Source organism: Aotus nancymaae, unplaced genomic scaffold (assembly GCF_030222135.1).
Source record: "Aotus nancymaae isolate 86718 unplaced genomic scaffold, 86718_ANA_hifiasm-v0.15.2.pri h1tg000008l, whole genome shotgun sequence".
Lineage (NCBI taxonomy): Eukaryota > Metazoa > Chordata > Mammalia > Primates > Aotidae > Aotus > Aotus nancymaae.
Window position 1 is genome coordinate 30,126,027 of NW_026988419.1, and position 415,020 is coordinate 30,541,046.

At 39.7% G+C, this 415,020-nt stretch overlaps 4 protein-coding genes, 1 long non-coding RNA gene, 1 other non-coding gene and 2 pseudogenes across 16 annotated transcripts in view; 3 read left to right on the forward strand and 5 right to left on the reverse strand.

Moving 5' to 3' along the window:
- LOC105712794 (spermidine synthase) overlaps positions 1–433 on the reverse strand; it is a 1,470-nt gene extending 1,037 nt beyond the window's left edge. The window contains exon 1 of the mRNA XM_021667309.2: positions 1–433. This exon is cut by the window's left edge and continues 1,037 nt beyond it. Within this exon, the coding sequence (XP_021522984.2) occupies positions 1–433 (433 nt within the window).
- Positions 1–31,588, reverse strand: part of CYP20A1 (cytochrome P450 family 20 subfamily A member 1) — an 81,730-nt gene extending 50,142 nt beyond the window's left edge. For 2 of the 5 annotated variants that reach the window (XR_010341422.1, XM_064373139.1), the window contains exons 1-6: positions 31,444–31,586; positions 24,387–24,436; positions 23,352–23,518; positions 19,995–20,137; positions 7,108–7,275; positions 1,538–1,616 (exon numbers count right to left, since the gene is read on the reverse strand). Coding sequence is in view for 4 of the 5 variants with exons in the window: in XM_064373139.1 (XP_064229209.1) it covers positions 1,538–1,616; positions 7,108–7,275; positions 19,995–20,137; positions 23,352–23,518; positions 24,387–24,436; positions 31,444–31,515 (679 nt within the window). In the remaining variant the exon portion in view is untranslated. Of the gene's footprint in view, positions 1–1,537; positions 1,617–7,107; positions 7,276–12,977; positions 13,113–19,994; positions 20,138–23,351; positions 23,519–24,386; positions 24,437–30,347; positions 30,440–31,443 lie in introns of those variants that run through there. The other 3 variants (XM_064373141.1, XM_064373140.1, XM_064373142.1) reach the window with 3 other exon arrangements.
- Positions 8,213–8,541, forward strand: LOC110567553 (large ribosomal subunit protein eL37-like). The gene has a single exon (XM_064372828.1). The coding sequence runs from the start codon at positions 8,213–8,215 to the stop codon at positions 8,489–8,491; it is 279 nt and encodes a 92-aa protein (XP_064228898.1). The 3' UTR covers positions 8,492–8,541.
- Positions 31,589–152,552: 120,964 nt separating the features above from the next.
- LOC135273613 (uncharacterized) lies at positions 152,553–160,898 on the reverse strand. The gene is made up of 2 exons (XR_010341358.1): positions 158,578–160,898; positions 152,553–153,194 (listed from the first exon to the last, which is right to left on the reverse strand). It is a non-coding gene; the product is annotated as an uncharacterized LOC135273613 (long non-coding RNA).
- A 6,107-nt stretch (positions 160,899–167,005) lies between these two features.
- On the reverse strand, positions 167,006–389,287 carry NBEAL1 (neurobeachin like 1). Of its 7 annotated transcripts, XM_012446193.3 has the most exons (56): positions 389,213–389,287; positions 387,732–388,003; positions 361,784–361,875; positions 355,989–356,150; positions 352,170–352,251; positions 351,531–351,658; positions 332,259–332,341; positions 325,137–325,222; positions 319,962–320,268; positions 318,638–318,744; positions 310,062–310,148; positions 307,502–307,585; positions 293,320–293,418; positions 292,653–293,233; positions 290,836–290,968; positions 289,297–289,416; positions 287,150–287,453; positions 283,073–283,158; positions 279,544–279,633; positions 276,127–276,295; positions 275,559–275,692; positions 273,812–273,971; positions 273,602–273,704; positions 272,905–273,061; positions 270,046–270,204; positions 268,113–268,272; positions 266,160–266,248; positions 262,942–263,517; positions 262,428–262,603; positions 260,352–260,505; positions 259,920–260,048; positions 253,710–254,015; positions 253,457–253,606; positions 249,386–249,543; positions 247,015–247,139; positions 240,448–240,574; positions 235,616–235,764; positions 234,521–234,654; positions 231,831–231,935; positions 229,305–229,400; positions 228,188–228,312; positions 225,811–225,951; positions 221,360–221,490; positions 217,880–217,989; positions 205,717–205,834; positions 203,632–203,729; positions 200,656–200,772; positions 197,593–197,682; positions 193,458–193,567; positions 191,480–191,652; positions 190,217–190,311; positions 185,034–185,150; positions 184,493–184,654; positions 182,776–182,924; positions 179,478–179,613; positions 170,589–174,717 (listed from the first exon to the last, which is right to left on the reverse strand). In XM_012446193.3, the coding sequence occupies exons 2-56, from the start codon at positions 387,780–387,782 to the stop codon at positions 174,616–174,618; spliced, it is 8,172 nt and encodes a 2,723-aa protein (XP_012301616.2). In that variant the 5' UTR covers positions 387,783–388,003; positions 389,213–389,287; the 3' UTR covers positions 170,589–174,615. The 7 variants fall into 7 exon arrangements, with proteins under 7 accessions (XP_012301620.2, XP_012301616.2, XP_064229213.1 ...); XM_012446197.2 differs by lacking the exons at positions 170,589–174,717; positions 389,213–389,287 and adding an exon at positions 167,006–167,658 and having other exon boundaries at positions 387,732–388,169; XM_064373143.1 differs by lacking the exon at positions 389,213–389,287 and having other exon boundaries at positions 387,732–388,169.
- LOC135273680 (DAZ-associated protein 2-like) lies at positions 168,488–169,012 on the forward strand (annotated as a pseudogene).
- Positions 353,609–353,747, forward strand: LOC135273738 (small nucleolar RNA SNORA1). Its single transcript, XR_010341548.1, has one exon. It is a non-coding gene; the product is annotated as a small nucleolar RNA SNORA1 (small nucleolar RNA).
- Positions 362,793–363,863, reverse strand: LOC105712848 (large ribosomal subunit protein uL30-like 1; annotated as a pseudogene).
- Positions 389,288–415,020: the final 25,733 nt, after the last annotated feature.

Consider the following 415,020-nt stretch of genomic DNA (forward strand, 5'->3'; position numbering starts at 1 on the left):
AATAGCCAACAGCCATCCCCGGCAGGAACTTCTTGGGGACTTGGATGACATCCTTGTCGATCTCACACTGGACCACGGACTCCACGGAGGGGTGCTTCACCACCTCGCGCAGGACACCTCCGTCTCCGCCCCCCATGATCAGCACCTTTCGCGGGTTGGGGTGGCTGCAGAGAGGCAGGTTGGCGATCATCTCCTGGTAGGAGAACTCATCCCTCTCTGTGCATTGGATGACACCGTCCAACACCAGCATGTTGCCATAGGTCTTACTGCGGAAGACGAGGATGTCCTGGTAGTGCGAGCGCCAGTGGTGGAGCAGCTGCTCCACCTGCAGCGACAGGGCCTGGCCGGGCCACAGGCTGCAGGTCTTGCAGAACCAGCCCTCGCGGATGGCGGCAGGGCCGGAGGCGGCTGGGCCGTCGGGGCCGGACTCCATGGTGGGTGGGCAGCCGGGCAGCGCAGGGCGCGGGCCCGGGACTGCAGGCCACGCGGAACCGCAGCACAACGGGACCAGCCGAAAATATTTTTATTCAATGTTATAATGGCAAAAATTTTTTAGGTTGCAATTTTTTTTTTTTTTTTGAGATAGAGTCTCACTCACCCAGGCTGGAGTGCAGTGACACGATCTCGGCTCACTGCAACTTTTGCCTCCAGGGTTCAAATGGTTCTCATGCCTCAGCCTCTTGAGTTGCTAGGATTTCAGGTATATGCTGCTGTACCCGGCTAATGTTTTGTATTTATTTAGTAGAGGTAGGGTTTCACTATGTTGGCCAGATTGGTCTCGAACTCCTGGCCTCAAGTGATCTGCCTCCCTTGGTCTCCCAAAGTGCTGGGATTGCAGGTGTGACCTACCATACCAGGCCTACATTGCTAATATTTAAAAATTTTCTGAGATAGGGTCTCTCACTACGTTGCCCACGCTGGGCTGAGCAACGTAGTAAGAGACCCCATCTCAAAAAATTTTTTTCATCTCAAACTCCTGAGCTGAAGTAATCCTCTCAACTCAGCCTTCCAAGTAGCTGGGACTACAGGCATGTGCTACCATGGCTGCCATTTTTAATAAATATCTGTAATATTTAATCATGTTGACATTATTTCCCTACTAATTCCTATAGTGTTGAACATTTATAGTTTGTTCCTGGTTACAGAACAAACTACTTGTTCTACTTGCAGAAATAGTACTACAAAATATACCTTCATGAATATTGTCTTGTTTCATATAATTTTATCTATTATTTATGGTTTTCAGTATGCAGTATCAAACTGCTTTCTTAAGATTGTACCCTTATGCTTTCCATTAATCCTGTAGAGTGTATCAGCTCTATAGCACTCTCATTCTACAGTGAGTGCTAGAATTTTAGTAATTTAATAATTTTTCTTCACTTCTGTTAAAGAAAACTTTCATTGTAGAAAATGTAAAAAAAAGCATAAAGAAAGAAAATATAAATGAACTTTAATCTCACTATTCAGAGATAACCTTATTAAAACTGGGCCACCTTTATTTTTTGTCCTCACTAAAAATTAAGAGTGACCAACTTACCATCTTCATATTGTTTTTTCCGAGTTGTATTTTTATCAAGTGATCCATCTAGAAAGCCTTTTCCAATCTCAGACCAAACCTGAAAATAGGTAAATTCACATATATATTATCTAATAGGTAGAATTTTTTAAATAATACAGAGCAATGTAATCTAATAACTTAGGAACTCTTTTTTTGAGTCAGAGTTCTGGCTCTGCCACCCAGGCTGGAGTGCTGGAGTGCAACGGCACAATCAAAGCTCACTGCAACCTCCACCTCTTAAGCTCAAACCATCCTCCCACCTCAGCCTTCCAAGAAGCTGGGACTACAGATGTGTGCCACCATGGCCAGCTAATTTTTTTGTTTTTTGTAGCAATGGGTTTCACCATGTTTCCCAGACTGGTCTTGAACACCTGAGCTCAAGTGATCCTCCCATCTCAGTCCCTCAAAGTGTTGGGATTATAAGCATGAGCCACCCACCTGGCAGGAACCCTTTGCTCACCAACAAATCTGATTATTAAACTCCCTTTTTCAACTGGCTGCACAATCCTTTACTCCATAGTCTCAGAGGAGAGGGTACAAATATATTTTAATGATTTCAGTCAAGGCACTTTCAAACTAATAAGAAGTGGAAAGTGAAAAATTTCTTTTCTTTAAAAGAAGTAGGGACAAGAAAAAGGACACAGCAGTAAAGTCAGTCCTCATTTTTGTATTATACTGGCACAAGTGTAGAATAAAATTCACAGGTTAATTACAAATTTCTTTCACCTATAATACTCATAAACATTGGCTGAGGTAAAGAAAAAGGTTAAAAGTTTGAGTTTGGATATAAGCAGCAGAATAGGCTTCCAAATTTTCACAGCTAGCCCCTGAACAAACTTTAACCTGATTTTAATTCAAAAGTTCTAAAAGTAGGCTGGGTGTGGTGACTCACGTCTGTAATCCCAACACTTTGGGAGGCTGAGGCAAGCAGATCACAAGGTCAGGAGATCAAGACCATCCTGGCTAACACAGTGAAACTGTCTCTACTACTAAAAAAAAAATAAATAAATAAGCTGGGCATGGTGGCGTGCACCTGTAGTTCCAGCTACTCAGGAGGCTGAGGCAAAAGAATAGCTTGAACCCAGGAGGTGGATGTTGCAGTAAGCTGATATCATGCCACTGCACTCCAGCCTGGGGGACAGAGCCAGAGAACTTAGGGACAGGACACAACACTTATTAGTTAATGGCTAAATACTGCATTTGAAAAACAATAAAATTTAAAAAGTCCTCAATGCTTACCTTAAATGCAAACATTTCAGATTAAATGTAAAAAAAATCAAACTACTAAAACTACTGTAAAAATTAATAGTAGGCTGAGTGGCTCACACCCATAATCCCAGCACTTTGGGAGGACAAGCCAGGCAGGCTGTATGGGCTAAGGAGTTTGAGAACATGGTGAAACTTTCTCTACGAAAAATACAAAGAATTAGCCAGGTGTGGTGGTGAGCATCTGTGGTCCCAGCTAACTCAGGAGGGTTAGGTGGAAGGATAGCTTGAGTCTGGGAGGTAGAGGCTGCAGTGAGCTGAGATTGCAGCACTGCAGCCTAAAAAAAAAAAAAAAGAAAAAGAAAAAGAAAAAAAAGCAAATATTTATATAAAACCCTTAAAGTTTGAAAGGAGTTTCTAAGCATGACAGAGCACAGGGCACAAATTCACAATGAAAGAGTTAAATTGATTTAGCAACATAAAAAATTAACATTTGTGATACTGAAAAAATATCACAAAGCTTTTATTTATTTACTATAAATAAATGTAAAAGCAAATGAAAACTGAGACTAAAAATAAAGAGCTATTCTAGATTAGTAAGAAAAAGAAACACATCAATAGAAATACAGGTAAAAGAGCCAGGTGGGCCTAAAATCCTAGCTATTTGGGAAGCTGAGGTGAGAGGATCCCTTGAGCCCAAAAGTTTGAGACCAGTCTGGACAACAGGGTGATACTGTGTCACAAAAAAATAAAATAATGAAGAAACATAGGCAGAGGACGTAAGAAAACATCCCACAAAAGAAACCCAAGTGTTTAATAAAAGTATAAAAATATGATTTTTGGTTTTTTGTTTTTAAAACAGTATCTGTCTCCAAGGCTGGAGTTCCATGGCACAATCATGGTTCACTGCAACCTCCACTTCCTGGGCTCAAGCAATCCTCTGGCCTCAGCCTCCCAACTAGTAGGGACTACAAGAGTGCGATACCACACCCAGTTAATTTTTGTGAGTTTTCTGGGTAAAGATGGGATTTTGTCATGTTGTCTAGGCTGGCCTCAAACTCCTGGGCTCAAGTAATCCTTCTGCCTCGGGCTTCCCAAAGTGCGAACATTATAGGCGTGAACCACTGTACACCAGCCAGAAAGATGTTTAACTTCATAAGTAATAAGAGAATTATACATTTCAGGCTGGGCATGGTGGCTCACACCTGTAATCCCAGCACTTTGGGAGACTGAGGCAGATGGATAACTTGAGGTCAGGAGTTCGAGACCAGCCTGGCCAACATGGTGAAACCCCATCTCTAGTAAAAATACAAAAATTAGCTGGGCGTGGTGGCAGGTGCCTGTAATCCCAGCTACTGGGGAAGGCTGAGGCAGGAAAATCACTTGAACGCAGGAAGCAGAGGTTGCAGTGAGCCAAGATTGCACCATTGTACTCCAGCGTGGGCAACAAGAGCGAAACTCTGTCTCAAAAAAACAAAAACAAAAAACTGGCTGGGTGCAGTGGCTCAAGCCTGTAATCCCAGCACTTTGGGAGGCTGAAGCGAGCAGATCTCCTGAAGTCAGGAGTTCGAGACCAGCCTGGCCAAGATGGTGAAACCCCATCTCTACTAAAAATAACTAAATTAGCCGGGTATGGTGGCCCATGCCTGTAATCCCAGTTACTCAGGAGGGTAAGGCAGGAGAATCACTTGATCCTGGGAGGCAGAGGTTGCAGTGAGCCAAAATCACGCCACTGCACTCCAGCCTGGGCGGCAGAGCAAGACTCTGTCTCAAAAACAACAACAAACAACTATATATTTCAGCACAAAATGTCATTTTTGGCTTATTGGATAGGCAAATTTTTTTTTTTTTGAGACAGGGTCTCACTCTATCACTCAGGCTGGAGTACAGTGGTGTGATCCTCCCAGGCTCAAATGATCCTCCTGCCTCAGTCTCCCAAGTAGCTGGGACTACAGGCATGCATGCCACCACACTTGAATAATTAAAAAAAAAATTTTTTTTGTATAGGCCAGGCGCAGTGACTCATGCCTGCAATCCCAGCACTTTGGGAGGCCAAAGCAGGCGGATCACAAGGTCAGGAGATAGAGACCATCCTGGTCAACATGGTGAAATGCCGTCTCTAGTAAAATTAAAAAAAAAAAATTAGCCAGGCGTGGTGGTGCGTGCCTGTAGTCCCATGTACTCAGGAGACTGAGGCAGGGGATTCGCTTGAACCCAGGTGGCGGAGGATGCCGTGAGCCGTTATCGTGCCACTGCACTACAGCCTGGGCGACAGAGTGAGACCTCCGTCTCAAAAAAAAATTTTTTTTTTTGTAGAGACAGAGGTCTCACTGTGTCGCCCAGGCTGGTCTTGAACTTCTAGGCTCAAGTAATCCTCCCGCCTTAGCTTCCCAAAGTGCTGGGATTACAGGCATGAGCCACTGTACCTGGCCTAGAAAGACAAATATTTAAGGACCAACAATTCTAAATGTTGCCAAAAGTACAGGGTAAGAGCACACTAATATTAGTGGAAAAATACGTGGGACAATGTTTCTGGGAGGCAGTTAGGAAATACAATATGCAACTGAAGGCAAGATGTATGTTTTTTCGTATTTTAACACCTATGAAATCAGTATGCATCTTGCAAGTGATGACATCTTCCAACTGTTTTTATCCAAGTGGCAGTCATGATGCAGTTGTCACTGGCTCTGAATTTACAAATTGGTTATTATTCTTGGTGGCATAACTGGACAATGGCAATCCCTTGGCATTTCAGACATTAAAAGATCATTTCGGGGGTGGGCAGGAGGATAAGAAATCACTTAATGGGTACAATGTACATTATTTGGGTGATGGATACACTAAAAGCCCTGACTTCACCGCTACACAATCTATACATGTAATAAAATTATACATATAACCCATAAATTTATACAAATAAAAAAAATCCTTGACAGCCCACTCTGGTGGCAAGGCTGTGGATATTGAAGGAAGGAAGGAAGGAAGGAAGGAAGGAAGGAAGGAAAAAATCATTTGAGGAAGAGTAAGTCCTGTTTATAGTCTGAAAAGTTTCCTTTGACAACTTTTAGTAATATTAAGAAAACATCAAATTCTTGCCAAAAATATATATTTTGAATCTACTCATGAAATATCAGACAAACTCACTGAAGGATAGTCTACAAAATAACTGTCCTGTACTATCCAAAAATGTAAAGGTCTATAAATGAAGAAAAGCTGAGGAATTGTTCCAGATTAAAGAGGTCTGATCTCTAAAAGTACTGAGTGATCATGAGTTGGGTCCTGGAATTGGAAAGGATGAGGCTACGAATCTACAAGATTATTATTGATATAACCAAAGAAATTTGATAACTCTGTTGTCACTACATAAGAGAATATCCTTGCTTATAGGAAAACATCACCTGAAATATTTAGGGGCAAGCAGGCAAAATGTTCAGTTTACTCTCCAATGATTTGAGGAAAGGGGGAGGAATGGATATAGATATAGATAGAAAATGAATGACAAAAGCATGTGCAGCAAAATGTAAACAATTGCTGAACCTGGGTAAAGGATATAAGGGAGGGAAGGAGTTCCTTGTATTAACTGTAACTTTTCTGTAAGTTTGAAATTATTTCTATTTTGAGGTTATAAGAAAGGAAAGAAAAAAAACACCAGCATAAAAATATGCAGGATAGATATTAGCAACTGGAAGAAAATCATGGAAACAATAGTGAGATCTCTCTTTTTTTTTTTTTTTTTGGAGACAAGAGTCTCACTCCATCACCCAGGCTGAAGCGCAGTAGGGTAGTCAGGCTCACTATAACCTCTACCTCCCGGGTTCAAGCAATTCTCATGCCTCAGCCTGCCAAGCAGCTTGAATTACAGGCACAAACCACCATGCCTGGCTAGTTTTTGTATTTTTAGTAGAGATGGGGTTTTGCAATATTGGCTAGGCTGGTCTCGAACTCCTGACCTCAAGTGATCTGCCCGCCTTGGCCTCCCAAAGTGCTGGGATTACAGGCGTGAGCCACCACGCCTGGCCTATTTTATTTTATTTATTTGTCTTTTAGACAGACTCTTACTCTGTCACCCAGGCTGGAGTGCAGTGGCGTGATCTTGGCTTACTGCAACCTCCGCCTCCCAGTTTCAAGCGATTCTTGTGCCTCAGCCTCCCAAGTAGCTGGGATTACAGGCACCCACTATCACACCTGGCTGATTTTTGTATTTTTAGTAGAGACAGGGTTTCACTGTGTTGGGCAGGCTGGTCTCAAACTCCTGACCTCAGCCTCCCAAAGTGCTGGGATTACAGGTATGAGCCACTGCACCCAGCCTGAAAGAATAATTTTAAATTTCGCCCCAGACTTACTGTGCCATGATTCTTCTGGAAGCGAACAACTTCCTGATCATCTTCAAATGTACTACCCATTACCATCTGTGTAACAGACTTCATAGCAAAACCAAGCATATGCTGGCTGAGAGGCACGTGCTGGGACTCTGGGTAGGAGAGCCATTTATCTAATAATTCTTCTGAAAGCTGAAAGAGAACAGAAAAGTACAATGATTATTATTTCTTCTTTCTAAATCTCTGAAAATGTTACTAAGTAGATTCATTTAATAGCAAACACAGTTAAACTCTTTAACTAAAGTGCACATTCAGGTATGCATCTGTCAGCCTAACACTAGCTCCATCTATAATTGTTCCTCAATGTCTCAGGTTCAGCTTCTAGCAACGACTTATATGTAAAACAAAGCAGAACCACTATTAAAACAATAAAAACAGAAAATATAAACTAAAAACTCAAAGATGGTAAAACCCAATGGAAATTAAAAGGCCAAAATCTTAGTATCTAATTAAAAATAATGAAAAGTCTACCACAGAATGCCTGTGACATAGTAACCAATAAATATATGAATATATATAAAAGTCCTAAACATACTTTAGTGACAGAAACCTCAGAGTCTCTTTGTTAATCCTTCCTTCACCAAATATTTATTAAATACCTATGGAATAAAAACAGAGCCTAGTAAAAAGATTACAAGCACTAGGCCAGGTGCAGTGGTTCGTACCTGTAATCCTAGCACTTTGGGAGGCCAATGTGGGTGGATCACTTGAGGTCAGGAATTCAAGACCAGCCTGGCCAACTACTAAAAATACAAAAATTAGCCAGGTGTGGTGGTACATGCCTATAATCCCAGCTACTCAGGAGGCTGATGCAGGAGAATCGCTTGAATCCAGGAGGAGGAGGCTACAGTGAGCCAAGATCATGATACTGCACTCGAGCCTAGGTGACAGAGTGAGACTCCATCTCAAAAAAACAAAAAAAATTTTTTTTGTAGATATAATTAAATTAAGGATCTCCAATGAGATCATCCTGGTTATGGCAGAATCAACCCTTATCTTTATATAAAATAAAAGCAGAGGGAAAATTTAAGACATAGATACGCTTTCTGGTCCCAGTCGCAGAAGCAAGATGGCAAAGGGAATGTCATTGTTTGGGAAGCGTCGTAATAAGACGCACACGTTGTGCCACTGCTGTGGCTCTAAGGCCTACCATCTTCAGAAGTCGACCTACCCCGCCAAGCGCAAGAGAAAGTATAGCTGGAGTGCCAAGGCTAAAAGACAAAATACCACCGGGACTGGTCGAATGAGGCACCTAAAAATTGTATATCACAGATTCAGGCATGGATTCCGTGAAGGAACAACACCTAAACCCAAGAGGGCAGCTGTTGCAGCATCCAGTTCATCTTAAGAATTTCACCGATTAGTGACGCAATAAATGTTCTTGTTTTAAAAATAAAAAAAAAATTAAAATTAAAAAAAGACATAGATACACACATGAAATAAAGAGCTATGAAAGAAAGACATAGAGGCCGGGCTCAGTGGCTCACGCCTGTAATCCCAGCACTTTGGGAGGCTGAGATGGGTGGATCACGAGGTCAGGAGTTCAAGACCAGTCTGGCCAACAGAGTCTCAACTAAAAATACAAAAATTAGCCAGGTGTGGTGGTTTGTGTCTGTAATACCAGCTACTCGGGAGGCTGAGGCAGGAGAATCGTGTGAACCCAAGAGGCAGAGGTTGCAGTGAGCTAAGATTGTGCTATTGCACGCCAGCCCAGGTGGCAGTGAGAGACTCTGTCTCAAAAAAAAAAAGGAAAAAGATAAAACATTAAATACTAACTGCAAGAAAGCTAGTGGAGTTAATAACAGGAAAAATAAACTTTAAGGCAAGAAGTATTACTAGAGATAAAGACGGATATTTCATAATGACAAAGTAGTCAGTACTAGGAATATATCATAAGACTAAGTTGGGGAACACTCAATTTCCTAACTTCCAAACATATAAACCAAAAACTGACAGATGCTGGACCCAGTTGCTCATGTCTGTAATCTCAAAGCTTTAGAAGGCCAGAGTGGAGGACTGTTTGAGGCTAGGACTTTGAGACAAATCTAGGCAACACAGCAATACTCCAACTCTACAAAAAAAAGTTAAAATTAGCTAGGCATGGTGGTGCACACCTGCAGTACCAGCTACTTGTGAGGTTCGCTTGAGACCAGGTATGCAAGGCTGCAGTGATCCATGATCACACTACTGCATTCCAGCCTGGGTGACAGAGTAAGACCTGTCTCTAAAGCAAAAACACAACACCCACCCACCCACACATACACAAACATGACAGAGCTCAATAGAACTAAAAAAATATATATATACAAAAATCCACAATTACAGAGAGAGAAAACTCCTCTCAGCAGCTAAAACAAACAAGGAAAGCTGAAGAAAGCTAGTGGAGTTAATATCAGGAAAAATAAACTTTAAGGCATGAAGGATTACTAGAGATAAAGAGGGATATTTCATAATGGCAAAGTAGTCAGTACCAGGAATATGTAATAAGACTAAGTTGGGAAACATTAAGTTTCCTAAATTCCAAAAATATAAACTAAAAACTGACAGAGGCTAGACACAGTGGCTCATGCCTATAATGCCAGAGCTTTAGGAGGCCAAAATTTGAGACAAGGAGGGACTATGAGGGACACAGGGACACAGAACAAGTCTCAAAAACATTTCAAAGGACTGAAATCACTGAAGGTATGTTCTCTACCATTAGTGCTATTAAGCTAGAAATCAATACAAAATAGATAACTAGAAAAATTTTACCTTTCTGGAATTTAATCACTATACTTGTATATAATTCTTGAGCTAAAGAAGAAACCACAATGGAAACTAGAAACTATTCTGAACCAAATGATAATGGAAATACAGCACATCAAAACTTGTATACAACAGAAATATAGAGGGAAATGTATAGATTTAAATTAATATATTGGTAAGGAAAGGGCTGTTTATTAATAATCTAAGCATCCATCTCAAGAAATTAGAAAAATAGCAAATTAAAACCAACGAAAGTTGAAGGAAGGAAATAAACATAAGAGTATAAACAAAATTAGAAAACAATATATAAAGAAAAAAGTTGGTTCATGTTAAAAAAATTAATAAAATTCAAAGACATTGTATCAGTTACAAACGTATTGCCCCTGACCTATAAATTCATTCTTTTTGCCTTGCTGTTAAAATAGACTTGCAGTTCTGGTATGGTGGTGTACATCTGTAATCCCAACACTTTGGGAGGCTGAGGCAAGAGGATCACTTGAGACCAGAAGTTTGAGACCAGAATGAACAAGATAGTGAGACCACCATCTCTAATTAAAAAAAAATAATAATAATATAAAAATCAACTTGGGTCCTTTACATATTTTTCCTATGCCATCTGGCATGATGTTAAGCTTTCCCAATATAAGGTGCTAGAGAGACATTTGTAAGAAGAGTTTTGCCTCCTGGTTCCCCTGTGCTCGTCATAGAGCAGGCCACTGTGATGTCTGAAGCTTTCCAGTGTCAGGGTCCTGCAGTGCACTGAAAAGCAGTCAGCAGCTTCCCCCGTCAGCCCTCCCCTTGGTTGCTTTTTATAGGAGATGTCCTCCAACCCCTGCAGCACCTGCTGCAGCATGGAGTGGCTAGCAGCTTACCCTGCCAACTCCCCCAAAAAGTTGTACCTCAGGTGAGACACCTCTCCATGAACAGCTTTCCCCACCACCTTAGAGGACAGCATACTAGGGGATAAATTTCCAACCAGGTCCAAATGGCAGATTTCCAGCAAGTTTTGCTAATGTGGCACCACAGCAACCTCTCTGCCATTCATAGCAGCTGTGGCTCCTCCAATAAGCCTGAATCTGAGTCCTGTGGAAGAGGGATCTTTTAAGTGCCCTTCTGTCTTGGCCCTGGGGTTTGTGACTGTTACTTATATCTGCTATTCTTTTTTTTTTGAGACAAAGGAGCCCAGAAACTACAGGATGTAGTATGCAGTGATCATGCTACTGCACTCCAGCCAAGGCTGGAGTGATGACTACACACTACATCCTGTAGCTCCTGGGCTCAAGGGATCCTCCCATCCTCCTGCCTTGCCTCCTGAGTAGCTGGAACTATGGGCATGCACTACCATACTCAGCTAATACATTTTTTTAAAATTTTTGTTTGTAGAGACAGGGTCTTACCATTTTGCCCAGGATGGTCTTAAATTCCTGAACTCAAGCAATCCTCCCACCTCAGCCTCTCTTAAGTGCTGGGATTATAAGCTAAGTAACTGTGCCCAGCTGTAGTCCTATATTCTTCAGAGTTCTCTTTAGAGTAGTCCCTATTATAGTTTTTTATTTTTAAATTATTTATTAATTATTATTATTTTTTGAGATGGAGTCCAGCTCTGTCGCCCAGGCTTGAGTGCAGTGGCGCAATCTTGGCTCACTGCAACCTCTGCCTCAAACTCTTAACCTCAGGTGAATTGCCTGGCTCAGCCTTCCAAAGTGCTGGGATTACAGGTGTGAGCCACTGCACCTGGCCCCTTTCAGTTTCTGAATCTTCAGTATATATTTTTTTGAGATGGAGTTTCACTCTTGTTGCTCAAGGTGGAGTGCAATGGGTGATCTCCGCCTCCCAGGTTCAAGCGATTCTCCTGCCTCAGCCTCCTGAGTAGTTGGCATTACAGGCACGTGCTACCAGGCCCAGCTAATTTCTGATATTTTTAGCAGAAACGGGGTTTCACCATGTTAGCCAGACTGTTTTCGAACTCTTGACCTCAGGTGATCTGCCCGCCTTGGCCTCCCAAAGTGCAGGGATTACAGGCGTGAGGCACCACGCCCAGCCAATCTTCACTATATTGAATGGGAATTCCAATGAGCTTCATTTGATAGTTAGTTCAGTATTACGTATTAACTTACTATTGGTAACAATGTCCAAATACAGGATAAATGCTTTCCTTTCCTAATGGACTTCTTTTAAGAACAGCTCTTCAAATGTTGTCTTGTGTGATATATGTACATTTACCTGAAATAACTATCTAGTTGTTGAATAACAGTAATGTTATCTATGCTGGAGTATTCTATCAGCTACATTTTAATGATATATAAATCACATGCATATGATGTATAAACTGAAAGGCCCAACAAATATATGCTACTAATCTTGCATCCTAAATAACTGTATGATCATTTATAGATGTCTTCAGAACGTCCACATTAAAACGCTACAGTAATTTCAACTAACATAAAATTGTAATCACAGAAAAATAAAGCTCAAGATAAAATTCTACCTGGAGGCAGGCTTACAATTTAACAGATAAGATTATGGAGTCGTTTAGTAATTATTCCATAATTATTTTGAAATTATTAGAATCATAGAGAAGCAAGTGATTTTAATTCCACCTTGTATTAGGATATTATTAACTTCAATATTAAAGAAGGTTTTTAAAAATTAGTCAAGCAAAAGCAAGAGTATATCCCAGGGGAGCAGAACCAAGCTAGAGAGGCAAGATAGCCTTGTGGTTAAATATATAAACTCTGGACTCAGACTGACTGGAATTAATTCCTAATCCTACTACTTATTTACTAGCTGTATGACCTTGGACAAGCTACTCAACCACTCTATGCTTCATTTTCTTCATCTTTAAAAAGGGGTAAATTTGTAATACCTACCTATAAAGTTCTTGTGAAGATTAAATGAGTTAATGTTAAGTTATTAAACCAGTTAACTCAGTAATTTTGGCAATTAATATTCTTACTAAACTGTCAAGCAGATTCTGGACAACAGTCATAACTTCTACAATCCGGAAATACCTGTTTAAGCAGAATTTAGCCCAAAAGTCAAAGGAAAATATGGGACTGAGGCACACAGAAGAGAGAAGTTACACTCACAGAATTAAAGTGTAGGTTTACACACATTCTTGAAGCAAAGATGTCCAGGGCAGGAAGAAGTCAAACTCATGAGATGAGGTTAAGAGGATAAGAGCCCATTAGAGGATTTAGTAAGAATAGGAACTCAGATCTGGACTGAAAAAAAAAAAAAAAAAAAAAAAAAGCCGAAATGTTTATCATGGCAATATGACGCATATAACTCATTTTAAGGTGATAACTCTGGGAAATAGCAAATAGCATTGTTTTACCTGGTCTTAAAGAAACCATTGGTAGGGAGAAGAAGGATGCTCCAAGAATAGCACTCTTTAAATGTTCTTACTGGTCAATCGTTTAATAGTGATTTCTGACTGTACTAGACCATTCTTACCTTGCTATAAACAAATACCTGGGACTCGGTTATTGATTGATTGATTGATTGAGACGGAATCTCACACTGTCACCTAGATTGGAGTGCAGTGGTGGAATCTCGGCTCTCTGCAACTTCTGCCTCCCGGGTTCAAGCAATTCTTCTGCCTCAGCCTCCTTAGTAGCTGGGACTACAGGCACGTACCACCACGCCCAGCTAATTTTTGTATTTTTAGTAGAGACAGGATTTCACCATATTGGCCTGGTTGGTCTTGAACTCCTGACCTCATGATCGGCCCACCTCAGCCTCCCAAAGTGCTGGGATTGCAAGCGTGCACCACCACGCCCAGCTGAGACTGGGTAATTTATAAAGAAAGCATGGTGCCAGGTATCTACCTGGCTTCTGATAAGGCCTCAGGAAGGTTATAATCATGGCAGAAGGCAAAGGGGAGGTAGCAGATCACGTGACAAAAGCAGGAGCAAAAGAGAAGAGGGATGTACCACACACTTTCAAACACGATCTCACAAGAATTCACTCACTATCATAAGAATAGCACCAAGCCATGAGGACTCCACTCCTTTGATCCAATCACCTTCCACCAAGCCCCACCCCCAACATTGGGGATTACAGTTCGACATGAGATTTGGGCAGGGACAAATATTCAAACTATATCACTGACTAATGCCTAAATTAAGTACCTGGCTTGTACTATGGGGTTGACAATATAAACCTAAAGTAAATTTCTCACCTAAGGACACAGTCTATGAACTAAAACTTAAAAACCACCTCAATTTGCTTCTGAATGGGTAGGAGGATAAAACAATGGAATATGGAACAAGAGAAAAGATCGAAAGTTTGGAAAACACAGCCTGTGATAAAAGATTAAAGCAGTTAGAATTACTTAGTTTGAAGCAGAGAAGACAAAATAATTAAGGCTTTTAACAATAATATTACTGAAAAGGAAAAAGGTGCTTTTATCATGATTGAAAGCAAAGCAAAGAGAAATGGGCAAAATTCCTGGAGATACACAATTAAATACAAAAATATTTCTCACTGACAAATGTTAAATATTTAAGTAGAACAGGAAGATTCGGACTGGTGAGTGCTTAAATAGAGGCAACATAACTGCCTCCAGGGAGGACAACGAGAGGTAACAGGAACAGCTACGGCAAACAAAAAGCAGGCATCCTGAGAGGTTCAGAGAACATGATGTGTGCACCACCAGTATAGAAACTTGAGATACAAAACAGGAATGGTAACAATGAGAGAATGGGAATTTGGGTACACAAGGCTCCTGATAGCCCTGTGAGTATTGGCTATCAGTTACAGATGGAAGCTGGAAAAGACAGAAACTAATCAGTAGCAACCACAGGTAAAGAAAGGTCTTGTTCAGTTGGTTTTTAGAAGCAGAAGTGTGCAGAGCAGAACCAATATATTAATTAATGCTTATATTGGACTGAGTCAGTCTCAAGTCTTAAATGGAAAGCGTGAGTTTCAACTAGAACTTCCATATGGGAAAAATGGCATTCAACATTTACCAACTTTATATATATTTTAAAATGGGGTCCTGCTATGTTGCCCAGGCAGGAGTGCAGTGACTATTTACAGGCACAGTTATCACTCACTATACCCTTGAACTCCTGGGCTGATGTGATCCTTCCACCTAGCTTCCTGAATAGTTGGGACTACAGGCATGTGCCACTATGCCCAGCTTCCAAATGTAATTTTTAAAAGTGGATACTGTAAAGGCCTGTGAGGCACAGTGGCTCACACCTGTAATCGCAGTGCTTCAGGAGTCTGAGGCAGGAGGATCACTTGAGACCAGGATTTTAAGAGTAGCCTAGGAAACATAGTGCGACCACATCTCTACATAAAAACACAAAAATTAGCTGGGCATGGTGGCGTGTGCCTCTGGTCCTAGCTACTCAGGAGGCTGAGACAGAAGGATCCCTTCAGATCAGGTATTTGATGCTGCAGTGAGCTATACTCATGCCACTGCACTTGAGCCTGGGCAACAGTGCAAGACCTTGACAAAAAAAAAAAAACAAAAAAGATACGCAATTTACCCTGATGTAATTATTACGCATTGTATGCCTGTAGCAAAATATCTCGTGTGCCCCACAAATATATACATCTACTAAGTAACCACAAATTTTTTTTTGAGACAAGAGAGTCTCACATTGTCGCCCAGGCTGGTGTGCAGTGGCAGGATCTCAGCTCGCTGCAACCTCCGCCTCCCATGTTCAAGCAATTCTCCTGCCTCAGCCTTCTGTGAAGCTAGGATTACAGGTGCTAATTTTTTGTATTTTTAGTAGAGACAGGGTTTCACTATGTTGGCCAGGCTGGTCTTGAACTCCTGACCTCGTGATCCACCCGCCTCAGCCTCCCAGTGCTGGGATTACAGGCATAAGCCACTGCACCCAGCAAAAATTTTTTTAATGGCATACTCGTAAGAAGCTACCAGGTATTTAAATACGAAAATGCTTACAATGTGTAGTCAGAACATTTTCATAAAGAATGAACAAAGTTATGGAAGAGGAAAAGGAAAATAAACCCAAACTGACCAAATGGATTTTATTTTATTTTTTGAGACAGGGTCTTACTCTGCCACACAGGCTGGAATGCAGTGGTGCAAACTTGGCTCACTGAAACCCCCGCCTCCCAGGCTCAATCGATCCTCCCACCTCACACTCCCGAGTAGCTGGGACCACAGGCATACACCACTATGCCCGGCTAATTTTTGTCTTTTTTTTTTTTTTTTTGTAGAGACAGGGTTTCATCATGGGAGGCTGAAGTGGGTAAACTGCTTGAGACCAGGAGTTTGAGACCAGCCTGGGTGACATGGTAAGACCCCATCTCTATGTGAAACATTTCTAAAAGAAAAAAAGAAAAAAATTCGGTCGGCATAGTGGCTCACGCCTGTAATCCCAGAACTTTGGGAGGCCAAGGTAGGCGGATCACGAGGTCAGGAGATCAAGATCATCCAGGCCAACATGGTGAAATCCTGTATCTACTAAAATACCAGAAGTTAGCCCTGTGTGGCCGTGTGCGCCTGTAGTCCCAACTACTTGGGAGGCTGAGGCGGGGGAATCACTCGAACCTGGGAGGTAGAGGTTGCAGTGAGCCGAGATCACACCACTGCACTCCAGCCTGGGCGACAGAGCAGGACTCAGTCTCAAAAAAAAAAAAAAAGAAAAAAATCATCTTAATTTTGTGTAAATATATCCAGTTGTTACAGAAGTTTAGAAACGGTACGTAGAGGAAAGCATACTTAACTAAATTGGAGACTGGAGTAGAAGTTAGCCAGGCAGGGCTGGGAAAAATGTTTCAGAGGAGAAAAAAGAAAGAATAGAACTATGGAAGTAAGAGAGGAGTCAAAGAATTCAGGAACTTTAAGTTATAAGTATTCATTCACTGATTTAATAAATATTGATTGGGGGCCTGCTTTCTAACAACAGTCAAGTACACAGCAGTAATCAAAATAGACTAGTCCCTACCTTCATGGAACACACACTTAAGTGAGGGAGACAGACACTCAAGGGATTACAAATAGAGTTACGGCTGGGCCCAATGGCTCACACCTGTAATCCCACCACTTGGGAGGCTGAGGAGGGTGGAACACCTGAGGCTAGGCGTTTGAGACCAAACTGGCTAACATGGTGAAACCCTGTCTCTACTAAAAATACAAATATTAGCTGGGAGTGGTGGTGTGCACCTGTAATCCCAGCTACTTGGGAGGTTGAGGGAGAATCACTTGAACCCAGGAAGTGGAGGTTGCAGTGAGCCAAGATGGCACCACTGCACTCCAGCCTGGGCAACAAAGCAATACTCCACCTCAAATAAATAAGTAAGTAAATAAATAAATAAAAAGAATTACAAAGTGGGAAAAGTGTTGTAAAGAAAAGGCACGGGGTGCTATGATAGCATCTAAAAGGGGAACCTGGCCGAGTGCAGTGGCTCATGCTTGCAATCCCAGAACTTTGGGAAACTGAGATGGGAGGAACACTTGAGGCCATGAGTTCAAGACCAGCCTAGGAAATTTAATGAGACACACATCTTTACAAAAAATTTAAAAAAACAACTAGCCAGACACGGTGGCACATCCCTGTAGTCCCAGCTACTCACGAGGCTGAGGTGGGAGGATCCCATGAGCCCAGGAATTTGAGGCTACAGTGAGCTATGATCAAGTCACTGCACTCCAGCCTAGGCAACACAGCAAGATTCTGTCTTAAAAAATAAAAATGAAATAAATAAAAGGGGGATCTATCTAGCAATGTGGGATGATCAGCGATGGCTTCCCTGGGGAAGTGACATTTAAACTAGGAGCTGAAAAATGAACACACATTAGCTAGGTGTATGGATGACTGGAGGTGCATTCCAGGAAAAGGGAATAGCATAGAAAGGCCCTGAGATAGGGGAGAACAGGGTATATCTGAAGAATTAAAAGAAAACAAGTGAGGCCTCTCCTGCCTCAGCCTCCTGAGTAGCTGGGATCATAGGCATGCGCCACCATGCCTGGCTAATTTCTCTATTTTAGTAGAGAGGGGGTTTCACCATGTTGGCTGGGATGGTCTCGATCTCTTGACCTCTTGATCCGCCTATCTCAGCCTCCCAAAATGCTGGGATTACAGGCATGAGCCACTGCGCCTGGCCATCCATATGTTTTAAAGTAAAAAAAGCATATAAAACTGTACATACTGTATAATCTCAACAATACATATTTCTATAGTAAAATTAGTGGTGACTTCCTTAAACTGTTAGATCTTGCTATTTTCTACAGCAACCATATATTACTTTCATAAATTACACTAATTTTAAATAAACGAATTAGCTTTGCCCAGAAGGAAGGATTCTTTAAGATTTAAAATCAGGAGAAAAAACAAAGGACTGGGATGGATAGAGTTTGTTAGTGGGGGAATAGGAGAGTGATGGAGTTCACATGGAAGGGACTCTATAATCTCAGCAAAGCAGGAGGCAAGGACATCTGTAGCAAGCAAAGGGGTTGGATATGACTAGCAATATTACAGTGAGGCTGAAGGTCTGGAATAGTGCCATGCGGATTCAGAGAACTGTCAGAAGCACACAGGGCTCAGCTAAGAATCTTTAGGGACAAAAAAGGCAATGATATGGATTAGTATTGTTGTTCGAAAAATTTGCAATCATCTGTAGAATTTCTTAAAAATGTTAGGTCTTGACCAGGCGCAGTGGCTCACACCTATACTCCGAGCAACTTGGGAGGCCGAGGCAGGTGGATCACCTGAGGTCAGGAGTTCGAGACTAGCCTGGCCACCATGGTGAAACCCTGTCTCTACTAAAATAGAAAAATTAGCCAGGCATGGTGGCACGTGCCTGTAATCCCAGCTACTTGGGAGGCTGAGGCAGGAGAATCGCTTGAACCCAGGAGGCAAAGATTGAAGTGAGGCAAGATCGTGATACCGCACTCCAGACTGGGCAACAAGAGTGAGACACAGTCTCAAAAAAAAAAAAAGTCAGGTCCCTCTCCCAGTGATTTAGTATGTCAAAGTAGAGGCCCAATAATCTGTATTTTTTTTTCTTTCTTTTTAGACAGTCTTGCTCTGTCACCCAGGCTGGAGTGCAGTGGCGCAATCTCGGCTTACTGCAACCTCTGCCTCCTGGGTTCAAGTGATACTCCTGTCTCTGCCTCCTGAGTAGCTGGGACTACAGGTGTATGCAGCTACATGGCTAATTTTTTGTATTTTAGTAGAGATGGGGTTTCACTGTGTTGCCCAGACTGGTTGCAAACTCCTGAGCTTAGGCAATCCAACCGCCTTGGCCTCCCATAGTGCTGGGATTACAGGCGTGAGCCACCATGCCTGACCAATAATATGCATTTTTATAAGAGGAATTGTTTCAGATAGCCTCAGAATATGTTTTGGGAAATGCTAGCTTAAGAGTCCAGACTGACTGTAGTGAGCCATAATCCAGCCACTGCCCTCCAGCCTGCGTGACAAAGTGAGATCCTGTCTCAAAAAATATATATACAGATGGCTGGACAGAGTGGCTTACACCTGTAATTCTAATACTTTGGGGGGCCTAAGTGGGTGGATCACTTGAGGTTAGGAGTTCGAGACCACCTTGGCCAACATGGCGAAACCCCCGTCTCTACTAAAAATACAAAAATTAGCCAGGCATAGTGGTGTGCGCCTATAATCCCAGCTACTAGGGAGGTTGAGGCACGAGAATTGCTTGAACCTTGGAGGTGGAGATTGCAGTGAGCCAAGATCACACCACTGTACTCCAGCCTGGGCAACAGAGCAAGACTCTGTCTCAGAAAAAAATAAAATAAATAAATATATATATATATATATACACACACACACACACACACACATACATATACACACACACACACATGTATATACACACACACATACATATATATATATACAGAAAACTTCCTTAAGGTGCTCTCTACTCTCATCATTTCAACTTATACAGTGAGTCTAGATGTCAAGATTTTTGTTTCCTTTTCTTTTTTGGGTATGTGTATTTTGTTATTGTTGTTGTTTTTAATTTCAGGAGAATAAAATTAGCTTAGACAGACACGAAAGAAAAGAGTAGCAAAAACAGGACACACCAATACTAAAAAAAAAAAAAAAATACTATTATTTATGTTGTAGAACACAATACCGAACTACTTATCACCTTACCTTTAGAAGGAGAGCAAAGTTACTCTTCAGAGAATTAGTCACGCCATTTTCATACAATTTTTTCCTCATGTGATTTTCACTCACACTGCCACCACCAGATTGATACCTTAATAATGACTTCAGCATGGTTTCAAAAGGGTCCACTGAAACAAATTAAATATTTCTGTATCAAAATAATCACTCAAAAAGATTTCCTGTAAGAGAACAAGTGATTAGGGAGGTAAAGGATTATAGCTGAAAGCATGGCAATTGTTTTTCATAATTCCCTTAACTGTTTTAATTTTTCATATATTTATTTTTTTTTTTTTTTGAGACAGAGTTTTGCTCTTCTCACCTAGGCTAGAGTGCAGTGTTGTGATCTGGGCTCACTGCAAACTCTGCCTCTTGCATTCAAGTGATTCTCCTGACTCAGCCTCCCGAGTAGCTGGGATTACAGGCACCTGCCACCCTGCTCAGCTAATTTTTGTATTTTTAGTAGAGAGGGGGTTTTACTATGTTGGCCAGGCTGGTCTCGAACTCCTGACCTCAGGTGATCCGCCCACTTCAGCCTACCAAAGTACTGGGATTACAGGCGTGAGCCACCACACCTGGCCTATTTTTTCTTATTAGTTTTTATGTACTATATATATTTAACATATTGGTGGTAAATTGCTTTTCCATTTCTCTTTTAAATTTTGTCACGGTGCCTTTTTATTTAACAAAAATATGGTAATCAATTACTATACATCAGGTGTAACAATGTGTGGTCAACATTTTCCCATCTCTTTCTTACTTTCTCAAGGTGATTTTGACTTTGTTTTTTAAATCACAGAGTCTCAATGTGTCTCCCAGACTGGTCTTCAACTCTTGAGTTCAAGTGATCCTCCCACCTCAGCTTCCTGAGTAGCTGAGACTACAGGTATGTGCTACTGCATCCTTTCAAGGTGTTTGTTATTGTACTAAACTTTTCCACATTTTTATGTAGATAGGTTTATTTAACTTGTGTTTTATAGCTCCTAGATCTTTTTTTTTTTTTTTAATAGAGACAGAGTTTCACCATATTGGTCAGGCTGGTCTTGAACTCCTGACCTCAGGTGATCCACCAGCCTCGGCCTCCCAAAGTGCTGGGATTACAGGCATGAGCCACCGCGCCCGGCTATAGCTCCTAGATCTTATACCATTGTAAGAAAAGGTTGATCTACATTCTCCCCAACCAAAGAGAAAAAATTTAATATTTAACCAAGTTTTCTTGTATTACCTTTATGACCTGATATTTTAATCATCTAGAATTTATTTAGATATTAGGAATAAGGCAGACGCCAGGTGCAATGGCTCACACTTGTATTCCCAGTATTTTGCGGGGCAGAGGTAGGAGAATTGCTTGAGTCTAGGAGTTGGAGGCCACCCTGGGCAACGTGATGAGACCTCATCTCCACTAAAAAGTAGAAAAAAAATTAGCCAGGCATGGGGGTGCATGCCTATAGTCCCACCTACTCAAAGGCTGAGGTTGGAGGATCACTTGAGCCCAGGAGTTGTAGGTTATACAGTGAGCTATAATAGTACCACTGCACTCTAGCCTGGGCAAAAGAGGGAGAAAAAAAAATAACAAATAAGGCATGGATTGAGATTTATTTTTTCCAAATCTAACTAATATTCCCAAAACCATTTATTACTTTTCTCTTTTGTCATAAAATGCTATCTTTATCATATACATTTGGTTTGTATTCTGAACTATCTACTCGATTACACGTGTTTGTCTAGCCCTACCACAGTATGAGGTTTTTTTTTTGTTTTTTGTTTTTTTGAGACGGAATCTCTCTCTGTCACCCAGGCTGGAGTACAGTGGCTCGATCTTAGCTCACTGCAACCTCTGCCTTCTGGGTTCAAGAGATTCTCCTGCCTCAGCCTCCCAAGTAGCTGGGATTACAGGCGTGCATCACTAGGCCTGGCTAATTTTTGTATTTTTAGTAGAGACAGGGTTTCACCAGGTTGGCCAGGCTGGTCTCCAACTCCTGACCTCAGGTGATCCACCTGCCTCGGCCTCCCAAAGTCTTTTTTTTTTTTTTTTTTAAAGCGACAGGGTCTTGCTCTGTCCCCTGGTTGCCTGGCTACAGTAGAGTCCTGCAACCTTGGCTCAATGCAGCCTCAACCTCCTGAACTCAAGCGATCCTCCTACCTCAGCCTCCCAAGTAGCTAGGTCTACAGGCACACACATCACATCTGGCTAATTTTTGTATTTTTTTGCAGAGATGAGGTCTCACTATGTTGCCCAGACTGATCTTGAACTCCTGGGCTCAAGTGATCCTCCCATCTAGGCCTCCCAAAGTGTTGGGATTACAGGTGTGAGCCACTGTGCCTGGCCAGTACAAGATTCTTTAATCTAGCTTTATAATATACCATACTAACTGAAAATCCAAGTATTTCCCTCATTAATATTCTTTTTTTTTTTTTTTGAGATGGAATCTCTGTTGCCTAGGCTGGAGTGCAGTGGTGTGATCTCAGCTCACTGCCACCTCCACCTCCTGGGTTCAAGCTATTATTCTGCCTCAGCCTCCTGAGTAGCTGAGACTATAGGTGTGCATTACCATGCTCGGCTAATTTTTGTATTTTTAGTAGAGATGGGGTTTCACCATGTTGGCCAGGATGGTCTTGATCTCCTGACCTCACGATCAACCCACCTCAGCCTCCTAAAGCGCTGGGATTACAGGCATGAGCCAAGTGCCTAGCCCATTAATATTCTTTCTAAGATTATTTCTTGGCTTATCATGTATATTTACTCTTCCAGATGTACCTTGCAACTATTTTTTCAGGGTCCCAAAAAAATCCTGCTGGAATTTACACTGAGATTTTATCACAAACAGTTATCACACAATTATTTAAAATACTATCTTAAATGAGGTAATAAAACTGCAGCACAGTGCTTAGCACATAGTACAAAGCACTCAATAAATGTTGACTATTCCTATCCAAGAACAATGTATATATACAGTTCTTTATTTATAAACATTCATTCTTTTAAATTTAATTTAATTTTCTTTTTTGAGACAAGTCTTGCTCTGTCGCCTAGGCTGGAGTACAGTGGCACAATCTTGGCTCACTGAAGCCTCTGCCTCCCGGGTTCAAGAGATTCTCATGCCTCAGCCTCCTGAGTAGCTGGGATTACAGGCATGTGCCACCACACCTGGCTAGTTTTTGTATTTTTAGTAGAGACGGGGTTTTGCCATATTGGTCAGCCTGGTCTCAAACTCCTGGCCTCAAGTGATCCACCTGCCTCAGCCTGCAAAGTGCTGGGATTACAGGCAGGAGCCACCAGACCTGGCCTAAACATTCATTCTTAAAAGGTAAGGATCAGGTAATTAGAAAGAAAAGTAAACTTACATGTCTTATTGGGGTTGATATGTTGCTTCAGTACATCAACAGTGCCCAAACTAACCACAAGGCGCCCACCAAACCAGAAGGAGACCACAGGCCCGTATCTCTCATGCAAATTAACCAGGAACTCGTGCAAACTTCCACTATTCACAATATCTGGAAGATTACCGTCTCTGACAAAAGAGCAATATTTGATAAAATAATTAGTTTAGCTTGGAAAAATCAGAAAAACAATAGTTGACTCTGAATTAACTGTGTCAATAAATGAGAACAAAGGTTCATGAAATTCAAATTACTGCAAAATCCAAAACTCAATTATATTTGCCTTCTTACTATGTTTCTATAGTTATATTTGAATATGGATTTGTCTGCTATTTTAAGAATTCTTAACACTTCATACCAAATAAAAAAGTTCCACAGGAACATCTGACTTAGATACCGGAAAGCTATCCAACTTAGCTACCCAGCACCTAACTCTGAGATAACAATGGACATCATCAGCTGATGAAAATCATCAGATCAGCTATGGCAATCTTTTCCTTCTTTCCTTTTATCTTAATTCTCTTTTTAGCTTTCTCTGGCAAGGGAAAGTGAAAGCAATGAAATATTTTGATTTACACGACCCTCTTTTCTGTTCTTAACAAAGTTTAGGTTAAGTGCCAAGGTAACTTTAGGGCAATCAAAGGAATTGGATAAGATGACTAATCTAAAAATATGGTTTATCATATATATTTGGTTTGTCTTCTGAACTACCTACTCTATTCCATCTGTCTGCCCAGTCCTACCACAAAAAAAACCTTAGTTTTCTATTTATTTATTTATTTATTTTTAGAAACAGGGTCTGGCTCTGTTGCCTAGACTGGAGTACAGTGGCATAATCATAGCTCACTGCAGCATTAAACTCCTGGCCTCAAGTGATCCTCCACCTCAACCTCCTCAGTAGCTGGCAAGAGCTACTGTGATTAGCTAAAAACATGGTTTAGTCTTGATATCAATAATGAAGAATTGACTCTACTTGATTCCAAGAAAATAATTACTCACTTTTCTTCAGTTGGAGTAATCCCTGGAATTCCTGCAGCTTGTCTGGAAGCCTTATGGGGAAAAAATAGTTTATAATAATGAATTATTATATATCCCATAAGTCAAATGTGTTTCACCAAGACATCTGCAGGACCTTAAATAATAGCTTTTTTTTTTTTTTTGAGATGTAGTATTGCTCTGTTGCCAGGATGGAATACAATGGTGTGATCTCAGCTCACTGCAACCTCTACCTCCTGGGTTCAAGTGACTCCCCTGCCTCAGCCTCCAAATAAGCTGGAACTACAGGCGTGTGCCACCACACCCAGCTAATTTTTATATTTTAGTTGAGATGGGGTTTCACCATGTTGGCCAGGATGGTCTCCATCTCTTGACCTTGTGATCCAGCAGCCTCAGCCTCTTGAAGTGCTGGGATTAGAGGCATGAGCCACTGTGCCCGGCCTAAATAATGGCTTTCCAATTAAGCTGAATCTAAGAAATTATTTCTATATTAAAATATTTTTAAAAAGGGGTTCTTTGCATAGGAAATAATTTCCATGTCCTTTGCAGGGATATGGATGGAGCTGGAGGCCATTATCCTTAGCAAACTAACACAGGTACAGAAAACCAAATATTACATGTTCTCACTTAGAAGTGGGAGCTAAACAATGAGAATACATGAACACATAGAGGGGAAATAATACACACTGGGGACTTTCAGAGGGTGAGAGGATTAGGAATAACAACTAATGGGTACTAGGCTTAATAATTATCTGGGTGATGAAATTATCTGTACAATAAACCCCCATGATACAAGTTTACCTATGTAACAAACCTAGATTTGCATCCCTGAACTTAAAAGTTTAAAAAAAAAAAAAGAATGATTTCATTCAGGATATTATTCTTCCTGTGTCAATTAAACTAAGGTATTTGAAGAATTTAATATAACTTTACATCAAGTAACATATATCAAGTACATTTTTCTTTGTTTTCTCTGTTCTGAGTTTACATATGGTCCCAGCTGGCCTGGCTTTACAAAAAAAAAAAAAAAAAAATTAAGGTTCATGCTTCTAATAGTTTCATTATGATGATGTAAGAAACAGAAGAAAATTCCTGTGCTGGGCCGGGCACAGTGGCTCATACCTGTAGTCCCAGCACTTTGGGAGGCTGAGGTGGATGATCACTTGAGGTGAGGAGTTCAAGACCAGCCTGACAAACATGGTGACCCTGTCTCTACTAAAAGTACAAAAATTAGCTGGGCATGGTGGTACATTCCTATAGTCCCAGCTACTCAGGAGGCTGAGGCATGAAAATCACTTGAACCTGGGAGGCAGAGGTTGCAGTGAGCTGTGACTGCACCACTGCACTCCAGCCTGGGTGACAGAGTGGGACTCTGTCTCAAAAGAAAAAAAAAAGGAAACAGAAAACTGCTGTGCTGGAGCCATTTTCTTGAGTTGGTAGGAAGTTAGATTTAGTACAGGAGTGAAAAGATGGGGAAGCATTTAATTGGGAGCATAGACAATTCATAGTAATAGGAGGGAAGGTGAAATATAAGGGCACAAACTTAGGCAGATAGGCAGGGTGGTGTGGAAGTTAGCTTGGGATTGGTTTTATTTTTTCAATGAAATAGGCCAGGTGTGGTGGCTCACATCTGTAATCCCAGTACTTTGGGAGACCAAGGCAGGCTGATCATTTGAGTCCAGGAGTTTGAGAACAGCTTGGGCAACATGGCAAAACCCCATCTCTCTGAAAAACACAAAAAATTAGCTGGGTGCAGTGGCCAGTGCTGTAATCCTAGCTACTAGGGAGGCTGAGGCAGGAGGATCACTTGAGCCTGGGAAGTCAAGGCTACAGCAAGCCAAGGTCACACCATTGCACTCCAGCCTAGGAGACAAAGTGAGACCCCATCTCAAAAAAAAGAGGCCAGGCACAGTGACTCATGCCTGTAATCCCAACACTTTGGGAGGCTGAGGCGAGCAGATAACTTTAGGTCAGGAGTTCAAAACCAGCCTGGCCAACATGGTGAAACTGCCTCTCTACTAAAAATAGAAAAATTAGCAGGGCATGGTGGTAGGCACCTGTAATCCCAGATACTCAGGAGGCTGAGGCAGAAGAATTGCTTGAGCTCAGTAGGCATAGGTTGCCGTGAGCTGAGATAGCGTCACTTCACTCCAGCCTAGGAGGCTTTGTCTAAAAAAAGGGCCAGGCAAGGTGGCTCACGCCTGTAATCCCAGCACTTTGGGAGGCCGAGGTGGGCGGATCATGAGGTCAGGAGTTCAAGACCATCTTGGCTAATATGGTGAAACCCTGTCTCTACTAAAAATACAAAAAATCAGCCGGGCGTGGTGGCACGCACCTGTAGTCCCAGCTACCCGGGAAGCTGAGCCAGGAGAATCACCTGAACCCAGGAGGCAGAGGCTGCAATGAGCCAAGATCATGCCACTGCACTCTAGTCTGGGCAACAAAGCAAGACTCCATCTCAAAAAAAAAAAAAAAAAAAAAAGAGGCCAGGTGCGGTGGCTCTGGCCTGTAATCCCAGCACTTTGGGAGACAGAGGCAGGCAAATCACAAGGTCAGGAGATCAAGAACATCTTGGCCAACATGGTAAAACCCCATCTCTACTAAAAATACCAAAATTAGTCAGGCATGGTGGCGTGTGCCTGTAGTCCCACTACTCTGGAGGCTGAGGCAAGAGAATTGCTTGAACCCAGGAGGCAGAGGTTGCAGTGAGCCGAGATCACTTCACTGCACTCCAACCTGGGCAACAGAGTGAAATTCCATCTCAAAAAAGAAAAGAAATAGAGGCGAGACGGATTATGAGGTCAGGAATTTGAGACTAGCTTTGTCAACATAGTAAAACCCTGTCTCTACTAAAAATACAAAAATTAGCCAGGTAGTCCCAGCTAATTGGGAGACTGAGGTAGGAGAATCACTTGAACCTGGGAGGCAGAGGTTGCAGTGAGCCGAGACCATGCCATTGCACTCCAGCCTGGTTGCAGCTGGAGTGAGACCCCAGATCAAAAAAAAAGAAAAAGAACAAGATTATTAGTTATTGGTGAAGACAGGCGATTTAAAGACAGGGAAGGAGTGAAAAGTTATCTAGAGGATTAGGTGAGTGAATGCACCAAGTGATTTCCAGACACCTCACTTAAGGTTCATAAATTTAAAATGAGACTAGTAAGTATGGCTGTGTTCTTTTCTGCCTGCATGGTTTTTGTTTTTCAGCTGTGTGGGTTTAGGGGCATAATTGACAGAGCACTGAATTTAATGAGAATTGGGGTTTTCTAGATGATTATGACAAAGGGATACAGCGCAAAGGAGTTGAAGGTATATGCAAAAGAGTGGTTACAGTAACAGACCATGGAACCTAAGCTTTTTTTTTTTTTGGAGACAGGGTCTTGCTCTGTCACCCACTGGAGTGCAGTGGCGCACTCTTGGCTTACTGCAGCTTCGATCTCCCAGGCTCAAGTGATCCTCCTATCTCAGCCTCTTAAGTAGCTGGGACCAGGGACCACAGATGCTCACCACCATGCCTAATTTTTTATTTTCATTGTTTTTAGAGACAGGGTCTTACTATAATACTGAGGCTAGTCTCAAACTACTAAGTTCAAGCAATCCTCCCACCTCATTCTCCCGAAGTGCTGGGATTACAGGCTTGAATCACTGTGCTGGCCATAAGCTTCTTACATCATCAGTTTTTTCTTCATGACTTGACAGCCCTCATCAGTACAATGTAATTTCTCCTACCTCTTTTTTTTTTTTTTAACATAAATGACTTGATGGAAATTTCTCCTACCTTAAGAGTCCCTTCACCTCACTTCCCTCTCTAGTTACCAGCCCCCTTTATTACAAAACTCTAAAGAGCTGTCTATACTTGATAACTCTGAATCCACACCATTTAGGTTCATCACCCCAATTACACTGAAACTGTTCTTTTTAAGATTACAAATGTTGCAGTGGTTCATGCCTGTAATCCCAGATCATGGAAGGCTGAGGCAGGAGGATCACTTCAGCCCAGAAGTTTAAGACCAGCCTGAGCAACATAGTGGAGCCCCATTTCTATAAAAAATTTAAAAATTAGGCTGGGTGCAGTGGCTCACACCTGTAATCCCAGTGCTTTGGGAGGCCAAGGCAAGAAGATCACTTGAGGTCAGGAGTTCAAGACCAGCCTAGCCAACATGGTAAAATCTTGCCTCTACTAAAAATATAAAAAATTAGCGAGGCGTGGTGGTGTGTGCCTGTAGTCCCAGCTACTTGAGAGGCTGGGGCATTAGAATCACTTGAATCTGGGAGACAGAGGCTGCAGTGAGCCGAGATCTTGCCACTGCACTCCAGCCTGGGCGACAGAGCGAGACTCCACATCAAAAAATAAAAAATAAAAATTTAAAAATAAGCCAGGTGTGGTGGCATGCGCATGTAGTCCCAACAACTTGAGAAGCTAAGGTGGGAGGATCGCATGGGGCCAGGAGTTTGAGGTTACGATGAACTATGATGGCACCACTACATCCAGCCTGGTCAAGAAGTGAGACTCTGTCTCTTAAACAAAACAAAACAAAACAAAAATTACCAATATCATTAAATTCTTAGGCCTTAACTTGACCTATCTGCAGTATTTGACTTAGCTGATTATCCTCTTCCACTTAAAACCATCTGGCTTCCTTCTATTTTATGTAGTTCTGCTCCTCAGTCTCCTTTGCTGGCTCCTCTTTTTCTCCTCAATCATTAACACTGGAGAATCCAGGGTACAGTCCCTGGACCTCTTCTCTCCTGTATCTAAATCATCTGGGAGATTGCAACCAGTTCTCCTAGCTTTAAATACCATATATACACTGATAGCTCCCAAATACATATCTTCAGCCTGGACTTTTCCCATAAACTCGACATATATTCAGTTACTCCTCAACATCTCCACTTGGATGTCTAACAGGCATCTCAAAACTAGCCTACCCAGAACCAACTCCTAATCTCTATAAATCCTCACTACCTCTCACCAAAATAAAACTAAAGAATAACCAGCAACAACAAAACCCCTGATCTTCCCTGGAATTAATCCATCCTTCCAGAAACCAGGCTAAAAATAACTGGTATTTTCCTTGATGCCACTCTTTCACATTTCACATCCAATCCACTGGGAAATCCCACTGGCATTATCTTCACAATGACTAGTTTTCACTATCTCTGCCACTACTACCAAGATCCAAGATGAAGTAATACCCTCCTAACTCCTCTCTTTGCTTCCATCTTTACCTGGAGACCCATAAGTCTATTTTTGACTTAGCAACCAGAATGATTCTTTTAAAATTTACCTAATAAGATTAAATTTTAGTTCTATCCAATTTCAAATGCCATTCATCTGCTGAAATCCTCCAGTGGCACAAAGCAAAGGTCCATAAAAAAAGCCTTACAAGCCATTTAAAATCTGTCCTTCACCCCCATCTCTCTGACTTTCTTTCCTCTGGTCTCTTCCTACACTGTAACCACACTCGTCCCCTTGCTTTCCAGGAACACATCAGGCGTGTCTACCTCTGAGGGACTGCATTTGCTGCTCCCTCGACCCGGAACGCTTTCTCAGATACCTGAATGGCTTGCACCTTCACCTTCTTCGAGTCTCTGCTCCAATGTCTCCTTAGCTCTTGGCCATTCTACTTTAAAATAACAATCTACCTATCCCCAACTTTATTTCTACCCACAATCCTTTGTTACTTGTTTCTATTGTCTGTCCCCCTACTTTAGAAAATAAATTCCAAGTGTCAGGAGTTTTCTGTCCAGTTTGTTCACAGCTGGATTCCCAGCACATGGAATGGTAACTGGCACATATCTAGTGGCAAGAATAAACAGTGTGCTTCTATGAGCTGATCAAAGAAGAATATTATTTTAAAATCACCAAAAGTTCAAGAACCACTAAAATTGTTTAGTTTCTCAGAAAATAAGATTTCAGGAAGTCCCTGATTGTGCAGTTGCAAGATTCCAGTCTTAGCCATTTACCTGCTCAGAAAAGAACATTTAAGAAGATGTATGGTCAATTCCAGCAGTTCAATTTTCACTGTAACTTTTCAACTTTCACTGTAAAACCACCACCTTGCTTTGTAGAACGGTTTTATTTTTCTTTTTTCTTTGAGACGGAGTCTCGCTCTGTCGCCAGGCTGGAGTGCAATGGCGCGATCTCGCCTCACTGCAATCTCTGCCTCTCAGGTTCAAGCGATTCTCCTGCCTCGGCCTCCCGAGTAGCTGGGATTACAGGCACATGCCAGCACACCCAGATAATTTTTCTATTTTTAGTAGAGAGAGGGTTTCACCATGTTGGCCAGGATTGTCTCGATCTCCTGACCTTGTGATCTAACCGCCTCGGCCTCCCAAAGTGTGTAGAACAGGTTTTAAAGACGGCTCCTCAACCATCACCGGTTTTGTTTTCAGACCCTCCCTCTCTGGCTGATGGAGGCCAGTGGAGAGAATGGGAGGCTCGGAGAAGCAGCAGCGGCCGAGGAAAGCGCACACTCGAACCAGCAGCGCGGTGCTCTCCCCGGGAGGAGCATTTGTCCCCAAGCCCCTCAGAGGAGCAAGACCCGGACCTCGAGCACTTTGGATTTCAGTCAGGATAGATCGATGGACAGATGGAAAGGCGAACAACAGAAGTACTGGAGAATCAAGAAAGGAGAAAAAAGTGGCACGCCCTGGAGTTTCCTCTCGGACACACTGGGAAATGTAATTTGTGTTTGTCGGAGTTACTGCCAAAAAGCCGCCCAAAGTACTTGAGAGCCGCCTTAGAGAGTGGTGCTGGGTGCCCGTCAAGGTGAGGCCCGCCCGCGGCGACGCGGGCTTTTCTTCGGCAGCTGTACGCCCGCCCGAATCGCCGCCAGAAGGGTAGCGGGGCAGTCCGCGTTGCTCACCGCGCTCGCCAGGCGCGCCCGGAGGGGTGTCACGTGACTCCGGGTGCGGTCCCCGAGCGGAAGCCCTGTAAGGAACCTGAGCCCTTCCCTCAGGCCCGCCCCCTGCACTCCGCAGCGGGCAGGTCGGCCTGTATGTGGGTGATAGAGAGGCCGGGGCAGCGCCCGAGGCCCCAGAGAACCAAGATGATGCTTACCGGGTAGAGGTAGAGCACTGCTCCCACCAACGCCAGCAAGAAGGTGACGGCGAAGATCGCGAAGTCCAACATGGTTCTTCCGCCCAGGGAGCCACGTCTCGGATCTGCCGCTCCGGCAGCAGCGCCTCACCCTAGCCCAACTTAAGGTATTAGCCTGTGGGCGGGGGCACCCCGCGACACCCGCGAGCCAACAGGCCGCCGGGGGCGTGACCGAGGCCTGCGGCCGGCGCCAGCAGAAAAAGCAATGGATCGCCGAGGAGCCCGGGAGCAGGCTCCTGTGCGCAGCAGGCAGAGGCTGAGGCCGCCCAGCGCTAGCCTCCACCCCAAGGCGGGGATTGCGGTGCATATGATTTCAGAATACGCCCACGACTTGGGACCTAGTTGCTGGCGAAAGCAGACCCCAGGTTCCTGATAAAAGTTAGGAGTTAGCAGTGCTCTGTCCGCCGAATGGATTCAGAATTAAAACCTCTAAACCAATGGTTTTCGAAGAGTGGTTCTCGGACCAGCATCAGCATCGCCCGGGAACTCATTAGAGATGCAGATTATCGATGCCGGGCGCGGTGGCTCCACCTGTCCCAGCACCTCGGGAGGCTGAAGCAGGAGGATCGACACCAGAGTGGGCATCATAGCGAGACCCCCGTCTCTACAAAAAAAAAAAAAGAAAAAGAAGAAGATTCAAATTAGCCGGGCGTGGTGGCTCACTCCTGTGGCCCTGCCTACACCGGAGGTTGAGGCTGGAGGATCGCTTGAGCCGGGGAGGCGCAGGCTATGCACCACTGTACTCCAACCTGGTCGACAGGGCAAGACCCTCTCAAAAAACAAAAGAAATGCGAATTCTCGATCCCAAACTAGACCTACTGAATCAAACACTCGGGGGCGGGGTGAGGGGCGTACAACAATCTGTTTTAACAAAGCCTTCCCGGGGGGACGCTGTTACATAAATTTGAGTAAAAACCACCACTGATCTAACAGGGCAGGGAAGTGACTGGGAGTAAAACAAGAGTAGATACTCCTTGTTTTGCAGAATTTCTGTCTGAAGTACTAGTAAATGTGGTTCTTTGACACTTTCTGGTGAGCGGAGGCTGTACACTGTTCAGATTTCCTTGCTGTTAGTTCTGACTTTCGGTAAATTGCTTGAGTTTTCTAAGCTTCCATTTTCTTCTATGTAAAACAGTGAAAATAATACCACACGGAGTTGCCTGTAGGTTAAATTACATATTTTATGAAAAGCACTTACACAGCTGGCAAAACCGAGTAGGTGCCATCTACTTCAGTATTTGGCATTTGTTGCCATGGGCATAAAATATCCTAGGACTCCTATTTTGTATGGCTCAGAAGTTTTGACATGGCTAATGAAATACAAGGCAAGGCCTGCTACTTACTTACTAGTGCTCCTTTTAGTGAAAGCGTCCTAAAAGTATGTATAGATTTTATAGCTTTAACAATATAAAATGTCAAGCACAGGAAGCAATTTGGCAAGAGAAATTCCAGATTGCATTTTACAGCTTATATGATAAATGACTATTACATAAGCAGGAAACATACCTCATTGAAAATGCCAACTCTTTTGGCATCTATAGCAAATATAATGAAACATGCTATTTAATATTTCACTTGCAGAAATTGTATTTTTAAGTCTTTCTCTGCATATAAATGTGCTTTAAACTGTCATATGTTCAAGTTTCATTTTTAAGTCTCTTGTTTGGAATTTTAAAGATATTTCTTGTCAAACTGATGTTCCCAACAGGTTTTCAAAACAGTAAGCATAAGAGTTTTTGTTTTGTTTTTTTGTGTTTTTTATTTTTATTTTTTTTTATTTATTTATTTTTTTGAGACAGTCTCGCTCTGCAGCCCAGGTTGGAGTGCAGTGGTGAGATCTCAGCTCACTGCAACCTCTGCCTCCTGGGTCCCAGTTTATACTCCCTAAAAGCATTTTAGTACTCCCTAAAAGCATTATATATAACATATATATATCTCCTTTCACACATGTTTTTATCTTGACCAAAGGATTAAGTTTCTGGCATATTATAAATATTCATGTATTCATGTTTTGGGCTGGGCGTGGTGGCTCAAGCCTGTAATCCCAGCACTTTGGGAGGCCAAGGTGGGTGGATCACCTGAGGTCCAGAATCAAGACCACCCTGACCAACTTGGAGAAACCCTGTCTCCACTGAAAATACAAAAATTAGCCAGGCATGGTGGCGCATGCCTGTTGTCCCAGCTACTCGGGAGGCTGGGGCAGGAGAATCACTTGAACCCAGGAGGCCGAGGTTGTAGTGAGCCGAGATCACGCCATTGCACTCCAGCCTGGGCAACAAAAGCAAAACTCAGTCTCAAAAAATAAATAAATAAAAATGAATAAATAAATATTCATGTTTTGAAATTGTTACAGCTTTCTTTCAAGTGTATGAAAAGGAATTTAAATATAATAGTGATGTGATAACTATTGTCAGACTTTAAAAAAACACACAAACTTGACCAGGCGCAGTGACTCACATCTGTAATGCCAGCACTTTGGGAGGCTGAGGTGGGCAGATTGCTGAGTCAGGAGTTCAAGAACAGCCTGGCCAACATGGTGAAACCCTGATTCTATTAAAAAATACAAAAATTAGCTGGGTGCATTGGCACGTGCCTGTAATCCCAGCTTCTCAGGAGGCTGAGGCAGGAAAATAGCTTGAACCTGGGAGGCAGAGGTTGCAGTGAGCTGAGATCGTGCCACTGCACTCCAGCCTGGGCAACAAAAGCAAAACTCCATCTCAAATAAAAATAAAAATAAATAAATAAAATATTCACCTTTTGAAATTGTTACAGCTCTCTTTCAAGTGTATGAAAATGAATTTAAATATAAAAGTGATGTGATAACTATTGTCAGACTTAAAAAAACACATAAACTTGGCCAGGCGCAGTGAATCACACCTGCAATGCCAGCACTTTGGGAGGCTGAGGCGGGCAGATCCTGAATACTTGAGGTCAGGAGTTCAAGACCAGCCTGGCCAACATGGTGAAACCCTGTATCTATTAAAAATATGAAAATTAGCTGGGTGCAGTGGCATGCGCCTGTGATTTCAGCTTCTCAGGAGGCTGAGGCAGGAGAATCACTTGAACTCAAGAAGCGGAAGTTGCAGTGAGCCAAGATGGTGCCACTGTACTCCAGCCTGGGCAACAGAGTGAAACTGGACATGGTAGCACATGACTGTAATCCCAGGTTCTCAGAAGGCTGAGGCAGGAGGATCACCTGAACCCAGAAAGCAGAAGTTGCAGTGAGTCGAGATGACACCACTGCACGGCTTGTGCAACAGCGTGAGACTCTTTCTTAAAAAAAAAAAAAAAAAAAAAAGATGGTGGGATAGACGGCTACTTCTGACTGCAGTATAGAGCTTATTAAAAGAAAAAAAAAAAACAAGTTTTAGGCCTGACTTTCCAACATAAGATGGTGTAGATGAAGAACCAGAAGGCTTCCATTCTTCTCAAATAATATTTTGTGGCCAGGCATGGTGGCTCACGCCTATAATCCCAGCACTTTGGGAGGCTGAGGCGGGAGGATCACTTGAGGTCAGGAGTTCAAGACCAGGCTGGCTAATGTGGTGAAACCCTTTCTCTACTAAAAAGAAATACAAAAAATAGTTGGGCATGGTGGCAGGCACCTGTAATCCCAGCTACTAGGGAGGCTGAGGCAGGAAGAATTGCTTGAACCAGGGAGGCAAATGTTGCAGTGAGCCGAGATCATGCCACTGCACTCCAGCCTGGGCTACAGAGTGAGACTCTGTCTCAAAAAAAAAAAAAAAAAAGAATATTTTGTGCAGCTGCAGGGCACATGTAGCTGAGTCAGGCCCTAAAATCTAATTGTGCAGGTAATAGAGTTATAATGCCAGTTAAAAGCAGAATCTTGCCAAGTCTTTTATTCTAAATTAGGGAACTATTTGAGAGGGAATAGGACTCTGAGATCAGGACATTTGGTCGGAGAAAGACAAAGCTGAAACCCCAAGTCCCACTGAACCTTTTCTTGCTGATAGGGGAGTGGGCCTATCTTACCTGTCTGAGGAAGCTAACTTTCCTCACATTAAAGTCTTTAAGAAACTTCTTTTGGGTCAGTTACATAACAAGGTAATGCCCATTATCCTGAGGAAGAATTCCCATTTCTCTTCATTATCTCTAGGCAATAAAGACTGATAATAATAAACTAATAAAATAATAAAGGTAATAACAGACTGTCGGCAATAAAAACAATTAAACCATCATAGTCCAGGGAGACAATTACCAGTTCAGTTCCTAGAGAACAGTGGCACTGCAAGAGAAAGGGGACAGGTGATGGAGCACAGCAGGGTGGGTAATTTGTCACTCACAGTTTACTATTGCCAGCACATGGTCATAAAAAACAGAAGACATTTGGATGGTTCTATTATTGTTTTAAAATACTCTACTTGGCCGGGCACGGTGGCTCACGCCTGTAATCCCAGCACTTTGGGAGGCCGAGGTGGGTGGATCACGAGGTCAACAGAGGTAGGTGGATCACGAGGTCAACAGATCAAGACCATCCTGGTCAACATGGTGAAACCCCGTCTCTACTAAAAATACAAAAAATTAGCTGGGCATGGTGGTGCGTGCCTGTAATACCAGCTACTCGGGATGCTGAGGCAGGAGAATTGCCTGAACCCAGGAGGTGGAGGTTGCGGTGAGCCGAGATCGCGCCATTGTACTCCAGCCTGGTTAACAAGAGCGAAACTCCATCTCAAAAAAAAAAAAAAAAAAAAAAATACTCAACTCATAATGCCTGGACCTGAAACAGAACATTGGCTTATACATCAAAGAAGCAATAAGACCTTGCTAATTTGTATTAGAGGAATGCTAAGAAGCATGTACGAGAATGGGTATTTAAGGAAAACAAAACATAAAGGATAGTAAGGGCCAAATTTATTTATATGGTTTCATTCACCCAGAATTTGGGAAGTCAATGTGTTGACATATTTTTTTTTTTTTTTTTTTTTGAGATGGAGTTTTGCTGTTGTTACCCAGGCTGGAGTGCAATGGCGCGATCTCAGCTCACTGCAACCTCCGCCTCCTGGGTTCAAGCAATTCTCCTGCCTCAGCCTCCTGAGTAGCTGGGACTACAGGCGCGCATCACCATGCCCAGCTAATTTTTGTATTTTTAGTAGAGACGGGGTTTAACCTTGTTGACCAGGATGGTCTCGATCTCTTGACCTCGTGATCCACCCGCCTCAGCCTCCCAAAGTGCTGGGATTACAGGCGTGAGCCACCGCGCCCGGCCTTCACTTGACATATTAGTCCATTTTCATGCTGCTGAGAAAGGCATACCCAAGACTGGGCAATCTACAAAAGAAAGCAGTTTAATGGACTACCAGTTCCACGTGGCTGGGGAGACTTCACAATCATGGTGGAAGGTAAAAGGCATGTCTCACATGGTGGCAGCCAAGAGAACTTGCACAGGGAAACTTCCCTTTATAAAACCATCAGATCTCATGAAACTCGTTCACTATCACAAGAATAGCATGGGAAAGACCCCCCCACCCCCACCGATGATTCAATTACCTCTACCAGGTCCCTCCTATGACACATGGGAATTGTGGGAGCTACAATTCAAGATGAGATTTGGGTGGGTAAACAGCCAAACCATATCATCACACCCCTGGCCCCTCCCAAATCTCATATCCTCACATTTCAAAACCAATCATCACAACAGTCCCCCAAAGTCTTTTTTTTCCCCCGAGATGGAGTCTCACTCTCTTGGCTGGAGTGCAATGGCACAATCTTGACTCATTGCAATCTCCTCCTCCTGGGTTCAAGGATTCTTCTGCCTCAGCCTCCCAAGTAGCTGGGATTATAGGCACCTGCCACCATGCCTGGCTAATTTGTTTTTTGTATTTTTAGTAGAGACAGGGTTTCACCATGTTGGCCAGGCTGGTCTTGACCTCCTGACCTTGTGATCCACCTGCCTCGGCCTCCCAAAGTGCTGGGATTACAAACATGAGCCATTACGTCCAGTCATCATCCAAAGTCTTAACTCATTTCAGCATTAACTCAAAAGTCCAAAGTCTCCTCTGAGACAAGGCAAGTCCCTTCTGCCTATAACGCTACAAAATCAAAAGCAAGTTAGTTACTTCTTAGATACAATGGGGGTGCAGGCATTGGATAAATACACCCATTCCAAATGGGAGAAAATGTCCAAAACAAAGGTGCTAATGGCCCCATACAAGTCCAAAATCCAGCGGGGCAGTCAAATCTTAAAGCTCCAAAATGATCTCCTTTGACTCCATGTCTCACATCTGGGTCATGCTGATGTAAGAGGTGGGTTCCTACGGTCTTGGGCAGCTCCGCCCCTGTGGCTTTGCATGGTACAGACTCCCTCTTGGCTGCTTTCACAGGCTGGAGTCGTGTGTCTGCGGCTTTTCCTGGTGTGCAGTGCAGGCTGTCAATGGATCTACCATTCTGGGGTCTGGAGGACAGTGGTCCTCTTCTCAGCTCTAGGAGGCAATGCCCCAGTGGGGATTCTGTATTGGGGCACCCACCCCGTATTTCCCTTCTGTACTGCCCTAGCAGAAGTTCTCCATGAGTGTGCTGCCCCTGTAGCAAACTTCTGCCTGGACATCCAGGCCTTTTCCTACATCCTCTGAAATCTAGGCGGAGATTCCCAAACCTCAATTATTGACTTCTGTCCACCTGCATGTTCAACACTACATGGAAGCTGCCAAGGTTTGGGGCTTGCACCCTCTGAAGCCACAGCCTGAGCTGTACCTTGGCCCCTGTTAGTCATGGCTGGAGCAGCTGAGCTGCAAGGCATAAAGTCCCTAAACTGCACACAGCAGAGGGACCCTGGGCCAAGCCCAGGAAACCATTTTTTCTTCCTAAGCCTCCAGGCCTGTGAGGGGAGAGGCTGCTGCAAAGGTGGAGACATTTTCCCCTTGACTTGGAGATTAACATTTGGCTCCTCATCACTTATGCAAATTTCTGCAGCAAGCTTGAATTTCTCATCAGAAAATGCTATTTTCTTTTCTATCAATTGGAAAACATGCTTCAGGATATTATCCAGGAGAAGTTCCTTAACCTAGCAAGGCAGGCCAACATTCAAATTCAGGAAATACAGAGAACACCACAAAGATATACCTCAACAAGAGCAACCCCAAGGCATATAATCATCAGATTCACCAGGGTTGAAATGAAGAAAAAAATACTGAAGGCAGCCAGAGAGAAAGATCAGGTTATGCACAAAGGGACGCACATGAGACTCACAGCAGATCTCTCAGCAGAAACCATACAAGCCAGAAGAATTGGAGCCAAATATTCAACATCTTTAAAGAAAAAAATTTTCAATGCAGAATTTTATATCCAGCCAAATTAAGTTTCATAAGTGAAGAGGAAATAAAATCCTTTACAGGCAAGCATCTGCTGAGAGATTTCATCACCACCTGCCTTACAAGAGCTCCTGAAGTAAGCACTAAACATGGAAAGGAACAACCAGTACCAGCCACAGCAAAAGCATACCAAATTGTAAAGACCATCAATACTACAAAGAAACTGCATCAACAGGCAAAACAAACAGCTAGTATCAAAATGGCAGGATGAAATTCACATATAACAAAATTAGCCTTGAATGTAAATGGACTAAATGCCCCAATAAAGACACTGGCAAACTGGATAAAGAGTCAAGACCCATCAGTGTACTGTATTCAAGAGACCCATCTCATGTGCAAATACACACATAGGCTCAAAATAAAGGGATGGAGGAAGGTTTACCAAGCAAATGGAGAGAGGAAAAAAAAAAAGAAGGGGTTGCAATACTAGTCTCTAATAAAATGGACTTTGAACCAACAAAGATCAAAAGAAAAAAAGAAGGGCATTACGTAATGGTAAAGGGATCAATGCAACAAGAAGAGCTAACTATCCTAAATATACACACACCCAGCACAGGAGCATCCAGACACATAAAGCAAGTTCTTAATGACCCACAAAGAGACTTAGACTCCCACATAATAATAGTGGGAGACTTTAACACTCCACTGTCAGTATTAGACAGATCAACTAGACAGAAAATTAACAAGGATATCCAGGACTTGAACTCAGATCTGGACCAAGTGGACCTAACAGACATCTACAAAACTCTCCACCCCCAATCCACAAAATATACATTCTTCTCAGCACCACGTCGCACTTACTCTAAAATTGACCACATAATCTAAAATAAATCACTCCTCAGCAAATGCAAAAAAAAAAAAGGAAATTATAACAAACAGTCTCTCAGAGCACACTGCAATCAAATTAGAACTCAGGATTGAGAAACTGACCCAAAACCACACAACTACATGGAAAGTGGACAACGTGCTCCTGAATGACTACTGGATAAATAATGAAATGAAGGCAGCAATAAAGATGTTATTCAAAACCAATCAGAGCGAAGACACAGCGTAACAGAATCTCTGGGACACATTTAAAGCAGTGTCTAGAGGAAAATTTATAGCACTAAATGCCCACATGAGGAGTGAGGAAAGATCCAAAATTGACACCATAATGTCACAATTAAAAGAACTAGAGGAGAAAGGTCAAACAAATTCAAAAGCTAGCAGAAGACAAGAAATAACTAAAATCTGAGCAGAACTGAAGGAGATACACAAAAACCTTTCAAAAATCAATACATCCAGGAGCTGGTTTTTTGAAAAGATCAACAAAATAGACAGACTGCTAGCAAGACTAATAGAAAAGAGAGAAGAATTGAATGGATGCAATAAAAAATGATAAAGGAGATATCAACACCAATTCCACAGAAATACAAACTACCATCAGAGATTACTACAAACACCTCTATGCATATAAACCAGCAAATCTAGAAGAAATGGATAAATTCCTGGATACTTACACCCTCCCAAGACTAAACCATGAAGAGGCTGAATCCCTCAATAGACCAATAATAAGGTCAAAAGTTGAGGCAGCAACTAATAGCCTACCAATCAAAAAAAATCCAAGACCACATGGGTTCACAGCAGAATTCTACCAGAGGTACAAACTGGAGCTGGTACCATTCCTCCTGAAACTATTATAAGCAATACAAAATCAAGGAATTCTCCCTAACTCATTTTATAAGACCAACATCATCATGATACCAAAACCTGGCAGAGACACAACCAACAAATTTTAAGTCCAATATCCATGATGAACATTGATGCAAAAATCCTAAATAAAATACTGGCAAACTAAATCCAACAGCACATCAAAAAGCTTATCCATCACAATCAAGTCGATTTCATCCCTGGGATGCAAGGCTGGTTTAACATATGCAAATCTATAAATGTAATCCATCACATAAACAGAACAAATGACAAAAACCACACGATTATCTCAATAGATGCAGAGAAGGCCTTCGACAAATTCAACAGCTCTTTATGCTAAAAACTCTCAATAAACCAGGTATCAATTAAACTTATCTCAAAATAATAAAAGCTATTTGTGACAAGCCTACAGCCAGTATTTTACTGAATGGGCAAAACTGGGAAGCATTCCCTTTGAAAACTGGCACAAGAACAGGGGGGTCCTCTCTCACCACTCCTATTCAACATAGTATTGGAAGTTCTGGCCAGAGAAATTAGACAAGGAAAAAAAGGTATTCAATTAGGAACAGAGGAAGTCCAGTTGTCTCTATTTGCAGACAACATGACTGTATATTTAGAAGACCCCATCGTCCCAGTCCAAAATCTCCTTAAGCTGATAAGCAATTTCAGCAGACTCAGGATACAGAATCAATGTGCAAAAATCACAAGCATTCCCATACACCAATAACAGACAAACAGAGAGACAAATCATGAATGAACTCCCATTCATAATTGCTACCAAAGAGAATAAAATACTTAGGAACACAACAAACAAGGGATGTGAAGGACCTTTTCTAGGAGAACTACAAACCACTGCTCAAGGAAATAGGACACAAACAGATGGAAAAACATTCCATGCTCATTGTTAAGAAGAATCAATATCAGGAAAATGGTCATACTGCCCGAAGTAATTTATAGATTCAATGCTATACCCATCAAGCTACCATTGATCTTCTTCACAGAACTGGAAAAAATTACTTTAAATTTCATATGGTACCAAAAAAGAACTCATATAGCCAAGACAATCCTAAGGGGGGAAAAAAATGCTGGAGGCATCGTGCTACCTGACTTTGAACTATACTACAAGGCTACAGTAATCAAAACAGCATGATCATGGTACCAAAACAGAGATATAGACCAATTGAACAGAGCAGAGGCCTTGGAAGGAATGCCACACATCTACAAACATCTGATCTTTGACAAATGTGACAAAAACAAGCAATGGGGAAAGGATTCCCTATTTAATAAACGGTATTGGGAAAACTGGCTAGCCATATGCAGAAAGCTGAAACTGGATTCTGTCCTTACACCTTATTCAAAAATTAACTCCAGATGGATTAAAGATTTAAACATAAGTCCTAACATCATAAAAACCCTAGAAGAAAGCCTAGGCAATACCATTCAGGACATAGGCATAGGCAAGGACTTCATGACTAAAACACCAAAAGCAATGGCAACAGAAGCCAAAATAGACAAATGGGATCTCATTAAACTTAAGAGCTTTTGCACAGCAAAAACAAAAACAAAAACGAAAATCAAAACTATCATGAGAGTGAAACAGCAACCACAGAATGAGGAAAAAAATCAACCCGTCTGACAAAAGACTAATATCCAGAATCTACAAAAAATTTAAACAAATTTACAAGAAAAAAACCAACTCCATCAAAAAGTGGGCAAAGGATATAAATAGACACTTCTCAGACATTACATTTATGCAGCAAACAAACATATGAAAAAAAGTTCATCATCACTGGTCATTAGAGAAATGCAAATAAAAACCACATTCAGATACCACCTCACACCAGTTAGAATGGCAATCGTTAAAAAATCAGGAGACAACAGATGCTGGAGAAGATGTGGAGAAATAGGAATGCTTTACACTGTTGGTGGAAGTACAAATTATTTCAACCATTGTGGAAGACAGTGTGGGAATTCCTCAAGGATCTAGAAATAGAAATACCATTTGACCCAGCAACCCCATAGCTTGGTATATACCCAAAAGATTATAAATTGTTCTATTATAAAGACACATGCACACGTATGTCCATAGCAGCACTGTTTACAATAGCAAAGACTTGGAACCAACTCAAATGCCCATCGATGACAGACTGGATAAAGAAAATGCGGCAAATATACACCATGGAATACTAAGCAGCCATAAAAAAGGATGAGTTCATGTCTTTTGCAGGGACACAGATGAAGCTGGAACCCATCATTCTCAGCAAACTGACACAAGAACAAAAAACCAAATGCTGCCTGTTCTCAATCATAAGTGGGTGTTGAACAATGAGAACACATGAGCGCAGGGAGGGGAACATCACACACCGGGGTCTGTTGCGGGGTGAGGGGACTAGGGGAGGGATAACAGAGGGTGGGGCAATTGGGGAGGGATAATATTAGGAGAAATACCTAATGTAGAGGACAAGGGAATGGATGCAGCAAACTACCATGGCATGTGTATATCTACGTAAAAATCCTGCACAATCTGAACACGTACTTCATTATTTAAAGTATATATACATATATAACTATTGCCAAGTAATAATTGCCTAATATGTGGACCTGTTTAAGATGAAGAAAGTCTTCTGATTGTTATTTCTATTAAACATTATTTGTCCTCCCTCTGGGTGGGGAAAAAAAATGGAAACAACATAATTCAGCCCATAAGCATACCCAATTAATTTTTATCTGCTGTCCACTGGGTTTCTGGCCTGACAAATGATGGAACAGAGACTGACCCAGGCCATGAGGAAATCTATTCAAATTAATTAAATTATGATTGTTGGTCAGCGAGATTTTAAAGCAGGGTTAAGACATTTGAATTTCTGAGATAAATTATGTCCTATTTCATACACCTTTTTTTTTTTAAAGTCCATGACCTGCTGAATGTACACCTCTTTTACAAAGCTATTTTTTACCACTCTTCAGAGACACTGATATATTTTTGTTTCTTCGGAGACAGCATGAACACACATACACTTAAAAGCCCTTAAAAAAATAAAATAAAATACATCCAAATCATTGCAGCCTCTGTATGATGGTGGGAAAAGAAGTGGTCAAAGAGTGCCTGGTTCCAGGACAACTTCAGACTGGGGACTGACTGAAGGGTGGGAGCAATGGGCACTGATACCCAGGGAGGAAGAATGTGCGACCGCAGGGTGCAAAGAAGAATGAAAGGGGATCTGCGCCACTTTGCATGGAGGCATGGAAGGCTGGTCCAACTCTCGGGAGGACTCCATAACCAGCATGGCCAACAGGGGTTAAATGAATATCTCTTGGCTGGGCACTGTGAAAACACTCTTTTCACATATATTTTCAACAAGCCTAGAAGGCAGATACTGTTTCTGTCCACAAGGAATGAAGCAGTTGGGCAAGAATAAAATCAGGGCTTGGGTGTGTTTTAAAGCATGCCTGAAAATAGAATAGACACAAGTCAGACTTATGGAAACAAATGAATTTACAGAGAAGATACCCAAGGCTAAGCCTAGAAGATAAAACACTGGAGTAACCAGATATTCTGCCAGCCAGACTGTACCTCTGCATCCCGGGGCTTTGGAAAAATCCCAAAACTGAGTTCAATCACCTACAAAATAGGGCCATGACACAGGCCCCACCCCCTTGGTTGAGCACCCAACACACTCCAGGGGCTACACATAACAGATGTTAACATCATTCCTGAAGCCAGGGAAATGGAACAGTTCCAGTGACTGGAGAAGAGGTTCATGCAGCCAAGAATGATGAAGGCCAAAGGAATCCAATGAAGGAAACTGAGGGGAAACTGGACTTGACCAGGAGAAGATGTGTGACAACATGGAACCAGCTCTTATAAGTAGGTGACAAAGAACGGCAATCTGATGCTGCGAGGAAATTGCAAATTGTGTGTGTGAAGGAGGCGCAGGCAGGATCCCTGCAGGCAGGAAGTGCCTGGGATTGTTCTGGGAGCACTGCCTGCACCATCTCACCAGCGGCCGCACCTGCTTCCTGAGAAGTTGGCAGTGAGGAAAACAGGTGCTGAGTGCAGGTGCTGCCTGTGAAGGGGTGTCCCCAGGACGCACACCGGTCTGTCTGCAGACAAGGCTTATGTTACTAACCTGGACTGAAGAAGGATGTGCATCCAGAGAGAAGTGTAGTGGATACACAGGAACACGCATGCCTCCCAGAAGGCTTCCATTTCTACATTTTTCCAGGTGAAGGCTGGGCTGCTGCAGAGTTGGGGCCCAGGTCCGGCATCCTACTGTGCTCCAACCTCCAGCCCTTTGCTTTCTTAGTGCAAACGGCATCTGGGGAGCAGAGGGGGTACACAGAGAGAATTGCCTGCCCTCTGAGGATGGCAGGAAAGGCCCCCATCCTCACCCTAAGATTCCTGAAGGCCCAAACCAACAGTAACCAGCTTAAAAGCCAGGGTCTTAGAATCTGTTCACCAAAAACTTTGAGGTCTGATTTTCTGCTGCCCCTTGACTGGGTGCCCCTGCCTGCACACACTCCTGACACTGTGGACACTGGTGCCCTCATTCATGCCGCTGCCCATGTGGTTCCCTGGGCCCAGCCACTCACGCTCACCCTAGACTCCATGCCCACTACCTGGCCCCCTGCCCCTGCTCCCAGCAGCCCACAAAGCAGCTCCTTGTACACCCCGTGCACCCAGATCTGCCTGCCTCACTGGCACCTCTCCAAGCTGAGCAGACCCTGGGCTCGACATATGGTGCTCAGTGAAACTGAGTGGAGGAAGGGTTGGGAGAGCAGGAAGGACAGGAGGCCAAAGGAAGGGAAGCCCCAGGGGCCCTGACCCACCCACCACTCCCCACCACTGCTCCCTTTAGATCCACACACCAGAGGCAGGTCCATGCCCAGGCCCTGGCTGCTGCCTCCAACTTCAGAAAGGACTTCATTCTGGGCACACGAGGCCATCCTCTACTCATACACACACATGCAGACCACACATACCATACACACCACACATGCACTACACACACAACACACCATACACACACACCACATATGTATGACATACATGTCACACACCATACATACACAACACACCATACACATGCTACACACCCCACAAACAACACATACACACATGCCACACACCACATACAAACACATGACACACACCACACACCATAGACACCACACAGAAACATATGCCACACACCAGATACCATGCACACACATGCCACACATAATACACAAAACATCATACACACACAGTACACATCAACACCACACACATGCCACATACCATTCACACAACATGCACACCACAGACATAGCACACAGATACACACCAAAAACACCCAAATACCACACACCATATACACACATGACACACATCCAGTCACACTACACACACATCAAGCACCATACAGACACACCATGCACACACACACATCCACACTCACCATACACAGAAACACCTACACAGACACACACCATACACCCACAACACATTCAAACTCACCCACATATCACACACACAGGCCAAATACTACACACACACACCACCAGACACCACACAGGTGCCTCACCACATAAATACATGCAGATAAACACCACACATCATACAAACACACACCCACATGCCAGAAACCATACACACACAAACACACAGCCACACACCATATACATTCTCACACATATATGGTATTAGTCTGTTCTCACACTGCTATGAAGAAATACCTGAGATGGGGTAATTTATAAAGGAAAGGGGTTTGATTGACTCACAGTTCTGCATGGCTGGGGAGGCCTCAGGAAGCTTGCAATCATGGCAGAAGGCACCCTTTGACAGGACAGCAGGAGGGAGAATGAGTGCAAGCAGGGGAAATGCCAGACCCTTATAAAACCATCAGATCTCATGAGATGCACTCACTATCACAAGAACAGCATGGGCAAAACCACTCCCATGATTCAACTACTTTCCACCAGGTGCCCACAATACTTGGGGATTATTCAAGATGAGATTTAGGTGGGGACACAGCCAAACCACATTACACACCACTTGCAACACCACACAACATACACAGACACAAATACAATACACACAAGCTACACACCAAACATACCCACATGCCAGACCATACACACACATTACACACACCCATATGCCACACACACCACAAACACACAGCATGCACCACACACACACGCCACACAGCATGCACACACACATACCAGACACCACATACAACATACACGTACCCTTATGCCAAACACATCCCACACACCAAACACACAGACATACTACACACCACAGGTACACCCTCAGATGCCACAAACTGAGACCCACACATCAACTCACACACCATACCCCCATACACACACACCACACACTTATACATACACCCATACAAACCCACACAACCACGCAGCTCCGACTCACACTGGCACCAGCGATAAGGACACTGTCACATGCTGCATTGCACACAACGGAAATGGGGTGGGGGCACAGCTGAGCTGTAGACAGCCAGAGTAGCCCACCCCCTCTGGGGGGATCAGCAGCAAGCCTGCTGTGAAATGTGGGTGAACTCCAGAGAAGGGAAACCATAATAGGGTAATGTGTATGTCTTGGAGAAGAGCAGTCAGACCTAATAAAAGATAACCAGCTTTCACTGACCTTGCTGCAAGATAGTTGTTAGCTGAGGTATGTTAACTGAAGTATGAGAATTATAACCACAGGCTGTTCTGAGTAACTGCACCCTTCCTCTGCTGTGTGCTTTGTGAACATATAAAATAAAGTACTCTGAGGCAGGACGGGCTGAAGAGACTGACATCATCAGCTTTTCGGACCACCTGGCCCAGCTCTCTCTGTTTGTCTGTGTGTCTTTATCCCTTGCCATTCCCTCTTAGGTCTTTGAACCCTTGTGCAGTGCAGGACACGTGAGACATGGTGCCCAAACAGGGACCTGAGCATGGGAACCAGAAATGAGAGTAAGTTGAGGGGATGCTCACCGGACCCAGGTATAAAGGATGAGTGGATTGGGAAATTTTTCACCAGGCATTGAGCATGGGCAATTCTTTGTCTAGTGATAGTTCTTTGTATGTGAAAGTGCTGCTCAACCTCCTTAAGGGCAAAAGACTCTTACAACTCCCCCTGGGTTTCAGCACCATTTGTAAGGTTTCTTGGGTTCTTGCCGAGTTTAAAATGAAGAAACTGAGGCCACCACGAGAAGATCCAATGCGAAGAATTTATTCGGCTCCCAGGCGAGGTTCTGCTGTCCGACGGGGGGTCAGAGAAGTCGCACGGACTCCTCTCAGACGTGGGGTTTTATAGGGAGTGGAGGCGTTCGATTGGTTGTGGGAGAGCAGGGTGTGGGCAAGGCAAGACTGCTGTTGGGTAAAGTTACAAGACTTCATTTGCATACAAGACTCGGCTGCTATTGGCTAGGGTTACAAGACTTCGTTTGCATACAGGACTCGGCTGCTATTGGCTAGAGTTACAAGACTTCATTTGCATACAGGACTCGGCTGCTATTGGCTAGAGTTACAAGACTTCGTTTGCATACAGGACTAGGCTGCTATTGGCTAGAGTTACAAGACTTCGTTTGCATTTTTGTGGGGTTTTTTTTTAAGGGAGAGCTAGGCTGTGTGAGGTGGGTGGACAAGCTCCTGGAGAGAGAAGGGCAGGGGGGTGTCCGAGCTCCCGGCGAGGTGACCGGCCTGACAGATCTAAGGGAAGTTGTGGGTTAATACAAGTTAACTGAGCCTGAGCTATGGCTTCTTCCACCTGTTTAAGAGCAAGTGCTGCTATTATATCGATGAATCAGGCCTAGTAGAGGAGAACATCAACACTCTCCACCGCCTCCAGGAAGACCTCCTTAAAAAGCAAAATATAGCAGTCTTGCCTCTAAGCTGGTGGCAAACGAAGTCTTGTAACTCTAGCCAATAGCAGCTGAGTCCTGTATGCAAACGAAGTCTTGTAACTCTATCCAACAGCAGTCTTGCCTTACCCACACCCTGCTCTCCCATAACCAATCAAATGCCTACACTCCCTATAAAACCCCACGTCTGAGAGGAGTCCATGTGACTTCTCCGCCCTCCCCCCTCCCCCACCGTCGGACAGCAGAACCTCGCCCGGGAGCCGAATAAATTCTTTGCATTGGATCTTCTTGTGCTGGTCTCAGTTTCTTCATTTTAAACTTGGCAAGAACCCAAGAAACCTTACAAGATCTAATTTTCTTACAGACTGCTGATACACCCACTACCGTGCTGTGACAAAAAGACTCCCCTGTGGAGTGGTTACATTTGGCTAACAACCCACCTAACTCTTTAACACCTTACTATTCAGCAGTTGCTTCTCTAATAGCTAAGGGTAGAGAGCAATGCTATCTGAGCTTTGGTCAAGACCCCAATACAGTCATTGTGCCATATAACACCACTCAACAATCATGGCTGTGGCAATTTACTCCGAACTGGGGACTAGCTTTTACAGATTTTACAGGACAGATAGTATGTCATTATCCTTCATCTAAAATACTTTCATTTGCACAACAACATCCATTCATTTTTCCTAAAATTGTCCAAACAAAGCCAATTCCTTTAGCTCAATTAGTGTTTACTGACGGCAGCCGTTCAGGACAAGCCGCGTATGTTATGGCAGGTGGCTCTTAGGTGGAGGCCACCCCATTTATTTCTGCTTAGCGAGCTGAGCTTTATAATGTTTACATGGTTCTCAGAGATCACTCGCAGGCAGTTAATATCTACTCAGACAGCAAGTATGTGGTGGGAGCCATTCAACGGCTCTCATGGCCTCCACCTCAAAAGAGATTTTTCAAATATCTACAATTCTGCAGTGCATGCTCCACCAGTGAAAATATCCTATATTTATTGGACATATCAGATCACTGTCAGATCTCCCAGGTCCCCTGACAGAAGGCAGTGCAGTTGTAGACAATCTTGTCTTCCCCTCACCCCATCTAGTGGGTTCTATTATTTCCCAGGCACAGGAATCCCATGCAACATTTCATCAAAATGCTAGTGCTCTGCACAAACAGTTTTCACTTACCAGAGAGCAAGCTAGACAGATTGTTAAAACTTGCTCTGCTTGCCAAACTTTCCTCCCAGTTCAAAATTTAGCTGTAAATCCCAGAGGTCTTAAGCCAAATGCCTTGTGGCAAATGGATGTTACTCATATGCCCTCTTTTGTCCATTTGCAATATTTACATGTGCTGGTAGATACTTATTCTGGTTTTATTTTTGCCCAACTGCTCTCAGGGGAAGTGGCCAAACATGTAATTAATTTTTGCCTTGCCGTCTTTGCTACCCTTGATTTGCCTCGTTGTCTTTAAATAGATAATGGTCCTACCTATACTTCTGCTACTTTTGCTCAATTTTTGTGCAACTTTTGCTATTGTGCATACTACAGGCATTCCATATAATCCAACAGGTCAAGCTATTGTTGAGCGTGCTCACTGCACTCTGAAAACTCAAACTGAAAAATAAGAGAAAGGAGATTATAGAAGAACTCTGGCTACCCGAGTTTCTCTTACACTGTATACCCTTAATTTTTTAAACTGTGATGCATCTGGACACTCCCCCATAGATAGACACTTTGCCGCCCAGGAAATACCTAAGGCATGGGTCCGGTGGAAGGACCTCCAAACAGGACATTGGGAGGGACCAGATCCTGCTATGATGTGGGGGCAGGGTTATGTTTGTGTTTTCCCAAAGGGTGCCAGTTGTCCAGTGTGTGTCCCTGAATGCTGTGTTCGTCACAGCCATGGACCAGGAGAAATTGGTGACACCCTTGAGGAGGCTGAAACTGAAAGACAAAAAGGAGGGACCAAGGAGAAAAAAAAACCACAGTTCCTGTGTTAGTAAATGACACATGGATACTTGCAGGAAGAGCTGGAGCTCTGGAGCACTCCCCCTATTATGGAAATTATAATTACACTGGATGGACCACTGACCCTCCTTTGTGTGTCTCCATGAAGGAGCAAACAGATTGTACAAAGGCTTTCCAAAGTGGAAGGACTGTGCTAATGTGTTCCCCGTAAACCATAATCTTTCTAAAAACTGGACAATGTATGACCAGTCTTATAATACAGTTAATTGTGTTAGGTACCCAGAAGACATGTCATTCAGAGCATTCATCAACAACATTCTAACAACAGGAGAGAGATCCAAGATGGCTGACCACTAGCAGCTCGGGATAGCAGCTCCTAGTGAAAGTGCAGAGAATGAGAGGACGCCACACTTTCAGATGAATTTTTGTTGCTCACGGACCAGGAGATTCCCAGCGGAGGAGCCCCACGGGTCGCTAGCGCGACTCTTGTGACCTGCACGGCAGTTCTGCAGGCGCCTCAGCGCGGCAGTTCTTGGTGCAGAGTGAGCGGGACTGGGTTCCCTTTTGGCCGATTCCCAGGCAGAAAAGCACCATCAATCTTAACACCGCTGTTTCAGCCGGCGCAGTGGATTGCTCAGATTTCAGCGCTGGGAATCAACAAGTTCGACGTCCACTCAGAAACCTAATTTGAAAGTCGAAAATCACAAAGACGACAGGTGGATAAATTTACAATGATGGGAAGAAACCAGCATAAAAAGGCTGAGAATACCCAAAATCAGAATGCCTCTCCCTCTACAGGTGATCACAGTTCCTCATCAGCAACGGAACAAGCCCTGATGGAGAACGAATGTGATCCATTAACAGAAGTAGACTTCAGAAGGTGGATGATAAGAAACTTCTGTGAATTAAAAGAACTTGTTCTAACCCAATGCAAAGAAACTAAGAACTTTGAAAAAAGGTTTGACGAAATGCTAACAAGAATAGACAATTTGGAGAGGAATATAGGTAAATTAATGGAGCTGAAAAACACAACATGAGAACTTCACGAAGAATGCACAAGTTTTAACAGTCGAATTGATCAAGCAGAAAAAAGGATATCAGAGTTTGAAGACCAACTTAACGAAATAAAACGAGAAGTCAAGGTTAGAGAAAAAAGGATAAAAAAGAATGAGCAAAGTCTCCAAGAAATATGGGACTATGTGAAAAGACCTAATCTACGTTTGATAGGTGTACCTGAATGTGACGAAGAGAATAAATCCAAGTTGGAAAATACTCTTCAGGATATTATTCAGGAAAACTTTCCCAACCTAGTAAGACAGGACAATATTCAACTCCAGGTAATACAGAGAACACCACAAAGATATTCCTCAAGAAGACTAACCCCAAGGCACATAATCGTCAGATTCACTAGGGTTGAAATGAAGGAGAAAATACTAAGAACAGCCAGAGAGAAAGGTCAGGTTACCCACAAAGGGAAGCCTATCAGACTTACAGCAGATCTCTCAGCAGAAACCCTACAAGCCAGAAAAGGGTGGGGGCCAATATTCAACATCCTTAAAGAAAAGAACTTTCAACCCAGAATTTCATATCCAGCCAAACTGAGCTTCTAAAGCGAAGGAAAAATAAAATCTTTTGCAAACAAGCAAGCACTTAGAGATTTTACCATCACCAGGCCTGCTTTGCAGAAGCTTCTGAAAGAAGCACTACACATATAAACGAACAACCAGTATCAGCCTTTCCAAAAATATATCCAGCTAGCATCAAATGGCAGTATTAAACTCATATATATTATTAACTGGATAAAAAGCCAAAACCCATCAGTACGCTGTATCCAGACCCATCTCACATGCAACGATACACAAAGACTCAAAGGGACAGAGGAAGATTTAACAACCAAATGGAGAGCAAACATAAATAAATAAAAAGCAGGAGTTGCAATTCTCGCCTCTGATAAAATAGACCTTAAAGCAACAAAGATCAAAAGAGGCAAAGAAGGACATTACGTAATGGTAAAAGGATCAATGCAACAAGAAGAACTAACGATCCTATATATACATGCACCCAATACAGGAGCACCCAGATACATAAGACAAGTTCTTAATGACTTATAAAGAGACTTAGCCTCCCACACAATAATAGTGGGAGACTGTAACATCACATTGTCAATATTAGACTGATCAACGAGATAGAAAATTAACAAGGATATCCAGGACTTGAACTCAGACACGGAACAAGTAAACTTAATAAACATTTATAGAACTCTCCACTTCAAATACACAAAACATACATTCTTATCAGTACCATATCACACCTATTCCAAAAGTGACTAAGTAATTGCAAGTAAATTACTCCTCAATAATTGCATAGCATTTCATAGGTTTAAATGAAATATTGGTTGGTTGCTTGTTTGTTATTTTCTTCCCTTATTCCTTCCTGTCTCCATTGTTAAGCACAATTATTGGCATAAAAGAGGTTTTCAATTCCCATTTTTAGACTGCATTCTAGCCTGGGCAATAAAGCAATACTCCCATTCTCTCTCCCTCTTTCTCTTCCTTTTTCTTCCTCTTCTTCATTCTTTTTTTTTTCTTTTTTTTTTCTCTCTCTCTTTCTTTCTTCCTTTTTCTTTAAAAAAAAAAACATTCTAACAACAAACCATGAGACTTTACAAAAGGAACTGTGGTGTCTGGTCACTGCCGTGGACTATGTCAATTTTTCCAGCATATTCACAAATGACATTTATGGACTAAAGGCTTGTGTTCCTAGCCCTTACGTGATTGTAGCAGGGCAGGTCAATGTACCTAAATATGGAGGGAAATTTCATGTGTCTTGTATAAATTGCAATCTTACTTCCTGTGTATCTACTTATAATAAGGGACAAAGTCTACTGGTGTTGAAGCAGCCTGTATATGTGATGATTCCTGTCAATTTAACAGAAGAATTTTATGAGGACAGGGGTTTGACAGTGTTGTAGCACATGGAAAAAATGTTGTCTTAACGTAAAAGAGCATTGGAATTGATTTTTGGTATTGTAACATTGATAGGAATTGTTGCTAGTTCTACAGTTGCTACCATTTCACTTTCTCAAACTATTCAAACAGCCCATTATGTAAATCAATTAACATCAAATGTTTCTAAGCCTATGGCCACTCAGGAAGATATTGATCAGAGGTTAGAAGCCAGACTGGCAGCTCTTGAGGCAGCCACTATGTTTATAGGAGATGAGCTGGAGGCAATAAGATTAAGACACAGGCTTAGATGTCACAGTAATTATATTGCTATCTGTGTGACCCCTGTAATTTGAAATTATATAAAATGAAATTGGGACACAGTTAAAAAGCAACTTTATGGAGCTGAAGGCTGTTACAATTTAACCATTGACTTAATTAAATTATATCAGGAAATAGATGAAATACAACATGCACACCTTGATAGAGAAGACTCTGCAAAAATAGCAAAAAGGATACTGGGTCAATTACAGGAATTTAATTCTTTTGGAATTCTGAGCATACCTTTTGGATGCTCATAATACTTGTTATCTGTGTAATTATTCTGTTTTTGTTATATGCAGCAGTCCATATTCATGGAAATCTAGACAGTAAAAACTTACAAACAAAATAGGTATTAGAACTAGAGGTGTTTGTACAAAACAGAGGCACACAATATAAGTCCTAGCAGAAGTTGCAGGCTAAAGCTGAAATAAGAAATGTGGGTATATATGCTCCTCAGTGACATGTGTTCTAATATTATTTATAAGACCATTAACCTCTAAAAATGATACTGATCATGGTGCTGGACCTGAAGGGATGACTGGATAGTCAATGATGGGTAAGATCCTAAGAGGAGAGCAACCTAAGACAGACACAGTCGCAGTAAGGCCAGCAAACATCGGGGATGTGCCTAGCCAGCAATCCTGCCTGAGGCTTTGAACGTTACCCCACAATGCTGTAAATCTAACTTGCCTTCATTGTGAAAGTAATGTCTGCTATCAAATGCAGCTTGGACATGAAATTCCTGTGTAGTCTGTTTCAATGTACTACACTCTACATGTTAATAATAGTAATGCTTAATGTTGGGCCAATTTTTGTTATGCTTATATTTACAGTTAAGGGGGAGGTGTAGAGAGTCAGAGTAGCCTACCCTGCTCTGGGGGGATCAGCAGCAAGGCTGCTGTGAAATTTCGGTGAACTCCAGACAAGTGAAACCATAACAGGGTAATGTGTATGTTTGGAGAAGAGCAGTTGGACCTAGTGAAAGATAACCAGTTTTCACTGACCTTGCTGCAAGATAGTTGTTAGCTGAAGTATGTTAACTGAAGTATGAGAATTATAACCACAGGCTGTTCTGGGTAACTGCACCCTCCCTCTGCTATGTGCTTTGTAAACATATAAAATAAAGTACTCTGAGGCAGGACAGGTTGAAAAGACTGACATCATCAGCTTTTTGGACTACCTAACCCAGCTCTCTCTGTCTGTGTGTCTTTCTTTATCCTCTGCTGCTCCCTCTTAGGTCTTTGAACGCTTGTGCAGTGCAGGACGCAGCACATGCCAGACAGCCACATGTCTTGGGGGCTGGGTGAGCACCTGGATGCAGGTGTGCTCACCAGGTAAGAAAATGCTGGCATCTGCCACCCTTAAGCAATAAGGACACTGGACCCTGCATGGCCTGACCCCCCAGCCTGGGCTGCATCCCTGCAGTGGGTCACCCTGGAAAGGGCTCAGCCTTGTGCCCTGTGGCTGACAGCCACACACAGGCCAGCTAGTCTGCTGGCCTTTATGTCTGTGTCGGGTCCTTTCATTTAGATTCCCAGATGTTGTGCAAGCACAGCACACTCAAGGCGGAATTGGACTTTTCTCTGACCCTCTGGAGAAGACGCTGCTGCCTGGCCAGTGTTCTCACTCATTCACTCCTTCAAGCTGATATGTCACAGAACAGCACTACGTTTGCAAGATGGACATGGGAATCATATTAGACACTTCCCATCTGTTATCCCATTTCAAATCTATCAACAAACCTCATCAGTTCTACTGCAAAATGTTGTCCAGTCTGTCCACTTCTCCCCATTTTGTGACACTTGCTTTTATCTCTCACCTGGATATGGCACCACCCCCTGAGCACTGGGTACCACCCACTAAATGCAGGACACCATCCCCTAAATGTTGGGTACTACCCCCTAAGCGCTCAGCTCCATGACTGCTCCAAGCCATTCTTTTTTTCCCCACAAGTCAGTAGATTGCTCAACTTAAATCCCTTTAGGGGTTCCTAGTGCATTAGGATGAACTTCAGTCCCCTCATTGGTCTTTGCTCCTGTCCTTAAAGACGCTGAGCCTAGGGCACCCGGCATGACCCTCCCCTTAGGACTGCGAAGTGCTGCCTCATCCTCACAGCGCAAAGCAACTTGTTCAGAGAAGCTGCCTGAACCTCTCTTGCAGGAAGGGGCTCTTTTAGGATTACACCCTATGGTCTTTCTTCTCCACATGTGAATGCTAACAGACAATAATGACCCCTCTGTTTCTATTTAATAGTCTGTTTGTGAGCCTTATTAATATGCTTGAAGCAAGCAAAAAAAAAATCAGATCTTATCGGGAAGAATAAGATCTTACTACGTTCAATAATAAAACTTTAGATTCATAATGTGTATGTTTCCCGTTAGATGTCACAGTTTATTTGATCATTCAAACTTCTAAAATTTCCTAGAAAATCGCCTCCATTAAAACATTGTAGGATAAGTGCTTTAAAGTTCCTCAAAACATTTTGGAATTTCCCTTATGTCTGCGGACTCGCAGATCATGTGTGCGCATGTGCCGCGGGAGGCAGCTCCCCACTGCGGCTCCTCTGGGCGGATGGCCTCAGACCGGGCCATGTGGGAAAGCAGGGACACTAAGAAAGACCTCTGGGTCTGACATGTGGCAAGATTTCCGCCAGGGTTGAGTGGGGCGACACCACTGTCACTGCTGGCCAGCGCAAAGCCACTGTTCACAGCTGGCTACCAACTGCCAGATACCGACTGCTGGGAGTGTGGCTGGCACGATGCGGGACTGAATTATTCATTTTCTTCACCTTAGAGTGCCATAGATGTCTTATCCACTCTTTCAAACAGCGCAAGTTACCGGAGGAAAGACTATAAAAACTCCAGACTCCAGGCCATCAGGAAAACACTTTGGGCAGGGAGGACCCTGCGAAGTCTTCCTTCCCCAGCAGCATGGGGCAAATGCCTAATTATTCTCAGGGTAAACAAGGAAATCCACCTCCATCAGCCGCACACTTGTGAGGCGGTGACTGCTCTGGATTTTCTGCCACCCAGTGCACTTGACTGGTGTTTATGGGGCATCTTGGTTCAAGGCTCAGATACAGAGCACCAGGGGATGAGACCATCAGTTTCTGCCTGCAGAAGAAACCATCGTGAGAGCTGAAATTAGGAGAGCTGGTCATGTGGCTCACTTTTCTCCCCTGGCTGGGAGGGGAGGGATGCCTGCAGCAGCAGCCCTGTGACCCTGACTCTGGCTCTGGTGTCTGAAAGCCCACTGGTGGGTGCAGGCTGGCTGCACACTAGGGAGGACCCAGGCTGAGCACAGGTTCCCTGGCTCTGAACAATCTCAAGGCCATGCAGACCCACCAAGCAGCTTGAGAACACTCTCCAGACATGCAGCACTTTATCATCCCTGCAGAAGCTTCCGTGAAACTGGGAGTTTAACGGGACTCTAGAACGCCCCTCTGCCTGTCTTCCCCTCCATACACAGCAGGGCCATGGCGCCACCTCGTATATATTATTTTCAGTCCCCATGGCTGAGTAGTGCACAAAGTTTCCTGTTGCATGCCTGCTAGATATTCTATCTATGAAAATAGGGAGAGGCCAAGAGGTTTTGCATCTGGACATTATGGATGGGTTATATTGCCATGTATTCACTTTTAACTACTTCATCTATCTCATCTGTGAAGGGGGATAAGGATACTACCAAATTTTAGGGTGTTATGCAGTTTAAATGGATTAATATTTCTGAAGCCCTGGCTGCTCTATCATTAGTAGGAGGGTGTCTGTAGCCTTTGTGGGGTCAGGACCTGAGAAAGCAAATACGTGCTGAAGATGATACATTTGCAAAGTATGATGTGTTCCTGTGTGATGTGTGCCCAACAGTTCAAAGCATGGCCTGGCCAGACAGAACTGACTGCAGTGGCTACAGACTGACAGCCTTCACAACAGGCCCAGAATGTTTCTGATTGTGTTTTCAAACCAAATATGCAAGAAATGTGTGTTGAAATGTCCTTATTTGCATGCTGCAAGTACAATTTTTAGCACAAATAAATCTGACACTTTATTAAACTGGCAAAAACCTAAGTACAAAACATGTCTGTGAACCAGGCATTCTCTGGGTCTCCTTCCAAATCCCTCATACTAAGGTTCAAGTGGTGAGAGGGCCTCATTTCTCATTCGTTCTGTTATCATTCATTCCTTCAGAAGCACACATAAGCTCCTTCTGAGTGCCTGGTGTGGGGATGACATGGAGTACATGGCACTATACAGGACACATGTATTACACGTGTCATACATGATTGACACAGTCCTTTTTCAAAAGATGCTCAGCAGGGAACACAGACCTTCAACTGGGAAGTCAACAGCAGTGTGCTCAATGTGCTGCCCCCTGGCCCCACTGCCTGCCTCCACATCAGGCTAGTGCAAAGTCTCCCTCTTCAGTGACCAACAAAATGAAGGTGTCTACAGTGAGCTCAGCAGAAGCAGACAGAGAAAATGGCAGTGGTATGCCAGGCAGACTCCATGTCTCCAACCTTGGGAACAAGGCACATTCCAAATTAAGTCAGGAAAAGGGAGTTCTGTTGAGGCAGGTCCCAAAACAAAAAAACAAAGCTGACATGACTAGAAATCTTGAGATGGATAACTGTCATGTATACTTTTTAATAGACTGGCTGTGCTATTTGCATCTCATGTAGAAAAATGGGCTGAAATTTCATTTTCATTTTTATATATAAGGTGCCAGAGAGGAAGTAATAGATGACCTCTACTCTCTGTTGATGGAAGTGAAACTGGTATCATTTTTCTAGAGAACAGTTTAAAAATTTATATGAAAAAATTTATGTTTTGTCCAACTCCTGGGATTTATTCAAAGGATATATGTAGGTGCCTGAACCACACAACGTTATCACAGAAAAAAAATGAAAATAACATGAATTTTTTACAGAAATTATATAAATACATGATAATCATGTGATGGAATATGTTATAACACTGTTTCAAAACAATGTTTTATGACATGGAAAAGTGTTTTCAATACTGCATATTTTAAATTGCAAAGCTATTCATATAAGTTTTCAGAGAGCGAGGCCACTCAAAAACTATAGGAGACTATGTGGGCATACACACAGGCATACACATATGTATTCATATGTGTCTACACGCAGACACACAAACATGATACACACCAAAATATTAAAATTGATTCTCTACTATCTTCGTGCTATCACCATATTCCACACTTTGTAATTTCCCATGTTTTAGAAATTTTTAAATCATATTTTGATTCTTGCCAATATAAAATAAGTGTTACCTTAAAAATAGCAAGTCAGCCAGTACATATGATTTCATGAAGGAAGCCTTTAACTTGACACTTTGAACTTGACAATGTATAGATATGTATGCTTGTACATATATACAAACACATCTCAGTGTCTAGTTCAAAACTTCTAGATACATATATATCCTTCAAGTTACCGATTATAGTATTTGATATTGAGCGCCAATCATGAAGCAAAAATGTGACAGTGCTGCCCCCAAGTGTCCATTCTTGGAATATGCATATTTACTGGCCGTTTTCAAACGAGAGTTTCAGTCTCTGCAACTAGTTATACTGAATTGGAAAAGAGAAAAACAAAAACAAACAAAAAACCCACAAAAATACAGTGGATCTAGGAGATTAAAATGTAATGGCCAAAGATTAATGACTACTCAATGACAGGAACTGAATTTAAGTCAGCTTAACTCCAAAGTTTACGTTTTTTTTACTACATCAGATTTCCCCAATTCATAAATTAAGCACTGGCTTCAACTCATGTAGAAAATCTAAACAGAGTGTAAACAATCATAAAAATATACCTTCCTCAAAGTCAAAACAGCACAGGGGAATATATATTGTGCAAAAAGATGATGCAGAGTGGCGTTCAGTGCGCGACTGTCAAGCGTTATACACTTGGAGCAGCATATTTTATTACAATGGTAAAATTGTCAACATTCTAAAATGTTTTCCCAGATCTTTCTATTACACCAGCATGGACAAGTGACCTTGAGTAGAGCAGCCACGGGATTCTCTGAGCCAGGAAGAACCATGTGGTGCTGGCATAACCTGACTTCTAGGGACTCCTTCTTTGCCTGTTGCAGTCTCCTACACAAGAGCTTATGGGGGTACTCGCTCTTCTGCCAGGAGTGCAAGGACTAGGGGACATTTCCTAAGGTGACCCTCGCTGTGTGTTCTCACACATGTTGGCATGGGAGATGACAGAAAGTCACTGCCCTACTTGGTTATTATCTCTATATGATCGATATACACAATAGTGTATGTATCATAAGATCTGGCGTGCTGAGACAGGTGGCCACTCTGTACTTCAGGTGCTTATCTAGAGGAGACTAGAAACCTACTGCTACACAATGAAAACCAAAAGTTCTACCTCCCCCAACCGAAAAAAAGCAATTAGAGAATGGACATCCATCTGGACTTGACAATTACTGAATAAAACCACGCTGCTCCCCCACTATACCACAAAATAAAATTCCCATTATACAGAAGGCAGCTTGGTTCTTCTCATCTTTCTGCTCCCTGGGGAGTAGACTTGAAAAGACCTGGGCTGGGGCCTTGCTATGAGGCCTTGGGTGGTTTTGAAAACACCTGAGCTTCCATTTCATCCTCTGTAAACCTGGAACAATGACACCAGCCCGGCAGTGCATAGCCATGCCCTCACCATAAAGAGAGGCTTTAAAAAGGGTTGAACAATTCAGGATGAAGGGAGTTGAATGTCCAATCAAATCTGGAGGTCCTGGGTGGTCTCAGGGAAAGGATGGATGAGAATGTGCCCTGTGTGGCCTGAGACAGAAAGGAAGACCCTCTTCTCTTTATGCAGCATTTTTGAATCATTATAAAAAGCCCTATCATGGGAGACTATGATTTCAAACAAAATTATCAGAAATACCTAAAATAGGGCCGGGCACGGTGGCTCATGCCTGTAATCCCAGCACTTTGGGAGGCTGAGGCAGGTGGATCACGAGGTCAAGAGATCGAGACCATCCTGGTCAACATGGTGAAACCCCGTCTCTACTAAAAATACAAAAAATTAGCTGGGCATGGTGGTGCATGCCTGTAATCCCAGCTACTCAGGAGGCTGAGGCAGGAGAATTGCCTGAACCCAGGAGGCGGAGGTTGCGGTGAGCCGAGATCACGCCATTGCACTCCAGCCTGGGTAACAAGAGCAAAACTCCGTCTCAAAAAAAAAAAAATACCTGAAGTAATAAAAGTGGCTAATAATATTGGTGTGTGGGGGGGTACCTGTATGTTCCGTTGGTATTACCAAGGCCCTGTAACTTCCCACATTCTTGAGTAGAAAGCACATTCAAACTGCACCACAACCCACACCGAACAACTCCCAGCTGCTCTGCGGGCCGGTCTCTCCAGCTCCTAGCGATGTGGTGATTGTCCTCATGGCACGCATCTGTGTGTGAGCAGGTGTCTCTGTGATGCTGTGCACTGTATGATGCAGTGTGCCTGTCTCCTCACTGAGATGCCAGTCCCAGCAACGTGGCCCTGGAGGCTCTCTGTGGTATCCTCCCTCTCTGCAGAAGTGGAAGGCAGAGAGGATGAGAGAATACCACAAGCACTGATGGCAGCTTAGGGCTCCTGTACATGTTCTGACCCTTCTGAATATGTTCAAGGGACTGGGCTTCTGGGCAAAGAGGCCTAAGAACATAATTCAGAGGACAGAGTAAGAGACTGTCAACAGACCTGTGCCCAAAGGCAGAGAGTGCCAACTCATGCTTTAAGTGAATCTCTCTGTTAAAAATGCAAATGCTGGAGAACTAAACTTTTTCCTCCAAGAAGGTATTCGCTGAAAGGTCTCTACCTCACCTAACAGAGCAAGTTTAGGCACCACATCTAAACTACAGAGCCAAGTGCATTGCACGTGCCTGGAAACTGCACACAATTCTCAGTACGAAATTAAGCTGTGCCAGGTGTACCCTAGAAGCACAATCTACATCAGTTTATTTTTACTGAGTTCCATAGAGTGAAAGTAAATACTATGACTATGACTGCAGTAAAGAATTAAATGTATAACCAATAAAGACTTAAAGGATAATTGCATCCCACAGTGGATTTCTGAAAAGAACTTGCATAGAAATAAGAGTATAAGGTTGATTTTATATCATTTCTTAAAATAGGTTAATCTCTGCTTTAGTAACTCCTAAAAGTTGGTTCCTCAGGTTAACCAGATTAGACCTTAAGATTATCTGGGAAAATGGGGTTTTGCAAGGATGCCTTGGGGAGACCACCTTCCCCAGCTCCTTGAGTCTAGAAAATGATAACAATGGATACATGATCCTTGGCAAGAGTGGAACAGCCATCAAATCAAAATCCTGGCAGGGAAGCTCTTTTAGGAATTGTTTGAATCAGAGAAAACACAAGCTTGAGACAAGGCTTAAGCTCTTCCTGGGTTCTTGCCAGGCTCAGCTGAGTAGAACACACTCACCTCCCAGCCCAGGCTGAAGTCGGTTGTCATAGCCGTCCAGAAGCCCATACTGGTAAATGTTGTGATATTGCCATTGGTTTCATCTTTTACTGAGCTGGTTGACATCTGTAAAAAGCTTGTAAAAAGAAAAACAAGAAAAAGCATTAAAACATTATTTCTTACCAATTCTTCTCAAGATTAAAAAAAACCAGGGAGTCACGTGAAGACTCCAATCTGAGAACACAGCTCCCACTCTGCCTAGGGGACTGTTTTGTATGATAAACCTCAGTTGTCAAACATCCAGGGATACTCTGGTTGTGGCTGGTTATCCATCCATCTAACCCGATGTTCAAAATCTATCATTTTGTGATTCTACAGAGCTAGTTTATGTCAGTATTTTAGTCATTTTAACAACCAATTAGCCACTGCAGTTGGACAAGCAGAGCCTAATCCACTCATACAGGATTTCAGAAGTTTGGTTTAAACACATAAAAACTGAGTTCTTATATTGTTAAGAGTCACCTGCCTGGGGCACTGAGGCACGGAGGGGATGCTGAAAAACTTGACTAGGTTGCTGTGCTCAAACTTCACTCCATCCTTAGTTGGACTGGGAGCATTTGTGCTGTGAATGATATGCCAGGATTGGAGAGTGAGTAGCAGTCATGATGGAGTCTTTGTCATCTCTGGGGACTTGCACCCTTCAGTGTGCCAGCTCATCACAGCACATTCCGTGGGATCCAGTGTCACATAATAAACCCTCAAGAAGAGTGGACTGAGTCTCAGGGAACACACAGAACATTTTTTGTCTGGTCAATGAAGTTATCCAGGTCGAAAAATGTTATGTAGTATAAGCAGAATAAATCTAGAAACTCCCCTAGATCTCGACAAACAGAGGATGGTATCTGGGAGGACAAGGAGTCCAGAAACCCAGAAGACAGCCCCACATCTGAGGGGCATGGATCCTACCTCAGGTTTCTACAGCTGCTTTTTGATGTGCAAATAGTAATCAGTTTTGAATAATTGAGTGCTTAACTGTTAAGTTTGGCTTCAAGGGGGACTTACCCAACAGAAAGCCAGCTGTGGTTCCCAAGAAATGAGTGCCCTGGGGACTTGGGAGAAGATTATGTGATTCCTGGCTCGACCTTGAAGTGCCTGGCTGTGAAGCCCCAGCTCTGCTTAAAGTGTTTTCTCTCCCATGAAAGGGCTTAGATCAGAACTGAGAGCCACCATCCATGGAGAGATGCTGAGGTCAGAATCGATGCCCGCCTACTCTACCCAGTTCTTAAAAGTCAGTCATTTTCATTCTTTTTCTGGCTGTAAAGCTATTCCCTTTTGAATACAATAACAGAGTATAAAGTTCTTTTGATCTAATTTTCACATCACCATAACAATGCATATTTATGAGTTTAGCTCTAAGAAGCTAAAATTCATTTCTATTAGTATGGAGCCCACAGACATATACTTTTTTTTTTAAACTCTGTGATTTAGTATTTAGAAACTTTGAATTCCCCTTTCTCTAACATCCATGGTAGTTGCACACTTTGGAAAGACAAAGCACTAAGCCTAGCATAGCTCACATCAGTGAACAGCCTTAATATCTTCTTCAGGTTTTCTGAGGGGAACAAAAGAAGGTTATATTTTGTACTTACCTAGCTGTGTCATTGTTGTAGCAAAATTCCAGCTAAGGAAGGCAAAGAGACCAATGGAGACCAAAGAGAACTTTAATTCGGGCACCCAGGCCGGCAGCATGCTCACGCCTAAAATGGCTGCCAACCCCAACAAAGAAGGCAGGTTAGCTTCTATGTGGTTTGAGGCAGGAAAACAAGGCAGGCAGTGGGTTTCAGACAAAAACAGTCAATCAAGTTTTATAATCTTGGGCTTCATGGTCATTTGACTCTATAACCTTGCAGTTGAGGTGAGGGGTGAAAAGGTTGGGGAGGACACCCAAGGAGATCAGAAGAACAGGAAATGCAGAAGTATGTGCGGGCTGCAGACCTAAAGTTATGCTCTGGTGCTTTTATCTATATATAGAGAGGGTGGTACCAGGTCTGCTTTGCCTCTATTTTTTCCTAAATGCAGCTTACAACTTAGCCTGGAATGCAAGATATGCTTGCAGCTCCAGCTTGTCCGCTTTACTAGGAAGAGGTTAAATTCCTTAGCCTTTTTACAGCTCTTAAATGGCCTTTACTTAAAGTTAACTACTATCTGTATTGTCCTTAAACTATATTTTGTTCTATTTCATTTTTATTTTTCCTTCCACATTCTGCCCTTTAAAAGCTTTCTTTTAAAAGAATCTATTATCAGAAAGCTTTTATCTTCTTCTTTATGATGCACATGATGCTAGGATAGTAGGATAATGCCCAAGGCCTGCCACAAGGCAATTCACCTGTTTGCCTGGTAAGTTACTTTGCTGGTGTATCTGCTCCTAGCAAGGCTTGTTTTCTCTGTAAGAGCAGAATGGCTCTTAGCTAGACCTTTGCGCCTATTGGCCTCCCCGCGGCTGTGCCTGTTTTAGGTCGCACCCATCTTTCAGGGAGTCTTACCCATCACTGACTAACCACCCACCCACCTGGGGAGCACAGTTTTTTGGCTTCTCTTTTTTTTTTCTGAGAGGAGCACAGGTAAGCCAGTAGAAGTTAAACTTAGAGTTTTTCCATTGTGCTGTTTCTCTTTGCCTGGATAGGAGTTAGATTACACCTTAGCAAGTTATCTTTTAAGTAATGTCTAAGGCTTAGCCTCTTCACTCCATTCTTGTACATCTGTGTTTTGTAAGCCACATAGAAGGTAAGGAAGGGAGACATGGGAAAGGAAAATGCCTTATAGAAGACCTATGTTAATTTTATAATTTTCTACCTTTTCATGAGGTGAGCTTTATTCTGAAGGTAATCCTTATTACTTACTTAGTGCCATTATTTGGGAGGTGGTGTGTCTTGTCATCTTGTCAACACTGCCTCTATAGTGGACTGTATGCTCCTAAACAGGAGGAGCAATAAACAAGGGAGTATTAGACAGTCACCTAATATAAGTACTACACTCCCTATAAGAGTCTTGAATACCAAAAGATGGAAACCATCCACCAAAAAGAGTTGGGAGTCCAACCTTTCCAGAATTGGACTGGAATATGGGCTAACTTTCTCATCTTGGCAGTAATTTCCATAACTACCTGTCCATTGTCATTAATTTCTAAACAACAGTTAAATTTACCACAGACTCCTCCTTCTGAGGCCAGCAGATAGTTTAATGCTAGTCTGCTGTGATAAATTGCATTTCTCATTTGTGTTGATTGTACAGCTAACAAAGCCAAAGCTTTAAATATTTCATTAGTTATAATATCTAATACTGCTTGTAATCTGATGATATGATTAATCATGTAGATGGGAGTACAATATCCACACAATCCATCATGGGCCCAAGCAGCTGGATCATAATAGTTAATTATTGTCTCTGAAGGCCAATCTGTATCTCTCCAATCACTGATTTGTATATCCTTTTCTTAGGTCCACTGCTCGTTTGCCACTATCTCTAGGCTTATTATAAAGAGGATTTCCTAAAGTCTTTCCCTGTCTTAAGGGTAACAGAGTAATGGTTTAATACTACCTAACACACAAGCTCCTGTCCATTTTTCTGGCAACTGCCTACAGGCTTGTTGACCACAGAGCCAATTGAGGCCTTCAGGCACTTGCTACGAGTTCGGGGCCTCTAGTTGGTACCAAGAGTGACTTAAAGAAGGGAACCCAGAAAATGGGTTAGGGCGAGATGGTTTTGAGCTGCCTTTACCTTCTCTATTTTCTTCTCACCATGAAGTTTTTCCTATAGCTTTATTATAGTACAGTTGCCCTAAACAAGCCAATTCACCTACAGGGTGTGTATAGGTGGCTCCCCAATGAGCTATACAGTATTTTCCAACAATGGAAGTCTTTAAGAGCCAAACACTAGAGCATCGCTGTACCCAACTAGGACCTTAGTGCCTATTGTCCAATTGGGTGAATTTGGACTTTGAACATCAAATTCAATGAGGGTACAGGAGCTTCCTATTACACAGCTGTCATAGTTATACCATTCTATGGAGAGGTTTGTATATGTCCTTAGTCCATGGGGAATTACTAACCCAGTACACGGTATGACTGGTATGAATGAATGTGTATAATCTCTTTTTTTTTCTTTGGAATTAGAAATAAAAGAAGAATGAGAGGCACATGCTGACAAGACTCCATTGCGAGGGCAGCTAGAGCAGAGTGGATGTACTGTTATTACCTTAGTTTTAAAAAGTGTTCTTGTTATTTGTCAGACATCTAAATACGGATACATTCTGCCCTAATGAGAGGAGGGTACCTAAATGTAATTATAAAGAGTTCCCTTTCCAGACTTACCATGAAGTTTGTACCAGGTCCCAGGTAGAATTTTGGGATCATAGCAGACACAGGGTTGATTATCACCAAGATCACAGTAAGTAGTTCGGTTATATACACAAGTTCCTAGGGGAGTTCCTTTACAACTATAATGGGTTTGATACATAAAGGTTTTAACTTCTGTGTTTCCTATTCATGTAGTATGGGTACATATAGGACATCTGTCCAAAGCTTCCCCCCCTTTTAAGTTTGCCATAGGGCTAACATGATTAAAATAGAAAGCAACATTTTTACACCACGCATGGGCAAGGAATGTCCTTCAAGGAACAGCAACAATGACAACATAACAGCAAAACAGTAAATATTACTAAAGTAGCACCAAGTATTAAGATATCAGTCCAAATTTACTTATCCAATAAGGACTCCTCAGGCTTCAGCCATGTGTTGTACTTTTTTTTTTTTTTAATAGCTGTAAGTAAGGCCTGCATTTGTTTTTTTGATGTGAATGCTCCTATTTCCTTGAGGTTACCTTTTATTTGGGTAATAAGGGGAGGAGGTTTCCTGAACAGAAGAAATTTCATGAGGTGAACACCTAGTTTGTCTGGTTGGGGAGCACCTGACCTGAAGTAGGACCATGGGCAATACCCAGCCGTAAATGGGACTCTTGGCAGAACTTTTTTTTTAAACAGCTATCTTAATGTGTGGTTTATTTAATCCACCTTCCCTGAGCTCTGGGGGTGGTAGGCAGTGTGCAATTTGCAATTAATTTTTAGTAGCTAAGAAAGACTCTGGACAACTTCAGCTACAAATACTGGCCCATTGTCAGACCCAAGAGTCAGAGGCAGCCCATATCTAGAACTAATGTCTTTTAATAATATTTTGGTTACCTCCCTGGCCTTTTCAGTGTGAGTGGGAAAAGCTTCTACCCACCCAGAGTAGGTATATATGAACACTAGCATATACAGATAACACCCTGTCCAGGACATTTCAGTAAAGTCTACAAGCAAGTTTTCACGAGGTTGCTCCTACTTCTGGAATGCCTGGAGGCCAAACTGGCCCCTGCCATGGGCTGCTCTGTGTACAAGTCAAGCATTTTCACAGACTGCATGAGTTACAGTAGTGAGATGTGGCACATACAAATGCCATCTGATTAAAGCATCAAGGCAGTTTTGCTCATGTGTGTCCCTTCACGAAATTACATTACAAACATAGGAGCCATTATGTCAGGGATGACTAGCCTCCCATCTGAGAATTATGACCAATCCCTTTTGATATACTGTCCTGCCTCCTGAGCAAACAAGGCTTTTTTTTTTTTTTTTTTTTCTCCTAGAGAAATAGCTTGGTTTTTCCATAGGTAGGGGTTCTGGAAGGAGAGTCATCTCTAAAGCTTTGTTCTGTGGTGGGTAAGCTGTCATAGTGGCTCACTTAGCCTCTCTATCTGCTTTTCTATTCCCTCTAGATTCATAAGAACCATCTGCCTGATGTCCTTTGCAGTGCCTGACAGATACCTTTTCTGATACCCATACAGTAGCTAAGAGCTATAAAATTTCTTGTTTTTTATTTTTCCTGCTGCTGTTAGAAGTGGTCTTTCCTTGTATATGGCTCCATGGACATGTAGCATAGCAAAAGCATATTTGGAGTCAGTATAGATATTACTTTTCCTTTTGCCAGCAACAAGGCTCTTGTTTAAGCAATTAGCTCAGCCTCTTGTGCCAATGTTCCTGCAGGTAAGGGCCATGCCTGTATTACTGAGCATCCACTGGGCCCAAAGTCATATGTTACTCCAGCAAATCCTGCTTGGCAGATTCCTTCTGAAATAAAACTGCTGCCGTCTGTGAAATAATCCACATCTGAGTCATGGAAAGACTGGTCAGTTAAATCTTTTTGGCTTGAGAATACCTCATCCACCGCATCTATGCAATAATTTGCAGGGGGTATTTCAGGCTCTTCTATGGGTAATAACGTGGCTAGATTTAAGGTGTTTACTGTTTCCACAACTATGTTACGGTTGTCACATAAGAGCCCTTGGTATCTGGTCATCCTTGGTTTAGCCAGTGGTGTCCTGTTTTGGTCTAGCAGGATAATTATGGTGTGTGACACCTGGATAATTAATTTTTGCCCTAAAGTTAGCTTGCCAGCTTCCTGAGCCAGCAGGGCTGTGGCCGTTACTGCTTTAAAACCATGGGGCCAACAGAATCCAATTGTTTGGAAAGGTATGCTGCAGGCTGGTGCTGTGACCCAAGCATTTGCATTAGGTCACAGCTATTCCCCTTTCTTTTATTTATGTACAAGAGGAAAAGTTTAGGTTGGTCAGGGAATCCTAAGGCTGGAGCTTGAATTAATGCCCTTTTAATTTCTTTGAAAGCCTTTGCTTGCTCTGTCTCCAAGAGGAGGGGCTCTTCTTTGCTCCCTTTTGTAACTTCATATAGAGGCTTAGCCAAAAGTGAGAAATCTGGGATTCAAATGCAGCAGATAGCAGTTGTGTTATTGGAAGCTGTGAAGAGGGTGTTAGTTTAAGTAACAGGGCAGAAAAATGTAGATAAGAAGATGAGTTTGATAGAATGCAGCAGTCACAGGTTGCAGACAGAGTGAAAGAATAAAAAATACACAAATCTTAAGTAGAATTTGCTTAGCCTTCTGCGTAGTCCTCTTTAGCATTCCTTAGGTGAGGTCCGGGGCTTGTGTGCTAGGCTGGCTCGAGTTTTTCTTCTTTCCATCCTCATCAAAGTTTCTTACATGGTATTAGTGTACTGGAAAGTCTAGCATTGATGCCTGTGCTAAGAGACATTTTATAATCTTTATAAAAAAGGAAGTTACTGCTTTAAGAAAACCTTGTTGCCAGTTTACAGAAAAACTGGATGACACTACTTTAACTTTTAACGAATATTTTCACACACAGAACTACTTTAAAAATATTTTAAAACTTGCTTAGATTGTAAAGCAAAATTCATACAACCTACTTGCATAATAAATTCCCTTCTATAATGGTTTTCACAACATTCACTGACAAACTTAGACATACTTAACTTTTTTCATTTTATAACCTTATTAAAGGTGCAATTTTATAACTTTAATAATATTTCTTTCTTTGCTTACTTTCTCTCTCCTTTTTGTCTTACTTTCTGTGCTTTTCTTTCTCTTTGCCTTCCTTACCCTTTTCTCTTTCTCTCTTACCGATTTTTTTTTTCTATTTCTCTCTAATCTTTCTGTTTCTGTCTGTCTTGGATAAGCAGTGATTTTATCACTTTTACGTTTGTTTGGGCTTGAGATTAGACTTAAAGCTGTTTTAAGATTTTGTAACAAATAAACTGAGTAAGCCAAGTCACTTACTATATATATTTATGGGCTGAGCAGAGAAAGGTTTTAATGCTAGTATTACAGCTTCAATTTCAGCTCTCTGACTGCTAGTAAACTTAGACAGCATGATTGAATTATGTGGTCTTTACTAGACTGCAGCCTCCCCTTGTTTACCTGACCTGTTAGTAAGCTGTGTTAAAGCATTAAGCATGGAGAAGTGCAATACTGCCTTGAATTGCTCTTTCCTTACAGGAATCTTGGTGTTAAGATTAACTTAGCAATAGACTGCATTAATCATTAAGATGACAAGTTGAAATTGGTAACATGAAGTTTTAAAAGGAAATCTGAAAATATTTTAGAAGCAGAGTCTTAAATAATATACTTTAACCATGTGCTTAAAGCCACAGGTAGAATAACTTAAATCTTGCAACTGAGTTTTTAGGCTGACCACATTTATAGACCTTAAATTGGCAAACTGTTCTGAAAACGACTTATTAGCGGAGCAAAGACTATCTTATATTAGTCCTTCATGCACATGTTTTCACTACACATATATACAATTTTTTTTTAACTTACTGAGAATGGGCTTAACATTTTTTCTTTTTAATGAATATTATTTAATTTGGTTTAAAGTTCTCCTTTAAAGGGTAATGTGTGGTTTTACATGCTTATCTCTTAATTGCTTTTTAACTAATTTGTGGGCCTCCTTTTATACCTGAGTGAAATTTGTTATTTAAATTTTCCAAATTAAGGGTAAATACGGCTTGTGCTAGTAGTGTTGCATTTTAAAACAGAAAACAGGTCTTGCAACTCAATTAATTAGGAAATTCTTTTCTACTGAGGAGCAAAGCTATATGGCTGGCTTTTAATTGCTCCTCACTAATTTATGGGTTTTTAGTATTTTTTTTAGAGGTTACTGTTTTACATAAATTGGATTTTAAAAGAGCCACATTAAGAGTAGGATTCAAATAACAACAGTGGCTAATATCAGAAAAAAGGTTTTACAAACTTTAAATTTTACTTAAAACTTAGCAGAGAATTACAATATGGGATGCTGCTTGTATACAAAGAACAGATGAAATTTCGCTATGGGACACCTTCGGAGAGCAGCAGCGGTGCAGGTCCCAGTATGGCAGCCAGGCTGGCCCTGCCCAGGTGCTGCTTGCTCCCCACCTGGGCAGTGGCCACAGTCAGGAGAAACTTTCCCGCTGGAGCTTCCCCACCCCCGCTTTTTTTCCTTTTTGGCTTGGCGGTGGCTCCAGCCTGTAATACCTTTCTCTTATCTTTTTATAGACGTAGACCTCATTGCCTTACCGATTATTAATTATTGGGTAGGCTAAGAGTTCTGTAATAACTGCTTGAAGTATTCACTCTCTAAAGGCTTACATGATACAGCCTTTTTGATCTCTTTTGGGCCAGCTCGATCCCCTCTAACGGACCTGTGGCTCCTCACACTTCATTCCCGAATTGGCTCCTCCTGAAGCCATCTATTTCACACACTTTCATACACCTCCCCCCACCCAAGACTCCTCATCAAACAAAATTAGCCTCTCTTGTGTCCCGGGTGGGTTCACACGCACCCACACACTTACCTTCCCCGCCCCAGGACTCCTCATCAGATGAAATGAGCCTCTCTTGTGTCCTGGGTGGGTTCACATGCATGCACACATTTACCTCCCCCGCCACAGGACTCCTCATCAGATGAAATGGGCCTCTCTCGTCTCCTGGGAGGGTTCACATGCACCCACACATTTACCTCCCCCGCCACAGGACTCTTTATCATATGAAATGAGCCCTTTTCATGTCCCAGGTGGGTGAACACATGCACACACACCCTGCCAGCAAGCTTTACCTTGCTGCAGGATTTGTGTCTGCCCGCTACGACAGCCTCTCTGTTGTCTGTGTGGGAAGTAGAAAAGTTCCTTTTTGAAGTTTCCTTTCTTAAAGAATAGGTGTGTTAATAACTCTTTGTTAAGCCCTATCTTAGCTATTAAATATGCCATGCTTACAGGCAGATAGTACACTCTATGTCCTTGTACTTTAACCAAAATATTTGTGCTGGATGTGCTCACAGGCATTTCCCAGCTCTCCATTGCTTATACCTGTTTAGAAAAGTTTTGTTAGCCAACCAGGTTTTAGTTTAGATTGTGAGGTGTAGCTCCAGACAATGGAGATCAGACACAGTGGTAAGAATGACCTTAAATGCCTCAGAGATAAATTTGTGTGTTCATTTATTCTTTATACTCTTGTGGTAATATGGCTAGTGAGAGTACCCTTCCTGCAGTCCAGGAAGTAAATATTGCATTGCTGAAAGATCCTTTGTCTTAGTACTAATTTTTCTTTGTACTGAGAACCTATTTCCAAAATTTCTTTAACCTGAGCACCTATTTCCAAAATTTATTTCCAACAGTCTGCCCTCTACAACCAGCCTCTCTTTCATGTATAGGGCCCTCTTTTCTTACCGTGATTCTTGGAGTGTGCTGCACGGAAAGTTGACTTGCAGTCTCTTTTCAGGTTCCTATTGAGCTGACAGGCGTAGGCCTTGGGATGTGGGAAAACCAAGCCCTTGTTTTGGAAAAGCTCTCCCATCAATACACCTAGGAACTGGATCTCCCCAATCCCAGGGCCAAAGCCCCACAGGCAAAGGAGACAGTAAACCTGTTGTCTCTTTCTCCTGGCTGATTTGTCAAATGTTGTAGCAAAACTACAGCCAAGTAAGATAAAGAGACCAATGGAGACTGAAGAGAACTTTAATTCAGGCACCCAGGCTGGCAGCAGGCTCATGCCTAAAATGACCACTGACCCAAACAAAGAAGGCAGTTTACCTTATACACGGTTTGAGGTGGGAAAACAAGGCAGGAACTGGGTTTAAAACAAAAACAGTCAATCAGGTTTTACAATCTTGGGCTTCGTGGTCACTTGACTTCACAACCTTGCAGCTGAGGTAGAGGGTCAAAAGGTTGGGGAGGACACCCAAGGAGATCAGAACAGGAAATGCAGGAGTATTGGGCTGCAGACCCAAAGATATGCTCTGGTGCTCTTATTTATGTAGAGAGAGGATGTTACCAGGTCTGCTTTGCCTCTACATTTTTCTAAATACAGCTTACAACTAAGCTGGAATGCAAGATACGCTTGCAGCTCCAGCTTGTCAGCTTCACTAGGGAGAGGTTAAATTCCTTAGCCTTTTTACAACTATTAAATGGCATTTATTTAAAATTAACTACTACCTGTGTTATGCTTATTATTTAAACTATATGTTGTACTATTTTATTTTCCTTCCATATAACCATTGGTCAAACCAGATCTAGCCTCAGGCTGCACTTCTTATGGAGTTCATAACTGTAATCAAGTTGGTCACTCAATTTTAGGCCATGCGCAGGGGCTAAGGTTTTAGAAGGTCTTTACTGTCTCTTTACCTTACAAATCAAGGTGGGAGCATAGGCACTAGTAGAAAAACTATATCTTGATGTTGAAAGTAAAGTTTCCTAACCTGTTCCATTCTCTGTTGAGAAAATGTTTCCAACTTGCATTAGATAGTAACAGCCCTGGCTGTCCAGAGACAAGGGCCTGACTTCATGACTGACCAGGTGGGGACTGTGCAGCCACAGTGATATCTCTGCTAGCATTTTCTATGGCTCTCTCCAGAAGCAGAGATAAAGACACACTGCTCCACCAGTTTCAGGGAAACACCATCCCACTTAGCTCTGAATCCCACTCACAAATGCCCCAATCATTTTCATAGTGATGGAACAGAATCCTATGCTTAAGAATTTCAGAGCTCAGCTTCCACTTCTTGGTCAAAATTAGTTTTGTTACTTTAAGTATGTCAACACACATTTGCACATAAATACATTTTTCTTGGAGGAATTTCAGTATCTGCCCTTTCCTGCCATAACTGCCTCTTGTAGATCTTTGTATAATAGAGGTCATGGCTGGGGATTCACAGTGTATTCTTTGTTGTATTAACTGGAGGTAGGAGGTAAGAAACAGATTCTTAAAAAGCTCTGAAGATGCCTATCAGGGTAGTAGCAGAGCGCTTTTTTTTCCCATTGTTGTGGTTGTTGGTTGTTTTTCTGAACTGGGAAGCCTTCCTCTCCTGTGTCCATAGACCATCCTCAAAACTGCTTCATCTGCAGTACGTGGTTATGAAATATGACACTTTCACAGCCACTGAGAGAAAGGCCCATGCTGTATCACGGAAGATAAATGCTGTGTTTTCCTAGCCCCTAGTGTAAGTATCTTCATGTAGGAGACTGTTACAGATGCTTGGGAAACTGGCTATTCCCTCTATCAAGCTGCATAATCTTTAAGAACTGCTGCTAAACTAAGAAGGAATTTCAGCTTACTTTGTTTCATTGTGGCTCACTGAAAGCACTTGATAAACAAAATAACATAGAAATACAGGGCTATGCCTTTGGTGAGCTATAATGTGCAGCATGTGATGAATGAGTCCTACAGTTGGAAACTAGGATGTCCTCATCACATGGATGCTAACTCTGTTTACAGTCAGCAGGAATCCTGGACTCACTTACACTCCAGGGTTAGAGTTAGGGTTTTTTAAACTAAACTGTGTACAGCCCAAGAGCTCTGCTCATCCTGAGACCAACTGGAGTGCACGAATGCTTCAAGGACAAGTAAAGGCTCCACTCTGCGAGGCAGTGGATTTTTGTGAACTGAGATTACATCCCTATTACTGATAATAATCTTAGACATAATATAAATGGTGAAGAATTTTGTTTCCTTACCCTTAAATTTTAGTCCAGGTTAATTCACTGGTTCTCTTAAAATAGGAATTATTTCCTTATATTGAATGCATATTCTCTACAAAACTTGTCCCACTTACTCCCATGTTCTGTTTCAACATTTTTCTTACTTGATATTTGAAAGGGTACATGTCATTGTGTTGCTTCTGGGGGAGAAAAAATATTTTAGGTATTGTACCACCATCAGTAGTAGTGAAGGCAGTATGTGATGTATTTCTTCACTATGTTATTTTTCTTAAATGGACAGCAGCTTCTGATTTCCATAGAATGGGACTGATAATGGCAACTGCAGATATATTTTAGTGGTAAATTCTTTCAGAGTTGAACTCGGTGGGTTTTAAGCTGCAGCTTATCTGTCTTCTTAAAGTTTGCTCTTTCCTCAGTATTTAATGACTTCTGAGAAATGTGTCTTCCATTTATTTGTTCATTACTTTCAGGTCATTAAATGAGTACCTCTAAATGGCACCATTTGTGATGTTTTCCTTAAATGTTCATTGCCCTTCACTTAAGCACCATATTAGAAAAACAACAATGTAACTGAAAAACAAAACAAAGATGGACACTGGCTGGACAGTAAGGGTCAATCCCAGGGTTCCATATAAAAGCTTTCCCCTCTTAAGGTGGAAAACATGGACAGGCACCACATTGTTTTATGAGGCTCTGAGTCTCCACCATGGAACATCATGCTAGAACGCTTAAATTCCTCCCAAATCATAAAATCCCCCAGTCCTTCATGAAGCTCCCAAAATTCTGCTCAAGTCTATTCCTCACTCTTCATGAAGGCTTTCCATTCTTGTCCTTGACCCTGCTTCCAGATTCAGTATCCTGCTGCCCAGAAGGTAAAACCCAAGCCCAATGGCCCCGCAGGCCATAGCCACTTCTCCCACCCTGCCCTCCTTCCTAGACTCACCCCCATCCCCCCTCCTAGGCAGAAGACACCGCTACCACTGTCCACTTGGAAATATAGTAGCATCTCCTGGGGCTTTTGATGCCCACCGCTGCACCCATGACCTTCTGTACTTAAACGCTTCTCCTATTGACTTCTCCAGCTCAATGATAGGCAGGTGAACCTGTCCGGTTTTCTTGTCAAATACTTGGAAGTCATCCCTGACTTCTCTCTTTCCTTCATGCCCACCATAACCCGTTAACTAATCCTGTTCACCAAAATAGCCACTCCTCTGGGCCACTGCCATAACTTCACTGCCCTCACTGCATCTTCTGTTAACCCACCTCTCACCTCACCCCAGACTTCATTTTATTTTTTCATTCTACACTCCGAGTGAGTTTTAATGTTTAAGTCACATCATTGTCACACCTAAATTGGATTATGTTTCCAGCTTACTCAAAACCACTCAGTGGCCACTCTGCCCTTTCAGATAAAAGTCAATTGTCCTTCCTGATGCTATCCTGCATGGCCTACAGTCTTCAAGATGTAATCCCTACCTCAGCCCTTCCTCCCTGACAATGCCCCCTCCCCATCTCCTGCTTTCTCACACTGGCCCGCCTCACTATTCTTAACATGCCAAGCATGTACCTACCACACAGCCCGGGATTTACAGGATTCTTGGCCAACAGCTTTGCTCACATCCTCACCTCCCTCAGATCTCTGTTCAAGCATCTCTTTCCAGCAGATGCAGTGTCTCTTACTCTGAATTACTATTCACAGCAATCATCATAACCTGCTGACACTTATTCCATGGGCTCCAGAGTGCACCCTCCTGGAAGGCAGGCCCCACTCTGCCCCTGCACAACTCTGTGCATCTCAGCACCTGGAACAGTGCCTGGTGCATGGTGAGGGCACAATCTATGTTAGTGTAGCTGCAGGGCAATGTTCCCCAAGATCCCCCTGCAAGGGAGACACTGCAGATGTAGGCATGGCAATGACCTTACAGGCTGAGGCAAGGCACCATCTAACACTCTGGGTCCAGTAAACCCCAGGAGTCTCTTGATCTCAGCACCCAGAATGGCTTGGTGTACTTAACACACCCTCCCCCAACAAACACCTGGGATTGTGTAAGAATTTGGCATAGGTTGGCCAATTGATCCTTCACATCAGTCTTGTGATCCTGGACCCATGTTTAATTCCACTTTGAGATTAGAAACTGAGTTGCAGGCAGGTTCAGTAACTCTTCTGACATCACACAGAGAGCTTGTAGACAGAGATTGAAGCTGGGAAAAATAACACTTCATGCCATCCTAAGTATTTGCCAGCAGTCCTGAAACAGAAATAAAACTGACAGTAGAATGAGGAACCAATTGTTTTTGTTGAAACAGAAAAATAACTGGTTCTGTGTTTTACTCACTTTTAGGTTGCCCTTTCGATTTTGAAATAAGTTATTAGTAAATACAAATAAGATGGAGTTTTCAATGACCTGCTAAAGTCTGTTACACAGCCTGTCTTACTCTCACTAGCAAATGATTCCTTCTCTACAGCAATCCAGTTCACAATCTATATTCTGTGTTAGAGTTTATTTGGCCTGCAGTAGACAATGTTTTTTATGATGGTAACATGTGAGTCCTAAGTTAGGATTTCTTTTGTTTTTGATAAATAATGTTTCCTCCATTCTTTCATTTTTCATTGCACCATAAGGCCCTGCAGTAGAGAATGCTAGCCCAGCCTACATTCTCAGGGAACCCTTGACTTTACTACTTTCTGATGGTGAAACTTGGACACACTTCTTTAAGCTCTAATGCCTAAGTTCTTTTCACCTACAAATTGAGAATTTTGTGTAAACAGTACATTTTTATAAAAAATGCATTCTGAATATTGAGGAGATACACTCTATACACACTGATAATTATTGTTGCTACCACCAGACTTCTCTGATGAGATTATCATTTTATTTTTGCTTCTAATCCTTTCCTCTGAAATTTCTCATTAATTAAACTGTGCATTTTATGCAATTTGAACCTTCCTAAAAACCCAAAAGCCCACATTCTCCTTCTCCCCTTGAAGGAAGCCAGAGACTAACTTCGAGCTGACTGCCAGATGGTGTTGGCAGAGAGCTGCACTGGCCGACTCTCCTGGCCTGCTCACTGCCTACTGAACATACAGAAGGTCTCCTTTATAAAGCAGATAATTCGGAAGCATTTCATTTAGGTATCTTTAAAAAAATGTTGGACATTCTCCTGTAGCCCTGTTTTAGCCACCTACATTTTTTATTACATGTAAGAACTGCCTTTCGGTTCTCAACAGGCCCTGAAGCCCATAGGCGCACCACCACTTGTGTTTCCACTGTCCGCTTCAGTGGCGTTTTTTGTGTTTTTATAATTCTTACCATGGCTGTTTGTCCTGGGCCTCAAAAACCCGAAGCTATGGTGCAGGAAGAATTCGTCATCTGGGGATTCACAAGAGAGAACTTTTAATTTAAAAAGACATTGTGAGTATCTGCATGATTCAGAGAAAATGTACTTTCAGCTCTACTTGAAAGAAGGGAACTGTCTTTGAGTATGCTTATTAAAAGGCCCTCTTCACAAAACCAAAGTCCATCTTGGCACACTTGTGTAGACAGACAAAGGAGACTATATCTGTTCATATTCACAAGCCGCTTCTACAAGAAACTACTTTTAATTGTCAATTATTAAACACTATTTTCCATAGTCTGTTTGAATTGTGGCTCCCACGTAATAGAATTCTAACACATTTTTTATCAACCGGTAAACCTCTAAAATACGTTTAACAAAATCAGTACAATCAGACTTTACCTTATTATTAAGCTGACAATCCTCAATTTTATCTGTTATCACTGGTCTATCAAGTCTTGATAAAGTAGGATTTTCTACATAATGACAAAGTAATTCCAGTTTAAATTTAATATTACATATTTTGACATTATATTGGTGCCAATATAGTTTCTGTGCTGGTTTTTCTATACTGTGGAATTTTGTTTACTGGTCTAATTAAAATAATAATAATGCCTCAAATTATCCATGGGAACTCTGGAGAAAGTACATGGAAAGTCCACCAGGTGGCGCCTGACACCTGGCGCAAACGCCCGCGATGGAACTCCAGGGAAAGTACATGGAAAGTCTATCAGGTGACGCCCGACAACCGGCGCGAATGCCCGCGGGCGGATTTGGGTCCCAGGCAGCTGGTGAGAGCCCCACGCTCGTCCACTCCCGGTCCCCCTGGGATCACGTTCTCCATCTGGGGCGGGCGGAGGGCGTCCAGCACCCATCGGGGGCATCAGCCTCAGAGCTCTTGGCGACCACAGCTAGGCACGGTGTGACCCTGGCAGGAGAAGGGGACTGAGAACATTTTTATATGCGGCCCCTGCGACCTCCGTGCCCCGCTGGCAACGGCTGCCAGGAGGGGACTGACTCCCCTCGGACTTGAGGGTCGCACCTGCCGGTCTAAGCTCCGGAGGCAACGGGACCCTTTCCGGAGGCTAGAGCCTGGGGCACCCCTCCAGGACCTCCCTGGGACCACATCACTAGTTCCGGGGCTCCTAGCAACCGCGGATCCAAGACACTGAAACCACCATGGATGAGACAATTTCCATCCCACCGTTTCAGAGTGGAGGTTTTGTCAATTGTGAGAGCCCAAAGAAATGACTGATTATCAGTCATCAAGGATTGATGATCTGACCAGAACGCCTAACACTCAAAACAGCACGACAAAGTCACATGACAACAAACAGGTGAGGGGAACATTTGTGCAAATATGTGTCAGGAGAATATCGATTTCAGGCGGGCGCGGTGGCTCACACCGGCAAACCCAGAGCTCCTAGGGGCTGAGGCAGGAGGATCCATTGAGCCCAGGAATTAAAGACCGCCCTGGGCAACATAGAGAAACCTATCTCTGTAAAAAATATATACCAATTTCAGCATTATTTACTGGTGATTAAGCTAAGGTCTAGTCCTGCCAACGTGGAGCCTGAACTTGGCCCTGACAATCCCACTGGCCTCTCCTGCCATCTTCACCCTCCTCATTCCATCCTGGCGGCATTTCCCAGGTATGGGGCCATGAGTCATTCAGAGCAGGAGTCTTCTCCTGTCCTTGACATTCTTCTGTGCCCTGACCAGAGGGAATGATTCCTCCAGAGCTTCCTCTCCTACATGTAAACTGTGTCCTTCTGTGCAGGGTGGCAGGAACACTCCCAGGGCCTCAGGAGCAAGGCATGCCCACCTACCCCACCCTCCTGTGTGTGAAAATACTTTTATTTTACACACAGGGAGGCACAAACACCCTAAGCCCCTGTGCACTTGGAGGTGATGGGGGTGGGTGGTCTATGTGTGTACATGTGACCCTGTAGTTCAGGGTCAAGGTCTTGTACCTTTGGGAAGACAAGATTCAGTGTCCAGCTTTGTGAGGGCTGCTCACTAGTGTTGCTGGTTAATCAAGGAGACAGAGGATCTGAGGATGAGGTCAGTGCTGTGAATGTATCTCTAACCTGGAAACTAAAATCCCATCAGGTGAGGGGTGGAAACGACATGTACAAACTTTCATGCTTCAAAACATGCCCAATATACTGCTACTCAATGGAACATTTTCTATGGGTAGAGACAGGGAGGACTTGCAAAGACAGGCCATTCTCATAGGCAAATGGTAACTAATTATAACAATAATAATAATTATTATTATGTCTGAAAAGGTGGAAGCTCTTAAGGAAGGGTTACGAACGCCCCTTTTGAACTTGGCTCAGGCCAGTGGGAGGGAAGTGGAGACAGCTGGGATCATCTGGGAGGTTTTTGTCTCATTCTCCTCTATCTGTGTCACTGTGAGTTACACAAAGCTGATCCCACGACCCTGATCTGCCTCACAGTGGTGGTCAGCCTCATCCTCTTCTTGGGTTGTCTGATTAGTCAGGTGCCTATGAAGATTGTAGCCTGAGCCTGAGAAGCCAGCAGTGATCTGATAACCCCCGGATACAACAGCACTTTAAAGTATAATAGAAAGTTGCATGGATGTTAATATCTTAACCCATTTTAGGATTAGTTTTTTTGGAATTAAAATTTAAGAAAGACAATATGAGAATTTACTTGATAAAATGTGAAAAGTTTGTTTCATAGGTCAATTTTTTTTATTTATTATTATTATTTTTTTTTTTGAGAGGGAGTCTTGCTCTGTAACCTAGGCTGAAGAGCAGTGACATGATCTCGGCTCACTGCAGTATCTACCTCCTGGGTTCCAGCGATTCTCCTGCCTCAGCCTCCTAGGTAGCTGGGATTGCAGGCGCATGACACCATGCCCAGCTAATTTTTGTATTTTTAGTAGAGATAGGGTTTCGCCATGTTGGCCAGGCTGGTATCGAACTCTTGACCTCAGGTGATCTACCCGCCTCATCCTCCCAAAGTGCTGGGATTACAAGTGTGAGCCACCCCACATGACCTAGGTCAATTATTCAAAAGGTTAAATAAAAATAAATAAAAAACTGTATGCAGTTTAATTGTTTTGCTTTGTTTTTATTGAGAATTATTTTATATAACTTGGAAGTTAAATCTTATAAAAAGAATATATATATTTAATTAGATATAGGAAGAGTGTATCTAGGGTTACAAATGCATATTATATTTTAAAGTATGAAAATAAGAAAATTAGTATTTTGATATTGGGCATATATAACTCTCATAAGAAATATCTTGTTTATACTGAATACTTTAGAAATACTAAGAGTTGAGAGTTTAAAGTTGAGTTATATTGAATAATTTTTTTCAATATTTTTTAAACAAATATTTTAGCATTAGGCCATAAAAGTAGAATTAGAAGTGGAGAAAAATGTTATAGCAGTTGTCAAAAAAGTTAAATGAAAAAGTTATTATCTCAGTGAAGTAAAAAATTACATCTTTTTAAAAGGTAGAAAATCAAAGTCTGTAAATTTTTTTGTAGAAAGGTTAACAAAATTTGAACTTTTGAGATATAATTTTGAGAAATTTTAAGGAGAAATAGATGTTAGAATTAAATATCAACTTTTAAAAATTTTATTGAGCAAATTAATATTTTAAGAAAATTCTTTTTACATAGAAAATTATAATCTCTAGCTTTGTATTAGTGTTTTCAATATTAAAATTTAATTCTTAGAAATACTGTTAAAATTTTTGTTTATAGTCCATTTAATTATATATAGTTTTATTAAACACTTTAAAATTTTATTTTAATATAATTTATATAGACTAATATATGTTTGGACATTTTAATTTGTGTTTTTTAAATAATCAATTATCTTAAGATACAGTTATATACGATTTTTCAATATAAAATTATATTTTAAAGTTTTCTGGGGTTTTTTGTTTGTTTGTTTGTTTGTTGTTTATTAAGACAGAGTCTTGCTCTGTTGCCCAGGCTCTCACTCAGCTCACTGCAACCTCCATCACCCAGGTTCCAGTGATGATCCTGAGTCAGCCTCCTAACTAGCTGGGATTACAGACATGCACCACTACACTGTCTAATTTTTGTACTTATAGTACAGATAGGGATTCACCATTATGACCAGGCTGGTCTCGAACTCGGGGCCTCATGTGATCCCCCACCCTGGCCTTCTAATATGCTGGGATTATGGGCATGAGCCACTGTGACTGGCTGTTTTAATTTTTTTTTTTTTTTTTTTTTTTACAAAAACATATCTATGTTTATGATTCTTTTTCTCTCTCCAATTTGTTTTGTAATTAACTTTCTTTGCTCAATGTACCATTAGCAGACTTGCCACAATCAGGGCCTTCCAGTGTGATTACAAGGTTGGGTGCATTCTCTCTTCGTTCTGCCATCACTGTTACAACAGTAATAGAAAGCTGACCATTCCTCTTCTTTAGTCCCAAAAGTAAAAATAAAATGGATGTTAAGAGACAGAAAACAAGCCACAGACTAGGAGAAAAAGCTTTTGCCTTGTCCTGGTTCTGCTCTGTCCCTACCCTTGCTCTGGCCCTGTCCCTGACATAGCCTTGGCCTGGCCCTACACTGACCCTGGCAACGTCCTGGCCCTGCCCAGGCTGTGCCTTGGCACTGAACCCACCCTATGCCAGCCTTGGCCCTGGCCCCTCCTTTGCCCTGTCTTTTCCCTGAACCTGCCCTGGCTATGGCATGGTGCTGGTCCCCTCCCTGTCCATGCCTCAGAGCTGACCCTGCCCTTCCCTGGTGCTTCCCTGGTCCTGCCCTTTTCTGGCCCTGCCTTGGCCCTATGCTATTCTAGTCCTGTCCTTGCCCCTGACCTCATCATGGGCCTCCCTACCCTGGTCTTGCCCTGCTCTGGCTCTATCTTTGGCCTACCCTGGCTTTGGTTTTGACCTGGCTCCTCTCTGGATTTGCCCTTGGCCTGGCCCCCTGGCCCCTTTCTGGCCCTGCCTTATTGTGGGTCCTGCCATGTCCATGTTCCTGCCCTGCCATCCCCTGGTCCTGTCCCTGCTCTACACTGGTCCTGCCCTGCCTTGGCTCTGAGCTACCCTAGCCCTGCCCTTCCCTGGTTCTGCACTGGTCCTGACCTTGCCTTTTCCCAAGACCTGATCCTGCCATACCCTGTCCTGGCCCTGAGTCTGGCCTGCTTCTGGCCCTGTCCCAGCTGTGGCCCTGCCCCTGGTTTTTCCCTTGCCATGACCCTGCACCATTTCTACCCTGGCTCTGGCCCTGTCGCGGTTCTGGTCCTGCCCTGGCTCAGCCCTAAGTGGGCACTGTATTAACCTGTCCCTGTCCTGCTCAACCCTGACCATGTGGGACCCTGCCCTGGCCGTCCTGCCCCTGACTTGGCCATGCCCCTGTCCCTGTCCCTGGTCCTGCCATGGCCCTCACCCTGCCACTGGCCCTGCCATAGTCCTGACCCTGACTTGCCCTAGCCCTGCCCGGCTCTGACCCTGCCTTGGCTTTTACCTTCTCTGGCCTTTCAATTGCCCTGTGCTACACTGGCACTGGCATGCCCAGGTATTGCTCTGGACGTGGCCTTGGCATTCAGTCTGGCCCTTCCCTGTCCCTTCCCTGGACCTGGCTCTGCACTGCCCTGCCCTAGCCTCACCCTGGTCCTAACATGGCCTTGTGCTACCCTGTCCCTTCCCTGCCCTTGCACTGGCCCCTCCCTGGCCCAGACCCTGGCCCTGGCCATCTGCTGGGCCTCAGCTAGCCCTGCCTCGGCTCTGGCTCTGTGCCTTGTCCTAACTCTGGCAAGGACTGGCATTTGAATAAATTTTAGTTCTGAAAAGTGCTATGGGAAAAGAAGGCTGAGGTTAAAACAACAACACATTTTTTAAACAAATTCTTACTTTTAAAAAGGATTTAAGCCAAAAATAAAATATCATATAGACTAATTTTGTGAGTTAAATCATTTTAAAGTTGGCTCTAAAGTGCACTATGGGAAATTATGGGTGCAATGGAAACAAGCTGAAGTGTCATTTTCGTTTTGTGGTTCATGAAGAGGCCTGGGGACTGTCTCCCCCAAGACTTCCACATCCCCGGTGCTGCAGGGCCTGCAGAGGTGAAGTAGCTGGGCTGGTGACAGGAGGGTGCACCCCACCCCATGCCCCAGTTCTCTGTCCTCCCAGCCCTTGACTGGCCCATTACCTTTTCTTCCTGTCACTCTTGTCCAAGCCAGGACATGTTCTTCATAAGCATGAGGATGAGCTGCTCTCTGGGGACTGTGCCCTGCTACTACCAGGCAGCTCTGTGGAGCCTGCCAAGATCTTCGCAGAGTTGTCCTACCCAGGCTCCAGGAAGGCACTGTTGCTGTGCTCTACCTCACAGCTCAGGTCGTCCTCACTGCTCCTCCCACAGCGGGGGAGGCAGAGGCAGCACCACTTGCCCATTTTGCTCCCAAAGCCAAACATCTTCAAGCCACATGCTCCTGGCTTCAGAGAAACCTCAGGCTCCACCTGCTTTTCACAGCCTTGGGCACCTCATAACAAATGGATCACCTCAGCCACCATCTCCATGCAGGAAACACAGGGTTTCCAATCTGTTCTACTATGAAGCAACATTGATATAAGAATCTTAAAATCAAACAAGAATGAAAACGTATACAGAAAGTCTTACATGGAGTGGAATGACCAGCAAGGACATGCCCTCTGCAAACTTCCAAGGCAGAAAAAAACTTTTAGTTACATGATATGATAACCAAAAATATATGAAATTAGCCATATAAATTTGAAAAAGTCCAATTTCTTTGTCAGATAACAGTATAAAACATGTTATTTTTCATCAAAATTTGAAATAAGTTGGGAATCTCTGCAGCTCAGCCACTGGCTGATGCACTGTCACAAAGTTGCACTCCAGCCCTCTCACTTCTGTGTCCTAATTTCTTCCCAGGTACTTAAGCTGAGTTTGAGCCTCAATAAGGAACTCAAGGAAGTACCAATTAAAACACTGAAGTATCTTTGCCTGCCTGATTCGCAAGATTAAAAGGACTGATAAAGTTTACTGTTGGTGAAAGCTACAGGCACTCTCTTGCTAACCCTAAACCCTGACTGACCCTGACCTCATGCCACTCTTCCCCACAATCCCTCAAATATGTCCCATTTCTGCTAAATTTTATCCTCCAAACTTCTAACCCTTAATACACTAAATACAAAACCAACCTATAGGCAATCCCATCCCCAATTTAATACTAAATTACACTAGGAAATCACAAGAACAGAAAGGCATAGATCAATGTCTACCATAATTATACAATTAATAATGCTCAATGAAATCATCATAATTTGATACTAAGACATATTTAAAGGATTACAGACCATGATCATTACATCCTTTTCTCAGAAAATCAAGCTGGTTTTGCATACTAAAGCCATCCCTGCAAATAAACATCAAATAAGCAGAATGAAGAAACCCAGATACTCGTCTCCATAGATGCAGGAAGTACTTTCCACAAAGTCAACACCATTTCATCATAAAAACACCCAACAAACTAGGGATAGGAATTTTTGTTAACACAGCAATCAGCCTTTCTGCCAAACCCATAACTAGAACCATCTCCACTGTTAGGGCCATATATCACAAAAGCACAGCTAACATCATAAACAATGGAGAAAAGTTAAAAAGCTCTTTCTCTAAGATCTGGAACAAGTTTTTCTTCCTCTAAGATCTGGAACTACTTTTACCACTTTTATCCATCATAGTACTGGAAGAGCAATTAGACAGGAGAATGCAATAAAAGGCACCCAAATTGGAAAAAAGGAAGTCAAATTGTCTCTGTTTGCAGGTGAAATGATCACATATATATAGAGAGAAAACCCTAAAGATTCTACAAGAAAACCTACTAGAAATAATAAGTTTACTAAAGTTGCAAGACACAATATCAATATACAAAAATGGGTAGCACACCCATGCGCCAATAGTGAAACACCTAAGAAAGAAATCAAGAAAGACACTTCATTACAGTAGCTACTACCTCCACCAAAAAATGATACCTAGAGATGAACTTAACCAAAAAGGAGAAAGATCCCACAATGAAAACAATAAAACATAGATAAAAGCTATTAAAGCAGACACATGTAAATGGAAAGATATCCTATGTCCAAGCTAGAAGAATATTGTTAAAATATCTATATCACCCAGAGGAATCTACAGAATGAGCACAATCCCGTTAAATTACAAAAGACATTCTTCATAGAAAAAAAAATCCTAAAATTTACATAGACATGCAAAATACCTGAGACAAAAGAATCTTGCATAAAAAGAAAAAAGCTGGAAGCATCACACTACCTAATTTCAAAATATACTTCAAACCTATAGTAACCAAAACATCATGGAAGTGGCACAAAAAAAGAGGCAAGGGAGAGATAGAGATAGATGAATGACAGACAGACACAGACAAATGAAACAGAATAGAGAACTCAGAAATAAATTCACGCACTTACCGTCTACTCATTTTTAACAAAGGCACCAAAAAGACACCTTTGGGAAGGACAAACTCCTCAATAAACTGTGCTTGGAAAACACAACGCCCACATGTACAAGAATAAATCTAGACCATTATCTTAACATATAAGAAAATCTACTCAAAATAAAGATTTAAATGTAGGACCTGAAACTATGAAACTACCAGAGAAGAAAAAATAGGATAAATGCTTCATGAAATTGGTTAGGACGAGGGATTTTCAAATAGACATCAAAAGCACAAACAACAAAAGCAAAAATTGACAAATGCAATTACATTAACCATAAACGCTTCTGCAAAGCAGAGGAAGCAATCAGTAGCATGAAGAAACAATCCAGAAAAATGGAAGAAAGTATTTGCAAACTATGCATGAGGCAAGGGGTTACTACACAAAACATGTAACAAACTCAAACTACTCAAAAGCAAAAATACAAATAATCTGATTTAAAAATCAGAAAAAGATTTACCCAAAACTTTTGTTCCCCACCATTATTTCCCCATCTTCTTTTCCTGACTGCCTTTGGCCTGCTCCCTCTCGCTACCCTTTTTATTCCTCCATCTACTCCAAAACTTTTTCACCATTTTTCCCCACTGTCATTTCAAAAAGACTTCTCTGTTCTCCCGCTCACTACTGTTTTTGCCATTCATCTACCCAAGAACTTTTCTTGTTTTTCCCCACTGTCTTTTCTCCCTTTCCCTGGCCACCTTCTTTTTCCTACCCTCTTGCTCTCATCACCCTCTTTTGCTCCTTCATCTACCCAAAAACATTTCCCCCATCTTTTCTCAAAGCCTTCTCCCCACTTCTGCTGCTTACCACCTCCTTTCTCCCTTCATATACCCAAAATTGTTTTCCTCATTGTCTTTTCCCCCTTTCCTCCTTGCCATCCTCTTTCCCTTCTCCATCTACCCAAAAACATTTACCCACCCTCTTTTCACAAACCCTTCTCCTTACTCCTGCTCACCACCCTTTTCCCCATCTACCTCCCAAATTTTTGCCCACCATCTTTCACAAAGCCTTCCCCACTTCTCGCTTGCCCTCTTCTTTCCCCTATCCTGCTTGCCACCCTTTTTGTCCTCCAGATACCCCAAACTATTTCCCTATCGTCTCTTTCCTCACTCCCGCTTGCCACCTTTAACCTTCTCCCTCTTGCCACCCTCTTTTCCCCCCTCCATCTACTTAAAAACGTTTCTTCTCATCTTTTCACAAAACCTTCTCTCCCTCCTGCTTGCCACTCTCTCTTCCCCCTCCCTCTCTGCACCCCCTTTTCTCCTCCCACTTGCCCCCTCTTTTCCCACCTCCATCTACCCAAAATCGTTTTACCCACCGTTTTCTTTCCCTGTCTTTCTTTTCTTCCAATTGTGTTTTTGCAAATCTTCTCTCCCTCTTGCTCGCCCCTTATTCCCCCCATCACCTTCTTTTTCCTCCTCGCACTTGCCAGAGAGTGAGACTCCATTTCCAAAAAAAAAAAAAAAAAAAAAGGAGAGACTGTTAAATGTGCCTAGATATCTTCATAAGTCATCTATTTTCTGTTTTCTACATATCTTGCAAGGCAGTCCCAAATGGCAGGTATTTATCTAGGTTGTAAAGTAAAACATACTTCCTCTTCTCTTGAATATAAAACAGCATTGTGGGATTAGTACTTTTTCCTTGGATCATTGTTCAGAATGAGGGTCAGCCCCCAGACAACCATGTTTTTACTGTCATGAATGGCAAGAGAAAATGTACAGCTCAATTTACCCAATGGACAAAAAGGCTCAAATGATGGCACAACTTGGCAGCCAAATTCCTATCAAGTAGAGACTTTGGACATACTGATCCCTCTCCACTTGCAACCGGGAACATGCACTTTGAGTGACGTCATTCGAAATTACCCTGCCCAGACATACTTTTCATTGATTCTCTGAAGGGCAGTTCCAAACAGATTCTCTGGGGCTTTCTCTGCATCATGAGAGGCAGTGCAGCTCTGCCCTTCACCTTCCTGCAGTTTGTCATCTCTTCCCTATGATCTCAGAGGAACTTTGTCCCAAGCCAACTGTTTGTTCCTTGGGCTCTTTCATTTCCCCTAAAAATCACTTACTCCCCCTCTAAATTGCCTCCATCTCCATCTATCTCCCTCTCTCCTGAAAAGAGAGCACTCTTTAAGCATCAACCATCTGACCCTTCTTGCAGTCTCACTTTTTGGCTGGCTCCCATGTCTATGCCTGTTCTATGTTTTTCTTCTCCTGTTAAGCTGTCTGTTGTTAGTTCATTTTTGCAGTGAACCTTTAGAGAGGAAAGTGAAAGCTTTCCTTCCAGCCATAAAATAGAATTATAAAACAGAGAAGTTTAGACAGAATTTCCTATTTAAGTGCCAAAACTTCATACTCCATTTCTGATAAAGAACACAAAGGTTAAAAAACAACAACTTATTTTTGACCCAAAGCTCTGTTGATATTCTATTAAACAAACACCAACCTATTTAATTTTTATAATGTAAACAGCAGATATTTTTATTATAATTCTTATGCTAATAAATCATTTCCCTGTTTTTGGTAAAATCCAATATTCATAATAAAGTCCAGAACCATGAATTGTTTTAAATAATTTCTTCTTATTTGTGATTACAAGTATACCTCTACAGGAAGTTAGTATACTCACACAAAAGCTAATTTTTCGGAAGAAAAGGCCAACTGTAGAAACTCCCGGAAACACAATAGTGATAAGCAGCCACAGAACACGGAAAAAGTCATGCCCAGGATAAAAAAAATTGGGTGGAAAACTGATCACCTGGAATGATAATAGTTGAAATAATGAAAAGGTCAATGACATTACAATAGTTCAGTAAAAAATAATAATCTTTAGAAACCATCAACCTCCTCCAAGAGGTAACTATACTCCTCAGATATCACCAGGGGATTCCACTTCTTCAAAAAAGATTGGAAGTTACCAGTCTCAGGTTTTTTGCATGGCTGGCAGTGTTTTTAGGCATTCCAAATGTAGTGTCTTTTTTTCTTGACGTAAAGCAGGGATATCCAATTTTTTGGCTTTCCTGGGCAATATTAAAAGAAGAAAACTGGTCTTAGGCCACACATAAGATACATTAACACTAACAATAGCTGATAATCTAAAAAAAAATCACAAAAAGGCCAGGTGTGGTGGCTCATGCCTGTATTCCCAGCACTTTGGGAGGCTGACGCTAGCAGATCACCTGAGGTCAGGAGTTCCAGACCAGCCTGGCCAAAATGGTGAAACCTCATCTCTACCAAAAATACAAAAATTAGTCAGGTGTGGTGGCAGGCACCTGGAATCCCAGCTACTCAGGAGGCTGAGGCAGAAGAATCACTTGAACCAGGGAGGTGGAGATTGCAGTGAGCAAAGATCACGCCATTGCACTCCAGCCTGGGAGACAAGAGGGAGACTTTGTCTCAAAAAAAAAAAAAAAAAAAAAAAAAAATCGCAATTTTTTTTTTTTTTTTTTTTTTAAGACAGTGTCCCACTCAGTCGCCCAGGCTAGAGTGCAGTGGCACAACCTCGGCTCACTGCAATCTCCACCACCTGGGTTCAAACCATTCTCCTGCCTCAGCCTCCTGAGTAGCTGGTATTACAGGCACCTGACATCATGCCTGGCTAATTTTTATATTTTTAGTAGAGACAGGGTTTTACCATGTTGGTCAGGCTGGTCGGGAACTCCTGACCTCAACTGATCCACCAGCCTCAGCCTCCCAATTATAGGTGTGAGCCACCACACCTGGCCTGTCATTTCTTTATATTTGGATAACATAAGGACTTTAAGACCCTTTCTCTTTTGGGTCAATCAATGATCTGCACCATACACATTTTACAAAACAAAGGACAATACAGTCCTCATTCACATCCTAGTCATGTCACGCCTAGTGACTCCCACATTGCAAACCTCCCAGCAGATGCAGCCCTTTCCTCTCCATCTGATGGGCTTCTCAGCTCCCACCACACTGACTGGACACAGACTCCCTAGAGGCAGCCCCCAAGAGCAGAAGACATGGATGACTCAGAAATTCCTAAAAAGGCATCAAACCAGATGACACAAAACTCAAATGACATTTCACTTTGTTTTGGTTCATTTTGTTTGAGACAAGAGTGCAGTGGGTATCCAACTAATCTTTTCTGGAATCTTTTGTAGTGATGGGGTTTGGCTCTGATATCCAGGCTAGTCTTAAACTCCTGGACTCAGGTGATCTGCCCACCTTAATCCCCCAAAGCACTGAAATTACAGGCCTGTACTGTATTATTTGCCATGTGACACAGCCCAATAACAAGGAAGAAACCCCACAGGTCCAGCGTCTTCTCACGTGGGTGAATTGATGGCTGGGAAACCCCAGCAGGAGGAGCCAAAAGAGCAGCCACCACACCCACATGTCTTGGTCCTCTCAGGGTGCCCTGAGGTGGCTAGGACAGAGATGGGAGTGGCTTAGGGCTGGAGGAGGGAAGGGGATGGGGATGGGGCAGGATCTGAGTTGGGGAGGGGGAGGGGAGGAAAGGGAAAGGAGGGGAAGGGGGATGCTGGGCACCTAAAGGAATGGGAGGAAAAAGGAGTCTGGGAAAAGATCCAGTTCAAACTAAGTCTTCAAGGGTGAGTGGGAGGTTCATCTACAAGTCAGGGAGAAAGTCTATCAGGGAAGCAACAGGACCCTTGGGGCAAGAAAGCAGGAGGCTCAGGAGCAATTAGATGGAGAACAGGGCTCTGGTTTCTATCACACCTTCTCCTGTCTGGGTGCTGCCTAAGCAACCCTGGGGCTTTATACTCTCTCTCCACCAACCCCCAGCCCTGGAATGTGGTACCTCACAGTGGACATTCCACGGAGCACCCTCATCCTCCATCTCAGCCCCCCATGTGCCTCCCAAGGCTCTCTGGAACCTTCACAGTCCTGATTTCTGGTCTTCCCCACCAGCTCCCTGTCCCTGCTTCTGGGTGGCTCCTTCCTTCCTGAGCTCCCAGGGTTTCTCATGGTCAGTCTTGTCTGCAAAACATAAGAAACAAATGATGGCAGGATGGCAGGAAGAACCTCACACACAAGCAGAGTGGGAGGCTCCACTGCCCCCTCTCAGCCATTCATATTCTAAGCAACAAGACATCAGAAGGCTGTAGAAGGTCCCAATAGTAAACCATCTCCATCACATCCATGGAGCCATCCGTCCATCATCCTGTATCTCAGGAACAAATGTTGGAGCTACATTGGTTTTAAGCATGCATGGTACATTTACAAAAATTAACCCTACTTTGTTCATTAAGCAAATCTCAATATATTTCAGACAAATCCAATCATGCAGCAGGTTTCATGATTGTGCTAGAAGTCAAGGATTAAAGCTAACCAAATCACAGATCACAGAATTGTGCTAGAAGTCAAGGATTAAAAGCTAACCAAAAATTATTATATGCTTGGAAATTCAAAGTGCCCTTATAAGATATCAACAGAAGAAAGAATCCAAAATGAAACAAGACTGGCTTTACACTCACTGATAAGATCATAACATGGCAATCAAATGTCTCCCTCTGGCCTGGGAATTCCACTGTGTGGCACAAGGTTGTGTGGTCTCAAATCACCCCAACCCACCTAGACATGTTAACATCTGAAACAGGGTGATGACGTCACTTATCTATATTATCTTACTGCCTGTGAGGGTGAACTTTTAATTCTGAACCCTAATGAGGGGGAGAAAACCAAGTTGACTCTCATGGCTGAGCTCCCAGGGATGTGCAAGGAATCTGCATTTCAAGAGACAAAGTTCGTCAGCCTCTTTGCTGGGGGATTTGCCCACCATACCCAGAGGGTTTGGCAGCATCAAGAGTGATGAGTGGGGAGTGCCAAGCAGGTGAGCAGGACCCAGGGGTCGCGTGACCAGGTAAGACCCCCACTGTCCATTATCTTTCCTGGACCCATCCTCAGCTAAATCTCACAAAGGCCTGTTTCTGCCTGATCACACAGAGTGTGCTCCAACTTGCTCAGACCTCTCGCAGCTGAAAACCACTGCTTTAAATCTCTCTACCATTACTATGACATAAAGTTATTGTAAACTGAAAATATTCTATTCATGCTACAAATGGAAAGCCAATGCCTTTACCATAAATAGAAAAACAACCCTGAGACACAAGGAAAACAAAAACAAAATGAGGATAACACAACTATGGCATTCAATTCTATTAGTATACTATCACCTGCATAAACAGCCCCAGATTTAGGTTGTCTTGGTTGTAAAAGGAGAGACCAAGTGGGTGTTGAAGTCAGATTAGCCCAAAAGTGAATGTCAGTGAGTACCATGATGTCCATGAAGGGTTGCTGGGGTCACCTTGATTATAGCCCAAGCAGAGACAGGGCAAGGAAGGAGATGTGAGCACATTCTGGGGCCTCGAACAGGGGAGGTGATTCATGCAACCTAGGAAAGGCTCCTCAAAGCCCGAGTCAACCTCCCTTGCAGGCAGGTCCCTCATGGAGACAGGGCCAGGCACCTTTGATTTGAGACCAGCTGTGCTGCTGATCAGCTGTGTAGCCCTGGGCTGGTTTCTTTCCACAAAATGGGAGTGTCAATGGTTATGTCAAAGACTGAGGATAGGAGGAAGCAACCTGTTGAGCACCTGTGTACTGAGTGTCATCACCTCCAAAGGACATCTTTCCTTCCAGAGCTGGCATCTTGGAAGGTCCTTGACCATTAAAGACAGTAATGATGATAACAGCAGTAAATCATCATTTATGGCTGTTGAGGGAGGGCCAGGGGGTAGGGTTCCTAGGTCCTTGATAAGAATGAGGGTCTGGGGACTCCTGGGGACAGCTAAGTGAGTCTTGTAAGTTTCCAGGGGCCAGGTCTGTCTTCAGTGGCATTGGGCCTAGGCTGGGATGCTGAGGCAGCCACTGGAACATCAGCAGTACAAACAGCCACAGAGGCAGTTGATCCATCAGAGGTGGCAGGTGTAGGATCATCTGTCCACCAAGTAGAGTTCACCAAGCCTGGCAGACCACTGCCCGTCCCTTGCCTCACACTTTGGTAGGGCAGCAGCTGGCACCTGGGGCCTCATGGAGCATCCCTCTAAGACCTCTGTGTCCTGGTCATTGAATGGGCACTTGAGTCACCCAGGACCATTGGAATGAGGAAGAATCAGGCCCCAAGATGTTTTGGGACAGTGTTTAGCACAGGAAAAATGCACAGAATGCATGCACGACACAGGGGAACTGCTGGTGTGGGAGCCAATATTTTATGACCTCCAGCCCTAATCTGAGCACTCTTGAACCTGTGCAATCTGAAAGGAACAGGACACTTGCAGGAAAGATAGTGCCTGGATTTAACTTAAAGGAACTAAAATGTTGAATGTTCACACTCCTGATAACCCTCTAAATAAACTCTCTCAATGCTCCCATCTTCACCCCTATCATATGGGGTAACTGAGGCAGAGATTTACTGACTCAATGTCACTCAGTTGAGTCCGAGTTCACTGCTGATCACATCTGAACAAACTGCTTTTTCTGAAGTTTACCCCGTTTGATCATGTTGCTGCTGATTTTGTACAGTTCTGGGACAAACTCCACCTGATTGATCCGCGGTGACTCAGTCCTGCTGTCATTTCCCATCAATTCCCCACTCTCCTCCTCTGCCCCTCCACAGTCTCCCACATAGGCTGACACCATACGGTGGCCCTAATGGAGTCCACCGAGTATTTCACGTTCTCCTCTGGGCCCCTTGAAGGTGGAGGTAGTTAGGGAATTTGCTTTGACTCAGGAGATGTGAGTGGAAGTGAAGTGTGTCACCTCGAGGCAAAAGAGTTGGGAGCCATTGAGACTGGCCACCCTTTCCTTCATCTCTTAGAGCCACTGATATGTCCCACATGGAGGCTGCTCCTTTATTCTGGTGGCAGATGAGGGGATGTGGAGTACAGGGCCCAGGAGAGCTATGGGAACATGCAGCATGAGCGGGAAAAGAGCCTTCAGTGTTGTAAATTTCCATTGTTTGGGGCTGTTTATTACCTACAGTGATACCTGGTCCACCCTAGTAGGCACGCATCATCTATTCCATGCTCTGTGAAGCAGACTTGCCTACCATCAGAACATGAACTGGTTGTCAGGCACATGTAGGTTTCAGTTCCAGCTCTGCCTCTTATTGACTACACCCTCAGGCATTTAACTTTCAGTTTCTGAGCCTCAGTTTCAACTCTGTAAAATGGGTTGGCTATATTACCTCAGGTTGTGGAGAGAATTAAATGAAATAAAAATGCATGTAGAGCATTGAGCCCAGGGCCTGGCACACATAGTGAGTACTCAACATTAGCCATGTAGCTTCAGAATGTGTATTGACTGTCAATACTCAGACAATGCAGCAAAGTATTACAAAAAGAGAAATGTAAACTTATTTGCATATGTATTCTTTCAATCTCTATTTTTAAACAAATAGGATAAAACTATGGACAAGGCATGGTGGCTCATGCCTGTAATCCCAGCACTTTGGGAGGCCGTCGTGGGCGGATCATGAGGTCAGGAGTTCAAGATCAGTCTGGCCAATATGGTGAAACCCCATCTGTACTAAAAAATACAAAAGTTAGCCAGGCATGGTGGTGTGTACCTGTAGTCCCAGCTACTCAGGACGCTGAGGCAGGAGAATCGCTTGAACCCAGGGAGGTGAAGGTGGTAGTGAGCCGAGATCACAACACTGCATTTTGGCCTGAGTGACAGAATGAGACTCTGCCTCAAAAAATAATAAACCATGTATATTCTTTTGTAGCCAGTATTTTTCTCTTAAATACCATATCGTTAAAATATTTTTAGCTCAAAAATAAAAGATCATTTTTGAGATTATCATTTTAAATGACAAGATAATGCTCAATTTAATGAATAATTTAATTACTACTATTGAACTTTTTGTAGATTGCAAAAAGCATTCAAAACAAATGAAGGAGAATAAAAATATGTATTACATGTTGTAAATATGATTTTGTTAAATCTTTTATTCAGAAATATAGAACATATATATGTAATATAGAATTTATTTATTATGAGTCATGTCAAAAAATAGTTTAGAAGCTGCTGATTTGTTTCCTTTTCAAATTTTACAGGATAATTTTTTTTTTTTTTTGACAGAGTCTTGCTTTGTTGCTCAGGCTGGAGTGCACTGGCACAATCTCAGCTCATTGAAACCTCCTCCTCCTGGGTCCAAGCAATTTTCCTGTCTCTACAGGTGCACGTGACCATGCCTGGCTAAATTTTGTGTTTTTAGTAAAAACAAGGTTTTGCCACATTCTTCAGGTTGGTCTTGAACTCCTAACCTCAGGTGATCCACCCACCTCTGCCTTCCAAAGTGCTGGGGTTACAGGCATCAGCCACCACACCCAGTCTAAATTTTGCAGGATAATAAGTAACCTTTAGGCCAGGCAGTTTGGCTTACCTCTGTAATCTCAGCCATTTGAAACGACCAGGCAGAAGGACTGCTTGAGGTCAGGAGTTCAAGACTAGCTTGGCTAACATGGTGAAATCCCATCTCTACTAAAAATACAAAAATTAGCTGGGTGTGGTGGCACATGCCTATAGTTCCAGCTACTTGGGAGGCTGAGACAGGAGAATTGCTTGGACCCAGGAGGCAGAGGTTGCCGAGTGAGTGAGCCGAGATCTCACCATTGCACTGAAGCCTGGGCAAGAGAGTACAACTCTGCCTCAAATAAATAAATAAATAAAATAACATGTTGAAGTACTGCTGGGCACTTGTCTGGTTGTTTTTCTTAAGGTTAACATGCCAGCAGTGATTCTTTTTGAGTTTCTGACACAAGACAGCAGTTTTTATCCAAATAAGTCAACTACTCTACCCCCTCCCTAAGCCACTTGCATGGAAGGAAAAAGGAAAAAGCCAGTACTGTGACTGCCTACGCTTCCCCCAGCATGGCCCCCTGTGAGACATGGGGCAGCCAAGACCAGGAACTGTTCAAGGGCACCAGGCCCCATCTGTCTGTGCTCACTCACCTTCCTCAGGTACTTGCATGCGGGATGGCACTGACTTTACGTGCTGCTGCAGCTCCTTGGTGAGCTGGCCCTGGTCATGGGACAGGAACTGTTGGGTCAGGATAATAGAGGGCTTCACTACCTGCAGAATGGAAACAGAAGCTCATGATGAGTGCCAACCTATTAGATAATTTTAAAAAAAGTTTCTTGAATGAGTGGAAAAACAAGGTGATGCTTGAGTCTATAGTGGTCAAGAGCATGGGAGCCTCGGAAAAGGACAGAACCAAGTTCAAATTCCTGTACTTTGAATTTTTACTTCATGCCATGCAAAATTACTTTACCCCTCTTTACCTGTTTCCTTCTGTGTGAAATGGGAACAATAAATTTCATTCCTCATTCAGTTTCTGTCAAGAATCTAAAACATCCAACTCATTTAAGTGTATCATCATTTCTGTCATAACTAGTGGGATCGATTTCACTATTATTGCATATACAGTTCTGTGCCTGAAATCTACAAAAAAAGAAAATGTTAACTCTAAAAAGTGTCAGTGATTTGTCATTGTTATATTATTAATCATAACCGTATTTAATCACACAAGGCCTTGTACATGGCAGATGCTCAATAAACATTTGTTGAATCAATGCACGTGGGCTTCGCAGCCACACTGTTTAGGTCCTATTCTGTCTCCACTACTTATTAGCTGAGTGATCTGGGGAAGATAATTCACCTCTTCATGTCTCCGTTTTTTTCTGCATAAAATATAGATAATAAGAATCCCTAGCTCATTAGGTTGTTTCGAGGGGTGAATGATTTGGCACAGAGTTAACTGTGGTAAACTTCCAAATTTTCCTTTTCAGAGCCACAGACGAGGCCATAGTGCCACCTGGTGACCCTAGAGTATAAGTACACATGATCACCAATATGCTTTCTCTCCACAACAGGTCCCAGACTGGGTAGTTCCCACCTGGAGGTTTCTGCTGCATCTGCCTTCTCAGTGCTCAAGTAAAGACGTTTGTATTTTCCTCTTCGCATCCCTGCAGATGAGGTTCAGGTTGCCCGACACAGCTGGGTGATCCACAGGGCAGTGATCACCTATGCCAGCCCCGTGAGGTCACTGGAGAATGTTCCTTCCTTCTCAAGCTCTGGGCAGATGCCATGGCTGTGGTGACCCACACACTCAAGTTTCTTGCTTTGGAGGGTCACATTTTTTGTTGGCAAGGAAGGCAAAGATCACAGGAAGCCAGAGACCCGGGACCTCTCTGTGCTATGGGCCCAGTCTATAAAGACCTGAATACTCTATACTAAAAGCCCAAGGCTTGGGTGCTCCCCAGGGCTTCTCGCCTCACGGCCTCTGCTGAGGGAGGATGAATACTATGTCCTCCCAGAGCTTTGGGAGCTTGTAGCAAGCAGCCTCCCTAGTATAAAATCTCTTGGAAACCTCAAACTGTATCTGAAACATTCATACACATTTTGCATCCTATTTCCCATATGTCAGCCTGCTTTAGGACAAAGAAGTAGTTTCCTAAATATGCAAGAGAAATGGGTATTGTAGGACAATGTGGCTTTTTAAAACATGTTGTTATTTAGGCCAGGCATGGTGGCTCATGCCTGTAATCTCAGCACTTTGGGAAGCTGAGGTGTGTGGATCACCTGAGGTCGGGAGTTCGAGATCAGCCTGACCAACAAGGAAAAACCCCTTGTCTACTAAAAATACAAAATTAGCTGGACATGTTGGCGCATCCCTGTACTTCCAGCTACTTGGGAGGCTGAGGCAGAGGTTGTGGTGAGCCAAGATTGTACCATTGCACTCCAGCATGGGAAACAAAAGCAAAACTCTGTCTCAAAATATAAATATACATATTGTTATTTAAAAATCTTCCCCATCCCCTTTCTGAACTCCAAGAATGCCAAATACTTGTTCAATAAATATTAAATGCCTACTATGGGCTGGGTGCAGTGGCTCACACCTGTAATCCCAACGGTTTGGGAGGCCAAGGTGGGTGAATCACTTGAGGCAGGAGTTTGAGACCAGCCTGGCCAACATGGTGAATCCCCATCACTAATAAAAGTACACAAATTAGCTGGATGTGGTAGTGCATGCCTGTAATTCCAGCTCCTCAGGAGGCTGAGGCAGGAGAATTGCTTGAAGCCAGGGGGTGGAGGCTGCAGTAAGCAGAGATCGTGCCACTGCATTCCAGACTGGGCGACAGAGCAAGGCCCCATCTCCAAATGAATGAATGAATGAATGAATATGAATGCCTACTATGTGACGGTCATGATTTATGCTCTTGGGGATATAGCAGAGAAGAAAAGGACAGGATTCCTTTCTCACGTCACTTACATTCTTATACGATAATAAGAATTAACATTAATTAAGCCATTACTACACGTTAGTCATGGTGCAAAGTCATTCCCACACATTATTACACTTAAACCTGCTAGCAAGCTTACAAAGTGCATAGTTGTTTTTCCATTAAAAACCAAGTTTCAGACAGGCTTGATGGCGCACGCCCGTAATCCCAGCACTTTGAGGGGCTAAGGCAGGTGGATCACCTGAGGTCAGGACTTTGAGACCAGCCTGGCCAACATAATGAAACTCAGTCTCTACTCAGCCACCGTGCCCGGTCTGAATATTCTTTTAAAAGTGACCTGTGATTCTCTTCTGATCAAGTGTTTTCAAACTTGATATCTTTGATGGATTTCGCCAGTGTCAAAATCCTAAATCAAGTATTTTTGGTTTCAAATTAACTTTGGGATTTTTCAGCTGGGTCCCTTGGGGAGTCTAAACAATGTATCTCTGATCTTGCAGAGATATTTAATGATTAGATTTATTTGGCAGGTTGTATGGGCGGGCATTGTCAAATGTGGTGATACTGCATGGGAGGGCATTGTCAAACGAGGTGATAGTAGATCTCATCTGTTATATTTATGCGTATATTGTTGATATACATGTTCCAAAAAGTACATACATTTATACAATTTTAATATGTTACGACTTGATTGTTATGCTAAATATTTGCTAAAGTCATATGTGTATAAACATGTTATTAATGGCTTGGCATGGTTGCTTATGCCTATAATCCCAGCACTTTGGGAGACTGAGGCAAGTGGATTAACTGAGGTCAAGGAGTTCGAAACCCACCTGACCAGTATGGTGAAACCATGTCTCTACTAAAAATACAAAAATTAGCCAGGTATACTGACACATGCCTGTAGTCCCAGCTCCTTGGAAGGCTGAGGCAGGAGAATTGCTCAAATCAGGGAAGTGAAGGTTGCAGCGAGCAGAGATGGTGCCACTGCACTCCAGCCTGGGTGACAGAGCGAGACTACATCTCAAAAGAAAAAAGTTATTAATGCATTCTAAAGATTTTATGAAATTTATAAAAGTCTGATGTTCCGGCCAGGTGAGGTGGCTCATGCCTGTAATCCCAGCACTTTGGGAAGCCAAGGCGGGTGGATCACAAAGTCAGGAGTTCGAGACCAGCCTGGCCAACATGGTGAAACCCCATCTCTACTAAAAATTAAAAAATTAGCCAGACAAGGTGGTACATGCCTATAATCTCAGCTACTCAGGAGGCTGAAGCAGGAGAATTGTTTGAACCCAGGAAAAGGAGGTTCTGGTGAGCCAAGATCACTCGACTGCACTCCAGCCTGGGCAACAGAGTGAGACTCTGTCTCAAAAACAAACAAAAAACAGTCTGGTGGTCCTGATGTGATGCTGTCAGTCATGATTCCAGTTACTGTCTTAAAATGCTGCACATAAAATAAGAAATTAAATTTTCTTGTGAATTGGGAACTTTAATCAATTCTCATTATAACTACTGTTTTCATCAACCACAGTTACCATTGTGAATTCTACTCTAAAAATATTTGTAATCAGCAATAGTCCAAATTTTGTTTTTCTTTTTTTTTTTTGAGATAGCATCTCACTCTGTCACCTAGGCTGGACACCTACTCTACTGCAACCTCTGCCTTCTGGGTTCAAGCGATTCTTCTGTCTCAGCCTCCAAAGTAGCTGGGACTACAGGTGGCTGCCACCATGCCCAGCTAATTGGTGGCAGTATAGACGGGGTTTCAGCATGTTGGCCAGGCTGGTCTTGAACTCCTGACCTCATGATCCACTGGCCTAAGCCTCCCAAAGTGCTGGGATTACAGCCATGAGCCACTGAGCCCTGCCCCCAAATTTGCTTTTTACGGAAAAAACTAAAGAGCCCTCTTGAACACAGGTTTCTGATAACTCACATCAATGAACTACCCAGGCTTCATCACTACGTTGACACCGGCATGTGAGAAACTCGCACTTATACCCCCTCAATATATTACAAATAAATTAAAAAAAAAATCAGTGGGCCGGGTGCAGTGTCTCACACCTGTAATCCCAGCACTTTGGGAGGCCAAGGCAGGTAAATCACTTGTGGTCAAGAGTTCTAGACCAGCCTGGCCAACATGGTCTAACCCCGTGTCTACTAAAAATACAAATATTAGCTAGGTATGGTGGTTCATGTCTGTAATCCCAGCTACTCAGGAGGCTGAGGCATGACAATAGCTTGAATCTGGGAGGTGGAAATTGCAGTGAGCCAAAATTGTGCCACTGCTCTCCAGCCTCGGCAACAGTGAGTCACAGTCTCAAAAATTAAAAAAAAAATAAATGAACTAAAAATCAATTTCTAGAACTCTAATAAGGAAACCTAAGGGTTCAAAAAACTGATAAGCAAGATCAAGCAAAACAAAAAATCTATTAAGATAATGTTTTTATAACTTGTATTTAAAACATTTTTGATTTTTTTTTGAGACAGTCTCACTCTGTCTCCAAGCTGGAGTGCAGTGGTGCGATCTTGGCTCCCCACAACCTCCGCCTCCTGAGTTCAAACGATTCTCCTGCCTCAGCCTCCCAAGTAGCTGGGACTGCAGGTACACGCCACTACGCCCAGCTAATTTTTGTATTTTTATTAGAGATGGGGTTTCACCATGTTAGTCAGGCTCGTCTCAAACTTCTGATTTCACGTGATCCCGGCCCCTTCTTCCCCTCCCTGGTCCTCCTCCCTCCCCCTGCCTGGGACTCTCAAAGTGCTGGGATTACAGGAGTGAGCCCCGCACCCGGCCCTTTACTTGTTTTGTTTTCTAGATTTAAGAAACGTATTTCTTAGAAGTCATCTATAATTTATACTGATTTGGTAAACCACAATTTTGTGAACAAAGGTGGATGGAAGCGTTTGTTTCTCCTCTCCCTTCTTGATCCCTCCAAAGTTTGGAAACTATTCATAAATATCCTTTTTTCTTTTTTTGAGACGGAATCTTGCTCTGTCACCAGGCTGGAGCGCAGCAGTGGTGTGATCTCAGCTCACTGCAACTGCTGCCTCCTGTGTTCAAGCGATTCTTCTGCCTCAGCCTCCCAAACAGCTGGAACTACAGGCACCTGCCACCAACCCGCCTAATTTTTGTGCTTTTTAGTAGAGACGTGTTTCATTATGTTGGCCAGGCTGGTCTCGAACTCCTGACCTCGTGATCTATTCGTCCTGGCCTCCCAAAGTGCTGGGATTACAGGGTGAGCCACTGCCTCCAGCAAAAACTATTTATAAATATCCTTATTTTCATCTTCATATGTTCTCTGTATCAGCAGGTGATAATCAGAAAGAGTGGTTCTATCAACAACCTTTGACTGAAGCATCCTACTTAAGAATATGCAGAAAATACCTGGCCCCGAGTTTGCAGACTCACAGTGAGGAAGAAAGTGTCCCTCGCTGCAGGCCCGAGAGCCTTAGAGCTTTTCAGGGAGGAACTTGGCAGGGAGGGTACCGGCAGCTGCTCGCGGGCAGGAACCAGGGGGTGCAGCCCTGGGCGACCCTCGGCCAGCGGGAACCTTCCGCTTCCTGGAGTCTTTCTCCTCCGCCCTGCCCACTGCTGGGGGAGCAGCGGCCGTCTCCTGCCTGGAGGTCCCTCCATTGCCTCCTTCCGCCGTGGGAAGGGAGAGGCGGTGGCTGGAGTAGGGTGAACAGCCTAAGGCCAGAGCCCACCCGACCCCACGGGGAATATGGCGACCTGGGCAGCATCAGCCTCCTGGCCTGCACCACTGAGTTCCCTGAGAAGGGAAGGCGCCTCGCGAGAAGATACTGCCAGCGGAACCCCGGCCTCACCCCCCTGGGAGGGGGCAGCAGCGACTCAAAGAGGAAGCCCTAGGTGGGGCCCTGGGCACCAACGAGCACCATAGCAACCTCCAGGCAGCGCCCACACCAGCCTACAGGGGTCGCCGAGTGCACAGCATCTGCATCTGCCAATCCAGGGCGTGAACTGCACTGTTGCCCCGTCACACTGACCAGGGTGGCCCAGGCCCGCAGCAGCTGGAGGCAGAGCCCACAGCCACTGCTCTGGGGTGAAGAGGAAGAGCAGGACGGTGTCCTGGAAAAGGGCAAGAGCTCAGAGCTCAGGCCCCGTGCCAGGAAAGGCCAGGAGCAGGAGATGGAGAAGCAGCAGAGGGGAAGGAGTGGCGCTCCACTGGTGGAGTCAGCATCTGCTGGCAGGGTTAGAGGATGAAGCAGCAGAAAGCGCAGAAACGAGAAGGTGCAATGACACACGGGAGCACAATGCAGAATCCAGCCCCAGGACTCCAACAAAGGCTGGCTTTAATTCCAGCTCATACCCCGACCCCAATCAGAGAGGATCGGGGTGAGGGAGAACCAAAGGAACACTGGAACCTGAAGGGCGGGAATCTGAGGCCAGGACTGATTGTGGGAAATGGTGGGATCAGGAAAGGAGAAAGTGAGGCAGAATGGGGGTATGGGGGTGGGGGAACAGTGAGCTGGGAAGGATCCAGAAAGGAACTGGGTTTTTTTTTTTTTTTTTTTAGAGATGGGGTTTCTCCATATTGGCCAGGCTGGTCTCAAACTCTTGACCTCAGGTGATCCATCCGCTTCAGCCTCCCAAAGTGCTGGGATTACGGTCATGAGCCACTGCGCCCGGCCAGGAACTGTCCTTAAGAAGGTGCATGCTGCAGCCAGCGTGGTGACTCATGCTTGTAATCCCATCAATTTGGGAGGCCAAGGCGGGCGGATCACCTGAGGTCAGGAGTTGGAGACCAGCCTGGCCAACATGGTGAAACCCCAATTCTACTAAAATTACAACAATTAGCCAGGCGTGGTGGTGTTCGCCACTAATCCCAGCTACTTGGGAGGCTGAGGCAGGAGAGTCGCTTGAACCTCGTAGGTGGAAGTTGTGGTGAGCTGAGATTGCACCACAGCACTCCACTTTGGGCAAGAGTGAGACTGTGACTGAGAGAAAAAAAAAGATGGTGTGTACTGAAGATAAGGAAGGGATTATAACAAGTGTTAGCAAGGTCAGAAATCACCAGCCTTAAATACCATATGTGGAATATAAAATGGTACAGCCTATTTTTAACATAGTTTCATATTTCCTCACAAAGTGAAAAATAGGCTAGGCACAGTAGCTAATGCCTGCAATCACAGCACATTGGGAGGCTGAGACAGGTGGATCACTTGAGTCCAGGAGTTCAAGACCAGCCAGGACAACATAGCTGTAAGGTATATTGCCGAGTTAAAATGAGGAAACTGAGGCCAGTGAGAAAAAATGAGAATCCAATTTATTCAGCTCCCGGGCGAGGTTCTGTGGTCCAGGAAGGGGCCAGAGAAGTCGCAATGGGCTTCTCAGGGCGTGGGGTTTTATAAGAAGTGGAGGTAGTTGATTGGTCATTGGGAAACAAAGAGCAGACAATTTCATTGGTAAGGAGATTTGATTGATTGTTAGGGAAACAAAGAGCAGACAGTTTCATTGGTAGGCTGACTGGCTGGGGAGGTTAATGTTAAACTGCCATTGGACAAATCTTCCGTGGGCTTTTTAAATTTTGAAAGGGTTGAGTGAGGAATGCAGGAGTGGGCGTGTGGAGCCTGCATGGAGAAACTAGATAGGAGCAGGTGTGGGGAGGCAGCACAGAGAGATAAGTGTGTCCATTTGGCTCTTCAGCGAGGCAGCCGGCCTTACATTCCGACCTTTTTGATGATATAGGACGTCGCTTCTTTCTGGCTACTTCCTGCTGAACAGGGGCGGAGTGGGGGGGGGGTCAGTTGGCCGGTGCCTCAGTTGGGAGTTGGACGTAGGGGTGAAGTAGCATCTGATTTATTGCCACCCTGGAAATTTCTTTCATGCGAGCTTGTAAAAACCTAAGAAAGAATGGGACCAGCATTAGTAGAAGACAAACCACGATTAGGGGAATGACAACAGGAGCTAGCCAGGTGAATATGGGAGATTGCCACCAGTTAAGAGGAAAGTTTGGTGCACTTGGCGTTCCAGTTGGTGAAATTCGTGGCTTTGGCTAAGTTTAACATATTAGCTCCCTGCTGCACTAACGTTAGCCAGGAGAAAGGTTGGGAAGTGTTACCTGAGGGTTTGAGCTGTTTAGTTAGGGTGGCTTCATTTTGCAGGATGGTGTCGCCTACTGAGTTGAGTCGGTCTATTTCTACTGGCACAACGCGGATGTAGGACTGAAATATTAGCCACGTACTACTGGGGCAGCTGTCTGTAACCCAGGTGTAAACTTTACCTGCAGTTCCCTTTTCCCATTGCCCATCCCAAGGATCGCGGATAGTAAGGGATACCACACCCTGGCGATCATCACCGGAGAGTAATACACTTTTTGGGGTATTAACGGGTTTGTAGGCTGTGTGTGTAACATATGAAGCATATGGGCATCCGCTATAGGTGGTGCTCCACCGGTGACAATAATCCTTGGTTTGATTATATAGAAAGCAGAGGGCAAAATTATTCCAGGAGTTTTTTATGATATGGGACTTGGATAAAGGGAAATTAAATCGTATAGCTGATTGGCAGCCTGAGGGCTGGCAGTCTGCTTGGGCAAGGTATTGAGTTTTAGTAGTGGGGCCATCTGTCCAGGACTCTTGGACATAGAACTGCCAGACATAATGGGGACTGGAATTAAGGGGAAGGACTAGAAGGGCCACAATGAGAAAGGTTTGGAGAGTTAGAGGGCAGTAGGCAGGGGCCATGCATAAGGCAGAGCCGAGTGGGACCTAAGGATTTGGACTTCCACTGGTAACTTTTAGGGGCCAGCTTGAGGCGGGACACATGGTACCAAGAGGTGTGGCCTAAAAGTTTGGCAGCAGTTGGGGTGGTTAGGATAACAATGTGGGGTCCTGACCACCTGGGCTGCAGAGACCCTGGTTTGAGTGCCTGAAGGAGGACACTGTCCCCCGGCTGAAGAGGTACTGTTGGATGTAAGTCCTTTAATCCCGGGACTACAGGGAGAGTGCGATCCACATGTTCCCTGAGTAAGTGGCGGAGGAGGGAGAGATATGGGAGATATGAGGCCAGAGGGGGTAGTTGTACTGGGAGGTTGTGAGAAACTAGGAAAGGCCTGCTGTACAGCAACTCAAAGGGGCTGAGACCCGTTGGCTCCCTTGGGGTGACTCGGACCCAGGCCAGGGCAAGAGGTAGAAGTGTGGGCCAGGAAAGTTTTACTTTTATGGCGAGTTTGGTTAGGTGGTCCTTGAGTATGCCGTGAGCACGTTCAACCTTACCCGAAGACTGAGGGTGGTATGGGACGTGTAATTTCCATGAAATGTTGAGAGACTCAGCGACCAGCTGGACCACCTGAGCAGTGAAGGCCAGGCCGTTGTCGGACTGGATGGTCACTGGCAGGCCGAAGCGAGGGATGATTTCCTGAGTTAAGAGGGAGGCAACCGTGTCTGCGGTTTCTTTGGAGGTAGGGAAGGCTTTAATTCATCCAGAAAAGGTATCTATGAAAATTAGGAGGTAGCGGAGTTTTTTTTTGTTTTTTTTTTTTGTTTTGTTTTGTTTTGTTTTTTTTTTTAGGGGGCATATGAGTAAAATTAATTTGCCAGTCTTGGGCTGGCAGCTGGCCACGCATCTGGTGAGTGGGGAACTGAGGCCTCAAGCTGTCTTGAGGCGAGACCTTAGAGCAAGTGGCACGTGCTTTGTGTACCCGCTCAATTGTTTGTTGTAAGCCTGGTAGAAAGAAGAGCGGCTGCACAAAGAGGTATAATGCCTTGGGCCCTATATGCAAGGATTGATGTATTTCAGTAATTATTTTTGAGGCCTGTTCCTGGGGAAGGGCAATTTTGTTGTTTAGGAAAATCCAACCTTGGTCAGATTCGTTTCCCCCTTTTGTTATAAGAGCCTGTCTTTCTGATTGCGAGTAGACAGGCATTGTGGCTGTGGTGAGGAAAAGGACCAGGGCAGGGGCTAGCCTGGTGTCTGTTAAGGATCTAGCAGCTGCATCTGCCCTTGCATTACCCCGGGAGACAGCATCTTGCTGGGGCTGGTGCCCTTGGCAGTGAATAACGGCAACATTTTTGGGCAGAGACAGGGCCTTTAGAAGATTAGAGATTTGAGTAGCATTAATTATGGGAGATCCTCTTGTAGTTAGGAACCCCCGTTCTTTCCAGAGAGCAGAATGACAGTGGGTGATAAGAAAAGCATACTTTGAATCAGTATAAATATTTACTCACTTGCCCTGTGGGAGCGTGAGAGCTCGGGTTAAAGCAATGAGCTCCGCTTTTTGTGAGGTGGTTCCATCGGGAAGTCGGCAAGCCTCAAGGGTGGCTGAATCCATGACTACTGCATAAGCTGCCTTTTGCTGTCCCTCAGCCATTGTTATAGAACTCCCATCTACATATTGAGTGAGGTCTGGATTAGGTAGAGGAAGGTTAGTTAGGCCTTTATGTGGTTTGGTTAATGTATCTATGAGTTTAGGACAGGAATGGGCTGGAGAGGGAAAGTGAGATGGAAGAGGAAGCAAGGTAGCCGGGTTGAGTAGAGAGGTAGGATGGAGGCTGATTGAGGGATTTTCAATGAAGAGTAGGTGAAACTCCTGTAAACGGGAGGGTCCTAGGTGCACGAGAGACTTGTGAGAGAGTAGGTCAGTTAGCCGATGGGGAGAGAACACTGAGATGGGTTGGCCCAGGGTAAGTTTTAGGGATTCTTTGGTTAGTTCCATTGCCGCTCCTAGGGCCCGCAGACAAGGCTGCCATCCTCTAACAGTAGGGTTAAGCTGTTTTGACAAATAGGCTATAGGCCGATAGGTGGGGCCCAGAGGTTGGGTTAAAACCCCTACTGCTATTCCTTGTTTTTCATCTGTGAATAAGTGGAATGGACGAGTGATATCCGGTAATTGAAGAGGAGGTACCTTGGACAGGGCAGCCTGCAGGGTTTTAAAGGCTTGTCTGACAACTCCTGGCTGGGAGAAGGGTCCCAGGGGGGTGTCTTTAGCTGCTGCATATAAGGGTTTGGCCAGAACAGCAAAGTTAGGAATCCAGTGATGGAAAAATTCTACAAATTCTAAAAAGGAGAGGATTTCATTGGCTGTTTCCGGGGGCTGCAGTGTAAGTAGTGCCTTTTTGTGGTTTACTGTTAAGCCCTTAGTTTGGGGAGTAAGGTGGACACCCAAATAGATCACCGAGGTGGCTGACAGCTGTGCTTTGGAAGGGGAAACCCGGTAACCCCTAGACCCCAGGAAATTAAGGAGAGCGGCAGTATGCTGTTGTGACATGGAGAGGGAAGGGCTGCAAAGCAGCAGGTTGTCCACGTACTGTAAGAGGAGACTAGGCTGAGGGGGGCAAGAGGTTAGGTTAGCTACTAATGCTTGTTTAAATATGTGAGGGCTGTCTCTAAAGCCCTGGGGCAGGACCGTTTAGGTTAACTGCTGCGAGAGGTTAGTGTCGGGATTGGTCTAAGTAAAGGCAAAGAGGAAATAGGACTTAGGGTGAAGAGGAATGGTAAAGAAGGCATTCTTGAGGTTAAGGACTGTAAAATGAGAAGTAGTGGAGGGAATGTTTGATAATAGTGTGTATGGATTGGGAACTACAGGGTGGAGGGGAATTACTGCCTCATTGATAAGGCACAGGTCCTGAACCAGGTGAAAGCCGCATGGCTTTTGGACTGGCAATATAGGAGTGTTGCAAGGGAAACTGGTAGGAATAAGGAGTCCCTGTGCTAGGAGTTAGGTGATAATAGGCTTTAGGCCTTGGCAGTGGGTTTTTGAGATGGGAAACTGAGGACAGGAGGGAAAATGGGTAGGGTCCTTGAGGAATATTTTGACTGGCATGTGATGAGTGGCAATTATGGGCTTGGAAGTATCCCATACTGAGGGATTAACCATCTCAGGAGGAATAGGGGGTTGAAGCGAGGAATCGTGACTGGGTGCATTGTTATTTAAAGTTAATACCAGGAGACGGGTAGAAGATGGGGAGGACTGTGGAGAGCCAATGAGTTGGAGGGTAGCCCCTAAAGTCTGGAGGATATCTCGTCCCAGCAAGGGGACTGGGCACGAGGGTATGATTAAGAAGGAGTGGGTGAATGGGCGTTCCTCTAGGTAACAAGTTAGAGGATGGGTTCGATTGGGACAGGAGGGCTTCCCGTCAATTCCCACAACCGAGACCTGGGAAGGTGTACTAGGCTCTGAGTAGGAAGGCAATACAGAATAGGAAACCCCCATGTCCATTAAGAAGGAAATGGACTTACCCGCTCTTCGTAGCGCCCTGGGCTCAGCAAGGGTGATGGGGGTCTTCGAGTCCGGGTTGCGTTAATTATTCATGAGGCCAAGGAGTTCAAGTGAAGGGACTGCATCCTTTGGGCTGGCCTGCCCCTCACATGGAGATGCAGGGGGTGAGCCTGTAGTCCAGAATGGGCAGTCTACCTTTTAGCGTCCAGTTCATTTGCAGATTGAACAGGGTCCGGGAGGTGGACATGGACAGGGGCACTGCTGGGCCTAGTGTCCCTTTTGGCTACATTTGAAGCAGGGCCAGGGAGGGACCTTTGAAGTAGTCTGGGTGGGTTCTAGGGGACCTTTTTGTAGGAACTTTGAGGAGTTTTCCCCACCAGATGCTGGGCGTGCTGCCGGCCTTAGGGCTGCTACGATAGCTTGGGTTTGGAGGCTTACCTGTTGCTGTAAATGGACCTGGTGGATGGTCTTAGCCTTTTCCTCCCGGCCATTAAAAAGTTTAAATGCCAAGTTTACCAGGTCTCGTATGGGAGTTTTTCATATTTTATACTAGAATGCTTGGATGTAGGGAACCTCGGCCTACTTGCCTTTCCTTTGGCAAAAATTGTTTAAATTAGTGAGGACATTAAAGTTAAGTGTGCTCTCTGGAGGCCACTTTGACTGGTTGTTTAGCGGATACTGTGGCCAGGCTACGGTGGAGAGGAAGAGTAGCCTTTTGTTTTTTATAGAGAGGCCTAGCTTGGGTAGGTTTAGAACTAGGCATCCCAGTGGTGACTTAGGGTTTGGGTGGGATTTTTGGTTACCCATGATTTTTTTCTTTTCTTTTCTTTTCTTTTTTTTCTTCTTTTTGTGAAACAGGAGGATTTTATTAAGGTGGCTACTGGCTTAGCAGATTAGCATTTTAATATTAAGCACTTAACAAAGACAGGGCTTGGCTTTTTATATATGAAGTACACAGTGGCACTAAAACAAGTTTGCAGGCATAGAACAAAGGCAATTTATTAAGCAGTAATAGGTACTTAACTTAGGCTTACATGTGATAGTTGCTATGTGACCCAGATGTTTGCTATCTGTAGAGCTCAAGGATTTTAGCACAGGCCTTATCTATTTCTTTTTGATACAGTGTTTAGAAAGCTAGAGTCTTGCCTGCTTGGGCATTTTTATGACCTTCACTGTAGAAACTTACAGTTATTAGCAATAGAGAACAAGAATACAAGAATTTGTAAACTTATAAAACTTGCAAAGCAGGATACAATTTTACTGGAAGGGAAAAAAAAACTCACTCACACACTCACTCGGGAACAGAAGGAGAAACAGAAAGAGAAATTGAGAATATAATTAAACGGGAGCTGATTTGCCAAAGGGCAGGTTTTGGGGTTAGGAGCCAAGGTTTAATTTAGGCCTTAAGGGCCTGGAGGAGTAAACAGGGCTTCTAGTCACTCAAGTCTCGCCCGCTGCCGCAGAGATGACCGGTAGGCGTCCCGGACGACACTACCGGACACCAGAGAGGGTTCAGGAAGAAGGGGACGTCTCCCTCAGGTTCCTGACCTTCCGCAGACCCCTTACGGGGGGAAGACAAGAGCGTAGGGACGTCTCCTCTACACTCAGGTCCTCGAGGCGGAGCTGGCGCCCTGGGCCCTCAGCTGAACAGAGCCGGGGCCCTGGGCCCACGGCAGAGAGGAGTCCCTGACGCGGCCGCGGTTACAGACAGGGAGTCCGGAGTCAAGCAGTGGGAGAGGCTATGGGTAACAGAAGTCTTACCTTGCGGCAGAGTGGCTCCCTGGTCCAGCTTCAGGTGGAGGAGTCGGTTTCCCCTTTAGGAGGGGGTCTCACAACCCCTCCCGGGTTTCGGCACCAGCTGTAAGGTATATTGCCGAGTTAAAATGAGGAAACTGAGGCCAGTGAGAAAAAATGAGAATCCAATTTATTCAGCTCCCGGGCGAGGTTCTGTGGTCCAGGAAGGGGCCAGAGAAGTCGCAATGGGCTTCTCAGGGCGTGGGGTTTTATAAGAAGTGGAGGTAGTTGATTGGTCATTGGGAAACAAAGAGCAGACAATTTCATTGGTAAGGAGATTTGATTGATTGTTAGGGAAACAAAGAGCAGACAGTTTCATTGGTAGGCTGACTGGCTGGGGAGGTTAATGTTAAACTGCCATTGGACAAATCTTCCGTGGGCTTTTTAAATTTTGAAAGGGTTGAGTGAGGAATGCAGGAGTGGGCGTGTGGAGCCTGCATGGAGAAACTAGATAGGAGCAGGTGTGGGGAGGCAGCACAGAGAGATAAGTGTGTCCATTTGGCTCTTCAGCGAGGCAGCCGGCCTTACAATAGCAAAACCCCGTCTCAAGTAGAAATACAAAATTAGCCAGGCATGGTGGCACACACCTGGAGTCCCAGCTACTTGGGAGGCTGAGACAGGAGGATTGCTTGAGCCCAGACACAGGAGGATTGCTTGAGCCCAGAATGTGGAAGTTGCAGTAAGCTGAGATCGTACCACTGCACTCCAGCCTGGAAGACAGCACAAGACTCTGTCTCAAAAAAGAAAGGCTGGACATGGTGGCTCATGCCTGTAATCCCAGCACTTTGAGAGGTGGAGGCGAAGGATCACTTGAGGTCAGCAGTTTGAGACCAGCTTGGCCAACACGATGAAATCCCATCTCTACTAAAAATACAAAAATTACCCAGATGTGGTGACACGCACCTGTAATCGCAGCTATGTGGGAGGGTGAGGCAGGAGAATTGCTTAAATTCAGGAGGTGAAGGTTTCAGTGAGCTAATATCATGCCACTGCACTCTATCCTGGCCAACAGAGCAAGATCTCATCTCAAAAAAGAAAAAAAAAACAAAATGCCTGGGAGTGGCAGGGTGCAGTGGCTCACGTCTGTAATCTCAGCATTTTGGGAGGCTGAGACAAGCACATCACCTCAGGCTGGGAGTTTGAGACCAGCCTGACCAACATGGAGAAACTCCATTTCTACTAAAAATACAAAATTTAGCTGGGTATGGTGGCACGCACCTGTAATCCTACCTACTCAAGAGGCTAAGGCAGGAGAATCGCTTGAACTCGGGAGGTAGAGGTTGTAGTGAGCCGAGATTGCGCTACTGCACTCCAGCCTGGGTGACAAAGTGAGACTCTGTCTCAAAAAAAAAAAAAAATACAAAAACTTAGCCGTGCATGGTAGCGGGAGCCTGTAATCTCAGCTATTCGAGAGGTGAGGCAGGAAACTTGTTTGAACCCAGGAGAAGGAGGTTGCAGTGAGCCAAGATCATACCATTGCACTCCAACCTAGGCAAAAGAGCAAGACTCCATCTCAAGAAAAAGAAAAAAGAAGCATGAAATTTTAGCTGGGCACGGTAGCGGGAGACTGTAATGTCAGCTACTTGGGAGGCTGAGGCAGGAGACTCATTTGAATGCAGGAGGCAGAGGTTGCAGTGAACCTAGATCGTGCCACTGCACTTCAGCCTAAGCAACAGAGCAAGACTAAGTCTCAAAAAAAAAAAAAAAAAAAAGAAAGTAAAAAGACAACCCACAGAAAGGAAGAAAATATTTGTGCATTATATATCTAACAATGGTCTGCTAACCACAAGGTATAATTTGTATAACTCAACCACAAAAAGAACCACATTACAAAATGGAGAAAGAGTTGAACACACACTTCACCAATAAGACATGCAAATGGAAAACAAGCACATAAAAAGATGATCAATATCATTATCATTATGGTCATCTAAATGAAAACCACAATGACATACTCCTTCACACACTAGAAAGGCTATAATCCAAGATATATAAAGTAACAAGGGTTAACAAGGTCTCAGAGAAGTCACATCCCTTAAATGCTGTATGTGGAATATAAAAGGGTGCAGCCTATTTTTAACATAGTTTGGTATTTCTTCAGAAAGTTAAAAACAGGCTGGGCACAGTAGCTAATGCCTATAATCCCAGCACATTGGAAGACCAAGACACGTGGATCGCTTGAGTCCAGGAGTTCAAGACCAGCCAGGACAACACAGTGAAACCCCGTCTCTATTAGAAATACAAAAATTAGTCAGGCATGGTGACATACACCTGTAGTCCCAGCTACTTGGGAGGCTGAGATGGGAGGATTGCTTGAGCCAGAATGTGGAGGCTGCAGTAAGCCGAGATCACACCACTGCACTCCAGCCTGGGAGACAGCACAAGACCCTGTCTCAAAAAAGAAAGGCCGGGCATGGTGGCTCATGCCTGTAATCCCAGCATTTTGGGAGGCTGAGGCAGATGGATCACTTGAGGTAGGGAGTTTGAGACAAGCTTGCTCAACATGGTGAAACCCCATCTCTACTAAAAATATGAAAATTAGTCAAGCGTGGTGACACACACCTGTAAACCCAGCTGCTTGGGAGGCTGAGGCAGGAGAATTGCTTGAACCCAGGAGGCGGAGGTTCCAGTGAGCTGATATCAGGCCACTGCACTCCAGCCTGGCCAACAGAGCAAGATCCCATCTAAAAAAGAAAGAAAGAAAACCAAAATGCGCAGAAGTGGCAGGGTGCAGTGGCTCAGGCCTGTAATCCTAGCACTTTGGGACGCTGAGGTGAGCAGATCAACTGAGGTTGGGAGTTCGAGACCAGCCTGACCAACATGGAGAAACCCTGTCTCTATGAAAAATACAAAAATTAGCCAGGCGTGCTGGTGCAGGCCTGTAATCCCAGCTACTCAGGAGGCTGAGGGAGAAGAATCGCTTGAACTCAGGAGGTGGAAGTTGCATTAAGCCGACGTTGTGCTACTGTACTCCCGCCTGGGTGACAGAGCAAGATTCCATCTCAAAAATAAATAAATAAATACAACAAATTAGCTGAGCATGGTAGTGGGAGACTGTAATCTCAGCTACTTGGGAGTCTGAGGCAGGAGAATCATTTGAAACCAGGAGGTGGAGGTTGCAGTGAGCCGAGATCGCGCCACTGCACTCCAGCCTGGGAAACAGAGCAAGAGTCAGTCTCAAATTAAAAAAAAAAAGAAAGTGAAAACACAACCCACAGAAAGGAAGAAAATATTTGTGCATTATATATCTAACAACAGTCTGTTAACCACAATGTATAATTTGTATAACTCAACAACAAAAACAACCAAATTACAAAATGGAGAAACAGTTGAACACACACTTTGCCAATAAGACATCCAAATGGAAAATAGGCACATAAAAGATGAACAATATCATTATCTTTATGGCCATCTAAACTGAATGACATACTTAATGTCATACACGATGACATATACAATGACATACACACGCTTTGCCAATAATACATGCAAATGGGAAACAAGCACATGAAAAGATGATCAATATCATTATCATTATGGCCATCTAAACTGAAACCACAACATACTCCCTCACATACACTAGAAAGGCTATAATCCAAGAAATGTAAAATAACAAGTGTTGGCAAGGTCAGAGAGAAATCACAACCCTTAAATACTGTATGGGGAACAGAAAATGGTTTTTAAACATAGTTTGGTATTTCCTCAAAAACTTAAAAATTGGCTGCGCACAGCAGCTAATGTCTGTAATCCCAGCACATGGGGAAGCTAGCAAGTGGATCACGTGACTCCAGGAGTTCAAGACCAGCCAGGATGACATAGCAAAATCCTATCTCTACTATAAATACAAAAATTAGCCATTCATGGTGGCACACACTTGTAGTCCCAGCTACTTGGGAGGCTGAGATGGGAGGATTGCTTGAGCCCAGAATGTGGAGGTCACAGTAAGCCAAGATCACACCCCTGTACTCCAGCCTGGGAGACAGCACAGGACTTTGTCTCAAAAAAGAAAGGCCAGGCATGGTGGCTCACGCCTGTAATCCCAGCACTTTGGGAGGCTGAGGCAAGCAGATCACCTGAGGCTGGCAGTTCAAGACCAGCCTGACCAACGTGAAGAACACCCGTCTCTACTGAAAATACAAAAATTAGCTGGGCATGGTGGCATATGCCTGTAATCCCAACTCCTCAGGAGGCTAAGGCAGGAGGATCACTTCAACCTGGAGCTGAAAGTTGCAGTGAGCCGAGATGGCGCTACTGCATGCCAGTCTGGGCGACAGAGAAAGACTCCGTCCCCCTAAAAAATACAAAAAATTAGGTAGGTATGGTAGCGAGAGCCTGTAATCTCAACTACTTGGGAGGCTGAGGCAGGAGAATCACTTGAACCCAGGAGGCAGAGGTTATAGTGAGCCGAGATCGCACCCACTGTACTCCAGCCTGGGCAACAGAGTAAGACTGTCTCAAAAAAAAAAGAAAAAAAGAAAGTGAAAAGACAACCCACAGAAAGGAAGAAAATATTTGTGCATTATATATCTAACAACAGTCTGTTAACCACAATGTTAATTTGCATAACTCAACAACAAAAACAACCAAATTACAAAATGGAGAAAAAGTTGAACACACACTTTGCCAATAAGACATGCAAATGGAAAACAAGCACATAAAAAGATGATCAATATCATTGTCATTATGGCCATCTAAACGGAAACCACAATGACATACTCCTTCACACACACTAGAAAGGCTATAATCCAAGAAATGTAAAATAACAAGTGTTGGCAAGGTCAAAGAAAAATCACAACCCTTAAATACTGTATGGGGAATATAAAACTGTGCAGCCTATTTTTAACATAGTTTGGTGTTTTCTCAAAAAGTTAAAAATAGGCTGAGCACAGTAGCTAATGCCTATAATCACAGCACATTGGGAGGCCAAGACAGGTGGAACACTTGAGTCCAGGAATTCAAGACCAGCCAGGACAACATAGCAAAATGCCATCTCTACTAGAAATACAAATTAGTCAGGCATGTTGGCACACACCTGTAGTCTCAACTACTTGGGAGGCTGAGGTGGGAGGATTGCTTGAGCCAGAATATGGAGGTTGCCGTAAGCCAAGGTTGCACCACTGCATTCCAGCCTGGGCGACAACACAAAACCCTGTCTCCAAAAGAAAAGGCAGGGCATGGTGGCTCACACCTGTAATCCCAGCACTCGGAGGCCGAGGCAGATGGATCACTTGAGGTCAGGAGTTCAAGACCAGCTTTGTCAACATGGTGAAAACCCATCTCTACTAAAAATATAAAAATTAGCTGGGCATGGTGGCGCGCACCTGTAATCTCAGCTACTGGAGAGGCTGAGGCAGGAGAATTGCTTGAACCCAGAAGACGGAGGTTGTGGTGAGCCAAGATTGTCCGATGGCACTCCAGCCTGGGCAACAAGAGCAAAGCTCCATCTGAAAAAAAAAAATGCCTGGGAGAAAATGGTACATTTTCTGTATGAGGACTTTCCTGCTGGACTAGAGTTTTCAATGAAGGTAACAGTTTATCCTTCAGTCTCCACAGGCCAACAGTTTGCCATCCAGCAAGAGGAAACAGTGGGAGCCCAAAGTCCCATACCAGAGGTGTGACATAATTACATTCCCTTACTCGTTTCAACACTTAAATATTAATAATTCATCTGCTTAAATATCTACACTTATGGCAGCATGCAGTGGCTCACACCTGTAATCCCAGCACTTTGAGAGACCAAGGCAGAAAGATGAGGTCAGGAGTGTAAGACCATCCTGGCCATCATGGTGAAACCCCATCTCTACTAAAATACGAAAAATTAGCCAGGTGTGGTGGCCCTCGCCTGTAGTCCCAGCTACTCAGGAGGCTAAGGCAGGGGAATCGCTTGAACCCAGGAGGCAGAGGATGCAGTGAGCTGAGATGGTGCCACTGCACTCCAGCCTGGGCGACAGAGCGAGACTCCATCTCAAAAAAAAAAATCTACACTTACTTCACCAATTTTCCATGGTATAGATGAAGAGGTTTGCAAATATTTATATAGTTTATCATGATGTGGACAGGACTTTTTGATAGTTTGACTGACTATATAAAATATAAAAGTTTAAATATAAACTACCTTGCAACTGCTAACACAAGGCTACAGAATATAGTAAAGTAATAATCTATCCACTAAATTCTTCTAAAATTTCTTTTTTTGTTTTTTGGAGACAGTGTCTTCCTCTGTTACCCAGGCTGGAGTGCAGTGGCACGATCTCGGCTCACTACAACTTCTACCTCCCGGGTTCAGTGATTCTCCTGCCCCAGCCTCCTGAGTAGTTGGGACTATAGGCGTGTGCAACCACGCCTGGCTAATTTTTGTATTTTTAGTAGAGACAAGGTTTCACCATCTTGTCCAGGCTGGTCTCAAACTCCTGACCTAAAGTGATCTGCCCGTCTTGGCCTCCCAAAGTGCTGGGATGATAGGCGTAAGCCATTGCACCCAGCCTTCTTCTGAAATTTCAATAATCAACTGTGCCATTTGCCTTTCCTTCAGCACTGAGATTTTATTTTTCTTTCCTAATTATCTCAAACATAAACTTTGGTTCCAGGGAGCTAGTATTTCCTTGATTTATAAACTGAGGGTGGCTGAGCATGGTGGCTCACACTTGTAACCCCAGCATTTTGGGAGGATGAGGCAGGTGAATCATGAGGTCAGGAGTTTGAGACCAGCCTGGTCAACATAGTGAAACCCCCATCTCTACCAAAAATACAAAAATTAGCTGAGTGTGGTGGTGGCTACCTGTAGTCCCAGACACTCAGGAGACTGAGGCATGAGAATCATTTGAACCCGGGAGGTGGAGGTTATGGTGAGTAGAGATTGTGCCACTGAATGCCAGCCTGGGCAACATAGAGACACTCCATCTCCAATAAAAAATACTTGAGGGTCATCTCACAGATGATCTTATAAATAATGAATTATTTCCTTGTCTTTAGAAAAATCACACTAACTTTTCTATTTTTAGATAACATAACTGCTATGACTTTACGGACTTATCTAGAAAAAAACTTAAAAAACTAGGGTGGGCACTGGGTGAATGGGTTGAGGGAACACACATAAAATCCCTGAGACACCTGGGAGCCCATGTACCTATGAGTGGGACTGCAGGCAGCGGGACTGGATGGGAGAGAGCAGCAGGCCGGAGCACTAGAAATCTCGAGACCACGATTCTAAGGCCATTGGGAAGCCATTGGCAAAGTTAAATCCAGAGCTTGACAGGATGAAATTTGTGATTGTAAATAAATATTTTGCCATTACCAAGTGAGACTGCCAGTGGTGGTGGGACGGATGGAAGCTCCTCCAGGTGGGCTGCACTGAGGAAAGCGCAGCACCAGGCCAGGGTGTTCCTGCTGGGAATGCGGGGTCTGCACCCGTTCAGGAGGAAACGCTGGGCAGGTCCAGCTTGGAGTCATCTCTGCTCTTTACATTTGTCAAGGCTGTGAAAACAGAGAGAGTTGGCTGAGCATGGTAACTCATGCCTGTAATCCCAGCACTCTGGTTGGCCAAGGCAGGTGGATCACCTGAGGTCAGGAGTTCGAGACCAGCCTGGCCAACACAGTGAAACCCTGTCTGTACTAAAAATACAATAAATTAGCCAGGCGTGGTGGTGGATGCCTGTAATTTCAGCTACTCGGGAAGCTGAGGCAGGAGAATCTCTTGAACCCAGGAGGAAGAGGCTGCAGTGAGCTTAGATCACACCATTGCACTACAGCCTGCACAACAAGAGTGAAATTTCATCTAAAAAAAAAATTGAGAGTCTCAGGAACAGTTCCCAAAAAGGAAAATTGGGCCCCCATGGAAAGAGACATTTTTCTCCCAGCTGGGGCAGGCAGTGAAGTGAAGTAGGTCTGTGGACTGGACTTTGACATAGAAACCGTGTATTTTCAGCTGGGCACAGTGGCTCATGCCTGTAATCCCAGAAATTTGGGAGGCTGAGGGGGGCAAATCATGAGGTAAAGAGATCGAGACCATACTGACCAACATGGTGAAACCCTATCTCTACTAAAACAAAAATACAAAAATTAGCCAGGCGTGGTGGTGCGTGCCTGTAGTCCCAGCTACTTGGGAGGCTGAGGCAGAAGAATCACTTGAACCAGGAGGCAGAGATTGCAGTGAACCGAGATTGCACCACAGCACTCCAGCCTGGTGTCAGAGCAAGACTCCGTCTCAAAAAAAAAAAAAAAAAAGATATACAAAAAATTAGCTGGACATGGTGGCACACACATGTAATCCCAGCTACTGGGGAGCCTGAGGCAGGAGAATCCCTTGAACCTGGGAGGTGGAGGTTGCAGTGAGCCGAGATCACACAACTTCACTCCAGCCTGGCAACAGAGCAAGACTCCATCTCCAAAAAAAGAAACTGTGAATTTCCAGATTTGGTGGTTATATGGGCATCACCTGGAGGAGTGTTCCTGCTTTTGGTGAAACATATGTAGGTATTTTGTGTGAAGATGCACATATGGCACAGCAATAACTGTTGGAGAATCGGAGAGAAAGGAGAAGGCATACTAACTGCAATTACAAGTTTCCCAGAAGGATGACATTACTGGGAAGTCAACTACTTTTTAAAACAACCATGTCAATACCACGTCAGAAAGGCAGAAACGACATCACACTTCCTAGCAGTTCAAATCCAGCCCAAACCCAGCTCAGCATAGGCTGTGAACCCAGCGTCCCAGCAAGAGCCAGAGGGTCCCATCCTTGGTACTGCAAGTGCTCTGAGTGGGCTCCAAAGGCCATGTCTGTGTCCCGCCCAATCTGTGTGTTCTAAGGGACACGTGTGTTCCAGAGGTTATATGAGTGTGATGGGTGCTGTTAGTCTGACAGTGTCATGGGTATTCCAGGTGATATGTGCGCTCTGAGAGACACGAGTGTTCCAGGGTTTATATGAATGTGACGGGTGTTGTGTTAGTCTGATGGTGTCACAGGCATTCCAGGTGTTATGTGTTTGTTCTGAGGTACATATGCATATTCCGGGGGTTATATGACTGTGACGGCTGTTGGGTTAATCTGATGGTGTCACTTGTGCATTCTGAGTGATATATGCGCTCTGAGTCTGACGCTGTCACGGGCGTTCCGTGCATTACGGGTTCTGAGGGACACATGCATGTCCCAGGGGTTATATGAGTGTGATAGGTGTTGAGTTAATCTGATGGTGTCACTTGTGCATTCTGGGTGATATATGCACTCTGAGTCTGACTGTGTCACAGGCGTTCTGGGCTGTGTTCTGAGGTACACATGCGTGTTCCAGGGATTATATGAATGTGCCGGGTGTTGGGTTAGTCTGACAGTGTCACGGGCGTTCCGGGTGATATGTGTGTGCTCTGAGGGACACATGCATGTATGGGGGTTATATGAGTGTGATGGATGTTAGGTTAGTCTGACAGTGTCACAGGCATTCCAGGTGATATGTGAGTGCTCTGAGTGTGACGGTGTCATGAACGTTCCAGGCGTTCTCTGCACTCTGAGGGACACATACACATTTCCGGGGTCAGACCTGCGCGGCGGCTGCTGCGTTCCACTGATGGATGTGACATCTGTATAACGGGTGCTAACAGCAGCGGCACAGACAGAGCCTGAATGGTATTACAGGGGGTTATTATCAGTGTAGCGGGTGCCCTATTTGCTCTCCTGGTGCTGCATTTCTGTTCTGAGCCCAAGGCTTGGTCCTGTGGCCGCCTCGCCTTGGGTGTGGAGAAAGAACCTCGGCTGCGCTGGGTTCACCGGGGTTTTTGGTTTCTAATTTTCCACATGAAGCGTCTCTGCCCCTCAGCATTCAGGGCGGCAAACAGGAAGGATTTTACTCACCGTGGACGCAGGCTCGAGGTGTCCAAGGGCAGGGGTGTCCCCCGGGGTGCGCTAAGAAGAATACGGCTCCCGACCTCGCAGGGCTCCTGCGCTGAGGAAGTGGGCGAGAAGCGGTGGCCTCTGAGATCAGAAAAGCTGGGCTGGCGCGCCCTCTGCTGGCGGCGGGGGCACTGCAGGACCCTTAGGCTCTGGGAGGACAGGCTGCCAGCAAACAAAAAACTTTTTTGTTTAAAACAGGTGTGTTCCTCCTCCTGCTTTCTGAGGACACCCTGCTCTGTAACTGAGTAGTTGCTTATAAACTCTCTTAACGTCACCAGACTCTGTGACTCGCCATAAATTCTTTCTCATGTGAGATCCAAAAACTCATTCTTGGGGTCTGGGCCAGACCCCTTTTCTGGTGACAAAACTATGTAAATTCTTTTTTTCTCTCATTTACTTTTTTTTTCTCTTTTAAACAAAGTCTTGCTCTGTTGCCCAGGCTACAGTGCAGTGGCATGATCTCGGTTCACTGAGACCTTTGCCCCCTGGGTTGAAGTGATTCTCCTGTCTCCTGTAATTCCAAGTAGCTGGGATTACAGGTGCCCACCACCACGCCTGGCTAATTTTTGTATTTTTAGTAGAGATGGGGTTTCACCATGTAGACCAGGCTGGTCTTGAACTCCTGACCTCAGGTTATCTGCCCACCTGGACCTCCAAAAGTGCTGGATTACAGGCGTGAGCCACCGCACCTGGCCCATAAAACTGTACAAATTCTAGAAGAAAACACAGAAAGAAAGCTATGTGACCTTGGGTTTGGTCATGAGTTTACATACAAGACACTGTCAGAGGCATTTGAATCACAGCGACTCCATCTTGAATAGGTGCTAGGTAAAATAAGGTTGAAACCTGCTGGGTTGCATTCCCAGGAAGTTAAGTGTTCTCAATTACAGGATGAGATAGGAGGTCAGCACAAGATATAGGTAAGAAAGACCCTACTGATAAAACAGAATATGGGGGGGAAAAAAAAGGCCAAATCGAAACGGTAATGAAAGTGACTTCCAGTTATCCTCACTGCTTGCTATACACTAATTATAATGCATTACTGTAACCACCCAAGGGGTTCACCTTGCCCTCTACCTAGATAGAGCTGACTGATCAAGACAGGAGAATTGCAATACAGAAAGTAATTCATGCAGAGCCAGCTGTGATGGAGACTGGAGTTTTATTATTATTCAAATCAGTCTCCCCCAGGCATTGAGGGAGCAAAGTTTTTTGTTTTTGTTTTTGTTATTTTTTTAAGACGGAGACTTGCTCTTGTCACCCAGACTAGAGTGCAGTGGCGTGATTTTGGCTACTGAAACCTCCGTGTCCTGGGCTCGAACTCTTCTCCTGCCTCAGCCTCCTAAGTAGCTGGGATTATAGGGGTACACTACCATGCCCAGCTTTAGTAGAGACAGGGTTTCACTATGTTGTCCAGGCTGGTCTCCAACTCCTGACCTCAGGTTATCCACCTACCTCGGCCTCCCAAAGTGCTGGGATTACAGGTGTGAGCTACCTTGCCCACCTAGGGAGCAGAGTTTTTAAGGATAACTTGGTGGGTTGGAGGAAGCCAGTGAGCCAAGAGTGCTTATTGGTCAGAGATGAAATCACAGGGAATCTGAACTGTCTTCTTGAGCTAAGTGAGTTCCGGGGTGGGGACCACAAGTTCAGATGAGCCAGTTTATTGATCTGGGTGGTGTCAGCTGATCCATCAAGTGCAGGGTCTACAAAACATCTCAAGCACTGACCTTAGGAGCAGTTTAGAGAGGGTCAGAATCTTGTAGCCTCCAGCTGCATGACTCCTAAACCATAATTTCTAATGTTGTGGTTAATGTTAGTCCTACAAAGGCAATCTAGTCCCCAAGCAAGAAAGAGGTCTGCTTCGGGAAAGGGCTGTTACCATCTCCATTTGAACTATAAACTAAGTTTCTCCCAAAGTTAGTTCAGCCTACCCCCAGGAATGAACAAGGACAGTTTGAAGATTATAAGCAAGATGGAATCAGTTAAGTTAGATTTCTTTGACTGTCTCAGTCATAATTTTGCAAAGACAGTTCCAGTAGCATGCTAAAATACACTTCCACCAGTGACGTGACAGTTTACAAATGCCATGACAATGTCCAGAAGTTACCCTATATAGTTCAAAAATGGGAGAAACCCTGAGTTCTGAGAATTGCCCATCCCTTTCCCAGAAAACTCATGAATAATCCATCCCCACCCCCTGCACTCATTTAGTATATGAACAAGAAAAGTTTATACTCTGTGAAAGATCTTATACAAAAAATAAAAAAGACAAGCTTGGCCAGGCTTGTAATCCCAGGCAGGAGGATCACCTGAAGCCAGGAGTTCCAGATACAGGGAAGTTCTGAAAACAGAGTAGAAGCTAACCTTTTATAAGGGAAATTTACATCTCTCAAGAAAATCCCAATTTTAACAGAGTCTCCCTCTCAGTACCAAGAAGAGAATGATGACTAAATCAACAGATGTTCTTATCAAGGGACTTCCAGAAACACCTTCACAAATACACCCAGAAATAGTGCTTTACCAGGTATGTGAGTATCCCTTAATCCTGTCAAGGGGACACCTAAAATTAACCATCACAGTATTTATGCCTAATTCATGGCTAACATTTTATTTTTTTTAATTATTATTATTTTTGAGACAGAGTCTTACTCTGTTGCCCAGCCAAGAGCAGGTTGTTAAAGAGTCTAGCTTCCTTGGTTTCTCTCTTACTTTCTCTCTTGCCATGGATCTCTGTTGCACACTGGCACCCCCTTCTGCTTTCCACTATGTTTTGAAGCACCATTAAGCCCCACCAAATGCAAGCTGCCCAGTCTTTGATGTTCTTGCCACCAGAATCATGAGCCAAATGAAATGAACTTTTTTTTTTTTGGACAGGGTCTTGCTCTGTCACCCAGGCTGGAGTGCAGTGGTGCAATCATGGCTCACTGCAGCCTTGACATTCCTGGGCTCAAGCAATCCTCCCACCTCAGCCTCTTGAGGTTGGGACCATAGGCATGCACCACCATGATTGGCTAATTTCTTTTATTGTTTGTAGAGATGGGGTCTCCTGTGCTGCCCAGGCTGGTCTCAAACTCCTGGACTCCAGGGAGCTTCCCATCTCAGCCTCACAAAGTGCCAGGATTATGCCCTGCCAGACATAATTATTATTTTTTTTTGAGACAGAGTTTCACTCTTGTTGCCCAAGCTGGAGTGCAATGGTGCGATCTCAGCTCACTGCAACCTCCACCTCCCAGGTTCAAGCGATTCTCCTGCTTCAGCTTTCCAAGTAGCTGGGATAACCATATCCTTCCCAAAAATAGTGATGGAAGAATTATTTGGAAGCCATATAGAATGAAATGAATGTATACACAAATTAAAACATAAAAACCTACTCAAAACAGTCCAGAGAATATAATTGAAAATGCAAAACTATAAAAAATCAAAAAGAAAATCTATGTGACATTGGGTTTGGTGTTGAGTTTTAACACACAACATCAAACACCAATTCATGAAAATATTCATAACACAGACTTTATAAAACTCAATTTTCTACTATGAAAAATCCTATTCAGAGAACAAAAAGACAAGACAGAGTGTGAGAAGATATTTACAAAATACATATGTAATTTTAAAAACTGTATTGAAAATACACAAATAACTCTTCAAAGGAACACTAAAAATTTTAAACTGGCTGGGCACAGTGGCTCACACCTGTAGTCCCAGCACTTTGGGAGGCTGAGGAGGGCAGATCACGAGGTCAGGAGTTCAAAACCAGCCTGGGCAACATGGTGAAACCCTGTCTCTACTAAAATACAAAAAATAGCCAGGCATTGTGGCACACAACTGTAATCTCAGCTACTTGGGAGGCTGAGGTGTGAGAATTGCTTGAACCAAGTAGGCAGAGATTGTAGTGAGCCAAAATTCTGCCACTGCACTCCAGCCTTGGTGACAGAGCGAGGCTTTATCTTCAAAAAAAAAACCTAAAATGAAAAACCCAATTAAAACTGGGTAAATATCTGAACAGACACCCAGTCAAAGAAAATATATAGATAGATAGCATATCAGGCATGGTAGTGCATGCCTGTAATCCCAGCACTTGGGAGGCTGAGGCAGGTGGATCACCTAAGGTCAGGAGTTCGAGATCAGCCTGGCCAACATAGCAAAACCCCTCTGTACTAAAAATACAAAATATTATCTGGGCATGGTGGTGGGCGCCTGTAATCCCAGCTACTTGGGAGGCTGAGGCAAAAGAATTGCTTGAACACAGAAGGCAAAGGTTGCAGTGAGCCAAGATCACGCCATTGCACTCCAGCCTGAATGACAGAGCGAGACGTTGTCTCAAAAAAAAAAAAAAAAAAACCCGAAAATATACAGATAGCAAATAATCACACAAAAGGATGCTCAACATCATGTCACATTAGAAGACTGCAAATTAAAATAACGCTGAGATGGCCGGGCACGGTGACTCCTGCTTGTAATCCCAGCTCTTTGGGAGGCAGAGGTGGATGGATTACAAGGTCAAGAGATTGAGACCATCCTGGCCAAGATGGTGAAACTCTGTCTACTAAAAATAAAAAAATTAGCTGGGCACGGTAACACGCATCTGTAGTCCCAGCTACTTAGGAGGCTGAGGCAGGAGAATCGCTTGAACCCAGGAGGTAAAGGTTGCAGTGAGCCGAGATCGTGCCACTGCACTCCAGTCTGGTAACAAAGTGAGATTCCATCTCAAAAAAAAAGAAAAAAAGAAAAAGAAAAAGAAGGAAAGAAAAGAAAAAAAAAACACTGAGATATCACTGCACACCTAGTAGAACTGCAGGACTCTAAAAAAAGTTCAACAATAACAATTGGAGGTTGAAGAAGAATAGGTACTGTCATTCACTGCTGGTAGAATGCAGACACTTTGGGAGATAGTTTGGCAGTTTTTCCCAAAGATAAACAAGTCTTACCTACAATCCAACAAATGTACCCCTAAATTGTATTATGTTTAGACATCTGCTTTGAAAAATTATTTTCAAACAAAAACTAGCATAATCAACTTCAAGTACAACCGTGCAACAGAATATCATTCAGCAACAGAAAGGAATGAACTTTCAACCCATGAAAATAAATGAATGAATCTTGCATGTATGCGGCTAAGTGAAGGGTGGCAGTATCAAGATGTTATACATTATATGATTCAATTCGTATGACATTCTGAAAAAGGCACAACTACAGAGATGATAATCAGATGAGTTGTCTGGGGTGGGTATTTGAAGTATTCTATATGGTACTTTAGTGATGGATACCTGACACTATGCATTTGATAAAACCCATAGAATTTTAAAGCACAAAGAATAAATAACCCTGATTTTCCACTATACTCTCAACACTTCACTTCTGACAGCAATTTTGAGTGGAGGGTGTTTCCCACAACAACTAATTTTCCAATTCTCTGGACAATAATTGGGTGTTCTATAATTTCGTTATGACATTAATTACCTGGAGTTCATACAGACCCTATAGGTTAAGGTCTTAGTAATACCAGACTGTCCCCGACCTCAGGTGCCAATCAAAAGTAGTGAATCCCCAGTTTACCCAAACTTCTATATGACTTGGCTAGAAACTAGGCACTCCTACACCCTTTCCTCAGATTTGATAATCTGCTATAATGGCTTATGGAACTCAGGAAAACACTTACTTATGTTTACTAGTTACTATGGTTTCAATGTGGGTATACCCTCCAAATTCCTATTTTAAAACATAATCCCCAAAGGGATGGTATCAGAGGTAATTGAGAGGTGATTGGATTATGAGGGTGCTGCCCTCATCAATGAAACCAGTGCCCTTATAAAAGAATCTAGGAGCCTTTTTCCCCATTCTGCCATGTCAGAACATGGCTAGAAGGTACTACCTATGAGGGATGAGCCCTCACTAGGCATCAAATCTATCAGACTTGATCTGGGACTTTTCAGATTCCATATTTTAGGAATTTTTATGGAAGCTTCATCATGTAGACATGATTGATTATAAATTCAATCTCCATTCCCTTCACATCCTCAAAGGATTGCATGTAAAGCTAAAAGTTACAAGCTTCTTATCATGGCTTGGTCTTTCTGGTGACCATCCCCCATAGTGAAACCAGCCAGGGACTCACAGAGGGTCCTTACAGAAGACATTTCTATCACTCAGGAGATTCCAAGGGATTTAGGAACTCTGCGTCAGGAGCCAGAGCCAAAGACCAACTATTAGAACACAAGATGTTCCTAGCACCCCTATTATTCAGGAAATTATAAAAGTTTTAGAAGCTCCGCACCAGGAACTGCAGACAGAGACCAAATGTATTTCTCATTAAATCCCAAGCTGGAATATAGATCAAAAATGAATTCCTTGTTCCCAATAGAACACGGCATTTAATAAATGGCAAACAGTGGGAACCAGGTTCCTCACTGTTATAGTGAGAAGTTACAGATAAGAAATGGGAGAAGCCTAGAATGATCTTTGTGCTAATGGATCCAAATATATATAAATATAAAATCACATTTAGCTTAATATATACACAGATGGTTCCATGTAGAAACCTTTAGAATTAAGTGGGTAATTATAAGTTAGAATACACACATATATTTCTTTGCACTGTCAGCTGTGAGGGACATGATGCAATAACCACATTTAGTGGCCAGATGTAAGTTTTTAATACCATTCTCTAACAAAGGAAATCAGGGCTCTTTGAAAAAATGGCTGAAACTAGGACTGGGACAGAACAATACATGACAGGATACTTTTGAAGTAACAGAGAAATTATAAATAAATAAATAAATGAAATTGTATCAAAGGGGCCAGTGGAAAGGGCTCCCAATGGCCACAGGGTATCAACAAAGAGCAACAAAATACTGTAGAACTGGATAACAACCAAAAGATTAAAGTAACTATCTGAGTGTCCATATTGGTATAAACAAATGATTAAATAGATACACTTATGGTCTGAATAGAAATTTTTTATACAGAAGAATTTTAAATAACTGATACAGACAGCTATCAAGGACATGCGGCTAACTCCCCACTCCTTAAGTGTGGGCTCTGCATGGTGACTTCCTCCAAAAGGATACATACAACTTCATGGGAAAAAAAGTAACTTCACAGCAAGAAACCTGAAAACATTATCTCAGCCAGGTGGTCAAAGTTAACATTAATGGTGATGAAACATCTTGAGAGCATGAAGCGACCAGAATAGCACTTGCAAACCAAAAATAAAATTCAAAGGTCCTTCCCCCAACCATCTGTATAGATTCCCTCCTCTTCACCAGAGGACAGCAAAGTTAACCTGGAAGACTGGTTTAGGCCATGATGGGAAAGAGGTGGTCAGACATGCCTCATTATGCCCTCCTCACTTTTGGAATTCAGGAAAAGCCAATCAGCATTTAACATCAATGCAGACCTTAAATCTGGTAAGAAACATTTACAATCTATTCTCTCTGAAGCCTGCTACCTTGAGGCTTCATCTGCATGATAAAATTTTGGTCTCCATAACCCCTTATCATAACCCAGACACTCCTTTCCATTGATAATAATTCTTTCAATTAATTGCCAATCAGAAAATGTTTCAATCTACCTATAACCTGAAAGCCTCACTTCACCCTAACCCACTGGGTTGTCCCACCTTTCTGGACCAAACCAATATATAGCTTAAATACATTTGATTGACGTCTTCTATCTCCCTAATATGTATAGAACCAAGTCGCATCCCTCCTGAGGGCTGTGTCATAGGATATGGTCACTCATATTTGGCTCAGAATACATCTCTTCAAATATTTTACAGACTTTAACTCTTTTTGTGGACACACTATACATCTGATCTACTTCCCCCAAACCCATAACCCCAGTCTAACTATGAGAAAAACATCAAGTAAACCACAATGGAGGACCTTCTACACAATACCTAACCAATCCTCCTAACACTGTTTCAGGGCCTCAGAAGAAAAGTCTGAGAGACTCTCACAGCAAAGAAGAGCCTGACATGATAACTAAATGTCCTCTGGGATCCTAGCTAGAATCCTGGGACAGAAAAAGGCAGAACTAAGAGAAACCAAATAAAATGTGAGCTTATTTAATAATATGTTAATATCCAGTTATTAACTGTGAAAAATGATGTAAGATGTTGGCCCGGTGTGGCAGCTAACGCCTGTAATCCCAGCACTTTGAGAGGCTGAGGCAGGCAAATCACCTGAGGTCAGGAGTAAGAGACCAACCTGGCCATCATGGTGAAACCTCATCTCTACTAAAAATACAAAAATTAGCTGGGCATGATGGCAGGTGCCTGTAATCCTAGCCTCTCAGGAGGCAGGGGCAGGAGAATCACTTGAACCTGGAAGGCGGAGGTTGCAATAAGCCGAGATCATGCCACTGCACTCCAGCCTGGGTGACAGAGTGAGACTCTGTCTCAAAAAAAAAAAGTTAGTAACACAACTGATACATGTTCATATGTTAATAAGAAGAGAAACTAGGTTGGGTATATATGGGAAATCTGCATTTTCTTCCCAATTTCAGTGTGAATCCAAAACTAACTTAAAATAAAATCTTTATTAAAAAATGGTATTTTTTAAAATATCTGCTTATTTGTACTAATAATTAGTAGTAATTAACGCTAATTACTCCTACATTTTAAAATAAGAGCATTCATGTTATAAATTATGCAGACTAATATATAATATATAATTTCAAAGAAATGTCTTTCACATGTTCATGTTAAAATAACACATATGTGTAAACAAGTTTATTATATCTTTATTTTGTGGTGTGGTTCCCTCTCTAAGAAAGCTGATCACCTTAGAACCAGGGAAAAAATTTACATTTTGGAGACTATTTCAATTTCCAGGTGAACATTTTCAAAAGTATGACTTTGTGGAAAAAAAAAAAAAAAACACCCAGTTCAAATAGCAAATGGATTCATTGTGACTGGATCACTTATTCTAATGAATGCTTGTCTTTATTTTGTTTCCCAGCATTCCTTTTAGCTACAATACAACAGAAGCAAATATCTGCCACTGGAAAAAAAAATATTCAGAGACAGGAAGAATGTAAACAGAATTTGTGACCACAATCATTCAACATGTCATGATGGTGCTTTCTAATACAAAAGAGATTAAAGGGATATTCAAAGATATTTCCTCAATGATGCTTTGCAGAAATTGATGAAACTAAAAAAAAAAAGTGGCGGGATATTCAATGTGACTTTAGATGTCACTGTGCCTTGTGGGAAAAAATAATTTATCTTTTAGAGGATCACAAAGAACTACTGGAATCCCAGACTCTGGAATGTTTTCAAATTTAGATGTCAGTATAGCTGGTAATAAAGATAATAATAAAAAGGGATTTTTGCTTTATTTGTGTAATAAAATTTCAAGGCAGTATTTAATGCTCTGAGGAACACATGTTACGCCTAAAATACAATTGACAATATCAGAATCAAAATATGCTTCCTTACATTTTAATAGTACAACAGCAAGTAGCTCATCAGGAATAAATATACCATGTGACAGTATGTTCATATTGTAGACCCAAAGGAAGAAGCGAAACACAAAATGTAATATTACTTGAACAAAGATAAGGACAGCTACCCAGAAGACTCAGACCCAAATAACCTTGGATATGAGTTCTGTGCAGCCTTTGTTACAGGCAGATTTTCAAAGGCAAAAAGGGGGGAAAAGAGTGGGCTGACACAAATATCTGTCAAGAATTCCCACTGGTTTACAAAAATAACATTAATTAGTAATTGGCTATACATTGCTAAATTATAGGGTATGAGTTATGGTGTCTAGTGCATGACACCATCAGGTTAATTTATAGCTGATGTCAGTCAGTCTAGTCTACATAGCAAGCAGCTTCAAGGGATAATTACTTAGCTAAGACGGGAAGTTGGACGTGACTGCTGCCTCATTCCCATGCCTCTCTGGACCTGATAATTTAGAGAAAGCTCACATTCATCAGATAAAACGTTTCTTTTCTTTCTCAATATTAAATATGTTGTCACAATAAAAGAAAGCTTTATGGGGAGGATCCAAAATGGCTGAATAGGAGCAGCTCTGGAGTGGAGTTCCCAGCAAGAACAACGCAGAGGGTGAGTGCCCACTGCATTTCCAAACAAATTTTCACTGCCCACAGACCAGGAGATTCCAGGGCCGAAAAGCGCCAAGAGTTTTCAGCATGGAGGTTTCAGCTGGTGCCAGGTTGGCGCACAGAAACACACAAATCTGGGTAGCCATTTCAACTGGAGCCTGGAACGCCTGGGAGACAGAGCCACCCATTCAACTGAAAGGGACAGGGCAGAAACAGGGAGCCAAACGATCTGGCTCAGTGGATACCACCCCCACAAGACAAGCAATCTGAAACACTCTGGATTGAGAGTTTGCAGCAAGTGCAGCTGGACCCAGGATGGTCCAGCTCAGTTGGGGGAAGGGCGACCACCACTACCGAGGCAGTCCGCCAATACTGAGGCAGTTCACACAGCAGCTGGGCAGAGCCTGGGGCAACTCAGCAACGCCTCTGCTGGCAGACTGTGACTAGACTACCCTGTGAGGGGCAGGGCATCTATGAGAAAAGGCAGCAGCATGACAGGAACTTATAAATAAAGCCAACCTTCCTAGGATAGAGCACCTGGGAAAAGAGGCGGTTATGAGTTCTGCTGCAGCAGACTTAAAAGTACCTGCCCAGCATCTCTGCACAGAACAATAGAGCTCCCAGCACAGCACTTGAGCTCCTATAAGGGATAAACTGTCTTCTCAAGCAACTCCCCAACCCCCGTATACCCAAAGAGACACCTCATGAAGGAGCGCTCAGGCCGACAACTGGCAGGTACCCTTCTGGGACAAAGATAACAGAAGAAGAAACCAGCAGCAACCCTTACTGTTCTACAGCCCCCACAGGGGATCCCCAGGCAAGCAGGGTCTGGAGTGGACCTCCAGAAGTCCTGCAGCAGAGGGGCCTGACAGTTACAAGGAAAACTAAGAAACAGAAAGAAATAACTTCATCATCAACAAAAAGGATGTCCACTCAGAGACTCCATCCGAAAGTCACCAACTACAAAGATCACAGGTAGATGAAGCCACTAAGATGGGAAGAAACCAGCACAAAAAGGATGAAAACACCAAAAACCAGAATGCCTCTCCTCCTCCAAAGATCACAACTCCTCACCAGTTAGGGATCAAAGATGGATGGAGAATGAATCTGACGAATTGACAGAAACAGGCTTCAGAAGGTGGGTAATAACAAAATTCTCAGAGATAAAAAGAACATGTGCTAACCCAATGCAAAGAAACTAAGAACCTAGAAAAAAGTTTAGATGAGATAATAACTAGAATAAACAACTTAGAGAAGAATATAAATCACTTGATGGAGCTGAAAAACACAACAGGAGAACTTCACATACACAAGTTTCAATAGCTGAATTGACCAAGCAGAAGAAAGGATATCAGAGATTGAAGATCAACTTAATGAAACAAATGAGAAGGCAAGATTACAGAAAAAAGAGTAAAAAGAAATGAACAAACCCTCCAAGAAATATGGGATTATGTGAAAAGACCTAATCTACATTTGATAGGTGTACCTGAATGTGACGGAGAGAATGAATCCAAGCTGGAAAACACTCTTCAGGATATTATCCAGGAGAACTTCCCCAACCTAGCAAGGCAGGCCAATATTCAAGTCCAGGAAATACATAAAACACCACAAAGATATTCCTCAAGAAGAGCAACCTCAAGGCACATAATTGTCAGATTCACCAGGGTTGAAATGAAGGAAAAAATGCTAAGGGCAGCCAGAGAGAAAAGTCAGGTTACCCACAAAGGGAAGCCCATCAGACTTACAGAGGATCTCTCCACGGAAACCCTACAAGCCAGAAGAGAGTGGGGGCCAATATTCAACATCCTTAAAGAAAAGAACTTTCAACCTAGAATTTCATATCCAACCAAACTAAGCTTCATAAGGGAAGGAAAAAGAAAATCCTTTATGGACAAGCAATTGCTGAGAGATTTCGTCACCACCAGGCCTGCCTTACAAGAGCTCCTGAAAGAGGCACTAAACAAGGAAAGGAACAACCAGTACCAGCCACTCCAAAAATGTACCAAATGGTAAAGACCATAGACACAATGAAAAAAAGGTGTCAACTGACAGGCAAAACATCCAGCTAGCATCAAAATGGCAGGATCAAATTCACACATAACAATATTAACCTTAAATGTAAATGGGCTAAATGCCCCAGTCAAAAGACACAGACTGGCAAATTGGATAAAAAGTCAAGACTCATCGGTGTGTTGTATTCAGGAAACTCATCTCACATGCAAGGACACACATAGGCTCAAAATAAAGGGATGGAGGAAGATTTGTCAAGCAAATAGAGAGCAAAGAAAGCAGGAGTTGCAATCCTAGTCTCTGATTAAATGGACTTTAAATCAACAAAGATCAAAAGAGACAAAGAAGGGCATTACATAATGGTAAAAGGATCAATGCATCAAGAAGCGCTAACAATCCTAACTATATACACACCCAATACAGGAGCACCCAGGTACATAAAGCAAGTTCTTAACAACCTACAAAGAGACTTAGACTCCCACACAATAACAGTGGAAGACTTTAACGCTCCACTGTCAATATTAGACAGATGAACGAGACAGAAAATGAACAAGGATATCCAGGACTTGAACTCAGATCTGGACCAAGTGGACCTAATAGACATCTACAGAAATCTCCACCCCAAATCCACGGAATATACATTCTCCTCAGCACCAAATTGTACCTACTCTAAAACTGACCACACAATTGGAAGTAAATCTCTCCTCAGTAAATGCAAAAGAACGGAAATCATAACAGTCTCTCAGACCACTGGGCAATCAAATTAGAACTCAGAATTAAGAAAATAACTCAGAACTGCACAGCTTCATGGAAACTGAACAATTGACACCTGAATGTCGACTGGATAAACAATGAAATGAAGGCAGAAATAAAGATGTTCTTTGAAAACAACAAGAATGAAGACACAACGTACCAGAACCTCTGGGACACATTTAGAGCAGTGTCTAGAGGGAAATTTATAGCAACAAATGCCCACATGAGAAGCGAGGAAAGATCTAAAATCGAGACCCTATCGTCAAAATTGAAAGAGCTAGAGGAGGAAGATCAGAAAAACTCAAAAGCTAGCAGAAGACAAGAAATAACTAAGATCAGAGCAGAACTGAAGGAGAGAGAGACACAAAAAACCCTTCAAAAAATCAATAAATCCAGGGGCTGGTTTTTTTGAAAAGATCAACAAAATAGACCACTAGCCAGATTAATAAAAAAGAAAAGGGAGAAGAATCAAATAGATGCAATAAAAAATGATAAAGGGGATATCACCACTGATTTCACAGAAATACAAACTACAATCAGAGACTACTACAAACAAGTCTATGCACATAAACCAGTAAACCTGGAAGAAACGGATAAATTCCTGGACACTTGCACCCTCCCAAGCCTAAACCAGGAAGAAGTTGAAACCTTGAATAGACCAGTAACAAGGGCTGAAGTTGAGGCAGCAATTAATAGCCTATAAACCAAAAAACATTTAGGTCCAGACGGGTTCACAGCTTAATTCTACCAGATAGATGTACAAAGAGGAGCTGGTGCCATTCCTTCTGAAACCATTCCAAACAATACAAAAAGAGAGAATCCTTCCCAAATCATTTTATGAGACCAATATCATCCTGATACCAAAACTCAGCAGAGACTTAAAAAAAAAAGAAAACTTCAGGCCAATATCCATGATGAACATAGGTGCAAAATTTTTCAATAAAATACTGGCAAACCGATTGCAACAGCACATGAAAAAGCTTACCCATCACGATCAAGCAGGCTTCATTCCAGGGATGCAAGGCTGGTTCAACATACGCAAGTCTATAAACATAAGCCACCATATAAACAGAACCAAAGACAAAAACCACATGATTATCTCAACAGATGCAGAGAAGGCCTTTGACAAAATTCAACAGCCCTTTATGCTAAAAACTCTCAATAAACTAGGTATCGAAGGAACATATCTCAAAACAATAAAAGCTATTTACGACAAACCTATAGCCAACATCATACTGAATGGGCAAAACTGGAAGCATTCTCTTTGATATTCAGCACTGGACAAGGATGCCCTCTCTGATCACTCCTATTCAATATAGTATCGGAAGTTCTAGCCAGAGCAATTAGATAAGAAAAAAAAATAAAAGGTATTCAATTAGGAAAAGAGGAAGTCAAATTGTCTCTATTTACAGACGACATGATTGTGTATTTAGAAGACCCTATTATCTCAGCCCAAAATCTCCTTAAACTGATAAGCAACTTCAGCAAAGTCTCAGGATACAAAATCAATGTGCAGAAATCACAAGCATTTCTATACACCAATAACAGACTAACAGAGAGCCAAATCATGAGCAAACTCCCATTCACAATTGCTACAAAGAGAATAAAATACCTAGGAATATAACTAACAAAGGATGTAAAGGACATCTTCAAGGAGAACTACAAACCGCTGCTCAAGGAAATAAGAGAGGATACAAACAGAAAATCATTCCATGCTTATGATTAGGAAGAATCAATATCGTGAAAATGGCCATACTGCCCAAAGTAATTTATAGAATTCAATGCTAGCCACATCAAGCTACCAATGACCTTCTTCACCGAACTGGAAAAAACCACCTTAAACTTCATATGGAACCAAAAGAGAGCCTACATAGTCAAGACAATCCTAAGCAAAAAGAACAAAGCCAGGGGCATCACACTACTTGATTTCAAACTATACTCCAAGGTTACAGTAATCAAAACAGCACGGTACTGGTACCAAAACAGAGATACAGACCAATGGAACAGAATAGAGGCCCTGGAGGCAACGCCACACATCTACAACCATCTGATCTTTGACAAACCTGACAAAAACAAGCAGTGGGGAAAGGATTCCCTGTTTAATAAATGGTGTTGGGGAAACTGGCTAGCAGTGTGCAGAAAGCAGAAACTGGACCCCTTCCTGACACCTTACACTAAAATTAACTCCAGATGGATTAAAGACTTAAACATAAGACTTAATACCATAAAAACCCTAGAAGAAAGCCTAGGCAAAACCATTCAGGACATAGGCATAGGCAAGGACTTCATGACTAAAACACCAAAAGTAGTGGCAGCAAAAGCCAAAATAGACAAATGGGATCTAATTAAACTCCAGAGCTTCTGTACAGCAAAAGAAACAATCATTAGAGTGAACCGGCAACCAACAGAATGGGAAAAAATTTTTGCAATTTACCCATCTGACAAAGGGTTAATATCCAGAATCTACAAAGAACTAAAACAGATTCACAAGACAAAAACAAACCCATCCAAAAGTGGGCGAAGGATATGAACAGACATTTTTCAAAAGAAGACATATATGAGGCCAAGAAACATGAAAAAATGCTCATCATCACTGATTATTAGAGAAATGCAAATCAAAACCACATTGAGATACCATCATACACCAGTTAGAATGGCGATCATTAAAAAATCTGGAGACAACAGATGCTGGAGAGGATGTGGAGAAATAGGAACACTTTTACACTGTTGATGGGAGTTTAAACTAGTTCAACCATTGTGGAAGACAGTGTGGCGCTTCCTCAAGGATCTAGAAATAGAAATTCCACTTGACCTAGCAATCCCATTACTGGGTATATACCCAAAGGATTATAAACCATTCTATTATAAAGACACATGCACACATATGTTCATAGCGGCACTATTTACAATAGCAAAGACGTGGAACCAACCCAAATGCCAATCGACAATAGACTGGACAAGGAAAATGTGGCACATATATACCATGGAATACTATGCAGCCATAAAAAATGATGAGTTTGTGTCCTTTGTAGGGACATGGATGAATCTGGAAACCATCATTCTCAGCAAACTGACACAAGAACAGAAAATCAAACACCACATGTTCTCACTTATAGGCGGGTGATGAACAATGAGAACACATGGACACAGGGAGGGGAGCATCACACACTGGGGTCTGTTGGTCTGTGCCAAGGGAGGGACAGCAGGGGCGTGGGGAGGTCGGGGAGGGATAACATGGGGAGAAATGCCAGATGTAGGTGACGGGTGGATGGAGGCAGCAAACCACATTGCCATGTGTGTACCTATGCAACAATCCTACATGATCTGCACATGTACCCCAGAACCTAAATTTTTTAAAAAAAGAAAGCTTTATTGATTTCTGAAATGATGTGTTGAGACCGGAAACCCAAAATAATAGTGACTGAGAGTAGTGCTGATGCCCTAAGTTTTGCTCACACTCTTACCTAGGTGAGAACCTAACCAAAAAGGGAGAACTGTTAAACAAATTATGGGAAGACACTGTTTTGGTCTGAACTCCTGCATTAGGCCACATTGAACAGGCCTAACCACAATGGAGACAGTCATGCTGAATGCCCCACAACCAGGCTGAAACTTTACAGAGGCAGAAAGATTGCAAAAGTTATCACTTTTTCCCTGAAGAGATTCCTGTCTACCAGAGTCAGCATAAGGAAGTCCCCTCAGCTTTAACTCTAACCAAAACAAGTAACCTGAAGTAATCTGATATTAACCAATCAGTTGTTATTTTCTATCATTCTGTTTCTTTGTTCTCACCTTACAAAACATAGTATTCTGCTATTGCCCAGTGGGGGCTAAGACCAAATGAAACTTGTAAATGCCACACTGAAAGCAAAAACATCCAAATAATTCAATATACAATGGTAGCAAAGAGTGACACCAATGCTCAAAGCTTTGGTAAATATCTCAAAATTGAGAGCCTGACCAAAGGGGAGGAATTTTTACATCAAATTACATTGGGCTTTAGAAGCCTCCAAAGGAGTCCTTGTAAAGAACTGCAACCTTGCCGGGAGGTGTGGTTCATGCCTGTAATCACAGCACTTTGGGAGGCTGAGGCAGGAGGATCACCTGAGTTCGGGGGTTTGAGACCAGCCTGACCAACATGGAGAAACCCCATCCTACTAAAAAATACAAAATTTTATGAGCAGACAGACATTGTAGGAAAAAACAAAACAAAAACAAAATTAGTCGGATGTGGTGGCGCATGCCTGTAATCCCAACTACTTGGAAGGCTGAGGCAGGAGAATCGCTTCAATCCGGGAAGCAGAGTTAGTGATGAGCTGACATTGCACCATGGCATTCAAGCCTAGGTAACAAGAGCAAAAAACAAAAACAAACAAAGAAAAACAAAAAAAACTCTGCATCCTAATTTAGTATATAAACAAATTGAAAACCTGACTTGGGAATTTATCACTGTAGCAAAGAGCAGAGATTCAACCAATCACATCAGCTGAGTGTCAGCCAATGGCAGGCAGCCAGCTGTTCAAAACAGGTTTCATGAAGGCTAATGCAGGCTGTAACCAGATCTTTAACCAATCCAGCCATCTCTATACATCACTTCTGTTTTCTGTATGTCACTTTCCTTTTTCTGGCTATAAATACACCCTGCACATGTCGTGGTGGCAGAGCATTCGGAAACATTTTTAGTCTGGACTGCTGCCTGATTCTACAACCACAAATTAAAAGCCAGTTAAGATCTGTAAACATACATTTGTTGTAATTTTGTCTTTTAACAGTTGGATCCTGTAAAAGACATTAAGCTAAAATTAATTAAAAATCATTTAAGGTCGTAATTAGGTCATAAGAAATTGACAACAATTCTTCAAACAACAGCTAAAAAGTATATTTTAAAAATATTATTGATGAAAAAAGTGCAAAAGTAGATAGAAAAATTACGGACAAAACTGAAAATAGGAGAAATTAAAAGTAAAATAAGAGAACCAATTGCATCAAACTGAAAACTTCAAAAAAATGGGTGATTTCTTAGTAAAAATACATATTAACAAAATGGACACTGAAGTAAGGCAACTATGAATCAAACAATTAGAATAGAAAAGCTTGGAAAGGTCCTTAAAGATCTCCCAGTGGAAAAGACCCAAGGACCATGTGGGTCCACAGCTTAGTGTAAGCTGACTTTAACTAAATGTGATTTTATAGTCATGCATGGCATACATGATGGTGGTCCCATGAGATAATAATGGAGCTGAAAAATTCCTTTCTAGCCATCTTGTCATAAGCTCATGGCTCAAAGAATTACCTTTTCTAAGTTTTGATACCATAAAAGGAAAATAAATCTCAGAACCCCAAAATCACTAAGCCAAGGGAAAGTCAAGTTGCGAGCTATGTCAGGCAAACCTGCCTCTCATTCTATTAATAAATAAGATAGCCACAAAGATAAAAATCTACATTCCTCCCTCATAATTTACCCACAAGGAATTTCCTTGTGGACAAATAACAGACAGAACTCAGTCATCCCTCTGAGGCTCACTAGAGACAAATGTATATTTAATTGATTCCTCTGCCCTATTGTTTATGTACAAATGAAGATTCACTGAGCCAGACTAAATTGTGTATTCAGTGGAAGGCTGATCAAGGACTCAAAAAGAATGCAACATTTTGTCTCTTATCTACTGCTGACCTGGAAGCACCCCCACTTCCTGCTTCCAGTTGTCCCGCCTTACTGGACCAAACGACTACACATATTAATTGATGTGTAAAAGCAAGCTCTACCCTGACCACCTTGGACACATGCTGTCAGGACCTCCTGAGGCTGTGTGTAATGTGTAATGGGCATGTCTTTAACCTTGGCAAAATACGCTTTCTAAATTGAGACTTGTCTCAGATATTTTGGGTTCACAATCCACCATTACACATGGCGTTACAGTTAACTACAGTGACATGCTGTCCAGGTTGGTAGCCTGGGAGCAATAGGCTATACCATATAACTTAGGTGTGGAATGGGATACACTATATAGGTTTTGATAAGGACACTCTATGGTGTTCATTCAAAAATGAAATCATCTAAAGACAAATGTCTCAGAAAGTATCCACATGGTTGGGACATGCTTGTGTATATTTTTTTTCTCTTTTTTTTAAATTTCGCTTTATATTTTCCCTTTGCCTCAGACATAGATGGTTGTTTGAACCTTGTGTGTATTAAATGGCCAAAGCCTAGGAGAAAAAAAGAAACTCAACTCCTGTTATAATAACATAGCTTAATAGAGTTAACATATTCCATCTAATCTAAGATGCCAATGATTAAAAGACATTATTTTATGCACCATCACAAACAGGTTGACAATTAAACAGACTTTCTGAATAACAAAAATGTGAATTTACTTCTATTAATGCCAGGAAACTAAAATGAAAAGGAGTTACGGGTTTTGTTTTGTTTTTGTGTGTGTGTGTGTGTGTTTTGTTGTTGCTGTTGTTGAGATGGAGTTTCACTCTTGTAGCCCAGGCTGGAGTACACTGGTGCAATCTCAGATCTTTGCAACATCCACCTCCTGGGTTCAAGCTATTCTCCTGTCTCAGCCTCCCGAGTAGCTGGGATTACAGGTGCATGCCACCACATCAGGCTAATTTTTGTATTTTTAGTAGAGACGGGGTTTCACCAGGCTGACCAAGCTGGTCGGGAACGCCTAACCTCAGGTGATTCGTCCGCCGACTTGGCCTCCCAAAGTGCTCCCAAAGTACTGGATGGCTCCCAGCCAAGTTCTGGTTTTGACATGTTAAAGCAAATAAGGAGGGCTTTAGCCTGAGGTCTTTCCTAAGCAAACAAAAACCAAACTTGGAGGCATTTAAACTGACTTAACATTAACAAATCAACCACAGTCAATGACAAAACGTCCAAATCAACCACAGTCAATGACAAAACGTCCAGCCGCCAGGTGGCTGTATGACTAGGGAAGCCGAGGGAACCATCCCCACAACAGGGGTGGCCTAGCTGGAGCCAATAAAAAACCTCACTCAGCTGCCACAGCTAATTGCTGGAAGCTCCAAGCCCTGTTTTCCCTTCTGGTGCTTCGTGCCTGATTCATGAATCGTTCATTTGCTCAAATAAACTCTGCTTAAATTTATTTTGCCTAAAAGTCTCCTTTGAACAGACAAAGTACACTATTTACACTTAAAATGATGTGGTGAAAACTCACATCTCCATCTACTCTTCAATATTTTTCAAGTACTCAACACTAAGAAAAACGAGCCACTGGAACGTGAATAAAGCCAAGTAGTGGGGTGCGCAGCTCCCTGGGGCTCCCCGCACTGCTCTCTGGGTTTTCCCTTCTCTGTCGCAGATTCACCCCAAACCCAAATTGGTAAAAAATTTAAAAATGAAACAACTCAGGTGTGCTGTAACAATGAGCATCAAAGCCACTCAATGAAAGGCCACTTTGTAAAATAAAATAAATACAACTTGAGAAATTAAAGCCACGGCAGCCTGGCCTCCTCAGCACTCAGAGCGCGGCAGAAAGCTTTTTCCTCACCTTTCCTCAGGCAGCTTTGGAGGTCCTGAAGCCACCGTTTCCCCAATCGCTCCTGAAGAAGAGGAGGCTGGGTCCTCCCTGGGCACAGTCCCCAGGTGTCCCTGTAGGAACAGTGGCGTCTTCCAGGTAGGTACTGAGGAGGAGGAGGCAGGGTCCTCTCCAGATGTCCCTGTAGGGATGGCGGCGCCTGCTGGGTGGCCCTGAGAAGTAAGCCGGGTGCTCCTCAGGTGTCCCTGTAGAGACAACGGCGCCTGCTGGTAAGTCCTGAGGAGGAGGAGGCTGAGTCCTCTTCAGAAGTCCCTGTAGCGATGGCAGCGCCTCCTGGTTGGGTCCTGAGGAGGAGGCGGCTCGGCTCCGCCCCCTGGAGACACAGGGCGTCTGCGTGGGAACGCCGGCGCCTCTCGCCGCCTTCACACCCCCTGCTGGCCGTCGCAGGCGATGCGGAACGCTCATGTGCTCGCGGTTGAGCTGTGGCAGCCTCCCTCCCGCAGACCTTGTGAATCTCCCGAAGTCCACAGTTCTGACAATTCCACGCCATGGCTTTTGAAAAATCAGCTGAAAGAAAGCCCACCATGCACACCAGATACATGGCGATAAGAGGCAAAGCAAATGGCCAACTGACAAAAGTCGAGTGACATCCTATGTACCAGCAATTATGTGTGAAAACATTGGAATTGGAAAACTGGAGTATGCCATTTTTAAAAAGCAATACCATTGACAATAGCACCCCTAGATACCATTTTTAAAAAGCAATACCATTGACAATAGCACCCCTCACGACTGAAGTTCTTAAGTATAAATCTTTAAAATAAAGGTACAAATATACATTCATCAAACTTAGAAACACAGTTGAAAGAAATCAAACAATATAAATGCACAGATGTTCCTTATTGAGGATTGGAAGAGTCAATATTGTTAAGATGAAAATTCTCAGCTATTTGACTTAGAGATTGAGTGCAGTCCCAATCAAATACTAAGAAAACTTTTTTTTTGTTTTTATTTATTTATTCACTCATTCATTTGTTTTAGAGACAGTCTGCAGCTTGGAACCTTTAGGCTTAAGTGATCCTCCCGCCTCAGCCTCCCAAACAGCTCTACTACAGGCATAGGCTACCATTCCCTGCTAACTTTTAAGAAATATTTTTAGAGATGGAAGTCTTGCTATTTTGCCCAGGCTGGTTTTGAATTCCTGGCCCCAAGTGCTCCTCCTGATTTGGCCTCCCAAAGCGCTGAGATTACAGGCATGAACCACTGCACCCAGACTTGTCTTTAAATCTAGGCTAGGCAACATCAAAGACATTCAAACAAAAAAACTCACACTGGATCCCAACACATCAGAAAGCTAAAGCAGTGAAGAAAATGTGATCCTGGTGAAGGAACAGACTAACAGATAAATAAAAATGGGCCCAAAATAGACCCAGGAAAATATGGTAAATTGATTTTGGCAAAGGAATGATGGGCATTCAATGGAGAGAAAGATGTGTGTTTCCATTGGTGATGGAACATTGGGAACCATATGGAAAAAAAGGACAAAACAAAACCCCTATAACTTACACAAAAATGTATTGAAAGTAGTTCATAGACTTATATTTAAAATACAAACCTGTAAAAATTTTAGAAGAAAATGAACATGACCTAGTTCATGATGAGGTTTTAGTTAGAACCACAGAAGCCAGTTGATGAAAGAAAAAAATAGATAATGTAGACTTTATTAAATACAAAAATGTGTACTCTGACAACCTCCAGTGTGCTGAGGCCAGATTAGGGTAGGGCAGAGGCACTGCAGAATTTCTTTCCTAAATCAGGTATGTTTTAAGATGTAAAAGTGTTGCTGTCGTTAATTGTTCTGTATTTTCTGTTCTTTTTTATTGTAAGTTATTGCCACATCATACCTGAAGAATTCTCCCCAAGAAATAACGTGGAGATCTGCCATCCAGTTCCCCAAATCCTGGAATGATAAGCCTTCAGGGTTATCCCTGACCACATGTGGCAGGGACACGCCTTTAGGACAGTCTTATTCTAGGCCTTGGATGCACATGTGAAGTGCTGGCTGGGCTGAAAAGGGAGAGCCAGGTGCAGGCTTTTGACCATGCTGATGTGGAAGGCCTCAGTGACAAAGCTTCCCACCTGCTGAATGCTTGGCCCTGGCAGGGCACACTTTCGTGGGCTTCACAGGTGCTAACATACTTAATTCTCATGGAACATCTATTAGGTCACACCCTTGTTGTTCATCTCATGCAGGTGAGCTCACTGAGGCACAGAGAGGTTAAGTGATCGTGGGAAGTAGAAAAGTTCTTTTTTAGTTTCCTTTTTTGTTAAAGAATAAGTGTGCTAATAACTTTGTTAAGCCCTATCCTATGTAGCTGTTAGATATGCCATGCTTACAGGGACGTAGTGTGTTCTGTGTCCTTGTACTTTAACAGAGATATCTGTGCTGGATGTACTCACAGGAATGTCCCAACTCTCCATTGCTTTACCTGTTTAGAAAAGTTTGAAGTTGTTAGCTAATCGGGTTTTAGTTTAGGTTGTGAGGTCTGGCTCCAGCCAATGGAAATCACACAGGGCAGTAAGGATGACCCCAAATGTGTAAGAAATAAATTTGTGTGTTTCCCTTTATTCACTGTACTCTGATGGCAAGATGGCTAGAGAATTATTTTTTAAGATAAGACGAATGAGGCTTCTAAAAAAATTTAAACTTGAGTAGGAAGCTGGACTCTGACACTTAGAAACATGCTGGTGGCAAAGTTTGAGCAGCAGATGAAAGAGAAAGAAACTCAACACCATGCATATGCTGAGTTATTGTTAGAAAATATTTACAATAGGGTGACTGACACAGCACAGAAACAAATATCTGATCATGGAAATAGTTTGAAGTAAGCATACACAAGTCCACATCTCTAAAGTATTTGCACACTCTCAGACCATCCTCTAGCAAGCTGGTGTTGTGAATGAATCCTGAGACTCCTGGGCAGATTTCAGTTCCACGTTGCTGGATGTTCTCTAGCATTCAGGAGAATTAGTAAATAACTACCAGAGTATAATAATTTGATGCAAAAAAACTTTAAAAGAATACTTCTAAATAGACATATTTTAACCTGAATTTTATGAAAATACAATGATAAGGCAACCAATAATGTAATAAAATCTTAATAATGTTTATCAGGGTTATTCAATTTATGAATCACTAACTGATATTCAAAAAGTATGCTGCTGACACAAATGAGAACTAAACCAACACAGAGTTCATAAGTAAATACCATTGTATATTTAAATAATATAATTTTTTTTTGAGACAGAGTTTTCACTCTTGTTGCCCAGGCTGCAGTCCAATGGCACAATCTCGGCTCACTGCAAACTCCACCTTCTGGGTTCAAGCGATTCTTCTGCCTCAGCCTCCCGAGTAGCTGGGATTACAGACATGCACCACCACACCTGGTTAATTTTGTATTTTTAATAGAGATGGGGTTTCATCATGTTGGCCAGGCTGGTCTCGAACTCCTGATCTCAGGTGATCTGCCAGCCTCGGCCTCCCAAAGTGCTGGGATTACAGGTGTGAGCCACCACCAGGCCTTTTTATTTTGAACTCCACCAGTGCCCACAGGGTACAGGTTTTGGTTGATTTTCCCTGAAGGTAGTGAAGGGTGATCCAGATATTTGACAGTGGCTACTGTTCTTTTCCCCTAATAAACACCACAGGACAGAAGAGGAGGGGTTTCTGTGAATTTTTCCCAATTCTGTAGAAAAAGCATGCAAACACTAGGAGCTTCACGCTCTAGCAATATTAGCACCATCATCCTCAAACAACTCATTGAAGATTTTCAAGCTCGTCTTTTTTATCTTAAATGCCATTCAGTGGCTCCTACCCATGTGAAATAATATGTGGATTCTGGTTCTTTCTGCAGGCCCCTACTCCTCAGATGTTAGAAGGGTTCTGTTTGTTTGTATATTGCCCATGATATCAATTCTGATATGTTGAAAGTTTTTTTTTAATATTTATCTGTAGTTTTCCAGGATTGGGAAAAAATAATATTTATATAAGTTTTACATTCTCACACTGAGAAACTGCTTTCTGTATAAAAGCCAGAAACTGAGAGAAAAGAGTTCAAAAATCTGTAACAGGTGAATAGTTGAACAACTTGAGATATATTCACCCACTGGAATATGATTCAGCATTAAAATCAAGGCACGTTTGATCAACATAAAAACATTGCTACATCCTCAAATAATTGTGGTCAGTGCAAAACCTAAATAATAAAGTGTGCATGTCATATAGTTCCATTTGTATAACTTGTACAAGTATTCAAAAATAACATGAGGAAGATTTAATTTGTCTGAGAATAGGGTCATAGGAGCAATGTGGTGCTGAGACAAAACTACAGAAGAGTGCAAGAAAAATTTAGGAGTTACTTCAATTGTTAACAACTTCATTGAAGTGCTTGTTGAACAATTGCAAAACTTGCTCAACATTTTCCATATGGTATGCTATCAATTTGAATTAATTACTTATTGATTATAATTAAATAAAGCACAACAAATGATGAAATGAATGTATTAGTAGAGAAGGAACAGTAAGGAGAGGGGTGTTGAAATTTAAACTATCAGAGTCCTGAAAATACACATGCATGAACCCTGATATTCTCTATATATTTTACATAAATTCCAGAATACAGAAAATTACACAAAGCCGCTATGACAGGTGGGAAATCCTGCAAACCTCACGAGGCGTGTCCCACACTGCTCTGGAGTTGTCCCAGTGGACCAGTCTCCTCCAGTGTTAGAAGAGTGGTGCAGTTAATGGGGCAAACTCTGTCTATATGTGTGATCTTAGACACACTGCACAACCTTTCTGTTCTGTATGTAATTTATCTTCTGTAAAATGTAACATTGATACCAGTAGTACATATATGTATACATTTATGTATGTGTATATATAGTGCAGATGTGTAAAAAAGGAAGATGATGAATGATAAATGCTAAGGCACTATCATGCAATATAAAATTATATTATACTGAAAGATGTTATTACTATTAATCTCCCTAAGACACTGCCATCTAATCTGGGTAATGCCCCTTTCCCCGACGTCCCACACCAGAGTTTGCTATAAAGTAGGAAACATGCAAATAGGACCCTCCCTGTGCTGATAAAAACCAGCCCAGCCCTGACCCTGCAGCTCTAAAAGAGGAGCCCCAGCCCTGTGATTCCCAGATGTTTCTATTTCATGATAGAGACTGAACTCACAGAACTCACAATGGAATCTGGGTTAAGCTGGATTGTCCTTGCCACTATTTTAAAAGTTGATTATAAAAACTAGAGATATTGAGTGTGAGTGGATATGAATGACAGAAACAGAGGGGTTGTGTCTGGCAGTTTCTGACCAAGATGTCTCTATGTTCACAGGTGTCCAGAGGTGAGGTGCAGCTGGTAGAGTCTGGGGGAGACTTCGTACAGCCTGGAGTGGGTCTCTGTTATTAGTATTGCTGGTGGCATATATTATGCAGACTCTGTAAAGGCCGATTCACCATCTCCAGACACAATGCCAAAAACACACTGTACCTTCAAATGAACAGTCTGATAATTTAGGACACAGCCACTCATTACTGTGTGGGTGAAGCACAGTGAGGGAAAGTCCGTGTGGGCCCAGATACAAACCTGCCTGCAGGAACGCTGTGGGGAAATCAGCTGTAGGGGGCGCGCAGGGCTCACTGATCAGCATGAACCTCAGAGGCAGGTGCAGATAAAGGCTGATTTCCTGTCGGGATATGGGACATCATCTTACAGTTTATCTAGTGACCCTCTCTAAGTTTAGAATTCTGTGCTTCCTAATCATCTTTACATATTTTTAAAAAGATATTTTAATATGAGGACCTATTCTCACATGCACCAAATGAAGATTGATGCTTACAGAGATGAAAAGTCCTCAACCATGGTCACCAAGATCAGAGTCCTGAGGAAACTCAGAGGTGCCTGATGAATCTTCTCCAATCAAACCTAGGATAGAAATCTCAGGGAGATTCCCTGACTAGAAGTCTCTGTTATTCCGGGTTGACAAGCTGAAGACGGACATACCCCTTTTCTGTTAGACATAGAGGATGACAACTTTTGGTGATGGCTAGGAATATCCAGTGTTCATAAGATCACCCATCAATAAGTGCAGGCTGGAAGTTCCAGAGAGAGGTGAAGCTGCTAAATCACCATGGAACTTTATTTTCTCCAGTTCTGCTCTGATGGAATCAGGTCTGCCCATTTTATCAGTGAAAATCTACCTAATTAGAGTCATCTGACTACAGTTCTGTTTTGTTTTGTTTGAGACGAAATCTCATAGCAGGGGAGATCAGGAACAGCAGGAGGTGCTCAGGATGCAAAGGGGCACTCAGGACACATCAAGGCAGGTGCAGCAGTGGGAGAAAAGTGCTGGAGATGGGGTTTGGCATCACTATCATATTTCATCACTGGACACCCTCCACTGTGTTTATTCTCATATATGTAATTCTTTATTAAAAACTGCCATTTATAATGCCATATTATATATGTAGGTACCACATATACATGTAGGTATAACCATGTGTAGGTGCATCAAATTGTCCTCTCCATCTTATGTGGACCTTTTCCAATAAGACTCTCACTCTCTGTATTTATTTCAGCACCTCATAAATTCTGGTTAATTATGTAGGATCCCCTTCTCTTCTTTCTTTCTTCTTTCCTCCTTTTCTCTCACTCACAAGCTGACACACACACAGAATTCTACAACTTCAATTACCTGATGTGTGAAAGACAATTGACTAAAGTGCAGCTTTTCCAGGTTAGCTGCTGTTCATATTTCTGTAAGAATAATAACATTGTGTTTCTCAGCTGTATGTTTATCTAAGATGAGTAGCAGCTTTTAAAATAATACCCAGATACTGAAAGCAATCCAACTATCAGTCAGCAGCTTAATCAGTAAACAAATTGCTGTACATTCATTCACTGGAAAAACACCCACTGTTACAATCAGGTACTGCTGGATATGCTCAACAGCAAGGATAAATTCACAAGTATATATGATGAGTAAAATAAGACAAACAAATACAAGTACATATGTACAAATTCCTCTTGTATAAATTCTATAAAATGAAAACTAAAATAAAGTTACATAAAGAAAACCAGTAGTTGATGTGGTGTGAGAAGGGAAGGTGTAGGAACAAGAAATTATAGAAAAACAAGAGGAATTTTTTTTTTTTTTTTAAGAGAGAGAGAATAGGAAGGAGGAAAAAGGAGGAGAAAGAGAGAGAGAGAATGGGGAGGAGGGAGAAGGAAAAGAAAGAGGGAGAGAGAATGGGAGTATTGCTTTCTTGCCCAGGCTAGAATGCAATTTAGTAATGGGTATTGAAAACCTCTTTTATACTGATAATTATACTTAATGATGTAGTCAGGAAGGAATAAGGGAAGAAGATAACAAACAAACAGCCAACCAATATTTAATTTAAACCTATGAAATGCTATGCAATTACTGAGGAGTGATTTACTTCCAATTACATAGTCACCTTTGGAATAGGTGTGAGGTGGTAATGTATGTTTTGTGTATTTGAAGTGGAGAGTTCTATAAATGTTTATTAAGTTTACTTGTTCCGGGTCTGAGTTCAAGTTCTGAATATCCTTGTTAATTTTCTATCTCGTTGATCTATAGAATCGTTAGCTCTTCTTGTTGCATTGATCCTTTTGCCATTATGTAATGTCATTCCTCGCCTCTTTTGATCTTTGTTGCTTTAAAGTCTACTTTATCAGAGGCGAGAATTGCATCTCCTGCTTTTTGTTTATTAGTTTATTTTTACTCTCTGTTTGATTGGTAAATCTTCCTCCTTCTCTCTGAGTCTTTGTGTATTGTTTCATGTAAGATGGGCCCGGATGCAGCATACCGATGGGTTTTGGCTTTTTATCCAATTAAAATATATATAAGTTTAATACCGGTGTTTAATGCTAGCTGGCTGTTCTGCCCATTAGTTGATGTAAATTTTTTATTGTGTTAAAGTTCTTTTCTTTTTGATATATTTTTGGAAAGGCTGATATTGGTTGTTCCTTTATATGTATAGTGCTTCTTTCAGAAGCTCTTGTAAAGCAGGCCTGGTGGTGGTGAACTCTCTAAGTACTTGTTTGTTCGCAAAAGATTTAATTTTTCCTTCGCTCATAAAGCTTAGTTTGGCTGGATAGGAAATTCTGGGTTGAAAGTTCTTTTCTTTAAGGATGTTAAATATTGGTCCCCACTCTTTTCTGGCTTGTAGGGTTTCTGCTGAGAGATCTGCTGTAAGTCTGATAGGTTTCCCTTTATGGGTAACCTGACCTTTCTCTCTGGCTGCCCTTAGTATTTTCTCCTTCATTTCAACCCTAATAAATCTGGCAATTATGTGCCTTGGGGTTGGTCTTCTTGAAGAATATCTTTGTGGTGTTCTCTGTATTACCTGGAGTTGAATATTACCCTGCCTTGCCAGGTTGGGAAAGTTTTCCTGAATTATATCCTGAAGAGTATTTTCCAACTTGGATTCATTCTCTTCATTACATTCAGGTACACCTATCAAACGTAAATTAGGTCTTTTCACATAGTCCCATATTTCCTGGAGACTTTGCTCATTCCTTTTCATCCTTTTTTCTGCATTCTTGTCTTCTCGTTTCATTTCACTGAGCTGGTCCTCGACTTCTGATATCCTTCCTTCTGCTTGATCAATTCGACTGTTTAAACTTGTGCATGCTTCGCGAAGTTCTCGTGTTGTGTTTTTCAGCTCCATCAATTCACTTATATTCTTCTCTAAATTGTCCATTCTCGTTAACATTTTGTCAAACCTTTTTTCAGGGTTCTTAGTTTCTTTGCATTGGGTTAGAACAAGTTCTTTTAATTCACAGAAGTTTCTTATCACCCACGTTTTGAAACCTGCTTCTGTTATTGGAACACACGTGTAATCTATTAAGCCTTGTTCCGTTACTGATGAGGAATTGCAATCCCCTGTAGAGGGAGAGGCATTCTGATTTTGAGTATTCTCTACCTTTTTACGCTGATTTCTTCCCTTCATTATATATTTGTCCGTCTGTCGTCTTTATAATTACCGACTTTCTAACTGGGTCTCTGACGTCCAACTTGTTGATTCCCAGCGCCGAAATCTGAGCACTCCACTGCACCGGCCAAAACAGCGGTGTTAAGATGGATGGTGCTTTTCTGCCCGGGAATCTCCGGACTCTGCACCAAAAACTGGCGCACTAAGGCACCAGCAAAACCGCCGCGCTGGCCACAAGAGTCACCCTGGCGACACGTGGGGCTCCTCTGCTGGGAATCTCCTGGTCCGTGAGCAACAAATATTCATCTGAAAGTGTGACGTCCTCTCCTTCTCTGTGCTTTCACTGGTAACTACGAGCCCGAGCTGCTAGTGATCAGCCATCTTGGATCTCAGTAGCATTTTTTTTAATCAGAATCTCTATCTTTCTGCTTACAGTTCTCATGCGCTGTTTTGCATCTTGCTCACTTCTCCAGTAGACCTTTCACATAGAATTATACTTAAATTCCTGGTCTGGTAATTCTCACACTTCTGCCACAAGTCTGTTTTTAGTGCCACCTTTGTCTCTTTAGATTGTCTTTTTAATTGTCTTTTAGCATGTCTTGTCATTTTTCTTTGAAATCTAGACATAATACATCAGGTAACAGGAACTGAGCTAGATTGGTTTTCACTGTGAGGTTTTGTGTTTATCTGGCTAGGGGTCAGGTTGTGTTTGTTCTCTGCATTAGCTGTAAGTGTTACAGGATATAAATTCCTCTTCTGTTTTTACCTCCTCTGCTGTAAACACTCATAGGCTTTTTAGAAAAAGTCACACAGTCATTTCTTTATCAAAAACATAGGAGGTAGGATCCCAAATTCTTATTTTCAGGTGGTCCAGTGGATGCTATACTTCAGAGTTAAAGTAACTACAATTGGATGTTTTCTATAAAAATATAATAAAAATAACCTGTAACAGAACATGGTGAAAATTTCTTCTCACCCAAGTACCATATGAGGACATTTCCCAATGCCACCCCATTATTTTGGTCTGCTGAGAAAACAATGGTATTTTGCAATTCAAAATGCCCAGGATTTCAGAGTAAGTGCAGCTCCCTTGGAGTCGACAATGAGGCATTTCTTCTGGATAGGGAATAGTATTCCATTTTCTTCTTTTTCTTGGAGTAGAAATTATTAGTCCATTGTGGCATCCAATTCTCTAACTTTGTTTGGGAGGATTGTGTTAGAGTAGCTCTAACATTTCTTCCCCTCCTGGTCTCCAATTTATGAAGCACATACAAAAGGAAAGTAATTATTGACTTCACAGATCTCCACAGAACCTTACAAGCCCCGCAGCAGGGGCTGTCTGGTAAATCTGAAGTGGAAAGTGACATAAATATGAGGTCAGGATGCCACCTCCTATCCCCATCCTGGGACTAGATGGAGGACACAGGCATGCAGGTCCACCCGAAGAGAGAAGATGGGGCAGGCAGAATACTCCTCAGTCATAAGCCTGGACCTTAAGTCCACTCACACACTCAGGCAGGTATAAAACTGAGAAAGAAAGTTAGGATCCCCAGATACCATTAGACATGGAGCTATGAGATATCTGAGCTGAGAACGTGATGCCTAAGAGGGACATTTTGGTATGACCTTTGCATGGTGACCTGGTGCAAATAATTCCAGCCTTTCATTAACCAGGAGCTCCTCCTTCTCTCTGGGGGTAGGTGAATACCAGATGGAGTGAAGTGGGAGTTGGGGGATGATAAAGAGCCTGGCAGTGTTTCTTCTGACTCTACCCCTAGATAAGGAGAAAAACATAAATGTCCCCTTTCAGGGACCAAATGTTAGAAGAAAAAATACATTCTTTTTTGTTGCTGTAGTGACTATAATTGCTGTGGTTTTAAGAGTTTTAGAAAAGATGCAAGTAAAGGACAAATGAAAGAGATTTTTCAATCACGTACTGTGAACTTTAGGAGAACAGTACACAAATGGTCATGTATCCTTTCTCTGCAGAACGTGAGATTTTTGATTATTATGACGTACCTCTGATTGAGTCCTCTCAGGATACTAGTTGGAGACTAGAGCAGCAGCTGGGAAGGGCCCTGATTGAGTGGATTTATTTTGGACTATATGAAAATTTTAATTAAGCTAGCACAAGGCTCTGCCCTATATTTACATTAGGGACTTGAGGAAACATGAGAGAACATGCTAATCAACTTGGTGAATGGCAGAGAACTGGGAATGGCAAAAAAAATTTAAGTGATCTGAGGCCAAATTAACATAAGTGATGTTTATAAACCATAGGAGGTGACAATTCTGCAGCATAGTGTATTGGATAAAAAAGCAGGCTCTGGTGTCAGTTCCTGGCTGCAAAGCCCAGCCCTACTCCCACTAGCTGTGTGATACTTACCTAAACCTCTGCTATGTATTAAGTGTGAACAATAATTATACCTACTCCATAGAGTTGTAGTATTGAGATCTTGCATGTAACATGCTTAGAAAAATGCTTGATATACAGAAGATGCTTGGCAAATTTTACTTATTATTATCATGATTGTGGTCACTCTGCTAGTATAATTACTGGGAATGTTAAATCCTGCATGATAAGCTTTTAGAATGATAACTAATAGATTAGAACATGTTTAGAGCTGCACTTTGGAAAAGATAAAGATCCTGTTAACTGACAGATCCAGGATCACCTAAGCCTGAGAAAGTAAAGATGCCTGTGCCCAGGGGCTGACTTGGCTTCATACATGAAGGAGTGTCCTACGTAAGTGAGATAAATTATGGTTCACATATCCTCACGAAGAAGAACTAAGGGTAATTGTAAGGTATATTGCGGAGTTAAAATGAGGAAACTGAGGCCAGTGAGAAAAAATGAGAATCCAATTTATTCAGCTCCCAGGCGAGGTTCTGTGGTCCAGGAAGGGGCCAGAGAAGTCGCAATGGGCTTCTCAGGGCGTGGGGTTTTATAAGAAGTGGAGGTAGTTGATTGGTCATTGGGAAACAAAGAGCAGACAATTTCATTGGTAAGGAGGTTTGATTGATTGTTAGGGAAACAAAGAGCAGACAGTTTCATTGGTAGGCTGACTGGCTGGGGAGGTTAATATTAAACTGCCATTGGACAAATCTTCTGCGGGCTTTTTAAATTTTGAAAGGGTTGACTGAGGAATGCAGGAGTGGGCGTGTGGAGCCTGCATGGAGAAACCAGATAGGAGCAGGTGTGGGGAGCCAGCACAGAGAGATAAGTGTGTCCATTTGGCTCTTCAGCGAGGCAGCCGGCCTTACAGTAATGAATGGATGCTGGGTATTAAACATAAGGAAGAATTTTCAGTGAGAGTTGTCCAAAACTGCTTTCAAAGTAATGAGTTATCTGATACTGAAGTCATCCAAGTAGACTTTGAAACCATTTTGCTGATATTATTCAGGGGATTCTAGCATCAAATAAGTGGTCTTGATTTTCTGAGTTGCTTCCAGATAGATTATATAGCTACATAGTGAAAGAGCTGTCTGCAAAGAAATAAAAAGGGTAATTGATTAGCCCAGGTGCATTGTTTTGAAGACTTTTCTTACTCATCTCCAGATTAGTTACTTTAAATGTCCCATGAAGACTCATTGAACTGTCGTTGCATAGGAGTTGAGGTTCCCAGCCATTGCCATCATCAATTCATCACTTATAATTTTTCTCTTTCCTCCGTCCTTTACTTGTATCATCTCTAAAACTATTACAACCACAGTGATTATAGTCACTACCACAATAGACTAACAATGATTGAGCACTTAATAATGTGAAAACATGGTAAGCGTGTGTCTGCATGGTGTGATGTGTTTCATGTGTAGTCCCAAATGCAATTGTCACAGAAAACTCATGAGGTGGATTCCATTATCATTACTTATGTGAATACTGATATTATTGACCCAGGGCCTGAAGGTGCATGCATGTGTCAGTTGCAGCAGCTGTGTTCTGGGACTCTGGAACATACCGTTCAGGAACACGCATTCCTTGCTCAGGCAGCATAGGGAGAAGTTGCCACCTCCTTGGGGCATTAAGATCTCCAGATGGTGCCAGGAGATAGGACTCGACTGGCCTGTGCTCCCTTCCAGTGAGCCCAGAGATGAATCTTAACCCATGGACACCCAGCACTCCTTCATCAGGTCCTGGAATTGGGGCTCTTGAGACACACGCTGGCCCTACCACCTTCAAGTCAGTGTCCACACATGGGAGCGATTCTATGACTGCTGCCCTGTGCCTGTGGAAGCTGAGGGGGAGAGGTCCAGGCCTAGGCCGCTGGCCCGGGAGCCAGTCAGTGAGCCAGAAACAGTGAGGGATGTCAGAACCTTCTTGGAGGACATCCTGGGGCTTTCTCTGGTTTGTATGTATTTTCTTATTCATGAATGTAGGAACATTGGCTAAGAGGTGTTCATCGTGGCCATATTAATTTTAGTTCTGGCAGGGGCAGTTCCAGCAGTTCCATGTGTCTTCTTTCAAGAAATGTTTATTCAGATCTTCTGTTCATTTTTAAATCAGATTCTTTTCTGTTTTCTGGAGTTCTTTTGGTATTGAATTGTTTGAGCTTCTTATAAATTCTGCTTTTGAATTCCTTGTGGGGTGGGGAGTTTGCAAATAGTGTGTCCCATTCTGTATGTCATCTCTTTTCTGTTGTTTCTTTTGCTATGCTAAAAGCTTTGCAGGATAACAGAATTACATTTATTTTTGCATTGGTCATCTGTGCTTTTGAGGTCTTATACCAAAAACCTTTGCCTACAGCACAGTCCTTGAGAGTTTCCATGAGGTTTTATTACTGTAGTTTCAGGTCTTCAGTGTAATTATTTAATCCATTTGATTTTCACCTATAGTGAGAGATACAAGTCTAGTCTCATTCTTGTGCATGAAGTTAGCTTTTTCAGCACCATTGATGGAAGAGACTGCCCTTTTCCCATTGTATGTATTTCTTGGTATACTTGTGAAAGATGAGTTATCTGTAAATGTGTACATGTGTATCTGGGTTCTCTATTCCCTTCCATTGATCTATGAGTCTGTTTTCAGGACATGGACATGCAGATTTGGTTACTATACCTTCCTAGCACATTTTGAAGTCAGGTAGTGTGGTAACTCCAGCTATATATCATTTTGGCTCAGAATTGCTTTGACTATTCAGGATCTTTTGTGACTCCATAGAAATTTTAGGATTTTTTTATATTTCTGTGAAGATCATTGGTATTCTGATAAAAATTGCATTGAATCTGCTCATTGCTTTCACTACTTTGTCATATTAACAATCTTAATTTTGCCAGTCTGTAAGCATGAATGAGGTTTATTTTCATGTGTCTTTTTCCATTTCTTTTTTCAGTGTTTTATAGATTTCCTTACATACATGTTTCACATCTTTGGCTAAATGGACTCCTAGGTGTTTTATATTGATTGTAGTTATTGTGGTTGAGACTGCATTCCAGTTGGTTTCATTCTCTTGTTTACACATGAGTGGCAAAGACCTTTGCATTAATTACTTTGTTGTATTGTTTTCTCCGTGGAGATAATTGATTTGTTTTATTTTTACTCTATTTTTTATTATACTTTAAGTTCTGGGGTACTTGTGCAGAATGTGCATGTTTTTTACATAGGTATACACATGCCATGGTGCTTTGCTGCACTCATCAACCCGTCATATACATTAGGTATTTCTCCTAATGCTATCCCTCACCTAGCCCCACACTCTCCAACAGGCGATTTTTGCTTTTCTTTAGAGAGTAACACTGGAAATGACCTGTATTAAGCCTTGACCGAGTATGTTGGTAACTGACATAATGAGATTTGTGTTTGTCTGAGAGATTAGATGCTCCACTAAGTATAATGAACAAATAAGGGTAACTTTCTTTTCTTTCTGAAATTTTAAAAAACTATTCCCTCACTCAGTTCTTTCTTCTGATTTCACATTTCATTGAAAGGCTGTGGTCTCAGTGTTATGAGGAGCGCCTTGTCTGAAGCAGCTGCTGCTCATGGAACAGGCAGATCTCTGTACAGGAGCCCTCATTTCTAGAGGGAAACTTTGTCATTAGAAAAATGCCTAATGCTCAAACCAGGGGCTACTTAGGCTTTCTCAGACTTGGACTTTCTGAGATTTTGTAATTAAATTGAAGAAGTAGTTACTTTGGGTTTAAACTAGGAAATCACATCTTCTTATTTGTATCTGACTTAATTTCTGTAACTGTGTCATTAAATTTATACCACCTTTCTTTTCCACAACTCCTAGAGCCCAGAGATCAAACACAATCATTTTGAAAAACAACACCCTCATCCCTCACATTTATCTCTACTCATTGTCAACAGATAAAGCGGTGACTACCCACTATGTTACTAACTTACATTAATATTAATTTTTTGCTTTTACATAGTTTCCCTGGATGCTGCACATAGAGCTTTACAGTTTCTGAAATGGCTCAGACAATTCCTTGTCTGAAGTTGAGGAAAATGAGCAAAGTATGCATGAGGAAGTTGGAGGGTCCCCACAAAGAAAAAAGAAGGTGCCTTACCAAAATCGATGCACGAAGTGTCATCATATACAATGGGCAGTACACGTGGGTCACCGCAATTTCTTCACTAAGGACAGGTAGGGAGGGTCTCTGGAGGCAGTGCTTGCTCACTTTGCCCAGCCAGAAGCCTATCCCCTGCTCTCTTTGCCTCTCTTATCATTACCACTCACCTTTACGGTGCAGAAAACTTTGGCCTTGTTCTTTGACCTCATTTTATTCTGAAATTTTTATTTATTTATTTTGAAAGAGTCTTGCTCTGTCACACAGGCTGGATCTTGGCTCACTGCAACCTTCAACTCCAGGGTTTCAGCATTTCTTTGCACTTTACACTTTGCACCTTACACTTTGCACTTAACATATTTAGTGTGCCTCAGCTGGGATTACAGTATGCACCAACATGCCTGGCTAATTTTTGTATTTTTAGTATAAATGGGGTTTCACCATGTTGGCCAGGCTGGTCTTGAACTCCCGATTTCAAGTGATCGGCCTGCCATGGTCTCCCAAAGTATTGGGATTACAGGCACGTGCCATAATGTCTGGCCTCATTCTGAATTTTTAAAACTTGATGTAACTGCTTTTACCTCTTCAATTTGAAAAAGTTGTTTTAGAAATTGAAATAATTCTTGTTACATTTTTCTTAGATTTTAAAAAATATTAGTCACCTGCTTTATTTGTAGACAATACATAGAGATAAAATGTGAGGGATTATGGTGGCATTGTTTTTAAAACTTACTTATTCTGTTTGCTTAATCTCTGGGCTTGAGGGCATGTGGAAAAGGAAAGTAGCATAAATTTAATGACACAGTTACAGAAGAATTAGACCTAAATGATGAGATCCTGGAGTATGAATGCTTTAGAGGAGAATATAGACCAACGTAAGTATTTACAAATGGATATTTTTAATTTCTTTTGTTTTTTAACTTAGATTTCTATAAAATTAGAAATATTATTCTTTATCTAAAAATAGAATAGATTTTATTCCTTTTCTACTACTGCTGTTCCAGCTATAGTACCACGAGAGAGATCTTTGCTAGCTAGAGTGAAAATACTGCAGCTGCTTCTAAAAGTTGTTTAAGATAATTTCTTACAACAGTCTTGGACAGGTAGGTGGCAGGGGTGAATAATACTGTAAGGGGATGAAATAAATATCAAAGAGAAACTAATGAATAAAGAAATCCAACCTTAAAAATAGTTTCAGAAAAACTAGTTGTCCACTAAAATTTTCAAATTTCCTTTTTACTTATATAGGAATATGATAAATTAGAGAAGATATTTCTAGCCCCTATAGTTTTAAAAGCATATTCATTATGCAGTGTGCCAAAGCAGTATTTACCATCCCCAATCCAAGGACAAAAATGCATAAAGGAAAGTACATCACAAAACGCAATTAGAATTAGCTGTTAGAAAAAGCCATTTTGCAGACATCTGAGAATTTCTGAAACCTGATTTTGAAATCTAGGAGCATTTCCAACTTTCTACGTTTATTAGATTCACTATATTAGACATTGACAATCTGTCATTATAGTAGTATATCTAATATAGTAGTATATCTAATCTATAGTAGTACACCTAATAATGGCAACAAGGGTTGAATAGAGTATCATTGCCAGAATTTACCTAGATTTGGCCAAACTGTAGAAATGGCTCACTGAGGCCAGGGATGATCTGACCCAGTGCCAACAAGTGTACTTTTGTTTTTATTTATTTGTTTTGTTTTTTTTTTTGAGACAGAGTTTCACTCTTGTTCCCCAGGCTGGTATGCAATGGCATAATCTCAGCTCACCCAGGTTCAAGCAATTATCCTGCCTAAGCCTCTTGAGTAGCTGGGATTACAGGCATGTGCTACCATTCTCGGCTAATTTTGTATTTTTAGTAGAGACGGGGTTTCACTATGTTGGCCAGGCTGGTCTCGAACTCCTGACCTCAGATGATCTGCCCGCCTCGGCCTCCCAAAGTATGAGGATTACAGATGTGAGCCATTGCGCTCGGTCTAGAACATAGTTTTAAATGTTACTTGCCATTTGCTTAAATTTGCATTCCATAAGATATAGTCTTTTCCTCACTCTATTACTGAACGACTCTCTTATTTCTTGCCCCTCCTCCTCAATATCACCCTTCAATCGATTTCAGTGCCAGAACTAAAGTCCCCTGAATTTCATTCTAAGCAGTAACCTAAAAAAGACCCACATTTTACTTACACTTTGCACTTAACGTATTTAGTGAGTAGTTACTTGCTGGAGTCATGGGCCCTTTGTTTTAGATTGTCAAGACAAGAAAATCTATTTTATTTAGACTTCTAAATGCCATGCTGCAAAGCAAATACATATACACTTGTGTAAGCCAAACATAGCATAATACTCACATGCTCTTTCACCAGAAGGGGCCTGATGAGAACTCCCAGGATCACCAAACAACACTTGAGTCAGCGTTGTCCAGCAGGAAGCTGAGGGCCTCTCTCTCTGTTTTTTTCATTGTGAACCCAAAATATCTGAGACGGGTCTAAGTAAATTTGGAAAGTTTATTCTGCCAAGGTTATGGACATGACACAGCCTTAAGGAGGTCCTGAGGGCATGTGCCCAAGGTGGTTGGGGTACAGTTTGCTTCTATATATTCTAAAAGACATGAGACATTAGTCAATATGTGTAATATGTATATTGGTTTTGTCCAGAAAAGCAGGACAACTCGAAGCATGGGAGGGGGTTTTCAGGTCATAAGTATATAAGACAAATGGCTACATTCTTTTGAGTCTGTGATTAACCTTTTTCTGAATACACAATTTACACTTGAGAGGATGGTAGAGGAATCTTCATTTATGCCCTAGTCTGGCTTACTGAAATGATAAAGCAGAAGAGGCAATCAGATGTGCATTCTTCTCAAGTGAGCAGAGAGATAACACTGAGTTCTGTCCATCCTTTGCCCACAAGGAAATTCCCTGTGGGCAAATTGTAAGGGAAGTATGTAACATCTTTATCTTTGTAGCTATCTTCTTTAGGGATAAATTGTGAACAGGTTTACCTGAGGCATTTCCTAGCTTGACTTCCATTTGGATTAATGAAGATCTATTTTCTTTTATACCATAAACTTCCTGTATGATTTAGTAGGTGATAGTGTAATATTTGAGAATATAGTATTTGGAATTTGAAGGTAATTAGCTAAGCAAGAGAGAAATTCTCAAAATAATTCTAAAAAGAAAATAAATCCCTTTTCTTTCTTACTGCTTCCTGGTCATTATTTCCTTGGCAATATCTTACTTTGTATTTAGAAACATGCACATAAGTTATTTTTTTCTAGAATTGAGATATTTAAAAATTTACACTGAAGTTCTTTTAAAAAACATTGTTGGCAGCATTTATTGAATTACATTTCATGTCTAAAAGATAGTATTATGTCAACACTTAGAATATTATTGCTTTTTAAAGATCCTGTTGTCAGTGAGTTTGCTTTTTAATTTACTGAATCAGGAAAGTATATAATTCATTTTTTCTTGTAAAAATGTGTTTAAATATGGTTTATTAAATTTGAAAAGTTGGTTTAATAACTTATTGTTATAAGACTTTGAATGTGTGGCTCTGAGTTTACTTCACTGTTCTTTAATGATTGTAATGGCTAAAAAAGATACCTCACCATAAGGAAGAATTCATTTTCCTGCTTACTAAGATATGGTACTCAGTTTTAAATCCCATATGCCAATTAAGTAAAAATGTGTGTTAAAATTTTTCCTGCAATTTTTTATTTTTTGTAACGTCACTCAGTTCTCCAAAGTAATTGAAAGATACTGAATTTTTAAAACTACTTAATTAAAACATTATAATTATATATAATGAGGTACAGTGTGATGTTTTCATACACATACACGTCATATAATGATCAATTTAAGTCTACTATACTGTTCATGTGAGTTTGGCAAGTTTTAAAACTAATAAAACAATAGCCACTTTCTACTAGAAAACTTTCCTAATCCAACTTCGCCAACAATTTCACATCAGCCATCTCCTCGGTCTTACGGGTCTAAAAAGCCTGGCTGTCTGTTGTAACCAAGCTGATTTTAAAAAACAATAAGAAAGGACTATTTGGAGAAAATGTTTGTTTAAATATACCAAGTAAGAGCCAACTGAAAAATCCTAAAGAAGAGAATACAGGTAGACATCAGAGTGTCCCTGGTAGGTCCAGAAATGCTCCCACTGGCCTTTTTCTGGATTAGTTATGTCTCTGAGGAGCCACATTTACTCACCCACTTCATCCTGTAAATCTTCTATGCCAGGCCACAGAGGTGGCTGAAGAGCTAGTGCCATGGAGTGCTAAGAACCCAAATGTAAATACACACTCAAGATTGGCCAGCACCATCACTGAGGTGCTGTGTAATGTGAGATGATTATCACCAACAAACAGAGGCATGGGGAGTGGGCAGTAAGGAAACACATAGCTGAAATTAACTTATCTGGCAAGAACAAGTGAAGGCTCATAATAACTTTGATTATCTTTTCAGCAGCACCCTACTCTACTGGTACCAACTTACCGTATTAGTCTATTTTCACACTCTGATAAATACATACCGGAGACTGTGCAATTTACAAAAGAAAGAGGTTTTTTTTTTTTTGAGATCGAGTCTTGCTCTGTCGCGAGGCTGGAGTGCAGCGGCACGATCTCGGCTCACTGCAACCTCCAACTCCCTGGTTCAAGCAATTCTCCTGCCTCCACCTCTCGAGTAGCTGGGATTACAGGCACACACCACTACACCCAGCTAATTTTTGTATTTTTAGTAGAGATGGGGTTTTACCATGTTGGCCAGGATGTCTGGATCTCCTGACCTCGTGATCCACCCACCTCGGTCTCCCAAAGTGCTGAGATTACAGGCGTGAGCCACTGCACCTGGCCAAGAGTTTTAATAGACACACAGTTCCATGTGACTGGGAAGGCCTCAAAATCATGGTGGAAGGTGAAAGGCACGTCTCACATGGCAGCAGACAAAAGAAAACCAGTGCAGAAAAACTACCCTTTACAAAATCATGAGATCCTGTGAGACTCATCTACTATCATGAGAAAAGCATGGGAAAGACCTACCCCCCATGATTCAATTACCTCCCACTGGGTTCCTCCCACAATACATGGGAAATGTGAGAGCTACAATTCAAGATGAGATTTGGGTGGGGACAAAGCCAACTCCTACCAGTTGAGCCCTTGAGATTGAATCTGAATATGCTTGTTTGGTTGACTAAAGTCTGGATTCAATGTTGGCCTACTGTCATTCAAGTTGAGATGCCAGAAACTTCCTGGCTGGAGAGCAGTGGTGCAATCATAGCTCACTGCAACCCTGACCCCCTGGGCTCAAGTGATCTTCCTGCCTCAGCCTCCTGAGTACCTAGGACTACAGGCATGTGCCACCATGCCTGGCTATTGTTTTGTTTTGTTTTGGTAGAGACAGGGTCTCACTATGTTGCCCAGGCTGGTTTCAAACTCCTGGCCTCAAGCAATCCTCCTGTCTCAGTCTCCCAAAGTGCTGGGATTACAGGCATCAGCCAGCATGCTCAGCCCCACCTGTTTTGGAAATAAAATTCTGTGGAAGACAGCTATGCTCACTTGCTTATGTCCTATATATGGCTACAACAGCAGAATTGAATAGTTGCAACAGAGTTGTGTGTAAAATATTTATTGCCTATCCTTTTATAGAAAAAGTGTGGACTTCTGCTATAGAAGAAATACAAAGGTTTAGGGAGATGGAAATATTGGTGTGGATTTGCTTGACAAGTCAAAATATTCAACAGTTACCCATCAAGTTAACAATTTGTTAAATAAATGATATTCTATCCTTCTGCCCCAAATATATCTTTGTAGAGCAGGAAAAATTTCTTTTCTCACCCATCACTAGGTTCATAGCTGAGCCCCCTACAACAAAAGACAGGTTACCAAGAAAAAGTGTACAAATTAATTTAAGTTTTACGGCCAGGTGTGGTGGTTCTCGCCTATAATCCTAGCACTTTGGGAGGCCAAGGTGGGTGGATCACTTGAGGTCAGGAGTTTAGGACCAGCCTAGCCAACATGGCAAAACCTCATCGATACTAAAAATACAAAAAAAATTAGCCAGGCATGGTGGCACACACCTGTAATTCCAGTTACTCAGGTGGCTGAGCAGGAAAATCGATTGAATCCAGGAGGCAGAGGCTTGCAGTGAGCCGAGATCGCACCACTGCACTCCAGCCTGGGCAACAGAGCGAGATTCCATCTCAAAAAAAAAAAAAAAAAAAAAAGGAAGAGAGAGAGAGAGACAGAGAGAGAGAGAGGAGACAGTGGTGCAATTATAGCTCACCACAGCCTTAAATTCCTGGGCCCAAGTGATCCTCCTGCCTTGGCCTCCCAAAATGCCGGGATTACAGGCATGAGCCACTGTGCCAGTCTTAATTTTAACATGTTAAATCTGCTTTTTTTGTTGTTGTTGTTGGGCAGTCAGTTTTTTCACCAACTGAGCTAACCGGCCGCCAATATATATATATATATTGAGACATCGTCTTGCCCTGTCACCCAGGCTGGAGTGCAATGGTGCGATCTTGGCTCATTGCAACCTCCGCCTCCTGGGTTCAAACGATTCTCCTGCCTCAGTCTCAGTAGTAGCTGGGATTACAGGCGCCTGCCACCATGCGCAGCTAATTTTTTTTGTATTTTTAGTAGACTCGGGCTTTCACCATGTTGGTCAGGCTGGTCTCAAACTCCTAGCCTCAGGTGATCTACATGCATTCATCCTTTTGGATCTGTTTTTACCATTCATCCAGTAATTTTCCAACTCCTGAAATTTTATCATCTTCTCTTCTGTTTTCTTTGTCCTTATAGGTTTATGCCTTTAAAAAAATCCCTTCATTGGTCAGGTGCATTGGCTCATGCCTATAATCCCAGCACTTTGGGAGGTTGAGGCAGGCAGATCACCTGAGGTCAGGAGTTCAAGACCAGCCTGGCCAACATGGTGAAACCCTGTCTCTACTAAAAAGTAAATAAGCAAACAAAAAAAAACCCCTAAAAACAAAAAGTCTGTCCTGCATACACACAGTTTTCACAACCCACTGTATTTCCTTTTATTTTTTGGGACAGGGTCTTGCTCTGTTGCTTAGGCTGCATGCAGTGGTATGATCACACGGCTTGACCTCTCAGGCTTAAGCCTCTTGAGTAGCTGTGCACCAACAGGCTTGCGAATTTTTGATTTTTTTTTTTGTAGGGAAAGGGTCTCACTATGTTTCCCAGGCCAAATACTGTATTTTTGATCTGTGTTTGGTTGAAAAAAATCTGCCTATAAGTGGACTTGTACAGTTCAAACCTATGCTGTTCAAGGATCAACTGTGTATGGTGAGAAAATATATGCTCCAGTATCTCTGTGTGAAACAGATTTATCTGATGCTTTGAATGGTGTTACAAACTTGTTTTACAAAAGCAAGGCAGTCTTAATGAAGTGTGTAACTAACTTGGCTTTGATTGTCCAGTGACTGGGAAATCTTACCAGATGAATTAATGCAGGAAGTTTTCAATTCTAATGAAATGTCTTCAGTAAAGTATAGTATAGTGAATGGATGATGCTAGTAGATAAAAGTTAATGTTCATCTCTGCTGTTTCGTTATTCTGGATCTAGAGACAAAAGTACAAACAAGAACCTGGAACAGAGTTTGGCTTCTGTCTTATTATGGATTAGATTCTATTAACCTTGACAAAACCGAATGATTAGGTCAACATTTAGATTGTCAAAGTTGAGGGAAAAATATTTATTTTATTTTTAGAGACAGAGTCTTGGTCTGTTGTCCAGGCTGGAGTACAGTGGTGTGATCATAGTTTACTGCAGGCTCAAACTCCTGGCCTCAAGTAATCCTCCTCCCTTGGCCTCCCAAAGTGCTAGGATTACAGGCGTGAGCCACCATGACTAGCCCTAAAGATTATAATTGTGAAAGAATGTAAGTTAAAAAAAAATTCAACCTTTAATTTGTGTAGCAACAAAAGAAAAAGAAAAGAAAAAAATTCAGCTTAATGTATTATTTGGTTAACTACAAATGGAGATTTATGGCATATAATCATTTGCTAAGGGAAAAACTGAAACAATGTTTTTTTGTTTTGAGACAGGGTATTTCTCTGTCACCCAGGTTGGAGTGCAGTGGTATCATCTTGGCTCACTGAAGCCTCCACCTACTGGGCTCAAGTAAGTAATCCTCCCACTTCAGCCTCCTGAGTAGCTAGAACTATAGGTGCATGTCACCATGCCTGGCTAGTTTCTAAATTTTTTGCAGAGACAGAATCTCCTTATATTGCCCAGGCTGGTCTTAAACTCCTGGGCTCAAGCCATCCTCCAGCCTTGGCCTCCCAAAGTGCTATGATTACAGACATAAGCCACTGTGCCTAGCCTGTAACAATGTTTTTGAGGTAGCTCTAAAGTGAAAGGCTAAATATTTGTTATTACATACGACAAAACCTAGTCAATTGACATTTATCTTGTGCACTTAGGATGACAGAATTCTTCTTATCATATGAGAAACAGTGATCAATTTTCTAATTAACAAATACTGTATTCAATCTCTTATCTACCGAAATAACTTAGCCAAGGGTAAGTTCTAATCAGACTATGAATTGAGAATTACAAATCAACTGAAGAAAGTAACATTTTTAAAATTTGATTCAAACCCATTTTCATATACAAAGCTAATTTATTATGTACAAAATAAATGTACATTTTTAAAAAGTGTTAGAATACAAATTTCCAAGGGGCTAAAATAAGTGCAAAATTTTCAATTATTATTTTTAATCATGCTATACAGAAACAAATCAAATATTAGCACATATACACACAACAATTTTTAAAAAATAGCACTTAATGTAATAAAACAAAACATACATCTTATATATTTAATTTTAAAAGGATGAGGAAGGAAAGAATGTATTGCACCAAACTAACAGTAACTTACCTACAATGAGAATAATAATCAAAATTATTTACACATATTTATTAAAACTTGCTCAACTTTAAAACCTTTTTGGGGAGCATACAAATATCCACTGAGTCACAGTTTGTACAGTCAATAATTAGATATAAATAAGGTGTAATATTTTCTTTTTCATGGTCAATTCCAGTAGAATGAGAAGGAATATTTCAAGATAAATACACAACTTTCTGAATTCCTTCAATATTTAAGTAGCAGCACAATTTCCAAGTAGTTTCAAAAAACAAGTCATTCTGAATTTTCAATTATCTCACTCTGAATTGACTATGTGCATTTACATGCATTCAAATCACTGTCACTCTCTATAACACTGAAATGCTACTGGAGTCCCAGAAAAGCTGACGAAAGAGGTGAATTAAATATGTTTCATATTTTTATGCCTCAGTAAATTCATTTTTATAGCAATGAATCTGAGAGAAAATGGCTGTCTAGCCAGATAACTGATTACTTTTTGCTAAATTTTTTGCTCCAAGTCTATAAAAGCAAACAAACAGTTGGAGGAATGAAAGCCATACCTATTAAGAGTTTCTAAATAGAACCAACAAGCCACACAGTTTTCTAAGAAGTTTTCTTATGTAAAGCTAATTATAAAATAAGCAGTTAGCCACAAAAAAAGTTTGATGATGGTGTTTATCAGTCACAGTCTTTGAGAGTAGTAAAAAGGAGAATAGAAAAAAGCAGTTCAAAATATAAAAGATCTTTAATAGTAAGATCTACTATAACATGCCATAATTCTGGAAGAAAAATAGAAAATTATAATTAAATCATTAAAAAGCCATCTGAGAAAAACAATCAAAATTCCAAAGGAAAAAATAGTTATTCTCTTTAATCCCTATATAAAAAACCAGAGGCTGACAGTTTTTCAATTAAGTCTGACTACTGATACCATCCTAATGACTTCTTAAAAGTGTTTATTGATTAATATAACTTTACTATTCTGAAGAGCAAAATAATTATGTCTAATACAGACAAGTATTTTTTCCTTCAAAATAAAGAGAAGCATTTATGAATTTGTATGTTCAGCCCACTGTAAAACACGTTGCTTAGTGTCAGAAAATGTTACCAAAAGAAGACAACCCAAAATACCATTTTAATGTTGACTAGTACACTGATTACCAGAGAACTGCTAGTTTTAATACATCTTAAGTTGAAATATATTATTACCAAAATAAAAATTTTAAAGGTCCAATTGGAATAATACTTCTTTTTAAAAGTAGTTTATTTTTAATTGATAAGTTTTTAAAAATCCCACCTAAATCCTAATTTTTCTTCATCTTACATTACTATGCTACATTGTAACAGCATTACAAGCAGCTAATCACTCTATACACTAAAAAATAATTATAAATTAAATAATGAGACAGCCATCATATATGTGGAAACACACACACATACAGACACACACACACCCCTCCACTAACAGTCCAGTTTTTTTTTTTTGAGATGGAGTTTTGCACTGTCACTCAGGCTGTAGTGCAGTAGTGCAATCTCAGCTCACTGCAATCTCCACCTCCTGGGTTCAAGCAATTCTCCTGCCTCAGCCTCCCAAGTTGCTGGGACTACAGGTGTGTGCTGCCACGTCCAGCTAATTTTTTTGTATTTTTAGTAGAGACGGGGTTTCACCATGTTGGCCCGGATGGTCTTGATCTCTTAACCTCGTGATCCACCTGCCTCGGCCTCCAAAAGTGCTGGGATTACAGGTGTGAGCCACCACGTCCGGCCAACAGTCAAGTTTGAAAAATGAATGGGTAATTTTTTAAATGATAAAGTTGTGTTATTACTATTATTGTTACATTTGCACAATGTAAGTTTCCAAGGAAACATGAAAAACAAATGTTGAGTTAGTAGCTTTCTATTTATTCTTTTTCTTCAGATTTTCAATTCATAAGATTATGGGCATTAAGACAAAGGTAAATATTATTGAATGTGTCTTTTTATTTATCACTAAAGCCACTGGTTTACAGGTCCAAATCCTGCAATGTGTTTAGAAATCACCCACATGTGGCAAATGCAAATGAGATAATCACCGAAGGAAGGAGATGTGTCTGATGACTTACTACAATCAGGTAAGTATCTGATAATACAGCCACTATTAAATGAGATTTTTATACAGAAGAAAATCACATAACTCCTGTACTCTAGGATGGCCTTACATTTCTTAACACAAAAAATGAAATCATTTCCTATTTAAAATTAAATATCTTAAAATGTTGATGCTTTATTCTGTTATACCTATAAAAACTTAAAGATTATTTCCATACAGAAGCTGTACCTGCAAAAGTCATTGGAAGTAGTAAATAATTCATCCAATGCTTTTTTTTTTTTAATTTAGAGACGAAGTTTCTCCATGTTGGTCAGGCTGGTCTCGAACTCCCAACCTCAGGTGATCCGCCCGCTTGGCCTCCTAAAGTGCTGGGATTACAGGCATGACATCCAATGATTTTTAGTTAGGAAAATTCTACTGATTACAAGCTTCAAGGCTATAAGATAAGAGACCTACTTTTAGGTTTTAAATTTAGCATGTTAGTCATGTTTTTTATTCTTTAAAATGTTACCTAATTCAAGTTTGCAAAACATTCACTGATAGCCACTAGGAACTAATATTAGCAAACAGACGTACTTTTCTGGAGGCAAATATTAGTTACAATTTACAAATGTGAACAGTCTCAAGAGAGTTCAAGTTAAAGACAATGCGATTGAGGGCCCCGCCCATAATCCCAGCACTTTGGGAGGCTGAGGTGGGCAGATCACGAGATGGGGAGATTGAGACCATCCTGGCCAATATGGTGAAACCCTGTCTCTACTAAAAATACAAGAATTAGCTGGGCAAGGTGGCACACACCTGTAGTCCCTGTTACTGGGGAGTCTGATGCAGGAGAATTGCTTGAACCCGGGAGGTGGAGGTTGCAGTGAGCCAAGATTGTGCCACTGCACTCCAGCCTGGTGACAGACTGAGACTCTGTCTCAAAAATAAATAAATAAATAAATAAATAAATTGAAAGGAAATTTGGTTGCTTCTGTGGCAGGCAAAACAAAGATAATAAAGCCATTTCAAACATTTTAGACAAAATGTCTCTTGGGATAAGGATTAAGCCTATTTTCAAATAAGTCTGAATATTGGATAGGGTTTATAAAGATAAATGGACAAATTTCTATACAGGAAAATATTTTATGATATAAAATAATAATCCTGATACATAATTTTTTAATACCAAGAATATAAAGTATAGAGATTCAGGTAGTCCAAAGCAGTGCCTAGATATCTGTATATTTATAAACTCCATAGACAAGTCTGATCTGCAACGTCCACTAAGAACCACTGGCCTGGCAATGTCAAGATGAAGCAAACCCACAGCCACCATGAACAGCCGATCTACCCTGTACAGCCTCCTGGGAATCCAGTATGCCCTCAGACGTTGCATATTCCTCAGGCTCCACCCTATATTGATGCTCCACCTGCCTACTCAGAGCTCTATCATCTGAGCACTGTGCACCTAGAGTCCCCACCATGTCGGCTGCATTTCCTGGAGCATCTCTGTATCTTCCCATGGCTCAGTCTGTGGCTGTTGGGTCTTTAGGTTCCACAATCCCCATGGCTTATCATCCAGTGGGTCCCATCTATCCAGCTGGCTCTACAGGGCTGGTGGAAGGAGGGTATGACGCAGATGACAGATTTGGAGCTGGGCTACCGCTGGCAACATTCCTTCTCCACCTCCTAGATGCCCTCCCAATGCTGCTCAGCTTGCAGTCATGCAGGGAGCCAACAGTCTTATAACTCAGCGGAAGGGGAACTTCTTCATGGGTGGTTCAGATGGTGGCTACACCATCTGCTGAGGAACCAAGGCCACCTTTGTGCCGGAAAGACATCATATACCTTCAGCACTTCTCACAGTGTAACTGCTTTAGTCATATTAACCTGAAGTTGCAGTTTAGACACATGTTTTTAGGGTGTCTTTCTGGTGTCCAAACTTTCAGGCATTTTTCAAATTTAATAAAGAACCATGTAATGGTAGCAGTACCTCTCTAAAGTATTTTGAGGTAGGGGAGGTATCCATTCATTAAATAAATGTGGGTGAAGCCACCCTAAGGATCTTCCTTTAATTTCTCTGGAGTAATACTGTACCATACTGGTCTTTGCTTTTAGTAATAAAACATCAAAATAGGTTTGGAAGGAACTTTATCTTCCTAAGAATTAAAGTTGTCAAATTATTCTGATTGGCCTCTAATCTCTAAGTCTTTGATTTGTATTACTTGATATAAATGGAACCCATTAGTTGTCCCCATCTTCCTTTCCATCCCTTGCCCCACCCATCCCATCTCCAACCTTAGTCTTCCAGTTCCTCCTGCCAGTCTCCATTGAATCAATGGTGTAGGACAGAAAGCCAGTCAGACTAATTTCCTCCTTTCCTCGAACTCCTCCCCACTTGTCATCTTTTAACTAGTCTTTCACAAGGATCCTCTGAAACTCCCTCTGTGCCTCAAGCACAGATCTGCTTTCACATCTCCTCAGGCAAAAGTAGAGGGTGTCTTTGGGTCCTCCTCATAGGTTGTCCCTGCCTGCATGAGCCTAACTCAAATTTGCTTTGGTGCCAGAAAAACTAAGCTATGTTTGCACAAAGATATCATGCAAACTGTACTGTGAACAAATGACTTGAGTCCAGTGAAATCTCATTAGGGTTAAGAATATTTCAGGAATCCTTAATGTTTTGATTTTTGTTCTCTGAAATTGGATTTTATCTTATAATTTCAGTTCATCTAAACTGTGTGTTCTGTACGTGTGATATTTGACTGTACCACTGACTGTTATGGAAGTTCAGCATTATATGTTTCTCTCTCCACTGTGGTGCACTTAACTTGTAGAATATTTATACTAAAAATGTAGAATAAAGACTATTTTGAGGATTTGGAAAAAAAAAAAACACACAAAAAAACCACTGGCCTAGAAACTGCTAGATTTAAATTTAAAAAAATGTTTTTTGGAGACAGGGTCTCTGTCACCTAGGATGAAGTGCAGTGGTGCAGTGAGAGCTCCCTGAAGCCCTTCAGCCTTGACCTCTAGGCTCAAGTGATCCCCTCACCTCAACCTCCCGAGTAGCTAGGACTACAGGCATGTGCCACCATGCACGGCTAATTTTTAAATGTCTTGTAGAGGTGGGGGCCCACGATGTTGCCCAGGATGGACTTGAGCTCCTAGGCTCAAGTAATCCTCCTGCCTCAGCCTTCCAAAATGCTGGGATTATAGGTGAGAGACACCATGCTTGGCCTAGATTTAAATTAAAGAAGGCAGGCTGTGGTTCACATTTTAAATCACATTAAAATGATAACTGATAATACTATATCATTGTCTAATGTTATCAAGAAAAATAACACACAATTCTGATAAATACAGGATAACTCTACAGAACAATGCTCTGGATAGAATCAAGTTTAAAACAAATAATATGTTGAGTATACACAATATACAAATTCAGCAAAAAGAATACTGAGAATGGAGTTTTTTAAGGGTGATAAAAATGTTTAAGATTGCTCACTTATTGGGGAGGAACAGTTTCAGCTGATGAGAGGAACAATGCGTAGGGTAAGCCATGAGTATGGCTGATGATGAAAGCAAAAAAAAAGGAAACAGAAAAACATGTTTCTTTTTTTCTTTTTTTTTTTTTTTTTTTTTTTTTGAGATGGAGTCTTGTTCTGTCACCAGGCTGGAGTGCAGTGGTGCCAATCTTGGCTCACTGCAACTTCCACGTCCCGGGTTCATGCGATTCTCCTGCCTCAGCTTCCCAAGTAGCTGGGACTACAGGCACACGCCAACACACCCAGCTAATTTTTGTTTTTGTTTTTAGTAGAGATGGGGTTTCACGATGTTGGCCAGGATGGTCTGGATCTCTTGACCTTGTGATCGGCCCACCTTGGCCTCCCAAAGTGCTGGGATGACAGGCATGATTCACCACGCCCGGCCCATGTTTAATTTCTAATATTCCAGTCAAAAATTGTATCTTAAAGATAGGTTCAAGAACCTGTTTACAGAAGACAGGTTTAAATATATATATTTGAAAAGACTAGTCCTTACACATATCCCCAACACAGATACCCATGATGTTACATATTATATATTATTTAATATTATAATATTTATATTTCATATAGTCCTAGGACTTGCATCTTTTCACTGGAAAGTGGTAAAGAATAATGCTACTCATTTTATAAATATAAATATACAAAAGGAGCTAACTTCCTTAAGTTCAATTACAAGATTTTCTCAGTGATCTCTTTAGTAGTAACAATATAAAACATACATCAATGCAAAGGTCATATCTCTATCATCATTAAATAAAAATCTGGTATCCAAGTTAACAGTTTTCTCTGCCCACTCCTTTTCACACAAAATATAAAATGTCTTAAACAACAACAACAAAGTCTTAGATTAAGATTCAACCTTCAAATCTAAATTCTAATTCTGACAGCACACTTCTTTTCAGAAGCGTAAACCTGATTTTCAATACGAGTACTCTGAAGGATAATTCTGATATGTCCTAAATAGAGGAAAAAAAAGAAACCTCACTGGTGTTCCTTGCTAATGACAGAATGAACACTTGGTATTTTTTCTTCTGCAAAAGGATGCACTGCACTGTGACCTATAAAAAGTTAATAGATTTTAATTTTGTATTAACTTCTTAATAACAGACATGAGCTTCACAGGCTAAAAAGAAAGACTAAACCAACTAGCCAACCTTCATTTTTATACACTTTCCTGATTTTTATGCTCTGATCTATTTTTCCTTCTCTCTTTCAATTTTATCTGAGTAATGACAAAATACTGATTGAAAACAGTTGTAAAAAAATTTATAAAGTTTCTTTATTCTCTAAGTGTGCACAGCTATTACATGTTTTAATACTTAATCTCATTTTCCAAAAGTAAAATAATTATCTTGGCATAAATCTCTTCCTATCACCAGGATGCTGAGATTTTTATTTTCGTCATCATCAGTATCAAAAAACAAAAGCAGATTAAAAGTTGTGCAAGGATAACAGACTCTGTAAGTCAAACTGACATATATTCACTAACTGAAGTGTCCACCTGTTATTTCATTCTAATAATACTGTTCATTTCTCCCATTATATTATGACTAATTTCTATGGATAACATCTCAAAAGTACTTCTTTCCAATTATTTTATCTAGTAATTCAGTAGGCTATACTCTTTAAATGAGTAATTTATTATTCAGCTAATAGTTCTGTTTGCTTCTTTTAATAGATAACATTTAAGTTCCATTCTGTAGACTGTTGCTAGTATTCTCAAAGATTTTTCTTTAAATTCTACATTTTTGGTTTTTACTTTTTGGAAAAAAGCAATATAAGGAATAAATCCACTACCTTGTATATTTAGTATTAGTCTAGGTAGGATATCTATTATATTGTGAACAAAACTTATTTGTACTATAAAGTAAAAACTGCTTGTTTATTTCTTCCATCTAAAAAGCAGCATAGTAAAACATTTAGGCATTTTTTTTCCTAATTTTAGAAAACTTATAAGCATCCAAAATAATTTTCAAATCCAATATTAAGTAAACTTAAAAATAAAGAAGGCATTTTTAAATCAAAATCTCTGGATAAATAACAAAATAAAACTTGGTTTTGATTCAGAAAGTTTCCAAAAAAAAAATCAATATTTTAAAAACTAAAAATCAATCGTGTTAGTTATGCTGACTTGAAATCTCCTAAAAAACTATAAGATAAAAAATAAGATAGCCATGGTGGCACCATGGGTAAAGTACTGCATTGAAGCCTACCATCCCCCCCAAAAAAGAATAAATGAATACAAGCCAGTCTCACTTATGTATAATTATTGCCACTGAACTTATTTTGAGACTTTTTTCAATACAAATTCCTGAAGTCTTAAGACACCTTTACATTTACATATGTTCTACTTTACAATTGCTGTATCCAGTTTATTTCAGTTATTTACCTTAAACATAGCTTATTTTTCCTTAATAAAACAGAAGATTTTTACTTATTAGAAAGAAAGTTCTTCTATAGCTTTTTACTAGCCCTGACTCACATCAAATCAAGTTTCCCAAAACAGAATCATTTATTTCTAATTTTTTTTTTTTTTACTCACTCAAAAGACTATAAAGAAAAGGGCACTGGATACTGTGGTCAACAGGAGAGTGAAATTGCAAAGGAATAATTTCTCTAAGATTCAATTAAGAAGACAATTGGATGTAAGGACATCTGTGATTTGTGGAACAAAAAAGAATGTTATTACTTGATTTTAAAAGTTTTTTTTTGTCTGGTCACAGATCCCTTTAAAGAAAGCCATGTAACCATTCCATCCTGAAATGCATTTAACATACAAAATCTCTGCCAAATTTCAAAGGGATTCACAAGCTCCCTCAAATACATGGAATCTTGGATTAAAAACACTGGTAGTTGTAAAACCTCTCTGACCCAACCCAAAAGATAATCTTACAAAAAAAATCTAAGTTTAACAATGTCTTTGAATTCCAAATTAAATAAATCAGGCTTTTACTTTAAGATCTTAGTAATCAAGCATAACTTAACATTTAACATTATATAATAAAATTAGCTATAATCCTAAAACACAAAATAGAATTTTTAAAAAAAATTATTAGAGTAAAACAGTATTTGCTTAGCAAAGGAGTCAAGAAATTCTGTACTTTGCAAATGTAAATTGTGCTGCAAATGCTACTTAAAAGACCCAACTGTCAAAATTACAATTAGCACTTTTGCTTAATTAAATTATTAAGTAAATACATCTGTAAAATGTATCTCTAGTTCCTCTTTTTCTACTCAGTTTTTATTATTTAAGGACAATAACAGATTTCAGTAACTTCTCATTAGTAACATGCTAAGTAGTAGTAGAATGAGCTAATGTACCAGTTTCAATATTCTTATTTTTATTCTTACTATGCAAACCTGTAACTTTTACTGAGTTCTGAAAATCCAAGTGTGCAACAGATACCTTTAAAATATTATCCCCAGTCAGGAGTTCAATAAATAAATTGATATATTTTTATTATAGTGGTCAGTAAATAGGAAAATGATTACTTAAGAATGTATTTAAAGCCATCTCTCTCAACTGTTTCATTATCTGTACTCTTTTGTTAGAAAAATCCTAAATTTTATCATTTGGAATAATAACCAAATTGAACCTAATTTTCTTATTTTAGAATTTTGTTTTAAAAATGGATACAATGACCTTAAGGAATGGGCCACCAAATCAAATCAAATCAGATACATTTTCTCAAATCCATCTTCGTATAGACCAAGAATTAGTTTATATACTAGAGTAAATTGTGGTTATCCTAAATGATTTTCAGGGATAAAAGCCTTGCAACATTTCAGAGTTGAGAGATATGGTTAAAGTGACAAAGCAATAAATCAGGTTTCAGTAATCATAACAGAAAATGGAATAACAATCACTTAGAATCTTGAGTATTATATTCAGTTTCTCCAGCTGAAATCTGGCTAAGTCGCTTGCTCGATCCCCACAATTTTCGAGAAAGCTGACCTGAACGCATCTGTGTAAAGTAATACAAAGAAATGAATAAATATTAAGAAAAATAAATAAAATTGATATAGAAGACACTGATTTTGAAGAGTGAAAAGAAACAAATTTTGTGGCCGGGCGCGGTGGCTCAAGCCTGTAATCCCAGCACTTTGGGAGGCCGAGACGGGTGGATCACGAGGTCAAGAGATCGAGACCGTTCTGGTCAACATGGTGAAACCCCGTCTCTACTAATACAAAAAATTAGCTGGGCACGGTGGCGCGTGCCTGTAATCCCAGCTACTCAGGAGGCTGAGGCAGGAGAATTGCCTGAACCCAGGAGGCGGAGGTTGCGGTGAGCCGTGATCGCGCCATTGCACTCCAGCCTGGGTAACGAGCGAAACTTCGCCTCAAAAAAAAAAAAAAAAAAAAAAAAAAGAAACAAATTTTGTTAGCAGAATTAGTAGCACTTTAAAGGTTATTAATAATAGAGAAAGACAGCCAGGCATGGAGGTTCATGCCTGTAACCCCAGCACTTTGGGAGGCCGAGGTGGGCAGATCACTTGAGGTCAGGAGTTCGAGATCAGAGCCTGGTCAAAATGGCACTCTCCTGTCTCTATTAAAAATACAAAATTTAGCCCAGCATAGTGGTGCCCACCTGTAATCCCAGCTACTTTGGAGGCTGAGGAATGAGAATTGCTTGAACCTGAAGGCAGAGGTTGCAGTGAGCCCAGATGGCACCACTGTACTCCAGCCTAGGCATTACATCTCTCTCTCTCTCTCATACACACACATACACACATAATAATAACAATAATAATAATGAAAGACTTTTATATTTATTTTGTCTTTGAGAAAGGTCTAATGCCAATGTGTACATTTAAACATTTAATAGGCCAGTTATGTCAAAATTACCAGGTTCTTTTATTTTATAAATTATTAAAAATATGTATTATTTCATCAAAATAAGCTTCTCAAAACTATTTTTTTTTTAATTTTTAATTAATTTTAATTTTTTATTTTTTGTAGAGATGAGGTCTCACTATATTGCCTAGGCTGGTCTTGAACTCCTGGGCTCAAGCAATCCTCCCACCTCAGCCTCCCAAAGTGCTGGGATTACAGGTGTGAGCCACTACGCCTGGCTCAAAATTATTCTTAATTTAGCTAACAAGGCATGTAGGTTTGAAGATTTTATTTTCTTATATTTGCAGTACTGTTAATGCCAATTGCAAGGATAAGAAGAAAGTAAAGCCAGGCGAGGTGGCTCATGCCTGTAATCCCACCACTTTGGGAGGCCGAGGTGGGCTGATCATAAGGTCAGGAGCTCGAGACCAGCCTGGTCAACATGGTGAAACTCCATCTCTATTAAAAATATAAAAATTACTTTGGGAGGCCGAGGCAGGCAGATCATGAGGTCAAGAGATCGAGACCTTCCTGGCCAACATGGTGAAATCCCGTCTCTACTAAAAATGCAAAAATTAGCTGGATGTGGTGGTGTGCACCTGTAGTCTCAGCTACTAGGGAGGCTGAGGCAGGAGAATTGCTTGAAACCAGGAGGCGGAGGTTGCAGTGAGCTGAGATCGTGCCACTGCACTCCAGCCTGGTGCCTGGTGACGGAGCGAGACTCTGTCTCAAAAAAAAAAAAATATTAGCCGGACGTGGTGGCAAGTGCCTGTAGTCCCAGCTACTTGGGAGGCTGAGGCAGGAGAATCACTTGAACCAGGGAGGCTGAGGTTGTAGTGAGCTGAGATTGTGCCACTTTATTCCAGCCTGGGCAACATAGTGAGACTCTGTCTCAAGGGGAAAAAGAAAAAGAAAGTTTTGATGAAAAGAATGTAATTTCAAAATTCTTTGATATAAGACTTTCAAAAACTAATTAACAAGAGAATGGTAAAAAGTAATGTAGAAAACAAGAAGAGCATAAGCCCCTTGAAGCCAGGAACTGCATTTTGTTCACCATTAAATTTGCATTACCTATCATCCTTCCCAGTGTATAAAAATATTAATTAAATCAGTGAATAAATAAATGTCCTTTAAGTGCTTAAACATCTAGGTGGGGTGAGAAAACCCTATGGCTTCTTGTAATTACTTTCTCAAGTGTAATCTACTTTTTAATGGTGATTCCACCTTCTTTTTTTTTTTTTTGAGACAGGGTTGCCACCCTTTTTTAATGGTCACTTTTCTTTTTTTTTGAGACAGAGTCTTGCTCTGTTTGCAGGCTGGAGTGCAGTGACGTGATCTTGGCTCACTGCAACCTCTGCCTCCCAGGTTCAAGCGATTCTCCTGTTTCAGCCTCCCAAGTAGCTGGGTCTATAGGTGCATACCACCACGCCCAGCTAATTTTTGTATTTTTAGTAGATACAGGGTTTCACCATATTGGCCAGGATGGTCTCAATATCTTGACCTCATGAACCTGCCTCGGCCTCCCAAAGTGCGGGGATTACAGGTGTGAGCCACTTCGCCTGGCCTAATAGTCACTTTTCTAGGGTATATTTATTGGAGTGATAAAAGATAAGCCTCATACAAAGATACTAGTGGCTCTGGCATGCTTGTTTTGCAGTTACATTTGTAGATGTATTTTCTGAAGCCCTACTACCTTGCCATGTGATTTATAAATAGGATTTTCACCCAATAATATATAAAACTAGTACCTGATTAAAAATATATATTAAGATTTTGATGTCTTAGATAAAAATAGATATTGAAATAGAAATATCTTTTTGCAAGTAAATATCGATCTAGTTCATATTCTACATTGTAATACAGAATAAATTATATTTTAATTATATAAGATTCTAAATATTTAATTTATTAAAGTAATTTAGCTGATATAGCCAAAGGTGTAAAAAAATACTTTCATTAACAATTCTCATATACACTATATATATACACACTATATACACTTCAGATTCTATGTGTTGTAGCCTATATAAATCTTTCAGTGAGGGCAAATTACCAAACTTATTTGGTAAATATTACAAAACATTAAGCCTATAAAATGAAGCTGCTTAGGTGCTTTGGCCAATCAATTTTTTTTAATCTTTTTTTTTTTTGAAACAGAGTCTCGTTCTGTTCCCCAGGCTGGAGTGCAGTGGTGCAATCCTGGCTTACTGCAACTTCCGCCTGGTTCAAGCGATTCTCAAGCCTTAGCCTCCCAAGTAGCTGGGATTACAGGCACCTGCTACCACACCCAGCTCATTTTTATATTTTTAGTAGAGACAGGGTTTCGTCACGTTGGCCAGGCTGGTCTTGAACTCCTGACCTCGGGTGATCCCCCCACCTTGGCCTCCTAAAGTGTTGGAATTACAGGCATGAGCCACCACACCTAGCTGGCCAATCAATTTTTAAAAGAAAATGTATGCATATAATGGTAATTGCATTAAAAAAATTCAGTAACATCAGAAACTGACAAACTTATTAAGGTGACAGAAGGGTAAGCAAATTTGAAAGGCACTTGACTGAAGCACAGAAAGTGAAATACACTCAAAGAGTAAAGTTGGAGCATCATCACATTAACAGAGGATAAGACAGTATTTACTTGCGAAATATGGTAATCAAGAAACTTTGCACTGAATGGAAACATCCTTAAAATGTTTTAAATATAAGTGAAACACTGAGATATAGAGTTGCTGACATTGAGAGACTGTTGGATCTGGAATTAATTTTTTTTTTTTGAGACAGAGTCTTGCTCTGTCACCCAGGCTAGAGGGCAGTGGTACAATCTTGGCTCACTGCAACCTCCAATTCCTGGGTTCAAGTGATTCTCTTGCCTCAGCCTCCTGAGTAGCTGAGATTACAGGCATATGCCAACACACCCAGCTAATTTTTGTATTTTTCTTAGAGACAGGGTTTCACCACGTTGGCCAGGCTGATCTCAAACTCCTGACCTCAGGTGATCTGCCTGCCTTGGCCTCCCAAAGGGCTAGGATTACAGGTGGAGCAACCATGCCCAGACACAGTAACATTAATTTAATGATACTTTTTTTGTTGTTAAAATAATATGCTAAAAAGCATAAGGACTAAAGAAATTTCAAATATTTACGAAACAGGTTTTTTTATGATCTTTAACAGGTTATTATAGCCACTGACTGTGTGATAGTAATTTCTTCCCTTGAAATAACCCCGACAGATCCCATACTATTAGATTTCTCAGAAAATACCAACAGTGACTTAAAAAAAATTTATAATGCTTAATTTAACTATGTTATAACATAAATTATTTGGAAGAATCAGTAACTTGGAGTGTAATTACTAAGTTTTCCTGAGTGAGAGTTGGATTTATGATATCTACATATCTAGTAATTGATAAATCATTAGCAAGTAAATTTAACTATAGGAAACTCACTGAGAATAAGCACATGTATGGGGATATTTGTAGTTACAAATAAAAAAGGTTGCTTTTACAAAAGAACACCTGATAAATAGTTATGGTGGATATCTGTTAAAATTAAAGTAAGTAGTTTTATTGTTTGAGTCTATATTTTATTCTTTTGTAAAGGCTCTTATGTATTGAAAATCTAAGTCATGTTCTTGAATCTAGATTTGGAATAAAATAATTTTCTTATCCACATAGAGTGGTAGATAGAATTGCCAAAGGTGGGCTTTCAATTATAACATAAACATCACTCTTGAACAATAGCTTTAATCCTCTTTTTACTTACTACCTTTTGAAAAATCAAATTTGGTTTTTAATTTGTTTATCCAAAATGGTGACTTCTGAATCAGTTGGAATGAAGGCGAACCAAAGTAATCCCCAACAGCATGAGAAACGAAATTATTGATGCTAGGCTTTACCTCAGCTGGCTTGCCAACACCCACTACAATCAATTTGCCATCTTCTAAACCTACAAGAATATGGCTGTTTTCTTTGGTTACACAAACACAATGGATAGGCAATCGCATGGCTAACGGGTTGATGCTGAGATTCAAGCTAAAAGAGAAAGAAAAATACAAACAAAATTACATGGTTTTATACTGAATTCACAGAATTTTATATCTAGAAAATAACTTAATATTTCATCTGGTTCTGCATTCTAATTTTACAGATGTGGGAACTTGGGTCCAGAAAGTCAGACACACACAAGGGCCTATACTTACAGAATTACTTAAAATACTTGATAAATAGATCTTTTCTCTATTTTTGACATCTGTTTTTCTTCTAACCATAATCAAACAAAATATTAATAAAGCCACCATGAATCTAAAATATAAAAATATTTTCTTGACTTTATAGAGAAGCTTACTCTTGTCTCAATTTTCCAACCCATTCTATTATTCTTCATTTTTTACATCTTCTTATTACATTCATCATTTATCTAAGGTAAATAGTGTTTATGTTCTCTTTAGAGAGATTAAAGGGAAGGTGAGAGACAAAGTAAGGAACACAACTATTATATAGAATTCTATATGGATACTAACTAGATTCTTATCCTTAGTGTTTATCCTAAAACAGGTAGAAATAAAGTTCCTGTACCAGTCACTGTTCTCTGAGCCTCAGACTCTTAGTGGGCATTTGTTCTAGCCTTGCTCTGACCTTATCCCTGAAATGTAGCACAGTACATACCATGTTCATTGCTGTTCCTGTGTCTTTGTGCTTTATTTCCCCACGTCTTGCCTACTTCCACCTCTAAAAAAAGGTCCCCTGTCTTTTCATTTGCATTTCAATTCCTACTAATCCTTCATCAAGACTCCTTTGATTACTCAGATCCACACTAATCCTTAATGTCTTTAAAACTCTTCTTGCAAATGTAACTGGGACCATATAATTTAGCTCTTAAACCATTCACAACAGTACATAAATACTGCTATTTCCCCAACTTGTCTTTTTTTTTTTTTGAGATGGAGTCTTGCTCTATCTAGGCCATACTCCTAGGCTGGAGTACAGTGGCATGGTCTCAGCTCAGCTCACTGCAATCTCCGCCTCCTGAGTTCAAGTGATTCTCAGGCCTCAGGCTCCTGAGTAGCTGGGATTACAGGTGCCCACCACCACACCTGGTTAATTTTTGTACTTTTAGTAGAACCAGAGTTCACTATATTGTAGGTGGGTCTTGAACTACTGACCTCAAATGATCCACCCACCTTGGCCTCCCAAAGTGTTGGGATTACAGGTGTAAGCCACCACATCTGGCCTCCAACTAGTCTTAAACTCCTTAAAGACCATTATTATGAGTAAGCATCACAGAATCGAACACCTAGGAACTCTCATTAAATGCTTTTTGCCTTTTGATTCATAAGTGAGAGGTGAGTAAGAAGCCCAGAAATCTTGGGCCAGGCACAGTGGCTCATGCCTGTTATCCTAGCACTTTAGGAGGCTGAGGTGGTCAGGTCACTTGAGGTCAGGAGTTGAGACCAGCCTGGCCAACATGGTGAAATCTCATCTCTACTAAAAATACAAATTAGCTAAGCATGGTGGTGCACACCTGTATTCCCAGCTACTCAGGAGGATGAGGCAGGAGAACTGCTTGAACCTGGAGGTAACAGGCTGCAGTGAGCTGAGATCGTGCCATTCTATTACAGCCTGGGCAACAGAGAGAGACTTGGTCTCAAAAAACAAAACAAAAACAAAAACACATATCTACTACTCCAATACCTCTCTCCTTCACTTCATTAAATGACAACAGATTCCCCCACCAATTTTATACACACACATGCATAAATATGTTAAATATACTCTAGTTTATCTTACCACAATTAAAAAAAAACCTTAAGTTTGTAAAAATTCAAACCATCATTTGGACAAATTTCCAAATCCATAATTCAGACTTCATACTATGAACATTGTTTTCTGGCGCTACATATTTAAAACTTTTTTTTTTTTTTTTGAGACAGGGTCTTGCTCTGCTGTCCAGTCTAGAATGTAGTGGTATGATCACAGCTTACTATAGCCTTGACCTGGGCTCAAAAAATCCTCCCACCTCACCCTCCCAAGTAGCTAGGAACACAGGCACATGCCACCATTCTCAGCTAATGATAGATACAGTGAAGTTCTTCCTCAAAAAGGAAGCCAACTAAGTCAAATAAGGCATATGCATATTCTGTCTCCTTGTCCTTTAATTTCTTTTTTTTTTTTGAGACAGAGTTTCGCTCTCGTTACCCAGGCTGGAGTGCAATGGCGTGATCTCGGCTCACCGCAACCTCCGTCTCCTGGGTTCAGGCAATTCTCCTTCCTCAGCCTCCTGAGTAGCTGGGATTACAGGCACGCGCCACCATGCCCAGCTCATTTTTTGTATTTTTAGTAAAGACAGGGTTTCACCATGTTGACCAGGATGGTCTCGATCTCTTGACCTTGTGATCCACCTGCCTCGAAGGACTGATCCACTTGTTTTCTGATCAGCCTGGACATGCATGTCCTAGCTTGTAGCATATACTCCTTTCCTTATTTGGACATGTTATTGCTTTCCTAGCCTTTTTTCAAGCACTTCCTCCATTCCTTTGTTCTCCATTGTGTTTACCTATTTAGGAAAGTTTTAAGCTTTTAGCCAATCAGGTTTAGTTTGGATTATGCAGTCCAGCTCCAGCCAATGGAGACTGGACACAGTAGTAGAAGCCTTATGCGTTAGGGATAAAAAGCCCTCCTCTCCTTTGTTCGGGGTGCTCTTGTGGCAATCAGGCTTATGGGCAGCACCCTTCTGCAGAAGTAAAATTGCCTTGTTGAGAATTTCTTTGTTTGAGTGATTGTTTTCTTTGTGGCTCCCAACTTCTATTTCTAACAGCCAATTTGTAGTTTTTATGCCTAGTAGAGATGAGGTCTTGCTATGTGCCCAGGTTGGTCTTAAACTCCTGGGCTCAAGCATTCCTCCCTCTGATCTCCCAATGTGTTGGGATTACAGGCAGGAGACACTATGCTCAGCTTGAAAAAATTGTTAATTGTGGTAAAATATACATAATGTATAATTTTCTACATATATATATTTCATTTATGAGTCCAGGAATATTTTAGCTTCTCCAATTTTTTCTGTACTTTCCAAAAGAAAAATTTTTATAGTAAATGATAAACCAAAAGATTAAAAATCTTAGATTCCTGATTTTCACTCTAGACCAGAAGTACTGCCACCTTTTCTTAAGTGATACGTCATTAATTTTTATTACTTACCTGTGGAGATCTCTTATAGACAGGAATCCTTGTAAGCTTCCTGTGACAATGTATTCTCCAATTACACATATATCTGATACTTGTTCCTTCAGAATTTGAGACCCTAGATACTTGCCATTTATAGAAAACAGATGTAATGCATTCTGATCCTGTAAAAAATTGAGGAAAATTTAACAATCTCAAATAAAAACTGAGTTTTTATATTACCAGTTAAACCTCTGACTATAACAGAATAATTATTTGGCTTAAAATTTTGGGATAAAAATATGGCTATATTTAAAGACCAAGTGTGTAGGCAATATTATTAAAGTGATTTCAAATCAGACTGCCATGTAAATATTAAATGAGAATTCTCACTCCTCCCAAAGAAGAATTAACATCTCATTCAGCCCTCCACAAAACCCTACATTCTTAAAACAAAAGAAAAAAAATACTTATTTATTTATTTATTTGGAGACCGGGTCTTGCTCTTGTCTCCCAGGCTAGAGTGAGAAGGCACGATCTTGGTTTACCGCAACATCTACCTCCTGGGTTCAAGCAATTCTCCTGCCTCAGCCTCCCGAGTAGCTGGGATTACAGATGCACACCACCATGCCCAGCTAATCTTTGTATTTTTAGTAGAGACGGGGTTTCACGATGTTGGCCTGGCTGGTCTCAAACTCCTGACCTCAGGTGATCTACCTGCCTCAGGCATGAGCCACCATGCCTGGCCCACGAGTATTCTTACTTAATATTGAAAAAGCTTAGGCTGAGCATGGTGGCTCATGTCTGTAATCCCAGTGCGTTGGAAGGCCAAACCAGGAGGATTGCTTGAGCCCAGGAGTTTGAGACCAGCCTAGGCAACTTAGGGAGACCTTGGCTCTACCAAAAATTAAAAAAAAACTAGCCAGGTGTGGTGGCACATGCCGGCAGTCCCAGCTACTGAGGGGGCTGAGGTGGGAGGATCACTTGAGCTCAAGAGTTAGAGGCCAAAGGGAGCTATAATTGCATCACTGCACTCCAGCCTAAGCAACAGAATGAGACTCTATCTCAAAAAAATAAAAAATAAGGCCTGGCATAGTGGCTCATGTCTGTAATCCCAGCACTTTGGGAGGCCAAGGTAGGTGGATCACCTGAGGTCAGGAATTTAAGACCAGCCTGGCCAACATGGTGAAACCCCACCTCTACCAAATATACAAAAATTAGCTGCATTGTGGCATGTGCCTGTAATCCCAGCTACTTGGAAGGCTGAGGCAGAAGAACTGCCTGAACCTGGGAGGTGGAGGTTGCAATTAGCGGAGATCGCACCATTATACTTCAGCCTGGGCAACAGAGTAAGACATACACACAATCAATCCATCAATCAACAGTGATGTCACTGAAAGGAAACAAACATAAAATTGAGGGCTTGTTTATTTATACCCTGCCTTATGCAAAAGGAATTTCAGTTGGCTATAATTTCTACTTCCGCTTAAGCTTATAAAATCCTATATAATCAGAAATTATTTTGAAATCATGTATTACACAGGTCAACAGAAATCCTGAAAATAAAATACTAATGTGAGACTACGATTGTGGAAGAAGTCCATCTAATGTTATGAAACCAACAACTGAATGATGAACGAAAAATATCTTCTTTAAAATGGTGTTCTATCTTTCTTCAAAAACCTCATCTATAATGTGGGAGGGAATAATACGCTATTAGGAGTCTACCCCTATTGCATGAAAGGTCATATACCTTGAGGGTGGTCTTTTCTTCAATGCTGGAGTAGATGACAATATGTCCTTCCCAAGATATAGCCAAATTGGGAATGGCCAGGAACAGAGAACTTTCACAAGGTGGTCGTAACGTCCTCATGTACTGACCTTTCTGAATGGTATGTATAATCACAGTTCCATCCTACACACAGAAAATTCCAGAAAATGAAAAAGATGAAGGAAAAAAACAGCAAAAAATAATAAAAGTAGAATGGGCCAGATAAAGAAATGTGGAAAATGAACCGAGAAAATGATTATTCCATCGAGAATATATGTAACTTAGGAAAAATTCCCACCTTGAAATTTCAAATCGTATTTTATTTCCTAGAATGCCCTCTTGCCTTAAATAATCAGTTTTTTCTTTCTTTTACAAAGTCTATTCTACTTTTGCAAAGTCCTATACAAATATGGTATAACATTTCAATACTTTTATCAATTTCTCTGAAAATCTTTTTAGTTATAAATGTTGCTAATAAATTTGTAGATAAAATAATTAGTATTTCTTAAAGGTGAAACCTTACCCTTGATCCTGACACTGCCATGTCTAGCTCAGTACTGATGCCAACACTCAATACCTCATCGGTGTGTCCATAAAGAATCTGAAAAGGTTTAGATGCTAAGCCCACAGGAACACCTCCCTAATAATAAAAGAGAAAAGCAAAGGTAAAGGTGGCTTATTGTTTCCTGTTTTTCACAAGGTTCATATTGCATTTAAATGTTCTATTCACAAACTAACATTGCAACTAGTTACAACCACTGAGTCTATTCAGAATAGTACTTATTCTTACAGTTCCACTTGGATTTCTGAATTATTCTCTATCTTGAAGCTCAAAAACTTAAATTGTAGCAATGTTGACAGTCTTGGATTAATTTTTCCAAGCATGTTATTTCCCCTTTTAATCTACAGATTTATTCTTCCTTAACTTCAAATAAACTTTTTGTGTTATATCTCTGAATAACTTTGTTTTTTTGAGACAGGGTCTCATTCTGTTGCCCAGGCTTACTGTATCCTTAACCTCCTGGACTCAACTGATCTTCCCACCTCAGCCTCCCTGAATAACTGGGACCACAGGCATGTGCCACCATGCCTGGCTAATTAAAAAAAAATTTTTTTTTGTAGAGATAAGGGGTCTTGCCATGTTGCCCAGGCTGGTCTCGAACTCCTGGGCTCAAGCAATTCTTCAGTTTCAGCCTCTCAAAGTGCTGCGAGTACAGGCGTGAGCCACCACGTCTGGCTGAATAATTTTTCCATTTATTGGGATTGCTACTTCACGGACATAAATTACCTTTATGCTGACTGTCTTTGATTTTATAGCTATCATTCTTTCTCTAAGTGCTTTAAAGTTGTCTTTTTATTGGCTTTCACTTTGATTACATCTTTTTTTTTCCATGCCACTAATTTGGTTTTCAGCCACATCAAATCTCTTTCTTGTTTCTGCTTCAGGTTTATTTATGTTTGTAACGGTATTTTTTTATAGGTCTTGGCTGTAGCCTTTTAAAAAAACATTTGTGAGGGCGGGTGTTGTTGCTCACACCTGTAATCCCAGCACTTTGAAAGGCCAAGGCAGGTGGATCACAAAGTCAGGAGTTCAAGACCAGCCTGGCCAATATGGTGAAATCCCATATCTACTAAAAATACAAAAAATTAGCTGGATGTGGTGGCATACACCTGTAGTCCCAGCTACTCATGAAGATGAGGCAGAAGAATCACTTGAGCCAGGGAGGTGGAGGTTGCAGTGAGCTGAGATCGCACCACTGCATTCCAGCCTGGGCAATAGCAAGACTCTGTCTTTAAAAAAAAAAATTTGTGGGTACGCAGTAGGTAAATATATTTATGGAATATGTAATGGTATTGGTTTTAATCTCAGCTTGATTCTTCTGCAATCTTCGTTTACATCTTATGTTGCTATTTTATCATTTCATCTTTATCTTCCATTTTATTGAACTGTTTTTCTTATGTTTTCCTAACAACACAATTGTATTGCAAAAAAATTGCTCTTTGAGTTATTGTCCAGAAGATTCTTTGTATGCTAATGACAAGTCTTTAGCATGCTTTGTCATTAGCATACAAATAGTTGTATGTTATTTGTTTTATCTGAATAGTTGCTATTTGTATATGTGATTATCCTAGACAACTTTGCCCAGACATTCTACCTGTTCCATACAGTGTGCATTAATTTCCCTTGACATTTTGCTACCTGTGACAAATTTGTCTTTTCCTGTGAATAACAGTCTGAGTGCTTAGTGCACTATATTTACTTATAAAAAACTCAGGTAATTCCTACACTATGGAAGTAATTCCAGTTCTAGAGAAAGAGGAGCCTTCCTGAATTTATTTGGTAAAGACTGCATATCCCCATATAAAACGTGATAAAGATAGAACAAAAAGATCTATTTTACTTAAGAGTAGAGAAATTGGCTGGGTGCAGTGGCTCAAGCCTTTAATCCCAGGACTTTGGGAGGCTGAGGTGGGCAGATCACCTGAGGCTGAAAGTTCAAGACCAGTCTGAGCAACACAGAGAAAGCCTGTCTCTACTAAAAATACAAATTAGCTGGGTGTGGTGGTGCGCGCCTGTAATCCCAGCTACTCGGAAGGCTGAGGCAGGAGAATCACTTGAATCTGGGAGGTAGCGGTTGCGGTTAGCTGAGATCGCACCATTGTACTCCAGCCTGGGCAACAAGAGTGAAACTCTGTCTCAAAAAAAAAAAAAGAAAAAGAGTAGAGAAATTATTAAAGTACTAGCTAATAAGATAAGAAATTATTAAAGTACTAGCTAATAAGATACAACAGTGAAGTGTAATAACAATACAATATACCATAAATTATGTGGGTTCATTATAAAAATTCAAGGATGGTTCAAACCCAGGAAATTTCTCAACATAATACATTATTATCAAGAAAAAGAGAAAAACTATAAATAAGATAAACTGGGAAAAACAGCTGTAAAGAACATTATGGAAATATAAAATTAGAACATAGACTGTTGATTAGCTAATGGTATGGTATAAATGTTAAGCATTCTGATGTTGATAACTTCACTGGGGTTATGTATAAGATTGTCTTTATCTTAGAAAATACACACTGACATGTTTAGGGATAAAGGAACATGGTATCTCCAACTTTCAAATGGTTAAAAAAATAAGACGCTGTAAGATGGAGATACTAAAAGAGACTGCTAAGACACATGATACAAAATATACTATATTTTGCCAATTTTTTACAAGTTTAAAATTTAATTAAAACTATAAAGTTACCAAAATAAAAAAATAATAGAAGGAAGCTAAATACTTAAATGTGAAAAACACAACTAGTGAAACCTAACAGCAAACACTATACAATCTGAAGGCATTTTCATCAAAATTAGACAAAAGGCGAGGATGCTCATTATAATTTTGCTTACCTTATTGTATTAGCTAATAATGTAATGTAAGAAAATGAAATAATAAGTATATTAGAAAATAAAGCAAGTCACTTTTATTTTCAGATCACATGATTGTATTATCTACCTTATTTTCAGAAAATCCAAGAAATACTAATAACCATGAGAGTTGATAAGGGGATTTGGCAAAGTAATTGGATATAAGATAATTGTACAGAAATCATTCAAATCACTGTAAAGTTTTTCTTTATACTAACAATAATCAGAAGTGAAAATGATTTTTGAAACCCCACTAAAAATAGTAATAAAAAACATGATAATTAGAAGTAAATACCACAAGGTATGGGATCTAAATGAAAAAGTTAGAAAGAAATTTTATCAAAGGAAATAAAGAGGACCTGAAACAAACATAGAAAGACACTTCCTATTTCTGTAAATAAATAGCTTTAAAAATATGCCAATTTATTGGGAGGCCGAGGTGGGCAGATCACTTGAGCACAGGAGTTCAAAACCAGCCTGGGTAACGTGGCAGAGACAATCATTTGTCTCTACTAAAAATACAAAAACTAGCCAGGTGTGGTGGTACGTGCCTGGAGTCCCAGATACTTGGGAGTCTGAGAAGCGAGGATTGCTTGAGCCTGGGAGGTCAAGGCCGCAGTAAGCCATAATTGTGCCACGGCACTCCAGCATGGATGACAAAGTGAGACCTTGTCTCAAACAAAACAAAACAAAACACCCCAAAACTCAACCCAAATTAACATATAAATTAAATACAATTTCAGTAAGACTAAAATGGAGTTTTTAAAAAAGAGGGTATGGTTAAAACATAAGTTCATATGTAAGAATAAATACCTATATAAGACTAGCTGAGAAATTACACTTTAAGTGCAAATGATGAAGAGCCTAGAAAAAGATCTAATTCAGTGGCTAAAGGTGACTTACTTAATAATTTATGCTGACATAAATGTCTTCCTATTTAGAAGTAAACAAAGCCTTATATGATGTAGAGAAATAAATTATCAATAAATTAAAGATTATAATATAAGAAATAAGGCCGGGCGCGGTGGCTCAAGCCTGTAATCCCAGCACTTTGGGAGGCCGAGGCGGGTGGATCACAAGGTCAAGAGATCGAGACCATCCTGGTCAACATGGTGAAACCCCGTCTCTACTAATACAAAAAATTAGCTGGGCATGGTGGCGCGTGCCTGTAATCCCAGCTACTCAGGAGGCTGAGGCAGGAGAATTGCCTGAACCCAGGAGGCGGAGGTTGCGGTGAGCCGAGATCGCGCCATTGCACTCCAGCCTGGGTAACGAGCGAAACTCCGTCTCAAAAAAAAAAAAAAAAAAAAAAAAAGAAATAAGACAAAAAAAATTAGAAGAAAACACATTTTTTTGAGACAGAATCTTGCTCTCTCACCCAGGCTGGAGTGCAGTGGCAGGATTTCAGCTCACTGCAGCCTCTGCTTCCCTGGCTCAAGCAATCCTCCCACCTCAGCCTCCCATGTATTGCAGCTAGGACTATAGGCATGTGCCACCATGCTCTGCTAGATTTTTTACATGGAAGAAAATTTCTAGATACTTTTTATAAATTTGGAGTGGGAGAAAGCCTGTTAATTAAGACAATGTAGAAAATATAGGGCATGGTGGCTCACGCCTGTAATCCCAAAACTTTGGGAAGCTGAGGTGGGCGGATCACTGAAGGTCAGGAGTTTGAGACCAGCCTGGCCAACATGGTGAAACCCCATTTCTACTAAAAATACAAAGAAAAAAAAGATTAGCCAGGTGTGGTGGCATGTGCCTGTAAACCCAGCTACATGGGAGGCTAAGGCAGGAGAATCACTTGCACCCTGGAGGCAGAGGTTGCAGTAAGCCAAGATCACGCCATGCACTCCAGCCTGGGTGACAGAGCAAGACTCCATCTGAAAAAAGTAAACAGAAGCTATTTAACAAAAATGATATTTCCTGGACCAATATTATGAGAATGCAATAAGGTTGATGAAAACTATAAATCTATAATATCTAGTAGTCCCACAAGAAAGAAAGTAGAAATGTTACTATACTAATAAGACAATAAAAATAATTACTGTTTTCCTAGGAGAGGTAAAAAGGAAGAATCTTTGGAAAGCAATAGTGAGTGAGTAATGAATCAGACAGTAAACCTAGGAAAAAATGTGGTGATTCGGACAGGACAAAATGTGGGTAAAAAGAATACAAAGGAGCTCAGTCACTGCCAGAAAACAATTTGATGTCTTAGCAGAAGATTTTGCTAGTATTCTCAGGATGAATCTCTCATCTAAACCAAGAACATTTAAATATGTGACTACCTGTTGTGTTATTTGCCATATCATACATGTAGTATCTCTGGAACCGGAAATCAAATGTATTCCACAGTAATCTGTAGCCAAGCAAGTCACAATATCTGTAAGAAAAGGAATAAAATAAAATGAAATGCCTCGTTTTGCTAGAATAGAACTTTAAGAGCAATTTTTGTTAATGTTCTAACTATTCGTAAAGCAGTTATACCAACAGGGAGGAATGTAGGCATTACTGGAAAAGCACTGGGGAAGAGTGACACAGGAAAGCAGCAGTGTCAAAATCACCTTGGAGAGCTTTCTTTGAAATCACCCTTCTCTGAGCATGAGAAGTAGACATGCAGTATGGGGAATGACTACCACAATCTTGGGAGGAGGTTAGATAGTTTGAGATAGATCCCCAGTTAATTTTCATATGCTTCTTTGCTTTCTCATCCCAATTCACCTTCTATTCCCATTGGGAATTGTTATCCTATAAAATATGTGTCCTTAGAAAAACTATACATACTATACTATAAATTCACAATACAAAATATATTTTTCCTAAACTATAAACAGCTGAGCTAAGTGATATCTTAGAACTGACTGGTACAGAATGGGCAGCAGACTCCATTTTCCTTCCCTGACAGGTTTATAGAAAAAAATCTACTCAATGTTTTATTCTTTTTTTTTTCAATTTTTATTTTATTTTATTTTTTTTATTGCATTTTAGGTTTTGGGGTACATGTGAAGAACATGCAAGATTGTTGCATAGGTACACCCTTGGCAGTGTGATTTGCTGCCTTCCTCCCCTTCACCTATATTTGGCATTTCTCCCCGTGCTATCTCTCCCCAACTCCCCACCCACCGCAATGTTTTATTCTTATATTGAAGACTGAGACACTAAGAAGTAGCAAGTTAAAACTACATTCAAGAATTTTATCACTCTCAAGTTTAACTGTTAACATAGTAATAGGGCAGTTGATGTCTTATTAAATGACAGCAGATTTTGCTACCATTTTGTCTTACAATTCTTACCTTTATCACTCATTAAAAAAAACTTAGCCTAACGTTTTCCAAATACTATGAAGCTGTATTAAATTTATATGGTGCTTTATTATATCCAAAATACATGAGATACTCCTATAGAAAGCATATATTTATAATCCTACACAATCACAAAGTTCATTCAGCTTCAAAGGTAAAATTTAGTGCTCTTTACAAGGAGCATGTACTACTTTTATAGTTAAGAAAAAAAAATTCGGGGGTGTTCTTGGAAAAAAAGTCAATGCTTACCCATATGCCGGATGATATGTGAGATAATTTTGCCTTTTGTAAGTGACATCACTTGAATGCTATTATCCCAGTATCCAGCACTGAAGAGCAACTTTGCATCATGTGATACTACAAATAGCTTAGAAGTAACCTCTAGCCCAGGAGCAAAAGGACCATTCATACTGCGCTGAGTTCTGTAAACACAAATATTAGATTTTTCCTTAAAAGATCACTTACACTGATATAAACTATTCTTTTTAAACATCTCTAAAAAAGAAATAAAATATTAGTCCCAAATGTCCTATTTGAAATGTCTATTAATAAATGACAGACTTTTAGAAAATGTGTTATCTCACTATAATATTTTTTGTAAAGTAAGAATATACATAATAGTCTTAAGTGCTAAGCAAAAAAAGTTGCGATCAGTGAAAGTGTGGAAAAAAGCTTCTATCTTGGCTTTCAAAGATAACTGAATAAAACTGGTGATTTTGTAAATGGCAGCCTTAAAGTTTAAAGGCAAGACAGGATATGCCAGAACTAGGAATATCAGAAATAAACTTAAACCAGGGATGTACTACACAAGGTGATGCATAGGAGATAAATCAGACAGATAAGTGTGTATCTAACAACACTTATGATGACTGCTCTCCATTCGAACCAAAGCAAGCATGCTGGTTTTATCAGCTTCCAAGTGCAATACCTATGAGCTTAGCCAATCTAGATTCTGCAGAAAGACAAGTGATTGCACTTCAGTGTGTATACAGAAAATACACACACTAATTCTCATACTCTAGCTATAAAACTTTATTATTCAATATTAATTTGCTGAGAATATACTTCTTACAAAACATAATAGTACTATGGGGATAAGAAAGAAAAAAAGACATTGCCCCGAATCTTAGGGAGTTGTATTCTAGTTCAGGAAGACAAAGATATGATAACAATTATATCATTATAGTTTAAAAATATATGGTATAATGCGACCCTCAAGACTGAATGTGATTTTCAGATTTTATTTTAATTTTAGTTTTATTAAGACAGAGTCTCACTCTGTTGTCCAGGCTGTAGTGCAGTGGCGCAATCTCAAATTACTGCAACCTCTGTCTCCTGGGTTCAAGCGATTCTCCTGTCTCAGCCTCCCAAGTAGCTTGAATTACAGGTGCTCACTACTATGACTGGCTAATTTTTGTATTTTTAGTAGAGATGGGGTTTTGCCATGTTGGCCAGGCTGGTCTTGAACTCCCGACCTCAGGTGATCTATATGCCTCAGCCTCCTAAGTGCTGGGATTATAGGCATGAGCCACTGTGCCTGGTCATGAATGTGATTTAACTAGAAAAAAAATATAAGAAAACAAATAGCTAGGATAACTCAGTGTAAGGGAAGCACAGCTTTAAGTAAGAACATAACTTTTAAAGATCAAAATAGATAGGTTTTATTTTTAAATAAGGTAGAATGAAATTACAAGGAAGTCTATTATTCCTAATGTAATTTTATTTCTATAACTGATATTATGGAAATTAAGTTTATATTTAAACCAATATAAATTCAGGACAGAACTTAAAAATAAGGGAAGGCTGGGGAGGGGAGGGAATGGAGAGAGGAAGGAAGGAAGGAAGAAGAGACAGTTTGATCTCAAAACATTACTTTCACGGCCAGGAAGGGTGGCTGATGCCTGTAATCCCAGCACTTTGGGAGGCTGAGGTAGGCATATCATTTGAGGTCAGGAGTTTGAGACCAGCCTGGCCAACATGGTGAAATCCGAGCTCTACTAAATAAAAAAAAAAAAATTAGCCAGAGAATCACTCAAGCCTGGGAGGCAGAGGTTGCAGTGAGTCGAGCTTGTGCCACTGCACTCCAGCCTGGGTGACAGAGTGACACTCTTCTCAAAAAAACAAAAAACATTACTTTCAGAATAACATGAATCAATTAATCCAGTTTTTTTTCCTGGCAATAAGGTACCTGGTATAGCTGTTTTGCTTTAAATATTCATTTACTTACTTTGGATTTGTCACAGTTTGATCCTTGATGAATGTAAAGTAATTAGAAATGTTTCTGTCATAAGGCAACCATCCATGGGTTCCAATAACATAATTCATACTTATTGTTATCTGGAAAAGAACATATGAAGACTCAAATTAAATGAAAGATTAAGGAAAGCAGCACAGAATAACGCAGAATAGCCAGATGCTCACATGACACTGGCATTTATCACTTAGGGAATACTGTAAGACTGTGTACTTCAAACACAAAACTTATTAAGAACATTTTAAAATAATTCAAACAGAAAAAGCTCTTTGTTTATTTTTTATTTTTTGAGCCAGGGTTTCACTCTGTTGCTCAAGCTGGAGTATAGTGACATGATTTCAGCTCACTGCAACCTTCAGGCATGTGCTACCATGCTTGGCTAATTTTTGTATTTTTTGTAGAGACATGGTTTCATCATGTTGCCCAAGCTAGTCTCCAACTCCTGGCCTCTCACCTCGGCCTCCCAAAGTGTTGGGATGACAGGTATGAGTCACCACACCTGGCCTTGTTTTTCTTATTGTAAGAAGACTTGTCTAATTTTTTTTTTTTTTGAGATAGGGTCTTGCTCTGTCACCTAGGCTGGAGTGCAGTGGGATGATCACAGCTTACTTCAACCTCCTGGGCTCAAGCAATCCTCTGACTTCAGCCTCCTGAGTAGCTGGGACCACAGGCATGCACCATCACACCTGGTTAATTTTTTGTATTTTTGGTAGACATGGGGTTTTGCCATGTTGCCCCGACTGATCTCAAACTTCTAAGCTCAAGCAATCCACCTACCTCAGCCTCCTAAAGTGCTGGGATTACAGGCGTGAGCCACTGTGCTCGGCCCAATTTGTCTTTCTTTAGGAAGGTTATTTTTTCTCATGATTTCTCAAAGTTTATTAGCACTTATTAGCTGGCAGTTGGAAGAAATTCAGGCTCCAGTCTTACCATAAAAATATAATATATATCATTTAGAACATAAATCAGAAGCAGAATTTACAATGAAATTGTTAAGGTTTCCTTGCAGTGACAGTCATAGTGAGTAAGTTCTCTTCAAAACAAAAAGCTCTCATCCTCTTAATTATAAAAGTAACAGTGACCTCCCCCACAAAGGAAATTCTGGTAACTTTAAAAAAACACAGGCACTTTGTCAGACTCAGGTGGGAGGATCACTTGAGCTCACCAGTTTGAGACTAGCCTGGGCAACATGGCAAAACCTGATCTCTACAAAAAAATACAAAAATTAGCCAACCATGGTGGTGTGTACCTGCAGTCCCAGCTGCTCAGGAGGCTAAGGTGGAAGGGTCACCTGAGCCCAGGAGGTCAAGGTTGCAGTGAGCTGTGACTGGCATGCCAGCCTGGCTGACAATATTGCCCAAGCTGGTCTTGAACTCCTGACCTCACGTGATCTGTCCACCTTGGCCTCCCAAAGTGCTGGGATTACAGGCACGAGCCACTGTGCCCAGTCTATTTTTGTATATCTTTTTAGATTTTATTTTTCTGAACAAACACAATATGTGTAATTCCAAAAATAGGTCAAATTCTGGATCTCTACTATTCATAGTGTTATACTCAATTTTTTATTATTTCTAAATGACAAAATTAAAATAAGACAGATCTAGGTTTGGTCTCTGTGCCAAGGTCCCAGATCCCTTACTTGCTATCTGTGTGACATTGGGCAAGTTATTTCCCTGAGTTTTAACTTCTTATCTATAGAAGGGAAATAATTAATAGTGTTTATCTCACAAGATTGTTAGATGACTCAATAAAAATTCATGTAAAATGCTCACTAAAGTGTCCTGCATGGACATCTTAATTCTGTATTATTTCTTATCGTTATTATAGTCTCACAATAAATTTTAATATAAAATGTTATCCTCTATTTTTCTTATATAAAATTTCCTGGTTATTTTTACATATTTATTCTTCCAGATAAACTTTAGAATAACAGTAACTACATAAAATAAAAGCTGTTTAAACAGAAGTTATGTTTTTGTACTTGGTCAAATTAATTCTACAAAAATTTTCTCTATTTTAAAAATGTGTCTTTTTTTTTTTTGAGACACAATCCAACTCTGTTCTCCAGGCTGGAATGTAGAAGTATGATCATGGCTCACTGGAATCTTGACTTCCAGGGTTCAGGTGATCCTCCCACCTCAGCCTCCCGAGTACCTGAGACTACAGGTACACACCAGCATGCCCAGCTAATTTTTTCTATTTTTTGTAGAGACAGGGTTTCCCCATGTTACTTAGGCTAGTCTTGAACTCCTGGGCTCAGGCAATCTGTCTGTCTCAGCTTCACAAAGTGCTGGGATTACAGGCATGAACCACTGTGCACAGCCAAAAAGTGGCTTTTAAAAAATATTTACTTCCAATCAATATCGTGAAAATGGTCATACTGTCCGAAGTAATTAATAGATTAAACACTATCCCCATCAAGCTACCATTGACCTTCTTCACAGAACTGGAAAAAACCACCTTAAACTTCATATGGAACCAAAAAAAAGAACCCACATAGCCAAGGCAATCCTAAGCAAAAAGGACAAAGCTGGAGGCATCACACTACCAGACTTCAAACTATACTACAAGGCTACAGTAATCAAAACAGCATGGTACTGGTACCAAAACAAGAGATACAGACCAATGGAACAGAACAGAGACCTCAGAAGTAACGCCACACATCTACAACCATCCAATCTTTTACAAACCTGACAAAAACAAACAATGGGGAAAGGATTCCCTGTTTAATAAATGGTGTTGGGAAAACTGGCTAGCCATAAGCAGCTGAAACTGGACCCCTTCCTTACACCTTACACTAAAATTAACTCCAGATGGATCAAAGACTTAAACATAAGACCTAACACCATAAAAACCCTAGAAGAAAACCTAGGCAATACCATTTAGGACATAGGCATAGGCAAGGACTTCATGACTAAAACACCAAAAGCAATGGCAACAAAAGACAAAATAGACAAATGGGACTTAATTAAACTCAAGAGTTTCTGCACAGCAAAAGAAAGAATCACTAGAGTGAACCGGTAACCAACAGAATGCGGAAAAATTTTTGCAATCTACCCATCTGACAAAGGGCTAATATCCAGAATCTACAAAGAACTAAAGCAGATTTACAAGAAAAAAACAAACAAACCCATTCAAAAGTGGGTGAAGGATATGAACAGACACTTTTCAAAAGAAAACATTTATGAGGCCAACAAACATATGAAAAAATGCTCATCATCACTAGTCATTAGAGAAATGCAAATCGGAAACCACATTGAGATACTATCTCATGCCAGTTAGAACAGCAATCATTAAAAAATCTGGAGACAACAGATGCTGGAGAGGATGTGGAGAAACGGGAACACTTTTACACTGTTGGTGGGAGTGTAAATTAATTCAACCATTGTGGAAGACAGTATGGTGATTCCTCAAGGATCTAGAAATAGAAACACCATTTGACCCAGCAATCCCATTACTGGGTAGATACCCAAAGGATTGTAGATCATTCTATTATAAAGACACATGCACACGTATGTTCACTGTGGCACTGTTTACAATAGCAAAGACCTGGAAACAACCCAAATGCCCATCAATGATAGACTGGACAAAGAAAGTGTGGCACATATACATCAAGGAATACTACGCAGCCATGAAAAAGGATGAGTTCACGTCCTTTGTAGGGACATGGATGAATCTGGAAACCATAATTCTCAGTAAACTGACACATGAACATAAAACCAAACACCACATGTTTTCACTCATAGGTGGCTGATGAACAATGAGAAAACATGGGCACAGGGAAGGGAACATCACACACGGGGGTATGCGGTGCGGGGGAAGGCAGTGGGGAGGGGAGGGAAGGGACAGTAGGGAGCAGGGAGGTTGGGGAGGGATAACACTGGGAGAAATGCCTGATGTAGGTGATGGGGGGATGGAGACAGCAAACCACCATGGCATGTGTATACCTATGCAACAATCCTGCAGGATGTGCACATGTACCCCAGAGCTTAAAGTACAATAAAAAATAAAAACAAAACAAAAAACTTTACTTCCTCCTTCCTCTTTTTTTCCCCAAGTTATAATACATATAGACATGACAGTGTGAAAAAGGTAAAAATCAACTTACCAGTAACTCAGGGCTGCCTTGAGACATAAAAGAACGATACTGATTTTTGGGGACGGTGGCCTTTAATAGTGGAATACCATCACTAATCCCCTATAAAATAAAAGAGGTTTAGTGGCTGATTCTGCTCATCTTTATTAGGTACAAATTACTGAAAATTTCCATTTCTTTGAATAAGGATGAATCCTGTGATACATCATTTTATTCTCTTGAAGTATATTATCAATTAATTTAAAATTAAGGAAAGGAATCATATACCATGTATACATGGCATGCATGAAACTTCTGAAACCCATCACGTTCTGTTCAACTACTCTGCTGTTAAAAAGAGATGTAGATTTCAAAAAGCAGCAATCATTTAAAACAGCCAATGATTTAGAAACTACCCTAAGTTATACTGACATAAATATAAAGCAGAAAATATGGATTCTATATAAGAACATGTTTCTCAAATAAGACAAATAAGAAAATTGGTCACAATTTATAAAAATTTCCTTTTGGGTCTAACTTTTAAAAAATACATCTAACCCATTAACTAGTATTTCCTGAAAGCCACAGTAGTAACATAAAATAAAGACAGCTCTCAGAAAACATCTACCATTATCTTACAACAATGAGAAAGAGAATAATAATTTGAACTTGGTTCCTTGATGTGACAATAGTTCATAAGTGATACCTAACATTTACTAAGTAAATGATAACATTATTGGGTATGTACTATGTATCAGGTGTTGTTCTAAGAACTTAATAGGAATTAAGTAACAAATTATGAAATTAATTATAATTTATAAAATTATAAAAAGTTGGTGATTATCTTTTCTCTTCACATTGTGAATTAATCCAGAGAAGAATGACTTCCATTTGAACAAGCTAAATGAAAATGATGCCTGAAAAAAATCCATTTATTAAGCCATTGCTTTCACTACTACATCTACTTTCTTCATGACTTGAAAATCTATGAAGAGATGGTCTACAAAAGCCCTTCTCTTTTCATATGAATATATGGGGAAATACCTCTTATGAAGATGAAAAGGGATTAACAAGTTACTGGTACCCAAGGAAATCTATTGTGTTCTTTATACTGATCTAGATACTGAATGTGTCCTGGGGAAAGCTACTATGCGACATGGTGGGTACTAAGAAGGGCAAATATCTTGCTGCTGTACCTCCAGATGGAACTTGGAATGTACTATATTACAAAATAAGTCACAAATGATTAGATATAATAAAATACTTCTATTGGCATTACAGAATAAATATAGTATTACATGTCCATCAGATTATGGGTCAAATATGGTCTCATGTGTTGCTTTACACGCAGTAAAGAGTTAAGGCCTGAGACTGCCATCATTATTATAGAAAGGCCTACTTGCAAGACTGGCCTTTGGTTGGCATCTGGAATCTGGCTGGCAAACAGTTCCTCCTTATACTGACATAAAACTTTCCCTCAATGATAAGGGTGGCTCATTACACCTAGACTGTTTGTTCAAATAGTATGGTTTATGCTAAACACTTGTTTTACTTCTGGAGTATGGAATTTTGGTATGTGCTAGGCAGAGGGATGTATATATATATATATGACCAGCCTCCAATAAAAACCTTGGGCACTGGGTCTCTACTGAATTTCTCTGATGACAAAAAATGTGTTTCCACATTTCATTACTGAGAGAATTAAGTATATCTTATGTGACTCCACTAGGAGAGGTCTCTTGGACACTTGTGCCTGGCTTCCCCTAGACTTCACACCATGTGCCTTTTCCCTTTGCTGATGTTGCTTTGCATCCTTGCACTGTAATAAATCTCATGAGCCATGTGTACAACTACCTGTTGAATTCCATGAGAAATGAATTATCAAATAATTCTATTTTGTAAAGTAATTCTGCTCCTGTTCTATTTGACTACTCATTCTATCAACTAGCAATATGACTTATTAGGACCTATTTTATATATGAGCAGGAATTATAAATAAGAGCTATTATTTCCATCTACATATCATCTCAACTGTCACAAAAAGCATTTTAAATCAAATTATTTGTTCTTCCTTGTGAAGAAAATGTGAAGTAGATGAAAGAAAGCCAAGAAAAACAGTTCAGACCACCACTCAGCAGCAAAGAAATCCTATCAAAAAATTCTATTTTTTGATAATTCATTTTCCCGTGGTATTGAATCTGAGAAACACATTGCAGTGGTACCCTAATGCAGGGTTTTACAAACTACAGCCTGTGGGACAAAGCCAGCCCACCGCCTGTTTTGTAGGCGGTGAGTGAACTAAGAACAGATTTTATACTTTTAGATGACTACATTTTAAGTGGTTATATATGCACCTACAGAATATCTTTTAATAGCCTTTTGGCCTGAAAAGCCCAGAATAGTTACCAGCTAGACCTATCTCACTGCTGCATACTTTTCAAATAAGTTATTATTTGAAAGAAGAAAAAGTTTACCAACTTCTGCTGTATTGCAAATACTGTTCTATGTATATCTTCAAACTAATCTTAGCAACTTTTTATCTTCAACTTTATTTTTGTGAAGGGTCCTATCTGTCCTAACCACATTCACAGGTATGAATGCATTTTGTAATCACATTCTAAATTTCCCAAAGTAATTCAATATGTATATTTAAACATTTGAGTTTTTTATTTAAACTCTTTCAATTATACCACTAACTATTCCTATTTTACTTGACTACTCATTCTATCAATTAACAATGTGACTTATTAGGACCTATTTTATATATGAGCAGATATTATAATTAAGAGCTATTATCTCTCTACATATCATCTTGACGGTCACAAAAAGCATTTTAAATCAAATTATTTGTTCTTCCCTGTCAGGAAAATGTGAAGTAGATGAAAGAAAGCCAAGAAAAACAGTTCAGACTACCACTCAGCAGCAAATAAAAGCTTTCAATAAAAATCTTTTAAAAATCCAAGAACAGATAATTACAATATAATTTACTGTCTTGAATTAAATATTATAATCCTTCCTTCCCATTAAATAGTAAAAGAACTTTAAAATGTACAGAATTTAGACAAAACCCTTTGATATTACCAAGATGGATATTACCTCTATAAAAAATGACTTGAGTTCAGAGAGGTGTTGAAACAGGTTTAGGGTTGAAGTGTCTATTTTGGTCAGCTTCTGTACTGCTTCTTCTGCTGATAATCTTGGAGGGTGTGGTTCCTTCAAAATAATTTTAAGGAAAAACAATTCCATATCTATATTATTCATCTCTCTCTGTGTTCCTTCATATATACTAGGCTCTAGCTGCAATGAATTACATACCATGTATTGTTCACAATTCCAGGCATAGGCTCAAGACTATGCTCTTAGCAGTTACTACTTTCTTCATTTCTTTGGAAACCCCACTTCTACTTTAAAGTTTTTCTTACTGATATCTCTCCTAAATTTTTAAGTCAGAATTTATTATTCTTTTTTATTATTTTCCCTTAGACAATAATTTATATTTTATTTATAATTTATTTCTTTCTATATTGGATTATATAGTTGTTTATGGTCTGTCTTCCTCAACTAGGCTACAAGTGCCTTAAAGCTAGAGAAGCCTTATTCATTTTTGGATTTCCATACTAGACCAACATCTTACACATGCTAGATATTGGTAAAATTAAATGTAGTATTCAAAATTCAAAATGTATAAATTGGATGAATCTTTAATTCCTTGAACAAGATCAAAATGTCAACACTGGCCGGGCACGGTGGCTCACACCTGAAATCTTAGCACTTTGGGAGGCCGAGGCGGGCAGATTATTTGAGGTCAGGAGTTCAAGACCAGACTGGCCAACATGGTGAAACCATGTCTCTACTAAAAATACAAAAATTAGCCAGGCATGGTGGTGTAGTCACAGCTACTTGGGAGGCTGAGGCAGGAGAATCACTTGAATCCACAAGATGGAAATTGCAGTGAGCCGAGGTCGTGCCACTGCACTCCAGCCTGGGTTACAGAGTGAGACTCTATTTCAAAAAAAAAAAAAAGAAAAAGAAAAAAAAAAGTCAATACAAATAGAATTATAGGTACTGCTGCATACTTTTCAAATAAGTTATTCTTCTTCAACTTTCATGTCAGAAACACAGAACAGTATCATCTATATAAATATGAAATAAATGACAAATAAAATGAACATTCCAAAGGCACAGTTAAAAGGCAGAACAGAATTCTACCTAAAGTAAATTATTGCATCTCTACAATAAAATACTGATTATAGGCAATAGACGTAAAAGCTATAAGTACTAAAATATTTAGCTTTTAAACCGGGCATGGTGGCTCACAACTGTAATCCCAGCACTTTGGGAGACTGAGGCAGGCAGGTCACCTGAGGTCAGGAGTTCGAGACCAGCCTACCCAACATGGTAAAACCCTGTCTCTACTAAAAATACAAAAAATTAGCTGGGCATGGTGGTGGGTGCCTATAATCCCAGCTACTTGGGAGGCTGAGGCAGGAGAATTGCTTGAACCTGGGAGGCAGAGGTTGCAGTGAGCCGAGATCATGCCACTGCACTCCAGGCTGGGCAACAAGAGCGAAACTCCATTTCAAGAAAAAAAAATTAGTTTTTAAGAAATGTTATTCACTTTATTTCAAATCAAAGGCTGATTTTTGTATCATTTTTAATGATAATAAAAACTAATTAGTGCCACTTGCAAAACAAAAAGAAAGGGAAAAGAGGTATAAAAATATGATAGCATCTATTTCAAAGCCCTATGAAGCATTCTGTTTTAGTCTGTTACTTTTGCCTTCTGACTGTACTAGAACGTAAGGGATAAAGCATTGACTTTATATATGACAATATATATTTATAAAGTGTTGGAGGTTCCAAGCAAACCATTGCTAAGGAACGGTAACAATTACAAAGCTTATCCCAATTCTATATTAACAGAAGTATACTTACCAGTATACTTAGAGCTTAGATACATTTACTGTTGTAATAGCTGTGGCAATTTCAATTCAATACTGTATATCTACTATATTCAAGAGACATACAAAGATGATTAAGAGAAAGTTGCTGCCTTTAATATACTTATAACGTACTGAGGCAAATGGATAAATATACAACCTAAGGCAGCAAGTGTCATAATTAGGTAGCAAACAAAGGCCCATAAGAACATTTAGGAGATCTAGTTTAACAGGGGGCTTACAGCTACTAATTCAGAGGAAACATGACATGCTAGAAAGACTTTGGAGTTAGATGGTCAGGCATATAATCCTAGTCTTTCTTGTTGTGTAAACTTAGAAAAGTATTTAATTTCTCAAAGGCATTATAGGCCAGGTATTACTTTCTGTGAGGCTTGGCCTCTATCTCCTAAAAAATAAGGATAATTGGATTTTTACTATGAGAATTAGGTAAAGTACCTAACACAGTGATTGCTTAAGAAAGTATCTACTTAATAAATGATATATACTTTTTGTGTATTCCATATTGCTGAATTCATATACTAAAAAAGATCAAGACATCTTTGAAAACATTAGATTAATTTCCATGAATCCAAACCTGTGTGTCATCAGGAAGATGATTTAATTTCAGATACTAGTATGGGGAAAGAAATATACATAGTAATATATAATAATTTGATTCTACATTTTAAATATTCTATAATTTGATTCTTAGGACTGGGTTTGGGCTCTGGAAAGTAAGTGCCTTTTTGGGCAGATGTTAGCTATTAGAAGTTTTACATGTGGAACGAGTCCCAATATGAGGAGTTTTAATGGCATACCCTAATTGGTACTCAGTTTTTCTTCTCGTAAATAATACAAGGCTTTCTGAGCAAATAGAAATCTTTCTGGGACTGAGAGTAATTGGCTATATATATGGATTTTGACTGCAATATTTTGTTATATAAAAATAAAAAACATGACTTAAATCTAATTTTTAAGTGACAGTATAATTTTTTTTCAATTCTAGATGGGAATTCCAAAATAAGGGTTTATATCATTAAAATCCTTAATATCCTTAAAAATACTGGTAATGCTATTCCTTAGTAATTCAATTATTAGACTTCTTAAGTTGTCGATAACATGTATGACTTACCTTTAATAGTTGACAAGGTGTTTGCCCAAAATTATTAATCATCCCTTCTAAGGCTTTTCTTTCTTTCTCATCTGTTAAGGCATCCAGATCCACAGCTCCTAAAACCAGGAGAAGACGTTGACTTACTATAGAGTGAAAACCAATCAGTAAGCCACATCACCGATTAATGTATCAGGCTCTTGGGAGTGGGAGGGGTGTGTGTGTGTGTGTGTGTATTTTTTTTTTTTTTGGAATGGAGTCTTGCTCTGTCACCAGGCTAGAGTGCAGTGGTGCAATCTTGACTCACTGCGACCTCTACCTCCCCAGTTCAAGCGATTCTCTTGCCTCAACCTCCTGAGTAGCTAGGACTAAAGGTGGGTGCCACCACACCCAGCTAATTTTTGTAATTTTAGTAGAGATGGGGTTTCACTAAGTTGACCAGGCTGGTCTTGAACTCCTGACCTCAGATGATCCACCTACCCCAGCCTCCCAAAGTGCTGGATTACAGGCATGAGCCACCAAGCCCAGCCTCATTGGTATAGTTTCAACCAAATATCATTCCATTCTTCAATTTATAATGTTGTGAAAAGGTAATTTTAAAAAATCAGCAACTCATCAAACATTAAATATATATATATAAATTAGCAGGCCGGGTGCGGTGGCTCATGCCTGTAATCCCAGCACTTTGGGAGGCCGAGGTGGGCAGATCACGAGGTCAAGAGATCGAGACCATTCTGGCCAACATGGTGAAACCCTGTCTCTACTAAAAAAGTACAAAAAATTAGCTGGACATGGTGGTGTGCACCTGTAGTCTCAGTTACTTGGGAGGCTGAGGCAGGAGAATTGCTTGAAACCGGAAAACAGAAGTTGCAGTGAGCCGGAATTGTGCCACTGCACTCCAGCCTGGTGATAAAGCGAGATAAAAAACCTGGTAATAAAAAAAAATAGCTAATATATTTTAAACAATTAAAGTTAAATGGTATTCTATGAAAGCTTCTATTGGGCTGGGGGTGGTGGGTCACACCTGTAACCCTAGCACTTTGGGAAGCTGAGGTGGGAGGATAGCTTGAGGCCCAGAGTTTGAAAGCAGCCAGGGCAACAAAGTGAGACTTCGTCTCTCTAAAAAGTTTAAAAAATTAGCCAGGCGTGGTGGTATGCCTGCAGTTTTCAGCTACTCAGGAGGCTGAGGCAGGAGGGATTGTTTGACCCCAGGAATTCCAGATTGCAGTCCACTATGATTAGGCCACTGCACTCCAGCCTGGGTGACAGAGCAAGAACCTGTCACAGAATAAATAAAAAAACAATAAAAGTTTCTTTTGCAAAAATACAAACTATACTCAGAATACACCTAATTGTTTTCATCATGATAGTCAAATTCAAACAAGAGTAGTAACTACACAAAATACTGCTTTAAGTTATTGCTTGAAACAAAGGTTTCGAAAGGTAATATTCTGGTTAACTGATTATACTCAGCCATAATCTAATATGGATTGTTACATGACTGATAATTGGCTAAACTACATAAGTCCAAGCTTCTAACAGCCATGCAATACTTTCTCCCTACAAACCTATTACCTGAATGGATATGGCATGGGAAAAATATGCTCATTTACCAGAAGTCTCTCACTTTATTCACATTCACATAACTTCACACTATTCACAATCTTTAGAACTATTAGTCTACTTAAGAATTAGTAAAGAACTACTTTTTAAAATCATTTTAAGGCCATCATAAAATATTCTTGATTCTAAGCTAAATAATGTGATCATATGTATCATTTGGAGAATGTCATTCATAACTTCAAAGGCCTTGTTTCAAAATCTGTTTAATACTGAATATTTAATATTTGACTCAACAGAATAGGATAAATATGTGAGAAATCAAAAACTTTTATGATATTGGTAAGTGACATTTATAATTAGATTGGCATATATATACTTAACTAGTATTACAAAAAAAGCAGAGGTCTCTTATTCTTTCAAGTAGAAAGATGTTTTTTAAATGTAGTCTTTCTCATATTAAATAGGCCCAAAATAACTGTAAACATATATTAAACAATAGTTTCTATCAAGGGAAAGCAAGAGAAAAAGTGTATAGATTTATACCTTCATAACTACAATAATAGAAAACGTTGAGCGCCTCTACTGCGGCTGGTCCCCTCTGTTTATAGCCAAAGATCAGATCTATCCATTCATGAAGATGAGCTGAAACATATTCAGATTCCTAGAAAAAGAACAACTTTAATATAGAGCTATCTTCCAACTACAATGTAAATTCAGTTCTTTAAAAAGGTAAGAACAAATTAAACATTTCCACACACAAATCTTTCTGGCTGCAAAATAAAATTCTCTCAAAATAATGCTAAGCATTTGTTCAATATCTACTACATACAGTAACTATTCCTATCTACTATAATGTGGATATATTTATTAATATTAACATAATCATTTCCTAATAGGTGAATAAAATACAAATATGCTTGTAGCAGCCCAAAAACGGCAACAGAAGAGCTAAAAGATAGCTATGGAATGCATCTCTGTGGTAAAATTTCCATTGAAGTAGTTGTCTAGAAATTTAGTTCAAGAAAAAATAAAGATCAAGTTAAGAAAACAATGAAACCACACTTAGGTCGAAAAAATGGCTACAAATCATTCTCTCCTTCACAGTAACCACTTACTAAGAGGAGGACTGGGTGGCAGGTAGAGAACTCCTGGAAATTACTAGTGATAACTTGAAAGACAATGAGGAAATTGTTACCGGAGACAGGGAAAAATGAGACTCATGTTTTAGTTACACAAAAGAATGAACTCATACATTTGGGTGTGCAGACTTCCAAACAGAACATTTTAAAGTGCCATCTGGCTTCTTTTAAATGCTTATGATAAAGTGTGAGAGGAGTAAGATGGGCTAAAAAATGAACTATTTGATTTTTTTGGTGGGGGAGACGGAGTCTCTTGCTCTGTCGCCCAGGTTGGAGTGCAGTGGCGCGATCTCGGGTCACTCCAACCTCCACCTCCCAAGGGTTCAAGTGATTCTCCTGCCTCAGCCTCCCAAGTAACTGGGATTACATGCCCAGCTAATTTTTTTTATTTTTAGTAGAGACAGGGCTTTGCCATGTTGGCCAGGCTAGTCTTGAACTCCTGACCTCAGGTGATCCAGTTGCCTCAGTCTCCCAAAGTGCCTCCCACCACGCTGAGCCAAAAATGAACTATTTGATTTTTAAGCACAATTTAAAGAAAATATAAAAAAGCCAGATCTTGCTGGATTCAAAAATAAAACCATTGCAAGAGCCAGGCATGGTCGCTCATGTCTGTTATCCCAGTACTCTGGGAGGTTGAAGCAGGCGGATCGCTTGAGTCCAGGAGTTTGAGACCAGTGTGGGCAACATGGCAAACCTCCCGCCCCCACCCCCCGGCCTACAAAAAATTAGCTGGGAATGGTGGCATGCACCTATGGTCACAGCTACTCAGGAGGCTGAGGTGGGAGGATCACCTGAGCCCAGGAGGACATGGCTGCAGTGAGTTGTGACAATGCCATTGCACTCCAGTTGGTTGACATTTCTCAGTTCCAGGATCTCTTATGTTTTGCCTCATTTTGAAGGCATTTCAGACATTCTGAAAACCACTTTAAGAGGGCAAATACTCAAAATGAGAAACTGCCTAAGGCAACTATCAAATCAGAATGTCACCATTAAAATATGGTCTTGGGTAAAAGTTTAGTTAAAGGGTTTGGCTGTAAAACAATCTGTTGAGACCTCAGAAAGATTTAAGGTTGTGCCCCATAGACCCACTCAACTAGAAAATAGTGTCTAGGAATCTTAAGAGCATTTTTCCATTGTAGCCTCCCATCCAGCCCAAAGTAGATAAGGGACTGTTTCATAAAGTAATGCAGAATGGCTTTTGTCCAATAGAGCTGACACATAAGAAACCTATAAGGTTTTAAATGGAATTATACTAGTTTAGAGTAAAAGAGAGAAACTGTTTAAAAAAGAAGAGAGACCTTTGGCTTTCAATTTGCTGTGGTTAGGAAAGAGGCTGACAAAGACACTCACGTAAACAAAGTTTGTTATTTTTTTATGGAATAAAAACAATGACTTAGTGGGGAGCCAAAAGCCCAAAGGTAGAACCAAGAGCCACTGAGAACCCCTCTCGGGAAACAGGACTGGGCCCTAATAGGAGATCTGAGAGCATGTCCCTACTGGAATTCTGAATTGATATAAACCAGTGACTGCCAGGAGCCTCCTGTTTTTCTCTTCCTTTTGAATGGGAATGTCTGTTATAAGTTCTCTTATCATTTCATACCACTGTTGTTATATGGTTACAGATAACTTGCCTCTTTAGTTCAGGCTTCAGATGCAAGAGCCACATCTGAGTAGCTTCATCCATACACAGACTTGATTACATAATGAGATCCTGAACTTTAGGCCTCAAGCCTTAACCGCAGAATAGCAAACTACTGCCTGTGGGTCAAATTTGAGTCACTTCCAGATTTGTAGATTAGTAGTAGAACACAGCCACATCCATTTGTTTTTGCATTACAATGGCAGAACTGAGTAGCTGTGACATAGATCTTATGACCAACAAAGCCAAAAGATTTACCCTCTGGCCCTTTACAGAAAGTTTGCCAATTCCTTCTCTAATGAGACGAGAGTTTTATGTGAGGCGTGTCTTGAGAGGAAGTGAATATATTTTGCATGTAGGACAAAAATAATTTGTGACCAGAGGGCAGAATATATGTTGATTAAAGATAGCTACAAATTCTTTCTCACTCTTAGCACTGAAAGATGGAGTTCAATTTCCCACCTCTTCAATCTGGCATTGATACTGTTACTGTTTAAACATTACAAAGTGGACAATAAGGAAAGACCTGGATTAGCAGCAGCTCAGGATTTCAGCTCCCAGCGAAAGTGCGGAGGGTGAGCGGATGCCACATTTCCAGACAGATTTTTATTCCCCACAGACCAGGAGATTCCCAGGCGGAGGAGCCCCACAGGTCACCAGCGCGGCTGTTTTGGCCGGCACGGCTGTTTCGGCCGGAGCAGCTGTGTTGGCTGGCACCCTGGCGCGGCAGTTCTCCATACAAAATACACGGGTCCAGGCACCGTTTTAGCTGGTGATTGGAGCTTGGGGAAGACAGAGTCGCCCATTCAACTCATAGAAAAGGGGACTGAAACAGGGAGCCAGGCCAGGAGATTCCCAGGCAAAAAAGTGCCACGAATCTCAGCACGGCTGTTTCAGCCTGCACAGTGGGTCACCGTATGGGAAATCACACAGATCCCGGCACCTTTTCAACAAGCGACTGGAACACCTGGGAGACAAAAAAAAAAAAGGTTCTGAGGCAGGGAGCCAGGTGATCAGGCTCAGCTGGTCCCACCCCCACAAAAAAACAGCAATCTGAAACGCTCTGGATTGAGAGTTTCACAGCAAGCACAGCTGAACCCGGGATGGTCCAGCTCTGTGGGGGAGGGGCATCCAACATTACCAAGGCACTCCACCACTACGGAGGTAGTCCGCCATTGCTGAAGCAGCCCATTGTTGCCGAGGCAGCCCGCCATTACAGAGAGAGTCCGCCCTTACAGGGGTGGGCCGCCATTGCCGAGGCAGTTCTAACTATACCCGGATAAACAGGACAGCAGGAAAGTTCACACAGCAGCTGTGCAGAGTCCAAAGCAGCTCAGCAAAGCCTCTGTAGGCAGACAGTGACTAGGCTGCCTCCTCACTGGGCAGGGCGGCCCTGAAAAAAGCCAGCAGCACAACAGACACTCATAAATAAAGCCTTAACGACCTGGGACAGAGCACCTGGGAAAAAAAAAGGGGGGTTTACGAGTTCAGCTGCAGCAGAGTTAAACGTACCTGCCCAGCAACTCTGAATGAACAACGGAGCTCACAGTTCAGCACTTGAGCTTCTATAAAGGACAGACTATCTCCTCAAGCAGCTCCCTGACCCCCGTATATCCAAAGAGTCACCTCATAAAGGAGAGCTCAGACTGACATCAGGCAGGTATCCTTCAGGGACAAAGATAGCAGAAGAAACTGGCAGCAACCCTTACTGTTCTGCAGCTGCTGCAGGTGATCCCCAGGCAAGCAGGGCCTGGAGTGGACCTCAGCAGTCCTACAGCAGAGGGGACTAACTCGTAGAAAGAAAACTAAGAAACAGAAAGAAATAACTTCATCATCAACAAACTGGATGTTCACTCAGAGACCCAATCTAAAAGTCAACAACTACAAAGACAATAGGTGGATAAATACATAAAGATGGGAAGAAACCAGCACAAAAAGGATGAAAACACCCGAAATCAGAACACCTCTCCTCCTACAAGGGATCACAACTCCTCACCACTCCTCCTACAAGCGATCACAACTCCTTACCAGCAAGGGAACAAGGCTGGATGGAGAATGAGTGTGATGAATTGACAGAATCAGGCTTCAGAAGGTGAGTAATAAGAAACTTCTGTGAGCTAAAAGAACATGTTTTAACCCAATGCAAAGAAACTAAGAACCTTGAAAAAAGATTTGACGAAATGCTAACAAGAATTAACAACTTAGGAATATAAGTGAATTGATGGAGCTGAAAAACTCAACATGACAACTTCGTGAAGCATACACAAGTTTCAACAGCCGAACTGACCAAGCAGAAGAAAGGATATCAGAGGTTGAAGATAAACTCAATGAAATAAAACGAGAAGGCAAGATTAGAGAAAAAAGGGTAAAAAGGAATGAACAAAGTCTCCAATAAATATGGGACTATGTGAAAAGACCTAATCTACATTCAATAGGTTTACCTGAATGTGACGGAGAGAATGAATCCAAGCTGGAAAATACTCTTCAGGATATTACCCAGGAAAACTTCCCCAGCCTGGCAAGGCAGGCCAATATTCAAGTCCAGGAAATACAGAGAACATCACAAAGATATTCCTCAAGAAGAGCAACCCCAAGGCACATAATCATCAGATTCACCAGGGTTGAAATGAAAGAAAAAATGCTAAGGGCATTCATTTCAGCCAGAGAGAAAGTTCAGGTTACCCACAAAGGGAAGCCCATCAGACTCACAGCAGATCTCTCAGCAGAAACCCTACAAGCCAGAAGAGAGTGGGGGCCGATATTCAACATCCTTAAAGAAAAGAACTTTCAACCCAGAATTTCATATCCAGCCAAACTAAGCTTCATAAGTGAAGGAAAAATAAAATACTTTGTGAACAAGTAAGTACTCAGAGATTTCATCAACACCAGGCCTGCTTTACAAGAGCTCCTGAAAGAGGCACTAAACATAGAAAGGAACAACCAGTACCAGCCACTCCAAAAACATACCAAATGGTAAACAGCATCAACACAATGAAGAAACTGCATCAAGTAACGGGCAAAACAGCCAGCTAGCATCAAAATGGCAGGATCAAATTCACACATAACAATATTAATCCTAAATGTAAATGGGCTAAATGCCCCAATCAAAAGACACAGACTGGCAAATTGGATAAAAAGCCAAAACCCATCAGTGTGCTGTATCCAGGAAACCCATCTCACATGCAAGGATACACAAAGGCTCAAAATAAAGGGATGGAGGAAGATTTACCAAGAAAATGGAGAGCAAAAAAAAGCAGGATTTACAATTCTCATCTCAGATAAAATAGACTTTAAACCAACAAAGATCAAAAGAGACAAAGAAGGACATTACACAACGGTAAAAGGATCAATGCAACAAGAAGACCTAATAATCCTAAATATATACGTGCCCAATACAGGAGCACCCAGATACATAAAGCAAGTTCTTAATGACTTACAAAGAGACTTAGACTCCCACACAATAATAGTGGGAGACTTTAACACTCCATTGTCAATATTAGACAGATGAACGAGACAGAAAATTAACAAGGATATCCAGGACTTGAACTCAGACCTGGACCAAACAAACCTAATAGACATTCACAGAACTTTCCACCCCAAATCCACAGAACTCTCCACCCCAAATCCACAGAATATTCATTCTTCTCAACACCACATCACACCTACTCTAAAACTGACCACAGAATTGGAAGTAAATCTCTCCTCAGCAAATGCAAAAGAATGGAAATCATAACAAACAGTCTCTCAGACCACAGTGCAATCAAGTTAGAACTCAGAATTCAGAAACTAACTCAGAACCGCACAGCTTCATGGAAACCGAACAACTGGCTCTTGAATGTTGACTAGATAAACAATGAAATGAAGGCAGAAATAAAGATGTTCTTCAAAACCAACGAGAATGAAGACACAATGTAAGAGAACCTCTGGGACACATTTAAAGCAGTGTCTAGAGGAAAATATATAGCAATAAATGCCCACATGAGAAGTGAGGAAAGATCTAAAATCGACACCCTATCATCAAAATTGAAAGAGCTAGAGGAGCAAGACCAAAAAAACTCAAAACCTAGCAGAAGACAAGAAATAACTAAGATCAGAGCAGAACTGAAGGAGATAGAGACACAAAAAAACCCTTCAAAAATACCAATAAATCCAGGAGCTGGTTTTTCGAAAAGATCAACAAAATAGACCACTAGCCAGATTAATAAAAAAGAAAAGAGAGAATAATCAAATAGATGCAATAAAAAATGATAAAGTGGATATCACCACAGATTCCTCAGAAATACAAACCATCAACAGAGATTATTACAAACATCTCTATGCACATAAACTAGGAAACCTGGAAGAAATGGATAAATTCTTGGACACTTGCATCCTCCCAAGCCTAAAGCAGGAAGAAGTCGAAACCCTGAATAGACCAATAACAAGGGCTGAAGTGGAGGCAGCAATTAATAGCCTACTAACAAAAAAGCCCAAGTCCAGATGGGTTCATAGCCGAATTCTATCAGACATACAAAGAGGAGCTGGTACTGTTCCTTCTGAAACTATTCCAAACAATCCAAAAAGAGAGAATCCTTCTCAAATCATTTTATGAAACCAACATCATCCTGATACCAAAACCCGGCAGAGACTCGACAAGAAAAGAAAACTTCAGGCCAATATTCATGACGAACATAGATGCAAAAATTTTCAATAAAATATTGGCACACTGACTGCAACAGCACATCAAAAAGCTTATCCGCCATGATCAAGTAGGCTTCATCCTAGGGATGCAAGGCTGGTTCAACATACGCAAGTCTATAAACGTAATTCACCACACAAACAGAACCAAAGACAAAAACCACATGATTATCTCAATAGATGCAGAGAAGACCTTTGACAAAATTCAACAGCCCTTTATGCTAAAAACCCTCAATAAACTAGGTATTGATGGAACGTATCTCAAAATAATAAAAGCTATTTACGACAAACCAATATCATACTGAATGGGCAAAAACTGGTATGACAAGCCAATATCATACTGAATCGGCAAAACCAGTATGACAAGCCAATGTCATACTGAATGGGCAAAAACTGGAAGCATTCCCTTTGAAATCTGGCACTAGACAAGGATGCCCTCTCTCACCACTCCTATTCAATACAGTATTGGAAGTTCTAGCCAGAGCAATCAGGCAAGAAAAGAAATAAAGGGTATTCAAATAGGAAAGGAGGAAGTCAAATTGTCTCTATTTGCAGATGACATGATAGTTATCTAGAAGACCCCATCGTCTCAGCCCAAAATCTCCTTAAGATGATAAGCAACTTCGGCAAAGTCTCAGGATTACAAAATCAAATGTGCAAAAATCACAAGCATTCCTATACACCAATAACAGACTTAAAGAGAGCCAAATCAAGAACAAACTGCCATTCACAATTGCTACAAAGAGAATAAAATACGTGGGAATACAACTAATAAAGGATGTAAAGGACCTCTTCAAGGAGAACTACAAACCACTGCTCAATGAAATAAGAGAGGACACAAACAGATGGAGAAACATTCCATGTTCATAGTTAGGAAGAATCAATATCGTGAAAATGGCCATACTGCCCAAAGTAATTTACAGATTCAATGCTATCCCCATCAAGCTACCAATGACCTTCTTCACAGAACTGGAAAAAACCACCTTAAACTTCATATGGAACCAAAAGAGAGCTCGCATAGCCAAGTCAACTCTAAGCAAAAAAAAAAAAAAAAAAAAAAAAAAAACAAAGCAGGAGGCATCACACTACCAGACTTCAAACTATACTCCAAGGCTACAGTAATCAAAACAGCATGGTACTGGTACCAAAACAGAGATATAGACCAATGGAACAGAACAGAGGCCTCAGAGGCAACACCACACATCTACAACCATCTGACCTTTGACAAACCTGACAAAAACAAGCAGTGGGGAAAGGAGTCCCTGTTTAATAAATGGTGTTGGGAAAACGGGCTAGCTATGTGCAAGCAGAAACTGGACCTCTTCCTGACACCTTACACTAAAATTAACTCCAGATGGATTAAAGACTTAAACATAAGACCTAACACCATAAAAACCCTAGAAGAAAACCTAGGCAATACCATTCAGGACATAGGTGTAGGCAAGGACTTCATGATCAAAACACCGAAAGCATTGGCCACAAAAGCCAAAATAGACAAATGGGATCTGATCAAACTCCAGAGCTTCTGCACAGCAAAAGAAACAGTCATTAGAGTGAATCGGCAACCAACAGAATGGGAAAAAATGTTTGCAATCTACCCATCTGACAAAGGGCTGATATCCAGAATCTACAAAGAACTAAAACAGATTTACAAGAAAAAAACAAACAAGCCCATTCAAAAGTGAGCAAAGGACATGAACAGACACTTTATAATAGAAGACATACATGAGGCCAACAAACATATGAAAAAATGTTTATCTTCACTGGTCATTAGAGAAATGTAAATCAAAACTATGTTGAGATACCACCTCATGCCAGTTAGAATGGCGATCATTAAAAAATCTGGAGACAACAGATGCTGGAGAGGATGTGGAGAAATAGGAACGCTTTTACACTGTTGGTGGGAGTGTAAATTAGTTCAACCATTGTGGAAAACAGTGTGGCGATTCCTCAAGGACCTAGACATAGAAATTCCATTTGACCCAGCAATCCCATTACTGGGTATATATCCAAAGGATTATAAATCGTTTTACTATAAGGATACATGCACACGAATGTTCATTGCAGCACTGTTTACAAAAGCAAAGACCTGGAACCAACCCAAATGCCCATTGATGATAGACTGGACAGGGAAAATGTGGCACATATACACTATGGAATACTATGCAGCCATCAAAAACGATGAGTTTGTGTCCTTTGTAGGGACATGGATGAACCTTGAAACCATCATTCTCAACAAACTGACACAAGAACAGAAAATCAAACACTGCATGTTCTCACTCATAGGTGGGTGTTAAACAATGAGAACACATGGACACAGGGAGGGGAGCATCACACACTGGGGTCTGTAGGGGGGAAACAGGGGAGGTACAGCGGGAGGTGGGGAGTTGAGGAGAGATAGCATGGGGAGAAATGCCAGATATAGGTGATGGGGAGGAAGGCAGCACATCACACTGCCATGTGTGTACCTATGCAACAATCTTGCATGTTCCTCACTTGTACCCCAAAACCTAAAATGCAATAAAAAAAAAAAATTACAAAGTGGCAGAAGTGATGCTATGAAGAAAGCCTGGAAGCTTCCACTTTTGGGGAGCAGTTAGCTGCCAGATAAGACATCTGACTACCAAGTTGGAGGAGATATCCTGAGATTACATGCAGACGGAGAAAAGCTAGCATCCTACTGTTTCAATGCAGCCTTCAGATGACTCCAATAGCAGCTGCCATATGACTGCAACTGCATGAGAACCTCAAGGAAGAGCAGCAGAATGGCCCAGTTGAGACCAGCCAACCCACTGAACTGTGGGAGATGACAAAATGGCTATAATTTTTAAAAAATTATTTTACTTTAAGTTCTGGGATACATGTACAGAACATGCAGGTTTGTTACATAGGTATACATGTGTCATGGTGGCTTGTTGTACTCATCAACCCATCATCTACATTAGGTATTTCTCCTAATGGTATCCCTCCCCTAAAATGGCTATACTTTTAAACCACTGAATTTTTGAACAGTTTGTTATTCAGTAATATATAACTGAAATACATAATTCTAATTTCTTATTAATAGGCTTGTGAACGCTGTAAGGATAGAAATGGAGTCCCTTATGCCAAAACCTAACAAAATCTAGTAGAGAGGCCATAAAGGAGGGGCTCTCATGCATACATGCCTACAATAAAGACTATTACAAAGGCATTCTGAAAACCACAACCATACACAAAGAATACTTCTGCAAGGATATCTGCCCAGCAACTGCCTGTTCAACCTTGGACTAATGCCATCCTTGTTATTAATCCTTGTGGTCAAGGATAATCGTTTTAAAACAACTTATGTAAGTTTCCTCATTTTACCTTTAAAAATCCTTGCCTTCCTGGGTATATCTCTGGCCCTTAATGGTTCACCACAGCATAGGTATTATCAGAGAGCAATTCATCATTCATTCCCAAATAACCTTTTTTTTTTTTTTTTTTTTTAAAGAGACAGGGTCTTGCTATATTGCCCAGGCTGATCTCAAACTCCTGGGCTCAAGTAACCCTCTCACTTCAGTCTCCCAAGTAGCTGGGACTACAGGTGCACACCACCCACACCTGGCTAAACTCATTTTTACTTTATTTTTTCTAAATTCCTTATTCATGCACAGGGTTATTGCTTACAAATATTATAGTTGAATTCTGCATTTTATAAATATATACTTATTTTATAAATATATAATGATAAAGATGTTTCCAAGTACTGGCTTAATTATTTTCAGAGTCTGCCAACATTTCAGTTTAGGTAGAGAATGAAGTGGGCTACTGTGGGGAAAAGCAGAGCCATCTCTATCATCTGCAAGATAGCAACACAGTATCAACGTTTTTGCTTTTGTTTTTTTATTGAGATGCGAGTCTCACTCTTGTTACTCAGGCTGGAGTGCCATGGCGCGATCTCAGTTCACCGCAACCTCCACCTCTGGGGTTCAAGTGATTCTCCTGCCTCAGCCTCCCAAATAGCTGGGATTACAGGCGCCCGCCACTATATATCTGGCTAACTTTTTGTATTTTTAGTAGAGATGAGGTTTTACTATGTTGGTCAGGCTAGGCTCGAACTCTTGATCTCAGTCGATCCACCTATCTCTGTCTCCCAAAGTGTTGGGATTATAAGCGTAAGCCACCAAGCCAGGCCCACAGTATCAATGTTAAACTAACCCTCACTAGTCGTTCAATTCCAAATTAGGAAATTTAACTAAAAACGAATACTTTCGTTTTTGAGATTGAGTCTCACTCTGTCTCCCAGGCTAGAGAGCAATGGTGTAATCTCAGCTTACTGCAACCTCTGCCTCCTAGGTTCAAGAGATTCTCCTACCTCAGTCTCCTGAGTCTGGGATTACAGGCGCCCACCACCACACCCAGTTAATTTTTGTATTTCTAGTAAGATGGGGTTTCGCCATGTTGGCCAGGTTGGTCACAGATTACTGACCTCAGGTCAGGTGAACTGCCCGCCTCTGCCTCCCACAGTGCTAGGATTACAGGCGTGAGCCACTGTGCCTGGTCATACATTTTTTAAAGTGGCATTTAGGGTTTAGCTACCCCCCTCTTTTTTTTTAAGACAGAGGTTTGCTCTGTCACCCAGGCTGAAGCGTAATGGTGTGATCTCGGCTCACTACAACCTCTATCTTCTGGGTTCAAGCAATTCTCCTGCCTTAGCCTCCCAACTACCTGAGATTATAGGCATGCGCCACCACTCTCGGCTAATTTTTTTGTATTTTTAGTAGAGATGGGGTTTCACTATGTTGGCCAGGCTGATCTCTGAACTCCTGATCTCAGGTGATCCACCCACCTTGGCCTCCAAAAGTGCTGGGATTACAGGCATGAGCCACTGTGCTTGGCTTAGCTGCCTTTCTTTTAGAAGTTTAGTGAAATCCTTCAGAGAAAGCAAAAATGTACTCATCTTCATTAGATTTGAAATAAATGTGAAAACTGTAAAACACCAAACTACACCAGCTTGGTGACTGGAACACTTACATATACAGCAGACGGACATTTTACAGAGCTGAAATATTTAATATTTGCTATATATTCATGGCACTATACTAGTCTCACTATATCAGAAGATTCATATCCTCAAAATAAATTACTATGTTGTACTTTCTAAAGTCAGCATATATAATAGATTACAAATTAAAGTAGAAAACTAATTAAGTCAGATTATCCCATCATCTGGAAAACACATCTTTATCTTATTATTCTGTCTAATAAGTAAATGCAAAAGTCTTACCAAAGCTTTCCTATGTTTATAGATGAAATCTTCAGCTGACTTAGCCCATTTGGGGAGAATGACATCATTTACTAATTCTTTGGAAACTTGCAGACGACCCAAGTTAAATTCTAAGACATGTAAAAAGAAAATGTATCAAATCATTTTAGATTATAATAAATGAAGTAACACAAACAAACATGAGGGCACATTCCCAATCAAAACATACTTTTTCTTTTAAAATTTTCATCTATTGGAGTATATATCAGTTAATTTAAAAACATAAATAACTACTTTATTACAAGGTAAATTAGAGTAAGAATTAAGTTGTTTCTTAAGAAATTTGGGAAAAGCTGTAGCTACAACCCTCATCCTAATCTGACCAGAATGAAAAATTAGGTTTTCTTCTTACACTTAAAATAATGCAGGGACACACTCCCTCTAATAGTAAATTTACAAAATACAGCTCCTTAAAGCTTTTTGGTACACCTCGTACCTTAAACTCATTTACTGGAAGAGTTTTATTTGTCTTATGGAAGAATAGTATATTTACATACCACTATTCTAAACAGATACTTACATAATAAAGATTTGCTCTATAGTTAGAACATGGTATTTTGATAAAATTTCCCCAAACATGAGGTTTTTTTGTTTATACAACACGGCAGGGGAGAAAGGGGCACTGTTAACACAAAAGATTTTCAAGAAAGAAGGCCTTGGGCTGGGCATGGTGGCTCATGTCTGTAATCGCAGCACTTTGGGAGGCCAAGGCAGATGGATCGCCTGAGGTTGGGAGTCCAGGACCAGCCTGACCACATGGAGAAACCCCATCTTTACTAAAAATACAAAATTAGCCGGGTATGGTGGCGCATGCCTGTAATCCAAGCTACTCGGGAGGCTGAGGCAGAAGAATCGCTTGAACTCGAGAAGCAGAGGTTGCAGTGAGCTAAGATCGTGCTGTTGTACTCCAGCCTGGGGAACAAGAGACTCTGTCTCAAAAAAAAAAAAAAAAAAAAAAAAAAGGCAGCCTTAAAATACCAGTGTATCACAAGTTGGAGAGAAGTTTAAATGTACCTGAGGTTGGGAGTTTAAGACCAGCCTGACCAACATGGAGAAACCCCATCTCTACTAAAAATATGAAATTAGCTGGGTATGGTGGTACATGACTGTAATCCTAGCTACTCAGGAGGCTGAGGCAGGAGAATCATTTGAACCTGGGAGGCAGAGGTTGCGGTGAACCAAGATCATGTCACTGCACTCCAGCCTGGGGAACGAGAGTGAGACTGTCTCAAAAAAAAAAAAAAGAAGGCCTTAAAATATCAGTGTGCTGCCTTAAAATACCAGTGTATCACAAGTTGGAGAGTTTAAATGTCATGACAGGATGCACAGGGTCTTTGGTTTTATGGTAAACTCACGACAGTGTAGCAGGTACTATTCATTGCCCACCTGATAGCCATTCCTCCTTTTTATTTCCTAGCAGAACCTTTATTTCATTCAACTGTCCATCTCTGCCCTATATTTCATGCCCATTCCAGGTGACTGATCTAGCAGTTGGTATATGACCCAGTTCTGGAGAATGAGGAGAAGTTATGAGAAATAGTTTCTCACTCTTAGGAAAGGACACAATGGATTAGCAGTCTCACTTATATCTAAGATACTGTTGTAGAAATAAGATACTCACTTATTTCTAGATACTTTTAGGCTTATGATGCCTAAAACTGTGTTAGGCATTTGTGATCATGAGAGGACCTTGCCAAAGCCAAAATATTCAGAATGGCAGAGTGAAGATACAGAAAAAAAATGGTGCTGATGATGCTAAGTTCTCTGAAACTAGCATACCTCAGGATTTTTATTATGGGAAACACTAAAATCTCCTTGTTTGCATAATTTTGAGTTGGTTTTATTAAAATTTTTCCTAAAGGCATTCTGTTTTTTTTTCTTTATTATTCTTAAAAGCATTCTAACTGATTTATTTGCTTTCTCCCAAACAGCTCATTTCAAAGAGGCAACGTATAGTCAGAAGTGGAGGTCATCAGGACAACGGTGTTAAAGACAGCAACTAGCTCTGATATAAATTGTTAAGAGTACCTTAAGTTCTCCATCCAAATGTAGTCTGCTCATCTCTCTTATCCTAGATACCTGCGTTAGGAGACTCCAGTCCAATGGCTGACTGAGAGTTCAGGATCAGACTCAGTCAACAAATTTACCTGATTTTCTGAAAGTCAGCAATTCTGACTGCCTTACTGTGATGCCCTGCCTCCAACAGCCTGTTCCAGAGCACATGGTCAAAGTACATTAAGTCCCGGATATGTTCTCCTCAGTATGACAAATAATTGTGCTGACTAAATGAAGGGGCCAACATTAACATTTCATGTTAGGGCCAGGAAAAAAAATTGGTAATAACCCTTTAATACTGTGAAACCTCCCTAAAGAGCACCAATAATAAAAATATTGCCAATTTCCTTATTTTTACTTAAAAGTAAACATAAAAACTACCTCACAGAAAAAGGATTTGGACAATAAAAAATGTATTAATATTTAACTCCACACTTCTCTACTTCAAAAACGTAAATTTTCAAATATTATAGTAACTTATACTCTGTCATAATTTTAAATTTGCCTACTCTTATATGCTCTAAATCAGGCATTACCAAACTTTTCCTATTCAAAGTCAAAGAATAAATATTTTTGGCTTTGTGAGTGATATCATATCTGTTACAACTACTCAAATCTGCTGTTATGCTTACTTTGACAGTAACCTTCTATGATACAAAAATGAATTGGCTGGCAGGGTATGGTGGCTCACACCTGTAATCCGAGCACTTTGGGAGGCCAAGGTGGAAGGATTACTTGAGCCCAGAAGTTGGAGACCAGTCTGCACAACAAAGTGAGACACCCCATCTCTACAAAAAAAACTGCAGGCATGGTGGTGCACACTTGTAGTCTCAGCTACGCAGGAGGCTGAGCTGAGAGGATTCTTTGAGCCCAGGAGGTTAAGGCTATAATGAGTCATGATCACGGAACTGGATTCCAGCCTAAGCAAAAGAGCAAAACCCGATCTCAAAAAAAAAAAAATGCTGGCTATGTTCCAATGAAATTGTATATATAAAAACATGAGTTTGCCCGTGGAGTTGGTTCATAGATCTGTAGTCAGCTGATGCTTAGTCTAAATCCTCACTTTATCTAACTCAAACACTTTTAACCTAAGTGGTATAAACAGCTGAAATAGCATATGGCCATTTTTGCTTCCCTAATAAACATTATAGTCTGATAAATTCTCTTACTGCTTCAAATTTGACTCATTTAGCTTAGTTCCCTATAGCACTTCCCTGGAAGGTAAGATGTGTACCATTAGTTTAGCCCTGTCACTAAGTAATCCATAGACAGAATGAATTTTAAATAATCTACAGGATATTACAAAAATGTCCTAAAAAGCCTCCTAATTTTTGAGGCTCCTCCATTGAGACCTGCTGAGTCAAAGTTTTAATCCCTATTTCTTACGATTTTGATTTTCCAAAAACTCTGGAAAATAGAAAAATTCAGGAATAAGTTCTTTCACATCATATGGATTATCCATGAGAGCTTGCCAAGTAGCAGGAATAGAATGGAACTGTCGATCTGCACAGTCAAACCTGCATGTAGAAATTAAAAGAGAATGTCAATATTGAATGAAATCAACAAGAAAGCATGAAACAAAGCCTTTTAAACTCCCTTCAGAGTTCCTAATGATTAGCGGTACTGTTTTCTGAATCTTCCTCTTTAATGCCTACGCAAACAATTTACTCTCCTTATTATGATAATATCTTTCATATTTTGTTGTCAGAAACTAAACACTCTAATTTTAATCACCAGTAGCACCTTAGCTGAAGTAGCTGAAAACCAAACCACACTGATAAAAATTTCAAACAAATATAATCTTAAAGTCTTTTTTAAAAATAGCATTTTTGCAAATTAAAATTTATTACAGAAAGTGAATATTGTTTCAATATTTGAAAATCACAGTGTATAAATATGATTATAAACATTATAATGTAAATATACTTGATTAATACATCTATAGGAATGCTGCTGATTTAATCACTGATATATAAATATCTTTACAAACTCGTCTGCTTAAAACCAGAGGATGAGTTAGGGAAATAGCTCTGTGACTAAAGCTTTTATGTTTTACTTGCATAATCCATTGACTTATTTTAATATTATTTAATTTTTAATTAATTTTATTTATTTACTTAGAGATGAAGGTCTCACTATGTTGCCCAGGCTGGAGTGCAGTGGCTATTCACAGGCACCATCATGACGTGCTGCAGTGTTAAACTGCCGGCCTCCAGTGATTCTCTCACCTGGGCCTCCCAAGTAGCTGAGACTAAGAAGACCATGCTATAGCTCCTGGCTTAATTTTATTTATTTAAATTTAATCATGGGCACTGCATCTACGGTAGCTGAATGAAGCTTAAGTGGACATGCTGCAATTGTATTATGGTTTCTCTAATCACAAACAGTATAAATCCCTTCTATTATTTCATTCGATATTGTTTTCCTGGATTTATTAAGTATATAATGGCCTTGAGTCTAAGGTAAAGCCATGCTACAAGGAAAAAAGTGACATTAATGACTAACTTGACTCTTGTGTTTTACACCTATTTAATCTTGGTTTGAGGCAGAGCTGATCTTAGCAGAATTTTGAATTTAATTATAGACACTAGAGCACCTAAAACATTGTAGTATATTTAAGAAGAGGTATAGTTTTAATTGAGATAAAATTAACGTATCTAAATCGCTCATTTTAAGTGGACAATTCAAGGGTTTAATTCAGTATATTCATAGTTGTGCAACTATCATCACAATGAATTTTACAACATTCTCACCACTCCAAGAAGAAATGTTGTACCTATTAGCAGCCACTGCCCATTCACTCTACTCCCACCCCTGGAGACCACTAATGTACCTTCTATCTCTAGGTCTATTTTTATTTCATTTTACCTATTTTGACTGTCTATTTTGGACATTTCATGTAAATCATATAATATGTGGCCTTCTGTTTCTGGCTTATTTCATTTGGCATAATGTTTTCAAGGCTCATCCATATTATAGCATGTATCAATATTTCATTCCTTGAATTCATTCATGGGCAAATAATATTCCATTGGGTAGATATACCACATTTATTTATTCATTTATCAGTAGATGGACACTGGTTTGTTTCTACTTTTTGGTTATAAATTATGCTGGTATGGCCGGGTGTGGTGACTGACGCCTACAATACCAATACTTTGGGAGGCTGAGGCAGGCAGATCACTTGAGATCAAGAGTTTGAGACCAGCCTGGGCAATATGGCAAAACCCCTTCTCTACCAAAAATACAAAAAAATTACCTGGGTGTGGTGGCACGCACCCATAGTCCCAGCTACTCTGGAGGCTGTGGCAAGAGAATTGTTTGAGCCTAGGAGATGGAGGTTGCAGTGAGCTGAGACTGAGCCACTGCACTCCAGCCTGGGCGACAGAGTGAGACTCTGTCTCAAAGAAAAAAAGCCGGTGTGAATATTTGTGTACAAGTTTTTGTGTGAATATATGTATTCAATTATCTTAGGTATGTATCTAGAAGTGGAATTGCTAGATTATACAGCAATTCTATATTTAACCTTTTTTTTTTTTTTTTTGAGATGGAGTCTTGCTCTGTCGCCCAGGCTGGAGTGCAGTGATGTGATCTTGGCTCACTGCAACCTCTGCCTCCTGGGTTCAGGCAATTCTCCTGCCTCAGCTTCCAGAGTAGCTAGGATTACAGGCACCTGCCACCATGCCTGGCTAATTTTTGAATTTTTAGTAGAGACAGACCATGTTTGCCAGACTGGTCTCGAATCCCTGACCTCAAGTGATCCACCTGCCTCAGCCTCCCAATGTGCTGGGATTACAGGCATGAGCCACCACACCCAGCCCTCTATATTTAACCTTTTCAGGAACTGCCAGACTGTTTTCCACAAAAGCTGCACCATTTTACATTCTCATCAGCAGTATTTATAAGGGTTCCAATTTCTCCAAATGATCATCAACACGAATTATTATTTGTCTTTTTTATTACAGCTATCATAGTGGGTGTGAGGTGGCATCTCACTGTGGTTTTTGTGAGCATCTTTTCATGTGTTTATTGAACATTTGCATATGTCCTCTGAAGAAATGTTTATTCAGATCCTTTGTCTATTTTTTAATTGGGTTGTCTTTTTATTATTTAGCTGTAAGAGTTCTTCCCTCTCTCTTTTTTTTTTAAATGGAGGTGGGCATCTCACTATGTTGCCCAGGCTGGACTTGAATTTCTGGGCTCAAGCAATCCTTGTGCCTCAGCCTCCTGAGTAGCTAAAGTTACAGGTGTGTGCCACCTCACCTTGAGTGTAATGGTTCTTTATATATTCTAGGTACAAATCTGTAAGTCCCTTAACAGATATAGTTTTCCTTTCTTTTTTTATTTGTTTTCAGACAGAGCTTTGCTGTGTCACCCAGTCTGGAGTACAGTGGTGCAATCATGGCTCCCTATTGCCTCAACCTCCTGGGTTCAATCTCTCTTCCCACCTCAGCTTCCTGAGTAGCTGGGACTATGATGAGCACCACCACACCAGACTAATTTTTCTATTTTTTGTAGAGATAGGGTTTTGCCAAGTTGCCCAGGCTGATCTCAAACTCATAGGCTCAAGTGATCCACCTGACCTGGCTTCCCAAAGTGTTGGGGATTAAAGGTGTAAACCACCATGTCTGGCCAGTTTTTACTTTCTTGATGATGACCTTTGAAGTATTATAAAATCTATTTTTGAAGCTCTGTAAAAAATCATTTAGCCATAAAATTATTAAAAGGTAAAAAGACCCAGCTATACTTTGTTGCATTTTTTGAGACAGAGTCTCACTCCTTCACCCAGGCTGGAGTACAGTGGCACAATCTCAGCTCACTGCAACCTCCACCTCCCAGGTTCAAGCAATTCTCATGCCTCAGTCTCCTGGGTAGCTGGGACTACAGGTGTGCACCACCATGCCCAGCTATTTTTTTTGTATTTTTAGTAGAGACGGGGTTTCACCACATTGGCCAGGTTGATCTCGAGCTCCTGACCTCAGGTGATCCACCCACCTTGGCCTCTCAAAGCGCTGGGATTAGAGGCATGAGCCACCGCACCCGGCCTACTTTATTGCATCTTACGGGGAGAAAAGTATCTGCTATTATGGTACATGTAACATCTGGGGATGTTTAGTGACCTTAGGGCCAGAGTCTCTTCTTGAAAGCCAAGGCTTATTGTACATAGACAGAAATAAGGAACACAGGCTAACTGTGAGAACAGAATAGGTGATATTCACATAGCTCAGGATTGGGTAGGAAAGGCAAAATGGTTGTTAAAGAATAAGGCAAGATGGAGACAAAACATGTATAAATAGGGAGTTTTGTGGAGGATTTACTCAGGAACAGAAAATTTATGGAAAAGCTGGTTTCCTTAGGATTATTAGGAAAATGTACAACATAGGTAAGTTATAATATCCACAGTGTAAATACAGTGGTATCACAGACTTGTTTGAGCTGCTGCAATAATGTAAGAGTCTCTTATTGCTACTCCTTCTACTCCTCTTCATACATACTTTTAAGACTACATAGGCATAGGCATTGGCTCAGTTTGACTCTCTGGTGATGCCTTAGATTTAGCTCCAAATCAGATCTAATTATAAATCTCTGGTAGATTCCTCAAAACAGTAAGAATCACAAAGGTACACTGGGATAACACTGAAAAAGGAATTTTCCTTAAGTCACTTGTGTGAGTCAGTTTGAGTGACTTATTCTCAAACTAGTTTATTTTTAGCTGAATTGAAATTTAATACAGGAGAATAAAGAAAGATATCTTACACAGTACATGACGTGAAGGCAAACAGTTTCCAACAGTAACATAAAGTCATAAAAAAATAGCTTATTTACTTGAAACATACCTTCCACTCTGAAGCTGGATGTGGAGGGTGGTGAATGGTTCTACACGAATGAGATAATGCATGACCCCCGCAGAATTTGAATAGTGAGTACCATAATGAAACTTATCAATAGTTCCCATAGGATCCTCAAAATTTTCATATCTGTGGGGAAAAAATCCTAAAGTTTTATAACCAAAATAACAGAATACATAGGGGGCATAAGTCTGTATTTTATTTCTGAAAACATAGTTTTTTAAAAGTCCATCCTTTTTCATATGCCTCATTATCAAACTCTGTACTCATATCATCATTATACCATACTAGCAAATGAAAAAAGTTTTATTTGTTAATACTTCTTTTCTTAACAATGAAATATCACAAAAAATTCTGGAATAGTTTTGTATTATGCAATAATAATACATGTTCATTGTAGAAAAATCAGAAGAGAATTAAAACAGAAGACACTTAAAGTCAACATACAATTTCACTAATTAACACTAATTTTTTGGTGAATATCTATCCTAATGTATAAATAAATATATGAATTTTTTTACATAAAAATGCTATATATATTATTCATAACTTATATTTTGCATTTAACAATTTTCTATGGACATCAAGTGATTGAGTAGTCTATTTTTAACATGTATATAATATTGTATAGATGTACCACAATTTAATTATTTATTTACCTTTTAGACACTAAGACTGTTTCCTTTTTTTTTTTCTAGTATAAAGCACTGTGATAACTAGATATCCTTTTGTGGCCAAGGAAACGGAAAAAAAAAAATGGAGAACTAGTCAAGAATTATGGAAATTAATGCCTAGAAATTTAAAGGTAAAAGAAAAAAAGAGATGGTGATAGGAAAAAGGCCTAAACCAGATTATTAGCACAAGATACATAGTGATTCCTCAAGCTCTATCACTGATATAAGCAAAATTAGTCTGAATGGTGACATCTGAAATGAAAGATTTTGTAGGTCATAAACACTGAATTTCAAAAACCAAAACAGTAATTGGTTCATTAAGCTGGGGCCAATTTCCTTTTATATACTAATCATTAATATTCAGTGGAATAAAAAAGTTTTCAGGTCAAAGTTATTTGTATCTAGTAAAAATATATGACTAAAATGTAAAACAACTTGCATCTTTATCAATATAATAAGTTATGTATTTAAGTATTTCCTGTAGAACACTGTTTTTGAAAATTACAAAACCTTCTTTCGTTACTATCAGAAAAAAAAGTATGACTAATGGTAGTGATGAAATACATACATACACAGCCAAGTTCCACTGGTAAATCAAATCAAATCAAATATTAAACATTGCAAAAAGTCCTAGGGAAGATCTGCAAAGAAAAAGTAGGAAAAAAAGTACCATCTACTTTCATATCAATCTATAACCAAGTGAATTTGTAAAACAGTTTTGTCCTTATTAAAATTCAAAATTCAAAAGTCATCCCTAAGTTCACAGGGAGAAAAAGGGAAATTAAAATCAGGTTATTCTTTTGCCTGTGGGCAGCTTGCTTTGAAAAAATTAATTGTATGAAATTGGAACTTATATTTAAAAAAGAAAAAATTAATTGTCAGAAGTTGTCAGGGTAGATCATAAACAGAACTATAAAATTTTCTTCTTATCAAGATGACATGTTCTAAATTGCCACACATTCACTCTTCTTTATTCACATTATTATTGAAAAACACATCAGTATTAGTTGTATATCTACCCAACTGTTATATTAGATACTTTAATATGTTTGATTATTAGGTTATACAGTTTAAAATATCTGGGAAGAAAAATTTCAAGAATTTATTACTTTTTAGCACATACTTATTACATGGTAAAAAGACATTCTGAGCAATATCAATTTAAATTTGATGAAGGGAAATCAACAGAACTATAGTCAAGATTTCTGAAAGGCAACCAAGATATTTTCTTTTTTCTTTCTTTTTTTTTTTTTGAGACAGAGTCTCACTTTGTCGCCAGGCTGGAGTGCAGTGGCATGACCTCAGCTCACTGCAACCTCCATGTCCTGGGTTCAAGTGATTCTCCTGCCTCAGGGAGTAGCTGGGGCTACAGGTGTGTGCCACCACACCCAGCTAAGTTTTGTACTTTTAGTAGAGATGGAGTTTCACAGTGTTGGCTTGGATGGTCTGCATCTCTTGACCTCGTGATTCACCTGCCTTGGCCTCCCAAAGTGCTGGGATTACAGGCATGAGCCACCGCTCCCAGCCTGCCAAGATATTTTCAAGAAAACTTAGTGAAGTAACTATCAGACTCTGATTATCAAAAATAGTAGTAAGGTTAAAAAAAGTTTTTTTTGGTTGGCCATAGTAAAAAATCAATACAAATTCAAAGAAGCAATGTGTCTTTTTCAAAAGGAATAAGGAGCACTTACTTTTCTCGCATAGCTTTGGCATTTTTATCATTAACTACCCCAATTGGTTTGGAAAGATCTCGAAATACGGCAGGGTTATTAAGGTCCAACTCTTCTGAAGTATAATCTTGTAAAATCCAGGGAAACTAAAAGAGCCATAATTTACAATTTAGACATTCCTTTCTAAAGAAGCTAATATCCCCATATCTAATATCGAATGCTTATCTAAAGACAAAAATGGATAGTCTCTAAAAATATTTTTTCCCTGTTCCTATCATTCCACTGGAATATTTTCTTTTCTTTTTCTTTCTTTCTTTCTTTTTTTTTTTTTTTAAGATGAAGTCTTGCTCTGTTGCCAGGCTGGAGTGCAGTGGCACGACCTGAGCTCACTGCAACCTCCACTTCAGGTTCAAGTGATTCTCCTGCCTCAACCTCCCGAATAGCTTGGACTACAGGCATGCGCCGCCATGTCCAGCTAATTTTTGTATTTTGAGTAGAGATGGGTTTTCACCATGTTGGCCAGGATGGTCTCGATCTCTTGACCTTGTGATCCACCCACCTCAGCCTCCCAAAGTGCTGGGATTATAGGCGTAAGCCACTGCGCCTGGCTTTCTTTTCTTCTTCTTTTTTTTTTTGAGACAGAGTCTTGCTCCGTTGCCCAGGCTGGAGTGCAGTGGCATGATCTCAGCTCACTGCAAACTCCATCTCCTGGGTTTAAGTGATTCTCCTGTCTCAGCTTCCTGAGTTGCTGGGATTACAGGTGTGTACCACTACGCCCAGCTAATTTTTGTATTTTTAGTAGAGACGGAGTTTCACCATGTTGGCTAGGCTCGTCCCAAACTCCTGACCTCAGATGATCCACCCTCCTTGGCTTCCCAAAGTGCTGGGATTCCTCATGGAGCAAGCATGAGCCACCATGCCCAGCCCCACTGCATATTTTCAATGAAGTGAAAGAAAAAAGACTTTTACTTAAATTAGTTTTCATGTTTATATATTTTTTGAAAATAAATGAGTAGAAAACATACAGAAAGGCAAAAGGTTTTTAAATAAAAAATAAGTACCATGTGCAAAAGTATACTTTTGCAATTTATAAAACTATAGGGCAATCCCACATTTATAAGGTTTATGCAAAACTTACCACAGGATACTGTGCAAGGTCATTATAGGTTCGTCCTGCCATTGTATTTATTTGAATAAGGTAGTCAAAATTTGATATCTCTCTGTTTACCCATTTCTAGACAGTACAAAAAAGAGCAATATCAAAATTTAAAAATCTCTATCTCTTAGACATTGGTAGCTATTATTGACAGTACAAAGAATGGGCTAAAAAAGAAAAAAAGGTTCAACAGGGAGATAAATCAATATACTTTTCCTAAATTCACTTCTTTTTAAATATTAGTCTCTAAAAAAGGAACAGAAAATTCAACATAAAGCTTACACCACAGTCTAGAAGGTCTTGATAAGAATTCTTTCCAAAAACAAACAAAAAAACAACTTGTCTTTTCTTCAATTAAAGGTTTTATTTGAATACCTTAAAATTTTTATTTTATTTATTTATTTCAGAGAAATGGTCTCTGTCGCTGAAGCTGAGTGCAGTGAAGCAATCATAGCTCACAACACCCTCAAGCTCCCAGGCTTAAGCCTCAGCTTCTTACTACAGCCTCAAGCTCCTGGGCTCAAGCAATCTACCTGGCTTAGCCTCCCAAGTAGCTAGGCCTAAAGTGATGCCCTATTATGCTGGCTAATTTCTTTTTTCTTTTCTTTTTTTTTGAGACAGAGTTTCACTCTTGTTGCCCAGGCTGGAGTGCAATGGCACGATCTCGGCTCATCGCAACCTCTGCCTCCTGGGTTTAAGCAATTCTTCTGCCTCAGCCTCCCTAGTAGCTTGAATTACAGGCATGTGCCACCACGCCTGGCTAATTTTGTATTTTTAGTAGAGATGGGGTTTATCCATGTTGGTCAGGCTGATCTCGAACTCCCGACCTCAGGTAATCCGCCCACCTCGGCCTCCCAAAGTGCTGGGATTACAGGTGTGAGCCATTGCGCCTGGCCCACTGGCTAATTTCTTAAACTATTTGTAGAGATGAGGTCTTGCTTTGTTGCCCAGGCTGGTCTTGAACTCCTGGCCTCAAGTGATGTTCCAGGCTTGAACTCCCACAGCACTGGGTTTACAGGCATGAGCCATCATGCCCAGAATAAATGTCTTAAAATTTGAATTTTATTTTATTATTATTGTTTTTATTTTTGAGACAGAGTTTTGCTCTTCTTTCCCAAGCTGGAGTGCAATGCCATCATCTTGGCTCACTGCAACCTCTGCCTCCAGGGTTCAAGCAATTCTCCTGCCTCAGCCTCCCGAGTTGTTGGGATTACAGGCACCTGCCACCATGCCCGGCTAATATTTTGTATTTTTAGTAGAGAGACGGGGTTTCACCATGTTGGCCAGGCTGATCTTGAACTCTTGACCTCAGGTGACCCACCCACCTTGAAGCTGGGATTATAGGTGTGAGCCATTGTGCCAGGCCTAAAATTCTGAATTTTAGGACTGTTCCACTTTGAAATTTTTGTTACAAATTGAAATTTACATAAGTATGCATATTAAAAACAATCTTAATATATTAAAACTATCCAAATACTTTCATAAAACATTACATTAATTATCCTCAGAGGATAATCAGGTACAGCCCAGTTGTTCTTGAGTGACAGGTTGAGGGATCAGCACTTAAAGAATAAAGTTTATTGTACAGGCAACAGGAAAGGTACTTTATTAAATAAAACTCTTTTCACTGGCAATAGTAAAGAACTGCTGATGGCTCTTGAATAAGAGCAACACCTACAAAAGATTAATGTGTATGTGGGAGGAAGGAGAGAGCCAGGAAGCAAAGACTCCAATTAAGAGACTATGAACAGTCCTGAAAAGTCAAAAACAATGGCTTTCCTTTGGGTCCTAACAGCACAATCCAAGTGATGCTGGGATATAAATAAGGATATAATTCATGGAGCATTAATTTACTTTTGCTGGTAGTAGAACTGGTATTTTTTGGCCCTTTCCAGGCTCTTTTTTCCTTTTTTTTTTTTAACCTCATGCATGGATCATTTTTATGATTAAGATTTTAAAAACCCATGTTATTATTTTTTTTTTTTAAGACTGAGTCTCACTCTGTCACCCAGGCTGGAGTGCAGTGGCATGAATCTTGGCTCACCGCAACCTCTACCTCCCTGGTTCATTTAATTCTCCTGCCTCAGCCTCCCGAGTATCTGGGATTACAGCTGCCCGCCACCATGCCGAGCTACTTTTTGTATTTTTTAGTAGAGATGGAGTTTCGCCATGTAGGCCAGGCTGGTCTTGAACTCCTGACCTCAGGTGATACGCCAACCTCAGCCTCCCAAAGTGGTGGGATTACAGGCATGAGCCACTGTGCCTGGCCCTATTTTTCAAAAAGAAAAAATTATTGACACATATACCCATGAACTGAATGATACAGGAGGTGGCAGGGAGGGGACTGTCTGCGTGAGGGAAACAAAGGAAAATTAAAAAATAATTCAGAAGATTAGTCTGAATGAAAGAACAGCAGTTATAAAAATCAAAGGAAAATAATCAGAAGAAACAAGTTTTACTTAAAATGAATATCAGAACAGTTCATTACAGACTATTACAATTTCCTACCTGTGTCAATCCTGATGCTTTGAATAACTCCTGTGGTGATCTGCTTCCATAGTAACTATTTGGAGAATGAAGTGACAACAGTCTGCTATATATTTTGTTTCTAACCTATAAAAAACAGCATTTTATACTTTAAACATTAATCAAGACAAACTTAGAAGATTATGGTCATTATGACAGCTGTATTGAGAGAAAAATTCACCCTTTTAAAGTATAAAATTCAGTGTTGTGTGTTTTGTTTTGTTTTGTTGAGACAGTCTCTGTTGCCCAGGCTGGAGTGCAGTGGTATGATCTTGGCTCACTGCAGCCTTGACCTCCTGGCTCAGGTGAACCTCCATCTCAGCCTCCTGAGTAGCTGAGACTATAGGTGCGTGTTCCCAATGCTGGGCTAATTTTTTTGTATTTTTTGTAGAGACGGGATTTTACCATGTTGCCCACAATGATCCAAACTCCTGGGCTCAAGTGATCCTCCACTTGAGCCTCTCAAAGTGCTGGGATTACATGTGTGAGCCACCATACATGGCCTCAGTGGTTTTTTTTTTTTTTTACTATATTCACACAGTTATGTGACTATCACCATCATCTAACTTTAGATATTTTTTATCACCTCAAATAGAAATCCCATAGTCATTAACAGCTACTTCTCAATTCTGTCTCCTTCTCATTCCCTGACACATACTAATCTAATTTCTGTCTCTATGGATTCGCCTGTTCTGGACATTTCACATAAACCGTACATTATGTTTTTAACTTCTCTGTGGTACCTGCTGAAGTCAAGCCATGCAAGTTTTACAAAAACATTTTTTTTTACAAAATGTTGTAAAACTATTTTACAAAATAGTTTTATTTAAAAAATTTTATTAAAAAAATTTTGTAAAATGATTTTTACAAAAGTTATCATGTATAATAGAAAGATCACTAGACTCTGAATTAGAAAACTTGCTCAAGTCTACTTCAAATTTAGTTCTGCAATTTATTAATCATCTTGGCAAATTAATTTACTGAGTCTCGTTTGTAAATTAAACATAATATCTATCCTTATAGTATTGTGAATTATTCAGGGCCATACAAATGCAAAGTTACAAAATTCACTTATAGTTTCTTTAACTATTAAAAAAGAATAATGGATTTTGCCTGTTTTTTTTTTTTTGAGATGGAGTCTCACTCTGTCACCCAGGCTGGAGCACAGTGGCACAATTTCGGCTCACTGTAACCTCCACCTCCAGAGTTCAAGCAATTCTCCTGCCTCAGTCTCTTGAGTAGCTGGGATTACAGGTGTGCATCACCACGCCCAGCTAATTTCTGTATTTTTAGAAGAGATGGGGATTTCACCATGTTGGGCAGGCTGGTCTCAAACTTTTGACCTCAAGTGATCCAGCCACCTTGGCCTCCCAGGGTGCTAGTAATATAGGGTGAGCTATTGCACCCAGCCAGAATCTGCATTATTTATTTATTTTGGAGATGGAGTTTTGCTCTTGTTGCCCAGGCTGGAGTGCAATGGCATGATCTTGGCTCACTGCAATCTCCACCTCCTAGGTTCAAGTGATCCTCCTGCCTCAGTCTCCCAAGTAGCTGGGATTTCAGGCATGCACCACCATGTCTGGCTAATTTTTGAATTATTAGTAGAGATGGCGTTTTACCATGTTGGCCAGGCTGGTCTTGAACTCCTGACTTCAGGTGACCCACCTGCCTTGGCCTCCGAAAGTGCTGGGATTACAGGCGTGAGCCACTGCGTCTGGCCAAATTTGCCACATTTAATCTCAAGTTTGTTATGAAGATTAGATACTTTACACAAATGTGCTTTAAAGACAATGAAGTTATACAAACATCCAGTACTTAGCAAGGGCAGACAGTTTAATTTCATGACACAGCTTCCTGTAAAACACATGCTTTTACATGTTTTCCTATGAAGGAAAACTTTCTTGTAACAGTAAAAAGACTTCCTTTTGTAAAATTAGAAAAATGGTCTTTAAACAACTGAATCAAATCATCAATAAGTAAACCTGGTTTCCACAGAAGAATGGAAATTTAGTTATTGTGTATGCTAATGTGGGTCTTCTGAAAAGCAGATGCCAAACAGAAGTAAAATGCAAAGATTTTACTAGGGGAGATGCCTATGAGAGAAAATGAGAGAGCTATGCAAGGTGCGGAAAGCTGTCAGACTATAATACATGTCTGACCCCAAGTGAATGAGAGAGGGAAGGAAGGCTGAGCCCAAGCAGCCTCAGTAATGAGCCCAAGCTTACACAGCTAGTGGTGGAGACAGTACTTAGAACCCGATAATCTGGCTTTAGAGCGTATGCACTTAACAACTTACATTACTTAAGAATTTACTATATTCTTAGAAGAAACAGATTCACCATTGTTTTTGAATTTCAAACCAATCTAATTTAATAAATCCAGTCATAGCTTACATATTGTATATTACATCACAATTGAATGCAATGAGGCACTCAAAATTCTACTACTTTATCTGTATCTAGCCATAGATATAAAAGCTGAACTCCCCCAAAACTGAAAGATAAACAAATCTCAACAAAAATTCATATGCCGATTAGTCCCCAAACTGTATATTTTTTCCTCTAACATTTTGTCTTGACAAAAGAGTACAGCCCAAAGTTCCGTTACAGCTCACTAGCTGGAAACTTATTTAAGGTTAGTACTTTGGGATTTCCTGAAACCATAGTACATACCTCTTTTTTGAAATTGAGAAAGTAGTTGGATTGGTCAACATGAAAAATCTCGAGGGCTGATCTTCTTAAGTTGTAACGCCGGAGGTGAATCTCTCGAATTTGAGAATGAGGCCACTTGAAATCAAAGCCTACTCCTGAAAACAGAAGAAATCTTGTGACTGAAGTACCATATAAAGTTACTCATGCCATGTAGAAAATACCTCTTAGTTCTTGACAAAAGGTTTTAGGAAAAGAAAAGGAAATTTAATTTCTATACTATATAAACCATTTGTTAAATGTGTTGGATATTTAAACTGGTTCGTTTAAAACTATTTTAAAGTTCTATAACTATTCTACTGCCTTCCTATTAGAATACAAGATTTCTTAATATATCTCAGAAAGTTTTCCTTTTCTCTGTGTGTTGGCATCTTAGATTTAATCATCCTTTTATTATCATATAAAGGATGACATGGGAAGCCTATAGGAATAAGCACACATACAAAGGCATGATAAAATAAAGACTGTATTAGGCTGGGTGCAGTGGCTCACGCCTGTAATTCCAGCACTTTGGGAGGCTGAGGTGGGCAGATCACCTGAGGTCGGGAGTTTGAGACCAACCTGACCAACATGGAGAAACCCTGTCTCTACTAAAAAAAAAAGAAAAAAGAAAAAAATACAAAATTAGCCGGGCATGGTAGCACATGCCTGTAATCCCAGCTGCTCGGGAGGCTGAGGCAGGAGAATCACTTGAACCTGGGAGGTGGAGGTTGCAGCGAGCAGAGATCATACCAATGCACTCCAGCCTGGGCAACAAGAGCAAAACTCTGTCTCAAAAAAAAAAAAAAAATGAAGACTGTAATTTGTAACTTAAGTTTACAGCAATTCCCTCTAGCCAAACCCTTAAAAATGAATTGATAATAACTTTTAAAAAGCATTCTCTTACACACCTTGATGAATAACAAATTTAACCCCATACTGACTATCCATTTCTCCTTTTACTTGATAAACTACAATTTCACAGTTCTATCTTACCACTTTCTTATTCTCATTTGTGATTAATAAATTGGACACTTAATTATCGAATAACAAAAATTATTTTTTTCCAGAATTCCTCACCATCTTCTTTTTCAATGCTGCCATCATAGAAGTAAATGTGTTGAGTAGTGATTTCTAATCTGCCAGGAATAACATCAATTATGGTGATGAGTTCACAGTCTTCCATCAATATCAATTTTTCTTTTTGTTCCTGTTCTTCTTTCTCATCACTGAAAAAACAAAAAACCAATAAACAGAAAAGTCTAACCATTTATTTTTCTTAAATGCAAAAGAATACCATATTCAAATAGAAATCTCCCTCTCTTTTTTTTCTTCTTTTTTTTTTTTTTTGAGATAGGGTCTTGCTCTGTCACCCAGGCTTGAGTGCACTGGCACAATGTCAGCTCCATCACTGCAACCTCTGCCTCCCAAGCAGCTCGGACTACAGGTGCATGCCACCATGCCCAGCTAATTTTTATATTTTTTGTAGATTCAGGGTTTTGTCATGTTACCCAGGTTAGTCTTGAAATCCTGAGCTCAAGGGATCCACCCACCTTGGTCTCCCAAAATGCTGGGATAATAAGCATGAGCCACTGTCCCTGGCCTCAAATATAAATCTCATTATATAATCTCATCATATATATATATGTAAAATTAAACATAAATCTCATCACACATATCTCATCAAATATAAATCTCATCATATATATGTAAAATTAATGTCCAGGAAAGAATATCTGAATTACCCTCAAGAAATAGTCTGCATATTAAAGTGACTAAATATTTTTATTACTCAATGATTCAGTTTCATTAAAAATAAGTTTTACATTTTGACTTTATACAGCCCATTATAATAAAATACAGTGACCCTGTAAAACAACTAGCAGAGGACAATTGAAAAATAAGGCAATATTGGTCATGTCATTTTATATTCTGGGAGACATGAATTGACCCATGAAACATATGAATCTGTGACTAAGACTGCACTGTAGTGGTGTTTTGTAAATGATTTTTAGAAGTACTAAATATGAACCTTAAATTATAAAATGAGACTTTTCAAGAGTAACTAAAACTAAAGCATCACCATCACAGCATCCCGCTAACAAGGGAACTGGAAATAATGTAGAGAGCTACTATTGCCATACCTTACTTAAAGTGAAGTCACCTTATAATAGGAGGAATGTTACTCATATTCACTGGAGAAAGTAACTGGAAAAAGAGACAGTCTTTTGGTGACCTAGGTGACTTTAACTGCCAAGTATAGAAATCGGAGCTCCTATTACTCACAGAATGTTACTCAAGTAAATCTTTTAAGCCAGCTACTCTCTGATCCTAGACATTTCATATCTGCCTCATGTCCAGGGTACCAATGACTAAGTCTAATTTTATTTTCAGTGGGTTTCCATGAAGAAGTTCTGTATCACCAACTTAAGTTTGTAATGTTGCAACCATTTACTTTAAACTAAGCTTTTCTTTTCTAAAAAATAATTACCGGAAAGAAGGTTTTCCCAAACACTTAAATACTAATATTTACAGTGATAAATAAAGGAATGAGTAACCCTAAAAAAGAAAATAGTCTGAGGGTTATTTATATTAAATGACAAAAAGTGTTTTGGTTCTTTAGTTTAAAACGAATGAATCTGACATCCATCAAATTCACTAGTCATCAAAGAAAGAAAAAAAAAATCCCAATTAGAAAGCTGACTGAATATTTACCAAGATAGTCCCCTGTATAACTGCCCCTACTAAGTATCCTGAAAATAATCAAGGAAATCTAAAAAAATTACTGAACTAATATAAATAAAAATCTTGATTATGCCACTAAAGGATACTACTGAATCTAGTCAATCTGTAATATACATATTTTTTGAGACAGGGTCTCACTCTTATACCCAGGCTAGAGTGCAGTGGTGCAATCTCACCTCATAGCAACCTCCACCTCCTAGGCTCAAGCAGTCCTCCCACTTCAGCCTCCCAAGTAGAGGTGCACACCACCATGCCAAGTTAATTTTTTGTATTTTTGATAGAGACAGAATTTCGCCATGTTGCCCAGGCTGGTCTGGAGCTCCTGAGCTCAAGTGATCTGTCCACCTGGACCTGCCAAAGTACTGACAAATTGAAGGCCACCATGCCTGGCCCTCAATTTGTAATATTAAATTCAGCTTCAAAGAAATATTTGCCACGTGTAATTTAAAATGTAAACAAATCATATATTTGGGACACAGCTACTCATTCTTGGTTGAACATGTGGCTTTACGAACATAGAAAGTGAAATATTAGGCTGGGTGCAATGGCTCACACCTGTAATTCCAGAATTTTGGGCAGCCGAGGTGGGCAGATCACTTGAAGTCAGGAGTTTGAAACCAGCCTGGCCAACATGGTGAAACCCATTTCTACAAAAAATTAGCTGGGCATAGTGGCATGAGCCTATAATTCCAGCTACTTGAGAGGCTGAGGCACGAGAATCGCTTGAACCTGGGAGGCAGTGGTTGCAGTAAGCCAAGATTATCTCACTCTGTCACCCAGGCTGGAGTGAAGTAGTACAATCTCAGCTCATTGCAACCTCCGCCTCCTGTGAGAGTGATTCTCCTGCCTCAGCCTCCAGAGTAGCCAGGCGTGGTGGCATGACTACAGGTGCCCACCACCACGCCTGGCTAATTTTTGTATTTTTAGTAGAGATGGGGTTTCACCATGTTGGAAAGGATGGTTTTGATCTCCTAACCTCATGATCCACCCGCCTTGGCTGGGATTACAGGTGTGAGCCACCAGCCTGGCCTATTTTTTTAGAGAGAGGGTCTCACCATGTTGCTCAGGGTGGTCTCAAACTCCTGGCCTCAAGTGATCCTCCTGCCTTAGCCTCCTGAATAGCTAGGATTATATTCATATACTATAGCATCCAGCTGGATCAGGGAGTTAAACAACCTCTAAGCAACGCAATGACCACCAAGCTATGCTGACCCACAGACAATCTCTACTAGGCCAGGTTTTACTATTTTACTCCTTGGTAGACACCCAAGATAACTAAAAATTTATGTTTGCACAAAAACTTGTATTTGAATATTCATGGAAATACTATTCATAATAGCCCCAAAGTAGAAACAACCTAAATGCTCACTGACTGATGAATGGATAAGCAAAAAGTGATTATCTATATTTTGGATAACCATAAATGGTTATAAATGGAATATTATTTATAATATTATTCAGCCACAAAAAGAAATGAATGAATCTTGAAAATATTATTCCAAATGAAAATAAGCCAGACACAAATGAATCTTTAAAACACTATTCCAAATGCAAATAAGCCATGACACAAATTCTATGAGTTACAGAAAATGTTCCAAAGTAGAAAAATCCAGAGACAAAGTAGATTAGTGGTTTCCAGGGCATGTGAGAAGGGGAAAACTGGGACCGACCACTAAAAGGTACAAGATTTCCTTTTGGGGTGATAGTAATGTTCTAGAATTATATAGTGGGGATGGCTGTACAAATCTGTGAAAACAGTAAAAAAACTCACTGAATTGTAGGCTTTAAAAATGGTAAATTTTACATTTGTGAGATATATCTGGATTAATAAAAATGAAGAAATCCCTGAATAACAAATGGAGAGTCTGTGGCAATCAGACCTTCCTTATTAGAAATACTAGAGGGCTGAGTGCAGTGGCTCACTCTTGTGGCCTGTAATCCAAGCACTTCGGGAGGATTATGTGGGTCCAGGGGTTCAAGACCAGCCTGGGCAACAGAGTGAGACCCTGTCTCTGTAAAAAATTTAAAAATTAGCTGGATGTGGTGGTATGCCTACAGTCCCAGCTACTCAGGAGGCTGAGGCAGGAGGATCACTTGAGACCAGGAGGTGGAGGCTGCAGTGAGGTGTGATCACACCACTGTACTCCACTTAAGGTGACACAGTGAGATCCTGTCTCAAACAAACAAACAAAAAACCCCACAGACACCAAAAAACACAAAAAAACTGGAGGAAGTCTTTTAGGATGAAAGGAAATGATATCAGATGATAAATGAATGTACACACAAAGAAATAAAGTACACAAGTATGATAATTGATAATTACGTAGCAAACATAAATAGTGTATATATGTTTTCTTCCTATAATTGACTTAAAGACAACTACATAAAACAGCAACTATAAAACTGTATTACTGAACATATACAAAGAAGTGTAATATATAAAAGTAGCAATACAAAGAAGAGATGAGAAAATTAATGTATTTTACAATTGCTTAAAGGAAGTTTTTAAAGTACAAATTAAAAATTTTAAAATATATCTAAGGCTTTTCAGGTTACCTGTTTCTTCTTGAGGGAGGTTTGGTAATTTTTATCTTTCAAAGAATTTGTTTCATTTAAGCTGTCAAACTTACAGGCATAAAGTCTTTAGTATTCTTTTCAATCATTTTATTATTTGTGGCAATAGCTCCTCTTTCAATCCTAATATAGGCAATTTATGTTGTTTCTCTTTTAATCAGTCTAGATAGAGGTTTATGTTCTTTGTTTTTTTAATAACTAGGCTTCAATGTTCTTAATCTTTTTGTTTTTCTCTTTCATGAATTTCTGCTTTTGTCTTTATAATTTTCTTCCTTTTGCTTAACAGTTTATATTTTGTACTGTACATTTCCATCTGAACACAGCTATAGCTAAATCTCACAAATACAATATATTGATTTCATTATCATACAATTCTAAATACTTTCTAATTTCAAAGTCCAGTTCTATGTTATCCCAGTTTTAAGAAGCCTCCCTTAATAATTTCAGTTAATACTGATACACTCCTAACAGCTGATAAAGCATTAACTGTTGGACCCTGGGAAAAACATGGTGGCAGAATTTCAAGCAAGTATCTTCCACGATTTTGCAATCCCCTTTCTCAGAACAAAATAATTGTAAATATTTATACATACACATTTACTCTAGCTGTCATATCCTCTTCAGGAAGGTCTAATTTATCCTCCTCCATATCATTAACTTTTACTTGTTTCACTACTTCCAAAAGCAATGAATCACTGGAAGGCTGTGAGTGTTGGATACCTGTTTTAAACACAAAATATCTATTAAATGTAAAGTAGAAAACAGTATTATAGCCCATCTGTAATTTCTGACTGTTATGTTTCCGACTGTTAGATGAAAACAATATGTATATTATAAGATGGTACTTTGATACAATCTGTGATGTTTGATGGCAATTTTGACAATTACTATATAAATGGTAAAAAGAATAAATGTTTTAAAAATAGTATCTACTTTTAATAATGGTATTATTTGTTTCAAAAATAGGCAAAGTACTCTCTTTATATTTAATTCTAAAGGTTGCCAATAATTAATTCAAAGGAAAAAATATTCTCATTGTATTAATGTAATAGAACTATTTTTTACCATGCATTTTGTATTAAAGCAATACTAAGAAAGATTATATGATAAATTATTTTTAATTGGGAGATAATACATGGACTAAGAGTGGAAGTGTTTACTTTCTGGACCACATAGAATTTAATACATAAATCTGAGGCATATATATGTAATACATGTAACATATTTTATAAACTAAACACCCTGTAAAAAGGCAGGGCTGGTATAATGAAAAAAACATGGTCTATGAAGTGGTGAACCTAGATTCAAATTTAATTTTGCCAATTATTCAGTCATATGACACTTCTGGATCTATGTTTTCTTGATTGTGAAATGGAGACTTCATCACAAGGTTATGTATATGAAAGGCAATATATGTGAAACACCTGGTACACATTAAATATAAAATAAACAATAGCTACTATTTTATATTTACCTTCCAATTATCTGACTGAAATAAGAACAGTAATACAAATATACGCATAATTTTTTTATTTTATTTTTTTTATTTTTTATATATTTTTTTTTATTGCATTTTAGGTTTTGGGGTACATGTGAAAAACATGCAAGGTTGTTGCATAGGTGCATTCATGGCAGTGTGATTTGCTGCCTCCCTCCCCCTCACCCATATCTGGCATTTCTCCCCATGCTATCCCTCCCCAACTCCCCACCCCCCGCTGTCCCCCCCACTCCCCCGCAACAGACCCCCATGTATAGTGCTCCCCTCCCTGTGTCCATGTGTTCTCCTTGTTCAACACCCTCCTATGAGTGAGAACATGTGGTGTTTGGTTTTGTGTTCTTGTGTCAGTTTGCTGAGAATGATGGTTTCCAGGTTCATCCATGTCCCTACAAAGGACGCGAACTCCTCGTTTTTAATGGCTGCATAATATTCCATGGTAATATATGCATAATTTATAAGTAGGATTGGAAAAAAGTTATATACTTAACTATGAATAAAGACATTTCACTTATGGCAAATAAAAATAATTCATATAAAATATATAAAATAACACAATAATGCTAATAACTATAAATAACAAAACACTATAAAGATGACAAATCCTCCCTTAACTTCTCAAGTGAATCAACCTAATGTACAGTTGCATTTTTCTGTGTAATTCTGTTTGATCATACCTTCTACATTGGGAAGCAGTGGCTCACATCTTTCCTAGAACAAGTTAGTAATCATTTCTACTGAACAGGTTTTTTCATGAGGTCTAATTTATTTTTAAAACATTTAATTAACAAAGCAAATGACAATGCAATAGAAAGTGAAAAGAAGGAAGCCTAGATAGTCTGCTACAAAGAGGAAATTGACTTTATGTAGATGTATGGCACTACTCCGTTAACAGTATGAAATGAAAATCTAATAGAAGAATGGTGAAGGACAGAGGATGCGAGGGACTGCAGCAAGAAGGCCAGCTGGGAAGCTACCGTAAGTTTGGAGAAAGAGCACCAAGCTAAGCCGTGGCAATTGCAAACAAAATGAAAATAAGGAAAAACATTCAAAGGCTATGTAAGAGAATCAACAGGATATGGTACCTAAAGAGCTGTATATGTAGGGATTTCAGACACATGAGGATAGACCCATGCATAATGTGGATTTTAATTTCAGCAACTAATATATGGAGATACTGGTAACTACAATACCAGAAACAAGAGAAGCAGAAACTAGAATAAGGAGTACACAAATGAGAAAAGATAATAAATTCAGTTTCAGAAATATCATATGGAGACTGTGGAAGAAGTATCCCAATAGGTAGTTGGAAACACTGCTTTAGAGTTCAAAAGGAAGATTAGAACTAGAAATACAGATGGGAAAGCAGCATTACATATACGGTGGGGAAGCCATGAGATCACCCAGGAAGAACACAGGTAAAAGGCAAGGTGCTAGGAATGGATCTGGGAACATCATCATTCAAGGTGTGCAGGAAAAAAGTTTTTTCACAAAAAGAATAAAAACTGGTATAAAAAGTAGGAGGTTAAGTAGCAGAGCTAAGAAAGAAACACATTTACAGGCCGAGTGTGATGGCTCATGCCTGTAATCCCAGCACTCTGGGAGGCTGAGGTGGAAGGATCACTTGAGCCCAGAAGTTCAAGGCCAAACTGGGCAACATAGGGAGACCTTGTCTCTACAAAAAAGTTTAAAATTAAAAAATTAGCTGAGTATGGCAGTACACACCTATAGTATCAGCTACTCGGGAAGCTGAGGCAGTAGGATCACTTGAGCCCAGGAGCTCAAGGCTGCAATGAGTGGTGACTGTACCACTGCATTCCAGCCTGGGTGACAGAGCGACAGCCTGTCTCACAAAACAAACAAAAAAAACGAAAAGAAAGAAAGAAAGAAATACATTTACAGGAGAAGATAACCACTGAATGCTTTAGAAGCAATGGAAGCAGGGAGAGCACTAAAAATAAGTTGTTAAATATGGTAATCAAAAAGGAGCATGTCTAATAAAGAAGTACAGACAAAAAAAAAATTTCTTAAACCAAAAAATTTTTTTGAGAGAGGGTCTTACCGTATTCCCCAGGCTGGAATGCAGTGGTACAATCATAGTTTACTACAGCCTCAATCGCCTGGGCTCAAGCAATCTTCCCACCTCAGCCTCCCAAGTAGCTGGGATCACGGGTGCACATGACTGCACCCAGCTGACTTTTGAAATTTGTCTAGTAGAGATTAGGTCTCATTATGTTGCCCAGACTGGTCTGGAACTACTGGGCTCAAGCAGCACTTCTCTGTGGCCTCCCAAAGTGCTGGGATTACAGGTATGAGCCACCACACCTAGCCAAACCAAACTGTTTTTTTTGAGACAAGGTCTCACTCTGTTGCCCAGGCTGAAGTGCAGTGATACAATCATGGCTCACTGCAGCCTCAACCTCCTGGGTTCAAGCGATCTTCTCACCTCAGAGTAGCTTCAAGTACAAGCACGTGCTACCTGGCTACAAAAAATTTCATTTTTCATAGAGACGGGGCATCACTATGTTGCTCAAACTGCAAACCAAATATTTATACTGATACATTTAAGAATATATTTTCTTTTTGACTCTTCAAATACCCTAATTTACACGTGGTTATGTTCCAAAAAATACTTCATAAGTCAGCTGTTTGGAATTAATAATGGATTTTCCATCCAAAATAATACTACAAATAATGGTTAGCTTTTCAGGTTAGCCCATAATATAAACACTATTCTATATATCTGCAATGGGTTGCTTATAAAAAGCAGTATTGGGGTAAGTAAAACAAAACAAGATAATATTTTTAAAAAAGACTATCATGAATTCTGGTAGTTAATGAAAATACTCTGTATAGACAAAACTAAGGAGTAGGCAAAACATTTTGCAGTTAATTCTGAAGTGTACTTCAAAGAACTTTAAAGATTTTAAATATTGATGCATTTTTAAAATAATTTCCAATTTCACTTTGAAATATAAAAATTTTTTTTCTGTACAGTTTGTCACTATTATACTTGGGGTAAAATTTTTAAATGAGAAAAACAAAAGAACAACTGAGACTAAGTAGGGATATAAAAATATATCTGTGTCCATGTGTAGACAGGTGAGAAGGAGAGGAAAAAAGAGAGGGAAATTTATGGAATGAGTTTTCTTGGCAAAAGTCAATAAAATAATATGGAACACTATTCCTTAAGTAATTATTAAAGTCATTTACCAAAGGATGTTTGTTGGGTGATAAGGGTAGTAGTTATATCTCAAAGAGTAGAGAAAGATACTTATAGAAGAGGATACAAGATTCTTTCAGAGAAAAATCTATATACAACTGGCTTTTGCTATGTAAGATAACACTCAAAGTTAGTGTTTATATTATGGACAGGGCCATTATTTTGAATTAAGAAAAGCCACTTACTGTATCTGATTTATTTCAAAATGTAAGACTTTAAATGGCAGGCATCATGGCTCTCTTAATTCATTTTATGGCATCAAATGTATTGGCCATATGTTAAGGCAATTTAAAAAATAAGATCTGGCCAGGCATGCTGGCTCATGTCTGTAATCCCAGCATTTTGGAAGGCTGAGGTGGGAGGATTGCCACTTGAGCCCAGGAGTTCAAGACCAGCCTGGGCAATATGATGATACCTTGTCTCTACCAAAAAAAAAAAAAAAATAGCTGGGCATGGCATGGTGGTATGCATTGGTAGTCCCAGCTAATTAGGAGGCTGAGGGAGAAGGATCACTTAAGCCTAGGAGGTAGGAGGTCAAGGTTGCAGTGAGCCATGTTCAAGTCTCTGCACTCTAGCCTGGTCAACAGAGGGAGACCCAGTCTCAAAAAAAATAAAAATAATTTTAAAATGACATCTGAAAGTTGGTACTCATGTCATCCATAACTACAACTTAATATACCTATGCCTACCAATGATTTGTTGTTGGTGGTGATAGTGTTGTTGAGAAGGAGTTTTGCTCTCGTCAACCAGGCTGGAGTGTAATGGCACGATTTCGGCTCACTGCAACCTCCACCTCTGGGGTTCAAGCGATTCTCCTGCCTCAGCCTCCAGAGTAGCTGGGATTACAGGTGCTCGTCACCATGCCCAGCTAATTTTTATATTTTTAGTAGAGACAAGGTTTCACCATGTGGCCAGGCTGTTCTCGAACTCCTGACCTCAGGTGATCCTCCTGCCTCAGCTTCCCAAAGTGCTGGGATTACAGGTGTGAACCACTGTGCCTGGCTCAATGATTCTTAATAAACAACATTTTGGGGTATTTCACAGACCTATCTTCAAAAAGAGAGAGATGACAAGTGACATAGTTATAAAGGAAGGGCTTCCTAAAGAGTTACAGAAACACCTTAAGATCTGTTTTGAAATACTGTCAGGCTAAATTTTTGTGTTTTGTTTTGAGACGGAGTTTCACTCTTGTTGTCTAGGCTGGAATGCAGTGGTGCAATCTCAGCTCACTGAAATCTCTGCCTCCCAGGTTCAAGCAATTCTCCTGCCTCATCCTCCTGAGTAGCTGGGATTATAGGCACCTGCCACTATGCCTGGCTAATTTTTTGTATTTTTAGTAGAGATAGGGTTTCATCATGTTGGCAAGGCTGGTCTTGAACTCCTGACCTCAAGTAATTTTTTTTTCTAGAAAAAGGCATTGGCCAATCTAAGATAATAAAGGTCTAGAGCTCTATAAAAATAGGTTATAATAGGCCAGGCGTGGTGGCTCATGCCTGTAATTCCAGCACTTTGAGAGGCCAAGGAGGGCGGATCACGTGAGGTCAGGAGTTCAAAACCAGCCTGACCAACATGGAGAAACCCTGCCTCTACTAAAAATACAAAATTAGCCGGGTGTGGTGGTGCATGTCTGTAATTCCAGCTACTCAGGAGGCTAATGCAGGAGAATCACTTGAACCTGGGAGGCGGGGTTCTGGTAAGCCGAGATCAAGCCATTGACCTCCAGCCTAGGCAACAAGAACAAAACTCTGTCTCAAAAAAAAAAAAGTTATAATAAAAGGCATAAAGGATGGCTAAGAATTCTGGCTGGGCACAGTGGCTAGTGCCTATAATCCTAGTACTTTGGGAGGTAGAAGTGGGCAGATCACTTAAGGTCAGGAGTTTGAGGCCAGCCTGGCCAAGATGGCAAAATTCCATCTCTACTAAAAATACAAAAATTGGCCAGGTGTGGTGACATGTGCCTGTAGCCCTAGCTACTCGGAGGCTGAGGCACGAGAATTGTTTGAATGCAGGAAGCAGAGGTTGCAGTGAGCTGAGATTGTGCCACTGCACTTCAGCCTGGGTGACAGAGCAAGACTCTGTCTCAAAAAAAAAAAAAAAAAAAAGATTGCTAAGAATTCTATCTTAGTGTTAGCCTCAGTGTTAATGAGCAAAAAAAACATTGTTCACATTGCAAGAGACACAGTAGTTGTATGAAGTACAGTACACTTTTATAATTAAAATGTTTTTCTTTTAGAAATTATAATCAATGGAAGTATGAAATCACCTTGGATTTAGGCCAAATGTAACAGTACTGAAAACATATAATCATTTAAATATCAATTATAAAATCCCACCCTTCCTTCATAAGTAAATACATTTAAAACAACTAATAAAATAACAATCATCAACCCCCAAAACACTCTCATTATCTTCAATAAATAATTAAAGGTCATTGGAACTCACCCAGATTATCTCTTAAGGCACTAGCTTCCTCGTGGGTTTTGAAATTATAATTCGGTACCAGCTTAAGTCTCATGCGGGAATAATTCTCTACATTAGCTAGCTTCCAATGAATTGGATTCTGTTTCCTAAGAATATTCATAAGCAAACAAATAAAATTATTTAGCTTAAGTTACAAAGGTTGTTTGATTTAAATAGTGTAAAAAAGTTTCAAGTACTTTACATTTGTTTAGTACCATTTTATTATTATTTTTTATTTTTTATTTTTTGAGACAGAGCCTCACTCTGTCACCTAGGCTGGAGTGCAGTGGCACAATCTTGGCTCACTGCGCCTCCTGGATTCAAGTGATTCCTGTGCCTCAGCCTCCCAACATAGCTGCAATTACAGGCATGTCCCACCACGCCCAGTTAATTTTTGTAATTTTAGTAAAGATGGGGTTTTGCCATGTTGGTCAGGCTGGTCTCGAACTCCTAGCCTCAAACAATTTGCCTGCCTTAGCCTCCCAAAGTGCTGGGATTACAGGTGTGAGCCACCATGCCCAGCCTGTTCAAGCACCATTTTATAAAACTGTTCACACTTCTGATCTCATTTAATCCAAATAACTCTGACAGAACCAAAGTAAGTATGCATAGCTGTACTTTATACATGAGGAATCTAAAACAGACTAAATTATTTGCCCAAGATGACATGAGGTTTGCAGGTAGCAGAAATAAGATTTGAACATGGACTTTCAGACTTACAGCTTGATACCTTGACTCTTTTACTGTTACATAAGTTCTTAACTAGCTATACACATGGTTCATATTTCCTTTTACTACAAATAAAGGCAATATAATTGCAAGTGGATCAAAGATCTAAATATAAGAGCTAAAACTATAAAACTCTTAGAAAAGATAAGGATAAAACTTCATGATCTTAGACTTGGGAATGGTTCCTTAGATATGACACCAAAAAAATAAAAAAAAATTAAACTGGAGTTCATTAAAATTAAAATCTTACCTATATAAAAAAGGCTGCTATTAAGAAAGTGAAAAGACAATCTACATATGTGGAAATCACATATATGATAAGGGTCTATTATTGAGAATACACACACACACACACACACACACACACACTATACAATTCAACAAAAAAATCAAACAATCTAAAAATGAGCAAAGGACTTGAGAAGACATTGTTCCAAAAAAATGTAAAAATGGCCAAGAAGAACATGAAAGGATGCTAGACATGATCGATCATTAGGAAATGGAAAATGAAATCATAAAAAATCACCTTACTTCCACTAGGAGGTCATAATAAAAACTCAGGAAGGAATGTGGAGAAATTAGAACTCTCACACATTGCTGGTGAGAATATAAAATGATGAAGCTGCTGTGAAAACCAGTTTGGGAACTCCTCAGTAAATTAAACACAGAATTATCACACAATGCAGCAATTCCATTCATAGCCTATACTCAAGAGAATTAAAAACAAGTGTTCAAACGCTTGTACACAAATGTTACCAGCAGCACTATTCAAAATAGCCAGAAAGTGGAAAACAACCCAAATGCCCATCAACTGATGGCTACATAAAGAAAAGATATATCCCTATAAGGGAATATTATTCAGTCATAAAAAGGAATAAAGTACTGATACACACTACTACATAATGAAAACATTATGCTAAGTGAAAGATGGCAGACACAAAAGGCCACATATTGTATGATTCCATTTATATGAAATAACCAGAATAGGCAAATAATAAGACAGAAAGCTGACTGGTGGTTGCTAGGGGGTGGGACAGGGGATGAGAAATGACTCTTTGATAGGTACAGCATTTCCTTTTCGGGTGATAAAAATGTTATGAAGTTAGACAGTGGTGATGACTGTACACACTATGAATATACTCAGTGCCAGTGAATGGTACATTTAAAAATAGTTAAAAGGATAAATTTTGTGTTATATACATTTTGCCACATTTAAAAAAGGGCTGCAAAAAAAAGAGATAATATAATTCAGCAAAACAGAAGTGACTTAGGATCAATTAAATGAATTGTAAAATATTCAAACATATAACAGTATTAGCCCTAGCTCAAAGAGCTAGTGTCGGAAAGACAGAAGTAAATTGGTTTAACACTCTCTAAGAGTCTAAAGTCTAATAAACTTTATGTCAAAGGGTCAAAGGAAGGCAAGCAATTGTATGATAAAAAACAAGATAACCTCACATCATCCCAGACCTATACTTCACAAAAAGACAATAAATAAGATTAAAAGTACCCTTTTATAAACTGAACATTTAAAAAATTGGAGTGAAAGGGGCATTTGTTCAAAAAGTTCTAGACCAGAGTTCTAAAAAAAAAACGAGTACTTAATAAAATTATATCCACCTACCTTTTAGCCCAAGGTCCCCTTTCACATGAAAGATAGAGGTGTATTGCTTTCCAGCGTCTAACAGTGGCTAACTGTTGACTGCTAAGTTGTTTAAGCATATTATTATACCTCAGGTTCTCTTGGCGTGCTTTTCGATTAAATGGCTCCACAAACAGCTCCTGAAAGAAACAATAAGAAATAAGATCATTGACTCATATGTTTACAGGTATATTTACATTTTAATTCCATAATTTAAAATTTTTGACCAATAAAATGTTACAGCATGAGAAAGAAGCTGGTAAGCAACAGGCTTTTATTCCATTAGAATCATTTTCTTTGATGAAGTATGATATAATTTTACCTATAATCTATTTACATTTTTTTAAAACTTAAAAACCAACCAACAATAAAAATGTGAAGAACTTCAAAAATGCAAAGTGTCTCAACACAGAACTTTTTTTTTTTTCTGTTTTCTTTTTTCATCCAGCACAAAATGTCAAGAACTTTTAAACTCAAGATAATTAACCTCCTACTTACTGTCAAGTAAAATAATTTTCCTCTGGGATCTTTGATTTATAAGGCATCTAAAATGAGACTCAAGATGAAAGAAAGTAGAAAGAAGGATAATTACATTCTATACTACCAAGGCATAACTTTAAGCTGTGAAATTAATGTCTATAGTTTCAAAGAAACAAACAGAAGACTGGCTTATCTATCTCACATCAATATTCATCTATTAGCAACTAAAATGACAGCACTAATTTGTTTCAAACAAACCAGCAATGAATTAAATTAAAAAGAACAGTTAAAATTTTAAACAGTTTTAGAGAGATACTACAGCAATGTGTCATTAAAAATACATGCCTTGGAGTTAGACCTGGATATAAATCTTAGCTTTTCTGAGCTAATTCTCTTATCTAAGTTGTTTCTCATAGCTAATTCTCTGAGGCTCAGTGTCCTCTCATGTGTAAAATGAGGTTAACAATAACTGTCATAATAAAGATGAACATTTAAAGTGCTTAATAAGGTGCTAGCAAAATAGCAAGCCTTCAAAAACTTGTAGTTGTCATTATTATAATTGTCATTGTTAACTACTATTAGATGAGTAGGAAATCGATTATTTTGGAATACAATGTTACCAAATACTTAAAACAGATCATTTCTGAGAAAACTGAGGAAGTCATGACAGCTCCATGGTAATTAAACATCAAATTCACAGTTTTGAGGTTCAAGCATATAAGGATATTCTTAAATATGTATTTCTAGAAAAGGTAAAGTTACAGGGAAAGTGTTGATAAGAATATAAACTGGTAGAACTTCTCTCAGGGAAATAAAACAGTGTTTATCATAAGCACTACATACCAGTAATTCCACTTATCCTAGGGAAATCATCTTGGATAGCCACAAAAATATAACTATAGGGATGTTCAATACTATTTGTAATACAGAAAAAAACTAGTAAGTGAGGTCTAACAATGGGAAATACATTTAAATGTACTAATATATAAAACAATGAAATACTTTGCAGTCTGCCATGGAAAGATGTTTACAATATATTTTAAGTTAAGAAAGGAGCAATGGTCTCATTTTGGCTTAACCAAATATGTGCAAATATATACATTTTAAAATTACTTAGGACTACTGACTCTTCCAATTCATGAATACAGTGCCTATCTGTATTTATTTAGGTATTCTTTAATTTGTTTCAAGTGTTTTTTTAGTTTTTGGCATATATACAGCAGATGCTGTATATATTTTGTTAGATTGATACCTAAGCATTTTATTATTTTAGAGCTATTGAAAAAGTATTTTTAGAAAATTTCAGTTCCCCTACTCCAAGAATGTTATGGAAAAAAAAAAAATTAAGTTTCTCATTCATTATTCATTGCTAGGGTATGGAAATATGATTAAATTTTGTGCACTGATTTCATGTCCTGCAGCCTTGCTAAACTTGCTTAATTATAGTAATTTATTGGTATAACAGAGTCCTTGAGATTTTCTATACAGAGAATCATGTTACCTTTAGATAGTTTTATTTCTTCCTTCCCAATGTGAATGCTTCTTTGTATGTTTTTTTCTATTCTTACTATATTTGCTAAGATTTGTGGTACAATGGTAACTAAGAATGGTGAGAACGAATATCCCTGTCTAGTTCCCTATCTTAGGGGAAAAGTACTCAGTTTTTCACCACTGAATATGAAGCTAGAGGTAGGACGTTGGTAAAGAGTTAAGTAGTTCCCTTCTATTCCTAGTTTGCTGAGAGCTTTCATTACAAATGGATGTTTAATTTTTTCAAGGGCTTTTCCTGGATTTACTGATATGATAATGCAGTTTTTCTTGTTAAGACTACAAACATGGTCCAGTATATTAATTAATCTTCAAATGTTGAACTAGCTCTGCATCCTGAGGATAAATTCCACTTTGTTGTGTTGTATATTATTATTATTACCATTTAATACATTTTTTATTGTTCTTGAGACAAAGCCTCACTCCTCATCTACATTGGAGTGCAATGGAGGAATCATGGCTTACTTAAAGCTTTGACCTCCTGTACTCAAGTGATCCTCTCATATCAGCCTTCTCAGTAGCTGCTACTACAGGTGTGCACCACCACACCCAGCTAATTTTTAAATTTTTTGTAGAGGTAGAGTCTCTCTGTGTTGCCCAGGCTGATCTCGACCTCCTCGCCTAAAATGATCCTCCACCTTGGCCTCCCAAAGTGCTGCGATTACAGGCATAAGCCACTGTGCTTGATCTGATGTATTATTTTTAAAATATATTGTTAGATTTGTTTTGTTGCTATGTTCCTGACAGACACTGGTCTGTAGTTTTCTTGTACTATTTTTCTATTATTTCACTATGAAGGTAATATTACCCTCATCAATGAGTTGGAATTGTTCCTACTTTTCCATATTTGAAGAGACTGAGAAAGTAGCATAATTTCTCCATTAAATGTATGGTAGAATTTGCCAGTGAAACCATCTGGGCCTGAAGTTTTCCCTTTTTGAAGGTTTTTAACTATAAATTATATATTTAATAGATATAGGACTATTCAGGTTATATACTTATTCTTGAACTAGTTTTGGAAATTTGTGTCTGTCAAAAATTGATCCATTTCATTTAAGTTGTCATATTTTTGTGCATAGAGTGGTTTGTAGTGGTCCCTCATTACAATGCTGATGTCTGTAGAGTCAATGGTGATATTGCCTCTTTCTTTCCTGGTCTAAATGATTTTTCACATCTCCCTCTCTTTTTTTCTTTGTCAATATTGCTAGAAGTTTATCAATTTTACTGATATTTTGAACAACTGGACCTTGGTTTCATTGACTTTATTGTTTTTCTGCTTTCAATTTCATTTATTTCTGTTCTTATCTTTATTCATTACTTCTGCTGATAAGGATTTGGATTACTTTTGTTTCTCTAGTTTCTTTCTTTTTTTTTTTTTCCCTTGGTTGAGATGGAATCTCGCTCTGTTGCCCAGGCTGGAGTGCAGTGCAGGATCTCAGCTCACTGCAACATTCACCTCCCAGGTTCAAGCGATCTTCCTGCCTTAGACTCCCAGTAGCTGGGATTACAGGCACACGCCACCATGCCCAGCTATTTTTTTTATTTTTAGTAGAGACAGGTTTCATCATGTTGGCTAGGCTGGTCTCGAACTCCTGATATCAGGTGATCCACTCACCTTGGCTTCCCAAAGTGCTGGGATTATAGGCATGAGCCACCGTGCCCAGTCATTTCTCTAGTTTCTTAAGGTAGAAACTTAAAATTCAATGCCTTTCTTCTTTTCTAATATAAATATTATGTGCTGTAAATTTCTCTCTAAGTGATGGTATGTATCCAGCCTCCTTAGAGGGATCTATTAACGTACTAGCAGCTTAATAAACTTTTTACATAATCACTATGTACAGGATATTTTACTATTAATTGATCTTAATTGTAACTGATTGATTAGCTGTTTTTCTTCTAATTCTAAGATAATGTTTAAACAAATAATAGAAATACTGCTTATAAAATTTGGTGCCTGTATTGCTCTTAATATTAAATGTTTAAAATCAACATGAAAAACTAGATATTAAAACATTTACTTTTTACCTGAAATTTGAGCTTGCTTTCCCCTCCTTCCCGGTCTCGTTTATGCATATTTACCATTAAAGCTTCATAACAATCCTTCCAATAAAGTGCCATGTTCTCATGACCATTATAAAATGTATGAGTTTCATACTGCTTCATGTAAGGTACAATCTTACCAAAAAAAAAAGAATACATAAAATTTAATATATGACTTCACATCTATAAAAAATTGTAAATCAGCAGAAAAATCTTGCTCAAAAAAGATAAAACTTACATATTTTTCAATGTAAACTTGCCATTCATTTGAATTACAATATTCTTGAAAATCTTCAAAAAATGAGGAGCTACCATTGGTAAAAGGTAAAGAAGGTAGGTGCAAGTTCATGAAGAGAAGCTCATAAATTTTGGAAACCAGGGTACGAACAAGAGGAATCAAAAACGAGTATATTTCAGTCTGTTCCTTGATGGATTGACTTAGAACATGTTCCAGCTTCCCTAAAATGTAACATGCTTCATCCTGATTTTCAAACACTTTGGTCTGAAGAAGGGTATTTAGCTTAGCTGATGCCATTGCACAAACCTGGAGGAAAACAGTTTAGATGAGAAAGAGCAGACTAAAGCAAACATTTAGTGATAGCACAAGTTCTGCCTGGCTCTGTGGGTTCAGAACTTTTATATAGTAACTGTCAGGAATTATGAAAGGTCTCAGATGTTACTCTGCCTCTAAGCTAAGAGTTAGCTGCTACAGTTTCACAGGTGTTGGCAGAAGATACAAGACTCCTGGGTCAGAGACAAAGATCCATAGCAATAGCAGTAGACAGAGTATCAGCATTTGCACTGTTTCCCCAAAATGCAATTCCCACAGTGAGAGATGAAGAGAACTAAATGATGCCTGCACATGTAGACACATTTTAGTAGAGAAACCACCAGTAAAAAGGAAACTCAAATCTTTTACACTGGGCAGTAAACTTGTCTCATTTTGCCACGGAGGGAGACATTATCTTTATACTGGATAGTAAACAAATCTTCCCTGATTTTGCCATGGAGGGAAACATTATCTTTATTATACTGGATAGTAAACAAATCTTCCCTTTGCTCTGAAGGAAGACATAACCTCTATCTTCCAAAGTTGTTCATATGAACAACCTCAAAAAGATTTCCATGGAAATTGTCTACCAACAATGACTGTAGGAAAAAGCAATCTCTTTCTCTGGATATGAAAGAAGTAGCATACAGTCCCAATTGCTGTGGGCAGCTGTTTTGTGTCCATAAGGGAGGCCAGCTTAACACAAGCTGACAGATGATGGAGAGTGGTGCTGTGAGAAAGCAAATAAATGGAACTGGAGGCCTGACTGAATCCTGCTTAAATTCACCTTAACTATGAAATTTGCTCAACTATATGAGCAAAAAAATCTTCTTAACTAAGTCAGTTTGGCTTGATGTTTCTCTTATTTGAAATCAAAAGTATTCTGATACATAAAGCACAGGTATATAGAAGTCCAAGTCCTTGATCAGAATCCTAACTACCCTTAAAATTCCCAAGGACTATACATATTCAGGGCACAAGCCTAGGCAAAAGAATACTACTATTAGGCTTTGGCCTTAATTCCCAATGAGGAAAGGTATATTAGATGACTAAGGGGTTTCCTTTTTTTCTGGGTTACAGAAAGACCTGTTTTAAAATTAAGGCAGGAAAATGACATATTGGGTTTCCTTCTCCTTCTCCCTTAACCCTATAATCTCACTGGATCTATATTACTTCCCAAATAAAGAAAAGCAAAAGAAAATTTAAAAAACAATTAGAACCTGAAACCACTGCAAGAATGTATTTGTGCCAAAAGCTGGTCTGGGCTGTACACACAGGTCTTTGCAGGATAAGGCAACAAAAGACTTCAGGTACTCTTTCCATGTAAATTTTAGCAATGTAAACAGCATTGGAGGAAACAATCTCTAATATAACTCAAAGCTTTGATTTCTCTACCCTGCTCATATTTTCCCCCAACCCATCCCTCTTCTCACCGTTCAGTCTCTGAATCCAACTAAAGGAACTGAATTCCAATAAGGGCAAAATAAATTAAAGAAAAAAAAGTCACACAATTCCTACATCCAGGAAATACCAGTGTTAATATTCTGGGCTTTTTTTTGCTACATGTTTAAGAAAATACTATTTACATAAAGAGTTAAATATCCAATGTTTTGCTTTTAACTTAATGTCATGACATTAAATAAACATTGTTTACACATTTATTTAAAAGTATAAAGATACTTTAAATGAATATAATTTACTTGACCAGTGCTTTAATTTTGGATACTGACATATCAAATATATACAATGCTTCCTTTCCCCCTTATTATAAATAGTACTGCATTAGGGTCACCTGAGGAATTACAAAAAATACTGATGCCCAGGCTGGGTGTCGTAGCACATACTTGTAAACATAGCACTTTAGGAGACCAAGGCAGGTGGATCACTTGAGGTCAGGAGTTTGAGACCAGCCTGGCAAACATGGAGAAACCCCATCTCTACTAAACAACACAAAAATTAACCAGGTGTGGTGGCACATGCCTGTAATCCCAGCTACTTGGGAGGCAGAGGCAGGAGAATCACTTGAACCCAGGAGGCAGAGGTTGCAGTGAGCCGAGATCGTGCCACTGTACTCCAGCCTGGGTGACAGAGCGAGACTCCGTCTCAAAACAAACAAACAAACACACACACACACACACACACACAAACAACAAAATACTGAAGCCCTAGTTTCACCCCATTCTGAATTAATTACTATGGGTGATGCACTACATAGGTATGTTTAGAATGCTCCTCTAGGTGATTTCATGTGTAGCCAGGGATGGGAATCACTGGCTGAGCTAGGGCAACATGGGGAGTAAGGAACCAGGCTAACTGGAGACAATATGTACATCTAAATGAATCAATGACCATGCAGTCCTATTTTTGAAACAAGCTGGGAAATCTTGGTTTTTATGTAAAATTTCTTAATACTTAAATACTGGCAATTAATTAACATGTATGAGCCAAATAAATCAAGTTTTCAGGTAGCTCTATTATAACCCCTATACAGAAAGAGATTCCTGTCCTAGCCTTTAAAGTGTACAACCTCAGGAAAATAGATTTTTATTTCTGAGAGAATACAATTACCCAACAGGCTAGTGAGAAATGTTTTAGGTCACTAACTGCTAGTAGATAGAATCAGTCTCTGGGCTGGGCGCGGTGGCTCACACCTGTAATCCCCGAACTTTGGAAGGCCAAGGTAGGCAGATCACAGGAGGTCAGGAGTTCGAGACCAGCCTGGCCAACAAGGTGAAACCCCATCTTTACTAAAAATACAAAAATTAGCCATGTGTGATGGCACATGCCTGTAGTCCCAGCTACATGGGAGGCTGAGGCAGGAGAATTGCTTGAGACTGGCAGGTGAAGAGATGCAGTGAACCAAGATCGTGCCACTGCACACCAGCCTGGGTAATAGAGCTAAACTCCATCTCCAAAAAAAAAAAAAAGAAGAGTCTGTCTTATTTGTATTTGCAGGTGCTGTGCTTATCATTTATTTAATGAGTACTTATAGAGCCCCTATTATGGAATGGGCACTGAATACTTAATGGTGAACTAAATAAATAGACATTTTTTTAGGGAAATTTCATCAAATTAAAAAACGCTGAGGATAAATTACAAATGTAAGAAAAAAAAGTCCTAACATCTAAAATAAAGAACTACCTGGCATGCTAACTGCAACTACTTTAGTAGTCATTAGGCTAAAATTAATGAAAAAGCCAAAAAGGCTATCCTCATTCTACTTCTAGGTTGAATTAAAAAAAAGAATACTATACTGAATATCTATGTATATAAAGGTGGTTCTGTATTTTATTTTAATAAATAAATTAATTAATTTTGAGACAGAGTCTTACTCTGTTGCCCAGGCTGAACTGCAGTGGCATGATCTTGGCTCACTGCAACCTCTGCCTCCTGGGTTCAAGCGATTCTCCTGCCTCAGCCTCCCAAGATGGGGTTTCGTTATGATGGCCAGGCTTGTCTCAAACTGTTGGGGTCAAGTGATTTGCCCACCTCAGCCTCCCAAAGTGCTGAGATTACAGGTGTGAGATACTGTGCCTGACCAGTTCTATATTTTAGATTATTACTTTAGGATTAGTTTCAGAGTACAGTTACTAGAGAAAGAGTCTTTTTTTTAAAAAAAAGTTCTTAGTTCGTATATTTAAGAATTACATTTAAAGTCTGTATAATTCAAACTTTCACCATGTGTGTACTTTAATGCCCATATACTTGTTTAGCTTTTCCGTATTTTCCAAGTTTTCTACAATGAATATATGTTAATTTTAGGATGAAAGAAAAAAAACTCTATTACTAACCGGGAAATAAGTTTTATATAACAGTGATAAAAAGAAAAAAAACACAAAGCAATCCAAATACATGACATCTGAAAAAGATATAGTCATAGAACAAGAAAAAACATACTAAAATACTAATAGTTGTTTTCTCTTATGTTATAGGAAGGTGAATTATTTACATTTTCCTCTATGCTTTCATTTTCTACAATGAGTATGTGTTGCTTTTATAATCAAAGATAAATATCTATTAAAAATAGAATTACTTCTCTGCAGCATTCACAATAAAAAATATAAACAAAAATAAAAAATAGAATCATCAGATTATGATATTTTAAAAATAGAATGGCCAGGTCCAGGTGCGGTGGCTCATGCCTGTAACCCCAACACTTTGGGAGGCCGAGGCGGGTGATCAACTGAGGTTGGGAGTTCGAGACCAGCATGAGCAACATGGAGAAACCCCGTCTCTACTAAAAATACAAAATTAGCCAGGCATGGTGGTGCATGCCCGTAATCCCAACTACTCGGGAGGCTGAGGCAGGAGAATAGCTTGAACCTGGGGGGCGGAGGTTGTGATGAGCTGATATCGCGCCATTGCACTCCAGCCTCGACAACAAGAGCAAAACTCCATCTAAAAAAAAAAAAAATAGAGTGGTCGGATGCAATGGCTCACGCCTGTAAACCCAGCACTTTGGGAGGCCGAGGTGGGTGGCTCATATGAGGTCAGGTGTTCGAGACCAGCATGTCCAATATGGTGAAACTCCGTCTCTACCAAAAACACAAAAAAATTTGCCAGGCGTGGTGGCAGGTGCCTGTAGTCCCAGCTACTTAGGAGGCTGAGGCATGACAATCACTTGAACCTGGGAGGTGGAGGTTACAGTGAACCAAGATTGCACCACTGTACTCCAACTTGGGAGACACAGACCCTGTCTTAAAAAGAAAAATAATAATAATATATATGTATGTGTATTTATATATATATATATATATATATATATATATATATATATGGCAACCTGATGTCAGAATTTTAACCTCTCCATGTTCTTATTAATATTATATCTAGTTTATGTAAATCAGAAGCCAGTCCCACCCCAACCTTCCTGCACCAAATACAAAAATGGAAACATTAAAATAAAATAAAAAGGGCCAGGTAAATAGCTATTAAATTCTTACCATGATTACTCTAACCCAGGTTCTCACAAGTACCCCATGTAAGTAGAAAAATGACAGACCAAAATTTACATCAAATTTTTCAGTCTTTTCCATTTTTAATTTAAAATAGAATAAATATTCCTTGTGATCAGTATTTTATTTCTCTTTATTTCTAAAATCTAGCACAGTGCTTAGTACTTCATTAGGAATTTAGTGTGTGATAAATAAAAAAATATTGAGATGGAATGTAAAAATTGTAAATTAGTAAAATAGCAGAAAAAAATTGAAAGGAGCAATTTAAAAAATAATTTTTCGGCCGGGCGCGGTGGCTCAAGCCTGTAATCCCAGCACTTTGGGAGGCCGAGGCGGGTGGATCACGAGGTCGAGAGATCGAGACCATCCTGGTCAACATTGTGAAACCCCGTCTCTATTAATACAAAAAAATTAGCTGGGCACGGTGGCGCGTGCCTGTAATCCCAGCTACTCAGGAGGCTGAGGCAGGAGAATTGCCTGAACCCAGGAGGCGGACGTTGCGGTGAGCCGAGATCGCGCCATTGCACTCCAGCCTGGGTAACAAGAGCGAGACTCCGTCTCAAAAAAAAAAAAAAAAATAATAATAATAATAATAATAATAATAATTTTTCTAAAAAATGCAAGCCCTAAACCATATGTTATAAACAATTGTTGCAGGCTACCTAGCACCTAGGTAGTTATACTGCAACAGATGATATATTAATATAAGCTATATATAAATCCTATAAAAGAAAGCCTTAAAATTATATGAAGTTGTTAATATCAGGAAGAAGTAATAAATTAACTGCCTCTCAAGCTCCTCAAAACTCCAAGTGAAATCATGGATAGTTTTAGAACTAATAAAAAACTTAAAATACCAAAAAGACATTATCATTTGCTTGTTACATAAATAATACCTATGCTGCATGGAAGCACAAAAAATAATATAAAAAAATGGACAAACCTGTAAATTACCCCTTCCAATGAATCCTAGAAGCAACTGGATCTGAATTTGAGAGAGTTTTACCCATAATGGATTTTCAGAATACCAGACTGACAGACAGTCAAAGAGCAGCATCATATCCTCTAAAAGCTATCACAAAGGAACAAATTGAGAAATAGTAAACATTAAGTTTTTCAATTTACTGATGATCAATTTTCCCCAACATTAATACAAACCACAAATATTTCAAAAACTAGTCTAATGTTCAGTTGACAAAAGCCAAAAGAATCATCCTAGTAACAGCTAACAAAATCTGTGACTATTCATCCCATCTTATCTATGTTTATTGAATCTGATTATGCATTAATGCTCTAAAAAGAGGGGGTACAAAATTTGTCTTTGAATAAAGTTCTTAATTACCCAAAACATAATTTTAAAGAGATATTACCGCACCTTCTCAGTCCACATGTTTGGATTAACTAGTCCCTCTGACTGAAGAAAATCCTGTATGATCAGCATTAGTCGGAAGGCGTTTTCAGCAGTTACTGGATTAGTTTTTGCTTCTCTGTTTTCTGAGACTGCCCATTCTAACATCTTTTGTAGCAAACTAAATGGAAAACAAATTCCTCTTAAAACCATTGTGAGCTCAGAAAAACAGGACATTAAAAACAAAACAAGCCAGGCACGGTGGTTCACGCCTGTAATCCCAGCACTTTGGGAGGCCGAGGCGGGTGGATCATGAGGTCAAGAGATCGAGACCATCCTGGTCAACATGGTGAAACCCCATCTCTACTAAAAATACAAAAAATTAGCTGGGCATGGTAGCGCATGCCTGTAATCCCAGCTACTCAGGAGGCTGAGGCAGGAGAATTGCCTGAACCCAGGAGGCGGAAGTTGCAGTGAGCCGAGATCGCGCCATTGCACTCTAGCCTGGGTAACAAGAGCGAAACTCCGTCTCAAAAAAACAAAACAAAACAAAACAGCTTGAGAGGCAGCATAGTACCTCCAAAGATATACGATTACTAGCAGGTATCCCTAAGACACTGTAAAAGAATTTTTTTTTTTGAGACAGAGTTTCACTCTTGTTGCCCAGTCTGGAGTGCAATGGCATGATCTCAGCTCACTGCAATCCCCGCCTCCCAGGTTCAGGCGATTCTCCTGCCTCAGCCTCCCAAGTAGGTGTGATTACAGGCATGCACCAACAGGCCTGGCTAATTTTTAGATTTTTAGTAGACACGGGGTTTTGTCAAGTTGGCCAGGCTGGTCGTGAACTCCTGACCTCAGGTGATAAGCCTGCCTCGGCCTCCCAAAGTGCTGGGATTACAGGCATGAGCCACCATGCCAGGCCTGTAAATGGAATTTAACAATAATGGAGAAACACTGAAATGTTTGGAGTATTTATTTTTAATATACCTAGTATTAAAAGTCCAAGTAAAAGTTCCCTGTTTTACTTGACTATAAAAAAACTATGACAATAATTCACATTCCCTCCTTCATGAGATACTTAGTTTCTTTAAAGCTGGCAATTGGCAAGGTTAGAGAAGAAACCCTTATTATGCCTTACAGAGGATCTAGCCCTGTGGAAGAAAAGATGTAATTCTTCCCTTCTATGCTACCATTACAGAGTCCTATTATCTATAGCAGGGGTGTCCAATCTTTTGGCTTCCCTGGGCCACATTGGAAGAATTGTCTTGGGCCACACATAAAATATGCTAATAGGCTGAAGCGGGTGGATCATGAGGTCAGGAGTTCGAGACCGACCTGATCAACATGGTGAAACCCTGTCTCTACTAAAAATACAAAAATTAGCTGGGCGTGGTGGCGTGGGCCTGTAATCCCAGCTACTCAGGAGGCTGAGGCAGGAGAATTGCTTGAAACTGGGAGGCGGAGGTTGCAGTGAGCCAAGATTGCGCCGCTGCACTCCAGCCTGGGCAACAAGGTAAGACTCAGTCTCAAAAATAAAATAAAATAAAATACGCTAATAATATTTTAATGATATGCTTTAACAATAGCTAATCAGCTAAAAGAAATTGCAAAAAAATCTCATAATGTTTTAAGAAAGTTTATGAATTTGTGTTGGGCCGCCATCCTCAGCTGCATGTGGCCTGCAACCTGTGGGTAAGATATGCTTGATCTACAAGGAACCCTAAATCCTTCAGAGAAATAATTTTCATGAAAACATAACTCCCTTCTCTTAGCATGGTAACACTCAAATTTAGACAAGCCTGCAGAAAACAATGTATCAAGTCCTCAAATACCACAAGAAAACAATTTAAACAAAAAAATCTGTAATTACTTATGATCCAGATTTACTTAAGACTTAAACCTCCTCGTATTGGAATAAGTTTGGGATTCCTCTTTAGATTCTACTAGTATGGCAAAAGATAGGAAAAGGAACTGAGTACAAAGTTTCTCTTTTTCTCCCTTTTTATATCCACAGAATACTGAATGAATGTTCAATAACTAAAATTATTTCAGACTCCTGCTCTCGCCAAAAGGAAGATGGAAAATGACTAACTAAATGCTTACATTAGTTTTATTTCATCTGATGGTCGAAGTAGCTCACTGGATATTCCTGGTTTACTTAGTGCTGAAAACACTTGTCCTCGTTCAATCCAAGTATCATCATCAGACTTTTCTAGTCCCTTACACATTACATAATTCAAAATATGTGTCAGTAATTGAAGAAGCTCTTCCTCACATCTCTATGAAAAAGATAAAGTAATTTAAAATAACTAGAGGTGTAGTTGTTCAAAGCACATCATAAGAACCATTATATATACTCATTGTAATCATTTAACATATTTTTAAAGTGCCTTAATGAACCTGAACTGTACTAGGCCCTAAAGATATAAAATGAGTAAGACACTAGCTTTGCTTTCAAGAAACTCACAATCTAGTGACTTCTAAGTTTCTAAACCTTAGATCATGAAACAGAACATGAATATAAAATTGTTAACAACTGCTCACATATTCCTAAGGATTAGAAGTATGTATCAGACATGAAAATAAAAATAGCATTTGGAAAAATAAGCAAATTTACCTCTTGGCCTTCAAGTAAAGAGAAGTCATCACTAAAGCCCATATCATTTGTGATGCTGCTTTCTTTGTCAGAGTGCACAGAAAACGATTTAGTAGACTCTATTGGGGATGGTGTGCTAGGCAGACTGTCTGGCACTTGATTTCCACTATCACTCATTTCACATGAGTCAATTCCACTGAGATCTAGACTCAAATGTGAAGGGTTGCTATGCCAGAATTCTTCTTGATTCTCTGATTTGAAAGACAATTCTCCCACAGAGCTATCTTCTTGAAATAATGGTGTGTTTGAGTCTAAAGAGTGTCTATCCTCCAAACTCCACTGATCTGAAGACACCTTAGCTGAGGAAAAAGAGGTGATTTTTTCCTCATCTGTTTTTTCATCAAAGTTCTTCTTAGTATCTTCAGCTGACATATTCTTATCATTGTCTTTCATTAAAACAGCTCTACTGTGCTTATGAAGAGTATTTCCATTTTCAAATTTTGCTTTTAAAAAAAGCCTCACTAAGGTGTCTTGCCACCCCACTTGTTGTGATATTTGATGTGCTGCATCTGTGTGAAACTGTAAAATTTGTAAAACCTGTAAAAAGATTAAGAATACAAAATTCTTCAAAAAGTACACAGTACTTTATATTAAAAAGTCTCTTTTCAGTTATTTTCATAATAAAGTAATTTAATAAGAAACTACAGAAGAATATACTTTCAAAAGATTATATTCTTAATTAGATTATAAACTATCTGGAAGACTGGCATTGTGTTTCCAACAAATCTCCATACTACTCATTGTACAGAGTAAGGGTGAACTAAATAAAATATTTGCTGAAAGATAAAAAAGGAAAATTAAAATGAATAGGATGGTATACATTAAATAATAGAGTAACATCCTTTCAACTAAATACTTTCCATGAGCCCACTACATTTGTTCAGCAAATACTACTGCACACCTACTATGTGCTAGGCACAGGGGAGCAAAAAGAACACATAAGGGGAGCATTAGGGGAGTGAATGGGACACATAAGACATTTTGATAGAACCTGAGTACACCAAGGATGTTTTTCTGTCTCATTTTTTTTTTCAGGGAAAGTTAATGGTTGCTTTCTTTTTTTTTTTTTTTTTTTTTTGAGACAGAGTCTTGCTCTGTCACCCAGGCTGGAGTGCAGTGGTGCGATCTCAGCTCACTGCAACCTCTGCCTTCTGGATTCATGCAATTCTCCTGCCTCAGCCTCCCAAGTAGTTGGGACTACAGGCGTGCACCACCACATCCAGCTAATTTTTGTATTTTTAGTAGAGACAAGGTTTCACCATGTTGGTCAGGCTGGTCTCGAACTCCTGCCTGCCTTGGCCTCCCAAAATGCTGGGATTACAGGTATGAGCCACTGCGCCCAGCCTAATGGTTGCTTTTGCAAAAACATTTTTGTTCAGTAAATCTACACTAAAGTCTATGTTGTTTAGTAAGTCTATATTATACGAACAGAACAAAAACTAAACTTTAATTCCAGAAAATGAGTTTCAGCAAGATGGATGCCACTGCTTAGCCAGAACACTAAACAGTGACATGGGAATATGTATGATCTCTACTATCCAGTTGATTTCAATTTTTAGATAAAAACAAGTTCTTAAAAACCTTTAGACATTCACTTAAGATCTTTTAAGACAATTTTATCACAAAGCCAATAAAATTCTATGTAGATGAGAAGAACTTTAACTTCTAGGCTTTTGAGTATCTCTCTTAACAGAAGTTTTAGCTCTGACAAATTTCATAGCAAGAGATGAAAAATGTTGGTAAGGACTTCAATATTACTAGTACTAATATATGTTGATACAGAAGACAAGGAGTCACAATGATGTGAAGATTCTTTCTTTACTAATGCTATATCAATCCATGAGCCATTGTTACTTTATACATACAGAATACCAATTTTTTTACCTTCCACATTAAGCTTTACTTGGCAAAGAAACTCTTCATGCTTTCATGACTTTAACGTTTCCATAAAATAAGACTTACTTTGTACCTATTTTATACACAAATAATAGATAAAACCAAGCTGCACTGAGAGCTGTTTCTATCTAATTATATGTGAAAAGGAAAGGATCAATTTATAAGACCTGCTTCAAATACTCAGAACTGAGCATACAGGGAAATAATCACTATCACACACACTGTATAGATGTAAACTGGTACAGTTATTTTGAAGGACAATGTGGAAATATCCATCAAAATGTAAAACAATACTCTTTGATACAGCAATTCCGTTTCATGGAGTATGTCCTACAGATGTATTACCACAAATACGAAAACATAAAAAGACATTCATAACAGCAGTTTATAACATGGAAAAGCAGGTGTCTACCAATAAGGAACCAGATAATACTTTAGAGGATAGCATACAATGAAACACTATGCAGCCATTAAATAGAGAAAGAAATTATATATATATATATACATACATATATATACACATATTAAACAAATATGTATTTTTCTTTTCTGTCGGTTAATCAAATAAACTATATATGTGTGTGTGTGTGTATATATGTATATATATGTGTGTGTATGTATATATATAAATGCTTTCTCTCTCTCTCTCCAGATAGAAAGAAAGATGATAGCCAGATAGATAGATAGATAGATAGATACATACATACATACATACATACATACATACATACGTACCATAACAAAATCAGGAGGTAAATTTTTTTAAAAAAGCAAGGAAGCAAATTAAGACAGGTCAATGGTACCAGTGGAGGACAGAGAAAGATATGAACTGAAAGGGGCAGACAGGATAACTATCACTTGACTTAGTTAAAGGTTAACTGTGTACAAAGACAAATCATTGTTGAAATACTCATAAACAAATTATAGAAAATTATTCCCAGAAAGTTCAAAAGATTCAAAACTCTAAAATATGGTATATGAATTAGAACTGGTCACAATCATTGAAGTTTCTTAATTAAAAAACTACTCTCTGGTAATAAATTTTTGACTCTGGAAAGAACGTATTTGCAGGAGACCATGAAGAGATAAGAAAACATTCAAATGCTAATTTCTTATGATTACATAAAGTTAATTTACTTCAAAAAGAAAATTGTTTACTTATAAAATTATGTCATTTATAAAATAAGAGAAATGAAAACTTGTATCTGCTGCAAAATATTAATGCAAAGTTATTTACAGCGTGATAAAGATGCCATGAAAATACATCTTAAGAGTTTACTGACCTTTCTGCAGATGGCCACTCTAACATTTATATGTGCTCTGTGAGATATATATACCACAGATAATAGATCTTTGAAATTAATAACAGGATCTATGGCAGAAAAACAAAAAGTTAAAATTAAATACCACAGATAACCCAAGAAAGAACTGTGCATAATACTTGTACAAAATGCTGAAATAATTAATTAATTTTAAAATATGAATTATAGGTATGCTCAAATTTTAAAGAAAAAGAATAGGTTTAGAATATTTGACAACCTCCTGAGTCAACCCTAAATAACTGTTACTTTCTTTTGATTGCTTGAACATACTGTCCATACTATATGGCTCTTATATTAGTATTTATCTTTTTATGTGCACATCTTATCAACAAGATTGTAAACTACTCAAGACAAAGAACCTCATACCTCCGAACTCCCAGCATTTGGCATAAATTCTATAGTTTGTCATTAAGTACTAAAAGAATTATTTAAGAAAATTAGAAGCAGGGCACGATGGCACATGCCTGTAGTCCCAGCTACTTAGAAGGCTGAGGTGGGAGGATCACTGCATCCAGTATGAGGCTACAGTGAGCTATGATCATACCTGTGACTAGCCACTGCACAACCAGCCTGGTCAATACAGCAAGACTCTGTCTCTAAAAAGAAAAGCCAAAAACCAAAACAAAACAAACAAAAAAAAGAAACCACAAAGAATATCTGAAATTAGTTTTCATTTGCCTTTAAAAATTTAAGATCCTTCTTTGGGAGGCCGAGGCAGGTGGATCACGAGGTCAAGAGATCGAGACCATCCTGGTCAATGTGGTGAAACCTCGTCTCTGCTAAAAATACAAAACATTAGCTGGGCACGATGGCGCGTGCCTGTAATCCCAGCTACTCAGGAGGCTGAGGCAGGAGAATTGCCTGAACCCAGGAGGCGGAGGTTGCGGTGAGCCAAGATCACGCCATTGCACTCCAGCCTGGGTAACAAGAGCGAAACTCCATCTCAAAAAAAAAAAAAAAAAAAAAAATTTAAGATCCTTAAAGAAAAAACAATCTTTTGTACAAAATTTCTGTAGTGTCCTTTTCTTGTTCTGTGGACTCAGTTATTAACTTAATCACTGAGTCAATAAACATTTACTGAGTAAGGAACTGTGCTATGCCCTGGAGAGACCAAAAAAACAAAACTACACAAGACATGGTAACCAAGGAAGGCTCTGCTGAATCACATAACAGATCATTGTATTTATTTATTTATTATTTATTTATTCATTCATTCATTCATTCATTCATTCTTTGAGACGGAGTTTCGCTCTTGTTACCCAGGCTGGAGTGCAATGAAACGATCTCGACTCACTGCAACCTCCGCCTCCTGGGTTCAGGCAATTCTCCTGCCTCAGCCTCCTAAGTAGCTGGGATTACAGGCACGCGCCACTATGCCCAGCTAATTTTTTGCATTTTTAGTAGAGACGGGGTTTCACCATGTTGACCAGGATGGTCTCGATCTCTTGACCTCGTGATCCACCTGTCTCGGCCTCCCAAAGTGCTGGGATTACAGGCTTGAGCCACCGCACCCAGCCTGTATTTATTTATTTTTGAGATGGAATTTCAATCTTGTTGCCCAGTCTGGAGGGCAATGACGCAATCTCAGCTCACTGCAACCTCCGCCTGCCAGGTTCAAGTGATTCTCCTGCCGCAGTCTCCCAAGTAGCTGGGATTACAGGCATGTACCACCATGCCTGGCTAATTTTGTATTTTTAATAGAGACAGGGTTTCTCTATGTTGGTCAGGCTGGTCTCAAACGCCTGACCTCAGGTGATCAGCCTGCCTCGGCCTCCCAAAGGTCTGGGATTACAGGCTTGAGCAACTGCGCCCAGCTGTAACAGATCATTTTAAAAGCAGCCTGAAAAAGGTATGAAAAAACTTATAGGAAAAAACATTTCTTATATATGTTAGCTTTATCAGCCTTATTCATACCTGTATTTATGATTTGATTGGTGAGGTTTTTAATAAGAGAAGTATTAACAAGTGCTTCATTAAGAAGGAGTCCCAGTCCTGAGTAGCCAACGTCTCTGAGTCGAATATGTTGTTTACTACGCTCATAAACATTCGTGCATTTCAACATTTGTTCCATAATCTGGTCACAACAAGTAATATATTCTCAATATAGAAAACTAATAGTTTGTCACTTAAGTTAACATTAACAATGTTAGACTTATTAACATTAAATATTGTTAGTAAATATCATTAGTATTAACATTTAATGTTAATAAGTATTGCTATTAACTTATAGCAATATTAACTTATAGATTAAAATAACACTATTAATTTATAGAATAAAATATTGCTATACTTTGTTTTTGGAGCATCATTTTATTCCTTAAGTATAAAAAGAAATCTCAGTATTAACCCATTTTTGCTGGAGGTTGCAATTTTTTGGATTGAAGACATGTATGAAAAATCAGACCTTGGTGATGACTTTGAGCAGTGGGATATAAATAACTCCTGCATGCCTAGCGTTCCAATAATGGAATGCTAGGTATAAATGAATTTAATAGGGAGGAGCACTCCATGTTATACTATTATATAAAAATGGATTTAAGAATAAACTGGGCCTGGCATGGTAGCTCATGCCAATAATCCCAGCTCTTTGGGAAGCTGAGGTGGGCAGATCGCTTGAGGTCAGGATTTCGAGACCAGCCTGGCCAATATGGTGAAACCCTGCCTCGACTAAAAATACAAAAATTAGCCAGGCATGGTGGTGCGTGCCTGTAGTCCCTACTACTAGGAGGGCTAAGGCAGGAAAATCGCTTGAACCTGGGAGGCAGAGGTTGCAGTGAGCCAAGATCATACCACTGCACTTCAGCCTGGGTGAGAGAGCGAGACTTCATCTCAAAAAAAAAAAATTTAAAAAAAGAATAGCCAGGCGTGGTGGCTCATGCCTGTAATCCCAGCACTTTGGGAAGCCAAGGTGGGCGGATCACAAGGTCAGGAGATCAAGACCATCCGGGCCAACATGGTGAAACTCTGTCTCTACTAAAAATACAAAAATTAGCCAGGTATAGTGGCAGGAGCCTGTAATCCAAGCTACTTGGAAGGCTGAGGCAGGAGAATCGCTTGAACCCAGGAGGCGGAGGTTGCAGTGAGACGAGATCACACCATTGTACTCCAGCCTGGGGGACAAGAGCAAACTGAAATGCACCTGTATTTGAATAATCAGTATGCTTAAAACTCTAGTTTAATTATATGGCAAATTAAAGAGAAATAATAAAAAATTTTGTTTCTTAATGGGAAAGGCTTAGATGAAAACAAACTATGTAGCTTGCAAGAACAAATGTGTGTCAATACACCTCTGGATCAATCTAATAATCCACTTAAGTAACAGTTATTAAAATTAAAATAATTTTCAAGGATAAGTAAACATTTGTGAAGCAATTTATCTATATATTTTATATGTTGCTGATCTCTCTGGACTCAGTTTCTTCATCTGTAAAATGAGAATAGTAATAATACCCACTTCATAAAGTTGTTGCAGGATTAAGTAAGCCAATATACGAAAAATGCTTAATGCCTGACATACAGTGGTTGCCACATAAAGTTAGCTATTAATATTAACTGTTGAAATGTTCTGAATTGCCACATAGACCCACCAAGTCAAGAAGATGAGAGGTTTTATATTGAGGATGGTATGACAAAGTGAATATTCCACTGAGATGATTTTCAGATTACAATACAATTAGTTTTTAAATATGTAAACAACTAAAACATGAAAACTATATATAAAAAAAGTTGAACAACTTAGAGAAATAGATATAAAAATAATTTACAGTCACAGAATGGATATATTGCAAGAAAATTCATATACCCACAAATGCCCCAAAATACAAAGATGTTTAAGAAATGTTTCTACCTTAAAAATGATTTCTCTTAGTCTGTCAGAGTACTTCTGATTTAAGAGCAAGGCATACAGTATGTCAGCATTTCCTGGTTCAAAGAGCAGTAAGAAAAGTTGACCTCGAGTTGGGCTGGTACGTAGGAGACCGAACAGCACATCCAAAATTCCAAAGAGCTTTTAAAATTAAACAACACAAAACAATTCACCATATTCATATATACAAGCACAAATAAGGTCATAAGCCACAAATAGTCATTTAATTAAGTCCTATATACTCTAATGTTTTAACTTTACTGTATCTGAGGATATCTTTTTTTTTTTTTTTTGAGACAGGGTCTCCCTCTGTCGCCTAGGCTGGAGTGCAGTGGCACAATCACAGCTCACTGCAGCCTCAACCTCCCAGGCTCAGGTGATTCTCCCACCTCAGTCTCCCAGGGGTAGCTGGGACTACAGGTGTACACCATTATGCCTGGCTGATTTTCAGTGTTTTTGGTAGGAACCGGGTTTCATGTTGCCCAGGCTAGTCTCAAACTCCTGGGCTCAAGTGATCCATCCAGCTCACTGTACCTGGCCTCTGATATCTTTTGAACCAGACTTGCTTTTGTCTTATTCAATTTCCTTTAGTATATCCCGGGATTTCACTATTCAAATTTACCTGTTGGAACCATATCTATCCTGCTTTACCTACATGAAAAGCCATCTCCTCCAAAAGTTTTTCCTGGTCTCTGCAACATGTAAAACCCTCTTATGAAAACCTCATAGAACTTTGTATCTCTCTTATAGATATTATCGTACTCTTTTTTGTTTATATAATTATTTGTAAACCTCTTATTGACCCCACCTTATTAGCTTAAAAGAATAATAATTCATCATTATATTACCTATAATGTCTAATATTATTGTGTGTAAACAGTAAGTCTTCAACAAATAACTCTTTGACTGAATTGACCAAAAAAATATTGCTGGCAATGAATCACAGATACAGCTATCATGAAATAAGATGGGAATAATGAGTTTTTTTTAAGTAGTCCAACCTTATAGGAAAATAGCCTGCAGTAACTCATCTAAATAATACCGATAATGAAGCTATGTAACCACTGAGTATGTAATAAATATTACATATAGAGGGAAAAATGTCCTAGTTAATATAAGTCTACTTAAATTTGTGGTATTGAGGAGGTTGTACTGGAAGAGCACAAAAATGGCACTAAGAAAACATTTAGGTTCTAGTTTCAGGTTTATCAGCTGTATGACTTTTTAAGTCACATAATCTCTCTGAATATAAATTTCCAAAAGCGTACATGCAAAAAGTAATTCCTGGTCTGTATATGTTATAGTGGTGGTTCTCAAATTTTACCACGTGCACCAGAAAAATCTGGAGGGCTTTGTTCAGCAGTTGAATCAGTAGTTTACTGGCATTTCTAACAAGTTCTCAGGTAAAGCTGGTTAGGGGCCAAACAATGATAACCACTGACTTAAAGCATAGTTCTGAGGATTAATTGGGAAATGTATGTAAAACTAGAAACACATTTATAATTTTCTCTTTATGTAACTTTTTTTTTTTTTTGAGACGGAGTCTCATACTGTTGTCCAGGTTGTAGTGCAGCAGCATGATCTTGGCTCACTGCAATCTCCACCTCCTGGGTTCAAGTGATTCTCCTGCCTCAGCCTCCCGAGTAGCTGGGACTACAGCTGTGCACCACCATGCCCAGCTATCTTTTTTGTATTTTTAGTAGAGATGGGGTTTCACTATGTTGGCCAGGATGGTGTTGATCTCCTGACCTTGTGACCCACCCACCTTGGCCTCCCAAAGTGCTGGGATTATAGGCGTGAGCCACTGTGCCTGGCCTTATGTAACATTTTATGAACCTACGTTATGTTAGAAATCTACCCAGTAACTTTGATGACAGGTAAACATACACCATGTGGACTATAAAAGCAGGCTTCAGAATTGCCAGAGAAAACAACCATTTCCATATATTACATTTTGTAGCTAACTAGAATATTCAATTACACTGTCATATACTTTATAAAAAATTTAGTTAGTAGATAAAATTTACTTCTGGCCTGGAGTGGTGGCTCACACCTGTAATCCCAGCACTTTGGGAGGTCAAGGCGGGTGGACCATTTGAGGTCAGGAGTTCAAGGCCAGCCTGACCAATATGGTGAAACCCTGTCTCTACTTAAAAAAAAAAAAAAAGCAAAAAATTAGCTCCATGTGGTGGTGTACACCTGTAATCTCAGCTACTCAAAAGGCTGAGGCAGGGGAATCACCTCCTCTACCAGGAGGTAGAGGTTGTAGTAAGTTGCAATCATGTCACTGCACTCCAGCCTGGGTGATAGAGTAAGACTCTATCTCAAAAAAATAAAATAAAATAAAACAAAATTTACTTCTTAACTGCATAATATTGAATATGACACTACACATATTTTACTCTTAAAATATTTAACTAGGCTGGGCACGGTGGCTCATACCTGTAATCCCAGCACTTTGGGAGGCCGAGGTGGGTGGATCACGAGGTCAAGAGATCAAGACTATCCTGGCCAACATGGTGAATCACCATCTCTACTAAAAAATACAAAAATTAGCTGGGCGTGGTGGCACATGCCTTAGTCCCAGCTACTCAGGAGGCTGAGGCAGGATAATTGCTTGAACCTGGGAGGCGGAGGTTGCAGTGAGCCGAGATCGCGCCACTACACTCCAGCCTGGCACCTGGAGACAGAGTGAGGCTCTGTCTCAAAATATGTGTGTGTGTGTGTGTGTGTGTGTGTGTGTGTGTGTGTGTATTTAACTAGACAAATACATAGGTTCAAAAGATGATGTAGCAACTCAAATGTTAAAAAGGAAAAGTAGATTTATCTTAGGCATAATACCTGTTCTTCTTCATTAGTAGCAGCTATGTACCCCATAATACTTTGTATCTCTTCATGAGATCCACCTTTGCACAGAAAATATTTAATTAGTCCATACAAAGAAGTCCTTATTGTTCGAATATCATCTAGAGATAGTTCATTATATTTACAACCATTCCTGAAACAGAAAACAAGAATTGAAATTTTAATTTTTACATTTCTATATTTTCCATATAAAAGGATTGATGGTGTTTAAAAAAAGATCTTTTCATGTAATTCTGAGATTCAAGGTAACTTTGGCTTGTTTTTCTTTTTATGGAAAATCTTTTGAGTTAACAGTTTCAGTGACAAAAATTAAAAATGTTAAAATAGCTTATGTGAATACAACACCCACTGCATAGCAGACATAGTTTGTTTTACATTATTAACTCTTTTAATTTAATCCTCAAAACAACCAAAGGAGGTAACAGTTTTCTTATCTCCTTTCAAAAATGAAGAAACTCAAGCACAGAGAGGTTGATTTGCCTATAGCTGCACGATTAATGAAAGCCAGATTCAAACCCACTGTTCATCATTTTAATCTCCACTCTATCCTACCTCTCTCCAGCTAAAACATACTAGAATCGCTGGTAAAGAGAAAGTCTACAGTCTACAAATTCCAATAAAGTAGCAGACAGAAAACAACATATCAAACGGAGAAGGAACAAGGGCATCATACCCATAATAAATCCTAAGTGTATCTAGAAGAAACTGCACACCATACTTCTTTCGGAAAACTCTCCTGCTGTCTTTAATGATGGTTGAAAGATACTGTATGTGACCTAAAATAGAAAGTTCAGTGGTAAGTTATTTAGCTAAAATAAGGTCAACAAGTAGTTATACATTTCTAAAACAACTATAAAATTTTTATCTGAAAGACTGCTCTCACCAATTCGAAAGGGAAAATCTCCACGGTTCCAAATATGAAAGTCAAAGAGTAAATATTGATACATTTGTTGCAGAAGCTGCATATTTTTCTCTAATGATACTTGTTCAATTAGTAACTGAACTGCCATCAACACATTAACATCCATCAAGGTGCTTGGCACCTGAAATCAAACAGAAGAAGGTTCCACATAGTTCGGTTTAAATAACTGTCATTAAGCTGTAATTTTAAATCATTAATTCAGAACATCTACTAAGAATAAAAATGGAAAAACCTACATTAGAAAAACATAAACTTAAGTATTGATTTTTCTGATGTTATACCACAATATATTCTCCTGGTGTCATATTCCTAAACTAGTCTTACATTTCTCAATATCTCAAATATAAAGCTATCAAACAAGGTTGTATACATCAAAGATTATACACTATTATATAAAATAAGTATTTCTTGTATAAGATGATCCTATACAAGTTTTTAAAAGCTGCCTGTGAAACAAATCATATCCATTAATATAACTTAAGTGGTAATAATCCTTAAAAATATATTTATTAAAAAGAAACTATCATCAGAGTGAACAGGCAACCTACAGAATGGGAGAAAATTTTTGCAGTCTACCCATCTGACAAAGGGTTAATAATCCAGAATCTATGAAGAACTTAAGCAAATTTTCAGGAAAAAACCCCATCAAAAAGTGAGTGAAGGATATGACAAACACTTCTCAAAAGGAGACATTTATGCAGCCAACAAACATGAAAAAATGCTCATCATCACTGGTCGTTAGAGAAATGCAAATCAAAACCACACTGAGATACCATCTCACACCAGTCAGAATGGCAATCATCAAAAAGTCAGGAGACAACAGGTGCTGGAGAGGATGTGGAGAAATAGGAATGCTTTTACACTGCTGGTGGGAGTGTAAATTGGTTCAGCCACTGTGGAAGACAGTGTGGCGATTCCTCAAGGAGCTACAACTAGAAATACCATTTGACCCAGCAATCCCATTACTGGGTATATACCCAAAGAATTATTAATTGTTCTATTATAAAGACACATGAACACATACGTTTATTACAGCACTGTTCACAATAGCAAAGACTTAGAACCAACCCAAATGTCCATCAATGATAAGAAAATGTAGCACATATACACCATGGAATACTATGCAGCCATAAAAAAGGATGAGTTCATGTCCTTTGCAGGGACATGGATGAAGCCAGAAACCATCATTCTCAGCAAACTAACACAAGAACAGAAAACCAAACACTGCATGTTCTCACTCATAAGTGGGAGTTGAACAATGAGAACACAGATGAAACTGGAAACCATCATTCTCAGCAAACTAACACAAGAACAGAAAAACGAACATTGAATGTTCTCACTCATAAGTGGGAGTTGAACAATGAGAACATATGGACACAGGGAGGGAAACATCACACACTGGGGACTGTCCAGGGGTGGGGGTGGGGCTAGGGGAGGGATCGCATTAGGAGAAATACCTAATGTAGATGATGGGGTGATGGATGCACCTAACCACCATGGCACAAGTATACCTATGTAACAGACCTGCATGTTCTGCACATGCACTCCAGAACTTAAAGTACAATTAAAATATATATATGTGTGTGTATGTATATTCACACACACACACACACACACACACACACACACACATTAGAAAGAAGAAATCCCAATATCAACCTCAAAACACAATCATTAGCTATATCAACACAATGTTAGACTAGCTCACCTTCTGAAGTAAAGCACCAAGAGTTGCAACTCCATGGGAGTGAATAAGATTGTCCTGGTTGATAGGATGTCTCTGAATAAAATGTTTCACAATCAAGATAAATGTTGCAACTAGGTTTCTCTCTAGTCTTGACTCTGTGGAATCAGGAACATATTAATTATCACAATTACTCTAATCACTTTCATATCAAGTTTTCTATATCACAATGCATACTGTCACACAGTAGAAATCTGGTTCAGCAGTTGGCTTCCAAGGCTCCATTGTACAACAGAATCAGAAAAAGCAGCAACTGCAATATTGTATATTTACGTACACATATTTTTTCTACTATAAATTTAACAGTGTGGTCATATTTCCACTAAGAGTAGAAACTAAGGATACTGGAGAGTTATCTTTAGTTTTTTGATGAAAGTATTATAAACTTTCTGAATGATATTTGTAAAAGTAGAACAGCTGCTATAGCTACAAATGGTTGTTTCTTCCTAATGATAGCAAAATATTTTCCTCTATTTCTCAATTAAGTCTCAAATTTCTCAATGACTATCTTGTGTTAGTTTCATTGTAATACCTGAAGCCTTTGTGGAAGTCAATATGAGCCAATCTCCTTCAACAGGTGTTACTGATTCAGGAACTGTGCTTTCATTCTTTTCTTCAGGAATCTGTCCTTCACTAAAGTGGCTGATTTGTTCCAATAAAGGAAAGAGTACATTTAACCCGCCTATGCAGTTTATGATATCCTAAAGGGAAAATTATAATGTTTAAATACTATAAAAGAAGGATAATTTTGTCATTTAATATCTTCACAATATGACATTATAATTTACTAGATAAACCTTTAAGCAATGTATAGGATAACCTAAGCTGAAGAAACTTTTGTGTGGGAAGATGCTTTAAAGACCAGCTTCAAGGGTCACCATAATCAATACTCAAGAGAGATCAGGCCAGACCATTTTTATTGCATCTTTGTTTTCCAAAGTTTAGGGATTTCGAACATAGGCAAATGAAACATAACCCCGTAAGTGGACTTTATAAGGTAACTCCCAACAATGGAGAAACAACCGTCACTAGGCAATTAGGCATAATAAACAAGATAATAAATAATGAAAAAAATGCACTTGGTGGTAGAAATACGACTGACTCCTTGACTTTTAGTTAACAAAAAGATGGAGAGGGTATTTCAGCCAAAGTTCAAAGTTTTGGATATTTTGGGTAGCTTAATAAAATATTTTCTCTATCTTTTGATAAGTTACAAATATCACTGAACTCATTTTCTTCATCTGTAAAATGGGGATAACAATAATACCTACTTCCTAAAGTATTGCAAGGATTAAGCTAATACATAAAAAGTACATAGTGTCTGACATAAAGTTGATGCCATACAAGGTTTGCTCTTATTATTATTAAAGTGTTCTGAATTGCCATGTGGACATAACTTAAGTCTGCAAACAACCTCTTCGTATTCATTGCTTGTTTTCTGAGAAATACATTTTATTGCATATATTTGAGGTTTACAACATAATGTTGTAGGATACACATAGATAATAAAATGGTTACTATAGTGAAGCAGATTAACATTTCTATCATCTCACATAGTTACTTTGTGACAAGAGCAGCTAAAATCTACTTACTTAACAAAACTCCCTAATAAAATGTAATTTTATTAACCATAGTCCTCACGGTTTACATTGGATCTCTGGACTTGTTCATCCTAAATATCTGCTATTTTGTTGGGTTTTTGTTGTTTTTGAGACAAGGTTTCACTCTGTCACTCAGCTGGAGTGCACTGGCCAGATTACAGCTCATTGTGGTCTCAACCTCCCAGGCTCAACTGATCCTCTCACCTTAGCCTCCCAAGTAGCTGAGACTACAGGCATGTGCCACCAAACCCAGCTAATGTTTGTATTTTTTGTACAGACAAAGTTTTGCCATGTTGCCCAGGCTGTTCTCAAACTCTTGGACTCAAGCAATCTGCCTGCCATGGGATTACAGGTGTGAGCCACTGTGCCTGGCCAATATCTTCTACTTTGTTTTGATTGTCATACTGATTTTGAAGAGCTCTTTGTATAAGTAAGTAAATTAACTTTTTGGATGGTAAATATTATTTTACCAGTTGTCATTGCATTTAACATGTTGGGTCTTTGACTTTGTTACAGTATAAAAATACAATTGTCTTTCTTTTGATAGTTCTGTTGCTTTTTGATGTCCACATCAAGCAAAAGTCTAACTAGTTAATAATCCATCCGCATAGCTGTAACTCAGGGCACAAAAAACTGCTTTGATTTTCAGGTATATATGGCATATATAAACAAGTTTCTATGTATAATACTACATGGGATCAGCTTTGTAAAGCCAGTCTTACAAATGAAGCAAAAGTTAACTTATGAATTGTCAATCATGTCGTAAATCTTACTATGTTAACAGATAAGAAAAAGTGTTCTGGCCGGGTGTAGTGGCGCATGCCTGTAATCCAGCACTTTGAGACGCAGAGGTGGGCTGATCACCTGAGGTCAGGAGTTCAAGATCAGCCTGTCCAACATGATGAGACCCTGTCTCTATTAAAAAACATAAAAATTAGCCAGGCATGGTGGTAGGTGCCTGTGATCCCAGCTACTTGGGAGGCTGACGTAGGAGAATTGGTTAAACCCGGGAGGCAGAGGTTGCAGTGAGCCGATATCATACTACTGCACTCCAGCCTGGGTGACAGAGCAAAACTGTGCCTCAAAAAAAAAAAGAAAAAGAAAAAAAGTAAGCGTTCTTATCCCCAAATTAAGGAGAAAAATGCTTTATATACCATGAATAAATATGAAATTGATACTAATTGATAGATTCACTTCTACATAGGCAAAATTATCTTAATGATTTCTGTTTCACTGAAATAAGTATATTTGGTTGGTGTTAACTGATTAGAAAAGTTTTCTTTTTTCCTGATTTACCAGCAAGTCCTCTTATAATTATCTTTTATATTTCTTTTTATTTTACTTAGGTTATAACTTCCATAAAATATCATTTAAGGAAATACTATATTTAAGATATCACCCTAAACAACCTTTACTAATTTAATCACTCAGTCAACACTTACTTGTTGCATAATCCTGTACCAGGAACTGGTTAAAATAAAGAAAAAAAGCAGTGACCCCTCCTTCAAAGTTCTTATGGGCTACTAGAGCATTAAGCAAACAGTTACTATTTGCCAAGTAAGTGAAATGATAAAGTACTATGGATACCCACAAGAGCAGTTAATTTGATCTTGCAAAGTAAGTAGAAGCCTCTAAATGGAAGCAAACTTCCAGCTGTGACAGAAGCCAATGAAGAAGGCAAATAAGATTTGAGAACCCACACAGACATGTCAAAAAACATGCAAACTCTACACAGACATTTGTCCCTGCCAGGAATCGATTTTTTTCTCACTGACCTAATAAGGAACAACATTATTCAAAGGACCTGGTAATTCAAAGGACCTGGCTTACAAAGGTAACATTTCAAACCCAAGTCATTCAACTGCGTTAATCACTTAAATTTGCATTTGTTTATCCTTCAAATTGTATGTTTGCATAACATTTTAACTGAGATCTATTATTTAGATCAATCTAGTGGTGCTTAAAAAACAAAATTTTTAATAAGAGTATCAGTAAACTTGGCCAGGCATGTGGCTCACACCTGTAATCCCAGAACTTTGGGAGGCTGAGATGGGCAAATCACCTGAGGTAGGGAGTTTGAGACCAGCCTGACCAACATGGAGAAACCCCATCTCTACTAAAAATACAAATTAGCCTGGCGTGGTGGCACATGCCTATAATCCCAGCTACTCAGGAAGCTGATGCAGGAGAATCGCTTGAACCCAGGAGGCAAAGGTTGCGAGCTGAGATCGTGCCATTGCACTCCAGCCTAGGCAACAAGAGTGAAACTTTATCTTAAAAAAAAAAAAAAAAAAAACAGTATCAGTAAACTTATATAATATATTGCCTAACATTTACTCTTAATTTACCTTAATATCCCAGTTCACTACTTTGTTTCCTGTTAATCTTCCATGCAAACAATTAGTAGATAAATCAAGACAGATTGAATTTTTGCAGGCCTAAGAATAAAAGAAAAATATGGCAAACAACCCAATTAGAACAAAATGTAACTTAAACCATATATAGAACATTTTACCATAATATAAAAAGGAATATAGGATAGTCAATGATAAGATGTCCATCATGTGCATTTTAGTATTACTGTTCTCTATCTCTTAAAACAAAGAATCAGGAATTAGATTCTAAAGCACCGACTTCTGAAAAGTAGGTCACTGCTGCTTGTCATCTGACAGATAAGTTATAACTAGAACTTATTTGCCAGTCACAGTTTTTAAATTTTACTCTTTTAAACAAATATATGAAAACAGATTTTTGGCTTAAAAAAAATTCAATGTTTTATTCCCATTAGCACTTCCCTAGGCATAATTTCATGATACACATAAATGTGTGATTAATATGAGAGATAAGAGAAATCACAGAGCAAAAATATATATGTATCATGATATAAACGTACAATTACAGATATAAGATATTATTTTCCCTCGTGTTGCTGCCAGACAATCCTGGCCATATTCAGAGTAAGAGCTTAGTCATCCATTCATAAAGACATGTAACTACATACTATATCTGAATTTTTGAGTAATGAAGCATCCTTGAATCTAATCCCCATTCCAAAAGAAAATAACCCTAGAAATTTTAGTGCACATGCTGTAGCTATTGTTCTCCTCTTAAATAGTTGCGAAAAATTACATTAATAAAATGAATACTTAATGTAAATGTTATCAGTCTCAGAGACAGATATGTCTTTCTCCAGTTACTACCTTAGTCTGTGACTAAACACTGTGTATCTGTGACCTGTTTTAACACAATATCTCCTAATGGTATGACTGCCTCTAGAATTCTACTCCTCCAACCCAACTTTCACACTGAAGCTTAAGACCATTTCTAAAATGCAAACCTGATATTACTCCTTTGCTTAAAATTCTATCCATTGCCTATTATTTACTCTGACATAGGAGGTTTGCTATAATGTGACCTTGCTCTCTAGTCTTATCTCCTCTTGCTCTGTGTCCTATACCCAAATACATGTAAAACCCAGTTTTACAGTCTATTCCTTTTTAGGTGATATTTACCACGCATCCCTTCTCAATCTTGCTTGAACCTGGGAGGCAGAGGCGGCAGTAAGCCTAGATTGTGCCACTACACTCCAGCCTGGGTGACAGAGCAAGACTTGGTTTCAAAAAAAAAAAAAGACCAAAAAAAAAAAAGTCACACATCTAGAACTTGCCACTAAATATAGTGTTTGGAATATATGTAATAATTTCTTAGCTATCTATGCTATACAGTGGAGAATGAAAATAGGTATAAGATACAATTCTTGGCAAGAAATAACATAAGATAGAGTAAACAAACATGTATCTTTGGGAAAAGAAGTTATACAAAGCAAACAAAAATATAAGACTCAAGAGACATTATAACCAATGCAATGCATAAACTATGACTGGATCCAGAATTCATTTCTAAAAGGCTATACAAATATTTTCAGAAAAATTTGAATATAGATTGTATATTAGATGAATTATGGGCCATTTTCTTAGGTAGATAGATGATTATGTAGAAGAATTATATAGGGATGAAGTGTCTTGATAGCTACGTCACTTTGTTTTCACAAATGATTTGAGACAAAGTCAGCAAGTACAGTAAAATGTTAATTGGTTAATTTAGGTAAAGAGTATATAGGATATAACTCTACCATTCTTTTGAGTCCTCTCTAGGTTTGAAATGTACCACAGCAAAAAGATGGAAGAAAATAAAACTAACAGGTAAATTTTATTAGGTAAGATACAAAAAATAAATATTTAAAAGTATGGCCAGACACGGTGGCTCATTCCTGTAACCCCAACATTTCGGGAAGCTAAGGTGGAAGGACTACTTGAGCCCAGGAGTTCGAGACTAACCTGGGCAACAGAGTAAGACCCTGTCTCCATAAAAAATACAAAAAAATAAGCTCAACATGGTGGCACATGCCTGTAGTCCTAGCTACTCAGGAGGCTGAGGGCAGGAGGACTGCATAAGCTCAGGAGTTAAAGACTACAGTGAGCCAAGATCCCACCACTGCACTCCAACCTGGGTGACAGAATGAGAACCTGTTTCCAGAAAAAATAAAGGTGTAAGGTGGTGGGGTAGAAAAAAGTAACTATTATATGCAAGTCCTTTTTCCTTTTACTTATCTAATAAAAGCAACCAAGGTCAGCAAGGACTGAGGGGAAAAAAGACAAAAGAACTGTGAGGTACAAAAGCACTAGGAGGAAGAAAAGAAGTAGCAAAAAGAACACTAACTGCCTCCGTTATACTAACTGTTACATGTAACGTATATACTAAATGTTACAGAAAATGTTTTGGTTTTGTGAGATTATACATTTTTGTATATCTTTTTCTAGTTTAGCCAGCTGGTACATGATCATAATTTATTATTATTTTTTTTTCTTAGATGGAGTCTTGCTCTGTCACCCAGACTGGAGAGCAGTGGTGCGATCTCAGTTCACTGTAATCTCTGACTCCCAGGTTCGATCAATTCTCATGCCTCAGCCTCCCAAGTAGCTGGGACTATAGGCGCCTGCCACCATGCCCAGCTAATTTTTTGTATTTTCAGTAGAGATGGGGTTTCACTATATTGGCTAGGCTGATCTCGAACTCCTGACCTCAAGTAATCTGCCCGGCTCAGCCTCCTGAAGTGCTGGGATTACAGGCATGAGCCACTGTGCTGGGCCCTTTTTTTTTTTTTTGGACAGGGTCTTGCACTGTCACTAGGCTGGAGTGTAATGGCGCAATCACAGGTCATTGTAGCCTCGAACTCCTTAGGCTCAAGGAGGCTCAAATTTACTTTTCCTGCCTTTGCCTCCCAAGTAGCTGGGATTACAGGTATATGCCACCATGCCTAGCTAACTTTAATGCATTTTTCATATGTTTTATAGAGACAGAGGTCTCGCTATGTTGCCCAGGCTAGTCTGGAACTCCTGGCCTCAAACGATCCTCCCACCTGGGCATCCCAAAGCGCTGAGATTACAAAGTGTGAGCCAATGTACCTTCTGTTTTTTCTCCTTTAGAAGCAAACATTTTTCTTTTTCTCTCTCTTTTTTTAATTTTTGCTATATCACATTTTAAAAACTGAGCACAATTCTGTTTCATCTCTTTCTAGTAAACTATAAGAATACAAATAGTTTCACTTACTGAAGTCAATTCATTGGTACAAATTCCAACTATAACTACTGCCATTAATACCACAGGGATGATATAATGACGGTATTTGGACTCTAGTTGAGGAGGTATACCTTAATTTTTACTGCTTCTCACCTTCCTTTGAAAATTCATGATTATTTGAAGGCAATTCAAACCCTTCCTTTTAATTACCCACTGAAATGACAAAAGGAATAGAAAAGGAATTGCATTTCACAGCATAATTATAACTAGGTGGACAGTTCACAAATTTACTCTGACCTTTGCTGTGTAGTAAAGAAGGATGTTACCAGGCAGGTCAGCCATGTCAGACTCTTGAGACTTCCAAGGGCTTAAACAATTTGGACCTGAAAATTATTTATACATATATATACATTATTGAATACATATGGTCTCCTTGATACTGTGTTACCAGAATACAATTTAAAATTAAGCTGTGTCAAGCTACTCAAACAACACAGTTGAAACTCATTAAGTTAAAATTTACTTTGTTTTTATATTACTTCCAGTTTATCCAAAACCTATAAAAATTGGGGAATAAATCAATTTCCATTACAGAAAAAATTTTTATATAGTATTAAAAACTACTATCAGCCAGGTACATTGGCTCAGGCCTGTAATCCCAGCACTTTGGGAAGCTGAGGCAGGGGGATCAATTGAGCTCAGGAGTTTGAGATCAGCCTGGGCAACACAGAAAGACACTATTTCTACAAAAAATTTATAAAAAATTAGCCAGAGGTGGTGGCATGTACCTGTAGTCCCAGCTACTCAGGAGGTGGGAGGATCACTGAAGCCCGGGAGGTAGAGGCTGCAGTGATCTGAGATTGCGCCACTGTACTCCGGCCTCAGCAAGAGAGTGAGATATTGTCTCAAAAAAAAAAAAAAAAAAAAAACACAAAAAAATATAACAACAACAGGTGCAGTGGCCCACACCTGTAATCCCAGCACTTTGGGAGACTGAGGAGGGTGGATCACTTGAGGTCAGGAGTTCGAGACTAGCCTGGCCAACATAGTAAAACCCTGTATCTACCAAAAATACACATTTAGACCGGCATGGTGGTGCATGCCTGTAATCCCAGCTGCTTGAGGCTGAGCCAGGAGAATCACTTAAACCTGGGAGGCAGAGGTTGCAGTGAGACAAGATCATGCCACTGTAATCCAGAAAGGGTGACAGAGTGAGACTCTGTCTCAAAAAAAACAACAAAAAAAAAAACCACACACAACAAAAAAAATCACAATTATCAAATATAACAAAGTCTACATTAGTTTATCTAATGTAAGTCAATTCAAATATATAAGACAAAAAAGTGAAACATTCTATTACTAATGTGAACAGACATCATAGAAATGGAGTAGCAGATGAATAGGAAAAACATTTTCAACTTTATTTAAAAATATAAGAAATATAAATTATGACAAAGTTCTATTTTATATAGAATAATGGAGAAAACAGTATTGACCATTCCATATTATTGAGGTTGTGGTAAAACTGATATACTTATGTGTTATGGACAGACATTGTGAATTTGTGTATCCCTTCTTGGAAACTGATTAGGCAATATGTAATGAGAATCATGAAGATATCCACATACTTTGAATATCCTAGATATTTATCATTAACTATATTGATATAAGAAAAACTAGAAGTGTATCATATCTGAAATTTCAAATTTATAGCAAAATTGAAAATTATCGGCCAGGTGCAGTGGCTCACGCCTGTAATCCCAGCACTTTGGGAGGCCAAGGCAGGCAGATAATGAGGTCAAGAGATCGAGACCTTCCTGGCCAACATGGTGAAACCCTGTCTCTACAAAAAATACAAAAATTAGTTGGGCATGGTGGTGTGTGCCTGTAGTCCCAGCTACTCGGGAGGCTGAGGAAGGAGAATTGCTTCAACCTGGGAGGTGGAGGTTGCAGTGAGCTGAGATTGCGCCACTGCACTCCAGCTTGGCGACAGACCAAGACTCCGTCTCAAAATAAACAAATAAATAAATAATTACAAACAGGACTGGGCACAGTGGATCACACCTGTAATCCCAGCACTTAGGGAGGGCGAGGTGGGCAGATCACAACGTCAGGAGATGGAGACCATCCTGGTCAACATGGTGAAACCTCATCTCTACTAAAAATACAAAAATTAGCTGGGTGTGGTGGTACGCACCTGCAGTTCCAAGCTACTCAGAAGGCTGAGGCAGGAGAACTGCTTGAACCTGGGAGGTGGAGGTGGCAGTGGGCCAAGATCGTGCCACCTCTCCAGCCTGGCGACAGAGCAAGACTCTGTCTCAAAGATAAAATAAAACAAAATCCCAGCACTTTGAAAGGCCAAAGTGGGCGGATCATGAGGTTAGGAGATTGAGACCATCCTGGCCAACATGGTGAAACCCCGTCTCTAGTAAAATACAAAAAAATTAGGTGGATGTGGTGGTGCCTGCTTGTAGTCCCAGCTACTTGGGAGGCTGAGGCAGGGGAATTGCTTGAACCGGGGAGGTGGAGGTTGCAGTGAGTCAAGATGGCACCACTGCACTCTAGACTGGCAACAGAGTAACACTCTGTCTCAAAAAAAAAAAAAAAATTATAAACTACCAGCTGGGTGCAGTGGCTCACACCTGTAATCCCAGCACTTTGGGAGTCTAAGGTGGGTGGATCACCTGAGGTCAGGAGTTTAAGATCAGCCTGGCCAACATGGTGAACCATGTCTACTAAAAATACAAAAAAATTAGCTGGGCATGGTGGTGGGCACCTGTAATCACAGCTACTTGGGAGGGCGAGGCAGATAATCACTTGAACCTGGGAGGCGGAGGTTGCGGTAAGCCGAGGTTGTGCCATTGCACTCCAGCCTGGGCGACAACAGCAAAACTCTGTCTCAAAAATAAAAATAAAAATAAAAAATAAATTATAAACAACCTAAGTAAATAACATGTTTTGACTCTAAGGAAATATGCAACCATTAAAAAATGATCATTTAGGCCTGGCAAGGTGGCTTCTGCCTATAATCCCAGTACTTTGGGAGTCCGAGGTGGGAGGATTACTTGAGACCAGGAGTTTAAGACCAGCCTGGCCAACATGGCGAAACCCTGTCTCAACTAAAAATATAATAATTAGCTGGGTGTGGTGGCACATGTCTGTAATCCTAGCTACTTGGGAGGCTGAAGCACTAGAATCACTTGAACCCAGGAGACAGAGGTTGCAGTGAGCCAAGATCATACCACTGCATTCCAGCCTGGGCAACAGGGCAAGGCTCTCTCTCGAAAAAAAAAAAAAAAGAAAGAAAAGAAAAAGAAAAAAAATAAGGTTCTAATATAAAGTCTGAAAGTATGGGAAATCCCATTCATCTCAAAATTCCTATGCAATCTAAAAAAGATATTAGACAAATAAGATTTTCTGCAGAGTTACATACTTTTAAAAGCTTAACTCCTGAACATCCTTTAAGAATATAGATATAATTTTGAAAGTAGTTAGGATTCAATAATAACAATTAGTACATATGTTTAAAATCATAGCCAAAAGAAAAACAAAGAGCCAAAACAAAATGAAAAACAGTTTGCAAACTTATCCAAGGTCCCCTAATTCTACTGCCTCCATGAATTCTTCAGGTATATTAATATATTAATTGAAAAAACGACATTTTGGTATAAGACTCATGATTTTGGAAACAGTTATATAATTTCTTTTGGAGATCTGGTTATATTTTGTTTTATCAATTCATTAAAATCTATGAAAAGTACTGGCAGTGTTATGGGCTGAAATATTTCCCCCTAAAATTCAAATGTTAAAGTCATAATCCCCAATGTGACTGTATTTGGAAACGGGGCATTTAAAGTAGTAACTGGAATTAAATGAAGTCATCAGGATGGGGCCCTAGTCTGATAGAGCCCCTTATAAGAAAAAGAAGAGACACAAGAGCTCTTTCTCTGTCTATATGCACATAGAGCAAAGATCATATGAGAGTACAGCAAAACGGTGACCACCTAGAAGCCAGGAAGAGAAGCCACACTTCTATAGAAGTGAAGGCCTGATCCTGATGTCACCTTGATCTTGAACTTCTAGTTTCCAGAACTGTGAGAAAATAAATTTCTGTTGTTAAAGCCACCCAGTCTGTGGTATTTCGCTATGACAGCCCTAGAAAACTAATACAGGCAGTATTATGTATGATATTTAAAATATTTACTGAAGGTTTGCTTTATTTATGCCTACAAAATAAAACGTATGGTATATGGTAGGCTTTTTCTTCCCTTTCAGCTTCAATTAAAACAAATACACTCTTCAGATGAAACACACTCTTCAGAATAACAGAAAAAACTCTAAATTTGCTTACACATTATGACTGTACATGCTCACCTGCTAAATATAATGCCTTCACCTGAGGAGCCTGTAGTGCTTCATAGAAGATGATAACAGATCCTAGCTGACCCTCTAGAGATGTGGGACACCCCCATTCACTGTCTTGGGTTCCAGCTGATATCAATTTGGTAATCAATTTTGATTTTTCAGTTGCTCCTCCCCAGGAAGCTGATGACAGAATTCCACCAAATGATGTCCGATGAGGGGTAACAGGAGAAGAGAAAGGTGGATCTGGGATCTGGGATGGTGGAGGAGTGGTAGTTCTTTGCCCAGCTGAACCAATGCAACAGGAAATAAAGGGCTAAAAAACAAAAAAATTACACAATTTTAATTAAAATATATCCTCATATTTAACATAGAATAGTGGATAAAATTACACAAATATATAAACTGAAAATAAAAACAGAAGCAGTTTTACTTTTACTTAATCATGATGTATACTTGTATGTTTATACTTAGAAAATTATTAGCAAAATTACCTTGGCCTACAGAATTTGCATGTACTACTTTTATTATTTATTTATTTGTTCAGACAAGGTCTTGCTCTGTTGCCAGGCTGGAGTGCAGTGGCATGATCTTGGCTCACTGCAACCTCAACCTCCTCGGTTCAAGCAGTTCTCCTGCCTCAGCCTCCTGAGTAGCTGGGATTACAGGTGCGCACCACCATGCCCGGGTAATTTTTGTATTTTTAATAGAGATGGGGTTTCATCATATTGGCCAGATGGTCTCGATCTCTTGACCTTGTGATGGGCCCACCTCAGCCTCCCAAAGTGCTAAGATTATAGGTGTGAGCCACTTCACCCAGCCTGGATACATTGCTTTTATGACTCACTTTATATTCTTTTGTAAATTTTGAATTTTTAAAGAGTATATTTAATTAAGAATTTTTTTTTTTTTTTTTGAGACAGAGTTTCGTTCTTGTTACCCAGGCTGGAATGCAATGGCGCGATCTCGGCTCACCGCAACCTCCGCCTCCTGGGTTCAGGCAATTCTCCTGCCTCAGCCTCCTCAGTAGCTGGGATTACGGGCACGCACCACCGTGCCCAGCTAATTTTTTGTATTTTTAGTAGAGACGGGGTTTCACCATGTTGACCAGGATGGTCTTGATCTCTTGACCTTGTGATCCACCCACCTCGGCCTCCCAAAGTGCTGGGATTACAGGCGTGAGCCACCGCGCCCAGCCCTAATTAAGAATTTTTTTAACTTTACTGTTTTTGAAAATAGAGAAAACTGTATTTTTTTCTCTTTAAAATGTATAAATGTTAATTACAAACTATCTTGAAATGGTCACTGAGATTAAAACCAACAAGAAATTACTTGAATCCTTAATAAGACTTGAGAAATAATCTACTCTATTCCACTATCTTCAGAAAAGGCCCTCTAGTGTTCTTTAAGAACTACTTCACTATATGAACTCTATTTGATACCTGACTAAAATGTGAATGTTTTAAGCTTCTTCATTATTGTTTCAATGTTTTTTTTTTTTTTTGGAGAGGGACTCTCACTGTGTTTCCCAGGCTGGAGTGCAGTGGCATGATCTCAGCTCACCGCAACCTCCACCTGCTGGGTTCAAGCAATTCCCTGCCTCAGCCTCTCGAGTAACTGGGATTACAGGTGGATGCCACCATGCCTGGCTAATATTTCTATTTTTAGCATAGATGGGGTTTCAACATGTTGGTCAGGCTGGTCTTGAACTCCTGACCTCATAATACATCTGCCACAGCCTCCCAAAGTGCTGGGATTATAGGCATGAGGTAACGCGCCTGGCCTATTGTTTCAATTTTCAATTTTAATGGAGTTAGAAGAGTCCATCATAATATTTAAGTATTTCACATACTTAAATAACTTTTATTAAAAGATACATTAGGCTGCTCTATTCATTCCGTTGGCTTTCCTGTCATAAGTCTTTCTTTCTAAGCCTTTGTTTCTTCCTTAAACGTTTTCCTTTTTTCACATTGTCTGACTTCATCTAATAATGACAGGCTGACAGAATTGAATATTAATGTGCAGAGTCTTAGTACATAGAAAACACTTTAAAATCTGGGGGCACATATTTATAATAAACATAACCTTCTACATTAACTGGAACATTTCAAGAACTCTCAATCAAAGCAGCCTGTAATGAGCAGGTATGATATGCTTACTTCATTCATGGCAGGAAATCTGAGAGGGGCAGAAACCTTCTGTTGTCCATTGTCATAGATATAGACGAAGCTCTGACCAAAGGGCCTTTTTCCAGGCATGTGGACAATGGTTATGTTGTGCTGGTAAAGTGAAACACACATTTATTTAAAAGGTTAAAATTACATTTTGTCTTTGAAATGACAAATGGTTTCAGAATATTGCTCTATAATTTGAACAAATGGTAGAACATTAAGATTAAGCATAGTTAGGCCGGGCGCAGTGGCTCAAGCCTGTAATCCCAGCACTTTGGGAGGCCTAGGCAGGTGGATCACGAGGTCAAGAGATCGAGACCATCCTGCTCAACACGGTGAAACCCTGTCTCTACTAATACAAAAAAAAATTAGCTGGGCATGGTGGCGCATGCCTGTAATCCTAGCACTTTGGGAGGCCAAGGTGGGTGGATCACCTGGGGTCGGGAGTTCGAGACCAGCCTGGCCAACAGGGTGTAACCTCATCTCTACTAAAAAATACAAAAATTAGTCAGGCGTGGTAGCAGGTGCCTGTAATCCTAGCTACTCAGAAGGCTGAGGCAGGAGAACTGCTTGAACCCAGGAGGCAGAGGTTGCAATGAGCCAAGATGGCGTCACTGGACTCCAGCCTGGGCAACAAAGCGAGACTCTGTCTCAAAAGAAAAAAACAAAAAAAGCACAAAACAACCTATCATCACATTTTATTTTATTATTGTTTTAAAAAACCTTTTTTAGAGATTGGGTAATGCTCTATAGCTGAGGCTCAAGTGCAGTGACACAATCATAGCTCACTGCGGCCTTGAACTCCCAGGCTCAAGCAATCTTGCCCCAGCCTCCTGAGTAGCTAGGATTATAGATGTGTGCCACTTCACCCAACTAATTTTTTAATTTTTTGTAGAGATAGAGTCTCACTTCTTGCCCAAGCTGGGCCTGAACTCCTGGCTTCAAGCAGTCCTCCCACCTTGGCCTCCCAAAGTGCTGGGTTTACAGGTGTGAGTTATAGCACCCAGCCCATCTCATTTTAAATTGAAATTCAAAATTAAATTTGCTTAAAGAAAACCTTAAGACATCCTAACATTATACACACACACACACAGACACAGACACATACACACACACATTATTATTATTTTTGAGACATGGTCTCACTCTGTTGCCCAGGCTGGAGTACAGTGGTGCCATCTCAGCTTACTGCAGCCTTGACTTCCTGGGCTCACATGATTCTCCCAACTCAGTCTCCTGAGTAGCTGGGACCACAGGCACAAATCACCATACCCAGCCAATATTATTTTTCCGTAGATATGGGGTTTCACCACGTTGCCCAGAATGGTCTCAAACTCTTGAGCTAAGTAATCTGCTGGCCTTGGCATCCTAAAGTATTGGGATTACTTACAGGTATGCCACCAAGCCCAGACTCGTTTAAATTTCTTAGCCAAAAAGAAAAAAGAATGACTGCTGCTGAATTTATGACAATGATGGGAAATACCATCAACCATACTAAAAGTTAAATGTGATATCCTAAAGCCTTACCCAGAGGGAATCACAGAAACTGTGGTCCGGAAGCATAACCGTTGCATATTCTCTTTTTGTGCACACTGCCACAACCAACATACCTGAATGGGTAATAAAGGCTTCAAAACCTATGCCACTTCCTGTAAAAAAACTAACAAAAATATGTATTATCAGAACTTTTGAAGTTAGTTGTTCACTTTCATTATTATTAAAGTACATAAAACCATAAAGCCATTATGAATGTCTTTATCAACAATTCTGTGGCTTAAATTCTATTGCCACACACTAGTCTTAACTTGTTTCAAAGACGCTTTTAAAATCCATTTGGGCATAAGAGTTTAGTAAATAAAAGGCAGCCTTGTAAGCGGAATTCCACTAGTAAAAATAAAACTATCAATTTTCAAATCTTTAAAATTTTTCCAAGTAAGATTCAGTAAGTATAAATAAACGTCTTAAAAATCACAAAGCATAGGCCAGGCATGGTTGCTAATGCCAGTAATCCCGGAACTTTGGGAGGCCAAGGCGGGCAGATCACCTGAGGTCAGGAGTTCAGAGAGACCAGCTTGGCCAATGTGGTAAAAACTTGTCTCTACTAAAAATACAAAAATTAGCCGGGTGTGGTGGCAGGCGTCTGTAATCCCAGTAACTTAGGAGGCTGAGGCAGGAGAATTGCTTGAACCCAGAAGGCAGAGGTTACGGTGAGCCGAGATCACGCCACTGCATTCCAGCTTGGGCAACAAGAGCAAAACTCCGACTCAAAAAAATAAATCACAAGGCATATTAAAAAGTAGTAGCTACTAAAGTCTGGACAGACATACACATAGGTTTTCTGTTCCTTCATATAAATATATGGCATATTTATATGTTCCATATATTTATAGCATTTTCAATGGAACAGAAATCATTACTCATTTTCTTTTCTTTCTTTCTTTTTTTTTTTTTTTTGAGGCAGAATCTCGCTTTATTGCCCAGGCTAGAGTGCAGTGGCATGATCTTGGCTCACTGCAACCTCCACCTCCCAGGTTCAAGTGATTCTCGTGCCTCAGCGATTTCTGTGCCTCAGCCTCCCAAGTAGCTGGGATTACAGGCATGCCCAGCTAATTTCTGTATTTTTAGTAGAGATGGTGTTTCTCCGTATTAACCAGGCTGGTCTTGGATTCCCAACCTCAAGTGATCTGCCCGCCTCAGCCATTTAAAATGCTAGGATTACAGGTATGAGTCACCACATCTGGCCATTACTTATTTCACAGTGTTTTTTTTCTGTGTGTGTGACAGAGTCTTTCTTTGTCACCCAGGTTGAAGTGCAGTAGTAATCACAGCTCACTGCAGCTTCAACTTCCCGAGCTCAAGTGCTCCTCTCATCTCAGCCTTCCAAGTAGTTGGAACTACAGGTATGTGTCACTATACCCGGCTAATGTTTATATTTTTTTGTAGAGATAAGATTTTGCCATGTTGCCTAGGCTGGTCTTGAACTCCTGGCTTCAAGCAATGCATCTGCCTTGACCTCCTCAAGTGGTAGGATTACAAGCGTGCCATCATGCCTGGTCCATTTTCAAGATTATTATTCTTTCCATTCACTTTTACACTACTTTTAAGAAGGAAACTTGTTTCCAAACTAGCCTCAAAACTTAACCAGCAATATTTGAGATATACAGTTAATACTATGAAAGCAATAAAGCACTTATAATTAAACTGTATAAAGCCTAAGGATGAAGAGGTTTTAAATAAATTATACATCTAAAAGCTAGATGCTTGGAAATAGTTTTCCTGTTTAAGAATCACAGCATATGTTGTTATGACAGTATTCATTTCTATTCCATAATTTTTACCAGTACCTGTACAATTGTTTCCTTTTCCCTCCTTTGTTAGCAACGCCAAGAGTCAATTGATCCTGATCTAAGCAAAACCAAGCACTGAAAGAAAAGGCAGACCCCGGCCATTTCTGTATGGGAGGCACAGAAATTCCTGCCATACTATGTGACAAATTGAAATACTGTAGGGCACTCTCTAGACTTAGTTTTCGGGCCATTGTCAGCACTGCTCGAGTCACAGGAGTGGTATAAGGGTGAACAGACTCAGATTCATCCACTCTCAGCAATCTTAGTAGTCGACGGATTTCTTCTGAGCTCACTGACTGACTCCCCAAGGAACCATGGATTGCAATCAAGTTCTCAGCACAAGTTTGATGGAGGGCAGAATGGGAGTCAAGTGTTTCAATGATTCTAATTCCCATGTTTGCATTGACACAAGTAGTTCGACTCTGCCTATTAATACAACAAATTCTTTTCAGCCAATCAGAGATGAAGATTTGTAGGTCATGGGATTGTAATTCTGGAAGCCACTGGATAAGAAGCAAGAGAGGTTGGACATTACTAATGCCCAAAATCCCAACTGAAGTGTGGTCACCCTCTACAGCCTGGAAAGTAACATAAAAGATAAAAGGTTAGTTATCGTTTTCAAAACAGTTATTAACAGAACTCTTAATAAAGGTTAAAAACTCACCATATTCATAAGTTCTTTAAGTAATTCCAGTGGTGGCTGACCCAGGGATTTTAATACTTCAAACATATGTGTATAACCAATTCTTTCTTTAAATACTTCCTAGGGGATGGGAAAACAATATATCAAAGTGCATTTTCAAAGACTGAATATGTTGGAACATTAAAAAATACTCATTTAAGCTGATTAACTTAATATTAAATAAGAAGATTATGAATTCACTATTTGTCTTCTTAAATTACATCTTCATCTTAAAATAGATTCCATATAACTTCTGGAGTAATAAAGTTACAATTATTTGATAAAATGCAAAATAAATAAAATCAACAATAACTGTCATAAAATTATTATATTATTTGCAGATAAGGGCATATGACACTTCTTGTATTTTCTTCATTTGATTTGCAATTACTAGAATAGTAGTTAATTCAAAATAAAAATAGAGAAAAAAATGAGGAAACTGTAGGCAAGAGAAGTCAGGTATCAGCCTAAAAAGATTCAGAGTTCCTGGCAGTCCTGAATAGTGGTCAGAAACAAACTGAGTACAGAGTTTTCTCTCTGCTATTTGTATCTAAATGGTCTGAATTATCAAGTTCCTTTTAGAAAGTTCTATGTCACATGTATTTTTGAACCAGTAGGCACCCAAAGTCATAAAGTGAAATATAAAGACAACTGGAAAACTTAGAACATATTAAATTTCCCCATTAAATTAGGTAGAAATATATACACTCACTACAAAATCAAGAAATTTAACAAAACAAGTAAAACTGGTTTCCTCTAGGCAGGGAAATAGTTGAATGTGGGTCAAGAATAGGAAGGAAATCTTTTTTCAATATGTATTTTTGTTACATAACCTTTTTAATTTTAAACATGCCAGATATTATATGGACCAAAAAAAAAATCTTTCAAGGAAGACTGGAACATCTTTTTTGATGTCTGAATTTCAGAATACAGTACCGGCAATCAATTATACTCATAAACTAGTTATTTAGGACTTAAAATGGTTTGCATCTTATAGCAACTAGTATTAAATGGAGATTAAGTCACAAGCCAGACTGTAAAAGTTGTAAAAGGCTATTCAATAGGAAGCTAACCATGAGTTACATCAATATTTCTAGGGCAAAAGTTAGAGTCTCCCAATACAAACCAATGTAATCTAAGAAATACAATGGAAAGCATGTTTCAGAAAACAGGGAGTAATTAATTCACTTCTGGTACCAGAAAGGTAAGGCATGAAGTATATTAGATGTGGCAGATAAAAGTGTAAAGTAATAATAATAGTCACTGACATGTATTTAGCACTTATCATGTACCTGGCACTATGCTTACCACTTCACACAGATGACCCTCACTAATCTTATCAGTATATGAGGAAACTACCAGTATAACTGGAGAGAAGAACAGGCAGTGGCAGTGAATGAGAAGAGACAGAAAACTCTAAAGGTTACTGAATATAAGAAGTAGAATTTCTGGAGGAGGATCCAAGATGGCCGATTAGGAGGAACTCGGGATTGCAGCTCCGAGAGAAAGCACAGAGGGCGAGTGGACGCCGCATTTCCAGATGGATTTTCACTGCCCACAGACCAGGAGATTCACAGGCGGAAGAGCACCACAGGTCGCCAGCGCTGGTGGCTTGAGCGGCACGGCCGCTAGGCCTGCGCCCTGAGGCAGGGAGCAGTGGCTCCCTCTGCAGAGTGAGTGTGACTGAGTCCCCTGTAAGCCAGCAAGGGGAGCTGAAACAGGGAGTCAAGCCAGGAGATTCCCTGCGCAAAAACGCGCCACGAATCTCAGAGCCGCTGCTTCAGCTGATGCAACGGCTCACAGGGCAGCGGATTTTTACTGCCCACAGACCAGGAGATTCACAGGCGGAAGAGCCCCACGGGTCGCCAGCGCCGCTGGTTTCACTGGCGCAGCCGCTCGGCCTGCGCCCTGAGGCAGGGGCAGTGGCTCCTCCTGCAGAGTGAGTGAGACCGAGTCCCCTGTAAGCCAGCAAGGGGAGCTGAAACAGGGAGTCAAGCCAGAAGATTCCTGGGCAAAGAAAGCACCACAGGAAACACAACTGAACCTGGGTCGGTCCAGCTCTGTGGCGGAGGGGCATTCTCCATTAGGACACACCCTGAAGTTCCCAGGGCAATTTGCCATAACCAAGGCAACCTGCCACTACAGAGACTCCCTCACTACAGGGGCGGGCCAACATAGCGCAAGCAGTTCTAACTACACCCATATAAACAGGACTGCAGGGAAGTTCACAAGGAAGCTGGGCGGAGTACATAGTAGCTCAGCAAAGCCTCTGCAGGCTGAGTGCAACTAGGCTGCCACCTTGTGGGCAGGGAAAGCAACAGCAAGACAGCGGAAAATCATAAAGCCCTAACTCCCTGGGACAGAACACCTGGAGGGAAGAAAACGGGGGTTTATGAGTTCTGCTGCTGCAGACTTAAAATTACCAAAATCAGAAAGACAGCAACTACAAAGTCGATAGGCGGATAAATCCACAAAGATGGGAAGAAACCAGCGCAAAAAGGATGAAAACACCCAAAATCAGAACACTTCTCCTCCTACAAGGGAGCACAACTCCCCACCAGCAAGGGAACAGGACAGGATGGAGAATGAGTGTGATGAAATGACAGGATCAGCTTTCAGAAAGTGGATAATGAGAAACTTTCGTGAGCTAAAAGAACATGTTCTAACCCAACGCAAAGAAACTAAGAACCTTGAAAAAAGACTTGATGAAATGCTAACAAGAATGGACAACTTAGGAATATGAATGAATTGATGGAGCTGAAAAACACAACAGGAAAACTTCGCGAAGCATGCACAAGTTTCAACAGCCGAATTGACCAAGCAGAAGAAAGGATATCAGAGGTCAAAGATCAACTCAATGAAATAAAACGAGAAGGCAAGATTAGAGAAAACAGGGTAAAAAGGAATGAACAAAGCCAACAAGAAATATGGGACTATGTGAAAAGACCTAATCTTCGTTTGATAGGGGTACCTGAATGTGACGAAGAGAATGCATCCAAGCTGGAAAATACTCTTCAGGATATTATACAGGAAAACTTCCCCAACCTAGCAAGGCAGGCCAATATTCAAGTCCAGGAAATACAGAGAACACCATAAAGATATTCCTCTAGAAGAGCAACCCCGAGGCACATAATCATCAGATTCACCAGGGTTGAAATGAAGGAGAAAATACTAAGGGCAGCCAGAGAGAAAGGTCGGGTTATCCACAAAGGGAAGCCCATCAGACTCACAGCAGATCTCTCAGCAGAAACCCTACAGGCCAGAAGAGAGTGAGGGGCTGATATTCAACATCCTTAAAGAAAAGAACTTTCAACCCAGAATTTCATATCCAGCCAAACTAAGCTTCAAAAGTGAAGGAAAAATAAAATCCTTTGTGAACAAGCAAGAACTCAGAGATTTCATCACCACCAGACCAGCTTTACAAGAGCTCCTGAAGGAGGCACTACACATAGAAAAGAACAACCAGAACCAGCCACTCCAAAAACACACGAAATGGTAAAGAGCATCAACACAATGAAGAATCTGCATCAACCAATGGGCAAAACAGCCAGCTAGAATCAAAATGACAGGATCAAATTCACATATAACAATATTAACCCTAAATGTAAACAGACTAAATGCCCCAATCAAAAGACACAGACTGGCAAATTGGATAAAAAGCCAAAACCCATCAGTGTGCTGTATCCAGGAAACCCACCTCACATGCAAGGATACACAAAGGCTCAAAATAAAGGGATGGAGGAAGATTTACCAAGCAAACAGAGAGGAAAAAAAAAGCAGGAGTTGCAATTCTCATCTCTGATAAAATAGACTTTAAAGCAACAAAGATCAAAAGAGACAAAGAAGGACATTACATAATAGTAAAGGGATCAATGCAACAAGAAGAGCTAACGATCCTAAATATATATGCACCTAATATTTGGGGAGCACCCAAATACATAAGGCAAGTTCTTAAAGAATTACAAAGAGACCTAGACTCCCACACAATAATAGTGGGAGACTTCAACACCCCATTTTCAATATTAGACAGATCAACGAGACAGAAAATTAACAAGGATATCCAGGACTTGAACTCACACCTGGACCAAACAAACCTAATAGACATTTACAGAACTCTCCACCCCAAATACACAGAATATACATTCTTCTCAGCACCACATCACACCTACTCTAAAATTGACCACATAATTGGAAGTGAATCACTCCTCAGCAAATGCAAAACAACGGAAACCATAACAGTCTCTCAGACCACAGTGCAATCAAGTTAGAACTCAGAATTCAGAAACCAACCCAGAACCGCACAGCTTCATGGAAAATGAACAACTTTCTCCTGAACGTAGACTGGATAAACACTGAAATGAAGGCAGAAATAAAGATGTTCTTCGAAACCAACGAGAACGAAGACACCACATACCAGAATCTCTGGGACACATTTAAAGCAGTCTCAAGAGGAAAATATATAGCAATAAGTGCCCACATGAGAAGAAAGGAGAGATCTAAAATTGACACCCTATCATCAAAATTGAAAGAGCTAGAGGAGCAAGATCAAAAAAACTCAAAACCTAGCAGAAGACAAGAAATAACTAAGCTCAAAGCAGAATTGAAGGAGATAGAGACACGAAAAACCCTACAAAAAATCAATAAATCCGGGAGCTGGTTTTTTGAAAAGATCAACAAAATAGACAGACCACTAGCCAGACTACTAACAAAGAAAAGAGAGAATAACCAAATAGATGCAATAAAAAATGATGAAGGGGATATCACCATAGATTCCACAGAAATTCAAACCATCATCAGAGATTATTACAAGCAACTCTATGCACATAAACTAGAAAACCGGGAAGAAATGGATAAATTCCTGGACAGTTGCCTCCTCCCAAGCCTAAACCAGGAAGAAGTCAAAACCCTGAATAAACCAATAACAAGGTCTGAAGTCGAGGCAGCAATTAAGAGCCTACCACCCAAAAAAATCCCAGGTCCAGATGGGTTCACAGCCGAATTCTACCAGACATACAAAGAGGAACTGGTACCATTCCTACTGAAACTATTCCAAATAATGCAAAAAAAGGGAATCCTTCCCAAATCATTTTATGAGACGAACATCATCCTAATACCAAAACCCGGCAGAGGCTCAACAGGAAAAGAAAATTACAGGCCAATATCCATGATGAACATAGATGCAAAAATCTTCAATAAAATACTGGCAAGCCGATTGCAACAGCACATCAAAAAGCTTATCCACCATGATCAAGTAGGATTCATCCCGGGGATGCAAGGCTGGTTCAATATACGCAAGTCTGTAAATGTAATTCACCACATAAACAGAACCAAAGACAAAAACCACGATTATCTCAATTGATGCAGAGAAGGCCTTCAACAAAATTCAACAGCCCTTTATGCTAAAAACTCTCAATAAACTAGGTATCGACGGAACGTATCTCAAAATAATAAAAGCTATTTACGACAAACCGACAGCCAATATCATACTGAATGGGCAAAAACTGGAAGCATTCCCTTTGAAATCGGGCACTAGACAAGGATGCCCTCTCTCACCACTCCTATTCAATATAGTACTGGAAGTTCTAGCCAGAACAATCAGGCAAGAAAAGGAAATAAAGCGTATTCAATTAGGAAAGGAGGAAGTCAAATTGTCTCTATTTGCAGACGACATGATTGTATATCTAGAAGACCCCATCATCTCAGCCCAAAATCTCCTGAAACTGATAAGCAACTTCAGCAAAGTCTCAGGATACAAAATCAATGTGCAAAAATCACAAGCATTTCTATACACCAATAACAGACTTAAAGAGAGCCAAATCAAGAACAAACTGCCATTCACAACTGCTACAAAGAGAATAAAATATCTAGGAATACAACTAACAAGGAACATAAAGGACCTCTTCAAGGAGAACTACAAACCACTGCTCAACGAAATAAGAGAGGACACAAACAGTTGGAGAAACATTCCATGTTCATGATTAGGAAGAATCAATATCATGAAAATGGCCATACTGTCCAAAGTAATTTACAGATTCAACGCTATCCCCATCAAGCTACCAATGACCTTCTTCACAGAACTGGAAAAAACCACCTTAAACTTCATATGGAACCAAAAGAGAGCCCGCATAGCCAAGTCAATTCTAAGCAAAAAGAACAAAGCGGGAGGCATCACACTACCGGATATCAAACTATACTACAAGGCTACAGTAATCAAAACAGCATGGTACTGGTACCAAAACAGAGATATAGACCAATGGAACAGAACAGAGGCGTCGGAGGCGACACAATATATCTACAACCACCCGATCTTTGACAAACCTGACAAAAACAAGCAATGGGGAAAGGAATCCCTGTTCAATAAGTGGTGTTGGGAAAACTGGCTAGCCATATGCAGAAAGCAGAAACTGGACCCCTTCCTGACACCTTACACTAAAATTGACTCCAGATGGATTAAAGACTTAAACATAAGACCTAACACCATAAAAACCCTAGAAGAAAACCTAGGCAAAAACCATTCAGGACATAGGCGTATGCAAGGACTTCATGACCAAAACACCAAAAGCATTGGCAACAAAAGCCAAAATAGACAAATGGGACCTAATCAAACTCCACAGCTTCTGCACGGCAAAAGAAACAGTCAATAGAGTGAATCGGCAACCAACACAATGGGAAAAAATTTTTGCAGCCTACCCGTCTAACAAAGGGCTGATATCCAGAATTTACAACGAGCTAAAACAGATTTACAAGAAAAAAACAAACAAGCCCATTCAAAAATGGGCAAAGGATATGAACAGGTACTTTACAAAAGAAGACATACATGAGGCCAACAAGCATATGAAAAAATGCTCATCATCACTGGTCATTAGGGAAATGCAAATCAAAACTACATTGAGATACCATCTCACGCCAGTTAGAATGGCGATCATTAAAAATCTGGAGACAACAGATGCTGGAGAGGATGTTGAGAAATAGGAACACTTTTACACTGTTGGTGGGAGTGTAAATTAGTTCAACCATTGTGGAAAACAGTGTGGCGATTCCTCAAGGACCTAGACATAGAAATTCCATTTGACCCAGCAATCCCATTACTGGGCATATATATCCAAAGGATTATAAATCGTTCTACTATAAGGACACATGCACACGAATGTTCATTGCAGCACAGTTTACAATAGCAAAGACCTGGAACCAACCCAAATGCCCATTGATGATAGACTGGACAGGGAAAATGTGGCACATAAACACCATGGAATATTATGCAACCATCAAAAACGATGAGTTCGCGTCCTTTGTAGGGACATGGATGAACCTGGAAACCATCATTCTCAGCAAACTGACACAAGAACACAAAATCAAACACCACATGTTCTCACTCATAGGTGGGTGTTGAACAATGGGAACACATGGACACAGGGAGGGGAGCACTATACACTGGGGTCTGTTGAGGGAGAGTAGGGGGGACAGAGGTGGGGTGGGGAGTTGGGGAGGGATAGCATGGGGAGAAATGCCAGATATAGGTGAAGGGGAGGAAGGCAGCAAATCACACTGCCACGTATGCACCTACGCAACAACCTTGCATGATTTTCACATGTACCCCAAAACCTAAAATGCAATTAAAAAAAAAAAAAAAGGAAATTATAAAAAAAAGAAAAAAAAAAAGAAAAGAGCATTACTATTATCTTTATTAAATTTCTAAAATCAGATCTGCAATCTGCCATACCTTATAATGATTACATTTGAATCCTTTAATGTTGTCTTTATTTGAGTTTTTTAGACATCATAGCGATTTGATATTGTCATTACATTGTCAACATAAGTATTATCCTCAAGTTCAAGTATTTGCAACATAATATATAACTGAAACTGTGCTTGTGTTTTTCTTTTAAAAAATGTTTCCCTGTGAATTTTGACTGAATTGGGCCATGATTGCTGGCAAAAACGTTGCATTGGCACTGGGCTTCATATCAAATACTGTGTCTTTATGTAGAAATAAAACAAAACTTTTTATATCTGGGAAAAAAAAAAAAAGAAATAGAATTTCCATGGCCATACTACCTGGAAAAACTAGTATCAAATTGATAGGCTATTCAAATGTGAAAAATGTTCATATTTTAGGCAGTCATAAACTGACTAAATAGAGAAAGGGTCATTATTTTATTAAGGAAGAAAAGCTCTGATATAAAACTTAATTCTTTAAACTCATTAACCATAGAACCACTTAAAATTATCATTTCAACATCAGTGCTCTCATCCCATTCTTTGCCAACACTGTCACTCCTGTCAGTTTGCAGTTCAATCATTAATACCTTTTAAAATCCTAAAGCAGTGCCTATAGGGCTTTGTCTTTAAAATTATCACAAGTATAAGCAAGCTATAAGTAACCTCATTCTTATACTAAGATATTTTGTGAATGATTTTATTTCAAGTTTTAAGCCGTGTGTATTATATACTTTCATACATCACTTCAGAATTTATATAGTGAAAACTGACATATCTAATTAAATATTTTAAAACCTGGCAATAAATCAAGCTAATAGCAGACCTTTCAAAAGAAACTCTATAAGCCAGAAGCAACTAGGAGCATCTAGACAGCATTCTTAAAGAAAAGAGGCTGGGCACAGTGGCTCCCACCTGTGATCCCAGACTTTGGTAGGCTGAAGGGGGTGGATCATGAGGTCAGGAGTTCAAGACCAGCCTGGCCAACATGGTGAAACCCTGGCTATACTAAAAATACAAAAATTAGTCAGGTGTGGTGGCAAGCACCTGTAATCCCAGCTGGTTGGGAGGCTGAGGCAAAAGAATTGCTTGAATCTAGGAGGCGGAGGTTGCAGTGAGCCGGGATTGTGCCACTGCACTCCAGCCTGAACAACAGAGCAAGACTCCATCTTAAAAAACAAAAAAAGAAATTCCAAAGAGTTGCATATCCAACCAAACTAAGTTTCATAAGTGAAGGAGGACTAAGTCCTTTTCATAGAAGCAAATGCTAAAAGAATTCATTACTACCAGACCCACCTTACGAGATGTCCTTCCTGAAGGCAGTGATAAATATGGAAAGGAAAGACCATTACCAACCACTACCAAAACACACTTAAATACATAGACCAGTGACACTATAAGGTAACCACACACAAAAGTGAACAAGTCTGCATAATAACCAGCTAACAACATGGTAGTAAGATCAAATCTGCACAGATTAATACTAACCTTAAATATATATGGGTTAAATTCCACAATTAAAAGGCACACAGTGGCAAGCTGGATAAAGAAGCAAGACCCAATGGTATGCTGTCTTCAAGAGATTCATCTCACATGCAGTGACACCCATAGGCTTAAAGTAAAGGAATGGAGAAAAATCTGCCAAGCAAATGAAAAACAGAAAAAAGCAGGGTTCCTATTCTTATTTCAGACAAAATAGACTTTAAACCAACAAAGATCAAAAAGATGAAGAAGGGCATTACATAATGGTAAAGGGCTCAATTTAACAAGACCTATCTTAAATATACATACACACTCAACACAGGAGCACCTAGATTCATAAAGCAAGTTCTTAGAGACCTACTAAGAGATTTAGATAACCATACAATAATAGTGAGAGACTTCAACACCCTACTTAATAATATACTTAGACAGATCATTAAGGCAGAAAACTAACGAAGATATTCAGGACCTGAACTTAACACTGGACCAAATGGACCTAGTAGATATCTACAGAACACTTTACCACAAAACAACAGAATATGCATTCTTCACATCTGCACATGGCACACACTCTAAAACTGACAACACAATCAGACATAAAATAATCCTAAGCAAATTTCAAAAAACTGAAATCATATCAACCACAGTCTTGAACCACAGTGCAATAAAAATAGAAATCAAGACTAAGAAAATCACTCAAAACCATACAATTACATGAAAATTAAACTGTCTACTCCTGAATGACTCTTGGGAAAACAATGAAATTAGAGCAGAAATAAAGAAATGTTTGAAACTAATGAGAACAAAGATACAACATACCAGAATCTCTGGGACATAAGCTAAAGCAGTGTTAAGAGGGAATTGCACTAAATGCCTGCATCAAAAAGTTAGAAAGATTGCAAATCAACAACTAACATCACAACTAACAACCTAACATCACGACAAACCAATCTCAAAGCTAGCAGAAGACAAGAACTAACCAAAACAGCACTGAACTGAAGGAAACTGAGACATCAAAAACCATACAAAAGACAGGCCAGGCATGGTGGCTCACACCTGTAATCCCAGCACTTTGGGAGGGTGAAGTGGGTGGATCACTTGAGGTCAAGAGTTCAAGACCAGTCTGGCCAACATGGTAAAACCCCATCTCTACTAAAAATACAAAAATTAGCCAGGCATGGTGGCACACACCTATAATCCCAGCTATTCAGGAGGCTGAGGCAGGAGAATTGCTTGAACTTGCAAGGCAGAGGTTGCAGTGAGCCAAGATCATGCCACTGGACTCCAGACTGGGTGACAAAGTGAGATTCTGTCTCAAAAAAAAAGAAAACATACAAAAGATCAACAAGTCCAGGAGCTGGTTCTTTGAAAGAGTTAATAAAATATATCACAGCTGAACTAAGAAAGAAAGAAAAAGAGAGAAGATATAAAAAGACACAATCAGAAATGACAAACAGGACATTACTACTGACCCCACATACATATAAAAAATCCACAAAGACTACTATGAGCACCCTATGCACACTAGCTAGATAACCTAGAAGAAATGGATAAATTCCTAGAAACATACAACCTCCCAAGCTCAAACTAGGAAGAAAATGAACCCCAATACAGACCAATAATGAATTCCAAATTTGAATCAGTAATAAAAAGCCTATCAATCAGAAAAAGCACAGGACCAGAAAGATTCACAGCCAAATTCTATCAGATACATAAAAAAGAGCTATTCCTACTGAAACTTTTCCAAAAAATTGAGGAGGAAGGACTCCTCTTTAACTCCTTCTATGAGGCCAGCATCACCCTGTAACAAAACCTGGCAGAGACACAACAAATAAAGAAAACTTCAGGCCAATATCCTTGGTGAACATAGACCTTTAACAAAACATTAGCAAACCGAATCCAGCAGCACACATCAAAGAGCTAATCCACCATGATCAAGTAGGCTTTATCCATGGGATGCAATGTTGGTTCAACATACGCAAATCAATACATGTGATTCATCACATAAACAGAACTAAAAACAAAAACTACAAGATTATCTCAATAGAAACAGAAAAGGCTTTTGATAAAATTCAATATCCCTTCATATTAAAAACCCTCAACAAAGTAGACATTGAAGGAACATACTTCAAAATAATAAGAGCCATCTACGACAAACGCACAGCCAACATCATACTGAATGGGCAAAAGCTGGAAGCATTCCCCTTGAAAGCCAGAATAAGACAGGGATACCCTCTCCCACCACTCCTATTCAACACAGTACTAGAAGTCACGGCCAGAGCAATCAGGCAAGAGAAAGAAAGAAAACGTTTCTAAGTAGGAAGAGAGTAAGTCAAACTCTCCCTGTTTGTAGACCATATGATTCTACACCTAGAAAAGCCCATAGTCTCTACATAAAGCTCCTTGATGTGATAAACTACTTGAGCAAAGTTACAGGATACAAAATCGATGTATAAAAATCAGAGGATTCCAAACAGCAACAATATCCAAGCTAAGAGCCAAATCAAGAACGCAATCCCATTCACAATTGCCACAAAAAGAATAAAATACCTAGGAATATGGCTAACTAGTGAGGTGAAAGATCTCTATGACAAGAATTAGAAAACACTGCTCAAAGAAATCAGAGATGATACCAACAAATGGAAAAATGTTCCATGTTCACGAATAGAAAGAATCAATATTGTTAAAATGACCACACTGCCTGGGTGAATGTGCAGCTCACACCTGTAATCCCAGCATTTTGGGAGGCCGAGATGGGCAGGAGTCTCGGTCAGAAGTCCAAGACCAGTCTGGCCAATGTCGTAAAACCCTGTCTCTACTGAAAATACAAAAAAATTAGCTGGGAGTAGTGGTGCATACCTGTAATCCCAGCTACTTGAGAGGCTGAGGGAGTAGAATCAATTGAACCTGAGAGATGGAGGTTACAGTGAGCCAGGATTGTGCCACTACACTCTAGCCTGGGTGACAGAGCGAGTCTCCATCTCAAAAAAAAAAAAAACTGACCATACTACTCAAGGCAATTTAGAGATTCAGTGCTATTCCTATCAAAATACCAATGGCATTCTTCACAGACCTAGAAAAAAATATTTTAACAGTCATATGGAACCAAAAAAGAGCCTGAATAGCCAAGGCAATTTTAAACAAAAAGAACAAAGCTGGAGGCATTAACTTGAAGTCACATTACCTGACTTCACACTATACCACGAGGCTACAGTAAACAAAACAACATAGTACTGGTACAGAAACAGACACACAGACCAGTAGAAGAGAATAGAGAGCCCCCCAAAATTGCTGCACACCTACAGCTAACCAATCTTCGAAAAAGATGACAAAAACAGGCAATGGGAAAGGGCTCCTATTCAATAAATGGTGCTGGGATAACTAGCTAGCAATATGCAGAAGACTGAAAGTGGACCCCTTCCTTACAATATGCAAAAATCAACTCAAGATGGATTAAAGACTTAAATGTAAAAACTATAAAATACCTGCAAGATAACCTAGGAAATACTATTATGGACATAGGACCTGGCAAAGATTTCATGATGAAGCAGTCAAAAGTAACTTCAACAAAAACAAAAATTGACAATAGGACCAAATTAAAATAAAGACCTTATGCACAGCAAAAGAAACTATCAACAGAGTAAACAGACAACCTACAGAACAGGAGAAAATATTTGCAAACTATGCATCCAACAAAGGTCTAATATCCAGAACCTATAAGGCACTTAGACAAATCAACAAGTAAAAGCAAATAACCCCATTAAAAAGTGAGCAAAGAACAAGAACAGACACTTTTCAAAAGAAAACAGGGCTGGGTGTGGTGGCTCATGCCTGTAATCCCAGTACTTTTGGAGGTCGAGGAGGATGGATTACCTGAGATTAGGAGTTTGAGACCAGCCTGGCCAACATAGTGAAACCCCCTCTCTACTAAAAATTAAAAAAGTAGCCGGGCTGTGGTGGAGCACACCTGTAATCCCAGCTACTCGAGAGGATGAGGCAAAAGAATCTCTTGAACCCAGGAGAGGGAGGTTGTAGTGAGCCAAGTACTCCAGCTTGGGTGAGAGAGGAGAGAAAGGGGAGAAAGCAGGGGAGAGAGAGAGAGGGAAAGAGGGAGAGAGGAGAGAAGAGAGAAAGAGGAGAGAGGAGAGAGAGCACAAGCAAACATACACAGCCAATAAGCATATGAAAAATTGCTCAACATCACTAGAGAAATGCAAATCAAAACCACAATTACATGCCATCTCACATCCCTCAGAATGGCTATTATTAAAAAGTCAAAAAATAACAGATGTTGGCAAGACTGTGAAGAAAAGGGAACACTTATAACTGCTGGAGGGATGTACCTTAGCTCAGCCATTGTGGAAAGCAGTCTGGCAATTTCTCAAAGAACTCAAAGCAGAATCACCATTTACCCAATCCTATTATTGGGTAAATACACAAAGGAATATAAATTGTTCTACCATAAAGACACATGCACATGTATGTTCATCACAGTACTATTCACAATAACAAAGCCATGGAATCAACCTAAATGCCCATCAACAGGAGACTGGATAAAGAAAATGTGGTACATATACACCATGGAATACTACACAACCATAAAAACAAATGAGATCATATCCTCATATCCTTTGCAACAACGTGGATGGAGCTGGAGGCCATTATTCTAGGCAAGCTAACCAAATACCATATGTTTTTACATGTAAATGGGAGCTAAACACTGAGTTCATATGGACACAAAGAAAGGAACAATAGACACCAGGGCCTACTTGAAGGTGGATGGAAGGAGGAGGGTGAAGACTAAAAAACTACCTACTGGGTACTATGCTTATTATCTGGGTGGCAAAATAATCTGTATACCAAATCCCTATGATATGCAATTTATCTGTATAACAAACCTGCACATGTACCCTTGAACCTAAAATAAAAGTTAAGAAAAGAAAAAGCTAGAGGATATATATTTCACCTTAGCGGCTGGAGATTTGTTCATTACTGCTGTCAAAGCCTGAATGGTTGATATGGCCAAACAATCCAATTGTCCCTGAAACACCTATTGCGGGGAAGGGGAAAACAAGAAATTAACAAATATGTTCACAATTTTTATTCAGTTAGGAAACCTTTGTTCTGAAAACCTGAAAAAATACTTAACATGCATTACATTCCTCTTCCAATGAAATGAATTTCTGAAACACTATAACCTGCAAGAAAAGTTACCTACTTAAAAGAAAAATAAGGCACATGTCAAGAAGGATAAGGCAACATTCACTTATTACATTAAAATGTTTTGAGAAAAAAAAAGCTTAACACATGCTTTTTAAAATAATGGACAATCTCAAGAGGAAGGAAGGGAGGTCTATCATTGGAAATCCTATTACATTTTAATTTCCCTTCAAAAATACACTTGAACTATCCAGGTTTAAATTCCATTTCCATGTAAGATAAGATAGCTATAATAATCTTGTTCATCTAGTTTCCAAACCCTGTGTTAAAATTAGGATGGCATGCACATACACCAATTAATTATACTTATAAGCAATTAAGTATATCTATTTTTATATAAAATGGAAAATTTGAGGCAGACACAGAAAATGAAATATGTATCTCTAAGTATTGTCATGTTTTTGAGAAGGCAACTTTTAATGGTAAAAGTTGTATGAAAAAATAAAAATTAGCTTCATTTTGTTTATTACTGTTTCATCTTCAGGGCAGTGAATTCATAGCAAAAACAAAAACTAACATCAAGAATATTAAAAAACTGAACATGACTGTTATATCAGGCTTAGACAATCATGAAAGCATAGACTCAGGACTAGAAGGCTGTGAAAACAAACAGTCCCAAAAATCTGCTTTCAAGAATATATTACTATGGGCCAGGTACAGTGGCTCACACCTACAATTCCAGCACTTTGGGAGGCCAAAGGAGATGGATCGCTTGAGCCCAGGAGTTCGACACCAGCCTAGGCAACATGGCAAAACCTCATCTCTACTAAAAATACAAAAATTAGCCAGGGGTGGTGGCACACACCTGTAGTCCCAGCTTCTCGGGGGCTGATGCGGGAGGATTGCTTGAGCCCGGGAGGTTGAGGATGCAGTGAACTCTGATTGTGTAACTGTATTCCAGTCTGGGCGACACAGCAAGACCTTGTCTAAAAATATATATATTACTATGATTTGATGGCAGTCACTCCACAAATAAAATTTTCCTCTCTCCCTCCCAGCAAAACAGATTTGAGTAAAGAGAACTGCTTTCTTTGTAATGTAAAGCTACATTGCTACCACTTTTTGGCAAGTTGTTTAATCTAGAATCCTGTTTATTGTTGATGTTTGTTAAACATTATTACACAGAATAAACATATTACATATGTAATAAACATATTATAATATGGATTAAATATTCTGCATACAGCAGAAATTCATACAAGTCTGTTCTAGACTTTATTCAAGAGAAGTAAGTCAAAAGGATCTCATTTCTCTTATAATTTGGAATTGTAACATGAACCTCTAAGAGACTATAATAACTGTTTTATTAATCTACATAAGTAGGCCTTAAGGAGAATTAACATTTATACAGAAATCTAAAACAGTACTCTGTAAATTGATATTTTGCATCTAGGATAAATAATAAGATGATAATATCTCTTGTTACACAAAAATTCTATTTATAAACTTGGATGTTAATACAATATTAAGACATTACGTAAATTTTCTTGAAAATATTTTGGAAAAGAAAAATAATTTTTAAAGGTAGGGTTTTTTTCTTTTTTTGTTGTTGTTGTTTTCTTTTTTTTGTTTTTTCTTTCATGATTTTTTTTTTTAAGACGGGGTTTCACCATGTTGGTCAGGCTGGTCTTGAACTCTCAACCTCAGGTGATCCGCCCGCCTTGGCCTCCAAAGTCTTAGATTACAAGCATGAGCCACCACGCCTGGCCTTTTTCAAACTAAATTACCTAATGTACTGAGAGAAGCAAAATAAATTACATATTTTTGCTTTATTATACTTGTATAGACTTGAATTTCTAGAACACAAAAAGTCAAGCTTTATGCTAAATTAAGAGAGACTTCAGTATCTTCTTCCCTTCCTCCAAGATTCAGGTTGTCCATTGAATTATAATCGTGACTTGTCAATAAGAAGCAAAGAATCAAGATATTAACAATGACCATACATATTCACAAAGAAAGCCCTAAGGTCCCAATATATCACAGTGCTTAGAAAAGTCACCACCAGGTAGACAGCATTGATATTGAGATCCCATTCCTGTACTTTATATCTCCTCAAATTGAAAAGACCATACAACGTAGAGGGAATGGTATTGATTGATTGATTGTATCAACCACCAAGATATTCATCCTTTAGATGAAAGTAATTTTTTATTTTAACTTTTTAGTAACTTTCAAAAATAATTAATGAATATTAGAATTAGACAATGTTTGTGTATCTTATGCATAAGATGAAAAGCACAGGAATAGTTATTCCCATTGGTTGATTTTGGACTTCAGCTGAAACAAGATGCAGGCTTTGTAGATACCTGGTCCTCATTCATTTCTGTCAGTAATTTGTTGGCAAGGTCTTTCTCGTTCTTGTCTGCCACCTTATTGTTAGCATTTAAAAATAGCTGTTAAAAACAGAGACAAGAATAGACAAGAATAATGGAGAAAGAACATTACATTGTTTCCTATAAGCAGCAATGAAGCTTAAAGGGTTTCCATGTCTCTTGAAAATAAATGCAAGAATTCCCTTGTGAAGTATACCACACTTTTAGAAATTAAAGATTATTCACTTTTTAGATTACGAACTCACAGTAGTTTATATACTATATAATTATTATATACTTCTCTCTTGGAATTCAAAGTTACTAAAATAAGAAACAATGGCAATAATTAGAATTAGTTAAAATTCCTAAATTCTTAAAGAATCAGCAAAGAATGTCTCACAGTGATCTGGTTTGGCTCTGTGTCCCCACCCAAATATCTTGAATTGTAACTCCCACAGTTCCCATGTGTTGTGGGAGAAACTCGGTGGGAGGTCTCATGATACATGAATAAGTCTCATGAGATCTGAAGGTTTTATATTATAAAGAGAAGTTTCCCTGCACAAGCTCTCTTCTCTTGTCTGCTGCCATGTAAGATGAGCCATTCACTTTTCACCATGATTGTGAGGCCTCCCCAGACACATGGAACTATGAGTCCATTAAACCACTTTCTTTTGTAAATTACCCAGTCTCAGGTATGACTTTATGAGCGGTGTGAAAATGGACTAATACATACAGAAAAGAAGAAAAGCTGTTACTGACACAGACTAAGGTACTGTAGTACATAACATCCACTAAGGGTTCTATAGTTAAGGAAGTCTGTGAAATGCTATCGAACTAACTTTAAAAACAGTTCTTTCTAAAAATACATTTCAGAGTCTCAAATATGCTAATATGTACTTTGGCAAGAGAGGTCAGGGTGCAGCATTTCCAAAATTTATCTGACCACACATTTTGTTAAAACATTAGTTTAAAAGCATTCTCCAAAGTCATCAAGAATTAACTTTAATTTATATTAGTTTGTATTCTGTAAAGAAAGATTGAGATTATATTTAGCATACATGGGCATTATTCTCTTCTGAATAAAATAAAGGAATCAAGTATTTTAGTTTCAGTACATAAAACTCAGCATCACAAAAGGCCTTTGCCTTGCCCACAGTTTGGGTACAGAGAAAGAAAGTTCAAATGAGATTAAAAGGGGGAGAGAGTTAGATTTATAAAGGAACTTATTAAGAGCATCCTAAGAAAAGGAGTTCTTAGGAAGTTCTATTATTTTAGAAATGAGAAAACAAAAGGTCAAGTTATGTGCTGAAATATGCACTACAAAATAATCTAGATAAAGGTATGGTATTATGTTATGCAAGAGTATATGTAAGGCTTAACGTAACAATAAATTGATATATACACTATAGGTCTTGGAATCAGAGACTTGAGTTTAAATTTTGGTTCTGCAACTTATTGCCTATCAGATTTTAAGGAAAATTACTTTGCCAAGCTTTTCTCAAAAATAGGGAGAAAAATACCTTATCAAATAGCTATACATATTAAATGACATCATCCACACTAGCTTATTAGCATAGTATCTGGCACATAACAGAGACTTAACAAATGAAAGGTGTCGGCCAGGCCGGCCAGGCATGGCTCACACCTATAATCCCAGCACTTTGAGAGGCCGAAGCAGGAGGATACCTGAGGTCAGGAGTTGGACACCGGCCTAGCCAACATGGTGAAACCCTGTCTCTACTAAAAATGCAAAAATTAGCCAGGTGTGTTGGCACCTGCCTGTAGTCCCAGCTACTGGGGAGGCTGAGGCAGGAGAATCACTTGGAGGCAGAGGTTGTAGTGAGCTGAAATAGCAGTATTGCACTCCAGCCTGGGTGACAGAGCAAGACTCTGACTCAAACAAACAAAACAAAAAACTGAAAGGTGGCATTATTACAAGCAAAGGTTTTTAAAATAATAATATTTCATATTTAGGTAAAGGGAAACAAATGGTCAGATAAAACTGATCAATGTAAAAACGAGTAACATCTTTCCAGAAAGCAATATAGCAATTCATATGAACAATCTTTGGTCAGCTTAAAAAATTTATGTTAATTCAAATCATAGCCCTGAAATTTAATAAAACAAAATAACTGACAAATGTTTAAGGTTCATCATAGCTATCATAAAAGTTTAACATATGATTCCATGGAATTGTAAAGTACTCTATAGTATGATGAAACTCATTTTGCCAAGCCAAGAAGCCTTTACACAAATACTTAAGGAAATCAATGCATATTTAAATAGGTTGATGACTCTCATACAAAAAGAAAGTATGAAAATGGCAGCAGTCAGCTTAAGGTTGCCTAGATTCATAAATTGTTTATGCTACTTTAAACTTTATTTGCCAAAGTTTCCAATGGTTCTAAATGTGTAAACAGCAAAACTGTCTTGATTCTGTACTACTGCATAAAAAGAGCATAAAGGATTCATTCTTTACTAACAAAAAATAATTTAAACAAAAAATTGTAGACATCTATATAGCATCATGCAATATATTTGGGAACTTAGGTTTTCACAAGATTCCAATGATTTTTATATATTCAGGAATCATATCAAATATGTCCATAAAATGTTTTTATATCAATAACAGCTGATTCTCCTATATTTAATACATAGAAAACATTTTTTTCCTACTGACTGAACAGTGACCCTAAGTTCCAGTAATACAATTAGAAAATTACATATTACAATGGACTTAGGGTCAGAAAACCTGGGTAAGAAATCCTACCTCCATCAATGATTAGTGTTGACCTTGGGCTAATCATTTAATGCCTCAGGATACTTTTCCTTATTTGTATAATGAAGAAGTTTAGAAGCTTATTTAAAGATTCCCCTTTGTTGTAAAGACTTAATGGCTTCAATGTCTAGTGATAAATCTAAAGTGATTCTGACAAAAAAAAATTCTTGAAATAAGGAAGACTATTACTAAAGATCGAGTTTCGCCCTGTCACCCAGGCTGGAGTGCAGTGGTGGGATGGCTCGCTGCAACCTCCACCCTCTAGGTTCAAATGATTCTTCAGCCTCCTGATTAGCTGGGATTACAGGCGCACACCACCACACCTAGCTAATTTTTATATTTTTAGTAGAGACGGGGTTTTGCCATGTTGGCCAGGCTGCTCTCAAACTCCTGACCTCAAGCGATCGGCCCACCTCAGCCTCCCAGAGTGCTGTGATTACAGGTGTGAGCCATCACGCCCAACCACTTTTCCCTCTTTATAGGGGTTTCTTCTCCAGTATTTTTGTTTCAAAATAAAATGTGACAGGTGGTATCAAATAATTAATTTTTAAAAGTCATTTGACTGTCAGCAAGTTTCCAGACATAAATTTTAAGAAACTTTGGGCTATACCACAATACAAAGAACAAACATTAGCTCACCATCATGATAGCTATGACAAACAGCTTTGTATTTTTTAAAAAGATGTTATTCATATTAGAAATTTATTATATCTGAGTTTCATATACTGAAGAAAAACCAATGCTAAGAAATTTTAGTAGGAACTATATTGTATCCTAGAGATGACCCTATCTATGACCCTATAAGTGTGTAATTAGCGGATTCTTTTTTTTTTTTCTAGACAGAGTCTCGCTCTGTGGCCTCAAGATGGAGTGCAGTGGCGTGATCTCACCTCACTACAACCTCCACCTCCTGGGTTCAAGTGATTCTTCTGCCTCCCGAGTAGCTGGGACTACAGGCGCATGCCATCACACTTGGCTAATTTTTTGTTTTTTTAGTAGAGATGAGGATTCATCATGTTAGCCAGGATAGTCTCGATCTCCTGACCTCATGATCTGCCTGCCTCAGCCTCCCAAAGCGCTGGGATTACAGTCATGAGCCACTGTGCCCCACCAATTAGCAGATTCTTTACGCATGTGAGATGTTGGTTTTATCATTGTATTTGTCTTTATAACTGATAAAGCCACACAGGTATAGGCAGAGGTTGCAGTGAGCCAAGATTGTGCCACTGTACTCTACAGACACATACATGGTTAATTCTTGGGGCATCTCTGCAATTCTTAAATTATTTATGCAAAAATCCAGAAGAAACCAGGAACCATCCATCCCTTGTTTCCAATCTCCCAAGTCAAGACTTTTTCTTGATGTGATTCATGCCAAACACTTAAGACACTGCTGTATTTCAGATGGATCAAGCCTATTTAATCTTTAATCTTAAAGCAGACAGACACAATTGAGGGTCTTCCATGTAGAAAGTGGTGTCAGGAGGCCAAGAAAGGGAATATGAATGTATATGCAAGTCACTCTGAAACTTTTATGCAGGTATAAGAAACTTATGTCAGTGGCCAGAGGTTGTTTAATAGGAGATAGAAGAATGTAACTCCATGTTTACTATTAGAAACCAGAGCTTTGTGTGAAATCTTGAATTATGGGGAGAGAGGGAGGGCACCTGTCTGTTCTTTTCCTGATCCCTTCACCTCATTTCTGAACTGCAGGAGACAGCTCCTTCGGTCTTTGGAGACCCCATCAATGAGGTATATTTATTTGATGGTTGGTTTTGCTATACCAGGTACTTCCTTTTCTATTTTCTAATCATTTTGTAATATACATGCTGATTCTTTTCCCTTCCCTTCTCCTTTCCCTGGGAAGATACAATAAATAAATAAATAATTATTGGTACTGAAAAAAATTGTAATGAATCCTAATTTTTAAATTAATCATATTCCAATACATATAATAAATAATTTAACATTTGTAATGAATTTATACATAAAAGGAGGATAGTATCCCATTGTAGTTTATATCATTTAATACATGATGCAGCTGTTCTAATAAATGCTGGCCATAAAGTAAAGATGGAAAGGGACGAGGAAAAGCATTTTATGCCCCTTCTTTGGGAGAGAGTTGTGCAGCCAGGCAAATTTTTAAACCAAATATATTTTATTTCTGATATTTATTCTGCTCCCCTACCCTAATATAATCCTGTTGTTCAAGGCAACCAACCACAAATTTAATCAATTCGACTTTATTTATTAAGCTTCTACTGTGTGCCAAATACCTAATGATGGGAGAGAAGAGATTAAAGTCAGCCTGCTTGGCTTCAAATAGATCACAGTTGAATATGAAACAAAAAAATTTAAGTGTCACCCTATAAACTTGTAAAAGATACTACAGGGGCCAAAAATATGTATCTATCTAGACCTAGCAGCATCAGAAAATATTATGTAGTAATTTTTTAAAAAGAGCAGGAAAGAAATTATTTCAAGTAGCTATAAGAGCATCAAGGAGATAGATAAAAAAGCATGAATAAGAAAACATGAAGGGCTTAATAAGGGTCTTTGTAAGAAAAGCTTAAGAAGCAGGCCTCGAGTCAGATGTCTTAGAGCCTTTCACAAGTCATGGTAAGGAGATTTTAAGATCACTAGAATATTTTAATGGTTTGGAGAGGACATCTTAAAGAATTTTGATGACATTCAATTCAATGATGATATCGATTGACGTATCAAAAAGATAGTTTTAACTTCAGTGTAGAATGGGGTAAGAGTGAAAAGGGGCTGGGCATGGTGGCTCACGCCTGTAATCCCAGCACTTTGGGAGGCCGAGACGGGTAGATAATGAGGTCAGCAGATGGAGACCATCCTGGCCTACATGATGAAACCCCATCTCTATAAAAATACAAAAATTAACTAGGCATGGTGGCAGGCGCCTGTAATCCCAGCTACTTGGGAGGCTAAGGCAGGAGAATCACTTGAACCCGGGAGACAGAGGTTACAGTGAGCCAAGATCACGCCACTGCACTCTGCACTCTAGCCTGGGTGACAGAGCAAGACTTCATCTCAAATAAAAAAAAAAAAAAAAGAATGAAAAGGGGGAAAACCTGAAATTGTCAATTTTAGTGACATAAGCAGATGTGGGAGATGAGAGAGATCATGAAAACTTGAGACTGATTTCCAAGTTTCTCCCTTGAGAAACTGGGAAGATAACAGTGCCTCTGACTGAAATTAACAATACAGGAAAAGCAGGCCGGGTGCAGTGGCTCACATCTGTAATCCCAGCACTTCTGGGAGCTGAGGAGGGCCGATCACCTGAGGTTAAGAGTTCAAGACCAGCCTGGCCAACATGGTGAAAACCCATCTCTACCAGATATACAAAAATTAGCCAGGTGTGGTGTTAGGCACCTGTAATCCCAGCTATTTGGGAGGCTGAGGCAGAAGAATCACTTGAACCCAGGAGGCAAAGGTTGCAGTGAGCTGAGTTGGTACTACTGTACTCCAGCCTGGATGACTTAAGCAGCTGTAGGGATAAGACAAGAAATGGGAGACAAAAGAGTAGGGGATGAACTGTTCCATTTTAGATGTAACAAATTTGAGATTTTTGAGACATTCAAGTAGAACTCCTTAAGGAAACTGAACTAACAACAAAAAATGTGGATATTATAGATGATATCTAAAGCCACACATGCAGTTGAGACATCTAAAGGACAAGCAAATTAAGAAGGTTGGAAAAAAGAGCCTAGAACCAAACAGGGAATGCCAGCATTTTTAGAACGGGCAATATTCCAGAAAGACTAACAAGTGGCCACAGTGATACACAGAAAAAAACATGAATGTAGAAAAGAAGATGAGTGTACTGACATTTGAGAAACAAAAATTTTTTTTAATGTTTCAAGAAGTCTGTTCTTTCTATTTCATATTTTTGCATCAAAATACTGTTTTGTTACAAAATAACAATGGTACATTGTATAAAATTCACTTACAAACATATTAAGGTTTCTACAAGTCTGCATTAACCTTCACAACCTTTGAATAACTGCAGAAAAGGTTAACACTGATAATGAAAAAGTTATCAAGTAGTTGGTTGCTTCAAAATTTTGTATTAGTGCTATAATATGATTTTGAGCTATCAAAATATATTTATAAATGTATTCTATTGATACTATTCAGCTTGATGTAGGATCTTACTTTTTCATTAATAGAAATACATATTTTTACATTAGGAAGTATGGGAATTATTACCAGTTTTCCCCCATGAGCAACAATTTTGCAATTAATATATTTATTATTGTATGGGAGAATCAATATGCTATCAATGTTTCCATTTTACAATGAGCATGTATTACTTTAATTAAAATTTTTAAAAACGTTATTTGACCCTGACAGGGCACCAAATCATTTATGAACTTTATTTAAATTATGCAAAAATATCACATATTTGGAGAGAAGAATGGAAATAAATATCCAAAATCATCATTTGAGTCATTACGTGGTGTAAAAGTTAGGAACAAATAGACTTGAAGTCAAAAAGAACTAAACTGAAACCCTCACTTTGAAACTTCTTGCCTAAATTATAAAGTGGTCATTATGAGGACAACATATATTTTGTGATATCAAATGAAAAGTGTCTGATACACAATTGGTACACAATAAATATTTGTTAAATAAATCATTTAATTAAAAAGCTATTTCTGGCTGGGCGCAGTGGCTCACGCCTGTAATCCCAGCACTTTGGGAGGCTGAAGCGGGAAGATAACAAGGTCAGCAGATGGAGACCATCCTGGCTGACATGGTGAAACCCCATCACTACTAAAAATACAAAAATTAGCCAGGTGTGGAGGTGCGTGCCTGTAGTCCTAGCTACTCAGGAGGCTGAGGCAGGAGAATCACTTGAACCCAGGAGGCAGATGCTGCAGTCAGCCGAGATTGTGCCATAGCACTCCAGCCTGGGTGACAGAGTGAGATTCTGTATCCAAAAAAAAAAAAAAAAAGCTATTTCTTGTTCAGGCACGGTGGCTCACACCTGTAATCCCAGCACTTTGGGAGGCCAAGGTGGGCAGATCACGAGGTCAAGAGATCGAGACCATCCAGTCCAACATGGTAAAACCCCATCTCTATTAAAAATATAAAAAATTAACTGGGCGTGGTGGCCTGCTCCTGTAGGCCCAGCTACTCGGGAGGCAGAGGCATGAGAATCACTTGAACTCAGGAGGTGGAGGTTGCAATGAGCCAAGATTTCACCGCTGCACTCAAGCCTGGTGACAGAGCAAGACTCCGCCTCAAAAAAAAAAAAAAACGAAGGCTATTTCTTATTCAAAAACATTATTCAGTGAATGACATATAATTTGAGTTGGAGTAATCAATTTGCACCAAGAAATCCACGTTTTATATAATACTCACTATAATCAGTGGCATGCATTTATAGGATATGTAACCTGGAGTCTACAAACTGTGGTAGAAGACAGTGTTTCCATGAGAAACAACTGTTTTTCAAATACTCATCTTAGTACACTCAGGCACAAATAGAAGAGCTCAGAAGCAACTAATAACCTACAGGGCCTCAAGGATATTCCTGGATGGAATGAAAATAATATACTTCATAAACTGAAATGCTTCACATACAAAGAAATTCCAATTTAACTATCTTTCAAGTATTTAGACAATTTCAAGTGATTTAATACTAGTTTCAATTCAAGAGAAAACTTGGTTAAATTAGTAGTAAAACTATGCTCAAATGTGCAACAAAACAAAAAACAGTATCTTCTTAAAATCAAAGACAACAACAATAATAGAAAAATACCTTGCAGTTCTGTAGCAGTCGTATGAGATGTTCAAAGCAATTGCTGTTAAGAAAAATAGCCTGAAGAACAGGTCTATCTGTACAATCTAACATGGCTGTGATGGTATCTAGGAAAATAAAAAGAAAATCATCCATGCAAAAGTGAAAATTTGGGATCATACAAACATTTACGCTAATCATTTTTCTTTTTAATTTTTAAAACAATTATGGTTTTTAATATTTTTAAAATGACACTGACATACACAAACATATAAAAGCATTTGTATGCCTCTAGAAACTATACACCAAACCATTAATGTTGGTTATGTCTGTATGGCAGGATATAAAGAACTTTTCTTTTCACTGAATTTCCTAGTTTAGCTTTAATGAAAACATTTCATTTCTATAAGGAACTGTCAGTTATTAATATTTTATTTAACCACCTTACATGGGAATACAATAAGAAATCATATTAGTGAAGGAGCTTGCAGAGCAGAGAGACAAAGATAAATAAGTAGAGTAACAAAACAACTAACACAAAGAGAAGGAAAGAGAAACAAAGACAAAGACACACACACACACACACACACACACACAGGCTCTAAGGAAAAAAAAACAAAAACAGAGGCCCTCTAGAGAAAGGACTTTTTTTTTTTTTTTGACACAGAGTCTCGCTCTTTGCTCTTTCGCCAGGCACAAGGCTGGAGTGCAGTGGCGCGATCTCGGCTCACTGCAACCTCCCCCTCCCGGCTTCAAGCAATTATCCTGCCTCAGCCTCCCGAGTAGCTGGGACTACAGGCATGCGCCACCATGCCCAGCTAATTTTTGTATTTTAGTAGAGACAGGGTTTCACTGTGTTGGCCAGGATGGTCTTGATCTCTTGACCTTATGATAAAGTGCTGGGATTACAGGCATGAGCCACTGCACCCACTGCTACCGAGAAAGGGCAGATTTTTGAAGTGACCCCTACAGAGATGTTACAGAGGCACATACAAAATTTATTGTATGTGATTCTTTGCCATAGGTTACTACAAATGGTGCTTTCTGAAAATTTACTTTTCCTAGAATTTCAAAGTCATAGCTTTCTTTTTAACATTGATGCTTTTAGGAGATTACACTTTCAAAACAATATAGAGACTTGACTTTGTTATTGTTAAAGCAAAGAGGTTGTAACAAACACATCAATTCTATATAAATTATTTTGAAGTCAAAGTCTAAGCAGCCACATGATATCTGAATTAAATAATCAAGAGTTTCCATAAAATGGCCCTGTATTTCAAAAGAAAGTGGGAGATATGAAAATAAAAAACAGACTTAGAAAAAGTTGTCATTATGTAATACTTACTTAGCATTTTGATCTGTAGAGCAATAAATCGGCTTTCCCAATGTCTGGACCTTCTTTGATTAGGTAAAGCTGAAGGATCTGAATTTAGCAATTTAAAATAGTTCTCCAGAATAGTACTGGTTTCCACTTGACGCTGATCAGAGTTGCTACTGAGAAGGATATGTACCACTTGCGTAAGGCACTTCAGAGTTAGTTCTGCCTTCCTACCCACTTCTTCAGGATCTCCATCCTCCCAGGAATCACAATCTGCCAAAACTCGCATAAGAACTTCCATAGTGGCTGGAGAAATTGCTTGCAAAGCATTCCTCTGAAACATTAGAGACAATAAAAATGAAACCTAAACCTAACTGAAGAGTACTCTATGTGTGCAACAATGAGAATTTAATATATCTGTAGGCAACCTTTCCTTTTCTTTTTTTTTTTTGAGACTGAGTTTTGCTCTTGTTGCCCAGGCCGGAGTACAATGGCGCAATCTTGGCTCACAGCAACCTCCGCCTCCAGGATTCAAGCGATTCTCCTGCCTCAGCCTTCCGAGTAGCTTGTTTTACAGGCACGTGCCACCACGCCTAGCTAATTTTTGTATTTTTATTAGTAGAGATGGGGTTTCTCCATGTTGGTCAGGATGGTCTTGAACTCCTGACCTCAGGTGATCTGCCCACCTCGACCTCTCAAAGTGCTGGGATTACAGATGTCAGCCACTGTGCCTGGTCAACCTTTTCTTTTAATAAATAAACACATAAAAATTTGTAACAGATACTCTGACAGACACTGCTAGTGGTTCATACATATTAAATCTTTCCTTCCTCTCAGAAAACGTACTTCTGAGAGGAAGGAAAGGGTAGCCAGGTAAGGGTAGCCATGTGATATAGTTTTGGTCAAGGTTATCTGGTAGTAGACTATGAAGAGGGTATCATTTTATAAATAAAAAGGGAAGGACTCTTTGCCCTTGGTCCTTTCACTTTTCCTGCCTTGAACATAGACATAATGCTTAGAGCCGCCTTTATATCATGAAGAGATAAGTCCAAGATTAAAGAGCAGGGTACAGAAAGAACAGGAATATCAAAGGACCTCAGTCTTTGATGTTCTCACTGAGCTGCTGTACCAGGCAAGAACTGCCTAAACCTGGATTTCTTAGGTAAAATCAAACAAATAAAAAACAACTTCAAATTGGTTAAGTCTCTCTCAGGTTTCCAGGTTGGTTACAGAAAATTCATCACAACTGATTTAAACATTTAAGATGACTGGTTTGGTTTCAATTCTACAAACATGTTTCTGAAACTCCATACATTAAGTAATTAGTAGCTATATGTCAAGGTGACCAGTAAAACACGGAAATCAATTCATCTAAATGTCCTCATACTAATGCCATATTCAACAAACAACTTTCTAACTTTGATATAAATCCCACTATAACTATGCCTGGACCACAAGGATTTTCAGTATATAAAATAACAAATTGGACTTCCAGTAACAACTTGATTTCAGTGTTAGGTTTCATTACGGAGGTCTCTTGGGGCTTGACTACCCCTAGGCACTAACAAGAACAAGTCTCTGTGTTTTCAAAAAGAGAAAGAGATCCAATCAGCTTCTACATTAGTCATAACAATGCCACTTCCGTTTTCATTCCTGTATACTTACTCATTTTTTCAGTGTAGTAGAGAAATTATAGAAATGGGGAGATAATGACCCAAAAGAAGGAAATCAGCTAATACTGAAACATGATTAAGGCAACCTAAACTGGAAAATAAGATTCTGGTCACCACCTGTCTCACTACAAGGAGACTCTTTGCTTCTACTAGAGTGAAGAGGAGAAGGTCACACAGTCCACCAGGAAACCTAACTAGCGACTCTGGCAAGGTACCAAAAAAAAGGACAGGACAAACAAAAGAGAAGGAAATTTCAGTAGTGCTCTGGAGGCTAACAAGGTACAAAGGTAAAAATGAATAAAAATAATTTTTTAAAAAAGGCCATTGAGCATAAGGGCCATTCAATGAAAACAAATACAGAGAGAAAACAAAACAGAGCAAAAACAAGGAGGAAAAGGGAATTGCATCAGTACCAACAGATCAGAAACTCTTAAACTCAGAATGGTATTTACAAAATTAATACTCAATAAAATATCTAAATTGGACATATTAAATAAAAAAGAAATCCCCAAAATACATAAAGTCAACTTTTACGAAGTTCACCTGAGAAACAAAAACTATACTCTCTCAAATCTCCAAACAGAGTAAGAAATGATAAATTATCAAACAAATAACAACTGCTTACTGCTAGAAGATTAAAAGTTCCCCATAGCTATAAGTTAAAGAGCCTTATAAAAGGCTCTTGAACTCAAATAAATATCTAAGCATTAATCTTTATGATGTCTTCCTGAAGGTAGACAAGAATTTCCTCCTAATGCCCCAAATAATAGGGTAATATGCCTGGAGTATTATTGGCATAATTTTGTATCTTTAAATAAAATTTACTTAAGTTTTTAAAAATACAGGTTTCTAAGTTTTTAAAATTATAATATGTAATTTGGTACAACAATATTAAGAACATAGTACATTGATGTTAGTAAGAGAATGTTTAATGTGAAAGAAAAAACTGATACTTAAAAAAGAGAAGATAAGAACTTTCAACCTAAGAGAAAGAAACAGAGGGATAGAGGGGAGGGAATTAAGGAGATCTGTAAACATGGATGGGAAAAAATAGATATCTTAATTTCTTATAATCTCTAACTAAAATTGAGTATTTCCTTGAAATTTAAATGTAAGTAACAAAACCACAGTAGTATAAATAATACTTGTGATTTTGTTGGCCTGGCATAGTAACTCACACCTGTAATCCCAGCACTTTGGGAGTCTTAAGTAGGCAGGTTGCTTGAGCCAGGAATTTGTGACCAACCTGTGCAACATGGCAAAACAGTGTCTTTACAAAAAATACAAAAATTATCCGGGTGTGGTGGCATGCACCTGTAGTCCTTAGGAGGCTGAAGTGGGAGAACTGACTGAGCCCAGGAGGTCAAGGTTGCAGTGAGCCGTGATAGAGCCACTGCATTCCACTCTGGGCAGCAGAACAAAACCCTGTCTCAAAACAAAACAAACCTGAAATTTTGTCACCAGTAAAAATCTTATGCATTTTCATTTATTATAGCTGTTATAGTCTCTCAAAATATAATTTATGCTAATTTCTTCTTGAAAGTTACATTAGTTTCTAGATTTGCTGTTATAACTTTTTTATTTAATGTATTATAAAGAAGTGCAAGTGGACAAAGGATATGGACAGACTCTTTTCAAATGAAGACATTTATGTGGCCAACAAACATATGAAAAAAAGCTGATCATCACTGGTCATTAGAGAAATACAAATCAAAACCACAATGAGATACTATCACATGCCAGTTAGAAAGATCATCAAAAAGTCAGAAAACAACAGATGCTGGAGAGGATGTGGAGAAATAGGAACACTTTTATACTGTTGGTGGGAGTGTAAATTAATTCAAACATTGTGGAAGACAGTGTGGCAATTCCTAAAGGATCTAGAATGAGAAATACCATTTGACCCAGCAATCTCATTACTGGGTGTGTACCCAAAGGATTATAAATCATTCTACTATAAAGACACATGCACACATATGTTTACTGCAGTACTATTCACAATAGCAAAGACTTGGAACCAACTCAAATGCCCATCAATGATAGACTGTATAAAGAAAATGTAGCACATACACCATGGAATACTATGCAACCATAAAAAAGGATGAGTTCATGTCCTTTGCAGGGACATGGATGAAGCTGGAAACCATCATTCTCAGCAAACTAACACAGGAACAGAAAACCAAACACTGCAGGTTCTCATTCTTAAGTGGGAACTGAACAATGAGAATACATGGACATGGGGAGGGGAACATCACACACCCAGCCTGTTGGGGGATTGGGGGGCTAGGGGAGGGATAGCATTAGAAGAAATACCTAATGTAGATGATGGGTTGACGGGTGCAGCAAAACCACCATGGCATGTGTATACCTATGTAACAAACCTGCACATTCTGCACATGTATCCCAGAACTTAAAGTATAATCAAAAAAATGCAAGGAAAAAAAAGCACATATTACTACATCATAGATTTGTTTTATTAATATTTTAGTAACTGCATTTCAGTTTAATTGGTTTCCTTTATTTCAGGCATTTAAAAACATTCTGACAAAGGGTTTTATCAGATTGCCAAAGGGATGTATGATATAAAAAGTACAAAAAGTGTTAGGAACCTCTGATCTAAACTGTGTGGTTTAAGAAAACATATGTATAAGAATGCACTTTCTGAACTATAATCCTTTTGTCAACTAGAATTTATATTCAAAGTTTATGACAGTGGTTGGGCATGGTGGGCTCATGTCTGTAATTCCAGCACTTTGGGAGGCTGAGGTGGGCAGATCGCTTGAGCCCAGCAGTTCAAGATCAGCCTGGGCAACATGGCAAAAATCTTGTGTCTACTAAAAATACAAAAATTAGCTGGGCATGGTGGTGTGTGCCTGTAGTCCCAGCTACTAGGGAGGCTAAGGGGGGAGGATTACTTGAACCTGGGAGGCAGAGGTGGCAGTGAGCCAACGATTGTGACTCTGCACTCCAGCCTAGGTAACACAGCAAGACCCCATTTCAAAAAACAAAAACCAAAAAGTTTATGACAGTACTTAGATGCTTACCTTAAAAAATATATATTAGAAATTCTTTTTTGTAAATTTTGAAACACTAGATTTTTTTGGAAAAAAAAAAAAAAACATACAAAGATGCATTTAGTATTATAGGTACACAGAAGAGTGAATAAATTCCTGTCTTTAGAAACCAGACTACTAGAGTTTGATTTCATCAAGTGAACTGATAAGGTTGATTTCCTCTGTCATCTGAAATAAAAACTAGTATCTGAAAGCTAACATAAATAAAAACTTAAAATACCAAAAATCGTTAATTTTGCGTATTTATTCAGTAATTTTATTGTCAGTAAACCTAAGCAAACAATACTTAGGTTTTTTGGAAAATAAAAGTAGATTAGTTTAAAACAATATATAAATTCAATATTTGTATGATGAATTAAATTATAAAAAGACAAAGAATACACCAAATAATCCATGGAAAGCTTTTTGTACTGTTAATTACAATTTTATTTATAAAATTTCAACATTTTTCTTACCTGCCCACCGGCTACAATGGCTCCAAAGAGATGCAATAAGCAACACTTAAGACTTTCCTTGAGATGTTCACTTTCCTGAAAACATTCTGTAAATATATTACACACATAAATAAATAATATTTTCTTTCACAATATGATTTATCTCTAAGGAATGTCTGATACAAACATGAACTATTTGTGAAAAGGCTAATCTGTGTTAAAAGGCACGGTTGATATGCATTTTGTCTTAGGAAAAGAGAAGCCATCTACCAGATAGCATTTTAGGTATTTATGTCATCTCATTTAGTTCTCATAATTCTCCATATAAGGATGATATTTGGCTCCCATTTATAAATGAGAAAAAGGAAGGTCAGAAGTTAATATCTTGGCTCAAGTCACATGGCTACTGACAGGGCTACAAACTAACCCAAACTGGCATAAAATTAGATGTCTCTCTCTTTTTTTTCTTTGAAATGGAGTCTCACTCTATTGCCCAGGCTGGAGTGTAATGGAACAATTTCAGCTCACTGCAACCTCTGCCTCCCAGGTTCAAGCGATTCTCCTGCCTCAGCCACTGGAATAACTGGGATTATAGGCACCTGCCACCACACCTGGCTAATTTTTATATTTTTAGTAGAGACGACATTTCGCCATATTGGCCAGGCTGGTCTCGGACTCCTGACCTCAGGTGATCCACCCACCTCGGCCTCCCAAAGTGCTGGGATTACAGTCGTTAACCACTGCGCCCGGCCTAGATGTCTCTTTACTAAGACTATTACCTCTCATTAGTAAAAACTGACCATAACTAGTCAACTATAAAATGAATGAGTTGGACAAATATATTTCCTGGGTCCACTCCAGAGCCAATATTCTAAAATTCTGGCCGGGCGCGGTTGCTCACGCCTATAATCCCAGCAATTTGGGAGGCCGAGGCGGGTGGATCACAAGGTCAAGAGATCGAGACCATCCTGGTCAACATGGTGAAACTCCGTCTCTACTAAAAATACAAAAAATGAGCTGGGCATGGTGGCGCGTGCCTGTAATCCCAGCTACTCAAGAGGCTGAGGCAGGAGAATTGCCTGAACCTAGGAGGCGGAGGTTGCGGTGAGCCGAGATCGCACCATTGCACTCCAGCCTGGGTAACAAGAGCGAAACTCCGTCTCAAAAAAAAATAAAAAATAAAAATAAAAATAAAATAAAATTCTGGTACTAATAATAACCTTTCTTTTAACGTTATATTGTTTTTAAAAAGGCTATACATGCACACGACAAAGAAAAAAACAGCATAAAATAACTGACAAGGAAAAATAAGTCTCTCTTTGACCTATTCCTCAACCCACTGACACTACTACTGCTTACACACCTGTAATTCCAGCACTTTGAGAAGCCAAGGTGGGTGGATCACCTGAGGTCAGGACACTCTCCAAACATTTGCAGGTTAAACAACATATTCTTTTTCATTTTATTAACTTAATCTTTTTTAATTGACAAATACAAGTTGCATATATTTACGGTGAACAACAGGGTATTTTGAAATATGTATACATTATGGCTAAATCAAGCTAATTAACATATACACTACCTCACATACTTAACTTTTTTTGTGGTGAGTGCTCTCTTAGCTATGTGCTTAGCAATTTTTAAGTAAACAATGCATTGTTACTAACTACAGTCACAACGTTATGTAGTAGCTCTCTTGAATTTATTCTACCTGACCAAAATTTTGTATCCTTTGACTGACATGTCCCCAATTTGAAAATATTTTAAACCAAAAGAACAAAAAATTGTTTTAATTTAACAAAATTAAACATATCAAAGTCTGTGGGGCACAACTAAAGTAATGATTCATGTTCATTCTAGAAAAGGTCTAAATAAATATCTAATTAAAGATTGAACTTTTACTCTAAGAAGCTAGAAAAAGAAGAGCAATTAAGAGGGAGTTAATATTAAATAGAAAAAATAATGAAAAAGGAAATGAATAAACAATAGAGGAAAATCAGTGAAATCAAAAGCTAGTTCAATGAAAAGATCAATATAATTTTTTAAGAGACAGGGTCACACTATGTTGCCCAGGCTGGAATGCAGTGGCTATTCCTAAGTGCAAATCATAGTTCACTACATCTCTAAACCCCTAGGCTAAGTGGTCCTCCTGCCTCAGCCTCTAAAGTAGCCAGGACTACAGGCATGTGCCAGAATCAATATAATCTAAAAACCTCTAGCTAGACCCATCAAGAAAAAAGAAGAGAGAAAAATGTAGATTATCAATGTCAGGAATGAAAGAGGAGACATCAACCTAGAGTCCATAGATTTAAAAAGGATAGATGAAGAAATAATATGAACAACTTTATGCCAATAAATTCAACACAGATGAAAAACAAATTCCTTGAAAGACATGCATTACAAAAACAAACACAAGAAAAAATAATCTGAGTAGCCCTTTATCTAGTAAATAAATCTACTCCATAATTTAAAACCTTTTCACATTGGGAACAATAGCACATGCCTATAGTCTCAGCTAATCAGGAGGCTGAGGTGGGAGGATCACTTGAGCCCAGGAATTTGAGACCAGCCTGGACAAAACAACAAGATTCTGTCTCAATGAAAAACAAAACAAAAACTTTCCACAAAGTAATCTCCAGGTCCAGATTTGCTGGTGAATGTTAAGAAAATCATAATAGCATTGTTAAACCAACTCTCACAGAAAATAGGGGAAAAAAGAACCCTAACTCATTTAATATGACCGGTATTGTTGTTTGAGCCACCAAATCAATAGTATTTTGTTATACCAGCCCAAACAGATTAAGACAGATTTTGGTACAAAGAAGTAGAGTGCTACTATAACAAAGACCTAAGAATACAGAAGCAGCTTTAGAACTGGGTAATGGGTAGAAGCTGGAAGAGTTTTGAGGTACATGCTAGAAATACGGACCTTCAGGGCAATTCTGGTGAGCTCTCAAACATAAATAAGGAGTATGTTATTGAAAACTAGTAGAAAGGTGATCCTTATTATAAAGTGGCAAAGAACTTGGCTGAACTGTGTTCTAGTGTTTTGTGGAAGGCAGAACTTGCAGCAAGCAATGAAACCGGATATTTAGCTAAGGTGATTTCTAAACAAAGTATTGAAGGAGCAGCTTGATTTCTCCTTCTGACTGCTTATAGTAAAATGAGGAGAGAAATAAACTGAAGAAACTGTTAAGTCCAAAAGAACCAGAAGTTGAAGATTTAGAAAATTCTCAGCCTATCCAAATTACAAAAAACAAACACACAAGAAAGCTTGTTCTGAAGAAAATACTGAGGATATGACTGAAACAGATCATGGGTATAACTAGTGGACTTAATTAGCCAGCTCAGTGAAGCCAGGAATGGATATGGGATTGTACCAGAAAAGACACTACCATTTTGAACTAAAGTGGACAGAGAAAGTGGGAAGGAATGAAGGTAGACTGTTGGACTTCTTGGATTCCATAGACCAGACCATAAAGCTATTCAGTTTGAATGTGTGATAAAAATAACTCCGAAAGCAATTCAGAGATCATGAGGGCTGCCACTCCCACCAAAGATCCAGGAGGCAAGGCTGTTTCCTCTTTCTTGCTTTCAAAGGGCAGGACCACAGGTCAGGTTTCTGTGGGCCAGTATGACCTACTCAGTGCCTCAAGGGTGGGGCTGCCCTCACAGATGGTGTTATGGGTGGGGCCCTTGCAGAGAGCTGGGATGGGTGGGTGACACTAGCCCCCCAGTGGCCATGGAGAGTAGAGTATCAAACCAAAGCAGACTATTCTTAAGCTTTAATGCCCAAGAGAATTTACCTTACTAGGTTTTCGGCTTACCTAAGACTTGTTATCCCTTTATTCCTTCCACTATCTCCCTTTTGGAATTGGAATGTGTATCTTACACCTGTTTCAACATTGTATTCTGGCTACATAACTTACCCATTTTCAGAGGTTTACAGCTGGAGAGGGATTTCGAGTCAGGAAGAATTTAACTTCAGTCTCAGCAGAATCAGATTTAGATATTTAGATAAGATTTTGAACTTTACACTTACAGAGTTGATGTGAGAATGAGTTAAGACATTTGGGGCTGTTAGGATGAAAAGAATGTATTCTGTATGTGATAAGTTCATGAATGGGTGTGGAGCAAGGAAAGGGTGGTATAGAGTGAACTGTGTACCCCCAAAACTAATATGTGGAAGCCCTAACACCCCACCCCTATGTGACTGTATTGCAGATATGGTCTTAAAGAGATGATTTAAGTTAAATGAGGTCATAAAAGTAGAGCCTTGATCAAAGAGAACAGGTGCCCTTGTAAGAAGAGAAAGAGGCAACAGTCTTTTTCCAACATGTGAGGACACAGCAAGAAGTTTACTATCTGCAAGCCACAAAGAGAAATCTCCCTACAAAATAAACCCTGCTAGACTTTCCAGCCTCCATAACTGTGAGAAATAAATTTCTGTTATTATGCCACCCAGTCTATAGTATTTTGTTATGACAATCCAAGCTAAGACAAAAACCATACAAGATATATAAAGGAAAAAATCCTACAAACCCTTATCATCCTTGAAGAGAGGTACAAAACTTTTAAATGAAATATTAGCCAATCAAATGTAGTATTACATAAAAAGGATAATATACTATAATCCTAGCACTTTGGAAGGCTGAGGAAGGAGGATCACTAGAGGCCAGGAGTTCAAGACCAGCCTGGAGGCAACATAGCAAGACCCGTTTCTACAAAAACATTTTGTTAGCCAGTTGATATGGTTTGGATCTATGTCCCCACCCAAATCTCATGTTCAACTGTAATCCCCAGTGTTGGATTGGGAGCTGGTGGGAAGTGACTGGATCATGGGGGCAGATCCCTCATAAATGGTTTAGCATCATCCCTTTGGTGCTGTTCTCATGACAGAGTTCTCACGAGATCTGGTCATTTAAAAGTGTGTAGCACCTCCCCACTTTCCTCACACTTGTCCCTGTTCCTGCTTCGCCTTCTGCCATGAATAAGAGCTCCAGAAGCAGAGGCTATCCTGCTTCCTATACAGCCTCCAGAACCATTAACCAATTAAACCTCTTTCCTTTATAAATTACCCCAGTCTCAGGTATTACTTTATGGCAGTGTGGGAATAAACTAATACGCTGAGTATGTTGGCGCATGCCTGTAATCCCAGCCACTCAGGAGACTGAGGCAGGAAAATCACTTGAGCTCAGGAGTTTCAGGCTATATAGTAAGCTATGATTATACCATAGCACTTCAGACTGAGCAACAGAGCAACACCCTGTTTCTCAAAAAAAAAAAGACAGAAAATTTAATATCAGTATATAATCACAACCAAAGGTAGTTTAGGCCAGAAATATGATGTTAGTTTCATATTTGAAAATCAATCTAAGTATTTTATCAATTAACAAGCACCTCAAATAGATGAAGTAAAAATACATTTTTTAAAAAGTCAATGTCCATTCAATAATAACAACTATTGGCAAACTAGGGTTAAAATAAGATTTCCTCTACTTAATAAAGGGCATCTATTTTAAAAACATACAGCTAATACTGTATTTAATGGTGAAAGACTGAATTGTTCCTTTCCACATGTGAGAACAAGGATATAAAAATCAATATGTAAAAACAAATTATATTTCTAAATACTAGTTTTAAAAATGAAATATACAATTTAAAATAAATCAGGCTGGGCATGGTGGCTCTCACATGTAATCCCAATACTTTGAGAGGCTGAGATAGGAAGATCACTTGAGGCCAGGAGTCTGAGACCAGCCTAGGCAACATAGTGAGACTTTGTCTCCATGAAAAAAATTTTTTTAATTAGCCAGGAATGGTGGCACATGCCTGTAGTTCTATGTATTTGGGAGGCTGAGGTAAGAGGACCACTTAAGCTCACAAGTTAGAGGTTATATAGTGAGCTATGATTGCACTACTGCACTGCAGTCTGGGCAAATGAATGAGACCTCATCTCTCCCAAAAAATGAGTAAATCATTTACAAAGCATATAAAATATACAATACTTTGGGATAAATTAACAAAATATGTGCACAATCTATACATACAAGAGACAAAGGCTTCTATGGGATACTTTACTTCTAAGCCAAGTGGCTCCCTGATACACCAATTTGATTTTATAACTTCACTTGGAAGACCAAAGAATAGCCCTTGGATGGCTGTGGAGGACTCCTGCTGAATAGAAACACCTTACACTGTTCTACTGGCATGCTGGGTTTCCTGTCCTGTATTTTCTAAGTGAGGCCAGTTTCCGGAGATGGTCTATTGTGGAGCTTCATTACCTAGCTAAAGCCAGTATCACTACTGGTGGTCAAGCAGAGTCAGCAATATAGTCATCTTCAGCAAGCAAACAAAGGACTATTTCTGTCTTGTTTCATTTCACAGGGAAAAGAAAGAACTGAAGCAAATATGGCAAAATGTTAAGTGACAAATTTGAATGGGAAATACATACGCAAGAAACACAGCATTCCTTTTATATTCTGCAAATTATATTTTTGAAAGATGGCATATAAAAGTCACATATACAGTGACTAACTCTCTCAAGTTTCCTATTTTCAGTAAAAATTCTGAAGTTCTAAAATATACCACCATTGGCTGCGTGCAGTAGCTCACACCTGTAATCCTAGCACTTTGGGAGGCTGAGGTGGGAGGATAACCTGAGGTCAGGAATTCAAGAGCAGCCTGGCCAACATGTCAAAACCCCATCTCTACTAAAATTACAAAAATTAGCCAGGTGTGGTGACCCGCATCTATAACTCCAGCTATCTGGGAGGGTGAGGCAGGAGAATTGCTTGAACCCTAGAGGTGGAGGTTGTGGTGAGCCAAGATCACACCACTACACTCCAGCCCGGGTAACAGAGCAAGACTTTGTCTCAAAAATAAAATAAAATAAACCACCATCATTAAAATATTGAGCTATTCTCAAAAAAGAAAAAACACTTTGAGAACAGCAAATTAAATAAAACCACGTACAATAATTGCAGCCAAACACAAATCATGTAACTTACTCCAGTGACATGTTTTTACAACTTTTATTTTATAAATTCACAAAACTGAATCAATATCAGAATCAGAGTAAGAATAAAAAGTAATCAGAATAAGACGATAATCATAGCAAGAGAAATTAGAGGTGTTACTTACGATAAAAGAAAGGAACGAATTCCACTGTGAGAGAAGCTGGTTTATATTTCTGTCTGCTCTTTTCCACAGTACTAAGGATTCGTCTATCATTAAAAAGAAGTTAATAATAAATTGCAACATGGGCAAGCAGAAATGGCACAATTACAAAAACAATTATAAAACAAATTTGGTATTTTACTTTAGATTTGTGTCTTGAACTATGTATCTCTAGGATTGGCATAATCTTGAAAAGGAAGTCTAGCCAATAACTTAAATGTTCATCAATTAAAAGATTTATTTTTTTGAATTATGCAACATGGTAGCTAGGTTAAATCTCCAAATAACTGGAAAATAAACAAGAAGCCTTAAAATTTCCAATCTGTAAAAGAATTTGTTCAGCAGTAATGCTAAACTGACAGCTCAGACTAGTAGCATATTATTAAAGTTGAAATTTTTCAGAAATCCAGGCTACGCTGCCACTTTCTGAAACTTTGTAATAATAGATAATGAGGCCACATTAGCTTCTTTCATCTTGAGGATACAGATCCAGTATGGGCTGGGATTATTTTTGTTTTTAATGACAATTCTAGTAGTTTTGATGTATGTCATTTTTCTTCAGGTTTTGGTAAAGCCAATATAAATTGCATGTGCTTTTATCAAGAACATTTCAATTCAATACAAAATGAATCTCTTAGATGGGCATAGTAGTGTGGAGATTGGAGAATAAAGAGTAGTATTATGATGATACTTCCAACTAGTAGATGGTAAATTTATAAAAATCAGAGACATTTTTTTCATTCCTTGAAAAAGCACTTAAAATTACTAGATAAAGCTAACAAAAATAAAATATCTAAAGGACAGCCACATAGAAATTCTGTACATCTAAATATAATCTACTGATAAAGCACTAGTCTAAGATGCTTTCTTCTTAATGACCATAACTGAGCTATTGAAACTACTTCCCTTATAATTATTTCAAAGCTAAGAAGAAATGTCAACTGACCATAGAACAAACCACATAGGATAAGCATAGCTAGACTCACTGATAGCAGAATAAACAGTTCTAAGATCCAGATCTACCAGATAGATTCATTAGAAATCATATTAGACCTCATTTGCTACTGCACTGCTTTCCAAATCTATGCCTATTTCCACTGTGTGGAAGGCAGAACAATAATTACGCCAGCTGTATTTATTTTAATTTTAAACATAACATGTTAGAACATTAATAATCTTTCTATTTAATTAATACATTATCAAAGATTTTCATGTCTTTGTAACAATACAAAATTCACTGGAGTTTCAAATTAAAAATTAAGTCATGTAGTAGAAAAATTAAGTTTAAAAGGATAAAATTTCCCTTCATTCTGAGTTGATAAATATTTTAAATTTTTTAAAAAAGGATAAATTTAATTTAGCTTTCAGTTAGGTTTTTCCATGAGATTATTTCTATTTTGTGCATCCTTTATAAATTATGGTATGAACTAATAGATTGCTTATATCCTATCCAAACAACCTATGCTACAAACAACAAGCATCCTCACCTGATTAACATAATAAAAATGCACTTCTACAATTTGTGATCAATGACTCATTCTAAAGTCCCTGTATTAGATGTAACAAATGAACATAATTTCCAATATATTTGTAATAAAAATTTAATATGCTAACATAAACAAAAGGGGTAAGAACTACTACATATATTAGAACACAAAAATTAAAGCACAATAGTTTGCACTGCATGTTTTCAATAAGTTAAGTTTGTAAAGCTAAAAATGAACTTTAGTCTCACATCATTTGTAGAATATAGCATAGTTAATTGTTCTATTATTTGATATCTGGGCCAAGCATCTAGCATTTAGCAGATGCTAATACACATAAACTGGTTTCTGAGAGAGATGTAAAACACTTCTTTGCAGCTCAGTTTTCTATGTTCTTGGTTGATTTAACCATGCTTTTTTTTTGCAATCACATCATGCCTAGGACATAATCGTTATTCTTTTTTTTTTTTTTTTTTTTTTTGAGACTAAGTCTCGCTCTGTCGCCCAGGTTGGAGTACAGTGGAGCCATCTCAGCTCACTGCAACCTCCACCTCCCAGGTTCAAGTGATTCTCCTGCCTTAGCCTCCCAAGTAGCTGGGATTACAGGCGCCCACCACCACACCCAGCTAATTTTTCTATTTTTAGTGGAGACGGGGTTTCACTGTGTTGGTCAGGCTGGTCTTAAACTCCTGACCTCATGATCTGCCCACCTCAGCCTCCCAAAGTTCTGGGATTACAAGCATTAGCCACTACACCCGGCCCTTACTTTTTACTTTTAAATTTTATTTGGAAAAAGCTCAAGCTCTGGTAAAAGTTGCAACAATAAGAATAGAACAAAAAACATCAAATATAGTTTACCCAAGTTCACTGTTAACACTTTATCCCGAATTTTTTCTTTTAGAGACAGCATCTTGCTCTATTGCCCAGACTGGAGTGAAGTGGTGCTATCCTAGCTCACTGCAACCTCTAACTCCTGGGCTCAAGCAATCTTCCCACCTCAGCCTCCTGTAAATCTAGGACCATAGGCATAAACCACCACATTCAACTAATTTTTTTTAAATTTTTTGTGAAAATGAAGATTTTATGTTGCCCAGGTTGGTCTCAAACTCCTGGGTTTAAGTGTTTTCCTACCTCAGCCTCCCAAAGTATTAGGACTGCAGGTATGAGCGACTGAGCAAGCCTCCTAAATTTTTATCATTTGCTTACTTTCTCCATATATATAGTGTATATATATATTTATATATGCATATAGTCACACATAAAATTTTCCAGAACATTTAAGGGGAAATTACATGTATCATGGCTCTTCATCTCTTAATATCTTAGTGAATATTTACTAATAGGGATATAGTCTTACATAATACCACAGTATAGTTATAAACTTCAATAAATTTAACACTGATACTATACTTCTGTGTAATCTATCAACCATATTCCAGTTTTGTCAATTCACCCAATAACATCCTTTGTAGCATTTCCCCCTTCCAATACAGCTTCCAGGCCAGGGTGAGGTCTCTTTAGCCTCTTTTAATGTCTTTAGTCTCATTTAGTGTCTCTTTAGCCTCATTTAGTGTCTCTTTAGCCTCTTTTAACATGAAACATTTCCATAACCCCTCTTTGTGACATTTTTAAAGGAGGTTGTCCTCCAGCCCTCCTTTTTTAAAATTAGAATCCTCTTTATTTTGGATTTGCTTGATGTTTTCTTACAATTAGATTCAGACTATGCATGCTTGGGTAGAATAACATGTAAGCAATGATGTGGCCTTCTTGGGGTTATCACATGTGGAACACATGATGCCCATCTACTTCCTACTGATGATCAGTTAATTTTGATCATTCAACCAACTGGATTATTTGGTCCAGTACTGTCCAAAATCATTACTAATTTTTAAATTACAAGTAATAAGTAATTGTGGAGAGACAATTTAAAACCACACACGTCTGGGCGCAGTGGCTCACACCTGTAATCCTAGCACTTTAGGAGACTGAGATGGGTGGATCACCTGAGATCAGCAGTTCAAGACCAGTCTGGCCAACATGGTGAAACCCTGTCTCTACTAAAAGTAAAAAAATAGGACACTAGTCCAAGATGGCCGGTTAGATCTAGCTCAGGATTGCAGCTCCGAGTGAAAGTGCAGAGGGTGAGTGGACGCCACATTTCCAGACGGATTTTTATTGCCCACAGACCAGGAGATTCGCAGGTGGAGGAGCCCCACGGGTTGCCAGCGCAGCTGTTATGGCCGGCGTGGCTGTTTTGCCTGCGCCCCGGTGCAGCGGATCCCAGTGCAGAGTAAACGGGACTGTGTTCCCACTTAGCCAGCAAGGGGAGCTGAAACAGGGAGCCAGGCCAGGAGATTCCCGGGCAAAAAAAGCGCCACGAATCTCAGAGCCGCGGTTTCAGCGGCGAAGTGGGTCGCCGCATGGGAAATCACACAGATCCCGGCGTCTATTCAACAGGCGACCAGGACACCTGAGAGAGGGCCGACCGATCAACGAAAAAATAAAAGGCTCTGAGGCAGGGAGCCAGGAGATCAGGCCCGGCTGGTCCCACTCCCACAAAAACAAAAACAAAAACAAGAAAACAGCAATTGGAAATGCTCTGGGTTGAGAGTTTCACAGCAAGCACAGCTGAACCCGGGATGGTCCAGCTCTGTGGGGGAGGGGCGTCCACCATTACTGAGCCAGCCTACAATGGCTGCGGCAACCCGCCATTACAGAGAAAGCCTGTGATTACAGAGGCGGGCCAACAATGAGGAAGCAGCTCTAACTACACCCATACAAACAGGACTGCAGGGAAGTTCACACGGCAGCTGGGCGGAACCCACAGCAGCTCAGCGAAGCCTATGCAGGCTGAGAGTGACTAGGCTGCCTCCTTGTGGGCAGGGCAGCCCTGAAGAAAAAAAAAAGGCAGCAGCACAGCGGAAACTCATAAAGCCCTAACTCCCTGGGACAGAACACCTGGGAAAAAAAAGGGGGGCGGTTTATGAGTTCTGCTGCTGCAGACTTAAATTTACCAGCCCAGCAGCTCTGAATGAACAATGGGGCTCACAGCTCAGCACCTGAGCTAATATAAAGGACTGCTTCCTCAAGCAGCTCCTGACCCCCGTATATCCAAAGAGTCACCTCATAAAGGAGAGCTCAGACTGACATTTGGCAGGTATCCTTCTGGGACAAAGCAGAAGAAGAAACTGGTAGCAACCTTTACTGTTCGGTAGCTGTTGCAAGTGATCCCTAGGCAAGCAGGGCCTGGATTGGACCTCAGCAGTCCTACAGCAGAGAGGCCAGTCAGTTAAAAGGAAAACTAAGAAACAGAAATAACTTCATCAACAACAAACAGAACGTCCACTCAGAGACCCAATCAGAAAGTCAACAACTACAAAGCCAACAGGTGGATAAATCAACAAAGATGGGAAGAAACCAGCGCAAAAAGGATGAAAACACCCGAAACCAGAACACCTCTCCTCCTACAAGGGATCACAACTCCTCACCAGCAAGGGAACAAGACTGGATGGAGAATGAGTGTGATGAAATGACAGAATCAGCCTTCAGAAAGTGGGTAATAAGATACTTCCGTGAGCTAAAAGAACATGTTCTAACCCAATGCAAAGAAACTAAGAACCTTGAAAAAAGATTTGACGAAATGCTAACAAGAATGGACAACTTAGAGAGGAATATGAGTGAATTGATGGAGCTGAAAAACACAACACGAGAACTTCGCAAAGCATGCACAAGTTTCAACAGCCAAATTGACCAAGCAGAAGAAAGGATATCAGAGGTCGAAGATGAACTCAATGAAATAAAATGAGAAGGCAAGATTAGAGAAAACAGGGTAAAAAGGAATAAGCAAAGTCAACAAGAAATATGGGACTATGTGAAAAGACCTAATCTACGTTTGATAGGGGTACCTGAATGTGACGAAGAGAATGAATCCAAGCTGGAAAATACTCTTCAGGATATTATCCAGGAAAACTTCCCTAACCTAGCATGGCAGGCCAATATTCAAGTCCAGGAAATACAGAGAACACCACAAAGATATTCCTCAAGAAGAGCAACCCCAAGGCACATAATCGTCAGATTCACCAGGGTTGAAATGAAGGAGAAAATGCTAAGGGCAGCCAGAGAGAAAGGTGGGGTTATCCACAAAGGAAAGCTCATCAGACTCACAGCAGATCTATCAGCAGAAACCCTACAGGCCAGAAGAGAGTGGGAGCCGATATTCAACATCCTTAAAGAAAAGAACTTTCAACCCAGAATTTCATATCCAGCCAAACTAAGCTTCGTAAGTGAAGGAAAAATAAAATCCGTTGTGTGAACAAGCAAGTACCCAGAGATTTCATCACCACCAGACCGGCTTTACAAGAGCTCCTGAAAGAGGCACTACACATAGAAAAGAACAACCAGTACCAGCCACTCCAAAAACACACGAAATGGTAAAGAGCATCAACACAATGAAGAATCTGCATCAACCAACGGGCAAAACAGCTGGCTACCATCAAAATGGCAGGATCAAATTCACACATAACAATATTAACCCTAAACGTAAATGGACTAAATGCCCCAATCAAAAGACACAGACTGGCAAATTGGATAAAAAGCCAAAACCCATCAGTGTGCCGTATCCAGGAAACCCATCTCACATACAAGGATACACAAAGGCTCAAAATAAAGGGATGGAGGAAGATTTACCAAGCAAACGGAGAGAAAAAAAAAGCAGGAGTTGCAATTCTCATCTCTGATAAAATAGACTTTAAAGCAACAAAGATCAAAAGAGACAAAGAAGGACATTACATAACAGTAAAAGGATCAATGCAACAAGAAGAGCTAACGATCCTAAATATATATGCACCTAATACAGGAGCACCCACATACATAAGGCAAGTTCTTAATGACTTACAAAGAGACTTAGACTCCCACACAATAATAGTGGAAGACTTCAACACACCATTGTCAATATTAGACAGATCAACGAGACAGAAAATTAACAAGGATATCCAGGACTTGAACTCACACCTGGAACAAGCAAACCTAATAGACATTTACAGAACTCTCCACCCCAAATACACAGAATATACATTCTTCTCAGCACCACATCACACCTACTCTAAAATTGACCACATAATTGGAAGTAAATCACTCCTCAGCAAATGCAAAACAACGGAAACCATAACAAACAGTCTCTCAGACCTCTCAGACCCCTCAGACCACAGTGCAATCAAGTTAGAACTCAGAATTCAGAAACCAACCCAGAAGCACACAGCTTCATGGAAAATGAACAACTTTCTCTTGAATGTTGACTGGATAAACAATGAAATGAAGGCAGAAATAAAGATGTTCTTCGAAACCAATGAGAACGAAGACACCACATACCAGAATCTCTAGGACACATTTAAAGCAGTCTCAAGAGGAAAATATATAGCAATAAGTGCCCACATGAGAAGAAAGGAGAGATCTAAAATTGACACCCTATCATCAAAATTGAAAGAGCTAGAGGAGCAAGATCAAAAAAACTCAAAACCTAGCAGAAGACAAGAAATAACTAAGATCAAAGCAAAATTGAAGGAGATAGAGATAAGAAAAACCCTTCAAAAAATCAATAAATCCAGGAGCTGGTTTTTTGAAAAGATCAACAAAATAGACAGACCACTAGCCAGATTAATAAAAAAGAAAAGAGAGAATAACCAAATAGATGCAATAAAAAATGATAAAAGGGATATCACCACAGATTCCACAGAAATTCAAACCATCATCAGAGATTATTACAAACAACTCTATGCACATAAACTAGAAAACCAGGAAGAAATGGATAAATTCCTGGACAGTTGCCTTCTCCCAAGCCTAAACCAGGAAGAAGTCAAAACCATGAATAGACCAATAACAAGGTCTGAAGTCGAGGCAGCAATTAAGAGCCTACCACCCAAAAAAAGCCCAGGTCCAGATGGGTTCACAGCCAAATTCTACCAGACATACAAAGAGGAACTGGTACCACTCCTTCTGAAACTATTCCAAATAATGCAAAAAGAGGGAATCCTTCCCAAATCATTTTATGAGACCAACATCATCCTGATACCAAAACCTGGCAGAGACTCAATAAGAAAAGAAAACCACAGGCCAATATCCATGGTGAACATAGATGCAAAATTCTTCAATAAAATACTGGCAAGCCGATTGCAACAGCACATCAAAAAGCTTATCCACCATGATCAAGTAGGATTCATCCTGGGGATGCAAGGCTGGTTCAATATACGCAAGTCTATAAATGTAATTCACCACATAAACAGAACCAAAGACAAAAACCACATGATTATCTCAATTGATGCAGAGAAGACCTTCGACAAAATTCAACAGCCCTTTATGCTAAAAACCCTCAATAAACTAGGTATCGATGGAACGTATCTCAAAATAATAAAAGCTATTTACGACAAACCAATAGCCAATATCATACTGAATGGGCAAAAACTGGAAGCATTCCCTTTGAAATCTGGCACTAGACAAGGATGCCCTCTCTCGCCACTCCTATTCAATATAGCACTGGAAGTTCTAGCCAGAGCTATCAGGCAAGAAAAAGAAATAAAGGGTATTCAATTAGGAAAGGAGGAAGTCAAATTTCTATTTGCAGATGACATGATTGTATATCTAGAAGACCCCATCATCTCAGCCCAAAATCTCCTGAAACTGATAAGCAACTTCAGTAAAGTCTCAGGATAAAAAATCAATGTGCAAAAATCACAAGCATTCCTATACACCAATAACAGACTTAAAGAGAGCCAAATCAAGAACGAACTGCCATTCACAATTGCTACAAAGAGAATAAAATACCTAGGAATAAAACTAACAAGGAACGTAAAGCACCTCTTCAAGGAGAACTACAAACCACTGCTCAACAAAATAAGAGAGGACACAAACAGATGGAGAAACATTCCATGTTCATGGTTAGGAAGAATCAATATTGTGAAAATGGCCATACTGCCTAAAGTAATTTACAGATTCAGCGCTATCCCCATCAAGCTACCAATGACCTTCTTCACAGAACTGGAAAAAACCACCTTAAACTTCATATGGAACCAAAAGAGAGCCCACATAGCCAAGTCAATTCTAAGCAAAAAGAACAAAGCGGGAGGCATCACACTACCGGACATCAAACTCTACTACAAGGCTACAGTAATCAAAACAGCATGGTACTGGTACCAAAACAGAGATATAGACCAATGGAACAGAACAGAGGCCTCAGAGGCAACACAACACATCTACAACCATCCGATCTTTGACAAACCTGATAAAAACAAGCAATGGGGAAAGGATTCCCTGTTCAATAAGTGGTGTTGGGAAAACTGGCTAGCCATATGCAGAAAGCAGAAACTGGACCCCTTCCTGACACCTTACACTAAAATTAACTCCAGATGGATTAAAGACTTAAACATAGGACCTAACACCATAAAAACCCTAGAAGAAAACCCAGGCAAAACCATTCATGACATAGGTGTAGGCAAGGACTTCATGACCAAAACACCAAAAGCACTGGCAACAAAAGCCAAAATAGACAAATGGGACCTAATCAAACTCCACAGCTTCTGCACAGCAAAAGAAACAGTCAATAGAGTGAATCGGCAACCAACACAATGGGAAAAAATTTTTGCAGCCTACCCGTCTGACAAAGGGCTGATATCCAGAATTTACAACGAACTAAAACAGATTTACAAGAAAAAAACAAACAAGCCCATTCAAAAATGGGTGAAGGATATGAACAGATACTTTACAAAAGAAGACATACATGAGGCCAACAAGCATATGAAAAAATGCTCATCATCACTGGTCATTAGGGAAATGCAAATCAAAACTACATTGAGATACCATCTCACGCCAGTTAGAAGGCGATCATTAAAATATCTGGAGACAACAGATGCTGGAGAGGATGTTGAGAAATAGGAACACTTTTACACTGTTGGTGGGAGTGTAAATTAGTTCAACCTTTGTGGAAGACAGTGTGGCGATTCCTCAAGGACCTAGAAATAGAAATTCCATTTGACCCAGCAATCCCATTACTGGGTATATATCCAAAGGATTATAAATCGTTCTACTATAAGGACACATGCACACGAATGTTCATTGCAGCACAGTTTATAATAGCAAAGACCTGGAACCAACCCAAATGCCCATCGATGATAGACTGGACAGGGAAAATGTGGCACATATACACCATGGAATATTATGCAGCCATCAAAAACGATGAGTTCGCGTCCTTTGTAGGGACATGGATGAACCTGAAAACCATCATTCTCAGCAAACTGACACAAGAACACAAAATCAAACATCGCATGTTCTCACTCATAGACGGGTGTTGAACAATGAGAACACATGGACACAGGGAGGGGAGCACTATACACTGGGGTCTGTTGAAGGGGAGTGGGGGGGACAGCGGGGGGTGGGGAGTTGGGGAGAGATAGCATGGGGAGAAATGCCACATATAGGTGAAGGGGAGGAAGGCAGCAAATCACACTGCCACGTATACACCTATGCAACAATCTCGCATGTTTTTCACATGTACCCCAAAACCTAAAATGCAATAAAAAAATAAAAAATAAATAAATAAAAAAATAGCCAGGTGTGGTGCTGCGCGCCTGTAATCCCAGCTACTTGAAAGGCTGAGGCATGAGAATTGTTTAAACCCAGGAGGAAGAGGTTGCAGTGAGCCAAGACCACAGTACTGCACTCCAGCCTGGGTGACAGAGCAAGATTCTGTCTCAAAAAACAACCACCGCCACCAAAAAAACAAACCAAAACCATACACACATCATGCTCCCAAACAAAACCTCCCCTTGGGTTTAACATCCATTAATGATTCTTGCCTGATCCAATCTAACTATAATGTGTGCAAAATGTTTTGTTTTGTTTTGTTTTTTTCCCCAACTCCAGCATCCCCTCTATAATTGGCACTTGGGATTTTACTGTAAGCAAGACCCTTCACTTCTCTCTTTATCTATCTATCTATCTATCCATCCATCCATCCATCCATCAATCACTAGTATGAACTCATAAATTTTCTTCCTAAATGGTTAAATAATTCATTACTGTAATTATTTAGTGCATATATTATCCCAGATTTGACAAGTAGGAGGCACAGGGCATACCTTAATATAAATTATTTTTCTCAGTGAAAGCAATGAATCCTACTAAACTTGCACTAGTCACAAAGTAGGAACTCAAAAGTATATTTTTGAATAAATGGTTAAATGAATGAACAAATCATACTGAAGATTTTTCTCTTTTTCTTCTTCTCTTCTCTTTCCTCCTCCTCCTCTCACTCTCTTCTTCCTTTCCTCCCTCTTTCCTTTCCTTTTTCCGCTCCTTTCTCCTTTCTCCTCTCCTTTCCTTTCTCCTTTCCTCCCTCTCTCCCCTCTCTCTCTTCAGCTCTTTCAAGTTTTGCTTTCACTCAGACTGTAATGCAATGGTGTCATCATAGCTCACTGCAGGCTTCAACTTGTGGGCTCAAGTGATCCTCTCATCTCAGCCTCCCAAATATTTGGAACTACGGGCACACATCATCACACCTGGATAATTTTTTTCTTTTTTCTAGATGGGGTCTTACATTCCTGGCCTCAACAAATCCTACTGTCTTGGCCTCCCAAAGTGCTGGGATTACAGGTGTGAGCCACCATGTCTGACTGATTTATTTCCCTATACTTATTTTAGTTCCACTTGAGGAAATCTTCCTAAGTTTATGAGATTCTGTAAGTAGAATCAAAATTAAGATACCAGATTAATCAAATCTACAAAAAGTATCTATTTGTTTTCATCAAACAAGAAAAGAAATAGTTTTAAATGGCTCTGTATTTGGAATTATGTTAATTTTAATTAAATCTTTTCTAATCTGGTTTAGCTATTTTGGTAAGCAATAAACACAAACAATGAATAAGAAAATTTATATCTTCTAAATTTCCATTTAATTTCAGAATCAGATTAATAAATAAGGTATAAACTATTGCTGTAGATCCCTTTGTATAGTCTTCCATGAGCAATGGATTTCTCCTAATTCCATCTTTTAACCTCCCTGTCAAAGTGAAAGAAACCCAAGTCTGAATTCCCTGCTTTACCATTTATCTTTGAAGCAGTACTTACATAACTGGTAAGACTGTTGTGCATATTAGAGATAATACATACACACCTTCTAACATAATTCCTGGCAAATATATGCATGCATTCATTAAATGCTGCTTACTCATATGCCTCCCTTGCTGTTGTCATCTCACATATGTAGAATTCTCTTCCTAATATTATGTTAACAGTACATAAAATTTTCTTCTTTTTGGGTCTCTGGGCTGCGCTCCTAGCTCAGCTCCCTCTCCTCAGCTCTTAGATGGTTCTGTGCTAGCCTCTGTCACCTGTGACCTGCAGGCCCTGCGAGATCCCTGGGCAAGATGCTGGAGCATGCCGGAAGCCGGAATGCGGACTCAGTGACTTTTAAGGATGTGGCTGTGACCTTCACCCAGGAGGAGTGGGCATTGCTGGATTTTTCCCAGGAGAAACTCTACAGAGATGTGATGTTGGAAACCTTCAGGAATTTTGCTTCTATAGAAAACAAATGGGAAGACCAGAATGTTGACGATCAAGTCAGAAAATATGGGAGAAATGTAAGTCACATGGTAAGAGACTGTGTGAAGGTAAAGAAAATAGTCAATGTGGAGAAAAACCTTCAGCCAGAATTCAAATCTTAATCTGAACAAGAAAGTTTCTACTGAAGTAAAACCATGTGTATGCAGAATGTGTGGAAAATTCTTCATATGTCATACATCTCTTCATAGGGATATTATATCTCACTCTGGACACAGACTATTTGAGTGTGAGGACTGTGAAATGAAGCCATATAAATGTAAACAATGTGGGAAAGCCTTTAATTCTCTCATAGATGTTTGAACACACATGGTAATGCACAGTGATAACAAATTTTATAAATGTACAGTATGTGGGGAAAACTTTATTTTCCCCAGTTTATTTCATATGCACCAGAAAACTCACACTGGAGAAAAAAACCTATAAATGTAAATATTGTGGTAAAGACTTCAATTATTTCAGATACTGTCATGAACATGAAAGAAGTCATACTTCAGACAAACCCTACGCATGTAAGCAATGTGATAAATTATTAGCTTCTTCCTATACCCTTCAACAACGAAAAATGCTTCATACTGGAGAGAAACCCTATAGACACAAAGAATGTGGTAAACCCTTCACAACTTCCAATTTTCTTCATAAGCATACAAGTGCTCATAGTGGAGAAAAGTCTTAGAATTGTAAAAAATGTGGTAAATCATTCAGTTCTTCCACAACATGAAAGAACTCAAAACTGGAGAGAAACCCTTTGGATATAAGTAATGTGGTAAAGCCTTCACTTTTTCCAGATTCCTTCAGCAGCATGAAAGAAGTCATACTGACGAAAAACCATGTAAATATAAGAAATGTGGTAAAGACTTCAGATGTTCTAGTTCTATTAGAACACATGAAAAAACAAACAGTGGGATTGTGAGGAATTTTGGAAAACATGTAATTTTCCCAGTTCCCTTTGAAAACTTAGAAAAATTCATCTAGGGAAAAAAATGAATGTTAAAAAAATTGGTAAAGTATTCAGTTTTCCCAGTTGCTTTCAAGGACATGAAATAATTCACAATGGAGAAAAACCCAGTAATTCTAAGAAACGTGGGAAAGCCTTCAGCTTTTCCAGTTTTCTTTGAAATATGTAAGAAGTCAGTGGAGATAAGCCTTACAAATTAAAATGTGTGGTAATTTTTTTAGTTTATAAGTTTCATTTTGATACTTAAAAGAACTCATTTTTTTTAAATTCCTATACATGTACAGAGTGAGAGAACACCTTCATTTGTCTGACACATGTTCAAAGATACATGGTAACAAACTGTAGATGAACCATATAAATATGAGAGCACTCTGGAATGGAAGCCCAGTAGTTTGGAAACTACAGAAATGTTTTCAAATTTAACAATTACTACAGAAGTTTTGTAAAACTCTCACTCATAAGAAATTCTATAAATGTGGTTTTTTCCAGTTCTGTGAAGAAAGTCAATGGTAGCTTGATGGGAACAGCATTGAATCTATAAATTACTTTGGGTTGTATGGCCATTTCACGATATTGATTATTCCTAACCATGAGCATGGAGTGTTTTTTCATCTGTTTGTGTCCTCTCTTATTTCCTTAAGCAGTGGTTTGTAGTTCTCCTTGAAGAAGTCCTTTACATCCTTTGTTAGTTGTATTCCTAGGTATTTTATTCTCTTTGTAGCAACTGTGAATGGGAGTTCGCTCATGATTTGGGTCTCTGTTTGTCTGTTACCAGTGTATAGGAATGCTTCTGATTTCTGCACATTGATTTTGTATCCTGAGACTTTGCTGAAGTTGCTTACCATCTTAAGCAGATTTTGGGCTGAGACGACGGGGTCTTCTAAATAACCAATCATGTTGTCTGTAAATAGAGACGATTTGACTTCCTCTTTTCCTAACTGAATGCCCTTTATTTCTTTTTCTTGCCTGATTGCTCTGGCTAGAACTTCGAATACTATGTTGAGTAAGAGTGGCGAGAGAGGGCACCCATGTCTAGTGCCAGTTTTCAAAAAGAATGCTTCCAGTTTTTGCCCATTCAGTATGATATTGGCTGTGGGTTTGTCATAAATAGCTTTTATTATTTTGAGATATGTTCCATCGATACACAGTTTATTGAGAGTAGCACAAAGGGCTGCTGAATTTTGTCAAAGGCCTTCTCTGCATTTATTGAGATAATCACATGGTTTTTGTCTTTGGTTCTGTTTATGTAATGGATTACGTTTATAAATTTGTGTATTCTGAATCAGCCTTGCATCCCCAGGATGAAGCCTACTTGATCGTGATGGATAAGCTTTTTGATGTGCTGTATATGGAACCAAAAGAGAGCCCGCATAGCCAAGACAATCCTAAGCAAAAAGAACAAAGCTGGCGGCATCAAGCCACCTGACTTCAAACTATACTAAAAGGCTACAGTAATCAAAACAGCAAGGTACTGGTACCAAAACAGAGATACAGACCAATGGAACAGAACAGAGACCTCAGAAGTAACATCACACACCTACAACCATCTGATCTTTGACAAACCTGACAAAAACAAGCAATGGGGAAAGGATTCCCTGTTTAATAAATGGTGTTGGGAAAACTGGCTAGCCACGTGCAGAAAGCTGAAATGGACCCCTTCCTTACACCTTATACAAAAATTAACTCCAGATGGATTAAAGATTTAAACATAAGACCTAACACCATAAAAACCCTAGAAGAAAACCTAGGCAATATCAGTCAGGACATAGGCATAGGCAAGGACTTCATGACTAAAACACCAAAAGCAATGACAACAAAAGCCAAAATAGATAAATGGGATCTAATTAAACTTAAGAGCTTCTGCACAGCAAAAGAAACAATCATTAGAGTGAACCAGCAACCAACAAAATGGGAAAAAATTTTTGTAAGCTACCTATCTGACAAAGGGCTAATATCTAGAATCTACAAAGAACTAAAACAGACTTACAAGAAAAAAACAAACAACCCCATCCAAAAGTAGGCAAAGGATATGAACAGGTACTTTTCAAAATAAGACATTTATGCAGCCAACAAGCATATGAAAAGATGCTCATCATCACTGGTCATTAGAGAAATGCAAATCAAAACCACATTGAGATACCATCACACACCAGTTAGAATGGCAATCATTAAAAAATCTGCAGACAACAGATGCTGGAGAGGATGTGGAGAAATAGGAACACCTTTACACTGTTGGTGGGAGTGTAAATTAGTGCAACCATTGTGGAAGACGGTATGGTGATTCCTCAAGGATATAGAAATAGAAATACCATTTGACCCAGCAATCCCATTACTGGGTATATACTCAAAGGATAAATTGTTCGATTATAAAGACATATGCACACGTATGTTCATTGCAGCACTGTTTACAATAGCAAAGGCTTGAAACCAACCCAAATGCCCATCAAGGATAGCCTGGAAAAAGAAAATGTGGATGTGGCACATGTACACCATGGAATACTATGCAGCCATAAAAAAGGATAAGTTCATGTCCTTTGCAGGGACATGGATGAATCTGGAAACCATCATTCTCAGCAAACTGACACAAAAACAGAAAACCAAACACCACATGTTCTCACTCTTAAGTGGGTGTTGAACAATGAGAACACATGGACACAGGGAGGGGAACATCACACACTGGGGTCTGTTGGGGGCAAAAGGAGGGATAGCAGGGGGTGGGGAGATTGGGGAGGGATAACATTAGGAGAAACACCTAATGTAGGTGACAGGGGGATGGAGGCAGCAAACCACCATGGCATGTGTATACCTATGTAACAACCCTGCAAGATCTGCACATGTACCTCAGAACTTAAAGTATAATAATAATTAAAAAAAGTAAATTCTATAAATGTTGGTAAATTGGAAAGTCTGATATAAATTATTGCTCAAAAATGCACATAAGTGGAATTTTATACTAATTATAAATATTTTATCAGTGGTTCATTGTTAAAGAGGATCTCTGCTTTTGATTTCCACTTTTACAAGAAAACATGGAAATGAAAATTCTGTAATTATTCTTTTAGCAATACTACATGAGTTTAATAGGTAGTGGGTTTTTAAAAATAAAATTAGTAAAATTCTTCTCTCTTCACTTAAGGGTCTCTGGGTGAATTAAAATGTATTCCTATATGGAGGTAATTTTAATTTGTAGGTAGTTTTTAAAGTTCTCTGATTAATGGGCCATTGCAAAATGTGTTTTTGTTAACATCTGGAATTTTCTGACTGGCCTTATCTGGCAAGTTTTGGTTATCTGTATATGTTTTCTACTTTATATGGGAAAATTACTCTTTTTTTGGTGTAATAATCTTTATCATATTTTCCTATTTAACAGCCATCAAAAAAAATTCTTTTTTTTGACTCTCAAAAACTGTTTTTAGCTACCAATTTTATTTAATTTGTTAACAGAGCTACGTTTTTATAAACCTCTCCTTTCCCCATCTTTAAATTCATTTTGCTCTTATTATTAAATCCTTTAAAAGCCTCTCTTCTGGCATTTTCAGACTGATTTTATGTTCCTCTTTCTATATCTGTCTTGCTGTCTATAAAGAAAAATTATGTCATTGTTTCAAAACTTAAAATGTTCTCTTAGATTTGTCATTGCTCTTTCCTTAGAGAAATCTCTGGCATACATGTCGAAACAGGGGGAACACTGATTAGTTAGAACCAAAGTGCTAACGAGCATCAAGGCTACAGATGAAGTACTGTCTAGTGCCTCTTTGTATCTTGTTTTAAAAAGACAGTTCTCTATAGCTAACTGCAGCCTTGAACTCCGGGGCTCAAGCAGTCCTCCCACCTCAGCAACCCCAGTAGCTGAGACAACAGGCATAAGCCACCACATCCAGCTCCCTCTTTGTATCTTTAAAGATTCATAAGCAGGGCATAAGCAGAAATAAGAGGTAGTCATGACACTAACTGCCAACTATTTCTACCCCTTCTAGTCACATGGTAGATTTTAACTTGGCCCCACTGTAGTAGATGGGGACATGTAATCACAGTTTTGGCCAATGAGTTCAGAATGAAAATGACATGTGTCATGTAGCATGACCAGACAAGAACATTAAATTGCCAATTTGACACCTTTCAAAACTTATTCTCTCTCACATGGTGACCAGCAAAGGCTAAAATCCTGGCTGCTCTGTTAGCCTGGGATCTTTAGTGACTATGATGAGTAGAGGCTCTCTGTCTACCCACAACAGACAGACAACATGAAAATAAAATAAATCTTTTGTTATTCTAAGCCCCTTGTTTGTTACTGAAGCATAATCTGTTCCTCCTGTCTAACTGAAATTTTGTATCTTTAACAAGCATTTCCCATTCATCTCCCAGGATGTATTCAATAAAATATTATATCACTATATAGAGCATAAAAAGTGTTACCACATAGTATATATAAATGTTCTCTCGATTATCAATACTTCACCATCATCTAATGGTATGGTGGCTACACTATCCTGGAAACCCTGAAAAGCCTATAAAAATAATTTAGAAATGAAATGCTGCACTCATGTTGCAAGAAGTAGGAATCATTTTCAAATGGGTCAGGTTAAGTTGAAAATAAAAATGGAAAATCTTGAGGAGATTTGGGAGATTTTTAAAAAAGAGGTCTGATTGCAAGTTATGATACAATTCTTCGTAATCTGTGCCCACAGGTAAGAATGATACGTGAGTTTAAAACTCTTCTCTTTGAGCTCTGTACTGGTAATTAAGCTGTTGTCACTAAGGTACCAACCTACCTTTCTATATTCTCTCTGCTTTGTGATGCTGGGGCAGGCATCATACAAACTTTCTTCTTTTCCAGTTGCCTCCCTTTTGGGCTCCCTAATAGAGGGTACCAGATGAAAGACAGCAAGGATTGGTTCCATATTGCTCTTTTTCTCTATACTCATCAGCATCACTCCAGCAAGAATTCCTAATTGTAGTAATGGCAGCTGGTTCCTGCCTTCAGCTTATTTTTGGCAATTCCAGAATGAGCCTCTTGACTGCTCAAAAAGTATCAGCATCAGCTAAGCAATGCTCCTTCCTTAGAGGTCTGAACTCCAGTGCTCTAGGGCCTCTTCTCCAAAAGTCTAGATTCTGATAACTCCATTCTCTTCCTTTTGTTCCTATGACCCAAGGGTAAGTAGCTGTTTCCTAAAGTCAGTGTCCCACTTTTGCTTTCTCAATTATCTAATATTTATCAATTTCCTTCTATTAGATCCTCTCTTTTTTTATTTTATTTTATTTATTTATTTATTTATTTGCAAATACTGACTCCAGTGAAGATCCTCTCTTTTAAAATATCTAGCATGAGGAGGGCTGGGCGCGGTGGCTCACACCTGTAATCCCAGCACTTTGGGAGGCTGAGGCAGGCAGATCACAAGGTCAAGAGATCGAGACAATCCTGACCAACATGGTGAAACCCCATCTCTACTAAAAATACAAAAATTAGCTAGGCATGGTGGCGTGTACCTGTAGTTCCAGCTTCTAGGGAGGCTGAGGTAGGAGAATCACTTCAACCTGGGAGGCAGAGATTGCAGTGAGCCGAGATTGCACCACTGCACTCCAATCTGGTGACAGAGCGAGACTCCGTCTCAAACTAGCAGGAGGAGCCTGGGTGCAGTAGTTCCATACCTATAATCCCAGTATTTTGGGAGGCCAAGGTGGGAAGATTACTTGAGCCTAGGAATTCAAAACCAGTCTGGGCAATATAGTGAGATCTCATGTCTAAAAGTAAAAATAAAAATATTTAGTTTTGTTTCTGCTTTCCTGATGGGATCCTGATGACACAAGCTCTATAATTAAAAATGAATGAACAAAATACTGCTAGAACGCATTTTCAAAATATAAAGTATGTTTTTTTTTTTTAAAAAAAGAACTTTTCTTGAAAAAGATATATATTGTATTTGATGCTACTGTGCCTTTAACATTTCTTACCAGATTGTTAGTATTTAAAATTGCATTGCAAAATACAAGTTCAGGGTATATGTAATTATCCAAAAGCAGAATTTATCACTAATTCATTCCCTCCAACATATTTCTCTAGCTCAGAGTTAAACCTATGGATCTTATATATTTCTTTCCAATTACTTTCATAGAGAAGACCTGCTTTGAAGAATCACATATATTATGACATCCAAGTTTTAAATGAACATTATTATTTATAAGACATACCCTGAAATTCTATGTCTCCAATTCCGATATGGATCATATAAACTTTCACAAAATGCCAATGCGTGGATCACAAATTCTTCAATAGATGTCTGATCTGCCATTTCCTTCTCTTTCTTTTTGCTTTTTAACTAAGAACAAAGTTAAACATAAAATTAAAGACATGTCTTACTTATCATCTAACAACAAGTCATTTGTATTCAAATAAGCCAAACTTTCCCGTTGAGACTAACAGTCATTTAATCATATGGATCAGATATATACTTTAAGATTTTAAATATGCCCTATGATAAGTTTAAAATAGCTAGCCAAACATCTTTTGAGAAAGTAATGTTTTCAGTAAGAAGGATATGTGATGAATAAATAATACATAAAAATCACAAATTGTATCATTTTAAAAGCCATTTATAAAACACTTCAATTTTTAAATTAAATAGCAGTATATATAATAACTACTTATGTACTTTTAGGTAATATGTACCAGATTTCTGAAATACATATTAGCCAACAGTAAGTTTAGGTCTCTTCTCAATTATTACCTCTTCTGAAAATATTTAACCATACTAACTGTAATACAAAAAAAAGTAAAACCTAGTTACTCTCAGTAAAGTGACAAAAATGAATATATTAGTTCACACCTACTTGCTGAATATAGAGTGTTGTCATGGTGATGACATAATTAATGTACGAGCAAGTCCCAATTTCTTCCACATTTGATAGATTTCTATGAGAAAAAGAGACTTTAATTTTTTACAAATGAATGGTGAACAAAACATATGTTCATGTATTCAGCTTGAATTAAGAGAATACATGTTGGCAAACAAAATGCAAAGGACATTCATTAAAACATAAAAGCAAAATGGTTATATAACTGCTCTCCCACCGAGAATGTGAAATATACCTCAAGCACCATTTAACTACTATAAACAAAGAATGTTTAAAAAGTATATGTTGATTAGCATCTATTTATTATTGGAAATCGGAAAATATCACAAAGTAGAAACAGAAGAGAAAAAATATATGCCAATATCTTACAATCTATAAGCAACTATGTAGAGTCTTGCTCTGTCACCCATGCTGGAGTGCAGTGGCATAATCTCAGCTCACTGTAACCTCCGCCTCCTGGGTTCAAGCAATCCTCCCACTTCAGCCTTCCAAGTAGCCAGGATTACAAGCATGTGCCACCATTCCTGGCTAATTTTTGTATTTTTAGTAGAGATGGGGTTTCACCATGTTGGCCAGGCAGGTCTTGAACTCCTGACCTCAAGTGATCCACCTGCCTCAGCCTCTCAAAGTGCTGGGATTAAAGGTGTGAGCCACTGCACCCAGCCAGCAAGACAACAATTTTTAAAAAACAATTGGCCAGGCATGGTTGTGTGCCTCCCAGCTACTCAGGTACTGAGGTGAGAGGATCATGTGAGCCAGGGAGGCTGAGGTTGTAGTGAGCCATGATCATGTCAGTACACTCCAGCCTGGGTGATGCAGCAAGACTCTGTCTCAATTTTTTTAAAAAGTATAATCTGCAGTGGCTCACGCCTGTAATCTCAACACTTTGGGAGGCTAAGGCAGGCAGATCATGAGGTCAGGAGTTGCAGATCAGCCTTGCCAATATGGAGGAGGGTCAGGTGCGATGGCTCATGCCTATAGTCCTAGCACCTTGGGAAGTCAAGGTGGAAGGATCACTTGGGACCTGGCATTCAAGATCAGCTTGGGCAACATGGCAAAACCCCTTCTCTACCAAAAATACAAAAAAAAAAAAAGAGGGGCATGGTGGCATGTACCTATAGTCCCAGCTACTCAGAGGCTGAGGTGGAAAGATAAATTGAGCCTGGGAGGTCAAGGGTGCAATGAGCCCTTATCAAGCCACTGCACTCCAGCATGGGTGACAGAATAAGACCCTGTCTAACAAACAAACAAGAAAATTCATGGAGGACCCTTAAATGCATATTGCTGAGTGAAGGAAGCCAGTCTGAAAAGGCTACATTCTGTATGATTCTAGTTATGACACCCTGGAGAAAGTAAAACTAAAAGACACCATTAAAAGATCAGTGGTTAAGCCTCATTCTAGATCCTTTCACCTCAGCCTTCCAAAATGTTGGGATTGCAGGCAATGTTGATCATGGTGTCCAAAAATAAGTTAATGTGTCTAAATTGAGACACAGGTTATGCTTCCATCACAGTATACATATTGCAGTGGTGACAATGAGATCTGTAACATTTGGTATGCTTATGAGTTTAAAAAAAAAAAAATCAGTGGTTGCCAGAGGTTGGGGCGGGCACAGAGGTGGTATGTGCATGCATGTGTAAGGAATGAATAGGTGGAGCACAGGCCATTTTTAGGGTAGAGAAACTATTCTGTCTTTATTCCCAACACTTTGACAGGCAGGAGGATTATTTGAGCCCAGGAATTCAAGACTAGCCTGGGCAATGCAGCAAGACAATAATTTTTTTTTAATTCTTTTTTTGAGACAGAGTCTTGCTCTGTCACCCAGGCTGGAGGGCAGTGGCATAATCTCAGCTCACTGCAACCTCTGCCTCCTGGGTTCAAACAGTCCTCCCACCTTAGCCTCCCAAGGAGCTGAGATTACAAGCATGTGCCACCATTCCCAGCTAATTTTTATATTTTCAGTAGAGATGGGGTTTCACTATAAAATATATTACAATATAAAATATATGACAAAATAAATATATGACAATATAAATCTGTCAAAATCCATGAAACTATAGGACACAAATAGTGAACCCTAATGTGCACATAGACCTTAGTTAATAATGTATGAATATTGGTTCATCAGCGATGACAAATGTATCACACTAATGCAAAATATTAATAATAGAGGAAACTGGGGGCTACAGCAAAGGAGTATGTGGGAATTCTAGGTTTACATAAGAACTGCTCTAAAACAGAAAGTCTATTAAAGTTTTTTAAAAGAGCTTTAAAAAAGTAAATGGAGATCTCTGTAAACAGAAACATGCTCTGTGATTGGTAGCTACTGAACATTAAATTTATTACCAGAAACTATCTTCTACCCAAAAAATTTTTTTCAACCAAAAAAATGTGTTGAGCATTCTAGTGCTTTCCTCTATTACCAAAATCTAAACATAATGAATTTAAAACAAATATCTGTAGGATTTTTCATTTCAGCAAAATTGTAGTAGGTAGCTAAAAGCAAAATATAGCAAATTATCAGAGGCTAACTTATGTCTTACTATCTGAATAAACCCTTTCCTTTAACCTTTTTTCTTTGTTTGAGACACAGTCTCTCTCTGTCACCCAAGTTGGAGTGCAATGGCGCAATCTCACCTCACTGCAACCTTCGCCTCCTGGGTTCAAGCGATTCTCCTGCCTCAGCCTCCTGAATAGCTGGGATTTCAGGTGCCTGCCACCACACCTAGCTAATTTTTGTATCTTTTAGTAGAGATGGAGTTTCACCATGTTGGCCAGGCTGGTCTCGAACTCCTGACCTCAAGTGATCCACCTGTCTCGGCCTCCTAAAGTGCTGGGATTACAGGTGTGAGCCACCGTACCCGGCTGCATTCTTCAACCCTTATAATTCTTATATTATTATTCTAAATTTTAAGGATGAAGAAAAACACAAAAATAAAAACATGTCTAAGGCTCTGAGAGAACCTAAAATAGGGGTGAAATATTTTAGCTATTATTGCTCAATCATTCCATGATTCCTGCAAAGGCAATAAGCAATTAAGCCAAAGGTGACTAACAGGTAAATTAAGTCCCTATTCATCTATTAATTAATTATAAAATATTTATAAAACAAATAATGTATGTTATAGAAAGTGGCTTCCAAAAAGAGGATAAATTTAAAGATATAGCATGTGGCTTTCGAAATGAAGATAGATTTCAAGAGGAATATGATGCCCTAAACCAATGGTTCTTGAATTCTTATATGCAGATGAATGTGGAATGTTTGAAAAATCTAGATTTTGAGCCCTTTTGAAACAGAATTTCCATAAGCAAGACTCAAGCTCTGTATTCTACTAAGCTTCCTTGTTATTATTTACACCTACCAAAACGTAAGTATCACACACCTAATTTATAAATGTGGGAAATATGATAACATACAGGATAATTACATTTTATTTGGTAAAATGATAAAATGAAATATCTGAATGATTTATTTTCACAAATAATAACACAGGGTAATAAAAATGCATATACATTTACAGGTGAGAACCATACAGAAAATACTGGTATAGTAATTTCTTGGGAAAGAAAAACTGTCATTGACTTTAATATAATTTTTTAAAATTTTGGCTCATGTCTGTATAGTAACTAAAAGGATTTCCAATATACTAACAAACCAAAAGCCTATTGCAAAAAGTGTACTTACTCTTTAAAGCTCTATATGAACTACAAACATCATTAATAATAAATAAAATTAATTATTATTTTGGTAACAATTATTTAAAAACAGATGGTTTATTTTTTTTACTAGATACCTGCAAAGAATAATGAAGAACTTGACAAGCAAAATTGACAAGGCTTGCTGTTGTTCCTCTAACCCATCTGCCATTTTCTGAACACACTGTAGCAACTGGATCCTCAGAACCTGCAGAATATTATCAGGAAGCAGAGATATTCCTGGAGGCACATCATCTACCCTACGACAGAAAGGGAAAAGAATAAGAAGCCTGTTGAAATATAAGAAGAAAATCTCTGGCATTTAAATGAACTTCATTTTCAGCCAAAATCCTAAAGAAGCTCTTTTATTCATTCCAGATACTCTGTGCCTTCTTGTCTGCAACATACCACCAGATGATTAGTAACTAGAACATTGTTAGAGCAGAGTGGTTTTTCTTACTTCAGAAGAGGCTTACTAAAGAGAGAGACAGAGAGACTATTTGATATCTTCAATTGTACTATTTTTAATGAAAATATTTAGAATAAATTATTTTCCACTTAGAAATACTATGTATACTAAATACTATGTATACCAGTGTGCATACCCTTTCTAAAAGAAACAATAACTACCAAATAAAAATGAAGTATCTATATAACTAGTTTAGTATTTGTTAACTGCTTTACTAAACATCACTGTTTAGTATAGACTCCCCAAGCCATATGATCAGAAGAGGGAGAAAAGATAACCAGCAAAAGGAAAGGAGAAAGATAAAAGGGTATAAAAAACAAAAAAGCAAAAAAGGAAACAGAGAACTCTGAGCATGGGCATCAACAGAAGATTTTAAAAAGTAATATGTCAATATTTTGTAACAAATGGTTTCTATGTAAGACTACATGGTTCTTAAGGGCAACTGTCAACATCAGATCTGAGTGGCTCCTCTGGTGTTTCTTTCATAATAAAAATCCATATCTAGATTCAAAGTGTAAAGACAAGGGTACTAAATCTCAGCTCTGTAACATAGAGCTGACAATTTAACCTTTGAAGCTCCCCATGGACGCTGAAGTACCCAACCTCATGAAATAAATCTGTGTTCCAAGAGGAGCTGGTTTTAAGTGGGCTACGCAGATGGGCACAAGGGATGTATCAGAGGTCACTACTGTGGTCACACAACCAAAACCAGAGAATACCTTCTCCCTCCCCATCAAAAATCAGTGGCACTAAATAAAACCCTATCATCTCTGGAGATGGTGGAAAATCCAAAGCATAACAAAGCATGGATATCTTACCAGCCTGAAAGATGTGGGCTTAGAATCAAAGGCATGTTGAGTCACAGATAATGAAAAAATGCAGTATTTCTTACAAACCTGTTTCTGGTCTGAGGTCTACACCTGGTTGAAACCTATGCCAAATCAGCTAAGAAACAGAAACTTGGCCAGCCTGGGCAACATAGCAAAATTTCATCTTTACTTAAAAAAAAAAAATTAACGAGATGTAGTGGTACAGGTCTTCACATCAAAAGCTCTGCCATTTCTTAAAAAGTAGACATGTAGGCTGAGTGCAGTGGCTTACGCCTGTAATCCCAACATTTTGGAAGGCTGAGGCAGGTGGATCACCTGAGGCAGGGAGTTCGAGGTCAGCCTGACCAACATGGAGAAACCTCGACTCTACTAAATACAAAATTAGCCGGGTGTGGTGGCACATGCCTATAATCCCAGCTACTCGGGAGGCTGAGGCAGGAGAATCACTTGATTCCAGGAGGCAGAGGTTGTGGTGAACCAAGATCGTGCCATTGCACTCCAGCCTGGACAACAAGAGTGAAACTCCATCTCAAAAACAAAACAAAAAAAAAAGTAGACACGTATTGCCCAAATCTGAAGGGAGCTCCCTAAAGCACACCTATGATTAAATGACAATTATACTTTACAGTAGTCTCTTCTTCTGCTTATGCTTAATATGAGGTATTGCTAGTATTTTTATTCTAAGTAAAATGCTGTTTGATTAACTGTAGGCAGAAAAATCTGAAGCACATAACCAGTAGTCACATGTAGAATAAAGTTAGCCTCTTTCTTAATTATCCTACGACATAAATTAAGGAAGTGTTTTATAAAATGAACACCTGATTTTAATTAAATTACTCAAAAAATAAGCCATAAAGCATATTACAAGAAATGCCAAATTCTATAACCCAGTTACAAATATTTCATTTTAGTTGGGGCACCATTTCACTTGCAGCTTTGGATTCTTTCATTCTCTTATTTATAGGTAGGTCCCAGAAAATCTCTTATTTATAGATATACATATATAGTTTTTCCCGCTAAAGGGCTAAGAGAAGTAATCAAAAATTAAAAACAAAGATTTAGATATAACTAATTTTCAAAAGTAAGCAAAGCTATTCCTCCTCACTTTTCCAAAAACATATGTCAACAAGAAAGAAAACATTTAATTTCCCAATATTTTATCCTACTTATTTAAAAAAGTATTTCCCTTTGTCCTTAGTCATCTCATTCTCTACATGCACATTGTTTTTAATAAATAATTAAACAGTCAGAAAATCAGCTTCTAAAAAATGACTAAAGAGGAAAAAAATTAGTTTCTAAGTTTTTTTTTTTAACAAAATTGGGGCTTGAACTTGGAACCAACCCAAATGCCCATTGATGATAGGCTGGACAGGGAAAATGTGGCACATATACACCATGGAATACTATGCAGCCATAAAAAACGATGAGTTCATGTCCTTTGTAGGGACATGGATGAACCTGGAAACCATCATTCTCAGCAAACCTGACACAAGAACAGAAAATCAAACACTGCATGTTCTCACTCATAGGCAGATGTTGAGCAACGAGAACACATGGACACAGGGAGGGGAGCATCACATACTGGGGTCTGTGGGGGGAACTAGGGGAGGGACAGTGGGGGAGTGGGGAATTGGGGAGGGATAACATGGGGAGAAATGTCAGATATAGGTGATGGGGAAGAAGACAGCAAACCACATTGCCACATATGTACCTATGCAACAATCTTGCATGTTCTTCACATGTACCCCAAAACCTAAAATGCAATAAAATATATATATTTAAAAAAAATTGGGGCTTGGTTGAACATGCCTTATAAGGATGAAAGTTTTAGCCATGTTCCTAATGTTATGAGCATTTAAGAATTGGAAGCACTTTTCCCACCTCTAGGACTTTACTGTTCAAAATTAAATTCTATGCTTCTTTTGTTGCAGTTTCCCAAATTCCAAAAAGCTGTTCCACTCTTCTGTTTGGCTATTGAATGTCTATTGTAAACAGCTGCCAATGGTTGTCTGTGTCTAATACAGGAAGCAGCCTAGGTTCAAGTTCAAATGCTTTATATTCTAATAAAAGTCATCTCTGCTTTACATTATGAATTCTCTAAGGTCAGTTTACTTCAAATGAGATTAGCCATGTGTCTCTTACCTTTAAGGTGATTTGACTAATTTTATAAAATATCTTGCATAAAGCATATACTTAAAATTCTGAATGTTTTGTTAGAAAAATTAAATTCATGGCTCAGTTTTTTGACAAAAACATGAAACACAACTGTAAGTAAACAAACTATATCACAAACACAGCAATGCTCTTGGCATTCTTCATGTTAGTTAAACATAGTGGCAATATAAGTCTTCCTGATGTTTTTGGAAACCAACTCCCAAGAAAGGAGATATTCGTCATGTATGGATGATAGCAACTGCACCTCAGAAACTTTAGAAGGCTTCATTCCAATATTCCAAATATTCAAAGGCTCAAATCCTAACTCTATAAAATTCTTAGCCCCATGATTTAAAGCAAGATGTAAAGTATTAAAATAGAAGTACTTCTAAGCACAAATAAGATTATTTTATTAGTAAAAATCAGTAATATATAATTTTATTTTGAAAAAAGGTCAAGATTTAATGCCTCCCAACCTTTATAAACCTATCATGAATAATAATCTAGTGAGGAAGTCATCTGAAACTTAATTTATAAATAACAAAGTACTAGTCTTTTCTTAGTACACCCACATCCTAACTTGAGTTCAGTATCTTGGTCAAAAGCTCTAGTGATGTCTCTGGATTATCACACTTACCTCTTAACTGGGCTCCTTGCCTTCAGTCTCAACCCTCTCCACCAGCCACTAAAGTGACTTTGAAACACAAACTTGATCAAGACATTCTACACAGAAAAATTTTCAGTAGCACTCTTATTTTCCATAACAACAACAAGAGTCAAAGTCCATAGTATTGTATGCATGGTACTTCACGATCTGGCCCCTATTTGATTCTCTAGACTCAATTCTTCTTTACTACCTCTGATTGCCTACCTCTGTCCCCAAAATGCAAACACTTTTCCTCCTTGAAGATTTAATTCTCCAGATACTCTTTCTCATCACCATACACCATCCATTTCTCCCTTCTCCCCTCCACACCTTTTCTTTTTTTTTTTTTTTTTGAGACAGTGTCTCACTCTGTCACTCAGGCTGGAGTGCAGTGACATGATCATAGCACACCACAGCCTCAACCGCCTGGGCAAAATCGATCCTTCCACCTCCGTCTCCCGAATAACTGGGACTACAGGCGCACGCCACCATTTTTAATTTTTTGTAGAAACGGGGTTTCGCCATGACGTCCAGGCTGGCTCAAACTCCTAGGTTCAAGTAATCTGCCCACCTCAGATTACTCAGCCTTCCAAAGTACCGGGACTACAGATGTGAGCCACTGCACTCGGCCAACATGTATCTTAAACTGGCACTCCTTTTGTGGCTAAATGCCTCTTGCAATTTTTCTTGCATTTTACCCCAGCCAATCTCTCTTATTGAACTACTATTAGGCCTTCAAGGTAGCTTAAGACATAGAAAAAACTTTATCTGAAAAGTGGGCCTGGGAAATGGTATGAAAGTGAGGAATGGTGGTAGGTGGAAAAATGAAAGATTTGTATTTTCAGTAGTACTTTTCCATAAATTTGAATTTTCTCCCCCATTTTATGATTTTTAAATCTAGTTTCTAAAAATCTAAATACTTCACCTCCTCTAAGATGTTTTCTAAGGTCCTACTGTAAGGCCAGGAATGAAAATAAGTTTCAACTCACATGTCTGCTGTATAATAAAAAATATATAACTGGTCTTTGTCCCAGTTTTCTGGCATATAGCTTCAAAAACCCTTGAGATTTTCTGCATGATATTCAGAATGTCTTTTGTTATTCATAATAAGCCCTATGGATTACATCTGAGTCTATGCAAATGAAGTGACTCAAAGTGAGCCCTTAGTTTCAAACTCTGGACATTCAAATCTTGAAGAGCTTCCTGATTAGTGAACACACTGATGTTTAGGAAGGGCAACACACCTTGACTCCATGGGGAGAAGACATGGAAACTCTGCATCCAGACCTTTCCACACCTTGTCCTATGTGTATTCTTTACAATAAAGCCATAATCATAAGTATAGTACTTTCAGTGAGTTCTTCGAGTCAGTGTAGTGAGTTACTGAACCTGAGGTGGGGAGGAGGGTGTGAGAACCTGAATTTATAGCCAGTTGGTCTGAAATGTGGGTGGTCTCCAAGACTTGCAGTGGTTAATGTCTGAAGTGAAGGCAGTCTTACAGAGGACTTTGCCCTTAACCTGTGGGATCCGGTAGTTAGTGTCAGAAATTAAGTGTGTTGCAGGACACCAGTTGGTAGTGTCCTACCAAAGCAGAGAAGAGGTTTCTAGAAGCCAGGTCTAGCATCACCAAGAAAGACCACTGTCATCAATTAGCTATGTCTCTGTGAGAATAGGGTTATTCATGAGTATCAAGAGAGTAACATAATTATCATCCTTGTAATAGGTCATCAATGAAATCTTTGTGTGAAAAATGAAAAATTCATCCAAGGGTAACAAATTAGTGTTTCTACATACCTGGTAGGCAGCTTTTCAAAGTCAACGTCTAAAAATTGTTCATAGCTAGAAACAAAAGTGTCCAACCATAGCTTCAGGTAATCTGGATCTTTCTGAAATAAGAAAACCATTATAATATTAAGTATACCTATCAGGAAAAAAAATGCTTCCACACCTATTAAACAGATACCTAAAGAAGCAATACTATGAAATCTCTAAGTGAATTCAGGAGTACATATGTGCTGTTTTAAAATGTGCATTAAGTATATGGAACTCTCAAATGGCTTCTCATGTCACTCAAAGAGCTAAAATCTTAACAATGTCCTATAAGAGTTTAAACAATTTGCCCTCTTATATCACTGTAACCTTGTCACATTTACCCTGTACTATACTGGCCTTCTGGCTGTTTCCTGGGATATGCCAGACATGCTTCCATCCTAAGGCCTTTGCACTGGCTTTGTCTACCCAGAACACTCTTCTCCCAGATATCTGAATGGCTACTCCCTGAATCTTCTTCAAGTCTTTTTCTTCTTTTTTTTTTTTTTTTTTGGATAACTGGATATTCATTGGTGTGCCTTTCTTCTTATGTGTATTTCAAGTCTTTTCAAAACAAGACCCCAGGAATCTCCAGATTAAACTATGTCCCTGTGCTTGGTCCATTGTTGCGGGAGTCCTAGGGAGCCTTGTACAAATGCTTGAGTTACTCATTTACCAAGATTAAACCCTAGGATAGAAGATGAAACAAAGTAGGACTCCTTCTTCCATGGCATGTGCTGATTTCTGATGAGGCGGCAGCCAACGTAGAAAACACTGAAATTTTCGTTGGAACTGGACTGTGATGAGCGGTGCTTGCCGTGAACATAAATTACTGTCTTCTCTTTGACCCTTCCTTTCCAGTTTTTGAAGATAAAACAGGGAATAATCTTCTCTGAAGACACTCGATAAAAATTCCCTAAAAAACAAAAACACATGCTTCCACTGCACTGTGCTTTCAGATATTCTGGGTCTTGTTCAACAGCTGGTGGATGAGCTAATTGATGCGTTCACCCCAGAGCCAGGTGAGCCCATCTTCTTGAGGAAGCCCACTATATTTCTGGTATGTAGTAGAGGTTGTAGTGAGGGGAGATCATGCTACTGCACTCCAGCCTGAGCAAGACAGGCCACCAAAAGGTGAAAAGGGTACAAGAACCATGAGATATCCTGGAAATACTTCCCTGGAAAGACAATTTCACGAATGAGGTCTTCCAAGCAAGTGACACCAAACTTCTCCAGGTGCTCCTCAGTCACTGTGTTGGCTGTCAGAGGGATGGTCTTATTCTTGACCTTGGCTTGTCCACATTTCAAAGTTAGTTCCCACACAGACTTCAGATGTGGAAATCCCCAGGTCATGTAAAGTTCCATTATGAGCAGCATTTTTAGGTTCTGGGGATTGACTTTTACAAATACACCACTAAAAATTTTCTTCAGGTGAAGTCTTGCAATGGTTCTCTCCACCAGTAAACTCATGCCATCAATCCTTCCAATAAAGACCAATGAATGTTTATCTGGCAATTTCAAGGCATGAGGTCTCACTTTTAGTCGTCTGAGATGCACCTTGTCACGTTTCTGCCTCCAGGAATCATGTAGGAATGATTCCAGTTACTTAAACCTGAGCCCTTTTCCTTTCCTCTGCTCCCTCTTTGACAAAAGTACCTGTTTTGCCTGAGTGGTTTTGAGGACTTGATAAGCCTTTCTCTTTTTCAAGAGATTTTCTGGAACCAAAGGGATTTTTCTTTGCTCTTGTTCCACCATCTTTCTAGTATTGCAGCTACTGATCAGGCACAACCCTACCCCAAGTCATTTTTTAAATGGCATATTCTCAATAAGGCCTATTTTTACCATCTTTCTTAAAACCAGAAACCTCCCAACCCCTTTACCTTACCCTATCATGTTCCCCCAACCATGGTCCTTTATCACCTTTCATCATGCTCTATAATTTACTTATTAGTTTACTATTTGTCACTTCCCCAGAATATAGATTTCACAAGTGCAGAGAGTTTCATTTTTTTGTTTACTAATGAACACTAGTACCTTAAATAGTGGCTGGTACTGAGGCTGTGCTCAGTAAATATTTGCTTCATTAATTAACAGTAAGTATAAAATGCATAAATGAAATCAAATTGGAAATAAATCATTAAAGTAAACATAAAAACTGAAACCAAAATTTTCTAGAAGAAAACATGTCGGGCACAGTGTTCACACCTGTAATCCTAACACTTTGGGAGGCCAAACTGGGGAGATCACCTGAGGTCAGGGGTTTGAGACCAGCCTGGCCAACATGGTAAAACCTTATCTTTACTAAAAATACAAAAATTAGCCAGGTGTGGTGGTGCACGCCTGTTGTCCCAGCTACTCAGGAGGTTGAGGCATGAGAATTCCTTGAACTCGGGAGGTGGAAGTTCCAGTGAGCCGAGATCAAGCTACTACACTCCAGCCTGAGTGACGGAGCGAGAATCTGTCTCAAAAAGAAAAAAAAATACTGAAAAGTTTTGCTACCTGGAGATAAACAGAGGTTTCTTAGCTAGGACACAAAAAATCATAAACCTAAAAAGAAAAAAAAATGTGTTAATCAAAATTTAAAACTTCTACTCATCAAAAGACACTATTAAGAAAATGAAGGCTGGGTGCAGTGGCTCACATCTGTAATCCCCACACTTTGGGAAGCTGAGGTGAGAGAATCGCTTGAGCCCTGGAATTTGAGACCAGCTTAAGCAACAAAGTGAGACTCCATCTCTACAAAAAATAGAAAAAAATTAGCTGGGCCTGGTTAAGCATGCACGTAGTCCCAGCTACTCAGAAGGTTGAGGTGGGAGGAATTCTTGAGCACAGAAAGTCGAGACTGCAGTGAGCTGTGATCGTGCCACTGAGTGACACATGCCATTAGTAAAGAAAAAGATGAAAATCTCCGCACTTGTGAAACCTATATTCTGGTGATAGAGTGAGACTCTTAAAAAAAAAAAAAAAAATGGAAAGACAAACCATAGTGGCTGAAAATATTCTTGAAGACTTGTATGAAAAACATAAAGATCTCCTAAAATCAATAACAAAAAGACAACTCAATTTGAAAATGAGCACAAAGGGCCAGGCGAGGTGGCTCACACCTGTAATCCTAGCACTTTGGGAGGCTGAGGAGGGTGGATCATGAGGTCAAGAGATCAAGACCATCCTGGCCAACATGGTGAAACCTTGTCTCTACTAAAAATACAAAAATTAGCTGGGCGTGGTGGCGCACGCCTGTAGTCCCAGCTACTCGGGAGGCTGAGGCAGGAGAATCACTTGAACCTGGGAGACAACGTTGCACTGAGCTGAGATGCCTCTACTTCACTCCAGCCTGGGTGACAGAGTAAGACTCTGTCTCAAAAAACAAAAAAAAATGGGCAAAAGGTTTGGACGCTTCACAAAAGGGAATACACAAATGGCCAAATAGCATCCTAATCTGTGACTAATATCATTAGTTATCCAGAGAAATGTAAATTAAAACCAAGTAAGATACCCACTAGAATGGCTAAAAGTAAAAAGATTAACTATATCACATTAGTGAAGATGTGCAGTAATGGTAACTCTCATATATTACTTGTGGCAGTATGAAATAAGATTACCACTTAGAAATGTTTAAATATACACATATCAAACAGCCCAGCCATTCCTCTCCCAGATAAATGAATACAAATATCCACAAAAACGCCTGTACAAAAATGTTTATAGAAACTGTGTTTATAATAGCCCAAAGCTGAAAACAAAAATTCTGTCAAGTTAATAGATAAACAAATTGTGGTAATGGAATACAATTCCAGGAATAAAAATGAGCTATTGATACTCACAGTAACAAAAAATTTTTTTCAAAAATCTATTGAGCAAAAGATGTCAGGCATCAAAGCACATACCACTTATTTATTTATTCATGTAATTATTTATGTATTTATTTATTTAAGAGACAGGTTCTCACTCTGTCACCCAGGCCAAAGTACAGTAGCACAATCACGGTTCACTACAACCTCAAACTCCTGAGCTCAAGGAATCCTCCCGCCTCAGCCTTCCAAGTAGCTGGGATTACAGGCACAAACCACCATGCCTGGTTACTTTTTGCAATTTTTGTAGAGACAGGGTCTTGTTATGGTCTCAAACTCCTGGCATCAAGTGATCCTCCTACCTTGGCCTCCCAAAGTGCTGTAATTATAGGTGTGAAGCACCTCAACTAGCCTGATTTCACTTATATGAAGTTCTAGAGCAGTATATGGTAACAAATTAGACCACATGGCTGCCTCTGGGGAGGACTAACTGCAAAGGGGCACAGAGGGAATTTTCCTAGGTGATGGAAATTTTCCATTTCTTGACTAAAATAATGTTTACACAAATGTTTGTGTGTATCAAAATTCATCACATTTGACATTGAAAATCTGTGCATTTTAAAGCTTTGTGACATTTCAGTAAAGCTGAGAGAAATAAAAATTGGCTGGGCGCAGTGGATCACGCCTGCAATCCTAGTACTTTGGGAGGGCAAGACAGGCAGATCACAAGGTCAGGAGATCTAGACTATCCTGGCCAACATGGTGAAACCCTGTCTCTATCAAAAATACAGAAAAAAAAAAAAAAAACCTGGGCATAGTGGCACACACCCTGTAGTCCCAGCTACTCAGAAGGCTGAGGCAGGAGAATCACTTGAACCCAGGAGGCAGAGGTTGCAGTGAGCCTAGACTGCACCACTGAACTCCAGCCTGGCGACAAAGCAAGACTTTGTCTCAAAAAAAAAAAAACTATGATCCCTGGAAATTTTTTAATATATTAACTGTATCTCAAAAAATGATGCCCAATTCTTTTCCTTTGCCCCCTCAATATTTCTTCATGTCAGTCAGATTTCAACATGTGATTTAGGAGTCTCAGTTACATAGTCATTAAATATCATTGCTTAAGCACTGCTCTTGGTTAAAGGGAATTCAAGCAACTTATTTCTCTGAAATAAAAGCATTACACTACAAATCAAAATCTAAAAGAATGTTCCCAGAATATGCAGAGGCTACTGACCTTTTGCGTATTTTCTTTTTCTATTAATATATGGTTCTAAGATCAGCTTGTAAACTACCTCTCTCTACATCATTACTGAGAAATCAGATGAAAATACTTTAGAAAAAGAGCTACCTTTTGTGAGAAATTTTCTCAAGAGTTTCACTACTTGCTTTTTACATGTCCAACTAGAATGTCATTCATTTATTCATTCATTTATCCATTCAGTATAGAACTCCAGAAATACAAGTAGCTAAAGTTTTCCTTATCATTGTTCCTCTCTAATACAGCAGAGAATTACCTCTTGGTAAAAGACACAAAACAGTCACACACCACCATAAAGAATTAATGCATTTCTCTTCTAATGCATATTTTATTTAGAAACTCTATAGTATCTGGTTCAAATTCTAAAGGTCTGGCTACCAAGTGTTTGGCAAGCACAGAGTTCACCTACAAAATTAAGCAACTCTAAGGAAAAAAAGGTACTTAAATTTGGAGGTGTTTCATTTATTAAGAAATAAAGCACTTACAATTTTTTGAACATCTGCCATACACAAAGTAGTATAGCAGGCATTTAAAAAATACATCATCCCATTTACTCCTTACAACTATCCAATGAAGATTTAATTTTCCCCATTTTACAGGTTAGAAAAGGGAAGTTCTGCCAGGCGCGGTGGCTCACACCTGTAATCCCAGCACTTTGGGAGGCCAAGGCGGGCGGATCATGAGGTCAGGAGTTTGAGACCAGCCTGGCCAACATAGTGAAACCCTGTCTCTACAAAAATACAAAAAATTGGCCAGGCATGGTGGCGTATACCTGCAATCCCAGCTACTCTGTCTCAAAAAAAAAAAAAAAAAGAAAAAAGAATTAAAAGGGAAGTTCTAAAGATGTATAATTTCCTCACTCACATGGCTAGTAATGGATAACGCTGGAATTAAAATGTAAGAATCCAATACATGTTCTTTCCACTACACTACAATGGCTTTAACTGTGTGCATAAATAGAATGGAGCTTTAGTGGGCAAAAAAAGGAAAGGGAACTTAGTCAGGACGAGTAAACTCAAGGTCATAAAGTATTTAACACACAAAAAAAAGCCACATTTTATACATCCCATAAAAACCCTTCATTTCACTGCCAAAGGTCATAAAAAGAAAGATACACACAGAAACAATTTTAATTAAATCTCAAGCTGAGTCATTTTCATAGTTAAGACGAGTTTGCTTTATTGAAACACCGCAGTTTGGCCTATTTCTCCATTTGTACAATATTTATTTATTAACATAACATACAAATGTATTAAGTAGTGCAGGAGTGCTGCAGCCAAATTATTTGGACTCTAATCCCTGCTCTGTAACTTTCTTGAACAAGTCAGCCTATGTTTGTACATCACTTTCTTCCTCTATAAAAATGAACATAATGATGTCTCATAGGACTGTTGTGAAAATTAAATAATCTAACACATTTCAAGGGCTTAGAATGCCTAGCACATAGTATATGCTCAATAAGTATCAATAAATATTATTTTCATAACCTACTATGTGCCCAAATCAGGAAACTCCCACAAAACAGTAATGTTCTGTGCTATATATGATCCCCTCTGCCACCTGATTTTAAATTTTATTCTTTTCTTCTCAAACCTCTTTGCATTTACTATCTGTGTGACTTTCAGCAGGTTACTTCACCTCTCTGAGCTGTTCTTTGTCTGTAAAATGAAGATAATACTTCCTACCTCATACGGTTGTTGAGAGCACTAAATGAGATAATGCACAAAGGCACTCAGTAGTGCCTGACATTTAGCAAATGCTCAAAACGTGTTGGTTACAATTATTGTAATACAGACCTCGCCAACAAGTTGGTCATGATCCAATATAACAAGCAAAATAATTACAAAATCAAGTTTATTGATTCTGTACTCAAATATCCAATCACCCATCTGCCACTGATTAAGACAAATAATCTCTGGAATGTTACGTAGCTCCCTACAATTTCTCCCACCTATACACAGCTACTAATGAGATGTGTTAAACTTAAATCCAGTCATCTCCTCTGTCCTGCCCAAATATTTTCAATGGCTCCCCATTACCAAAGAATGAAGTCTGAATACTTAGAGCTGTGCCATCCAATATGGGGGTCACTAGCCACATGTGATTACCTAAACTATATTAAAGCACAGCAGGCATTTAGCTTCTTATAACACCCACCCACCTTTTGGGAGGCTATAGAGAGGATAATGGAATTAAATGATCTATGCAATTTCCCCTAGTTCTTCAGAGACAGCGTTACAGCTAAGAATAGGGGGAATGCTTTATTTCCTCTATGTAATGATATTTGGAGTACAGTATTCACTCAAATTTTAAAACTAGCAAATTTTAAATGTATATACATATTTCAATCATATGTTGGGAAGTTCTCAACTTACATATGAATTGAATTTTAAAAGTTCATTTAAATCAGTTATATTTATATTTTCTAACATCCTACCAAAAGATAAATTCCCCCCACAGAAACATTATAATGGTGACTAGTCTTGTAAGTCAGCCCTTAAGTTTTTCTGACACATCCTAGCAACCATAAAAAACGTTTAATAAACACAGGCCAACTATATATGAACTAGGGACCATGCTAGATAATGAATATAAAGACAAAGGAAACACAGTCTTGTTCTCAAAGTGCTTATTGTTCAAGAGAAAAGAGGTATAAACAAATAAATACAAAATAACCTATGAAGTAACATAGTTGTGAAAAATACTGAAATAACATAAAGAAGGGAATTATTGATTCTGTCAACGGTGGGGTAAATGTGTAACGTCAAGAACTCAAAAAAGTTTTCAAAGAATCATAAACAGATACTCTCAGCAAGGGTAGGGGAAGAAATCCAGACAGAGAGAAAACAGCAAGATATGTTCAAAGATGTACAACATTTGGTATCATTCCAGTGTGGAAATTATAGGAAGTAGTGGGATAATCAAACAGGATTATCAGACTGGAGAAGTCAGCATTTCCTAACCAAGTATCCATCCGAACATTGTTCACTTGGATGATAATAGATAAGACTGGAAAAGTTTTTTTAAAAAGTGGAGGTGGAGGTTGGGCCCATGTCTGTAATCCCAACATTCTGGGAAACTGAGGAGGGTGAGCAGATCATTTGAGCCTAGGCAACATAGTGAAATCCCATCTCAAACACACAAAACAATTTGTTTAATTAGTGAGGCATGGTGGCATACACCTGTCAGGTCTCAGCTACTTAGGAGGAAGATCACTTAAGCCCAAAGGTCAAGGCTACAGTGAGCTGTGATTGTGCCACTACACTCTAGCTAGGGTGACAGTGAGACCCTAACTCAAAAATAAATTAATTAAAATTAAAATTAAAAAATGAAATCTGTGCTCAATGAAATTAGTTAAGCCAAAATATTGTTGTTAAAATGAAATGTACCTTGTGAAGGAGACTGAAAAGGGTGCCTATGGTATGAAACATATACATATAACCACATGCCTTTTCTTCCTGACTCAAGTTCATTAGTCTTATCAGAGAACCAATTTTTTATTTGGTTGATCCTTTCCATTATATATATTATTTAATTAATTTCTACTCTTTCTAAAAAACATTTCATTAAATAAAATTTCAAACATACATAAAAGTGGAGAATGGGATGACCTGGCTCCAACAATTGTCAAATCATGACCAATCTTCTTTCATCTATATCCCCATCCTCAATTGCACTATTTTGAAGCAACCTAGATATTCATCTCATCCATAAATACTATCTATTTGCAGATCTATCTATCCCTAAGTAACTATCCCTAAAATTATCTTTTTAAAATATAACTATCAAATCACATTTAAAATAAATTAGCAGTTTTTTAAACATCAGTCAGTGTTCAAATTTTCCAGACTCACTCAGAAGTGCCTTTCTTTTTCATCAGTTTGATCAGATCTGAACCCAAATAAAGTCTATATATTACAACTGGTTGATGTATCTTTTAAGTCTTTTTAAACCCATAGGTTTCCACTACATCTCTCCTCCACCATCACTACCACCACCATCTGTTAAAGACATGGAGTCATATGTGATGTAAAATTTGTCACATTAAGGGGTTTTGTTGGTTGCATATTCTTTCGTCATTTATTCCTTGGACCTCGGTATTTCCTATAAACTAGCAGTTAAATCTAGAGGCTTAATTAAATTCAGAATCAATTTTTTTGGCTAAAAAAAAATTGCCACATATATGTTATATATTTATTTTATAAGGTACATAATATATCTGGTTATCTCTTTTTTGTGACATTAGAAACTACTGATCTGGTATTTCATTATGAGTAATTTCTGCAAAAACCTGACAATTTCCTCATACTAACACCATTACTACTAGAAAGATTTGCAGAAGAAAGAGCTGTTTATTATTCTCAATCCCACTTCCAGATTCTCAATTAAAAGTATATCCCGATACAGACTGTGTTTATGCTACTCATCCCTCGATGTTATATAATGGATAATGGCCTGTTAAACATAAACCTATTCCTTAATACATGCCAACTTTCTGATATATGTATATTTCCCACAACAACTGAAAATACATACAATAAACTTGGGAATTTTCACATTTAAAAAGCTACAATTTCCAGCTGGGTGTGGTGACTCACACCTGTAATCCCAGTACTTTGGGAGGCCAAGGTGGGTGGATCACTTGAGATCAGGAGTTCAAGACCAGCCTGGCCAACCTAATGAAACCTTGTCTCTACCAAAAATACAAAAATTAGCTGGGTGTGGTGGTGCACACCTGTAGTCCCAGCTGCTCAGGAAGCTGAGGCAGGAGAATCGCTTGAGCCCAGGAGGTGGAGGTTGCAGTGAGCCAAGATGGTGCCACTGCACTCCAGCCTGGGCAACAGAGTGAGACTCTGTCTCAAATAAATAAATAAATAACAAAAGCCACTATTTTTTTCACTCTTTCTTTGGGTTTTTGCTCTTTTCTTATCTTCTTAAACAGATGATGCAATAGTTATCTATTCCTGCATAACACATTACCCTAAATTTTAGCAGCTTAAAACAACAAATATTTATCTCACTGTTTCTTATTAGAATTCAAAAATGGCTCAGGTTGGTGGCTCTGGCTCAGCATTTCTCATGAGCTCGTAATAAACATGCCAACTAAGAACACAGTCGTATCAAAGCTTGACTGGGCTGGAGGTACTACTTAAAAGCTCACTCACATGGTGGTTGGAAAGAGCCTTCCATTCTTCACAAGATGGGCCACTCCATAGGGTTACTCATTATTGAATTTATGGATTCCCCCAGAGTAAGTGATCAAAAAACAATAATAATAAAGAACAACTGAGGTAAAACAAAGTGTCTTTCATAGACTAATTTTGGAAATGGCATATTATCACTTGCCAAATTCTACTGATCACACAGATCAACCTGTGGTACAATGTGGGAGGGGACTACACACAAGAGTGCAAATACCAGGAGGTGGGATCTTGAAGGCTGGCTACCACAAATGACTAGTTCATTAAGTTTTAGTCTTTTTTATTTCTAACATATGTACTTACATTTTCCTAAGTAATTCTGTAGCTGCCAAGTTTTAAAATGTACTTTTATCATTCAATTTTTTTAAATTCTAATTTTTCCCCATTTTAAGACAAGTCTATTTCTCTTTCAAAACTGTGAGATCACTTTTTCCATATTTCTATGATTCTAAGATTCTTAACATTTTGACATCTTTGAAATTAAAATGCATCTCAAAATTGCCCTTACAGAGGCAGCTGACATTTGTTCTTGCCTGTTCACGTGCAAACCTGGTAGATTTCGCATTGATGTTCCTTCACTAGATTAACATGTATAGTTAGTACTACATATAAGCTTAACTACCATTCAAAATGTCTTCAAAAAATTATACTATCATTAGATAATAAAATGAAAGTATTGTGTACAAAGAAAGGCATGAAAAGAGAGCAACAGGGTAAAATCTGACATCAAAGTAAATATTCATTACTATAGAAACAATCACAATTGTATGTTTTCTGGCAAATGGCTTAGTATTTTATAAACTTGAAAATGAAAGATACTCTCAAATAGAAGAAACAGAAATACATGTGTGAAAACATTATCTATCATAAGCCAAACAATGCAAAAGAAGACAAGAGAATCTGCCAAATCACTAGGAAAAGATGAGAGAAATTTCAAAACAATGAGAACCTGGTACAGTAAATTCCTGTATCAGGAAATAAGTTATTAACCTGCAGTTTAACTGCCAGCATCTCTCTAAATGTTACATAAAGTAATGGTATATCTTGTAATCAGTGTTTTCAAATTCCATGATATATAGAATCTGTTCAACTTTTTTTTTTGAGATAGCAGTAACAGCTCACTGCAGCTTCAACCTACTGGGCTCGAGTGATCCTCACACCTCAGTCTTTCAAGTGACTGTGACTACAGGTACGCGTCACCATGCCTGGCTAATTTTTGAATTTTTTTGTAGAGACAGGGTCTTCCTATATTGCGCAGGCTGGTTTTGAACTCCTGGGCTCAAGCAATCCTTTCATCTCAGTCTCCCAAAGACCTGGGACTACAGGTGTAAACCATGGCACCCAGTATATTTATTTTATAATCTCTGCCTTCTAATATCAATATATAAAGTCTTTCTACATCTATGCTTAGTGTCTATTTCCGTTGGTTCTCACTCATGGTACTTTTACCTGAAGTCCTAGCGGAGGTAGAAGAGTGAAGCAGATTTGCTTCCAGTTGGTTCTCACTCATGGTACTTTTACCTGAAGTCCTAGCAGAGGTAGGAGAGTGAAGCAGATTTGCTTCCAGTTGATCCTTATGCCAAAGGTGTAAGTTACGGGAATCAGAAGGGAAATTTTACTAGACTTCTCATTCCAGTTAGTCCCTTGGCTTTACATTTGGTATTTCTTCTTTATTATTATTGTAAATTGTTCTTTATTATTATTTTATCACTTACTCTGAGGGAATCTAGAAGTTCAGTAATGAGTAGCCCTATGAAGAGGCCCATATTGTAAAGAACGGAAGCCTCTTCTAAATTCTATCCATTTACAAGACCATGAAAACAAAAGCTCAAGTTCACCAGGCAAGAGGCTTTCATTTACCTAAGTTTCTACTTTCGTTAAGATTTGCTTCATAATGCCTTACCACATTACCAGTTTTTCAATACTTTTAAGATGTTTCTTAAATTTTATCCAGAATTTCTAGTAATTTTCAGAAGGGTTAGCCTAAACAACCTAGTCTGCCTTATTACCAGAAATGAAAATCTGTACTTAACCACCACTTTTCCTCAGTATTTTTCAGTCATGTCTTTATGCTTGCCTGGAACATTTTCTGTAACTATTAAGCTACTATACATTCTTTAAAACCTTGATAGATGCTACTTCTTCCACTAAGTTATAACTGATAACTTCATCCCTCCATCTTGCTTTAGTTTACTTATTATCTGGACCTACAAGCTAAGTGAGAAACTGCTTCTAGCTGGAAAAGCATGCCTTCATATGAAGTCAAAGTCAATTAAATAGATGAAAGCAAAAATTCTGATGAAAGGAAAACCCATCACATCCAAGAGAGGTTTGGAAGCCATTTTAACACAAAGTAGTAATATTGTAATAGAGGTGTATGTATACAAAATAGGCTTAAAATACACCAATTGCTAGTGAGAAAGGTTTCAAATTTTACTTTATGTATTTTTTTATTAACTTTTTTTTTTTTTTTTTGAGAAAGGGTCTTACTTTGTTGCCCAGGCTGAAGTACAGTGGCACAATCAGGGCTCACTGCAGCCTCAACCAACTGGGTTTAAGTGATTCTCCCATCTCAGCCTCCTAAGTAGCTGGGACCACAGGCACATGCCACCATACCCAACTAATTTTTGTATTATCTGTAGAGGCAAGGTTTCACCATGTTGCCCCAGGCTAGAATTTCTTAAATGTTTACAGAACTATCCATTCAGATAACTAATAAAGTTCCCAGTCTGATCAATACAGTGTAGAAAAATCACAGCTAAGATCAGCAGAACTGGCTGACATCTGCAATGCTAGGTAAAATATGTCTTGTTAAATGAATTTTGTGTTTACCTTCGAGTTTCGCACATTAGTAGTCAGGTAAAGAAACTTCTGATGCAGGTCAGACGCAGTGGCTCACGCCTGTAATCCCAACACTTAGGGAAGCTAAAGCACCTGAGGCCAGGAGTTCGAGACCAGCCTGGCCAACGTGGTGAAACTTCATCTCTACTAAAAGTATAAAATTAACCAGGCATGGTGGTACACGCCTATAATCCCAGCTACTCAGGAGGCTGAGGCACAAGAATCACTTGAATCTGGGAGGTGGAGGTTACAGTGAGTCAAGATTGCACCACTGCACTCCAGCCTGAGCAACAGAGTAAGACTCTTGACTCAAACAAACAAACAAACAAAGAAAAAAAGCCTCTGATGCAGGTGTTTTTGGGAAATCAGTGAAGTTATCAAAAGGTAGCAATGTGGTCCAGGATATAGATGGTAGGGAAGGTTGTGCATGTAGGGAGACAGGGGGTATATGGGAATGCTCTATACTTTTTGCTCAATTTTTCTGTGAACCAAAAACTGCTCTAAAAATACAGTTTATAAATTTTTCAAAAATTAACCAAATAAAAATAGGAAAATATTAAATTCAAGGGACATGTGCATACAGCAGGCACCCAATAAAAATGAGTGAAACAGGACTAAAGCTAATTCTTTAGAAAAGAAAAATATCACTATAAATGTATTAACTATATTAACATGTATATATTAATATATGTATCAATATAACTTGACACTTGTCAAATGGAGTTTAAAGCATTCCATGAAACTTGAGATAATGTTCATGCTTCATGTCAAGTTAAAGTTTTTCAAATTAAATATATTAATGATTTGCAGTAGTAAATGTAATTAATTTACACACCCATAAAGAACTAAAAGTCTCTGAATGAGATTCTCTGCAACTGACTTTCTGCATATCTGTATTTTCTACAATTAAGTTATATCTTAAAACATCATTACTATTTTTTTCTTAGAATATAAATCTAATCAGAAAGTCTAGGTCAGGCACAGTGGCTCACACCTATAATTCCACCACTTTGAGAGACCGAGGCATAAGGACTGCTTGAACCAGGAGTTCAAGAACAGCCTGGGCAACATGTCAACACCCTGTCTCTTAAAAAAGAAAATTGTTCAGAAAATAGACAGGCATGGTGGCACACACCTGTAGTCCTATCTGTTTGGGAGGGTGAGACAGGAAGATCACTTGAGCCCATGAGTCCAAGGTTACAAGGAGATACTACGATTATGTCACTGTACTCCAGAGTGGGCAACAGAGCAAGGCCCTGTGTCTTAAAAAAGAAAGTTCATATACTTTTTATTTTTCTCCCTAAAATAAAGTTCATTCACTGGAAAGGTTAAATTTTATATTTTGAACAGATAAAAATCACTCAAATCACCTCACAATGGCATCATAAATTACACACCTTTCCTACCATTCAAATGTTTAATGTCAGTAAAAATTATGTAGTAGTTAAATGCATTAAACTACATTTTTTTTTTTAACAGAGGTAAACTGTTTTAAAATGTTTGATTGACTTTTGTGTGAAATGGATGTATCATTTAATCTTTCGATCTGGGTAGATAACTCTACCAGTATGAGTCTAAGTCACAAACCATAAAGAAAAATGTTGATATCTCTTAGATATGGCTAAGAATAAGTTATTTTTTCATTTTTTAAGACAGCAGAGTCTGTATAAAAAATATTTAAGAGTAGAGCTCCTTATTTCCATTACTGAAAATGAAGAGGCGCATTATAATGTAAATTCCATTATTTTAAATAAAAGTTGAGGAAAGGATGAGGAAGCAAGTGTTGCAAACCCTTGCCTGAATTCTAACACCTTCAAAGGATTTCAAATATGGCTATGGAATATTTCATAGTCAGTCTACATAGTTCCCCATATCTTAATAGATTTTGAGTGACCAGAACAAAATTGTCACCAAAAAAACCCAAATTATATTTCCACAAAAGAAATCAAGAATTGGGGGTGAAGGGGTTAAAAATAAGGAGAAATCAACGGTTTTTGTCAATAGCCAGGCTGAACATATATTAAAACACTATAAGGCATTAAACCTTGATCTAGAAGCATTTTACTTTACATCTTTAACAACGAAGGACTATTGAAAATTAAAACACCTGATTCCAAATGAACCTACTTAAAATGCATGATGATGATTCTACTAAAGGAGGATATTTAAAAATGGCAACTACTAAATACCAATAATCAAAGCAAGTCATAACAGTGATTCTTTTCAATTATGTGAAGTCTTAATAATATCATTTCTCGCCGGGCGCGGTGGCTCAAGCCTGTAATCCCAGCACTTTGGGAGGCCGAGGCGGGTGGATCACGAGGTCAAGAGATCGAGACCATCCTGGTCAACATGGTGAAACCCCGTCTCTACTAATACAAAAAAATTAGCTGGGCATGGTGGTGCGTGCCTGTAATCCCAGCTACTCAGGAGGCTGAGGCAGGAGAATTGCCTGAACCCAGGAGGCGGAGGCTGTGGTGAGCCAAGATCGCGCCATTGCACTCCAGCCTGGGTAACAAGAGCGAAACTCCGTCTCAAAAAAAAAAAAAAAAAAATAATATCATTTCTCTAGAACATAACAGACTAATTATCCACATCTTAACCCATACACACATAAAACTATTCTTAGTAATTATATGATATATTCTTTTTTTGTTTGTTTTTGTTTTTTAAATTTTTTTAATTTTTTTTTTCATTTTTATATATATATAATATATTCTAAGGGGGCAAACAGGTCATATTAGAAATAGCAGACCTAGAAAAATGAATAAGGGAATAAAATATCTAACACAAATTATGCTGATCTATGATTTAAAGTGGTTATACACAAAAATACAGACATAAATATACAAGCCTCAGCCCCAAATTCTGAAGCTAACATAATAGGAAAACCTAACCTTTTTCCTGCTAAAATGAGGAGCAAGGCAAGTAAATCCCTTATTTCCATTACTATAGAATATTATGTTGGAGCTATCAGATAATATAACTAAACAAAAGAGAATTCGAATGGGAGAGGGGTCCTCATTTTCTGTAGGGGACATTCTAATGGAGAAGGCAAGTTGAGGGAGCTCAGTCACAACAAACTGTAGTCTCCAATGCCCACTTCAGATAAAGCAGAAGGAAAATGATAGGGAAAAAAAGAACCTCCAAGAATACACAGCCAAGAGTAAGAAGAGAAGAGTGGCCATGGCAGGTACTGAGTCATATCATGGATTTCTTCTCTGAGGATGGAGAGACCATGCAACATTTGCCCAGTTGAATTTGCAGAGGACAGATACCAAGTATTCTCTGAGTTCACAGATCACAGTATCAAGAAAAATCACAATTGGATTTGATGTACACCACAAGATCCCATGTTTCAAGATTGGTATGATGACTGGATGAGACTTTTGGAGTTCTTCAGATAGATACGAAGTACATTTTACGTATAGGAGAAATAGAAATAACTGTGCCTAGAAAGTAGACTGAGGCAGACTGGATCTTCAGTTCCAATTCTTTACTTGCTTGTAGCAAAACCTGCCACATAATTTTGCAGAAAAGAAAAAAAAAAGCTGTAGCAAAGGCAGAGCACTCGTAGTATGTCAGATACAATAACTGTTCAAGGTTTGTTTCTAAAACTAAGGTCTGAGAATGCTTGGAGTTATCAGAAATCTTTTCAGAGGTCTATAAGTTCCATATAGAAATTTTTAAAGTTTGCACTCCTATTTTTATTAATTTTTAAATTACGTTAAGCATATTAGGGAAGATTACCTCATTACTAGTATTGCTACTCAATTCCAAAGGTCACATTTGGATTGCTACCAACGGATCATCAGTGACAGTTCAATTTATAGAGCAATCTTTTTTAAATTACAGATCTCTGGATTTACAGATGGATTCTTAGGTATGAGAATTTTCAGATGCTCTAGAGCAGTGTCACACAAAGTGTGGTAAACAGACCAATAAAGATCCTCGGTCAGGTTAGTAGAAAGACACAGAGGAAACATCTAAAAACTTGAGTAGCAGTTTGGCAGTAATTTTAAGTCTGTTAAATGTAATAATAAAAAATTAATAAAATAAGGACTTGCATTTTTAACTTTTTCACTCTTCAGAATTGCTTTTGCTAAAGTCATACAATATTTAAGAATTTATTTGAGTCAGAGTCTCGCTCTGTTGCCCAGGCTGGAGTGCAGTGGTGTGATCTCAGCTCACTGCAGCCTCTGCCTCCCAGGTTCAAGCGATTCTCCTGCCTCAGCCTCCTAAGTAGCTGGGACCACAGGTGTGCACCACCACACCTGGCTAATTTTTATATTTTTAGTAGAGACAGGTTTCACCATTTTGGCCAGGCTGATCTCAAACTCCTGGCTTCAAATGATCTGCCCACCTTGGACCATCAATAATATTTAAATTGTCAAATCCAATACATGCTCCATAATGCTTTTCCTTTTTTTTTTTGAGACAGAGTCTCACTCTGTTGCTCAGGTTGGAGTGCAGTAGCACAAACTTGACCCACTGCAACCTCTGCCACTCAGATTCAAGTGATTCTCTTGCCTTAGTCTCCCAAGTAGCTGGGATTACAGATGCATGCCAACACACCCAGCTAATTTTTGTATTTTCAGTAGAGATGGGGGTTTTACCATGTTGGCCAGACTGGTTTCAAACTCCTGACCTCAAATGATCCACCCACCTTGGCCTCCCAAAGTGCTAGGATTACAGGGGTGAACCACCATGCCCGGTCCATACTTTTCTGGACTGCCATGTTGAACTTGATACCCCAGACTACTTTTTTGTTTTTTGAGGCAGGGTCTTACTCTGTCACACAGGCTAGACTGGAGTGACAGGATCCTGACTCACTGCAGCCTCAAACTCCTGGGCTCAAGCAAATCTCCCACCTTGGCCTCCCAAAGAACTAGGATTATAGGCATGAGCCACTGCACCCAGCCAATATCCCTTTACTTTCTGAGGGAACCCAGTCACTCCTGGCTCCTCTCTCATTTAAACTCACAAACTCCGCTTCCTCTGTCATCCATTTATTTATTTATTTATTTATTTATTTATTTAATAGAGACGGGGTCTCACTGTTTTGCCCAGGCTGGTCACAAAACTCTTATCTTCTTCTTAAATGATAATGTTCTTCAGGACTCCCTTTTACCCTCTTCTCTTCTTATTCTCATAACTCTCCAATACCTCCCAATATGACAACTCTCAAATCTTTATTTCCAGCACAGACCTCCCTTCTGAACTCCGTATGTTGATTATTTCTACCTGAAATGTCCCTAAACATGGAAAAGTCAGGATGCTTACCTGAAAATCTAGTGATCTTGTCTAGCTAACTTTGTGAATGGGAAGACCAAGTTTTCTTTGTCAGAAACAAACAAAAAAAAATAACAGGAAATTATTTTAGACCCGTACACATCTGCACATTATGTTCCACACCTAAACACTTAAGTGCTATCAATTTTACCTTCCTCTAGGGAAATTTAAAGTTTGATGCTCAGAAGGAAAGAATTTTAAAAGTTAATGCATCTTAACAACTTTTTCATTTCCTAAGTCCACTAATATAAAATATTCACTTCTTGCCTTCATAACTAACTTCTGAAAACAAACATGTAACTGGTAAATACTACTACTAGGCTGTTAATGATTTTGTTTTGTTTTCTTTAGAGTCAAAGAACATTACACCCTCCTTACATACAAAGCCATTATTAAGCCATAGAAAATCAAGAGCCATTTTCATACTTTGCACATACCAGAGATTTATTAAATGTGGCTTAAATTATAAGGGTTGATGAGTCCATCTTACTAAAAACTTATTTAGGATTATAATAAAATTATACTAATAAGTTGACAATATTCTCATTAAAAGAATATTCACTAATTCCATTTTCCCAAATTTACATGTAAAAAGAGTTGCTTGCCTTTTAACTGAATAAAACACCTCTAAATTCTATTTTCTTTTTGAGGCAAAACTTTTATTCTGAAAAGGAAGTTTACTCTGAGCTCACTGCAAGACTATCTATTTCAGTCATATTCCAGATTTAGCAGGACAAAGGGCAACAGCAGGAAATGGAAGATCATCAACGTCCAAAATAAATTTGGTTTAGAGTAGGGGAAGGACCCTCAAATCATTATTCAAGATAATTAAGCACTATGCTTGAAAGCAAAAATAAGCACAGATTTAAAATCAGTTAAGACATTCAGGCATACAGTTTCATTACTATTGACAAAATGGTAAGAGAATATTGTCCTCTATTATTATATTAATACAAGGGCAAAATGGAAGTAATTCTGATACACACATGTCCACACCAACACAGCTACAAAATACTTATAAAGATTACATTTTTGTCTCGCTTCCTCTTAAGATACATTTAAATAAAATCTTTTTTCTAAAAAATGTTGACAGATATGTAAAATAGTTATGTTTTTCCATTTGACAGGTGAGAAAACTGAGATATAAAGAAACTAGTTTAACTTGCTTTTAGATCCTTAAGATCAGACACGGAATTGGGACTAAATATCAGCTCTAACACTGTAGCTTCACAAAATTGTTCAGGGCAAATTTAATCTCAACAAAACAAAAATAATTTTTTAAAGCTAATGACAAAAATGAACCATGGATTTCAACCCACACTGCCACATTTCAAAATCCCATGCTTTGAGTCAATTTGTATCTTTTTACTCAGTTAACTTATTTGATACTCTACACCAGACAGCACAAAAATAGCTTAATCTTCTCAAAGACTTTGAGAGGCTCAGTTTCTTTCTTCTACATATTCTGTTCTGGTGATCAACTAACTGCAGCACTCTCAAAAGGCTAAATGTCTAATAGAAATACATCCTTAAGCCTGTCCAAGGGTTGCAGTTGAGATAGGAAGTTTATGACACATGTGTTTTTCTTTTCTTTCTTTTTTTTTTTTTCGGACGGAGTCTTGTTCTATCACCCAGGATAGAGTGCAGTGGCAAGATCTTGGCTTACTGCAACCTCCACCTCCCAGGTTCAAGTGATTCTCCCACCTCAGCTTCCAGAGTAGCTTGGATTACAAGCACTCGCCACTGTGCCCAGCTAATTTTTCTGTATTTTTAGTAGAGACAGGGTTTCACCATCTTGCCCAGGCTGCTCTCGAGCTCCTGACCTCGTGATCCACCAGCCTCAGCTTCCTAAAGTGCTGGGATCACAGGCATGAGCCACCAAGCCCGGCCAATACATGTCTTTTTCTACACACATACATGAATCTCAAAACTTTGTATATAATAATATAGAAACAAAAACTGTTTTCAGCACCATCTCTCTTACTGTCAGTATGTTAAGTATCAAAAAATACAGTGAATAACATAGTGCCTACTACACATATACAAACTAAATTTTTTTTTTTTGACATGGAGTGTAGTGGCACAATCTCAGCTCAATGCAACCTCCTCTTCCTGGGCTCAAGCAATCCTCCACCTCAGCCTCCTGAGTAGCTGGGACCACAGGCAAGCACCATCATGCCTGGCTAATTTTTTGTATTTCTGGTAGAGTGTGGTTTCACCATGTTTCCCAGGTTGGTCTCAAACACCCAAGCTCAAGTGATCCACCTGCCTCAATCTCCTAAAGTGCTGGTATTACAGGCATGAGCCACCACACCTGGCCTAAAATCTTTAGACATTAAAAAAAACACTGGGTAGGGCGCAGCGGCTCATGCCTGCAATCCCAGCACTTTAGGAGGCTGAGGAGGGTGGATCACCTGAGGTCAGGAGTTCGAGACCAGCCTGGCCAACATGGTGAAATCCCATCTCTACTAACAATGCAAAAACTCAGCCAGGTATGGTGATGTACACCTGTAATCCCAGCTACTCAGGAGGCTGAGGCAGAAGAGCTTGAACCTGGGTGGTTGGAGGTTGCAGTGAGATGAGATCGGGCCACTGAACTCTAGCCTGGGCCATAGAGTGAGACTCAGTCTACAAAAATAAATAAAAATACTGTATACTTAGGTACTAGTATTAAAATATTTCTATATTTAAGAAAAATATACTCAGACAAGAAGTAGTTAACTACTAAACTAAGTCCAGATACAATATTAAACCTGTTCAAATTAATGTTTAACTTATAAGAGCTGTAAGAAATGTACTGTTAATCAAATCCTTGACTGTGAGTGGGGACAACCACTGGAGGCAAGAAAAGTTCAGACTATGTAATTTGGTTTTTTCCCTTTTTCTTTTTGAGATGGAGTCTCACTCTGTCACCCAGGCTGGAGGGCAGTGGCGCAATCTCAGCTCACTGCAACCTCCATCTCCTAAATTCAAGCAATTCTCCTGCCTCAGCCTCCCAAGTAGCTGGGATTACAGGTGTATGCCAACATGCCCAGCTAATTTTTGTATTTTTAGTAGAGACATGGTCTCACCATACTGGCCAGGCTGGTCTCAAACTCCTGATCTCAAATGATCCATCCGTCTCAGCCTCCCAAAGTGCTGAGATTACAGGCCTGAGCCACTGCACCCAGCCTCAGACTACACAATTTGAATTAATAGTCTTACACACTGGTGAAAGAATCTTTAGAGAGCAGGAATATGTTGGGAGATTAGAAATCATCCTGCTTGTATTATGTAATGACTACATAAGTTTTAAAAAGTAACAGGAAGAAGACACGTTTCTAACAATGCAATTAAAGTCTATTTCTAGAGGGAGAAAGTGAAAACTAAGACCTGAAAGTTTGGTAACAAACCAAATTGTACATCACAAAATGTTAAGTATGTGAAGTGACAGATATGTTAATTAGCGTGATTTGATGATTCCACAATGTACGCATGTATCAAAACATTATGTTGTACCCAAAAAATACATACAATTATCATTTAGAAATAAAATCAAATAAATCGCCAAGTTTTATACTCAAATTCATTCAAATATTGGGACTCCATCTGCTAAAAACTAAATATTTTAATTCTTTTTTTTTTTTTGAGACAGTCTCTTGCTCTGTCACCAGGCACCAGCCTGGAGTGCACTGGTGCGATCTCGGCTCACTGCAACCTCCACCTCCCAGGTTCAAGCAATTATCCTGCCTCAGCCTCCCGAGTAGCTGGGACTACAGGCATGTGCCACCATGCCCAGCTAGTTTTTGTATTTTAGTAGAGACAGGGTTTCACTATGTTGGCCAGGATGGTCTCGATCTCTTGACCTTGTGATCCACCCACCTCGGCCTCCCAAATTGCTGGGATTACAGGTGTGAGCCCCTGCGCCCAGCCTTTAATTCTTCTTAAAAGACTTTAATCACTAGTATTTAGGCTTGCAACTGAACCCAGGCAGAAGACATATATATTCCATTAGCATTCTTTTAGCATTGCTATGATCAAGCAGTATTACCCAAGGCTTATTTCTGAGGTAGTACTACCTACTAGACCTACTTAACTTTTGTAATGTTCAGAAGCAACTTTTAAAACATGACATAGAAACATGGTGATGGTAGGTACCTTAATATTGACCTATTGTTAATACACTGTGTATTATCTGTGCCAAGGTTAGCACAGTGGCAAATATGGAGGGGGTCTTAACCTTACTGCCCTGAAGCAGTCCTTCATAAATCTTCCAAGGTATCTTCTTTAATCAGGTATGTATACAATGTTTTGTGTAGACATCAAACCAAGCAGGGCAACAAAATATTAGACACTTTAATCATTTAAAGATGGACTTTATACTCAAGAAAAACAATTGATCATCTTGGGAGGATGCTGGTAAATTGAGTCATAGTGAAAACTGACAAAGAGAATCAAACATATATGCTGCCTGCCTTTCCTTTAAGGAGCTGCAATCAACTACTGATAGCTAGTTCTCAATATAAATTATACAGTTTTGCAAAAATCCTAATAATTAACACATATAGGCAAAAATCACAGATGCCAACTATACTAATGAATTATTCTATCCTACCCCTCCACACCCAAAACAGAACCCAAATCAATCAAGCCTCTGTTCTGTCAGCTACCAGATGCCAGAAGAGAGGAACAATAAAATAAAATCAAGGGAATTCAATGACCAAAACGTCCAAACTATAGAAAACTCTAAGGTCAAAATATGGTTTCTTCAACACATAAACAGCAAAGAATAAAGGTATGGTAAAGGGGAAGCTATAGATGAAAACGCTTAGCAGATATTTTCAACAAAATACATGTATACTTTGTTTTAAATATTGAGCCAAACGGTGGGAAAATACAAATATTATGATACTAGCAGGAAAGTATGAACATTGATCATATATTTGATAATTTTAAAAATTGTGTTGTGATTGTTTTTAAGAGGAATTATTCTATATATTTAAATATTTATAGATAAGATCATAAGTTATCTGGGATTTGCTTTAAAATAATTAGGAGATAGGGCAAATTGACAGATACACATAAACTGTGACTGAACATGAGCTGGTAATAGTTAAAATTGGGTGACAGACACAAAAGAGTTCACTATAACATCTCTAATTGGTGCATGCTTGAAATTTTCCACAATAAAAGTTTTAAAAAGAAAGAACTAAAAAGTTCTACATAACAATCTACAGAATAAGAACAAGAAAAAAACTGCTTGTCCCTCAGAGGTTAAAACAAACAAATCTCAATAGTGAGTTAGACAAGCATTCTCCCTGTCTATACATACATGTGTACACACTTACTCAACAAATGAGAAAAACTGAGACCCAAAGAGGTAAATCCCGTTCAAGGTTACAAAACAAAGCAGTAGCAGAGCCAAAACTAAACTACAATTTCAAGTCCACAAAGAGGTCTAAGAAGCTTTTGGAACTAAGTTGTAGAAAACATTTTCATAAGAAGATCTGAGTCCTCAAGTAGTCTGAAAGCTCATTAAAAGTGTTAAAAAAAAAAAAAAGTCTTAAAAGTTTGTCAGGTGGGAAAAGAACAGAGTCAGTTCATTTGAGAGGCTAAACGCTAGAGTGGGAATAATAAGGCAAGAAAGTATAGAGAATAACTGGGTACAGTATTTGATAGTCATGCTCACTAGAAAGAAGACTTCAATCTATGAGGTGTATTTGGTAGCTACCTTATTCAAGGCGTCTGCAGAGGAGAATGTTGTCTACCTTACAAGTAGCTTATTCATGAACCAGTAAAACACAAAATCACAGTTTTAAATATACTCTTCGAAAACAAGTGAAAAAAATGTAAATCTTATTAAGCACACAAATTAAATGAGATTTATATTCCTGTCCAAGAAGAGACAGACTTCAAAATCTGACCATGAAGTGCCTTCATTATTGAAGATAAATATTTCAAAAGAGAAGGGATGCATGTTTATATTCGAAGCCATTAAGAATAAAATTCAGCATATGCCAGTGAATTTACTATTTAATAATCTTTAATGTTAAATTTAATAGTAAATTTGCCTAAAAAGAACATAACTTATCAATGAGACATGTAATCCCATTCACCAATGTCATTCTGAAAACAGTAAAACCTAGTAATTTGATTTTTTAAAATAAATCATTTTCAAACTACAGGGTATTCACACTAAAAATTCATTTTAATTAGTGACTATTTTTAAAAGCTATTTTTTTTTTTTAGACGGAGTTTCGCTCTCGTTACCCAGGCTGGAGTGCAATGGCGCGATCTCGGCTCACTGCAACCTCCGCCTCCTGGGTTCAGGCAATTCTCCTGCCTCAGCCTCCTGAGTAGCTGGGATTACAAGCACGCGCCACCATGCCCAGCTAATTTTTTTGTATTAGTAGAGACGGGGTTTCACAATGTTGACCAGGATGGTCTCGATCTCTCGACCTCGTGATCCACCCGCCTCGGCCTCAAGTGCTGGGATTAGAGGCTTAAGCCACCGCGCCCGGCCTAAAAGCTATTTTAAAACTTCATATTAAGCATTTCAAAGTATATGTCCTTTAGTGATTATAATATATATCAAATCAGGAAGTCAAAGAAAATTCCAGTGTAATCTCTAAATTTAATATGACAGATAAATGAGACCATTGTTAAATAATAATCTGCCTTTTAAGAAGCACAAAAGGATAATGCAGAAACAGAAGCTGTGACTTGAGAACTTAACCACACAGACTTATTAATTAACTCAAGTAGTACATTAGGGGTGTTTCTCTGATCCTTGCCAGTATCTTCAAATTAATAATGTACCCCCTCACTTGAAAAACATGTTTTTAAGTATTACTCTTGTCAAAACCTAAAATCAAAGCTATCATGTAAAAATTCACATAAAGACAAGGAGGGGAAAGAACATTATTTTTGAGTGACAAAAATGTTAAGGACTAAAAACGTATAAAAGTATGCACTTCGGTCAGGTAGTACTGTAAGTCTCTGCTACTCGTTACTCCTGTAAACTTTGCATCAGTTTTCTCATCCGTAAAAGGAGATGATCACAATTTTCACCTCATGGGATTGTAGTGAGGAGGAAATGAGACAATTCTCATAAGAGTGCTAACCTGGTGGCAATCACACAGTACGCAGTTTAATCAATAACCTTGTGATGCAATTTCAAAGGTTCATTCTGAGAAAAAAGCTCAATGCCCTTCTCATAAAAATGTCTCTATCCTACATCCACTTGTGGGAGAAAATGAAAAGCACAAACAAAAATAAAAATAATTTATTTTTCTCTCAAGGGCATAATTTTACTTATATAATTCTAGGATCATTTGGGGATCATAAGTATAAAATAAAAGCCACACTCTACAGTTTTTAAGAGTATGCCAATATTGTATGGGTGTTCAAACCTGAAAAAGAGGAAAACAGAAAATCCTTTAAGTGCTTTTAAGTTTGGGGTTATCCGTATGACTAAATACACCATTATCTATTAAATAAAGTGTTAATCCTGCCAGTCACAAATTTTATAAAGTATTTTAAAACATAAAAATAAAAAGGAAAGCAATTACCTTTGTACAATAAAGCATCCAAAGTTCAAAAAGCCTCTCTCTGGATGCCATTCCGGCTTTTGCTCTGGCACTTTAATTTTTCTTTAAAAAATTTATGTTCAAGATTACAGCACGTTCATTTTATTTTCCAAGTTTTTCAGTCATTACAGTAAAGCTCATAGCAGCAGGAAAAGCAAAAAGAAGTAAAACAAATGGACTATCAAAAAAAAAAGGCAGTTTCAGCAGTTACTCCAACATAGCTTCATCAGTGGTAGTTGGGCAATTAAATGAATCTGTGAAAGAGAAAAATACAAAGGTTAGAAAAAGAGGCCATATTAAAAAATCTGGACTTACCAGAAACTAAAGATTTATCTGCTTCATTTTCCACAAACAACCCACTACACTTTCATATGGATTGATTAGATTTCATAGAAACTTGTGTTTCAGGAAGACATCACAGCTAACACAGTATGTCACTTCATATAATCCTTTAGGATAGACAGACTCCTAGAAATGGGTACATGTTAGTAACCAAAATTGCGTCCAGTGAGAGTAACGAGCAAGACTCCTGTAGGGTCCAGCCCTACAGGGTCCTGTGAGCCCCTCTCCTTCCCACTTACACCTTTTTGTACATACACAAGGAAAAGGCCCACATCTCAGACATATTTCAAATATATCAAAGCTTAGAATGAATGTTCTTGTTCTGGTCTCGTCTTCAAAGTTGTTGGGGCCAGGCGCGGTGGCTCACGCCTTTAATCCCAGCACTTTGAGGCTGAGGCAGGCGGATCACAAGGTCAGGAGTTCGTGACCAACCTGGCCAACACAGTGAAACCCCTGTCTACTAAAAATACAAAAATATAGCCGGGCATGGTGGCACGCGCCTGTAATCCCAGCTACTCCGGAGGCTGAGGCAGGAGAATTGCTTGAACCCGGGAGGCAAAGGTTGCAGTGAGCCGAGATCGCGCCACTACACTCCAGTCTGGGCGACAGAGCAAGACTCCGATATCAGGGGGAAAAAAAAAACTTGTTGGGACTGTTTGCTGTGTTGCAGGGCAGGGCGTGGGGGCGGGGGAGGAATTCCCAGATCGTTTGTTTTAACAATCCTCGGAGAGTAGAAGTTCACCCGCCCACCTGGCCTGTCCACTTTTCCATCCTAGAGAAGTGGGCACGCATGCACTGGCGAGGAAAACTTCCCGAAGAAGCTTCCAAGTGTTCATGGGGATCTTTAAATTTCCTCCTCACATCCCAGACAACCCAAACAGAGGCAAACTTAAGGTGTGCCAAGCTGCCAAGAGAAGCTCTAGAACTAAAGAACGCGGACTCGGTATCTCCCTACCGCGACCCCCGCCGGCACGACGGTATCGGGGCACGACCGGACAGCCTCGCCCCCTCACAACCGCCCCTCACTCTGCAGCCCCTCCACGACCAAGCACCGGGGCCCTCCCATTTCTCGCCAAGCCGCTCCCTCTTCCCAACAGCCCGCTTCCCCTCACCACGCTCACAATGGGGGCCGCGCCGCCGCCGCCCGGCCGCAGTCTAACCTGCTTCCCTCGCCCCCTTCCCCAGGAGAAGCCCCGTGTCACCCCGCAGCCAAGCAGGCAGGCAGCCGGGCGGGACACGGGGGCGGGGCGCGAGGCCAAGAGGAGCCGGGGGCGGGGCTACCCCTCGGCTAATCATTCCGGCCGCCGAGGATTTACCCAGCCCTTGGGCGGCAGCTGTTCAATGATCGCAAAGCCTGGGGATGGGCGGAGTGACCTGAAGCCCCGCCCCAACATACCTACGCAGCCGCAGTCGACAGACTCTGGCCGCCCATTCCTAGGCAGGCGCCGGCTGCGGCGCTGGAGCCAGCCTTCCCTCAGCTGGACGTGGAGGGCTGACGTGCTGACGTCTGCGCCCGCCCTGCCCCGCTTTTTGCTGATGGCGTCATTTCCGTGAGTCGTCTGAGGGCGTGAGACACTACTGTGTTAAGGAGGATTTTGTTTTGACTTATTTGTAGAACCAGGATTGGTCCTGGGAATTTATAGTAATGTACACACACACCCCCTCTCAAGAAAAAGATCCTTTTCCTTTTGTGCCTGCTTTCACCGTCACCGAGTGTCAAATCCAAAGGGCTTATTTTACCACCACTAAAGACTTAGAAAATATTTTGCTTTTTCAGAAAAGAAGCAAAAGGCGTTTACTAGCTACAGACAAGTTTCAGCGACTTTTTGTTTTGTTTAAGGAAGGAAAACGCGTAAGATTACTTACCTTTGTTAAACATTTCCACAATTTTTTATTGAGAAAGTTTTTAAGTATATTCAAAAGTAAACTAGTATAAGGAAACCCTGTGTACGATTACCCAGCTTCAAAAATGACCGATTAATGTTCCATCTTGTTTCATTTGTCACAACGATCCACAAATTGCCTGTAAAGAGCCAGAGGGTAGACCAGGCACAGTGACTCCCGCCTGTAATCCTAGAACGTTGGGAGATCGAGGCGGGCGAATCCCTTGAACCCAAGAGATCAGCCTGGGCAACAGAATGAGACTCTCTCTACAAAAGAAATTTTTTTTTTTTTTTTTTTTTTTTGAGACAGAGTCTCGCTGTGTCGCCCAGGTTGGAATGCAATGGTGCAATCTCAGCTCACTGTGACCTCCACCTCCCTGGCCTCTGGAGTAGCTGGGATTACAGGCGCCTGCCACCACACCTGGCTACTTTTTGTATTTTTGTATTTTTTTTTTTTATTATTGGTAGAGACAGGGTTTCGCCAGGTTGGGCAGGCTGATCTGGAACTCCTGACCTCAGGTGATCCGCCTTGGCCTCCCAAAGTGCTGGGATTACAGGCATGAGCCACCGTGCCCGGCCAACAAATTTTAATTAGCTTGGCATGCTGGTGCATGCCTGTAGTTCCAGCTGTTTAGAAGCTAAAGAGGAGAATCGCTTGAGCCTGGGAGTCAAGGCTGCAATGAGCTCCAGTGGTGCCACTGCACTCCAGCCTGGGCCACGGAGCAAGACACTATCTCAAAAAAATAGAAATAAAAAGAGCCAGAAAGTAAATGTTACAGGTTTTGCAGCCCATTCCGCTTGGAACTTGCTTAACGAAAATCAAAAGAACAATTTTTGCGATATGTGAAAGTTAAACGAAATTCAAATTCAAGTTTCAGTTCCAAAATTTTATTGGAACACAACCATGCCCATTCCTTTAGTATTGTCTATAGCTGCTTTCACTGCACCATAGCAGAACTGTGGGTAATTGCTTGCAAATTATGCCTTCAATTCTTTATACTGAAATTACATTTTACATTCAGCATTTCTTCTTGGTTGTCCATTAGGCATGTGAAATTTTTATGTCAAAACTTTGGGGGGAAATTATACTCTTCCTGTGGGATCCCCTATTTTAGTACTTAGCAACTCTATTCTTGCCGTTGGACTTGCTCAGTCCAAGAACCTAGGAAGTATGCTTCCCATCTTTCTCACGTACTTCACATCCAATCTAATCTTTTCAACTGTATCTCCAAAATAAATCTAACCATCTCTCCACACTTCCTCCCTTAAGTGGATGGTGGTAACTATTAAAAATAGTAGTAGTAACCATTATCTTTATTTCCTTTTTAAATTAGAGGCAGGGTCTTCATATGTTCCCCAGGCTGGTCTTGAACTCCTGGGTTCAACGGATCCTCCTGCCTTGGCCTTCTGAAGTGCTGGAACTCCAAGTGTGAGCCATTGCACCTGGCCATGGCTATAGTCTTTAAAATGGTTTAAGTTACTACAAAATCTTTTCTGGTTTATTGTCATAGCCTTCCAACTTGTTTCCCTGACTCTGCCCATGACTCTCCCAACAATCCATGGATTATTCTCAACATAGCAAACAGAGTGATCTTTTAACATGGAAGTAAGATGTCACTTCTCTGCTAAAAAGCCTCCAATGGCTTCCCATTCCACTTTAAAAGGCTTGCAAGGACCTATTTCGTTTTCCTCCAATATTTTCCTCTCTGACTTCTCCAACCATTCTGGCCTTTTTTACCTCACTTGAGACACAACTTCTTTGCTGCTTTTCAAAGGCACAAAGCACACTCCAGCCTCAGGGATTTTCACATTCTATCCCTTCTACCTGGACGTCTGTTTTCCCCAGATGTCTGCATAGAATCTTTAAGAATCACCTTATCCAGGCTGGGTGCAGTGGTGCACACCTGTAATCTCAGCACTTTGGGAGGCTGAGGCAGGAAGATGCTTGAGGACAGGAGTTCGAGACTGAGCACCATAGTGAGCCCCCACCATCTCTATAAAAAATTAAGAAAAAAAAATTAGCCCAGTGTGGTGGTACCTGCTTGTAGCCCTAGCTACTTGGGAGGCTGAGGCGGGAGAATGAGACTAGGAGTTCAAGGCTGCAGTGAGCTATGATCATGTCACTGCACTGCAGCCTGGGCAACAGAGCAAGACCCTGTCTCTAAAAAAGTAAAGTAAAATAAAAAGAATCACCTTATCCGTGAAGCATTCCTAGACCCTTCTTGCCAAAATAGCAACCTCTCTTCCTTCTTACTTTCTTTTTCACTGTAACACTTATCAGTTGTTTTTTTTTTTTTTTTTTTTTTTTGAGACGGAGTTTCGCTCTTGTTACCCAGGCTGGAGTGCAATGGCGCGATCTCGGCTCACCGCAACCTCTGCCTCCTGGGTTCAAGCAATTCTCCTGCCTCAGCCACCTGAGTAGCTGGGATTACAGGCACGCGCCACCATGCCCAGCTAATTTTTTGTATTAGTAGAGACGGGGTTTCACCATGTTGACCAGGATGGTCTCGATCTCTTGACCTCATGATCCACCCGCCTCGGCCTCCCAAAGTGCTGGGATTACAGGCTTGAGCCACCGCGCCCGGCCCCTTATCAGTTGATATTAATATATCATTTGTTTGTCCAGTATTTGTTCCCCCTAATAAAATGTAAGCACCATGAAAACAGGGACTTTGTTCACTGCTATATCTTCAGGTTTTTGAACAGTTCTTGAACACACAATAGGAACTCAATAAATACTTCCAGACTAATATGAATGAAAGAAATTAGCTGTTTTACCATATGCCTCTATATCCGCAATCTAACCAGTTTTTCTATAAACTGTTTCTTTATAGCATGTTCGACTCTTCAAAAGACTAGCACTATAAAACATAATCAATTTGTAAACTAGAGCAAAAAGTAATAAATGTGTTATCTATAAACAAATGTTGATAATATCATACAACTTGCTTATTAAACTTTCATGTGTGTATTAATAACCTGAGGATCTTGTTAAAATGCTGATTTTGATTCAGTAGGGCTGAGATTCAGTAGGTCAGCACTCTATCAAGCTCCCAAGTGATGCCAGTGCTACTAATTCACAACCACATGTTGAAAGGTTCCTACAGTTAATAGAGGATGCATTCTGCTTTGTTTTCAAGGTAGTACTGATAGATTTGCACAGATTCATCCATCTATTCTCATTTTCTTCCCCTTGTGTCTGACTAGTGACACAGATTTGAAGAGGTGTAATCTGTGGCTGTGACACAAAACCAAACCAATTGCTACATATAGGCACTGAATCTCCAAGCATGACTTTATTGCAGTTACAGCTAGAAAGAGAGAAACACATTGTCTAAGATGCCATATGACGGTCCCTACTGGGACTCAAAGGATAGCAGTATTTTGCTTTGATATCTATCATAGAAGCAGCCCTCAACTTTGCCAGCAAATAGGAAGACTCCAGAGGACTGACCCCCAGTGAACTCCCAAAGAACTAAAACATGTAACCTGTGTGTCCCTTCTTTCTGTTCCATAGGAGGTCTCAAGCTATGCATTGACAAGGAGAAAACTCAGGAAACTTATCTGTATTGTCTCTGGGAATCTACTAGTTTATTCTCTTTTCTGTATGATGATTCAACTAAGGCTGGTGACCATCAAGCTTCTGTGAACAGGATTATCCCAGTTTAATATCTTCTTTCCCTTTTCTTTTAGACAAAATACCCAGTGGATATTAGGAGGGCATTAAGTAGTTCTTTTTCTGAAAGGTGCAAGTGTTGCCTAAAACTACAGAGAGTAATAGGAGATGAGGAGTTATGCCTTTGTTAATTCTTTCCTTTGTACCACATACAAGGCAATAATTACAACACCTCACTGCATAGGTTTAAGTAAGATGTCCCTCCTGGATAATCCCTAGTTTCCTAGTTCTCAGTTTTCTTGTGTCTCTCCCCAAAGTCCTGTCTTTAAACCATTCCTCTCTATAATGTCTCCATTATCCTCACAGAACAAGAAAGAATGGATCTCAGCCCCTTCTTGAGCCTGGGAAATTCTACTGCATTTAGGTAGCATCTAGGTGTAAGCTAGATGCCAACATTTTTCCTCTGTTGAGGCTTCTGATGGCTCCCAGGAGTGGGGATAAGCTTTGGTTTCATGAGTGAGGCCCTCAACAACATTGAGATGTTTCTCCACCAATGAAACTAGTTACTTTTTCTCCCAATGTACATTAAGATAAGCACATTTTCCACCTTGAGAACATTTTCTTTCATAAGACTATATGACCCAGAAGCTTCTAAAATAGCCTGTCCTTTTATGTTAAAAGTATATATCTGGCCTGATTTTCATGAAAAAGGCCTCCACATTAACTTAAATGGTCTTGTGCTCAAATAGCTTCTCAGTTTATGTCACAGGTGAGTTTCAGTTAATCTCACCAGATATAACCTTAGAATGCCACTAAATTAATTAACAATGAGAAATACACCCGCCAGCTGGGCATGGTGGCTTATACCTGTAATTCCAGCACTTGAAGCAGGTGGATTACTTGAGGCCAGGAGTTCAAGACCAGCATGGTCAACATGGCAAAACCCCATCTCTACTAAAAATACAAAAATTAGCCAGGCAAGGTGGCACACGCCTGTAATACTAGCTACTCGGGAGGCTGAGGCATGAGAATCACTTGAACCCAGGAGGTGAAGATTCCAGTGAGCCGAGATCATGCCACTGCACTCCAGACTGGGCAACAGAGGAAGATTCTGTCTCAATTAAAAAAAAAAAAAAAAAAAAAAAAAAAAAAACCTGGCAAGGCAGTTGGACTATTCATATTATTTATATCTCTTGGTCAGAGCATTATCTCCTCATACAAAAAAATGTGTAAGGAAGTAAATTATATTCTCAGGGTTGCTTTTTCATCATGAGTCATACAAGTAAAACTAATTGGATTAACATGATGGGTAGTGTCATCTTTTATAATAGCCTGCATGCAACTATTTCCACTATGTAAAACCTGCCAATCAAAGCAGATACTTGGTTCTACTAGATAGGGCATAGTTTCCCATGGGCAGATCTAGAGACATATGGCCAAGTTTTGTTCTTTGACATCCCTTTCCTAAATCGCATCCAGGCTATCTCTCTTCTATCCACACTTTTTTAGGTAGCCTGTCTATATGCATTCAGATTTTCTGATCTTTAAAAAAAACACCTTTGGTTTTGTTGATTTTCTTTGTTAATTTCCTATTTCAATTTTATTTGTTTCTGCTCTAATTTTTGTTATTTGTTTTCTTCTGCTTACTTTGGATTTAGTTTGCTCTTCCTTTTCTAGTTTCCTATGGTAGAAGCTTATTGACTTTATATCTTTTTTTTCCTAATATTCAGTGCTACAAAATTCCCTCTGTTTTGGCTACATCCCTCAAATTTCATCAGTTCTATTTTCATTTTCATTTATTTTAAAATATATTAAAATTTCTCTAGATATTTATTATTTGACCTCTGTGTTATTTAAAAGTATGTTGTGTCACCTGGGAGCAATGGCTCATGCCTGCAATCCCAGCACTTTGGGAGGCTGAGGCAGGCAGATGGATCACTTGAGGTCAGGAGTTCAAAACCAGCCTGGCTAATTTGGTGAAACCCCATCTCTACTAAAAGTATAAATATTAGCCAGGTGTGGTGGCCAATGCCTGTAGTCCCAGGTACTCAGGAGGCTGAGGCACAAGAATCACTTAAACCCAGGAGGCAGAGGTTGCAGTAAGCTGAGATCATACTACTGCACTCCAGTCTGGGTGACAGAATGAGACTCCATCTCAAAAAGTAAAAAGAAAAAGAAAAAAAGAAGTGTGTTGGGTAATCTCCCAAGTTTTTTGGGATTTTCCAGCTATCTTTCTGTTACAGATTTTTAGCTTAATTCTGTTGAAGTCTGAGAGCAGACATTATGTGATATGTATTATTTTAAATTCGTTAAGATGTGTATTATGGCCCACAATGCAGTCTAACTTGGTGAACAGTCAGTCCTTGTGAGCTTGAGAAGAATGTGTGTTCTGCTGTTGCTGGATAAGTAGTAGTGGACGGATGTTGATTGATGTTACTGTTCATTTCAACTATGTCCTTATGTCTGCTTGATGGATCTGTCCATTTATATAGCAGAGGAGTACTTAAGTCTCCAACCATAATAGTGTTGATTCATGTATTTCTCCTTGGAGTTCTATCAGTTTTTGCCTCACATATTTTGATACTCCGTTGTTAGGGAAATATGTGTTAAGGATTGTCATGTCTTCTTGGAGAAATGACTCCTTTATCATTATGTAATGGTCCTCTTTATCACTGATAACTTTCCTTGTTCTGAAGTCTGCTCTGTCTTAAATTAAAATATTTACCTTTCCTTTCTTTTGACTAGTATTAACATGGTATATTTTTCTTTACTGATTTACTTTTTTTTTTTTTTTTGAGACGGAGTCTCACTCTGTCACCAGGCTGGAGTGCAATGGGGCAATCTCTGCTCACTGCAATCTCCACCTCCCAGGTTCAAGCGATTCTCCTGCCCCAGCTTCCCGAGTAGCTGGGACTACAGGCGCACGCCACCATGCCTGGCTAATTTTTGTATTTTTAGTAGAGATGGGGTTTTACCATGCTGTCCCAGATGGTCTCCAACTCCTGACCTCGTGATCCGCCCACCTTGGCCTCCCAAAGTGCTGGGATTACAGGCATGAGCCACTGTGCCTGGACCAGTTTTACTTCTTTTTTTTAAACCTTGTTTAGTGGTTGCCCTAGAGTTTGCAGTATACATTTATGACTACTCCAAGTTCACTTTCCAATAGCACTGTACCAATTCACAGATATTGCAAGAACCTTATAACAAAACTTTCCTAATTCCTCTCTCCTGTCCCTCGTGTCATTTCTGCCATTCACTTATACATAAGCAATTGTGTGTAGGCACATACACACAATTTTCTTATTCTCAGTTAATCTAACAGAAAACAGTTTGTTCAAAATAATATTAAACAAAACTGTTTTCTGTTAGATTAACTGAGAATAAGAAAAATAAGAGTATATGTGTGTGTGTGTGTATATATATATATATATATTTTTTTTTTTTTTTTTTTTTTGAGACAGAGTTTTGCTCTTGTTGCCCAGGCTGGAGTCCAATGGTGTGATCTCGGCTCACTGCAACCTTTGCCTCCCGGGTTCAAGCGATTCTCCTGCCTCAGCCTCCCAAGTGGCTGGCTGGGATTATAGGCACACACTACCACACCTGGCTGATTTTGTATTTTTAGTAGAGATGGGGTTTCACCATGTTGGTCAGGCTAATCTCGAACTCCTGACCTCAAGTGATCCACCCACCTCGGCCTCCCAGAGTGCTGGGATTATAGGCGTCAGCCACCACACCCAGCCACCCTGGTTATTTTTAAGTGGTTCCTTTTTTATTTCCTTGCACTTGCTGGAAACAAGAGGGAATTTTTCTCTAATACTTATCATAAGAATCTGGTCAAGCTCCTGGAGGTAAAACTCACAGGAGTGTTTTGGCTTGCTCCACAACTAGCCCTCCCTCCTCTAGAGCTTTTTACCCTCCGGCGTGTCCACTCTGAGCCTCCAATAGTTTGTCAGTTGCAGTTCAGGTTTTCCTACTCTTGTTCCAGTTCCTGGGGAGATTTATGCTGTCTGTATTTGCCCCTCTCTCTCTCCAATTTTGGTGACAGGAGTTTACCTTGTGACTTCATTTCTCTGGTGGATATAGGAAGAATTGTTGATTTTTCCATTTGTTCAGCTTTTTATTTGTTGTTAGGATTGAATCTTCCAAGCTCCTGGACACCAGAATTGCCACACAATTGTAATACCGCACAGTTGTCTCAGCTACAGTATCAGACATGCGCATGAAAACACTGTGATTATGATTACGTTGACAGGAATGTGGGTGTTATCAGAACTCCTCAGCCACCCATTTACAGACTTTTTTATTAAAGTAGAATGTGAGGCCAGGTATGGGGCTCATGCCTGTAATCTCAGCACTTTTGGAAGCCAAGGTGGGAGTCTACTTGAGGCCAGGAGTTTGCAACCAGCCTGGCCAACATAGCAAGACTCTGTCTCTACAAAAAATTAAAAAATTAGCCAGGCATGGTGGCTTGTTCCTGTAGTCCCAGCTACGCAGGAGGCTGAAGCAGGAGGATTGCTTGAACCCAGGTGTTTGAAGATGCAGTAATCCATGATCATGCCACTGTACTGGGCAACAGGGTGAGACTCTGTCTCAAAGAAACTAAAACAAAAACTAAAATAGATTATATATTCTTCTATAGAATCACAAAACTAAACAACCGGATGTACTGTAGAGATCGTTTAATTCAGTGGCCCCATTTTATTTATTATTATTTTTTTTTTTACTTCTATATTTTTCAAGATCTTCAAGGTACCCATTTTAAATATTAAAAAACTGAGGACTGAATCTGAATCTAACCAAACCTCTAGACCAGTGCTGTCTGACACAACTTTCTGCAGTGAAGGAAATGTTCCACATCTGTGCTGTTCAGTGCAGTAGACACTAGCCATATTTAGCTATTGAACAATTGAAATGTGGCTTGTGCAACCAAGAAATGAATTTTTAGTTTTATTTAATTTTAATGTACATAACCACATGAGGTTAATGGTTACTGTACTGGACAATGAAACTCCAGAGCTAATCTGCATTGTAGGAAACACAGGGGATACAGGATCGGGAGAATTGAGAGATACCACCAAGTAATTCATATGCTTATGAAAGCTTTCCGGTGGAGAGTATGCCTGAGCTAGGCCTTGAAGGAATGTTAGAATTCCAGTGTCCAGAAAGAAAGAAGAATTCTGAAAAGAGAATGTCCTGGGTAAAAGCTTGACTCCTGAGGAAATTCTCTTCTGTGTTTTAAGAAAACCATAACTTACTTGATGGGTCTATCTGGGGTAGAAGCAGCAAGGCTATGAACTTGGTTGCAACGAACTCACCATGAGTCCCTGAATACAGCTCAGTAATTTACATTTCACTTTGTGTAAAATTAAAGTTTTTATGCAGGGATGTAACAAGATTAAAACATTTACTGTACTAGACCCTGTGATATCTTGCTCAAGTCAACATGTAACCATGTGTGTGCACACATGCACACAGAATGCAGTAATTAAAATTAAGTTGAAACATGAAAGAAAACCACTTCGCTTTCATTTGTAATAAACTTACCATGCTGGCTGAAAAGTTAATTGAAAGTTAAGACTTCCACATCCTACAGTAGAGAAAAATTCTTTAATCAAAAAAAAAAAAAAAAAGTTAAAACTTCCACATCCTACAGTAGAGAAAAATTCTTAAATCAAGAGAAAAAAAAAAAGGAAATTCTTGTTTAAACATCAGCATTTTCTCTTTTTAAATTCTTCTTTCCAAATGTGAAGAAAAGAAAAATTTGAGACTAGAGGTATTTGTTCTCTTAAGAAAGCAGCTTTCTTGAAGTTCAACTGTTCTAGTTCAAATTTAAGTTAATCAGTATCTGAGATCTCTTGTTATACAGCAAGGAACCTTTTTTTCCTTACAGCATTATAATACTAAGATAATTAAAAAGGAAAAAAAAAAACACCACAAGAAAACCCTTGTGTAATTTCTACCCCTGTACCTGCTCATCTCAATTAGTTTTTCTCCTTTGCATTATTTTAAGAGCAAATAATGCACGTTTTTCTTAACATTAATCTATCACCATTCCTAAGAATTATATCTGGCACTGTGTTTTGTTTTTTGTTTGTTTGTTTGTTTGCTTGCTTGAGACAGAATCTCGCTGTGTCACCAAGGCTGGAGTCATTGGCGCGATCTTGGCTCACTACAACCTTTGCCTCCTGGGTTCAAGTAATTCTCCTGCCTCAGCCTCCCGTGTAGCTGGGACTACAGCTGTGCACCACCACGTCCGCCTAATTTTTCTATATTTGAAGAGATGGGGTTTCACCATATTGGCCAAACTGGCCTCGAACTCCTGACCTTGTGATCTGCCCATTTCTGCCTCCCAAAGTGCTGGGATTACAGGCATAAGCCACCTCGCCCGGCCCCTAGTTTTTTAGATACTTGTTTTGACTTGTATATTCATTTGATTTATCAGGTAAGATAGTATCAGGTAAATATTTCCTTTTACTTTTTCTTTTTGAGTAATAAAGTAGATTAACAATTATCAATTTATTTGGAATTAAAATTATGAGATCTAGAATTTCTGTAGTAAATGGCTCTAATTATGACTCAGGGCTTTTTCATACTACATTGAAATTTTAACAGTAATAAAATAGGCGACACTTTTTTAACAATAATAGATCTGATATCCAGTAGTTCCTACTTAAATTGATAGTTTCACACATATTAAGGCGGTCAACTCAACAGTGATTAAAATAGCAAATGTGCCACAATTTTTTTTCTTTTTTCTTTTTTTTTTTTTGAAACAGAGTCTTGCTCTGTCACCCAGGCTGGAGTGCATGGCACAATCTCAGATCAATGCAACCTCTGCCTCCTGGGTTCAAGTGATTCTCCTACCTCAGCCTCCTGAGTAACTGGGATTACAGGTGCACACCACCACGCCCAGCTAATTTTTGTATTTTTAGCGGAGATGGGGTTTTACCATGTTGGTCAGGCTGGTCTCGAACTTCTGACCTCGTGATTCGCCCGCCTTGGCCTCCCAAAGAGCTGGAATTATAGGTGTGAGCCACTGCGCCTGACCAAATGTGCCACAATTTTAAAAAGACATCTCTAAAAAAAGTTACATATTTTATTTCTTCTATTTTAGAGCCAGGATCTTGCTTTGTTGCTCAGGCTGAAGTGCAGTGACATGATCACAGTTCACTGCCATCACACCAGCTGATTTTTAAATTTTTGCTAGAGATGAGGTCTTGCTGTGGTTGCCTAGGCTGGTCTCAAACTCCTGGCCTCAAGCAATCCTGCTGCCTTGGCCTCCCAAAGTGCTGGGAATACAGGCATAAGCCACCACACCTGGCCTCCTATTTTATTATAATGGATTTAATATAGGGGAAAAGATCTTTTGTTTATTGAGTATTACATTCCCACATTTATTTTCTGCCAAAAGGATCATTAGATTTTATTTATCACATGATTCATCACCATAAAATACATTAGAAGATCAAGAAGATTATAGTTTCTCAGCTGTGAATAATCAGATAAAAATGGTGCCCCAAAGAAATAATGAATGAGGCTTGGAGAAAAGAGAATGCTTATACACTGTCAGCAGAAATGTAAATTGGTTCAGCCACTGTGGAGAGCTGTTTGGAGCTTTCTCAAAGAACTTAAAACGGAACTACCATTCAACCCAGCCATTCCATTACTGGGTAGCTATTCAAAAGAAAATAAATCATTCTACCAAAAAGACACACATAGCGTATGTCCATTGCAGCACTACTCACAATAGCAAAGACATGGAATCAACCTAGGTATCCATCACGGTAGATTGGATAAAGAGAATGTGATACATACATACCATGGTATACTACATAGCCATAAAAAAGAAGGAAATCATGCATGTCCTTTGTAGCAACATGGATTTAGTTGGAGGCCATTATCCTAAGTGAATTAACATAGAAACAGAACACCAAATACCACATGTTGTCATTTATAAGTCGGAGCTAAACATTGCGTACTCATTGACATAAAGATGGCAACACTTTGGGAGGCCGAGACAGGTGGATCATGAGGTCAGGAGTTTGAGACCAGCCTGATCAATATGGTGAAACCCCATCTCTACTAAAAAAAAAAAAAAAAAAAAAAAAATTAAGGCCGGGCATGGTGGCTCACACCTGTAATCCAAGCACTTTAGAGGCCAAGGTGGGCGGATCACCTGAGGTCGGGAGTTCAAGACCATCCTGACAAACATGGTGAAACCCCGTCTTTAAATAAAGAAAAAAAAATTTTTTAAAAATTAGCTAGGCGTGGTGGTTTGTGTCTGTTATCCTAGCTACTCAGGAGGCTGAGGCAGGAGAATTGCTTGAGCCCAGGAGACAAAGGTTGCAGTGAGCCGAGATCATGCCACTGCACTCCAGCCTGGGTGACAGAGTAAGACTCCGTATCAAAACAAAAAAGAAAAAAAAGGTGACAACAATAGACACTGGAGACTACTAGAAGCAGGAGGGTGGGATAGGGGAAAATGCTGAAAAACTACTGGGTACTGAAGGACTATGTTAACTTTTCTTCCCGAGTCCACAAGGGGAGTGGTTTCAAAGGCAAGAACTTCCCAGCATCATCCCTTCATTCACGTCCCCATCTGGGAACTAGAATTCTTTGTCTAACTTTTGCCTACACAGGCTAGGTAGACTGCCCAGGTGAGCTTCTTTTGTTTAGAAAGCCCACCAAAGCCTTGGAAAGAGGGGCTCTATTGTGAGCCAGGCAGCCAATCTGACATCAAAGTTAATGATCAATCACTCCAGAGGAAGTTTGGAAGAACTCCTCTCACTAGACGAGAACTTAAATGGGGCAGGAGTAACTCTGGGGTTAAACTCCCCCTACTCCCTTACCTATAGGATTTCCCTCTCTGAGATCCCCTCCCATGGCAGCATGGGAGCCTTCTCTCTCTTTCTTTTTACCTGTGTGGACTCCATCTCTGGATCCCCTCCCACAACAGCATGGGAGCGCGCTCTCTCTTTCTCTCTCTCTCTCTCTCTCTCTCTCTCTCTGCCTAATAAATCACTTTCTGCAAAACTCTTTGGGTCCAATATTTATTTGAACGAGCCCACTGTACCTCCAGGGCCTCTTCCCCCATTCCTGGGGCAGGGGAGGCCAAGAACCTGGGACACCCTGTTATAGTACTAGGCTCACTTACTGTGCAACCAGATCATTCATATCCCAAACCTCAGTATCACTCAATATACCTATGTAACAAACCTGCACATGTACCACCTGAATCTAAAATAAAAGTTGAGGGCAGGCCTTGGTGGCTCAAGCCTGTCATCCCAGCACTTTGGGAAGATAGCTTGAGTTCAAGAGTTTGAAACCAGTCTAGGCAACATTGTGAGACTCTGTATCTACAAAAAATAAAAAATGTAGGGCCAGGTGTGGTGGTTCATGCCTATAATCCCAGCACTTTGGGAGGCCCAGGCGGGCAGATCACCTGAGGTCGAGAGTTTGAGACCAGCCTGACCAACATGGAGAAACCCCATCTCTACTAAAAATACAAAATTAGCCAGGCGTGGTGGCACATGCCTGTAATCCTGGCTACTCAGGAGGCTGAGGCAGGAGAATTGCTTGAACCTGGGAGGTGGAGGTTGCAGTGAGCTGAGATTGTGCCATTGCACTACAGCCTGGGCAACAAGATCAAAACTTCATCTCAAAAAAAAAAAATTTAGCTGGATATGGTGGTGTACATCTGTAGTCCCAGTTACTCAGAAAGCTGTGGTGGAAGATCCCTTGAGCCCAGGAGGTAGAGGCTGCGGTGAGCCATGATCACACCACTCCAGTCCAGGCAACAGAGCGAGACCCTGTGTGTAAAAATAAAAGAAAAGTTGAAATTGTAAGAAAAAGAAGTAAGTATGAATGAAACAAAAGCTTGTTTCAGTATACATTTAGAGGGAAAAGGATAGAACATTTAAGAAAAAATTGTTGGTTTTTTTAAACTTGTTTTTTTAAGTTTCCCAATAAGAAATCAAACAGTCTCTGTAAAGGACCCTTATTTGAATAACTTTTAGAAATAGAAATGACATCACAAAAGCCTAGTTTCCCAATTATATCTTTTTTTGTTTGCAGTTATCCACTCTAGTCCTATTAAAAGATTTCTGATGTTATAGTGGATATTGGGAGATCATTTTATTATTAGAAAAAGAGAACCACTCGGGTGGAGGTAGAATGGGGAGTTATTGTTTAATGCACAAACAGTGTGAGTTTGGGATGAAAAATTCAGGAAATGGATAGTGATGGTTGCACAATGTAAATGTACTGAATACCAATGAACTCTATACTTAAAACTTATTTTAATTAATTTTTTTTTGAGATGTAGCCTTGCTCTGTTGCCCAGGCTGGAGTGCAATGACGTGATCTCGGCTCACTGCAACCTCTGCTTCCGGGGTTCAAGCAATTCTCCCACCTGAGGCCCCCCAATTACAGGTGCTTGCCATCACACTCAGCTAATTTTTGTATTTTTAGTAGAACCAGGGTTTCACCATGTTAGCCAGGCTGGTCTTGAACTCCTGACCTCAAGTGATCCACCCTCCTCAGCCTCCCAAAGTACTGGGATTACAGGTGTGAACCACCAGGCCTGGCCTTAAAACTTTTTTTAACTGAATGATTAATACATTTTTAGGGATAAAAAGAATGCAACAAGAATTAGAATTTTGTGATTACATTAGATATTTATATAAAAGATGTTCCAGCTGGGCACAGTGGCTCACGCCTGTAATCCCAGCAGTTAGGGAGGCTGAGGCAGGCGGATCACGAGGTCAGGAGTTCGAGACCAGTCTGGCCAATATGGTGAAATCCCATCTCTACTAAAAATACAAAAATTAGCAGGCCATGGTGGTGCATGCCAATAGCCCCAGCTACTTAGGAGGCTGAGGCAGAAGAATCGCTTGAACCCAGGAGTAGAAGTTGGAGTAAGCCAAGATTGAGTCACTGCACCCCAGCCTGGGTGACAGAGTGAGACTCCATCTCAGAAAAAAAAAGAAAAAAAGAGAAAAGATGTTTCAACAGGGCTTGGCAGCTTATGCCTATAATCCCAGCACTTTAGGATCCCAAGGCAGGAGGATTTCTTGAGTCCAGCATATCCAGACCAGCCTGGGCAACGTGTTGAAATCCCTGCCTCTACAAAACATACAAAAATTAGCCAGGCACAGTGGCATGTGCCCATAGTTCCAGCTACTCAGGAGGCTGAGGCAGGAGGGTCACTTGAGTCGAGAGGTCAAGTGAGGTGTGTTTATTCCACTGCAGCCTGGGCGGCAAAGCAAGACACCACCTCAAAAATAAAATACAATAGTAAAATAAAAATTTCATTTTTAAAAGAAGGCCCTCTATTTCCCTATTTTTTCTACCTTCCTCAGAGCAATAAATAATAATTACTATTTTATGGACAAGCTGCTTCATTGTGTTAGTGGTCATTATATATTTAGGTTTAACATCATTACCACCCCTCAAAACTCCACCCATTTCACTGCACAGACTTACTGCACTGTTTCACAGTAAAACTCCGCTCCACTCCAATTAGAAGAGCCCAGAGAAATTAGAGCAAACAGTAGTCAAATTCATAGGCATGAATGACAGAGGACCAAAGATTTTAAAGTACTGATTTAGTAACAAGAGTATCTACTGGCACAAATGTTTTATTTAATCATATTATTAAAACAGCAATAATAGAAATGAAAGCTACATTAATGAAAAAGGAATTCGGGAGTGAAGTCATTAAATATAACAACGTTTTAAAAATAGATTTCATCAATTTCCTGATTAGTATCAGGTAAATATCGAATCCATCAATTCTGATTTCTGGTCCCAGAGAAAAAAGTCAGAGACAATTACAAAGAAGGTGCTTCATATTATTGGGTCTTTTTTTTTTTTTTTTTTTTTGAGACAGGGTCTTGCTCTGTTGCCCAGGCAGGAGTTCAGTGGTGTGATCTCTGCTCACTGCAACCTTGACCTGCTAGGCTCAAGCAATCCTCCCACCTCAGCCTCCTGAGTAGCTGGGACCACAGGTATGCACTACTGCATCTACTACACTTTTTGTATTTTTCATAGAGAAGGGGTCTTATCATGCTGGCCAGGCTGGTCTTGAACTCCTGGCCTCAAGTGATCACCTGCCTTGGTCTCCCTTGATACGGTTTGGCTGTGTCCCCAACCAAATCTCATCTTGAATTGTAACTCCCATAATTCCCACATGTTGTGGGAGGAACCCAGTGGGAGGTAATTGAATCATGGGGGCAGATATTTCCTGAGCTATTCTTGTAATAGTAAATAAGTCTCACAAGATCTGAGGGTTTTAAAAAATGAGAATTTCCCTGCACAAGCTCTCTGTCTGCCTGATGCCATCCAGGTAAGATGTGGCTTGCTCTTGCTTGCCTTCCACTATGATTGTGAGGCCTCCCCAGCCACATGAACTGTAAGTCCATTAAACCTATTTTTCTTATAAATTGCCCAGTTTCAAGTATGTCTTTATCAGCAGCATGAAAACCAACGAATACGCTCCTAAAGTCCTGGGATTACAGGTGTGAGCCACCATGCCAGCCATCAGGTCCATTTTTAAAATGATGAAATCCTTTGGGAAAATCTCTTTAGTCTTTCTTTTTATCAGAGATTTCTGTTGGCCTTTTTGTTGGCAATCAATTTATGTCTGTATCCTTACAGTCTACTTTGCCTTTATTTCTATCATTGGATTCCTGCCTATCTTTTCTAGGCCATATATGATGAATAAAAGGAGAAATCAGAGAGTAGGTGGATGGCTCCAGGAATTTTTTGTAGATTCAGAGCAGAGCTGGAATGATGATTCAAAGAATGCACACCACTGTTCCAGGCTTGAGCTCCTAGACATGAGAGCCCAAGCTGTCCATGTGATAAAACTATTCTCCCTGTGGAAAAAAAAAGAGAGAAAGAAATTTGACCCCTGCTGGTACTAAAGTAGAAGGCGGGACTCAACTCTGGACCAGATTGAGGACTGGCTGAAACAGGGAAGAGGTGAAAACACCTCTCCATAAAACACACCCACCAGTGCCATGACAGTTTACTCATTCCATGGCAGTAACCTGGAATTTACCACCTCTTTTCTATAAATTTCTGACTAACCTGCCCTTTAATTTGCATGTAATTAAAAGTGGGTATAAATATGACTGCAGAACTGTCCCTGAGCTGCTACTCCCCACACTGCCTATGGGGTAGCCCTTGAATTCCTTCCTAGGGAAAGCCAAGAACCTTCCCAGGCACAGCCCCAGTTTTGGGGCCCACCTGCCATGCAAAACCATATGCAGGAAACCACTCCAAGTAGACAGTAGACCATTAATAAGAAAGGCAAAACTATAAAGCTTTTAGTAGATAGTATCCACATGATCTCTGGGTAGGAAAATTTTTTAAAACTCTAAAATACACAACATAAAAATTGCAGCCCATGCGATAACTTATACTTGCAATTCCAACACTGTGGGAGGCTGAGGTAGGAGGATCCCTTGAGGCCAGTAGTTCAAGGATAGCCTGGCCAACAAAGGGAGACCCTTGTCTCTACAAACATTTTTTAAAAAATTACTGGCCAAGCACAGTGTAATCTCAACACTTTGGGAGGCTGAGGAGGGTGGAGCACTTGAGGTCAGGAGTTCAAGACCAGCCTGGCCAACATGGTGAAACCCCATCTCTACTAAAAATACAAAATTTAGCCAGGTGTTGTGGTGGGTGCCTGTAATCCCAGCTACTTGGGAGGCTGAGGCATGAGAATCGCTTGAACATAGGAGATGGAGGTTGCAATGAGCCGAGATCACACCACTGCACTCCATCCTGGGTGACAGAGCAAGACTGTCTCTAAATAAATAAATATATTCTTCCTTTTGATGAATTTTGATAGTTAACGAATTGTTAATTTAGAGTTAAATCTGGTTATAACATGGTCTCTGGAGTAAAATGTCTCAGGTTTAGATGCTATGTTCTTGGTTTTCTAGATATATAATCTTGGGCAAGGTATTTAATCTTTTTGAATTTATTCGCTTTTACATAAAATTGGGATAATAATATTCAGGCCAGTTGTGAGGATTAACTTATAAATATAAAGCATCTGGCACTCAAAAAATGTTTTCTAGCTGGGCATGGTGGCTGACGCCTGTAATCCCTGCGCTTTGGGAGGTCAAGGTGGGAGAACTGCCTGAGGCCAGAAGTTGGATGCCAGCCTGGGCAACATAATGAGAGACCTGTCTCTACACAAAATTTTAAAAAGCAGATTAAGGGCTGGGCACGGTGGCTCACGCCTGTAATCTCAGCACTTTGGGAGGCCAAAGTGGGCAGATCACCAGAGGTCAGGAGTTAGAGACCAGCCTGGCCTACACTGTAAAACCCTGTCTACTAAAAATACAAAATTAGTTGGGCGTGGTATTGCATGCCTGTAATCCCAGCTACTCAGGAGGCTGAGGCAGGAGAATTGCTTGAAGCTGGGAGGTGGAGGTTGCAGTGAGCCAAGATCACAGCATTGCACTCCAGCCTGGACAAGAGGAGTGAAACTCTGTCTCAAATATATATAAAACTAATTAAATAAATAAATAAAATAGAAAGCAGGTTAAGGTGAGAGGATAGCTTGATGACTTTAGGCATTTGAGGCTGCAGTGACCTATGAACACCCCATTGCACTCCAGATTGGGAGACAGAGTGAGACTGACATTTTTTCTTAAGAAAGGAAAAGTTATCTATTATTTTATGAAACTATGCAACTAATATATGTTAAATGAAGAACATCTTTACTTTCCAGCATTGTTGACAGTCCAAAAGCTGCTAAGCTTGGGGAAGGGCAGGCAAGTTAAAAGGAAAGTACATGTTGCTAGGTAGCAAGTCATTAGGTAATTCTTTGTAAACAGCTTTTGAAACACTAAAGTTTGTATTGTAGTTTCCACACACGTCTGAAAAAATAAATCATTAAACATATTGTCATTCACTGTGTAATTTAATGTCTATGTACAAAGTCCATGCAATATTTCAGAAGTTATAACAAGTGATTCTGTGCATTTCTGCTCATTTTCTCTTTAAAATAAATGCCTTCAGTCCTTTATTATGAGCAGAATCATTTCAAATCTAGGGCAAGTAAGGAAATTTTAAAATTCTAAGATTTAATGATTGTGGCTTAGATAATCTGAAATACAAAAATTACTCACCTACGTATTAATAGTAGGAGTCTGATACTACCTGCAAGGTCTTTTTTTTTTTTTTTTTTTGAGGCAGAGTCTTGCTCTGTCGTCAGGCTGGAGTGCAGTGGTGCAATCTCAGCTCACTGCAACCTCTGCCTCCTGGGTTCAAGCTATTCTCCTGTCTCTGCCTCCCAAGTAGCTAGGACTACAGGCACGTCCCACCACGCCCAGCTAATTTTTGTATTTTTAGTAGAGACGGGTTTCACCATGTTGGCCAGGATGGTCTCCATCTCTTGACCTTGTGATCCACCCGCCTCAGCCTCCCAAAGTGCTGGGATTACAGGCGTGAGCCACCGTGCCTGGCCGCAAGTTCTTACGTCCATATAATTTCAACTCCAAATTATTTATACATGTAATACTAATACACATGTAATTTATTCCCTGTAATTGAGTGTCTTCAACTATTAAGTAGGAAAATAATATTTACACTCGATTCTATCCACAGAAATTTTGTGAAGAAAAATTGAGCAACCTGTGAATACGCTTTGAAATAAAGTAACAAATCCTACCTATCTTATGAGGAAAATATAAAGCTCAAATGAAATATATATAACAGGATTTTCTACAAACCACAATTCAATGCTGTCATGGCATACCAACTGATAAATTGCTTTGCTAGTTTCCTAGGACTGAAGGTCACATTCCCTGGAGAATACAAGAATAGCTACAGTTTTAACTATTAGTACAGCAGTAAAACCACACAAGGTTTTCCTTGAATGCCACTCTGGATTTGATTGAATTTCTCAAAAGTCTTACATCTTTAATTTACCTTTTTGGTTTTTGTTTTTTTGAGACAGAGTTTCACTCTTGTTGCCTGGGCTAGAGTGTAATGGTGCCATCTCGGCTCACTGCAGCCTCCGCCTCCCAGGTTCAAGCGATTCTCCTGCCTTAGCCTCCTGAACAGCTGAGATTACAGGCATGTGCCACCATGCCCGGCTAATTTTTTTTTTTTTAGTAGAGACGGGGTTTCGTCATGTTGGCCAGACTGGTCTGGAACTCCCGATCTCAGATGATCTGCCCGCCTTGGCCTCCCAAAGTGCTAGATTACAGGCATGAGCCACCATGCCTGGCCCTTAGTTCACCTTTTTAAAAGTTCTTCAATTCATTTTGGTTTCCAATACTGTTAATGTAGTATTTCACGAATGCTGTCTTATTTACTGGCTTGATATCTCTGAATTTTAACTAGATTCACCTACTATAATTTGAATTATTTTGCTCTGTCTTTTCCATTTAATATTCTAGTGTTTTAAGTATAAATGTTTCTCAAAGTGCCCTGGCATTTAGAGTTGAGAAGAGAAAAATGGGAAAAGATACTATTCCATTGAAATTTGTATTAGTAACTAGCTGACTTCCTCGGAGTTCCTCCTAAAACTCATTAACTATCATTGACATCATTCAAACAAATGAATCAATGCTGCTCACCCTAAAGCACAACACATAGATTTGCCTGTGTGAAGCCACATGATCACAAATCAACATCTTCCCTGTGACCTTCAATTTGGTAATCTGGTGCCCCTATTTGAAATGATTTTTTTCAGTCCTTTTTTTTATTTTTTGAGGTGGAGTCTTGCTCTATCACTCAGGCTGGAGTGCAGTGGCACAATCTCTGCTCACTGTAATCTCTGCCTCCTGGATTCAAGCAATTCTCCTATCTCTGTCTCCTGAGTAATTGGGACTACAGGTGCATGCCATGATGCCCAGCAAATTTTTGTATTTTTAGTAGAGACAGGATTTCACCATATTGGTCAGACTGGTCTTGAACTCCTGACCTCAGGTGATCCACCCATTTTGGCCTCCCAAAGTGCTGGGATTACGGAAGTGAGCCACCACACTCAACCAGTGCTTTATCTTAATGAATGATATGTGTGTCTGAATAGTTCTTTATTATACTGTGGTATCAGAATTTTAGCTGCTCTGGATGATGACTATATCTTTTATGTGACTCTTCGAACTTCCTAAAGTGGATTTTTTGTGAACCACAAAACCTACAAGTTGGATCATCATAAACATATGCCCTTAAGTTTGGTGAATATTTTTGGTCATTTTTGTATGATTCAGTAATAAATAGAGACTTGATGTAACTTAAATTGATCAACACAAGGGAAACTTACCTTGTGTTTGGCGATCCAGATTTAACCTTAATGTCATTGTCTTGTCTAATGTCATAACTAGATTTTCTTCTATTTTCCACTTAATTTTCAATTTTCATATCAGAACAAATTATTTGGTAATTTTAGGTACTTTTAAAGTCATTAGGTAATTATATGTGATTCAATAGTGACACTAAATAAATGTTTTTTTTTTTTCTTGAGACGAAGTCTCACTCTGTGGCCCAGGCTAGAGTACAGTGGCACGATCTCCACTCACTGCAACCTCCAGCTCCTGGGTTCAACCAATTCTCCTGCCTCAGCCTCCCGACTAGCTGGGATTACAGGTGCCTGCCATTGTGCCCAGCTAATTTTTTGTATTTTAGTAGAGATGGGGTTTCACCATCTTGGCCAAGCTTGTCTCAAACTCCTGACCTTGTGATCCATACACCTTGACCTCCCAAAGTGCTAGGATTACAGGCATGAGCCACCGTGTCAGCCTTTTTTTTTTTGAGATGAAGTCTCGCTCTGTCGCCAGGCTGGAGTGCAGTGGTGCAATCTCAGCTCACTGCAACCTCCTCCTCCTGAATTCAAGCAATTCTCCTGCTTCAGCTTCCCAAGAAGCTAGGACTACAGGCGAGCGCCACTAAGCACAGCTAATTTTTCTATTTTTAGTAGAGAGGGGGTTTCATCATGTTAGCCAGGATGGTCTTGATCTCCTGACTTCATTATCCACCGTCCTCGGCCTCCCAAAGTGCCAAGATTACAGGCATGAGCCACTGTGCCCGGCCTAAATAAATGTCTTTTTAAGACTTTGGAGTCAGACAATTCTGCCCTTTCCAGATGACCTGGGGAAAATTATTGATCACTTTGGACCTCTTCATCTAAAAACAAAAATGGAGACAACAATACCCTCTTCAAAATACATAAAATCCCCCATTCCTTGCAACTTGCCTACTCCTTTCAAAGGTGAATCTAAAAAGTGAAAAATTAATTCTATTGTGTTGGGAGTTAGGTTTCTATTGGAAGAGTGGGTTGGGGGAGCCCATAATGTTGGGAAGATTGGTTAATTGAAAAAATATCTATTTAAACTTTACTTATCCTCTGCAACCAAATAATTTCGATATACTAAAAAACAAAACACATACACATAAGAAAGCAATAGGAAATTTTAGATAAATGTTTATCTGCTATCTAGTTGAAGGAAGAGAATGCTTTAAGCATAGAAGTTATCAAAATTAAAAGGCAAACTACAAACCAGGAAAAGTAACAGAAGGGTTAGTACACTTAATTTATAAAACATGTTGCACTTCACACAATAGCCTTGAAGAAAAGTGAGATAGATCTAGTATAGTGATATGATAACAAATCTGAGACTAAAATAGGTGTCCACAATTAAAACAAAAAAACTATGCATTACACTGCTATATAACAAAGAATTTGACTTCCCTTTGTCTGTGATTCCTGATAGTGAATCTTGGAATTTCTCAAGTACTAGGAATGTCTTTGTTATTCATGAGCACCTTGAATCACGCCTGAGTTTATGCAATGAGATGACACATGGTGGGCCCCTAAATAGCTTCAGGATGGGAGCTGGTCAAGCTAGAAAGATTGAACATGTAATTAGAGGGTTGGGTTGGGGCTCTGAGCCAATGATATCAATCCAGCCTCCTGTCCTCCAGGAAAGAGAGGGAGACTGAAGAATGAGTTCAGTCTTGGGCCAATGACTCAAGCAATGATGCCTATGTAATAAAACCCCCATAAAAACTCTGGACATGAAACTCAATAGATCTTCCTGGTTGGTGAGTATATTGATATGAAAGGAGAATAACATGTCCTGATTCCATGAGGAGAGGGCACAGACGTACCGAATTCAGGACCCTCACAGACCTTATCTTAGGTATCTGTTTATTTGGTCATTTCTGGTTTGTATCCTTTCTAATAAAAGTGTGGTTATATGTATACTACTTTCCTGAGTTCTGTGAGTTGTTTTAGCAAATTATCAAACCTAAAGGGGGATGTGGGAACCTCTCAGATTGGTAGTCAGTTAAAAGTGCAGGTGGAGCTGGGCATGGTGGCTCACACCTGTAATCCCAGCACCAGCACTTTGGGAGGCCAAGGCAGGCAGATTACTTGAGGTCAGGAGTTTGAGATCAGCCTCATCAACATGGTGAAACCCTGTATCTACTAAAAATATCAAAAATTAGTCAGGGCACAGTGGCTCACGCCTGTAATCTCAACACTTTGTGGGGGCTGAAGCAGGCAGATCACCCAAGGTTGGGACTTCAAGACCAGCCTGATCAACAGTGGAGAAACCCCATCTCTACTAAAATTATAAAAATTAGCCAGGCATGGTGGTGCATGCCTGTAATCCCAACTACTCGGGAGGCTGAAGTAGGAGAATCACTTGAACCCAGGAGGTGAAGGTTGCAGTGAGCTGAAATCGTGCCATTGCACTCCAGCCTGGGCAACAATAGCAAAACTCTGTCTAAAAAAAAAAAAAAAATTAGTCGGGTGTGATGACACATGCCTACTCAGGAGGCTGAGGCAGGAGAATCTCTTGAGCCTACTCAGGAGACAGAGGTTGCAGTAAGCTGAGATCGTGCCATTGCACTCCAGCCTGGCTGACAGAGCAAGACTCTGTCTCAAAAAGAAAAGAAAAGAAAAGAAAAAGAGTGCAGGTGGACCCCGCCTGTGACTGACATTTGAAGTGGGAGCAGTCTTGTTGGAGATCACAATTTTTTTTTTCATGAGATGGGGTCTCACTCTGCAACCCATGCTGGAGTGAGGTGGCACAATCTCAATTCACTGTAAGCTACCCTTCCTGGGCTCATGTGATCCTCCCACCTCAGCCTCCAGACTATCTGGGTCTACAGGAGTGTGCCACCACACACAGCTAGAGATAGGGTCTTACTTTGTTGCCCAGGCTGGTCTTGAACTCCTGGGCTCAAGCAGTCCATCTGTGTCAGCCTCTCAAAGTGCTGGGATTACAGGCGTGAGCCATTGCACCTGGCCAAGATCACACTTTTTAATTTGTGTAGTCTGCACTAACTCTGAATGGTCAATGCTAAAACTGAATTGCAATACACCAGTTGCTGTCAGAATAAACACCAATTATGTAAAAAGTATTAAGAGATGCATGAAAGAAAGATTGCCAAAATATTAATGGTGGTTATCACCAGAAAGATTTAAGGTGAATTTTATTGTTTTAAAAACATCTTTTGGCCAGGCGCGGTGGCTCAAGCCTGTAATCCCAGCACTTTGGGAGGCTGAGGCGGGCAGATCAGGAGTTCAGGAGATTGAGACCAGCCTGGCCAACATGGTGAAACCCTGTCTCTACTAAAAATACCAAATTAGCTCGGTGTGATGGTATGCACCTGTAGTCCCAGCTACTTGGGAGGCTGAGGCAGGAGAATCGCTTGAACCTGGGAGGTGGAGGTTGCAGTGAGCCAAGATCGTGCCACTGCACTCCAGCCTGGGCAACAGAGTGAGAGTCCATCTCGAAAAATAGAAAAACAAAAACATATTTTATGTCTTCATAGATTTTTTTTATAATAATCGTGTAATATGCATATGATGGAGGAAAGAAGCATTTTACATTATGGGTGGGAGGGAGAAGGAAGCTCCCTGAGACATATTATGTGAAGAAACTGAAATGCTAAATAGGTATTATGTGACCCATTTACACATGCAGTTGTCCCTTGCTATCTGCGGGGGTATTGCTTCCATAACATTCCTCTACTCATTCAGATATCAAAATCATCATCTGAACATACTCAAGTCCCCTAGGAGGCCCAGTGGAACTGCATATGGGCAAAGCCAGCCCTCTGTATAAGTGGGTTTTGGTTTTGTATCCTTTGAATACTGTATTGTCTTTTCTCTCTACTTTTTTTTTTTTTTTTTTTTTTTGAGAGACAGGGTCTCGCTCTGTTGCCCAGGCTGGAGTGCAGTGGCATGATCATAGCTTACTGCAGCCTCAACCTCCTGGGCTCAAGTGATCCTCCCACCTCAGCCTCCTGAGGAGCTGGGACTACAGGAGCTGCCATCATGCCTAGTTAATTTTTAAAATTTGTTTATAGAAACAGAGTCTTGCTACTTTGCCCAGGCTGGTCTCAAACTCCTGGACTTAAGTGATTATCCCACCTCAGACTCCCAAAGTGC

What these genes read in the sequence shown, in the direction of transcription:
- LOC110567553 (XM_064372828.1), top strand. Translation starts at nt 8,213, where the DNA reads ATGGCAAAGGGAATGTCATTGTTTGGGAAGCGTCGTAATAAGACGCAC.
- NBEAL1 (XM_012446193.3), bottom strand. Translation starts at nt 387,782, where the DNA reads ATGGCATCCAGAGAGAGGCTTTTTGAACTTTGGATGCTTTATTGTACA. An exon ending in ACACTTAGGATTTATTATGG is followed by an intron (nt 273,062 to 273,601) that starts GTATGATGCCCT and finishes TTTCTGTTTCAG; the next exon opens with GAATGGTTGTAAATATAATG. An exon ending in TATGGCAAATAACACAACAG is followed by an intron (nt 185,151 to 190,216) that starts GTAGTCACATAT and finishes TTTTATTATTAG; the next exon opens with GGAGGTGTTCCTGTGGGCTT.